This window comes from Artemia sp. Qi Xiang Cuo, chromosome 14 (genome assembly GCF_049724085.1).
Source record: "Artemia sp. Qi Xiang Cuo chromosome 14, ASM4972408v1, whole genome shotgun sequence".
Classification (NCBI taxonomy): domain Eukaryota; kingdom Metazoa; phylum Arthropoda; class Branchiopoda; order Anostraca; family Artemiidae; genus Artemia; species Artemia sp. Qi Xiang Cuo.
The window spans coordinates 20,714,003-21,290,718 of NC_142807.1; the positions used below are offsets into that span (position 1 = coordinate 20,714,003).

General features: G+C 35.1%; 4 protein-coding genes and 1 long non-coding RNA gene across 9 annotated transcripts; 2 read left to right on the plus strand and 3 right to left on the minus strand.

Annotated features, from left to right (window-relative positions):
* The first annotated feature begins 17,917 nt into the window (after window positions 1-17,917).
* On the plus strand, window positions 17,918-288,138 carry LOC148944248 (uncharacterized). Its single transcript, XM_089100235.1, has 8 exons — window positions 17,918-18,154; window positions 44,951-45,096; window positions 105,722-105,888; window positions 127,386-127,633; window positions 192,337-192,519; window positions 209,408-209,501; window positions 250,365-250,606; window positions 281,924-288,138. Exons 1-8 carry the CDS (start codon window positions 17,918-17,920, stop codon window positions 282,557-282,559), a joined length of 1,953 nt encoding a protein of 650 aa, XP_088956361.1. The 3' UTR covers window positions 282,560-288,138.
* Window positions 241,889-245,018, minus strand: LOC148944249 (uncharacterized). The gene is made up of 3 exons (XM_089100562.1): window positions 244,971-245,018; window positions 243,110-243,430; window positions 241,889-242,098 (listed from the first exon to the last, which is right to left on the minus strand). The coding sequence occupies exons 1-3, from the start codon at window positions 245,016-245,018 to the stop codon at window positions 241,889-241,891; spliced, it is 579 nt and encodes a 192-aa protein (XP_088956688.1).
* Window positions 288,139-288,274: 136 nt separating the features above from the next.
* Window positions 288,275-288,840, minus strand: LOC148944250 (uncharacterized). The gene is made up of 2 exons (XR_016142843.1): window positions 288,378-288,840; window positions 288,275-288,320 (listed from the first exon to the last, which is right to left on the minus strand). It is a non-coding gene; the product is annotated as an uncharacterized LOC148944250 (long non-coding RNA).
* Window positions 288,841-316,558: 27,718 nt separating this feature from the next.
* On the minus strand, window positions 316,559-474,373 carry LOC148944251 (GDP-fucose transporter 1-like). 4 transcript variants are annotated; one of them, XM_089100375.1, is made up of 7 exons: window positions 474,299-474,373; window positions 470,075-470,164; window positions 465,572-465,773; window positions 450,404-450,542; window positions 446,630-446,716; window positions 429,753-430,045; window positions 316,559-319,938 (listed from the first exon to the last, which is right to left on the minus strand). In XM_089100375.1, the coding sequence occupies exons 2-7, from the start codon at window positions 470,155-470,157 to the stop codon at window positions 319,735-319,737; spliced, it is 1,008 nt and encodes a 335-aa protein (XP_088956501.1). In that variant the 5' UTR covers window positions 470,158-470,164; window positions 474,299-474,373; the 3' UTR covers window positions 316,559-319,734. The 4 variants fall into 4 exon arrangements, with proteins under 4 accessions (XP_088956501.1, XP_088956499.1, XP_088956500.1 ...); XM_089100373.1 differs by lacking the exons at window positions 316,559-319,938; window positions 474,299-474,373 and adding exons at window positions 395,460-398,997; window positions 473,752-473,888; XM_089100374.1 differs by lacking the exons at window positions 316,559-319,938; window positions 474,299-474,373 and adding exons at window positions 395,460-398,997; window positions 472,673-472,853.
* A 12,692-nt stretch (window positions 474,374-487,065) lies between these two features.
* On the plus strand, window positions 487,066-554,851 carry LOC148944252 (putative phosphatidate phosphatase). 2 transcript variants are annotated; one of them, XM_089100536.1, is made up of 7 exons: window positions 487,066-487,386; window positions 493,228-493,379; window positions 497,923-498,091; window positions 525,518-525,668; window positions 537,620-537,677; window positions 550,085-550,261; window positions 552,085-554,851. In XM_089100536.1, the coding sequence occupies exons 1-7, from the start codon at window positions 487,335-487,337 to the stop codon at window positions 552,235-552,237; spliced, it is 912 nt and encodes a 303-aa protein (XP_088956662.1). In that variant the 5' UTR covers window positions 487,066-487,334; the 3' UTR covers window positions 552,238-554,851. The 2 variants fall into 2 exon arrangements, with proteins under 2 accessions (XP_088956662.1, XP_088956661.1); XM_089100535.1 differs by lacking the exon at window positions 493,228-493,379 and adding an exon at window positions 495,605-495,756 and having other exon boundaries at window positions 487,069-487,386.
* The last annotated feature ends 21,865 nt before the right edge of the window (window positions 554,852-576,716 follow it).

Genomic DNA, 576,716 nt, shown 5'->3' on the forward strand with positions numbered 1-576,716 from the left:
GATCAATAACAATGTCCCCGTTAGAATTCAATGCGCATGTGAAACCTTCGTCCCGGAGCTATTACACATAGAAACATCAAATAAATCGATCGTGGAAAAAGATTTCATTGAGCGATTACGCAATCTTTCTCACTAGGTACTCTATGACCATATTGTTTCATAATTCCCCACACCCGTGAATAAATTATTCAACCATCGATTATGTAAATCACTCCTCATGCCATTACACGTGGCCAAACAACAACAACAACAGATCGATTGACCTTGACACACCCCAATTAGACTCGATCGATAATCCTTGAATAAATTATGTCCCGTCAGCATTAAACTAAATTGTAGATGGCAGCAGGGGTGAGGGATCGGGGCTTTAGGGTCACCTCTACTACTAATTCATAGCTAGGGCCAGGGGTGAAGCAATAAACTTTTAGTGGGAATAATAATAAGCTGTGAAGAGGACATTTATCTGACAACTAGGGCAGGCGACCCAATACACATTACACTTTAATTCAATTGTCTATAGTATAAACTGAATCGCTGTTATAAATATAAAAAAGTTATCTAAAAAAAATGAAATAAAAGTTATTTTGCAAACAGGTTAAAAAAAACTTGTCTTTCCTTTCACCTAGCTCGGTCCCCTGGTATTAGCTCCTTTACTTAGGCAGCGCTATTGCTCTGCTTCTGACAAAAAAGAAAAACAAACGCACAAATGTAGCACTAAGCTTCCTCAGGTCAAAACAGCAGTACACGCTCCTCCTCCACCCTAATATGTTTAAAGTTTTACTATTTACCCCCCCCCCCCGCTTTCATAAGATCAGACCTAATAACACACTGGTCTGAAGAAAAATGCCCTTTTCTCCTGGAGAAAATTCCCCAATAATGCGCTTGCAGAGCTGCTAATACTAGCAACAAGTTGCAGCACTAAGCTGCCTCAGGCCAGAACAGCAGTGCAAGCTCCATCTCCACTCTACGTTGTTCAAAGCCTTACTCTTTATCAACTCCCATAACATCAGGCCTAATAACAAACTAGTCTAAAGAAAAAAAACCTTTTCTCCTGGGGAAAATCTCCCAATCCTACGTCTGCAGAGCTGCTGCATAAAGAAACCAGGGAATGGAATCCTTGAGGCCGAATTTCACAGGAACTGTTTCTTTACTAATCCAGGAAACCGATTATACGATTTGAATTGTTTATTATCAAACAGTTCGTGGTAACAAACAAGAAGTAGCTTAAGGAGTGACCCGGCTCAATAGTAACCGAAACTCTAAAAACCGGAATTTTGATACCCCTAGATACATCAATAGAATCAAATTTTTATGCTGATTTCAAATATATAAGTTTCATTAAGTTTAGTTTTACCCGTCAAAAATTATGCTGCCTTATTTTCGAAAAAAGGGGGAAACACCCCCAAAAATTCATAGAACTTTAATGAAAATCACACCATTTGTCATGTACTTTTTGTCAGAAGAAAGATCACGGATGCGTGTTTTTTTTTTTTTTTTTTTTTTTTTTTTTTTTCAGGGGTGATCGTATCAAACCATTGATCCTAGAACATCGAGAGGGGACTCATTTGAATGGAAATTAAAAGTTCTAGTGCCCTTTTTAAGTGACCCAAAAAATTGGAGGGCAACTTGGCCCCCTTCCACTCTCATTTTTTTCCCAAAGTCACCCAACTAAAATTTTGAGATAGCCATTTTGTTCAGCATAGTCGCAAATCTGATAAATATGTCTTAGAGGATGACTTAATCCCCCAGAGTTCCCGAGGGAAGGGCTGGAATTTATGAACTTTGTCCATTGTTTTACATATAGTAAGTAGAATGCGCCTTCTGGATTCTATAGAAGCTATAGGAAAACATTTCTATAGAAGCTCTACACCTTTTCAAAAAGAGTGAGTAGCCCAATGCATATAGGTAATACTTCTATAGAAGCTCTACACCTTTTCAAAGAGACTGAGTATCCCCTCACAATGTTGTATGGATTCTATAGAAGCTATAGGAAAACATTTTTATAGAAGCTCTACACCTTTTCAAAGAGAGTGAATAGCCTCTCACAATGTCGTATGGATTCTAAGGGTTTATGTTCCTTCCTATGCTATTCTATAGAAGCTCTACACCTTTTCAAAGAGACTGAGTATCCTCTCACACCTATACTTCCTTCGTACCTTTCCAAGCGAAGTGATAAAAAAAACACGTCTTTAGCAACTTCGTTCATCATGATAGTGCACAAGGTTTCAATTGCACATGGAATTACACAAGAATATACAGTGCAGTTTGACGTGCAAATTGCAAAAAGCGACGAATCCTTTACCTAAATAGTGAGCAAACACGTTTTGAAACTATAGTCGAGATTGTATAACGCAACGAGACTGGTTTTTGAGGCACTTTCATCATAACATTTTTTTTTTACCAGAAACTAGAAATTATCAACCTTTTCAAAGAGAGTGAGTAGAACCTGTCAAAGAGTTTGATAACCTCTAGCTTAAAGGCATCTCATCGAGTTTGATTAAGAATGCAACATGTCTAATACACAAGACACGATATGTTATGTATTATAAACAATTGGCGTTTGAACAGTGTTGTCAGTTTAAAACAGAGTCTGACGTTATAATATACTAAAAATCTGATACTAGGAAAGATGTAGATGGCAAAAAAAGAATTTCAATAATGGATAGCTTTACTTCTTATATGAGTTCTTTATAATACACAAGTGGCGTTTGAACAGTGTTGTCAGTTTGAAGTAGAGTCTAGCGTTCTAGTATACTAAAAAGTTGATACGAAGAGAGATGTAGATGGCAAGAAAAGAATTTTAATAATGGATAGCTTTACTTCTTCGATGTTTTCTTTATAATACACAAGTGGCGTTTGAACAGTGTTGTCAGTTTAAAATAGAGTCTAACGTTATAGTATACTAAAAAGTTGATACTAAGAGTGATGAAGATGGCAAGAAAAGAATTTTAATAATGAAATTCAGAACAAACCTTAGAAATCCTTGCAAATCAAGTAGTAAGGTGTATGTGAGTACGAACCATCAAGAATCATAAGCACCAACGACCCTAACCAGCAGAGACATCGACCCCCCAAAGGTCCCCTATCCCCAAACTTGAAGGGCGCCCCCTCCCCTCCAACTTTTTGGCCCCCTCCCCCCATTTTTTTATTTTTTTTTTTTTTTTTTTAAATTTTTTTATTTTTTTAACATGACATATTTCTTCAACTTTTTTTACATGTCTTCGAATGAGATGAAACATACTTAAAACAAAAAAAAAATCAACATTTAATATTTTCCAAACTCAAAATGAGAATGGTATAGACATGTTAGTCATGACCTTTACTATTAGAAAAATAATGTTTGTAGTAGCACTTTTTTTTATTGGACTAAAATTTTTTCTGGACAACGAAATTATTCAACTTTTTTTACGTATCTTAAAATGACATAAAATATGCTTACAGCTCTAACAATTGTACTCTATACTTGCTCAGAGACATGATGCGGCTTTCCCACTGGTACTTTATGGAGGGTTATCGACAATATCTAGTTTATTGCATGTATTAAATCATTATTTTTCTACGCGATGGAACGGTAAACACATGAGTAAAATCTTTAAAAAAAGGGGAGATGGAGCATTTTAATGAAGTGTGTTCACATGACAATGTTATTTTAGCATTGGATGCCGACAAGGAGAAGTATTTAAACAATGATAAAAGTAAAAATGGTAGCACTATTGGAAATGTATGCATACATTGTCATGACAGTAAGGAACTAAATTTCTTTGGAGTATCGAAAAAATTCAACTCTTATGTTGATGGATATGCAAGATTGAGATCTCCAGAGATGATTGCACTCAAAGAAAATCCCAACATAAAAATAATCGTTGATGATAGATGAAAACTCCTTGCTGCTGTTGCAGGTAACACATTAACTGCTGATACATCATATCGTCAGCTTTCGGATATTAGCATTCAACGGAAGATCAAAAAAGAAAGGCCCGCTCTTCTACTAATATCATAAACCATATCTTGTCTACGTGCCGAAACTGTTACATGTGTAAAAATAATGTGATAATAGACAGTGAAATTGCCAGAAAAATAAAAAGGGCATTGGTAGAAAATATAACTATGGAATATAAAGATGAATCGATGAAAAACGAAGTACCAGCAAACGTTACTGCCATTGATCAAAGAGTCAATGAGCCAAATAATACCAAAGAGGAAAAGTATATTGAGCCTGTCAATGACACACCAGTAAAAATTGTGTATGACTCAAAATGGAATAATGATTATTCTACTGATTACGAACTAAGAAAAGACAATAACTACAATATCAAGAGAGAACATGAATGGATTCAAAATGTGCATCCTTTGTTGGATATGCTGGATAAAATTAACATAATCTAAGTATCAGATTCAATAAATGCCTTATCAACATTATTTGTCGGATATGACGGATAAAATTGACAAAATCTAAGTATCAGAGTGATTAAATGCTTTATCAGCATCCTTTATCGGATATATCGGATAAAATATAAGTTTCAGATTTATTAAATTCTATAGGAACAACCCTTTCTCGAATACATGGGATAAAATTGACAAAACCTAAGTATCGGATTGATTAAATTCTATATCAACCACCCTTTCTCGAATACATGGGATAAAATTCAAAAAATCTAAGTGTCAGAGTGAATAAATTTTTTTATATCAAAATCTGTTGTCAGATACAACGAATATAATTGACAAAATCTAAGTATTAGAGTGAATAACTGCTTTATCAACATCCTTTGTCGAATATATCGGATAAAAGTGACAAAATCTAAGTACCAGAGTGAATAAATGCATTATTAACATCATTTGTCGGATATGTCAGTTAAAATGACATGTCGGATAAAATTGACAAAATCTAATTGTCAGAGTGAATATTTTTTTTTTCTCAACATCTTTGGTCAGATATATCGAATATAATTGACAAAATCTAAGTGTTGGAGTGAATGATTTTTTTATAAACATCCTTTGTCAGATACATCGGATAAAATTGACAAAATCTAAGTATCAGACTGAATAAATGCTTTATCAACATCATTTGTCGTATATGTCGGACAAAAATTTTTTATCAAGGAAATATCTGAATGCGTTTAAGGTATAGTATAAATGGCTTGCAAAAAACACGAAAATAATATTAGAATGAATAAATTCTTTATCATCATCCGTTGTTGGATATGTCATTATGAAAAAATTGTAAGTAAGTAAGTAAGTAAGCAACAAACTTTTTCTTGTATTTACCTTTTTGATACACAATACAAAAACCTTCTTTTGGAAATTATGATAAACAACTTGATAAAACACAGTATTAAAAATCATTATCGACTGATGTTGCTTACTAAACAGACATTACAACAATATACCTAAATATAAGTATAAGAGGGATTAGATTATATATCAACATCCATTTATTGGATACATAGGAAAAAGTTAGCAAAATCTAAGTGTTAGAGTGAATGAATTTTTTTTTTATCAACATCTTTTGTCAGATACATCAGCTAAAATTGACAGAATCTAAGTGTCAGAGTGAATAATTTTTTTTATCAACATCCTTTTTCAGATACATCAAATAAAATTTACAAAATCTAAATTTCAGAATGAATAAATGCTTTAACAACATCCGTTATCGGATATGCCGGATAAAACTGACAAAATCTAAGTATCAGAGTGACTAAATTCTATATCAACATCCTTTTATCGGATACATAGAATAAAATTGACAAATTCTAAGTGTTAGAGTGAATAAATTTTTTTTATCAACATCCTTTGTCAGATACATCAAATAAAATTGACAAAATCTAAATTTCAGAATGAATAAATACTTTAACAATATCCTTTATCGGATATGTCGGATAAAATTGACAAAATCTAAGTATCAGAGTGACTAAATTCTATAACAACATCCTTTTCTCGGATACATAGGATAAAATTGACAAATTCTAAGTTTTAGAGTGAATAAATTTTTTTATCAACATCTATTGGCAGATACATCGGATAAAATTGACAAAATGTAAATTTTAGAATGAATAAATTCATTATCAACATCCTTTGTCGGATATGTCGGATAAAATTAACAAAATCTAAGTATCAGAGCGAGTAATATTTTTATCAACATCCTTTGCCAGTTACATCGGATAAAATTGACAAAATCTAAATGTCAGAGTGAATAAATTCATTATCAACATCCGTTGTCGGATATGTCGGGTAAAATTGATAAAATCTAAGTATCAGAGTGATTAAATTCCATATCAACATCATTTTCTCGGATAGATGGGATAAAATTGGCGAAATATAAATATCAGAGTGAATAAATGCATTATCAACATCCTTTAAATGCATTATTAACATCATTTGTCAGATATATCGTATAAAATTGACAAAATCTAAGTTTCATATTGATTAAATTATACATCAACATCCCTTTCTCGGGTGCATGGGATAAAATTGACAAAATCTAAGAATCAGAGTGAATAATTTATTTTTTATCAACATCTTTTATCAGTTACAACAATTATAATTAACAAAATCTAAATATCAGAGTGAATAATGGCCTTTTCAGCATCCTTTGTCAGATATGTTGAATAAAATTGACAACTTCTAAATATTACAAAGAGTAAATATTTTGTCAACATCCTATGCTAGACATGCCGGATACAATCGACAAAATTTATGCATCAGAATTTTTAAAATTTATGTCAACATCCCTTACTCAGTTACATGCGGTAGACTTTAAACAACCTATTTATCAGAGGAAATATATTCATTATCAACATCCTTTGTCGGATATGTCGGATAAAACTGACATAATCTAAGTATCAGAGTGATTAAATTCCATATCAACATCCCTTTTTCGGATACATGGGATAAAATTGACAAAATCTATGTATCAGAGTGCATAAATACTTTATCAATATGCCTTAAATGCATTACCAGCATCACATGTCAGATACATCGGATAAAGTTGACAAAATCTAAGTACCAGAAAGAATAAATTCGTTTTCAAAGTTTTTATGGGATACATCAGATAACAGTCATAAAATCCAAGTTCTATTCATTTTGACCTCATGCGTCGTTACCTTGAATTTAGGTTAGACCTGCTATAAATGGCAGCACACCCGCTCAGACACACCGTCATAGTGAGAGAGATATTCAAAAAGTTGAGTTAATTTAGGTTCACTTAGAGTGGCCAGACTTGCGTTGGAATAAGCAAACACCCGTCAAGACCCACAGGCAAAAAGAGTGAGAGAGATAAAAACACATACAAAAACGTAGATTTAGACACAAAAAAACGAGAAAGACATGGAGTGTACCCCTCGACGGCGCATACATAGTGAGAGAGACATGCAAAGTCGACATTGCTTTATTTCATTTTTTAAGTTTAATTTACACTAGGTTACGTGCGCGCACGTAACCTAATCTAAATTAACCTTAAAAAATGAAATAAAGCTCGGTTTTTGTGTCTAAATCTACGTATTTTTATGTGTCTTTTTCTCTCTCACTCTTTTTCCCTGTGTGTCAGGGCGGGTGTTTGCTTATTCCAATACATGCCTGGCCACTCCAATTGAACTTAAATTAACTCAACTTTTTGAAAATTTCGCTCACTATGACTCTGTGTCTGAGCAATAGTGTTGACATCTATAACCGGTCTAACCTAAATTCAACTTAACGACGCATGAAGTCAAAATGAATAGAACTTGAATTTTATGACTGTTATCTGATGTATCCGATAAAAACTTTGAAAACGAATTTGTTCTTTTTGGTACTTAGATTTTGTCAAATTTATCCGACGTATCTGACATGTGATGTTGATAATGCATTTAAGGGATATTGATAAAGCATTTATCCACTCTGATTCTTAGATTTTGTCGATTCTATCCCATCTATCTGAGAAAGGGATGTTGATATAGAATTTAATAATTCTGAAACTTAGATTTTGTCAAGTTTATCCGATATATCCGACAAAGGATGTTGATAATGAATTTATTCATTCTGATATTTAGATTTTGTCAATTTTATCCGATGTATCTGGCAAAGGATGTTGATAAAAGAAAATTTATTCACTCTAAGACTTAGAATTTGTCAATTTTATCCTATGTATCCGAGAAAAGGATATTGATATAGAATTTAGTCACTCTGATACTTAGATTTTGTCAATTTTATCCGATATATCCGATAAAGGATGTTGTTAAAGCGTTTATTCATTCTAAAATTTAGATTTTGTAAATTTTATTTGATGTATCTGACAAAGGATGTTGATAAAAAAATTTATTCACTCTGACAATTATATTTTATCAATTTTATTCGATGTATTTGGCAAAGAATGTTGATGAAAAAATTATTCACTCAGATACTTAGATTTTGTCAATTTTATTCTACATAACCGACAAAGGATGTTGGTAATGAATTTGTTCATTCTGAAATTTAGATTTTGTCAATTTTATTTGATGTATCTGACAAAGGATGTTGAAAAAAAACATTTATTCACTCTGACACTTAGATTCTGTAAATTTTATCCTATGAATCCGAGAAAACGATGTTGATATAGAATTTAGTCACTCTGATACTTAGATTTTGTCAATTTGATCCAACATATCCGATAAATGCTGTTGTTAAAGCATTTATTCATTCTGAAATTTAGATTTTGTCAATTTTATTTGATGTATCTGACAAAGGATGTTGATAAAAAAAAATTTATTCACTCTGACACTTATATTTTATCAATTTTATTTGATGTATCTGGCAAAGGATGTTCTTAAAAAAAAATTATTCACTCTGATACTTAAATTTTGTCAATTTTATCCATCATATCCAACAAAGGATGTTGATAATGAATTTATTCACTCTGATACTTAGATTTTGTCAATTTTATCCGATGTATCTGGCAAAGGATGTTGATAAAAAAAATTTATTCACTCTAACACTTAGAATTTGTCAATTTTATCCTATGTATCCGAGAAAAGGATGTTGATATAGAATTTAGTCACTCTGATACTTAGAATTTGTCAGTTTTATCTGACATATCCGATAAAGGATATTGTTAAAGCTTTTATTCATTCCGAAATTTTGATTTTGTCAATTTTATTTTATGTATCTGACAAAGGATGTTGATAAAAACAATTATTCACTCCGATACTTAGATCTTGTCAATTTTATAAGATGTATCTGACAAAATATGTTGATAAAACAAAATTATTCACTCTAACGCTTAGAATTTGTCAATTTTTTCATATTTATCAGAGAAATGGATGTTGATATAGAATTTAGTCACTTTGACACTTAGATTTTGTGAAATTGCTGTATTGTCTGTCTAGGAAGTGACTTCAATCGATAATGAATGTTAATAAAGAATTTGTTCAATTTTGTTTTGATAATTTCCTGAATTAAATTTCTGTATTGTGTATCCAAGAGGTGAATTCAAGAAAGAGTTTTTACTTTCTTACTTACTTACTCTAAATACTGATAGTATTTTCGTATTTTTTACAAGCTATTCGTTCTATACCTTAAACGCATTCAGATATTTCCTTGATAAAAAAATTTTGTCTGACATATCCGACAAATGATGTTGATAAAGCATTTATTCAGTCTGATACTTAGATTTTGTCCATTTTATCCGATATATCTGACAGAGGATATAAAAAAATTATTCACTCTGACACTTATATTTTGTCAATTAAATTCGATGTATCTGACAAAAGATGTTGAGAAAAAAAAATTATTCGCTCTGACACTTATATTTTGTCAATTTTATCCGACATGTCAATTTTAACTGACATATCCGACAAATGATGTTGATAATGCATTTATTCACTCTGGTACTTAGATTTTGTCAGTTTTATCCGATATATTCAATAAAAGATGCTGATAAAGCATTTATTCACTCTGATACTTAGATTTTGTCAATTATATTCGATGTATCTGACAATACATGTTGATATAAAAAAATTTATTCACTCTGACGCTTAGATTTTTTCAATTTTATCCCATGTAGTCGAGAATGGGTTGTTAAAATATAACTTAATCCAACTAATACCTATATTTCTTAAATTTTATCCGATACAATAAACAATTGATGTTAATAATGCATTTAGAGAACGTTGATAAAGCAGTTATTCACTGTAGTGCCTATATTTTGTCAATTTTATCCCCAGTATCTGAGAAAGGGATGCTGATAAAGCATTTAATCACTCTGATACTTAGATTTTGTCAATTTTATCCGTCATATCCGATAAATGATGTTGCTAAGGCATTTATTCAATCTGATACTTAGATTTTGTCAATTTTATCCAGCATTTCCGACAAAGGATGTACATTTTGAATCCGTTCCATAAAATAGTTTACCCAGTTCTCTCTTAATATTTTAGTTATTGTCTTCTCTTAGTTCGTAATCAGTAGAATAATCATTATTCCATTTTGAGTTATACATAATTTTTCCTGGTGTGTCATTGACAGGCTCAATATACTTTTTGTCCTTGGTATTATTTGGTTCATTGACTCTTTGATCAATGACAGTAACGTTTGCTGGTACTTTGTTTTTCATCGATTCATCTTTATATTCCATAGTGATATTTTCTACCAATCCCCTTTTTATTTTTCTGGCAATTTCACTGTCTATTATCACATTATTTTTACACATATAACAGTTTCGGCACGTAGACAAGATATGAATTATGCTATTAGTAGAAGAGTAGGCCTTTATTTTTGGGATCTTCCGTTGAATGCTAATACCCGAAAGCTGACGATAGGATGTATCAGCAGGTAAAGTGTTACCTGCAACAGTAGCAAGGAGTTGTCATCTATCATCAATGATTATTTCTATGTTGGCATTCTCTTTGAGTGCAATCATCTCTGGAGATCTCAATCTTGCATATCCATCAACAATAGAGTTGAATTTTTTCGGTACTCCAAAGAAATTTAATTCCTTACTGTCATGACAATGCATGCATACATTTCCAATAGTGCTACCATTTGTACTTATTTTATAGTCTAAATACTTCTTCTTGTCGGCATTCAATGCTACAATAACACTGTCATGTGAACACACTTTATTAAAATGCTCCACCTTCACTTTTTTTAAAGATATGACTTATGTGTTTATTGTTCCACCGCGTAGAAAAATAATGATTTAATACACGCAATAAAATAGATAGTGTCGATAACCCGCCATAAAGTACCAGTGGGAAAGCCGCATCGTGTCTCTGAGCAAGCATTGAATACAATTGTTAGAGCCGTAAGCATATTTTATGTCATTTTAAGATACGTTAAAAAAAAGTTATATAATTTCGAAGTCCAAAAAATTTTTTTAGTCCAATAAAAAAAAGTGCTACTACAAACATTATTTTTCTAATTGTAAAGGTCATGACTAGCATGTCTATACCATTCTCATTTTGAGTTTGGAAAATATTAAATGTGATTTTTTTTTGTTTTAAGTATGTTTCATCTCATTCGAAGACATGTAAAAAAAGTCGAAAAAAATATATGTTAAAAAAAAATAAAAAAAAAAAAGTTAAAAAAAAATTCCAAAAAAGCTCAAAAAAATATGGGGGTGGGGACCAAAAAGTTGGAGGGGAGGGGGGCACCCTTCAAGTTTGGGGATAGGGGACTTTTGGGGGGTTGATGTCTCTGCTGGTTAGGGTCGTTGGTGCTTATTATCCTTGGTGGTTAGTACACACAAACACCATAAAACTTGATTTGCAAGGATTTCTAATGTTTGTTCTTAATTTCATTATTAAAATTATTTTATTTCCATCTACATCTCTCTTAGTATTAACTTTTAGTATACTTTAACGTTAGATTCTATTTTAAACTGACAACACTGTTCAAACGCCACTTGTGTATTATACAGCACACATCGAAGAAATAAAGCTATCCATTATTAAAATTCTTTTCTTGCCATCTACATCTCTCTTCGTATCAACTTTTAGTATACTATAACGCTAGACTCTATTTTAAACTGACAACACTGTTCAAACGCCACCTGTGTATTATACAGAACACATCGAAGAAGTAAAGCTATCCATTATTAAAATTCTTTTCTTCACATCTACATCTCTCTTAGTATCAAATTTTTAGTATACTATAACGTTAAACTCTATTTTAAACTGACAACACTGTTCAAACGCCACTTGCGTATTATATAGAACACATCGAAGAAGTAAAGCTATCCATTATTAAAGTTCTTTTCTTGCCATATACATCTCTCTTAGTATCACCTTTTTAGTATACTATAACGTTAAACTCTATTTTAAATTGACAACACTGTTCAAACGCCACTTGTGTATTATATAGAACACATAGAAGAAGTAAAGTTAGGTCAAATCATAAGACCATATAATCATCGTTAACCATGTCCATAGATTGATATTGTTCCAAATTTATTATAAATAAGCTATGAGTTAACATGCTCTTCGGGGTTACTTTAACTGCTAATCACTTTAACCCTTTTTCTCCATCTTCATACGATCCAATCACTAATTAGAATCATTCACGCTCTTATTGTTCAAACAATAATTAATATCGTTCATAGAGTCCAATTCGCAAATGCTAAACCCATTTTTTGCAAATGGAGTTATTTTTTTGGTAAAAGATTCAACAGCATATGGCATCAATTCTAGACATGTTGCATTCTTAATTAAACTCTATGAGATGCCTTTAAGCTAGAGGTTATCAAATCTTTGACAGGTTCTACTCACTCTCTTTGAAAAGGTTGACAATTTCTAGTTTCTGGTAAAAAAAAATGTTATGATGAAAGTGCCTCAAAAACCAGTCTGGTTGTGTTATACAATCTCGACTATAGTTTCAAAACGTGTTTGACCACTTTATAGGTAAAGGTTTGATCGCTTTTTGCAATGTGCACGTCAAACTGCACTGTATATTCTTGTGTAATTCCATGTCCAATTGAAACCTTATACACTATCATGATGAACGAAGTTGCTAAAGACGTGTTTTTTTTATCACTTTGCTTGGAAAGGTACCAAGGAAGTATAGGTGTGAGAGGATACTCACTCTCTTTGAAAAGGTGTAGAGCTTCTATAGAATAGCATAGGAAGGAACATAAACCCTTAGAATCCATACGACATTGTGAGAGGCTATTCACTCTCTTTGAAAAGGTGTAGAGCTTCTATAAAAATGTTTTCCTATAGCTTCTATAGAATCCATACGACATTGTGAGGGGATACTCATTCTCTTTGAAAAGGTGTAGAGCTTTTATAGAAGTATTACCTATATGCACGGGGCTACTCACTCTCTTTGAAAAGGTGTAGAGCTTCTATAGAAATGTTTTCCTATAGCTTTTATAGAATCCAGAAGGCGCATTCTACTATAGTATTGGTTAATGGGAAGTATAAAGACGTTTCAGGAGGGACTTTTTTCTGATGGAGGATGTTTCCTTGGGGGAAGGTACATTTCTATGAAGGGGGCGCCGGATTTCCCAGCATTATTTAAAAACGATCAGAAATTAAATAAAAAACTAGTTTTTCAACTGAAAGTAAGGGGCAACATTATAACTTAAAACAAACAGATATTATTACTAATATGAGGGGGTTCGTCCCCTAGTCAATACCTCGCCCTTTTCGCTGAAGTTTTTTTTGTACTTTTAAAAGAGCTATCTATTCTAATTAACCGGCCTTTGTAATTCAGGGGTTTATGATTCAAACAAATTCGAACTTTAGCGTAAAGAGCAAGGTATCGACTGGGGGCAAACTCCCTGATATACGTAATAAAACATACGAATATATAAGTTCGTTACGGAAATTAATTCGTATGTTACATCAGAACAAAATTTCGAGAAAGCCATTTAGCCAAAAAAGTAAAATTAATATGTAAATTGCGTTTTAATTATTCATGTACGATGAGCCAAAATCAAAGCTGCATTAATTCAAAAACGTTCAGAAATTAAATTAAAAAACCAAGTTTTTTTTAACTAAGAGTAAAGAGCAATATTAAAACTTAAAACGAATAGAAATTATTCCGTATATGAAAGGGGTTGTCCCCTCTTCAATACCTCACTCTTTACGCTAAAGTTTGAATCTGTCATACAACTTTATTTTTTTTAAACAATAAAAAACTTTAGCGAAAAGAGCGAGGTATTGAAGAGGGGACAGCCCCTTTCATATACGGAATTTCTGTTCGTTTTATTTTTTAATGTCGCTCCTTACTTTCAGTTAAAAAAACTTTTTTTAATTTAATTGATTTAAAAGTTAAACGACTTTTCTAATTTTCTCACTGAATTGAAAATTAAGAATATTTGGTTTCAAGGTGCCCCGAAAAATATATACTATGTACAACCCAAAAATATAGTGGCAGAAAAAGACCGGAAGAACGTTCGGGGGTAGTTTTCCAATTTTAATACCAAGAACCACTGTTAATAATTGTCATGAATTCGTTTGTACTAGTATCCCATTGCCCCCCCCCCAAAGAAAAAGGAAAGGGCGCTAAGGAATGTGTTTGATTGGCCCTTTTTTGGCTCTAAAACCTCTGCCCCTATATTTTCTCTATTTTAATCTATGGTTATAGATATAATAATTCTACATTTATTTTCTCCGTGATTGCGTTAACTAATAGTTTTTGCAATGATTTTATTCTTGAATTTTAACGTGATTAACAGCCTGATTTGTCACTAGGCAAATTTTATTCCCAGGCATGAATTTCAAGGATGGATTCACAATGGAATAGGAGATTTCTCCCCTAAGCAATATTTCAAGGCCCCTTGAGAGATCGAATAAGATAACTCTTTTTTCCATCTTTGTTAATTTATCAAATTTGCCTCCTTTTTTTAAAAGCCAACGGAATGAAATAGCAAAAAAAAAAATTGATGACTTCTTAACTTACACTACATTTGTTTTCTATCTCTCTTTTCTCCCCTTTTCCACAGAGAATGGTAATCAAGGTGGGTATGTATTCTTTCCTTTAAATGTTTTATCTAATCTTAAAAACATAGGAAAAGATAAATTTCTTATTGTGATGCGGAGAACTACTATTGTTTTTTTTTCTTCGGGATCAGCGGTGATCTGTGGCTCGGCGCTGACAAGAAATCGAAATTTGAAACCATTTTCCCATACTCCCAAACATAAAACAAAAATTCCTCTAAAGTTTGCAATATTTTCAGTAATTTTTCAGAAAATTAAGTACAAACTTTTTGTCTTACCTACTGAATAGTATAAACAAGAAGTGGAGCGAAACTTTTTTGGCTTCGAGATTAAAACTTCTTATGTATTTTGGAATGTTAGACTCACGAAGAAAATTGAATTATCTCTTGGGAACCAGAAATCAAAAATTCTGTATCTTCTCTAAGGTTTCTCGGAAATAAGCCTGGAAAGGTCAATCGGATAACCTTTAATTGCGAATATTTTGTAAACATGAAACATTTGATATCCCTTTCTGACATGTATCAAACTCTTCGTCATAACAAACTGAAAGTAAAGAGGGACCTGTGACAAAAGCATTCGAAAACGAGGAATTGCGTCAATAGCATGTACATCAAAAGAATTTGATTTTTAAGGTAATTTCACATATTTAAAACCAGTATGATTAAATTTACCCGCAATAAGTTGTTATCACAGTACAATTTTCAAAATTGCAGTACGGACGGTTAGAAATAAGGAAAAGGTCAACAGAATTTCCATTTTATTTTAATTTCTAATACAAAAATATATAATAGTTAATGTATAGATAAGCTATTAAGCTATGCATAATGTATACACAGATTTGCATCAATGTAAGAAACAACTGCAACCAAGCCAATTAGGGGGTGATAGCTCCCATCGCTTCTCCAGCAGTGAAGTTGTTAAAAGTAGAATAGCCAAGGCTCAAGGTGTTTTTTTCACAGTCGAAAAAGGTTTGGAAGAATAGGAAGATAAGTCTGCAAAGCAGGATTGGAGGCTACAGTGATTACAGTGGTCAAATACGGTTCTGAAGCAATAGCTCTCTGAAAAGCGGATACAGATTTGCTAGATGTTTTCCACAGAAATTGCCTACGGATTGTTCTGGGTACAGGAGCGTAATTTCCTATGGGGCAGGGGGACCACAGCCCCCCCCAGACTTAAGTTTGACCCCAGACCTCAGTTTTCCCCCAGTTGAAATTTAGTTTCTGCAAAAAATCTTGTCAAAACTAAGATAAGCCTGCATAATTCAAGTATACAGAGAAACAGGTCAGTTTTCTTTAGTATATCTTTGTCTTTCTGGTAATATATGGATGATTTTTTAAATTTTTCACTGTGATTTCACTTGATTTTGAAAAATTGGCTCCAACTTCCTCCCCCCCCCCCCGGGGTTTGTCGAAATAACGCCACTGTCTGGGAAATCGACACTGACTGACCGTATTTCAAACAGTAGGCTGTACGAAAAGTTCGGTTTAATCCCGCTTTCTAGGGCTATAATGAGAGAAAGGTTGAGATGGCTTGGGCACGTTCTGCGAGTGAAGGATGACAGATTGCCGAAGATTGTCCTTTTCAACCAACCGTCAAGGGCTAAACAGAAAGCAGTTCGTTCACGGTTGGAGTGGGAGAGTGATATAAAGACAGATTTAAGAGAACTGGGAACTTCCTTGGAGGATGTAAAGAGGGTGGCTTTGAATAGATTGGGATGGAGGAGGAGCGTGCCTAGCTGCATGGACCTCAGGCGGCTTTGTGTTGCGGTGAGTTGTTAGTAATAATAGTAGTAGCTTCTACAAGAAGGTTTGTACAGTGAGACTAGGTGAAATTAATGTAAAACCGTCCAATCATATCATGTATCTTAGCCTACCGATTTTTCTTACTCTATGCCTATGACCGAGGGAGGTACTCGAATATCCTCCAGGAGGTACTGGAGTTGTTACTATCCGGAGAAACTCAAGCCGTAAGTATTTGGCTCGTCTTCATAATGCAGTTGCTCTGCCTCAAGTATTTTTTTTTTTTTTTTTTTTTTTTTTTTTTTTTTTTTTTGTCTGGTTATGGAAGATTTTGTGTGCCCATAATAAGAAAGATATCAGGGCAGTATTTTTTAAGCATACACTGTATCTGCGACAAGTACCACCTTTTGTTAGAAATCACCACATTTTTGCTAAGTATGGTCTTTTCGAGCCTATTGGTGCAGGTGAAGAGAACAATCTGAGGTCATTTTTTTTTTTTTGTGCTCCGTTTTTTATTGTCGATTGTAAGACGGTTTATTACTAAAAGTCAATTCAATAGGTGATGTAAGTATAAATTGAGCTAAATTGAATTGTACAGAAGCCAAGGCTGGTGGCACCCCCTCCTCTGGGTTTGGCAATGGAAGGAGGAGAGGGAAAACACACCCTAGTAAACTGGGTATACTAAAAAACAAAGCGTAGTGATTTATATATGTAATAGTTTATATTTTTGTTTATTATGTAAATAGAATAAAAAAAAAGGTAAAGTAAAGTAAGAAAGGCATTATACTGAAGGGCGATATTTGGCCATCTGCCATCTTTCATCCCTAGAACCTGTCCTAGCCTTCTCAGCCTTTTTTTTTTATTGCAGCCCTAGAAATCAGGATAGAACCAGATTTTTCGTACAGTTTATTTTTGGAAATTGGGCCAGTAAGGTGGGTATCAAAACAACCCTTAGTCAATTCCTCTGGGAAACATCTAATAAATTGTCCCCCGTCTTTCGGTGCGTCCAGGTTTCAGAACCATACTTGACCGCTGTAGCTTCAAAAGGAACATTCTAAAAATTGGAAATCCTTATTGAACAAAAAATTAGTGAATTACATGAAAATGCTTTTTTTTACCCCTTTATGTCAAGTGACAGATCCTGTCTATTATCGTTTCCAGCGGACCGACGTGCAGCGTTCCAAAGGGAGCGGGAAGTTCCCACGGGCGCATGCCGGCTCTTTAACACTTACTACAAGAAGAGGAGAACCTGTCTCAGAACTCAAATGTCTCGTCAGTAGATCATTGACCATGGCCGCAAGTGCAACAGCAGCTCAAGTATACGGGAATTTGGATGTTGTAGATTATTTAAACGTAAATGCTGATATATCTGTCGGGGCTTGTCCCACGGTAGATCAGTTCTGGGCCTCTTTGGAGTATAAAGAGCAATGTTTGTCAAAAGAGGCCAGAATCCGACACGTGAAAGAAAAATTTCATCAGGGAAGACAAGTTCAGTTGAGACATCTGCCCAGGGATGTTTCAGATGAGGTGAGGTAGTACAGTTTAGCGTTATGAAAATAAATAGTTTCAAAGGAAGTAAATTTTTAGAACTGACTTGATTGTAAATATGTAACCCTTTGATTACTCATATTTGTGCACTTAACAGTAGCATAGCCCTTAAAACGTCCCAGAAATTAAATTAAAGGATTTCCAAAAAGCGTGAAAGACCTATGGACTCTAATAACTGGTGGAGTGATTTTTGCCCCCGAGAGACGACAGGGAAGGGAAAAGGTTGATAATTTAGGCGTGAGACTCCTTTTATGAACTGTGTACTAGGCTGGGCCTATCATAAAAAAATTTACTTTATTATAATCAAAATATTAACATTTATTGGATTTTTAAAGTCGCTTCCCGTGTAACTGCATCCCAACCACCGCCCCCTAAGGCCTAGATATTTATTCATAGACTATTGACAAAAGTTTTCCAAATTTTGGTAAAATTCTACTTTAGTTACTTTTACCTATCTTGGAAAGGGGTGAAGTTAGGAAAATGAAACTTTCAGGGATGGGTCTACAGGCTAAAATATCTCCTGGGAAGGTATTTTGAAGTACTTATCTCCTCTCCTTCTCCCTCTAGAGGATCCTGAAATTTGCCTACATGACTGGTTGAAATTTTGACAAAACAACATTTTACCTTAATTTTCAGCCATAAGATTCTTTTTCTCTGGCTTTAGTTCTGAAAATCCAATTCCTGTTATTTGGGTAGTATTTTAAGCCATATCAATGGGGATTTTCAAAATTTAGGAAATGTATTAGCATATCTGAGAGGCGACACTCCCTACGAATAAAAAAAACTTCTGCTTTTGCATAAACAGCTTGAGGAAAAAGGGGTTTTCAAACGTCTTGTTCCACAGCTTATGGGGTAAGAACGAGAACTCGAATTTAGTGTTAAACCAGTCCTTTTAAGGGCCATAGTGGTATGGGTGCTTCTCAGGCCATTCAGATTATCAAATGAAATAGCCTCTGTTCTTTACTCCCCCCCCCGCCCTGGAAGAAAGCTCTTGCGTGCGTGATGCCATGGCTACTATCCTTTTTCAAATGGAGTTCAAATGGGTTTTCAAATGTTAGTAGAGTAAAAATTCTTTTATTCAAACAACCAGTCCTTGACAAGTTCGAAAGAGCGAACCGTACTTTTCAGCTGTCTTTTATTTCCTTTCTTAGTACCTGTTTTAAGCAACGGTTATTTCCTAAGGGGATTTACCGGTATATCTCTTGTTTGAATTCAAATTCTTGCGGGCTGGGGACCAGGATGAGATTCTAAGGGGACTAAACATGATATTTTGGAATTTATCGTAAGGAGCTTGTTAAATTTCAAGAAACATTTTAAAGCTTTCGATAGAGTTTGAAAAATAACTTTGGAATAAGGGTAATCATTATTTTCCGTAGTTGCAGAGCTTCAGCCCTAGAATCGGTCCATTTCTTTGTTATTTTCAACCTTGATCTTACTAACATTAAATAAAAAAAACAAGTTTTTTAAACTGAAAGTAAGGAGCGACATTAAAACTTAAAACGAACAGAAATTATTCCGTATATGAAAGGGGCTGTCCCCTCCTCAACGCCTCGCTCTTTACGCTAAACTTTTTTATTGTTTTAAAAAATAAAGTTGTGAGACAGAGTCAAACTTGATCGAAAAGAGCGAGTCGTTGACGAGGGGACAGCCCCTTTCATATACGGAATAATTTCTGTTCGTTTTAAGTTTTAATGTCACTCCTTACTTTCAGTTTCAAAAACTTGTTTTTTTTATTTAATTTCTGATCGTTTTTTAGTTAATGGAGCTTTTATTTTGGCTCACCGTCATTGAATAAGTAAACAAAATTTGTATAAAAATTGTACTTTTCTTTTGCTAAATGGATGTCTCTAAATTTGGTTAGGACGTAATTCACAAATTAACTTACGTAACTAACTTCTTTATTCGTAGGCTATATTTTTCTTCTGGCAAAAAATACGAAGTTGCAGATTTTTGCAGATATGAGCTTGAAACCTATGTAATAGGGTTTTCTGATACGCTGAATCTGACGGTGTGATTTTCATTAAAATTCTTTCACTTGTAGGGGATGTTTCCCCCCTCTCTAAAAAATAGATTAAATATTCTCAAACTTGTAGACATTGATGACTAATACTAAACTTAATAAAATTTATATATTTAGAATCAGCATTATAAACCCATTCTTTTGATACATTTATTGACATCAAAATTCCGTCTTTAAAAGTTTCGATTACTATTGAGCCGTAGGCTATCGCTTGTTTTTTTTATTGTTTTTTATATTACGTATATGTTATTACGTATATGAGGGGGTCTCCCCTTAGTCAATACCACGCTCTTTACGTTAAAAGTTAAAAAAAAAAATTAATTCACAAACCCCTGAATCACAAAGGCCGTTTAATTAGAATAGATAGCTCTTTTGAAAGAATTAAAAAAAACTGTAGCGTAAAGAGCGAAGTATTGACTTGGGGGAGAACCCCCTCATATACGTTATAATTTCTGTTCGTTTTAAGTTCTAATGTTGCTTTTTATTTTCAGTTGAAAAGAACTTGTTTTTTTTTAAATTTAATTTCTGATCGTTTGTTAAATAATGTTTGGAAATCCGGCGCCCCCCTCATAGAAATGTCCCTTACCCCAAAGAAACATCCTCTACGGAAAGATTCTCTCGAGTAACCCCCTCCTCCAGCCCCACTCTCCAGAAAAAAATCCTTCCTGAACATGTCTGTATATTTCCCAATAACCAAGAAATAATGCTGGCAAGTCCGGCGCCCCCTTCATGACAATTTCCCTTCCTCCATGAAAACTTCCTTCATGGACAGATCCTCCAACATAACACCCGACCCACCCACCCCCCCCACTACCAGAAAAAAACTCCTGAAAACTTCCGTATACTTCCCAATAACCAATACTATGTGTTAACATTGGGTAAAGTTCATAACTTTTAGCCCTCCCCCCGGGGACTTCGGGGGATTAAGTCATCCTAAAAGACATAGTTATCATATTTTTGACCTTGCTGAACAAAATGGCTATGTCAAAATTTTGATCTGGCGACTTTGGGAAAAAAATGAACATGGGAGGGGGCCTAGTTGCCTTCCAATTTTTTTTTGTCACTCAAAAAGGGCACTAAAACTTTTAATTTCCGTTCCAATAAGCCCTCTAACAATATTTCAGTACTACTGGATTGATACGACCACCCCTGGGAAAAAGAAACAACAAAAAAACTAAAACAAAGAAACAAATAAACACGCATCCGTGATCTTTCTTCTGGCAAAAAATACGAAATTCCACATTTTTGTAGATAGGGAGCTTGAAATCTCTACAATAGGGTCCTATGATATGCTGAATCTAATGGTGATTTTCATTAAGGTTCTATAACTTTTAGGGGGTCTTTCCCCGTTTTTTTGAAAATCAGCCAAATTTTCTCAGGCACGTAACTTTTGATGGGTAGGACTAAACTTGATGAAAGTTATATATTTGAATTCAGCATTGAAATCTGATTCTTTTGATGTATCTATTGGTATCAAAAACCCGTTTTCTAGAGTTTCGGTTACCATTGAGCCGGGTTGCTCCTTACTTACAGTTCGTTACCACGAACTGTATGATAGGCATTTTATACATATAGTCTCATTTTACGTTTTACAGCTTTTTGTATTTTTGGGGCCAAAAATTGAGACTGAATGTTAAGTTTTAAGGCATCACTCGTTCAATCGAATAAAGTCTTTATTTTTTTCAAGAATAACATATTAAAGAATGTCTGGTATTTGCTCGGGTCTGCGAAAATCGTTAGCTGCACTCTAAAGCTTAAAAAATTCCCAACAAGCATCCAAAACAAAAGAATTAGTACTTGTCTATTAAACGGAACGCAATCAATAAGTGAAGTTAGATTAATTCTCATGAAATATACCAAAACATGATGACTATAATATAATACTTCAGAAATTTTTTTTATGGAAACTACGACAAAGAATCGGGGAAAGCAGACCCCTTAGAAGACATTATATCAAATACCTGAACTGACCCCTAACTGACCCCTAACAACCTCTATATATGGAATATTTAATAAATAATATACATACATCGTAGTTTTCTCACTCAAAACAAGCAAATCATAACCGATCCAGGAAGGGAAACCAGTTTTTGACAAAAATTAAACAGCGTAGTTCTTAAGTGCGTTCTTTTTAACAGGCTCTAGGCGTTTACCCCTCCCCCTCCTCCCAGTGATAACCCCCGGAAAATACCCCCTCGGAAAATACCCCCGCGAAAAATACCCTCCCCCGGAAAATACCCCCGTGGAAAATACCCTCCGATAAATACCCTCCCCCCGTGGAAAATAAGGCTTTCCAAATTTGAGAATTTTATTTGAGTTTTTTTTTTTATTTCCGTAAGGGGAAAGAATTTTGGTACTTGTGTATTATGCGCCACTCACTCAAGTTTACGCTTTGTAAAACTCGAAAACAAAACCGGTTTCTTCATTAGTTTTTTTTTCAGCTTAGCGCGAGACAAGACAAAGACAAGTGACAAAATATATGGGAAATATATAATTTGGGCTATTCCAGGGGGTATTCCTGGGGGTTTTCCAGGGGATATTTTCCGGTGGGGAGGGGGTATTTTCTGCGGTGGATATTTTCTGGGAGGTACTCGCTGGGGGAGGGGGGGGGGTAAACGCCGGCCACCTTTTTAACAGACAAGTACAAGAATTTATTGAAAATATAGTTTAATATAAATTTTATTTAAACATTTAAATCCCTCATTAGACCAAAAGACCGACCAGGTCATCGCGTTTTGTAAAACTTGAATATTATTTACTCTTCACTGTGATCGATCATTGAAAACCTTTTATTGACCTCATTCCAGCCAAATCTGGGGGATTTGCCATTTTTCCCAACATCTTTCGGGGCTATCTGGTAGAACTATTCCAATCATATGGTCTTTGCCCATTCAGAGAATATCTCAAAAGTTCTGATTTAAAGCTTGGGAGTTTCTTCTGAGGGGGGGGGCGGGTTGTTTATCTAAAATACTTTAAAGTATATGTTTATAATCAGATTTAAGGAACTCCAATGAAGATTAGTGGGCCACGGGGGTGATCAACGGATACTGCAAGGATCCCCTTCTCCCAATTGGATGTTGTGGTGTGGACGAAGAGGCTCTTGGGTTTTCCATGATATTAACTGTATTTAGATATGCCTGATTGTGTATAATACAACTTGTGAATCCAACAGTATAGGCATGAAAAGAATTCTTTTTCTAGCTTTGCTGAAATTAGGATTCGTGAAACAAAATTTTAACTTCTAATTCAGAAGCTCAGTAGTTTAATTGAAAAAAGAGAATAAAATATCAAGTCGTATAGCGAGAGTATGTGCACACAAATTCTATTTTATAGTTCAGAAAAAACTAAGTCTTTGCTAGACTTGTCACTCCCTATATGCTTAAGTCTCTCTAGGAAAAGATTCTGCTCTCGCTGTCGGCAAATTAATTTCGAAAGCTGACAAACTGGGTGACATTTCCATCCGATGAGCTCAAGCGAAAAAAAAGTATTTTCATCCGTAAATTGTGCTGAAAGGGGGCTCAGTTTTTTATGCTGAAAGGGGTGTGCTGAAAGAAAATTGTGCTGAACGGGGGTGTAAGGGATTCAGTTTTGTTCCTCAACACACTAAAAAATTACTGAAATATATAATTGTTGCATCTTTACGGGTTTTTTTTTATGATTATAAGCAAGGAGCTTTACACATAATCGTAAAGTGCGACCTGAGACCAAAATTGTCGTTCTGTTCGAAAACTGTATCGAAGAACGATGCAGGATCCTGAACGCTACTTTTCGAACGCTCCACAGTCCAGCAAATAAAACGGATTCTGCCGGATTTTGTATCAGTTTTAATATCATTTATGTTTGAAGACAAATGGGTGGTATAGACAGTTTCCCTCTCAAGGAAAGTGTCATCATGTTTATTAGGATAAAACCAAACTTTGCGTTGCTATTCAACAAAGAATAAATTTTTCCCGGAAATCCCCCCCGTGGAAAATTTCACCCTCAGAAAATTCCATCACGGAGATTTTCTCCTGCGACCCCCACCCCCAAACGGAAAACCCCATCAGACAAATCTAACGCCGCTGAAAAATTCCCCCAGACAGTTTCTATGGAACAACTCCACATGTAAATTTGAGTAGCCAAAGAGAAAGTAAGACAAATAAAATAATTTTGTATAGGAATTCTGGCAAATTCCCATCTTTTAAATTTCCCCTGGAGAGCTCACCCCCGGAATCTTCCCTCCCCATAAAAAAGTTCTTCCCGCGGAAAATGCTCCCCCCCCCCGAAATATTTCCGTATACTTCCCAGCAACAAATACTATATGTAAACAATTAGCAAATTTCATAACTTACAGCCATTTACCCGGGGAATGGAAGGGGACACATCACTCTAAAGGCATAGTTACTGGACCTTTCAACTATACTAAACAGGCTATCTCAAAATTTTAATTCGAGGACCTTGGGGGAAAAAGGGGCGCGGGAGGGAGAAGCCGCCCTCTATCTTTTAGTCACTTAAAAAAGGCAATAGAACTTTGAATCTCCGTTCAAATGAGCTTGCTTCCAACCTTTTAGGATCACTGGTTCGATACGATCACCCCTGGAAAAAGAAAGAATAAGCCAAAAATAAATACACATCAGTTATCTTTCTTGTGACGAAAAGAAAAATCCACTTTTTCGCAGATGGGAGCTAGAAACTTCTACAGCAGGTCTGTGATACACTGAATCTGATGGTTCGATTTTCATTAAAATTTAATGGCTTTTCAAGGTTGCCTCCTCCTTTTTCAAAAATCAGGCAAATTTTCTTAGGCTTATAGCTTTTGATGATTAACATTAAATTTAATGAATCTCATATGGTTGGAATCAACATAAAACCCCAATTCTTTTTATGTATTAAATAAAAAAAAACAAGTATTTTCAGGAGCAACATTAAAACTTAAAACAAACAGAAATTATTACGTATATGAGGGCCGCTACTCCTCCACAAAACCTTGCTCTTTACACTTAAGTTTTTCAAACGCGTAAAGAATGAGGTGTTGTAGAGGAGTAACCCTCCTCATTTACTAAATAATATCTGTTCGTTTTAAGTTTTACTGTTGCTCCTTACTTTCAATTGAAAAAACTTATTCTTTTTTAAAGATTGTTTTTTTTAAATAATGCCAGAAAATCTGGCTACTCCTCCTCGGAAAAGCCTCTCCTCCCCACGGATTTATTATTTTAGACAATTTAATCCTGGGGAAAATTTACCCCGGAGAATTACCTTCGACACTTCCACCCATAAAATTGAGTCGGCAATGAGAAAGCAAGACATTAGACAAATTCCCCCAGTGTGAAATTTCCTCTGAAAAATTCACCCTCTGGAAACTTTCTTCCCCATGGAAAATTATCTGCGTAGAAAATCCCTACCAGTGGAAAATTCTTCCCCCCCCCCCCGAATATACTATACGCAAATACTCCCCCCCAAATACTATACGCAAACAATGGGCAAATTTTGTAACTTAGACCTTTCTCAGGGGCTGTGGGCGTCATGATATCTCAAAAGGCATAGTTATTCGGCCTTTCAACTATGCTGAACAAAATGGCTATCTCAAAATTTTTATCTGACGATTTTGAGATAAAAGAGGGCCTGGGAGGGGGCCTAGTTGGCTTCCCACCAATTTTTTTTGGTCTCTTAAAAAAGGCACTAGAACTTTTGATTTTCGTTCGAATGAGCCCCTTTACGATACTGAGTGGATACGATCACCCCTGGGAAAAACAAACAAACAAATAAACATGTATTAGTGATCTTTCATCTGGCAAAAAATAAAAAATTCCACATTTTTTAGATAGGTGCTTGAAACCTCTACAATAGGGTTCTCTCATACGCTGAATCTCATGGTAAGATTTTCTTTAAGATTATGTGACTTTTAGTGGGTGTTTCACCTTTTTTTTTTCAAAAATCAGGCAAATTTTCTCAGGCTCGTAATCTTTGATGGATAACTTAATGGAACTACACTGACACTACACTACAGTGATGACTAAACTTAATGAAACTTACATATTTGAAATCAGCATAAAACTCCTATTCTTTTGATATACCTATTTGTATCAAAATTCCGTATTTTAGAGTTTCGGTTACTATTGAGCGGGGTCACTCCTTACTTACAGTTCGTTACCACTAAATGTTTTATCTATTGTTTCAAATATTCAGTTTTTTTTATAGTTTCGGTTACTATTGGGCCGAACCGCTCCTTACTTAGAGTTCCTTACCACGAACTGCTTGAAAGGAGCGTCTAAATTCGAAGTCGTTGTATTTACGATTGAGGACAAAAGCAATGAGGCTGCATTTGAGGCTTAGGGATTTGAGTTAGAGATTTATGTAGAGTCGTGACTACAGAGTCGCCCACTGTTGCTTAATGGAAATTAAATAAAAAAAAGTTTTTTTTTTTAACTGAAAGTAAGGGGCGACATTAAAACTTAAAACGAACAGAAATTATTCCGTATAAAACAGGCTTTGTTCCCTCCTCAAAGCCTCGCTCTTTACGCTAAATTTTGACTCTTAAAGCAATTTTTATTGCCTTTTAAAACCATAAAAACTTTAGTGTAAGGAGTAAGGCGTTGAGGAGGGGACAGCCTCTTTTATATACGGAATAATTTCAGTTCGTTTTAAGTTTTATTGTCGCTCCTTACTTTCAGTTAAAAAAAAAAAAATTTTAATTTAATTTCTGAACGTTTTTCAACAAATGCAGGTTCGAATTTGGCTCACCATACATGAAAAATTAACACGAAATTTGCGTTTTAATTTTGGCAGATTTATTCCGTATGTGAAGGGTTTCCCCCTCCTCAATACCTTGCTTTTTACTCTTAAGCTATTAGCATTTTTTTTAAAAAAAGCTGTCTATTCTAATAAAACGGCCCCCGTGTTTCAGTTTTAGCAAACAGTCAAACTTTAGCGTAAAGAGTAAGGTATTGCGGAGGGGGCAACCCTTCATAAATGGAATAATTTCTGTTCGTTTTCAATTAATGCCGGTAAATCTGACTCACCCTCCATGAAATATACCGCTCTCCCTCACGGAAAACTCCTCCATGAAAATTTTATCCAAAATAAAGTGCACCCCCCCCCCGACCAGGTTCACCCCAGACAGTTCCATCCTCGCTGAGAATCCCCCTCCCTGTAAAATTACTTGCGGACAATTCAGCCTGAAAAATTCTCCTTAGCATTCTTTCATTTAATAAGACTTTAATATCTAATTAAGGTTTCTCGATCACTCCAGAAATGCCCCGTTCCGTGGAAATTATTTCTCAGAAAACAAAACACGCGGAAAAAGCCCCTGGCTAATTCCTCCAGATTATCTCCTCATGAAAAGTTTGGCAAACAGAATGTAAGACTATTAAAAAGAATTTCGTGTAGTAATTCTGTCAAATCCCCCCAGTGTAACATTTCCCCTGTAATATTCACACACACCCCCCAGAAATGTCCCTCTCCAAGAAAATTCTACCGATAGAAATCCATCCCTTGTCTCCCCCCCCAAAAAAAAATGTCTGCATACTTCCCAGTAACAAATAATATACGTACACAATTGGCAAATTTCATAACTTACAAGCCTCTCCCCACGGACTCTGAGGGTCATTTTACAACTAAAGATACAATTATTTGATTTTTCAACTATACTGAACAAAATGGTCATCTCAAAATTTTGATCACATAACTCTGGGGAAAAATGGGTGTCGGAGGGGGCTCAGTTGCCCTCCAATATTTTTGGTCACTTAAAAAGGGCACTAGAACTTTTAATATCCGTTTGAATGAGCCCCCTTCCGATATTATAGGACCACCGGGTCGATACGATCATCCCTGGGGGAAAACAAACAAACAAATAAACATGCCTCCGTGATCTTTCTTCTGGCAAAAAATACAAAATTACACATTTTTGCAGATATGAGCTTGAAAACTCTATAGTAGGGTTCTCTGATACGCTAAATCTGATGGTGTGATTTTCATTAAGGTTTTATGACATTTAAGGGTCTTTCCTCCTTTTTCAAAAATAAGGCAAATTTTCTCAGACTCGTAACCTTTGGTGGGTAAGACTAAACTTAATGAGACTGATATATTTGAAATTGGCATAAAAATCCAATTCTTTTGACGCATCTGTTGGTATTAAAATTCCGTTTTTTAGATTTTCGGTTACTATTGAGCCGGATCGCTCCTTACTTTAATTCGTTATCACGAACTGTTTGATTAGGAAGTTACTTGAAGCTTAGTTGTTTATATACTATATTGCATAAATAAACAATAAAAACTACAATTAAACAACAAATAAAGATATTAATTTATTTTTTGAGTTAACTTATGAATTAAATGTTTATACACAAAAAATGAAGCTTGGGATTAGAGAAGAATATGCTTTAAGTTGCACCTTAAACGAAAATAGTTAGGCTATAAAGAGCCTCTGGACAATTATTCTTCGGTGAACGGCAATGTTCCAATCCAAAATATTCTTTTTCGCTTGAATGTTATATGGTGTTGTTGATGAAATGCTTTACAGTTGTATTTTGAACATGACCGTTTGAATTTGACTACCGGTCTATAGGGTATAATAGTCAATAGGGAATATGGTCTGTAGGGTAGGCTGTATAATAGTCAAAGAAGCAAATTTGACTTGATAATTTGAATAAGATTTGCCCAGGAATGTTGAATCAGTGTGAATTTCTGATGCACCATGCTTTGGCACCCCCTCCCCCGTGTGTACTTTTTTCTATCCATAAATTGCTTTTAGTAACATTTTCTTCATCTTTTCTTTGAGAAGAAAAACAAGAATGCATGCTGTCAGCCCACTGCTATTGCTACTATTGTTTGTTTTTGAAATACAAAGGCCAAGCAACAAAAAAATCGAGCAAACTGTTCTTTTTCTGTCAACAAAGTTTGTATATTTTGTCTTTTTCAATTCAGTACCTTTTTCGAGTAAAGCATTATCTCAAACCCCTCAAGTATTTCGCACTATCATTTTATACCAATGATGCTTTTACGCAAGTCGTTAATTTGAGAGGCCATTTTTTTTCCATTAATTGTCCTGTAAAATTTTCCTTAATACTGGGTTGGACACTTAAGGGTACTTATTAAGAATCCAGAAAACATGCGAGAAAGACCGCATCGAAATCTCAAAGATGCTTAATGAAAAACAGGTTTCCCCTGCATAGTGAGGTATTGCTCAATCCGTGACAAAGATTTTAACATTCGTTTTTTGGGGTTGAAGGGGCAAACAGGTAACTGGGTTAGGTTAGGTTACGTATTTAGTATATGTTGTTTTACCCCCATCCCCTAATGTGCAAATATATAGCCCAAATTTGTTTCTGAACTATTATATTTCCATCCCATTTTGTATTATTTCATTAGCATTAACGAAACTTCACTTCTCGCGTGTTTTCTGGATTCTTAATAAGTACCCACTTAAGTGTTAAACTCATCAATTTTGCTAGGATTAGGATTATTATAGTACTGTTTTATTGAATTAACATAATACAACTTATACATAGCACCATATTACAAGGCATGCAGAGAGGCATAATTCGATTTTTTCGAATCGATTTTAAGCGAATTCAATCAATTAAATTTTGCAATTTCGGTTTATTTCGCAGTGTTTCAGCTTAGGGACTTGATAGTTTCCAATACTTTCAATCAACAGTTCTGGTCAATTTTAGTCTGTCGGATTCTGTCGAAACGCCCCGTTTAATATTGATTCCAGACGCAGTGGACTGGTACAGTTTCTAATCAAAAAGAAAACCCGACACAGACGCGATAAACACGTGAAAGTGCCGCTGTTCCCATTTCCCCATAATTCTGTTTAGAAGACTGTAAATCTCTAATAGCAGAGATTTGTGATTTTTCTCAAACATCTTTTTCTGGGATTTTGTAGAAAATTATAATTTATATTCTCGTCTTCAACTAATTAATATATATTCTCCATGAACTGTGAAATATTATGCTCTGTGTGTAGATTATATGAAATATAAAAGAGCAAAATCGGATAGGATTCATCATTCAACATTGCATATATGTTTTTTCGTGATGATGCATCGGAATTAATTTGCTATAATTTCTTGGTAAAAGTGTGCTTTAATTCAATTGGTTTTCGCCTATGACTGTTTTTTCCTAAGCCAGTCAAATTCTTCCTTATTTCTAGAGAAAATGATAACTCCGCCTTTTAAAAATTTGATTCGTTTTAAAACCTTCAGAGTGAAATTTTAAGCCAGTAAAAAGAACGAGAAGTTTTTCGAGTCCCCAAGCTTTTACAGATAGTCCCTTTGTTTCTGTTCGGTTAGTATTAAAGGGATCTAAGCCCAAAAAAGGTAACTTTCAAAACATATGAAAGTTTATTTTCGATAAATTTTTAATGTCAGTAAAAAGCTCTTTTAGTACACTAGAGTGCCATGGAAGTTTCTTTTTTTGTGCTCCCACTTGTTTCTTACCAATAATGTCATCTGTCAAATCTTCAATTGGTTCTGTGAGACTGGGACTAGAGTACAGAAAGCTAAAAATTTTACCAGCTCCTTATAGAAACATGTCGCATGAAACATGTCTGCTTTTCAGGAGAAGAAAATTAAAAGTTGTGATAAAAATTTCATCAAAAACGTTAACAATTTTGACTAATTAGTATTATTTTACAACATTAGTAATATTCTGTATGTTCAGGGGGTGGGTAACATTTAGTGAGGGGCACATTAGAAAAGTAAAAACTGGCGAATTATTAATCACAGACTTAGGTCTTCGCACGCCTTGAGGCGCATAAGACAACTACTGTTGACATCCGCGTCTCTCACGTTCCTGGGCGAATCAGCAGAATTCCACCATTGACCTTCTTGTGGATTTAAAGATCCTGATACAGATGGATGATATAATGCATTGGACTTAAACAGAATGCGTTGGTCTTTTATGATTTGGGTCATATATTTGCATATTAAGGGTGGGGGAGGTGCTTACGTTAGGTTACGTTTTGCTGGGGTTAGGTTTCCATAATTTATACTGTTTAATGTCTATACTTGCTATTAGTGGGCGAAATTCAACTAAGCAAAACTAATATTATTCAGCGAAAAAAAAAAATAAGGATTCGAGCAAACCAAGGATCTTTAATCCTTTGAGGGAGATTGTGTATTTTCCTGGATGGTCACTTCAAGTTTTTTTGGAAACGTTGCACGCCCCTATTTACCCCTCATATTGTTATGGGTAGTTTTATGTTCACGCAGACAGAGGAACAATATTCACGAATCATAGCAATTTAGTTGCCGACCTACGGATTTGTCAAGCAATTTGTCGTGATAGAAATAAAACTTTTATTGGCAGTTTTTTCTACATTGCAGCAAAAAACCAGGTAAATTGTTTTCTCCGATTTTTTTCAAGTTGCAGCCATGGAAGCGCAAATCTTGCGTGAAGATAACGGCAATTAAAGCTGCTTATTTATGCAATTCACGATTATTGGCTGTCGCAGGAATATTTTTTTTATAAAATTCGTCTGTATTTTTGTAAGAAACAAGGACAAAAGGAAACACGTGCTGGGTTGAATGAACAGTAATTCAGGAAAATTGATTTATGTCCCAGGCTTCAGAAAAATTTTACATCAGGTTCACATATTTCTCAAAAATTTTCGGTACTTTATAGCAACCCCACTCAAGAATTACCCTGTGCAAAACTCGAGAACCAACATAGAACCGGTTTTTCATCTATCTGTATTAAGAGACAATTAGCATAGGCTCAGTGAAAAACAAGTGGCGGGTAACAGAATACATTATATTTTAGGGGGGGGGGGGTAAAGTATTTGGATAGCATGAAGTTAGAAAACAATTTATAATTCATAATATACAAATAATTGTGGATGACACATTTTGCATGCAGACACGTTATACTTTCCCCCACCCGCCTAATGTGCAAACATATAGCCCAAATTTGTTTCTAAAGTAATGTAATTTCATCATGTTTGCGTATTTCTCATTAGGATTAATCTAGCTTCAATTCTCGAGTGGGGTCGCTATAATAGAAAAGTACCGAATTTTCTTGTAAAAATTTCTTTCCTTCCTCTTTTCTCTAACTCTTTGCTAAGGCAAGATTGAAAGTCTGCAATTCAGTGAATTAATTTTAAGATGGTCCGGCATAGCCTTCTCAAAAAAGTTACAGCCAATATTTACAATTAAAAATATTCCAGTTCACTGCCAACACGTGGATTATTCCATGCTAGTTCCTCCCTTTCCTCACAATCATCACTGGTTACAAAATTTTTATTCAATTTTTGTCACCTAGACACATTTTCTATATAAAATGTTAAAAATCGACTTGTCTTTAAATAATTATGTCATTCAATTCTAAACATATTGTGACAAATTTGGTGATGCAATGGCAATGATGACGAAATCGTGGGCTCATTCAAACTAATCCGCTAGTGACACTGATCTCGCCTACGGTGAATAATCTGTACAAGATAATAAGAAATAAACCTCCTCTTTCTAAAAATAAGCTTGGCTTTTCCCCTTTCTCTTGCGCAAGAATTATTTGGATGAAGCTTAGGGTCTGGTAGAATTATTTTATTGTTTTTATAAGTTTTTGTCTAATCAATTTCTGTAAAGTGTTAATTTTTATTCGAAATATTCTTCAATTGCCGCTGATAATGATAACATTGGAGACTCATCGAAGCTAATCCACCTGAGATGCTAATGAAAAGGCTCATGGTAACAAATATTAAGTGAGCAACGACTCGCAGTAATAATGACATACATTTATAAAAATGATTGTGATAACAATATATTAATCAAAAGAATAGTTTTTATGGTAATCCCAATTAAATAAACAGTTGTTAAGGCTAAAACCCATTAAAAGCTACAAGCCTGAGGATATTTGCTAATTTTAGAAAAAGTGGGGAACACCCCCAAGAAAGGAAGTGATGATGAAAACTCCTCCAGAAATTGCAGCGTATCCCCACAATACAGGTTTTAAGTCCTTATCTACAAAAATGCGAAAATTGATGTTTTTTCTCTTTGTAAATATAAAAGGAAGATGGGGCGGAAAGGGTTATCTACCCCCTAATCTTTATTCAGTCTGATAAATATTTTTTTACTGATGTGAGTCATTTGGGGTAACAACTACTTTCTTATTGTATAGTTTTCTTAACAATAATACACGATTACTATCATTTGCTTACCAGCACAGAAACGAGAAAGGTTAGGGGGAATCCCTAGCAAAACGATATTCATTCAAAGAATTTCCTTCAGAACCATGAAAATGATGACAGTAGAATTCGTTTTTGGTATTTCCACCCCCCCCCCCTCCTGAGAAACATTTGAAGAGGCGTAATTTCTATGAGTTGACTTTCATTCTCGAAGCACTGTTTCAAATACTGAACAGGGTTTTTCGGCATATATTATACAAATTAAACATTTGTCGAATGTTTTATATAAATACTTTTGTAAAATTGTTTTACAGCCCTGTTTTATAAGTCGAAAATTTCGAATATCCCAGGGTTATGTTGAAAAACCAGGGTTAAACGACGGAGTGTAACCATGTAAACATGTAGTGCTGATTACAATAGATGGTAAACAGAGCGTAATATTTATGCCGTTATATTTTTATAATAATAAATAATATTTATGAAATATACCCAAATCATTATTACTAAATTTGCTCATCGGTTCTATCAGCATATGAAACTTTGCAGAATCTTAGAAAAAGTATTCAGAAATTCACAAGAAAGTTTGTAATCAGAACAATAAGAAATTCTGCATGTATGAGAAGCTTATGGCGACTGTCTAGAAAAATGGGAATCTTTTTCCCGTGGGGAAGGTTGTATCGAACCAATAATCGTAGATTACTGAAAGAAGGGTCATCTGAGTAAACATTCAATAATTTATTGCTCTTTTTAAGCAGCACAAGTAATCCTGATGAGACACCAAAGTGCCCATTTCTAGCATTATGTCATGTTAAATACGGTAGTAATTTTGACCAGAAGAACCGGAATGTTATTGAGCCAAAATTTTGAGAACTATTGGAAGCGTCCCTAAATTTACATGCAATCCAGAAAAGGAACCGTTATTATACACTGTTTATCTAATAAAATAAATGGTTATAAAGCATTGCACAGCTTGACACGTGCTATTAGGGTGGATACCAAAATATTCCTTAATAGGAATGGGGGGGGGGACGTAGCCTACCCCAGGAATAAAAAAACTTTTTGGGCTCATATATTCAAATTCTGTATTAGGGTTGCTTACATGAGTTGAATAATATTCAAATGATTAGTGATTTAACCTCTTCCCCCCCCCCCCCCTTCATTACAAAGAATACACATATGAATGAATAAAGTTTGAAGTATGCAGTATAGGTACTGAAGAGGCCTAAAGAAAATCAGGTCGTCCCTGAATGGAGTGTTAGGGGGTCGTAAGGAACGATTTAAGGGAAATTAGAACGTCTTGCAGTGTGTAAAGAAGGAGGCTTTGAATAGATTGGGATGGAATAGTAGCTTGTGTAGCTGTGTTGGCCTGAACCAGCCTGGTGCTGCAGTGAGTTGGTATTAGTAGTAGTAGTAGTGGTGGTAGTACAAATAATATTTTCAATATGTCTATACACATATGTTTGTAAACCAAGCATGGTTTACAAAAATTAAACTTTAATGTTTGAATTGAGTGGATGGTATTCTTCCACATATTAAGAACAACCTTGTGTATAGTATTGAAAGCCAACAGAAACTAAATAGAAATATGAGTTTTATGAAAGGAAAGTAAAGAGCGGCATCAAAGCCTAAAGCAATCAGAAATCATTCTGTACCTGTGTGTTTGTGTGTGCGTGGGGGGGGGGGAATCTCCCTCCTTTCCACACTAAAGTTTGACTTCTCGCAACCAATTTTTTTAAAACGAATGGTCGAAACACACGGTAATTGGGACGTGAAAAAACACTAAAAAAAGTGTTTTCACAGCATCGTAAGAATACAAGGACCTACTGATGCGCAATTCCTTTCAACAATAAAATTGTCCAGTTCAACGCTACCATCAAATGAAAATATTTCAATTAGGTCTACCCATTACATTTTTGGACCGAAAAAATACTGTAAAACACTGATAAAACTTCATCGTAAAGAGATGGAGGGGGCACCACCAACACTCAAAATAATTCATATTTGTTCTAAGTTTTAATTCCACTGTTTACTTTCCTTTTAAAGAAATGATTTTTTTGTATTTAGTCTCATTTAGGGTCAGTAATAATCCGTATAAGATTATTAGAAACAAATTATATTCAAAATAAACAGGCTTTTTAGCTGGATTTTCCAAGCTTGTTGTTTGGATGGAACTTAGGTTGTGGTGGAACTTTGTATATATATATATAAAAAAAAAGCTCGAATTATCAAAATTCCAGGCTGGAGCCACCCAGTTGATTAATGGTAATTAGTTCCCTTTTTCACGTCACCATCACTATTTACAAAACTTTTACATATAATTCAGTTTACTGAAGGCAATTTTTATATGCAGAACATAAAAAATCAATAAGTCTGTAAGGAAAAGCGACTTCCTTCTCATTATTCGCTGCAAGAGTTATATTTTAATCTAAATTGCTTACAATTACTGTTGACAGTGGTAGATTAATTCAGAAATTAATTAATTCATTCATTAATCCGCTTGTGGCAATAATCTCGTCGTGAGCCAATCTCCTATGCAAAATCCTAAAATGTAATCCTTTGATCCCAAAATTAGCTTGTCTTTGCTTTGTAATTTTCCAAAAAAATTGTTTGAATGAAACTTTCAATAAAACAAAAAAAAAGGCGAAAACATAATGCTCCTTCGCCCTTACGGAATGGACTAAATGTTGAATAATATCGATTCAATGTAAATTTTTAAAAGCATCTTTAAAACGAATCATAAATAATTAATTTAATTAATTATTTTTACTGTTTCTGAATCTGAATTGTCCTTGAAAAAAGAATTAATTGCTTTGTAATGAGTCGCGGCTCTTTTTTTATATTTAATATACAGGAAAGCTTACGGAAGATTTACGAATCTTCCGTAATGTCAAGGTGTGTAATTAACTGCCAAGGTGATTCTTTGTTTGGACCGTCTTCTATTTACATTTTTTTTTCTATTCTGAGCAAGGCCGTATCTAGGGAGAGTTAGGGGGTTTGAACCCTCCCCCCGAAATACTTGTCCGACTCGTAAAAACGTAACAAGAATGTATATAAAAAAAATTTTGATACTTTTTTAATTTTTTTCGTACCCCCTCGCCTGACAAAATTCCCCTCCTCCCAGTGAAAAAAAAAATCCTGGATACGGCCCTGATTCTGAGATAATTTCTAGGCAAAAAACTAAAGCATACAAAGGACATTGAAATTCATAAACCAATACTATAAACTTCCATAATCAGGCAATTGAACCAAGACGCGTACAAACATTAGCAGATGAATCCGTTTTTCCTTCATCTTCATCAGCAATTGAGTAAGGCTGATGGATAGAATGACGGGTCAATTCTAGAGCAAATATTAATTTTTTTACTCCACAGAATGGCAGAAGTGCCCTTCATTTTCCCCCCAATCTGTTACATTTTGTTCTAAATAATTTGCAGTTTCTGATAATGGTAACTAAATGGAAGACGAAACCAGAATAGTCGCCCTTTGCCAGTTTTCCGTGCCAAATCAAGAAAAAAAAATCTTTTCTTTCTTAAATAACCTTTGGTTTCTGACTGAGAATTTTGTGAGAAAATTAAGACTTTGTAACGAGCCGACGCTTTTTTTTTATTTTTAGTATACAAATATTTCCAAATCTTCTTTTCGTTTTTATTTCCAAATCTTCTGTAATGTCATGGTGCGGAAATAACTGACAAAATAATTTTTTAAATCGTTTTCCATGTCTGGGCAAAAAATTAAAGGATGTGTTCAGGGTTTGGCAGTTGCTCCTCCCTAGATATTAATTATGTCTCCTCCCCTAAATGTGCTTTATTATCGCCTGCGAGAGGTTTTAGCTGACAAATTCGTATTTCGTTTAAATTTTCCTTCCGAGCAAGTTGCTTAAAAGTTTCGTCGAAAGTCGGCACAGATTTTATTTCGTTAAAATTAATGTTGCTTTACTGAGCCACAACTCTTTTTCTTTTAATTTATGTATAGTTTAATTAAACTATGTTCTTTGTTTAATTAAACTAGTTCATTTAGGTTAAATTTAGGTTCTTTAGTCCGTGGGGAAAGGGCTTGGCTTTGAAAGGAGCATGCCCTTTCATATACAGAATAATTTCTGTTCATTTTAAGTTTTAATGTTGCTCCTTACTTTCGGTTGAAAAAACTTGTTTTTTTAATATTTAACTTATGACTGTTTTTAAATCATGCCTGGAAATCCACTTCCCTCTCCCCCACCCATGTAATATTTCTCCAGGAAACTTTTGCCGGAAACTTTCCTCCCCAATGAATATTCTCCCCGTGAAAAATGCTCCTCCCCCTCTCCCCTGCAGATATGTGAACAATATAGGAAAATTGTTTAACTTACAGCCCTTTCCCAAGGAACCGTGGAGGGTCATGGCATCAACAAAAGTATAGTTATAAGACCTTTCAACTATGCTAAATTAAATGGTCATCTTAAAATTTTGATCGGATGTCTTTGGGTAAGAAATGGGTGTGCCCTCCAATCATTTTGGTCACTTAAAAGGGCACTATAACTTTTGATTTTCGTGCGAATGAGCCCTACCCCGATCTTCTAGGACCATTGGTTTGATACGATCACCCCTGAGAAAAAAAAAAAATCCGTGATCTTTCTTCTGCGAAAAAACACAAAATTCTGAATTTTTGTTGATATGAGTTTGATGGCTCTACTTTAGGGCTCTCTGACATGCTGAATGGTATGATTTTCGTTAAGATAACTTGTCTTTTTAGAGGTATTTCCCCTTTTTTCGAAAATCGGGCAAATTTTTTCACGCTCGTAGCTTTCACATTAAACTTAATGCACTTTATATATTTGGAATAAGCATAAAATTTCAATTCTTTTGGCGTATCTATTATTATCAAATTTTCGTCTTTTAGAGTTTCGGTTACTACTGGGCCGCGTCGCTCCTTACTTACAGTTCGTTACCGCAAATTGTTTGATTTAAATGTAAAAGAACATGTTTTTTTTTTCAAATGAAAGTAAAAAGTGACATTAAAACTGAAAACGAACAGAACTTATCCCTTATATAAGGGGGCTTTTGAACTCCATCTAACCTCTCGCTCTTTACGCTGAATTTTAACTTTTTCTCTCACTACTTCAAGAAAGAACATATTAACAAAAGAGCAGAGCGATAAAACTCCATTATAAAGTAACCGTCATAATTGACCATTTATACAATACTAATTAAAAAAAAAGTTTCAAGCGAAGATAAAGAGTAATATAAAGTTTAAACGATTAGAACTTATCCTCTATATGAGGGAGCTGCCCCCCTTAGCCCCTCGCTCTTTATGCTAGATTGTTATACTGGTTTAGTGGAAGTATTTTCGACGAGTTACTGGCTCTCTAAAACCAACATTTTTCTATGCCACGAAATGGCAGGAAACGCCACTTGATTATGTTTTTTTTTTCGAGTTTGAGTTAACATTAACACAAGTACTTTTTTACTTACAGTTTGTCACAAGTAACTGTTTGACAGCTTCTACAGTGTCAAGATCTGTAATTAACCGTCAAGGTCATTTTTGTGCTTGAACTATTTTCTATCACTATTTTTGGGTAAACATTTTAGAACAAAACATGAAAACGTGTTTAATTATATTTTGTATGAGGTTTTAGCTGAAAACTTTTGTGCGGTACTGGTGCATTAGATGGTCACTTCTAAAAAGTCAAGTTTGGTTAATGCTAATGAAATAAAATAAAATAGGATGAATATATAATGTTTTAGAAATAAATTTGAGCTATATATTGGCACATTAGGGGGAGGAGATAAAGCATCGCATATATTAAATACGTAACCTAACCTAGGTACCTTTTCCCTCCCTAAACCCCCCAAAACAACAGTTTAAATATCGTAAACGCAATGAAAACTACTCTTTGCATTCCGTTTCTGAATAGCGGTCTATTGCAGTTAACCCGTCTGGTGGGTTTTTCGTGACTGGTTTCCTTGAATAGTATATAAAAGTGACCATCTAATGCACCAGTACCCTTTTTTCCTATATAATTCTTTCAGATAAAGTCTCTAAGAAGTTTCGTCGAAAGTTCAAACAAATTTTTATGTCCTTGGAAAAAATTAATTTTGTTTTGCTGAGCCACGATTCTTTGCCTTTTACTGAAAAGCTGGTCCATTGTTTACATATCATATGTAATGTCAAATTGTCTAATTAACAGCCAAGGCAATTTTTCTTACAAGCCGTTTTCCATTCAGGTTTTTTTTTTAGAAATTTAAGAGCGAATACAAAAGAAAAACGTGGTTCAATTCTGTTTATATGATATTGTAGCTTGAGAATTTGTGCTGCGATAGATTTTTCTTAGCGAGTTTCTTAGAAAAATTAATTGTTAGAAAAACACTTGATCTTGAGCTCAAAAAAGATGGTCAAGGGAGCGCCCACTTTCCATCACTAGGTATGCATCTCAGATCGCCACGAGCGTTGCAAAATTTCGCCACGCTTGGCACAGTTTCCTCCACGCTTGGCACACGCCATTTGGTGTACGTGTTTTATTGAAAGTGTGTTTTTGAATTTGGCAAAACTCGACAATTTTCTTATATGATTAGTAAAAAATACTAAATATTATGTCAGTAACTAGTTTTTTGGAGGGTCTTTTTTTAATATTTTGTTTCACATTTGAAAATATTTTCAAAATTTGCATCTTCTGTTTATTCAAATCCTGCTAAGATCGCACAATTTCATCCATTTGGAAAATTTGCGGGAAGTCTGTAAGAAAAATACACAAATGGTAAACGGCTCTGGTAAAATTAAACAATTGCCAGTATTCCAGGTTCCCGTGTCATGAATTATGGTAAATGGTAAGTATCGGTAAATGTCTGGTTATGTATCTGGTGGCTATCAGTTAAATATGGATATAAAGTAGCGCTTGATTTCCGTTTAATGAATCGTGAAAATAAATAAGAAAGAAACAAAAACGTTGCAAATCACTGGAACAATTTGCAGTCTTGTCAACAATTGCAGTCACAGAAGATCCGAACTTTTTAAGTCGGAGTCAGTCCACTCCAGTCTTCCGTGGGTTCAAATTCTCCATGAATGCGATCTTCTCGTCACAGGGCTGCCAACTGTAGCACGAGATTGCTTTTTTAGTAACTATTAGTAATAGTTGACTGTAATAGACTGTATAAAATTGATAAAACTGTAAAAAATAAAATTGACTGTAATAGTCTATTACAGTCAATTTTTTTACTGTAGCACCGGAAATCGCTTTGTAGCGCGCAAATTTTGGGAATTGTAGCACTTTAGGAACTGATCGTGGTAGCAACCCTGTCCGTCACCAAAACTAGCATGCCTGAGGGGAGTTGCACGATCGGTTTTTCTCTCTTAAGGGCTAGGCACACGTAGCTGATTTCGGGAACCGATTTCAGCAAGGGTGTATTCCACGTCGAGTGACTATGATTAATGATGCTGAGGCGGGGCTTAGTGACGTTTTTCGGTGATTAATCATCCTTAAATATAGACAAGGAATGTACTAGGGCTTTAGAGCTTTAGGCATGTATTTAATCGTATTTAATGATTATCGTAAATTAATCGTAATTAATCCATCCCTGGGTCGTATACCGATTATTGCTTAATCTTCTTTTTGAAGATAAGCTTAATTCTTTTGATTTTTGTCCGGACGTTTCATAACCATCTTTTTACTTATTTCCTATTAATTTTGCTTCCCTCCTCTTGTTGTTTCTAAATCGTATAACTAACTACTCCGTCCCCTTACTATGACCCCACCTTCTCTCTTAATGAACTTATTGGGCTAATACTGTTTTTGAGGACAAGTTATAACAACATAACCTAAAAAGTGTTTTAAAGGAACTAGAAATTAGTAATATTTTTGCTAAATGATTTTCAAAACGTATCCACTTGTTAGGAACTTTTTTGTAGTATCACAAGTCAAGTGATGTTAAAAGATCAATAATAACTCATGAGAATGCTGTTTTGGTCTGCCAAAAAACTTTTAAGCAAATAATTTAATCGAAAGCCTAAAAAATAAGATCACCCAGAATCTGATGTCATAATTCTGGCATAGGTTTTGCTTGACGTAGAAAATATAATTTATAAACTGGAAAAAGAAGGAGTCTTTGAGAAACACGATACTCATTTCCATTGGCAACATAAACAGCCGTCATTTTGGAAAGTGGAACTTTTCTCCCCTTTTGTTTATTTTCCGAGTGGGCTGCTTCCGGGAGTGAATGAATAATAAATGGTGAGTTGACACTTGTTAAATAAACAGTTTTGTATTGTAATCCAAAAATATGGTTCTATTTCGGAAAATCTTCAATGTTTGTGGGCTTACATAAAAGACTATTGTATCATGGTTGCAGCTGTAGCTGCAACCTAGTAAAGAGCGAACCACGGTCCATAGTAACCAAAAGTTAAAAAAACCCGTTTAGAAAAAAACTACCCATTGAAAAAAATTGGCATCTGACAGTGATTCAGAAATGGTAACTATTATTTCGGTTTGTCCAAAAATAAATGTTTATTACGAAAAGAATTTTATGGTGATTTTGAAAAAAAAATCTGAAACCCTCAAAAATAGTGTCTGATCAAAATTTAAAGTCTACCATTAGAATCAGCACATTCGAAGACCTATTTATGGGAAATTACAGTCCCCCTCCTTTAATAACAAGGAAAATGACGTTTTTGCATGGGTAGCACTGATATGTCTCCGTTTTATTTTATTTTTTTTCTACCAAGGCTAGGGGTGACCAGCACACCATAAAGAGATGTGTAATAGCTCATTTGAACGGAAATTAAATTTACTAGTGCCCTTTTAAGTGGCCAAAAAGATTGGAGGGCAACTAGCCCCCCTCTCTAAAGGCCTCCTCCCCCCAAAGTCATCCAATCACAGTTTTGATCCGGTATCCGGTAGGCTGTCGCTGAAAGGTTGCCTTGGGAAGTATTGCCAACTGTTTACATTTCTTTTATTATATGTTTATTGTTATATATTCAATCGTTATTGACTCACAAATTTCATAAGTTTGAAATTGTCGCCTGTAATCAACATCCCATAAGGTGAGCTTAGACAACCTTTTTTTATATATGGGGTTTTTGCTCTAGGTGCTTAATTATAGTCCCAACCTGTATTATTATAGCACTAATGGAAGGCTGGCTGAAGTCTAGCTTCGTGTATTAATGCCCTTAAGAATATACTTAACAGTGTTATAACTGGCAATATTATCTTGTCTTCAAGCCAAATATCATTAATAATTACCTCTCAAAGTTTTACAGTTCAATCAGCAAGCAAATATTTTTGCCAAAATTTCTAAGGAAATCTGATTGCCCGTCAAACTCAGTTACTCTGTTTTCTGTCATGATGTATAAAAAACATGATGTTATCAACCAGAAATCCCGAGCTTTTTAAATCTGAAAGAATTGAGATAAGAAAGACTTCAAGAATTTCTCTTCATCTGCATCCTTCTGGAAATTTTAAGAACGATATTTTTGGTCATCGCTACTCTTAAGTGCTTTCTTATGTTTCTATTCCCTTTTTTCGTAATTTCCGATTTTATGATACTGGGGTAAACTTATGTTTTACAATTCGATAAATAGAGCAAGATCGTTTTTTGATACGACATGTTTGTTATGGATTTGAGATTTAAGGCTTAATTAACATTAATAAAAAATAACCCGTAATGCCCTGAAATCAACAAAAGCAGCAATAAAAGCAGATAAGTACGGATAAATATGATTAAGGACTAACGATCAGCTAGATCCTAAGCCGTCCTTGACGTTGACAGCTGCTTCCTAGCGACAGCTTTCCCTGCACAACAAAAATCGGGTAAAACAGTTTTTTTGCATGTCAAAAACCAGTTAAAAAAAATATATATATAAGTAACTAAATACAACTATTAGTAATATTACAATTAATGAGTCCCCCTTGTTGATTATAAAATTGTAAATCTAAGTGTTAGACATAAATCATATTTGGCAAATTATTGGCCCTTGCTGATAGAAATAAAGTCTTTAAAAAAAAATTTCTGCCTCATATTTAGAATTCCTAGTCCCTTTTTGGCTCATTTGTTTAATGTATATTTAAATCAAAATGGTCAAAAATCTTTTCCATGCCATTAATATTTTGTATATTTTGCCACAAGATGGTGATTCTAACGTTACTATGGAAAGTCTTCCAGCGTTTGGCAACCACTCTTTCACTTGGAAGATTTGATTCATATAAACTAGGGATTAAAGTTTTTATTAAGACCTGTATTTTGGCACTGTATCATAGCAATGTTACTCTTTTGAAAAAAGGATAATAATATTTTGCTCAGCTTTTACGTCAAGGGGCCTATGAATCTTTTTGACATCGGCACGTTTGTTGATCGGTTATTGCTCTTGGAGTTCAATCATAAGTGAGACCTCTTTGTCTTAAGGAGGACAGGAAAGGCAATGGAAGAACACGGAATCAAATGGAGAAGAAAAGCTTTCCTGGACTTAGATTATTCTGATGATTTAAGCATCCTAGATGAAAGTGTGAGCAAAATTAATTAACTTTAAAGGTTTCGCGAGTTCAGGGTGCTATAATAGGTTTGAAATTAATGTTGAGAAGACTATCTCAAATTTATGACCTATCTAAATCGTTTTTTTAGGCCAGAATATACCAGGATGCCAATTTTCCCGGGAAAATATGGAGCCATTTTGGAGAAAAAATACATACATACATAAATAAATAAATACACAATTATTGCTCGTTTATAGTATATACACAATACATATATATATATATATATATATATATATATATATATATATATATATATATATATATATATATATATATATATATATATGAGAGAGAGAGAGAGAGAGAGAGAGAAACTTAATATTTTCCTTATCTAGTTTTTTTAGCGCTAAATTTAAATCATTACCTTCATTACTTTTAAACCAGCTATACAACTTACTATTTTCCCTATCTAATAGATAGATAATTTCACGAGTACATCATATTCTTGAAAACCATGTAGGATTATAATCTAAACCCAATTTATAATGTCTATTTGCGCAGTTCTGATGATATTGTCTCAGTTCGGTTCAGTTCTAATATAAATTATAGCTGTTTGCAAAGAAAAAACCCTCTACTCTCTTTTGCTTAGATTAGCCTACTTTGCTTTAAGCCATCTTCTGTTTCTCTTTTCACCCTCTTTTTCCGGTTAAGGGTACTGCTGTATTATCTGTAACACACGCGCGATATTGTACAGCGAACATGCTAGAGAAACTAGTCAAACGGGTTTCTTTCAACGGACAATTCCTATGCTGAGGATTGCAGACAGTGATTTATCACTGCGTTAAACTTTTGTTTTTCGGGGTTTAGGGGCGAAAATGTTAGGTTAGGTTAGGTTACGTATTTAATATATGCTATGATTTACCCCACCCCCCTGATGCGCAAATATATAGCCGAAATTTGTTTCTAAACTATCATGTTTTTATCCTATTTAGTTTTATTTCATTAGTGTTAACCAAACTTCACTTCTCGCGTGTGTTACAGATAATGCAGCAGTACCCGGTTAAGTCTTTTATTATTGTACCTTTTAAAGTTCAAACACCTTTTAAAGTCTGATTTTTTTTATGTAAGAGATTTCAAAAATCCTATTAATTTTAACCTTTGACATGAATGCTCTCATTTAAGCTCGTCTTTTGAATCCTATCTCAATTTTTATAGGAAGTGAGGCAGTTAATGCGGAACAATGGATTCCAGTGTCGGCAAGTTCATATCATTCCTGGATCTGGTATTGCCAGGGTCAGCCTTATTGACCCAGACCCGTCAATATGGGAAATCTGGTCAGAGTTACAGCAACAGTCTACATCGTAAGTAGCTCTCTCATTTTCATCATTTCGGGCTTGTATCAAAACCTGCTTATCAAAACGTAGTATCCCGATTTAAATAGATACTGCTATCGTACCTTGCATTTTCAGCTTGAAATATTTTTTTCTTTTTTTATTTTCATACTAAATTTAGTTTAGCTAAGAGAGGTAAGTTATTTCTCGAAGTTCTTGTGTCCTTTTTAAGGGTTGAAAGCTACTGGAGGGTAACCTTCTCGGATTCTTTTCTGCTATCCGGCCCAACTCTAACCCCTACGATATCTAGTCAAATTTTGTTCAAGAACTTCAAAATTTCTAATAAGTTTGTCTTCGGGGTTGATGTCAACCCCGCAGCCCCAATGTTAGACTTTATCTTACCCTCCTATGGTAACCCAGCCCCCCAGAAACACAAAAAAGAATTAAAATAAAGTAAAATGTAAAAATAAATACTATAAGACATTCTACACCACACATTCTGCCTAGCCTATATTTCGAAATATTGGTAGAATAATCGAAAATTCCTCTTTCTTAATTATTTTTGTTTCTCATACTTTCTTTCGCTGGCCAATTTTGTATGTGGGGTGAATTTCCAGGAGAGGAATAACCTAGCACCAGTCTGTGTGCGTGCATAGATGTAGAGGATTTTGTGTGAATGTGCGAACAAGTATATGTTTATGTGTATGTGCCAATATGCTTATGTATGTGCATAGTTGCGTGTATGTATGTGTATGTATATGTACATGGATGTAAAGTTTTATGAATATGTTTATAATGCAATTTTACTTTAGAGGTGACGCGATGATTTGTTCAATCATCAATCTTAACCGGAATAGCATATAAAGACAAAAAATGAGCTTAAAAAGAAAACTATGTAAAATGGGACTTTCGAAGACAGCTCATTCGTTGACTTGGAAAAACCTATTTGAAAATATTTCTCTGTTTGCCTGTTTGATGGAAAGGCCGTGGATTTTCTCAGGATCCGAGTATATAGGAAGCATCAAAGTTATGGACTTGAAAGGACCGAAAGAACAGACAAAACGGAGGCTTAGAGGCGGAAGAGGCATAAGGTTGCATGTATCTAAAGAATACATTGTGCAACCCCTTGTATGTTAATGCTAATGAACCCAGTGTGAATTATTTACTAATTACCACTATTTAAGTGGAACAAAAAAGTCGCTTAAAATATAGTTTCACACGAAGTTGTTTTCATCTGTGGAAATTTACGCTAAAATTAGCTAGGTATTTTTGGGAATGCAAATGAAGATATGTTTGTCCAATTTTATTCTCACACAAAAAGGGGATTCAGGTGTGAAAAACAAATATTGCCTGACATGGATTACATGTGGGTGCATATCCATTGAAAATACAATTAAATTAAAAAAACATCTTTTTTCATTTAGGCCAAAGCTAATTAAGTATGATCTAGATACGTGCGGATAAAAATATTTGAAATCAGGTTTAGCAAGATAAAAGTGGCCAAAGATGTCTTTGACCTTTACTTTGGCATAGGGAAATAATTCAGAATTTCAAATATGTAATGTGATCCTACTTAAAAAAAAAGATCATTTTAATAGCCGGCTAATGGGAGTATTTCCACACACATTTCAGGCTACTTGATTTATTGTTTGTAATGTTGTCGTTTCCTACGAAAGTCACGGTTCTTTTAGGACCCTATGGTATTTTTTTTTCTCCGAAGGGGCAAATTGAAGACCACTGCGCAAGGTATACTGAAAGTTTTATGACGGAGAGGGCTCAGGGGGTAAGTTTCAGTTGCTCCTAGATATTTTAAGCTCTACATCGGTTGACCTAATTATTGCGTTAGGATGTTTTATAGAAAATGGCGGGGAGGCACGGAAGGCTGTGACTTGAAGTTTGGTAGTAATAGTAACTTCAGGCTCTCTACCCACCTCCTTTCCAATTCCACCCAATAATATTCTCTGAAAAATTCCTTCCAATTAAGGATACCTGAATATTGGTCATTTCCTTCTGCTATATTCTCAGGGAGATTTTTCAGTCACCGAGGTGACTTTCAGTCAGGGGTGACTGAGATTTTTCAGTCACACCTGAAGGTGAGTTCATGCATCTTTTGTAAAGTGCGTTTAATTTCGTAAGGTATTTAAGTACCAAGGACATCAAAATAATACCATGTTTTACCCCTGGACCACTTTAGGCCTATTCCTAAATTAGCCTAATTTTCAGATATTTTCTTTTGTAAGTTCAAAATTATGAAGTTTTTATGGCAGTACCGCATTTTTGTAAGTTTTGCCCATTGCACCGTTTCGTTTTCACTGTCCTTGGTATCCTATGATTTTGATGGAATGATGGTTAAGTGTGGAGCCGTCCCAACCGAGTGGTTAGCGCTACGGATTGAAATCCTGAGGTCAGGGGTTCGAGTTATCCTGGTGTCCCTGGTTAGGCCTATTTTATTTGGAACGGGGGTCCATGGTGCGACTCTGTAAGCTCAGCCAGAGTAAACCCAGCTCTAAGTGGGTACCTGGAGAAATCTGGGGGAAAACACGGGAAGCGTCGGATGATTTTCCCCCAATCACGCACTGCACTCCCGGCCGAAGGCATTGAATGAGGAGATCGGTGCCTGTGCAACACAGACCATTGGTTAGCGTGCGAAAGAGTTTTTTTTTTCAGTTTTTAAGTGGATAGGTTCGATACAGGTTGCTAATCTTATCGCAAATTTATCTCAAGGAATTGAGTTTTCCTTGTTGAGATAAAGTTTATTTTTGAACTACCCAGAAAAAATTGCTATTACACTTAAAAAAATATTAATATTAGGGATGAAAGATTGCCCAAGGCTGTGCTTTTCGGGCAACCGTCTAGGTCTAAACGGAAAGCAGATCGTCCTCAGTTGGGGTGGGAAATGTCGCAAGGAAAGATTTAAAGGAATTAGGAACTTCCTGGGAGGGTGTAAAGAGGGAGGCTTTTAATAGATTGAGAAGGGAATGAGCGTGCTTAGCTGTGTTGGCCTCAGACGGCAAGGTGCTCCAGTAAGTTGTTAGTAGTAGCAGTAATAATATTAACCAGACCAAAATGCAATCTTCGGAAGTTGTCGGTTTTTTAAATAAGTTTTATATGTGTGCTACAGTCTGCTAGTCTTACTGAAAATGTTATTATTCAGGTAACCTTATTCACGTAACATTTCATTTTTGACCGAGCCTTAAAAGTGTACCATCCCTGCAAAAAGGACCATATACTGTACTAAAAAACAGCACCAGAACTATTTTAATGGCTTGTCTCTAAAGACGAAAGCGTGTTAATAGAACAAATTCTGACTTAATAATGTGCAGAAAAATTGTAGTCAACAGATACTCCAAGCGCACCACCACCTTTTCGTACTTTTTCACTCTTTTTTATAAATAAATGAATTTTTACAGTAGGCTGACTTTTTTCTTCGAATTTATTTAACGAAAAACAAGTAGGACAACAGCAACAATCGACGGGAAGAAAAGAGTCAACTTATAGAAAATTTATCGTAGAAATTCATTTATCTATAAACAGAAAAAGGGGGGAAAGGCGGATATTCAGGAAAATCTGTTGACCATAACTTTTCTGCGTAGCCTATACGAAATAAGAACTGCACTGTTACCATTCCTTCTGCAACAATTTTATAAAAAGCACAACTGAATCTAAAAAAGTTTAAGAATTACCATACAACTATCGAAACAACGCAGACACCACAGTAAAAAAAAAGTGAGTCACAGCGAAGGACTGGTTTGGAATATTGAACCAATCTTGATAGAAAGAAGAAGATTTTAGTTTCTGTTTGTCAAACATATGCAATTACAAGGCCAATTGCTAAAAAAACACCCATGAACGTGTAATTGGATAGTTTACATGTGTACACCTGTGAGAAACACAAAGTTTACTCGTGACCAATAGTAACTTCAAAACCGTTTTGGTTTCTCAACTGACTTAAAATTTCTAGCAACAGAAACAATCAGTTTGGGTTGTTCTTATCACCTCAAAATTTGACACAGCAACAACAGATGAATAAGGCGAGGCGATTTGAATTTCGTTTCTGGCAAGCGCTTGAGGAATAATATGATTGGCTTGCGAAAATCCGTCGAAAAAAAACTGCTCTTTCTACTTCATCATTTTTTTAATTTTTTAACACTTTTCATTTTTTTTTTTAGATTTGATAGCAAAACCCATTTTCGTGTCAAAAATACTAGATTTCTTTTAAACTCCGGGATTTAAATATTACATTTCTTCAAGTAAAGTGTTTTTGCTTCATCAATTTTTCTCTTATTTCTTACAATTTTCACTTACTTCTTTTTTTTATTTCGATGGCAAAACTCTTTTTCATGGCAAAAATTCTAGTTTTCGTAAAAATTCCGGGCCTCTCTACTTCATCAAGTTTTTCATCTTTTTAACAATGTTTACTTCTTTTTCGGATTTCAGTAGAAAAAAAAACCGTTTTATGTCAGGAATTCTAGTGAAAATCGCTTGGAGCCTCAGGAGGTTTGTGAAAATACGCCGAGAAAATAAACCAAAGGAACATACAATAGAATTCACACTTTTGAATGCTCTCTTTGAATCCTTCTAAAGGTCAAGTATTTCCGTTTTAATTCCAAGCTGCTTTTCTAGCTGTCCTCTCTAAGACCTTTTCTCCTACTTCGGGGATTATTTTCCTAAATTGTTTCCATCTATCTTCTACACTGTCAAAATTTAAGCTCTTTAGCTCCATATCAGTAGTAATCAATGTTATACTTTGCGTTCTGCCCTAGCAATTTCTATGTTATTTGCGTACTGCCATAGCAATTTCAACATTATTTTATAGAAGCTCTTCACCTTTTCAAAGAGAGTGAGAGCTATGCGTGTCAGAAAACCGGTGCGTCTTGTTTAGCAGCCAATTAGCCTTAGCTAGTTAAAACTGTGCATAAATTCTTGATTTTTTAGTTGTGTTACTTAGGTAATAAAGGAACATTTGGTATTCTTTCCTAATTTTGAGTTTTTTCTTAAGAAAATGCCCCATCTTTAACAAATTTTGCCTTAACTAGTTAAAACTGTGCATAAATTCTTCAATTTTTGTCGTTTTTCTGCTGTAATAAATGAAATTTTGTTTGTCTTTAATTATTTTTAGAATTTTCATCTGATTATGGCCCATATTTAAAAAATTAAGCCTTGGCTATATAAATATGAACAAAAACACTTTATTTTTTGTCGTTTTATTAAGTTCCTAAATGAACATTTTTGTTTATTTCCTCAGATTGAGTTTATTCTTAAGAAAATGGTCCATCGTTAACAAATTTAGCCTTAGCTAGTTAAAACTGTGCATAAATTCTTGATTTTTTGTCGTAATTCAAATGCTTAATACCCCAAGCATATGCGAGTCAAATTTCACTTTAAAGTGCTGGCATATCTGATGAAATAATTTAGGTCGTATGATCAATTTAGTAAGGAAACTCGATATCCTAAAAGTGTCTGATTCAAACTTTTACCTTTGAGAATCAATGTTGTTGTCCAGACAAGTTTCTGGGCCAACCAGACAAGTTTCCGGGCTAATAGCTGTATGGAAATACTGTGGGTACATATGGAATCCGGTTAATAGCCTGTAGCTTAAAGGTATCTGAGATCTCGCCCCAGTATTGCATACACTATTAGAGATATCAAAATGATATCTCATTTGCATTAAGCTAACTCAATTTGCGAAAAGAAAATTCCATTTACACAACTCTGCTCTGATTGAATTGTCGCCAGCAATGGATCGAAAATGACACGTAATCACTGCTAAGCCTTTTGTTATTGCCAGAGGATTACCCAATTCGCTTCTTAGTGTTAACTGACAGAGTTCCAAATACGAACATTTTGAAAAGCAGACAGGTTTTTTTTGTTGTTAAAAAATTGGACACTATAATACCTGAGTATTGGGATTCTCCAGGATTTTTATATTAGTGTTTTAATACTTTTTAAAGTTTTTAGGACAGCATAAATCTATTTTTAGGTTGCCTCATCTAATGATTGACAGACTATCTGTCTGTTGATTTATAAATACAACTACACCTTCAAAGGAAAGCTACACCTTCTTGAGCTATTTAAGGTATTTTTAGCTTCTTTTTTTACTAAATTTCTACCTTTTTTTTCAGCTTTGCACCCACTTTTGCCAAAAATTGTGTAACTGCACATGAAAATCTTTTTCCTTAAAATTTGATTATTAATTTTCCCTATTTGATTCTCAATCTATTTTTAGGCTGCCTCGTCTAATGATTGACAGACTATCTATCCGCTGATTTATAAATACAACTAAACCCTCAAAGGGAAGCTACCCCTTCTTGAGCTATTTGGGGTATTTTTAGCTTTTTTTATACTAAATTTCCCCCTTTTTCAGCTTTGCACCCACTTTTGCCAAAAATTGTCTAACTGCATAGGAAAATCTTTTTCCTTAAAATTGGATTCTCAATTTTCCCTATTTTTCTTAAGATGTATCTAGCTGCGTAAGTTTCTACTTAACCAAATAAAACAACCAGTCTTGACTTTTATTGTCCAAGAAATGGCTGAAAAGTGTTTTGAGGGAGATGGGTTGCATGGAGGGTTGAGTTGCACGAGGGTTCAGTTAAAGGGGGTACAGTTACACGGGGGTTTAGTTAAATTGGGTCGAGCCTGAAATCATGAATTAGAATATTTAATTGGCTGTTTGGGGATTTTCAGACCTAGGTTTTTTAGGTTTCCGTGTGTGTTTGACTCCTGGGATGCGTGTATAGGAATTCCCATGTTATTTGCTTGCATGTATAGGAATTCCCATGTTATTTGCTTGCGTGTATAGGAATTCCCATGTTATTTTCTTGCATGTATAGGAATTCCCATGTTATTTGCTTGCGTGTATAGGAAATCCCATGTTATTTGCTTGCTTGTATAGGAATTCCCATGTTATTTGCTTGCATGTACAGGAATTCCTATCTTATTTGCTTGTGTGTATAGGAATTCCCATGTTATGTGCGTGCTTTCATAGGAATTCCCTTGTTATTTGCTTGCATGTATAGGAATTCCCATGTTATTTGCTTGCTTGTATATGAATTCCGATGTTATTTGCTTGCTTGTATAGGAATTCCCATGTTATTTGCTTGCGTGTATAGGAATTCCCATGTTATTTGCTTGCATGTATAGGAATTCCCACCTTATTTTGCTTACTTGTATAGGAATACCCAGGTTATTTGCTTGCGTGTATAGTAATTCCCTTTTTATTTGATTACGTGTATAGGAATTCTCACGTTAGTTTCTTGCGTGTATAGGACTTCCCAGGTTATTTGCTTGCGTGTCTAGGAGTTCCCATGTTATTTTAAGGGCTTATGTCCCCTCCCATGCTATTTTAAGGGCTTTTGTCCCCTTCCTATGCTTTTCCAGGAGCTTATGTTCCTTCCTATGCTATTATAAGGGCTTTTCCGTGTGGTTTTTCTTTACTTAATTAACTGTTTAAGGGTTTTCAGACCTAGGTTTTTTAGATTTTCGTGGATGTTTGACTCCTGGGCTTTATTATTTGAGAAGTTAACTTTAGTATTTTGTGGTTTTACGTGCCTAAAATCATGAATTAGGATAGTTATTTACATGTTTAGGGTTTTCAAACCTAGGTTTTTTATGTCCCCTTCCTATGCTATTCCAGGAGCTTATGTTCCTTCCTATGCTATTATAAGGGCTTTTTCGTGTGGTTTTTCTTTACTTAATTAAGAAAAACTTAATTTTTCATTAAGCTGTTTAGGGGTTTTCAGACCTAGGTTTTTTAGATTTTCGCGGATGTTTGTTTCCTGAAGTTTATTATTTTAGAAGTTAAATTTAGTATTTCATGGTTTTATGTGCCTGAAATCATAAAATAGAATATTTAATTAGCTGTTTTGGGTTTTCTGACCTAGGTTTTTTAGATTTTCGTGGATGTTTGACTCCTGGGGTTTACTATTTGAGAAATTAACTTTAGTATTTTGTGGTTTTACGTGCCTGAAATCATGAATTAGAATAGTTAATTACCAGTTTAGGGTTTTCAGACCTAGGTTTTTAGATTTTCGTTGGTGTTTGTTTCCTGGAGTTTATTATTTGAGAAGTTAACTTTAGTATTTCATGGTTTGACGTGCCTGAAATCATGAATTAGAATAGTTAATTAGCTGTTTGGGTTTTCAGACCTAGTTTTTTAGATTTTCGTGTGTGTTAGGTTCCTGGGGGTTATTATTTGAGAAGTTAACTTTAGTATTTCGTGATTTGACGTGCCTGAAATCATGAATTAGAATAGTTAATTAGCTGTTTGGGTTTTCAGACATAGTTTTTTAGATTTTCATGGGTGTTAGGTTCCTGGGATTTATTATTTGAAATTCTTATATTTTTCAGTTCAATTATTTTCAGTGTAAGCCAAAATACTTCTAGGGGGAGTAAAAACAGTAGTTATGTATTATCAAGAAAACAGGTGACTTGATATGCTTCATTATAAGGAGGTTATTGCAAATTGTACCTCCTCGAAAGATATTTTCATGGCTCTAACAATTGTACTCTATGCTTGCCCAGAGACACAATGTGGCTTTCCCGTTATTGCTCTATGGCCAGTTATCGACACTTTCTTAGTTTATTGCATGTATTAAATCAGTATTTTTTACACAGTGGAACGATAAACATGTAACTAATATCTCTAAAAAAGTGAAGATGAAGCATTTTAAGAAAGTGTGTTCACATGATAGTGTTATTGTAGCATTGAATGCTAACAAGGAGAAGTATTTAAACTCTGAAACAAGTACAGGTGGTAGCACTATCTGAAACGTATGCGTGCGTTTTCAAGACAATAAGAAATTAAATTTCTTTGTAGAACCAAAAAAATTCAAACTCTTATGATGTTAGATATGCAATATCGAGATCTTCGGAGATGATTGCGCTCCAAGAGAATGCCAACATAAAAATGTCAGATTATAAAGAGGGTTATCTTCTTGCTAGTGCTTGTGGTAACATGTTACCCAGTGTTAAACCATATCGTCAGCTTTCGGGTATTAGCATTCAAATGAAAGCAAATTCAAAAAGAAAGGCCTACTTTTCTACTAATATCATAAGCCATATCAGGTCTACATGCCGAAACTGTTACCTGTGTAAAAATAGTGAGATAATAGACAGTGAAACTGCTAGAAAAATAAAAAGGGCATTGGCCGAAAATATCACTAAGGAAAATAAAGATGAATCGATGAAAAATAAAGTACCAGCAAACGTTACTGCCATTGATAAAACAGTCAATGAATCAAATAATACCAAAGACGAAAAGCATATTGACCCTGTTGATGAAACATCTATAAGAATTGTGTATGAGTCAAAATGGAATAACGATTATTCTACTTATTACGAACTAACAGAAGACAATAGCTATAGTATCAAGAGAGAACATGGTGAACCTTTTTATGGAACAGATTCAAAATGTCCAAAGTTGTTCATTGATATTAATAATATATAATAATATATATTTTTGTATTAATATTCTACATGACATTATTTCATTGAAAATATATTATGCCTTACATTGTTATGTATTCATTATTTTTAGAGTAAGCTACCATATCGAACGTTTAGAATATCTATTGCAACATCGGAGATGTAAGAAAAGGAATTCAAATACATCATATATCGGATAGATAGGTTACCATAGAGAAAATCTAAGTATAAAAATGAATAAATTCTCTATCAGCATCTATTGACAGATACTTGGGATAGAATTGACAAAATCAAAGTATCGTAAGTAGCAAACTCTTTCTTGAAGTCAACTCTTGGGATTTCTCGAATTATATATCAAAACAATAAAGAGTTTATTACTTACTTGCGATTTTATCATGATTTCTCGAATTAAATATCTGTATTGTGTCCAGGAAGCGAATTCAAGAAAACGATTGTTACTTACAATTTCTTCACAATTTAATGAAAAGAATACAACTATTCTAAAGAATAAAGACGGGTTAAGCTTAAAAATATTTATTGCTTAAACTTATCAAAAGATTTTTTTATAGAAAAAAAAACACAACAACAAATGTTTACATAAAAATAATTCTTAGAGTTCACTCTTAAACTTCCACAGAGGATGATCTCACAATATAGAATAGTTTTTACCATGTCTTATGGATTTATAACGATCAGGTATGTTCTTAGGTATCCATTGTGCGAAGAACCTAACCTCGTCTTCAGGATAGTGATAACCCCCTTCAAATTTAGGACACTTAAACTCTTCTAGATTGAAAAGTGGAATCCTAGGATCACACTTTTTAATTCAAACTTTATCGGTAGTTACATTGCCTTTTACGTAGAGTGATTCAATCCCAAAAAAGCTGAAAATTTCACTGACTTCCTCCTGAACATTTCTCAGTTCCTGACCAGCATTATTAAGTGGTGTAATAACTCTATCGTAGAATCCCAGTCTGTTTATATGACGTAATGTAGTACTCCAAAAGCTTTTATCATACTCGAACATGTTACAGTTCACTAGCCGATTACAACAGTCAATTTCTTCGACTTCCATAAACAATAATAAAAATATAGATTCAAATATAACACAACAAATTGATTTTTTCAAATTCATAAATTCCTTGTGACACAATCCTATTATCCTGGAAGATAGTAATGTATCTGTAAAGTAGAAAAATACCTCATCAAACTCTTATGCCTTCGCTCAAGGCTAAATGGAGTCATAGCTAGGGGGATGAGTCCTAAAACCATCTGAATTCATTGTGGGGAGGAGTCATAAAACCCTTGGGAGTAATTGCGGGGAGGAGTCATTGAACTCTTGGTATCTATTGCATGTAAATGAAGTCTGTAAATTTCAATAACAGAACAATTCTTTTTTTTCTCTTTATCACAAACAATTTTCACTTAGCTACACGATGTAGAATTTTAATTCAAGAAATTAGGAAAAAATTCTCAGTAAGCAACAATTTCTTTCTTGAAGTCAACTCTTGGATACACAATACACAAATTTTATTCAAGAAATTATGAAAATATTTGTAAGTAAGTAACAAGCTCTTTATTGATTTCACCTCTTGAATATACAGTACAGATACTTCATTCAAGAAACGTGATTAAACACGTTTTGAAACTACATGCTATTTGCTTGCCTTTCCTTGGCACCCTTCCAAATGAGCGGGGATTCCCCACTGGATCCTACACATTGCAAAAAAGTAAGCAGTACGAAAACTCCACGTTTTCAACCAGACTGGTTTTTTAGACAACACCCATTTTTAGGGACCAATCAGAGACAGCGGAGGTTAATTTAGACGAGGTTACGTGCGCGCACGTAACCTCGTCTAAATTAACCATAAAAAATGAAATAAAGCTATGTCGACTTTGCATGTCTCCCTCACTATGTATGCGCCGTCGCGGTGTGAAACCAATCACCAATCAAGTTATTGTATATTGAGCAACCTCTGCTGTCTCTGATTGGTCCCTAAAAATGGGTGTTGTCTAAAAAAACCAGTCTGGTTGAAAACATGGAGTTTTCGTACTGCTCATTTTTTTGCAATGTATAGGAACCAGTGGGGAATCCCCACTCGTTTGGAAAGGGGCCAAGGAAAGGCAAGCAAATAGCATGTAGTTTCAAAACGTGTTTAATCACATTTCTTAAATGAAGTATCTGTACTGTATATTCAAGAGGTGAAATCAATAAAGAGCTTGTTACTTACTTACAAATATTTTCATAATTTCTTGAATGAAATTTCCGTATGGTGTATCCAAGAGTTGATTTCAAGAAAAAAATTGTTACTTACTGAGGATATTTTCATAGTTTCTCGAATTAAAATTCTACATCGTGTAGCTAAGTGAAAATTGTTTGTGATAAAGAGAAAAAAAAGAATTGTTCTGTTATTGAAATTTCCAGACTTCATTTACATACAATAGATACCGAGAGTTCAATGACTCCTCCCCGCAATGACTCCCAAGGGTTTTATGACTTCTCCCCACAATGAATTCAGATGGTTTTAGGACTCATCCCCCTAGCCATAACTCCACTCAACCTTGAGCGAAGGTATAAAAGTTTGATGAGGTATTTTTCTACTTAACAACTACATTAATAACTTCCAAGATGATAGGATTGTGTGACAAAGAATTTATCAGTTTGAAAAAATCATCTTGTGGTGTTATATTTGAATGTGAATTTTTATTATTGTCTATGGAAGTCGAAGAAATTGACTGTTGTCATTGGATAGTGACCTATAACATTTTTGAGTATGATAAGAGCTTGTGGAGTAATACATTACGTCGCATAAACGGACTGGGATTCTACGATAGAGTGATTACACCACTTAATAATGCTGGTCAGGAACTGAGAAATGTTCAGGAGGAATTCAATGAAATTTGCAGCTTTTTCGGGGTTGAACCACTCTACGTAAAGGGCAATGTATCTACAGATAAAGTTTTAATTCAAAAGTGTGATCCTAGGATTTCACTTTTCAATCTAGAATAGTTTAAGTGTCCTAAATTTGAAGGGGGTTATCACCGTCCTGAAGACGAGGTTATGTTCTTCGGACAGTGGATACCTAAGAACATACCTGATCGTTATAAATTCATAAGACATGGTAAAAACTATTCTATATCATAAGACCATCGTATGTTGATGTTTAAGAGTGAACTCCAAACACTATTTTTATGTAACCATTTGTTGTTGTGTTTTTTTTCTATACAAAAATCTTTTAATAAATTTCAGTAATAGATATCTTTTATTTTAACCTGCGCTTTTTCCTAAGAATTGTTCTATCCTTTTCAATAAATTGTGAAGAAATTGTAAGTAACAATTGATTTCTTGAATTTGCTTACTGGACACAATACAGATATTTAATTCGAGAAATCATGATAAAATCGCAAGTAAGTGATAAACTCTTTATTGTTTTGATATTTAATTCGAGAAATCCCATGAGTTGAATTCAAGAAAGAGTTTGCTACTTACGATACTTTGATTTTGTCAATGTTATCCCAAGTATATGTCAATAGATGTTGATAGAGAATTTATTCATTCTTATACTTAGATTTTCTCTATGTTAACCTATCTATCCGATATATGATGTATGTAAATTCCTTTTCTTACATCTCCGATGTTGTAATAGACATTCTAAACGTTCGATATGCTAGCTTACTCTAAAAATAATGAATACATAACAATTTAAGGCATAATACATTTTTAATGAAATAATGTCATGTAGAATATTAATACAAAAATATATATTATTATACATTATTAATATCAATGAACAACTTTGGACATTTTGAGTCTGTTCCACAAAATGGTTCACCATGTTCTTTCTTGATACTCTAGCTATTGTGTTCTCTTAGTTAGTAATCAGTAGAATAATCATTATTCCATTTTGACTCATACACAATTTTTATAGATGTTTCATCGATAGGGTCAATATGCTTTTTGCCTTTGGTATTATTTGATTCATTGAATGTTTTATCAATGGCAGTAACGTTTGCTGGTACTTTATTTTTCATCGATTCATCTTTATATTCCTTAGTGATATTTTCCGCCAATGCCCTTTTTATTTTTCTAGCAATTTCACTGTCTATTATCACACTATTTTTACACAGGTAACAGTTCCGGCATGTAGACATGATATGGTTTATGATTTTAGTAGAAGAGTAGGCCTTTCTTTTAGTCTTTGCTTTCATTTGAATGCTAATACCCGAAAGCTGACGATATGGTTTAACACTGGGTAACATGTTACCACAAGCACTAGCAAGAAGATACCCCTCTTTATCAACTACTATTTTTATGTTGGCATTCTCTTTGAGCGCAATCATCTCCGGAGATCTCAATCTCGTATATCTATCATCATAAGAGTTGAATTTTTTGGTACTCCTAAGAAATTTAATTACATGCTGTCATGACACTACAGATATACTTTTGTGATTGTAGTGCCATTTTTAATTGTTTAATTGTTCAAATACTCCTCCTTGTTATCATTCCATGCTAAAATAATACTATCACTTAAGAAAAATTCCTTAATATGTTTTATCTTCGCGTTTTTGGAGATATTAGTTACGTGTTTAACGTTCCACTGTGAAAAATACTGATTTAATACATACAATAAACTAAGAAAGTGTCGATAACTGGCCATAGAGCAATAACGAGAAAGCCACATTGTGTCTCTGGGCAAGCATAGAGTACAATTGTTAGAGCCATAAAAATATCTGTCGAGGAGGTATCATTTGCAATAACCTACTTCTAATGAAGCATATCAAGTCACCTGTTTACCGGGTACTAAATAACTACCGTTTTTACTCCCCCTAGCATTATATTGGCTTACACTGAAAATAATTGAACGGAAAAAATATAAGAATCTCAAATAATAAATCCCAGGAACCTAACACCCATGAAAATCTAAAAAACTATGTCTGAAAACCGAAACAGCTAATTAACTATTCTAATTCATGATTTCAGGCACGTCAAATCACGAAATACTAAGGTTAACTTCTCAAATAATAAACCCCAGGAACCTAACACACACGAAAATCTAAAAAACTAGGTCTGAAAACTCAAACAGCTAATTAAATATTCTAATTCATGATTTCAGGCACGTAAAACCATGGAATACTAAATTTAACTTCTCAAATAATAAACTCCAGGAAACAAACATCCACGAAAATCTAAAAAACCTAGGTCTGAAAACCCCTAAACAGCTAAATGAAAAATTAAGTTTTTCTTAATTAAGTAAAGAAAAACCACACGGAAAAGCCCTTATAATAGCATAGTACTAAACATAAGCTCCTGTAATAGCCTTGGAATGGGGACATAAAAAATATATGTCTGAAAACCTGAACCAGGTAATTAACTATCCTAATTCATGATTTTAGGCACGGAAAACCACAAAATACTAAATTTAACTTCTCAAATAATAAACCCCAGGAGTCAAACATCAACGAAAATCTAAAAAACCTAGGTCTGAAAACCCCTAAACAGCTAATTAAGTAAAGAAAACCACCCGGAAAAGCCCTTATAATAGCATAGGAAGGAACATAAGCTCCTGGAATAGCATAGGAAGGGAACAAAAGCCCTTAAAATAGCATGGGAGGGGACATAAGCCCTTAAAATAACATGGGAACTCCTATGCACGCAAGCAAATAACATGGGAATTCCTATACACGCAAGCAAATAACGGGAGAATTCCTATACACGTAATCAAATAACATGGGAATTCCTATACACGCAAGCAAATAACGTGGGTATTCCTATACACGCAAGCAAAATAACGTGGGAATTCCTATACATGCAAGCAAAGAACATGGGATTTCCTATACATGCAAGCAAATAACATGGGGATTCCTATACACGCAAGCAAATAACATGGGAATTCCTATACATGCAAGAAAATAACATGGGAATTCCTATACACGCAAGCAAATAACATGGGAATTCCTATACATGCAAACAAATAACAAGAGAATTCCTATACACGCAAGCAAATAACATGGGAATTCCTATACATGCAAGCAAATAACAAGGAAATTCCTATACACGCAAGCAAATAACATGGGAATTCCTATACATGCAAGCAAATAACATAGGAATTACTATACATGAAAGCAAATAACATGGGAATTCCTATACATGCAAGCAAATAACATGGGAATTCCTATACATGCAAGCAAATAACAAGGGAATTCCTATACATGCAAGCAAATAACATGGGAATTCCTATAAAAGCAAGCAAATAACATGGGAATTCCTATACATGAAAGCAAATAACATGGGAATTCCTATACACGCATCCCAGGAGTCAAACACACACGGAAACCTAAAAAACCTAGGTCTGAAAATCCCCAAACAGCCAGTTAAATATTCTAATTCATGATTTCAGGCTCGACCCAATTTAACTAAACCCCCGTGTAACTGTACCCCCTTTAACTGAACCCTCGTGCAACTCAACCCACCCTGCAACCCATCTCCCTCAAAACACTTTTCAGCCATTTCTTGGACAATGAAAGTCAAGACTGGTTGTTTTATTTGGTTAAGTAGAAACTTACGCAGCTAGATACATCTTAAAAAAAATAGAGAAAATTGAGAATCCAATTTTAAGGAAAAAGATTTTCCTATGCAGTTAGACAATTTTTGGCAAAAGTGGGTGCAAAGCTGAAAAAGGGGAAATTTAGTAAAAAAAAAAAGCTAAAAATACCCCAAATAGCTCAAGAAGGTGTAGCTTCCCTTTGAAGGTGTAGTTGTATTTATAAATCAGCGGATAGATAGTCTGTCAATCATTAGATGAGGCAGCCTAAAAATAGATTGAGAATCAAATAGGGAAAATTGAGAATCCAATTTTAAGGAAAAAGATTTTCCTGTGTAGTTACACAATTTTTGGCAAAAGTGGGTGCAAAGCTGAAAAAAAAGGTAGAAATTTAGTAAAAAAGAAGCTAAAAATACCTTAAATAGCTCAAGAAGGTGTAGCTTTCCTTTGAAGGTAGTTGTATTTATAAATCAACATACAGATAGTCTGTCAATCATTAGATGAGGCAACCTAAAAATAGATTTATGCTGTCCTAAAAACTTTAAAAAGTATTAAAACACTAATATAAAAATCCTGGAGAATCCCAATACTCAGGTATTATAGTGTCCAATTTTTTAATAACAAAAAAAAACCTGTCTGCTTTTCAAAATGTTCGTATTTGGAACTCTATCAGTTAACACTAAGAAGCGAATTGGGTAATCCTCTGGCAATAACAAAAGGCTTAGCAGTGATTACGTGTCATTTTCGATCCATTGCTGGCGACAATTCAATCAGAGCAGAGTTGTGTAAATGGAATTTTCTTTTCGTAAATTGAGTTAGCTTAATGCAAATGAGATATCATTTTGATATCTCTAATAGTGTATGCAATACTGGGGCAAGATCTCAGATACCTTTTAGCTACAGGCTATTAACCGGATTCCATATGTACCCACAGTATTTCCATACACCTATTAGCCCGGAAACTTGTCTGGTTGGCCCAGAAACTTGTCTGGACAACAACATTGATTCTCAAAGGTAAAAGTTTGAATCAGACACTTTTAGGATATTGAGTGTCCTTACTAAATTGATCATACGACCTAAATTATTTCATCAGATATGCCAGCACTTTAAAGTGAAATTTGACTCGCATATGCTTGGGGTATTAAGCATTTGAATTACGACAAAAAATCAAGAATTTATGCACCGTTTCAACTAGCTAAGGCTAAATTTGTTAACGATGGATCATTTTCTTTAGAAAACACACTAAATTAGGAAAGAAAACCAAATTTTCCTTTATTATCTAAGTAACACGACAAAAAATGAAGAGTTTATGTGCAGTTTTAACTAGCTAAGGCTAAATTTGTTAAAGATGGGCCATTTTCTTAAGAAAAAACTCAAAATTAGGAAAGAAAACCAAATTTTCCTTTATTACCTAAGTAACACAACTAAAATTGAAGAATTTATGCACAGTTTTAACTAGTTAAGGCAACATTTTTTAAAGATGGGGCATTTTCTTAAGAAAAAACTCAAAATTAGGAAAGAATACCAAATGTTCCTTTATTACCTAAGTAACACGACAAAAAAATCAAGAATTTATGCACCGTTTTAACTAGATAAGGCTAATTGCCTGCTAAACAAGACGCACCGGTTTTCTGACACGCATAGCTCTCACTCTCTTCGAAAAGGTGAAGAGCTTCTATATAATAATGTTGAAATTGCTATGGCAGTACGCAGATAACATAGAAATTGCTAGGGCAGTACGCAAAGTATAACATTGATTACTACTCATATCCAACTGCTCTTTGACAGCTCATCAAATTCTTATCCTGTAGTCTATCAACATCCTGACTACTTGGAAGATACAGTTATCCTTTCTATCCTGCTTTAAATCAAATCTAGGTATTTCTAGATTGACGACTTATACTTTTACTATCACTATTGGCACTCCTATATAAACTATTATTTCATATCAACACTGTCCGTCTTCGATTTACAATAGCGTAATCCATGAAGTTAGCCTTCGTACCATCGTGTGGGTAGCATATTAACTTTTGGGCTATTTTATGGCCAAGAGAACAACCATACAGTCCAGAGGCGGATTGAGGATTTTTTCAGGGGACGGGCGCAAAATAGGTTGATTCGATAAACTTGCGTTAGGAGCAAGTTTAATTAACGCAATCTTCCGTTAATTAAGTAAATTACACTACGTTAGAAGCCCCCCCCCCCCTAAATCCGCCACTGATACAGTCTTGACTTTGCGCCGAGTGACTCTCATATCACATTTATAAGATTTGAACCATTTGCCCATGATGAAGCAGCTAATATGGGAGATTCTTCAACGCTTTTATCTGCATCTTTTCCTTAACAATGATTTGTTTTTCGTCTTGGAATTTATACAAGTTCTAATATTCCCGCTTTATATATTATTGCCCATGATAAGAATATAAATTGCTGATCTTCATTTCTTTCTTCTCCTCGTAAATGCCGTTTCACATAAGGTCAAAACAAATGAATGGCACTTCTTTAGCCTTATTTAGAATCAAGGCACGGGACTCTACATTCAATTTGTTTCGAAGATTCCTCAATTAAATATTTTGTGGACACCGGAAGTATGGAGGCAGAAGACCGTGAGCTATCTTGGAAATAGAAGACGTAAATTTACTTGTAAAAAGGGCTTAAGAAAAAGATAACAAATTTGAATTTTAACCAGGGTTGCCCTTCCTAGGAATTTTTCCAAGATTTTAGGATGTTAGTCCTAAGCCTGGGATTTTCGGACCGATAATTATGGTAAACTTTACCTTATATATATATATATATATATATATATATATATATATATATATATATATATATATATATATATATATATATATATATATATATATATATATATATATATATATATATATATATATATATATATATATATATATATATATATATATATATATATATATATTTATATATATATATATATATATATATATATATATATATATATATATATATATATATATATATATATATATATGTAAATAATATAGTATATTATATATATACTATATTATATAGTATATATATATATATATATATATATATATATATATATATATATATATATATATATATATATATATATATCCCAGCTTAGGTAAATTTGGTGTGGGAAAAGAAAACAGTAATAGATACAGACTTTTGCAATTTTGTAGGTATAACAATCTAGTTATAACCAATACGGTGTTTGGTCATAAAATGGCTCATAAGCTAACATGGTATTCACGTGATGGTAAGACAGCAAACCTTATTGATTGTGTTATAGTAAATCGAAGACTGGCAGGATCAATACAAGATACTAGGGTATATAGGAGTGCTGTTATTTATGTTAAAAGTAAAGATCACCATCTAGTAGTGTCAAGGGTTAATTTAAAGCTGAAATATCGGAAGGGTAATTACCTCCCGGGAAGTTATGATGTTAGTAGACTCCAGGATGAGAATTTGAGAGAAACTTTCCAGGAACAGTTGAAAACTAAACTTGAGAGTTTAAAATTTGATAATGTGGAAGATGGTTGGAATAATTTTAGAAAAATAATTTGTGAAGTTGCTGAAGGTGTATTAGGGAAGAAAGCGAGAACTGCAGCTAAAAATATTAGTGAAAAAGCTTTAAGTTTAATAGAAAGGAGAAAGAACTTGTACAAGAATTATCTGAGTGATAGATCACATGAAAACAAAAGAAATGTAAAGAAAGTGGAGAAAGCATTGAAATATGAACTAAGAAGGTGTGAAGTGGAGGCCATGGATAAAATTGCCGAGGATTTAGAAGATGCACCTAGACGGCATAATAGTAAAATATTGTACTGGCACGTCAACAAATTGAGAGGTAGTAGTCAATCCGGACTTGTCCCAGTTAAAGATAGGAATGGGGTGGCAATTAGCGATAAGACAAAAGCTAAAGCAAGATGGGCCGAACATTTTGAGAATTTGCTTAACCGAGATAGAGTTGCAGGAAAAAATATAGAGGAAAATGAAAAAGTTTGTGATACCTTGGATGTGAAGGAAGATTTGTTTTGTGAGGAGGAATTAGAAACAGTACTAAAAGGATTAAAGAATAATAAGGCTCCAGGTGCTGATAGGGTAGTAAATGAGTTTCTTAAATATGGTGGCTCTGAGGTTAGAAATAAGTTATTGGAGATTATGAATATGATTTTTGAAAAAGGGGAAGTACCTAATGATTTTAGGAAAACCTTAATTAAGCCACTTTATAAGAAAGGTGATAAAAGTGAGTGTGGTAATTATCGAGGCATTAGTCTGGTCTCTGTAGGTAGCAAATTGCTTAGTAATATGATACTTTTTAGACTAAGAGATGCCGTAGACAAAGTTTCAAGAGAAGAGCAGTGCGGTTTTAGAAAAGGTAGAGGATGTGTTGACCAAATTTTCACTCTTAGATTAATAATTGAGAAGTGCCTAAGTTTTCAAACACCTTTGGTCCTATAGATCATGAGCAAGCGTTCGATTCTGTTGATAGAGGATCTTTAATAAAGGTTTTATCCTTGTATGGTATACCAGACAAATACATTAATGTGATTAGTGCTATTTACAAGAATAACACTGCTGTGATTAAAGTAGGAAATGAGGTTAGTAGCTGGTTTGGTGTTAAATCAAGAGTTGGGCTTGCCTCTGTTCTGTCACTCTTTATATGGATCATTTTGATGGACTTTGTCTTAAGGAGCACAGGAAAGGCAATGGGAGACCACGGAATCAATTGGGGAGGAAAAATTCTCCTGGACTTGGATTATGCTGATGATGTAAGCATCCTAGATGAAAGTGTGAGCAAAATGAATGAAGTCTTAGAGGTTTTGCGAGTTCAAGGTGCTAGTATTGGTTTGAAAATTAATGTTAGGAAGACCAAGTCACTAAGGCTAGGAATGAGTGAAGATGAAAAGGTAACGTTGGGTAATGAAAAGATTGATCAGGTGGGCAGTTTCACTTACCTTGGTAGTATTATTAGTAAAGATTGTGGGAGCAGTGAAGATGTTAAAAATAGAATAGCCACGGCTCAGTGTGTTTTTTCACAGTTAAAAAAAGTCTGGAAGAATAGGAAGATAAGTCTGCAAACCAAGATTAGAATCTTAGAAGCTACAGTGATGACAGTGGTCAAATATGGCTCTGAAGCATGGACGCTCCGAAAAGCGGATGAAGATTTGCTAGATGTTTTCCAGAGAAATTGCTTAAGGATTGTTCTGGGTACCCGGCTGACTGACCGTATTTCAAACAATAGGCTATACGAAAAATGTGGTTCAATACCGCTTTCTAGGTCTATAATGAAAGAAAGGTTGAGGTGGTTAGGGCATGTTGTTCGGATGAAGGATGACAGATTGCCGAAGATTGTTCTTTTCGGCCAACCATCTAGGGCTAAACGGAAAGCAGGTCGTCCCCGTCTGGGTTGGGAGGACGTCATAAAGAAAGATTTAAAGGAAATGGGAACTTCGTGGACGGGTGTAAAAAGGGCGGCTTTGAATAGATTGGGGTGGAGGAGGAGCGTGCGTAGCTGTGTTGGCCTCAGGCGGCTTGGTGCTGCGATGAGTTGTTAGTAGTAGTAGTAGTATATATATATATATATGTAAATAATATAGTATATTATATATATATATATATATATATATATATATATATATGTATATATATATATATATATATATATATATATATATATATATATATATATATATATATATATATATATATATATATATATATATATATATATATATATAGTAAATTATATACCATATATATATATAGTATATATATATACTATTGTATGGATTTATTTACACATCAGTAGAGGAGGGGGTACCAGCGCGACGAGGACAATACCCCTTCGAATCCCGATCCGGACACTTTTTTTTAAAACTCCCACGATCACCACGTGGTTTATGGTTTTTGTCAGTGAGAATTTGAAAAACAGGAATTTTGTCAATTTTATGTATGTTTTCATGGATGGTTATGTGTGTTGGTCGATTTATTTGATGTTTTTCATGGATGTTTAATGGTTTTTGTCAGTGAGAATTTGAAAAACAGGAACTTTGTCACATTTATGGATGTCAACAGCAATTCATGTCTGTTTAATGGTTTTTCTCACTGAGAATGAAAAAACAGGAATTTGCCAAATGTTATGACTTTCCCGGAAACAGTTAGATCACGTGTTTCCTTCTCAGCCAATCAGCGAGTCGGATACATCCCCCTTCTCAGCCAATCAGAGACCTGCTTACATATGATTTTCCCGTTACATAACAATTCACCCTTGAGATTTCATATATAACGGACATGCACTGTGATTAAATTATCAGAAAGTATTTTGACACAGTGTAAACAACAATGGATAATATTGATGAATTAGAAGCCTTGGCAACTACAATTTACCATGTAATTTCCATTTTATTTTAAAAATTATTTTCCTTGGACATCCTTACCTATATATTTCCAGCTAAAACATAAATATATTTCCACCTAAATCCCCCCCCCCCCCAACAAACTATACAACCCCAAATTCTCGCAAAAGAAATAGCATTTCATTAAATTCCTTCCTTCAATATCCCAGGTAAATCCTCCCGCACTCCGCCAATGTATTACAATCCCAAATTATCAAAAAAAGAAATATCATTTAAATACATTCCTTCCTTAAATATCCCAGGTAAATCCCCCCTCCAATGTTTTACGATCCCCAATTCGCGCAAAAAGAAATAGCATTTCATTAAATTCCTTCCTTCAATATCCCAGGTAAATCCCCCCTCCCCCCCACCAATGTTTTACAATCCCAAAGTCGAACAAAAAGAAAAAGAATTTAAAGAAATTACGTCAATAAAACGACACCTTAAAAGCGACCATTGACTTCCGTCAATTTCTAATTAAAATGGTGCTCTGGTTTTGACAATACATTTCCGCACAAGCATATAAATAGTTTGGCACTCTCTTCCGGTTTACAAACGCGGTCAAGTCAAAGGGTTTCTCTGTCAAAATTAAAACACTTTGAGGCAATTGTAGTTTCGTAACCTGTATGGAAGGAGAGAAACAAATTAAGATCTAACAATAGAATATTATGTGAAAGGTGGCAATACATTGCTTCTAACAGCTTCGTTGTAAGTAAATTATGTGAAGGGGGATTCTGTGTGTAGACACATACGCTAATTGACAAGAAAACTATTGTGTAAATTTATAATTTTTTCAAGCTTTCAATAAAGTTTCTTTTATATTCCCAGGAGAGGTGCGTGAAAATTATGCTTTTTAACTTTGATATGCAAGGCTAGAAAGAAAAGTCTGTAGGAGTTGCATAAAGCTTATATTATGCGTAAATTGAATAACATTTTTAACCTATGCTTGCAAAATATAGGCCTACAGGTCGATGGGTTAACGATCTAATTTAAAGCATATAGACTGGAACATTTAAATGGTAAAAATAGAAACAATGATTTCTATCCTATGGATATAGACTACTGATTGTCTAATAAAAACGTTTGATTTCTAAGTCAACTATATTTCTCGCGAAATTTTTACTTTCTTAGCGATAAACTAAACAAAATTGTAGTTAATAACTTTCTTTCTTTAAAAAGGGTGAAATTATTTTGATTTTTCTTCTCTTCTTTAAGGCAAATTATCAGGAATTTGCGGACCCTATGGCTGACGCAAATAGCGAAGAATGCGTGCCCCCTCCATCCAAGAAAGCGAGGGCCAATAATGCGCCCCCTGCCATGCAATATGATCGCTGGCCAAAACCCCCCAGCTCCACACTGCCTGCCCAAGTGCAGCCACCTACGCAAGCCACTCTTAATCGAGCCTCAGTTATACAATATGCTCCTCGGCCGAAGCCCCCCAAACAAGTGTTGCCTGCCCAAGTGCAGCCATCCATGCACGCCCCTGCCCCGGCTATACAAGATATTAACGTCGGCCCCTCCACCCTCCAACAGACGTTACCTGGGCCTTCAACACAAGCCGTAGGCCAAACATTGGCTCCTTCTCACGCAATATCTGAGCTATCAACTCCCCATCAAGCGTCAGTGCACTCTCCGTCAAGTCCTGAGCCTTCCATGCAAGATAGAAGGGTTGGCTCCTTCAAGCAAGTCATAGACCAACCAATGGCTCCCTATCATGTAATGGTCAAGCCTGCAGCTTTCTGTCAAGTGGTTGATCAATTTGAAGACGTGAGTATTTTTTTTTTCAATAAAGTAAGCTATTTTTTAACTGTTAGAGAGCCTTTACTTTTGTCTTTTCACTTTTTTCTATCATTCAGGAACAAGAAATATCTAAACAAACCGATTTTTCATCACTATGTAAAAGTATATCTCTGTGACATATTAACCCCCCGCCCCACCCTTATTTTCTCTGCCCTCCCCTCATAGATATCTAAATATATTTTTTTGCCGAGAAACAACTCTTTTATAATCTTTGCAATCGCATCGATAACTCATAAGCGAATATTTTTAGTTAATTTAAATTAATGCTCACCTTTTGAAACTCAAAATCCATTCACATAGTTTTAAGAAAAGGACCCGAGTGAGAGATTATTCTATTTGTCACATATTGACGTTCTAATTTCCGTAATAGTCTATCATGCCAAAGATTTTAGTGAGGGGAAACCGAGTTAACGGTTCTCGACATTTTGAAGTTCAAACTCGTTCATCTAACCTCCATAATTAAACTCATGTGTTTACTGAACCTGTATGGAATTAGAGAGAAATGACTTATGATCTAACAATATTTTTTTGGGGACATTATGTAATTGGCCGCGGAACCAGTGGGTCCAGGAAGCATCGCGGGAAGTGCCGGGGGAAGTACCACGGGCCAGGGAAGCACCACAGGATGCGCCACGGGCCAGAGAAGCGCCACAGAGAGGCGCCCCGGGCCAGGGAAGAGCCCCAGAGATGCACCCCGGGTCAGGGTCGCGCACCAGAGATGCGCCAGGCTATTCTTTTCAAATCATGTTTTTTTTTCCACAGAGCAGATAAAAAGTATTAATATGAAATTTTATTTGGAGGAATTGTTTTAACAAAATAAAAACCTACTAGGTCATGTTTTTGATTGTAAATATCTTATACTAATATATGATATACCGCGGGTCCGGGGGGGTGCTGTGAGGGGGGGAAGCGTTGCGGGAAGCGCCACGGGTCATGGAAAGCGCCACAGGATGCGCCACGGCTCGAGAAGCATCGCGGGAAGCGATGCGGGCCAGAGAAGTTTCACAGAGATGTGCCACGGGCCAGGGAAAGTGCCACAGAGAAGTGCCACGGGCCAGGAAAGCACCGCAGGAATGCGCCACGGGCCTGGGACATCGCCACAGAGAGGCGCCACGGGCCCCGAGAAGCGCAACGGAAAAAAAAAAAAAAAAAAAAAAAATATTTGAACACTTTGAAAATAAACGATCAAATTGTTATCTTATTTGTCATATCTTAGATTATATTAAGTTGAATTAACCAAATGTTATTAAGCAATAATAATCCAAATTTTAAAAACAGTAGGGGATGATTTGAACACTTTGAAAATAAGCTATTTTTCATTTATAGATTGTACGAGCATTGGTCCCATATTAGCCGTCCAGTGAAGAAGAGGAGGAAGGAGATGCCCACGTGGAGCCCCACAACAATTTAACATGGGACGATTTACATCCAATTCCTTTTAATATTGATGAGTTTTTTGCTGATTTTTTAACTAATTTAGATAGTAGCACAGTTGAGCTGGTAGACTTGAGCCCGAATACTTTACAAATTTTAGATGATTTTACATGGGAACCCTCCAACCGCCGATCCCCTAACGATTCCACTTCGAACAACTGATGTGGAGCATTCGCCAGTTATTGTTGAACAGCTTGGGGGAGGGGGTAATATACAAGAGGGGGAGGAGGGTACAACTCTCCCAGACTTTCAGCTGTCCAACAGAATTTTAAATAATATAGTTGTTTTCACTGCAATGTTTGGTGACCCTTTTAATTCGCTTTTGTGTGGTAATTTTGTTTATGACCCTGTAGAAATTGTGCATGCCTATGTAGAAAAAATTCGTACACTTCTGGAGAATCAAATTCAGTTGTGGGGGGGTAGGGATTCAATTAAGGTCTCCATTGTTCTAAAAGTGTTTTATTTAAATGAGGGAAAAAGTGAGGTTTATTACCATTTTATAAATTCCGAGATGCGTTTGGTTTATTCAAATTTGGAACATTTTGGGGGGGCTTTTTTGGATTGGATGAATCAAATTATAACGCATCTCGAGAACTATAATGAAAATGGAAGTGGCTCAGTAGTTTTATTTATTGAAAATTTAAGCGTTAATATATGTAAAATTAAGAAAGATTTTATTTTAAGAGGGGGTGGGGAAAGGGATATAGTTTTAAATTATAATCCAGATCTAGTAGGTTGTCAAGGTGTCCAGAAGATCCGTTTTGAAACAGATCAAAAGTGTTTCCGATATGCTTTCCTCATATCAGCCTTTCAGCCTCTAGCAGATGAAGCTACCAAGACGAATTTGGACATCTGGGCTATACATGGGAAGGAAGGGTCCGATTTCCCAGTTGTAGATTTTTCGTGTCTAGAGGGGAAATATCCAGTGACGCTAAGATCTATTGATATTTTTGAAAGGGCTAATGCTCATTTAAATATTGGCGTTACTGTGGTACAATACGAAACAGAATTTGAAGATGGGGTTCGTTTTAAAAAGAAGGGGGTGGTCTTCCCTGTAAGGGGCCCCTCAGTTGATTTAGTCACACACTGGGTTTGGTTGTTATACACGCCACCTAGTGAACTGAACACAATCGGACATTTTAACCCAATCATTGACCTCAGTAGAGTTCTGAGGGGTGGTAGGGATCTAGGGGTACGTTTCTACTGTCCAACATGCCTCTCTCAAGTCCGTAGTGATATAAAACTACGGGATCACATGAAGCATTGTAGCCGCCACGGCTATCAGACAGTGGAAACGGTTTCAGGGGATAGGGCCATTCTACGTTTCAAAAATTTTCAAAATACTCTTCTCCAGTGCAACAAAATATCATTGGACTGTGAAGCTAAGCTGGTGGAGGTGAATGACCCCCAATATCCAAACCGAGTCAAAGAACACCAGGCTATTGCAGTGTCCTATGCCCACGCACAAAGAGACAATTCTAACACCATGCGGTTGTTAGAAATAGTTGAAACATTGGATGAGCAGGAGTGCATGGACAAGGCGCTGACAAAACTGAGTGGCACAGCTAATGGTGCTATTTCTCGTTTGATACATATGATTTATCACAGGGTGTTTTATGCTGAGGATCTTCCCTCTATAAACAAAAAACCAAGAGGGGGGTGTTCCAAGGGTGAGTGGGCATAGGTGTGGAATCCCGGGACCCGGGGGGCGCGGTGTACAGGTAGAGCTCCTGCCAAGGGGGGGCAGGACCTAGCATCGTGGGGGCGTCCGGTGCGAGGAGGTGCGCATCTATCGAGTAATTTACCTGTTAGCCCGCAGTTTTTTATCCCTGTTTTTATTCATAATTCCAATTATGATTTAAAATTTATTTTACCGGCATTGGCACGTATGCACAGGGAGGGAGGGGGAGTAGATTGTCCATGGGTAAATAGTTCATTTACCTACAACATAATTCCCAAATCAGCTGAGAAGTTGCTGCTTCTCGAGCTGAAATGGCAGGCAGTGGATTATGGGCATATGTGCTGGAATAAAATCATGTTTTTAGATTCCTATAGTATTTTTCCCCAGGCATTGAGTCAATTGGTTCAACTGCAAAAAAGCGACAATTCTGATAGCTTTCCCTTGCTTAAACAGCACTTTCCAGAGGGTTAAATGTATGATCTGTTGACCTGCAAAGGTATATATGCATACGACTATTACTGCTCTGGCTCTCACTTAAGTGAGGAGAAACTACCGCCACTTGAAGCCTTTTACAATTCACTGACCAACAGTGAATGCACAGTCGAGGAGTATGAGTTTGCCAAGAAGGTGTGGTCCAAGGGGGATTGTAAAAATGGGTGGGATTATTGTAGACTGTACTTGGCCAGTGACGTTCTAACTTTGTTGGATATAGTCTGTAAGAACACAGACCAGATCTATTCAGAGTTCGGACTAGATATAGGTTACTATTTTTCAACACCTCATTTAGTAATGGATTTAATTTTAAAAATTAGCAGGGAGGAAATAGGCCTAATCACGGATGTAGATCAACACCTTTTTGTAGAGCGTTCAATGAGGGGAGGGTATGTTTTTCATGTGGATCGCGTCTTGTCAACCGATCCGAGTGGACCAAACAGCACCGGTGCAAAGTCAAATGCAGTGTTCTTGGACATGAACTCATTGTACCCCTCGGCAATGTCAAACTACGCTTGGCCGTGTGGGAACTATCAATGGCTTGAGAATCCATGTGAGGTCCCCGACATTAACACAGTCGATGGCAATGGGCCACATGGATGGTTCTTTGAAGTAGATGGTCACAGTCCGCTGGCGCTTCACGACTCAGTCAAAGATTTTGTTTTTCCCTGTCTCCCTCGGCTGGTGAGCAGGGGCTCTTTGAGCCCCTACAATCGGTCATTGGTTGAGAATATGGGGCTGCGTTGGGCTCCCTCTAAACAGAAACTGATCGCTGATTTGGACCCTAAGGAGAATATCTTTGTTCACCATGTGCTTTTGCACTGGATGGTGAGAAACGGCTTCAATATCAATAAAATACACAGGGTCCTGCAGTTCAATCAGCGACCCTACTTGAAAACGTTTATCGACACCTTTGTCGATAAACGCTCTAAGGCAAATTCAAAGGTGGAGACGGAACTGTATAAGCTCATTCTAACTTCAGCGTGTGGAAAACTGTGTGAGAGCGTCCGTAATAGATCTCGCTGTGATGTCGTGACTGACCCTCTAGAGTGTGCACGAATTATTCCCGACTCCACTTTTACGTCGTTCACGAACATAGAGACTGGCATGGTTCTTCTACATAAGCGAAAGCGAAATGTGGTACTGAACAAGAATATCGCAGGCGGTAGTTCAGTACTCGAAATTTCAAAAAAGCTCATGTTGTCGTTCTTTTACAATGTGTGCAAGGTGCAATGGCCACGGGAGGGGAGGTTCAAGTTTACTATGGTGATACAGATTCTCTGCTGTTAAAGGTAAATGGGACTGAAGATTTGGATTTATTGGGTGATTTGCAAAAGGGGGAATACATCAGCTCGCGGATGGATTTCACCAACTGGAATCCATCACTCTACCCCGAGCTGGTGAAACGTCAAGCCCCCAACCAACTATTAATGTTAAAATCAGAGACGGGGAGTGATTTGATATCCAGGGGGGTGTTCCCGGGACCCAAAGTGTATTGCGTTGAAACTCATAGTGGGGAAGAAAAGAAGGCGTGTAAAAGGGTGCCTACACACTTTTTACAGAGTAATTTTAACATGAGTGTGTACGGAGACCGTGTAGAATGTAGCATAGTGCCAAGAACACAAGTGCTTGCAATTCGCTCTCTACAATCTAGAAATTATACTGTAAGAGTGGAGAAAAATGCAATGTCATGTATATCCGACAAAGTCTATGTGCTCGAGAATGGTGTGACTGTCCTACCCCACGGCCACTACCGTATTTCAGATCGAGTTGAATGCATTGACTTTCGCAATCAACTTGGTCTGGATAAATTAACCTAACCTGACAATCTAACCTTTCACTACCTTAACTCAACCTGTTCATCTAACCCAAGCACTAACCCAACCAACCTAACCTACCCCATAGCAGTGACGACAACTATTCTTTTGCACCCCGAGGCCCCCGGGGGGAGGGGGGGGGCCCGTCCCGTGGCCGCCCAGGGGGGGGGGGTCCCGCCCGCTGCCGGCCGGCCTTCGGCCCCGCGGTTCTGGGGGGGGGGATCCCACACACCTTTAAATTCACCGTAATCAAGTTCAACTGTGCTGCTGCTACTAGTTCCCTGCAAGTGTATGTATTTTCTGTTGTACAAAAAAGTGTTATTGTATAGAAAAGTGTTTAAGTTGACAATAAGTGTTGTACAGAAAAGTGTTGTTGATGATGGACAAAAAGTGTTGTTGTTGTACAGAAAAGTGTTTTTAAAGACAATAAGTGCTTATTTATAAAGTGTTATATTATAAAGTGTTATCATTGTTCATGTTGACTGCAAATAGAGTTTTCATGTTGACCGGAGAAATTTTGTTCTTGTGTTATTATTTTTATTGTTGTGCATGTTGACTGAACAAATATTTTCATGCAGTGCCGAAATAAATGCTGCCATGAAATATTGTTTTTTTGTTGTTCTTGAATAGACGGGAAAACTACTACTTAGTCATTGTTTAAAAACGATTTAGAGTTAGTTGCAGTCAGACTGTTGTCCCCAACAGCAGCATGTATCAATTTAAAACACCCTACAGATCGTTTCTGTGTGGACCTTCAATGTTGGGGAAAACAACGCGGGTAGCTGGAATAATTCAAAATTGCGATAAAATGTTTTTGGAAAAGCCGAAAAAAATCTACTATTGCTATAGTATTTGGCAGGAGTCCTATGATAAAATAAAAGCTATTGCCACAGCCGTACCAATACAATTCATACGAGGACTTGATGTTTTCAATAGTATTGAACCGAACTCGTGGCTAATCATTGATGATTTGGCTGAAACCATTGAACAGTTCTCACAGGAAATGATACAATTGTTCACCGTTCGCTCCCATCATGACCACATTTCCGTTACCCTAGTTCTACACAATCTGTTTCATCAGAGCAAATGTATGCGAACCCTTGCTTTGAATTGCACTGTCTATATTATCTATCGAGTCGTTCGTGTTTCGAGCTAGCTCATAAAACTCAAAAATCAGATATACCCCCGCGCCCCTAAATGTATGTTGTCAGCGTACACTCAGGCGACTAGCAAGCCCTACGGTTACATTTTGTTGGATCTTAATCAGAGCACGCCAGAGGATCTACGTGTAGTCACTGACATTTTCAACAATGAAATTACAGTATATCTTCCGGTGAACAGTAGAAAAGACTATCAGTCGCCATTATGACACTGAAGAAACTACACGAACAACGGCATCTGTTTTCCGTTTTAAGCACTTCAAAACCCTTGCTTAGGAAGGCTATACTCAAACATGGAGTTGACAATAATTTCATTAATCTAATATCTGAACTTTTTTTAAATTTAAGTGAGGGAATTGTTCAACTGCCATATGGTTTTATAAAAAAGACAAAGCAACATCTTTCCAGTTTACGCGCGTTGGATTTTAAAAACAAGGTAAAAAAATTTAAAAGAAAACGGCTCCTTCAGGCAGGCGGTAGCTTTTTCACACTTTTACTACCAATAATTGCAGGACTTGTAAACAGTTTTCTCTAGAGAATGGCAAAACCATATAAATTGACTCCATTTGAACTTGTCCTCTCGCCCATCGAACAGTTTGAAGACAATCTAAGCAAATTCATTAACGATGAGAATATTGCCGATGACAAAAAACTGATTTTAATTCAAGATGCATTGCGACGTGTGGACAAACATACACCTTCTCGTGAGAGGCCCGCCGTCGATCCCCCTACCCAGGAATCATCTCCTCAAGATTCTGCAGCACTGCACCGATGGGGATTTACTTGAATTCGTTTTTATTGATAATTTGAAACCTTTTTCCATTCTCCTATCGAGAACAGAGTCAAAGATTTTTATATGATATATTTTTGGAATCTGACGATGAAATTAAAGTCGAGAGCACAGTGACACGAATTATAATACAGGGATAAAGTTATAATCTAGTTGATTTAATTTGTGATATGGTGACGAATCGTAAAGGACTCTTATCCTTTGACAATAATCTATACACCTTTCTGTGTGCAATAAACTTCCCCCATAGTATTATTGTCAATAAGCAAATTCTAAAGAAACTAAATGAACATACAACAACACCATTTAAAAAAGAAGAAGAAGATACTCGCAGCAGCAGCAATGATTTTACAACACCTGTGGCTGCTATTCAAAAGCGAAGACGAATTGATTTACCCACCAGTGTGCAAAAGGGGAGTGGACATTACACTACGTGTTTACGCTCGAAATGGATGAAGTTTTGAATGGTGTCTATGAAAATATTGGCGAGGCGGGAAGTTTAAGTTCTCCCAAAACGCTTTCCAAAGCTGTGTCCGGCACCACATTGAAAAAAGCAACAGAGTCTCTAGAAAATGAGGCGAGGGACACACTGTATAGTACTCAAAGGCTTCGCAGCAAGCAATCTCGACAAACTACAGCCTTTTTCCCTCTGAAGATAATGCAAACGGATCTTTTAACTTTAGACGCAGTTCAACGGCGTCACAATGCCCCCTACAAATATATTCTAGTGGCAATCAGTATCTTTAGTCGCTATGCATATGCCATTCCACTGCGGTCAAAGAGAGGTGTTGAAGTTGCTCGGGCCATTGAAAGTATTCTCGAACAGGATTCGTATAGAAAAATTCAATCGGATCGTGGCAGTGAATTTGCTAATCCCCATGTGCAAAAGGTTCTTTTGAAATATAATACAGCACTTTATCATAGTCACAGCCCGATAAAGGCTGCATTATCTGAAAGATTAATACGAACGATTTGTCTATTAATTTCAAGATATTGCACTTTGAAAAATACATCGGCTTTTATTCATGATTTAGATAAAATCATGTTGATTTATAATCAACGACCTCATCGATCTCTTTCCAACTCTACACCAACGGATGTTCACTACAATTAAAATACATTTGATACTTTTCTAAAGCAATACTCCAAGGGTGAAAAAGAGAAGAAAAAGAAGAAATTCAATGTTGGTGATACTGTTCGAATTAATAGAACCACCAATATTTTTGAAAAGGGAAATTATTTATGGAGCCCTGAACTTTTTAAAGTGTCCAAAATCCTAGACACCATACCCATAACTTATCGACTGTGAGACACCAAAGATGACGAGATTCTCGGTGGTTTTTATTAATATTAACTGCAAAAAGTTAGAAATACTAGTGAAATGTATCAAATTGAAAAGATATTAAAGAGACGTACTCGAAGGGGTAAGAAACAGTTACTTGTTCGCTGGCTAGGATACAACTCGGATTTTGATTCTTGGGTCAGTGCTGAAGATATTGACAATGCCCAGTGATTTCTATGTGACTTTCATGTCCAATGTTTCTGATCCACTCTACAATGATCTGAATAGAACAAGTGATTTTTGGACGAAACACTCCCCCACCATCAAATTCGACGATGGAAAGTATGAAGTGGCTCTTGTCGACTGTATTCTCAAAAATACCTATGACATCCTGAGAAAGGATAATAAATATGAAATAAAAATTAGACCCTATGATTGTCCGCCACCACCAGGTGATCAAGAACAAATTCAAAAAATCAATTGGTTGGATTATCCATATATTGAATTACCATACGAGGAACTCACCTGTATGAATGATTTATGTCGTACTATCAATAAAAGAATTTCCGCTCGTAAAAAGGGTGCTTTTCATTTCAACTATTCAAAGCGGGAGGGCAAGATCTACATTAGTTCACCTATTGCCAGTGAAAAGGTTATTCTCAATGATAATCTAAAGGATGTTCTTGGCTTTAAGCTCAATATAATCAATGGTAAAAGTGCCGGAAACACTAATTTCATTTTTGCTGACTACCCGCCTGCCTTCACCAAAGACACTTGTATATTTCTCTACGCTTCATTTGTGGAAACATCTCGGGTTGGTAATTCAAAGGTTCCCCTCCTACGAGTTCTTGAACGAAAAACCAATCAAGAACATATTCATCACTACAATATAAAGCATCTTCAGTATATTCCCGTAAACACTTCCTATTTGGAACTCTGTCATTTAACACTAAGAACCAAATTGGTAAATCCCAGATCAATTTCAAAGGGTTTCGCTGTGATTACACGCCATTTTTGACCCATCGTTCAAAAGCAAGATGTCTCATAGAAAAGTGGTATTCACTTGTCCCGATATTGATTACTATGTCAACACTCTTGGCCCGAGACAACAGGGAAAAGGAATGGAATACTACAAGGGTCGCTCGTCAGTGTCTGGTTCTGGTCTTGGCAGCTGGTTTGCTAAGCTGTTTTGCCCTTCACTTCCATTGGCCAGAATACATCTTTGAGCGGCTGCGACAGATTTTCTATTCTTGACTCTCTACGGTTGGGTTTCTGGCAAGAATTTTAAAAAAAGTGCTTCGGAAAATCTTAGGTCCAGTTCGCGAACCCTTGGCGAGAGATTAAAACAGAATGGTAAAGGTTTAAAAAGGTCACGAAACAACACATCCCTCATCAGTCTCCGCTCAGGTCGGAAACGAAAGACATCATCCCCCTTGTCAAAGAAAAGAAGGAAAAAGCCGACACGTAGTGTAACCAGAAGTCCTAGGAAGAATAGAATTGTTAGATCAAAACATGATTTCTTCACCTAAGATGTCCTATCTGCCATATAATGAATCTCAACCTTCAATCACCGCCTCATTGAATCTATTCAATGCCGAAAATGTCGACGTGAGTGTCAAGCATGGATAATATGAACAATTCTATGCACTACAACCCCTCTCCGATAATATCCACTTTCAAATTTATTCCAATGAAGACTACTTTATGGACATGTCTTCAACATTTATAGATTTGCAAATGAAAGTTCGGAAATCTGATAATACAATGCCGATTCGGGCCGATGGAATATCATATGAAAACTGTATATTACATAATTTATTTCGTCAAATTAGTGTCTACATCAATGGCACGCTGGTGAGCACAAGCACCAATCACTCAAACTATACCAGATATATGCAATTAATGATGATGATACCCAATTCATACAAGGAATTGATAGGCGCCTCCAATGGATATGAATACATTTCTAATACTGATGGTACAGATGCACTTGCAAATGCTACAACTAGTGAATTACATTTAGTTGGAAAAATATATCATGAAATATTTAATATACACCAATGGCTGCCGCCCAATGTTAAAGTGGATATAAAATTGACGTTTGCACCCTCCAATTTCATATTTAGAAAAGAACTTGCTGGCAATCCCGATGTAAGTCTCTCCCTCACCTCGGCAATACTACATGTACGCAAACAACAGGTCATGAGTTCTGTTGCTTTGGCCGTGGAAAAACTGAGAACCAATGGCAACAATATTAAACTACTTGTTCCTCATACAATCACCAATCAGCGTCATATTGCCGTGGGGTAACGCACCTTCACCGATTCATCCTTTATCAATGGCGAAATTCCGTCGAAATTGGCGTTGGCATTTGTAAAAAGCGCCAGTGCAATTGGATCATGGACAGAATGTCCACATAAATTCGAGATGTTTGGACTTTCATCTCTTGTGGGCAAAGTAAACGTCATCCCACTCTACAATCTATCATTTGATAAATCCTATAGAACATTGTATGAGTTGACCATGCAAACCCTAGATCACGATTCTCAACTATTTGAAAATGGTATAACCGAAGATATGTTTGCTAAAACACATGGTATCATTGTATTGGATTTTTCTGGCACACAGGATATGAGTCTAGTACGTACGGGGAGTGTGCGTTTAGAGTGTACATTTGCCAACCCCTTATCTGAGAGTATTGCACTAATCTCACTAAATCAATATGAAACCTCTTGGTAAATCACTCCCAAAGGTAGTGTTCTACTAGACTTGGCACCATTAACACCAGTCAAATAATCAATGTATTTAATTTGGATCCCTACATGTCCCAGTACAAATCCTATTGTCTACCCTCAGACTATCTTGGAAAAATTCAAAGCGCGAACAAGACCTTGATTATTGTTAATAGCAGTCCGTCGACTGTGCTGACGGGTCATTGGCTGTGCATCTATCAAACAAAGAAGAATATCGAATTTTTTGATCCTCTTGGTCTACCCTATACATTCTACACACCTCACATCAGCAACTATATTGAGAGCAGTGGGAAAACTATTATTCAAAATCGATAGAGGGTGCAGGATCTAACGACTAAAAGCTGCGGCTTCCATGCACTACTATATTTTGTGTTCCGATGTCGTGGCTATACTTACAAGCAGTTTCTCCACATTTATGTTGACAATCCACGTCTGAACGACTTTCTAGTGGAAAATATCCTCTCAGACCTATATAGTATTGATTTCAGTGCCCTAAGAGTAAAGTGCTTAGGAAATGTTTGTGAATTTGTTTATTAATAAAATGTATAATATACAACAATGTCTTTAAATCTTCACTTTTAGATTTCTTCATCTTCAATGTATAGGCAAGTATCGTGAACCACTAATGCCGATAAATCATTTGGATTCACTGTATATTGATCTTGATTGACTGCAAAGTCAGGGTCACATTTTCTACAGTACAATGTAACTTCACTCTTGTCATATCTCTTTGTATAGTCAATGATACTATTTACATTCATATTATGAAATTCACGAGTTTCAATCTGCCTATTTGAAGCAATATCACATACAGTGTTTTCAAATGGTGAATCACATTCGGTAACTGCCAAATAAAAATCACTTGGTTTATAGTCATAGTAGGTGGTGTCATCACAGCGATGACGTAGAAACCAGATTGTCTTGTTATTCCAACAGTTGAATCGTAGACCAGATTCCTCTTCCCATAATAATTTAAATCCACGACGATACCAATCTCGTAGAAATAAACTAAAATCACGTTTAGGATTCTTTCCTATCATAGCGGGGTAAGTATTCTCCCACTGATCACATTTATCATTGTGACAATTGGAGCACAGGTGCCCTATAGGGTGAGAATCACACACCTCCTCAAGACATGAATTACATCCTTTAATTTGTACTGCATAGCCTCTATGTAATTTACAAGGATTACATAATTTACACTTTTCACTATAGCCATCTATAATTGTACAATTCTCACATTGATTCAAACTGCCAAGAGTGTACATGCACAATGGACATATATAGAACATTTTTCGGTTTCCGATGTCAACTCACTCACCGCTAAAACGAAACTGATCCTCTTCGTTCGATAAATTCAATGTGAGGGAAATGGTGGGAGAGAGGAGTAGCTCTGTGACGTTACCTCTTTCGAAAGATGGGGGAGCCATCTACATTGAATCCATTGGCGATGTTTTCAAAAGTATATCCACAATATGATTCTGCTTTGTTCCAATTAATATATCAATAAATTGACTATAATCATTTGAATCGCATTTTAAAAGTTTCATACACTAGTCCAATGGGGGGGAATCAGTCCTCATTATATTGTCAAGTGTTCCCTGACAAGAGAATATCCTGCGTTTAAGAGATAACTCGAGAAAATCATCATCCAAAATCAAATGTTTTTCCATAAACACTACATGATTCTCTCTTTCTCAAATTTATTCATTTTTCAATCCTTTCACTCCAACTGCTGACTCTAGACTGATCCTGATTCGTTAGCTCTAACCACTTTCCCCTCGATTACGCAATCAAGTTCTCGGAAATTCACGTTCCCTCGATTACGCAATCAAGTTCTCGGAAATTCACTTCCCCTTCGATTACGCAATCAATTTCTCGGAAATTCACTTCCCCTTCGAGTCCTAGATCAATAACATTGTTCCCGTTAGAATTCACTGCGCATGTGCAACCTTCATCCCGGAGCTATTACACATAGAAACATCACATAACTCGACCTTGGAAAAGGAGGTCATTGACCGATTACGTAATCAATTTCTCAAAAATCCATCTCCCCTCGGGACTCTATGCCCAGATTAGGACCATAAACCACGTGGTGATCGTGGGAGTTTTAAAAAAAAGTGTCCGGATCGGGATTCGAAGGGGTATTGTCCTCGTCGCGCTGGTACCCCCTCTTCTACTCACATCCTGTTTAATTGCTGTTTTTTGCAATTGAGTCTTATGATATCTTAAAATCCTTAATGGCAGACATTGATTTTTCTTGTTAATTTTGGTCAATTTTTATTACGGCAGCAAAACGCGTTTAAGCCTCTTTCACAATTTACTTTATTTAATTACACTTTATTTAATAAATTTATTTTACTAATGATGAGATTTAGCTAGTGTTAATTTGAGCCTATGGGCTTTTCGATAGAACTTTCCTATTGGCGGAAAATTCTATGGAAAATTCTGATTGGCTCAAAATAACACTATCTAATCTCCGTATTATTGAAATCTCATTGAGAACCGGCCTTTATTGCAGTATGAAGAAGCCACCAGTAGTTAATATGAAAAGTAGAAACCTTATTTCAAAGCTTATTGCATCTTCCGGTGGGGTATATTTTAGTTTTAATCAACGGCTGCTTAAGAATCTGCCCGTGTATCCCTTCTTTTTATGTAGATTATTTGAAAAAAACTACGTTTTCTAAAGAGTTAAAGAGGCTGAGTTACAAGGTCGAACCTTAAAACGTACAGGGATTAGGAGGCACAGTTGGGGGCTACCACCCCCAAACCCCCGCTTTCGCAGCCTTTAAATATAAAAAAAATTTCTTTAAACTGAAAGTAAGGAGCGACATTAAAACTTAAAACGAACAGAAATTATTCCGTATATGAAAGAGGCTGTGCCCTCCTCAACGCCTCGCTCTTTACGCTAAAGTTTGACTTTCTCACAACTCTTTTTTTAAACAATAAAAACTTTAGCGTAAAGAGCGAGGCGTTGAGGAGGGCACAGCCTCTTTCATATGCGGAATAATTTCTGTTCGTTTTAAGTTTTAATGTCGCTCCTTACTTTCAGTTTAAAGAAATTTTTTTTTTATATTTAAAGGCTGTGAAAGCGGGGGGTTTGGGGGTGGTAGCCCCCCAACTGTGCCTCCTAATCCCTGTACGTTTTAAGGTTCGACCTTGTAACTCAGCCTCTTTAACTCTTTAGAAAACGTAGTTTTTTTCAAATAATTTCTGCACGTTTTTGTACAGTTTATTACTTATTATTGCTTGACTAACTGTTAGCTGATCGTGTCAGGAGTTAAAGTTGGGGGCTGCCGCCCCCAAACCCCCCGCTCTTGAACATTCTTGTGTTAAGGCTTTTAATTCCTGAATACTCAAATCACGTCGTACAGGGTGCCTCCTAATCCCTGTACGTTTTAAGGTTCGAACTTGTGACTCAGCCTCTTTAACAGCCCCCCAACTGTGCCTCCTAATCCCTGTACGTTTTAAGGGTCGACCTTGTAACTCAGCCTCTTTAACTCTTTAGAAAACGTAATTTTTTTCAAATAATTTAAAAAAGAAACTGAGTTTCTTTTCAAAGTATATAAAAAAGTGGCTCTGATGGTGAATCGAACCCGGGTTTTCCGCCTGAAAGTCTGGGGTATCAGCCGCTGGACTATACAAACACAATAGTACTTGTTGTTTAGCAATTGGAAGCTATTTTCGACGCAAGCAAATTCCCAAAAATCTTGATATGTGGTTTTTGGAAAACAGGGAAGGAGTGATCAGATTGAGCTGAAATTTCGAGGATAAGCTCCCAGGCCCCAGAAAAGCTTATCCTCTAAATTTCAGCCCGATCAGACAACGTTAAAGTGGGGTTATGGTGGGAAAAATTAGCATGGGCTAATATAGGAAAACAAGGTTTTTTATAAATGTAAATTCGGGGGATAATTTTGTCGGTCTGAAAATATCAAAAAACCCTGACAGGTCGAATTCTGCTTCGAATGAGTCCTCATTCACCCGGATCCGTTGCCAACTGTGGCCTGTAGGCGTGGCTAAGAAAAAAAAAAGAAATGAATTTTAAGTGGCTATATTTGGTTTTTTGAAAACAGAAGGAGTGATCGGATTGAGCTGAAATTTCGAGGATAAGCTCCCGGGCCCGAGGAAAGCTTAACTTCTAAATTTCAGCCCTATCGGACAACGTTAAAGGGGGGCTGTGGTGGGAGGGTCCAAACTTCCGGCCCAGTTTACCCCATGAAGAGAAAGTCGGAGGAGGATGAAATTTTGCAAGTTTCCTAGTTTGAGCTTGGGCTACAAAATGCGATTGCCGCCGTCTCTCTGCGACCTCTAGGACCTGAAATCGCTTAACATTGTGGTGGGTCGCCTCTTTATAGAGGCACAAGTGTGCCTCCTTGATTTAACAGCATTGTGCTTTCAAATGTTATCTTGACTTAACAGACCTCCTCCACATACCCCAATGTTTTGAGGCCCTGAATTCTTCTTCATCCGTCATTTAAATAACATTTTGTCATTCGGGGATATGCAAATCATTTTTTTCCTTCGGTTTTTCTTTTTCTGCTTTATACTTTGCTTTTCCCCCTTTTTTCCCTCTATTTTCCGTTTTTTCCTTTTCCATTTTTTGTCAATTCTTAGAAACTATGTTTGCTCATATAGGTTTAAAACTGCTCAATTATATAGTTAAATCATATAAATTTATATACAGTGTTTTAAGTTATGTAAGTAAGTAGTTTTTACACGATAACCCTGCATATACAACAGTTAATGGATACGAACTGTAAGTAAGGAGTGACTTGGCTCAATATTGACCAAAACTCTAAAAAACGGAATTTTGGTACCGACAGATATATCAAAAGAATCGGCTTGTAATGCTGATTCCAAATATATAAGTTTCATTCCTATTTGGAATTTGGAATAAGAGCATTCCAATTTGCATAATATGTTGAAACATTCACTTGTGATGTCAGCCGATACAAGTTAAAACCCTGACCGTTTATCATCTGAAGACCTGTATTTATGCCCGCCTATTGAAACTGAATATGCAGCATTTCAGGAGTTTCTAATATAAAACTGATGGTAACAATTTTAGTAGAAACAAATTTACTGATGAAAATGTCTTTTTTGAATCATTGGGAAAAAAAACTTAAAAGTCAAATTCTTCCTTTCAAAATCCTCTAGAAGTCCGTGTTAAAATTATTAAACTTGTATGTACTGTTTTGTTAGACAAGTTGAAACGGAATTTGCACGAAAAAGCCTAATTTAGAAAGCCCAGTAAAAAAAAAAAGAAAAAAAAAGAAGCAAACTCAGATTATGCTGCTAGATCAAGGGAATAGGTAGAAACCAAAATCGATGACCTTATAAGTCTGTTGTCGCCAGACAAGCTAAACATATTTAATATGGAAGAGATATCCGGGAATTTTTCTATACCGTTCCCCTTTAAGTTTAGTCTTACCCATCAAAGGTTATGAGTCTCAAAGTATGTGGATGATTTTCAAAAAAGGAGGGACATACCCCCTTAAAGTCAAAGAATCTTAATGAAAGGCACACTTTTAGATCGAGCGTATCAGAGAACCCCACTGTAGAGGTTTCAAAGTTCTACCTCCTCAACACCTCGCTCTTTACGCTAAAGTTTGAATTTTCTCCCAATCCTTTAAGAGGGACTCCTCAAACCCAAGGGTCATTTAATGTAAACGAAAAGGAACTTTTTTAAAAGTACTAAAATACTTTAGTGTGAAGAGTGAGGTCTTAAGGAGGGGGGAACACCCCTCATATACATAATAATTTCTGTTCGTTTTAAGTTTTAATGTTGTTCCTTACTTTCAGTTGAGAGGTTTTTTTTATTTAATCTACATAAAGTGGCATGGAGAACAATCCCATGTGCCAAATATGTCTTACAAATGCATTTTTTTTTCGGATTTTTAACCCTACCGCCTCCCGTTCAAGACAAGTCCCTTGATCCCACCACATGAACGTATCAACGTTTTGCAGCAAGGGGTTAAGATCTTTTGATATATCTTATATTATTGACAGAATGCAAAGAGAAAACGAGAAAAAATGTGCGAAGTGAGTAGGAAGCTATCAGAAGGCACAGGGCGAACACATGTGCTGCCATCTACAATAGAGTCTAACGCTGACGGGACATAATTTATTCAAGGGTTATTGATCCACGAAGGGGGACAGATTTCTGAGAAATTGATTACATAATCGAGGGGAAGTAGATTTCGGAGAAATTGATTTACATAATCGGTGGGGAATGTATTAATCGAGGCTAACGGAATTAGAAATGACATCACTTGTTTCCTAGGAATTATGCGGGACTCTAAAGAGATATAAATTCCATTTTTAAATATGGCTTCTTTGGTCTTTAGTAACAGAGATAAATTAATATTCTATTTTTAAATATGGCTTCTCCGATCTTTAGGTCAGAGTGATAAATTGATATTCTATCGAAACCATAATAGTGTAGCTAGGAACATCTTACAGATGAAGAGATTAACGCAGGAATTTTTTCCTGGGAATTTCAACTGTGACAGTGCAGGGATGCCAAAACAAAAGGAAAACGCCGAAATTACTTTTAGGGGATTATTTGGGCGAAACAGTTTGAGACATTTTAGAATAAGATTTAGGCAAAAGAGTTTGAGACATTTTAGAAGATGATTTAGGTTGAAACTCTGTGGTTGTTATAATACACAAGTTCCATTTGAACAGTGTTGTAAGGTCCCCTACCCCAAACCCAAAGGCCCCCCGGGCCCCCAAAGAGCCCCCCGCCCCCCCCCTCCAACCCATTTTTTAATATTTTTTTTGCGCACTTGAGACACAGAAGGGCCCCCACATTTCAAAAGGCTTTATTATATCTTCTCAGAACAAGTCATTTTCTTAATGTCCCTCTTAAATCCCATTTACAAGTTGAAGTACCCATCCTTTTCACCCACAACTTTACTTTACAGCTTTTTGAATGGCCCAACACCAAGCAATACTTTTCAAAAGGCATTTCAGAGCAACTTCTTTTCTTAATGTCCCTCCTAAACCCATTTTACAAGTTGAAGCATCCATCCTTTTCACCCACAACTTTACTTTACAGCTTTTTGAATGCTCCAACACCAAGCAATACTTTTCAAAAGGCATTTCAGAACAAGTTCTTTTCTTAATGTCCCTCCTAAACCCATTTCACAAGTTGAAGTACCCATCCTTTTCACCACAACTTTACATTACAGCTTTTTGAATGCCCCAACACCAAGCAATACTTTTCAAAGGCATTTCAGAACAAGTTCTTTTTTTAATGTCCCTCTTAAATCCCATTTTACAAGTTGAATTATCCCATCCTTTTCACCCACAACTTTACTTTACAGCTTTTTGAATTCTCCAACTCCAAGCAATACTTTCCAAAAGGCATTTCAGAACAAGTTCTTTTCTTAATGTCCCTCTTAAAACCCATTTTACAAGTTGAAGTACCCATCGTTTTCACCCAAAACTTTACTTTACAGCTTTTTGAATGCTCCAACACCAAGCAATACTATTCAAAAGGCATTTCAGAATTAGTTATTTTCCTAATGTACCTCCTAAACCCATTTTACAAGTTGAAGTACCCATCCTTTTCACCCAAAACTTTACTATACAGCTTTTTTGAATGCCCAACACCAAGCAATACTTTTCAAAAGGCATTTTAAAACAAGTTTTTTTCTTAATGTCCCTCCTAAACCCATTTTAGAAGTTGAAGTACCCATCCTTTTCACCCACAATTTTACTTTACAGCTTTTTGAATGCCCCAACACCAAGCAATACTTTTCAAAAGGCATTTCAGAACAATTTCTTTTCTTAATGCCCCTGCTAAACCCATTTTACAAGTTGAAGTACCCATCCTTTTCACCCACAACTTTACTTTACAGCTTTTTTGAATGCCCCAACACCAAGCAATACTTTTCAAAAGGTATTTCAGAACAAGTTCTTTTCTTAATGTCCCTGCTAAACCCATTTTACAAGTTGAAGTAACCCATCCTTTTCACCCACAACTTTACTTTCCAGCTTTTTGAATGCCCCAACACCAAGCAATACTTTTCAAAAGGCATTTCAGAACAAGTTGTTTTCTTAATGTCCCTCCTAAACCCATTTTACAAGTTGAAGTACCCATCCTTTTCACCCACAACTTTACTTTACAGCTTTTTGAATGCTCCAACACCTAGCAATACTTTTCAAAGGTATTTCAGAACAAGTTCTTTTCTTAATGTCCCTCTTAAAACCCATTTTATAAGTTGAAATACCTATCCTTTTCATTACAACTTTACTATACAGCTTTTTGAATGCTCAAACACCAAGCAATAATTTTCAAAAGGCATTTCAGAACAAGTTCTTTTCTTAATATCCCTGCTAAACCTATTTTACAATTTGAAGTACCCATCCTTTTCACCCACGACTTTACTTTACAGCTTTTTGAATGCCCCAACACCCAGTAATACTTTTCAAAAGGTACTTCGGAACAAATTCCTTCCTTAATCTCTCTCCTAAAACCATTTTACAAATTTAACTATCCCATCCTTTTCACCCACAACTTTACTTTACAGCTTTTTGAATGCCCCAACACCAAGCAATACTTTTCAAAAGGCATTTCAGAACAAGTTCTTTTCTTAATGTCCCTCTTAAATTACATTTACAAGTTGAAGTATCCCATCCTTTTCACCCACAACTTTACTTTACAGCTTTTTTGAATGCCCCAACACCAAGCAATACTTTTCAAAAGGCATTTCAGAACAAGTTCTTTTCTTAATGTCTCTGCTAAACCCATTTTACAAGTTGAAGTATCCCATCCTTTTCACCCACAAACATTTTACAGCATTTTGAATGCCCAAAAACAAAGCAATAATTTTCAAAAGGCATGTGATGACAAGGTCCTTCCATAGTGTCCCCGCTCAACCCATGTTAAGGGTGGATGTGCTTATCCGTTACACAGATACCCTTACTTTACAGCTTTTTGAATGCTCCCAACATCAAGTAATACTTTTCGACGAGCATTTCAGAACAAGTTCTTTTCTTAATATCCCTCTTAAAACCCATTTTACAAGTTGAAGTACCCATCCTTTTCACCCGTAACTTTACTATACAGCTTTTTGAATGCCCCAACACCAAGCAATACTTTTCAAAAGGCATTTCAGAACAAGTTCTTTTCTTAATTTCCCTGCTAAACCCATTTTACAAGTTGAAGTACCCATCCTTTTCACCCACAACTTTACTTTACAACTTTTTGAATGCCCCAACACCAAGCAATACTTTTCAAAAGGCATTTCAGAACAAGTTCCTTTCTTAATGTCCCTCCTAAACCCATTTTACAAGTTGAAGTACCCATCCTTGTCACCTGCAACTTTACTTTACAGCTTTTTGAATGCCCCAACACCAAGCAATACTTTTCAAAAGGCATTTCAGAGCAAGTCCTTTTCTTAATGTACCTCCTAAATCTATTTTACAAGTTGAAGTACACATCCTTTTCACCCACGACTTTACTTTACAGCTTTTTGAATGCCCCAACACCAAGCAATACTTTTCAAAAGGCATTTCAGAACAAGTTCTTTTCTTAATGTCCCTCCTAAACCCATTTTACAAATTTAAGTATCCCATCCTTTTCACCCACAACTTTACTTTACAGCTTTTTAAATGCCCCCAACACCAAGCAATACTTTTCAAAAGGCATTTCAGAACAAGTTCTTTTCTTAATTTCCCTGCTAAAACCATTTTACAAGTTGAAGTACCCATCCTTTTCACCCACAACTTTACTTTACGACTTTTTGAATGCCCCAACACCAAGCAATACTTTTCAAAAGGCATTTCATAACAAGTTCTCTTCTTAATGTCCCTCCTAAACCCATTTTACAAGTTGAAGTATACCATCCTTTTCACCCACAACTTTACTTTACAGCTTTTTGAATGCCCCAACACCAAGCAATACTTTTCAAAAGGCATTTCAGAACAACTTCTTTTCTTAATGTCCCTCTTAAATTACATTTAAAAGTTGAAGTACCCCATCCTTTTCACCCACAACTTTACTTTACATCTTTTTGAATGCCCCAACATCAAGCAATACTTTTCAAAAGGCATTTCAGAACAATTTCTTTTCTTAATGTTCCTCCTAAACCCATTTTACAAGTTGAAGTACCCATCCTTTTCACCCACAAATATACTTTATACCTTTTTAAATGCTCCAACTCCAAGCAATACTTTTCAAAAGGCATTTCATAACAAGTTCTTTTCTTAATATCCCTCTTAAATCACATTTACAAGTTGAAGTATCCCATCCTTTTCACCCACAACTTTACTTTACACCTTTTTGAATGCCCCAACACCAAGCAATACATTTCAAAAGGCATTTCAGAACAAGTTCTTTTCTTAATGTCCCTCTTAAATTACATTTACAAGTTGAAGTATCCCATCCTTTTCACCCACAACTTTACTTTACAGCTTTTTTGAATGCCCCAACACCAAGCAATACTTTTCAAAAGGCATTTCAGAACAAGTTCTTTTCTTAATGTCCCTCTTAAATCACATTTACAAGTTGAAGTATCCCATCATTTTCACCCACAACTTTACTATACAGCTTTTTGAATACCTCAACACCAAGCAATACTTTTCAAAGGCATTTCAGAACAAGTTCTTTTCTTAATGTCGCTGCTAAACTCATTTTACAAGTTGAAGTACCCATCCTTTTCACCCACAACTTTACTTTAAAGCTTTTTGAATGCTCCAACACCAAGCAATATTTTTCAAAAGGCATTTCAGAACAAGTTATTTGCTTAATGTCCATCATAAACCAATTATACAAGTTGAAGTACCCATCCTTTTCACCACAACTTTACTTTACAGCTTTTTGAATGCCCCAACACCAAGCATTACTTTTCAAAAGGCATTTCAGAACAAGTTCTTTTCTTAATGTCCCTCTTAAACCCATTTTACAAGTTGAAGTACCCATCCTTTTCACCACAACTTTACTTTACAACTTTTTTGCACACCACATCATCAAGCAAGGTTCCACTTCAGTTCAGATTTTTCTCAAAGAGATAAAAAAGTTTAAAATACTGTTCTAAATTTTCCTTAGAAGATAGAAAAAGCTATGTCTTAGTTGTGAATATTTTCCCGGCAGATAAAAAGTTCTACTTCAATTTTAAATTTTCTCAATGAAGTGAAGAAAAGTTCAAGTTCTAGTCTGAATTTTCTCAATGAAAAAAGAAATTAGTTATTGATCAATTCTATTTTTCCAAATAATATAAAAAGGTTCCACTTCAGTTCAGATTTTTCTGAAAGAGATGACAAAATTTAAAATAATGTTCCAAATTTTTTATAGAAGATAGAAAAGTTCAAGTTCTCTTCTGAATTTTACCAAAGAACACACTTCAATTCTAATTTCTCCAGAGAAAATAAAAATCTTCCACTTCAGTTCTTTATTTCACAAGGACACAAATAAATTTAAAGTTCTATTCTAAATTTTTCCATAGAAGATAGAAAAAGATATACCATAATTGTGAATATTTTCCCGGAAGATAAAAAGTTCTACTTCAATTTTAAATTTTCTCAAGGAAGTGAAGAAAAGTTCAACTTCTTCTGAATTTTCTCAATGAAAAAAGAAATTAGTTATTGATCAATTCCATTTTGCCAAATAATATGAAAAGGTTCCACTTCAGTTCAGATTTTTCCCCAACGATATAAATTTAAAGTTCTCCTCCAAATTTTTTGTAGAAGATAGAAAAAGTTACACATTGATAGTGAATATTTCACTATGAAGATAAGGAGCTCCACTTTGATTCTGAGATTTTTACCAGACATAAAAAAAAATTTAAGTAATGTTCTAAAATTTAGCGTTGAAGATAGGAAAAGTTATACTATGATTGTGAATATTTTCCAGGAAGATAAAAAGCTTCATTTTATTTCTAATTTTCTCATTGATGCGAAGAAAAGTTCAAGTTCTTTTCCTAATTATCCCTATGAAAATAAATAAGTTACAGATCAATTCTATTTTTTCAAGAAAAAAAAATTTTCCGCTTCAGTTCAGATTTTTCTCAAAGAGATGAAAAAATTTAAATTACTGTTCCAAATTTTTCATAGAAGATAGAAAAAGTTATACTTTAATTATGAAAAGTTCACTCAATTCTGAATTGTATTAAAGAACTTACAGTTCAATTCTAATTTCTCCAGAGAAAATAAAAATCTTCCACTTCAGTTCTTAATCTCACAAAGACACAAAGAAATTTAGAGTTCTATTCTAAATTTTTCCATAGAGGATAGGAAAAGCTATACTATGATTGTGTTTATTTTCCAATGAAGATAAAAGTTTCACTTTAATTCTAAATTTTCTTAAATTCAGTTCCGATTTTTCTCAAAGAGATGAAAAATTCAAAGTTCTCTTCAGAATGTTTTCCCTGAGAAGAGAAAAGCTTCACATTAATTCTGAGTTTCCACAGCGAAGTGAAGAAATGTTCAATTTCTCTTCTGAATTTTCTCAATGAAAAAGAAATTAGTTACAGATCAATTCTAATTTTTTCCATGAAAATATAAAAGGTTACACTTCAGTTCTGATTTTTCTCAAAGAGATGAAAGAATTTAAAGATCTGTTTTAAATTTTTAAATAGAAGATAGAAAAAGTTATACCTTAGTTGTGAATATTTTCAATGAAGATAAAAAGCACCACTTTAATTCAAAATTTTCACAATGAAGTGAAGAAAATGTTCAAGTTCTCTTCCGAATTTTCTTAAAGAAGAGAAAGATTTAGCTCAATTCTGAAATTTACCAATGAAAATGAAAAAAGCTTCCACTACAGTTCTTAATTTCTCAAAGACATAGAAAATTTAAAGTTCAGTTCTAAATTTTTCCGTAGGAGATAGGAAAAGTTATACTATGATTGCGATTATTTTCCATGAAGATAAAAAGTTTCACTTTAATTCTAAATTTTCTTAAATTAAGTTCCGATTTTTCTCAAAGAGATGAAAAATTTAAAGTTCCATTCCAAATTTTTCGTAGAAGATAGTAAAAATTTATACATTGATCGTGAATATTCACCATGACGATAAAAAATTCCACTTTAATTCTAAATTTTCTCAATGAAGCGCAAAATGTTCAAGTTCGCTCCTAATTTTTCCAAGAAAATGAAAAGGTTCCACTTCAGTTCTGGTTTTTCTCAAAGAGATGAAAAATTTATCATGCAAAAGGCTATGTTAATTTTTTTTACTAAAGCAAGTGCTACCATCCATTTCAATTAAGTTAGGTTAGGTTAAGTTAGGTTAGGTTAACCTACGTACGAGTGCGTACGTAGGCTAACCTAACCCAACCTAACTTAACCTAACCTAACTTAATTGAAATGGATGGTAGCACTTGCTTTAGTAAAAAAAAATTAACCTAGCTTTTTGCATGATCAATTTTTCATCTCTTTGAGAAAAACCATTTATTTTTTTTCATAGGGATAATTAGGAAAAAAACTTGAAAGTTGTAAAGTAAAGTTGTGGTGAAAAGGATGGGTACTTCAACTTGTAAAATGGGTTTAGGAGGGACATTAAGAAAAGAGCTTGTTCTGAAATGCCTTTTGAAAAGTATTACTTGGTGTTGGGGCATACAAAAACCTGTAAAGTAAAGTTGTGGGTGAAAAGGATGGGTACTTCAACTTGTAAAATGGGTTTAGGATGGACATTAAGAAAATAACTTGTTCTGAAATGCCTTTTGAAAAGTATTGCTTGGTGTTGGAGCATTCAAAAAGCTGTAAAGTAAAGTTGTGTGTGAAAAGGATGGGATACTTCAACTTGTAAATGTGATTTAAGAGGGACATTTAGAAAAGAAATTGTTCTGAAATGCCTTTTGAAAAGTATTGCGTGGTGTTGGAGCATTCAAAAAGGTGTAAAGTAAAGTTGTGGGTGAAAAGGATGGGATACTTCAACTTGTAAATGTGATTTAAGAGGGATATTTAGAAAAGAACTTGTTCTGAAATGCCTTTTGAAAAGTATTGCTTGGTGTTGGGGCATTCAAAAAGCTGTAAAGTAAAGTTGTGGGTGAAAAGGATGGGATACTTCAGCTCGTAAATGTGATTTAAGAGGGACATTTAGAAAAGAACTTGTTCTGAAATGCCTTTTGAAAAGTATTGCTTGGTGTTGGGGCATTCAAAAAGCTGTAAAGTAAAGTTGTGGGTGATAAGGATGGGATACTTCAATTTGTAAAATGGGTTTAGGAGGGACATTAAGAAAAGAACTTGTTTTGTAATGCCTTTTGAAAAGTATTGCTTGGTGTTGGGAGCATTTAAAAAGCTGTAAAGTAAAGTTGTTGGTGAAAAGGATGGGTACTTCAACTTGTAAAATGGATTTAGGAGGGACATTAAGAAAAGAAATTGTTCTGAAATGCCTTTTGAAAATTATTGCTTGGTGTTGGGGCATTCAAAAAGCTGTAAAGTAAAGTTATGGGTGAAAAGGATGGGTACTTCAACTTGTAAAATGGGTTTAGGAGGGACGTTCAGAAAAGAACTTGTTCTGAAATGCCTTTTGAAAAGTATTGCTTGGTGTTGGAGCATTCAAAAAGCTGTAAAGTAAAGTTGTGGGGGAAAAGGATGGGTATTTCAACTAGTAAAATGGGTTTAGGAGGGACATTACGAAAAGAACTTGTTCTGAAATGCCTTTTGAAAAGTATTGCTTGGTGTTGGGGTATTCAAAAAGCTGTAATGTAAAGTTGTGGGTGAAAAGGATGGGTACTTAAACTTGTAAAATGGGTTTAGCAGGGACATTAAGAAAAGAACTTGATCTGAAATGCCTTTTGAAAAGTATTACTTGGTGCTGGGGCATATAAAAATCTATATAGTAAAGTTATGGGTGAAAAGGATAGGTACTTCAACTTGTAAAATGGGTTTGAAGAGGGACATTAAGAAAAGAACTTGTTCTGAAATGCCTTTGAAAAGTATTGCTTGGTGTTGGAGCATTCAAAAAGCTGTAAAGTAAAGTTGTGTGTAAAAGGGATGGGTACTTCAACTTGTAAAATGGGTTTAAGAGGGACATTAAGAAAAGAACTTGTTCTGAAATGCCTTTTGAAAAGTATTGCTTGGTGCTGGGGCATTCAAAAAGCTGTAAAGTAAAGTTGTGGGTGAAAAGGATGGGATACTTCAACTTGTAAAATGGGTTTAGCACGGACATTAAGAAAAGAACTTGTTCTGAAATGCCTTTTGAAAAGCATTGCTTGGTGTTGGGGCATTCAAACAGCTGTAAAGTAAAGTTGTGGGTGAAAAGGATGGGTACTTCAACTTGTAAAGTGGGTTTAGCAGGGAGATTAAGAAAAGAACTTGTTCTGAAATGCCTTTTTAAAAGTATTTTTTGGTGTTGGGGCATTCAAAAAGCTGTAAAGTAAAGTTGCGGGTTAAAAGGATGGGTACTCCAACTTGTAAAATGGGTTTTAAGAGGGACATTAAGAAAAGAACTTTTTCTGAAATGCCTTTTGAAAAGTATTGCTTGGTGTTGGGACATTCAAAAAGCTGTAAAGTAAAGTTTTGGGTGAAAAGGATGGGTACTTCAACTTGTAAAATGGGATTTAAGAGGGACATTAAGAAAAGAACTTGTTCTGAAATGCCTTTGAAAAGTATTGTTTGGTGTTGGAGCATTCAAAAAGCTTTAATGTAAAGTTGTGGTGAAAAGGATGGGTACTTCAACTTGTAAAATGGGTTTAGGAGGGACATTAAGAAAAGAACTTGTTCTGAAATGCCTTTTGAAATGTATTGCTAGGTGTTGGGGCATTGAAAAAGCTGTAAAGTAAAGTTGTGGGTGAAAAGGATGGGTACTTCAACTTGTAAAATGGGTTTAGGAGAGACATTAAGAACAGAAGTTGTTCTGAAATGCCTTTTGAAAAGTATTGCTTGGTGTTGGAGCATTCAAAAAGCTGTAAAGTAAAGTTGTGGGTGAAAAGGATGGATACTTCAACTTGTAAAATGGGTTTAGGAGGGACATTAAGAAAAGAACTTGTTCTGAAATGCCTTTTGAAAAGTATTGCTTGGTGCTGGGGCATTCAAAAAGCTATAAGTAAAGTTCTGGGTGAAAAGGATGGGTACTTCAACTTGTAAAATGGGTTTAGGTGGGACATTAAGAAAAGAACTTGTTCTGAAATGCCTTTTGAAAAGTATTTTTTGGTGTTGGGGCATTCAAAAAGCTGTAAAGTAAAGTTGCGGGTGAAAAGGATGGGTACTTCAACTTGCAAAATGGGATTTAAGAGGGACATTAAGAAAATAACTTGTTCTGAAAAGATACAATAAAGCCTTTTGAAATGTGGGGGCCCTTCTTTGTCTCAAGTGCGCAAAAAAATTATTTAAAAAATGGTTGGGGGGGTCTTTGGGGGCCCGGGGGGCCTTTGGGGTTGGGGTAGGAGACCTTACAACACTGTTCAAATGGAACTTGTGTATTATAACGACCACAGAGTTTCACCCCAAATCATCTTCTAAAATGTCTCAAACTGTTTTGCCTAAATCATCTTCTAAACTGTCTCAAACGGTTTCGCCCAAACAATCCCCTAAAAGTAATTTCTGCGTGTTCCTTTGTTTCGGCATCCCTGCGTTGTCACATTTGAAATTCTCCGAAAAAAATTCCCGCGTTAATCTCTTCATCTCTAAGATGTTCCTACCTACACTATTATGGTTTCGATAGAATATCAATTTATCGCTCTGACCTAAAGATCAGAGAAGCCATATTTAAAAATTGAATTTCTATCTCTTTAGAGTCCCGCATAATTCCTAGGAAACAAGTGATGTCATTTCTAATTCCGTTAGACTCGATCAATACATTCCCCACCGATTATGTAAATCAATTTCTCAGAAATCTACTTCCCCTAGACTATGTAATCAATTTCTCAGAAATCTGTCCCCCTTCTTGGATCAATAGTCCTTGAATAAATTATGTCCCATCAGCGTTAGACTCAATTGTAGGTGGCAGCACATATGTTCGCCCTGTGCCTTCTGTTAGCTTCCTACTGAAGTGTATATTACGAACTCCATGGCCTATAAAAGGGAAAGGAGGGGGTTGGCGCTTGATAAAGAGTAGAATGCTAATATTGAATTCTACGACCGCCATAGGAATTCCCATGTTATTCTACGACCGCCATAGGACCATGCTATTCTACGACCGCTCTAGGAATTCCCATGTTATTCTACGCACGTTAATGTCATTACACTTACACGTGAACATTCTAATACAGTTTGACATAGACAAGCAAGAGTGACAATTTCCAGACAACATTGGCATGCGTCTTAACGGGATTAAGAAAACAATGGATGAAAATGTGTGATTAAATACACCTTGACAAAAGAATTTTTTTGGCAATTGGTATTTTTTTTTCTGATAAAAAAAGGGGTTAGTAATTATGAATACGTCGATATGTACTGTATAATACACAAGTGATGTTTGGAAAGTGTTGTCAATTTAAAATAGTTTAACGTTAAACTATACGAAGAAGTAAAACGAATTTTTTTGTTAAATAATTAGTTCTTATATCTTTTAAAAGAGCTTTACGGGGTTTGAGAGACTCGGTTGCCTGATTCCGTGTGGTTTTTCTTTACTTGGTGCCCATTAAAAACGAAATTTTTGTGTTAAATAAGTAGTTCTTGTATCTTTTAAAAGAGCTTTACGGGGTTTGAGAGACTCGGTTGCCTGATCCCTTTTGGTTTTTCTTTACTTGGTGCCCATTAAAAACGAAATTTTGTGTTAAATAAGTAGTTCTTTTATCTTTTAAAGGAGCTTTACGGGGTTTGAGAGACTCGGTTGCCTGATTCCGTGTGGTTTTTATTTACTTGGTGCCCATTAAAAACGAATTTTTTGTGTTAAATAAGTAGTTCTTGAATCTTTTAAAAATGCTTTACGGGGTTTGAGAGACTCTGTTGCCTGATTCCGTGTGGTTTTTCTTTACTTGGTGCCCATTAAAAACGAAATTTTTGGTGTTAAATAAGTAGTTCTTTTATCTTTTAAAAGAGCTTTACGGGGTTTGAGAGACTCTGTTGCTAATTCCTTGTGGTTTTTCTTTTCTTGGTGCCCATTAAAAACGAAATTTTTGTGTTAAATAAGTAGTTTTTGTATCTTTTAAAAGAGCTTTAAGGGGTTTGAGAGACTCTGTTGCCTGATTCCGTGTGGTTTTTTTTTAATTAGTGCACAATAAAACATAAATTTTTGTGTTGAATAAGTAGTTTTTGTATCTTTTAAAAGAGCTTTACGGGGTTTGAGAGACTCGGTTGCCTGATTCCGTGTGGTTTTTCTTTACTTGGTACCCATTTAAAAAGAAATATTTTTGTTAAATAAGTAGTTCTTGTATCTTAAAAGAGCTTTACAGGGTTTGAGAGACTCGGTTGCCTGATTCCTTGTGGTTTTTCTTTACTTGGTGCCCATTAAAAACGAAATTTTTGTGTTAAATAATTAGTTTTTGTATCTTTTAAAAGAGCTTTAAGGGGTTTGAGAGACTCTGTTGCCTGATTCAGTGTGGTTTTTTTTTTTTTTTACTTGGTGCCCATTAAAAACGAAATTTTTGTGTTAAATAAGTAGTTCTTGTATCTTTTAAAAGCTCATTAGTTTATAAGAAGGATCGTGAAAATCCCAAGGTTTTGTGTACCAAGAATGGACCGGAAACAACTTCAACCGTGCCCAGCCCCCCGCGATCAGATATTAAATTATAAAAAAGTTTCTTCAACTGAAAGTAAGGAGCAACATCAAAACTTAAACGGGCAGAAATAGAGGCTGTTTCCAAAGATTTAGGAATCATTAACTTTACTGTTGTCAGTCAAGAGCTATGATACTGAGAAAATTGCCTGATTATCGAAAAACAGTGAAATACCATCCAAAATTCAACAAGAAAGGGATTGTCTTAAGGGGGGACTATTCCATGGGAGAGGGGGAGGGTATTTTCACGTGAAAACAATATCAACCGTGCCCAGCTCCCCGTGATCAGATATTAAATTATAAAAAAGTTTCTTCATTTGAAAGTAAGGAGCAACATCAAAACTTAAACGGGCAGAAATAGAGACTGTTTCAAAAGATTTAGGATTCATTAACTTTAGTGTTGCCAGTCAAAAGATATGAGTTTGAGAAAATTGTCTGATTATCGAAAAATGAAGAAACACCCTCCAAAAGTCGACAGGACTGGGATTGTCTTGAGGAGGGATTTTTCCATGGAAGAGGTGGAGGGTATTTTTACGTGAAAACAACTTCAACCGTGCCCAGCCCCCCGCAATCAGAAATTAAATTATAAAAAAGTTTTTTCAACTGAAAGTAAGGAGCAACATCAAAACTTAAACGAGCAGAAATAGAGGCTGTTTCCAAAGATTTAGAATTCATTAACTTTTGTGTTGCCAGTCAAAAGCTATGAGTTTGAGAAAATTGCCTGATTATCGAAAAATGAAGAAACACCCTCCAAAAGTCGACAGGAATGGGATTGTCTTGAGGGGGGAATTTTCCATGGAAGAGGCGGAGGGTATTTTTACGTGAAAACAACTTCAACCGTGCCCAGCCCCCCGCATTTTTAACATGAAATGGCTGAAAAGTGTTTTTGGGGGGAGATGGGTATTAGTCTATCATAGGTGTGTGTTGTCTGAAACCTATAAAAATAAACTATTTCCGTAAAATCTGAGCTAATAAGGGTTTTGACCGTAAACTCTAGTTTTTTTGGTAAGAAAAGTATGGAAAATACAATTCTCTGGTACAGGTGTGAAACTTAAGTCTATTTTTGTATTTAAAAATAAAACTATATCCGTAAAATCTGAACTAATAATTCAATTTTTTTTTTCATAAAAACAAAATTTTTTTTAAACTTCGAAATTTTTCAACTTTATTTATTTTTTTCTTTTTGTACATATCTTAAAATTTCAAAATATGCTTACAGTTCTAACAATTGTGCTTTATGATTGGTCAGATACATGATGTGGCTTTCCCACTGGTATTCTATGACCGGTTATCGACACTACCTGGTCTATTGCATGTATTAAATCAGTATTTTTTACGCAGTGGAACGATAAACACATAAGTCATATCTTTAAAAAAAAACTGAACATAGAACATTTTAATAGAATATGTTCACATAACAAGGTTATTGTAGCATTGAATGCCGACAAGGAGAAGTATTTAAACTATGAAACAAGTACAAGTGGTAGCACTATCGGAAACGTAAGCGTGCGTTGTCATGACAGTGAGAGTTTAGATTTCTTTGGAGCATCCAAGAATTTCTAGTATACAAATGCTGGATATGCGAAATTATCATTTCCAGAGATTATTACACTGAAAGAGAATGCTAACATAAAAATAATTGTTGATGATAGAGGACAACTCCTTGCTACTGCTGCAGGTAACACATTACCTACGGATACATCCAATCATCAGCTTTCGAGTATTAGCATTCAGCGGAAGGCTAATAAAAGAAAGGCATACTCTGCTACTAATATCGTAAACCATATCTTGTTTACGTGCCGAAACTGTTACCTGTGTAAAAATAATGTGTTAATAGACAGTGAAATTGTCAGAAAAATAAAAATGGCATTGTCAGAAAATATCACTACGGAATATAAAGATGAAACGATGAAAAACAAAGCACCAGCAAACGTTACTGGCATTGATCAAACAGTCAATGAATCAAATAATACCAAAGACGAAAAACATATTGAGCCTGTCGATGACACACCAGTAAAAATTGTGTATGATTCAAAATGGAATAATGATTATTCTACTGATTACGAACTAAGAGAAGACGATAGATATAGTATCAAGAGAGAACATGGTGAACCATTTTATGAAATATATTCAAAATCTCCAAAGTTGTTCATTGATATTAATAATGTATAATAATATATATTTTTTGTATTAATATTCTACATGACATTATTTCATTAAAAATATATTATGCATTACATTGTTATGTGTTCATTATTTTAGAGTAAGCTAGCATATCGAACGTTCGTTTTTCAAGCAGACTGTTTTTCGAGCCAAAAATAGACTAAAGTTTCAGATTTGAACCAGAGAATCAGGCAACAGAGTCTCTCAAACCCCTTAAAGCTCTTTTAAAAGATACAAAAACTACTTATTTAACACAAAAATTTATTTTTTAATGGACACCAAGTAAAGAAAAACCACACGGAATCAGGCAACACAGTCTCTCAAACCCCTTAAAGCTCTTTTAAAAGATACAAAAACTACTTATTTAACACAAAAATTTCGTTTTTAATGGGTACCACGTAAAAAAAAAACACACGGAATCAGGCAACAGAGTCTCTCAAACCCCGTGAAGCTATTTTAAAAGATACAATAAATGCTAATTTAACACAAAATTTTAGATTTAAATTGGCACCAAGTAAAGAAAAACCACACGGAATCAGGCAACCGAGTCTCTCAAACCCCGTAAAGCTCCTTTAAAAGATACAAGAAATACTTATTTAACACAAAAATTTCGTTTTTAATGGGCACCAAGTAAAGAAAAACCACACGGAATCAGCCAACCGAGTCTCTCAAACCCCTTAAAGCTCTTTTAAAAGATACAAAAACTACTTATTTAACACAAAAATTTCGTTTTTAATGGGCACCAAGTAAAGAAAAACCACACGGAATCAGGCAACAGAGTCTCTCAAACCCCGTAAAGCTCTTTTAAAAGATACAAGAACTACTTATTTTACACAAAAATTTCATTTTTAATGGGCACCAAGTAAAGAAAAACCACACGGAATCAGGCAACCGAGTCTTTCAAACCCCGTAAAGTTCTTTAAAAAGATACCAAAACTACTTATTTAACACAAAAGTTTAGTTTTTAAATGGCACCAAGTAAAGAAAAACCACAAGGAATCAGGCAACAGAGTCTCTCAACCCCCGTAAAGCTGTTGTAAAATATACAATAACTAATTATTTAACAAAAAAATTTAGTTTTTATTGGGCACAAATTAAATAAAAACCACTCGGAATTAGGCAACAGAGTCTCTCAATCCCCGTAAAGCTCTTTTAAAAGATACAAAAACTACTTATTTAACCCAAAAATTTCGTTTTTAATGGGCACGAAGTAAAGAAAAACCACACGGAATCAGGCAACCGAGTCTCTCAAACCCCGTAAAGCTCTTTTAAAAGATACAAGAACAATTTATTTAACACAAAATTTCGTTTTTAATGGGCCCCAAGTAAAGAAAAACCACACGGAATCAGGCAACTGAGTCTCTCAAACCCCGTAAAGCTCTTTTAAAAGATATAAGAACTACTTATTTAACAAAAAAAATTCGTTTTACTTCTTCGTATAGTATAACGTTAAACTATTTTAAATTGACAACACTGTCCAAACATCACTTGTGTATTATACAGTACATATCGACGTATTCACAAATGGTAATCCCTTTTTTTTATCAGAAAAAAAATGCCCATTGCCAAAAACAATTCTTTTGTCAAGGTGTTTTAAATCACACATTTGCATCCATTGTTTTCTAAATCCCGATAAGACGCATGCCAATGTTGTCTGGAAATTGTCACTCTTGCTTGTCTATGTCAAACTGTTTTAGAATGTTCACGTTTAAGTGTAATGACATACACGTGCGTAGAATAACATGGGAATTCCTAGAGCGGTCGTAGAATAGCATGGTCCTATGGCGGTCGTAGAATAACATGGGAATTCCTATGGCGGTCGTAGAATTCAATATTAGCATTCTACTATCAAGTACTAATTCGAATAGTCATAAGCAAGCAAAAATGAAGAATGGCGTCAGTGGCGGATCCAGGGGGAGGGGGTGCGCGCCCCCTAACAAGTCTAAAGTAGTGTAATTTACTCAATTAACGCAAGTTTGCGTTGATTAAACTTGCTCCTAACGCAATTTTATTGGATCAACCTATCCCCCCCCAAAAAAAAAATCATTGATACGCCCCTGAATGGTGGTCATTTTAAACCCTTCCCATTCTCTTTCAAATCTTGGAGAAAAGAAATTTTCAAAACCAAAGCCACGAAAATATACCCAAAACTTATAGGCTAATGCCCGAGCCAAACTGTATTAGTGATTAAGACAGAATTGTCAATAAAGACAGAATTAAATTAACAGCCTTAATAATGTGACCCACGTATTATTTAATTTTATAATCTTGTGATTGGGAAATGGGGCGAAATATTTTTTTTCTTATCCTTATAAAAGAGTATACGATACGGTTTTTCTCTCTTGTGCCTATCGTCCGATAGGCTGTTTATCTAGTTCTTGTATAAATCTGGGGAAAAAACTGTTTTTTAGTACTTGTGTCTTATAGCCACCACACTCAAGTTCTGTCGAGAAGTGAAGTTTGGTTAATGCTAATGAAATAAAACAAAATATTATGAAAAATATAAGGCTTTGTCATGAAAATTATGAAAGCTACAACAAAGAATTATGGAAGGGGGGCCGCCCAGACCGCATAATATTAAATACGTAACCTAAAATAACCTAACCAAAATACCGATTAAATATTTAATGAAATATAGCTACAGTGTAGTTTCCCACCGAGCCGAAGCTAACATTGTCTAGTATAAAGACTTTGAAAACCGGTTATTGTCTCATGTTTGCGAAACTAGACCTTGAGTGTGGTGGCTATAAGTCAAAAGTACCGTTTTTTTTTTTTTTGAAAACATGAAAACAGAACTTTTAACAGGATTGAAAACAAAAAATTTTCCTTTCAGTTTTGAAACGACAATATTGATTTGCAATTGTTTACAAGAGCCAACTATTTTAAAAGACATTATGCTGCTCCCCATATTAACAGTATTGGATTTAAACAAAAATCAATTTTGCCAAGAAACAACATTGTATAACAGTTAGCTTTGGGACTCAGAATATACTTTGACTTATTCCTAGAAGGCATAATTGCTTCGTTATCTGGAATTCACATCAGTGACAATAATTCTCGAACTATGTAAGTGATTTATGATCACAAATTGTTTAAAATGAATATACAAATTGCCCTGCAAACTGTATGTTTAGGCTTTTATGGTAATTTGAAGCAAAATGACTATCCTCGATGTCTCACTTACGCCAATAATGTTTCAATGTCATGGTTTTTGCTTGTATTTTGGTGAGTTAGCTTTGAACTCTAAGCAACATTGTTGTACTATGCTGAACGTGTCCAGGATTTTGTTCTAGGGGAGAGGGTGCTCCTCCAGAGAAATAACTATTGTCGGATGTTTTTGCGATTCTATAGCCATAAAGTATGTTTTATGTAGTAGGATATTAATATTTTGGGAGGAGGGACAAGTACAAACAAAGGAAGAACCTCCAGGAACATGTCTTAATTCCTATTATTTTAATTCCTGAACTATTATTTTCTATATAATTCTCAAAATTTTCGGTTGTTTGAAGATGTCGTTCTCCATCCCGTGGGGTTCTCTAAAGCAAAACCATACATACCTGGACCGAAGAAGGGGGAGGGAGCTCACATCCAACCTTGCTGAAATTCGATGTTAGCAGCTTTCGCTGTTTCTTTTATTTTGCTGTGATTAAATAATCTCATCACTTGAGTTATATTTTGTTTTCGTGCATTTTTCTTTTTATTAATTTTATTTTTATACTTAATTTTTTTTAGTGATTCCAACCATTCATGAAGATTGAATCAATTGACAAGAACAAAATTTTCGATAAACTAAAACTAGAACAGATATCCGAGTTAGAAAGGAGCAAGAAAAATTAAAATGTACCTTCAAATTTGTGTTGTACCAAGAAGTTCTCAGATGTACCACAATGTACCAGGACCTCTAAATTGTACCCAAAACGGTACAATTGTACCGCGTTGTCAACGTTGGTTACAAGCCAATTTACTTTAGTAAAACGAGCTTTTGAAAAAGGTGCATCAAAAACCTTGCAAGTCATTGGCCGTAAAACTGAGCCTGAATGCATTAAGCTGTCTGAAAAATTGTTTTGTTTATTTAGGCTTGTTTAGTAACATTTGAGCCTACAATTTAGTCCTTGAGAATTTGTGAGAGGTACCAAACATTTTAGAAATTAGATGTTATTAAAAAATGAACAAGGACAGTCAAAACTTGAGCCAATTTGACTTCTAAAAAAGCAAATAATTCTTCAAAATCAATGTTTTTTCAAATTTATAAAGTTCATATTTATTGAATTATTTTAATTAAATATTCATTAATATTATTTTTTAGATCATGGGTTGTTCGGAATCATCGTGTCTCTGCTCTTCCAACCCACTCTCAAGACCTACTTTGCATTGCTAGGCTCCCCCTCGAACTATCAGATCAAGAATTCGAGGCTCTTGTCTCCACATATGGACAAACAAGAAGAACCTTCATTATGTACAGTGAAAGAACAGGTATGCTATTATTCATTGACTGTCCGATATTGTCTGTCTAGATGGTTTGTCTAGATGGTTGTCTGTCTAGATGGTAGTCTAGATGGTTGGTCTGAAAGATGGTTTCCTCTAAACGATAGTAATACTGAGTGGTAAAAAAAAAACTTTCTTGTGTTTGTACACCATTATCCCAAAAAAAGCGAGCTCAACTGATTCCTCTTTAAAGTTTCTTTTTTTCTTTGTTTGCTTCTTGTCTATATTAATTTAAAAAAAACTTTTTCACAAAATAAGTTTTTCAAAGAAAAGTAAAGAACTCCATTAAACCAAAAATGAGCAAAAATAAAATAAAATAATCTACCAAGTTTGAAACCCCCACAAATCAGCATCGATGAATAAATGAAACCCAAAACGAACAGAAATTACAATAAATAACCGAGTCAAACTCAAAACGAGCAGAAATTAACATAAGTTGGGCTCAAAACCCCTATGCCTTCCCAAGACCAAAACGTAATTTGCACTACTGAAAAAATATAAAAGTTTTTACTTTTATAACTTTAATACATCAAATAATATTAACATTTTGATTACTAAATATCAGTATATGTATCTTAAACTGACAATGCACACTACGCTGAACAAAATGGCTATCTCAAAATTATGATTGGATGTGTTTGGGGGAATGATGGGTGTGGGGGGGGGTGATAGTTGCCCTTCAATCACTTTCGACTATTAAAAAAGGCACTAGCCACTCCAATTTCCAATCGAATGAGCCCTTTTCGAAGTTTCTACGACAACTCCTTCGATACGAAGTGCCTTGGTCCAAGACCACTAAATAAACAATACATTGTGCCCACATCGTTCTTTACTTAGGCAGTGCTATTGCGCCGCCGATGATTGCTTGGTTTACATTAATTTTGTTTTGCATGTACTTACCTTTCCATCTCTTTTACTCTCTTTGTATCCTTCCCTCCTTCTCTTCCCTTATCATTTATGAAACAGTTCGTGGTAACGAACAGTAAGTAAGGAGCGATCCGGCTCCATAGTAACCGAAAGGAAAAAAAAACAACAACGGAATTTTGATGCCAATGGGTATATCAAAAGAATCGGATTATGCTTTACCCCGCCCCCCCCCTAATGTGAAAATATATAGCCCAAATTTCTTTCTGAGCTATGATATTTTTATCCTATTTTGTTTTATATAATTAGCATTAACGAAACTTCACTTCTCGCGTGACTACCGGATTTACGCTGATTTCAAATCGAATTTTTTATGCTGGTTTCATTAAGTTTAGTCTTACCTATCAAAGGTTACGAGCCTGACAAAATGTGCCTTATTTTCGATAAAAGGGGAAAACGCACCTTAGAATTCATAAAAATATTAAAGAACGCCTCGGTCTTTACGCTATTAAATAAAAAAACAAGTTTTTTTACTGAAAGTAAGGAGCGACATTAAAACTTAAAACGAACAGAAATTATTCTGTATATGAAAGGGGCTGTCCCCTCCTCAATACCTCGCTCTTTACGCTAAAGTTTTTTATTGTTTTAAAACATAAAGTTGTGTGACAGATTCAAACTTTAGCGTAAAGAGCAATGTATTGAGGAGGGGACAGCCCCTTTGATATACGGAACAATTTTGTTCGTTTTAAGTTTTAATGTCGCTCCTTACTTTCAGTTAAAAACAAACTTGTTTTTTTTATTTGATTTCTGAACGTTTTTGAATTAATGCAGCTTTGATTTTGGCTCACCGTACATGAATAATTCAAACGAAATTTGCATTTTAATTTTACTTTTTTGGCTGAATGGCTTTCTGGAAATTTTGTTCTGACGTAACTTACGAATTAACTTACGTAACGAACTTCTATATTCGTATGTTTTATTACGTATATTAGGGAGTTTGCCCCCTAGTCGATACCTTGCTCTTTACGCTAAAGTTCGAATTTTGTTCGAATCACAAACCTCTGAATCACAAAGGCCGGTTAATTAGAATAGATAGCTCTTTTGAAACTACTAAAAACAACTTTAGCGAAAAGGGTGAGGTATTGACTAGGAGGCGAACCCTCTCATGTACGTAATAATTTCTGTTTGTTTTAAGTTTTAATGTTGCTCCTTACTTTCAGTTGAAAAAACTAGTTTTTTTTTGTTTAATTTTTGATCGTTTTCTTAAATAATGCTAGGAAATCCGGCGCCACCTTCATAGAAATATCCCTTTCTCCAAGGAAACATCCTCCATGGAAGGATGCTCCCACGTAACCCCCTCCTCCTACACCTCCCCCCAACATCAGAAAAAAATTCCTCCTGAAACGTCTTTATACTTAAACCAATACTAGCCTATATGTAAACAATGGATAAAGTTAATGGCTTCCAGCAATTCCCCGGGGAAGTTTGAGGGATTGAGTAAACGTCAAATACATATTTATTAGATTTTCGAGAATGGTGAACAAAATCGCTACCTAAGAATTTTGGTTGGGTAACTTTGGGGAAAAATGAGCGTTTGAGGGGGACTAGCTGCCCACCAATTTTTTGGTCACTTAAAAATGGTACTAGAATTATTAATTTCCGTTCGAATGAACCCTCTTACGATGTTCTAGGACTACTGAATCGATACGATCACCCCTGGGGAACTAAAAAAACAAAAGAAACAAAAAAAAAACAAATAAACAAGCATCCGTGATGTTTCTTCTGACAAAAAATACAAAATTCCACATTTTTGCAGATAGAAGCTTGAACAGTAGGATTCTGTGATAGGTTGAATCCGACGGTGTGATTTTCATTAAAGTTTTATGATTTTTGGGGGGTGTTTCCCTTCTTGTCAAATATGAGGTAAATTTTCTCCGATGAGTAACTTTTGACGGGTGTGACTAACTTTAATAAAATTCACGTAGTTAAAATAAGGATTAAACCCTGATTCAATCTATGCGTATATGGATTTCAAAATTCCGGTTTTTAGAGTTTCGGTTACTATTGAGCCGAGTCGCTCCTTACTTACAGTTCGTTACCACGAACTGTTTGAAAGTTTGACTCTTTCTCACAAACTCTATTTTTTAAAACAATAAAAAAAAAACTTTAGCGTAAAGAGCGAGGCGTTGAGGAGGGGACATTCTCTTTTATATACGGAATAATTTCTGTTCGTTTTAAGTTTTAATGTTGGTCCCTGCTCTCAGTTAAAAAAAACTTGTTTTTTTTATATTTAATTTTCTAAATAAAAGCTAGGACACTGTTGATGCAAACATATTTTAGAATACGCCACCCCAGGGCAAAAGGACGAACGACTAGAAAATGAAATTAGCCCCGATATATTCTCTGAGATTACTTCTGATACAGAACTGAATATAGGAAGCTAATTTCTAAGTTTTGAATGTAAGAAAACAAATTTTGTGGGTTGTAGATTCACATTGATTCAAGACTAAACCACAATTTCGTCTGCATACAAACTATATCACGTCTGGCCAAGGAAAAAAAAATACTATAAAGGAATACCAAATTATAAAACATGCGGCGACAAAAGTTTCAAAGGGAATAAATTTAGCTGAGTAGAACTCACTCAAATTGAATTCCATCACAGAAACATCTGTCTCTATAAAATTAAGTTTCTAGCTTCAAACTTAAGAAACCTAACCTTGTACAATCCTAGATTTCAAATTGGATAATATAAAGCCAACATCAAAATTTTGTCGGCACGTCGAAGTCGAAGGAATATCGCAACACGATCAACGTGTAAAGGCGCTTGGATTGTTTAGAGGCAAGAAACCCCTGTGTAGAGTAGAGGGGAGTTCAGACTATGAGCCTGAACTCCCTCAAGAGCCTTAAGAATTCTACAATACCTCCTGTAATTTCATGTAGCTTGTTTGTTTTCTGTGTTTTTTCTAGTTTTGGATCCTTTCCCTAATTGTTTAGTAGCTACGGGACCCCCCCTTAACCACCAGAATGTCAAAAATAGCTATGATTACGGGATGGAAGGAACGAAAAACACCAATGGGGGAGCCAAATTTTAATCGGCCCCCTTCCAGACATTAATCCTGTATCCACCCCAGCATGTGACAACCTCAACATAGCTCAAATTCAACATAGAATTTCTTCCTGTTCCAAGTTAATTTCGTACAACACTTATTAACCGATATAATACAAAATTATAACCTTGACTTTCATCATCTTCCGCTACTGAAAAGTTCTTTAAACCAGATTTGTCCGTCTGTTCACCTTTACAAAGATCAGTAATTATGATCATCAGCCATCTAGAGTCAATCAAACGAAAACTCAATGTAAATTTTGCGCAGCAACACGTGGGAGTTGACGAGGAAGGGGTGCAAGCATATTTTTGATCAGAAGGAATTTACTAAAATGTTCTGGTCAATCCGGTGCCCCTATCACAGCTTCGTGATTATTTTGATAATCTTTGTTGATTGTGTGTAAATAAATCATTGCTATTATGAAAATCACGGGCCTAATCGTATAGGCCTATATATTCCAGTTTAATAAAAAATAAAGGTACTTTCCCATTATATGGGCACCTACAAGGAAACCAGTCACGAAAAACCCGTTATTGACGGGTTAATTCAATAGACGGCTTCAGAGTACTGCAATCCATAACGGGGTTTTCATTGCGTATACGATATTTAAACTGTTGTTTTTTTTTTTGGGGGGGGGGAAGGTACCTAGGTTAGGTTAGGTTACGTGTTTAATATATGCAATGCTTTACCCCCCCCCCCTAATGTGCAAATATATAGCCCAAATTTGTTTATAAACTATTATATATACGTCCTATTTTATTTTATTTCATTAGCATTAACCAAACTTGACTTTTTAGAAGTGTCCATATAATAGCAAAGTACCAAAATAAACACCAACTAATAAAATACTAAGGATTAGAAATACCAACGCTAATTCTTGCAAAAAAGGCTGATAATTTGATGGATGCACCCTAGTCTAAGTGGAGCATCCTCTACAAGCTTGGTACACAGCCTGTCCAAAACAGACGTAATATCGGCAGATAAATAATATTGTATATTATTTATTATGTATATTATAAATAGTTTTGTATTCCGGTACGAACGAAACAAATACAGAAGAAAACGGGTAGACGCTCAAGCGAACACGCTCAAGAAGTAAAGTTTGGTTAATCATAATGAAATATACCAATTATGATGAAAATATAATAGTTTAGTAACAAAATCATGGAAACTACAATAGAGAATTACGGAAAGCAGGCCACCCACAGCACATTATATTAGATACCTAACCTAACCACCTCTTTATACAAAATATTTAATTAAAATATACCTGCATAGTCTAAGCTTAGACTAAGCTGGTTATCTCCGAGTGGACAAAGACAACCGGTTTCATCAAACAGTTCGTGGTAACGAACTGTAAGTAAGGAGCGACCCGGCTCAATGGTAACCGAAACTCTAGAAAACGGTATTTTGATACAAATAGATACATAAAAAAATCAGATTTTAATGCTGATTTCAAATATATAATTTTCATAAAATTTAATCCTACTCATCAAAAGTTAGGCGCCTGAGAAAATTTGGCTGATTTTCGAAAAAAGGGGGAAAGACCCCCTAAAAGTTATAGAACCTTAATGAAAACCACACCATCATATTCCGCGTATCAGAGAACCCTACTGTAGAGGTTTCAAGCTCCCATCTACAAAAATGTGGAATTCTGCATTTTTTGCCAGAAGAAAGATCACGGGTAGGCTACGTGTTTATTTGTTTGTTTGTTTGTTTTTTCCCCCAGGGGTGATCGTATCGACCCAGTTGTCCTAGAATATCGTTCGAGGGCTCATTGGAATGGAAATTGAAAGTTCTAGTGCCCTTTTTAAGTGACAAAAAAATGGAGGGCAACTAGGCCCCCTCCCACGCTCATTTTTTTCCCAAAGTCAGCTGATCAAAATTTTGAGATAGCCATTTTGTTCAGCATTTTCGAAAATATTATAAGTATGTCTTTTAGGATGACTTAATCCCCCGAAGTTCCAGGGGGGAGGGCTGAAAGTTATGAACTTTACCCAATGTTAACATATAGTATTGGTTATTTGGAAGTATACAGACGTTTTCAGGGGAGATTTTTCCTGGTAGTTGGAGGGGGGGGTGGGTCGGGGGTTATGTGGGAGGATCTTTCCATGAAGGAAGTTTTCATGGGGGAAGGGACATTGCTATGAAGGGGACGCTGGACTTCCCTGCATTATTTAAAAAAAGATCAGAAATTTAATATAAAAAAACAAGTATTTCAACTGCAACAGCAGCAACATCGAAACTTTAAACGAACAGAAAATATTACATATATAATTTGGTTCACCCCGTAGTCAATGCCTCGCTCTTTAGGCTAAGCCAAAGATTTTTTAGTATTTTCATAAGAGCTATTTATTCTAATTAACGGCCTTTGTGATTAAGCGGTCATTTTTAAAGAATTGGAACAAAATTCGAACTTTCGCTTAAAGAGCAAGGTATTGACTAGGGAGCGAACTCCCTAATATACGTATTAAAAATATGAATGTAGAAGTTCGTTACGTAAGTTAATTCGTAAGTTAGGTATATTTATTACTAATAAAAACGTTCGTAAATAAAATTAAACAAGTTTCGAGAAAGCCATTTAACTAAATAAATGTAAATTAATATGAAAATTTTGTTTTAATTATTCATGTACGGTGAGCCAAGATCAAAACCTGAATTTATTCAAAAACGTTCAAAAATTAAATAAAAAAACCAGTTTTTTAAACTGAAAGTAAGGACCGACATTAAAACTTAACACGAAAAAAAATTATTCCGTATATGAAAGGGACTGTCCCCTCCTCAACGCCTCGCTCTTTACGCTAAAGTTTGACTCTGTCTTACAACTTTATTTTTTAAAACAATAAAAAACTTTAGCGTAAAGAGCGAGGCGTTGAGGAGGGGACAGTCCCTTTCATATATGGAATAATTTATGTTTGTTTTAAGTTTTAATGTCGCTCCTTGCTTTCAGTTTAAAAAACTTGTTTTTTTTTATTTAATTACAAATCAAGAACAATGTGTGGTCGCTATAACACGCAAGGACCGAAAAATTTAACACCTGAATTAATTTATTCGTTTCAAATTCCCAGACTTTAGAAGAGGGTGAAAACCTGAGCAAAACAAAATAGAATGATCACAAAACTTAGAGTACAGACGAGTCAGCGCTAGTCTTCTGTAATGTCTTCGATTTGCTACAATTGTGCCATAACAAAGATTTACCTTGTTAGAAATAGCACGAGAATGGGTAATACCCATGGTGTCGCAAACAATTACCCGAAGCCAAAGAAAATATTTAACCCTAGGAATCCGAGAAGCACTGTACTGAGACGATTATGAAATGCTATAGCCATTAAAAGTGAGAAACTCACAAATGTGATGTTAAATAGCATCTTACTCATAAAAGACCTAAATGGCTTCAGTGACCCTATAAGTAAAATGATCACCAGATATCTAGTTTCTCCATTGCCTGCTTTTCATCTATTCTTAGTCTTTTATTCAAATTCCTTTATTTTGTCCTATTGTACGCGAACAGAAAGCGCCCGACTTTTTTTTAGTAATTTCCTTCTTAGTTTGAGATTTCACGGTTCTATGGGGTTTTTGTTTTCAAGAGCTTCAAATCGATACATGGGAGTTATTGACATCCTGAAATGTACAAAAAAAAATGAAAAAGATGTATATTGAAAAGGAACAGGCACTTGAATTGTAAATCTATCAATTTGATATGGTTTCCGTGTAAAATTTCCAGTTAGAGAATCATCATTTTTAAACAAGCTATAGAGAAAGTAGTTTGAACATGGCAAAAAATTAATAGCATTCCAATTGCAAAGGGACTAATTTTTTTTTTGTTGTTGTTTTTTTTTGGGGGGGGGGGAGGGAAGGGATCTTCCCTACCAAATAGAAAGAAAAAGAGACATATATCTCATTTTTTTTTCACAACTGGTGGTTTTGTGTTGTACTATTTCTTTTAGAAGGTAATAAGCATCTGTAAACATACAGATGCTGCAGTTCCGCACTTTTCATAGGCAGCACAATAGTGCTGCCTAAGTAAAGAACGATGTTGACACAATATATTATTTTTTTTTCATACCCGGGCACTTCGTATCGAAGGAGTTGTCGTAGAAACTTCGAAAAGGACTCAGTCGATTGGAAATTGAAAGGGCTAGTACCCATATTAACAGCTGAAAGTGTTTGGAGGGAAACTAGCCCCCCCAAGCCCCTCATTCCCCCAAACACATCTAATCAAAATTTTGAGCTAGCCATTTTGTTCAGCGTAGTTGATTTCCAGATAGAAAATATGTTTTTTAGGAGGATACTTACCCACAACCCTCGGGGGAAGGGTTTTAAGTTATTCCCTGAGGGTATATAAGAACGATGTTTGCACAATATATCATTTATTGTTTTTTTCCTTTAGAGCAGGGCACTTCGTATTGAAGAAGTTGTCGTAGAAACTTGGAAAAGGGCTAATTCAAGTGGAAATTGGAGTGGATTGTGCCCTTTTTAATAGTCGAATAGTGATTGGAAGGCAACTAACACCCCTTCCACGCCCAACATTTCCCGAAACACATCCAATCAAAATTTGGAGATAGCTATTTTGTTCAGCGTAGTCGATTTCCAGATAGAAATAATGTTTTTGAGGAGGACACTCCCCCACAGCCTTCAGGGCAAGGGTTGTGAGTTATGCCCTGGGGGCATATAAGGTTTTTATAGAAGGCGTTGTCGTAGAAACTTCAAAAAAGGCTCAATCGGTTGGAAATTCAAAGGGCTAGTGCCCTTTTTAATAGTCAAAAGGGATTAGAGGGCAACTAACCCCCCTCTCACGCCCACATTTTCCCCAAACCCATCCAATCAAAATTTTGAGATAGCCATTTTATTCAACGTAGTTTTAACTTCTGTAAATTAGGTTTTTAGGATGGCAACCCCCTCACAGCCCTCAGGGCAAGGGTTGTAAGTTACGCCCTGGGGGTATAATGGTTTTTTATAGAACGCGTTGTCGTAGAAACTTCAAAAAGGGCTCATTCGATTAGAAATTGAAATGACTAGTGCCCTTTTTAATAGTCAAAAGTAATTGGAAGGCAACTAGCACCCCTTCCACGCCCATCACTTCCCCAAACACATCCAATCAAAATTTTGAGACAGCTGTTTTGTTCCACGCAGTTTAAAGTTCAGAACTTCTATTTTTCGACTGAAAATAGAGGGCTGACGCCCTTTTTAATATTCGAAAGTGATTGGAGGGCAACGACTCCCCCCCCCCCTATTTGCCCATTATGTTTAAAAATTAAATGTTGCCTTAAGGTTAAATCAAATGCACTGTGTTAATGCTAATTCCCAATAAGAAATCTCAGCAGTATCCCAAGAACGACTGAGAGTATTATGTTCAGACTTTCGGGGCTGCTTCTGCTCTTAAAATTTAACCAAATCAAAATAGTGCAAGTGTATTCAAGCTATCAAAGAAAGTAAACAGATTTTTTGCGAATGGTATCAAGTTATTCATTTCAGGTCAACTAGAGGAGGTATGAAACTAAATGAAACACAACTATTTGTGTCCGGATTTTTAAAAGGGTGTATGCTATTAAAAATTGCTGAAAATTTTTCTCCATCATACAAATAGCAGGCCAAACTGTAAAATCTTAAAAAAAAGTAAAGATTTAAAGCATTTTTTTCTTTTTCCCTGAACATACTATGTCAATACAAAACGAACAGAAATTATTAAAAAAAAAAATTCCACAAAATAAGTTTTTCAAAGAAATGTAAAGAACTCCATCAAACCAAAAATGAGCAAAAATAAAATCAATTAATCTACCTTGCTTGAAACTACCACAAATCAGCATCAATAAACATGAAACCCAAAACGAACAGAAATTACAATAAATAACCGAGTCAAAATCAAAACGAGCAGAAATTAACATAAGTTGGGCTCAAAACCCCTATGCCTTCCCAAGGCCAGAACAAAATTTGCACTTGACTGAAAAAAAAAGAAATGATGGTGCATTGTCAGTTTAATATACATATACTGGTATCTAGTAATCAAAATGTGAATATTATTTGATTTATTAAAGTTATAAAAGTAAAAACATTTATATTTTTTCAGTTAAGTGCAAATTATGTTCTGGCCTTGAGAAGGCATAGGGGTTTGTGCCCAACTTATGTTAATTTCTGCTCGTTTTGAGTTACTATATTTTTATATGTAGTAAGTGAGTAAAATATTGAGTCCTGCCACAAACAAATCTGTATAGATTTTCACGTGGTAGGTCTGTTTGATATGATTTTTTTGTGAATATTGGTCTTTGTTATGCCCCCTGAAAACTAAGTAACAGAGACTAATAAAAACTGCGACAATGATCAAAGCCTTAGAGCCTGGAACACCCCAAAACAGTTCTTGATGTACAGAATAGTTTTAATTTATGTTGAAATCTAATCTCAAATCAAGCCTTAATAAAATACATAAAAACTGGAATGATGAAATTCCTGCTCATGTCTGCAACCGTGTACAAATATCAGTGTCTAATTATTTTTATAATTTTTTTTTTTATCAAAAGTAACCTGGAATAAGCTTAGTTAGTTTCAATTAATTCTGTTCTGAAAAAAAAAAAAAAAAACTGAGTCAGAGAACCGCTTGATTTAGCTTCACTTTACGGAAGAGAGGTTAATCCCTGAGAACTCCCAAGATGTTTACATTCGCTCGGCCAGCAAATGTCGTGACACATTCAGTCAAACAATTCCAATTAAATCATAATTATCCAGATATATCTGTACCCTACTAAAATAATTTTCAGGCACAGAACGCAAAAGATTCTGTTCATGCATGTTTTGTACCAACTGTGAGGGGGAGGCGGCTTGATTATCGTGTAAAGGGTGTGATACGTCGAACAACCAGTTTTGCGGGATTGGGATTTGGGAAGGAATTTTCTCTGTCCCAGTATGTAAGTAAGACTACAAAAACTATTCACTTATTGAACATCCCTCACTCACATAGCATGATAAGACAGAGTAAAAGTAAGAAGATAATAATGAAAATAACACATAAATGGGAAACGAATTTAAATTAGCTATCTCAGTGACGAATTTAGGAAATTGTGGGTTTAAGCATTATGAGGTTTTGTAAATTTTTCGTAATTTTTACGGTTTTGTAATTCTTTTGTAAATGGTTTTTAAAACCGTTGTAGGTTTTAGCATAATTTTTTCCAAGGGAGGCAAGCCTAAAAAAAAAATAATCCAAAAATGTGTGCAAAGGCTTATTTTTTTGGGACGGGCAGAAAATAAATATGTTTCTTCGCATGTAACACAATTCTAGTTTGTTTTGTATATGTTTGGTCCTCCGAACAGGAGGGAAAAGTTCTGGTCTAACCCTCCCCCGCGCTTCTCTAATGGGTACATAAAAAGGCATTTCAATTCCGTTAAAAAAAAGTGTTTAAAAAGTCTTGACAAGAATCGACCAGCCCTACCGTTGCTATTCTAAAGGTTGATTAGATCATTATATAAATTCAAAGGGGTGCAGGCTAATAAATTACAGGGATCCATGCTTTTGAGGCTGAAATCGAAATGCATAAAAACAAGAAATTTGGAGTTTTTTTAGAGCACACCAAACATAAATTCAAAGGGGTGCAGGCCAAGAAATTACAGGAATCCATGCTTTTGAGGCTGAAATTGAAATGCATAAAAAAAACAGAAATTTGAAGTTTTTTTTTTAGAACATACCAAATATAAATTCAATGGGGTGGAGGCCAAGAAATTACAGGGATCCATGCTTTTGAGGCTGAAATTGAAATGCATAAAAAAAGAGAAATTTGAAGTTTTTTTTTAGAACATACCAAATATAAATTCAATGGGGTGCAGGCCAAGAAATTACAGGGATCCATGCTTTTGAGGCTGAAATCGAAATGCATAAAAACAAGAAATTTGGAGTTTTTTTAGAGCACACCAAACATAAATTCAAAGGGGTGCAGGCCAAGAAATTACAGGAATCCATGCTTTTGAGGCTGAAATTGAAATGCATAAAAAAAGAGAAATTTGAAGTTTTTTTAGAACATACCAAATATAAATTCAATGGGGTGCAGGCCAAGAAATTACAGGGATCCATGCTTTTGAAGCTGAAATCGAAATGCATAAAATACAAGAAATTTGGAGTTTTTTTAGAGCACACCAAACATACCAAATATAAATTCAATGGGGTGCAGGCCAAGAAATTACAGGAATCCATGCTTTTGAGGCTGAAATCGAAATGCATAAAAAAACAGAAATTTGAAGTTTTTTTTTAGAACATACCAAATATAAATTCAATGGGGTGGAGGCCAAGAAATTACAGGGATCCATGCCTTTGAGGCTGAAATTGAAATGCATAAAAAAAGAGAAATTTGAAGTTTTTTTTAGAACATACCAAATATAAATTCAAAGGGGTGCAGGCCAAGAAATTACAGGAATCTATGCTTTTGAGGCTGAAATTGAAATGCATAAAAAAAAACAGAAATTTGAAGTTTTTTTAGAACATACCAAATATAAATTCAATGGGGTGCAGGCCAAGAAATTACAGGAATCAATGCTTTTGAGGCTGAAATCGAAATGCATAAAAAAACAGAAATTTGAAGTTTTTTTTTAGAACATACCAAATATAATTTCAGTGGGGTGCAGGCCAAGAAATTACAGGAATACATGCTTTTGAGGCTGAAATTGAAATGCATAAAAAAAGAGAAATTTTGAGCTTTTTTTATAACATACTAAATATGGTAACACTAATTTTTTTGGATTAACTTCAGCATTGAAATATCTTCCGTTGTACCAGATTTTTATTAATCCTTGTATTTTTAGTCGATAGAGAGAATAAATCCATCAACAAATCGATTATAGTATTTAAAATTTTTCGACAGGAACTGTTTTCCCAGCAATAGTTTTATGCTGATTTGATCGCGCGTTTCATTCTAATCTGGTATATAAATTGTTCAGATGTCCATCAGCCGTTTCTGACCGAATATTTTTTACTTGTGGAGGGAGATTACCTTTGCTTTTTATCCAGGTTTCATCTGTGAGAAAAAAATTAGGGATTTTTTTTTTACATTTAAGTTTTCATTGGAAATAGTAAGTCTTGGGAAACCGAGATAACCCAGCTACGTCACTAAGGGCTCAGTTTACTTCAGTAGCCAATTTTTTCTTCGTTTAAGTATACCCTTTTTTCTCCCTATTTTTTCCCCTCTTTCAGCACTGTGGACGGCTGAACGGAAGTCTTTGACAACATATTTGTTTTGTCTTATTTTTTTATTTTTTTTCACTGGCTAAAAACCGCCCTCGTTTGGTCTCTATTTTTTTCTTAGTTTTTTTTTTCGAGCGTTATGTATGGCAAATGTGGTCTTAGAACATATTTAAATCTATCTTAAATATACATAGAACATTTGTATAATGCTTTTGTGGATATTTATCTATAAAAGAATACCGGTAACTATTTTTCACCAGTGCAAAAACGGGAAGTTTAAATTTAATTCGTTCTTAATTTCCCAGGTGGGAGAGGCGAATTTTTCAATCCAGATTCGAAATACAAGCTATCCAAATATTTTTCCACCTTTGAATACCACCAGACTCCGTTGAATACTTTTCTAAAAAAGAAAACCAATAGCACATCTATACCAGTGCATAAGCGAAAAGCATAGATTTATCTAAAAAAAAAAAAGCTCTTCCGGCTGGAGAGACAACTTTTCCAGCTCAAGTCGGAAGCAAAGGTCAACCCGAATAATTCTCCGCTGAGTATAGACTCATTTGAGTATCCATTTTGGAAAGGAATCACCTATGCCTTATATATAACACTGCGCTATAGATTGTACAAGGAAATGCAAATGGAAACCCGTGAAACGGGTATTTGCAAGAGATAATGGATTGCAAAGCGTAATTTCCCATCGCGTTTACAATATTTAAACTATTGTTTTGGGGTTTAGGGGGTGAGGTACCTAGGTTAGGTTAGGTTACGTATTTAATATTTTCTTTGGTTTCCCCCCCCCCCCCCACTCTCCCTAATGTGCAAATATATAGCCCAAATTTTTTCTAAACTATTAGATTTTCATCCTATTTTATTTTATTCTGTTAGCATTAACCAAACTTGACTTCTTTCGTGTGTTATATATAAAGCATAAGTACCGAAAAACCTTTGCATAACTAAAAATAACAAGAAGGGCTTTATCATGGGACTGGAAATATATCAGTCAGTATGCCTTCCTGATGCGTTTTTGTTTCTATTTTCTTTGTCATCCTGTTAAAAAAGTGTTAAAAATTTGTTTGTAAACTAGATAAAGAACTCCTTAAGTCTACAAATACGATGTTCCCTTCGATTCGTACGTGCTTCCTATTTACAATAGGACCAATTGTACTTAGGGCGATTTAGAGTTCATACCAGTCAGGTGCAATAAATTTGTGTCTTGCAACTGTCCCTCTAAGCAAAAATACATGTTGCCGGTGGAGAGGGAAAACTTCCTACGTGTAATTTTGCTTCAAATTATTCAAGATAGCCGAAGAACTACAGAAATCGAAGCGAGTTCAAGAGAAAAGGTTTTCAGGGGCCGGTAACATTCTGTCTGGACATGAATAAATCCATAGGTAAACGCGTGTTTCTCATAAGCGGCAATGCAATATGCATGAGTTTGCCGACAGTAACAATATTCGGGGATAAAAAAAACAAGATACAACAAAAATTTCAACTTGCAAAAAAAACTCCAGAAATCCTAATCGTCAATCACGTATTCAGGGGCAGAGATGGCGGCTTATTACTTCTGCTCGGTGTGCGTGTAACTGAACCACCGTATAACTGAACCACAAGCAACTGAACCTCTGTAACTGGATCACCGTATAACCGAACCACTCTGTAACTGAACCCCCGTATAACCGAACCACTGTGTAACTGAAACCCATTTAACTAAACCCTTGTGTAACTGAACCACCCGGCAACTGAACCCCATGTAACTGAACCCCCATGTAACTGAAACCCCATGTAATTGAACCATTTTGTACCTGAACCACCACACAACTGGACTGCTGCGCTATTAAACCAACGTGCAATTAAACCACCGTGCAGCTGAACCACCGTGTAACTGAACCACCGTGCAACTGAACCCCCGTGCACCTCAACCACCGTACAACTGAACCCTCGGGTAACTGAACCACTGCACCGAAGCAGATAATTAACCTTTTTCAAACCAAACAATAAACAACTACGAGTGCAGAGAATACCACAAAATGAAAACAACAAAATAAGCAAAGTGGCAAAAAAAAATTATAGTATGTAGACGGTGAGAGCCGCCGTTTACCCCTCCCCCGCAAAAACATCCCTTAGGGAAAATACCCCGCAGAAAATAGCACCTCACGGAAAATACCCCCCTCACGGAAAATACCTACCCGTGGAAAATCTCCCTCCCCCCCCCCCCCCAAAAAAAAAAAACCTGTTACGATTGTGTAGTCTCCAAGCACTCTCGGCTTATAAAAAAAGACAGAAATCCCTGGGGATTATCAAGCAATTTCTACCTCCATCCTCGTGTCGTCTCCCCTTTAAAGCTAGTTCTGTATTTATTTGAAGGCGCAATGAGAGCTGAGATAATTTGGCATCAAAATGCACCCTTCGAGGTATCTCCCTCCCTTCCAAGCTACAAAACAGTCAGATAACCCCATTGCAGAAGTTTCAGTTCCTTTTTAAGTTTTTTTTTATTTGTCTAATGCTTACAGATAATATTTGTCATTGGGAAACATGCGGACATTTTTGTGTGGGGGTTTTCTGGAGGATCTTTCATTAGAAGAAAGTAGTTGCATGGAGGAAGGGGCAATATTTACACATAAATTCCTCTTTTCCACTTCCCTTAGAACTTCTCAATTAAACTAAAAAATAACACGACCCAAAGAAGATTTTTGAATTTTGAAAACCATAATTTTCGCGATGGGGTGTTTTCCTGGTGATGGGGTTTCCGTGGTTGGAGGAGGGGAAATTTTCCACGGGGGAGGGGGGTAAACGCTTAGATTCGTAGAAATTGACTTGGTGACGGAAACCCCGATTAACAGACATAAAAAAGAGAAATAAATCTGGATTTAAGAGTTTATGACGTCCGATGTTATTTGTTTTTGTGACAAGAAAACAGAGCATTTTTATAAATCATCTTGACAGTAATTTATATAAAGACTTCAAAAAGCAAACAATTCCAACAAGGTTGAACATGTAAAGATTCTAACTTCTGTTTTACCCTATGTAAGTATGGTGGCTGAGTTGCATGAGGGTTCAGTTACACAAGGGTTCAGTTTCAAGCTAGTTCAGTTGCACGGTGGTTCAGTTGCACGGTGGTTCACTTGCACGGGGGTTCAGTTACATGGTGGTTCAGTTACACGGGAGTTTGGGTCAATGGGGTTTAGTTGCACTGGGGTTCAGTTGCTAGAGGGTTCAGTTAAAAAGGGCTTAGATCCATGAGGGTTCAGTTGCACGGGGGTTCAGTTGCACGGTGGTTCAATTGCACGGTGGTTCAGTTGCATGAGGGTTCAGTAGCACGAGGGTTCAGTTGCACGGGGGTTCAGTTGCTTGGGGTTCAGCTACACGGTGGTTCAGTTACAATGGAACCCTTCTGCTCCCATAACTGCAAGATTTATCGCATACAAATTTTCACACGATATGTCTTCTATTTTTTCGAAATTGCCGCCCGCAAAGAAAAATCGTGCGTTTGCACTTCCTAAGCCTACCATCTGTATCTCAACAGTCTTGTTTTCTTCTGTTGTAAAAATGAATAAATACCTTCTTAAAACCAGAAGTCTCATCTTGCGATAAACTCTTGACTACTGACTATTTTGCTATTGGCCTACTTTACCACTCCTATCAACGACAATAGTCGAAAATATTGACTAGTCAGGTCAATAGTTTAAAAAAATCATGGACACTTATCATCAGGAGACCTAACCTGTTTGTTCTCGATGCTTAATAGTTTTAGAATTTTGAATAATTGCATGTTGTATTCTGGGTGTTATTCATTTCATAGTCTTCTTATTAATCGCATACTTGAAAACTGCACTAAAATTCATCAATTAATGTATGCACTTTTTTTGTGGGAAGCAAATTTCATCATTATAAAAACACTTGAGACCTTTTCTTCCTTACTTTTTGTGTATGGAAATTTCTTTCGTTTCTAGCTAGGCCTAATGTTGAGCACTGGTAGTAAAAACTGAAATGCGTAAAGTGTAGTTAAAACAAAAAGTTTACGTCATACCTTAGAGAAAAATATATGTTTCCAAATAAATTCGGAAATTGCCAGTCAAATACTCGTAAGGTACCAAGTACACTAAAATAAAAATAATTTCCTCCCTGACACATCTTGGGTCTATTCATACCTAAAAACCGTGATTTTATAAGACTTTTATTTTAGTTATTTCAAAATTATATGGGTTTTTGGTCAGTATCATATTTTTGATCAGATAAAAAAAACGTTTTTTTTAATTGAAACTAAGGAGTGACATTAAAACTTAAAACGAACAGAAATTATTCCGTATATGAAAGGGGATGTCCCCTCCTCAACGTGTCGCTCTTTACGCTAAAGTTTGACTCTTAGTCACAACTGTACTTTTTAAAACAACAAAAAAAATTTTATTAAATTTCTCAACGTTTTTCAACTAATGGAGGTTCGAATTTGGATCACCGTACATAAAGATTTAAACCAAAACTTGCATATTAATTTTGGCAGATTTATCCAGTATATAAAAGGTTGCCTCCTCCTCAATACCTCGCTCTTTACGCTAAAACTTTTGGTACTTTTAAAAAAGCTTCCTATTCTAATTAAACGAACGCCGTGTTTCAATAGACGGTCTTAAAAAATTGGGACAAACAGTCAAACTTGAGCGTCAAGAGCAAGGTTTTGAAGTGGGGGCAACCCTTCATATACGAAATAATTTCTGTTCGATTTTCAAATAATGCCAGTAAATCTGGCTCAACATTTATGAAATATACCCCTCCCCTTCACCAAAAACTCCTCCCTGGAAATTTCAACCAACGTAAAGTGCGCCCCCCCGCTCCGTCAAATTCCCTCCAAACAGTTCCATCCTCGCTGAGAATCCCCCTCCCTGTAAAATTGCTTGCGGATGATTCAACCTAAAAATTCTCCTTGGCATTCATTCATTTGAATAAGACTTTAACCTCTAATCGGTTTCTCAATCATTCTCGATCATCCCCCTTTCCATGGATATTATTTCCCGGAAATAAAAACACGCGGAAAAAAGCCCCTGGATAATTCCCCCGGAACATCTTCACATGAAAAATTTGGCAAAGAGAATGTAAGACAATTGAAAAGAATTTTAATTCTGTCAAATCCCCCCAGTGTAACATTTCCCCTGGAATATTTACCCCCCTCAGGAAGGAAGATTCTCCCTATAGAACGAATTTAATAACTTTTGACTTTTTTCCCTAATTGTTTAAGAACGATTCCTGGAACACAATGGTCGTTTAATTAGAATTTTAAGCTTTGTTTTAAAATTCTAAAAGAAACCTTTGCCCAAAGAACGAGGTCTTGAGAAGGAGGTAACCCCTTTCATTTACGTAATAATTTCTGTTCGTTTTAAGTTTTGACGGTGCTCCTTGCTTTCAGTTGAAAATTCTTGTTTTTTTTTAAATTATATTTCTGATCGTTTTTAAATAATGCCGGGAAATCCGTCTCTCTGTCCATGAAAAATTCTGGTACTTGTGTATTATACGCCACTCGCTCAAGTTTACGATTTGTAAACTCGAGAAAAAACCGGTTTCTTCGTTAGGTTCTTCTTTACTTTAGAAACAAATTAGGGCTATAAAATTTGTACATTAGGGGGGGGGGGCAGAGTATAGCGGGTATGCATGCAAAATGTGTTAGGTGCAATTATTCTGCATATTATGAACTAAAAATTGGTTTTCCGACTTCAAACTGTCTAAATAATTTACCCCTCCCCCCCTTATGTGCAAATATATAGCCCAAATTATATATTTCCCATCTATTCTGTCACTTGTCTTTGTCTTGTCCCACGCTAAACTGAAAGAAACTAACGAAAAAAACGGGTTTTTTCTTGAGTTTTACGCAGCGTAAACTTTAGTGAGTGGCGTATAAGACACAATTACCAAAATTCCCTCCCCCTACGGAAAAAAAACAAAGCTCAAATAATATTCTCAAATTCGGAAAGCCTTATTTTCCACGGGGTGGTATTTCCCGGGGTTATTTTCCTTGGGGGGTAATTTCCGGGGTACTTTCCGTAGGGGGGGGGTCCGCGGTGGGGTACTTTCCGGGGGAGAGTAAACACCTAGAACCGTTACAAACCATGCTTGGGAAAATCGTTTCTGAGTATGCTGACTAAACTTGGAACTTTAAAATATCTATGCTTTTCATTTCCATCTTTTTATTCCGTGATATACTTAATCTTGCAGAAGTCAATGACTTGCGAAAAATCAATGCTGTAAAATGATCTCCAATCTCCATCTAACTATTTTCACGGCAATAATGTTGCTGGGGTTTCCGTTTCCTTTGCCCAGGGCTGCTGCAAGAACTGTCATCTTCTTCTAATTAAATCAGAAAGGGCTAGATTTTCAACCATGTAGGAAATCCCCCCATGTAGCTAGTAAATTAATTTGACTGAAAGAATCGGTAATATAAAGAATTGTTCTTCAATGAAAATCTGTATCTTGAAGATTGTTCTACAGTCAGGATGTGGGGACCTAAGAATGACAGATTTAGCTTTAATTTGAAATTACATAAAAATCTTGTTGGGTGTGACCGCCTCTCTTTTTCTTTCTCCTGCTCTCTTTTTCTCTTTCTCTTTTTCTCTTTTTCTTTGTTTGTTGTTTGATCTTTCCTGTTTTCATCTTGAGATATTTGTGTTACTGAACCTTCCTTTTCATTTGTTGTGAACGCAAAGCATGATTGTTAGATGTCAATATTCTGCAATAGACTATCCCCTTGGCTCTTCCCTTCTTAATGTCGGTAATGGTGTTGTTTCATGCTTCAGTTTTGGTCATTTACCTTTGTATTCAGTATTCCTCCACTAAAAAGTGTTAACTCAATTTTTAATCAGTCATTTAGAAGCTAAGATCCGAAAAACTTTTGGTTCCCTCATTAATCTGCGTGGCCCAATGAGAAAATATATTAAATAGATTTTATCATTTGATGGTTCTCTTTGGTTAGATTCCTGGTAGCAAGGGCGGATCTGGCCTCTTTTGCACCCGGGCTAAATCTTGATTACCCCCCCCCCCCTGTCTCTCACGAATTTTATGTCCAAATCTTAACAAAATTTTCATTGGCTATCAAATTTTCCTTTATTACCAAAATTTTCCATTTACTTAAATCTGACTTTTCTTACTTTATATGGGAAAAGTGTAAATTTCGCATTCGATTTGCTTATATACCAACAGCGCTTTCTTCTTTATTTTAGTAGAAATAAAATTTTGAAAATTACAAAATGATTACAAATGTTATATTATTTATTTGAGATTCTGCCCCCCTAAAATTTCTGCCCCTGGTGCAAGTGCCCGCTCTGCCTCCTCCCCCTAAAAAAATTAAAGACCCGCTTGAGGTGGCAAAGAATACCTCTTTTTGCTTAAATATTGTTTTATGATTTTATGGCATTTGTCTTTTGAGGTTTTATTATATGCTGATATTATTGGCAATTTTTTTTGTATGTAATTTTTTCTGTATATTTTTTTTTCTGGTAATTTTTTTTTATTTTGATGTCCTTGGCGCTTCAATTTATTTTGATACCGTAAATGGAATTTGCCATGTTTTCTTTTAATTAAATTTTTCTATCACCTTAAGTTTCCAAATTTGTAGAGAACTCTATAATTTGAACTTACCTCTTCAGTTTCGGATTTTTTTGGAGGGAGCACCACAAAATTTTGTCTAGGGGGGGATTAGGATTTTTTAAGAGAAATTCACAAGTCAAAAAATATTTTTTTTTTGGGGGGGGGGTTGAGTTTCCCAAAATTGTTAAAATTTGAATTTATATTTTGTATCTATAAGGGAAGTTAAAAGTATAACTATTAAGCTGACATGTCTCTGCTCTCTGTCAGCTATGGCTGTAATTTTGACGTACTCTTCTAATGGCGGGCGCCAAATTTACAGAAAAGAAACACAGGGGAAAAATCAACAAAAAATAGGGTAAAACACTTGAAGGTCTAGTTATCATTGAGAATCAAAAGATTGTTAATGTTTGAATTGTCAAACTTTGTATTGAATTGCTTGAATTGTCAAAGTTTGAATTGTGAAACTTTGTCAAATTTAACTAATTAGTTTGGCTTATTTATTTTCGTGATTTAACGAGGCAACACTGACGAATTTGTGGTATTGCCATAAAAACTTCATAATTAAGATAAAAAATTAGGCAACTGCAGCTTCAGGTATGAAAAGACTGATGGGTCCAGGGGATTTCTTATGTCCTTGGCACAAGTAAAAAAAAGGGGGGGGGGGGAATAACAGAATCTGAAAGACAGGAATTGAAAGTGAATTGGGAACAGGAATTATTGCTTGAAATTCTAAAAAAGACTATGATACATTTGTTTCCAACATTGTAGTTTGGTTATTTTTGCAGGTGAAAGTATGGGCTATGGTTTTGTTGAGTATGCTCATAAGGAGTCTGCATTACACGCCAAGTCCTCGTTGGATGGTATGCAGTTTATGGAGGCAACGCTTGTCTGTGATTGGCTAGATCCTTCTATTATCACCTTAGATGGACTGCATTCCAAACTTCTTTATGTGGACAAACTACCCAAGGATTACCGTGATATGGCAGAATTTAGAAAACACTTTTCTCAATTAGCCAACCCTCCATACTGTCAGGTATGTTTTATTTATCTATTTTTGCATATTCTTTTTATTTGAATTTTTTATTTTATTGTCTTATACAGCCCTAAATTACCTATACCCAACATCCAGCGATCAAGGTGAACTTCAGACAGATTCAAATGATTCATTTGACTCTCGAATTTACCATCTAGATTTACCAAGGGCTAATATATTATTAAATAGCATAAAGTTTATATATAAAATATATAAAATAAATAATAAATAAATAAATAAATAATATATATATATATATATATATATATATATATATATATATATATATATATAAATAAATAATATATATATATACATAAATAAATAAATAATTATATAAATAAATAAATACACAATAAATAAATAAATAATAATATATAAAATAAATAATAAAGTTTATGTAGCTTCTCTAGCAATCTCTTCCCGTTAATAAAATCAAAACATCCTCACATGAGGGTATGTGAAGGGGGTGGGAACCAATAAGGCTGAGCTCCCTTCTTCGAAACAGTTATGTGTCATAGTATATTGTCTTGATATTAGAAAAACATTTGCTGTTTCAAAAACTTGATGAGGTTTTGACATTAAATAACGCCCGTAAATTCTAAGTATTTGCCATTCAGGACAGCGGATTCTGTTGTCCTCAGCAAAGGCGTCATTCGGTGATGCCGTCCTTCTACCATGGGTTCGGGTAATCAGAGGCAACGCTGTAGCGTTGCCTATAGTAAAGGCCATACGGCTCCAATGTTTTATTATTTATTTTTTTTTTTTCCTGAGGCACTTCATATGGGAGGGGTCGTCATAGAAGCTTCAAAGGGCTTCTACGACGGCTTCTGCCCCCCCCCCCCCACGCCCATCATTCCCCCAAACACATCCAATAAAAATTTTGAGATAGCTATTTTGTTCAGCGTAGTTGATTTCCAGATAGAAAATATATTTTTGAGGAGGACACTCCCCCACAACCCTCAGGGCATGGGTTTTAAGTTATGCCCTGGGGGCATTTGAGGTTTTTATATAAGGTGTTGTCGTAGAAACTTCAAAACAGGCTCAATCGATTGGAAATTAAAGAGCTAGTGCCCTTTTTAATAGTCGAAAGTGATTGGAGTGTAAATAGCCCCCCCCCCCACGTCCATCCTTTCCCCAAACACATCCAATCAACATTTTCAGATAGCCATTTTGTTCAGAGTAGTTGATTTCCAGATAGAAGATATATTTTGATGAGGACACTTCTCCACAACCCTCAGGGCAAGGGTTTTAAGTTATGCCCTGGGGACATATAAGGTTTTTATAGAAGGCGTTGTCGTAGAAACTTCAAAATAGGCTCATTCGATTGGAAAATAAAGGGCTAGTGCCCTTTTTAATAGTCTAAAATGATTGGAGGGCAACTTGCCCCCCCCCCTCCCATGCCTATCATTCCCCCAAACACATCCACTCATAAGTTTGAGATAGCCATTTTGTTCAGCATAGTTGATTTCCAGATAGAAATTATATTTTTGAGGAGGACACTCCCCTACAACCCTCAGGGCAAGGGTTTTAAGTTATGCCCTGGGGGCATATAAGGCTTGTATAGAAGGCGTTGTCGTAGAAACTTCAAAAAAGGCTCATTCGAGTGTAAATTCAAAGAGCTCGTTCCCTTTTTACTAGTCAAAAGTGATTAGAGTGCAACTAGCCCCCCCCCCCACGCCCATCATTTACCCAAACACATCATATCACATTTTTGAGATAGCCATTTTGTTCAGCGTAGTTGATTTCCGGATAGAAAATATATTTTTGAGGAGGACAATCCCCCACAACCTTCAGGGCGAGGGTTTTAAGATATGCCCTGGGGGAATATCAGGTTTATACAGGAAGCGTTGTCGTATAAACTTCAAAAACGGTTCATTCGAATGGAAATTCAAACCGACAGTGCCCTTTTTAATAGTCGAAAGTGATTGGAGGACAACTAGCCCCCCTTCTCTGCCCGTCCGGATCCAAAACACATAACATAAAAATTTTGAGATAGCTATTTTTTTCAGCGTAGTTGATTTTCAAATAGAAAATATTTTTTTAAGAAGGAAACTCCCCCACAACCCTAAGGGCAAGGGTTTTAAGTGTTACCCAGGGGGCATTTAAGGCTTTTATAGAAGGTGTTGTTATATACATCTCAAAAAGGCTCGTTCGAATGGGCATTCAATGGGATAGTGCCATTTTGAATAGTTGAAAGTGATTGGGGGGTACCTAGCCCCCCCCCCTACGCCCATCATTCCCCCAAACACATCCAATCAAAATTTTGAGATAGCAATTTTTGTTCAGCGTAGTTGATTTACAGATAGAAAATATATTTTTGAGGAGTACAATCCCCCCCAATCCCACGTGCCTGGTTTTTTAGGTTTGATAGAGGGGCTTTTAAGGTTTTTTAAAGAAGTTGGTGATTTATAAACTTCAAACAGTAAAATTCGTTTGGAAATTCAAAGTGATATTGACATTTTCATTCGTAGTTAGTTAGTGGGGGACCACTAGCCCCCCCCCACGCCTATCATTCCCCCAACCCCCTCCACTCAAAATTTCGAGAGAGCCATTTTGTTCAGTGTAGTTTATTTCCAGAGAGAAATTATGTTTTTGAGGCGGACACTCCCCCACAACCCTCAGGGTAAGAGTTTTAAGTTATGCCCTGGGGGCATATAAGGTTTTTATAGATGGAGTTGTCGTATAAAATTCAAAACAGGCTAATTCAATTGGAAATTCAAAGGGCTAGTGACCTTTTTAATTTTGGAATGTGATTGGAGGGAAACTAGCCCCCCCCCCCCCCCCATATCATTCAGTTCCTCACAAACAGAATATCAAACTGTACTGCTTGCTTGTTTGATTAACGCTGCTAATGCCCAAATAATCATGATGTTCTTATGTAAGACACTGCGTTACACCCTCTTGGCAAGGCTGGTCTTTTATACCCTGACGGTAGCTGAGGTTTTAGAGAATTCGTTGATGTAGAAACTCCAAAAAAGGCACAATAGATTTAAAATTAACACGGATAGTGCCATTTTTAATATCCGAAAGGGATTGGAGGGGAACTAGCCCCCCCCTCCCACACCCTTCATTCCCCCAAATACATTAAATCAAAATTTTTAGATAGTTATTTTGTTCAGCGTAGTTGATTTCCTGATATAAAATATGTTTTTGAGGATGACACACCCCCACAACCCTCAAGACAAGGGTTTGAAGTTATGCCCTGGGGGCTTATAAGGTTTTTATAGAAGGCGTTGTCGTAGAAACTTCAAAAAAGGCTCATTCGATTGGAAATTCAAAGGACTAGTGCCCTTTTTAATAGTCAAAAGTGATTGGAGGGCAACTAGCCCCCCCCCCTACGCCATCATTCCCCCAAACACATCCAATCAAAATTTTGAGATAGCCATTTTTGTTCAGCGTAATTGATTTCCAGATTGAAAATATAGTTTTAAAAATGACAATCCCTAAGCATACTCATGGTCAGGTTTTTAAGATGTTGACTGGGGGGAGCTAATATTTTCATACTAGATACTGCCATCTAAAATTTAACACAGGCTATTTACATTGGAAATTAAAGAGCTCATTCCCCTTGTCCCCGTTGAAAGGGGTTTGAGGGCAACAAGCCCCCCCATGCCCATCATTTCCCCAAACACATCCAATCACAATATTTAAATAGCCGTGTTTTTATATATAGTTGCTTTCCTGAGAGAAAATATGTTTTTGAAAAGAAACATCCGCTAACAACCTCAGGGCAAAAGTGCCATGGAGTGCTCTGGAGACATATAAGGTTTTTATAGAAGACAGCGTCGTAGAGATTGCGAAAAAGACTAATTCAACAGGACATTCAAAGGGATCGGGGACTTTTCATTATTCGACACTTATTGGAGGGCACCTAGCACCCCCCCCCACGCCCATAATTTCCCCCAGCACATCAAATCAAATTTCTGAGATAGCCATTTTGTTCAGTGTAGCTCATTTCCAAATAGAAAATATGTTTTTGAGGAGGACACTCCCCAAGAACCTTCAGGGCAAGGGTTGTAAGATATGCCCTGGGGGCATATAAGGTTTTTATAGAAGGCGTTGTCGTAGAAACTTCAAAAAAGTCTCATTAGATTGGAAATTCACAGGGACAGTGCCATTTTTAATAGCCGAAAGTGATTGGAGGGCAACTCGCCCCCCCCCCCTCCCACGCCCATCATTCCCCCAAACACATCCAATCAAAATTTTGAGATAGCCATTTTGTTCAGTGTAGTTGATTTTCAGATAGAAAACATGTTTTTGAGGAGGACAATCCCCCACAACCCTCAAGACAAGGGTTTTAAGTTATGCCCTGGGGGCATATAAGGTTTTTATAGAAGGTGTTGTCATAGAAACTTCAAAAAAAGGCTAATTCAATAGGAAATTCAAAGGGATAGTGCCCTTTTTAATAGTCAAAAGTGATTGGAGGGCAACTAGCCCCCCCCCCTCTACGCCATCATTCCCCCAAACACATCCAATCAAAATTTTGAGATAGCAATTTTTGTTCAGCGTAGTTGATTTCCAGATAGAAAATATGTTTTTGAAGAGAACACTCCCCCACAACCCTCAGGGCAAGGGTTTTAAGTTATGCCCTGGGGGCACATAAGGCTTTTATAGAAGGTGTGGCCGTATAAACTTCAAAACAGGTTCATTCGATTGGAAATTAAAGGGCTAGTGCCCTTTTTAATAGTCGAAAGTGATTGGAGGGCAACAAGCCCCCCCCCCCCCACGCCTATCATTTCCCCCAAAACATCCAATCAAACTTTTGAGATAGCCATTTTGTTCAGTGTAGTTGATTTCCAGATAGAAAATATGTTTTTGAGGAGGACACTCCCCCACAACCCTCAGGGCAAGAGTTTTACGTTATGCCTTGGGGGTATATAAGGTTTATATAGAAGGCGTTGTCGTAGAAACTTCAAGACAGGCAGATTGAATAAGAAATTCAAAGGGCTAGCGCCCTTTTGAATAGTCGAAAGTGATTCGAGGTGAATTAGCCCCCCCCCACGCCTATCATTCCACCAAACACATCCAATCAAAATTTTGAGATAGCCATTTTGTTCAGCGTAGTTTATTTCCAGATAGAATATATGTTTTTGATGAGGAAACTCCCCCACAACCCTCAGCGCAAGGGTTTTAAGTTATGCCCTGGGGGTATATAAGGTTTTTATAGAAGGTGGTGACCTAGAAACTTCAAAAAAGGCTCATTTGATTGGAAATTCCAAGGGCTAGTGCCCTTTGTAATAGTCGAAAGTGATTTGAGGGCAACTAACCCCCCTCTCACGCCCACCTTTTCCCCAAACACATCCAATCAAAATTTTAAGACAGCCATTTTATTTAACCTAGTTTTAAGTTCTAGAAATTAGGTCTTTGAGGATTACAACTCCCCCAAAGCCCTCAGGGCAAGGGTTGTAATTTAAGGATTCTCCGAATCCTTCATATTATTTTTTATGGAAGGGATGCTCGTATAAACTTTAGAGAGGGCTCATTTGATTGAAAATTGAAAGTTCTTGTTCACTTTTTAAGAGTCAAAAGAGGTTGAAGGGCAACTAGCCCCTATTCCTCCTCCACGCCCTAAATGCATCAGATAAAAATTTTGAGATAGAAATTTTGTTAAAATAGTTCAAAGTTCTGATAACAAAAAACTCCGGTGTCGACACAGCCCACCAGGGCCCAGAGGTAGGCGTTTTAAGTTATGCCCTGGGACATAACTGATTAAGGGAGGCTTATAACTTATGGGAAGGGGTTTTGTATGGGAAGAATACATAGGAAATCTATTATAATTATCCAATTATAAGGTTAAAATACATACTATGTGATAGATGCAAAATTGCTTTGGCACACAAATTCCTATTAAGGTCAATTCCAAACAGTCGTGATCCCTTTGTGTCAGCAAGTGAAATGGTCTAAACCCCCTTATTGGAGCTATTTTTTCAATCAATTTATTGTTGTCAATCGCTGTCCACAAGTTATGCAAGCTTTCTATTGTTAATTTATTTTTTTTTTGAAAAAGTTGTTACATTTATTACTTTTATAAAAGCCTATGTCAATATCATCTTTATTTTCTTTATGCGGTTTTAATGTAAATATTTATGAGGAATTAAGCACCCCCCCCCCCCCATTCCCTAAAAAATTTAAGATTTTTTCGATCAAAAACGAAAAAAAATTAATTAAAAAAACTTTCCGAAAAATAAGTTTTTCAAAGAAAAGTAAAGGCCATTTTAAACTTAAGCTCAGGAGATACAAATACCTGTTAAAATTCAAACTCAAAACTACCAGAAATTACTACTAAAGAATAATTAAAACCCAAAACGAACAGAAACTAAATAAACAATCATAGCAAAAACATACAACAGGTAATAATATAAATGAATAAACAGATCTTAAAGCGAGTAATGCTTGGATCGAATATGAAAATCAAGCTTAAAACGAAAACAAATATTTTGCTATTGAAGTAAAAATGAAACTTAAAACGAATAGAAATTAAATAAACAATCAATGCAAACAAACATACAATATATATTAATGTAAATGAATAAATCTTAAAACAAGTGAAACTTAAATTGAATATGCAAATCAAGTTTGAATCGAATGAAAATAACTACAAACAAGAGTTTGGGTATCGTCTCACTGCAGAAGCCTAAAACCTACTGCGTCATTGGCGCTTTACTGAAAACGAATTATATTACGAATTTTATCTTTTGTGCTTAATATTGAAAATAAATATTAAAATTACAGTAAAATTTTGAACTGATGAGCTTTTAGCAATCAATATCATTATGCATCAAATAATAAGTTTAATTTTTTAGTTCTTTTCAAGATTGGTCAAGGCAAATATAGTTTCACTACAACAAAATTTGGATACTGCCCCCTTCTTTAACTGTAAAAACTTAAAGTCTTCTGCGTCATTGGTGCTTCACTGAAAACGAATTACTCATATATTACAAATTTATTATTTTCCAGTTCTTACAGCATTGAAAATGAAAATAAAAATACAGTGAAAAAAAATCTTGAACTGATGGATCTTTCAACAATTAATATCATTATATATCTAATATTCAATTTGATTTTGTTTATACTTTCCAAGACTGTTCAAGACTCATATAGTTTTGCCATTTTTTTTTTAACTCTGCCATTTTTTCTAACTAATCGTGTTGGTTTGTTATGAAAGCATTTCATGGTTTCTAGGCATTTCTATTTGAGCGGAAAACTGCACCTCACACCTTTTGGAAACTGTATTTTCTTACAAAAAACTCCGACACATAATCACATGTCGAGTTTTGGCGGATCCCGCCAATCTCAAGCATCTACCTCTATAATCTTTTAATTCGCCAAGTCAATCTAGAGGGTGGAGGGTCGGTTAATTCTCTTAGCATCCCCGTTCCGTTGTGGTATGGCTCACATTTTCAACACCTGGCGTCCGGACTATCATATAATCTACCAAGCATACAACTACCCCAAATCAGTAAATGAAACCCAAAACTAACAAAAATTAAAATAAATATTAGAGTCAAACTCAAAACGAGCGTAAATTAATGTGAGTAGGGTTCAAAACCCCTATGCTTTCTAAAAGCCAGAATATAATTTGTACTTTACTGAAAAAAATTCAAATGAATTTACTAAAAAAAAAATATGCATTGTCAGTTTAATATAAATATGCTGATATTTATTCCCTAAAATCTTAATTAATTTTTGATTTGTTAAAGTTACAAAAGTGAAAATATTTCAAAGAATTGTTTTCGGTAAAGCGCCAATGACGCAGTAGGTTTTAGGCTTCTGCAGTGAGAAGATACCCAAACTCTTGTTTGTAGTTATTTTTATTCGATTCAAACTTGATTTGCATATTCAATCTAAGTTCCACTCGTTTTAAGATTTATTTATTCATTTACATTAATATATATTGTATGTTTGTTTGCATTGATTGTTTATTTAATTTCTGTTAGTTTTAAGTTTCATTTATACTTCAATAGCAAAATATTTTTTTTTGTTTTAAGCTTGATTTTCATATCCAATCTAAGCATTAATCGCTTTAATATCTATTTATTCATTTATATTATTATTTATTGTATGTTTTCTGCTATGATTTTTTATTTAATTTCTGGTCGTTTTGGGTTTCAATTTTAACAGTTATTTGTATCTCCTAAGATTAAGTTTAAAATGGCCTTTACTTTTCTTTGAGAAACTTATTTTGCGGAAAGTTTTTTTTAATTAATTCCCAACAAGGGTGTCATTCGGTGATGCCATCCTTCTACCATGGGCTCGGGAAATCCCCAACAAGGGCGTCATTTGGTGATGCCATCCTTCTACCATGGGCTCGGGTAATCCCCAACAAGGGTGTCATTCGGTGATTCCATCCTTCTACCATGGGCTCAGGTAAACTCAATAAGGGCGTCATTCGGTGATGCCATCCTTCTACCATGGGCTCGGATAATCCCCAACAAGGGCGTCATTCGGTGATGCCATCCTTCTACCATGGGCTCGGGTAATCCCCAACAAGGGTGTCATTCGGTGATTCCATCCTTCTACCATGGGCTCAGGTAAACTCAATAAGGGCGTCATTCGGTGATGCCATCCTTCTACCATAGGCTCGGGTAAACCCAAAATATGTGGTAAAAGAGGGAAAATTTATCGAAATAATATAAAAATAATAAATATCCTTAGTTTTGGCCCTATAACAATTCTTAGGTTACCAATGACGGTTCTTGCCTCTCTTTCGCCTGGAGCAAAATTTAGATTAGCCCCTGTCCCTGTCTTCCAGTATTTTCAGGCCAAATTTTAGCAAGATTTTCATTTATTGACAAAATTTGAATACAAAATAGCACACAAAATATTAAAATTAAATTCGGTCTACTTACTTTTATCTTCAAGGAATGGTGATGAAGATGTGGAAAAAATCAAAATTTCGGATTTAGTTTGCTTATATTCTCTGCTAACGGCGTTCTCTACTTCATTTAAGTAAAAAAAATTCAAATATTACAAAATGATTATAAACGTTAGATTATTTATTTGAAATTTTGCACCCCTAAATTTTTTACGCCCGGGGCAAGTAACCCCCCCCCCTCCCCTTTCAACCGCCTCTAGAGGTTTTGGGCCCGGGCCCACTGAAATCTTCTGCTTTTTACGATTTGTTTATGGTTTACTGTTTTTTTATGTTTATCTGCTATTTGTTGGTTTTTGATGCATTTTGACCCCTCCTTGAAATAAGTGCCTGTAAACTGTCCTATCCCCCTCCTTCAGAAATTATCTCTTTTGTTTCCATTCATTGTTACTTTTAGTCTGTAATATGGAATGGTTGTTATCACGTGGTCATTGACTTTAGTCTCTTCTTATTGACTACATTTTTGGCTTTGTTCATAATAAAGTCAGATTATAAATTCAAAGAAGATGATGATTCAAAAATTCCATATGTGATACTGTGCTCTCCAGATTGTTGGAAGACACAAATTTTTTATGTTGATTCATAATAAAGATTGCAACTTTGCTTCCTCCTCTTTCTAAAAATAGAGAAAGTTTTTCTAAAGCTAACCTCTTTAATTATTTCTAGCTGTCTTTCCGCTGATATCCGCTGGGAGATTCCTTGTACAGTAGGCCAATTTGCTGAAACTTGTTCCGAACTTATTGCCCTCATTTGTTAGTTTAGAAAGGGTTTTCAAACTTTTCTGACTCGAAGCCTTACAAATATCGGACAGATCAAAACCAGAGCAGGGTTGTATGTAGATTTTTTATCACCCGGTTACAAATTCAGTTCCCCCCCCCTCTTAACAACGAAAGTATTCATGGAAACGTGTTCAACAAAATCTTTCATGGAATACTTAGATAGATCGATATTTATTTCGAGAAATTACTATCACAAGCCCTGAAGAGCTGAATTCGAATTTCGAAGTCCATAAAAAAACAAATAAACAAGAAAATCATAACAAAAGCACCACAACTAAAAAATTTGTCAAATAATACAAAAAAATAAATAAATAATTAAATATTAGAATACTATATTATTCCTCTGTCAATTATATAAAAAACAGCAAAATGGTAACTATTTAAAAAGATAAAACTTATAAAACTGAAAAAATTAAAAATATACACATTAACAAATGTTTAAAAAAAACAACATAAAAAGGGGATAGGGAACAAAAAAAAGAGTAAAAGGAAAAACGAGCTGTTTCTTTTATTATATAAGAGAAAAGACAAAATTTATGTACAAATTAACAACTATTTATTATATCAGTAAAAAAAAAGGGATAAAAGATTCCTTATACCGCGAGGTAGCACAGAGAATGGGAGATAAGGTGGGAAGAGGCTGTGACACAGTACGCGGAGGACAACTTCTATCAGGTACATGGTATTCAGGGAAAGGGTTCGCATTATAGGGGTTCAAAAGTGCCAAGTTACCAAAACGGAGGCACAAATTATTTCTTCGTCTCTCGAGGGTTCTAGGTTTGAAATATTTAACAAATGCAAATATGGTATCTTGCCCTCTTTAAAAATAATTCTTTTTTCTTAAAAAAAAAAATACTTATTATATATGTTATTTAAATGGCACTCTAGCAGGGCTGCCCATGGGAATAAGTTTCTCCCCCTTTCCCCCTTCTAGCTACGCTGCATCTACGTGACTATTACGTTAAAAATATTACGACAATAATTAATACATTTATACAACAACACTACGTTGTAGGTACTTGGGTGTTATCCCGACCACACTCAAGAAGTTTGATCTGTTTGATCTGTTTAAACAGGTTTTCTGTGTGCATTCTCAAATAATCAGCTTAGCCTGAGTGAGATAAACTACTATGCAGGTATATTTTAATTAAATATTATATATATAGAGTAGGTTAAGTTAAGTGTTTAATATGATGCGTTCTGGGCGGCCTGCTTTCCGTAATTCTCTGTTGCAGTTTCCATACTTTTGTTATTAAGGTATTATATTTTCATCATATTTAGGTATATTTCATTATGATTAAACTAACTTCACTTCCTGAGTGTGGTCGGGATAACACGTAAGTACCACACTGTATTTTAGCTAAATAAATAAATAGGACACATTTTAGCTAATTAAATAGACGAAGAGTTAACAAAAATACATAAAAATAAAGAAAGAAGAAAAAAACAGTCTGACACTCAAGTCAGGCTAGTCTATAATAAAAATTAGAGTGATAGCTTACACCCATGCTTTTAGCAATACCCCTAATCTTTATATACAGGGAAGGAACTTTTTAGCTCGTCATTGTTTTGCCCAGTAAAAGCCAAAAATATCTGAAGGTTCTTGTATACCTAACATAATTGAACTGAGCATTGACGCTTGATAGGGCACGGGAGTCTTTTGTTTATTTATACCTATAGCTTAAAGTAAATTGTTTGTCTCAATCAATCAATCAATCAATTTATTCAATCAATAAACTTAACAAAATACACTTCAATATAAACTCCCCCGTAAGGCTCTATGGCCAGGAAAAAAAAAACAGGGGAGAAACAAAATGAAGCAAATACATAAAAAACAAAAACATTTTCAGCATCATACATTCACACCTTTAAGAGACTCAACACAACAAAAAAAAATAAACAAAAAAAAATAAACAAGAAAAAAAAAATCATAAAATACAAAGATCCACATAAAAAAAGAAGAGAGAGAAAAAAAAAATCAAAAACTAAACAGGGGACTACCAAGCAAACAATTTATTCCGTGAAGACTACCCTATGATCAATCAATCAATCAATTTATTCAACCAATAAATTTGACAAACGAAACTCAGAGAGGAGAGAAAGTAACAAAATGAAAAATAAAATCAAAAAAGGGTGAAAAAACGAGGATTTTGTGAGCCAGCGAACCATGAAGATGACAAAATATAAGCAAATATTTCGACAAGGACCCCCGCCGAGTCGTCCTCAGTGCTAAACAAAAAAAAAAAAAAAAAAAAAACCCAAAATCTAACCTTTGTACAGTAAACTTCGAAAGGTTAGATTTTCGTTTTTTTTTTTTTTTTCTTTTTTTGTTTAGCACTGAGGACGACTTGGCGGAGGTCCTTGTCGAAATATTTTCTTATATTTTTTAATCTTCATGGTTCGCTGGCTGACAAAATCCTTGTTTTTTCACCCTTTTTTGATTTTATTTTTCATTTTGTTACTTTCTCTCCTCTCTGAGTTTCGTTTGTCATGTTATAGCCAGTGTGGTCTAAGAATGTATTTGCACCAATAAATTTACGACAATAACACTTCAATATAGAACCCCCCCGTAAGGTTCTATGGCCAGGAAAAAAAAACAGGGGAAAAACAGAAATAGCATAAATACTAAAAAAAAAAAAAAAAAAAAAAAAAAAAAAAAAATGTAGGACAATCCTATAAATTAAACAAAATTCCAAAAATATAATTGAAACCAAGCCACAAAAAATAATAGACAAACTCATTACCCCTCACAACAAACATTTCCAACCCAGGCTAATCACCCCTCCCCCCCCCAAAAAAAAATAATAATAATAAAATTAAAAAAATAATGATAAATTTAAACATGAAAAATCAAAATATTAAAAAAAAAAATTAAATTCTTTTGAAACTACCAAACGAGGGACATTCTTGAGCTGACTCAGGTAGGCTATTCCAAATGATATGACAAGCAGTTAATGGATTAGAGCTTTGAAACTTATAAGATAATAAGTACAGATTTGTTTTTGAAAAATGTATCTCAAGCTCAGATGACAAGCCTGATTAGGCTTATGAAAAACACCAAGAATCTATAGGCGGTCCCAATATAAGGGGAAGCAGGGTTGCCACCGTCAGTAGGATTTTACTAGATCTAGTAAAATGAAAAAAAATCTAGTAAATTTAGAGGATCTAGTAAATTTTCCAAAATCTAGTAAAAAGTCATGATTTGTAGTAAACAAAACTTTGGTTATTTTCCATGAATTCAGGGGGAAAAATTAGGGTACATTCATTACAAAATCTGACTTCGATTATGTTAGATATTATGGCTACTAGTAGAAAGGGGGGTGTTACTCCCACGATCACCATGTGGTTTATGGTTTTCTCACTGAGAATGAAAAAACAGGATTTTTCTCACATGAAAAAACATGAATTTTCTCACATTTATGGTTGTTTTCATGGATGGTTATGTGTGTTGTTCAATTTATTTGATGTTTTTCATGGATGGTTATGGATGATTTATGGTTTTTGTCAGTGAGAATTTGAAAAACAGGAATTTTGTCACATTTTTGTATGTTTTTATGGACTTTGTCAGTGAGAATTTGAAAAAACAGGAACTTTGTCACATTTCTGTCTGTTTTCATGGATGGTTATGTGTGTTGGTCAATTTATTTGATGGTTTTATGGTCTTTGTCAGTGAGAATGGAAAAACAGGAAGTTTGTCACTCCCTTCTTGTTGTTGTTCGAGCCAAATGATATGAGTTTCCGGGGAACACCTGTGCTGTCAGTCATTAATCAAATTGTGTCCAGGGAATGTCTGACAGATGACGTCAAGTTAATTAATGTATTTGGTGCATTCCCAAAGAGAATTGTCTCCGGGACAAAGTGAAAGCACAGGGATGCCAAACAAAAGGAACACGCTGAAATTACGTTTAGGGATTATTTGGGCGAAACCGTTTTAGTCATTTTATGGAATTATTTCGGCGAAACAGTTAGAGACATTTTAAAATATGATTTTTGAAGAGATTTTAGGAGAGAATTTGAGGGTAAAACTTTGCGGTCGTTATAATACACAAGTTCGATTTTAACAGTGTTGTGAGGTCCTCTACCCCAACCCCAAAGGGTTCCAATCCCTCTACCCCAACCCCGAAGGAAGCCACCGGTCCTCAAAGGTCCACTGGGCTCCCAAAAGGGCCCCCGGCCCTCAAGGTTCCCCCAGACCCCCCCCGGGGCCCAAAGGGCCCCTCCCCCTTTGGCCCCCCAAAGGGGCCCCTCTCCCTCCATCTCCTCCCTCCTCCTCCCCTTCCCCTCCCCTCATCCCCTCATCCCCTTCCCCTCCCCTCCTCCCCCTCCCCTCCCCTCCTCCCCCTCCCCCTCCCCTCCTCCTCCCCCTTCCTCCTCCTCCCTCCTCCTCCTCCCCCTCCTCCCCTCCCCTTCCCTCCCCCATTTTTATACTTTTTTTTGTGCATTGAGACACAGAACGACCCCCTCCCCCCGGCCCCTCCCCCTCCAAAGGTCTGATTTTTCAAAGTTCATTTTGAATTTCCTTCGTTGAAATGCAAGAGTTGGAATGTTTCAGTAGTGTTTGGTTGTGGTTTACCTTGTCACAGTTACATTTTCTTGATTTTTCAAAGTTCATTTTGAATTTCTTTCGTTGAAATGCAAGAGTTGGAATATTTCAGTAGTGTTTGGTTGTGGTTTACCTTGTCACAGTTACATTTTCTTGATTTTTCAAAGTTCATTTTAATTTATTTCGTTGAAAATCAAGAGTTGGAATATTTAAGTAGTGTTTGGTTGTGGTTTACCTTGACACACTTACATTTTCTTGATTTTTCAAAGTTCATTTCGATTTTCTTTCGTTGAAATGCAAGAGTTGTAATATTTTAGTAGTGTTTTGTTGTGGTTTACCTTGTCACAGTTACATTTTCTTGATTTTTCAATGTTCATTTTGAATTTATTTCTTTGAAAAGAAAGAGTTGGAATATTTCACTAGTGTTTTGTAGTGGTTTACCGTGTCACAGTTACATTTTCTTGATTTTTCAAAGTTCATTTTGAATTTATTTCGTTGAAATACAAGAGTTGGAATATTTCAGTAGTGTTTGGTTGTGGTTTACCTTGTCAGAGTTACATTTCTTGATTTTTTAAAGTTCATTTTGAATTTCTTTCGTTGAAATGCAAGAGTTGGAATATTTCAGTAGTGTTTGGTTGTGGTTTATCTTGTCACAGTTACATTTTCTTGATTTTTCAAAGTTCATTTTGAATTTCTTTCGCTGAAATGCACGAGTTGGAATATTTCAGTAGTGTTTGGTTGTGGTTTACCTTGTCACTTTTACATTTTCTTGATTTTTCAAAGTTCATTTTGAATTTCTTTCGTTGAAATGCAAGAATTGGAATATTTCAGTAGTGTTTGGTTGTGGTTTACCTTGTCACAGTTACATTTTCTTGATTTTTCAAAGCTCATTTCGAATTTCCTTCGTTGAAATGCAAGAGTTGGAATATTTCAGTAGTGTTTGGTTGTGGTTTACCTTGTCACAGTTACATTTTTCTGATTTTTCAAAGTTCATATTGAATTTCTTACATTGAAATGCAAGAGTTGGAATATTTCAGTAGTGTTTGGTTGTGGTTTACCTTGTCAAAGTTACATTTTCTTGATTTTTCAAAGTTTATTTTGAATTTCTTACATTGAAATGCATGAGTTGTAATATTTCAGTAGTGTTTGGTTGTGGTTTACCTTGTCACAGTTACATTTTCTTGATTTTTCAAAGTTCATTTTGAATTTCTTTCGTTGAAGTGCAAGAGTTGGAATATTTCAGTAGTGTGTTGTTGTTGTTTACCCTGTCACAGTTACATTCCCTTAATTTTTCAAAGTTCATTTTGAATTTCTTTCGTTGAAATGCAAGAGTTGGAATATTTCAGTAGTGTTTGGTTGTGGTTTACCTTGTCATAGTCATATTCCCTTAATTTTTCAAAGTTCATTTTGAATTTCTTTCGTTGAAATGCAATAGTTGGAATATTTCAGTAGTGTTTGGCTGTGGTTTACCTTGTCACAGTTACATTTTCTTGATTTTTCAAAGTTCATTTCGGATTTCTTTCATTGAAATGCAAGAGTTGGAATATTTCAGAAGTGTATGGTTGTGGTTTACCTTATCACAGTTACATTCTCTTGATTTTTCCAAGTTCATTTTGAATTTCTTTCGTTGAAATGCAAGAGATGGAATATTTCAGTTGTGTTTCGTTGTGGTTTACCTTGTCACAGTTACATTGTCTTGATTTTTCAAAGTTCATTTTGAATTTCTTTCGTTGAAATGCAAGAGTTGAAATATTTTAGTAGTGTTTGGTTGTGGTTTACCTTGTCAGAGTTACATTTTCTTGATTTTTCAAAGTTTATTTTGCATTTCTTTCGTTGAAATGCAAGAGTTGGAATATTTCAGTAGTGTTTGGTTGTGGTTCACCTTGTCACAGTTACATTTTCTTGATTTTTCAAAGTTCATTTTGATGTTCTTTCGTTGAAATGAAAGAGTTGGAATATTACAGTCGTGTGTGGTTGTGGTTTACCTTGTCACGGTTACATTTTCTTGATTTTTCAATGTTCATTTTGAATTTCTCTCGTTGAAATGCAAGAGTTGGAATATTTCAGTTGTTTTTCGTTGTGGTTTACCGTGTCACAGTTACATTTTCTTGATTTTTCAAAGTTCATTTTGAATTTCTTTCGTTGAAATGCAAGAGTTGGAATATTTCAGTAGTGTATGGTAGTGGTTTGCATTGTCAAAGTTACATTTTGTTGATTTTTCAATGTTCATTTTGATTTTTTTCGTTGAAATGCAAGAGTTGGAATATTTCAGTAGTGTTTGGTTGTGGTTTACCTTGTCACAGTTACATTTTCTTGATTTTTCAAAGTTCATTTGAATTTCTTTCTTTGAAAAGCAAGAGTTGGAATATTTCAGTAGTGTTTTGTTGTGGTTTACCGTGTCAGAGTTACATTTTCTCGATTTTTCAAAGTTTATGTAGAATTTCTTTCGTTGAAATGCAAGAGTTGGAATATTTCACTAGTATTTGGTTGTGGTTTACCTTGTCACAGTTACATTTTATTGATTTTTCAAAGTTCATTTTGAATTTCTTTCATTGAAATGCAAGAGTTGGAATATTTCAATAGTGTTTGGTTGTGGTTTACCTTGTCACAGTTACATTTTCTTGATTTTTCAAAGTTCATTTTGAATTTCTTTCTTTGAAATGCAAGAGATGGAATATTTCAGTAGTGTGTTATTGTAGTTTACCTTTTCACAGTTACATTCCATTAATTTTCCAAAGTTCATTTTGAATTTCTTTCGTTGAAATGAAAGAGTTGGAATATTTCACCTTGTCACCTTGTCACAGTTACATTTGTCAAAGTTACATTTTCATAATTTTTCAAAGTTCATTTTGAATTTCTTTCGTTGAAATGCAAGAGTTGGAATATTTCAGTAGTGTTTCGTTGTGGTTTACCTTGTCACAGTTACATTTTCTTGATTTTTCTATGTTCATTTTGAATTTCTTTCATTGAAATGCAAGAGTTGGAATATTTCAGTAGTGTTTTGTTGTGGTTTACCATGTCACACTTAAATTCTCTTGATTTTTCAAAGTTCATTTTGAATTTCTTTCATTGAAATGCAAGAGTTGGAATATTTAAGTAGTGTTTGGCTGTGGTTGACCTTGTAACAATTACATTTTCTTGATTTTTCAAAGATCATTTTGAATTTCTCTCGTTGAAATGCAAGAGTTGGATTATTTAAGTAGTGTTTGGTTGTGGTGGACCTTATCACAGTTACTTTTGCTTGATTTTTCAAAGTTTATTTTGAATTTCTTTCGTTGAAATGCAAGAGTTGGAATATTTCAGTAGTGTTTGGTTCTGGTTTAGCTTGTCACAGTTACTTTTTCTTGATTTTTCAAAGTTCATTTTGAATTTCTTTCGTTGAAATGCAAGAGTTGGACTATTTCAGTAGTGTTTCGTTGTGGTTTACCTTGTCACAGTTACATTTTCTTGATTTTTCAAAGCTCATTTTGAATTTCTTTCTTTGAAATGCAAGAGTTGGAATATTTCAGTAGTGTTTGGTTGTGGTTTACCTTGTCACAGTTACATTTTCTTGATTTTTCAAAGTTCATTTTGAATTTCTTTCGTTGAAAAGCAAGAGTTGGAATATTTCACTAGTGTTTGGTTGTGGTTTACCTTGTCACAGTTACACTTTCTTGATTTTTCAAAGTTCATTTTGAATTTCTTTTGTTGAAATGCAAGAGTTGGAATATTTCAGTAGTGTTTAGCTGTGGTTTACCTTGTCACAGTTACATTTTCTTGATTTTTCAAAGATCATTTTGAATTTGTTTCGTTGAAATGCAAGAGTTGGAATATTTCAGTAGGGTTTCGTTGTTGTTTACTTTGTCAGAGTTACATTCTCTTTATTTTTCAAAGTTCATTATGGATTTCTTTAGTTGAAATATGTTTTGTCGTGCTTTACCTTGACACAGTTAAATTTCCTGATTTTTGTTAGGTTAGGTTAGGCTACATCAAGTTAGATTAAGGTTAAGTTAGGTTAGGTTAGGTTAGCCTACGTGCGCGCGCGTACGTAGGCTAACCTAACCTAACTTAACCTTAATCTAACTTGATCTAGCCTAACCTAACCTAACAAAAATCAGGAAATTTAACTGTGTCAAGGTAAAGCACGACAAAACATATTTCAACTAAAGAAATCCATAATGAACTTTGAAAAATCAAGAGAATGTAACTCTGACAAAGTAACTACAAAGTAACTCTGACAAAGTAACAAACACTACTGAAATATTCCAACTCTTACATTTCAAGGAAAAAAATTCAAAGTGAACTTTGAAAAATCAAGAAAATGTAACTGTGACAAGGTAAACCACAACCAAACACTACTTAAAGATTCCATCTTTTTCACTACAAGGAAAGAAATTCAAAATGAACTTTGAAAAATCAAGAAAATGTAACTGTGACAATGTAAAACACAACGAAACACTACTGAAATATTCCAACTCATGAATTTCAACGAAAGAAATTCAAAATGAACTTGGAAAAATCAAGAAAATGTAACTGTGACAAGGTAAACCACAACCAAACACTACTGCAATATTCCAACTCTTGCATTTCAACGAAAGAAATTCAAAATGATCTTTGAAAAATCAAGAAAATGTAACTGTGAGAAGGTAAACCACAACCAAACACTTCTGAAATATTCCAACTCTTGCATTTCAATGAAAGAAATTCAAAATGAGCTTTGAAAAATCAAGAAAATGTAAATGTGACAAGGTAAACCCCAACCAAACACAACTGAAATATTCCAACTCATGCATTTCAACGAAAGAAATTCAAAATGAACTTTGAAAAATCAAGAAAAAGTAAGTGTGACAAGGTAAACCACAACCAAACACTACTGAAATATTCCAAATCTTGCATTTCAAAGAAAGAAATTCAAAATGAACTTTGAAAAATCAAGAAAATGTAACTGTGACAAGGTAAACCACAACCAAACACTACTGAAATATTCCAACTCTTGCATTTCAACGAGAGAAATTCAAAATGATCTTTGAAAAATCAAGAATATGTAAGTGTTAAAAGGTAAACAACAACCAAACACTTCTGAAATATTCCAACTCTTGCATTTAAACGAAAGAAATTCAAAATTAACTTTGAAAAATCAAGATAATGTATCTGTGACAAGGTTAACCTCAACCAAACACTACTGAAATATTCCAACTCTTGCATTTCAATGAAAGAAATTCAAAATGAAATTTGAAAAATCAAGAAAATGTAACTGTGACAAGGTAAACCACAACGAAACACTACTGAAATATTCCAACTATTGCATTTCAACGAAAGAAATTCAAAATGAACTTTGAAAAATTATGAAAATGTAACTGTGACAAATGTAACTGTGACAAGGTAACAAGGTGAAATATTCCAACTCTTGCATTTCAACGAAAGAAATTCATAATGAACTTTGAAAAATTAAGGGAATGTAACTGTGACAAGGTAAACTACAATAACACACTACTGAAATATTCCAACTCTTGCTTTTCAAAGAAAGAAATTCAAAATGAACTTTGAAAAATTAAGAAAATGTAACTTTGACAAGGTAAACCACAACCACACACTACTGAAATATTCCAACTCTTGCATTTCAATGAAAAAAATTCAAAATGAACTTTGAAAAATCAAGAAAATGTAACTGTGACAAGGTAAACCACAACCAAACACTACTGAAATATTCCAACTCTTGCATTTCAATGTAAGAAATTCAAAATAAACTTTGAAAAATCAAGAAAATGTAACTGTGACAAGGTAAACCACAACCAAATACTAGTGAAATATTCCAACTCTTGCATTTCAACGAAAGAAATTCGAAATGAACTTTGAAAAATCAAGAAAATGTAACCGTGACACGGTAAACCGCAACAAAACACTACTTAAATATTCTAAATCTTGCATTTCAACGAAAGAAATTCAAGATGAACTTTTAAAAATCAAGAAAATCTAACTGTGACAAGGTAAAACAACAACACAAAACTACTGAAATATTCCAACTCTTGCATTTCAACGAAAGAAATTCAAGATGAACTTTGAAAAATCAAGAAAATGTAACTGTGACAAGGTAAACCACTACCAAACACTACTGAAATATTACAACTCTTGCATTTCAACGAAAGAAATTCAAAATGAACTTTGAATAATCAAGAAAATTTAACTGTGACAAGGTAAACCACAACGAAACACAACTTAAATATTACAACTCTTTCATATCAACGAGAGAAATTCAAAATTATATTTGAAAAATCAAGAAAATGTAACTGAGACACGGTAAACCACAACCAAACACTACTGAAATATTCCAGCTCTTGAATTTAAAAGAAAAAAATTAAATATGAATATTGAAAAATCAAGAAAATGTTACTGTGACAAGGTTAACCACAACCAAACACTACTGAAATATTCCAACTCTTGCATTTCAACGAAAGAAATTCAAAATGAACTTTGAAAAATAAAGAAAATGTAACTGTGACAAGGTAAACCACACCCAAACACTACTGAAATATTCCAACTCTTGCATTTCAATGAAAGAAATTCAAAATAAACTTTGAAAAATCAGGAAAATGTAACTGTGACAAGGTAAACCACATCGAAACACAACTGAAATATTCCAACTCTTGCATTTTAATGAAAGAAATTCAAAATGAACTTTGAAAAATCAAGAAAATGTAACTGTGACAAGGTAAACCAAAACCAAACACTACTGAAATATTCCAATTCTTGCATTTCAACGAAATAAATTCGAAATGAACTTTGAAAAATCCAGGAAATGTAAATGTGACAGGTTAAATCAAAACCAAACCAACCTTAAATATTCCATCTCTTGTTTTTGGAAAAAGTAAATTCAAAATGAACTTTGAAAAAATCAGGAAAGTGTAACTGTGACAGGGTAAACCACAACCGAACACAACTGATATATTCCAACTCTTGCATTTCAACGAAAGAAAATCGAAATGAACTTTGAAAAATCAAGAAACTGTAACCGTGACAAGGTAAACCACAACCAACCACAACTGAAATATTCCAACTCTTGCATTTCAACGAAAGAAATTCAAAATGAACTTTGAAAAATCAAGAGAATGTAACTCTGACAGGGTAAACCACAACCAAACACTACTGAAATATTCCAACTCTTGCATTTCAACGAAAGAAATTCAAAATGAACTTTGAAAAATCAAGAAAATGTAACTGTGACAAGGTAAACCACTACCAAACACTACTGAAATATTCCAACTCTTGCATTTCAACGAAAGAAATTCAAAACGAACTTTGAAAAATCAAGAAAATGTAACTTTGACAAGTTAAACCACAACGAAACACTACTGAAATATTCCAACTCTTGAATATCAACGATATAAATTAAATATTAACATTTAAAACTCAAGATACTGTAACTGTGACAATGTAAACCACAACCAACCACTCCTGAAATTTTCCAGCTCTTAAATTTAAAAGAAAAAAGTTCAATATGAATTTTGAAAAATCAAGAAAATGTAACTGTGACACGTTGAACCACAACCAAACACTACTGAAATATTCCAATTCTTGCATTTCAACGAAAGAAATTCGAAATGAACTTTGAAAAATCAAGAAAATGTAACTGTGACACGGTAAACCACAACCAAACACTACTGAAATATTCCAACTCTTGCATTTAAACGAAAGAAATTCAAAATTAACTTTGAAAAATCAGGAAAATGTAACCGTGACAGGGTAAACCACAACCAAACACAACTGAAATATTCCAACTCTTGCTTTTCAACGAAAGAAATTCTAAATGAACTTTGAAAAATCAAGAAAATGTAACTGTGACACGGTAAACCACAACCAAACACAACTGAAATATTCCAACTCTTGCATTTCAACGAAAGAAATTCAAAATGAACTTTTAAAAATCAAGAGAATGTTACTCTGACAAGGTAAACCACAACCAAACACTACTGAAATATTCCAACTCTAGCATTTCAACGAAAGAAATTAAAAATTAACATTTAAAAATCAATAAAATGAAAATGTGAAAATGTAAACCACGACGAAACAAAACTGAAATATTCCAACTCTTGCATTTCAACGAAAAAAAATTCAAAATGAAATTTGAAAAATTAAGAAAATGTAACTGTGACAAGGTAAACCACAACCAAACACTACTGAAATATTCAAACTATTGCATTTCAACGAAAAAAATTCGAAATGAACTTTGAAAAATCAAGAAAATGTAACTGTGACAAGGTAAACCACAACCAAACACTACTGAAATATTCCAACTATTGCATTTCAACGAAATAAATTCAAAATGAACATTGAAAAATCAAGAAAATGTAACAGTCACAAGGTAAACCACAACCAAACACTACTGAAATATTCCAACTCTTGCATTTCAACGAAAAAAATTCAAAATGAACTTTGAAAAATCAAGAAAATGTAACTGTGACAAGGTAAACCACAACGAAACACAACTGAAATATTCCAACTCCTGCATTTCAACGAAAGAAAATACAAAATGAACTTTGAAAAATCAAGAAAATGTAACTGTGACAAGGTAAACCACAACGAAACATAACTGAAATATTCCAACTCTTGCATTTCAACGAAAGAAGTTCAAAATGAACTTTGAAAAATCAAGAAAATGTAACTGTGACAAGGTGAACCACAACCAAACACTACTGAAATAATCCAACTCTTGCATTTCAATGAAAGAAATTCAAAATTAACTTTGAAAAATCAAGAAAATGTATCTGTGACAAGGTAAACCACAACAAAACACTACTGAAATATTCCAACTCTTGCATTTCAACGACAGAAATTCAAAATGAACTTTGAAAAATCAAGAGAATGTAACTCTGACAAGGTAAACCACAACCAAACACTACTGAAATATTCCAACTCTTGCATTTCAATGAAAGAAATTCAAAATGAACTTTGAAAAATCACGAAAATTTAACTGTGACAAGGTAAACCACAAACAAACACTACTGAAATAGTCCAACTCTTGCATTTCAACGAAAGAAATTCAAAATGAACTTTGAAAAATCAAGATAATGTAACTGTGACACGGTAAACCACAACAAAACGCTACTGAGATCTTCCAGCTCTTGCATTTCAACGAAAGAAATTCGAAATGAACTTTGAAAAATCCAGAGATTGTAACTGTGACAAGGTCAACAACAACACAACACTACTGAAATATATCAACTCTTGCATTTAAACGAAAGAAATTCAAAATGAACTTTGAAAAATCAAGAAAATGTAACTGTGACAAGGTAAACCACAACAAAACACAACTGAAATATTCCATCTCTTGCATTTCAACGAAAGAAATTCAAAATGAACTTGGAAAAATCAAGAGAATATAACTGTGATAAGGTAAACCACAACCAAACACTACTGAAATATTCCAACTCTTGCATTTCAATGAACGAAATTCGAAATGAACTTTGAAAAATAAAGAAAATGTAACTGTGACAAGGTAAACCACAACCAAACACTACTGAAATATTCCAAATCTTGAATTTCAACGAAAGAAATTCAAAATGAACTTTGAAAAATTAAGAGAATGTAACTATTACAAGGTAAACCACAACCAAACACTAGTGAAATATTCCAAGTCTTGCATTTCAACGAAAGAAATTCAAAATAAACTTTGAAAAATGAAGAGAATGTAACTGTGACACGGTAAACTACAACAGAACACTACTGAAATAGTCCAACTCTTGCATTTCAAAGAAAGAAATTCAAAATGAACTTTGAAAAATCAAGAAAATGTAACTGTGACAAGGTAAACCACAACCAAACACTACTGAAATATTCCAACTCATGCATTTCAATGTAAGAAATTCAAAATAAACTTTGAAAAATCAAGAAGATGTAACTGTGACAAGGTAAACCACAACCAAACACTACTGAAATATTCCAACTCTTGCATTTCAAAGAAAGAAATTCAAAATGAACTTTGAAAAATCATGACAATGTAACTGTGACAAGGTAAACCACAACCACACACTACTGAAATATTCAAACTCTTGCATTTCAACGAAAAAAATTCGAAATGAACTTTGAAAAATCAAGAAAATGTAACTGTGACAAGGTAAACCACAACCAAACACTAGTGAAATATTCAAACTCATGCATTTCAACGAAAGAAATTTGAAATGAACTTTGAAAAATCAAGAAAATGTAACTGTGACAAGGTATACCATAACCAAACACTACTGAAATATTCAAGCTCGTGCATTTCAACGAATTAAATTCAATATGAACTTTGAATAATCAAGAAAATGTAACTGTGACAAGGTAAACCACACCCACACACTACATAAATATTCCAAATCTTGCATTTCAATGAAAGAAATTCAAAAAGAACTTTTAAAAATAAATAAAATGTAACTGACAAGGTAAACACCAACCAAACACTACTGAAATATTCCAACTCTTGCATTTCAACGAAAGAAATTCAAAATGAACTTTGAAAAATCAAGGAAATGTAACTGTGACAAGGTAAACCACAACCAAACACTAGTGAAATATTCCAACTCTTGCATTACAACGAAATAAATTCAAAATGAACAATGAAAAATATATAAAATGTAACTGTGACAAGGTAAACCACAACCAAACACTACTCAAATATTCCAACTCTTGCATTTCAACGAAAGAAATTCGAAATGAAATTTGAAAAATCAAGAACATGTAAGTGTGTCAAGGTAAACCACAACCAGACACTACTGAAATATTCCAACTCTTGCGTTTCAACGAAAGAAATTCAAATGAACTTTGAAAAATCAAGAAAATGTAACTTTGACAAGGTAAACCACAACCAAACACTACTAAAATATTCCAACTCTTGCATTTCAACGAAAGAAATTCAAAATGATCTTTGAAAAATCAAGAAAATGTAACTGTGACAAGGTAAACCACAACCAAACACTACTGAAACATTCCAACTCTTGCATTTCAACGAAGGAAATTCAAAATGAACTTTGAAAAATCAGACCTTTGGAGGGGGAGGGGCCGGGGGGAGGTGGTCGTTCTGTGTCTCAATGCACAAAAAAAAGTATAAAAATGGGGGAGGGAAGGGGAGGAGGGGAGGGGGAGGAGGGAGGAGGAGGAGGGAGGAGGAGGGGAGGGGGAGGAGGAGAAGGGGAGGAGGAGGGAGGAGATGGAGGGAGAGGGGCCCCTTTGGGGGGCCAAAGGGGGAGGGGCCCTTTGGGCCCCGGGGGGGGGGGTCTGGGGGAACCTTGAGGGCCGGGGGCCCTTTTGGGAGCCCAGTGGACCTTTGAGGACCGGTGGCTTCCTTCGGGGTTGGGGTAGAGGGATTGGAACCCTTTGGGGTTGGGGTAGAGGACCTCACAACACTGTTAAAATCGAACTTGTGTATTATAACGACCACAAAGTTTTACCCTCAAATTCTCTCCTAAAATCTCTTCAAAAATCATATTTTAAAATGTCTCTAACTGTTTCGCCGAAATAATTCCATAAAATGACTAAAACGGTTTCGCCCAAATAATCCCTAAACGTAATTTCAGTGAGTTCCTTTTGTTTGGCATCCCTGTGCTTTCACTTTGTCCCGGAGACAATTCTCTTTGGGAATGCACCAAATACATTAATTAACTTGACGTCATCTGTCAGACATTCCCTAGAAACAATTTGATTAATGACTGACAGCACAGGTGTTCCCCGGAAACTCATATCATTTGGCTTTAACATCAACAAGAAGGGAGTGATAAAGTTCCTGTTTTTCCATTCTCACTGACAAAGACCATAAAACCATCAAATAAATTGACCAACACACATAACCATCAATGAAAACAGACATAAATGTGACAAAGTTCCTGTTTTTTCATTCTCACTGACAAAGTCCATAAAACCATACATAAATGTGACAAAATTCCTGTTTTTCAAATTCTCACTGACAAAAACCATAAATCATCCATAACCATCCATGAAAAACATCAAATAAATCGAACAACACACATAACCGTCCATGAAAACAACCATAAATGTGAGAAAATTCCTGGTTTTTCATGTGAGAAAATTCCTGTTTTTTCATTCTCACTGAGAAAACCATAAACCACGTGGTGATCGTGGGAGTAACACCCCCCTTTTTACTGCTACTATTGTTCTCATTTTTGCGATTTCGCGTCAAACCTATCCAGGGGCATAAATTGCTATGGGGCGGGGGGGGGGCAGTTGCCCTCCCAGACCTTGTTTTGCCCCCCAGACCTGATTTTGCCCCCCCCAGATTTTTTTTAGGTTATACCCTTATTTATCCTTCATCCGAATAAAAAATACAAATTTTATCGAATACAAAATCTTATACGAAATGACGCATAACCCAGAGCCTCGTGTTTTCTCTAGCATTAGGCCTGTTTTTTCACTCATCAATGTGCTAAGATCTTACATCTTTTGTCAGAAAATGCATAAAAGTGAAATCTTTGAACGAAGATCCTACATCCGTGGCCGTTTTGTGCAAACGTCTTTCATCATTCTGCTCTGATCAGCGGTCTGAGAACAATGATGAGTAGATCATCAAAGTTCTCTCATCATTGTTCTATATGGCAAAACAGTGGCGGTCTTCACACTTTTTGCTAACATCAGTGAGCTGTAAGATCTTAGAAGAAAGATGAGTTAAAAAACGATAATCTTTGCAGAAAGATGTAAGATCTTAGATGTAAGATCTTAGTGCTAAAAAACGGGCGTATTGTCAAAAGCATTGCATTGTGGCATTGTGAATTCATTTGTTGAATAAGAGTCTGCGATGAGTCAGAGAAAAATAATCGATATTTTTAAACCTAGTCAACCGGCTAAAAAAGCTAAGTTGGTGGATAGTGTAGCAGCAACAGAAGCTGGCCCAAGTGAGGTGTGTAATTTTGCCATTTATGGTTTGACTAATATAAACATATAGCCTTTGCTTCATGCAATAAATTCCATGCGAACTAAAGTTTAGCCTACAGAAGTAAGATCTTAATATCGCGCTACAACTTTGGATTAATGTATAAATTGCAAATTTTGTGGGGAAAATCATATAACCGACCATATAACAAACAATTATAGATATATAGGTGGCATTCCAGGAGGGGGGGCAGGCTAGGAAGTCAGAGATGACTACCGGGACTACAGCCTGATTTATCAGACATAATTTATGGCAAAGAGTTTTGGAAGAGCTTAAGAGAATGACAGAGCAGTATATGCTTTCCTAAGGCCCAGCCATTTTTGATAGGCGGCCGATCACCATTATTTATACCTCTTGTTATATTCTCACACTAGAAACTGGGTATGGTGCAAAAAGGGAATGAAAAAGAGCTAAAATAGATTTGAATTGACAGCTTTAGTATAAATAAAAATTGCTGCTTCGTGACAAAATTCTACTTTTTAAAGTTAAATCGGCTGTTATTGAGAGGCATTCGCTTCACGTCAGCGTGCTTCATCTAAAACAAAATTTACGACTTGCCCTCCTAGATTTTGCTGATAAGCTAGGTAAGTACGAGAATTTTGTTGTATTGAGTTGCCAAGTTTCTTTTTCGGATTATGTTATCATTTAATTTACGAAATTCTACTCGTAGTTAAACTGACAAAAAGCGATATATATGTTTTAACCCTTTTAAATTTCAGTTGACTAGCTTATACTATTTTACCGAATTCTAAAATCTGAGAATTTGAGCATTTGGAGGCGCTTAAACATGCAGAAGATGCTAGAGCGTATTGAATGATCAATCGAAAGATTTTTGTATAGTATCGTCAATTTTGGTGGAAATAAAGCTATTATTATAAATGAGAGAAAAAGCACCCTATTTAATAGACCACCCCGTTATTAATCATGAAATAACAAAAACGAAAACTATTAAGGGCAAAATTCCAATACGTAACACTAAACGCTAGCAGAAAAGCTAATTAGCAGCTAGGAGCAGGGGCGTCACTACCACTTTTTTTAGGGGGGGGGCGAGCACGACAAAAGTTTTCCAACAAAACCAAAACTGTACCTACGGAAAAAAGGTTTAGAGTGGCGAAAGTTTCTGTATAAATGGAAGCAAATGGCTTGAAAACAGTATTTTTTGCTGCGGAGCGTTGGAAATTCTAGAAATATTTACTATGAAAGTCTATTAGTCCTTATGTCTCCTAGACACCTATTTAAGCGAACAACTCTTTCAGAGCTATCGGCCTCTGAATAAAGTTAAAACGTTTAAAAGCGAAAGCACTGGATTTTTTTCTAGGGTGGAAGTGTAGCCGATGCATCGGACACGATATTGAGAGGCAATCTTGACATCTCCCACCATAAAAGGGAGGCGCCCAACCAGCCAAAGCTAGCCGAATACTCCAAAACAAACGGTCTCTGTTTTTCTGCTAAAGCCTATGAGAAAAAAACATGGGTAGAATACTCTATTAAAGAAGACGCCATTTACTACTTTTGCTCTCGGCACTTTTCCTTAACAAGAAATCATGGAAATACTCCTGATAACGTAGTGTTTGTCGACAGAGGAATGAATAACGGGAAAAAGCTATTCGAAAGGATTGAAAAACACGAGGCTTCAGAAGCTCATAACGAAGCAAATCGCAGCTGGACCAAATATACAGCAATTGAGTGTGGCACATCTGAGTCAATAGCTACAACTCTCTATTCAAATCGGAAGGAAGCCATAGCGGAAAATCGCCTGCATATAGTCACACTTGCGAAAGTGGCATGTGCCCTAGCACGCCAAGGGCTCCCATTTCGAGGTCAAGATTAACACGACAACTCACACAATCGAGGTAAATTTATATAAATACTAGAAATGATGACAGAGGGAAACCCGGATCTTCAGCAAAAACTAAAACGTTGGTATGAAGCTATATGAGTCCCAACTACCAAAATAGTCTTATAAGCGCATACTGGCTGACCTCTTGCGAGAACAATAAAGTTGCTCTATTAAGAAATGTTGAGCAATCTGTGCAGATGAAACGAAAGATCTGTCGAAAAAAGAGAAGCTCGGTTTAACTATTCGGTTTATTGATAGTAATTCTATCATCCGCGAGGAGACATTCGGAAGTACACATTCTGAACAATTAGATGCTGCATCCGTTGCTAATGCAATCAAGGATCTTGTTGAAAAGCACGAACTGGATTGGAGTACCTGTGTGGCTCAATGCTATGATGGTGTGAGTGTCATGAGCGGCGCATGTAATGGTGTTCAGGCTATTCTTAAAGGATTTGCAGCACAAGCTAGGTATATTCATTGTCACGCCCATCGCCTAAATCTTGTGCTTGTGCAGTCAATAGCTTCTTGTCCAGAGGTTAGAAACTTATTTTCTTGCATTCAGGCATTATATGTCTTTCTCAGCCGAAGTACGCCACGTCACGAACTTTTCCTTTGAACCCAACAAGAACGCGGAGTAAAGAAGATTGAGCTCGAGCGGCTAGCCGACACTCGATGGTGCTATTGGTTTTCCTCAATTCAGAAGATCCGGACACGTTTAGGTGCTATTCTCGAAACATTAAGGGTTATTTCGGATGAAGCCAATTCAACAGAGGACCGTTCTGAAGCTTCTGGGTTGCTGGCAACAATTGATGCCAAATTCTTGCTCATTCTTGAAATAATGAGCAGTATCCTCGGTTCGGTAGATATTGCATCCAGAAAACTCCAGTCCAAGAGCCTCGTTCTTTCAGGCGTAAATTCTCTGCTTCAAGCAGTTCAACAACAGGTTCTAGAGCTCCGATCTGAAGAGCGTTGGTTTAAGATGGTCGAAGCAACGAAAAGCTTATGCAAGCAGCACTCAATCCAAATAGGGAAGCCTAGACGCTCGGTTGCTATAAGCAGACGCCTTCTCGATTTTTACGTCGAAACCACTGTCGGTGCCAGAGCAAGAAATCGAACAGAAGAGGATCGTGACATTTTTCAAACTTATAGGTCGGACATTTTTTACTTCATAGTCGACCGGGTAACTTCGGAGCTGAGACAAAGGTTTGGTGAAAACTCCTAAGTAATCCAAGGCTTAGAAGCGTTTGAGCAAAGTTCACCGAAGTTCCTGGATGCACGTCTAATACAAGACTTTGTACGTGACTTTCCTACATTATTAGTAAATGAGTTGAAGTTTGGGTCAGAGATAGCCTTGGCAAAATCTTATTTACAAAGGATGAAACCAGAATACCCATCAAAAGCTCTTGCCTACCTCTACATGAACAAAGACGCCTTTGCTGTCATCTCGGAAGCTTTCGAAATTCCTTTGACGCTCCCCGTTTCAACTGCCTCTAACGAGAGATTTTTTTTCAACGCTTAAGAGGGTTAAGACATATCTCAGAACAACCATGACTGATGAGCGACTTAGCGATTTGTTAGTTATAGCAACCCAGCCGGAAAAAGCGAAAAAGATAGATTATAACATTGCCGTCGACAAGTTTGCTTCCCTAAAGCAACGACGTTTCCCATTAGAATAGTGGCTCTCTCTGGATCCTTCAGTCGTGATGCAAACAAATTTATGATTTATTTGCTTAATTGTGTTTATGTACTTGAATTTTTGTATATCTAATTGTGTTCTAAACTTTATCCAAAGAATTTTAAGTTGGCTACCGCTTAATTTGGCTCGATTTTCCCCTTCCTTGGATTTTTGCTAATTCAACCCACTTGAGGCTGCCTATTGAGACATGGAATTTGCCCCTTCCTAGGCTTTCTTTTAATTTCCGCCAGTGCGCTTCGCGCCAAAAAACCCTGATCTAGGCCTTCACTCAATCCAATTCTTAACAAAACAAAATGACATTTCCTAATTATAATTTTCTTTTTTGGCTTAGATCCTTCACAGCACAATATATGTTTTTAAGTAATTTGTTTCCCTAAAAAGGAGTCTAAGAGGTCGAATATAAGGGATAATACAGTTTTTAATAATATTTCAAAAATATCCGCTACTTCGCGGCAGGAAATGCTCTTTCCAAGCCATCCACTCGCTCTGAATTAGAAACTTTCACCAATTCAAACTTTTTTTCTTTTTTTTTTAACAGAATATAATCAGCATAGTTTTGTACTTTCCTCACAAAGTAAAAGTGAAAATTTGCAAATTTTCTTCCGTGAGGTGGCAAAATCTTGCCCCCCCCCCCCAGAATTTTTCTGAATTTACGCCACTGAACCTAGCGCTTAAAAATCTCTACTTGTCTCTAGGCTTTTTCTTGCTACTCGTTTTGAAAGGCAAACTATTTAAAATCAGGACTGGTATGCCGGCTTAATTTGTTTTCAGAAAATTTTTTCAGACTCTCGTAACAGCTGCTACGTTTGTTAGTTAGCTGCGTCCCTTTTTAAAGACGCTGCTGGAAACGAACTTTTTCCATACTTGGCCAAGTTTTTTCTGACTCTATGCAGATTGCCCCATTCAAGTGCTGGAGCAGAGACAGTTCTCGATTTTGTCGGTCATAAAAACTAAATACCGGAATAGGCTAAATGTCTCGAGTGTTTCGTCCCTGATGAAAACGAAACAACTTGTTCTCAGGTCGTCAAGTGGAGTACATGACTTGGTGATCCCCAGCGATTTGACTCGGGCTACTAAGAAATGGAAACAAGTAGATCCCATCCGTCGGAATCCGACACTGCTGGATACTTTCAATTTGGATGAGACTGAGGACGATTAAAGCCTTTTAAGTGCGACTTTTTTTAATTGTGACTACATATTTTTCTTCTTACTTTTCAATTTGTATGATTTGCCTGACATGAAAACTATTGACACAATGGTATCTTTTTAAAACTAATTAGTGTATGTTATATAAGTTTTCTTTTTCTTGGCAGCCCTAGTCCAATTTGAGGTGCACTTTTTTATTTACATAATTTTACGACTAAACCGATAGCCGATTACGTTATTTCCGTTTTGAAGTGACATATATCGTATTGGTTTTTGATTCCCTTGAATACGACCGAGAGAGAATCCAGAAAAAATCAGTTAAAAAACATCCCAAATTAATTGCTTTAAAATTTGCCAGAATTCTTTGTAAGCAGCTTATCCCTTATTTAAAGACCAGCCCAATTAGTGTTTTAAAAGTGGCAAATTTCCTCTTAAAAATGCGAAATTGAAGGGTTTAGATTTCAAATCTTAAAACAGAAATTGGGGGACAAATTTCAAAAGCCGTTACTTTCAAACACACCTCAGATTCTAAGCACTCCATCGCCTGAATTGCTTCATGAATATGAGCTGTAGCTGTTTTTCTTCGTTGGTTGTTTTTTAATTTTTCAATATATCTGAATTTTATGACCTGCAGATCCTTGATAAATTTAAAGCCGGGCTTCAACAGCAGGATTTCCAGAATCCAAAATTCCAGACTATTGTTTGACGTCTTGGATACACCGCACCTGGAATATGACGCCTATCCAGTTGTACCTCCAAATAATTAAAAAAAAGAAGGATTTTTGAACTTATAGGTTTCCGGAATTTTTAATCATACTATGAAAACGAAAGAAAAAAAGAAACGCGCAAAAAATTTTTTTGAGCATTTTAGTAAAAAGAGATGCGATTTGGTAAATTTTTCCTCTCAGGTTTAGTAAATTCTTCCAGGGCAGGGTGGCGACCCTGAGGAGGAGTAATCATTATTAGTGGCATGTATTCAACAAGAGCTATTCAAGCCGCCCTATCTAACGGATTTATGTGATTCGGACCTTCATGTTGACTCTTCAAATATGTTATCTCCAGAAGTGTTTAGCCAGATTTTAGAGTATTTCTGTAGTTTCTTTGTTACTCCGTGCTTCATTTAAATGTGGTATATATCTTTTTTCTGTCAGGCTGAAAATCTAAAGAACTTGGAGCATTTTTTGTTGTTTGTCATTCTTAATTATATGCAAAAATATCTAAAAGGAGAAAAAAATTAAACAATTAATCTTTATCAAATTGTAAAAAATGTGGCACTAGGTGACATTCAACGTAACAACACAGGAAATTTACATCTTTGTTTTTCGTTTATTAGAAAGATAAATTTGAAAGTCTCAAAGAAAAGAACGCTTTTAATGCAGTTTCCTTTCGACGTACAAAAAATTGATCTACTTTTTGTGTTCTACTTAGCAACACAAGGGAGGATTAATGGTTTAAAGGTCATAAAATGTCATATTTATTGCATATTCAAATTTTCTGGGACCTTTGCGCTCTTGATTCAAAATTGGTGAAATAAATTAGAATACAATGCTGTAATCCCTGGTATATGTATGATATTGTTCAGTGTGTAAACCCACGCGAGTATTTCACTATCTAATCTACAAAATAGAGCACAAAATATCAGAAGTTGAAGAAAATACTAAATAACACAAATGAAAAAATAAAAAAAATGAATAGGCAGAATTTAATAATAGGAAGTAAATCAGGGAGAAAAAAAAGAAATCTAAAATTTGCACAGTTACGACAGTGATTGATGAATGTTTCTGTGGGGATGCTTGGTCAGTCCTTAAGAAGCCATACCTGCGACATTGGAGTGGTTCAAAAGGGACTTTTTTACTACCGTCAGAATCTCTCGTTTTTTTTTTATTTTTAAGTAACAGTTTTTATTGAATTAAATTGTTGTTGCTAACCATAGTCTTTTACAACCGTTTTGCAAAAATTTGGATGAAAAACCTGGGTTAAGATAGAAGAAAATCGTTAACTTGGCAAAGTCGACCAATTGATCAAAAGCTATATTCAGTTTCTAGCGAAAAGACGGCACATTTTATAAGGGACACGAACATACGACGTCACTATACGAATTCCATCTGGTAGGTGTGATTTTAAGCAAAAATCCTATTATTGATTTTTACCACAATTTTGCCGTCTGGGGTCGAATCAACCCAAATCCAATGTTCTACCGATACGAAACAGAAGCGAACCGAACATAGTCCCACATTAGGACAATTTTTCGGCTGGTGACGTGAAATCCGGCCATAGAAGGAAATTTGAATCCTGTCGAAATCCAGCTTAAGATACATTTTGTGTTCATACGTTTAAAAAAAAAAAGAAAAAACGAATACTAGGATACTGGCCCATATTTTTTCTGTAAGTCGTATCATAGACTCAAAAACCAGTTATAGCAGACACTTTTTTTGCAGTTGCGTCATGGATGCAACGCTTTTGGCTGTTGTTTAGTTATTTAGCCTCTTTCCGGGTTTTTCTTCTCTGTTGCACGCTACCCGAAAAAGGGTCAACGACACAAGGTCTTCTTTATAAGTCCAAAGGACCGCTACGGTTGTTTTTTTTTTTCTTTTTTTTATTAATCATCAATCACTGTTGCAATATGTGACATGCAGCATGGTATGTCAGTCAGCAGTGGCTGTGACCATATGGGACGCAATATTTACCACAGGATTCTGAAATTATAGAACGTAATATTTGCAAAAGGTGATCAAGAATCTTAATTATTTTTCATCGTAAGGAGTTGCGTGAACGAAGAACTACTCTCTTAATGGAAGTAATAATGTAACTGATATTTGCGGGTAATTGGTATTGGTAATCAGTTAAATGCGTCTTTGGGAATCCAGAGATTGTCAATGTTTAAATTTTGCCGATGGAAAAGTTGTTAAATTTAACTAACTAGATTTGATTACTTATTTTCACGGTTCAAAGTGGCAGCACTGACGAAAATGTGATAATGCCGCACAAACTTCATAATTTTGAAACAACCGAAACAAAGATCCTAGAAAATCACGGTTTTTAGGTGTGAATGGACCTAATACAGCCCAGAAATACATTGTAGCTATATTATAATTAAATTTTAGTTGGTATTTAGATAGGTTAGATTAGGTATTTAATATAATGCGTTTTGTGTGGCCTTCCTACCATAATTCTTTGTTGTAGATTTCATAATTTTATTACTAAAGTATTGTATTTTCATCATATTCTGTTTTATTTCATTAGCATTCACCAAGCTATACATCTTGAATGTGTACCATATAATACGGACGTACAGAGAGTTTAATTACATCAGGCACGTTCGCATCTTTTTAGATAATTTCAAACTAAATCAAGTAGCATGGGCACTCTCAGGAAATGGGGCTTACTCCCCTGAGGAAGAGTAAAACTCTGACATTCACAAAACTGTCGGTAAAAAAAGCACAACACTCCTGACAACAAAATTTTTTCTCAAAGCGTTGTCATTCTGGGAAATTGTTTTGTTTGAGTCACTTGATGAGACATCTTATTGACAACCATTATGCACATAGTGCCTTTTGATCTAGTTTTAAAGTAATATAAGCTTTCCCTGAAAGTTTCTGCTTTATACCCTCTCCCAGTCCTAAGATATACCCCTAGATATCTTGACGACCTGGTCTGTTTTGAGAACTTGGGTGCAAACTTAATACCCTTAGTATTTGCAATAGTAGGATTTATGGCAGCAGATGTAATAGTAGGATCATTGATAAGATAAGATTTATTCTTCATTAGATACACATACAATACTACATGTTATTATTCCCCCAAAGGCTCATTGGCCTGTAAAGAAGAGGCAAGACAAATGAGTTGCTTACTCAGAGATGAAAAGCAAAAGACAATTTAAAATGATCACTTACTCAAATACGAAGGAGAAGAAAAGAAAATATAGATAAAATGAAAGCTGTTGAAAAAATATAACATAATAAACTAAACTAATTAATTATATTAAATAGACTAAAAAAAGAAATAAAAATAAAAATAAAAACATAAATAAAAATAACTTCTACGAAGCCAAACAATTTTTAACAATTCTTTTAAACGAACGGAATGAGTGCCACCCTCGAGCTGATTCAGGTAACTTATTCCAAACAATATGAGACGTCAATAGAGGATTAAAATCTGACCTTATGCAAGGAGTAAATGGAACTTGAACATGATTTGTCATATTGCGAAGATTATAATTATTTTGATCAGAGGTGAAAGATAGCGGAACACTTAGGGGGCCAGGTCACCATGAAGCTTGATGTTTTTTTTATGCTTGATTGGTGTTTCTTTTCTTGTTGTATTATTTGTTTCTTCGTTTTGATTTGTCTATTTCTGTTTGACATATGAAGCGAATTCGGCTCTATTAGAGCTTGTGATAGCCTTTGGAAAATAAATATTATCTTATTTTATGAAGCTGAGAAAAAGTAAAACATGCACATGAAAGAATGTATAGTTACTCAAGATCAAGTAATGGTATAACTAATGAACGATTAGTTTCCTGAATGAGGTGTCTAGCTTCATTGTAAACCTTAGAAAGTGGTTTTAACAGTGAAGGATAGGTTGACATCCACACTATTGGACAATAAGAAATGTAAGATTGGATCAAGCAGTGAAAAAGGATTTTCAAAATTGATCCAGGAAAAGTATTTCAAGTTTCCTTAAAATACCGAGACTCCTGCGTATCTTCATTTTAATAAAATCAATCTGACTTTTGAAAGATACGGTAGGTTTTCATCATCAAGAATGCCCAAAAAACGAACATATCGGTCTTTAAATCTATGAATTATTCCATTTGGCTGGTGAATTTCTGATAACTGGGGATATACTTGAGAAACACGCGAAAAAATAAAAAAAACTGGACTTAGAAAACTTTAGGGTAAGATAATTAGTATCAAGCCACAAAATCACCTTCTCAAACAAATTTTCCAAATTTAATTGAAGCTCGGATTCGCAGTTTCACAAAGTGCCAAGTGTGCTGTCATCAGTAAAACAAACAAGGACATCAGAAGAGGGTGAACTATAGTTGCCACTATGGGCAAAGGAAGGCTTAGGATGACAAAGTCTACAGCAATTAATAAGTTTCTGCTTTTTTACAACATAATAAAGATCATTTATATAAAGCCCTAAAACTGTTCCCTGGGGGACACCAAAAGTCACTTGCAAGGGTGACCAGAAAAGTTGATCAACATAAATTAAAATATCCTTCAAATAAGACTGAAACCAACAAAAATACATTTCCACTTGTGCCAAAATGAGATATCTTCGATAGAAGAATATCATGGGTTAACGAATCGAAAGCCTTACGAATATCCAGGAATACAGCAGCCGGAATCAATCCCGAATCTAACGCAGAATGAATAAAATTCAAAGGGTCCTACAGGCATGTTCAATGGTGCTTCCTTCGGAAACAAGATTGAAAATTACGAAGAAAATTTTTAGATTTTCCTAAAATATGGAGACAAGCAATCATAGACCTTTCCAATATATTACTGTGTATCCACAAAATAGAAATAAGTAAACAATTTTCCAGGTCATCTATTGGTCCACCTTTGCACAAAACAAAAATCCGAGCACGCTTGAGAACCTCTGGAAAAACACCACATTCAAATGAAAGATTAACAATTTTTGTGAGAGGCAATATTATTGAAGGATGAATAGACTTAACTACCTTAGTCGGGATAGAATCTGGCCCAGATGAGGACGAGTTTTTCAAGCTATTAACAATTTTAGTAATTCCACTTACTGTTACTGGCTCTAGAAACATAGACTTAACACAAGACGGCCCGAGGTAAGATCTAAAGTCCGGCTTAGGCCGAGAAAAAGTAACTGTAGAAGTAACATTCTTACCAATATTAGCCAAGAAATCAAGTGAATGCCTCTTGGGCATTAAGCTCACCCTCCACAGCTCCATCACCAATGACCAGACTCATAGGTAAAGAGCTAGATGGAGAACCGGGCTTAAGTACAGAATTTATTACCTTCCAAGTTTTACGAATATCATTGCCACAAGAAGCAAAGTTATTTGGATAATACAGAGACTTGGCTATCCTACACAAGGAATTATATATATTCCGGTAGATCTTGAATTGACAAAGACGAGTAACACCTGCTGAAAGTGTAGTGCATTTATAAGCTCTCCAGAGATTATTCTTCCTTACCCAGCTTTTGTGAAGTCCGGATGTCATCCATGGGTTTAGAGGAACAATTGTTTCAGACCTATGATTGGAAGGTGATACTTTACAAATGCTAAGAATAGCCTGTTTTATGGTTCCATAAAAGGACTCAAATAAACAAGAAAAATCCCTATCATTATCAAACAAGCTCCACAAATTTTCCGCTAATTTGGACGCAAGGAGAGAGTACTCTTTCTCGCAAAACCTAACAGTATAGGAATCAAATACTAGAGTCTGGTTACTCTTCCCCTGTTTAAAGCTGAACCGAGATTATATTGGAAAATGATCGGAGATATTACCAACTAAAATTGAGTTTTCCTTCAAACTAAGCGTAGAGAAGATATTGTCAATCAAAGAAGCTGTAACATTAGTTATTCGTATGGGGATGAATGTAGATGGTAGAGCTCCTGCGGCAAGCATGGATGAAAGAAAATCAATTGAAGCCGAAGAGTTTGAATCCATCAAATTTATATTAAAGTCACCCATTATGATTAACTGACACGGACGTTTCAGTATTATGTCAAGTATTTCCTCAATAATCCGAAGAAACAACGGAACAGCACCACTAGAAGAGCGATAAATATTGCCTATGATTAGATCAATACCATTAGATCTAATTTCAATTAACTGGGACTCGAAAATATCTTCAAAATTCCTTGATAAGTCATCACGCAAGCAATAATGCAAATTGCAAGATATATACATGGCAAGACCTCCTTTAGCCATCTTCCAGCGGTTTATACGTTTCATTTTATAGCCATGGATATCCAATAGTATTTCATTGCCAGAATCTAAAAACGTCTCACAAAAACCCACAACATCAGGCTGCCCATCCGAAACAATTTGTCTCAAATTATCTATTGACGAGGAGAGACCCTGAATGTTAAGCTGAAGTGCTGTCAGAGAATAATTTCCTTTATTGGGAGTATTATTAGTGATATCAGTATTAGTATTAGTCGCAGTGGCAGTAATAGTATTCACATGGTGCCTTTTTGGTCCTGAGATATCCCCCATAACAAGCCTTGTGACTTCCAATTTCATACTCCAAGCCATTCTTAAGATATTGTTGATACGCTCTTTTGGCAACCTACATGCACATAATATGTTTGAATTTAGTTCAACTTCATTTTTAATATTCCCTGAAATTTCCACCTTCTTACCCTTAGCCTTGGTGGTAGTCGTAAGAGTATTAGTGGTAGTAGTGATAGTAGTAATAGTAGTAGTATTGGCAGTAGTGGCAGTAGCACCAGAAGCAGTAGCACCAGAAGCAGTAGCCATATGCAAATATTGCCTTTGGTCAGTTGAACCATGCCCTGGATTTTCAACTTAATGCTCTAAGCCGTTCTTAAGGTATTGCTGTTACGTCTTTTTGACAACGAGTATGCACGGAGTGCGTTTTAATTTAGTTCAACTTCCTCCTTAACCAGGGGCGTAGCTACAGTATTTTTATGGGGGGGGGGCAAGAAGGAGTGCTATTGAAGTAGGTGCTATTCAGTCAGTAGTGAAGAAAAGTAACTATTTAATAAACATGCTACTTGGTGAATTTAAAAACATTACGCAATACATTATAAACAATAAACACACATTAAACAATCTGAAATATAATTGCTGTTGCTTGGCTTTTACTAAAATTGTCAGCAATGAGCTGTTGCAGACGACAGTTGTATAGCATAAACAAGCTTTCAGGTGGGCAAAGGTAAATTTTGTATATACTGGGCTTTTTTTCAGCCAGATTTACCACTAATGCTGCAGTACATATCCCCCTTAACTTCCCCCAACTCCCACGCCTAGCACAGGATACTTAATCTCATAATTGAACCAAGCTCTATTCTAATAGCCCTGGGTATTGCGCTGTTCATTTGCTCATAATTTTGAATGGATTATGATTCTGTAAGATTTAATTTGTTGTACCAAAGTTTTAATATATGTGATTTATTGAAATATTATTAATGATATTTTTATTAAATTGACTTGTTTTTACGTTTGCCGATTTATATTTATAAATAACATTTGTATCAGCGGGTCACATAAAGCCGAAACAAAAATTCATAGGTAGGACACAAGCGCTTTCTTAGTAAAGATAAAGGATAAATCAAAGTGTTGCCACAGATTGTGTAACATTATATTGTGACATATTCTCAATATTTAAATTGCGACTGTATTTCAAATTTGAAAATATTCGAAAAATAATGTTAGAATTATTAACGTATCCGTTGGGCATTGTTTGACAAAGAATATCTAGAGAATATGAACATATCTTGGCATCATTGCGGCAGAAACCTTAAATTAATTAAACATTGCCAGGGATGCCAATTGGAAGGGAAAACTGACTCCTAGAGTTTGAAAATTACCTTCCCCTTTGTATCTTTGTTTAAAAAAAACAAACCAATTCTATAAAAGTTACACAAAGTTTTTCTTGTGTAAATCAGGGTATGGGGTATAAATGTCTGGAGGGGGTGACACTGAATATTGTTTTATGTCTATAATACCCATCATAAGCAAAGCTTGTTACAGCTTATAGGTAAGGGTTGGTACCGCTTATATGTGTACATAAAATTTCTAAATTGTGAGAACAATATACATATTTTTTTTTAAATTCACTGTATTCTATTCTCAGCAGACATTTCGTACAGCATGCTGATGCAGAGATAAATGTCTCACAAGTAGTACTGGCGTTGTGTGAAATGTGACTAATTTCAGTCATGATTCTTAGTACATTTATGTCAATTCTTTTTTTTGGAGCTGGCTAAAAGAAATATTCAGCAAAGCGAAAATAGCAACAAGTCAGTATGGTATTATGCATAAAGGCAATTCTACATTTATAGATTAGTATGTAGATCCGAAACGTAAGGAATTGGATGTTCTCATCGCTTGTTAGGCGTTTGAATTACAAATAACAGAATTTGGAGCTTACATAATTATAATTTGGAGCTTATATTAGCAATTATTATCAGCGCTTTTTAGGCAATTCAATGACAAATAAGAGAATTGGAGTTTCAATTAAATACTGAAAATCAAAAATTAAAATAATTAAAAGATTCCTGGAGCGGACCCCCATCTACCGAATTCCATGACCAAATTACAACTGATTCGACCTATCTAGATATAGTATGAATATAATTATAAAGATTTAGAGGGTGTATTCATTTTCACTTCTGAAAGTTTTAAAAGATGAGAATCTAATCTTGAACTGATAGATTTTAGGAAGAAAAAGCACCTTAAATATCAGGGAAAAACTGACCTTAGGAAATGCGGCGAAACAGGAAGCATAGAAAATTTTTTAATTTTACCAGTAACTAGGTTCACATTTTTACTTGACGATAAGGTTTCAAAGGCAGTGTATTTGAAAAAATATTAATGTCGAAAATAATATGAAGTTTAATGGACCCCTATTTTTCTCGTTTTCCGCATGTTAAAAAGGAGATTGGATTAATTAAAGAAAAGTATCTGCTCAAAGTAAAAAACAAATTTGACACTTAAAACAAGCAACAGTTTTAAAGCTACTTCAAATTATAGTTTTTTTCCGAATTATTGAGGGGGGGGGGGTGTACAAATACCCTACTTGCCCCCCCCCCCTCCCTCAACGACCCCACTGTCCTCAATATTTCTTGACATTTTCACCTTAATACCTTTAGCCTGGGTAATAGTCACAATAGAAGTATTAGTTGCAGCAGCAGTAGTTCTAGTGATAGTAGTATTAGGAGTAGCAGCGGTAGTAGTTGTATTTGTTGTTGTTTTTATTGTAGTAGCGTGCACATATTGCCTTTTGGTTAACTGATCACCCCCCTCATCATTCCCTGAAACTTCTATCTTATTTTATACTCTTAAGTTGTTCCTGAGATACGCTTTTTAGACAACTCGCATGCACATGGTGTGTTTTGATTTAGTTCAACCCCCCCTCAACATTCCCTGAAAGCTTAACCTGAATGCCCTTGACCTATTTGGACACAAAAGGTAAAACATTCCCTCCTTTCCCAATGACAAATACTATGTGTCAACAGGGAGCGAAATGCATGACTTACAGCCTTTTCCCTAAGGACTGTGGGGAAGGGGTGTCTTCCCCAGAGGCTAGCAGCTGTATTTGGAGGAACAGGTGCTCGGGAGGGGGGCTGATTGCCCTCCAATCACTTTTGATTCTTGAAAAAGGCACTAGGACTTTCTTTTCAATTGAATGAGCCCTTTCTGAAGTTTCTTTATTTTTAAAATAAAAATGAAGGAAAAAAGAAATTTTACATTGTGCCCACTTGGCTTTTTACTTAGGCGGCGCTATTCCGCTGCCTTTGATTAACTCAGGGCAGATAAAAAAATATTATCTTTTTTGCAATAAATATTATATCAAATAGCCTGTTTGACAACAACTTGGGCTATCTACACATTTACGTATTTTGAAATATTCCAGACTAAATTACTTTAGATTTTTCTGATAAGATATATAAAGGGCATCATAAAGCGTTATTATATTTGAAAGGTTATTTATTGTTAAAATTTATTGGTTTGATTGTTCACGGTATATCACGCACAATTATTTTACTCATTTATTTTATTCTTGCATTTTCAATTCCCCTTGAAATCAACTAGAAAGAATAAAAAAAATATTTAGCATAAATTTGGAAACAAACTATACAATCTACATATTTTGTACTAATTTCTTTTGAAATATTCTAGACTGCATTTTCTTTAGTTTTTATAACATTCTTTCAGATACAAAAATTTAAAGTATTTATAATCCATGAAATATCTTAATGCTTGTTAATAGATTTTGTTAATTTGAATGTTCAATATGTATATCACATTTACTTATCCTCAGTATTTCTTCTATTAAATTCTTATAATTATTCTTTAAATCAATTTTAGACAAATTAAAAAACATATAGCCTATATTAGGAAAAAAAAATCTGCGGCATTCATAGACTTTGTCTTCGTATCAGGAAATATTCAGACTAACTAATTTCTTAGTTTTTACAAACTTCCTTTCAGATATCAAAATTTGAAATATCTAAAAATATCTTAGAAATATTTAAAAATATAATTCCGTGAAGTTCGGATATCCTAGTTGAATAAACAGACGAAGTTGCCGTTAAGTATTAAGTTGCTGCGCGTCAGTACAAAAAACTTGTCACTAGGCTATACATCTCCATCAGTTCTTAGGCAATTAGTTCCAGAAAATAGTTTACTAATTTTCTGTAATAGCTCTTAAAAGTCAATAACATCCTTCGAGTTAATTCTTCAGTCAGTTGAAAATCATTTTCACAATCCCATTTATCATTCTAATGAAAACTCATTTTGGAAAGATAGAAAAGCAAAGCTCTTTCACTGAGAAAAGGTTTCCGAACAAGTTCCGAGTTATTTTTTTTTACCAAACTTCAACACCAATACTGGCGGAAAAGTATGGAATCATCATGAATGATATAATTTATTGAAGTAGAGGGTGCTGACATCTTTAATCAAGACTAGAGAAATAAAAAACGTGCCTTTTTATTGTCTCATCATTAGAAAAAAAACTGTTCATAGTTATACCCTACAACACCCTCCCAAAAAAGAAGAAATATAAGCTTGCAACCCCTGCCGAAATTGCATCTTGGCTGCTATTTCATTGGGCCCGCCATGCTTCCTTTTTGCTTGAGCCCAAAAAATAGTTGCGAAAACGGAAAAAAAAAAATACTTGAAGTAGCAGTATATATGCTTGCACACACGTATTTTATTTATCATATTTTTATATGTATATAAATTAATTTGTCGGGGTATGCAAAGGGAATAGAACCTTGCACGTACGCAGGGGGGGGGGGGCTCCAGACCCAAGCCCCCCCCCCCCAAATCTCATGTTTTTTTTATTGTCCCGAAATTTGCTTACACTTCTCACAGAATAAGGGATTTGAAGGATTTGCCCCCCACCCGAAACGGATTCTTGTGTACGGGCCTAACTAGAACCCATCCCAGGGTGCTTTTGTCTGGCTAAGTTGGTCATTTTTAGCGTTTTTGACCACGGAAAATACATTAAAACAATAAAAATGCTGAATCGTTTAGCATTCATAGTGATGATGAAGATGAAGACTGTTGCCAGTTTATTAAAAATGGCATCATTACCGATAAGAATGTTCATCTTAATCTTACAATATGCGACTAAGAATAAAATATATATGATATATGATATATATATTACGTCTGCGATATATGATATCGCAGATGTAAGTCATTCAAATTAAAACACACTTTTAACGATGGAACTTCAGGAAAGCACCATCTCTTTTTTGCGTTGCTTATAGCCTTTTGAATTGGTTAGACCTTTTATGTGCTCTGCTTAAAAATCGTTGAATATTGCACTCGATTTTTCTTGCGAGAACTGTATAGATATCTTACCTGTGTAATTTGCTGTTTACCTTCATTTCCAAATCAATCATCCCGATTTCTTTGCTAAAACATAGAAAGCCTGAATAATTGTCGCACATTTGTATTACAGAAGCCGAAAATTTAAATCGCAATAAATGTGTTAGCAAAGTATTGACGCTAATTGGCGTCCTACTACTGTATTTTATTAAAGCAAAGGAATAGACCCTGTCACGTAGGAAAATAGTTGCCCTGAGCAACAGTTTTGATGGGAAGGGTCAGCTCTAATATGACACTTTCCTTGTAGAAGTGACCTTTTGAAAACTTTGTCCCCATGGGTACTAGTGGACGAGGCAATATTGGGCAATGTTATTGCTAGAATTCATTGCCCCATCTGGTAAAATCCACGACAGTGAGGGCTATGTTAAGTGCTGACGAAAGATAGTAAATTTATAAACAGGGTAAACGCATATCCAATCATCAGGGGTGTCTTTGTGGGGGGCCAAGGGGAGGGGGAAGTTGCCCCCTAAATAATTTGTAGGAAAAAATTATTATATAGCCCATGCCCCTTGACCATCCGGATATATACCCCTCGTCGCCCCCCCCTATAAAAATGTTGATGCTTCGCCCCTGCCAATCATCCCTTATGTCTCAGAACTATAAATTGGAAGAAATTTTGGTACTGTTGTACTAAAGGGACTTATTTTATATCTCAAACTCGAGATGCGTTGAAAAACCCCGTTTTTCCGGGATGATACAAGACACCGCTGTAGAGAAATACAATGTATAGCGTGGTTTTAATTGCGTAAAGGATATTTAAAGTGTTTTTTTTGGGGGGGGGAGGTACCTAGGTTAGGTTACGTATTTAATATATGCTATGCTTTGCCCCCCCCCCCCCTAATGTGCAAATATATAGCCCAAATTTGTTTCTAAACTATTATATTTTATTTCATTAGCATTAACCAAACTAGCACTATATAAAAGAGTCCGTTTAGTACAACAGTACCGAACTTTTTTAAAAAGACTATTATTTACTGTCCTCATTAAGAGACAAGAAAAACAGTAGTGTCATGTTGAGCCTTTTCTCCCCGCTGAAGACAAATGAGCTTGGATTGCGCCAACGGTGCGCTTTCTAATTCCGTAGTTTGGTGGGCGGAACTTCAAAAACTTTCCTGTGGAATGAAAATATAGCATATTCAACTAGTGGTCAGGCGAATCAATTAAAAAGATAAATAGTTTTTGTGTTCATTCATTTGGACAAATTTTTAATCAGATTTGTTTTTATGTTGAAGCATAAAGGTAAAGGGCTGTAATGGGTTAGCTCGAATTTATTCAACGGGAGAATGGATGTGAAAGATTTCTATAGTGATCGAACGTGTGTGACTTTCTTGTATTTGGTTTATTGATAAATCTATGAAAACTTCACTAGGCCATATACAAAATAGATCATGCGTGTCAAAATTTTACCACACATATAAATATTGACTGCAGTGAATTATATAAGCTACAAAATACGGCGGTCATTAAAGAATCACATGAAAATCCTAGTCACAGACAATAAAAAAATGATATAATCAGCTGCTGTATCAATAAAAAGGATGCACTAAAACATTAAATGAAGACTATCGGCTGGGCATGATTAAAAAAAAAAAAAAAAAAAAAAAAAAAAAAAAAATTGTACAACTTTTTTAGTTTCGAAATGCAGGGTGGTTAAGACCGCATGTTAAGTCATGCAAACAAGTCCTCAGTTTGAATTAGATGGTGCTAAGTTTCAGTTAGTGCATCAGTCTTATGGGTTTGATGCACAACGATGGTGCTTTGTCAGTTGATGGTGCATACCATCAAAAAATTTCCCCTTTTATTTTTTTAGATTCAAAATGCAGCTATTCTGCTACCCAATCGGTTGATTGTAAGTTTTCCAAAAGTAACCAAGTAAAGAGCAATTTCTCTATTGTATGAATCCCACCGCTCACCCACTTTTTTATGGAGGTGCATAAAATTTTCTTAAAACTGTCCGTAATGAAACATTGTGACAAATATTGAAATGAAAACAACTATTCTTAACTAAAATATTGTGAAAAGTGACTATTCAATGAATTAGGGATTTTGTGCACTGTCATGCCTGTAAAAGGATCAGCTTTTGGCAGAAAAATAACTTTGTGCCAAAAAATCTCTCTGCCACTGTACATTTTTGGATAAGATTTGTAAACCAGAAAAGGTGAATGGATGTATTTTTTTCAATTCATAGATTTGTCTAACGGTACAATTAGCTGGGCGAATGTACAATACGTATGTGAAAGTTTAAAATATTATGAGTGCCGTAGACATTGAGGTTTTGTTTTTCTTTGGTAGCTGAGGTTCATCATTGTGAGCTGTAACAGGAACTGATATCATTGTATTAGACCTTAGTTTCAATAGACTAGCCATTAACATAGCACAATGTGACGATTAGACCTCTCAAAACGACTGGAGCCACAACTGTGGGGGGACGAGATCCTAGTAAATTAGAACTGCGCAAGTCTGGAATTCTGCGTAACACTTGGTTATCTTTTGAGCTGAGGTGCATCCTTGATTTTGGGAGGATGTTTCACTAGAATTTTGATCATTTTTTGTCTCGAAGCATTCATAAACTAAAACTACCGTTTTAGTCCTTTCCGTTTATGCTTGACAGATTCACAGGCAATAATTTTGAGGAATTTTTCTCAATATACTTAGAAATGTAAAAAAACTGCAAAACATCCAAGCCACCTATACAAGCCCCCTCAAAGTTAAGTCAAGTCGTTTGAACTCGGGAACTGCCACTGCGTTTGAGCGAGCGGGCCTCATTAAATTTTATAACGTTCATAGGGTGATTTTACTCATGGTCATGGGTTCCCGATTCTGGAAGCTGACGGAAACAATCCAGGAGTTAGTTGGCTATGTGAATTATATTCTGAGTATAATATCTGCTTTTTATTCCCTAAGCTTGTAATTTTTTTCGATACACTCATTATTTTAATTGGAAATTAGTAAAAAATGGACGTATTGAAATCGTTTCTTCGAAGGGTCGAAGAACAGGTCGTATTGATTCTTGGCTTTAGTAGGTGGAGGTAGTCAAAGAGAGTCACTTGACAGTTTTCGAATACTACTGACGACGATTTTTCGACTATTGACGAAATTACTAAAAAGTCCTGGCCCAATGGAACTAAAACTGCTACCAACCAAAGATAAAATTGGCATCATCTAGTGATGGTATACCATAGATACTGCATAATTGGTCAGAACTGCTTAAAGCCTACGAAAAAATGCTAGAGAAATTTTCCAAAATCTACTTCCTGTCCAGAATTTACTTACTCCTCCCCTGTGTTACAGCCCATGGAGGCTAACGTGGGAGACTATGTTGGAGCTATTTTTATTGTTTTTAATTTATTGTTAAATAAAATAATTCAGAACTACTAGACTATTAAAATTAAGTGCTAACGTTGGTACATTGCATTTATGGCTTCATTTGGCCTTTAACGTGACAGATATCAAACTAAATTTCAGCTTTTCCAAGGTTTCGCAATGAAACATTTTAATTTTCCTTTAGAATGATTTCTAATGGGATGTTCTCAAGTCTTGAACGTTCAAAAAAAAAAAAAAAATCTAACAAAAGCTTAACTATGCGGAAAAATTGCAAATATCGTTAAAAATCATTATACGTAACAAAACATGGACAAATAATTAATTCATAACTCGCTAGAAGTGGTAACCGTGGATGTAATCCGACATGAAGCACGATGTTGCGAGCCCGAGTCACAGTGTAGTAACATCTGCTGAAATAAGCCAAGATCTTTGAAGAATCTGCGTTCTTCGTCAATTTTACGTCATGATTGTACTGCAGAAGTGGAAAATCAAAATGACCAAAAAATCGGTTTAAAAAGCCTGTGTCATCACTATATCGTTCCTAAGTATTCTCTACTAATACTGGTTCTTGTAGGCTGTCTTTTTCCAGATTCCTTCCGCACATAGGAAACTGTTTTTCTAAGCTTCCATCTTTTTTCTTAGCCTTAAATCTTAACTCTGATTGGTCAATCATTACCAAGTCATTAATTTAGGCTCTGGAAAATTTACTGGTGTCGCGCGTAATTTTCTGTCTATCCACAACCCTGAATTTAATATGGCTACAGGATAGGCTTGTCTTTTAGAAAAATGACATTTCCTGCCATCTAATATCAAACTTGCGATGGATATTTCGCCATCTAGTATCTTAATATAATCTACGCATAAACGTCTTAGGTATGAATTACCTATCCAGAAGCAAAATTGAAAAATTCGGATGTTTATATTTAAAAACCAAAGCTCTTTATTGGCTTCCAACTATTTATGTTTATAAGGAAATCCTATAAAAGGATTGAGGTTAGTTTTCTATGTGAAATACGTAATTTTTTGACAAGCCTACAACTATAACTTGCAACAGAAGAACAAAACAAGATACTTATATGATCGGATTCATTACTTTCAGAACTGTCCATCACCGAATCAGAATTATGATATAACTTTAAGTGCTGCTTAGAGAATGTTTTAAAATTCATTAAAAATGAGAAAATTTTCCTTTTTTGGAAGAGTTTCGTCCATTTTCCACGTATATTTCGATCTAAAAAAAATGTTAAGCGAATTCAAAAGGTTATTCGGTAGATAAGTATAACTGTATCTCATCTTTCGAATGACAGTGAAACTGCCACCTTTTGATGAAACATTATAACAGTAGCGCTACTGAAACATAACGATGAGCAAAATTTGTGCAGTGAACACAAAGTTTAGCACCCTAAATTCACTCGACACATTTTATTTTCGATTCCAAAGATTTATTTAAGGCGACATGACTTATTTCGTACCAGGTACAGGCGCAAGAGAGCGGAGGGTTGAGTAGGACTTGAGCCTCCAAAATATCAACTTTTGCAATTTTTCTTTTTTTACATTATATCTCACAGATCTTTATAATTTCTTTTTGTTTACTCAATCGCCCATTTTTTGCATTTTTTTTCAAGTTTTCCCTATACTTTTCCAGTTTTTTCTATTGTTTCTTATAGAGTTAATTTATTCGGCATCTGCATAACTCAAATATTGAACATCCCATGCTAATATTATCTACTTTCATATTCAACTATCTGTATATTGCATATTCTGCATGCTGTCAATTCTCAGATAAAAATGTCTTGACCTTGGAAACAATTTATGAATCTTTTCACGTAAGATCTATGCCACTTAGATGACAGACTTCACATTATTTGCTTTCCTTTTTTGGTCCCCTTGAAAGCCTTTCTGTCAGAAACTAAACGAACTTCGGTAAGTTAAAAGGGGAAAAACGTTATTTTATTTCAAAGTATAAAGAGCATAGTTGAAAATGAAACCGAAAGAAATTGCCTAGTGATAAAACGAGAGTGCTGTTCCAAAAATAACGCCTCATTGTAGGACTGTTCTATAAGTTATTATTTTATTTTACTGGCAATAGTTATATACTATAAAAAAATTTACTAAATTAATATATGAATCAAGTAATTCATGTTTGTTCGAACAACTGCTATTGCTAACAGCTCATTCAACACGAAGCCGCCTGAGGCCGAAACAGTAGAGCGAACCCGTCCCTTATTGGCTAAATTAACATCATGGCAAGCCGAATTCCTTACGACAAAGTCCATCAAAACGATCCATATTACAGCGGTCAAGTATGGTTCTGAAGCATGGCCGTGTCGAAAGGCCGACATTTCTAGAGGAAGTGTCTAAGGAGGTGTCTAAGGATAGAAGTGTCTAAGGATAGTCTTACGTGCTTTTTTGACTGGACACATATCAAACAATAAGCTGCACGAAATGTGTGGCTTGATCCCAATTTCTAGATATGTAATGAAAAAAAGGTTCAGATTGCTCGGCCACATTTTAGGGACGAAGGATACCAAATTACTAAAGATTATGCCTTTTGGTTTTATTTGGGACCAAACGGACAGTAGGTAGTCCTCAAATGGGGTGGGAACAGGTCATAAATAAGGACTTAAAGGGAATTAGAACTTCATAGGAATGGGTGATGAGTGAAACTTTGAGGAGGAGGAGTGCGCGCAGCTGTTTCTGCCTCAGGCGGTTTTGTGCTGCTTTGAGTTGCTAGTAGTACTATTAATAATATTCTTCGAGGGAAAGGTCTTGCGACAGGCAAGTTTTGTCACAATGTTGGAAGACCATGACAACAAATAATTCCACAAGTTCTTCAAGAGCTCCGAAAAACCGTTTCATGATATAATGAAAAAGAAAGGCTTAAATGAAAAAATACATGGCATAACAAAAATCGTGATTGGAAGAAACAGCAAAATCAAAGGTATATAGAAGATAGTTTCTTGTTCAGCCCTGGAGTTAAAAATTAGAATATGGAAATAACTGAACTTTGCAGTTCACGCATAAACTTTTACTCGTATTTGAAATAAAAAATTATTTTCTAATTAGTGCAGTCAATATAATTCGAATTCCAAGTTTCTTGTCCGAAATTCCAGAGAAAAAGTTGAAAGGGTCAAATGCAGGTATTATTGAGCTGAAAATATTAATTGTATTGTCCAATCAGAAGAAATAATATCTTATTTTTGGGAACGGTAAGGACTAAAGCCAGAAATATACTCAGGCGGGGGTAAAACTAAAATAAATGATAGGTCACCCAAGTTTGAAAAACCTGTTCAATATTTGAAAATGGATATTATACATTTAGGGGAAGGGAGGCACTTTCCCAATCTACGTTTCTGTTTGTCAATGCAGTGTTAGAGGTAGCATTTCAATGTCAAGTAATTTTCTTTATTGTTTTAAAGCTAAACCTGGAAGCTAAATCAGGAAGGGAGGGGGGGGGGTGAAATTTTGCTCATTTCAAAAATGATCTTCATGCTAATATATAAGTAGCTCAGAGAAAGAAAAAAACGAAGAAAAACTGTCAAGCCGAAATACCCTTATCATTTACAAAGACATTGTACTATACTTACCCTCTTTTGTCTCATATTCCATTGTCAATATGTCGTATTTTCTTCCGCTGTGAGTCGTAATGCGAAAGCTTCTTAATCTTGCGAAAGATATCAAATCCAATCCCATGGCTTTCTGTAGGACCCTGATGACTTTTTTGACAGGTATTTTTCCCCTATATTTTTCCTGGAGCTTATCACGTGTTTTTTCAGGCAGGATAAAGGCGTTTACTGTTATCCTTTATTTATTCATTCCTGATGAAAGTTCTTACTGATTCAGTTTGAATTGGGTGAGTGACTGTTTATTTGATAAAACTTACTGGCGAACTCCCGATTCCTATAGTAGTTTGTATTTTATGCTGCCAAAGAATTTACTTTTCCCCCTTGTTTCTGGGGGCTTTTCCCCTTAAAAAATCCTATGATAAGTCTTGACCCCTATTGATGGGATTTGTGTATTAAAAGGTATACCAAAATTTATTTTGAATAGTTATCAGAGTAATCAAAATATAATTGTTGTTTACATTCTTTTGATTTTCTTACATCACTTCCATCAAGTCTCCATTTCACAATTTCGCATGAAAAGCACGATTTTATCGTGTATTTTTATCAACACCATCTACTTTTATATTTTTTTCTAAATCTTCTGCCCGAATCTTTAAAAACGAGTCCCTTTAAAAAATCCTGCACATAATTATGCAATGTTATACACAATACTTTGGTTTCTCGTATGGACTGCAGTAAGGAGGTACTACTTTTTTTTTTAGTTACTCCAAATAAACTCTGATAGATTATTTAGTATGGGCCCATTCTCACGAAGATGCAAGCTGGATGGAAGTCATCCTGCGTTGTCACGCTGGACTTGCTTCAACAAAAGTATCTTTTTGCTTCCATCTCCCTCCCATTCATCTCTTGCTGAACTTGATGAGGAGGTCGAGTTCAACTCCCCCTTGAGACGAGAGTAGAACTGAGTGGAGAAATCCACCTTTTTATTAAAGAGGATAATAGAGAAACATGAGTCGTGAAACTCCAATCCCCGTGAAAAATTTCACAGCAACAACAGCAACTACGTGAGCTGTTGAGAACCCAGTATGATTAAGTGCATAAAACCAACAGTTGATAAAAATCCAAAAAGGAATATTTCTCTTGCTGGTCCTAGATCTGACGTACAGATCGTCTGGTGTATTTATTTTTGGATATTCTTCGATTATACGAAATATTGTCGGCTTATTTTAAAGGAGACTCTAGACGGTCAATCACTTTGATCAAAAGCTTACGTCAGTCGATTGACTCAAGCACGATTGGCCGTCTAGGAGATTGTTTGACGCTTGAGTCAAGCGTTGACGGTGATTGATAGAAACTGTGAATGACTCAATCATTTTGATCAAAAGGTGTGTGTTAGATTAGCTTCGGTCGAGATTGAAGGGCTGATTGAAGGGTCGATTTAAGATTAATTGAATCACACGTAAATAGATTGACAGAAACTTTTGATCAAAATGATTGACCGTCTAGGGACTTCTTTAGAATAGACGGTCATATTAGCTTAAAAGAAAAGGATGTGATAAGATAACAGTGCTTTGTAGTTCTTTGTTATCAATCTTTGTTTTTAAAAAACCCTTTTTGACTTGGAACCGAAATAATTTCACTTAAGTTAATTTGAGTAAAGCTGAGTAAAATTGATAGTGAATCATGTGGTTTAACCCATAAGTTTCTAGAAACTAAAGCAAATGGACTTTGCTGCTTTAAAACTTCAGCTTTATAAACAGGTATTAAACAACCTCTCACCAATATTGGGTTTTCTTGGACCTGGAATGATACATGGGGGCTTAAAGAAAGTCGATGAACGTTCTTCGTTTTTTGGCTTTTTTTCTTTTAAGGAGGGTGCAAGACACAAAAACCAAATTTGGAGGGTTAGCACTAGTGATTCACCAGTATTAAATTGGAATAAACAAGTAAAAATAATTTCTGCTTCTGTCACTTCAGGGTAATTACCCGCTGAAGGCACCAGGTTCTAACCCATTATAGGTATCATGTTTTAAAAGAAGGGGGAAGAGGGATAAACTATTATTAACTATTAAATTCTTCAATATAACTAATCCTAACCTTTTTTTATGTAACTATTTTGCTTTTGAACTAAGAGAACGTCTTAAGACTGGCAGGAGCGAATCTCCAGCATTTTTATTGGGGGGGGGGGCCTTGTCACCCCCAAACGACGCCCCTGAAGACTGGTGTACTCTCTTATGTCCTCATCGCCGTTTTGCGTTTAGATTCTTATAAATCAGGTTTTTCATAATAAGTATTCGTTATTTATATCTTTGTGTATGGCCATGCAGGCTTCGATAAAAAATCTATGCATTAACATCACTAATCTAAGAGTAGATGTGCTATAAGATAGACATATAGGTACCCCATTATACATACACACATACTAGTGTAAGAGTAGCTGAGCCATAAGATGAGCGTAACTAAGGTGACAATTTGTCACTAAATTACTCTTAATGTCATGCTCATGCTTACCTATAGATTAAATAAAAAAAACAAGTTTTTATAACTGAAAGTAAGGAGCGACATTAAAACTTAAAACGAACAGAAATTATTTCGTATACGAAAGGGGCTGTCCCCTCCTCAACGCCTCGCTCTTTACGCTAATGTTTTTTTTATTGTTTTAAAAAATAGAGTTGTGAGAAAGTCAAACTTTAGCGTAAAGAGCAAGGCGTTGAGGAGGGGACAGCCCCTTTCATATACGGAATAATTTCTGTTCGTTTTAAGTTTTAATGTCGCTCCTTACTTTCAGTTGTAAAAACTTTTTTTTTTTATTTAATTTTTGAACGTTTTTGAATAAATGCAGGTTTTGATCTTGGCTCACAGTACATGAATAATTAAAACAAAATTTTCATATTAATTTACTTTTATTTGGTTAAATGGCTTTCTCGAAATTTGTTTCATTTTATTTGCGAACGTTTTTATTAGTAAGAAATATGCGTAACTTACGAATTAACTTACGTAACGAACTTCTATATTCATATATTTTTAATACATATATTAGGGGGTTCGCCCTCTAGTCAATACCTTACTCTTTAAGCGAAAGTTAAAATTTTGTTCCAATTCTTTAAAAATGACCGCTTAATCACAAAGGCCGTTAATTAGAATAAATAGCTCTTATGAAAGTACTAAAAAATCTCTGGCTTAAAGAGTGAGGTATTGACTAGGGGTGAACCCAATCATATATGTAATATTTTCTGTTCGTTTAAAGTTTTGATGTTGCTGCTGCTGCAGTTGAAAAACTTGTTTTCTTATATTTAATTTCCGATCTTTTTTTAAGAAATGCTGGGAAGTCCGGCGTCCCCTTCATAGCAATGTCCCTTCCCCCATGAAAACTCCTTCATGGAGAGATCCTCCTACATAACCCCCGACCCCAGGCACGTACGCAGGAATTTGTTTCGGGGGGCCCAATTTGTTTCGGGGGGGGGGGGGCCAAAACCTTAAAAACCATTATTCTGTGAGAAAAATAAGAAAAATATGGGAAAATGGAAAAAAATCGTGAGATTTGGGGGGGGGGGCGGAGGCACCCCCTGCGTACGTCCCTGCCCGACCCCCCCCCCCTCACACTACCAGGAAAAGTCTCCCCTGAAAACGTCTGTAGGCTACTGTATACTTCCTAATAACCAATACTATGTTAACATTGGGCAAAGTTCACAAATTTCAGCCCTCCTCCCGGGAGCTTCGGGGGATTAAGTAATCCTAAAAGACTTACTTATAATATTTTCGAACATGCTGAACAAAATGGCCATCTCAAAATTTTGATCAGGTGACTTTGGGAAAAAATGAGCGTGGGAGGGGGCCTAGTTGCCCTCCGTTTTTTGGGTCACTTAAAAAGGGCACTAGAACTTTTAATTTCCATTCCAATGAGCCCTCCCACGATATTCTAGGACCACTGGGTCGATACGATCACCCCTGGGAAAAAAAAAAATAAATAAACACGCACCCGTGATCTTTCTTCTGGCAAAAAATGCAAAATTCCACATTTTTGTAGATAGGAGCTTGAAACCTCTACAGTAGGGTTCTCTGAGACGCGGACTATGATGGTGTGATTTTCATTAAGGTTCTATAACTGTGGGGAGGTCTTTCACCCTTTTTTCGGAAATCAGTAAATTATTTTCAGGCGTAACTTTTGACGGGAAGAATTAAACTTGGTTTAACTTGAATGTTTGAAATCAGCATTAAAATCTAATTCTTTATATCCATCTGTTTTTACATAAATTACGTTCTCTAGAGTTTCCGTTACCACTGAGTATGGTCCCAATAACCAATACTATATGTTAACATTGGGTAAAGTTCATAAATTTAAGCCCTCCTCCTGGGGGCTTCGAGGGATTAAGTCATCCCAAAAGACATAATTATAATATTTTCGACCATGCTGAACAAAATGGCTATCTCAAAATTTTGATCGAATGACTTTGGGAAAAAAAATGAGCGTGGGAGGGGGCCTAGTTGCCCTCCATTTTTTTGGTCACTTAAAAAGGGCACTAGAACTTTTAAATTCCGTTCCTATGAGCCTCCCACGATATTCTAGGACCAATGGGTCGATACGATCACCCCTGGGAAAAAAAAAAACAAAAAAAAAAAAATAAACAGGCATCCATCCGTCATCTTTCTTCTGGCAAAAAATGGAAAATTCCACATTTTTGTAGATAGGAGCTTGAAACCTCTACAGTAGGGTTCTCTTATACGCTGAATATGATGGTGTGATTTTCATTAAGGTTCTATAATTTTCAGGGGGTCTTTCCCCCTTTTTTCGAAAATCAGCCAAATTTTCTCAGGCGCTTAACTTTTGATAGGTAAGATTAAACTTGATGAAACTGATATATTTGAAAACAGAATTAAACTCTGATTCTTTTGATGTATCTATTGGTATCAAAATTCCGTTTTTTAGAGTTTCGGTTACCATTGGGCCGGGTCGCTCCTTACTTACAGTTCGTTACCACGAACTGTTTGAATAGAAAATTTCAAAGGTGACTTTGAATGTGAGGAAAACACATCGTTGGAAATACGCTTAACTCGCTTTAGGACGACAAATATCAGTAGACATAGTAGACTGGCCTGAGGTCTTTAATAAAGAAAAAAGAAAAAACCATCGAATAAAAACAGCCCCTTTCTGGATCATTCAGTCAGGAAAAGTCAAAGCTGAGGGTACATTCTAGGAATACTGTAAAATTTTCCTGACCAGAATTCCCCCATAGCCTGATCTGGAAAAGGAAGAGAAATTTCCCTGTTTTTGTTTCTAGGTACGGTCCGTATTCCCGTCATTTGACAGAATAATTATATGAATTGCCCAATTAACCTTTGGGCATTACCTTTGCTAATAGACATATTAGACAAGAAACCTAAAGGGACCATAATTATGGCCCTGTCTTGTTTAGTTTCCAAGGTAAAATGTGAATTCAAGGAATCCCCTTGTTAAATAATTGGTCTCTTAATTGATGTATTAGACTCTTTACTGTACAATTAAAGTGGCTAAGCGTGTTTAGTATATAGGCTCAGGCTTAAACGAAAAAATTAAATAAAACGGGATATGATTGAAGGTTTTCCGTAATATATTTAGAATATTTGAGAAGAATTTGTGTATGGAAAACAATTACAAAATTAATTTAGGCATCTTGCCAAATTGTTTAGTCTGAGCCACTACAATTAGGCCGTCTTGGCTAAGTGGACGTGCACTGGGTTGAGAATTCTTTGTCCAAGGGGCACGGGTTCGATCCCTGGCATGGCCAGTTATTTGGGTTTTGGACGCAGGTCAGTGGCGTGTCTTCGTAAGCTCAGCTAGAGTCCACCCTGCTCTATATGGGTACCTGGAGAAATCTGAGGAAGGTAAGCAGGAAGGGTGTGTGAAAGCACAGGATGGCTAGCCCCCAGCCCCCATTGTACTTCCTTGCTGAAGGGCCACGAAACGGAGATCAGCACCTTCGGTTTGGACCTTAAGGGTCTAGTGCAGTCATACTTACTTTACTTACTTACTGCTACAATTAGGGTCCTATTTTGGAGGTTATCTGTCAGTGTTTAGATTTTGAAAGCGGCCCAAGGTGTATACTTACATTTGAATTAACCCCAATAAAAACTAGTATTTTTCCTCGCCTTTAGAAAAACTCTTTATCAAAGATTTCTCTATTGTTTCTTTAAAGTTACAAAAAGGAACTTTTCAAATTTTCTCGCATGTTGAAATACGTAATTTTCAAGAACAGATCGTACTAAGCTTTATTTTTCATGTTGAACCTTACAAAAACACTTGTTATCACACCATTATTTTCAGAGCCCAAAATTGGTGATTGTTTGGGAGTAAAAAAAGAAAGTATAAGTCTCCCCCCCCCCCAACAAAAAAATTTCTTGATAGTTTCAATTCGATTCCTCGTCGCCACCTTCTAATGAAACCTACTTGGACTATATGCAATTCATGTAATAAAGAATACTTGCTGGACTTCAGGTACCTGTTGTACAGAGTCACATGATTGTTTTCAGAGCTAAATATCAGTGATTGATTTGAAATTATGGACACTTCCCATTTATATAGGTAGAGACGTGTGTAGACGCGTAGATTTGTAGCTATGGCGGTTGAAGTTTCTTTAATTTAATGTCTGCTAATTTGAGTAACAAAGGGTCTGTTCTGCTTATTTGATGAGTAGAGGAATATGTTTTCACATCGAAGGCAACATCATTACTGCAAAGGAACCTGTACTTTTTTTTTTTTTTAAGAATTATTTTACATGTAACAAACCGAAATGAAAGATGTAGAAATACTGACTTGCAATGATGTGGCATATGCCATTTTTAGAAAGGAAGTGGCTTCGACCGAAAGTCAGGGACGTAGCTTACTTTAATTAGGAGTCTGAGTCCGGAGAAATAGACCTACTCTGGCAAATGAAATATCCCACCATAGGTAAATATCTAAAGAACAACAAATCAATATGAAAAAGCTAATTAGCTTCTATTTCCGGAATATCTTGTTTGTCTAGTAGAAGATTTGGCATCCCTATATAAAAAGAGCCCGGGGCACGCTAGACCCCCTTGTCTTTGCCAGCAATAAAAGCACCAAGTTCCTGACGTAATTTTATTATATCAGGGAAGTTTTCTCTCTTGACAGTATATGCAGGGATCTCAATTCAGAATATTTTAGCTTCAGAGAAAAAAAAAAATTAAAAGCAGAACAACAATGGTCTGTAGGGCCGTATCTAGGATTGTTTTATGGGGGGGGGGGGGGTAAACAAACAAAAACCTCAAAAAGCGCAAAAAATGTTTACATCCATTCTTGTTACGTTTTTAAGTCAGACAAACATTTAGGGGGGGGGGTTAACCCCCCCCCTCCTGGATACGGCCTTGATGTGTTGTCTGGAATTACCAGTGATATATTTGTGGTATTGTTAGTCTGGCAACAAAGGCAATTGTGCTTCTAAGGGAAAAAACAGTCATAATTTCCTCCGTCAAGAATCAAAATATATTCCACAAAAAGCTCTCAAAATAGAAATTATTTATTCAGTTCGTTCTTCTAGCTTATTTATATGATTTAAAAATGTATTTTTTCCCTTCTTTTTATTTATAACAAAAGAATTTTTCTTGACTAAACTTCATCATCTGAACAGTGGCGGATCTAGCGGGATGGGGGGAGCGCGCCCCCCAAGATTTTTCTGGCACCCAAATTTATTGCATTTCTCTCTTTTACCTTTTTTTAAAATAAACTTGCCATTTGGTCAATTATTGGCACCCTTGTCTCATTACCCCCCCCCCCCCAAGATCTTGTTCTAAATCTGCCTTTGCAGATTTAATTCTGCCTATGCAAAGGCAGATCTAAATCTGCCTTCGCATATGAATAACAAATTTCCTAAACACAAAGTTGAACTAGTAAAGTTTCAACTCACGACAAATTTGCGGTCGGTTTCACCGCGCTTTTTTTTTTGGGGGGGGGGGGGTATTTGTCAACTGTCCAATATTAGGAGTAATATTGAAAATCTGGGATATCATGGGGTATATAAGGAGAATTGGAGGCAAAGAGCAGATATAGCCACCTCCCAAAAAGAATTCCTTTTAAAAATATATGTCTGTTAATAAGCTATTGATGATAACCTTGGCCTGAAATCTTCGTCGAACTGAGATCTTGTGGTCGCAATAAGTAAAGGAAATGTATATCAGAGTGTATTTTTATAAGTCAACTTAGCATTCAGTGTCTATAATAAGCAAACAATTTTTAACATTAGCAGTTGACTGACCTAGTCGCTTTCTAGATTTAGTTCCACCTGCTTGTTTTAATGTTTAGAAACCCATTTTCTATCGAATTTTTCTCTATGACACATAAGGCCGTATCCAGGGGGTTTTAGGGGTTTGGACCCCCCCCCCCCCGGAAAAAAAAATTGTCCGACTCCTAAAAATGTAAAAAAAACTCATTTAAAAAAATTGATGCGTTTTTTAAAGTTTTTTTTTGTAAAATCCCTCCCTGAACCCCCCCCCCCTCCCCCTGAGCCAAAATCCTGGGTAAGGCTTAGATGACACAGGAATTTTATTTAGGTTATTCCATCTTCATAAAGGATTTTCTGAACCAAGCTTAAAAACATGTGGCCCATTAATGTCTCCATGTATGCCATTGTAACGTACTAAGTGTGCCACGGCAAAATTTAAACTTAAATTTTATCCAGGATAGGCATGCAGCCTAAGCCTTTTTAAAACTGTGAGATGCTGGTGAGGAGTGGGCCAGCCGCCATCCTTTTGGGCATATACCCGATTCAGGAAAATTCGACACATTTCCGGCAGTACACTACCTGTAAAGATTGAAAAAGCAGATGCCGTTGAATTCTTTGTGTTTTATCTACGAATTGATTTATTCTTTATATAGAAGAAGTATTTTCAATTAACCGTCGCTATGGATGCGACAATTTGCGACTTGAACTTCACTTAAGGGATTTTTCAGATCTAAACGCTCCCATCTAGACTTTCTCGAGGGAAAATTAATGTCAATTGACTTCGACCCTCTTCTTAGTTTGAATTTTCCATGACAGGGGCAAGAGCCACATTGATGCACAGGTACGTCTAAATCAGTCCCTAATCACTAAATTATTGAAAAAAAATCACAAAATCCACCAAATAATCACTAAAATCTAGTGATTTATTTTCTCGTCGGTTAGCAGCCTTGGGCACATGCACAGGAATCTATTTTAAGGGGCAATATCCTAGGAGGAGGGACAAATTCAATAAAAACAAAAAAATAGTGAACTAGATGGAAAATGTAAGAAACTATAAGAAAAATCGCAAAAAATTTTGAGATTTCAGAGGGACATGGACCTAATGGGCAAAGGTCTAAATTTGGGGAGGAGTCTAAAAGGGTCTAAATTTGGGAGGCCCAATTACATTGTTAGGGGGGGGGGGGGGGTAAAAATCGATATTACCTCCAGGCGAAGAATAATCTGCCTGCACTTCTGTTGAGAAAACTTTCTGCTCGTAACTAACAAACAATAGTTTTTCATTCATTTATCACTGAGCTATTTCCAATTCTATTTATCGATTTTCTCATTTACCATAAAACTTTTTTTAATTTCGGTTGAAGCTCCGGTAAATAGCACTAATGATGATATATTTTTACAAAATCTCTCTGCTCATAGAAAACATCCAATCGTAGTCATCGTGGACTCCATATAATGCTAAAGCTTTTTCTGAATTTTGTTAGAAACCTCCTGTAAATAGCATTAATGATGATAGATTGTTCAAAAAACTTTCTACAGTCTACAGGTAATGAAGCTCATCTCAGTATTCTATTATGTTATCCTATGTAAGGTAATTTAGTTGCCATCTCCTTGTTTTTTTTTTCTCAAATTCACAAAATTCTGAAACAAAAGGTTACCAAAAAAAGTGAAAAATACTGATCTCTTACGATGCTTTTTTATTTAAAAAAAATTAATTACTCTGTGGTGGGGACCCAGCTGGACCGAGGCTGAGGCTTCAAAGGACCATTGCCTCCATATCCCAGGCAACTGAGAATGCAGAGTCACATCACTGACCCCCACCCCAAGACAGGACTTGGTATTTTTAAGCAACACCAGGATTTGAACCCGCATCCCGAAGGACATAGAATTATAAGTACAGTGTGTCATCTACTGGGCTTGATGCCTCTAAAAAAAGATTATTTTTCAACAAGATTCTTATCGCCAGCAATAACGGTGATAGGCTGCCATCTCTGGTGATTACCTTTTTACAGTGCGAAATGGTTGGGCCTCCTTTTAAAGCAGCTTATAGATGGCTGCCACTTATTTATATGTGACTATAAGAGTTAGTATCTCCTCAAGCTAGCTCAAAATCACATAAACTTATAGTAATAGGGTTTGACCAGGCTGAAACTCAAGAGAGGCATAATCTATGATTAAAAGAATTAATACTAGAGCCCTTCACAGTGGGAATTGAACCCGTGAACCCCTTGGTAATAATCTACATAAATTTTTCTCACTATTCAATTTTCTATAAATTTTGATTCCTTTAAAATGCAGTTCAAACACATTTATTCTGAATGGCAGATCTATGCAGAACGATAAAAAAATCGAGCCCAAAAATTTCCTAGTGATAGCAATCAATTCGAGTGAGGTTAGGACAAGTCACTGCAGTCACTTCTAATCTCACAGGAACCATGCTTTTTAAACGGCCTCAGAAGGAAGATATCGCAAAAACTTGTAGAATATAGACGTGACTGCCACATCGAAACCTTTTGAAATAACTAATATCTTATCTTGTATAATAACCTCACTTTGTCCCCCTTACAGTCTAATTTTTCAAAGTTCAGTTGAAACTGTGAATCCTATCTATAAGAGGCCTCACAGTGAGATGATGCCTCGGCATAAGAAACAAGCCCAAGCCAGCACCTGAACTACCCCAAGAGCTACTTTGAACTATCCTGAACAGAACACTACCCCAACTACCATTTGAGGAAAAGCTGTTCATCATAGATTATAGTATACAGATATGCATATGCCTAGCTTGAACCAACAGAGAAAACACTAATAAAATTCAACGAAAGGAATATCTTGCGTGTTGGTGAATCAGTGTATTGGTTGAGGATCTTTGGGACAGCCAAAGCATAGAATACCGGTTCCGCCAAAAACCTGAGCCAATAAATGTTCAGCCAAAAACTTGAACCAAAAAACTTTATTAGCCGAAAATTTGTTAATGAAAACTACAGAGAGTACCAATGGTATTATAAATTTTACTAGGCTACTGTGTTTAATTTTAGTGATATGCTTTATCTAAGACCTAGTCATAAGGATTGTTCTCCAAAGTCATACTTCCTAGATCAGGAGTTTTTAAACTTTTAGCCCCATTAGTTTAATAAATCATAAAATAAACAAAATCGATCCTCAAGATATAAGTAAATCATAAGAAATTTATATGATTTTTTTTTACAGCAAATAATAGAAATTGTAAATAATGTCTGTCTTTGACTTACGTATATCTTTAATAGTCATTTTATTGTTTCATGCTGTGGGATGGAATAAAAACATGTTTGAAAATGTTGCCCTAGACAGTGATATCGATGGGGAGAGGGGTCATGGCCATCAATTTTATTTCAAGTTCTTGAAACCAGGGTTACCACTGAAAATTGAATTATATCCTAAGATTCATTTGAAAAAAAGTTCCAGGTTTTGAAAGAATTTCTCAATATACTAAGTAGTAATGATAACATATATGTAATTATCATACTTTTTTAAGGCATGGTTTAACACTTATACTTTTCCAATTATTTCAAGCTCTTGGCCAAGATCTTGGGGAGAACCACAAGGAGTGACAGCCATACTTGCAACGTTTGACCGGCCAATTTCTTTCTTCCCTTCTCAAAATTTCATTCAATTTTCATGTGCAATCCAAATATTTTAGAGGGGGTTTCTATGAGAATCTTCTGAGCCATTACAGAGCTCACATGAAGGGAGCATTAAGGCTCCTTTTTAGCCTTAAGACTCTTTTTATGTTTTTAATTGTCCTGAAATGTCAAGGGGTGACGTAAGGAACTCGGCTACCCGGACAAGGCTTCCTCGAAAGCACGGAGGTATAAACATAAGCAGTAAGGGACCAACGATTCAAATGATGATTCAAATATATTTTATTTAATAATTTTGAAAAATTGTTTTAGAAGTACAACATCAATTAAAAAAAAGGACCTAAAAAAATTCTACAAAAGAAAAAAATCAAAAGAGGGGACATACTTTATCCTCAACAACTTTGAGTGTCAATCAATTCAAATAGGTAATTTTTTGGATTTTGATAAAGGCTAAATCACAATGTGATTATACTAATATCGAGATTTAGCTAGTGCTAATTTGAGCCAATGAGAATTTTTCATATAATTTTTCAGTCTATCATTTAAAGAAAAAATCAGTTTGGCTCCAGTTAGCGCTTGCTAAATCTCTATATTGGTAAAATATCATTGTGAGTAGGCTCTAAGTGGAAATGCTTTTTATTGTACTATATATTATTATAAACCTTTCATGCAAGTCAAGGCCATATCCAGGGGGTCGGTACCGGTTTTTAAGCCCCCCCCCCTCCCCGAAGTAAAAAAATAGCAAAAATGCATATAAATACATTTTTGGTGCGTTTTGTAATGATTTTTCTGTCGCCCCCCCCCCAAAAAAAAAAAAACTCCGAAAAAATTCTGGATACGCCCTTGCTTGGAGTCGATCTTTTTGTAGAAATCTATGTAAGACACGAGTTCTATTTTCTATAACACCAAATTTCCTTTTAGAGCTGGCCATTAAAAGCCCTATGAAGGACGCTTTGGGAACCAAATCCAATTTTCCCTGTTTGGAAAGATATATACAGCTATTTTCTTAAGGCTAGTGAGAAATAACGAAGCAAACTTGAGACTGAAAATAATGGCTTTTGTTGAGCTGACTCTCTCTTTTCAAGAGCATAAGGGTGATAGAAAACGTTTACCGGATTATGCTTAGGAAATAAGCCTATAAATTTTTAGTGAGGGGAAGCAAAAAAAGTAAATCCTACAATGATTTAATTGTGATAAAAACCATTATTAGGATTTACAGATGGTGAGTGAGGGCTCATTCAGCCTAGCATCATAATATTCTTTTATTAATAGGGAAGGGGTAGAAACGCAACTTTTGACCCTTGGCCATATGCCCCAAAGACTTTTCATTAGGAATGTGCTGATCTTTCCTTTACCACTAAAATAAAATGTATCACTAATAATAAAATATTGATTTCAGATTTTATGCACTTCGTAGTGGAGCACCTCACAACTTTATATATTTTATTGGAAAGTGAGGAAGGAAGGTGGGTGAAAACTACACCCTGGGCCATTGAGTGGGAGGGGATATATGTAAACCATACCCCAGGTCGTTGGCTAAACGTCCTATGCATTTTTTGCTTGGGATATATTTCTCATTTCTTTGTCTCTAAAAGATTATATTAGTAGTAATCACGATTTATTTATTGCAGATTGCACTTCGTGGTGGAGCACCTCAGGACTGGGGATTAGTTGAATTTTCAAATCATACACAGGCTGAAAGTACTATGAGGCAGATGAAGAATGCCATTTTACATGGAGCGAAAATCAGGGTATCCTTTTATATCCCTGGAGTTCGAGCAATTAATATTTACATGAGACTCCTGAACGAAACAGTAAGTCAAGAACCTAACAAATTGCCATTTTTAAGAAATAAAATTTGCAAATAGGTTCATAAGTTAATTTATTAAAATTAGATGTCTTGAGGCTAAGCCATATGTATATATATTTTTTTGACTTCTTCATTTGTAAGTCTCAGCTATTAGTCTACGAGTGACCCGTGCAAAAATATCTTTTAAAAACTGAGGGAAATTAAATCAAACCGCTGAACGAGAGCCTAATAAGAAGTTAGGAGTCAAATACCTTAGCCATATTATAGAGCTAATGCCTTAGCCACACAATAGGAGCTAGTAGCCTAATAAGGAGTTAAGAGCCTAATACCTTAGCCACAATGTATGATTTTTGAGCCTAATAAGGAGTTATGAGTATATTGTCTTAGCCATGCTGTAGGAGTTGTGAACTTAATATGGAGTTGAGAGCCTAATACCTGAGCCAGAAAAAGGAGTTAGGAGCCTAATAAGGAGGTAGGATCCTAATGCCTTAGCCATGTTGCAGGACCTAGGAAACTAATAAGGAATTCAGAGCCTAATGCCTGAGCCACACTAAAGGAGTTATGGAACTAATCAGGAGTTAGGAACCAATACCTTAACCACACTGTAGGAGCTAGGAGCCTAATAAGGAATTAATAGCCTAATGTCTTAGCCACATCATAGGAGTTAGGAGCCTAATGAAGAGTTAGGAGCCTAATGCCTTAGCCATATTGTAGGACCTAGGAACCTAATAAGGACTTCAGAGCCTAATGCCTGAGCTAAACTTCAGGAGTTATGAGCCTAATAAGGAGTTAGGAACCTAATGGCTTAGCCATATTGTAGGGCCTTGGAACCTAATAAGGACTTCAGATCCTAATGCCTGAGCCACACTACAGGAGCTATAAGCCTAATAAGGAGTTAGGAGCCTAATGCCTTATCCATATTTTAGGACCTAGGAACCTAATAAGGACTTCAGAGCCTTATGCCTGAGCCACACTACAGGAGTTATGAGACTAATAAGGAGTTAGGAACCTAATACCTTAACCACACTGTAGGAGCTAGGAGCCTAATAAAGAGTTAATAACCTAACGTCTTAGCCACATCATAGGAGTTAGGAGCCTAATGAGGAGTTAGGAGCTAATAAGGGGTCAGGAGCCCGATAAGGAGTTAGGAGCCTAATACCTTAGCCATATTGTAGGACCTAGGAACCTAATAAGGACTTCAGAGCCTAATGCCTGAGCCACACTACAGGAGTTATGAGCCTAATAAGGAGTTAGGAACCTAATGCCTTAACCACACTGTAGGAGCTAGGAGCCTAATAAGGAGTTAATAGCCTAATACCTTAGCCACACTATGGGGGTTGGGAGCCTATATAGAAGTCAGGCTGAATTAAGAGCCTAATGCATTAGCCAAACTGTAGTCACACACAAGGCTGTAACCAGAATTTTTTTTTATAGGGGGTTTTACTCAAAGATTATTTTTCGGGGGGGGGGGTACACAAAAAAAACTAAAAAAACGAATAAAAAATTTGTTTGTATCCATTTTTGTTATATTTTTACGAGTCCAAAAAATATTTCGGGGGGGGAGTCAAACCCCCCTGTACCCCGCCTCCCTCTTCTGGGTACGGCCTTGGTCACACATATTGATAAAAAAAAATCAAGAGTTATGAATGGCATGTATTTTGCCTTGCTTTCAACGTCACGTTTGTACTACAGAAGCGGAAAATTGAAATAGCTAGAAACTGGTTTTAAAAGCCAATATCAACTCTGATTTGTTCCCAAGCATTGTCTACTTCTTCCCTTCTAAGTGCTACTCTATATCTGTAGCCACGTTCATGATATAGATCGAACAACCACTGTTCCATGTTTCTATCCGTTCTAAGTTGAAAAAATATATGTCTAAAATCTTATTGTGATTGGTCAACCATAAAATTTAGGCTGCAGATTTGAATATTACCCAACGCAGCAAATAACGTGGCCCTGGCATGACCTGCTACTAGAACCAAAGAAAAAAAAAAACAAATGGGTGCACATGTTTATGCGTATACCAACAAATTTAGTAAGCCAGGTACGATTTATCTTAGAGGGTCAAGAAATTCAGTATTGGCAAGGGCTGGTTTTAAATTCTGCTACATTGAATCATTATAATCAGGTTAAACCTAGTTTTGGAGATGAAATTTATTTTAAATTTAATTTACCGGCTATGATTTTATGTCGATGGATTCAGCTTAGGGCGAATCGCCTTCCAATCCAGAGTAGACAAATGGTGTTCGACAAAGGGATAGTACATCCTGATGGTCGGTATGTGTGTCCTCTTTGTAGGGATGAGAACGAAGATTTGGACCATTTTCTCCGAAAGTGCCCGGTGCTCTCTGATTTAAGGGAAAATTACTTACATGGGATTGTTTTGCTGCTTCCAAATATCTTACAAAGTAGTAATCCAACCACAATATTTCGTATTGGTGCGTCCATAGAGAAGGGATTAAAGAGAAGGAAATGTTTTTACAATTAATTATTATTAAGTATATGCAATTAAAGTTATTTTTTTTTGGTATTTTACCAGAAGGTATTTTTCGCTATGTATTCATGTTAATGTGTGTTTGTAATTTGCTCTGTTGTAATTTTTCTATTTTCATATTTTTTTTGTGTATATGGCTCTTGGGCTTTTTGAAATACACGATCTATCTATCTTTCTATCTATTCGGAGGCTAGGTTAATAGCAGATAATTTCTTCACTTGGTCATTTGTGCGTCTCAGCTCTTTGTATTGTGCGAGTGACAAGGTCATACCCAGAATTTTTTAGGGAAGGGGGGGGGGGTTACTCAAAGATTTGTTTGAGTTAGGAGCCTAATGAGGAGTCAGGAGCTAATAAGGGGTCAGGAGCCCGATAAGGAGTTAGGAGCCTAATACCTTAGCCATACTGTAGGACCTAGGAACCTAATAAGGACTTCAGAGCCTAATGCCTGAGCCACACTACAGGAGTTATGAGCCTAATAAGGAGTTAGGAACCTAATGCCTTAACCACACTGTAGGAGCTAGGAGCCTTATAAGGAATTAATAGCCTAATGCCTTAGCCACACTATGGGGGTTGGGAGCCTATATAGAAGTCAGGTTCAATTAATAGCCTAATGCATTAGCCAAACTGTAGTCACACACAAGGCCGTAACCAGGATTTTTTTTTCTAGGGGGTTTTACTCAAAGATTATTTTTCGGGGGGGGGGGGGTACACAGAAAAAACAGAAAAAACGTATAAAATATTTGTTTGTATCCATTTTTGTTATATTTTTACGAGTCAAAAAAACATTTAGGGAGGGGTTTAAACCCCCTTAACCCCCCGTCGGGTACGCCGTGGCGATTGACACCAGCAAAGCATGACACTAGCTGGTGTGTCATGCGTGCGACACCAGCTAATTATAGACCAGGCACGTACGCAGGAATTTGTTTCGGGGGGGCCCAATTTGTTTCGGGGGGGGGCCCAAATCCTTCAAACCCATTATTCTGTGAGAAAAATCAGAAAATTATGGGAAAAGGAAAAAAATCGTGAGATTTCGGGGGGGGGGGGGAGGGGCCCGGAGGCCCCCCCTGCTTACGTCCCTGCCTTAATAAGTAAATGATAGCTATGATTTCGATAAAGTAAACTAGGTAAACGCACTAATAGCAAAATTAGGGAAGTAATTAAAATTCTGAGCTAAACTCTGCGGAGTCTAAAATTCCGAGTTTTGATTACATAAAGAGGAAAAGCTGTCATAAATGATAATAATATATAATCTAGCGTAATTAGAATGTGCCTAATAAGCCACGTTGTATCTATAAAATTACACAAAATTTAGTCCTAATACAATAATGCTAATATTAGTAAAGGTTAAGGAAAGATTACCCAAAACGTTCTGACAATACAAATTCTAGAGATTAAATATAACGACCTGGACGTCTTTTTTCCTTTTTATCGCGATCACTTCAGGACCATCTCAACAAATGACATATAATCCTATTCATTTTAGCTATTCCGTCAGGAAACCTTATATCTGCTCTTAAAAAAATTGGCTGAGAATTTTTCTAGAAACTCATCAGAGGAAAGACAATTACACGTGGTGACGGATCTTTGGATAAGGCTTTTTAAGGAATTTTGGCCAACTTCTGTGTTGGAAAGGGAATCCTAATGATAGTTGCTATGACACGTAACTCTCGGTGGTTTATTTCTTGGAGGAATCCTTTGTAGTTAGAATATTGAAGCAAGACGTTGCTGCCAAATCAGCCTGTCCCTGGAGCAATGGCCTTAGCTTGCAAATTGTAGTTAGAATATTGAAGCAGGACGTTGCTGCCAAATCAGCCTGTCCCTGGAGCAATGGCCTTAGCTTGCAAATTGTAGTTAGAATATTGAAGCAGGACGTTGCTGCCAAATCAGCCTGTCCCTGGAGCAATGGCCTTAGCTTGCAAATTGAAGTTAGAATATTGAAGCAGGACGTTGCTGCCAAATCAGCCTGTCCCTGGAGCAATGGCCTTAGCTTGCAAATTGCAATGAGTGACCATCCTTACAACCGAGTGGTTGCTTATAATTTTCATTTCTAATATTGATTAAATCAAGAGATATTGTTGTTTTCGTGCTTATTGTTGGCTCAGATATCAATATCGCAAAATAAGAAAGTAAGATTGACTATTACGGAAATTATAAAAAAACAGCCGAAACTTCCGTTTCAAAAGCGTTGGCAGTTTCTTTGATTTGTTCTTTGGTTTACAAGAAAGGTCGTCGTGTTTCAGCTGAACTAAGTAAGAAGTAACAGTTATGTCCTAGTTGTGTCCTTTCAGACTCCATATTTAATAAGACTTCTCTGTTGGAGGAGAAGGGGTGGCACAAGTTGTTTTCATAAGCATAAAAACGACAAGAAGCCATCAGAGTCACACATAATGTTGTTGTGTAGCTAAAGTTAGGCTAATAGTTGTGCCTTTGTATGGTGTACACCTAGTCCGGTCATCGCGGGAGGAGGTTGTTTGTGTATAGAAATCTGTTTACATAAGCCTAATTGCTAGAGAAGCTTGTGGAATAAAGTCAATGAAATCTGTCAGCAGCTATAGTTAGGGTCTAGGGGCTTCCCTGCTTCACCCGACGTCTGTAGGGAGAGAGCTACACTCTTATCCTCTACTTTCATGAGAATAGTCTATCGAACCTCAATTGAATTTGCTAGCGATTAGCAGCTAGGACGTTTGTTTTGCTCTTAGAGGGTTGGAGTCCAACCTGATACAATATTTTGCTTTTGTTACGGGAACACTTACTCTAGTAGTTGCTGTAAGACTTCAAGGGCCTTGGAACTGTTAGTCTGGTTACTTTATTGCAGTATTCAATAAAAAAATAAGGTTTTTTAACTGAAAGTAAGGAGCGACATTAAAACTTAAAACGAACAGAAATTATTCCGTATATGAAAGGGGCTGTCCCCTCCCCAACGCCTTGCTCTTTACGCTAAAGTCTACTCTGTGTCACAACTTTATTTAAAAAAAAAAAAAAATAGCGTAAAGAGCGAGGCTTTGAGGAGGGGACAGCCCCTTTCCTATACGGAATAACTTTTGTTCGTTTTAAGTTTTAATGTCGCTCCTTACTTTCAGTTAAAAAAACGTATTATTTAATTTCTGAACGTTTTTGAATTAATGCAGCTTTGATTTTGGCTCACCGTTCATGAATAATTAAAACAAAATTTGTATATTTTTTTTTTTTTTGGCTAAATAGCTTTCTCAAAATTTTTTTCTGACGTAACTTTCGTAACGAACTTCTATATTCGTATATTTTTATTATGAATATTAGGGAGTTCGCCCCTAGTCAATACCTCGCACTTTACACTAAAATTCAAATTTTGTTCCAATTCTTTAAGAATGACCCCTTAATCACAAAGCCCGTTAATTCGAATAAATAGCTCTGCTGGAAGTACAAAAAAATTTTAGCGTAAAGAGGGAGGTAATGACTATGGGTCGAACCCAATCATAATAATTTCTGTTCGTTTTAAGTTTTGATGTTGCTCCTTACTTTCAGTTGAAAAAAATTGTTTTTTTTATTCAATTTCTGACCTTTTTTTAAATAATGTTGGGAAATCCGGCACCCCCTTCATAGCAATGTCCCTTCCCCCATGAAAACTTCCTCCATGGAAAGATTATATAACCCCCGGCCCGCCCACACCCCCACTACCAGAAAAATTCCCCCCTGAAAACGTCTGTATACTTCCCAATAACAAATACTATATGTTAACATTGGGTAAAGTTAATAAATTTCAGCCCTCCCCCCGGGGACTTGGGGGGGATTAAGTCATCCTAAAAGACATAGTTATCATATTTTAGACCATGCTGAACAAAATGGCTGTCTCAAAATTTTGATCGGGTGACTTTGGGAAAAAATGAGCGTGGGAGGGGGCCTAGTTGCCCTCCATTTTTTTGTTCAATTAAAAAGGGCGCTAGAACTTTTAATTTCCGTTCCAATGAGCCCTCCCACGATATTTTAGGACCACTGGGTCGATACGATCACCCCTGGGGAAAAAAAACAACGAATAAACACGCATCCGGAATCTTTCTTTTGGCAAAAAAATGCAAAATTCCAAAGGAGCTTGAAACCTCTACAGCAGGGTTCTCAGATACGCTGAACTTGATTGTGTGATTTTCATTAAGGCTCTATAACTTTTAGGGGGTATTTCCCCCTTTTTCGTAAATCAGCCAAATTTTCTCAGGCACGTAACTTTTGATGGGTAGGACTAAACTTGATGAAACTTATATATTTAAAATGAGCATTAAAATATGATTCTTTTGGTGTATCTATTGGTGTCAAAATCCCGTTTTCTAGAGTTTCGATTACCATTGAGCCGGGTCGCTCCTTACTTACAGTTCGTTAGCACGAACTGTTTGATGATAACCATTGACACCATCAAGCCCATGTTTGATCACAATGAATGATCAAGAATGATCACAAAAACAAGAACACGAGGAAATCCCATAAAACTGCGTCAAAAATTTAGCAGAAAGTGCGAGAAGTACAACTTCTTCACCAATTAAGTTGTTCCACTTAGAATTCACTTAGCGAATTTACCGTGTCGGCCAGATCAGTTGATAGCTTCAAGGTTGTTGTTGACCGTGATTGGAGCGGCAAGTCATTGAAGACGCAGTAGGACGAACCAGCATCAAGGAGTAGGATCTATTAGATGCCACTCGCCCCCTTTAAACCCCCAAGTATGCCCAGCCGCTGATACAAATAGTAAGCCTAACAACAAAACCAAACTGTCTTGTAAATATGAAAATTGTTTTAATTGTCCTTTTCTTATGAACTGTTGTCCTGTATATATGTAAATAGTGATAATGCAACTGTGACATGAAGATTATGAAGTCAACATTACCTGACGACATCTACAGGTTCTTCAACCTTAGTCGCTAGAAGATGCGATTTAAGGTATATATATATATATATATATATATATATATATATATATATATATATATATATATATATATATATATATATATATATATATATATATATAGGGGCGTTGTTTAGGGGTGGCAAGAGGGGCAGTTGCCCCCCCAATAATGGGAAGATAAAAATTATTATACACCCATGCCCCTTGTCTATCAGGATATGGACCCCTCTTGTCCCCCCCCCCCCCCCAATAAAAATGCTGGTGATTCGCCCCTGTATATATATATATATATATATATATATATATATATATATATATATATATATATATATATATATATATATATATATATATATATATATGTATATATATGTATATATATGTATATATGTATATATATATATATATATATATATATATATATATCTATATATACATATATATATATATATATATATATATGTATATATGTATATATACATATATATCTATATATATATATATATATATATATATATATATATATATATATATATATATATATATATATATATATATATATATATATATATATATATATGATGTATGATGTAACATGTATTTATATAAATATAGTGTGTACTGGAAAAGAAATAACATTGATGAAATACGTTTTAAAAATTCCATTATCGACAGCATATACGCTAGCAAATGCAGAACTTGTTCTATTATGAAGTCAATTAATTGGAATTATTTTATATTTTATAAAATTGTCATATTAATGCTGGTTTTTATATTAATAATTGTGTGTCGTGTCTCTCGTATTTTTTCCCCGTGTTCATAAGGGGAGACTACAAATGAACTGAATTAGTAAAACATTTATATACTGGAAAAGAAGTAAGATCTCAAAGAAATGTTAAAAAAAACGCCATCATTGAGAAAAATATACTAGCAAATGCAGAACTAGTTCTATTATGATCTCAATTAATTGGAACTATTTTATATTTTATAAAATTGGCATATTAATGCTGGTTTTTATATTAACAATTGTATGTTGTGTCCCTCGTATTTTTTTCCGTGTTCATTAGGGGAGACTACAAATGAACTGAATTAGAATAACATATATATACTGGAAAAGAAATAAGATCTCAAAGATATGTTGAAAAACGCCATGATTGAGAAAAATACACTAGCAAATACAGAACTTGTTTTATTTTGAACTCAATTAATTGGAACCATGCCGTATGAAACTTTTTTTGATAAAGCTTTTCTTATTAATAGTGTTTTTTTTTCGTTTTTTTTTTTATCTTGAACTGAATGGTGTGTCCCTCGTAAAAACTTTTCTGATTAGTCAGTGGCTCCTTGAGCAAGCGTCAACTTGTTCGAGGAGCCCAACAAGCCCAACAAGCGTGTGCTTGTTCGGCGTATAACATGTTGTACTTGTATTGTTTTCCATTCTTGGGAAACTAAAACCAGAAGGCATGTAAACAAAGAGATGTCATCAATTGGTCAAGCGTGAAAATCGCATCCCCGAAATGGTAATCAACCTTTTTTTCTCACGTCTTCTTAATTTATGGATATTCTATGATGTTGAATATCTTATTGAAAGCCTCCAGTGTAGCCTACATATGACGTTAATAATTGAGTCACAAGATTTGTGACCGCTCAATGAGAATCTGAGCTTATTGGCTGCACTGCAATTTCCTGGAGTAAACAGTTGGAAATTCTCGAGTCCGCAGTGCGTTTAAATCAGGAAAATAATTTTGTAAAGGCATTTTACCTTATTGCATTCTGTAGATTCCGTTTTATTCTTAATTAAAGAAATAAAAAGCAAGTTTGTAGCTTCAAGAATCCATATAATTTATGTCTTAAAATATTTTAGGTAGGCTCTGATAGGAGTCGAATTTCATTTCGCATGAGCGAATAATTTTTTGGCTTTTGTTTTAGAACAGAATTAAAAGTTAATTTTCAGGGCTAAATATCTTTTGTTTAAAATTCCTAAATCCTTATGTTTTTGTAAAATATATTTTTTCAATTTTAAAAGTATATTTACTTTTTAGATATTTTAACATTTTTTTATATTTTTACAGATATATTTTATACTTTTATATAGGCTATTTATATTTTATATTCTAGATATATTTTATATTTTTACAAGGTTAAATATACTTTTTCAATTTTTTCCAACATATTATACAACTATGCTCTGAGGGGTGTGAAATTCCGTTCCGGCATTGGAATCTCGCGTCGCTTTATAAAAAATGCCTTTGTATAAAAATGTCATCTTATTGTGTATGAAATAGAAAAGCATCCATGTAGAAAAGGTCAGTCACTCTCAGAATTATCTCTAGTTATGGGAATTGCTTTCATCTCTACCTCTATCGCGCCCTTTTCTATCATTTATATTTCTTATCTGCTCCTCTACTCAATCAAATCCATCAGAATCTAGCTATAAACGTCTCTCATTTAATACCATTTTTGTATCTAACCTTAAAAGGATGGCACGTTGTACTCCCTCAATCGTGTTCCGTATAATTCAATTCCCTAAACGACTCCATTATCTGGGTTTTCTTGCTAGAAATGTCGTTAGGTAAGTCTCATCCCTTAGAAATAAACGGGAAAAGTTATCAGGCTAGTTTAAGATGTTTGAGGAATGAAGTTTGGAAATATTTTAGTAAAAGCAAATATGTTTGATTGATATAAATTGAAATAAAGACGAAATAATACTTATAGAACAAGTTTTGCTTTCAGTATACTTTCAGACGGACAAAAAAAACGCCTTTTTTCGCAATGGCGTTAATATTCAACTCAGCAAACGGAGGTCAAACCGCATTTTCTGAAACAAAGCAATCAAGATTTCTGCTAAAATCACCATCTTTAGTTAGGCTTTTCATCCTAGAGTATTAACCGAAAAATATTGGTAACCATCTATAGTTAGGCTTTTCATCCTAGAGTATTAACCGAAATCCATTCGTAACCATATCTAATTAGGCTTTTCATCCTAGAGTATTAACCGAAAAATATTGATAACCATCTCTAGTTAGGCTTTTCATCCTAGAGTATTAACCGAAAAACATTGGTAACTTATAAAGTAGAAACTAACGCTAGTGTCGAAAATACCACCAATGTCATCTAGCGTTTGACGTTTCTGGAATTTTCTTTTTTAAATTTGGCAATTGTTTTTTCTTCAAAAATGAAATCAGACACTTATAGTTACAGTACTTTTGCTAATTACAATAGCTGCACTAATTTTGTCACATTATTACGCTTAAAATAGCCAAACAGTAGAAAACGCTTGGGATTCTTTTCAAAACTAGCGCTAGTTCCCAATCTTAAAAGTTACTCGCACTGGTACTGGTACGCTATACGGTCACTTTTATATATTGTACAAGGAAACCAGTCACAAAAAACCGCCAGACGGGTTAATTGCAAGACCGCTATAGAGAAATGCAATGCAAAGCGTTGTTTTCATTGCGTTTACGATATTTAAACTGTTTTTTTTTTTGGAGCTTAGGGGGTGGGGAAGTACCTAGGTTAGGCTACGTATTTAATATATGCTATGTTTTACAGCCCCCCCCCCACGCCTAATGTGCAAATATATAGCCCAAATTTGTTTATAAAATATTATATATCCAACCTATTTTATTTTATTAGCATTAACGAAACTTGAATTTTTCGAATTGCCCATATAATGCACCAGTACCCTCGCATTCTTTCATATCAACTGTTAAAATAGGCAGTCACTAGCCAACTCCGATTCGGTTTTTGCTTGAAACGCCGCACTTGCCACCATTTGTCGTTCCTAAGTACAGACTGCCAGTGTTAAAATTTGTTGATTGTAGAAAAAGCTGGCTATGATCGTTAAACTATGTTTAATTAATTTCAGCTAAATATACTATATTATGAAAGAAAACAAGGGACTCAGAATAATTTTCTTGATGTTTTGATAAAGATAATTAATTTCATTTATACCAAGAATTATTGGGATACAAAGCAATCAAACATTGTAAATAAAAAATTCATCAACATTTTTCTTTTTTTATAAAAATTTACGGTATTAACTTATATATTGATATGAAACAATTATGGATAATCTTATTTAAGATACACTGCCTCTAAGGACTTTTTACTTCTTTTTTTATTTTTGAAGGAGAGAAAAAATTGCTTACTACAAAAGTAATTTGTTGTGGTATATATATTTGGTCGCAAAATCGGTTACGTTTCAAGATCTTTAAAGTCTTAAGCATCGTACATAAACTACGAAAAAGAAAATACGGGAAGTAAATGCTGGAATTTATACATTTTTCGGCACTAATCTAAAAAATTACCATCATGTTCCTTTTCTATCACGTTAAGCTTTTTTGAAAATTAAATTTCACCTGGATTTTCGTTAACATTTGGCATTATTTTGATTTTCATCCCTCCCCTGAAACCCCAAATTTTATTGAAATCCTGGACGCTTTTCGCTTAAACTATCAAATAAAGCTTTATTTATTATTAAGAAGTTATTTTACATGAAGTTAAACCCCATAATTCAGTAACGAACTGTAACGTGAAAGCGTTTATTTTTATTTTGATTCTCAAGTCTATTAAATCGATTGTTGTTAAAGAATCTTCGCGTCTTGTGAACTATCAATGAACCTAGTTTCACTACAAGACACCGATGAAGATATATAAGACAGTTGTAGAAAAATCCAATTCCTTACCTCCCTTCAAGTAGTTTTTATCACCCCAAAAAGATGTCAGTTTAAAATTAAGACTGTTTTTCTATAATTCGTGCATAAAAGCAGCTGGAAATATTCAAATGGACCTTTGATCGCTAACAAGTTTTCCATTGTTAGCTAAATGTTTTGATTGCTTCTAAATTCACATCCAATTGACCAATTTCTCTCACCTTTCCTTGAGAACCTACTTGGCACAGATTACTTGAATGTGGAGAAATATTTCGAAATTAGTGGCCTTATTTTGGAACCTTTTGTCCCTTGAAATAATTACTGCAATACCGATTTGAGCTCGGCAGTGCTTGACTCTACTCACTTTGTTTGAATATAGTTCAGCAGAAATCAAATGGCAAAGTTTGAACTAAAAAAAAAAAAAAATCCTGGAGATACTATCCATGCTATGCCGAAAGGTCTAAACTTTACTTTTTTATTATTTCCTAAAAAAGAACAAAAAAAGTTGACCTTTTTTGTTTTTGAAAATCAAAATTTTAATGGCGATCTCAATTACTGCGTGATTCTTTTTATGTAAATGAATTATGCTTACTGGGCATATAAAACTTGGGTGCCGGCAACAATATTCCTTTCTTAAGAATTATCCTCTCTTCTAAACATTCCCTCTTTGAGCCATCCTTGTACTTTCTATTTGATTGATAGCCAATTATGTTCCAATTCGGGGTAATCGAATTTGGAAATACCCTCCTAAGACTAATCAAAGCTGACTAGTTTTGGTCATTACACAAACATAAGGTAGGTGTATCCTATTGCTTACAAACATAAGGCAATTATTTATATACGAATGATATATTCCAGATATCGCTTAGTAGGGAGAGGGATTGGGGAATAACAAATGTATCCTGTTTATATCCATTAGAAACAATGCAAGCCTTTGACTGTTTGTCTCAGTTTCCTGAAAAGAGAATGTTTTTGCCTCAAATCAACATAGCGTAATAAAATATGCATTTATTTTGGAATGAGAGTCTGACTCGGATTTGGAAAATGTTTATTACAAAAGAAAGGAAGAATAACAAACAACAAGGAAAGGACAGATTTTGACCGAAGTGAAAATAAAAACAGAGAAAATAGGTATTTTTGTAATCTAATAATTTGTTTTCGATCTGCCGTCTAGAATGCACAAACTATTCATTCTGGAGAATAAATCCAAACCCCAATTTAACAATAATCTTTAATTCCCGATACAATTCTAATATTTGGAGCTATGATAAAGCTTAATCATGATAATTGTATGGAACGATCGACCAAGATGAATATAAAGACTGGAGAATATCAGTTTTTGCCATCTAGAAAATTTACCTTGCGAATATTGTCATTATATGAGAAATTTTCTAGGTCACTTAATTTCATGGAACATTTGATCAAGATGCAGGGGGGCCAGTTTACAAGAATCTGGGGGAATTCCCCCCTGGATGTTTGCCAAGATACAAAAAAGCATAGAATGCAGAGGAGGGGGAGAAATTCTTTTCGATTTAAAAAATAAAATTACGGAAAAGACAATCTTAAAATCTCGGAGACCCTGTGACCCTGTCAAGATTAAAAAGGTTATATAATATAAGTTTTATCATCTAGATGAGTTTGACTGTATTTACCTTCTAACTATGCCTTTATTTGCGTTGCGAAAATTAAATGGTCATTTTGTGTAATTTTCCAAATCACGGGGTCGATTTTAAGTCACTAAAGTTCAGAGGTTTGCTGCTGGAGATGTTAAAATTTTTACGATCTTGTCTATATTTCCCTCTATTTTTTCACAAATTTGCCCAACCCTCAGAAATAGTTTCAACATAACTTTTTTGTTGTTTGACTTATGAAAGTGGACATTTTCTTAGAGAATGAGCTTTCAGTTTAATACATTAAAGAACGTCAGAATAAATTAATAAAGGAAATATTTATATTTTAAGTATTTTTGTTAACGAGAAGAGAAAACAAAAATGTTCTGAAAATTAAATATCTTGAGGTAAATCTCAGACCTTTATAATGATGAATATAATGTCTTTTAGTCGGAAAATATCCTAAATCGGTAAAATAAAATTCGACGGTAAGATCTAGGTTGTTTTAGTCGGTTCTTGGTTTCAATCCCATGGTTTGCACAAATGAGCTTACTTACAAAATAGAGCTTACCTTGAGGAGATATTGTTGTAGTTACCTGTATTTTACCAAACGTATACATTTTTCGAACGAATTTTATGTTGTTTTTCTTAATAAAGCGACTCGTCGTGGTTCTTGCTGTCGCTTGTCTTCTATGACCCTGGGCACTTCAACCTTTTAGTGTTTTCGCAAACTACCTGTTTTGAGGTCAAATATCATGATAGCCAATTCGCTAAAGTGGTAAAATTTTGGCTTAAAATTATTCAAAATGATGGGTCTATGTTTGTTTGGTTTAATAAAGTATATTCATAATTTAATCTAGCTTTTCAATATTGTACTGATGTCAATGTGGTTTAGTTCTTAAAAGTTAATGACTGATATTATTTATAATATTTGTTCTATGTTAGTATTTTTTTTTTACAAAATCTTAAAGTTCAGTTATTCCCCTTGTTCCATTGGTAGAGGCATATCTAGTTAATATTGGGGACACAATTTTCAATTCATCAACCTAGAAGATAAAATGAGACCACGCTACCTCCCATCATTTACATGATAAATAAATCTTCAAAAAAAAATTTGCTCACCTAAATTTCACTCTGTTTTGTACTACAAAATTCGAAATAGACACTGAATATTGAGCGGTAACAGATCTTATTATGTTTTGTGGAACGGTAGCTTAGCAATGGAACGGTAACGGTAACTTGCGGAGCAAAACGGATTCTTTGGTGGCAAATAAGTGTCTGAACTAGCTACGAACACTTTTTAAGAATATTGATATATTAGAAGTGACGATTTTAATTCTTTGTTCCATGACTCTAAATGTAATGTGACTATTTTTTTATAAAGAAATATCTCTCCTGCTAACTATTTTTCTTATTTAAAAAAAAAATATTGTTTTAAGAATTTTCGAACTGTTTCAAGAATATTAATATTTTAGATGTAAAGTTTATGGTGGCTGTAGTCATACATTTTAATGCTTTGCTCCATAACTCAAAATGTGATGTGATTTTTTTATTATATAGATATATATCACCTACTAACTATCAGAATTTATTACGTTATCAAAACTTTTCAAAATTAAGCCAAGTCTGACTAAGCCTTTTTATAATTCGATAAATACATTGTAACTTAGATGAGTTTTTTAATTGTTTGCATATAAGATTCAAAGAGATATCGGACTTTAATGTCAGGCCAGGCACGTAAGCAGGAATTTGTTTCGGGGGGGGAAATTTGTTTCGGTGGGGGGGGGGGGTAAATCCTTCAAACCCATTATTCTGTGAGAAAAATCAGAAAATTACGGGAAAATGAAAAAATCGTGAGATTTTGGGGGGGGGGCCGGAGGCCCCCCCCCTGAGTACGTTCCTGTGTCCGGCTTAGGTAACCAAAATTAACGTAAACTACACTTTTTATAATCTCATCTCATGAAATTTGAATTCTCTGGTTATGCAAGTAAACTAGGGGAACGGGTAACAAAAAAAAAAAGCCGAAAACAGGCGGATGTTAGAAAGTTAGAAAGTGTTAGAAATGTTAGAAAGTATAGGGGAATATTAAGAGCATAGACTATATGGGGAGTTGGACAAAATCGGAAATATGGATGAATATTACAGATATTGAATTCTTATGGGGGGCAGGGTTTTGAATTCCAGAATTCCAAATAACAAATATATCCAAAGATATAAGGGCAACCCCCTAAAAACCGTCAGATATCTTTTCGGTAATGTGTTTGGTTTCTAGGGGAGTTTTTGTTTTTTCGGTAGAACCCCCAAAACATGCCTGCAAAGAATTTTACAGACGTAAATAATCCCATTAGAAACCTCGCAAGAATTTCTGTTATTTCAGCTACTTTATTTTGGAAATTTCATTTCCTAGTTTTATAGAACACTGAAAGAATCCAAAATTATCCAAAATTAGAAAAACTTGCTGTTAGTTAAAAAAAATCCTTTGTTCTTTATTCTTATGACTGTTTGCTACTCAGAGGCATGAGGACAATAAATGGGAGATTTTGCATGAACTTCATAAATATTGAATGTATAAATGCGAAAGCTTATTCTAGTTGCGGCCGTATTCTGAATACGGCCTTCTTTTTATGGTTATGGTTCAACTTTTCAAATTTCCATGTCAAACTTTTATATAATTTTTTATACCAGCTCCGTTTTTAAAATCAAAACAGGATATTTGCCTTTTTTGTTAGAGTTATTGAATCAGAATTCACAACTGGTGAATTTCAAGTATGTCTGGAAATTTTTCCAAGGGGGGAGGGGGATAAGGATTAAAATAAAAGTTTTTTTGATGGGAAACTCATGCATTCTAAAACGTCACAAATTTTGGACCTATTATTTCCGTGGTATTCAAGGGGGACTCTGAAGTCCCCTCTCGGACCTCTGGCCTTCCTTGGTAAATTCTTAGGACCCCTTAGACATGCATTTCAAGGTTTTTTTTACTCATTTCTTAACGTCTATCCTTTGTCTTCTATGTAAATTTGCTACTTCATGATGTAATTGCTCGAAGACTTTTATTTGCTATCGATTTTTTTTTATTATTTAGTTATTTAACAAAATTTGGCACCGAAATCCTGGGCAATAATGGGGAATCTTTGTTTGACTCAGAGAGACATTGGATATGTAAACGGGGAAGCTCTATCTAATTGCTGTCATGGTCTCATGATTTACGGTTATAATTTGCTAAGGTTTTATTATGGAATGGCATTACTTAGTTTATTTTTCTTTTTCAGTCTCAAAACAAAGGAAAAGACGCCCTCTTGCCAGAACCTCCAGCGAATACAATATCACAACAGCTAATGAACTTGTCTAAACATAATCCTGCCTGTAAGTCTTTTTTTTAAATAACTTGTTAGTAGGGTATGTTTAAATTTCCCAAAATAGTTTCCCTACTCTTTAGCTGATAGGTTTTTCTTTTTAGGGGCAGTTTTATATATATAAAAAAAAAAAATTGTTGTAAAAATAAAGAGTTAAATTGCTTTCAATATCACTTTTATAGCTGTTGATCTAACTTGAATTGCTCTTCTTGCTTTAATATTTTTTGCGTTAACTCTTCTTGATCACATTTAACTTCTTCTCTCTACTTTCTCTAACTTTTTCTCACTTCTATTCCATACTTCGTGATTACTTATTACGTCCTCTCACAAATTCATAGCTTCAAAATTCATGATAACTTTTTCTAACTGCTTCATCTCTCTTATTTTTGCTTCTTAATTACTTGTTATTTTTTCTTACCCATAGATTGGTACTGACTTGTGGGCTACTTTTAGTTTATGTTCACTACTTGATATCGCTTTTTCTTCACTGGCGAGTGATATCATTCATTTATTGATCGCTACTCACTTTTTGCTCACTTTCAAATTCTGCTCATTACTTGATCTCGTTTCTTGATAACTTCTCAATTTCAACCAGTTCATACTTCTTCTCACTTATTTATAACTTTCCATTTCTTCTCCCTTCTTCTTTTCACGGCTTAATCACTTACCATTCCCTCTCATTCATTCATCACTTCTAATTTCTTCTCCTTGTTGAATTCACTTCTTGGTTACTTTTTAACTTTTTAATCACTTATTAATTCTTCTCACTTATCAATCACTTCTCACTTCTGGTTTTCGCTTCTTGATCACATCCTTCTTTCTCACCTCTTGATCGCTTCAAGCTTCTTCTAACTGCTTGTATCGTCTCCCACCTTTTGTCAGTTGCTTACACTTCTTGAGCTCTTCTCACTTATCGATCTCGGTAAAAAATAATTTCACTACAGCAATGTTCTTGCACTTTAAAATCACTTATATCGTTACACCTGATAGCCTAAAAGAAGAAAAAAGGCTGCAAGAAGTCAGTTCGAATTTTTGGCAAATTTTTAACTTCTATTCATTGCTTGATCTCACTTCTTCACTTGTGAATGATCTCATCCACTTATTGATCGCTACTCATTTCTTGCTCACTTTCAACTTGAATGCTCGCATCTCAACCACTTGTTACTTCTTCTCACTTAATGCTCCCTCTCCACTTGTCCCTTCTTGTTTTCACTTCTTAATCACTTACTCGTTGGTTTCACTTTTACTCGTTGTTGATCGCTTCTAAATTCTCACTTCAAACTTCTTCTCGTCGCTTAATCTCACTTTTTGATTACCTTTCACTTCTTAGTTGTTTATTACTTCTCCTCCCTCATTGATCTGTTCTCGTTTTTAATCATATCCTTTTTTCTCACCTCTTAATTCGAAATTCTTCTCCCAACTTGTGTAGCCTTCCACTTCTCATCGGTTGCTTAGACTTCTTGCGTTTTCTTTCTTCTCCCAATCTCAATTAAATAATTTCTGCTACACCAATCTTCTCACTCATTAAAGTCACTTCCACCTCTGCGCCAGAGAGTCTTAAGGTAAAAGTAAAGGCTGTAAAAACTCAACGGTTCGTTTTTTCTAAACGGCTAGGGGTAACTTTTTTGAAAACAGTCTGTGAAAAAAAAAGTTACGGCTAAATCTTAGCCAAAGGGAGGTATAGAATAAGTATTTACTGCTACAGGACAAGAGCAGCAGCAGCTGTATACCTGGAAAAACTGGAGCCCCATCACGAGGTAATGAAGTAGGAAGCACCGAAAATTTCGATGCTTCCTAGATAAAATTCCGGTTACCAAATGAAAAAACAGTCAGTAACTAAACGTAAACGACTTCTCCAAGTCTGGAGATCTTTTTAAGCTACAAGCACATTTTATAATATGTATTTTTCTCCACTTATAAAATGGGGTGCTTAACACCTCATAAGAGACATGGCAGAGGAGGTAAAATGGATGGGAAAAATTGTTGCAAATAGCTTTCTGACCATGTGACTACTAAAGAGATTAAATTTGCTTGCAAAAATTAATTTAAGTGGGTAGTTGTAAGTTTTCAGTAGCTGGGCTGGGGTGCGTTCCTCAAGTACTTTATCACAAAGTATAAATAATAAAGCTAGTTAATCAATTAAAATAATTATCTTTAATCATTTATTATTACTTTCAGTCTAGAACAGTGAACAACAGCAAGCTCAGCCCCATAAGTAAAATGGGCGAACATTTTAGCATATTTTACATTTATAATTGTTAAAATGGATGAATGTTTTTGTTATCCTTTGCCTTGGAAGGAAAATAATCACAAATAAACTAATATCGTTAATATTAATAGGTGTCTGAAAAACACCCTTGAAATTCAGTCACCAGTCCATCATTCAGACGTTACTATGTAATACCTGGCTGCAAGGGCGGATCCAGGATTTTTTTTCGGGGGGGGGGGGTTACTAATTTTTGACTTTTTCGGGGGAGGGTTACTAATTTTGACTCAGTTTTGGACTAATTTTACTGATTTTTACCTAGGTTTTACTAATTTTCGACTTATTTTCGACTCGGTCAAAAATTTCGGGGGGGGGGGGGTTCAAACCGGGTAACTCCCCCCCCTGGATACGGCCTTGCCTGGCTGGTATTTTTGATCAAAAGCAAAAAATATCAAGTCACCCTAGAAAATTTATTGTGAAGGAAACTTCGTTGGAACAAAGATTTAAAACAGAATGTCATCGGTACATTCTTACAAGTGCCGGAAGCCGGAACATAGCCGTACATACGTACATAGCCGGAAGCTTTAGTTTGTCTTATCCGCAAAATTTACGGCCGAAGAAGTGAATTTTTAGATTTGATCCAAAACAGAAGCAAGCCGCATCCAAACAGCGTCCACAAGAACGCTTTTTTTTATCGGGCAACGTCAAATCTGGCTGCATAAGTGAAATTTGAGTCCCGTTAGAGCCTAGCTTTAATATCCCCTGCTTCAATATCTCTATCCTCAAATCGTTCCTCATATACTTCCAACTAAGAAAACATGTGACCAAATTTTTTATTCGTCATATAAATCGTATTCCATGAAGGTACTAGCCTTTAAAAATATTTGATATTCATTGCAAAAAACAGCATTAACACTTTTGTGTGTTGAGGAAGCCTCGAACGCAAAGTAAAGCAAGTACTACATGAAATAATAAGGAATCCTTAAAGGAGAGCGACAGAGAACCACACGAGTAAAATAGGTAAATCATAGCGCAAAAGGCTAGGTACAAAGGTACTCACTATCAAGGGCTCAAAGGTGACATTACAAAACACTTCACTTAAGATAAGCAGTATATAATTGTGCCGCGTATCTAACTGTGCCGCGTATCTAACTAATTGTGCCGCGTATCTAACTCAATAAGTTTTTTTTTACAATTTGAAAGCGTGTCAAGATAGGCAAGAAAAGACATCATGAAACTCGCATTAAATTCTAGGCAGGAAAGGAAGAAAACCTGACAAGGCCGTATCCAGGCGGGGAGGGGGGGTTACCCGGTTTGAACCCCCCCCCCCCCGAAATTTTTGACCGAGTCTAAAATAAGTCGAAAATTAGTAAAACCTAGTTAAAAATCAGTAAAATTAGTCGAAAACTGAGTAAAAAATTAGTAACCCCCCCCCCCCCCCGAAAAAAAAATCCTGGATCTGCCCTTGAAACCTGACAACTACGAAGGAAGAAAATTGTTGAGGGAAATATAATATAGATTATAATATAATATAAATTATAATATAATACTAATAATAGTTCAAGAGAGAGATCTATTCTAAACAAACAAACAATTTAACATAAGTTTAGCGCCCACCCCAAGAAGTAAAAATTTGTCCAAGGGGGTGGCAAAAATACACTAATACAACAAAACAATAAAAAAAAAACAAAAAAAATAATAACCTATCTATATTACAGTCCCCAAACAGCACCACAAACCTTAAACCTTAACATTTTCATTAAATTTGCTATCATATTAACAATCATCACCCCCAGGAGCCAAAAAAATTTACCAAAATCATTATTAAAAAAAAAAAAAAACTAAAATTCATACGTACTAAAAAGCATCCCTTTAATTACAATCTTAAACGAAGAAATATCACCTATAATTTTTATATTTTGATCAAGATGGTTCCAACTTCTGATCCCCCTGTGAAGCAAAGAAAACATCGATCGGGCCGAAACTACCAGTGGAATATTAATCTCTGCAGATGACCTAGTATCATAATCATGGACAGAAGATCTCAGGTTAGCCAAGCTATCAAAACACGGGGGGTTTATACCCCTCTGAATCCTAAAAATGAACAGAAGTGTATACAACTCCCGTAAACCGGAAGCTGGCAGTATCTTTACACGCTCATATACGTTTCGTACCGAATCCCGGGGTTGTAGGCCATCTAACAGCCGAACAGCGTTGTTTTGTAGAACTCGCATTGGCCGAGCAATAGAAGGAAATGTTCCAAGCCAAACGCTACTACAATACAATATATATGGATGGATAAGGGAATAATAAAGAAGGCACATAACAAAAGGAGGAAAAAAATGCTTAAGTTTTCTCATTATACCCTGGTTACGAGACACAGTTTTACAAACATAATTTACATGGTGCTTGAATGATAAAACATCATCAATATAAACCCCCAGGTACTTATAAGAACACAACCGCTTTAAAGCTCCATACTGTGTTGCAATATCTTGAAACCATGGATAAAAATCTGGTGAACGGGAAAAAATAACAAAATTAGTCTTACCCAGATTAATCTTTAATCTATTTACCCTCAACCAGGAATATAAACTTTCAATAGCATCTTTCATCGATGTCTGAAGTAATTCTTCTGCCTTCGCGGTACTAACAACAACTGTGTCATCAGAAAATAATGATACCATCTCATTCCTGGGATTTTTGGCCCTATCACTAACATTAAAAAAACAACATGGGATACAATTAGGCGTATCATTAATATACTGTAAAAAAAGAAGTGGGACAAGAACTGAACCCTTCGGGACACCACTAGCCACTGGGCAGGGGCCTGAATGTATACAAGTCATCTCTACAAACTGGTAGCGGTTACTAAGGAAACTCCGTATAAAGTCAAGAGCTTTACCTCGGATCCCATAGACCTCGCATTTTTCCAGGAGTAGGCCATGGTCAACTGTATCAAAAGCCTTCTGTAGGTCTAGAAACACTGCACCAACCTTAAATCCTTCATCTAAAGCTATGTTAATTATACTAGTCAAAAATATCAATGCATCCTCTGTCTTCCTATCTTTTCTGAAACCGAACTGATTATTATTCAACAATTTAAACTTCTCTAAACAATAGGTCAACCGATTACTAAAACATTTTTCAATAAGACGAGAAATAACTGGCAAGACTGATATTGGGCGATAATTACCCAAATCATTTCTATCACCACCTTTATAAACCGGTGTCACTCTTCCATTTTTTAAACAATCTGGAAACCTTCCTTGACGGAAGCAATCATTAATCAGTGATGTCAAAACACCAGATATACAAAAGAAAATACATTTTAGAATTTTTAGGCCCACTAGGTCACTACCGGACGAACTATTTTTCATACTATAGATAATATCCCTTAACTCATCTAATGTAATCATCTTTAGATGTAGTGATATGCTGTAATGAGGTACTTATTGGCAGTCCCAGATATACTATTTTATCAACTGGTTTTACTGAGCAATTAGCTATTGATAAATTAGCTATTGATGACACTTTGCTTGGTCAAAAAAAAATCAACTATCGGGCTGTTTCGCATTTTTTGAAAGTCATTGGAACTTCATAAAAGTCAAAATGTGCTTGAAAATAGAAAGCAAGAGTTGAAAGGATTACTGGAATCTTAGCTCTTTAAATAAAAAAAGGGAGGGAAGATGACTAGCCCCAACAAAACAAAGAAGTGCCTTAATTAAATACTACTACTGCCATATCCAAGTTAACTGCTACTGCCACCTTCAATTCTTTGCAGGATTTCTAACCTGCACAAGTTTTTCACACTGGTTATCACTCCTCCTCCAGTGGTGTAAGTTCGTCAAAATCTGGGGAGGGGGGTAAATTTGTTGCCAATTTTCTCAGATCAAGTGAAACTGACAGCGAAAACTGAAAAATGGTCATATAGTAGCCTACCATTAAGGATAAGATATACCAAAGAAAACTTAGTTTTCTTAGTTCAGGCTTATTAGTTTTGATAGTTTTGAAAGATTTTTGAAGAAACTAAATTTAAGCTGGGGGCAAAACTGGGATATGGGAGGACAGAGGTCAGGGAGGTGCAGTTTCCCCCCTGCCCCATAGCAAACTACGCCCCTGTTCTCCTCCATCCCACTCAGCCTAGAATTTCCACTTTGACCACTTCTGATGATATGCCTTTGAACTATTTGTTTTGTAAATTCCCCCCTAATATGGTGAGTTGTGTTTCACTCCACCCCACCCCCTCCTCATCAGGCCGTCTAATAAAATTATTCTTAAGGTTCAATCTTTGTGCGTTTTGGGAACATGTCCACTTACAGCAGTTTCAGCTGATCTTCAACACTCTCGTTTGCGAAATGCTAATGAAGCTACAAGCTACATACTTTTCAAGAATCTGGCTGGCTGAAAGTCCATTTCATACTTATACTATTTTTGCCCTTCTCATTTTTCAAAGACAAACTATAATTTTGATTTGCCTGATTGAGGGAGAATATCGCAATATGACATCAACTACCATCAGTGGTGCAATTTAGTTAAAATATTTGAGGGGGGGGGAGGGGCAAAGATATACTAAAGAAGACTGACTTGTTTATCTGGTTGCTTGAATTATGCAGGCTTATCTTAGTTTATACAAGAGTTTTGCAGAAGCTAAATTTCAGCTCAGGGTGCAAACTAGGGTCTGGAGGGGCAGTTTCCCCCCTGCCCCATATCATACCTATGCTATTTTTGCCCTTCTCATTTTAAAAGAGAAACTATAATTTCGATTTGCCTGATTGAGGGAGAATATTGTAATATGACATCAACTACCATCAGTGGTGCAATTTAGTTAAAATATTTGAGGGGGGGGGGTGCAAAGATATACTAAAGAAGACTGACATGTTTATCTGGTTGCTTGAATTATGCAGGCTTATCTTAGTTTTGACAAGAGTTTTGCAGAAGCTAAATTTCAGCTGAGGGTGCAAACTAGGGTCTGGAGGGGCAGTTTCCCCCTGCCCCATAGCAAATTACGCCCTTAACTACCATGTCTAAGCTGCCCCTGCTCAATTTAATCTTAAAATACTTAGTTCGTGGTTATTTGGCTCCCTCGTCAATAAACCCTCTAGAATTATGTTCGAATAATTGGTACATAAATCATTTATAAATCAGGCTTGTAATTTATAATTGTAATAGTTGACCCTTAATATGCTTGGGGTGAGTTCCAGGACATGATTATCGTTAATGGTAATTAATCATTTATCATCACATGGCTTCTAAAATACCAGATATTAGAAGATTTTTTGTATTTTAAGTACAGAAAAAACTAAAAAATTGACTTAAATGCTTATTATGAGCATATAAGGTGAAGAATTTGAAGAAATGAATCATTTTAGGATAAAGGTAATGCCAAATTGCTAACTATAATTAACAATAATTGTCATTAATTATATTTGGCTATTGTTTTCTAGAACGCACTGTTTGTGTCACAATTTATTAAAGAATCTAATATAATTTGATTTCTCCAATTTCCACATTATTATATATTCGGAAAGCCAAAAGGGAACTAGCAGGTGGTAAAAGCAAAATTGGTACACTCTAAGAGCTAGCTTTCTGCTAAGAAAACACTGCTGAGTATTTACCAATGGGACTAAATACTATGAAACTACTCAAGCTTTGAAGGCCCAACTACATTTAAAAGAGGTGTCTTGTATATCAAATGACGTAGATATCGACGCCTCTGTTTAAAATTTTTGTTTTTAGTTTAGCAATCAAATACGAGGTTTTTGTTGTTATGGGAGAATTTGAACTTATTTAGAGAGTTTGAAATATTAGTTACATATGTCTAAAAATGACAGTCGTACGATGGAGGGAGGGGGTATTCAGAATAGCTATTATTCGCAATACCCCGTTGACATCTGGCAATTCGACGGCAACTTAAGGTGTTATACAAACATGCTTTTCTTGGGATGTTCTCATTGGTGTTCTATTTAAAATGTTATGGTATGTATAGGAAAAATTATTTTATTCTCTAATAAAATAAATAATTAAAATAATTATTATATTTTATATAAACAAATAAAAATATAAATAAATAAAATAAAAATATTTTATACTGGTTTCGCACATCTGCATTATTTTTGTCCTGGCACAAAACAGTTTATCAATAATATGTTCAGGAATAACAAAAATTTTTATGTCAAATCAGTCGTTTTTGTTCGTTAAAGCGCAGATGATAGAATAACAGCATGATGGTTTGACTATAAGGTAAAAAAAAAATAAAAAAATACCTAAAACATTTTATCAGTAATCGTAATTAACAATCCAATGTCATTTTATTCCAAAATTTTGGGTAGCAAAATTTATATATATATATATATATATATATATATATATATATATATATATAATGCATTATTCTTAAGTCTCGATCCCTTAGCGTATGGAACGGACGATGATCGCAGAAGGTTGTTTGAAGGCTCAAAACTTAACGAATAAAATCAGGTTGTTAAAGAAAAAAATTAAACGAACGTAAATTATTATCAATACATAAATAAAACGCAAAACAAACACAAATTAAAATTAATAATAAAATCAAACTCAAGGAGCAGAAATTGCCATGAATAATTGTTATTTTACTGCCCCCTCAAATTTCTCAAAAGCCAGGGCCAAATTTACACCTTACACGGAGAAAATTATATTTTGACTTTTTATATATTTGAATATATTGGATTTTTATGATAATATGAAAAAATTAACAAAATCAATATACGCTTTTATTTATTTCAATTTTCAAAGCACTTTTAGTAGTCTAATATACAACGGATTCCCTTTGAGGTGAATAGCAGCATCTTAAAATTGCGGGCACTTTCTTTCGTTTTAAGTTTGATTTGTTATTCTGCATAGTGTGTTTTCTTTTTTTTTGTTTAGGCTCGATTTCTGTATTCAAATCTCTACTCCTTTTAAGCCCTTAATTTGCTCTTTACTTTTTGAAGAAAAACTTCTTTTTAAGATTTAATTATTGTACAGAGGGGATTACAATATTACCTTTTTTTTGTTATTATGAGTATGTACAGGAGCGGAGTTTGGTTCATCTATCATTTTAAAATAAATATAATGTAGTAGAACTTAGGATCAATTAATTAAGGTAATTAAGAGTAATTGAATTAAGGTAATTGGTGTCTGGAACACACCCAAATCAAAATGAATGCGTAGATTAGTATTCACTGAACGAAACATGATAGGAATGATATTTTATATTAAATATTGTATTTTTCTCTTTTATTTGAAACTAGAATAATCAATACTTATATATAGTAAGACAAAATTGGGAGGGGGGCTGTCTTAAAGTTCTCGCTAAACACTTCTTATTAAAATTCAACGGCTCTTGTGTTTGAACAGTCTTTCTTAAAGAATTATGACAAAAAGTCCAATTTTAGCGTAAAAAGAGAGGGCCGACGAAGGGGCAGCACCTATCTCCCACATATATGGATTAATGTCTGTTACTTTTAAGTTTTATTGCTGTTCCTTGCTTTCAGTAAAAAAAAAAACTTGTTTTAAGTGTATGTTTCATTTAAGTGTTTGTTGATGATGGCTGATGCAAGTTCATTATATTTGTGCTTTTTATGATGATCTCCGATGTAAGTTTATTATATTTGTGCTCTTTTTGTGTTCATGGTAATTTTTTTGGCTTTAATACACTTATCTATCTATCTATAAGAGAGGCCTGGCATTATTTTTGGTAATAACTTGCTGATTGCATATGGAGAGTTGAGAAGCAATATATGCCTGCATTTGACATTCTTTTTGTGTCTCAAAAATGAGTGTTGGGTGATGAACTGCAAAATTTTTTCTGAAATACATTCAGAAGGTATTTCACCATTCCAATTTTTGCTCTTTTTATGGGAACTAAGGTTGATTCTAACTTGGGTACTTGTATGATATAGCCCCGAACTAATTTTCTCCATTTAAGTATAACCTGTTTCTCTGACGCTCAATCCTAATGAAATATACCTAAGTATGATAAAAATATAATGCTTTAGAAACAAATTTGGGCTATATATTTGAACATTAGGGGTGGGGGTAAAGTATAGCGGGCCTTTAAACCTAACGTGCTAGGTACAATTATTCTGCATACTATGAAGTATGAATTGTTTTCTAACATCACACTGTACAAGTACTTTACCCCCCGCCCTAATGAGCAAATATATAGCCCAAATTATATATTTCCCATCTATTCCGTCGCTTCTCTTTGTCTTGTCTTACGCTAAGCTGAAAGAAGCTAACGAAACAACCGGCTCTACAATGCGTCAATCGATGAACAACTTGAGTGGTCGGGGCTATATCATACAATTACCCTAGTTTGCACTAGCTGATAGTGCTGACAATAGCAGGAAGAAAACCTGATGTCTACTTAGATACCCAAAGTAATGGGGTCACCTCAGGGTTAAATCTATGGCAGCGGTCACAAAATCTATTATTTCCACTAGACTAATTCTAAGGGAAGTCAAAATCAACCCTAATTCAAGTGTGCAATAAAAAAACATATGGATTTGGGGCTGGCAGTCTAGAATTGACTTTCTTTTTTTGGTCGACAGATTAATAGGCAAGAATTTTTTTTTTTTTATTTAAAAAAGAAATAATTTTAGCAGTCCGGAAAGATCCTGAACATAACACATAATCACATCATTTTGCATGAAGTCCTGTCTATGCGAATCTTTACTTGCTCATGCTCTGCAGACTAGTCTAGCCATAGCTATTTTATGATCCAGAAAAAGTTTAAAAACAAAATAATCTACTTGCTTTTTGATATTTCAGGTTTGATCCACAAAATAAAAAAAAAATCAAATTCGAATAAATTCAGATTACACAAAAATCAAATAAATTAAAATAAAGCTTGTTAATCTTCTCTGGCGAAACTTGATAATCCTGCTCTAAGGATTAGTACTAAAAGTTTTCAATTTGTGATTTAAGGGTTAAGGATTTAGTTTATTACGCTAATGCTGAAATGAATTAAATCGCAATCTCATAACCTATTTTTTTTATTTTTAGAATTTTTTATTTTTAACTTTCTGAAGGGCTAAATAGCGGTCCCTTCTCAGTCCCTGCTCTTTAAGCTGAGGTTTTAATTCTCGCCCCTCATGCTATAAGAATAAATGCTTAAACACAAGCACAATTTGAATGGGATGAAATTTTTTTTTTTTTTTTTTTTTTTTTTTTTTTTTTTTTTTTTTTGCACTACCTCAAGAATGGAAGATCTTTTGTTGCACATTTACTGTAGATATTGAAATTTTCGATCCATTATATTTTAAAAAGGTAAATAAAATACTTTGGTAAATAATTGCCCATTCAGTACATTTTTGCATTAATGAATGCTTTTAGTAAAGCACTGTCAAACTAACGTAAAGAATTAGGGACTGAGGAGGGGGCATCCCTCTCATATATATAATGATTTCTGTTCGTTTTAAGTTTTTATTTCGTTCTTTACTTTCATGTGAAGAAAACTTGTTGTCCTATATTAGACAGCGTAACGTTTCTTTATCATATAGTTGCTTGATTTATACTCTACTCTAAATTTGATACTATCTGACCTTTTCTATTGTCTGCTCCAAGTTTTGCATGTGCAATTATTAATAAGCATTTCCAATATTGATCTTAGCTTAGAAATGGTTAGCCAAACTAGTTTCTAAGAGAACTTGTGGTTACTTTTCGACTTAAAATAAGTATCAAGTGTTAGCAATGTCTTTGTTTGTTCTTTAGTTTAGTTCTTTTCTTTTCTTTAGTTTGTTTGTTCTTTTGTTTGTTACATTGTTTTTAAAAGAAAAATTCGACTGAACGATTAAATAGCCCTACTTCAAAATACAATAATATAAATGACGTCAATTAATGTCAACAAAATAAGTTATAATCAAACACTTTGTGGTACGAACTGTAAGTAAGGAGCGGCCCGGCTCAATAGTAACCGAAACTCTAAAAAAACGGAATTTTGATGTCAATAGAAAGATACATCAGAAGAGTCATAAAAATGACTATATCAAAGACTCTTTGAAAATGACTCTTTTCAAAGTTCTTACGACAACTCCTTCGATACGAAGTGCCCTGGTCTAAACAAAAAAGAAATAATAATACATTGTATTCAGATCGATCTTTACTATAAATTAAATAAAAAAAATAAGTTTTTAAACTGAAAGTAAGGAGAACATTAAAACTTAAAACGAACAGAAATTATTCCGTATTTGAAAGGGGCTGTCCCCTCCTCAACGCCTCGCTCTTTATGCTAAAGTTTTTTTATTGTTTTAAAAAATAAAGTTGTGAGACAGAGTCAAACTTTAGCGTAAAGAGCCAGGCGTTGAGGAGGGGATATCCCCTTACATATTCGGAATAATTTCTGTTCGTTTTAAGTTTTAATATCACTCCTTACTTTCAGTTAAAAAAACTTGTTTTTTTATTTAATTTCTGAACGTTTGTTAGTTAATGCAGCTTTTATTTTGGCTCACCGACATTGAATAAGTAAACAAAATTTGCATAAAAATTTTACATTTCTTTTGCTAAATGGCTGTCTCTAAATTTGGTTCTGACGTAATTTACAAATTAACTTACGTAACGAACTTCTATATTCGTATATTTTTCTTCTGGCAAAAAATACAAAGTTGCAGATATTTGCAGATATGAGCTTGAAACCTATGTAATAGGGTTTTCTGATACGCTGAATCTGACAATGTGATTTTCATTAAAATTCTTTCACTTGTAGGGGATGTTTCCTCCCTCTTTAAAAAATCAGGTAAATTTTCTCAGGCTCGTAGCCTTTGATGAGTAATACTGCACTTAATAAAATTTATATATTTAGAATCAGCATTATAAGCCCATTCTATTGATACATTTATTGACATCAAAATTCCGTTTTTAAAAGTTTCGATTGCTATTGAGCCGTATCGCTTGTTTTTTCTTTATTGTTTTTTTATTCCGTATATATTATTACGTATATGAGGGGGGTTCTCCCCTTAGTATATACGTCTCCCCTAAAAAAACTGTAGCGCAAAGAGCGAGGTATTGACTTGGGGGAGAACCCCCTCAAATACGTAATAATTTCTGTTCGTTTTAAGTTCTAATGTTGCTTCTTACTTTCAGTTGAAAGAACTTGTTTTTTTTTAAATTTAATTTCTGATCGTTTTTTCAATAATGCTTGGAAATCCGGCGCCCCTTTCATAGAAATGTCCCTTGCCCCAAAGACACATCCTCCACGGAGATTCTCCCGCGTAACCCCCTCCTCCAGCCCCCCCCCCACCAGAAAAATCCTTCCTGAAAATGTCTGTATTCTTCCCAATAACCAATACAATACTGGGAAATACGGAAATCCAATATAATGCTGGGAAGTCCGGCGCCTCCTTCATAGCAATTTCCCTTCTCCCGTGAAAACTTCCTTCATGGTAAGATCCTCTCACATAACCCCCGACCCCCTCCCCCCCCCCCTACCAGAAAAATTCCCCGCTGAAAAAGTCGGTATACATCCCAAAACCCAAAACAATATGTTAGCAATGGGTAAAGTTCATCACTTTAAGCCCTACCCCCGGGGACTTTGGGGGATTAAGTCATCATAAAAGACACAGTTATCATATTTTCGACCATGCTGAACAAAATGGCTATCTAAAAATTTTGATCGGGTGACTTTGGGAAAAAATGAGCATGGGAGGGGGCCTAGTTGCCCTCCTTTTTTTTGGTCACTTAAAAAGGGCACTAGAACTTTTGATTTCCGTTCCGATGAGCCCTCCCACGATATTCTAGGACCACTTGGTCGATACGATCGCCCCTGGGGGGAAAAAACAAACAAACAATTAAACACGTATCCGCGATCTTTCTTCTGGCAAAAAATGAAACATTCCACATTTTTGTATATAGGAGGTTGCATCCACTGCAATAGGGTTCTCTGATACGCTGAATACGATAGTGTGATTTTCATTAGGGTTCTATAACTTTTATAGGGTCTTTTCCCCTTTTTTCGAAAATCAGCCAAATTTTCTCAGGTGCGTAACTTTTGATATGTAGGACTAAACTTGATGAAACTTATATATTTGAAATCAGCATTAAAATCTGATTCTTTTGATGTATCTATTGGTATCACAATTCCGTTTTCTACAGTTTCGGTTAACATTGAGCCGGGTCGCTCCTTACTTACAGTTCGTTACCACGAACTGTTTGAAAATGGCAAGCCTTCCAATCACTTTCGACAATTAAAAAGGGCACTATATCTTCCAATTTCACAGCGATAGAACCCTTTTTGAGTTTCTACGATAACGTTTTTTATAAACACTTTTTGTGCCCCCAGGGCAACACTTACAACCCTTGCCCTGAGGGCTGTGAGTGGCTTGTCATCCTCAAAGACCTAATTTCAAGAACTTTCAACTACGTTAAACAAAACGGCTATCTCAAAATTTTGATTGGCTGTGTTTGGGGAAATGGTGGGTTCGAGAGGGGGGTTAGTTGCTTTTCAATCACTTTCGACTATTAAAAAGGGCACTAGCCCTTTCAATTTCCAATCAAATGAGCCCTTTTGAAGTTTCTACGACAAAACTTTCTATAAAACCCTTATATACCCCCGGGGCATAGCTTACAATATTTGCCCTGAGCATTGTGGGGGGGGGGGTTGTCATCCTCAAAGACCTAATTTCCAGAACTTTCAACTGCGTTGAACAAAATGAATATCTCAAAATTTGGATTGGATGTGCTTGCGAAAATGGTGCGTGAGAGGGGAGTTAGTTGCTCTTCAATCATTTTCGACTATTAAAAAGGGCTTTACCCGTTTCTTTTTCAAGTTGAATGAGCCGTTTTTGAAGTTTCTACGACAACTCTATCTATTAAAAACCTCATTAGCCCCCAGGGCATAACTTACAACCCTTGCCATGAGGGCTCTGGGGGGGGGGGGGTTGTCACTCACAAAGACATAATGTCCAAAACTTTCAACTACGTAGAAAAAAGTGCCTATCTCAAAATTTTGATTGTATGTCTTTGGGGGAATGGTGGTCGCGAGAGGGGGATTAGTTGCTCTCTAATTACGTTCGACTATTAAGAAGGGCACTAGCCATTTCAATTTCCAATCGGATGAGCGCTTTTTGAACTTTCTACGACAACGCTTTCTATGAAAACCTTATGTGCCCCCAGGGCATAACTTACAACCCGTGCCCTGAGGGTTCTGGGGGGGGGGGTTATCCTTAAAGACCTAATTTTCAAAACTTTCAACTACGTTGAACAAAATGGCTATCTAAAATTTTTGATTGGATATGTTTGGGGAAAAGGTGCACGTGAGAGGGGTGCTAGTTGTCCTCCAATCACTTTTGACTATTAAAAAAGGCACTAGCCCTTTGAATTTCCAATCGAATCCACCCTTTGTCAAGTTTCTACGACAAAGCTTTCAATAAAAATCTTATATGCCCCCAGTGCATAATTTGCCCTGAGGCCTCTGAGGGGGAGGGGCTGTCATCCTCAAAGACCTAATTTCCAGAACTTACAACTACGTTGAAAAAATGGCTACCTCAAAAATTTTGATTGGATGAGTTTGGATAAATGGTGGGCGTGAGAGGGGGATTAGTTGCCCTCCAATCACTTTCGACTATTAAAAATGGCACTATCCCTTCGAAAATCCAATCGAATGAGCCCTTTTTCAAGTTTATACGACCAGGCTTTCAATGAAAACCTTATATGTCCCCAGGGCATTACTTATAACCCTTGCCCTCAAGACTATGGGGGGAATATCCTGCTCAAAGGTATAATTTACAGAACTTTCAAATACGTTGAACAAAATGGCTGTCTCAAAATTTTGATTGGATGTGTTTGGGGAAATGGTGGGCGTGGTAAGTGTGTTACTTGCCTTCCAGTCTCTTTTGATAATTAAAAAGGGCACTAGCCATTCCAATTTCCAATCGAATGAGCCCTTTTCCAAGTTTCTAAAACAACTTTTTTATTACGAAGTGCCCTGGTATGAAAATAAAATAATACATTGTGCCAACATCGTTCTTTACTTAGGCAGCGGGATTGCGCTGCCTATGATCGAAATTTCATGAAATTAATCCCAATGGTTCTTATTGACTTATCTTCCGACTGGGTAACAAGGCAACCCAATTATTTTCCAGCTAGGATCAACCATCCTGTTCACCAGGGTAAACTAAAGACCTAGACAGGATTAGGGGTAGTAGTTTCTGTTGACACCCTATAAAACATAAAGCTACAGAAAACACATCTACCTACAGCCATTTTCACTTGTTCTTTTGGCTCTGTTTAGGATTGTTCCCCTATTCATTGCAACAAATATATTGCAAGTAAAAGTCATAAGAAGCTTCCTAACAAAGTGAAAGTTATCAGATGATATTTTATGATGCGTTGACACCTGCATTGCTCAGCGATGCGCGTCTTGGGTAAAGTGTGAGACGAGTAGGTTTTTCTCCTCTTGCATGCAATTTTTGCTCTAATGCAGTTGGAAGTTTCATTCTAGTGACATGGTAACCCTGGACTAAGTTTGACTTTCAACACTGTATCAGACTCAGAAAATTTAAATGAAGTTTTTAAGCAAAAAACATAATTTTAAGTGGCTTGTTCATGAAATTAGGTTTTTTGGCTTTTAAAATTCTCAATTCTGCTAATTTTAAATTTTATTTATTTTTCATTTTTGTTGGTTCTCTGTGTTATTGGGCTTAAGGTATTTTCTTTTCTTCTACCAATTTTATTTCATTTATTTATTTGTTGGCTTTCTGCGTTGTTTGTTCTTATCAGTTTGTTTTTCATACGGGTTGTTTCGTTCACATCTTCATTCAGAAAATGTGAACCAGTTCCTCCAGTATTTTCGGCCTTGAAAAACCCCATTCTAGATCTTCATTTCTTCAGTAAAGATTCTGATATTTACCTGACAAGTTTCTGGAACTTATGATAAATTCTGGCAAAATTCGGTCATTTTGTATCCTCGAGAAATCTGATTCGAAATCCAAGCTCAGACAACAAGAAAAACAACCCTACAGCTATTGTTCTGTTTTTCCTCTCAGTTTTTCCATCAGCTCTTCCACAATTTATGTCATGTAACACAAAGTGCTTTTATTTCATTGGCTTAATTAAAATAGCACAACCGTTACATAACTTATATACTACTTAGTATTTTTTCATGTAATTTTTCAATCTTTATGTTTTTCCAAGCCCTAAGAAGTGATTCATTGTACCCGTCCCAACAAAATTCGTGTATTATATTTTATTTGCAGAAATGAAATGTTTTCTTATCTTTTCATGACCCATTAAATATTGTCTGCAAAATGAAAAAGACCTCAACAAGATGGAAAACAATTTTGCTGCTGTCGTGAAGAAGTAAATTTAATTTACGTATCAAAACAAACATTATTCTGAACTCCAATTTGACAGTGCTATATTTACATTAGAAACAAAAGAATTGGGAATATAAACAAAAATGAAGAGAAGTGAAATGCGACTGCAAGGATGTAGGATATTCTTTTTAGTTCTCCATTTTTAAATTTTTTAAAAAAATCTCCATTTTTAAAAAATCTCTTCTTTTTATCAATTTTTCTCTTTAATTTTTTATTTTTCACTATCCTGAATTAATGGACGTATCTGATATTTGCATTTATATAAAGCAAAAAATGGCTTGTGGAATTTTGAAATTGTACATGGAAATAATTTTGCCCAGGATCTAAATAAAAGAAAAAAACTACCTAAGACCACTGTGTACTGTGAATTTATCGGGCTTCATTTTGGTATTAATTAAAGAAAAACTTTTCCACTAAAGAAAATTTTCAAAGAAATGTAAAGAGCTACATTGAACAAAAAAAATGAGCATGATGCTGTATAAGCGCATAATATAGTTGCAAGTAATCTTTCGGCTAAAAATGAAGATAATGGATGAAGCTCTAGCAGAGGGCTATTACAGTACGAAGGACATCAAAATACCAATATTTTTGGCCCTCTGGATCCATCTTAAGTCAAATCATACTTGAAACCCACGATTGTTTAAGACTTTTCTTTTGGTTATTTAAAAAATTATGAAGTTTTTAGGACAATTTCACATTTTCGTCAGTGTTGCCATATTAAGCAGGAAAGATAAATAAGAAAAAATAATTGTTTAAAGTTGACAGCGCTTTTCTTCAATAAAAATTCAAACAGTAACACTCTGTTTATTCCCAAAGACAGCTGCACCTTCAAAAGGAAGCTACAACTTCTTAAGCTGCTTGGTGCCATTTTGTTTTAAATTACTTTTTGCTAGTTTTTCACTTGCTTTTCTTTTTTTTCGTTTTTTTTTAATTTGGTGCACGCTAGTAGCAAAGAATACATAGCACCGTATGGAGATGTTTTTCATTGAAAATTAAATTTCCGATTTTCCTAATTTTGTAAGACGGGCATGGTTTTGTAAGGTTCCATTACATCAATTTTAACTATCAGGTTTCTTTCTCTTCTGGGTACTTTGAGAATGCATCCATATCGCCAATCCATTTCGCCGTATCGCCATGTTCCCATATCACCAATTTAAACAATCAGAATTTGTTTTCACTGTTCTGGATACTTAAGATCACATCAATATCACCAATCCATATCTCCATGTTTCCATATCACCAATTTAAACAATCAGAATCCGTTTTTGATGTCCTGGGTATATTAAGAGCGCTTTCATATCACCATATTCATCGTATTTCCATATCACCAATTTAAACAATCAGAATCCGTTTTTAATGTCCTGGGTATATTAAGAGCGCATTCATATCACCATATTCACCATATTTCCCTATCACCAATTTAAACAATCAGAATCCGTTTTTGATGTCCTGGGTATATTAAGAGGGCATTCATATCACCATATTAACCATATTTCCATATCACCAATTTAAACAATCAGAATCCGTTTTTGATGTCCTGGGTATATTAAGAGCGCATTCATATCACCATATTCACCGTATTTCCATATCACCAATTTAAACAATCAGAATCCGTTTTTGATGTCCTGGGTATATTAAGAGCGCATTCATATCACCATATTCACAGTATTTCCATATCACCAATTTAAACAATCAGAATCCGTTTTTGATGTCCTGGGTATATTAAGAGCTCATTCATATCACCAATACATATCACCATATTTCCATATCACCGATTTAAACAATCAGAATTCGTTTTCACTGTTCTAGGAACTTTAAGAGCACAGTGGCTTATCAGAAAAACTACCGTATACGTAGTTTAAACTATGTATCGTAGTTTAAATAAAATCCTAGACATGGTAAAAGTATATTTAATTGAATAAGATATTAATGCCAAGGGCCAGTGATATGAAATCAGCTAGTGTCATTGAGCTAAAAACAAATTTCTGCTTTGCAGTGGGTAAATGGGTAAAATATATAAACATTTCTCGCTTTAGCCTACTACTACTACTAACAGCTCACTGCAACACCAAGCTACCTGAGGCCAACACAGCCACGCACGCTCCCCCTCCATCCCGATCTATTCAAAGCCTCCCTCTTTATACCCTTCCCAAGAAGTTCTTGTGTCCATTAAGTCTTTCCTTACAACATCCCCAGTAGAGAGGGGTCTTATACTCCCACGAGTCCCACGTGGTTTATGGTTTTCTCAGTGAGAATGAAAAAACAGTTGAAATTCTCACTTGAAAAACCAGGAATTTTGATGCATTTATGGTTGTTTTCATGGATGGATATGTGTGTTGTTCAATTTATTTGATGTTTTTCTCGGATGTCAACATCAAATTATGGATGTTTGATGGTTTTTGTCAGTGAGAATTTGAAAACCATGAATTTTCTCAAATTTATGTCTGTTTTCATGGATGTTTAATGGTTTTTGTCAGTGAGAATTTGAAAAACATGGACTTTGTCACAGTTATGTATGTCAACAGCAATTCATGTCTGTTTAATGGTTTTTCTCACTGAGAATGGAAAAACAGGAATTTTCCAAATGTTATGACTGTCCCGGAAACAGTTAGATCACGTGTGTCCTTCTCAGCCACTCAACGAGTCGGATACATCCTCCTTCTCAGCCAATAAGAGACGTGCTTACATATTCGCGGTGGGGTGACTCTAAGGACCGGGTTTTTTGATAGCGTTTTATTAGTCTGTGAATAGAATTCAAAGGAGTGAGAAGAAGAAGAAGAGCAGTTTTGACTTTACTCATTTTGGATATATATTTGTGTGTGTGTTGACGATGGCGATGAGTGGAATGTTTACCCTATTAGAATTTGATAGTGGAGCTGATGATAATAGTACAAGAGCACCAAACATTGCGGTGGAAATCACGAAAGGATCGTGGCTGTGTCTGGAATGGGATGCAGTATATGCAAGATATGTGATATCCTTGAGCAAATTTAAAATGGAGGATCAATTATGTTTCACCGCTAAAGTTGATATAGCACACGTGAATAGACTTCAATGTGCTTTAAGTGCAGTGGTGAAACATATTGAGGACAATAAACAGTATCGCTGATTGTACATGCTCTGTATTATTGATGTTATTGTTGTAATTATTCAATAAAATTGTTTCGAAATCGAAAATGTTCTCTTTCTTTTCTGGTCAGGTTAGGGCTAACGAATCAGGATCAGTCTAGAGTCAGCAGTTGGAGTGAAAGGACTGAAAAATGAATAACTTTGAAAAAGATAGAATTAGATCAAATCTAGTGTTTATGGAAAAACATTTGATTTTGTATGATGATTTTCTAGAGTTATCTCTTAAACGCAGAATAGTCCCTTGTCGGGGAACACTTGACAATATAATGAGGAGTGATTCTCCCCCATTGGACTATTGTATGAAACTTTTAAAATGTGATTCAAATGCTTATAGTCAATTTATTGATATATTAATTGGAACAAAGCAGAATCACATTGTGGATATACTTTTGAAAACATTGCCAGTGGATTCAATGTAGATTGTTCCCCCATCATTCGAAAGATGTAACGTCATAGAGCTACTCCGCTCTCCCACAAGGTCCTACCACCGCGAATTTATCGAGCGAAGAGAATCAGTTTCGGTTTAGCTTTGAGTGAGTTTACATAGGAAACCGAAAAAATTGTCGCTATATGTCCATTATGTATGTACACTCGGGGCAGGTGGACTCAATGTGAGAATTGTACAATTATTGATGACTATAGTGAAAAGTGTAAATTATGTAATCCTTGTAAATTACATAGAGGCTATGCAGTACAAATTAAAGGATGTAATTCATGTCTTGAGGAGGTGTGTAACTCTCATCCCAGAGGACACCTGTGCTCCAATTGTCACAATGATAAATGTGATCAGTGGGAGAATACTTACCCCGCTATGATTGGAAAGAATCCCAAACGTGATTTTAGTTTATTTCTACGAGATTGGTATCGTCGTGGATTTAAATTATTCTGGGAAGAGGAATCTGGTCTACGATTCAACTGTTGGAATAACTAGACAATCTGGTTTCTACGTCATCGATGTGACGACACCACCTACTATGACTATAAACCAAGTGATTTTTATTTGGCAGTTACCGAATGTGATTCACCACTTGAAAACACTGTTTGTGATATTGCTTCAAATAGACAGATTGAAACTCGTGAATTTCATAATATGAATGTGAATAGTATCATTGACTATACAAAGAGATATGACAAGAGTGAAGTTACATTGTACTGTAGAAAATGTGACCCTGACTTGGCAGTCAATCAAGATCAATATACAGTGAATCCAAATGATTTACCAGCATTAGTGGTTCACGACAGTTGCCTATACCTCGAAGATGAAGAAATCTAAAAGTGAAGATTTAAAGACATTGTTGTATATATATGCATTTTATTAATAAACAAATTCACAAACATTTTTTAAACACTTTACTCTTAGGGCACTGAAATCAATACTATATAGGTCTGAGAGGATATTTTCCACTAGAAAGTCGTTCAGACGGGGATTGTCACTATAAATGTGGAGAAACTGCTTGTAAGTATAGCCACGACATCGGAACACAAAATATAGTAGTGCATGGAAGCCGCAGCTTTTTGTCGTTAGATCCTGAACCCTCTTTCGATTTTGAATAATAGTTTTCCCACTTCTCACAATATAGTTGCTGATGTGGGGTGTGTAGAATGTAGAGTGTAGACCAGGAGGGTCAAACAATTCAATTGTCGTCATTGTTTAATATATTCACAAACAAGGGCCTTTTATCACCGTCTATGAACTTCGATTAACAAAAAACATGAGAGGGTTAACACTTTGAACTTTTCCTATATAGTCCGAGTTTAGACCCTAGGATTTTCACTGAGACCTGTAGGGATCCATATTAACTACACTGATTATTTTACTGGTGTTCATGGCACCAAGTCTAGTAGAACACTGCCTTCGGGAGTGATTTCCCAATAGGTTTCATATTGATTTAGTGAGATTAGTGCAAGACTCTCAGCCAAAAGATTTGCAACGGCACAATCTAACAGCAAACTCCCTGTGCATACTAGGGTAAGATTTTGCAAGAAAGACATATCCCAATAAATGAGACCTTTTATTATATCAGGCATTTCTTCGGTTCTATCATTTCAGAGTCGTTGAGTTGGGGTATCGTATCAGCGTTTTAAAATCATGAAATGTTTTCAATTACTTATCTAAGGATAGATTGTAGAGTGGGATACCGTTTACTTTACAAACAAGAGATGAAAGTCCAAACATATCGAATTTATGTGGACATTCTGTCCATGATCCTATTGCACTGGCGCTTTTTACAAATGCCAAAGCCCATTTTGACGGGATTTCACCATTGATAAAGGATGAGTCGGTGAAGGTGCGTGACCCCACGGCAATATGACGTTGATTGGTGATTGTATGAGGAACAAGTAGTTTAATATTGTTGCCATTGGCTCTCAGTTTTTCCACGGCCAAAGCAACAGAACTCATAACCTGCTGTTTGCGTATATGAAGTATTGCTGAGGTGAGGGAGAGACTTACATCGGGGTTGCCAGCAAGTTCCTTTCTCAATATGAAATTGGAGGGTGCGAGCGTCAATTTTATATCCACTTTAACATTGGGCGGTAGCCAGTGGGGTATATTAAATATTTCATGATATATTTTTCAAACTAGATGTAATTCACTAGTTGTAGCATTTTTAAGTGCATCTGTACTATCAGTATTAGTAATATATTCATATCAATTGGAGGCGCCTCTCAATTCCTTGTATGACTTGGGCGTCATCAGCATGAATTGCATATAGCTTGTATAGTTGGAGAGATTGGTGCTTGTGCTCACCAGCGTGCCATTGATGTAGACACTAATTTGACGAAATAAATTATGTAGAATACAGTTTTCATAGGAGATTCCATCGGCCCGAATTGGCATTGTATTATCGAATTTCCGGACTTTCATTTGTAAATCTATAAATGTTGAAGACATGTCCATAAGGTAGTCTTCATTGTAATAAATTTGAAAGTGGATATTGTCGGAGAGGGTTTGTTGTGGATAAAATTCTTCATATTATCCGTGCTTGACACTCACATCGACATTTTCGGCATTGAATAGATTCAATGAGGCGGTGATTGAAGGTTGGGATTCCCTATGTGGTAGGTAGGACATTTTAGGAGAAGAACTCTTGTTTCGATCTGACAATTTTCTTCCTGGGACTTCTGGTTACACTACGTGTCAGCTTTTTCCTTCTTTTCTTTGACAAGAGGGGTGTCTTTCGTTTCCGACCTGAGCGGAGACTGATGAGGGATGCGTTGTTTCTTGACCTTTTTAAGCCTTTACCATTCTGTTTTAATCTCTCGCCAAGGGTTCGCGCACTGGACCTAAGATTTTCCGAAGCATTTTTTTAAAATCCTTGCCAGAGCCCCAATCGTATAGTTTAGAGGATGCAAAATCTGCCGCAGCCGGTACAAGATATTTTCTAGCCAGTGGTAGTGAAGAGCGAAACAGCTTAGAAAACCAGCTGCCAAGACCGTAGCCAGATATTGACCAGCGACCCTTGTAATAGTCCATTCCAGTGCCCTGTTGTCTGGGGCCAAGAGTATTAACATAGCAGTCAATATCAGGACAATTGAATACCACTTTTCTATTAGACATCTTGCATTTGAAAGATGTGTCGAAAATGACATGTAATCACAGCCAACCCTTTTGAAATTGCTATTGGATCACTCAATTTAGTTCTTAGTGTTAACTGACAGAGTTTTAAATAGGAAGTGTTTACGGGAATATACTGAAGATACTTTATATTGTAGTGATGAATATGTTCTTGATTGGTTTTTCGTTCAAGAACTCGTAGGAGGGGAACCTTTGAATTACCAACCCGAGATGTTTCCACAAATGAAGCGTAGAGAAATATACAAGTGTCTTTGGAGAAGGCAGGCGGGTAGTCAGCGAAAATGAAATTAGTGTTTCCGGCACTTTTACCATTGATTATATTGAGCTTAAAGCCAAGAACATCCTTTAGATTATCATTGAGAATAACCTTTTCACTGGCAATGGGTGAACTAATGTAGATCTTACCCTCCTCCTTCGAATAGTTGAAATGAAAAGCCCCCTTTTTTCGACCGGAAATTCTTTTATTGATAGTACGACATAAATCATTCATACAGGTGAGTTCCTCGTAGGGTAATTCAATATATGGATAATCCAACCAATTGATTTTTTGAATTTGTTCTTGATCACCTGGTGGTGGTGACCAATCATACGGTCTGATTTTTATTTCATATTTACGATCTTTTCTCAGGATGTCATAGGTATTTTTGAGAATACAGTCGACAAGAGCCACTTCATACTTTCAATCATCGAATTTGATGTTGGGGGAGAGTTTTGTCCAAAAATCACTTGTTCTATTCAGGTCATTGTAGAGAGGATCAGAAACATTGGACATAAAAGTCACATAGAAATCATTGGGCATTGTCAATGTCTTCAGCACTGACCCAAGAATCAAAATCCGAGTTGTATCCTAGCCAGCGAACAAGCAACTGTTTCTTGCCATGGCGTGTACGACTCTTTAATATCTTTTCAATTTGATAAATTTCACTAGTGTTTCTAACTTTTTGCAGTTCATATTCATAAAAACCGCCGAGAATCTCATCATCTTTTGTGTCTCGCAATCGATATGTTGTGGGCTCGGTGTCCATGATTTTAGACACTTTAAAAAGTTCGGTGCTCCATAAATAAGCCCCCTTTTCAAAAATATTGGTGGTTCTATTAATTCGAACAGTATCACCAACATTGAATTTCTTCTTCGTTTTTTTCTCTTGGTCACCCTTTGAGTATTTCCTTAGAAAAGCATCAATTGTCTTTTAATTGTATTGAACAACCGTTGGTGTAGAGTTGGACAGAGATATATGGGGTCGTTGATTATAAATCTAGATTAGTTTATCAAGATTATTAATGAAATCCGACGTATTTTTCAGAGTGCGATATCGTGAAATTAATTTATGAATAGTTATTATTAATAGTTCGGCCAATACAGCCTTTTGCGGGCCGTGACTATGATAAAGTATTCTATTATACTTCAATAGAACCCTTTGCACATGGGGATTAACAAATTCACTGCCACGATCCGATTGAATTTTTCTATATGAATCCTGTTCGAGAATACTTTCAATGGCCCGAGCAACTTCAACACCTCTCTTTGACCGTAGTGGAATGGCATAGGCATAGCGACTAAAGATACTGATTGCCACTAGAATATATTTGTAGGGTGCATTGTGACACCGTTGAACTGCGTCTAAAGTTAAAAGATCCATTTGCATTATATGCAGAGTGAAAAAGGCTTTAGTTTGTCGATATTGTTTACTGTGAAGTCTGTGATTACGATTTAGTGTGTAACTCGGTTCATTTTCTAGATACTCTTTTGCATTTTTCAATGTGGTGCCGGACACAGCTTTGGAAAGAGTTTTGGGGGAACTTAAACTTCCCACTTCACCAATATTTTCATAAATACCTTTCAAAACTTCATCCATTTCGAGCGTAGACACGTAGTGTAATTTCCACCCCCTTTTTGCACACTGGCGGGCGAATCAATTCGTCTTCACATTTGACTAGCAGTCATAGGTTTTGTAAAAGCAGTGCTGCTGCTACTGATAGTATCTTCAAATATTGAATCTTCTTCTTTTTTAAATGATGTTGTTGGAGGAGGACTATATTCTCTTAGTTTCTTTAGAATTTGCTTATTGCCAATAAGACTTTTGGGAAAGTTTATTGCACACAGAAAGGTGTATAGATTATTGTCAAAGGATAAGAGTCCTTTACGATTCGTCACCATATCACAAATTAAATCAACTAGATTATAACTTTTCCCCTGAATTATAATTTGTTTCCCTGTGCTCTCGACTTGAACTTGATGCTCATCAGTTTCCAACATGAGATAAGATAATACTCTTTTATTCTGTTCTCGATAGGAGAATGGCAATAGTTTTCCAATTTTCAATACGCTCGAAATAAAGTCCTTCTCCTTTGAATGCAGTGTTGTAGAATCTTGCGGAGATGTTTCCGGTTTAGAGGGATCAATGGCATGTCTCTCACGAGATGGTTTATGTTTGTCCACACGTCGCAATGCATCTTTAAGTAAAAGCAGTTTTTGTCATCGGCAATATTCTCATCATTAATGAATTTGCTTAGATTGTCTTCAAAATGTTCGATGGGCGAGAGGACAAGTTCAAATGGTGTCAATTTATATGGTTGTTCCATTTAGAGAAAACTGTTTTCAATTCCTGCAATTATCGGTAGTAAAAGTGTGAAAAAGCTACCGCCTGCCTGAAGGAGTCGTGTTCTTTTAAATTTTTTTCCCTTTTTCTTTAAAGCCCAGTCGCGGACAGTTGAACGAGGTTGCTTTTTATGTTGTCTAACAACGTCTGGCAGTTGAACATTGCCTTCAGTTAAATTTAAACATAGTTCGGATATTAGATTAATGAAATCATTGTCAACCCCATGTTTGAGTATAGCCTTCCTAAGCAATGGTTTTGAAGTGCTTAAAACGGAGAACAGATGCCGTTGTTCGTGTAGTTTCTTCAGTGTCATAATGGCGACTAATAGTCTTTTCTACTGTTCACCGGAAGATATACTGTAATTTCATTGTTGAAAATGTCGGTGACTACACGTAGATCCTCGGGCGTGCTCTGATTAAGATCCAACAAAATGTACCCGTAGGGCTGGATAGACGCGTGAGTTTCCGCCTAAAACCTACTTTTAGGGGCACGGGGTTTTATCGGATTTATTATTTTTTGGCGGTAGATAGAAAACCGCACAACTCGATAGATAATATAAACGTTGCAATTCACTGCAAGGGTTCGCATACATTTGCTCTGATGAAACAGATTGTGGAGAACTAGGGTAATGGAAATGTGCTCATGATGGGAGCGAACGGTGAACAATTGTAGCATTTCCGGTGAGAACTGTTCAATGGATTCAGCCAAATCATCAATGATTAGACACGAGTTCGGTTCAATACTATTGAAAACATCAAATCCTCGTATGAATTGTATTGGTATGGTTGTGTCAATAGCTTTTATTTTATCATAGGACTCCTGCTAAATACTATAGCAATAGTAGATTTTTTTTGGTTTTTCCAAAAACATTTTATCGCAATTTTGAATTATTCTAGCTAAAAGTGTTGTTTTCCCCGACATAGAGGGACCACACAGACACGATCTGAAGGGTGTTTTAAATTAAAACCTGCTGCTGCTGACAACAGTCGGACTACAACTATCTCTAAATCATTTCTTCAGAATGAATAAGTAGTAGCAATACTTTTCCCCGTCTATTCAAGAACAACAAAAAAACAATATTACATGGAAGCATTTATTTTGACAATGCGTGAACACACAGATTTGTGCAGTCCACATGCTCAGCAATAAAAATAATAACACTTATTCAACGTGACAAAATTTCATGGTGGTCAAAATGAAAACTCTATTTGCAGTCAACATGAACTGCAATGATAACACTTTATAAATAAAACACTAATTGTCTTTAAAAACACTTTTCTTTACAACACTTTATGTACAATAAAAAAAAAACACTTTTCTGTACATCACTTTTTGTACAACACTTTTCTATACAATAACACTTTTTTGCACAACAGAAAATACACACACACACTTTGAACAATATCACATTTTAACTTGATTACAGTGAATTTAAAGGTGTGGGATCCCCCCCCCCAGGGCCACGGGGCCGAAGGCCGGCCGGCCGCGGGCGGGACCCCCCCCCCTGGGCGGCCGCGGGAAGGGACCCCCCCTTCCCCCGGGGGGCGGCGGGGTGAAAAACAATAGTTGTCATCACTGCTACTGCTACAGGTTAGGTTGGGTGGTTGAGTGCTTGGGTTAGATGAACAGGTTGAGTTAAGGTAGTGAAAGGTTAGTTGGTTAGGTTAATTTATCCAGACCAAGTTGATTGCGATAGTCAATGCATTCAACTCGGTCTGAAATACGGTAGTGGCCGTGGGGTAGGACACTCACACCATTCTCGAGCACATAGACCTTGTCAGATATACACGACATTGCATTCTTTTCCACTCTCACAGTATAATTTCTAGACTGTAGAGAGCGAATTGCATGCACTTGTGCTCTCGGCACTAGGCTTCTTTCTACACACTCTCTGTACACGCTCATGTTGAAATTGCTCTTTACAAAGTGTGTAGGCACCCCTTTACACGCCTTCTTTTCGTCGCCACGATGAGTTTTCACGCAATAAACTTTGGGCCCCGGGAACACCCCCCGGGATATCAAATCACTCCCCGTCTCTGATTTTAACATTAATAGTTGGTTGGGGGCTTGACGTTTCACCAGCTCGGGGTAGAGTGATGGATTCCAGTTGGTGAAATCCATCCGCGAGCTGATGTATTCCCCCTTTTGCAAATCACCCAATAAATCCAAATCTTCAGTCATATTTACCTTTCACAGCAGAGAATCTGTATCACCATAGTAAACTTGGACATCCCCCGCCCGGGGTCAGTGAAACTTGCACACAGTGTAAAAGAACGACACCATGAGCTGTTTTGAAATTTAGAGTACTGACCGACAGCCTGCGATATTCTTGTTCAGTACTACATTTCGCTTTCATCTTGGTAGAATAACCAAGTCGGCCTCTATGCTCGTGAACGATGTAAAATTGGAGTCGGCAATAATTCGTGCACACTCTAGAGGGTCAGTCACGACGTCACAGCGAGATCTATTACGTACGCTCTCACACATTTTGCCAAACGCTGAATTTAGGATGAGCTTATACATTTCCTTCTCCACCTTGGAATTTGCCTTAGAGCGTTTATCGACAAAAGTGTCGATAAACGTTTTCAAGTAGGGTCGCTGATTGAACTGCAGGACCCTGTGTATTTTAGTGATCTTGAAGCCGTTGCTCACCATCCAGTGCAAAAGCACATGGTGAACAACGATATTCTCTTTAGGGTCCAAATCAGCAATCAGTTTCTGTTTGGAGGGGGCCCAATGCATCGCCATCTTCTCACCCAATGAACGATTGTAGGGGCTCCGCGAGTCCCTGCTCCCTAGTCGCGGGAGCCCGGTAAAGACAACCTCATGGAGTGAGTCGTGAAGCACCAGTGGACTATGACCGTCAATGTCAAATAACCATCCGGGGGGCCCGTTGTCCTCGACGGTTGTCAGGTCAGAGACCTCACACTGATTCTCAAGCCATTGATAGTTCCCCCACGTCAAAGAGTAGTTGGACCTTGCCGAGGGGTACACTGAGTTCATGTCCAAGAACACTGCCTTTGACTTTGCACCGGTGCTGCTGTGTCCGCTCGGATCGGTTGATAAGACGCGGTCCCCATGAAAAACATACCCTCCCCTCATTGAACGCTCTACAAACAGGTGTTGATCTACATCAGTGATTAGGCCTATTTTCTCCCTGCTAATTTTTAAAATTAAATCCAGCACTTACTGAGGTGTTGAAAAATAGTAGCCTATATATAGTCAAAACTCTGAATATATCTGGTCTGTGTTCTTACAGACTATATCCAACAAAGTTAGAACGTCACTGGCCAAGTACAGTCTACAATAATCCCACCCATTTTTACAACCCCCCTTGGACCACACCTTCTTGGCAAACTCATAATCCTTGACTGTGCATTCACTGTTGGTCAGTGAATTGTGAAAAGCTTCAATTGGAGATAGTTTCTCCTCACTTAAGCGAGCGCCAGAGCAGTAATAATCGTATGCATATATACCTTTGCTGGTCAACAGGTCATACATTTCACTGTCTGGAAAGTGCTGTTTAAGCAAGGGAAAGCTATCAAAATTGTCGCTTTTTTGCACTTGAATCAATTGACTCAGTGCCTTGGGGAAAAAACTAAAGGAATCTAAAAACCTGATTTTATTCCAACACGTATGCCCATTATCCACTGCCTGCCATTTCAGCTCGAGAAGCAGCAACTTCTCAGCTGATTTGGGAATTATCTTGTAGGTAAATGAACTATTTACCCATGGACAATCTACTCCCCCTCCCTCCCTATGCATACGTGCCAGTGCCGGTAAAATAAATTTTAAATCATAATTGGAATTATGAATAAAAACAGGGACAAAAAACCGTTGGCTAACGTTTAAATTACCCAATTGCTGCGCGCCCCCTCGCAAAGTACGCCACCCCGCGGATAGGTGCTGCCCTAAAGGGTCCTGATCTTTACCTGTCGCCCGCCCCCCCCGGGGCCCTTGATCCCCCACCTCTTCAAACTCCCCCTTGCCACCCCCACCTAGGTTTTTATTTTTAATCGCTTGACGATCCACTGCAGAAAGCAACATTGGAAAATGGGTATTTATAAAGCGTGAAATAGAACCATTAGAAGTGCCACTCAGTTTTGTCAGCGCCTTGTCCATGCACTCCCCCTCATCCACTGTTTCAACTATTTCTAACAACTGCATGGTGTTAGAATTGTCTCTTTGCGCGTGGGCGTAGGACACTGCAATAGCCAGATGTTCTTTGACTCGGTTTGGATATTGGGGGTCATTCACTTCCACCAGCTTAGCTTCACAATCCAAAGATATTTTGTTGCACTGGAGAAGAGTATTTTGAAAATTTTTGAATCGTAGAATGGACCTATCCCTTGAAACCGTTTCCACTGTCTGATAGCCGTGGTGGCTACAATGCCTCATGTGGTTTTGTAACTTTAGTTCAGTACAAAATCTAGAGAGGCATGTTGGACAGTAGAAACATTCCCCCCTCTGCTTCCCACCCCCCCGACCTCTACGAATGTCAGTGATCGGATGAAAATGCCCGATTGTATTCGGTGGACTAGGTGGCGTGTAAAGCAACCACACCCAGTGTTTAACCAAACCAACTGACGGGCTCCTTACGGGGAAGACCACCCCCTTCTTTTTAGAATGAACCCCATCTTCAAATTCAGTTTCGTATTGTACCACAGTAACACCGATATTTAAGTGGGCATTAGCCCTTTCAAAAATATCAATGGATCGAAGCGTTACTGTGTATTTCCCCTCTAAACAAGAAAAATCTACAACTGGGAAAACGGACCCATCCTTCCCATGTACAGCCCAATTGTCTAAATTCGTCTTGCTAGCGTCATCTGCTAGAGGCTGAAAGGCTGAGATGATGAAAGCATACTTGAAACACTTTTGATCTGTTTCAAAACAGATCTTCTGGACACCACGACAACCTACTAGATCAGGATTATATTTTAATTCTACTGCCCTTGGCCCCCTCCCCCCTCTTAAAATAAACTCTTTCTTTAATTTATAAATATTTTATCTTAAATTTTCAACAAAGAAAAATACTGAGCCAATACCAATTTAGTTAAATTTATCGAGAGGCGATATACTTTGATCCACCCACTCTGAAAAAACTCTCACAAAATTTTCCAAATTTGAATAAACCAAACGCATCTCGGAATGTACAAAATGATAATAAACCTCGCTTTTTCCCTCATTCAAATAAAAAACCTTTAGAACAATGGAAACCTTAATTGAATCCCTACCTCCCCCCAACTTAATTTGATTCTCCAGAAGTGCACGAATTTTATCTACATAGTTGTGTACAATTTCTACAGGATCAAAAACAAAATTACCACACAAAAGCAAATTAAAAGGGTCACCAAAAGTCGCAGTGTAAACAACTATATGATTTAAAATTCTGTTGGACAGCTGAAAGTCTGGGAGAGTTGTACCCTCCTCCCCCGCGGGGAGAGTTACCCCGCCCCCCCGCTGGTCCAACCAAAATGGCGACTGCTCCACTTCAGGGGTTCGAAGTGGAGTCGATATTGGATTGGTGGTTTGAGGGTTACCAGTAAAAAACTATAAAATTTTCAATTTATTAGGACTCAAGTCGACCAGCTCACCTGTGCCACTATCTAAATTAGTTAAAAAATCATCAAAAAACTCATCAATATTAAAAGGCATTGGATGTAGATCGTCCCATATTAAATTGTTGGAGGACTTCACGTGTGCCTCCTCTTCTTCCCCTTCTTCACTGGACGGCGAATATGGGACCAATGCTCGTCCAATCTATAAATGAAAAATAGCTTATTTTCAAAGTGTTCAAATCATCCCCTACTGCTTTTAAAATTTGGATTATTATTGCTTAATAACATTTGGTTAATTCAACTGAATATAATATAATATATGAAAGAGCAGGCAAAAATTTGATAGCTTATTTTAAAAGTGTTAAAAATTTTTTTTTTTTTTTCCCGGTGCAGTTCTCGGGGGCCCGGTGGCACTATATTGTGCGCTTTAAATGTCCCGGTGTCATGTACTCCAGGGCCTCCCTGGCCCCGGGCACATCCTGTGGAACTTTCCTGGCCCGTGGCGCATCTCTGTGGTGTTTCCCTGGCCCGTGGCGCTTTCCTGTGACGCTTTCCATGGCCCGTGGCGCTTCCCGCAACGCTTCCCCGCCCCACAGCACCCCCCCCCCCCCGAACCCACTGGCTCCGCAGTCCATTACATAATGCCCCAAAAAAATATTGTTAGATCATAAGTCATTTCTCTCTAATTACATACAGGTTCAGTAAACACATGAGTTTAATTATTGTAAGCCGCCGCGCGAATGTTCCAGGATTGAACCGTTAACTTGGTTTCCCCTCACTAAAATCTTTGGCACGATTGAAATATTCAGTGTAAATTATAACGTCAATATGTGACAAATAGAATAATGACTCTCTTAAAACTCAGTGAGAAAAATAGTGTATTTTGATTTTCAAAAGGTGAGCATTAATTTAAATTACCCATGAAAAATATTTGCTTATGAGTTATCAATGCGATAGCACAGAGAAGAAAAGAGTGGTTTCTCTGCAAAAAAAATATATTTAGATATCTCTGAGGGGAGGGCAGAGAAAACATTGGTTGGGTGGGGGGTTAATATCTCACAGATATATAATTTTACACAGTGATGAAATATCGGTTTTGTTTAGATATTTCTTTGTCCTGAATGATAGAAAAAAGTGAAAAGACAAAGGTAGAGAGTGAAAGGCTCTCTAACAGCTAAAAAATAGATTACTTGATTGAAAAAAAAATACACACGTCTTCAAATTGATCAATCACTTGACAGAAAGCTGGAGGCTTGACCATTACATGATAGGGGGCCAGGCCTACGGATTGTCTTGAAGGCCCAGGTAACGTCTGTTGGAGGGTGGAGGGGCCGACGTTAATTTCTTGTGCAGGAGCTGTGACTTGCGTAGCCGGGACAGGGGCTTGCATGGATGGTTGCACTTGGGCAGGCAGTGTGGAGCTGGGGGGCTTCGGCCATCGACCATATTGGACAACTGTCGCCTTTGCAGGGGGTGCATTATTGGCCCTCGCTTTCTTGGCGGGTGGAGGCGATGGACATTCTTCACAATTTGCCTTAAAAAGAAGAGAAAAAATTAGTATCTAAATAATTTGCCCCCTTTTTTACAGAAAGAAAGTTAGCATCATCATACATATAATTTTGTTTTCACTGAACCGTTAAAAAGCCTTCATATTTTATATTTTTATAAAACCCCCCAGGAAAAAAAACAGTAACCTTACAATAACCCCCACGTACAAAAAAACGTCGACCAAAGACATGGGAAAATCACCCCTCCCCCACCATAGAAAGATATGGTAAAAATGCTATTAAATTTACACAAACAATTTAAAAAAATTTATTTAAATATAAAAAGATCATCCTTTTTGAATATGTTAAATAATAATTTCATAAATCAGCACATTTCAAAGGCCGGAAGATTTTATATAAGTATAGAACCCCCCAGGCCAAAATACGCACCCTTAAAATAACCCCCCCTGACACTCTCAATGAGAAAAAAAGACATGGGACAATATAACCTCCAACCCCACCGAAATATATTTTCAAATTGATTTTAAATTTAAAAAAAAACTTTAAAAAATTTAGAGAAATATAATAATTGCATCCTTTTTTAATCTGTGAAATAATATTTACAGCTCACTGAACCGTTAACAGGCCGGAATTTTTTATTTATTGAACACCCCCCCCAGAAAAAAACAAGCCACGGGAAATTAACCCCACGGAAAATATCACTGATAAAAATTACATGGGCAAATATCCCCTCCCCACACCCTCCACATTAATGGTAAAAATTCGAGTCAATATTAAACAAAACGTTAAAAAATTTAGTGAAATATAAAAATTGCAAACTTTTTGAATCTGATACAGAATACTAACTGAACCTTGCAATGGCCGGCATAGTGTATATCGTGATCACACCCCCCAGGACATATTCAGTCCCCTGCCAATAACCCCCACTGACAATCCCAATGAGAAAAAGACCTGGACTAATACCCCCTCACCCCCCACCGACCGATCTGGTCAAAATGCTATTCAATGTATGCATAATAGATCACTATATCTGTTTCTTAAACACAATCCCCATTGCTTTTCACATGAAGAAAAAGTTTGTTTTCACCTTGCAATGGATGGTGTTAGAATTGACATTCTCTTTTCACGCGAAACTGCTTTTAATTTAACTGGAAAAAGTATCATTTTTTTCAGCGGAAGCTTTTGCTATCCAAATTCATAAGGATTTATCAAAGCCGGATGTACTTTAAAAGGGGTGTCAGTAATTATCAGTAGATAAGTAAATCGTTGCAAGAAATCTGTAAGTCAAAGCCATAGCGGACTGTATATTAAGTGATTGACAGAAAGTTGAAATTTTATTTTATATAATATACGGAATTTATCAAAAACAGAATTATGGTCTTAAACAGAGGGGGAAGGAAGGATGGGGTTTACGTAACGAAAAAAGAGCGTATTTTACACTTTTTATCGAGTATGAACATCATATAGGGGCGTTTGTATAGGGGGGGGGGGGTTAACCCCATATAGTATAGGGTAAACACGGAAAAAAAATTTATTTTGAAAATAAAAAATGAAAACAGAACTTACATTGCTAATTGTGGCTGCCAAGACTTCAACTTCATCAAATTTATCCATTGTTGTTTACACAGCGTCAAAATACTTTCTGATAATTGAATCACGTTGCATGCCCGTTATATACGAAATCTCATAGGTGACTTGTTATGTAATGGGGACATCATATGTAAGCACGTCTCTGATTGGCTGAGAAGGAGGATGTATCCGACTCGTTGATTGGCTGAGAAGGAAACACGTGATCTAACTGTTTCCTGTTCCAGGACACCTTGACATTCACCCCTTGCATTCACTTGTCCATAACAACAATAATAAATAAATCCCATCAGACCTAAGATTAAAGAAACCTTAATGTTTCGTAATTCCCCCACTCGTGAATCAATACGTCCCCCTGGCGATTATGTAAATCAAGTTCTCAGGTTAAGCTAGCCAAACAACACTGAAGCCTTGTTTGTTTCCTAATTCCCCACTTCGTGGATCAATAATTTTTCCTAGCGATTATGTAAATCAATTTCTCAGTCCAGGCTAGCCAAACAACAATGAAGCCATGTTTGCTTCTTAAGGTCCCCTTCTTGGATCAATAATTTCCCCTAGCGATTATGTAAATCCAAGTGAGAAAGTTCCTGTTTTTCCATTCTCAGTGAGAAAAACCATTAAACAGACATGAATTGCTGTTGACATACATAAATGTGACAAAGTCCATGTTTTTCAAATTCTCACTGACAAAAACCATTAAACATCCATGAAAACATACATAAATGTGAGAAAATTCATGTTTTTCAAATTCTCACTGACAAAAACCATTAAACATCCATAATTTGATGTTGACATCCGAGAAAAACATCAAATAAATCGAACAACACACATATCCATCCATGAAAACAACCATAAATGCGTCAAAATTCCTGGTTTTTCAAGTGAGAATTTCAACTGTTTTTTCATTCTCACTGAGAAAACCATAAACCACGTGGTACTCGTGGGAGTATAAGACCCCTCTCTACTATCCCCCCACCCCATTCGGGGACAACCTGCTTTCTCTTTATCCCTAGACGGTTGGATCACAAGGATAATCTATGGCAATATGTTATCCTTCATCCGCAGAACTTGTCCTAACCATCTCAACCTTTCATTCATAATAGCCCCAGAAAGCGGGATTGAACCACATGTTTCGTACAGCTTTCTGTTTAAAATATAGTCGGTCACTCGGCTACTATTTTCTAACTATTTCTAACTATTTTTCGCTTTAGAAATATTTAGAAATTCCAAAGTTGGTATAAGAATTGAGTTAACCGTATCTTTGATGCAAAAAAAATTCTTTCCAGAAACAGTTACGTGCAAATAGCAGTCGAAGCCCAAAAAGCAAATTTTAGTGTGTTCGCACTCGTGCAAAACTATGTGGACTTAAACAATTGGTTCTATTGAAAAAACTCGTTAAGATGAAAAACATTTCTTTTGCACAATTTATCGGCATAAGTAATTGGTGTCAAAATGAAAAATGCTTGTGTAGATGGTAGATTTTGCAGAGGGTTTGTCTTGAGGTTTTTATCTTTTATATTTTTTTGTTTCTTTTTATTAAAGAGAGAAAAAAAAGAGTCGCGCCATTAGATTTTCCGGTAGAAGTAGTCGATGTTAAAACGTAAAATAATTTTGTGGATGCTAGATTTAGCAGACGATTTGTCAGAGCTTTGACAGTAGGCAGGAAAAAAGTGTAAAATAAATCTGGAAATGTCTCGGCTTTTCCCCGCCAGGTTTTTCTTTTTTCTATTTGTTCATAAACAAATCCTTTCCTGTCTCAAATTTATTATCGTTTTGTCTTTATTTTTTACAGATATTTGGCTATTTTCCAAATAAATTACAGTTTCCTTGCGACAGGATTTTCAAGAAGATTCGCTTTTATATTTTAGTCGTTTTAAGCCAGAAAAATGCATACATAGTAAGTTTCCAACTAAACTGGAAGCAATTAATGGCACAAGAAAACGTTTAAAAGTTAGGTTTAAACAAAAACGAACTTTACATCAGCTTTTGCATAAAACGAACTCCGCACCTACCAGACAGTCATTTTATTCCCCCCCACCCTAAATTACGTCAAGTGTGTTCTATTTGCCGATTTGTTTTCCAATTTAATAATTTTTTATGTTTTGTTCCTAAGTATTAGCAATCCCTTTCCATTGTCTACTTGTTTCTTAGTTTCCTCTTTTCTTAGTGTTCTTAGTTTCCTCTTTTCTTAGTGAAATTTGAGCACCATATGGATTTATGGAACTAATTAATAACCAAGGGAAATTATAAATAATTGGTACCCGCAATGCTGACAATCTGGTCACTGAATATAGAAATGGAACTAGAACAGGTTTTTCTGTCAGATATATAGGTCCTAAGGTTTTAAATTTTCTTTGGGGTCTTGGTTCATAGATGTTTTTTTTTCTTTTTTTTCTTTTTTTATAATTAGAGATTGGTCATAATTTGGTTGTTAATTTATTATTATTCATTTCCACTTTATTTCGTTTGTTAAGAGTTTTGTTTGTTAAGTGTTTTTTATATGTGGTCACCCAGTATAAAGTGCTTTTATGTCTTTCTTTGGGCAGCCACTTGGATTAATATTATGTGTTATATCATTTTGTAATAAACAGATTTGAATTGAAAAAAAATTAAATATAAAATTAAAGAAAAAACTTCATATGCCAGAAAACTTCTAAATTTCTTTTCCAACTTAACATCACTCGACCCTCAATACCCTCTAGCCTATTTCACTTTTACAAGACCCTGAACTAATTTGTATTATTTATTATTTTGTTTTTAAATATAGATATAACCCTTTAATCTTAAATATAGTCCTTGTGATAATAGCATTTCCACGGGTATCTAATTTTTTCGTGGGTTTCTTTACCTGAGGAAAATGGGGCATTGTAGGTTTTCAACTGAGAGGGAAATATTTCGGAGTAAAGGAAAACTATAAAAAAAACGGAATAAAAAATACAGAATTTTATATTTGATCATATTTGTAGCTTCATGCCCCATCCTGCGTCCTCTTCCCTAGCGTGCCCCGTCCTACAAAATTCCTTAGTGCTTCTTATTATTTTGTACATAATTAAAAATCCGTTTCAAAACGTATTGAAGTCTTCCAGCCCTTATGACTGTATTAAATAAAAAAACGAGTTTTTTTTAAACTGAAAGTAAGGAGCGACATTAAAACTTAAAACGAACAGAAATTATTCCGCATCTGAAAGGGGCTTTCCCTCCTCAATGCCTCGCTCTTTACGCTAAAGTTTTCTATTGTTTTAAAAAACAGAGTTGTGAGAAAGAGTCAAACTTTAGCGTAAAGAGCGACGCGTTGAGGAGGGGACAGCCCCTTCCATATACGAAATAATTTCTTTTCGTTTTAAGTTTTAATGTCGCTTCTTACTTTCAGTTAAAAAAAAACTTGTTTTTTATTTAATTTCTGAGCGTCGTTTTATTAATGCAGGTTTTGATTTTGGCTCACCGTACATGAATAATTAAAACTAAAATTGCATATTAATTTTACATTTTCTTGGCTAAAGACTTTCGAAATTTTGATCGGACGATTTTGAGAAAAGGGGGTGGAGGAGGGGGCCTAGTTGCCCTTCAATTTTTTTAATTACTTAAAAAGGGCACTAGAACTTTTAAATTTATTTACGAACGTTTTTATTAGTAACAAATATACGTATCTTACGTATTAACTTGCGTAACGAACTTAAGTATTCGTATATTTTTATTACGTATATTAGGGGGTCCGCCCCCTAGTCAATACCTCGCTCTTTACGCTACAGTTCGAAATTTGTTCCAATTCTCTAAGAATGGCCCCTTAATCCCAAAGACCGTTTAATTAGAATAAATATCTCTTATGAAAATACCAAAAAAACTTTAGTGTAAAGGGCGATGCATTGACTAGGAGGCGAACCCCCTCATTTACGTAATAACTTCTGTTCGCTTTAAGTTTTGATGTTGCTCTTTACTTTCAGCTGAAAAAACTTGTTTTTTTTTTTATTTAATTTCTAATCGTTTTTTAAGAATGCTAGGAAATCCGGCACTTCCTTCATAGCAATGTCCCTTCTCCCATGGAAACTTCCTCCATGGAAAGATCCTTCAACGTGAACCCCAACCCCCCCCCCCCACTACCAGAAAAATACCCCTGAAAACGTCTGTATACTTCCCAATAACCAATACTATATGTAAACATTGGGCAGTTCATAACTCACAGCCCTTCCCCCAGGGACTGCGGGGGATTAAGTCATCCTCAAAGACATAGTTATTATATTTTTCGACCGTGCTGAACAAAATGACTATCTCAGACTTTTGATCGGGTGACTTCGGGGAAAAAAAGGGTGGGGGAGGGGGACAGGTTGCCCTCCAAACTTTTTGGTCACTTAAAAAGGGCACAAAATTTTATAATTTCGATTCAAATGAGCCTTCAAACGATATTCTAGGACTACTGGATCAATACGATCACCCCTGGGAAAAAAACAAACAAACAAATAAACACGCATCCGTGATCTTTCTTCTGGCAAAAAATACAAAATTCCACATTTTTGCAGATAGGAGCTTGAAACCTGTACAGTAGGGTTCTCTGATACGCTGAATATGATGGCGTGATTTCATTAAGATTCTATGGCATTTAAGGGTTTTTTCCTCCTTTTTTCGAAAATAAGGCAAATTTTCTCAGGGACGTAACTTTTGATGAGTAAGACTAAACTTAATGAAACTTATATATTTAAGATCAGCATAAAAATCCAATTCTTTTGATGTATCTATTGGTATAAAAATTTCGTCTTTTAGAGTTTCGGTTACTATTGAGCCGGGTCGCTCCTTACTTACAGTTCGTTATCACCACTGTACAAAGATCTATTATTTATATACTGTGGTTACCACGAACTGTTTGATTAAAAGTGTTTCTAACAGCGTTGTCTTCTTCTTTTTCTCTTAATTTAAACGCTAGAAAAATGCATATATGACATGATTTTAGCTGAAATTGAAACAGTTAATTGCGAGGACAGACTATAAATGAATGCATGAAACACAAAATAACTTTTCCTCTTTTCATAAAAAAAAAATTATAAGCCAATAAAGGCACATAAATAAGTTCAAAAGAATTTGTTTCGTGTGTAGAGAACAACATCGAAAAAATGTACAAAATACACCAAATTATTATGAAAACACAAAGCCATTTTGGAAAATTCCTAGAAATGAAAATAATTTGCAGGAGAGCCTGGGATTTAAGCCCCCCCCCCTGTCCCATGCTTACGCGTGTATATGAGCAATTTGATTATTCAGAACTTACTTTATTATCCATATTTGAGTTTTTTACAATAAACCATGTCATAGATTGCAGTTCAAAATTTTTGGCTTTATTTTATATTTTTCGAGGAAATTTGAAGTTTGTTTTTATTTTTATAGTTGTTCAAAGCCTGCAAAATATCATCGCTTCGCAGATTCAGAATCTCCAGCAAAAAGAAGCAGCAAAACATTCACTTCAAAGCTCGCAGTCAACAGTGAACACTAATCCTGTTACAACAGCAGGAACAGGTTACAGCGTAGTTCGTCCAACGATTGCAGATCCAGCCACCAAAGCTGCCACATCAATAGCCACTTCAGCAACCACTGTTGCCGATATACAGCAAAGTACACGAATGCTAAATGTAAGTAGATATCAATCTAATAATGCTTCATCAACTTCAATAGCTACTTTGGTAACTAATACCCGGAATAGCATACGAATACTAAACGCTAGTAAATGTTATGCTCCAGCAACTTCAACTGCTACTTCAGCAACCATTGTTGTCGAAATTCAACAAAGTACATGAATATCAGATATAAGTAAATACAGCTTGAACTGAGCTCTTAATGAAACTTTTTCTTCAAATCTAAAAGCTCTTGAACCAGGTGAAGCCTTAAGCTAACGGTAATCCCATAAATGATTCTTTTTAACCTGAATCGGCCTAATTACATATCTTTTTATTTTATATACATATCTTTTTATTTTATTTACATATCATATTCTTTTTATTTTTTTTTTTAAATACTCTCAGTTCCAAAAAGTACAATCTTAGCAACATATTATAGGGGTTTCTATGGTTACTCGTTTAAATAGAAAGGTATAATGACATTTTTTCCTTAGAGCGAAATGTTTCTATTATCTCACTTCTAAGGGAACAATTTCCCCAGAAGGAGGAAAACGGTCTCAAATCACTTTGAATAGAAAATGTGAGGCCAAGAGTAAGAACGGCAGAATGAGTTTTGTAAAGTTGGGTAATTACTTGAAAACGAAATTAGCCTCTTCTACATAACCTTTCGTTTTCCTATAACTTTTTCTAGGAATATAACTTTCATTGCTATTTTTTTTTTTCGTTATTATTATTATTCCTGCTAAAATTCAAGATAACTAGGAATTGAATACCCAAGTGGAATAACTATTTTCGGATTTTTTTTTTTCGAAAGACAAACAGTATAAATAACGATATAAAGTATATTGAAACCGCTCAGAGGCCAATGTGACCAGTCAATGAAGAAAAAAACAGACTAGGAAAAAAACAAAATCAAATTTGGGCTTTATTTGAATGAGAAAATCATCTGACGAATAAAATGCCCAGGAGCTGTTGTCCTTGAAGATAAAGTCTTGAAGATATCGTTGTCTTGAAGATTGATGTTGTCTTGAAGATAAAGCTTGAAGATAAAGTCTTCTTCATTGGATTTTAGAATCGATTTTGTCAAATTGGCTTCTATAAACTATTTATTGTTCGATTATCAAAATGATTTTGGTAATAGTTTTGTCGATGGTGCCTGCTCAAACTTAAACGACTTTTTTTTTATATTGGGAACTTAATTCTTTGTAATTCATGTTATTTCTTATTGTGTTATTAAATTAACCCAAATTTAATATACTAACTTAATTAAATAATAATTAAACAATTAAACAAATTAAATCAAACTAATTTTATTAGATTAATTAAATGCCAATTAAACAATGAAATAACAATTTAATTTATTAAATTCTTATTTAATAATCTTAATAATATTATTAGATATCAAATATCAGCAGGCTCTCATTTTCCTAGCCATAATCTTATTGCCGTCATACCTACAAATGGTTAGCTAAGCACCCCCCCCCCCTACCAAGGTAAACGCATTAGCTTTTAAAACGCGTTCTGCTCTTTTTTGGTATTTTCATGGCCTCTTTTAATTGAATTAGAGCTCTGGTTTCATTGACAAACTTTATAATTTTTAAAAAAATACTTATGATAGCCAATAACAGAATTGTAATTGCTTAAAAATAGATAAGTTCACTAACGAACTAAACGATTCAAGCAAGCTTCAATTGTGCATTCCTCCTTGTTAGAAAATAGTTGATTAATGTTTTTTTTAAATTGATTAGAAAATATAAATTTTGAATAGGCAAAAAAGCTTATTATTGTTTTTATGAGGATGGTATAATAAAAATTACGTTATCAAATATTGAAAGGAATTTCAATATTGCAGGAAACCATCGCCCTTAACAAGATAAACATCCCAGAGCTTTTCGAGTCTTCTGTTTTTGTATTTTTTTTTTCTTAATGTGAATTTTAAAACAAATGATGCTGTTTTTGATTGTTCTGCCTTTTTTAGTTGAAATGTAATATACTGGAAATAATGTTAATTGACTCGTAATTGCTTGAACATAATTACATTGAATTTATGATAGCTTAAAATGGATAAGTTTAATCATAAAATCGAGGAAACTTCCATTATGTGTTCCTGCTAAAGAAGAAATGATTTATGAAACTTTTTGCAAATCAAACAGTTCTTGGTAATGAACTGTAAGTAAGGAGTGCCGTGACTCAACTGTAACCGAAACTCTAAAAAACGGAATTTTGATATCAATAGGTATATCAAAAGAATCGGTTTGTTATGCTGATTCCAAATATACAAGGTTCATTAAGTTTAGTCATCAAAGGCTACGAGCCAATGAAAATTTGCCTGATTTTCGAAAAAGGGGGAAACATCCCCTAAAAGTCAAAGAATCCTAATGAAAATCACACTATCAAATTCAGCATATCAGAGAACTCTACTATAGAGGCTCCTATTTGCAAAAATTTGGAATTTTGTATTTTTTGCCAGAAGAAATATCAGGCATGCTTGTTGATTTGTTTTTTTTTTTCCAGAGGCGATCGTATATAACCAATGGTCCTAGAATATCGGGAGAGGGCTCCTTTAAACGGAAATTATAAGTTCTAGTGCCCTTTACAAGTGACCAAAAAAATTGAAGGGCAACTAGCCCCCCTCCCATGCCTCTTTTTCCTCAAAATCGTTTGATCAATATTTTGAGATAGCTATTTTGTTCAGCATTGTTGAAAGCTTCAATAACTTTGGAGATAGCATTACCCTCCATAGCCCTTGGAAAATGTCTTTAAGTTAAAAAAATTTGTCCACGTAAAAATTTGTTTACGTATAGTATTTGTTATTGGGAAGTATACATATCTTTTTCGGACAGGGGGGGGGGGGAGTTTTCTGATGGGAGATTTTCCACGGAAAATTTTCCATGGGGAGGGAAGTTTCCAGAGGAAATGTTCCATTCGGGGAATTTGCCAGGATTCCCATACGAAATCCTTTTTATTTGTTTTACTTTCTCTTTGCTGACCCAATTTTATGAGTGAAGATGTTAAGGGTAATTGTCTGGTTCAAAATTTCACGTGGATTGAATTGTCCAGAGGACCTTTCCGTGGGGGGGGGGGATTTCCGTGGAGGTGGAGCCAGATTTCCAATATTTATTTAAAAAAAATGATCAGAAATTTAAAAAAGAAGTTTTTTCAACTGAAAGTAATGAGCAACATTAAAACTTAAAATGAACAGAAATTATTACGTATATGAGGAAGGTTTCTTCCTCTTCAATAGCTCGCTCTTTACGCTAAAGTTGAATTTTGTCCCAATTCTTTAAGAACGACTCCTGAAACAAAAGGGTCGCTTGATTAGAACACTAAGAAGTTTTTTAAAAGTACTAAAAAACTTCAGGGTGAAGAGCGAAGTATCGAGGAAGCGGAAACCCCCTTGTTTACGTAGTAATTTCTGTTCGTTGTAAGTTTTAATGTTGCTCCTTACTTTCAGCTGAAACTTTTTTTTTCTAATTGAAAAAGAAACACAGGTAAGTATGCAATTGTTCTTAAGAAAAAGACTTAATAAGTTTGATATTACGTCATTCACAAACGCTCCCCGTCCCAGAAAAAGTTCTCGTGCTCTTTTCAAAGTTTCTATGGGAGTCGCACGATGTCATTTGTCCTCTCTTGGTGGATTGCTCCATTCTATTGTTTTCTTCAAAAGGATTTCCTCCGGGTCAAGAATACAACTATTTTCAAGAGAGAAGACAAAGGGAATAGGGACAAAATGATTTCTAAAGAGTTTGGAAATTAAATTAAATTCTTCTGTAGAAATTTCATTTTCGAAATGCTGTCTCTGAGTCCGTTCTTTCCTTGAGTGCTTTCAGGGGACAGTTAATTCTCGGATAAATAAACATTTCCAAAATACGTAAAAACAGGAGGCTTTCCTCGAGAATTTGGTTAAAAAGAAGTAGCCTCACGCCTCCCAACAAATCATAGCTGTGTCTAGACTTCGTTTTAAAGTGTAAAACTGCTTGAATTAAAAAGTACCAGTAGTCACCCCATGCGAAGGATCTTTAGAGGTCATGTTTTATGTTCTAATTTTATTGTATTCTTTGTTAATATTAGACTTAGATTTAAATTAATTAACGTTAAAATTAAGTGGGATGTATGTCCCGCATGTCCAATGAAAAATTCATTTTGTTAAAAGTAGAGGAAACTAAACTGATAAATAAAACAAAAATAAACAAAACCGTAAACATTATGAAATTTCGGGGGGAAACTTGCCCCCCTGAAATGTGCATGTGCTGATCAGAAATTCATGACACGAATTTGTTTTTGGCGTCATCTGTCTATTATGTGTTTCAAATTTACTTCCTCTAAAAAAAATTAGGGATGCGTTTTTTTAGTCAGTTTTGTGATGATGAAAAAATGAAAATTACAAAACTTAAAAAGATCCCTGGTTTCTATTATGTGTTTAAAATTTACTTCCTCTAAAAAAAATTAGGGATGTGTTTTTTTAGTCAATTTTGTGATGATGAAAAAATGAAAAATTACAAAACTGAAAAATATCCCTGGTTTCTATTATGTGTTTCAAATTTAATTCCTCTAAAAAAAAATTAGGGATGCGTATTTTTAGTCAGTTTTGTGATGATGAAAAAATGAAAATTACAAAACTAAAAAAGATCCCTGGTTTCTATTATGTGTTTCAAATTTACTTCCTCTAAAAAAAATTAGGGATGCGTTTTTTTATTCAGTTTTGTGACGATGAAAAAATGAAAATTACAAAACTGAAAAAGATCCCTGGTTTCTATTATGTGTTTCAAATTTACTTCCTCTAAAAGAATTAGGGATGCGTTTTTTTAGTCAGTTTTGTGATGATGAAAAAATGAAAATTACAAAACTCAAAAAGATCCCTGGTTTCTATTATGTGTTTCAAATTTACTTCCTCTAAAAAAAATTAGGGATGCGTTTTTTTAGTCAATTTTGTGATGATGAAAAAATTAAAAATTACAAAACTTAAAAATATCCCTGGTTTCTATTATGTGTTTCAAATTTACTTCCTCTAAAAAAAATTAGGGATGCGTTTTTTTAGTCAGTTTTGTGATGATGAAAAAATGAAAATTACAAAACTAAAAAAGATCCCTGGTTTCTATTATGTGTTTCAAATTTACTTCCTCTAAAAAAAATTAGGGATGTGTTTTTTTAGTCAATTTTGTGATGATGAAAAAATGAAAATTACAAAACTGAAAAAGATCCCTGGTTTCTATTATGTGTTTCAAATTTACTTCCTCTAAAAAAAAATTAGGGATGCGTATTTTTAGTCAGTTTTGTGATGATGAAAAAATGAAAATTACAAAACTAAAAAAGATCCCTGGTTTCTATTATGTGTTTCAAATTTACTTCCTCTAAAAAAAATTAGGGATGCGTTTTTTTAGTCAGTTTTGTGATGATTAAAAAATGAAAATTACAAAACTAAAAAAGATCACTGGTTTCTATTATGTGTTTCAAATTTACTTCCTCTAAAAAAAATTAGGGATGCGTTTTTTTAGTCAGTTTTGTGACGATGAAAAAATGAAAATTACAAAACTGAAAAAGATCCCTGGTTTCTATTATGTGTTTCAAATTTACTTCCTCTAAAAAAAATTAGGGATGCGTTTTTTTAGTCAGTTTTGTGACGATGAAAAAATGAAAATTACAAAACTGAAAAAGATCCCTGGTTTCTATTATGTGTTTCAAATTTAATTCCTCTAAAAAAATTAGGGATGTGTTTTTTTAGTCAATTTTGTGATGATGAAAAAATGAAAAATTACAAAACTGAAAAAGATCCCTGGTTTCTATTATGTGTTTCAAATTTACTTCCTCTAAAAAAAAATTAGGGATGCGTATTTTTAGTCAGTTTTGTGATGATGAAAAAATGAAAATTACAAAACTAAAAAAGATCCCTGGTTTCTATTATGTGTTTCAAATTTACTTCCTCTAAAAAAAATTAGGGATGCGTTTTTTTAGTCAGTTTTGTGATGATGAAAAAATGAAAATTACAAAACTAAAAAAGATCCCTGGTTTCTATTATGTGTTTCAAATTTACTTCCTCTAAAAAAAATTAGGGATGCGTTTTTTTAGTCAGTTTTGTGACGATGAAAAAATGAAAATTACAAAACTGAAAAAGATCCCTGGTTTCTATTATGTGTTTCAAATTTACTTCCTCTAAAAAAATTAGGGATGCGTTTTTTTAGTCAGTTTTGTGATGATGAAAAAATGAAAATTACAAAACTAAAAAAGATCCCTGGTTTCTATTATGTGTTTCAAATTTACTTCCTCTAAAAAAAATTAGGGATGTGTTTTTTTAGTCAATTTTGTGATGATGAAAAAATGAAAAATTACAAAACTGAAAAAGATCCCTGGTTTCTATGATGTGTTTCAAATTTACTTCCTCTAAAAACAATTAGGGATGCGTTTTTTTAGTCAGTTTTGTGATGATGAAAAAATGAAAATTACAAAACTAAAAAAGATCCCTGGTTTCTATTATGTGTTTCAAATTTACTTCCTCTAAAAAAAATTAGGGATGTGTTTTTTTAGTCAATTTTGTGATGATGTAAAAATGAAAAATTACAAAACTGAAAAAGATCCCTGGTTTCTATTATGTGTTTCAAATTTACTTCCTCTAAAAAAAAATTAGGGATGCGTATTTTTAGTCAGTTTTGTGATGATGAAAAAATGAAAATTACAAAACTAAAAAAGATCCCTGGTTTCTATTATGTGTTTCAAATTTACTTCCTCTAAAAAAATTAGGGATGCGTTTTTTTAGTCAGTTTTGTGATGATGAAAAAATGAAAATTACAAAACTAAAAAAGATCCCTGGTTTCTATTATGTGTTTCAAATTTACTTCCTCTAAAAAAAATTAGGGATGCGTTTTTTTAGTCAGTTTTGTGACGATGAAAAAATGAAAATTACAAAACTGAAAAAGATCCCTGGTTTCTATTATGTGTTTCAAATTTACTTCCTCTAAAAAAATTAGGGATGCGTTTTTTTAGTCAGTTTTGTGACGATGAAAAAATGAAAATTACAAAACTGAAAAAGATCCCTGGTTTCTATTATGTGTTTCAAATTTACTTCCTCTAAAAAAAATTAGGGATGCGTTTTTTTAGTCAGTTTTGTGACGATGAAAAAATGAAAATTCCAAACTGAAAAAGATGCCTGGTTTCTATTATGTGTTTCAAATTTACTTCCTCTAAAAAAAATTAGGGATGCGTATTTTTAGTCAGTTTTGTGATGATGAAAAAATGAAAATTACAAAACTGAAAAAGATCCCTGGTTTCTATTATGTGTTTCAAATTTACTTCCTCTAAAAAAATTAGGGATGCGTTTTTTTAGTCAGTTTTGTGACGATGAAAAAATGAAAATTACAAAACTGAAAAAGATCCCTGGTTTCTATTATGTGTTTCAAATTTACTTCCTCTAAAAAAAATTAGGGATGTGTTTTTTTAGTCAGTTTTGTGATGATGAAAAAATGAAAAATTACAAAACTGAAAAAGATCCCTGGTTTCCCTGTATTTCCAATTAAGAACTATATTGCATGTTATTGCCTCTTTCCACTATCACAAGTATATTGTGAGAGTGGAGAGTCATACAAAAGCGATGGAATATTTATATTTCGTGACTGTTGTACAAAACATATTTATTACATATACTTCCAAAATGGGTGTATCGCTTTCTGGAGAGTCCTTACGCCCTCAACAGGAGGAACTAGGATCTTTGTTAGGAAGTAGTTGATTGAAAATAAAAAAAAATGTATAAATATATTATTTTAATTGCTTTTCTTGTATTTGTGCTACTGGGGAAGAAAGGGCACTGAGGTAAAGAATCTGGGGACGAGGAAATTCACAGAAATATATTTTTATAAAGGTTCTATGGCTGCTCTTTTACGCAAAGTGACAGGGTATCCATTTTCCCTTTATTCCTCTAATCAAAATGGTCTCATTCCCTCGTCCTATTGAAAGAATTTCCTCAGCGTGGAAAGCACAAATAGCTTACGTATTATTTTCGAGAGAAGAGACAAAATAATGAAAAGGAAGCATGAAATGGGCCCAATTAACCTTGACAATTACCAGGAAGTAAAACATATTCTTTTCCAGAAATTTCTAGTTTATTTTGGTTTCTGTAGCAAATTTTAATTCCATAGAATTAAAATGTAGATGAGGGTGAAGGAGAACTTTGAGGGTGAAGGAGGACTAAATACATTTCTTTGAAATGTATTTATTAAAATAAAGGGTTTCAGAGTAGATAGGGTGGGTAAAACACGTATCCATCGTTGAAAATTTTCTTATGTACATACTATATACTTCATTTCAATTTTAGTAAAATGGCAACTTTAATTTTCAAATTGATCTCTGCAAAATCGGTGTATTTATTTTTTTGGTTATGATATTCAGCCTTTGAAATACATCAGTTGATTCAAAAAAATCAGTGCTAAATATTCTTTTAAGAATCTTATTATTTAAAGCAGTTTCTATTATTACTCCCTCAACAAAATAGTAACAGTACACGAAAACAGAACTAATATAAATACTAAATTTATAAAAATAAAACTAAGCAAAAAAGAAACAAACAAAGTACACTGAAAAAGATGAAGAAGAAAAAAGACAGACCTCGATGGCTATATTTTAAGAACAAAGTAAAAATAAAACATCGATTATTGAAATAAGCAAAGAACTGAAAAAAAAGAATTGAAAAATCTTTCGTGGAACTTTTTCAGATTTGAAACTTATTTCAATTAAGAATTTTTAAGAATTTAAACTAATGAAGAATTTCACTGATAGTAGAATTTCAGATATAATGGGGCGGGGAGAACACATGTCTATTGTGGAACATTTTCTTATGTATATCATGTATAATTTATTTCAATTTTGTGTTAAAGTAGAAACTTTAGCTCTCAAATAAAACTAATGCTAAATATTCCTTTAATAAACCTATTATTTAAAGTATTTTTTTATTGTGACATCCTTGATAAAAATAGCAACAATACAAAACAAAAACAAATAACTAATCCAAATATCAAATTAATACAAATAAAACTAGGTAAACAAAAATCACAGAAAACTGATAAGGAAGAAGATGAAAAAAGACAGACCTTGATGGCCCGCTTTCAAGAACAAAGTAAAAAGAAAATTGAGGCTTGAAATAAGCAAAGATTTGAAAAAGAAGAAAAATAAAAAGAATGTAGAATTTTTCTTCCTGCCTGAATGCTCGCATTCCCTTACTTCTATGCTATAGAAAAGATATGTTCTCAAGTGAGGAAGATGAGTAGGGATAGGGATATTATTTAGTGAAAAAAACAAAGAAATAGAAAATATCATAGGCAGAACGATGTTGGCACAATGTGTTATTCTTCTTTTTTTTTCCATACCCGGGCACTTCGTATCGAAGGGGTTGTCATAGAAACTTCGAAAAGGGATCATTCGATTGGAAATTGGAGTGGCTAGTGCCCTTTTTAATAGTCGAAAGTTATTGGAGGACAACTATGCCCCCCCCTGACGCCCATCATTCCCCCAAACACATCCACTCAAAATTTTGAGATAGCCATTTTGTTCAGCGTAGTTGATTTCCAGACAGAAAATATGGTTTTGAGGAGGACACTCCCCACAAACCTCGAGGCAAGGGTTTTAAGTTATGCCGTGAGGGCATATAAGAACGATTTTGGCACAATGTATTATTTATTATTTTTTTCGTTTAGACCAGGGCACTTTGTATCGAAAAAATTGTCGTAGAAACTTTGAAAAGGGCTCATTCAATTGGAAATTGGAGTGGCTTGTGCCCTTTTTAATAGTCGAAAGTGATTGGAAGGCAACTAACACCCCTTCCACGCCCACCATTTCCCGAAACACATCCAATCAAAATTTTCAGGTAGCCATTTTGTTTAGCGTAGTTGATTTCCATAGAGAAATTATGCTTTTGAGGAAGGCACTCCCCCACAGCCTTCAGGGCAAGGGTTGTAAGTTATGCCCTGGGGGCATATAAGGTTTTTATATAAGGTGTTGTCGTAGAAACTTCAAAAAAGCTCATTTGATTGGAAATTCAAAGAACTACTGCGCGTTTAACAATCAGAAAGCGAATGGATGGCAATAACTTGCTTTCCTGTGTCAGTCATTCCCCCAAACATATTTACTAAAACCTTTGAGATGGTCATTTGATTCAAAATAGTTTCAAGTTCTGGAAGTTAGGTAGTTAAGGATGACAAACCTCTAACAGCTCTCAGGGCAAGGGGTCAAAGTTATGCCCTGGGGGGCATATAAGGTTTTTATAGAACGCGTTGTCGTAGAAACTTCAAAAAGGGCTCATTCGATTAGAAATTTAATTGGCTAGTGCGCTTTTTAATAGTCGAAAGTAATTGGAAGGCAACGGACACCCCTTCCACGCCCATCCCTTCTCGAAACACATCTAATCAAAATTTTGAGATAGCCATTTTGTTCAGCGTAGTTGATCTCCAGATAGAAATTATGTTTTCTAGGAGGACACTCCCCCACATCCCTCAGGGCAAGGGTTGTAAGTTATGCCCTGGGGGCATATAAGTTTTTTTTATAGAAAGCGTTGTCGTAGAAATTTCAAAAAAGGCTGATTCGATTGGAAATTGAAAGGGCTAGTGCCCTTTTTAATAGTCGAAAGTAAATGGAGAGCAACTAACCTCCCTCTCACGCCCACCATTTCCCCAAACATTTACAATCAAAACTTTGAGATAGCCATTTTTTTCAACGTAGTTGAAAGTTCTGGAAATTAGGTCTTTTAGGATGACAATCCCCCCCAGCCCTCAGGGCAAGGGTTGTAAGTTATGTCCTGGGGGCATATAAGGTTTTTATAGAACTTGTTGTTGTAGAAACTTAAAAAAAGGCTCATTCGATTAGAAAATGAAATGGCTAGTACCCTTTTAATAGTCGAAAGTGATTTGGAAGGCAGCTAACGCCCCTTCCACGCCCACCATTTCCCCAAACTCATCCAATCAAAATTTTGAGATAGTTTTTTTGTTCCGCGCAGTTTAAAGTTCAGAAAATTATACATTTGAGCAGGGCACTCCCCCCCCCCCCCAGTCCTCAGGGCAAGAGTTATAATCTATGCACTGGGGGCATATACATTTTTATTGAAATCTTTATCTTAGAAACTTCAAAAAGGGCTCATTCGATTGGAAATTAAAAGGGCTAATGCCCGATTTAATAATCGAGAGTGATTGAAGGGTAACAAGCACCCTTCTCACGGCCACCTTTCTATCCGATACAACAAATCATAATTTTTAGAAGCCAATTTTGTTCAACTTAGTTGATTTTCGGAGAGAAATTATGTTTATGATGAAGACACTCCCCCACAACCCTTAGGGCACGGATTTTAAGTTATGCCCTGGGGGTATATAAGGTTTTTATAGAAGGCGTTGTTGTAGAAACTTCAAAAAGGCTCATTTGATTAGAAATTCAAAGGGCTAGAGCCCTTTTTAATAGTCAAAAGTGATTTGAGGGTTACCAACCCCCCTCTCACGCCCACCTTTTCCCCAAAGACATTCAATCAAAATTTTAAGATAGCCATTTTGTTCAACGTATTTGCAAGTTCTGGAAACTAGGTCTTTGAGGTTGACAACCCCCCCCCCCCCACAGCCCTCAGGGCAAGGGTTGTAAGTTATGCCCTTGGGGCATATAAGGTTTTTATAGAATGAGTTGTCATTGAAACTTCAAAAAGGGCTCATTCGGTTGGAAATTGAAATGACCAGTGGCCTTTTGAACAGTCAAAAGTAATTGGAGGCCAACTAACACCCCATCCACGCCCATCATTTCACCAAACATATTCAATCAAAATTTTGAGACACCATTTTGTTCCACGCAGTTTAAAGTTCAGGAAATTATACCTTTGATACATCTATTATCAATGCATCCTCTGAAAATGAAGGCTACTTGGTTCGAGCCGGAAGCTATTGTTAGAATATTTTGATATATCCATGAATTTATCTTAATGAAAAGGGGGTATTTCCTTAAAAGATCTTAATATGTCTTAAATTTGCATCTAATATCACTCCCCTCCTTCTCGCCCTCCCGGGTTTCAAGCTAGAAGTCTCGGTTTTCTATAATAGACGGTTCTTTTTTGCGTATATTATTATCCCCTCCCTTATATTTTTGCTGAAAAATTTTGCCCTGGGGGTGTGTCGGGCTGGGACAGACCACTCGGGGGGGTTGGATACTTCCTCGAAGGCGAGCAGCGAGCACTAGATAGAGGCTGGATAACATTAAATGTACGCTTGAATCACCCCCCCCCCCCAGAGATGGTTCCCCCTCCCCTGGAGTCCTCTTCCTTCGTCTTTCCTTAAATTTGGCATGTTATTCTTTATCATTTTAGAGCCACAATAACACCTAAAAACTACATCTATTATCAATGCATCCTCTGAAAATGAAGGCTACTTGGTGCGACCCGGAAGCTATTGATAGGATATTGTGAAAAATCCATAAACTTATCTTAGTGAAAAAGGGGTATCTCCTTAAAAGCTCTTACTATGTCTTAGATTGCATCTAATATCACTCCCCTCTCCCCTACCCCCCCCCCTTCCTCCCCTCCCCCGGAGTTTCAGGCTAGAAGCCCGGGTTTTCTATAATAGATGGTTCTTTTTTGCGTATATGATAATAAAACATTTTCATCTTTTATTTTTGTCTTGTTTTTTTTTCATGTTTTATTTCTCGTCAATTTGTTTTCATTTACAGTATCTGTGTGTTTAAGATGTTAGTCTCTAGCACGAGTAAGACACGTATTTCCCTTTGATTAATATCTTGAAAGCAAATACCCCCGGAGTATATCAAATTTGGCAGTAAACACGCATTTCCCTTTATTAATATCTTGAAAGCAAATACCCCCCGGAGTGTAATAAATTTTGGCTGTAAACACGCTGTTCTAGTGTTTGCCAGAAATGGGGAACCTCAGGTGTCGTGCAGTAGTTTGTTTTTAAATATGGTTCAAGATACAAAATATTGACAATGTCTTCTTAGTTATGTAGGTTAGAGTGTGTTCCATTGGAAGTGAATGACCTTTCGAGTCCTGGCGAGGTCAAGAACTATAGAAAAAAGATGAATATGTAGAAAAAAATGAAACGCCGAAAAAGAAAGGCTTTTTGGCAAAAAAATCTCAAAATGGCATTATCTGGCAATGATGGATGCGCAATCATTACGTGGAGTGTGTACCGAAATTAAGCTAATGAAAAAAATGCCTTGTGGGGTTCGGGTGTTCTTACGTTACCAGCGGGGATTCCTCCATCGGCTTCTGTGGTAGGGTTACGCAAAATTGCGTCAAGCATGTTAGACCTGTCCGTTTGAAACGGGGTAAGTCGTATGGCGTCATTAGAGTCCAGAGGGGTGTGTCATGGAGTTTTGCCATATGTGTTCTCTTTAATAGAACAGGTGACTGCACTGTGCAGGTGTGAGGGGCTGGTAGCTCCACTTATCTGACCCTTTAAAGGCGAGGGTGTGGCACGTGGTGTAACATGCGCTTGAAACGGGGGTTTGTCACATGACGTCAGAGGGCTGCCGTAGAAATTCACCTGACCATTGAACTCTTGCCAAGGATTGAACTCTTGTAAAAAATGGGAATCATTCCAGCTAGAAACAGGTGCAAGGGTGTGACGTCAGAGGGCTGTCACAGAAACAAGTGAGGGTGTGTCGTGACGTCAGAGGGCATGCGATAGAAACAGGGGCGAGGGGCTCTCCATATCCTTAAAACTTGTGTATTATACAGACCACATTCCAAGTAATCATGCCTGGAAACTTGCCAGGGGTGGTAATTTCGCCTATAATTATGACACCTGATCGTGCCAAATCTTGCCTGGACGGTAATCTCGCCTAAAATTGCAACACCTGGTCGCCTAAAGAGGAAATCGCCGTTAAACATTCTTCTTGAACCTATAGAAGAAAGGAGTAGTCCCTGTGGGTGTCGTAGAATCAATGGAGGGGGTACTACTAGCATTCATTATGGATATTATTGTTATTATTATTACTGTTACTATAATTATTTTTAACATTATTATTATTACAGTTGTGCTCATAGATTATATATTGTTTCAAGTTTTGCGAAGATGTCGAGAAACGTGCAATTTTGTACCCCAAAAATGATGTATTATTTTTTAACTAGCCAAAGAGACTGTCAGACGACAGACATAAAAAAAAGAAAAAATGCGCAATGCACACTATTTTGGTAAAACGCTTAATTCTAAATTCCCTTTAACCCTCGCCCTGTCTCTAAAATAAAAATTCTAGGAGTTTCCAGCCGTGAGACAAAACAGTATATATTACCAAATTATTAGGCTTTAGGAACATATGCTAAAAGTTATTATCAGAAAAATACTGTCTCTGATTGTAAAAGCATTCTGAGGAAACCAATACCCGTTGTATAGAATAACGTGATCATTTTCAGATTAGTGATTGGCTGTATGTAACGGACGCTTACTAATTATATAAACTAAAATAGTGAGATGGGTACTTCTCATTTAATATGAATGAAAAGATTGTAAAGAAAACAAAAATTGAAATTGCACTGAATTTTCATTGTTCTTCTTAAATAATGGGTTTCCCAAGTAAAAACATTCTTTCTTTAAGTACAGTTTCTATAAGAAAGAAAAAATCTCAGATCGTTTTTGTAAGTTTCTATGACTGCTTTATTACATAAAACGGTTCGGCGTTATTCTCCGTTTTTCTTCTCTTATTAGGATGCTCCTACTCTTCCGCTTTAATAAAATAAAGGAATTTTCTAGAAATCAGGGGCACACTAATGTGTTTTTTCCAAAAGAAAATATGAAGCGAAGAGAAAGCTAAGAGAAGCTAAGAAAGGCAAAGTTATTGCTACAGAGCCAAGCGATTATTTATAAAAAGGAGACTTGCCTCTTTTTCTGAAAAGTTTAGGTTTCACATATTTTCGATGGGAATTTTAATTCCTTGGGTATAGCTAAGAAGTGCAAGGGAATATGTAAAGTTATGTGCTAGATCTGCCCTCTTGAGCTCAACGTTTAATTTTTTCTGGAAATTTTATTCTTGGATGACCTCTCTTTGGATTTTTTTTTCCGTGGAGGTGCCTGAGAGGTCGGAAGAGAATCTATGAATATTTAAAAATACATTTAATGAACTGAAGAATTCTAGGAAGAATTGGATGAAATGTACATTTGTTACAGTTCCCCTATGAAAAATACGGGTTATTTGCCCCCTGCTCTCTCCCTCAATTAGATCTTCAGTAGAATGCGTCTTCTGGATTTGCCAAGGCCCCCGTACCAAACAGGTTTCTCTGGTAGGTAAACATTTCTACAGGGCATTACACCTTTGCCAAGAGATTTACGCAATTTAAGGACAAGTTTTTCTGAAATAGATGTCTAGTTCATGATATATACAAGTTTTTTTTTTTAGGTTAAATCCGTGATCATTTATCTGTAAGTTGTTTAGTAGGTTTTTTTTTTTTTAATTTGGCTAATAGGTTTTTAAACCTATTAATACGAACGCTACATGCATTCTAATTTTGCAACTAGGAGCGAGATTGTGTGATGCTATAAGACTGGTTTCGTTTCATGGGTTCATTAATAGAAGGACTAATGTTTTTGAAAAGGGTAATTACTTCTTTAGTTTACGAGATTTGCGAATTTTTTGCGAAAAGGTATTTGCGTAAAGGTATTGCGATGGTTAAGAATACCTCACGGGTAATTAAAGAATGGGATGCTTGCATCAACAATACAAAGAATATGCTCAGATACTTAATAGATTTGACGCTTACAAGACATATTGGTAGAAGGTATTCAATAGCTTAATTGAAAAGTAACGATAGAATGACATTGTGACTTGACCTAGCTTTACCTCGCTGATGTGGTCTGTATAATACATAAGTAACGTTTGAAAAGTATTGTCAATTTAAAAAGAAATGGCTGAAAAGTGTTTTGAGGGGGATAGGTTGCATGGAGGGTTGAGTTGCACGAGGGTTCAGTTAAGGGGGATACAGTTGCACGGGGGTTTCGGTTATACAGGGGTTCAGTTACAAGGGGGATACAGTTGCACGGGGGTTGAGTTAAATGGGAATTGAGTTCGACGAGAGTAGTGCTTTGTCGTGGTTTAGCTTGTCACAGTTACATTCTCTTGATCTTTCAAAGTTCACTTTGATTTTAGTTACATGGGGGGCTCAGTTACACAGGGGTTGAGTTAAATGAGGTCGAGTTGCATGAGGGTTCAGTAGCACGAGGGTTCAGTTGCATGGGGGTTGGGCAGCTAGCTTCATATACGGGATAATTTGCATTCATCTTAGTTTTTAATGATGTTCCTTTTTGTTATTGCGAAAGGGCTACCAAATTGGTGATTAAGACGGGCTTTGTCTAATTCTAGCCGGAAACTCAGAATTGATAGGAGGCAAGATAAAAAAAGGGGGTAATTAGTGATTAGATAACTTTTTAACGTGAAATCTCTGAATAAAATATTTTTGGAGAAATTATTTAAAAGGTATAGTTTATTTTTTTAATGTATTTTATAGCTATTAGCAAAACGTCTAGCATAAAGAGCAAGGTATTTCGGAGAGGGCAGCTCACTTCATATACGGGGTAATTTGCGTTCATCTTAGTTTTTAATGATGTTCCTTTTTTTTATTGAGAAAGGGTTACCAAATTGGTGATTAAGACGGGCTTTGTCTAATTCTAGTCGGAAACTCAGAATTGATAGGAGGCAAGATCAAAAAAGGGGTAATTAGTGATTAGATAACTTTTTTAACGTGAAATCTCTGAATAAAATATTTTTGGAGAAATTATTTAAAAGGTATAGTTTATTTTTTTTTAATGTATTTTATAGCTATTAGCAAAACGTCTAGCATAAAGAGCAAGGTATTTTGGGGAGGGCAGCTCGCTTCATATACGGGATAATTTGCATTCATCTTAGTTTTTAATGATGTTCCTTTTTTTTGTTATTGTGAAAGGGTTACCAAATTGGTGATTAAGACGGGTTTTGTCTAATTCTAGCCGGAAACTCAGAATTGATAGGAGGCAAGATCAAAAAAAGGGGTAATTAGTGATTAGATAACTTTTTTAACGTGAAATCTCTGAATAAAATATTTTTGGAGAAATTATTTAAAAGGTATTGTTTATTTTTTTTTAATGTATTTTATAGCTATTAGCAAAACGTCTAGCATAAAGAGCAAGGTAATTCGGGGAGGGCAGCTCGCTTCATATACGGGGTAATTTGCATTCATCTTAGTTTTTAATGATGTTCCTTTTTTGTTATTGTTAAAGGGTTACCAAATTGGTGATTAAGACGGGTTTTGTCTAATTCTAGCCGGAAACGCAGAATTGATAGGAGGCAAGATCAAAAAAAGGGGTAATTAGTGATTAGATAACTTTTTAACGTGAAATCTCTGAATAAAATATTTTTGGAGAAATTATTTAAAAGGTATTGTTTATTTTTTTTAATGTATTTTATAGTTATTAGCAAAAACGTCTAGCATAAAGAGCAAGGTATTTCGGAGAGGGCAGCTCACTTCATATACGGGGTAATTTGCATTCATCTTAGTTTTTAATGATGTTCCTTTTTTTTGTTATTGCGAAAGGGTTACCAAATTGGTGATTAAGACGGGCTTTGTCTAATTCTAGCCGGAAACTCAGAATTGATAGGAGGCAAGATCAAAAAAAGGGGTAATTAGTGATTAGATAACTTTTAACGTGAAATCTCTGAATAAAATATTTTTGGAGAAATTATTTAAAAGGTATAGTTTTTTTTTAATGTATTTTATAGCTATTATCAAAACATCTAGCATAAAGAGCAAGGTATTTCGGAGAGGGCAGCTCGCGTCATATACGGGATAATTTGCTTTCATCTTAGTTTTTAATGATGTTCGTTTTTTGTTATTGCGAAAGGGTTACCAAATTAGTGATTAAGATGGGCTTTGTCTAATTCTAGCCGGAAACTCAGAATTGATAGGAGGCAAGATAAAAAAAGGGGTAATTAGTGATTGGATAATTTTTTAACGTGAAATCTCTGAATAAAATATTTTTTGAGAAATTATTTAAAAGGTATAATTTATTTATTCTAAAGATAATGACGTATACCTTTCCAGAGCATGTACTAGACGATGGAGAAATAGGGTTAAAGTGATTAGCAGTTACGAGCGAGGATTCCCCTCTGGTCACTGAATTGCCTTATGTTCCTAGGTACCTTTCCAGAGCATGTACTTGACGATAGAGAAAAAGACAAGAAAAGAATTTTAATAATGGATAGCTCTACCTCTCCGACGTGTTCTGTATAAAACGCAAGTGGTGCTTGAACAGTGTTGTCAATTTAAGGCTGTTTGTGTTTCTTTGGGCTGTGTGTGTCTCTTTTCGTTGTGTGTCTCTTTGGCGTGTTTTAGTCTTTTTGATCTGTTTATGTTTCTTTGGGCTGTTTGAGTCTTTTTGGTCTGTGTTTGTCTCTTTGGGCAGTTTGAATATTTATGGTCTGGGTGTAGGTCTCTTTTTGCTGTTTGTGTCGTTTTGGGCTTTTGTGTATCTGTTGGATGTGTGCGTCTCTTTGAGTTGTGTTTCTCTTTGGGCTGTTTGTGTCTCTTTGAGCTGTTTGTGTCTCTTGAGGCTGTGTGTGTCTCTTAGGGCTGTGTGTCTCTCTTTGGGCTGTTTGAGTCTTTTTGGTCTGTTTGTGTGTCTCTTTGGGCTGTTTGAGTCTTTTTGAGTTGTGTTTGTCTCTTTGGGTTGTTTGTGTTTCTTTGGGCTATGTGTGTCTCTTTGGGCTGTTTGAGTCATTTTGGTCTGTGTGTCTTTCTTTTGGCTGTCTGTGTCTCTTAGGGGTCGTGTGTGTCTCTTTGGGCTATGTGTGTCTCTTTGGGGCATTTGAATCTTTTGGTATGTATGTGTGTTTATGGAAGTTTTTTTTTTTCTATTTGGGCTGTGTGGTATGTGTGTGCCTCTTTTGGATGTTTTTGTCGTTTTTTGATTTGTGTCTCTCTGTTGGATGTGTGCGTCTCTTATCTCTTTGGGCTGTGTGTCTCTTTGAGCTGTTTGAGTCTTTTTTGGTCTGTTTGTGTGTCTCTTTGAGCTGTTTGAGTCTTTTTGATCTGTGTTTGTCTCTTTGGGCTGTTTGTGTTTCTTTGGGCTGTGTGTGTGTCTTTGGGCTGTGTGCGTCTCTTTGGGGTGTGTGTCTCGTTGGACTGTTTGAGTCTGTTTGATCTGTTTGTGTCTCTTTGGGCTGTTTGAGTCTTTTTTGGGCTATGTTTGTCTCTGGGCTTCTGTCTCTTTGGGCTGTTTGTGTTTCTTTGGGCTATGTGTGTCTCTTTGGGCTGTTTGAGTCATTTTGGTATATGTGTCTTTCTTTTTGGTGTTTGTGTGTCTTTGTGATAGTTTGTGCCTCTTTTGGCTATGTGTTTCTCTTTGTGGCGTTTGATTCTTTTTGTCTGTCTGTGTCTGTCTGGGGTTTTTTTGTTTGTCTCTTTTGGCTGTTTGTGTCTCTTTGGGCTGTGTATGTTTCTTTGGGCTTTGTGTGTGTCTCTTTGGGCTATGTGTCAATACGTTTAAGCAATAAATATCTTTAAGCTTAACCCGTCTTTATTCTTTAGAATAGTTCTATTGTAAGCAAGTAACAAACTCTTTCCTGAAGTCACCTCTTGGATACACAATGGAGAAACTTCCTTTAAGAAACTATGAAAAAATTGTAGGTAAGTAACAAATTCTTTCTTGAAGTCACCTCTTGGATACACAATAAAGAAATTTCATTAAAGAAATTATGAAAAAATTGTAAGTAAGTAGCAAATTCTTTTTTTGAATTCACCAGCTGGATAAACAAAAAGACATTTCGTTCAAGAAATTATGACAAAATTCTAAGTAAGTAACAAACTCTTTCTTGAAGTTACCTCATGGATACACAATGCAAAAATTTCATTTAAGAAATTATGAAAAAATTGTAAGCAAGTAAAAAACTCTTTCATGAAGTCACCTCGTGGATATGAAAAAATTGTAAGTAAGTTGCAAATTATTTCTTGAATCCACCTGCTGGATAAAAAAAAAAGATATTTCGTTCAAGAAACTATAACAAAATTCCAAGTAAGTAACAAACTCTTTATTGTTTTCATGACTTAGATACACGATGTAGAAATTTAATTCAAGAAATTATGAAAAAAATCTCAGCAAGTAACAATTTCTTTCTTGAAGTCAACTCTTGTGTAGAAATTTAATTCAAAAAATTCTGAAAAAAATTCTCAGTAAGTAACAATTTCTTTCTTGAAGTCAACTCTTGGATACACAATACGGAAATTTCATTGTAACCAAGTGGCAAACTCTTTCTTGAATTCACCTGCTGGATAAACAAAAAGACATTTCATTCAAGAAATTATGACAAAATTCTAAGTAAGTAACAAACTCTTTTTTGTTTTCACGAGTTAGATATGTGATGTAGAAATTAAATTCAAGAAATTATGAAAAAATTCTCAGTAAGTAACAATTTCTTTCTTGAAGTCAACTCTTGGATACACAATATGGAAATTTCATTCAAGAAATGATGAAAATATTTGTAAGTAAGTAACAAACTCTTTATTGATTTCACCTCTTGGATATACAGTACAGATATTTCATTCAAGAAATTATGAAAAAATCGCAAGTAAGTAACTTTTTTTCTCTTTATCACAAACAATTTCACTTAGCTACACGATTTAGAAATTTAATTCAAGAAATTATGAAAAAATTCTCAGTAAGTAACAATTTCTTTATTTTCACTTAGCTGCACGCTGTAGAAATTTAATTCAAGAAATTATGAAAAAATTCTCAGTAAGTAACAATTTCTTTATTGAAGTCAACTCTTGGATACACAATACGGGAATTTCATTCAAGAAATTATGAAAAAATTGTGACTAAGTAGCAAATTTTTTCTTGAATTCACTTTTTGAATAAACAAAAAGACATTTCATTCAAGAAATTATGACAAAATTCTAAGTAAGTAACAAACTCTTTATTGATTTCACGAGTTAGATATAAGATGTAGAAATTAAATTCAAGAAATTATGAAAAAATTCTCAGTCTAAGTAGCAAATTCTTTCTTGAATTCACCTGTTGTATAAATAAAAAGACATTTCGTTCAATAAATTATGACAAAATTCTAAGTAAGTAACAAACTCTTTATTGTTTTAACGAGTTAGATATAAGATGTAGAAATTAATTTCAAGAAATTATGAAAAAATTCTCAGCAAGTAACCATTTCTTTCTTGAAGTCAACTCTTGGATACACAGTACGGAAATTTCATTCAAGAAATTATGAAAATATTTGTAAGTAAGTAACAAACTCTTTATTGATTCCACCTCTTGGATATACGGTACAGATACTTCATTCAAGAAATTATGAAAAAAATCGCAAGTAAGTAACTTTTTTTTTCTCTTTATCACAAACAATTTTCACTTAGCTACACGATGTAGAACTTTAATTCAAGAAATTATGAAAAAATTCTAAGTAAGTAACAATTTCTTTCTTGAAGTCAACTCTTAGATACACAATACGGAAATTTCATTCAAGAAATTATGAAAGTATTTGTAAGTAAGTAAAAAGCTCTTTAGTGATTTCACCTCTTGAATATACAGTACAGATACTTCATTCAAGAAACGTGATTAAACACGTTTTGAAACTACATGCTATTTGCATGCCTTTCCTTGGCACCTTTCCAAATGAGTGGGGGTTCCCCACTGCTTCCTACACATTGCAAAAAAGTGAGCAGTACGAAAACTCCAAGTTTTCAACCAGACTGGTTTTTTTTTTAGACAACACGAGAGACAAGCAAAGTCGACATAGCTTTATTTCATTTTTAAGGTTAATTTAGACGAGGTTACGTGCGCGCACGTAACCTCGTCTAAATTAACCTTAAAAATGGTTTTTTTAGACAACACGAGAGACATGCAAAGTCGACATAGCTTTATTTTATTTTTAAGGTTAATTTAGACGAGGTTACGTGCGCGCACGTAACCTCGTCTAAATTAACCTTAAAAATGAAATAAAGCTATGTCGACTTTGCATGTCTCTCGTGTTGTCTAAAAAAAACAGTCTGGTTGAAAACGTGGAGTTTTCGTATTGCTCACTTTTTTGCAATGTGTAGGAAGTAGTGGGGAATCCCCACTTATTTGGAAAGGTGCCAAGGAAAGGCATGCAAATAGCATGTAGTTTCAAAACGTGTTTAATCACGTTTAAGAAATTGTTACTTACTGAGAATTTTTTCATAATTTCTTGAATTAAATTTCTACATTGTGTAGCTAAGTGAAAATTGTTTGTGATAAAGAGAAAAAAAAGTTACTTACTTGCGATTTTTTTCATAATTTCTTGAATGAAGTATCTGTACTGTATATATGCAAGAGGTGGAATCAATAAAGAGTTTGTTACTTACTTACAAATATTTTCATAATTTCTTGAATGAAATTTCAGTACTGTGTATCCAAGAGTTGACTTCAAGAAAGAAATGGTTACTTACTGGGAATTTTTTCATAATTTCTTGAAATTAATTTCTACATCGTATATCTAACTCGTTAAAACAATAAAGAGTTTGTTACTTACTTAGAATTTTGTCATAATTTCTTGAACGAAATGTCTTTTTATTTATCCAACAGGTGAATTCAAAAGTTGACTTCAAGAAAGAAATTGTTACTTAGACTGAGAAATTTTTAATAATTTCTTGAATTTAATTTCTACATCGTATATCTAACTCGTGAAAACAATAAAGAGTTTGTTACTTACTTATAATTCTGTCATAATTTCTTGAATGAAATGTCTTTTTGTTTATTCAACAAGTGAATTCAAGAAAAAATTTGCTACTTAGTTACAATTTTTTCATAATTTCTTGAATGAAATTCCCGTATTGTGTATCCAAGAGTTGACTTCAAGAAAGAAATTGTTACTTACTGAGAATTTTTTCATAATTTCTTGAATTAAATTTCTACAGTGTGCAGCTAAGTGAAAATAAAGAAATTGTTACTTACAGAGAATTTTTTCATAATTTCTTGAATTAAATTTCTACATCGTGTAGCTAAGTGAAAATTGTTTGTGATAAAGAGAAAAAAGTTACTTACTTGCGATTTTTTCATAATTTCTTGAATGAAATATCTGTACTGTATATCCAAGAGGTGAAATCAATAAAGAGTTTCCTACATACTTATAAATATTTTCATCATTTCTTGAAAGAAATTTCCATATTGTGTATACAAGAGTTGACTCCAAGAAGAAAGAAATTGTTACTTACTGAGAATTTTTTCATAATTTCTTGAATTTAATTTCCACATCACATATCTAACTCGTGAAAACATAAAAGAGTTTGTTACTTACTTAGAATTTTGTCATAATTTCTTGAATGAAATGTATTTTTGTTTATGAAGCAGGTGAATTCAAGAAAGACTTTGCTACTTGGTTACAATGAAATTTCCGTATTGTGTATCCAAGAGTTGACTTCAAGAAAGAAATTGTTACTTACTGAGAATTTTTTCAGAATTTCTTGAATTAAATTTCTACACAAGAGTTGACTTCAAGAAAGAAATTGTTACTTGCTGAGAATTTTTTCATAATTTCTTGAATTAAATTTCTACATCGTGTATCTAAGTCATGAAAACAATAAAGAGGTTGTTACTTACTTGGAATTTTGTTACAGTTTCTTGAACGAAATATCTTTTTTGTTTATCCAGCAGGTGGATTCAAGAAAGAATTTGCAACTTAATTACAATTTTTTCATATCCACGAGGTGACTTCATGAAAGAGTTTGTTACTTGCTTACAATTTTTTCATAATTTCTTAAATGAAATTTTTGCATTTTGTATCCATGAGGTAACTTCAAGAAAGATTTTGTTAATTACTTAGAATTTTGTCATAATTTCTTGAACGAAATGTCATTCAGTTTATCCAGAAGGTTAATTCAGGAAAGAATTTGCTACTTACTAACAATTTTTTCATAATTTCTTGGCTGAAATTTCTGTATTGTGTATCCAACAGGTGACTTCAAGAAATAATTTGTTACTTACTTACAATTTTTTCATAGTTTCTTAAATGAAGTTTCTGTATTGTGTATCCAAGAGGTGACTTCAGGAAAGAGTTTTTTGCTTGCTTACAATAGAAATATTCTAAAGAATAAAGACGGGTTAAGCTTAAAGATATTTATTGCTTAAACGTATTGACACACAGCCCAAAGAGACACACACAAGGCCCAAAGAAACATACACAGCCAAAAGAGACACAAGCAGCCCACAGAGACAAACAAAAAAACCCCATACAGACACATACAGACCAAAAGATTCAAACGCCTCAAAGAGACACACATAGCCCAAAGAGACACACACGATCCCTAAGAGACACAAACAGCCAAAAGAAAGACACATAGACCAAAATGACTCAAACAGCCCAAAGAGACATACATAGCCCACATAAACACAAACAGCCCAAGGTGACAGAAGCCCAAAGAGACAAACATAGCCCAAAAAAGAATCAAACACCCCAAAGAAACACAAACAGATCAAAAAGACTCAAACAGTCCAACGAGACACACAGCCCAAAGAGACGCACAAAGCCCAAAGAAACACACACAGCCCAAAGAGACACAAACAGCCCAAAAAGAAAAACACAGATTAAAAAGACTCAAACAGCTCAAAGAGACACACAAACAGACCAAAAAAGACTCAAACACCTCAAAGGGACACACAGCCCAAAGATATAAGAGACAAACAAATCAAACTTATACAAGAACACCCAAAAACTACACAAACAGCAAAAAGAGGCACAAAAAGACAAGACACCCCAAATAGACAAAAAAAACTCCCCTACAGACACATACAGACCAAAATATTCAAATGCCCCAAAGAGACGCCCATAGCCCAAATAGACACACACGGCCCCTAAGAGACAAAGACAGCCAAAAGAAAGACACACAGACCAAAATGACTCAAACAGCCCAAAGATACATACAAAGCCCAAAGAAACACAAACAACCCAAAGAGACAAACACAACTCAAAAAGACTCAAACAGCCCAAAGAGACACACAAACAGACCAAAAAGACTCAAACAGCCCAAATAGAGACACACAGCCCAAAGAGACACACACAGCCACAAGATACACAAACAGCTCAAAGAGACACAAACAGCCCAAAGAGAAACACAACTCAAAGAGACGCACACAACCAACAGAGAGACAAAAGCCCAAAACGACACAAACAGCCAAAAGAGACCTACACACAGACCATAAAGATTCAAACTGCCCAAAGAGACAAACACAGACAAAAAAGACTCGAACAGGCCAAAGAAACATAAACAGATCAAAACGACTCAAACACCCCAAAGAGACACACAGCCCAAAGAGACACACACATCCCAAAGAAACACAAACAGCCTTAAATTGACAACACTGTTCAAGCACCACTTGCGTTTTATACAGAACACGTCGGAGAGGTAGAGCTATCCATTATTAAAATTCTTTTCTTGCCTTTTTCTCTATCGTCAAGTATATGCTCTGGAAAGGTACCTAGGAACATAAGGCAATTCAGTGACCAGAGGGAAATCCTCGCTCGTAACTGTTAATCACTTTAACCCTATTTCTCCATCGTCAAGTACATGCTCTGGAAAGGTATACGTCATTACCTTTAGAATAAATAAACTATACCTTTTAAATAATTTCTCCAAAAATATTTTATTCAGAGATTTCACGTTAAAAAGTTATCCAATCACTAATTACACCTTTTTTTTTATCTTGCCTCCTATCAATTCTGAGTTTCCGGCTAGAATTAGACAAAGCCCGTCTTAATCACAAATTTGGTAACCCTTTCGCAATAACAAAAAAAGGAACATCATTAAAAACTAAAATGAATGCAAATTACCCCGTATATGAAGTGATCTGCCCTCCCCGAAATACCTTGCTCTTTATGCTAGACGTTTTGCTAATAACTATAAAATACATTAAAAAAAAATAAACAATACCTTTTAAATAATTTCTCCAAAAATATTTTATTCAGAGATTTCACGTTAAAAAGTTATCTAATCACTAATTACCCCTTTTTTTTGATCTTGCCTCCTATCAATTCTGAGTTTCCGGCTAGAATTAGACAAAGCCCGTCTTAATGACCAATTTGGTAACCCTTTCGCAATAACAAAAAAGGAACATCATTAAAAACTAAGATGAATGCAAATTATCCCGTATATGAAGCGAGCTGCCCTCCCCGAAATACCTTGCTCTTTATGCTAGACGTTTTGCTAATAGCTATAAAATACATTAAAAAAAAATAAACAATACCTTTTAAATAATTTCTCCAAAAATATTTTATTCAGAGATTTCACGTTAAAAAAGTTATCTAATCACTAATTACCCCTTTTTTTGATCTTGCCTCCTATCAATTCTGAGTTTCCGACTAGAATTAGACAAAGCCCGTCTTAATCACCAATTTGGTAACCCTTTCGCAATAACAAAAAAAAGGAACATCATTAAAAACTAAGATGAATGCAAATTATCCCGTATATGAAGCGAGCTGCCCTCCCCAAAATACCTTGCTCTTTATGCTAGACGTTTTGCTAATAGCTATAAAATACATTAAAAAAAATAAACAGTACCTTTTAAATAATTTCTCCAAAAATATTTTATTCAGAGATTTCACGTTAAAAAAGTTATCTAATCACTAATTACCCCTTTTTTGATCTTGCCTCCTATCAATTCTGAGTTTCCGACTAGAATTAGACAAAGCCCGTCTTAATCACCAATTTGGTAACCCTTTCGCAATAGAAAAAAAGGAACATCATTAAAAACTAAGATGAACGCAAATTAACCCGTATATGAAGTGAGCTGCCCTCTCCGAAATACCTTGCTCTTTATGCTAGACGTTTTGCTAATAGCTATAAAATACATTAAAAAAAATAAATTATACCTTTTAAATAATTTCTCCAAAACTATTTTATTCAGAGATTTCACGTTAAAAAGTTATCTAATAACTAATTACCCCCTTTTTTTGATCTTGCCTCCTATCCATTCTGAGTTTCCGGCTAGAATTAGGCAAAGCCCGTCTTAATCACCAATTTGGTAGCCCTTTCGCAATAACAAAAAAGGAACATCATTAAAAACTAAGATGAATACAAATTATCCCGTATATGAAGCTAGCTGCCCAACCCCCATGCAACTGAACCCTCGTGCTACGGAACCCTCATGCAACTCGACCTCATTTAACTCAACCCCCGTGTAACTGAACCCCCATGTAACTAAAATCAAAGTGAACTTTGAAAGATCAAGAGAATGTAATTTGACAAGCTAAACCACGACAAAGCACTACTCTCGTGGAACTCAATTCCCATTTAACTCAACCCCCGTGCAACTGAATCCCCCTTGTAACTGAACCCCTGTATAACCGAAACCCCCGTGCAGCTGTATCCCCTTTAACTGAACCCTAGTGCAACTCAACCCTCCATGCAACCCATCCCCCTCAAAACACTTTTCAGCCCTTTCTTTTTAAAGTGACAATACATTTCAAACGTTACTTATGTATTATACAGATAACATCAGCGAGGTAAAGTTAGGTCAGGTCACAATGTCATTCTATCGTTAGTTTTCAATTAAGCTATTGAATACCTTCTACCAATGTGTCTTGTAAGCGTCAAATCTATTAAGTATCTGAGCATATTCTTTGTATTTTTGATGTAAGCATCCCATTCTTTAATTACCCGTGAGGCATTCTTAACCATCGCAATACCTTTACGCAAATATCTTTTCGCAAAAAATTCGCTAATCTCGTAAACTAAAGAAGTAATTATCCTTTTCAAAAACATTAGTCCTTCTATTAATGAACCCATGAAACGAAACCAGTCTTATAGCATCACACAATCTCACTCCTAGTTCCAAAAATAGAATGCATGTAGCGTTCGTAGTACTAGGTTTAAAAACCTATTAGCCAAGTTTTAAAAAAAAACCTACATATAAATTTACAGATGAATGATCATGGATTTAACCTAAAAAAAACTTGTAGATCATGAACTAGAAATCTACGTCAGAAAAACTTGTCCTTAAATTGCGTAAATCTCTTGGCAAAGGTGTAATGCCCCTGTAGAAATGTTTACCTACCAGAAAAACCTGTTTGGTACGGGGGCCTTGGCAAATCCAGACGAGCATCTCTACTATCTTCATTACGCCTATGCTAAATTCTGTGTCAATTTTATCGTTGCGAAAGTTAAAAAGATTCGAAGATTGTGACAAATAAGAAATACGCATGGCATGGATTTTTTTGGACTTTTTTTTGTATTCATTATAATTTGCTTTAAATTTTACAAGGATGCACAGCAACTTATAAGCGAGTCAATAAAAAAAAATAAAAATAAAGGTATAATAGGCAAAACAGTTCCCATTAAATTGATGATTAATGGGAAGTGAAATTAGTCTCTTTTTAAAACATTTTGATTTTCAGATAACGTTCTAAACTAAAGAGAACTAAAGAGAACCAGGGATTAAAACATGGCCCCTGTGTATCGAACCGTGCTTTTACTTGTCGGAGGATTATGTCATCATGCAGGGGCATTGCTTTGTTCAGGAGTATATTTACTTTACAGCTGTTATTATCCTATATTCTCACAATATGCTTCTTATATTGTGACTAAAGCTAAAGAGAACCAGGGATTGAGACATGACCCCTTTGTATGGAACCGTACTTTTAGTTGTCTGAAGATTCTAAAGATTATGCATGGGCAAAGCTTTTTTCAGGGGTATAGTTACTTTACACCTGGAAAAGGAGATTGATCGCGATTGCCGAAAAAAAATTAAATACCTCTTCCTCAAAGATACTCGATGTAATTGTCGAGTAATTGTAAGGGAACCGCATTGCTCGAAGACAGAAGTTTTTGTTTATTTTTATTTTAAACGTTGCTAAAATGTTTAGTAATTCAAGTACAAAATCTTGGTTTCAATCATTTTTGTTAAAAACCTTTGCTGATCCTACCCATTCTTTCGGTTATAAGGTATTCTAAAACATATTAAATTTCTTCTGTTCGTTCCGTAAGGCCTCGGCTTTCAATTAGATACCAAGTACCGTTAATTTAAAACAAATTGTAGTTGAAAGATATAATTCCAATCATGGGCGCCCATATGGGGGGGCAAGGGGGCTCTTGCCCCCCCCCCTGGATGAATGATGCTGCCTTATTTTTATATTTTTGTTCCGAGATTTCTATTATATAGCATTAAAAGTAGCAATTAGACGAAGTTTGCCCCCCCCCCTGGAATTCAGCTTATGGGCGCCCATGATTCTAATTGAGTCGTTTTGGCAGTCTCAGCGGAAGTTAACGATAGGAATATCGAATATTGTTTTTTGATTTGTAATAATAGAACATGAAACTTGATATTTTTTTTCGGTTTGCCTATGGTGAGATGGCCTCCAATGTCCCAATTGTCCAGCAGTTTTGTTTGTTTTTTTTATGTTTTATGTAAATAGGTTTTTGTTATTGTAATCATTATTACGACGAGATTAATATGTGTTTTGTCAATATACTCAACTTCACGAGCTCTGTTCTCCACTGGAGGTTAATGTTTCTTATTTCATTAACTTGTCGAAGTAGAATAGTTGAAGCAGTTGTAAAAAGACTACCCGACAGTTTAATGGTACAGTCTCGGTAAACAAATAATGGTGATGGTAATGGTCCTAATTAATGAAGACAAAGATGTTTCAATCTAGCCAACGTAGTTGTCAGGTAATGGTAACATTTTAGTGCTGGTAAACGGGTAAGGCTAAGGGTATAATCGGGTAGCGGTCATGATTTATGAAAGAAAGATATTTCAATTCTTCCACCTCAAAGGCTACTCGGTATAATTATATTTCTTACAACAGAAATGATGCCTCATTATTCAGGTTGTGATAATTCCAAATATTTATGCTATAGTTACAGATTCCAAATATTTATGCTATAGATAGATTTGATGTTAGGATTATAGATTTGATGTTTAATTCAACTAAACATTTGTACAATATGTTAAACTTGAGCTGTTTTTAGACAAATATTTGAAATCCAATTGGTGAGGGGAATCCCCTTAGTTTTAGAAAAGCACCTTTTTCCATCTTGATCAGAAAAACTGATGTCTGGGGAGAGACAAACCGAGGTCTGGGATTGGCAGTTGCCTCTCTGTCCTATAGCAAATTACGCCCCTGCAGGAGGAGGGGGGATTCAAGTCGATAAAACAAAACCTGTACTCATGGACAAGGATTTTCAAGTCTAGCATGCTAGCCACTTGGCTAGGATGGAAAATGATAAAAGATATGCAAAAAATATCTGCACACATACGCTAAAGAGGCAGAACTATTCCTGAAGCCACTTAGACAATAACTTTAAGAACTAAAACATACTTTTGGACATATCAGACTTTTGGAGCAAGTGTCAAACGGTGAATGGAAATTTCCACCAAAAATAGTGTTGGAATTTCACAAAACCTTGCCATTTGTTTTGTCTCTATGGACGTGCGCTGTTAATTAACAGCCAGCAGGGGAACCAATTGGTGAGGGGAATCCCCTTAGGTTTAGAAAAGTACCTTTTTCCATCTTGATCAGAAAAATTGAAAAAGTCCGTGCCCCTACTCTTCCCCATGTTTTCTTGAACTTTATAATAGTCCAAATAGTTATGTTATAGAATTAAATGTTATTGTAGAAGAAAAAAAATGAAGGTGCACTTTGGGCATTTCGATTAACGTTAACAAACAGTTTGTACAAAGAAGGTTTTTTAGACATCAAATTCACAGCAAAAAAAAACGATATTAAAAGCTCTATTTTCTAACTTTCTCTTTTTTGTATTCAAAGTCGGATGATACTTCAAACACAGAAAAAGGAAAAGTGATATCAATCATCTCAGAAATCTATCCTCATCTGATACAAATGAAGCACTAAAACAAGCTTTAAACCTAACCAAACTTACAATAAAAAAACTTACTGTAAAGTTTAAAAATAAATAATACAAATTTGACAACACGAAAAGTTGTAATAAGCTAAGAAAGTGTAATAAAAAGTGAAAATGTAAGAAAGTGTCAAATATAATTAAAGAAGAAATTATAATAAGCTAAGAAAGATAAAAAAAACATCGAAATTTCAAACACAAAAGGAAAGTAAAATCAGAAAACTTGAAAGTAGCAAAATTTAATTAAAAAGTAATCTATGGCTAGTTTTTAAGTTTGAAACAAACTACATAGATTTTCACTTTCTTGAATAACCAAAAGTATCTAAAAGTAACTAAAGTAACTAAACAGTAATAAAAGTAACTAAAGGTGTGTCATATTTTTATGAAGTTGCGTTTTCTACTCTTCTTTTCTAACTCTTTAGATAATACCAAAATGCTTGTAATTAAACTAAAAATCTCCTGAATTTTTTGCTATGCTGTTTTGATCTACTAGTGTTTATATTTGCAAGAAACTCATTTAATATTATTTTCAGACCATGGCTCCTCCACCACCCAAAGATCCACAAATATCTACATTGCCAAGTGCTGTATCTCCACCATCTTCTGTCGTAACCAAACCCATTTTGCCAGCAGGTATAAACACAGTCACCACTGCATCAAATGGCTTAACAAGTACCATAAATGGTTTCAGATCTGCACCAATTATTCACCCTTCAACGACCCAAATGACAAATTTATTAAGCTCACTTAATCAGGGGCAAAGTATAGACCCAGGAATAATTTCCCTGCTTGCTGGGGTAGCGGTTCAACCTCAAGAAACTCAGACCAATACCCTCATTTCGTTACTGATACATGCTTTGCAGTCAACACTAGATAAGAAAAATGTGCAGCCAGTTATGCAACCTAACCCCTTGGCTGCACTAACAGGACTGCAAAATGAAGTGCACCAGGCTCAGTTGCAACAGCATATGATAAATTTATGGAGTATGCAAGCGTTCCAACCTCCTGCTCCAGCGGTAGTACATACTCCAACGGGTAGTAAGCGAAAATATAGTCATATTTTACCTTCTCCGGAAACAAGCCCGGAAAATGGTTATATTGGCCAACATTCACAAGGGATTGGTGGACATTATGCCGACTCTTATTTAAAAAGGCTAAGGAAAAACTAGAGAAATCTACAGCTGTATTAATTTCGTGACGTTACACCTGAATTTTTCAGAGGCTAAATCATTTAATTCAATATTTTAATATTTATCATCAAAACACCTGACCGACCATTATTTTTAATTAAGGGTATTCCCAAAAAATGAAAATATTGGCTGTGAATACTCAACACTTATGTATATTTCTTTTGTTCAAAAACAAGAGTGATCACCCAAAAATCCTAGAAAAAACTTTTCCGTCGGATGCCCCCTGCAAAAATCTAAGCAAATATCATATCCCCTTTTAATTTGTACCATTTTTGCGTTTTTGTTTTAGCCTAATTGATTTAGCCTCTGGACGCTTCAACTAATGAGCCAAGTTACAAATTGAAAATGAACTTGATGGTTGCAAGTGAAATTGCGGTAAGCCTTATTGCGCTCATGTGCTAATATGGTGAACTAATAAATCAATTTGAGAATCATAGGAGCTTTTAAAAATGATAATTCTTGTGATTTACGTGATGTTACAATTTTGACACTAAAGTTAAATTCTGACGGAAGACGGTGCTTTTTGTTTCGAGCGAAAACGATCTTGCGAAGTCACTTTGTTAATTCTTATTCTGAAAAGAATAAGAATAATTCTTTATTTATTTTATTTATTTATATCAAAAATTTTACTTTATTTTATCATAGTTTTTCCGGCAAAAAAAGATTTTTCATCCCTTATTCGGAACAGAAACGAACCAAGCATTTCGCTCATAATATTCGCTTACAGCGGGTAGCCTGAAATCAGGTAGCGGGTAGCGAATGCCGTACTAATATTTGGCTCTTGTCAGAATGTAGCTTAAGCTGTCGATTAACTAGAAGTATGTAGATTTTATGCGTGATTCTACGAAATTTTAATGCTTGTGACCCAATTTTGTATACCATAATTGTTTTAAGTTCATCTTCCTTTACTATTTATGTTTCTTTATGTTGATTTATTTGATCGCCTGAGGATCCTCCGTGAATGTCGTTGTCCAGTTTTTTTTTTAATTCTATGCAGTAAATTTATCTTAGACAAATGTAAAAGATGGTAAATTATCCTTGCTCTTAAACTTCTTCATTATCTAGTGTAATTTAGTATTTGTTTATGCAATGGTATGAATCTCCTCCGTGGGTGCTGTGATGTTTTTTTTTGTTTTTATTCCGTGCGAGGAATCGATCATGTAATGGGAACATAAATGCAAGATAAGGTAATATATTTAAAGTTCTCCTTATAATAATTGTGCAACACACTATCACTACCAAGAAATCCTCGCAACCCCAGAAGCTGCGCAACCTCGCAGCCACTAAAAGGTAACACAATGGTGCATGCTTCTCCTGTGCCCCATTTCATATCGAAGTACACTGTACATCTCTTGAGATTTTTCGTTCCTCTTTTAACGTTTTCCTGTTACCTCTCTTCATCCCCTTTGAGAACGTCCTTCTTTTTGTTTCATCCCACCTCTATTGCCAAAAAACCTCAATTTTTACCTCATTTATCCATCTATCATCTCTTCTCCATAATGCTTAACATAGCCCTTCTAGTCCCTTTAATCATAGCCTTAAATAGTGGGACCGAGCCCAATGTTGATGTTTAATGAATTTATTCACTGTTGAATTGAATTTATCAAGTATTTTGGGCAATCGGTTGCATCAAGACTGGGCTGGGTAATTGTAGACAGAGTGGGACTGTACATCTCTTGAGATTTTTCGTTCCTCTTTTAACGTTTTCCTGTTACCTCTCTTCATCCCCTTTGAGAACGTCCTTCTTTTTGTTTCATCCCACCTCTATTGCCAAAAAACCTCAATTTTTACCTCATTTATCCATCTATCATCTCTTCTCCATAATGCTTAACATAGCCCTTCTAGTCCCTTTAATCATAGCCTTAAATAGTGGGACCGAGCCCATGTTTTTGCAGCTTATTTTTTTAATATTAAGTTGATCAAATGATTGCTTAACTTTCACATTTTTAGGCCTCTGGAAGTAGGATGTGCTAATATGAAAGGGATTGAAATTAATTAGTATTTCAGAGAAGTGCCTATAGTTTTTCTTTACGTCTAGTGTTGCTGCACAAGATCATCTTTGGATATATTTTATCGAAAGTAAGATAATCATTATTAGGAAAAGGACTTACTGCACGCAAGCGCCACACCCAATAACGTCAATTGGTTGGGGGTGGGGCATTCATACCTACCCCTCGAAGACCTTTGCCACCCCAGATTTTGAAAATTCGTTTTTTGGGGTGATTGCATTGAAAAAAAGTAAAAATTGCCCCCCCCCCCTCCCGTAGATTTTGAAACATCAATTTTTGCACACACACACACACCTCCCCTAATTTCTGTAAATTGAAGCCACTGTCTATACGTGTAGTTTAGGGAAACAAACTAACCACAACTTTGAAATTGATTGCTATTGTGACTCTAATAGCATATTAACAACTCAACTAAGCATAAATATTAGATTAAGTTATTTTTACAGATTTTATTAAAGGATTTTTTTTTATCATTTTTAACCCTACAATCGATTTAAAAATGGGGACTTTTACTGAGGACTTTTATAGTGATAAGCAAACCAAGATATATGTATATTAGAGCTGTATAACTAAAGTCTTTCCTGAGCAAAGAATAATAAAAAATAAATAAAAAAAATAACATCACATTTGAAACCCTGCGATACAAAATAAAAAGCAAATTTTTTCGCTTATTTTAATTTTTTGTGGATTTTTCAACTGTGAGCTATCAAAGAAAATAGGAAGAGCCATAATTTTAGGAGCAGCACAGAGATTCCAAAATTTTTGCCAAAAAGACTCAAATATTATTAGAATATCAGCATGAAGTTAATGGAGTATAGCCATCCTAAATTTCATTACCTAATAGAAATTCGAATTCGAATTTTTCGAATTTTATTAATTTTTGAAAATTCGAAAAAAATTCGAATTTTATTAAAGTCTCAGTACAGAAATTCCAAAAGTAGCAGAGAGATTCTAAATTCTATATCCGAGCAACAAATTGGATATCATAATATTTATTTAGAATTTTGGCATGGGAATTCTGTTATGTATCTCCAAACAGCAGCTAAAGATTCTAATTTTATTAGATTGTCAGTGTAGAGACCTTAAAAGCACCATACAGACGCATTGTTCTGATTGTCGCGTGGCGATTTAAATACTGAAAGGCGACAGATGTCTACTTCCTTGATGATCGCTGTTAACAGTAACTGTTCAAAGGGTAGGGGATAATCGGGGCAAGTTTTCGCGAGTGCTGTGGCTGGAGTGGCACTACGGTCAAAGTTTTGTTTGAAGGCGATTGCTTAGGCCATCCGCTAGTACACATAAAGTTTGTCCAGGAGAGGTAATTTTCGCTTGGGTTTAACCTTAGGAACAGCCATGGCTATAACGTCTACGGTTGAAGATAGTTATTGAAAAATCCAGTGCAAATATTTTTTTCAGGATAGAAAAAAGTGGGTAGGCCAATTCACTCTCATGCCTCTTGGTTTTAAGGGATAACAGATTCCTTCAACCAAACAAATACCTTTTTCTCGAAGGTTGAACAAATGAAAGAATAGTTTTTATTTGGCTTAGATCCCAAACTAAGGTTTTTCAAAGGACCCTCCCGCCTTAAAAGTATTACCTAAATATTGGCGTGACTTCAGAGATTACTTTAGAAGTGCACCTTTTTTTTTTTTTTTTTTAGAATAGGTGACAATCCAAATTGACAAATTTAACCAAATTACTATGGCATAGAGCAGGGAGCGATGGCTATAGAATATCAATTCTGAAATCTATCGCAAATACCAACCATCACATTTTTAATTTCCATGATGAAAACTTCTTATCCGATTATATTAATTCTAAAAATGATGTTTCGGATCGAAGTAGTACAAAATAATAACTGTCTCTATATTTATATTGTTTTGGAAATGGCATTTGATTTAGTTCTCTCGATACTCCCTAGGGTTATAATTTGCAGTTAAAAGGACGGAAACAAGAAGAAAATTACCTATTCCTTGATGTTTTTTTTCTGCATTGGTGCATTCTAAGACAAACGTAACAGACTAAAGAATACGGAAACTGATAAGGTCAGTTTCAATTCTATGAGGAAAAAAAACAGCCACTGTCGCCTAACATTATCCAGCAAACTTTAAAGTTAATTGTAAAAATCAATCGGAATATTCTTTATTTTTTATCTCTTTTTATATTTCTTTTCATTAGGCGAATGATAATGGAACCATTTATTCCAAGATTTTAGTTTCTATGATGCAGGCAAAATTGCACATGAAACATATATACATTAAAAGTGATTAAAAAAATTGTAGAAGAAATTAGAAATATTTTTATTCCCTTGCGGCGTGCGGGATTGAACCTGAAACAAACCGATTGGTAAGAACGGTTACTTCCAATACACTACCACAAGGGTAGATGTTAGTAATATTTTAAAAGTTTATGTGAATTGGGAGAATCATAAGTTTCTATAATAAGCATATTTGTGCACATTTTTTCTAACCAACTATTATTCTCTATACTAACTTATTCGTAAGTGTTTTATAGTTAAGAGGAATACATTGACAACACAAGACTCTGCCTATTATGAGAAAATCTCAGACTGGTTCCAAATATACCTTAACCTTTAACTGAGACCTAGATATAAATAGATTACAATTAAGCTAATTATGAATTTTTATAGCTATGATTGCTAGCACGGCAGTGTCAAAGGGGTAAGTGGCTTTACAGTCATATTGAATCGGCGTTACAGCTCCCAAGTTTTCTCAATTTTTTCCTTCCCGTAAGATTTATTTTCTTGATCCTGGAATCAGACCAAAAATTTACAGACCCTCAGATTAACTTATAACCAGATTTGTGAATTAATAACTAGGTTCCTTATTTTACTGCCTGAAGGGTTCCTTGGGGTGATTATCCTTTGAAGGATAATTCTTTTTCTATCTAACTAGTGCTGTATATGCGGCAAGACTGTAGAATAAAAGTAAATACATGTGTTGACCAAATCCCTTTAAGGAAATCCCTAGTTTATGCTACGCTATTTTTAACATAACTGCCTTAAAACTCTCTTGAAGTTTCCAGATATATTAGCGGTAATTGTCTTCTAATTATACAGTTATAGCTTTTCTCATTTTATTAGTTTAATATGGATTTATATTTATAAAACAAGTAGTGTTGAAAGTATAATTTTGATTAAAATTATAATATAACCAAAACTAATGTAAATAGAGAAGTAATAAATGCTTATTATTCCCTTCCTCTTGTTCATAATTTGTCAAAGTTCAAGCATATAAAATTCTATCAGACCTGTAAGTTGTTAATTTATTGTAGTTTTTTCAATTTTTTTTTCTTTTGTTTGTTTTTTTCTGATTTTATAAGCATTTGGCTTAAAAATTTCCAGTTAAGTTTTACGTTCCCGGCACAATTTTGTTACCTGTACAATTTGTTCCCAGCACAATTTTTAGTGTTTTGCTTTTCTGCTTTCCTACGGCTTTTAAATTTCAACGAAAGGCGATATAATTGATATAATTCCCTAGCTGAGATTTAACTCTACCCATCTAACAAATTATATTTTTGAACTTTGGTATATATGGTTTTTAGATTGAAACACGTTGAAAACGGCTGAAAATTGATGAAAAAACGACATTGTCCCTATTTTTAAGGAAGGTTGGATCCTTCTCTAAGGAAAAGTCTGAGTACTATCATAATTCTGGGTTGGTGAAGGGGTAGATCTGAGAGCAGCGAATTCAATAATATAAAATCAGACCCTTCTCGTACAAGTTAAAGCTGCAAGCTTTTCGAAAAATCACCTTTTCGGGAGGAACGTACACTTTATAAAACGATTTTATTTTTTTATTTTAGTAGAATCCATCAGATCCTGATACAATACCAGACAAGCGTCGATGGCAAAAATAAAACTAGGGCTAAGTCATTGTTATTTCTCGTTATAGGAAGCTTATTTTCAGATTATAATTCAGTTTAATTATTTAATAATAAAAAATTGTTGAATTAAATGTTTTAATTTAATTAATTATTTCATTTTGAATTGGGACGTCTCTTCAACTTCAAAACAAATTGGAAATATACCTCAAGAGTCATTGTACGTAATTCTAGTTGATAAACATATACTGTAGGATTGCTTAACATAGGCCTATCTATGAACATAATGAATCTTCACGGTTTGCTCTAATTACAGTATTGCTTTCCTTTCAAAAATTATCTTAGAAAATTGTGTGTGAAATTTTAATTTTAGTTCACGTTGAAAAATATTGTTTCAACTATACTCGAGGTCAGTGGCATTGATTTTTTTTTTTTTTTTTTTTTTTTTTTTTTTTTTTTTTTTTTTTTTTTTTTAACACAGAAAAGGGATGGGATTAAGCAACATAAGAGAAAATGCAAGTCAAGCGAATGGCCATGTTTGAAAATACCATCCATTATCAGCTTGAAAGAAAGCAAGAAATAACAAGTTATATATAACATATGGACAATTGTAGAAAACTCATAATGACGTAGATTCTGGTGGAAGCAGGGACAAAATCCCACCTCCCTATGTCCATGACTATTTTCCTCTCTGATGAATATTCCCGGTGCTCACTTCCCTCCCCCTAAAAAAAATATATAATAATATATATAAAATTATACATAAAATTTTATATATAATTTATATAATATCTACCACAGAAGACACCTGAACTAAAAAGTACGAATAAAACGGAACTGCATCTACGCCATAGGACTACTAGGACATTGCCTGCGTTAATAATAAAAGTCATTTTCAAGTAGAACATCCTTCTTTTTATCATGAAGCTGTTTTAGCGACAAATAATTAGTTTTAGTGACATTTTTTAATTACTAGAGTTTTTTTTTTTTACTTTTGCATAGGACTTGAACCATGAGGTTAATTTTTAAATTCGAGGGCCTTTTCAACTTCAAAGCAAATTAGAGCAGGCTCAAATAATGACTCAAATAATGAGTCATTCAACGGAACTCGAGAGTTTTTTTTTACAGTGGTACAAAATGAAAGATAAAGCTATTTATTTTCGATATTTGAAAATTACATGTATTAAGTAGATAAAAACATTGAAAGTATTGACAAGTGTCAAGAAGAATGAAACGCACACCAATGATATTATAAATGGTTCAAAGTGACAATATTTTGCGTTGATGTTGATTTTTACCAGGGAGGGTTTAAATCACAAAATGTCCTCCTTATTTAAGCCCATTTCCTATACAATGAGCCTCATTTTATGTGTAAATGTAATTACAGGATAACAGCGTCAGCCAGTGGATAATAAATAGATTCCTAACATTATTCCAAGTTTGTACGATTTGAATCTTTTATTACCTCCCCCCCCCCCCCGAATGAGCTGATTATTCTATTGTCAACCCTAGACATCATTTCTCATGCCTCCCGGGCACGTTTGCAACTAAATTTTCTAAAGTGTGTTTGTACCAGTTCATTTGCAAGAATTCATTTAGAACATTTTTTACATATCTGTATATAGAAGATATTGGTTGTATTCCCCCAAAATTAGCTTTAACGAATCTAGATGAAATTTAAAAGTATGTTCATAAGCCATCCCCTCCCCCCAGTGTAAATCATATAATCGTAATGTATGTATGCTAACATTTGTTACTGATTTTCCATCAGTTTTGAATAGATGCATCATTTTGTATTTATTTATTAAGTTTTCTCAGTATATTTTCTTGCTTTTTCTGTCTCTTTCTCCTGGGTCGGATTGGAGAACGTACACAAGGGTGGTTTTGGCTATTATTTTCTTGTGCTGAATATTGTATGTGAATTTCAATCGTGAATAAAGTACAAAATTCATGGTATTTGTTGGTTTTCTTTAAGCTATTCTAGAGCTCCAATTTCAGCTGTATGTTTATTTAGATTTTTTTCTTATTCTTTACTTACAGTTTACTGAAAACTTACTAGAATACAACAAATATCAGTCACTTGTAAGTATTTGGTCTACCTATTGGCTTTTAACACGCTGGAATAAAAAGTAAAGTGCTAAAAATGCGGGTCGCTTAAAACACGATATGTCACTCCAAATACGGTAATTCAGCCCATTCATTCTTTGTGCATTCGTGTAAAAAAGAAAATCCGTTTGAAAATGTTCATCGATTAGAGTAAAGTGCAAGTTAAGTTTGAATTTTAAAAAGTTGAGATTTGATTAGGGGTGGGAATCCTCATATTGACATCAATTTATGTTCGTTTTTTAATTCTTAACGTAGCTCCTTGCTTTTTTTGAAAGGAAATTTTTAGCTCAATTTCAGCCCTATTTTAATTTCCTCGGATACAGAATCTTTTCCAATTAATTGAGACAGGCTTCGAACCCCCCACCCCTTAAACTACATCTTTGAAAATGAAATTGTATTTCACCACAACATAAATGAGAATTATTTTCATAAGTTTTTTTTTCATTTTGAAGATATTGATAAAAAAAATAATTTGTTAATTATTTAATTTTTGTAGATTTCCCTAGTTGAATCTTCAACATAAACTTGATCGCTCACCTCAATTGAAGGTGATTACGCTCTCTCGACTGACCAATTTCAATGCTGTATTGCAATGTCACATGAATTATGACAAAATATTTTAAATGGTTCATATTTTGTATGTGTTGAGCAATTTTTCTTGAATTGTATGTAACTTCTGTTGCAACTAAAATATTGTCATTTATTAATTCCTTTTTCTTATAATGACTAATTGTAATTTTTTTTATGTTAGGTTCAGGTCAGGTCAGGTTTATATGCAATATAGATTTGAGAAAGAAATACGCCTCCAACGGCACTGAAAGGGGAGGGGGCTGGACATGTGTGACTTTGAAGGAGACTGAACAAAAATCTACAAAAGCCTAAGGAACTATCTTCTCAGAGGTTCTAGACTGGTTTCTGTTATCTGGTAAACGCTAAGAGACATTATAAACTTGCTATAATATATTTCATCTATACCACCTAGTAGCCTTAATAGCACAGTACTAACCTTTGGTAGTTAACTGTGAACTGAAAAGATTAGGTAAACATCTAGAAAAACCATATATATTAGATTTTTTTAAAGTATAGACCAATATAACTTATTATGACCTTTATTTAAGGGTTTTGCTTCATTTCAAAGTTAATTTAAGAGTTTATTATTTTATTTCCCCTAAAACTCTAATTTATACTCCACCCCTCCCCAACAAACTCAAAAATCAAGAACCATTGATTGACAGGTGGACTTTGTTTTCCGACATCTCATTACATTTTTAAAAGCATAAGATGTTTTCGAATTTCTAGATTCGCTCTTTTTCCTTCTTGTTTTCCAACACTTGGAAAACGAAGCAATGCCAAAGTGCTTGTTCTTGTGGTGTGCTAATGACAAAAACATTTTTTGTACTTATAGCAAAAGAAAAAAAAAACAGATGGCCATTGTTAACAGGTAAAGGCTAGTTGTGTTTTTTCTCTCTTAAAATCTAAAGAGTGGAAAAAAACACGAGATTTGAACCTACTATAAACTGAATTTATGACTATAAACCACAAACATTAAAGTGGAAAACTAAAACACAGTATCAAAAAATAATCTCAACGCTCAGTGATAACAAAACATGCAAAACAGTGTTGCTAACAACAAACCAAGTGAAAATGATGGGCCGGATTTTCAAATCCGGCGTTCTTTTTTACACACCCTCTATTAATAATGTGGTTTCTAACTAAGTATCTTTAGAAATACCGCCGCCGATTACTGTCATAGGCAAGATAGATATTTCTTATTTTTCTGTTAATTTGATTGAACCGTTTTTCTTTCTAATCCACTTCTGTTTAACCGTTTTTTTATTCATTGTTAATCCAGCAGTATATTTTTTATTTATTTATGAGATTTTATATTTAGAATTTATAAGACCATTTTAATAGGCTAGATTCAAGGTTTTAACCTTTTTCACCTAAAAAAAAACCATACAGACTTAAAAAATAAACCTTTACTCAAAAATTAGCCAAAACAAAAATGTATTTCATTCCCATATAAAGAACAAAACAAACAAAAATTAATGTCAACGGAGTTTAAAACTGATTAAGAAAAATCTTGCTACACAATGCAACCTCCGTTGATGCTCTAGATACAGCGGAGTCATTATTATGGTTACATCTTTATCAACTCACTATGCGTGTGACTGAGCTAGTCGTAAGGTCATGTTGTTCTCTGTTTATCCGCACTAGGCTTCTAGTTCCCCTACATGATTCTGCCATATATCGAGAGTGCTGCTCTATGATTTCTATAGAGAAAAAAAAATTTGCAAGAAAAAACATTCATCTTCAAAACTTGTGCTATTTGTGACCAGATTCTTGTTACAGTCAGTTACAAGGAAAGAACCATATGTTTCAGTGGCATAAATCGCTTAAAGAGAGTCGATCGACCGACTATCAACATGAAAGAAGCGATGAACCATGGTGACCTCAATAACTGCTGAACAAGGTCGTAAAATCCTTACTCACAATACCAGAATTATTGAAAACTTCAAGAAATTCCTCAGATAGAACGTCCAAGAAGCAGCTTTCTGAAGCTTTGAAACGATGCTTTGACCTGTATCTTTGCATATTTGAGCACAAGTGCAGTTATTCACACATGTATGGTTGCCCTGGACAATCAGTTCGCATGCCTTCCTATCAGTCATCAATTCGAAAGCCCCTTTGCAGGATCAACTAGATGATCCAGAAACTTGATGAAACTTATATATTTGAAATCAGCATTAAAATATAAGTCTTTTTAAGTATCTATTTGTATCAAATTAGTTTGCTAGAGTTTCGGTTACCATTGAGCCCGGTCGCTCCTTACTTACACTTTGATCCTTTGACTTACTTGATAAACTTTGATCCAGAAGATGGCAAACAAGCATGAGCACAAAAACATGACGAAAAAACAGAGTGACAATATACTGGCGATTCCTTGATAATTTTTAACTTTACTAAAGCTTCGTTTCAAAACCCGTGGAACAATAATGTTTCAATTAATGATCAATTAAGATTTAATTTAAGATTTCGAAAACGAAAACAAGAAGAAAAATGAACGAGAAGAAAAAAATGAAAACAAGAAAACAAGAAGAAAATAGTCATATGGAGATGTGTCAATACGTGGTACTATGTCCTCACAAATATAGATATTTTGTGCAGAGCTAGTTGGTTGTTGCAACCAATTGATTATCTACGAATTTGTGCTCAGTTATTATTTTAGCCCTATTCAAGCCAAAATTGTTTTACAGAATTAATGAAAAAAAATTTTCAGAAAAATTAGTTTTTCAAAGAAAAGTAAAGGCCATTTTAAACCTAAGCTCAGCAGATACAAATACCTTTTAAAATTCAAACTCAAAACGATCAGAAATTACTATTAAATAATAAATGAAACCCAAAACGAACAGAAATTAAATAAACAATCATAGAAAAAACATACAACAAGTAATAATATAAATGAATAAACAGAACTTAAAGCGAGTAATGGTTAGATTGAATATGAATATCAAGCTTAAAACGAAAAAAAATATTTTCCTATTGAAGTATAAATGAAACTTAAAACGAACAGAAATCAAATAAACAATCAATGCAAACAAACAAACAATAGATATTAATTTAATTTACTAAAATCATCTTTAAACGAGAGAACCTTAAACTGAATGGGTAAATCAAGCTTGAAACGAACAAAAATTGTCGCAGACAAGAGTTCGGGTATCACCTCCTTCTCTCACTGTAAAAGACAAAAGCCTACTACGTCATTGGAACTTTATTGAAAACCAATTTTATGAAAAACAGTTTTTTTTGAACTTAATATTGAAAATAAACATTAAAATTATAGTAACATTTGAAACTGATGAGCTTTCAGCAATTAATATCATTATACATCAAATATTCAGTTTAATTTATTAGCTCTTTTTAAAGTTATTAAAGACGATTATAGTTTCTTTACAGAAAAGTGTTTGGATACTGCCTCCTTTCCTAACTGTAAATAAAAACCAAAAGCCAACTGCGTCATTGGCGCTTAACTAAAAACGGATTATATTACAAATATTTTCTTTTCCAGTTCTTACATTATTGAAAATAAAAATACAATTACAGCGAAATAAATTCTTGAACTGATGGATCTTTCAAAAATTAATATCATTATACATCAGATATTCAATTTGATGTTGTTTATACTTTACAAGACTGTTGAAGACGCATATAGTTATCTGATGTTTGAACTATTTTTATAAAAATTGCTATCTCAAAATTTTTATCGGATGGGTTTGGGGAAAAAGGGCGTGGGGGGACTAGATTTAGCTTCGGTCTCTTTTGATTCTTTAAAATTAAGCTAAAACTTTCTATTTTCAATCAAATGACCCGTCTCTGAAGTTTATACGAGTATCACTTCTATAAGAACCATATATATCCCCAGAGTATAACTTACAACACCTATCCCTGGGGAGTTTTAATATCTAATGGTTGAACTATATTTAACAAGATTTTGGTCACCTGAAATTTTTATCGGATGGGTTTATCCATCCGATACACCCACAGGCGTGGAGGGCGGGAGGGGCTAGTTGCCCTCTGATCTTTTTCACTCTGAGAAAATGAACTACACCTTTTAATTTCCATTCAAATGAACCCTCTCTGAAGTTTATACGAGCAAAATTTCCATAAGAACCATATATGCCCTCAGAGCAATACTTACAACGCCTGCCCCGGCCCTGGGGGGGGGGGTGTCGACACAGGAGTTTCTCTCATCTGACCTTTTAACTAATTTTAGCGCAATGGCAATACATAAAGGAGTTTTTGTTATACGATCTTTGAACTATTTTTAACAAAGTGGCTACCTCAAATTATTTATCAGATATATATTTGGGGGAAAAGGGCTTGGGGGGGGCGGTTGCCCTCTGATCACTTTTGGCTCTTAAAAAGGGCACTAGAACTCTCGATTTCCAATCGAACGAGCCCCTTTTGAAGTTTCTATAAGGACCCCTTCTATATGAAGTGCCTCTAGGAAAGAAAATGGAATATGGGAGGAGACTAGTTGCCTTTCAATTCCTTTTGGCTCTTCAAAAGAGAACTACGACTTTCAGTTTCAAATTAGATTAGCGCTCTAGGAATCTTATACGATTATTCCTTTGATGCAACCGACATATACCCAAAGGGCATAATTTAAAACATCTACCCCCAGGCCCTAGGGGGCCGTTTCGACACCGGAGTTTTTCGTTATCAGAACTCAGAACTATTTTTAACAAAATGTCTATCTCAAGATTTTTATCTGATGCATTGACGGCGTGGAAGAGGGGGGAGGGGCTAGTTGCCCTCCAATCTCTGTTGACTCTTAAAAAGTGAACAAGAACTTTCAATTTCCATTCAAATGAGCCCTCTCCGAAGTTTATATGAGCATCCCTTTCATAAAAACCATATATGCCCCTAGAGCATTACTCATAACGCCTGCCCCCGGGCCCTGGCGGGTTTTCGTCGACACAAGAATTTTTCTTATCTGATCTTTAAACTATTTTTAATGAAATGGCTATTATAAAAATTTTATCAGATAGGCTCGGAGAAAAAAGGGTATGTGGGGGGGGCTAGTCTCCCTCTGATATCTTTTGACTCTTGAAAAGCGAACTAGAACTTTAAATTTCCAATCAAATGAGCCCGCTCCGAAGTTAATACGATCATCCCTTTCATAAGAATCATACATACCCTTAGGGCACAACTTAGATCGCCATCCCCTGTGCCCTGGGGGTTGTATTGACAATGGAGTTTCTCTTATCCGACCTTTGAACTATTTTTTTTTTTAACAAGATGTGTATCTCAAAATTTTCACCAGATGTGTTGAAAAAGTAGGCGTGGGGGGGGGGGGCCTAGCTTCCCTCGGATCTCTTTTGACTATTAAAAGGTTAGGTCGAACTTTCAATATCCAATCAAATGAGCCCTCTCTGAAGTTTATACGAGAATCCCTTTTATACGAACAATATATGCCCCAAGGTATAACTCAAAACGCCTGCCCCCTGATCCTGGGTGGTTTCGACGAAACCAGAGTTGGTATTATTTAATTTCTGAACAACTGTCCAACTAATGATAATCTAAAAAATTGTGTGGGATGTGTTTGGAGAAAAAAGGGCGTGGGGGGGGCTGTCTAACCTTCAATCTGTTTTGACTCTCAAAAACTTAACTAGAACTTTCAATTCCCAGTCAAATGAGCCATCCCTGAATTTTTTAGGAGCATCCCTTCAATAAGAACCATATATTCCCCCAGGGCGTACACCCGCCCTCGGGCCCTGTGGGGCTGAGTTGACCCCTGAGTTTTCGTTATATGGTCTTTGAACTATTTTAAAAAAAAGCTATCTCAAAGTTCTTATCGGTTAGGCTTGCGGAAAAAAGGGCGTGGAGGGGGGGGCTAGGTGCCCTCCAATCTCTTTTGACTCTTAAAAAGTGAACTAGAACTTTCAATTTCCAATAAAACGATCCCTCTCTGAAGTTAGTACGAGCATCCCTTCCACAAGATCCATAACGGCCCCCAGGGCATAACTTACAACACCTGCCCCCGGGCCCAGGTGGTCTGTGTTGACACCAGAATTTTTTTTATAAGATCTTTGAAGTATTTTTAACAAATAGCTCTCTTAAAATTTATATTGGATACATTTGGGGGAGCGGGAGTTGGTTTGATTTCCAATCAAATGAGCCCTCTCTGTAGTTTATACGAGCATTCCTTCCATAAGAACCATATATACCCCAGGGCATAACTTATAACCCTTGCCCCTGAAGACTGTGGGGGGAATATCCTGCTCAAACATATAATTTCCAGAAATTTCAACTACGTTGAACAAAATGGCTACATCAAAATTTTGATTGGATGTGTTTGGGGAAATGGTGGGAGTGGAAAGGGTGCCAGTTGTCTTAGAATCACTTTTGACTATTAAAAGGGAACTAGCCATTTAAATTTCCAATCGAATGAGCCCTTTCTGAAGTTTCTACGACAACGTTGTCTTTACAAAACCTTATATGCCCCCAGGGCATAACTTATAAACTTTGCCCTGAGGGCTGTAAGGAAATTGTCATCCTCAAAGACCTAATTTCCAGAACTTAAAACTACGTTTAATAGACTGGCTGTCTCAAAATTTTGATTGGATGTGTTTGGGGAACAGGTGGGCGTGAGAAGGGGGCTATTTGCCCTCAAATCACTTTCGACTATTAAAAAGGGCACAAGCCCTTTGAATTTCCAATCGAATGAGTCTTTTTTGAAGTTTCTACGACAACGCCAGTAGAAAGGCCTTATTGACTCCGACGAGAACCACGTGGTTTATGGTTTTTCTCAGTGAGAATGAAAAAACAGAATTTTTCTCACTTGAAAAAACAGGAATTTTCTCACTTTTATGGATGTTTCTTGGACGGTTATGTGTGTTGGTCAATTTATTTGATGTTTTTCATGGATGTCAACATCAATTTATGTCTGTTTTATGGTTTTTGTCAGTGAGAATGAAAAAACAGGAATTTTCTCACTTTGATGGATGTTTTCTGGATTATTGAGTCTAACGGGGACAGAGTCAATGACCTACATTTCCAAAGGTCGATTTATTGATGTTGTTGTTTTGGCTAAGTGCATGCTCGGGGCGAATGTTAAGATTCAATGACCTCAATTCCTCTTTCTTGAATCAATAATTCCCTTAGAAACAATAAATTAATTCCCCTTTTTTGACAAATCAATCACTCATGACATTATATGTCAGACATTAAAAACTTTGCCCTGAAACAATTCTCCAGGAATAGACCCAAAACATTAATGAACTTTGCTCCGGAAACAATTCTACTGGTCGAACTCCAAAGATATTAATAAACTTCGCCATGGAAACAATTCTCCAAGAAACATCTTAGCGATGAAGAGATTAACGCGTGAAAGGGTTTCCCAGTAATTTCAAATGTGACAGTGCAAGGATGCCAAAAACAAAAGGAACATGCATATATTACGTTTAGGGGTTATTTGGGCGAAAGGTTTTTAGACATTTAAGGGAATTATTTCGGCGAAACAGTTAGAGACATTTTAAAAGATGATTTTAGAAGATGTTTTAGAAGAGGATTTGAGGGTGAAACTCTGTGGTCGTTATAATACACAAGTTCCATTTGAACAGTGTCGTGAGGTCCCTACCCCAACCCCAAATGGCTCCGAACCCCCTACCCCAACCCCAAAGGAAGCCCCGGGCTCCCAAACGACCACCCGGCCCTCAAGGGCCCCCAGACCCCCAAAGGCCCTCCCCGGGCCCCCACAGAGTCCCCTCCCTATTTTGTTAATACTTTTTAAGGCTTTATTATATCTTCTCAGAACAAGTTATTTTCTTAATGTCCATCCTAAACCCATTTTACAAGTTGAAGTTCCCATCCTTTTCACCCACAACTTTACTTTACAGGTTTTTGAATGCCCCAACACCAGGCAATTCTTTTCAAAAGGCATTTCAGAACAAGTTCTTTTCATAATGTCCATCCTAAACCCATTTTACAAATTGAAGTACCCATCCTTTTCACACACAACTTTATTTTACAGCTTTTTGAATGCGCCAACACCAAGCAATACTTTTCAAGAGCATTTCAGAACAAGTTCTTTTCTTAATGTCCGTCCTAAACCCATTTTACAAATTGAAGTACCCATCCTTTACACCCACAACTTTATTATACTGCTTTTTTGAATGCTCTAACACCAAGAAATACTTTTCAAAGGGCATTTCAGATCAAGTTCATTTCTTAATGACCCTCCTAAACCCATTTTACAAGTTGAAGTACCCATCCTTTACACCCACAACTTTACTTTACAGCTTTTTGAATGCTCCAACATTAATCAATACTTTTCAAAAGGCATTTCACAACAAGTTCTTTTCATAATGTCCATCCTAAACCCATTTTACAATTTGAAGTTCCCATCCTTTTCACCCACAACTTTACTTTACAGCTTTTTGAATGCCCAAAACCAAGCAATACTTTTCAAAAGGCATTTCAGAACAAGTTCTTTTCATAATGTCCATCCTAAACCCCTTTTACAAGTTGAAGTTCCCATCCTTTTCACCCACAACTTTACTTTACAGCTTTTTGAATGCCCAAAACCAAGCAATACTTTTCAAAAGGCATTTCAGAACAAGTTCTTTTCATAATGTCCATCCTAAACCCATTTTACAAGTTGAAGTTCCCATCCTTTTCACCCACAACTTTACTTTACAGCTTTTTGAATGCCCCAACATCTGGCAATACTTTTCAAATGCATTTCAGAACAAGTTCCTTTCTTAGTGACCGTCCAAAACCCATTTTACAAATGGAAGTACCCATCCTTTTAGCTTAGAGTTTTAGTTTGGTTTAGTTTTAGTTAAAAGTTTAGAGTTTTTAGCTTAGAGTCTTAGCTTAGTGTTTTTGTTAGAGTTCTGGTTTAGTTTAGTTTTAGTTAAGAGTTTAGAGTTTTAGCTTATAGTCTTAGCTTAGAGTTTTATTCAGAGCTCTAGTTTATTTTAGTTTTAGTTACAGTTCATAATTTAGAGTGTTAGCTTAGAGTTATACCTTAGAGTCTTACTTAGAGTTGTAGTATGGCTTGGTTTTAGTTAAGAGTTTAGAGTTTTAGCTTAGGGTCTTAACTTAGAGTTTTTGTTAGAGTTCTAGTTTAATTTATTTTTAGTTAAGAGTTTAGAGTTTTAAATTTGAGTCTTATCTTAGAGTTTTAGGTAGAGTTGAAGTTTAGTTTAGTTACAGTTAAGAATTTAGAGTTTTAGCTTAGAGTCATACATTAGAGTTGTACCTTAAGTTTTAGTTTGGCTAAGTTTTAGTTAAGAGTTTAGAGTTTTAGCTTAGAGTTTTAACTTAGACTTTTTTTTGGTAGAGTTCTAGTTTAGTTAAATTTTATTTAAGTGTTTAATGTTTTACCTTTGAGTTTCAGTTAGAGTTCTAGTTTAGTTTAGTTGTAATTAAGAGTTTGATGTTTTACCTTAGAGTCCTAGCTTAGTGCTTTTGTTAGAGTTTTAGTTTAGTCTATTTATAGTTAAGATATTAGAATTATACCCTAGAGTCAAAGCTTAGAGTTTTTGATAGATTTCTGGAGTGTTTTATATATCTCTGTTAGTATATATTTTTTATCTTATAGTCTTTGATAATTTGGTACTTATTTTCTCAATTTTTTTTTCTTTTTATTTAAGATTTTAGAGTTTTATCTTAGAGACTTATCTTAGAGTTATAGTTTAGTTTAGTTTTAGTTAAGAGTTTAGAGTTTTTTAGCTTAGAGTCTTAGCTTAGAGTTTTTGTTATAGTTCTAGTTTAGTTTTGTTTTAGTTAAGAGTTTGGTGTTTTACTTTAGAGTCATATATTAGACTTTTAGTTAGAGTTCTAGTTTGGTTTAGTTGTAGTTAAGATTTTAGAATTTTATCTTAGAGTCATATATTAGAGTTATAGTTAGAGTTCTAGTATAATTTAGTTTTAGTTAAGAGTTTAGAGTTTTTAGCTTAGAGTCTTAGCTTAGAGTTTTTGTTGAAGTTCTAGTTTCGTTTAGTTTTAGTTAAAAGTTTAGAGTTTTTACCTTAGAGTCTTAGCTTATAGTTTTTGTTGGAGTTATAGTTTAGTTTAGTGTTATCTTAGAGTTTTTTTGATAGAGTTCTAGTTTAGTTTAATTTTAGTTAATAGTTTGATGTTTTACATCTGATTTTAAGTTAGAGTAATATTTTATTTTAGTTTTATTTAATATTTTTTTTTTTTACCTTATAGTATTATATTATATTTTTTGTTAGATTTATATTTTATTTTATTTTTATTTAATATTTCAGAATTTTATATTATAGTATTATCTTAGAGTTTTTTTTAGAGTTATAGTTTACTTTATTTTTAGTTAAGAGTTTAGACTTTTTAGCTTAGAGTCTTATCTTAGAGTTTTTGTTTAAGTTCTAGTTTAGTTTATTTTTAGTTAAGAGTTTAGAGTTTTAGCTTAGAGTCTTAGCTTAGAGTTTTTGTTAGAGTTGAAGTTTAGTTTAATAATATTTAAGAGTTTAGAGTTTTAGCTTAGAGTCTTAGCTTAGAGTTTTAATTAAAGTTTTAGTTTAGTTAAGTTTTAGTTAAGAGTTTCGAGTTTTAGCTTAGAGACTTAGCTTAGAGTTATAGTTTAGTTTAGTTTTAGTTAAGAGTTTAGAGTTCTTTAGCTTAGAATCTTAGCTTAGAGTTTTTGTTAGAGTTCTAGTTTAGTTTATTTATAGTTAAGAATTTAGAGTTTTATCTTAGAGTCATAGCTTAGAGTTTTTGTTAAAGTTATAGTTTATTAAAGTTATAGTTAAGAGTTTAGAGTTTTAGCTTAGAGTCATAGCTTAGAGTTTTTGTTAGAGTTCTAGTTTAGTTTAGTTTTAGTTAAGAGTTTAGAGTTTTACCATAGACTCTTAGCTTAGAGTTCTAGTTAGAGTTTTAGTTTAGTTTATTTTTAGTTAATAGTTTAGAGTTTTAGCTTAGAGTCTTAGCTTAGAGTTTTTATTAGAGTTGAAGTTTAGTTTAGTAATAGTTAAGAGTTTAGAGTTTTAGCTTAGAGTCTTAGCTTAGAGTTTTTGTTAGAGTTTTAGTTTAGTTTAGTTTTAGTTAAGAGTTTAGAGTTTTTAGCTTAGAGTCTTAGCTTAGAGTTTTTGTTGAAGTTCTAGTTTAGTTTAGTAATAATTAATAGTTTAGAGTTATAGCTTAGAGTCTTAGCTTAGATTTCTTGGTATATTTTAAGTTTAGTTTATTAAAATTTAATAGTTTATAGTTTTAGATTATAGCATTATATTATAGTTTTATTTTATTTTAGTTTTATTTAATAGTTTAGAGTTTTTTAGCTTAGAGTCTTAGCTTAGAGTTTTTGTTAGAGTTCTAGTTTAGTTTAGTTTTAGTTAAGAGTTTAGAGTTTTTTAGCTTAGAGTCTTAGCTTAGAGTTTTTGTTAGAGTTCTAGTTTAGTTTAGTTTTAGTTAAGAGTTTAGAGTTTTACCATAGAGTCTTAGCTTAGAGTTCTAGTTAGAGTTGAAGTTTAGTTTAGTTACAGTTAAGAATTTAGAGTTTTAGCTTAGAGTCATAGCTTAGAGTTTTACTTAAAGTTGTAGTTTAGTTAAGTTTTAGTTAAAAGTTTAGAGTTTTAGCTTAGAGTCTTACCTTAGAGTTTTTGTTAGAGTTCTAGTTTAGTTTAGTTTTAGTTAAGAATTTAGAGTTTTACCTTTTAGAGTCTTAGCTTAGAGTTTTTGTTAGAATTCTAGTTTAGTTTAGTTATTGTTGAGAATTTAGAGTTTTAGCTTAGAGTTAAAGCTTTGAGTTTTAGTTAAATTTATAGTTTCTTAATTTTATAGTTAAGAATTTAGAGTTTTACCTTAGAGTCATAGCTTAGAGTTTTAGTTAGAGTTCTAGTTCAGTTTAGTTTTAGTTAAGAGTTTAGAGTTTTACCTTAGAGTCTTAGCTTATAGTTTGTGTTAGAGTTCTAGTTTAGTTTAGTTATAGATAAGAGTATAGAGTTTTTAGCTTAGAGTCTTAGCTTAGAGATTCTGTTAGATATCTAGTTTAGTTTACTTCTAGTTAAGAGTTTCGAGTCTTAGCTTAGAGTCTTAGCTTATAGTTTGTGTTAGAGTTCTAGTTTAGTTTAGTAATAGTTAAGAGTTTAGAGTTTTAGCTTAGAGTCTTAACTTAGAGTTTTTGTTAGAGTTATAGTTTAGTTTAGTTATAGTTAAGAGTTTTGTGTTTTACCTTAGAGACTTAGCTTAGAGTTTTAGTATAGTTTAGTTTTAGTTAAGAGTTTAGAGTTTTAGGTTAGAGTCTTATCTTAGAGTTTTTGTTAGAGTTCTAGTTTAGTTTAGTTTAGTTACAGTTAAGAATTTAGAGTTTTAGCTTAGAGTCATAGCTTAGAATTCTAGAATTCTAGGTTAGGTTAAGTTAGGTTAGGTTAGCCTACGTACGCGCGCGTACGTAGCCTTACCTAACCTAACCTAACCTAACATAACTTAATCTAGCCTAACCTAACCTAACCTAACTCAAACATGGAGAGATGTTTACTAGCTAACCTAACCTAACTTAGCTAACCTAACCTAACTTACCTAACCTGACTTAACCTAACCTAATCTAACCTAACTTAATCTAGTCTAACCTAACCTAACCATACTCGCCGGAAAACCCCCCCAAGCCTAACCTAACCTAACCATACTCGCCAGAAAATCCCCCCATGTCGACTTTGTACCAGTTAGATTAGGTTAGCTTATCATGAGTGCTCATGATAGGCTAACCTAATCTAACCTAACTTAAACTTGGAGAAACCTAACCTCTAACCTAACCTAATCTAACCTATGGTTTTGGTATTTCTATGCAATATTGTGTAATTTTGTGGTTATGCTAGTTTATACTAAACTTCAACTCTAACTAAATCTCTAAGCTAAGGTTCTAGGCTAAACCTCTAAGCTATAACTCTTAACTAAAACTAAACTAAACAATAACTCTAACTAAAACTCTAAGCTAAGACTCTAAGCTAAAACTATAAACTCTTAACTATAACTAAACTAAACGAAACTTCAACCCTAACTAAAACTCTAATCTAAGACTTTAAGGTAAAACTCAAAACTCTTAACTAAAACTAAACTAAACTAGAACTCTAAATAAAACTTTAAGCTAAGACTTTAAGGTAAAACTATAAACTATTAACTAAAAAAAAAATAAGTTAGAACTCTAACAAAAACTCTAAGCTAAGACTCTAAGCTAAGACTCTAAACTCTTAAGTATTAATAAATTCAAATTCAACTTTAACAAAAACTCGAAGCTAAGACTCCATGGTAAAACACTAAACTATTAACTAAAAGTAAACTAAACTAGAACTATAATTGAAACTAAAAGGTAAAACATTAAACTCTAAACAAAAACTAAACTTAACTAGAATTCTAACAAAAACTCTATAATATGACTCTAAGCTATATCTCTAAACTCTTAAGTAAAACAAAACTAAACAAGAACTATAACAAAAACTCTAAGCCAAGACTCAGCTAAAACTCGAAACTCTTAACTAAAACTTAACCCAACTATTACTTTAAGTAAGACTCTAAGCTATGACTCAAAGCTAAAACTATAAATTCTTAACTCTAACTAAACTAAACTTTAACTCTAACTAAAACTCTAAGCTAAGACTCTGTGGTAAAAGTCTAAACTCTTAACTAAGACTAAATTAAACTAGAACTCTAAAAAACACTAAGCAAAGACTCTAATCTAAAAACTCTAAACTCTTAACTAAAACTAAACTATAACTATAATTAAAAATCAAATTCTAAGCTAAAACTCTAAAATAAAACTAAACTAAACTAGAAATTCAACAAAAACTCTAAACTAAGACTCTAAGCTAAAAACACTAAACTCTTAACTAAAACTGAACTAAACTAAAATTCTAAGCTAAGACTCTATTCTAAAACTCTAAACTCTTAAGTAAAACTAAACTTTAACAAAAACTCTAAGCTAAGAGTCTAAGCTAAAACTCTAAACTCTTAACTATAGCTAAACTAAACTTCAACTCTAACAAAAACTCTAAGCTATGACTCTAAGCTAAAACTCTAAACTAAAACTAAACTAAACTAGAACTCTAACAAAAACTATAAGCTAAGACTCTAAGCTAAAACTCTAAAAGCTGAAACTAAACTAAACTAGAATTCTAAAAGTATAAGATAAAACTCTAAACTAAACTAGAACTTAAACAAAAAACTCTAAACTAAGACACTAATCTAAAAACTATAAACTCTTAACTAAAACTAAACTAAACTAGAACTCTAACAAAAGCTCTAAGATAAGACTCTAAGCTAAATCTCAAAGCTCTTAACTAAAACTAAACTAAACTAAAACTCTAAGCTAAGTCTCTAAGGTAAAACACCAAACTCTTAACTATAACTAAACAAAACTAAAACTCTAACAAAAATTCTAAGTTAAGACTCTAAGCTAAAACTCTAACCTCTTAACTATTACTAAACTAAACTAGAACTCTAACACAAACTATAAGCTAAGACTCTAAGCTAAAACTCTAAACTCTTAACTAGAACTAAACTAAACTAGAACTCTAACAGAAACTCTAAGCTAAGACTCTAAGCTAAAAAATCGAGACTCTTAACTATAACTAAACTAAACTAGAACTCTAAAACAAAATATAAGATAAGACTCTTAGATAAATCTCAAAACTACTAATTAAAAATAAACTGAACTAGAACTATAACTAAAACTCTAAGCTATGACTCTAAGGTAAAACTCTAAACTCTTAACTATAAATTTGCTAAACTATAACTTTAACTAAAACTCTAAGCTATGACTCTAAGCTAAAACTCTAAATTCTTAACTACAATTAAAATAAACTAGAACTCTAACTAAAACTCTAAGCTAAGACTCTAAGGTAAAACTCTAAACTCTAAACTAAAACTAAACTAAACTAGAACTCTAACAAAAACTCTAAGGTAAGACTCTAATCTTAAAATCGAAACTATTAACTTAAACTTAACTAATATAAAAATTTAAGTAAAACTATAATCTATGACTCTAAGCTAAAACTCTAAATTATTAACTGTAACTAAAATAAACTTCAACTCTAAATAGAAATCTAACCTAAGACTATATGGTAAAACTATAAACTATTAAATAAAACTAAATTAAACTAGATCTCTAACATAAACTCTAAGCTAAGACTCTAATGTAAAAACTCTAAACTATTAATTGAAACTAAACTAAAACTCTAACAAAAACTATAAGCTAAGAATCTAAGCTAAAAAACTCTAAACTCTTAACTAAAAGCAAACTAAACTAAAACTCTAAGCTAATACTCTAAGCTAATACTATAAACTCTTAACTATTACTAAACTAAACTTCAACTTTAACAAAAACTCTAATCTAAGACTCTAAGCTAAAACTATAAACTATTAACTATTACTAAACTAAACTTCAACTTTAACAAAAATTCTAAGCTAATACTCTAAGCTAAAACTCTTAACTATTACTAAACTAAACTAGAAATTCGACAAAAACTCTATGCTAAGACTCTAAGCTAAAAACTCTAAACTCTTAACTAAAACTAAACTAAACTAGAACTCTAACAAAAACTATAAGCTAGGACTCTAGGCTAAAACTCTAAACTCTTAACTATTACTAAACTAAACTTCAACTTTAACAAAAACTCTAAGCTAAGACTCTAAGCTAAAACTCTAAACTATTAACTAAAACTAAACTGAACTAGAACTCTGACACAAACTATAAGCTAAGACTCTAAGCTAAAACTCTAAACTCTTAACTAAAACTAAACTGAACTAGAACTCTAACAAAAACTCTAAGCTATGACTCTAAGGTAAAACTCTAAACTCTCAACTATAACTTTACTAAACTATAACTTTAACTAAAACTCTAAGCTATGACTTTAAGCTAAAACTCTAAGCTAAATTCTTAACTATAACTAAACTAGAACTCTAACAAAAACTCTAAGCTAAGACTCTAAGCTAAAAAACTCTAAACTCTTAACTAAAACTAAACTAAACTATAACTCTAAGCTAAGTCTCTAAGCTAAAACTCGAAACTCTTAACTAAAACTTAACTAAAACTACAAGTTTAACTAAAACTATAAGTTATGACTCTAATCTAAAACTCTGAATTCTTAACAATTACTAAATTAAACTTCAACTCTAACTAAAACTCTAAGCTAAGACTCTAAGCTAAAACTCTACACTAAAAACTAAAACTAAACAAGAACATAAACAAAAACTCTAAGCTAAGACTCTAAGCTAAAATTCTAAACTCTTAACTAAAACTAAACTAAACTAGACCTCTAACTAAAACTCTAAGGCAAGACTCTAAACTAAAACTCTTAACCAAAAATAAACTAAACTAGAACTATAACTAAAACTCTAAGCTCAAACTCTAAGGTAAAACACCAAACTATTAACTAAAACTAAATTAACTAGAACTCTAACTGAAACTCAAAGGTAAAACATCAAACTATGAACTAAAATTAAACTAAACTATAGCTCTAGAAAAAAAATTCTAAGTTAAGACTAAGGTAAACTAGAACTCTAACAAAAACTCCAAGCTAAGGCTCTAAGCTAAAAACTCTAAGCATTTAACTAAAACTAAACTAAACTAGAACTTCAAAAAAAACTCTAAGCTAAGACTCTAAGCTAAAAAACTCTAAACTCTTAAATAAAACTAAAATAAACTAGAACTCAAACAAAAACTCTAAGATAAGACTCTAAGATAAAATTCTAAACTCTTAACTAAAACTAAACTAAAATAGAACTCTAACTAAAACTATAAGCTAAGACTATAAGGTAAAACACCAAACTCTTAACTAAAACTAAACTAAACTAGAACTCTAACAAAAACTCTAAGCTAAGACTCTAAGCTAAAAAACTCTAAACTATTAACTAAAACTAAACTAAACTAAAACTCTAAGCTAAGTCTCTAACATAAAACTCTAGACTATTAACTAAAACTAAAATAAACTAGAACTTCAACGAAAACTCTAAGCTAAGACTATAAGCTAATAACTCCAAACTCTTAACTAAAACTAAAATAAACTAGAACTCTAACAAAATCTCTAAGTCAAGACTCTCAGATAAATTTCTAAATTCTTGACTAAAAATAGACTAAACTATAACTCTAACTAAAACTCGAAGCTACGACTCTAAGGTAAAACTCTAAACTATTAACTAAAGGTAAACTGAACTAGAACTCTCACTGAAACTCAAAGGTAAAACATCAAATTCTTAACAAAAAGTTAAATAAGCGATAACTATATAAGAAAAACAATGTCAAGACTCTAATACTAAACTCGGAAATCTAGAATAAAACTTATAAAAACTAAAACTTTAAGTAAAACTTTAAGGTATGAACTTAAGCTAAATAAAGAAACCATCAACTTTAACTAAAATAGAAAACAACTCTAACTAAATCTCTAAGCTAAGAATCTAAGTTAAAACTCTAAACTATTAACTGAAAATAAACTAAACTATAACTTTAACAAAAATTCTAAGCTAAAACTCTAAACTCTTAACTAAAACTTAACCAAACTATAACTTTAAATAAAACTCTAAGCTGTGACTCTAAGCCAAAACTCTAAATTGTGAACTCTAACTAAACTAAACTAGAACTCTAAATAGAACTCTAAGCTAAGACTCTAAGCTAAAAACTCTAAACTCTTAACTAAAACTAAACTAAACTAGAACTCTAACAAAAACTCTAAGCAAAGACTCTAAGCTAAAAACTCTAAACTTTTAACTAAAACTAAACCAAACTAAAACTCTAAGCTAAAAGGATGGGTACTTCAATTTGTAAAATGGGTTTAGGACGGTCACTAAAAAAGGAACTTGTTCTGAAATGCATTTGAAAAGTATTGCCAGATGTTGGAGCATTCAAAAAGCTGTAAAGTAAAGTTGTGGGTGAAAAGGATGGGAACTTCAACTTGTAAAATGGGTTTAGGATGGACAATATGAAAAGAACTTGTTCTGAAATGCCTTTTGAAAAGTATTGCTTGGTGTTGGGCATTCAAAAAGCTGTAAAGTAAAGTTGCGGGTGAAAAGGATGGGAACTTCAACTTGTAAAATGGGTTTAGGATGGACATTATGAAAAGAACTTGTTCTGAAATGCCTTTTGAAAAGTATTGCTTGGTTTTGGGCATTCAAAAAGCTGTAAAGTAAAGTTTTGGGTGAAAAGGATGGGAACTTTAAATGGTAAAATGGGTTTATGAGGGTCATTAAGAAAATAACTTGTTGTGAAATGCCCTTTGAAAAGTATTGCGTGTTGTTTGAGAATTCAAAAAGCTGTAAAGTAAAGTTTTGGGTGTAAAGGATGGGTACTTTAACTTGTAAAATGGGTTTAGGATTGATATTATGAAAAGAACTTGTTGTGAAATGCCATTTTAAAAGTATTGCTTGATGTTAGAGCATTCAAAAAGCTGTGCAGTTAAGTTGTGGGTGAGAAGGATAGGGTACTTCAACTCGTAAAATGGGTTTAGGAGAGACATTAAGAAAAGAACTTGTTGTGAAATGCCTTTGAAAAGTATTGCTTGGTGTTGGGGCATTCAAAAAAGCAGTATAGTAAAGTTGTGGGTGAAAAGGATGGGTACTTCAATTTGTAAAATGGGTTTAGGACGGTCACTAAGAAAAGAACTTGTTCTGAAATGCCTTTGAAAAGTATTGCTTGGTGTTGGAACATTCAAAAAGCTGTAAAGTAAAGTTGTGGGTGTAAAGGATGGGTACTTCAACTTGTAAAATGGGTTTAGGAGGGACATTAAGAAAAGAACTTGTTCTGAAATGCATTTGAAAAGTATTGCTTGGTGTTGGCGCATTCAAAAAGCTGTAAAGTAAAGCTCTGTATGAAAAGGATGGGTACTTCAATTTGTAAAATGGGCTAAGGATGGATGTTAAGAAAAGAACTTGTTCTTAAATGCCTTTTGAAAAGTATTGCCTGGTGTTGGGGCACTCAAAAAGCTGTAAAGTAAAGTTGTGGGTGAAAAGGATGGGAACTTCAACTTGTAAAATGGGTTTAGGATGGACATTAAGAAAATAACTTGTTCTGAAAAGACATAATAAAGCCTTAAAAATGTATTAACAAATGGGGAGGGGACGGTTGGGAGGCCGGGAGAGGGCGTGGGAGGGGCTGGAGGGCTTTAGGGGGCCTGGTGGTCTTTTGGGAGCCCGGTGGACTTTTGAGGCCGAGTGGCTTTCTTCAGGTGTGGGGTAGGAGGATCGGAACCTTTTGGGATTGGGGTAGGGGACCTCACGACACTGTTCAAATGGAAATTGTGTATTATAACGACCACAGAGTTTCACCCTCAAATCCTCTTCTAAAACATCTTCCAAAATCATCTTTTAAAATGTCTCTAACTGTTTCGCCGAAATAATTACCTAAAATGTCTAAAACGCTTTCGCCCAAATAACCCCTAAACGTAATTTATGCGTGTTCCTTTTGTTTTTGTCATCCCTGCGCTGTCACATTTCAAATTACTGGGAAACCCTTTCAAGCGTTAATCTCTTCATCGCTAAGTTGTTTCTTGGAGAATTGTTTCCATGGCGAAGTTTATTAATATCTTTGGAGTTCGACCAGTAGAATTGTTTCCGGGGCGAAGTTCATTAATGATTTGGGTCTATTCCTGGAGAATTGTTCCTGGGCGAAGTTTTTAATGTCTGACATATAATTTCATGATTGATTGATTTGTCAAGAAAGGTGAATTAATTTGTTGTTACTAAGGGGAATTATTGATTCACGAAAGGGGAATTGAGGTCATTGAATCTTGACATTCGCCGCGAGCGTGCACTTGGCCAAAACAACAACATCAGCAAATAAATCGATCTTTGGAAATTTAGGTCATTGACTCTGTCCCCGTTAGACTCAATAATCCAGAAAACATCCATCAAAGTGAGAAAATTCCTGTTTTTTCATTCTCACTGACAAAAACCATAAACCAGACATAAATTGATGTTGACATCCATTAAAAACATCAAATAAATTGACCAACACACATAGCCGTCCAAGAAACATCCATAAAAGTGAGAAAATTCCTGTTTTTTCAAGTGAGAAAAATTCTGTTTTTTCATTCTCAGTGAGAAAAACCATAAACAACGTGGTTCTCGTCGGAGTCAATAAGGCCTTTCTACTAACGCCTTCTATAAAAACCTTATATTCCCCCCGGGCATAGCTTACAACCCTTGCCTTGAGGGTTGTGCGGGAGTGTCCTCCTCAAAAACATATTTTCTATCTGGAAATCAACTACGCTGAACAAAATGGCTATCTTAAAATTTTGATTGGATGTGTTTGGAGGAATGATGGGCATGGGGGGCTAGTTGCCCTCCAATCGCTTTCGACTATTAAAAAGGGCACTAGAACTTTTGATTTCCAATTGAATGAGCCCCCTTTTAAATTTCTACGACGACCCCTTCCATATGAAGTGCCTCTGGAAAAAAAATAATAATAATAAAACATTGGAGCCGTATGGCCTTTACTATAGGCAACGCTATAGCGTTGCCTCTGAAAAACAGCACAAACAGGAATATCCTTGGCGTGATAAATGATATAAGAACATTAAATCTCTGTTCCAGAGAACCCTCTTCGAATATCATACTAGTACCGGTTCAAAACGATAACCCGTTAAAAAAGATAGTTAAAACGATCAGCAATCCTTCTCGGATATGAAAAAACTAAGTTTCACAATTTGTAAATAGGGAATATACCATCCTAGTATTCTCATACATGGTGAATTTGATGGCCCATTTCTCATTAAGATTACCCGCCTTTTAAGTTTTTTTTTCCCCGTTTTCAAGGATTCGGGAAAATATATTGGGGTATGTAGAATCAGTTAAAAATCAGATTCTTTTTATGTATATTTTGTCTTCAAACCAGGATTTACAATTTCAATAAGTATTCGAAAAGGATCGCTCTTTACTTAAAGTTCATTATCATGCACAAACACACACTCAAGAAAAGCCAAGACTAGTTAGGCCTGCGTAGGCTACTATTAAACTAATACAAATATAAAATTTTATTATTAACAATTTTACTGTGTTTGATAATAATCCTAATCCTAAAAGACATAAATATTTTTCTTTCCTTAAGATTTCCCCCTACCCCTAAATATAATGCGTTTAAAACAAATTATTTTTAATTATATTTTATTATTAATGCAAAGTTAAAATGGACAATTACAAATCGAATTAGGTTACCAGTAACGGACAGATTAGTAAAAATACACATTATCAATACACAAAAATATACAATACACCTCTCAAATTCGAACCGGTCCCCAGGTCGAAATGGCTCGATTTTGTGTCCGAATTCAAGTCTTAGTTTTTTACTCGGGACCACAAATGGAAACACGCCTAAAGTCCTATCTTCTCAGAGGTTCTAGACTGGTTTCTGTTATCTGGTAAACGCTAAGAGACATCATAAACTTGCTATATCTTTCATCTATACCACCTAGCAGCCTTAATAGCACAGTACTAACCTTTTGTAGTTAACTGTGAACTGAAAAGATTATAAACATCTAGAAAAACCATATATATTAGATTTTTTTTAAGTATAGACCAATATAACTTATTATGACCTTTATTTAAGAGTTTTGCTTCATTTCAAAGTTAATTTTAGAGTTTATTATTTTATTTCCCCTAAAACTCTAATTTATACTCCACCCCTCCCCAACAAACTCAAAAATCAAGAACCATTGATTGACAGGTGGACTTTGTTTTCCGACATCTCATTACATTTTTAAAAGCATAAGATGTTTTTGAATTTCTAGATTTGCTCTTTTTCCTTCTTGTTTTCCAACACTTAGAAAACGAAGCAATGCCAAAGTGCTTGTTCTTGTGGTGTGCTAATGACAAAAACATTTTTTGTACTTATAGCAAGAGAAAAAAAAACAGATGGCCATTGTTAACAGGTAAAGGCTAGTTGTGTTTTTTCTCTCTTAAAATCCAAAAAGTGGAAAAAAACACGAGATTTGAACCTACTATAAACCGAATTTATGACTATAAACCACAAACATTAAAGTGGAAAACTAAAACACACTATCAAAAAATAATCTCAACGCTCAGTGATAACAAAACATCCAAAACAGTGTTGCTAACAACAAACCAAGTGAAAATGATGGGCCGGATTTTCAAATCCGGCGTTCTTTTTTAGACACCCTCTATTAATAATGTGGTTTCTAACTAAGTATCTTTAGAAATACCGCCGCCGATTACTGTCATAGGCAAGATAGATATTTCTTATTTTTCTGTTAATTTGATTGAACCGTTTTTCTTTCTAATCCACTTCTGTTTAACCGTTTTTTTATTCATTGTTAATCCAGCAGTATATTTTTTATTTATTTATGAGATTTTATATTTAGAATTTAAAAAACCATTTTAATAGGCTAGATTCAAGGTTTTAACCTTTTTCACCTAAAAAAAACCATACAGACTTAAAAAATAAACCTTTACTCAAAAATTAGCCAAAACAAAATGTATTTCATTCCCATATAAAGAACAAAACAAACAAAAATTAATGTCAACGGAGTTTAAAACTGATTAAGAAAAATCTTGCTACACAATGCAACCTCCGTTGATGCTCTAGATACAGCGGAGTTATTATTATGGTTACATCTTCGTCAACTCACTATGCGTGTGACTGAGCTAGTCGTAAGGTCATGTTGTTCTCTGTTTATCCGCACTAGGCTTCTAGTTCCCCTACATGATTCTGCCATATATCGAGAGTGCTGCTCTAAGATTTCTACAGAAAAAAAAATTTTGCAAGAAAAAACGTTCATCTTCAAAACTTGTGCTATTTGTGACCAGATTCTTGTTACAATCAGTTACAAGGAAAGAACCATATGTTTCAGTGGCATAAATCGCTTAAAGAGAGTCGATCGACCGACTATCAACATGAAAGAAGCGATGAACCATGGTGACCTCAATAACCGGTGAACAAGGTCGTAAAATCCTTACTCACAATACCAGAATTATTGAAAACTTCAAGAAATTCCTCAGATAGAACATCCAAGAAGCAGCTTTCTGAAGCTTTGAAACGATGCTCAGACCTGTATCTTTGCATATTTGACCACAAGTGCAGTCATTCACACATGTGTCGTTGCCCTGGCCAATCAGTTCGCATGACTTCCTATCAGTCATCAATTCGAAAGCCCCTTTGCAGGATCAACTAGATGATCCAGAAGATGGCAAACAAGCATGAGCACAAAAACATGACGAAAAAACAGAGTGACAATATACTGGCGATTCCTTGATAATTTTTAACTTTACTAAAGCTTCGTTTCAAAACCCGTGGAACAATAATGTTTCAATTAATGATCAATTAAGATTTAATTTAAGATTTCGAAAACGAAAACAAGAAGAAAAATGAACGACTCTCAATTTTCTATAAATAGTCATATGGAGATGTGTCAATACGTGGTACTATGTCCTCACAAATATAGATATTTTGTGCAGAGCTATTTGGTTGTTGCAACCAATTGATTATCTACGAATTTTTGCTCAGTTATTATTTTAGCCCTATTCAAGCCAAAATTGTTGTTTTACAGCATTAATGAAAAAAAATTTCAGAAAAATAAGTTTTTCAAAGAAAAGTAAAGGTCATTTTAAACCTAAGCTCAGCAGATACAAATACCTTTTAAAATTCAAACTCAAAACTATTAAAGAATAAATGAAACCCAAAACGAACAGAAATTAAATAAATGGCCTTTACTTTTCTTTGAAAAACTTATTTTTCGGAAAGTTTTTTTTTTAATTAATTTTTGTTCGTTTTTGATTGCAAAAAATTTCAAGTTTTTAAAAATTCCTTATTTCAAAATCAAACTTTTGATTTTACTCAAGTCCAGAATCGCAAAGCTCTTATCAAAAAGAAAATATCTGGCTGACACTCTTGATCTTGTATTTATTTAAAAAAAAAAAAAAAAAAATTTCTTACGGATGTAAAGAGTGACGTTAAAATTAAAAACGAACAAAGATTACTGCTTCTCAGATTACGCAAGATGCATCTGCAAAACTAGCTGAAATAAACTGACTCGTCGAATTTTCAAATGTCCTTAGAATTCTAAAAACTAGCGCTTTAATAAAAACTGAGCTTGCTTGAGTTTCGGAGAATTAAAACTGTATGCCAAAGTCGATCCATATTATGGTCAGTGAAATAGTATTAAATACTACTAAATTAGTCTTTTATTTTGCAACTCTTAACTCATGGAATTTATTTCTCCAAAGAGAACATCCTGTTTTTGGGTTCGGTTTTGTGTTTCGAGTTTGTGCTTTTCCTGTGTCTGCTTTTCACTAGGTTGCACCTGCTGCAACCATCTGAGTGAGCTTGCTGTTTGTTTACGTTTTTTCTTATTAAATTTTGCATTCGGCTATGTTTCGAACTTTTCTCTACCTTTCATATTTTATAGATGATATTTTTTATTTTTGTAGCTACGTAGATTCAGCTAATATTGCTGGTTTTACAATTTTGGTAATTATCCCCATAGAATACTAGAAAGTTAACTTGTGAAAGCTTAGTTTTACTTTTATACCACTTAAATCATAAAAAGCAAAGTGGTTATTCATACAAATTTTTAATACTCTATTGCTATTGCTTTCCTCATCACCAATACAAGAAATAACTTTTCATTACGGGCTTCTGTCGGGAACAAAAGTCTGAAGAAAAGGAAATGTGAAGACGTCGTTTAGTTTCATTGCATTAGGAAAGGTTATTAAATTTTCTCTGGCGTCTCACGATTTGACGATACTGGATTCGAGGTAACCTTAGCTTATAAATTCTTCCCCTGACTAAAAATTGTACTTCACTTCCCTTAATTTTAGAAATATCAATACTTTCCAAGAACGTATCCCGAAATGCATCAGGAGAGGGGGTCTAAGACCCCAAATTTGGTTCTTGGTGGGAGGGGACATGAACTTCTCTCCAAAATTTAGCATAACAGCTAGACCCCGGCGCTGCATCGATGAGGGAAGACCGGTGGCCAAAAACAGCAGCGGCGGCGCGCCGCTAGTAAGATGTCGGCGGCGCGCCACCGACGCGATCAATGTTGACGGCAAACATTAATGTTTTCATCGGTCTTTCTCAAATCACAGCTTAAACTTACAAATTTACTTTCTCTACTCATTGACAGTACACTTTCATAGGATACTACACCTAGTACCGACTGGTAGCAACCAAAGTGTCAAATTCTTGTAAAAGTCTCTCACCTCCCTTCGCACTCCCTTTTGTATTATTTTTTTTTACAGCAGCCATATAATGTTCTACAAGATCCGTCTCTGCTTTAAAAAAATAATTAACTTTTTGGCATCCCTGCTTTCAATAAAAAAATTCAAGATATTATCATTTAAATATAATACTTCCCTAATCCCCCCCCCCTCTGGATACCACCTTGATAGGATACCGTCTCTGCTTTAAATTAAAAAAATAATTAAATTTTGGCATTCCTGCTTTAAAAAATTAAACCAGACGATAGGACTTGCTCACTTTAAGTGAGGTGCTGAAAATTTGGAATTATCAAAGAATTTCACATAACACCTTTTGAACAACCAGAGCCGAAGTGATGAAATGACTAGTGAGATATGGAGTAGTTAGCCTAATATCTCTGGCTCTGAGAAGCATCTAATAATAAAAGCAAGTTAACAACACCTAAATGACAGTCCCCCAGTCTTGATGCCTTTCATATCTTAATCTTGTACCCCCAATGTAGATGTTTTTTAGGCATTCAAGATGCAGCAAACGGTTTTCAAATTAAAAACTCCTTTCCTCACCTATTTCTGTTAGTGATGAAAGTTGGAAAAAGTGCTTTAGAAAAATAGAAAAAAACTTCTGAGCATTCTGAGAACTAAATAAGATAGGATAGAACAGATTGAATCAATCGGTAGAACTTTCTCACTTTAAGAGGGTGGGCTGTAAACGTCATAGTATTCCAGAAAATCTCACACAACGCCTATTGAATTACCGCAACTGACTGAGTAAATTACTAGTGGGATATCTGGTACTTAGATCAGGGTTGCCAGCTAGCCCTCTTTTCGTATGAAATACACTCTTTTTTACTTGAGAGGAGATACAGAAGAGTGAAAATCAGTATTTTTCACTTTTCGTGTGAAGTGCACTCTTTTTTTTACCTCAGAGGGGATGCGCAAATTTTTTGACTTGCTTTGAGCAAAAATCACTCTTTTGGCCTTGATTTGCATTCTGTTTAGACATCGGCAGTTGGCAACCCTGAGTTAGATTGCCTATACCACAGGCGATGTAAACAGAAAGCAAGCTAAAAACGCCAAAACGATTGACCTTCTATCCTGGAAACCTGGTCCTACTGCTACTCCTTAACATTGAAACCGCTAAGTCTCAAGCACTTTTGGGGCTTCTTGATCAAATTTGAGACATATGTCTTAACTTCAGCTGGCCTAAAGTAGTTTATGGACACAATCAAGATTACAAAGTGCAAACGTTTATTTTTACTAAATCTTGGATCAACATGAGACGACCATATAAACGTAACAAATACATCTGAAATCCGCGGATTTACCAGCAAGTAAGAGTGAAGTAGTGAAAGGACTTATCTACGTTGAAGTAGTATTTACCAGAAAACACCAGAATAATTACCAGAATATTATTACCAGAATAATTTAGAGGCAAGAGAATTTTGCAAAAGAAAAACAGCAAAAATTTAACACTGTATTATTACCCTGTTTTCAATGAAGAAATAGTTATAGGATAGGCATTAGTTGATGTTCCTGGGGTGAATATAGTAATTTTCAAGGCCAGTGTGAAACATGAGTCTTTAAAAATTAATTTACCAAGTCCACTTCTTTACATTTTTTTTAAGCTTAACATCAGTGTTGTCTAACTCAAAGTCTCTAACTCAGTGTTGAGTTTGCACAATCATAAGATTATTGCCGAAATTAAAGAACTTTAGATTCGGCAATAAAAATTTAAAATCTAAAACAAAGTTTAGCACTAAAGATTTAGCAATTAAAAGCAATGTGAATGAAATAATCAAATAAGAATTAATAACTAAATTGAAAGATTAAACAAATGAAAAATAAAGATTCAAAGACCAAAAATAGAAAAAAATCTCTTTCCCATCAAGCAATGAGGAATATTTGGAGCCTGTTTAATCAAGTTCATTCTAAAATGCCCTTGAAACCATTTTCTAGTCCCTAAAATGAAGCACGTAAGCAAACGCCCAAAAATTCTATACATTTTTTTTCCAGCACATGATTGATTCATTAAGTCATTAAATAGTAAAAAAAAAAATTTTCAACCAAACCTAAGGAGGAACATTAAAACTTAAAACGAACAGAAATTTCACGTGTATGAGGAGGCAACCCCCTCCTCAATCCTCGCTCTTTACGCTAAAGTTTGATTTTTTTGTCAATATTATTTATGAAAGACAGCTAAAACGTAAATTTGAATTTGAATAAGAAGTATTAAGCTTCAAGACTTTGGCGTAAAGAGCGAAGTATGACGAAGGGACACCCTCCTCACATAAGGAATGATTTCTGTCCGTTTTATAAGTTTTTATGTTGCTCCTTACTTTCAGTGGAAAAAACTAATTTATTTTATTTAATTTTTGACCGTTTTTCAAATCCTGCCAAGATATCCCTCAGTCCCATATAAAATTTCCCATGAAAAATTTCACCCCGAAACTTTACTCAGCATGGGAACTCTTCCCATAGAAAATCCCCCCCCCCCTTAAAAAGATTCCGTATATTTCCCAATAACAATTAATATTTGTAAGCAATGGGCGAATTGCACAACTTAGTCTTCACCATAAAAGCACTGGTGGGTCATGTCATCCCCAAACGAAATAGTTATTGGACCTTTAAACTATACTGAACAAACTGGCTAGCTCAAAATTATGATCGGATGTCTTTGGGGAAAAAGGGGCGCGGGATGGGGCTATTTACCCTCCAACTTTTTCGGTCACTTAAAAAGATATTTTAATTTCCGCTCAAATGAGCCTTCTCTCGATTTTCTAGGACCATTGACTCGATACAATCACCCCTGTGGAAAATAGACAAAAATTAATGTGCATCTATGATGTTTCTTCTGGCACAAAATACAAAATTCCATATTATTTAGATAGAAATTTGAAACCCCTTCACTAGGATTCTCTGATATGTTGAATCTGATGGCGTAATTTTTGTCAAAATCGCTTACATTTTTTCGGGCTGTTTCCCCTTTTTTCAAACATCGGGCACATTTTCTAATGTTCGTAGCTTTTGATGGATAACACTGATTTAATGAATTTTGTATATTTGAAATCAGCACAAAAAGCCAATTTGATATATTAATTGTTACCAAAATTTCTTTTTTTAGAGTTTCGGTTACTATTGAGCTGGGTTGCTCCTTACTTGCAGTTCGTCACCACGAACGGTTTAAAACCCATTAATGGCCAAGTAATCTTGACTTGGCTCTACAGTTTATATTACGGAACTGATCAAACTAGCATCTTAGCAGTTCATGTTATACAAAAAATATTTACAGACATTCTAAAACCAGAGACAAATTTTTCTCGTCTGACACAAAAAAACTCTTTGCAATTGTATTTTCTCCTGAACTAGCCTTTGAATAGTTTATGCAAAAAACTAAAAACTTATTTAGCCACTAGCGAGTTTTTCTTGTGCTCTATTTGATTCCTCGTTTGCGACGTATTAAACGCTTGGATCCCCATGTCCATGACGACAACAAACCCAAAAGGTGCAAAATTTAACGTGTATCATTCTCTACGCCTTCACGTCCTGATGTGTATTCACTTTCTTCATTTCAATTTGTCGGACACGTGTGTATGCTGCACTTCCTCCGAGGACAATAAAATTTGAGAGCCACCACAATCCGGATTTAACTTCTGAATACCAATAGGTGGCTATCACGGTTTGTGCGCATGCTTTAGCTGTGCCTGATATGTTATGTGTAAGGGGCGACGTAACCTAAAAGGAAGAAAATTCAATAATGAGCAGAGAAGAGGGAATGAGGGGGGGGGGGATAATGACATCTCACATGATATTTCCAATCCCAGCTGACAGCTATTGATACTATTGGTTCTATTGAATAAGAGGAAGGCGTGTACTCCTGATATCACCAACCGCTTTCCTACTTGACAAGAAGTAATAAAAACATAATAAATGTAATTAAACGTAATAAACGTATAACGTAATTAGTAACAAAACGTATAAAATGCATGAACGCTCGATGCTTCAAAAAGATTAAATGACGCATATAAGTATTTTGCCATCATTTCCTTCGTGTTTCAAATGCTCGAAATCCCTCAACAAAATTTTTTCCTTTGCATTTTTTGTTCTTTTCTTTTTTTTCAATTTATATGTAGTGAGTGAGTAAAATATTGAGTCCTGCCACAAACAAATCTGTACAGATTTTCACGTGGTAGGTCTGTTTGAAAAAACAGACCTACCGTGGTAGGTCTGGGCAAATTTGGACATGGAAAAATGAACAGAAGAGGAGAACGCCTTATCGAATTCTGCAGAGACAGCGATTTAGTCATTACAAACACACTGTTCAAGTACAGACCTCGCCGTAAGACATCCTGGACCTCACCGGATGGAAAAACTAAAAACTTAATAGACTACATCCTCGTGTCTAGACGTTGGAAAACGTCCGTCCTAAACACAGTCACACTAGCTGTTGGCGACTTTGACAGCGACCACTCGCTTGTCATGTCTAGGTTCAAAACAAGACTTAAAACAGCATCAAAGTTATCTCAGAAAACCCCCAAGTTTCGAGTAGATCTGAAAGACGAAAACACACGTATGACCAATATCACCATTCTATCCGAAAATATTTCGGAGCTCACGTCGAGATCTCCCCATATCCTGTCTAAGGAAGATATTGACAACTTGGAGACTAGCAGCACCAATATCATAATTGATGTCGCTCATTCCACACTGGGTACCCAAAAAAACATTCAGAAACCTTGGATAACAGACGAGATCATCTCACTCTGCGACGAAAAGCGCCAACTCACGAACAAGCAAGATAAAGAAAGTAGGGACCGATACAAGTAACTCAAACGAGCTGTTGAGAAATCCACCAGACGTGCTCGTCGTGCTTTTATTAAAGAAACGTGTGATCAATGTGAATCCGCCTTCAAGAAAGGAGACTCCCACTACATGTATAGAATAGTGCGGGAATTGGCCGAAAAGAAGGACATCAAAGCGTTCTCCCTTCTCGACGAACATGGAAACCAAATACAATCCACAGACGGAATCCGCTCTCGATGGAAAAACCATTTTAAAAGTAAACTGAATCTGGACATCCACCCAGACTCAACAATTCTCGACACTTTCCCTATAACCTCTACAGATCCAAGTCCTCCCCCTTTTCACTCTGAAATAGAAGCAGCTATCAGAGACTTGAGAACAAACAAAGCTGCCGGCCCCGATGGAATCCAGCCCGAACTGCTGAAAGTAAACTGCAAACCACTCCTTGACCTTTACCACAAAATTGCCACAGCTGCTTGGAAAAAATGTCACTTCCCCTCAACCTGGTGCGAAGCCACGATAATCCCCCTGCATAAGAAAGGCTCTAAAGCTGTCTGCGACAACTACCGCCCAATAAGTCTTACCAGCCACGCAGCAAAAATCCTCACAAGAGTCATGCTCGGGCGTATACGAGCCATTTCTTCAATGGTCATTCCGGAATACCAGGCCGGCTTCCAACCAAATAGATCAACAAAAGATCAGATATTCACTGTTCGGCAGATCATGGAAAAGTATAGCGACCTTGGCCGCAGCATCTACCACCTTTTCATAGACTTTAAACAAGCTTTTGATCGGATATGGAGAGAAGGTCTATGGCACATCCTTCTTCACTTTGGCATCCCATCCAACCTGATCTCGCTGATCAAAGACATGTATAAGAAGTTCAGTAGCCGCGTCATCACTAGAGAAGGACTTACCAAGAGCTTCAAAACCTCTACCGGAGTACTTCAAGGCTGCCTAAATCACCGGAGCTGTTCAATCTCTTCCTAACTGCAGCCCTTTCACTCACAGATAACCCGCCCGGCACCTTTGTCGGAGGAGTGGTGACAGACAAACTGGCATATGTTGATGACATAGTCCTAATAGCCGAGTCCCTTCAAGATCTACAATCTCAGGCTAACAGCGTTCACTCGTCCACCAACCTCTTCGGGATGGCAATCAACACCTCAAAAACGAAAGCCATGCGCTGTTCACGCAAGTTCGATTCACAGGTAAATCTCAGCCTTCAGCTTGGTGAAGGTATCATTGAATGGGTGGAAGGCTTCGCCTACCATGAGAGCTTACTTACTTATGATAACAACCAACTGAAAGACATCAAGAGACGCCTGACACTTGCGAACTCCAGTTTTAAAGCTCCGATGCCCATCTGGAGGAATAAGAGCCTAACAACGACTCTTAAAACGAGTCTTTTCTACTCCCTCATTAGTCCGATCGCCATCTATACCTATGAATCCTGAACGCTTAAAACAGACGATCAACGCCGCCTAGCTGCCTTTGAAACCAAATCCCTACGACACATCGCTGGTATCACCTTCCACGACAGAATATCCAACTCCAAGCTTCTCCATAATCTGAAGGTCAAATTTACAATACTGGACAAAATAAAACTACAGCAACTCAAATGGCTTGGACATACCCAACGCATGGCTAGCCCTCGTCTCCCGAAGATAACCTTCGATGGACGAGTACACGGTTCTCGACCCTGAGGTCGCCCTCCGAAGAGATGGAAGGGAAACTTTTCACCTTGCAACCTGCCACAACTCTGCCGCCTGGCCGACAACAGAAGCACCTACAGGAGGCACATCAATGAACTGGTTAAAGAAGAGGCCCCAAAACGACCTTCAAGGACGGATGGGACATAAGTCAAGTAAGTCAAGGTCTGTTTGATATGATTTTTTTTGTGAATATTGGTTTTTAGTAAATGAATTTCTCTTTTACAAAAAGTTAAGCTCCAATAGATACGTCTATCTTCCTGCAATGATTGTATACAACTTAACGAAAAAACAAAATAATTTTTAAAAACATGATCTTGCTTCACCTTCATTGCATACACAATTTTTAAACAATGATAATAGGATAATAATGCTTTTTTGCACTTTACTGAAAACAAATACATTTTAAATATTTTCTCGTTTTTTTTAACTCTATTAAATCAAAACTATCAAGACATTCAGGTATGAATATCAGTAATTTTGGTTATGACTGATTGTTTTTCATGATATGAGAAAAAAACGGATAGTTCCAGATAAGGATTGTTTTCAGTAAAGTACAAATAATGTCCTTGTCCTTGAAAGGCACTAGGAGCATCTGCCCTACTCCTCTTAGTTTCTGCTCTTTTTGATTATGCCTTGGTCATTTATTGTTATTTCTATTCGTTTTGGGTTTCATTCACTTGTACATTGTGGTTTATGGTAGTTTTACACTTGAGATTTTTTTTGACTTAATTAATACTCATCTTCACATCAGCACTTTACTTTTCTTTGGAAAACTTATTTTGTGGAAACTGTTTTTTCGAACTAATTCTAAATAATGGCGAACATTGATTATACGATTTACCAGACACTAAAAACAGTAAAATACGGAAGAAAAAACTTTTCAAGACTACACATCGCCTGCAATCGCATTGACCTCCAAATACGCTAAAAACTAAAAATTGTATTTTTTTTTCTGCTATCCCAAACAATTAGAAATTTTCAGGACCTAAACTGAAAGTGCGAGGCGATCAAAGGCATCAATATATATATAATTATTAAAATTAATATTACTAATAATCCCTAAATATTACTAGTAATTATTCAGAGGCATCAACGACAGCGTATTCGTTAATGACAACATGAAGATCAGTTACCATGATCATTCAGAAATGCGAGCAGGTTTTTATGTTGCGAGCGCCACATGCTTTCATCTTTAGTCTTAAAAACGTTCAATTTTCCAGAAAGCAGAATATTTTTTTTGTCTGAGCTCTCTTACTATGAGTTTCCGCTAAACCAGAGAACTAAGACAGGAAGAACAGAAAATGGATTGCTCAAAAAGAAACCGGACTGTTCTCAGTTTCCTGGTTAAAGATGTCTTAAAAGAAAACAGAGGTATGAATTTAGTTTGGTTTTAAGTTCAAGCAGATAAACTTGAGCTAAAATACTGTAGCGTACAATAAGAAAATGTTCATCTTGATACTTAAAGTACACAGGACAGTGAAAACCAAACCTGACTGTTTGAATTGGTTAAGTGTAAACTTAAACAACCATAGGTATCTTAAGAAAATTGGAAAAATCGGGAATTCAATTTTTAATGAAAATGATCTCCATATGCAGTTCCATAATTTTTTGTAGTTGTGGGTGCCAATAATAATAACAATAATAAAAAAAGGGGTGATAACTCAGCAATAAAAGCTAAAAATAAATGACACTAAACTGCTGAAAAATGCGCAGTTGCCATTTCAAGGTGTATTTACTTATCGGAAATCGACAGATTATTAGTTTTCGAATTTTACGGACGAAAAGCGTATTCAAATTCAGCTAAGTAGTTTTGCTAATTTATGTTCATGGTTCAACGCGGCAACACTGACGAAAATGTAGAACTACCCTAAAAACTTCGAAATTTAGAAAAAAAAACAGAAGAAAATCGTAGAAAATCACAGCCCTCAGGCATGAGTAAACCTAAGATGGATTTATGGGCATTTTTTTTTATTTAGATGTCCTTGCCACTTAAAAAAAATATATATTTACAAAGAAAGACAATAGTAGGAATGACCCTATTGATATGAAACGAACACCGTGCTGCCATCTACAATTTGGTCTAACGCTGACAGTACATAATTTATGCATGTTTTTATGGTTTTTGTCACTGAGAATGAAAAAAACAGGATTTTTCTCACTTTGATGTATTTTCATGGTTTCGTTCTGTTTGATGGTTAAGATACAGAGGGGAATGCATATGGCTTCACTTAGTGGACGAGATGTATTGGTCAAGGACTCGAGGGGGAACTAAATTTCCGAGAAATTGATTCGCATAATCGAGAGGAATTATTGATTCACAAAAGGTGAATTAATTTGTTGTTTCTAAGGGGAATTATTGATTTACGAAAGGGGAATTAAGAAACAAATATGGCTTCTTTGATCTTAGGTCTGAGGGATAAACGGTCTTTAGGTCAGAGAGAAAAATTAATATTCTATTTTCAAATATGGCTTCATTGATCCTTAGTGTCAGGAATTAGAAATGACATGACCCCACACCATATATGGGCATAGAATCCCCAGGGAGAACACAGGTGCTGCCATCTACAATTTAGTTTAACACTGACGGGACAAAATTTATTCAAGGATTATCGATCCACGAAGGGGAGAGAATTTCTGAGAATTTGATTTACATAATCGAGGGGAATGTATTGATCGACTCGAGAGGAATTAATTTGTTGTTTCAAAGGAAATTATTGATTCACGAAAGGAGAATTAGAAATGACATCACTTGTTATCTTGGAATTATGCGGGAGTCAAAAGAGATAGAAATTATATTTTTAAATACGGCTTCTTCGATCTTTAAGTCACAGAGATAAATTAATATTCTATCTAAACCATAATAGTGTAGCTAGGAGCATCTATGAGATGAAGAGATTAACGCGGTTAATGGTTTCCTAGGAATTTCAAATGTGACAGCACAGGGATGCCGAAACAAAAGGAACACGCAGAAATTACGTTTAGGGATTATTTGGGCGAAACCGTTTTGAGACATTTTAGAAGATGATTTGCGCGAAACAGATTGAGGCATTTTAGACGATGATTTTAGAAGAGGATTTAAGGGTGAAACTCTGCGGTCGTTACAATACGCAAGTTCTATTTCAGCAGTGTTGTGAGGTCCTCTACACCAACCCCAAAGGGCCCCCCCAACCCCAATGGCCCTCCGAGCCCCCAAAGGGCCCCCAAATGGCCCCCGGCCCCCCAAGTGCCCCGGGCCCCCACATTTTTCTAAATACTTTTGAATCAATTTGTTTGCATGTCGGGGTTGATGTTTCAAAGTCCAAGAATTTGTCTTTGTTGGTTTGTATATCTAAAGTGCCTGTCTTTCTCTGTTTGCATGTCTGATTCCATCTGTTTGCATGTCTGGGTTGGTGTTTGCAAGTCCAAGTATTTGTCTTTGTTGGTTTGTATATTTAAATTGGCTTTTTTTTTCTGTTTATATGTGTGATTCTATTTTTGTGACTCTCTGGTGTGTTATTTTCAAGTCTTATTATATGTCTTTGTTGGTTCGTATATATAAAATGCCTGTCTTTCTCTGTTTGCATGTCTGGGTAGGTATTTGAAATACCAAGTAGATGTCTTTGTTGGTTTGTATATCTAAAGTGTCTGTCTTTTCCTGTTTGCATTTCTGATTCTATTTGTTTACATGTCTGGGTTGGTGTTTACAAGTCCAAGTATTTGTCTTTGTTACTTTGTATATCTAAAGTGCCTATCTTTCTCTGTTTGCATGTATGATTCTATTTGTTTGCATGTGTGGGGTGGTGTTTGCAAGTCCAAGTATTTGTCTTTGTTGGTTTGAATATCTAAATTGACTGTCGTTATCTGTTTGCATCACTGATTCTATTAGTTTGCATGTCTGGGTTGGTGTTTGCAAGTCCAAGTATTTGTCTTTGTTGCTTTGTATATCTAAAGTGCCTGTCTTTCTCTGTTTGCGTGTCTGATTCTATTTGTTTTCATTTCTGGGTTGGTTTTTGCAAGTCCAAGTATTTGTCTTTGTTGCTTTGTATATCTAAAGTGTCTGTCTTTCTCTGTTTGCATGTCTGATTCTATTTGTTTACATGTCTGGGTTGGTGTTTACAAGTCCAAGTATTTGTCTTTGTTGCTTTGTATATCTAAAGTGCCTATCTTTATCTGTTTGCATGTCTAATTCTATTTGTTTGCATGTCTGGGTTGGTGTTTGCAAGTCCAAGTATTTGACTTTGGTTCTTTGTATATCTAAAGTGCCTTTCTTTATCTGTTTGCATGTCTGATTCTATTTTTTTACATGTCTGGGTTGTTTTTTTAAAGTCTAAGAATTTGTCTTTGTTGCTGTATATATCAAAAGTTCCTTTCATTCTCTGTTTTAATGTCCGATTTTATTTGTTTTCATGTCTGGGTTGGTGTTTGCAAGTCCAAGTATTTGTCTTTGTATATCTAAAGTGCATGTCTTTCTCTGTTTGCATGTCTGATTCTATTTGTTTGCATGTCTGAGTTGGTGTTTGCAAGTCCAAGTATTTGTCTTTGTTGGTTTGTATATCTAAAGTGCCTGTCTTTCTCTGTTTGCATATCTGATTCGATTTGTTTGCATGTTGCATGTCTTTCTCTGTTTGCATGTCTGATTCTATTTGTTTGCATGTATGTGTTTGTGTTTGCAAGTCCAAGTATTTGTCTTTGTTCGTTTGTATGTCTAAAGTGCCTGTCTTTCTCTGTTTGCATGTCTGATTCTATTTGTTTGCATGTCTGGGTTGGTGTTTGCAAGTCCAAGTATTTGTCTTTGTTGGTATGCATATCTAAAGTGCCTCTGTTTCTCTATTTACATGTAAGATTCTATTCGTTTGAAAGTCTGGATTGGTTTGTGCAATTCCAAGTTTTTGTTTTTGTTGGTATGTATATGTAAAGTGTCTGTATTTTTCTACTTGAATGTCCGATTCTATTTGTTTTCATGTCCGGGTTTGTTTTTTCAAGTACAAGTATTTGTCTTTGTTGGTTTGTATATCTAAAGTGCCTGTCTTTCTCTGCTTGCATGTCTGATTCTATTTGTTTGGATGTCTGGGTTGGTGTTTTGCGAGTCCAAGTATTTGTCTTTGTTGGTTTGTATATCTAAAGTGCCTGTCTTTCTCTGTTTGCATGTCTGATTCCATCTGTTTGCATGTCTGGGTTGGTGTTTGCAAGTCCAAGTATTTGTAGTTGTTCGTTTGTATATTTAAAGTTCCTGTCTTTCTCTCTTTGCATGTCTGATTATATTTGTTTGCGGGTCTGGGTTTGTGTTTTAAAGTACTAATATTTGTATTTTTTGGTTCGTATATCTAAAGTGCCTGTCTTTCTCTGTTTGCATGTCTGGGTTGGTGTTTGCAAGTCCAAGTATTTGTCTTTGTTGCTTTGTATATCTAAAGTGTCTGTCTTTTCCTGTTTGCATTTCTGATTCTATTTGTTTACATGTCTGGGTTGGTGTTTACAAGTCCAAGTATTTGTCTTTGTTGCTTTGTATATCTAAAGTGCCTATCTTTCTCTGTTTGCATGTCTGATTCTATTTGTTTGCATGTCTGGGTTGGTGTTTGCAATTCCAAGTATTTGTCTTTGTTGGTTTGTATATCTAAAGTGACTGTCTTTTTCTGTATTCATGTATGATTCTATTTGTTTTCATGTCTGGGTTGGTGTTTGCAATTCCAAGTATTTGTCTTTGTTGGTTTGTATATATACAGGGCCTGTCTTTCTCTGTTTGCATGTCTGATTCTATTTGTTTTTATGTCCGGGTTGGTGTTTGCAAGTCCAAGTATTTGTCTTTGTTGCTTTGTGTATCTAAAGTGTTTATCTTTCTCTGTTTGCATGTCTGATTCTATTTTTTTGCATGTCTGGGTTGGTGTTTGCAAGTCAAAGTATCTGTCTTTGTTGCTTTGTATATCTAAAGTACCTATACTTCTCTGTTTGCAAGTCTGATTCTATTTGTTTTCATTTCTGTGTTGGTGTTAGCAAGTCCAAGTATTTGTCTTTGTTGGTTTGTTTATCTAAAGTGCCTATTTTTCTCTGTTTGTATGTCTGATTCTATTTGTTTACATGTCTGGGTTGGTGTTTACAAGTCCAAGTATTTGTCTTTGTTGCTTTGTATATCTAAAGTACATGTCTTTCTCTGTTTGCATGTCTGATTCTATTTGTTTGCATGTCTGGGTTGGTGTTTGCAAGTCCAAGTATTTGTCTTTGTATATCTAAAGTACATGTCTTTCTCTGTTTGAATGTCTAATTCTATTTGTTTGCATGTTTGAGTTGGTATTTTGAAGTCCAAATAGTTGTCTTTGTTGGTTTGTATATCTAAAGTGCATGTTTTTCTCTGTTTGCATGTCTGATTCGATTTGTTTGCCTGTTGCATGTCTTTCTCTGTTTGCATGTCTGATTCTATTTGTTTGCTTGTCAGGGATTGGTGTTTGTAAGTCCAAGTATTTGTCTCTATTGGTTTGTATATCTAAAGTGCCTGTCTTTCTCTGTTTGAATGTCTGATTCTGTTTGTTTACATGTCTGGGTTGGTGTTTGCAAGTCCAAGGATTTGTCTTTGTTGGTTTCCATATTTAAAGTGCCTCTGTTTCTCTGTTTACATGTCAGATTCTATCCGTGTTCATATCTAGATTGGTGTTTGAAATTCCAAGTTTATGTTTTTGTTGCTATGTATATGTAAAGTGCCTGTATTTTTCAATTTGCATGTCCGCTTCTATTTGTTTGTATGTCCGGGTTTGAGTTTGCAAGTCCAAGTATTTGTCTTTGTTGGTTTGTATATCTAAAGTGCCTGTCTTTCTCTGTTTGCATGTCTGATTCCATTTGTTTGGATGTCTGGGTTGGTGTTTTGCGAGTCCAAGTATTTGTCTTTGTTGGTTTGTATATCTAAAGTGCATGACTTTCTCTGTTTGCATGTCTGATTCTATTTGTTTGCATGTCTGGGTTGATGTTTGCAAGTCCAAGTATTTGTCTTTGTTGGTTTGTATATCTAAAGTGCCTGTCTTTCTCTCTTTGCCTGTGTGATTCTATTTTATTTCATGTCTAGGTTGATTTTTGCAAGTCCGAGTATTTCTCTTTGTTGCTTCGCATACCAAAAGTGCCTGTCTTTCTTTGTTTACATGTCTGATTCTATTTGTTTATACGTCTGAGTTGGTGTTTACAAGTCCAAGTATTTGTCTTTGTTGGTTTGTATATCTAACGTACCTGTCTTTTTCTGTTTGCATGTCTGATTCTATTTGTTTGCATGTCTGAGTTGGTGTTTGCAGGTTCAAGTATTTGTCTTTGTTGGTTTGTATATCTAAAGTGCCTGTCTTTCTCTGTTTGCATGTCTAATTCTATGTGTTTGCATGTCTGGGTTGGTGTTTACAAGTCCAAGTATTTGTCATTGTTGGAGTGTATATCTAAAGTGCCTGTCTTTCTCTGTTTGAATGTCTAATTCTATTTGTTTTCATGTCTGGGTTGGTGTTTGCAAGTCCAAGAATTTGTATTTGTTGCTTTGTATATCTAAAGTGCCTGTCTTTCTCTGTTTGCATGTCTGATTCTATTTGTTTGCATGTCTGGGTTGGTGTTTACAAGTACATTTGTTTGTCTTTGTTGGTTTGTATATCTGAAGTGCCTTTCTTTCTCTGTTTGCATGTCTGATTTTATTTCTTTTCAGGTCTGGGTTGGTGTTTGCAATTCAAAGTATTTTTCTTTGTATATCTAAAGTGCATGTCTTTCTCTGTTTGCGTGTCTGATTCTATTTGTTTGCATGTCTGAGTTGATATTTTGAAGTCAAAGTAGTTGTCATTTTTGGTTTGTATATCTAAAGTACATGTCTTTCGCTGTTTGCATTTCTGATTCTACTTTTTTTCATGTTGCATGTCTTTCTCTGTTTGCATGTCTGATTCTATTTGTTTGCATATCAGGGTTGGTGTTTGCAAGTCAAAGTATTTGTTTCTGTTGGTTTGTATAACTAAAGTGCCTGTCTTTATCTGTTTGCATGTCTGATTCTGTTTGTTTACATGTCTGGGGTGGTGTTTACAAGTCCAAGGATTTGTCATTGTTGGTATCCATGTTTAAAGTGCCTGTCTTTCTCTATTTACATGTAAGATTCTATTCGTTTGCATATCAAGAACGGTGTTCGCAATTTCAACTTTTTATTTTTGTTGGTATGTATATGTAAAGTGTCTGTATTTCTCTATTTGCATGTCCGATTCTATTTGTTTGCATGTCCGGGTTTGAGTTTGCAAGTCCAAGTATTTGTCTTTGTTGGTTTGTATATCTAAAGTGCCTGTCTTTCTCTGTTTGCATGTCTGATTCCATTTGTTTGGATGTCTGGGTTGGTGTTTTGCGAGTCCAAGTATTTGTCTTTGTTGGTTTGTATATCTAAAGTGCCTGACTTTGTCTGTTTGCATCTCTGATTCTATTTGTTTGCATGTCTGGGTTGGTGTTTGAAAGTCCAAGTATTTGTCTTTGTTGGTTTGTATATCTAAAGTTCCTATCTTTCTCTGTTTGCCTGTCTGATTCTATTTTTGTACATGTCTAGGTTGGTTTTTGCAAGTCCGAGTATGTGTCTTTGTTGGTTCGCATACCAAAAGTGCCTGTGTTTCTTTGTTTTAATGTCTGATTCTATTTGTTTACACGTCTGAGTTTGTGTTTACAAATACAAGTATTTGTCTTTGTTGGTTTGTATATCTAACGTACCTGTCTTTTTCTGTTTGCATGTCTGATTCTATTTGTTTGCATGTCTGAGTTGGTGTTTGCAGGTTCAAGTATTTGTCTTTGTTGGTTTGTATATCTAAAGTGCCTGTCTTTCTCTGTTTGCATGTCTAATTCTATTTGTTTGCATGTCTGGGTTGGTGTTTGCAAGTCCAAGTATTTGTCTTTGCTAGTTTGTATGTCTAAAGTGCCTGTCTTTCTCTGTTTGCATGTCTGATTCTATGTGTTTGAATGTCTGGGTTGGTTTTTGCAATTCAAAGTATTTGTCTTTGTTGGTTTGTATATCTACAGTGCCTGTCTTTCTCTGTTTGTATGTCTGATTCTATTTGTTTTCAAGTCTTGGTTGGTGTCTGAAAGTCCAAGTATCTGTCGTTGTTGGTTTGCATATCTAAACTGGCTGTTTTTCTCTGTTTGAATTTGTGATTTTCTTTGTTTTCATGTCTGGGTTGTTGATTGCAACTCCAAGTATTTGTCTTTGTCGGTTTTTATATCTAAAGTACCTGTCTTTCTCTGTTTGCATGTTTGATTCTTTTTGTTTGCATGTCTGGGTTGGTGTTTGCAAGTCCAAGTATCTGTCTCTGATGGTTTGTATATCTAAAGTGCCTGTCTTTCTCTGTTTGAATGTCTGATTCTATTTGTTTAAATGTATGGGGTGGTGTTTGCAAGTCCAAGTATTTTTGTTTGTTGGTTTGTATATCTAAAGTGCATGTTTTTCTCTGTTTGCATGTCTGATTCTATTTGTTTGCATGTCTGGGTTGGTGTTTGCAAGTCCAAGTATTTTTCTTTGTTGGTTTGTATATCTAAAGTACCTGCCTTTCTCTGTTTGCATGTCTGATTCTATTTGTTTGCATGTCTGGATTCTTGTTTGCAAGTCCAAGTATCTGTCTTTGTTGGTTTGTATATCTAAAGTGCCTATCTTTCTCTGCTTGCATGTCTGATTCTATTTGTTTGCATGTCCAGGTTGGTTTTTGCAAGTCCAAGTATTTGTCGTTGTTGGTTCGTATGTCTAAAGTGCCTGTCTTTCTCTGTTTGCATGTCTGATTCTATTTGTTTGCATGTCTGGGTTGGTGTTTGAAAGTCCAAGTATCTGTCTTTGTTGGTTTGTATACCTAAAGTGACTGTCTTTCTCTGTTTGCATGCCTGATTCTATTTGTTTGCATGTCTGGGTTGTAGTTTGCAAGTCCAAGTATTTGTCTTTGTTGGTTTGTATATCTAAAGTGCCTGTCTTTCTCTGTTTGCATGTCTGAGTCTATTTGTTTGCATGTCTGGGTTGGTGTTTGCAAGTCCAAGTATTTGTCATTGTTGGTTTGCATATCTAAAGTGCCTGTCTTTCTCTGTTTGCATGTCTGATTCTATTTGTTTGCATGTCTGGGTTGGTGTTTGCAAGTCCAAGTATTTGTCTTTGTTGGTTTGTATATCTAAAGTGCCTCTCTTTCTCTGTTTGCATGTCTGATTCTACTTGTTTGCATGTCTGGGTTGGTGTTTGCAAGTCCAAATATTTGTCTTTGCTGGTTTGTATATCTAAAGTGCCTGTCTTTCTCTGTTTGCATGTCTGAGTCTATTTGTTTACATGTCTGGGTTGGTGTTTACAAGTCAAAGTACTTGTCTTTGTTGGTTTGTATATCTAAAGTGCCTGTCTTTCTCTGTTTACATGTCTGATTCTATTTGTTTGCATGTCTGGGTTGGTGTTTGCAAGTCAAAGTATTTGTCTTTATTGGTTTGTATATCTAAACTGCCTGTCTTTCTCTGTTTGAATGTCTGATTCTATTTGTTAGCAAGTCATGGTTGGTGTCTGTAAGTGCAAGTATTTGTCTTTGTTGGTTTGCATATCTAAAGTGGCTGTCTCTCTCTGTTTGCATGTCTGATTTTATTTTTTTGCATGACTGGGTTGTTGTTTAAAAGTCAAATATTTTTTTTTTGTAGGTTTGTATATCTAAAGTGACTGTCTTTCTCTGTTTGCATGTCTGACTCTTTTTGTTAGCATGTTTGGGTTGGTGTTTACAAGTCCAAGTATTTGTCTTTGTTGGTTTGTATATCTAAAGTGCATGTTTTTCTCTGTTTGCATCTCTGATTCTATTTGTTTGCAAGTCCAAGTATTTTTCTTTGTTGGTTTGTATATCTAAAGTGCCTGGCTTTCTCTGTTTGCATGTCTGATTCTATTTGTTTGAATGTCTGGGTTGGTGTTTGCAAGTCCCTGTCTTTGTTGGTTTGTATATCTAAAGTGCCTATCTTTATCTGTTTGCATGTCTGATTCTATTTGTTTGCATGTCCGGGTTGGTTTTTGCAAGTCCAAGTATTCGTCGTTGTTGGTTTGTATATCTAAAGTGCCTGTCTTTCTCTGTTTGCATGTCCGATTCTATTTGTTGGCATGTCTGGGTTGGTGTTTGCAAGTCCAAGTATTTGTCTTTGTTGGTTTTTATATCTAAAGTGCCTGTGTTTCTATGTTTTCATGTCTGATTATATCTGTTTGCATTTCTGGGCTGGTGCCTAAAAGTCAAAGTATCTGTAGTTGTTTGATTGTATATCTAAAGTGCCTATCTTTCTCTGTTTTCATGTCTGATTCTTTTTGTTTGCATGTCTTGGCTCGTGTTTGCAAGTCCAAGTATTTGTCTTTGTTGGTTTGTATATCTAAAGTGCCTGTCTTTCTCGGTTTGCATGTCTGATTCTACTTGTTTGCATGTCTGGGTTGGTGTTTGCAAGGCCAAGTATTTGTCTTTGTTGGTTTCTATATCTAAAGTGCCTGTCTTTCTCTGTTTGCATGTCTGAGTCTATTTGTTTTAATGTTTGGGTTGGTGTTTACAAATCCAAGTATTTGGTCTATGTTGGTTTGTATATCTAAAGTACCTGTCTTTCTCTGTTTCCTTTTACGATTCTAATTTTATGAATGTCTGGGTTGGTGTTTGCGAGTCCAAGTATTTGTCTTTGTTGGTTTGTATGTCTACAGTGCCTGTCTTTTTCTGTTTACATGTCTGATTCTATGTGATTGAAGTTCTTTGTTGGTGTTTGCAAGTCCAAGTATTTGTCTTTGTTGGTTTGTATATCTAAAGTGCATGTCTTTCTCTGTTTGCATGTCTGATTCTATTTGTTTGCATGTCTGGGTTGGTGTTTGCAAGTCTAAGGCTAGATTAAGATAGGTTAGATTAGGTTAGGTTAGACTACAAACGCACGCGTACGTTTTGCTACAGCCGCAAGCATGCATAGTGAGAGAGAAATACAAAATAGACCTGCGGGGATTTTCCGGCGAGTATAGTTAGGTTAGGCTAGATTAAGTTAGGTTAGGTTAGGCTAGATTAAGTTAGGTTAGATTAGGTTAGGTTAGCCTACGTACGCGCGCGTACGTAGGCTAACCTAGCCTAACCTAACTTAACCTAACCTAAACTTACCTAACTTAATCTAGCCTAACCTAACCTAACTTAATCTAGCCTAACCTAACCATACTCGCCGGAAAATTCCCGCAGGTCGACTTTGTATTTCTCTCTCACTATGCATGCTGGCGGCTGTAGCAAAACGTACGCGCGCGTATGTAGGCTAACCTAACTTAACCTAACCTAATCTAACCTAACTTAATCTAGCCTTGGACTTGCAAACACCAACCCAGACATGCAAACAAATAGAATCAGACATGCAAACAGAGAAAGACATGCACTTTAGATATTAAAACCATCAAATACAAATACTTGGACTTGCAAATACCTACCCACACATGCAAAAAAATAGAATAAGACATGAGAACAGAGAAAGAAATTCACTTTTGAGATACAAACCAACATATACATATACTTTGACTTGCAAACACCAACCCAGACATGCAAACAAATAGAATCAGACATGTAAACAGAGAAAGACAGGCACTTTAGATATACAAACCAACAAAGACAAATACTTGGACTTGTAAACACCGACCCAGACATGTAAACAAATAGACTCACACATGCAAACAGAGAAAGACTGGCACTTGAGATATACAAACCAACAAAGACAAATACTTGGACTTGCAAACAGCAACCCAGAAATGCAAACAAGTAGAATCAGACATGCAAACAGAGAAAGACAGGCACTTTATATATAAAAACCAACAACGACAAATACTTGGACTTGCAAACACCAACCTAGACATGCAAAAAAATAGAATCAGACATGTAAAAAGAGACAGATAGACACTACAAATATACAAACAAACAAAGACAAATACTTGGACTTGCAAACACCAACCCATACGTGCAAAACGAATAGAATCAGACAGTCAACCATAGAAAGATAGCTACTTTAAATATATAAACCAACAAAGACAGATACTGGGACTGGCAAACACAAGCCCAGACATGCAAAAAATAGAATCAGACATGAAAACAGAGAAAGACAGGCACTTTAGATATACAAACCAACAAAGACAAATACTTGGACTTGCAAACACCAACCCAGACATGCAAACAAATAGAATCTGACATGCAAACAGAGAAATACATGCACTTTAGATATACAAACCAACAAAGACAAATACTTGGACTTGAAAACACCACCCCAGAAATGTAAACAAATAGAATCAGACATGCAAACACAGAAAGACAGGCACTTTAGATATACCAACCATCATAGACAAATACTTGGACTTGCAAACACCAACCCAGACATGTAAACAAATAAAATCAGCATGCAAACAGAGAAAGACAGGCACTTTAGATATACAAACCAACCCAGACATATTCTTGGACTTGCAAACACCAACCCAGACATGCAAAAAATAGAATCAGACATACAAACAGAGAAAGACAGCCACTTTAGATATACAAATCAACAAAAACAAATACTTGGACTTGCAAACACCAACCCTGACATGTAAACAAATAGAATCAGACATGCAAATAGAGAAAGACAGGCACTTTAGATATACAAACCAACTCAGACAAATACTTTTACTTGTAAACACCAACCCAGACATGCAAACAAAAAGAATCAGACATGCAAACAGAGAAAGACAGGCACTTTAGATATACAAACCATCAGAGACAAATACTTGGACTTGTAAACACCAACCCAGACATTTAAACAAATAGAATCAGACATGCAAACAGAGAAAGACAGGCACTTTTGATATACAAACCGACAAAGACAAATTCTTGGACTTGCAAACATCAACCCAGACATGCAAACAAATAGAATCAGACACGCAAACAGAGAAAGTCAGCCACTTTAGATATACAAACCAACAAAGACAAATACTTGGACTTTCAGACACCAACCATGACTTGCAAACAAATAGAATCATACATGCAAACAGAGAAAGACAGGCACTTTAGATATACAAAACAACAAAGACAAATACTTTGAATTACAAACACCAACCCAGACATGCAAACAAATAGAATAAGACATGCGAACAGAGAAAGACAGGCACTTTAGATATACAAACAAACAAAGACAAATACTTGGACTTGCAAAAACTAACCCAGACATGCAAACAAATAGAATCAGACATGCAAACAGAGAAAGACAGGTACTTTAGATATACAAACCAACAAATACAAATACTTGGACTTGGAAACACAAACCCAGACATGCAAATAAAAAGAATCAGACATGCAAACAGAGAAAGACAGGCACTTTAGATATACAAACAAACAAAGACAAATACGTGGACTTGCAAACATCAACCCAGACATGCAAACAAATAGAATCAGACACACAAACAGAAAAAGACAGGCACTTTAGATATACAAAGCAACAAATAGAATCAGACATGCAAACAGAGAAAGATATGCACTTTAGATATACAAAGCAACAAAGACAGATACTTGGACTTGCAAACACCAACCCTGACATGCAAACAAATAGAATGAGACATGCAAATAGAGAAAGATATGCATTTTAGATATACAAACCAACAAAGACAAATACTTAAACTTGCAAACACCAACCCAGACATGCAAACAAATAGAATCAGACATGCGAACAGAGAAAGACAGGTACTTTAGATATACAAACCAACAAAGACAAATACTTGGACTTGTAAACACCAACCCAGACATGTAAACAAATAGAATCAGACATGTAAACAGAGAAAGGCAGGCACTTTAGATATACAAACCAACAAAGACAAAGACTTGGACTTGCAAACACCAATCCAGACATGCAAAAAAATAGAATCAGACACACAAACAGAGAAAGACAGGCATTTTAGATATACAAACCAACAAAGACAAATACTTGGACTTGCAAACACCAACCCAGACATGCAAACAAATAGAATCAGACATGCAAACAGAGAAAGATAGGAACTTTAGATATACAAAGCAACAAAGACAAATACTTGGACTTGCAAACACCAACGCAGACATGCAAACAAATAGAATCAGACATACAAACAGAAAAAGACAGGTACTTTAGATATACAAACCAACAAAGACAAATACTTGGACTTGCAAACACCAACCCAGACATGCAAACAAATAGAATCAGACATGCAAACATAGAAAGAAAGGCACTTTAGATATAAAAACCAACAAAGACAAATACTTGGACTTGCAAACACCACCCTAGACATGCAAACAAATAGAATCAGACAATCAAACACAAATAGATAGTCAATTTAGATATACAAAGTAACAAATACAAATACTTGGAATTGTAAACACCAACCTGTAAATGTGAGAAAATAAAGTCATACATTCAAACAGACACAGAAATGCACTTTAGATATACAAAGCAACAAAGACAGATACTTTGACTTGCAAACACCAGCCCAGACAAGCAATCAAATAGAATCAGACAAGCAAACAGAGAAAGACAGGCACTATTGATATACAAACCAACAAAGACAAATACTTGGACTTGCAAACCCAAATCCAGACATGCAAACAAATAGAATCAGACATGCAAACAGACAAAGACAGGCACTTTAGATATACAAACAAACAAAGACAAATACATGTACTTGCAAACACCAACCGAGACATGTAAACAAATAGAATCAGACACACAAACAGAAAAAGACAGGCACTTTAGATATACAAAGCAACAAATAGAATCAGACATGCAAACAGAGAAAGATATGCACTTTAGAAATACAAAGCAACAAAGATATATACTTTGACTTGCAAACACCAGCCCAGACATGCAAACAAATAGAATCAGACATGCAAATAGAGACAGACATGCACTTTAGATATACAAACCAACAAAGACAAATACTTGAACTTGCAAACACCAACCCAGACATGCAAACAAATAGAATCAGACATGCGAACAGAGAAAGACAGGTACTTTAGATATACAAACCAACAAAGACAAATACTTGGACTCGAAAACACCAACCCAGACATGTAAACAAATAGAATCAGACATGCAAACAGAGAAAGGCAGGCACTTTAGATATACAAACCAACGAAGACAAATACTTGGACTTGCAAACACCATCCCAGACATGCAAAAAAATAGAATCAGACACACAAACAGAGAAAGACAGTCACTTTAGATATAAAAAGCAACAAAGACAAATACTTGGACTTGCCAACACCAACCCAGACATGCAAACAAATAGAATCAGACATGTAAACAGAGAAAGATAGGCACTTTAGATATACAAACCAACAAAGACAAATAGTTGGACTTGCAAACACCACCACAGACATGTAAACAAATAGAATCAGATATGCAAACAGAGAAAGACAGGTACTCTAGATATACAAACCAACAAAGACAAATACTTGGACTTGCAAACACCAACCCAGACATGCAAACAAATAGAATCAGACATGCAAACAGAGAAAGAAAGGCACTTTAGATATACAAACCAACAAAGACAAATACTTGTACTAGCAAACACCTACCCAGACATGAAAAAAAATAGAATCAGACAAAAAAACACAGAAAGAGAAGCACTTTAGATATACAAACTAACAAATAAACATACTTGGACTTGCAAACACCAACCTGTATAAGTAAAAAAATAAAGTCAGACAGGCAAACAGAGAAAGAGATGCACTATAGATATACAAAGGAGCAAAGACAGATACTTTGACTTGCAAAAACCAGCCCAGACAAGCAAACAAATAGAATCAGTCATGCAAACAGAGAAAGACAGGCACTTTAGATATAGAAACCAACAAAGACAAATACTTGGACTTGCAAACACCATCCTATACATGCAAACAAATAGAATCATACATGAAAACAGAGAAAGACAGGTACTTTATATTTACAACCAAACAACTTCAAATAATTGGACTCTCAAACACCAACCAAGACATGCAAACAAATAGAATCAGACATGCAAACAGAGAAAGACAGGCACTTTAGATATACAAACCAACAAAGACAGATACTTTGACTTGCAAAACACCAACCCAGACATGCAAACAGAAGAAGACAGGCACTTTTGATATACAAACCAAGAAAGACAAATACTTGTACATTCAAACTCCAACCCAGAAATGAAAACAAATAGAATCGGACAAGCAAATAGACACAGAAAGGCACTTTTGATATACATAGCAACAAAGACAAATACTTGAAATTGCAAACACCAACCCTGACATGCAAAAAAATAGAATCAGACATGCAAAGAGAGAAAGACAGTTACTTTATATATTCAAAGAATCAAAGACAAATACTTGTAATTGATAACACCAATCCCAGAAATGTAAACAAATAGAATCAGACATGCAAACAGATAAAGATATTCAATTTAGATATACAAAGCAACAAAGACAAATACTTGGACTTGCAAACACCAATCCCAGACAAGCAAACAAATGGAATCAGACATTCAAACAGAGAAAGACATGCAACAGGCAAACAAATCGAATCAGACATGCAAACAGAGAAAAACAGGTAATTTAGATATACAAACCAACAAAGACAAATACTTGGACTTGCAAACACCAACTCAGACATGCAAACAAATAGAATCAGACATGCAAACAGAGAAAGACATGCACTTTAGATATACAAAGACAAATACTAGGACTTGCAAACACCAACCCAGACATGAAAACAAATAGAATCAGACATGCAAACAGAGAAAGACAGGCACTTTAGATATATAAAGCAACAAAGACAAATACTTGGACTTGCAAACACCGACCCAGACATGAAAACAAATAGAATCAGACATACAAACAGAGAAAAATATCCACTTTAGATAAACAAACCAACAAAGTCCAATGCTTGGACTTGTAAACACCAGCCCAGACATACAAACAAATAGAATCAGACATACAAACAGATAAAGATAGGCACTTTAGATATACAAAGCAACAAAGACAAATACTTGGACTTGCAAACACCAACCCAGACATGCAAACAAATAGAATCAGACATGCAAACAGAGAAAGACAGACACTTTAGATATACAAAGCAACAAAGACAAATACTTGGACTTGCAAACACCAACCAAGACAAGCAAACAAATAGAATCAGAAATACAAACATAGAAAGATAGGCATTGTAGATAAATTAAGCAACAAAGAAAAATGCTGGGAAATTCCCACACATGCACTTACATGCTAAAAAAGAGAATCTGTAATTACAACAAACATAGACCAGCCATTTAGAACTTCACAGCACCCCAGGATAATACTTTTCCTTGCAAAAACCAATTAAAAACTCCCAACACAGAGAATCTGACACGCAAACATACACAGATTTGTCCTCTAAATATATAAAGCAACAAAGACAGATACTTGGACTTGTAAACACCAACCAAGAGATGCAAACAAATAGAATCAGACATGCAAACAGAGAAAGACAGGCACTTTAGATATACAAACCAACAAAGACAAATACTTGGACTTGCAAACACCAACCCAGACATACAAACAAATAGAATCAGACATGCAAACAGAGAAAGATAGGCACTTTAGATATACAAAGCAACAAAGAAAAATACTTGGACTTGCAAACACCAACCCAGACATGTAAACAAATAGAATCAGATATGCAAACAGAGAAAGACAGACACTTTAGATATACAAAGCAACAAAGACAAATACTTGGACTTGCAAACACCAACCAAGACATGCAAACAAATAGAATCAGACATGCAAACAGAGAAAGACAGGCACTTTAGATACACAAAGCAACAAAGACAAATACTTGGACTTGCAAACACCAACCCAGACATGAAAACAAACAGAATCAGACATGCAAACACAGAAAGACAGGCACTTTAGATATACAAACCAACAAAGACAAATACTTGTACTTGCAAACACCAACCCAGACATGCAAACAAATAGAATCAGAAATGCAAACAGAGAAAGAGAGGCACTTTAGATATACAAAGTAACAAAGACAAATACTTGGACTTGTAAACACCAACCAAGAGATGTAAACAAATAGAATCAGAAATGCAAACAGAGAAAGACAGTCACTTTAGATATACAAAATAACAAAGACAAATACTTGGAATTGCAAACACCAACCCAGACATGCAAACAAATAGAATCGGACATGCAAACAGAGAAAGACAGGCACTTTAGATATACATAGCAACAAAAACAAACTCTTGGACTTGCAAACACCAACCCAGACATGCAAAAAAATAGAATCAAACATTCAAACAGAGAACGACGGGCACTTTAGATATACAAACCAACAAAAGACAAATACTTGGACTTGCAAACACCAACCCAGACATTCCAACAAGTAGAATCAGACACGCAGACAGAGAAAGACAGCCTCTTTAAATATACAAACCAACAAAGACAAATACTTGGACTTGTAAACACCAACCCAGACATGCAAACAGATAGAATCAGACATGCAGACAGAGAAAGACAGGCACTTTAGATATACAAACCAACAAAGACAAATTCTTGGACTTTGAAACATCAACCCAGACATGCAAACAAATTGATTCAAAAGTATTTAAAAAAATGTGGGGGCCCGGGGCACTTGGGGGGGCCGTGGGCATTTGGGGGCTCGGACGGCCATTGGGGTTGGGGGGGCCCTTTGGGGTTGGGGTAGAGGACCTCACAACACTGTTCAAATAGATCTTGTGTATTATTACGACCACAGAGTTTTACCCTCAAATCATAGATTTGAAATCATAGAAACGGTTTCGCTTAAATCATCTTCTAAAATGTCTCAAAACGGTTTCGCCCAAATAATCCCTAAACGTAATTTCTGCGTGTTCCTTTCGTTTGGGCATCCCTGCGCTGTCACATTTGAAATTCCTAGGAAACCATTTCCCGCGTTAATCTCTACATCTCATAGATGTTCCTAGCTACACTATTATGGTTTCGATAGAATATTAATTTATCTCTGTGACCTAAAGATCGAAGAAGCCGTATTTAAAAATAGAATTTCTATCTCTTTAGACTCCCGCATATTTGTTTTTTATCTAGCGTGAGTAGCTTCCCTTTTCTAACGCAAGTTTTATTTTTATTTTTGCATCTCTGTATTTTTAGTACTCACTTTTCATGCATCAAAAATAAACTTGTTCTTATGAAATATAAACTCGTAATAAAAATAGTATATTTCTCTTTTTTGTTTTCTCATTTTCATATTTTTTCTATTACTTTCTTCTCGTCCATAAAGAAGATCATTTTTTTTCTTTATTTTAAAACATAGCCGTCAAATATAATATCTTCTTCACTCAGTCGATAACTCCTAGTCTCTTTGTGCTAAGATAGCTTCTGAAGTACTTTGTTCGATTCCTGCATATACAACAAGGTCGAGAATCGAGGAAGAATCTCCTGCTATCGTGGTGAGTTTATCCTCGCTGTGGGTTTTGTGTTCAAATTTGAAGTTTATTAAAAGTTCTATATAGTGACTCGTATATGGCCATATGGACCAATTGTAATCTGCAATACCAAACAGGGAAACTATACTGGTGAAAAAAAAATCGTATGAAAGTTATACGGGCATCACAAGACACATAATCTGTTATCACTGTTGATGTTGAATTGAAGTTAGTAGCCTCCCTCCCCTGTTAAAATGTATAACTTCTATACTGTAACTCGGGATATGTGAACTTCTTTTCCTGATTTTCCCCCAGTAATTATATTTGCCTTAATTATGTTGTTACATAATTCAGTAACAATAAGGCGGGTCCCATTACACATCCCTTCTGAAATATCTAAGTTACAAAAAAGCATAACTATCGTTTTTTTAAGTCATGCGGTGGTAAATCTGCAATTGAATTGAGGAATTCTGGAGTAAATTCAATTCGTGCTTTGTCTTTATCATTTACAGAATCGTAACTCTTATACGATTTGTATTTTCCTGGGAGGCGATCGACAATTTTCGCATTTATTTTACTAACTTCTTTGTTAATTGAAGCTAAATAACCCGATCCTTCATTAAATAGAAACTTAAATGGAAATTATGTCTTCCGGTAATTCAATTTCATTAAGTTCATTTTTAGGAAGATTCCATTTCCCAGTTCGAGGATGTATTTTGCAAATGCTTCCTGTTCAGGATCGACCCGTATATTTTTCTCAAAGGAAATATATTTGAGATTCTTCCAAAGATGACTTTTTTTTATTGATAAATCGATTGTTTCACTGCGGTTGCTTCGGGGCTGAACTGATAAAAACTGTCGGAAATCACCTCCAGCAACTAAAATTTTCCCACCAAATGGCAAGTTTGGATTTGCACTGGACCGCAACAACTAATCCATATTTTGTAAGCCATACTTGGGAAGCATGGGTGCTTCGTCAAGTAGGAAAACTTCTACTTGAGCTAATTCTAAATCTCTGCTTGAACTAGATCTTATACGGGAAGCAGATCTGAGGAAAGTCTGCTGCTATTCCTGTATAAGCCATACATTGTACTTTGTAATTTTTCCCACACAGAATATGACACACAAGGTCTTATAAAGAATTGTTTAACCGGTAACGCCTGGTCCATGTATAGAAATAAAAAATTCCCAACATAATTAGGATCGTTGACAGCATGTAAAATATTGTCAACAATTTCAAGCTGTTTTCCTTGCAGAAGCCGATACATACTATCTCCAGTAACAGCTGACTCACTAGAATTTAGAAATTCCAAGTTTTGGCCATTTTCGTTGGTCTCAATGTTGTCCATGCCATATCGTTCCACCCAAAAACTAAAATTTCGATCTTCTATTGCCATCGTATTTAACTTGGATGCAATAATGCGATATGCACGCTTTACTGTAAGATCTTCAGATAAATTACTTCGTCTTGTATGCCGGATCTGCCAACGGATTTTTGAATCTTTCCCAAAGAGCTTTTGGATCTGCAGGATTACCAAAAACAAGAATCTGTGTGAAAGGCATTCCCATTACAGAAGGCATTCTTCTAGGCTAGGAGTTATCGACTGAGTGAAGAAGATATTATATTTGACGGCTTTGTTTTAAAATAAAGAAAAAAAAATGATCTTCTTTATGGACGAGAAGAAAGTAAGAGAAAAAATATGAAAATGAGAAAACAAAAAGAGAAATATACTATTTTTATTACGAGTTTATATTTCATAAGAACAAGTTTATTTTTAATACATGAAAAGTGAGTACTAAAAATACAGAGATGCAAAAATAAAAATAAAACTTGCGTTAGAAAGGGAAGCTACTCACGCTAGATAAAAAACAAATATAAAAATGAATACCAGACTATTTGAAAGAAAGTCTTTTCGTCAATTATTTTTCATATTCCTAAATTAACTTTCAACGTCTTTCAAGCGTCTCTATTATGTTCTGTAATATGTAAAAGCATTTCAGAAGCCTATTCTAGCACAAAATAAGTAAGAGGACAAGGCGGGGAATGACAGATGAGATTAAAAGTAATACAACCAGAAGATGAAATCGGAAACTCTAGATTAATTTGTCATCGGGGGAGGAGTATCTCATGCTCAAATACTTCCTTTATCTACACTTGTGTGTCATAGAGTACTCCCAGAGTTTGAGAGTTGTAAGGAATTTTAGATTACTTCTAGTGTTTCTAGAGATACAAAAAATGTTTTCTAAGAGTTACTCCTGCTACACTTTTACTCCTCAAACAAAAACCATAAGATCAAAGAGAGCTTGTTGGTATTGCTCCTCTATATATATCCATGAAGGTAAAATGTCTGAAAAATTAGGTTCCACGCTAAAAAGATATTAAGTCATTTCGATAGGAAACAGGTAACCAATCGATTTTATTGCTGCTTATTCCTTTTCATCTTATTCCTTATTTCCCAATCCCAGGTGATCAAATAGTTCGTGGTAACGAACTGTAAGTAAGGAGCGACCCGGCTCAATAGTAACCGAAACTCTAAAAACGGAATCTGGATACCAAAAGATAAATCAAAAGAATCGGATTTTTATGCTGATTTTAAATATATAAGTTTCATCAAGTATCGTCTTACCCATCAAAAGTTACAATCCTGAGAAAATTTGCCTTTTTCGAAAACGAAAAAAAAACCCCCTTAAAAGTCATAGAATCTTAATGGAAATCACACCATCAGATTAAGCGTATTAGATAATCCAACTGTAGAGGTTTCAAGCTCCTATATGCAAAAATGTGAAATTTTGTATTTTTTACCAGAAGAAAATCAAGGATGCGTGTTTAGGCTATTTATTATTTTTTTTTTCAGGGGTGATCGTATCGACCCAGTGGTCGTAGAATATTGCGAAGGGGAATCATTCGAACGGAAATTAAAACTTCTAGTGCCATTTTTAAGTGACCAAAAAATTGGAGTACAACTAGGCCCCCTCCCACGCTCATTTTTTCCCAAAGTCACCGGGTCAAAATTTTGAGATAGCCATTTTGTTCAGCATAGTCGAAAAATCTAATAACTAAATCTTTGAGGACGACTTTATTCCCCACAGTCTCCGGGAAAAGGGCTGCAAGTTATGAACTTTGCCCATTGTTTACATACAGTATTGGGAAGAATAAAGACGTTTTCAGAGGGATTTTTCTGGTGGGGGGGGGTTGGGGAGGGGTTATGTGGGAGGATCTTTCCATGGAGAAATTTTTCATGGGGGAAGTGTATTTCCATGAAGGGGGCGCTGAATTTCCCAACATTATTTAAAAAACAATCAGAAATTAAATTTAAAAAAAAAACGAGTTTTTTCAACTGAAAGTAAGGAGCAGCATTAAAACTTAAAACTAACAAAAAATATCACGTATGTAAGGGGGGCTGCCTATCCTCAATAGCTCGATCTTACGCTAAAGTTTTTTTTTAACTTTTAAAAGAGGTTGTCATTCTAATTAAACAGCCTTTGTGATTCAGGAGTTCTTGTCAGAAAAAAATTTTGTTGTCCAAAAAAAGTAAAATTAATATGCAAATTTCGTTTTAATTATTCATGTATGGTGAGCCAAAGTCAAAACCTGTATTAATTCAAAAATGTTCAGAAATTAAATAAAAAAAAACAAGTTTTTTAACTGAAAGTAAGGAGCGACATTAAAACTTAACGAACAGAAATAATTCCGTATACGAAAGGGGATGTCCCCTATTCAAAGCCTCACTCTTTAAGCTAAAGTTTGACTCTTCCTCACAACTCTACTTTTTAAAACAGTAAAAAACTTAAAGCGTAAAGAACGAGGCGTTGAGTTGGGGACAGCCCCTCTAGTGCACAAGTTCCACATAAAGAATTCATTAAATATTTTCGGGGGGGACGGAGAGGGGTAGGATATTATTGGTCATATGGATCACAATTCTGAACTACTTTGTCTGAATCGTGTCTGCTACGTGTGATCTCCTACGTGTCTGAAGCCCTCATAACATCTACAATAGGGTTTTCTGATGTTTAAATACATTATATAAATATGTTTAAACATATTGAAACATTGTATAAAAATAGAAAAAGCGTAATATTACCATTAAAAATCGATGAAAAAAAAGTTTCTGTTAGCACTTGCCAACCCCCCTCCCGCCTCGCCTTATTCGCCTCTGTATCGGCAAGCATGTAAATGTAATATTTTTATTTTTTACTCTATAGAAAAATTGCAATAGGAGGAGCACAATTACGCCCCCCCCCAAAAAAAAAAACTAACAATAAAGGCGTAGTCCAAAAATATTCCCAGGAATCAAGAAGGATTAGAAATCAATTTCTACTTTTGCTACCTTCCTCAAAACTTATTCTATATTTATCTGAAAGCTTAATGACAGTTAGGATGTATAGGCATTAATATGCACTTTTTGAGGCATCTGACCCCAACCTTCACCTACAAAATAACAGACAGCCCCTTCTTCACAATAGCTATGCAGGCTTACACATCAATGCATACAAGTTTTATGAAATCTAAACCAAATCAGTTTAGTTAAATGAAGCTTTACAATAAATGTCAGGTTTATTCCTCTGCAACCGGGAAGGTCAATACATAGTTTTCGATACTTTTAAGTCAATTGGCTATCTCAGATAGCAACGGGGTCCTCTTCAGAGCAAAATCGTAGTTTGATGCCATAAAATGGCAGAAAACGCCAGTTTCCCATGGCACCAATCTTTTTTGGTCACTTAAACAGGGCACAAAAACTTTAATTTTCGATCGAAAAGACCCTTTCCCAATCTTCTAGGACCACCAGTGGTCCTAGGACACAATCATCCCAGGGAGAAAAACAAAAATAATCAAAGAAACATCACCTGTGATCTATCTTCTGAAAAAAAAAATGCAAAATTCCACATTTTAGTAGATAGGATCTTGAAACCTCTACAGCGGGGTTCTCTGATATGCTGAATCTAATGATGTTTATTTATTAGGATCGCTTGCCTTTTATAGAGATGTTTAACTCCTATTTTGAAAATCAGGCAAAATTTATCCGACTCGTAGCTTTGATAAGTAATATTAAATATTTAAAACTTTTGATAAGCAATATTAATGAAATTTATATATTTGGTATCAGCATAAAAAGCCAATTCCGTTGATTATTAATTGCTATCAACATTCCTTTTTTTAGAGTTTCGACTACTATTGGCCCGAGTCGTTCCTTACAATTCGTTAACACGAACTGTTTGATTGATCCAGTGTAAGAGAAGATAATACTGCAAATTCATCAATGAAAGAAAAAAATGGACGGGAATTTGCTTGTACCATATTAACAAAAATAGTGGCCACTCACTTTCCATTCTTTGCCATGTACATTTTTATCCCCGGGGTTTTATTCCTCCCACAATTAAGTTATTTCGAACATATCTTTTCTTGCGTTTTCTAATCAAGGGAAGTTGTTCATAAGCTTATTCTAGTATAAAACAAGTAAGAGCGTTAGACTGAGAAAAGGAGACGTGCTTTTATAGGCTAATTAATTTCAAATTTACATGAAACTGAAAAGGAGGATATCTATAGAAAATATTTTGACGAAGACAGGCTTTCTCCACCAGAAAACTAAGCATAAGGGAATCTATATTTTCCAATTGGTGACATCAGAAATTTACTATTTTCTATGAGGTTACGGCCATACAATATTTTTCAGAAGAAATGCCAGAAAGAAACAGTTTTGTTTCTGGAGAACAATGTTTTGGGAACTCAAGACGTTGAAGATCAATTCTAAAAAAAATGCAAGGATAAAACCGACTATTTCTACTATTTACCCATAACCCTTATGCTGGGAAAAAATTGCTTTTTTATTCTTAATAATTAATTAAATAAAAAAAGTTTTATTCAACTGAAAGCAAAAAAACAACATTAAAACTTAAGACGAACATAAATTATTTCGTATACGAGGGGGGTTGCTCCCTCCTCAATTGTCTGATCGTTAAGCAAAAGTTTGTAAGCGCTTTAAAAAAACTTCTTATTCCAATTTAACGGCCCTTGTCCGTAAAGGATTGTTTTCAACGGTCAGCTGCCGTTATTAAAGGATTGGGACAAAAGATTTTTTTTTTTTTTTGGTTTGATGGATTCATGACGGGAGCCAAGATGGTACCAAATAAGTTTTTTATTTGATTTTTTTTTTGTCGTTTCTTGTTTTGTTTTTGGTGTTTAATTGTCGTCACCTTTCATAAGTTAATTTATATTTAGACCAAGTGGGGTGATTATTTACCTAAAAAAGCTTTGTTTCAGGTTTTGTTATGTTTATTGTTGATGAATAAACCATTTCTTTCGTAAGAAAAAAAAAAAAGAAAAAAAAAAAAAAAAAAAAAAAAAAAGTCAAACTTTAGCGAAAAGAGCGAGGGACTAACGAGGAGGCAACCCCCTTTATATACTAAATCATTTCTATTCGTTTTAAGTTTCAACGTTGTTCATTACTTTCAGTTGAAAAAAACTTTTTAGTCTTGAAGCTAATCCACACTTAATATGGAGGTACTAAACTAGAGCTAAAGTGGAGCTGGTCACTTGGAGCTAAGATACACTTTAATCTCAACAAGAAAAAAACGATAAAAAACTTGGTTGATATCACATGAAAAAAAGGCATTATTTAAAATCAATTAAGCATCAAAATAAAGCTATAAAAACAGGCTGAAAATGAGAATAATTCTGATATGCAAAAATAATTGATAGCAATGATAAAAATGAAAAACGTAGGCCGCAAACAACCTTTAGTAATAGTTATTCATCATTTAAATGCGACAATAGTAAACATGTCTATTCAATAAGAATACAAGAGCAGAGTAGTCAGACTATTTTTTTTTTAAATAAAGAAATCACAAACTTAAATAATGCTAAAAATAAACGTTAAGATTAATAGGATTTATATGATTGTCAAAAAATGGGCTATTTTTTTTTTTCCTTTTTTTCCTTTGTTCACATGGTGACGACTTTGACGCTAAGTGCCGCCAATCTTAATTGTTTTCATGACCCGTCCCTGACTCCAGAAACCCGTTCTATCCCTATGACTAAACATAACTTTTGTATAGATAGATAGATAGATTTATTTGCACGAAAGCCCAATTGGGCCATGGTGACATACACAAAACAAGGGAAAAAATACAGTAACAAAACATATAGTGAAAAGACACTAACACCGATTATTTCAGAAAATCATCACGGTATCTAATACCTCCAGGATAAGAATTTGAGAGAAACTTTCCAGGAACAGTTGAATACTAAACTTAAGAGTTTAAAATTTGATAATGTGGAAGATGGTTGGAATAATTTTAGAAAAAATGATTTGTGAAGTTGCTGAAGGTGTCTTAGGGAAGAAAGCTAGAACTGCAGCTAAGGATATTAGTGAAAAAGCTTTATGTTTGATAGAAAGGAGAAAGGACTTGTACAAGAATTACCTTAGTGATAGATCATATTAAAACAAAATGAATGTAAAGAAAGTAAATGAAGCATTAAAATATGAACTAAGGAGGTGTGAAATAGAGGCCATGGATAAAATTGCCCATGATCTGGAAGATGCAGCTAGACATGTTAACAAATTGAGAGTGAGTTAAACTAAGGCCCAGTTAAAGATAGGAATGGGGCCACAATTAGCGATAATGAAAAAACTAAAAAGAGATGGGCCGAACATTTTAATAATTTTCTTAACCAATATAGAGTTGAAGGAAGATATATAGAGGACAGTTAAAATATTTGTGATACATTGTATGTGAAGGAAAATTAGTATTGTGAGGAAGAATTAGCGACAGTACAAAAAAGATAAAAAAATGATAAGGCTCAAGGTGCTTATAGTGTGGTAAATCAGTTTCTTAAATATGGTGGCTCTGAGATTAGAAATAAGTTACTGAAGATTATGAATATGATTTTTGGAAAAGGGGAAGTACCTAACGATTTTAGGAAAATTTTAATTAAGCCACTTTACAAGAAAGGTGATAAAAGTGGGTGTGGTAATTATCGAGGGATTAGTTTGGTCTCTGTAGGTAGTAAATTACTAAGTAATATGATACTTTTTAGACTGAGAGATGCCGTAGACAAAGTTTTAAGCAAAGATCAGTGCTGATTTAGAAAAGGTAGAGGATGTGTCGACCAGATTTTCACTCTTAGGTTAATAACTGAGAAATGCCTGAGTTTTCAAACACCTCTGGTCCTCAGTTTTATAGATTATGAGCAAGCGTTCGATTCTGTCGATAGAAGAGCTTTAGTAAAGGTTTTATCCTTGTATGGTATACCAGACAAATACATTAAAGTGATTAGTGTTATGTACGAGAATGAGGTAAGCAGCTGGTTTTGTATTGAATCAGGAGTTAAGCAGGGTTGTGTTCTATCCCCCTTTATATGGATTATTTTTATGGACTTTGTCTTAAGGAGCATTAGAAAGGCAATCGGAGAGCGCGCAATCACATGGAGAGGGAAAGATTTTCTGGGCATTGATTATGCTGATGATTTAAGCATCCTAGAGGAAATTGTTAGCAAACTAAATGAACCTATAGAGGTTCGGCGAGTACAGGGTGCTAGAATAGGTTTGAAAATTATTGCTAAAAAGACTAAGTAACTAAGGCTAGGAATAAGTGAAGATGAAAAGGTGAAGTTGGGTAATGAAAAGATTGATCAGGTGGACAGCTTTACTTACCTTGGTAGTATTATTAGTAAAGATGGTAGGAGCAGTGAATATATCAAAAGTAGGATAGCCAAGGATCAGGGCGTTTTTTTCTCAGTTAAAAAAAAGTTTGGAAGAATGGGTAAATCAGTCTAAAATCCAAGATTATAACATTAGAAGGTACATTGATGACAGTGATCAAATGTGGCTTTGAATCATGGCCGCTCCGAAAAGCGGATGAAGATTTGCTAGATGTTTTCCAGAAAAATTACTTAAGGATTGTTCTGGGTACACGGCTGACTGACCGTATTTCAAACAATAGGCTATGCGAAAAATGTGGTTCAATACCGCTCTTTATGGCTATAATGAAAGAAAGGTTGAGGTGGCTAGGGCACGTTGTGCGGATGAAGGATGACAGATTGCCGAAGATTGTTCTTTTCGGCCAACCGTCTAGGGCTAAACGGAAGGAAAGCAGGTCGTCCTCGTCTGGGGTGGGAGGACGTCATAAAGAAAGATTTAAAGGAAATGGGAACTTCATGGGCGGGCGTAAAAAGGAAGGCTTTGAATAGATTGGGATTGAGGAGGAGCGTGCGTAGCTGTGTTGGCCTCAGGCGGCTTGGTGCTGCGGTGAGTTGTTAGTAGTAGTAGTATATAACACCCGGACGAACTTTCCGATATTATATATATTTGAGCATATCAAAATTTCCAAAATCCAATCTCTTCCCCTAACCGCTCTACCAAATATTTCTAAGCGCAACTCCATCAACTCCCTACATTCCCCTAAAAAGGGATGCAAAGACTCATCCCTATCTCAACACATAGGGCAACTGTAAGGACCATCCCTCAATTTACCTCCCCCCCCTAAATATTTCCTACGTTCTCCAAGAGGCATAAAAACGATTCGTCTCTCTCTGGTAGCATTGATCATAGTTTAAATCTACATTTTAAATTATAGACATTAAAAGTACTGTACAAACGCAGTTTAAGGTTTATGTTCTGTTCAAGTCTTTGGCATGTTATTTTAATGCAGTACTATGGTTTTAATGTTTTAACGCAAGACGGCGATTTTGGCTACAGCATTCAATCAGGTCGTGAATATCTCTACTGATTTAAAGAACGTCCTTGTCTTATTAGCAGAAAATGTCTTTAAAAGCTAGGTTTCTACCCTCTAATTGTTTATTTCTTTTCCCTTTTCATTTTACTTGGTTTCTATATTCGCGATCAGATTTTTGTTGTAAGTTTGAGTAATCCGTTCGTCCAAAAAAGCCAAAGCCAGTTCTACAATTTCTTTTCTGACAGATACCAAAGATGTCACTTGGTCACTCTGTGAGAGTACCTTTGTCTCCGTTGGCATCTGTGTAAGTACTCAGTATCCAAACCATTCCTAGGACCCCATCGACTTATAATTCAATCGTGGCAAAAGCAACGAATATGAGACTAAGTAAATATTCAACCTGCTTTGTTTCTTTCAAACCCTGTTGACGTATTGCAAATGTTAAGCAAAAGGGGCCATTTTGAGCAACATACATCACATTTGCCATCCACTTTACGTGACGGAAAAAATCCTGGATTCTGAAACTGCATTCGATTTGAAAGTAGCCTCCTAGACACGGGAGTGAAAGTTGTAACGGTTCTTTGTGTCCATCCTTGCTCTTCTAGAAAGCCTTGAAGAAGACTTTCTCAATTCAGCATTGCTCTCCCTGAAATATAAACCTGCTGTGTTTTGATTTTGGACGTCCAAATTTTAGACTCAGATATCACTTTTCGCTATTATTAACAAGTAGTTTTTTTGCAAAAAAAATTCAGTAAATACATTTTTCTACCAGTATTTCAATTTTCTAACTTTTAGATGTGAAAGAGGGGTATTTAACGTATTTTGAAAAAAAAAGGAAACTTGTAGTTTTTTGAGGCCAATAATATGGGTTTTGGAACACTATTTGACTGAGAATGTTACATAACACCTTTTTATTCAGGAGTGATACTGGAATGAGAGTTGTAACAGTTCTTTTTAGTCTCCTCTTACATGACTTGTGGCTTTCAAAACATTATGAGCGTGGGTATCCATTTTCCCTCAATGGTTTTCTAGAAAATCTTGAGTAAGGCTTTATTGATCCAGCAGTGTCGTATATGACTTCTTATCAAGTGAAACCCCCGATATTTTCAAACTTCTGATTAGTCTAGATGTCAGGGCCATTTCCTGGTATCTTGCAACACTCTTTTCAATATTAGCTCAGGAGTATGAGAACAGCAAGCGAAAGACATCAATGTGTTTCCAAATTCCTTTTCAATTCTGAGGTATTTCGTTTATAAAAGTCCTATATTAGCCTAAAACAAAAAAAAACACCTTTTTTTCAAATGAAAGCAAAGAGCGACATCAAAACTAAAAACAAAAGCAGAAATTACCCTTTATATAAGGTTAATATAGGGGCGTGCCTATAATAACATGGGATTAATAAGGGGCGTGCCTGCTGGGCACGCCCCTGCCATGCCCGGCAGGGGCGTGTGGCAATAAAAATACTGCGCCTACGCCCCTTTCCACATGCCCGGTGGAAAGACACACATTTTTTATCAACTATGTCAGTAAGTAGCATCTATTTTCTGAAATAAACTGCAAAAGCAATCCCCGCAAATTTTACAAATCAAACAGTTCGTGGTAACGAACTGTAAGTAAGGAGATAAGCGACTCAATAGTAATCGAAACTCTAAGAAACATAATCTTGATAACAATAGATACATCAAAAGAATCAAATTGTGGTACGTGTTCAAAACCTGTAATATTCATGAAATTTAGTGTCACCAATCAAAAGTTACGAGTCTATGAAAAGTTGCCCAATTTTTGAAAAAGGGGGGAAAACCCTAAACATCAATTGATCTTAATGAAAATCACTCCATCAGATTCAGCATACCAGAGAACCCTACTGTAAAGGTGTCAAGCTCCTATGCATAAAAATGTAGAATTTTGCATTTTTTGCCAGAAAAAAGATCACGGATGCGTGTTTATTTGTTTTTTTTCAGGGATGATCATACCGAACCAGTGATAGCAGAAGATCGGGACAGGGCTCAATTGATCGGAAATTAAAAGTTCTAGCGCCCTTTTTAAGTGACCAAAAATATTGGTGGGCAGCTAGCCGCCATCCCACGCTCATTTGTGGTTACGTGGGGAGGATATTTCCATGGATGAAGCGAATTTTGCATGGAGTTGACGCCAGATTTCCCAGTACTATTTAAAAATGACCAGAAATTAAATAAAAAAAACAAGTTTTTTTCAACTGAAAGCAAGGAGCCACGTTAAAACTTAAAACGAACAGAAATTACTACGTATATGAGGGGGTCACCCCTTCGTCAATACCTCGCTCATTACATAGGTTTTTTTTTCAGTATATTAAAAGAGCTATTTATTCTAAATAAACGACCTTTGTGATTCAGGAGTCATTCTTAAAGAATTGGGGCAAAATTAGAACTTTAGCGTAAAGAACGAGGTATTGACGAGGAGGCCACCCCCTTCATATACGTAACAATTCCTGTTTGTTTTAAGTTTTAATGTTAATCTTTACATTCAAGTGAAAAAACTTGTTTTTTCCAATTAATCTTTAATAAGCGTTATTTTACTTATTGTTTTCCCTTTTTTCCTTGTTTCTTTGTGGTGTTTAGTATTTTGCTTGTGATTTTTAGTTTTTGATATTTTATGCTGTATTTTGCAGACTAGATAGTGAAATACTCTGTACGGGTTAATCACTGAACAAAATCATTCATTCAAGCGTTATTGTACACTTCGTGATAGAATTAAATACATTTAATAATAAAATAATACATACACATTACACAAAAATATTTCAACTGAAATTCTATTAAATATTGCTAAGTTATCTAAACATATACTTGAATTCAAGATTTAATAGGCTATATGAAAAGCTAGACTTATTTGAAAAAAGCTAAAACTCATATTTTCCCTTAAAGCACACAGGACATCAAATAAAAAAGAATTGCCCACTAGACCAATCTGAGGTCTCTCCATACCTGAAAACTGCCATTTCCTATAATTCTTTTTATATTTGTTTCGAAATTATTAAGATTTTTCGAGCAGTACCTCACTTTCTTGAGTGCTGCATGTTGAACTGAGAAAATAAATAAACAAATTAAATCATTAAGATTAAATCATTTATAATTAAAAAATTAAACAATTAAGTTCAACAACACTTTTCATCCTTAAAAACAGAGCAATAGCAAACTGTTGACTCCCAAAGACAAATAAACTTTCGAAGGAAACCTAGACCTTCTTAAGCTGCTCGGTGCCATCTTTTTTTTTGACATATTTTTTGCTGATTCTTCCCCCACGTTTTCTTTTTTTTTAATTTTGGATCAGCTATTGCAAAAAACTGTGCAACTGGATATGGAGGCCTCTTTCATTAAAAATTAAATCTCCAATTTTGCAGGATTATGGTTGTGTTAGCTTCACTTAACCAATTCATACAGTCAGATTTTCTTTGTACTTTAACTCACAATTGGCATAAAGAAGAAATCTATCCAAAGAGGTCAGGATGGATGCAAGACACAGTTGTTATTGATGCCTTTTGGTATTAAACAACGAAAAAGTTACCATGGAAGCAGATGAAATTCCCACCACAGCTGATAAAGACATTACATAGCTTAGCTATATCAAGGTTTAATTAGAATCACCATTGATCAAGAGCTTATTTTAAAGGAGGGGAAAATAAACTCATTCAGGAAAACATTCGATGGATTAGCAGAAAAAGAAACACAATTCCCTTGCCAAAGAGAAACTAAAAGACAATCAATGAAAAAGGGAGTCCAACAAGTTTTTTTCCCAATTTATACATAAGAAGTATAAGAGCCGTGGTATACGAACAGACAAATTACACATAATTTTAATGCCCTAGAAATACACCGACAACGTTAACCATGCCATATGAGGATCTCTTCGAGTCTCTTCAGCATGTTTCATAGTTTTTTCCCCCTAATTTAGCTAGTAAAAATCTCAAAAATGATGTCTGATTTCCATCAAAAATAGAACTTAAGGGTTTTCAAGGTTATTAACGTTGTCTATACAGTGTCTTGGTATGTCTTACCGCTTTGTCATATAGAACAAGGCTCATTTAATGGCTAATTTCAAGATCTTGAGCCGTTCATTAGTGACAAAATGGGTCGTAAGGTATATCACGGCCCTTTTTGCATCCTTAGTTTCCCAGATACCCTCGTGAATCCGCGTGGAATCAGTTTCAAGTTTCCATTTCAATTGAAATGGTTGGAGAACAGAAAAATATGCGTCTAAGGATGACAAGATGCGCGCAGCCTTAAAAAATATAAAGGTGTTAAGTGAACAAAGGCATCACAAATACTTTTTAGTATCTGGGAGCGTCCTGGTCTTTAACAAGCGTACTGCCTAAAAATATAAAACTTTGGCCTTGCAGAAAGTAGTCAACTCTACTGCTAAAACGGCTCATACCACAACTACAACTGTGACAATTTCCACAACAAGGCTTTTTAGCGCAACAACCCTAAAACCGACTATCAATCAATCAATTTATTCAAAAGAAATGCAGAAAAAATTACAGAACTTTAGACCCACATAAAGGCTCTTTAGCCTGTGAGACTGGGAGACTAAACATAACATTAATTGATATACTTAAATCTTATTGAAGTATATAAAATATGCAACAAATACTACGACAGCATCCCTCCAGAATAGATAATAACATTCAAGAATAATAACCTGAGAGGTCACGAGGTTAAGCTAACCGAAGAATGTTTCAGAAGAGATGTTGGCAGATGGGCATTCAGCAACCGTATTGTCTCCGAGTGGAACGCTTTAGTATTATCGTTATTAAATAATAACACTAAAATAAAATAGGACAATAAAAAAAAATAAAAAAAAAACAAAAGAAAAAAAACATACCAATCAAAATAAATGAATTAAACATATTGAAAACGAAAGAGAGAGAGGGAAAAGAAGGGAGGAAAGAACTAACTGTCTAGGCATAAGAAATGGTTGGTTAGCTCCGTTTTAAATTGTCCATAAGGATGACATAGCCGAATTTTAACTGGTAGGGTTTTAACTGCCGAATTTTAACTCCAATTCCATATGGAGGCACAAAATAAAACTGAATTAAAATCTAATCTAATGGTTTTAGTTTTATGAATGAAAATATCCATGTCATTTCTGAGAGACAAAGAAACACAAGATTCATTACATAATTCAGAATTTAAAAGATATAATTATTTGAAGAAGTTAAGGAGGAGTCCATGAAGATCCTTAAAAATGAAACAAGAGGAAAGAAAGATGTGTGTGGATTGACCATCCAATAAATTTTTGCTGAGCTGGTCTGTCACCTCAGATACTAATTTAATTGCTCTGTTACATATTTTGAAAACAGGAAAGGTAAAGGAAGAGAATGTTGATAGCCATACTATTGAACAAAAGTACATATAAGGTTGAATGAGAGAGTGAAAGAGGATCTTTATTATTGAAGCAGGGAAGCAATGACGAAGCTTCCGAAGAACTCCTAGGAGTCTGGAGAGATTAAGTTTCACGAGAGCACAATGATGTTTGAAAGAAAGATTTTCGTCTAATAATATAACCAGGAATCGAACATGTCTATCAGGTGGACGATTTATACCACCACCAGAGGTAGAAATAGTTTGAACCAAAGGACAAGAAGTACCTGATCTGGAAAAACATAAGTAGACTAGATTTAGCTAGATTTAGGGCAAGGTGATTTGCATCGAACCAAGCAAAGGTTCTTTCTAGAACAGAGCAACTTTCTTGATAAGGGAAGAATCTTTAATTTCTGAACATCCAAAAGTACTATCACCTGCAAATGCAAATAGCACTGGATCTTCAGCTGCGTCACTAGATGGAACAAAATTGCGATCACAAATACTGCAGCAACTTCGTTTTGTTTGTTCAGGCACAATAATAAAAAGATCATTGATGAATATAATGAATAAAACAGGTCACAGGATAGACCCTTGAGGGACACCAAAATCAACACGGAATTTATCTTGAAGCTTAGGGTCAATACTGGTAGACCTTTCAAATAAATAAGTTTCAAACCAATGATAAATGTTTCCCCGTATCCCTATGTCTCCATTTTGGAGAGTAGAATAGTATGTGATATGCTGTCAAACACTTCTCTGACATCAAGGAAAATTACAGTTCGAAATCTACCCTCATCGAGTGTGAATAAACTTCAGCAAGGCCATGCAAGCATGTTCCGTTGAGTGTTTAAAGCGAAAACCAAACTGATTATAATGGAAAAATTGTTGTTTTTTTTTTATCAAGAAACGACAAAAGTCTAGAGTACACACAGTTTCCAAAAATTTTACTAAAGGTTGATAAAAGAAAAATAGGTCAAAAATTAGAAGGATCATCTCTAGAACCACCCCAATGAAGAACAACCAATCTGGCAGATTTTAGGGCACTAGGAAAAGTTCCATTCAAAAAATGATAAGTTAATAACAACGGTGATAGGAGATAGAATAGAGGGTAATATAAACTTAAAAGCCTTGGCAGGAATTTGGTCAGGTCCACAAGAGGAAGATCCTTTTAGCTCAGAGACAATTCTCTGGACTTAAAATTCGGAAACCGGATCCAAAGCCATCGATTTTTGACAAGAAGGACAGAGGTACTTTTTAAAGTCACTGGTGGAAGAAGCACTAACCAAAACATCTTCAGAAATTGAGTTCCCTATAGATGCAAAGGAAGAGTAAAATTCATCCATTATGACCTTACTATTAGTTATTACTACCCCCTTAGAAATTAATTTATTTGGCTAGTTATTTCTTTTGAAATTGGGATCAGGAACTGTGTTTATACATTGCCAGGTTTTTATCGTGTTCTTGCCAAAGTGAGATAATATCTGGGAGTGATAGATATACTTGGCTTTACGAATTAAGGAATTTAGTAAATTTCTATATTTTTTATGCCTTTCAAGATGATGATGAGAGTTAGAGGATCTGAATGCCTTCCACAAGTAAGTCTTTCTTTTTATACTCTTAAGAAGAGCTGAAGTCATCCAAGGGGCAGAATGAACTGAAAGCTTGGAGCTTTTGGCAGTTGAGGTTACACAGTAATTATAAACAAAGCCCTCTTTGACCTGGTTTTGGAATTGGTTGAAAAGACAACCAACAGACGGACTTGAATCGGTGAGAAATTCCCAGGAGGTATAAGAAAATCGAAATTTAAACTGTTCAAGTTGATGTTGTTGGTAACGGACTGGACTAGTAAATTAAAAGGAGTGGAAGGAACTGAAGGTAGACCAGATATTGAATAATTTGTAATACATGGAAAGTGGTCAGAGATGTCAGACATGACATCTCTGTAGATAAGTAGATAAAATATTGTCGATTAATGTGGCAGATGTGTTAGTAACTCTAGTGGGAATAGTGATGCAAGGAAACATATTAAAGGATAAAGCAGACGATAAAAAATCATAAGAAGTTGTAAATGAAGTTTTTAACAGGTCAATATTGAAGTCTCCTAATAAGATAATTTCATAATTACTTCTGCATATTTCAAACATAACCTTGTCAAAAATTCCTAGGAAAGAAGGTATCGACCCACTTGGTGGGCGGTATATTTCTCCAATGATAGTTTTCTTGTTGTCAATCAAAATTTCAATCAGAACAGACTCAAAAACTCCATCCAAATCCTTACACAGATCACTACGCAAAGTATGATCCAGATAATCAGCAATATAAAATGCTAAGCCACCTTGTTTTCTCTCCAGTCTATTTACAAACTCCAAGTTATATCCGGAAATATCTATCGGAAGCATATCATTGCCCTTGTGTAAAAATGTTTCACAGAGTCCAATAATCTGAGGAGAAGAATTAGCTATAAGAGACTTCAAATTATTTAGAGAAGAACAGAGTCCTTGAATGTTTAGATTAAGAACTGAGAAATTAATACCAGGATTTACATTTTTGGTCATGTCATACCTACAGACACAATTTGCAGTAGAATTACTAGTCAAAGAAGAGATATTGGGTAGGGTCCCATTAGAGTCATTAATTAAATTTAAAACACTTAGAAGAGTCTTCTAAAGCAAATTAGATTGAATAGGAATAAAGTTATCATAAATAGAGTGATCATCATCAACAGCTGTCATTTATATGAAATGGGTGTAATAAAAATATGGATATAATTAAAGAGGAATGTGCAGAAAAAGGAAGAATGCACAGGTAATGGATAGAAAAATTACTCGTGCAATGATCAACGAGTAGAATCATGGTATGAAAGAAAAACAAAAAATCATTAAAAATATAAGAAACAGTGAGGTAGCACATTGCTATCAAGCTAAGATGTTTGGAAGAAAAACATAGAAATTGAAAAGATAAAAAGAAAGAGAGAGAATTTAGTAGCCTATAGTTGATCCATCGTATACAGAAAAAAAAATTCAAACAGAAGATACAAAAAGAAAACTGGTTGGGAGGCAGGTAGAAGGGAAAATAGTGAAATTTTGGGTAAAACACTGAAAAGAAAGAGAAAATGATGTAAAAGCAAGATTAAACATATAAGGAATATGGAAAATATGGACAGAGCATGCACAGAACACACAGAAAGCATTCAAAAGATGGGGCCAAAACTGACCGATTAAAGTAATATACCAGAAATAAAGTAATATACCAGAAAATAACCAGAAATATACTAATAATACAACGTAGCTGAGTAAACAAAATAACATAAAATACGGACAGACAAATAGCAAGCAAACATCAAGAAGAAAGAAAACTAAAGCACTGAGAACTACACTAAGCATAATTAGGGTTGAGACTGGCAGGAATAGATGCTCCAGCACGATCAATATCACCCTTAGTCCCTATCTTAGGGGGACTGGTATGATCAGTTTAAATAAATATGTTGCCATCTACTGTCCAAGCCTTACTGTCTAAGCTTAGTCTTAGCATAGGAAAGAAGATTGAGTCTATTCTTAGTCAGAGATTCATTCACTGAAATTCATATACTCTTTAAGTTCTTTCTGTCAGAGGCAACGCTATAGCCTTGCCTATAGTAAAGGCCATACGGCTCCAATGTTTTATTATGATTTATTATTTGTTTCCAAGAGGCACTTCATATGGAAGGGATCGTCACAGAAACTTCAAAGGGGGCTCATTCGATTGGATATCCAGAGTTCTAGTGCCCTTTTTAAGGGTCAAAAGTGATTGGAAGGCAACTAACACCCCTTCCACGCCCACCAGTTGCCCAAACACATCCAATCAAAATTTTGGGATAGATATTTTGTTCAGCGTAGTTGATTTCCAGATAAAAATTATGTTTTTAAGGAGGATACTCCCCCACAGTCCTCAGGGCAAGGGTTGTAAATTATGCTCTGGGGACATATAAGGTTTTTATCGAAAGCTTTGTCGTAGAAACTTCAGAAATGGCTCATTCGATTGGAAATTCAAAGGGCTAGTCCACTTTTTAATAGTCGAAAGTGATTGGAAGGCATCAAACACCCCTTCCACTCCCACCATTTCCCCAAACACATCCAATCAAAATTTTGATATAGCCATTTTGTTCAACATAGTTGAAAATTTCTGGAAATTACATGTTTGAGCAGGACACTCCCCCCACAGTCTTCAGGGCAAGCGTTATAAATTATGCCCTGGGGCCATATATAATTCTTATGGAAGGAATGCTCGTATAAACTTCAGAGTGCTCATTTGATTGGAAATTGAAAGTTCTAGTTTACTTTTTAAGCGTCAAAAGATATTGGAGGGTAACCAGATCCCCCCCCCAACCCCTTTTTTATCATATCCATCTCTTAAAAAGTTTGAGACATCCTTTTTGTTAATAAGCTCAAAATTCTGGGAAAACAAATTTCGATTTAGACAAAACCCCCCAGGGCTTGAGAGAAGACGTCGTAAGCTTTACTCAGTGGGAATAGATGGTCCTCATGGAAGGGATGCTCCTATTAACTTCAAAGAGGACTCATTTGAATGGAAATTGAAAGTTCCAAGGAGACTGTAGGGAACTTTTTTTCCAAATGCTTCCAATAAAAATTTTGAGATATCCATTAAGTTAATACTGCTCAAAAGTCAGATAACAAAAACTAAGGTGTCGTCAAAACCCCCCAGGGCCCGGGGGCAGGCGTTGTAAGTTATGCCCTAGGGCATTTATGGTTCTTATACAAAGGATGCTCGTAAAAACTTCAGAGAGGGCTCATTTGAATGGAAATTGAAGGCTTGAGCTCACTTTTTAATAGTCAAAAGAGACGTGAGGGCAGCTAGCCCCCCCACGCCTTCTTTTTCCAAACCCATCTGATAAAAATTTTGAGATAGACATTTTGTTAAAAATAGTTCAAGGGGTTGGATAAGACGGACTGCAGTGTCGATACGCCTCCCCTAGGCCCGGGGGAAGACGATCTAAGTTGTTCCCTGAAGGTATGTTCGGTTCTAATAAAGGGGATGCTCATATAAACTTCACAGAGGGTTCACTTGATTGGAAATTGGAAGTTCTGTTCACTTTTTAAGAGTCAAGAGAGTTAAGGGCTACTAGCCCCCACACGCCCTTTTTTCCTCGAACCCATCCGCTACAAATTTTGAGATAGCCAGTTTTTTGGAAATTGTTCAAAAATTAGATAGCAAAAACTCCCCCCAGGGCCCGGGGGATAGGCGTTGTAAGTGTTGTCCTGGGGGCTTATATGGTTCTTATGAAAGGGATGCTCGTATAAACTTCAGAGAGGGCTCATTTGATTGGAAATTGAAAGTTCTAGTTCATTTTTTAAGAGTCAAAAGATATCTGAAGGCAACTAGCCCCATCCCCACAAACCTTTCTTTGCCCAAGCCCATCCGACACAATTTTTAAGATGTCCATTTCATCAAAAATAGTTCAAAGTCCAGACAAGAAAAAATCCTGTGTCGAAGCAGCCCCTCAGGGCCCAGAGGCAGGCGTTATGAGTAATGCTCTAGGGGCATATATAATTCTTATGGAAGGGATGTTCGTATAAACTTCGGAGAGGGCTCATTTGATTGGAAATGGAAAGTTGTTCACTTTTTAAGAGTCAAAAGAGATCGGAGGGCAACTCGCCCCCCCCCTCTTCAGGCCCTAAATGCATCAGATAAAAATTTTGAGATAGACATTTTGTTAAAAATAGTTCAATGTTAATAGAAAAAAAATCCAGTGTCGAGACAGCCCCCCCCGGGCGTAGGTGTTGTAACTGATGTCCTGGGGGCATATATAGTTGTTATGGAAGAAATGCTCGTATAGACTTCACAAAGGGTACATTTGGTTGAAAATTAAAACTTGTAATTTAATTTTTATAAGTAAAAAATGATTGGAGGGCAATCGGCTAGCCTCCCCCCACACTCCCTTTATTTTATTCCCAGAGGCACTTCGTATAGAAGTGGCCATCGTATAACCTTCAAAGGGGGCTCATTCGATTGGAAATCGATAGTTCCGGAGCCCTTTTTAAGAGTCAAAAGTGATCGGAGAGCAACTAGCCCCCCCCCCAAGCCCTCCCCAAATACATCTGATAAAAAATTTGAGGTAGCCATTTTGTTAAAAATAGTTCAAAGGTCAGACAAGAAAAGCTCCTGTGTCGATACAACTCCCCATGGCCCGGGACAGGCGTTGTAAGTATTGCTCTGGGGGCATATATGGTTCTTATGGAAGGTATGCTCGTATAAACTTCGGACAGGGCTCATATGATTGGAACTTGAAAGTTCTCGTTCACTTTTTAAGAGTCAAAAGAGATCGGAGGGCAACTAGCCCCCCTCTCCCCGCCCTATTTTCCTCAAACCCATCCTATAAGAACTTTTGGAGAGCCATTTTTTCAAAATAGTTCAAAGGTCAGATAACAAAAACTCCGGTGTCAACACATCCCCCCAGGGTCCGGGGGAAGGCATTGTAAGCTATGTCCTGGGGCCGTATATGGTTCTTATGAAAGGGATGCTCGTATAAACTTCATAGAGGGCTCATTTGATTGGAAATTGAAAGTTGTAATTCACTTTTTAAGAGTCAAAAATGATTGGAGGGCAGCTAGTCTCCCCCACACTCCATTTATTTTTTTCCCAGAGGCACTTCATACAGAAGGGATCTTCGTATAAACTTCGAAGGGGCCTCCTTCGATTGGAAATCCAGAGTTCTAGTGCCCTTTTTAAGAGTCAAAAGTGATCGGAGAGCAACTGGCACCCCTCCCCCCCAGCCCTTTTCCCCCAAAAACATCTGATAAAAAATTTAAGGTAGCCATTTTGTTAAAAATAGTTCAAAGGTCAGACGAGAAAAGCTCCTGTGTCGATACAACCCCCCAGGGCCCAAGGCAGGCGTTGTAAGTATTGCTCTGGGGGCATATATGGTTCTTATGGAAGGTATGCTCGTATAAACTTCGGACAGGCTGTTATAGATACCATTCTTAATAATCTTAATGCCTTCAATGACTACGTCACTGAGACTGCAAAGAGATAGCTTTCGAAACTTGGTCACTAATTCTCAGTTCTATGTCTTTTTCAATTCGTGCCAACCAAAAATCAGACTTTCCTTTTAATGCATTCAGGTGGTTTGTGATTACAATAATTTGCTCTTCTATGTTCTTTTCAGAGAACTTAATTTCGCTGTCTGAGCGTGTTTTGCGAGGAGGCGCTAGTCCTCTTTTCTCTCTACTAGTTATCTGGGGCAATAATCACTATACTGTGGTTAGTCACTTACAGGGTAGGCGCGACACGAGGATTATCAATTCTTTCAGCAAATAATTCACAAACTTTCAATACATTCAAACGACTATTTTTTTTATCTTTTCATATTTACAAGTTTAACTGATGATGCTGTATTTTCTTACTGTCCACTTCATTCACTAGATAATTTTGAATAGATCATCATTTAGTAATGCTTTATACAAATAGTAACTCCAGTTTATTAACTTTTTCAAACAAACAACAGCTCTTTGTGTAGGAAGAGACGAAACAGAGAAGAACTTAAAACCAGTAATATTCAACACTTCTGACAACTTGTGAAACATTAAATGTTCTGCAGTACAATTTATCTGACAGGAATTGTAATAACTGTATTTGCTTACTGTTCCTAGGATCACAGTGTCCAGATTGATCATAAGCTTGGTCATAGAATTAAACTGTTTCCAAATAAATTTGACTTATATCCACCTTAGTAATTTATTAGCTTCCACAAATTTTCTGACCTGGGCTGCTCCTAAAAAACTCTTCCTGCCATAGATACCCCTACATTGATTACCCTGGACTAACTCAAGCCAGAATACCTACAGTAACCCCGACGAACCCCAAGCCAGAACACCGCTACTCTATTCCCGGCTTGCAAAAAGACTGTTTTTATCACGAGTACTCTTACGACGGTTTCTCCTACTACCTCTACTCCTAAACAACTGCACCTGTTACAACCGCTTTTACCAAACCTACTCTAATCATGACGCATAATAATCAAAATTAACTGCAATTGTTAATAAAACTTATTAGCGAAGATTACTATTATCAAAATATACCAATACTATTTCAGTTAAAACCTAACAAATGTTAGGTTTAAAAGAAGACAGTCTTTCAACGAAAAGTGAAGATACATTTTTTTCGATTAGTGGTTAAAGGGACTGTAAGATTTATAGGCATCCATACTTAGAATGTGTCATATCATCACATAATAATCAATAGAATATTAGTCTATCAGTGTACATCATTATTAAAAGATCAGTCTATTTCTTATTGAAACAACATTATACCGTACAAGGGTATTCTTTTCGTTGTTTTTTTTTAATGGAGAGGACAATACCCCTTGTCTTCCCTAGATAGCGTCCCTAATTATAAAAAAAAATAAATCATTTACTCTTTTGAACACACCCACAATTCAAGATGTCACTAGGGCTCCATAGATCAAACTGACTTCTAAGGGAAAAAAAGAAACTCATTCAAGAAAACATTTTGTATATTAAAGGAAAAAGTAAATAGAATTCCCAAGCCGACCAGAAACAAAAGACAATCAACGGAAAACGGAATTCAATAAATCTTTTTCAAGAAACAGTTTTATATTTTTTTAGACAAGGGAAAATACAAAGTTCAAAGGAGGAAAAGTATAACAGAGAATTTTCAGCAATAAGACATTGAACAAACAGAAAGTTATTTTCAATTTCAGTCCCCTAATGATGGTCAATTTTTCTTGAATCTTCTATGGAAATAGACAATGGAAAATAACAGTGCAAACTATATTTTATAACCAAATTTACGTATAAGCGAAGATATCGAAAGAGAGAAACAAGAAGTAAACTATTCTTAGCTTTAGTTAACATAAAAGTGGGCTTCTGCACTTACCCCCCCCCCCCCCCAAGAAAAAAATAGCCATGTTTCCTGAATTTCATTACACTTTTTTATGTTTTTACGTAAAATCCATCAGTTGTCGGAGGATTTTGACGAATATCTCAATATTTTAGAGCTGTCATTACCCAACTGGATATATATTTTGGAAAAAAATATCAATTTTCACCAAAGTAGTAGTTTTTCTCGTTTTTTTTAGCATCCAGTATCGCCAGAGATGTCGTAAGTAAGGGAGTTTCTCCAAAGTGAGGGATTTACATATTTCAATGAGTTTCGTGCTTTCACCCGTAGTCATTTTGTGTGAATATTTTATATAGAGTTTTTTTTTTCGTTTTAATTATTTTTGTTAATAACCGGCCGCTTTGAAAGAGTCTTCTTTTTACAAAGCGTCTTCTGATCAATAAAAATAATCGTTAGTTTTGAGATTTTAAGATGAACAAATTTTAGCTAAAAAAAATCACATTGTTGGATGCTCCGGGGATTGCCACAAAGTTGACAACCCTGGATATTGATGGAGAGGTTATAGTTAATCTAAATTTAAAAATTTACATTAATATTAAGCATCAAATCTAAAAAAAAATCTTAACTCTAGAACATATCTGTTGTTAATAGTGAGCAAACCCACAGCCTCCTCACTAAGTATTTTTAGGTATATCAATATTGATCTGCACCATTGAAGAGTGCAATGGGGAGGTCTTCTACAAATAAAACGGTGCAAGCCAACACCGTACTTTTCCTGAAAGAGCGATTTTGGCGGCTTGAACATGTCCCCATAATGCAAAACCCCGTTACTCTACACATACCTGCATTCAGGATGGAAAGGGGTTGGAAATAAATGCTTGAAAATGCATAGGTTATGTCTAACCTTTACATTTTGCGGAATGCAGCAGCATTTCATTCCTCGTTGAATGAACATCTCAGCTGTGCACTGTTTGTTAGCTAGCTGCTGACGTCATAACAGTAACTGTGATTTTTGAATACGGATAGATTTAATTTGGATAATTTGAATAGCAGCAGTTTGGGATATCGGAATACGGTGGGAAAAATTAACAGGCTCCCACTTTCCACTGGGCCTCCGCCCATAAGGGTATCTGCCTCCGCATAGCGTGGTCCTGTCCACTAAAGATAAGTAAACTTTCGTTTTATTTTATTTCGTCTATGCCGAAATTCACTGTATTTTGCTATGGATCCCCTGACTTTCAAAATGTGTTAAAAGTGAATCTTCTTTCGTATAATGACAATTATTCCGAAGCTTCGAAAAAGGAAAACAGCTAATGGCGTTAATCATGCTTTCCGCCAGCGTGAATCTTCTCCTGATATTTACCGTCAGCTTTTGAAAAAGAAATATGCACAAGGCCTTGGCGCTGATCCAACGGTTATAGCTTCAACAGAAACGTCTTCAATTCGAAATCAGCTTATTTTAGCACAAGATGAAGTATCAAAACTTAAAGCTGGCCTAGTTAACGACATAGAGAAAAAAGTTCAAGAAAAAGCGTATACCGTCGGAAGCGCAGGAGGTTCAGTGCAACTAGCCGCTACGAACTTGGAGTTAATTGTTTCGGAAATATATGATCAGAGTTGCCAACTTTCTTGTCCGTGAATATGTCCCCTGAACATCTAAAAATATGTCATTTTCAACCAAATTATGTCCATATTTTGTCTATAGTATGCCCAAAATATGTCCATCTTGAAATCTCAAAAACTTCTTATTTTTTAAGACTTGTGTTATTGACCAAAAGACGCTTTGTAAACCTCTTTCGAAACGGCCTGTTATCATTAAATATAATGCAAAAAATAAAATTTATTTAATTTATTCATAGAGAATGGATTGGTATGAAAGCACTAAATTCATAAAAAACATATAAACAGTAAAAAAATTACATGTTGGAGCTTAAGCCTCATCTTCAAACAAGAATTCTTTCTTGACAGATATGGTCATAATGAGGGTTAGCATTTTCACTTACTTTGGTAGCTTTTTGCTAATCAGAGTATTTGTTACGTATGTCACAAGGTACAATCCAGAAGTCAAGTGACGTTCCAGAACGCCATATATTAATTATTTTTTACTCTTAAAAAAAGCACTAGACTTTTCAATTTACAATCGCTTGAGCTCATTTCGAAGTTTCTACGACAAATCTTTTCTATACGAAGTGCTTTGGTCTAATAATTACTACATTGTGCCCACATCGCTCTTCAACTCAGCCATACTATTGCGCATATAGGATTTCTGCTCGTTTTGAGTTTTACATGTTCTTTAGACTATTTTAAACACAGTGCTATCTCACAACTTCTATGAAATGCGTTTGAAAAAAAGAGGGCTTCGGGAGGGGGGGGGCTAGTAGTCCTCCTATCACTTTTGATTTTTAAGTGATACTAGAACTTTCAGCTTCAAATTGAAAGAGCTTTTCTAAATTTTGCATGACCACCCCTTCCATAAAAACCTTGTATGCTCCCGGGGCATAATTTACAGCCCCTATCCCCAGAATCTGGGGGGTTGTGTCAACCCTAAAGGCCTTGTTATATGGTCTTTGGAGTTTTTTTTTTAATAAAATGGCTATCTCAAAATTTCTACCTGTTACATTTGGGGAAAAGCGGATAAGAGGGGATGGCTAGTTGCCCTCAGACCACTTATGACTTTTAAAAGGGCACTACAACTTCTGATTTCCAATCCAAGGAGCCCCCTCTGAAGTTTTTACGACCACCCCTTTCATCAAAACCTTATATGTAAACAATGGGCACCTAAGGCAACTCATATGCCTTTCCCGGAGGACTTTGGGGGTGTCACCCTCAAAAACATAATTACAGAACCTTCCAACTGAATTGAACAAAATGGCAATATCAAATTTTTTTTTGGATAGGTTTTAGAGGAAATGCCTGAGGGGGTCTGGCTGCCCTCCAATCAATCTTGATTCTTCAAATGGGCATTAGAACTTTCATTTTCCAATTAAATGAGCTCCTTTTGATGTTTCTATGGCAACTCCTTCTATGCGAAGTGCCGTCGTCAGAAAAAGAAATAAATAAAAAATAATACATTGTGGCCATATCGCTCTTTCCTTAAGAATTTTCAAACTGACGGAATTCATCCTAGGTAATTTGCTTTTTTTTATTCCAGAACATCAAGAATCCAAATTTTCTAGTTTTTTAACTTCTTCGTTTTAGTTGATTATGCTTGATAAATAGATCGATGTTTTTGCCTGACTATCGGGAGCCGGAAGCGAGTCTTAACGAAAAAAAGTGCCATATATATATATATATATATATATATATATATATATATATATATATATATATATATATATATATATATATATATATATATATATATATATATATATATATATATATATATATATATATATATATATATATATATATATATATATATATATATATATATATATATATATATATATATATATATATATATATATATATATATATATATATATATATATATATATATATATATATATATATATATATATATATATATATATATATATATATATATATATATATATATATATATATATATATATATATATATATATATATATATATATATATATATATATATATATATTAAAATATATATATATATATATATATATATATATATATATATATATATATATATATATATATATATATATATATATATATATATATATATATATATATATATATATATATATATATATATATATATATATATATATATATATATATATATATATATATATATATATATATATATATATATATATATATATATATATATATATATATATATATATATATATATATATATATATATATATATATATATATATATATATATATATATATATATATATATATATATATATATATATATATATATATATATATATATATATATATATATATATATATATATATATATATATATATATATATATATATATATATATATATATATATATATATATATATATATATATATATATATTATATATATATATATATATATATATATATATATATATATATATATATATATATATATATATATATATATATATATATATATATATATATATATATATATATATATATATATATATATATATATATATATATATATTAAATATATATATATATATATATATTTAAATATATATATATATATATATATATATATATATATATATATATATATATATATATATATATATATTATATAGGAAAATATTTTTGTATATATTTAGGAAATATCCTAAATATATATCTTATCATAAATCTATCAAACTTATATCATAAGTTTGCAAAATGTGTCCCTTTTATGTCCCAAATTTCTAAAATATGTCCCTTATTTGCCCCATTATGTCATTGTGTCCCGAAACATAGGAGTATGTCCTTTTGACATAAAATATGTCCAGTTGGCAACCCTGTATATGATTCGATCACACTGGAATACAGCGGAAAATTTGAGAGAATTAAAAAATTGTTTTCCACTCTGAGAAACCCGATTGAGACATTAGAGCTTCGGGTAGCTACTATGGAGGAAAAGCTTTTTTTTTTTTTTAGTGAAACAGGCCCCCGGAACTGACCATGGGCACTGCCGTGCTGGATGTAACAAAGACAATGGGTGTTAATGTTCGTAGAGAACAGATGTTGTCCGTGAACCGTTTCAGACTACCAAACGCAACGTCAAATAACCAGACACCGTCGCCCGTTACGCCAGTTCTCGTTAAATTTGCGACTAAAGATATGGCGCATAATGTTTTCAAAGCAAAATCAAAGCTCGCTAATTCAGGTATATTCATTACTGAATATCTTATGAAAGCAAAAAAATCAATTCTATAAGATGGAGTATTTGAACAGTGGTAGGATGGCTAAAGGTGGCCTTGCTGTGTATGTTTCGGAATATCTTCAGTACTCGGTAAGACATGACCTATCAATAAATGAAGAAGGGATTTTCGAATCCACTTTTATTGAAATGAAAACCCAAACTAAACCCCTGATTGTTGGTAATATATACCGGTCTCCTAATGGGTCTGTTCCCTCTTTCCTTCAGATTCTTGATGAGGTTTTGGAAGCAATTCAACAACATTCATGTGAACTTGTCATTATGGGTGACTTCAATATTAATTTGTGCGACCGGAGGTCATCTTCTTCCTTGGATTTTCTCTCAGCTATGCTTGCTTATGGCACATTACATTCAGCATGTATTACCTTCAGCATGTAACTGATACTACAGCTTCTTTGCTTGATAATATTTTTTCATCATTGACTCTGGTGCAAAATTCTGTATCGATGAGTGATATCTCACGCCATTTACCTGTTTTTTCCGTGTATGATTTTTCTGACTCCCTACCTAGGAAGCTCCAGGGAGCTGGTTTTTTGTCTTTAAAATTTAATGATCAGGAGTTGACTCTTCTTAGGTCGCGGTTGGCAGATCATTCGTGGGGTATTTTTTGAAAATGAATCTATTGTAGATTCACTTTTTAATTCTTTTACGACTCTTTGAAAGAAATTGTATTGGATACAATTAATGCATCCCAGTTTAATCCGGGATCGAAGAGAACAACCCCTTTGAATCCTTAGATGACTCCTGGACACTCTTAGGAGCTGGAAAAAAAAAAACTTTGGAAGGCTTACAGGTCCTCTAAGCCATCTTCGCGCGATTATCGAACAGTAATTTTTCAAAGCTTATAGAAGAGTTTACAACTCGCTTTGCCGGAGGGCCAAATCGTTATTTTACATATAGTAAATTCTCTGATGCAAGGAAATGCCATTAAGAAAGTAATCAATTCCATTATCGGGCCATCTTTTCGCTCCCCTTCTGTCCCTCCAAGTGTTTTGATGGATGGTAAAATCGCAGATAGCGAGCTGAAAGTGCAAGACGCACTTACTTCTTACTTTGCTAATATCGGAAAAACTACAGCCTCTTCTGTAAGTCCTTCTTCTTCTCTAAATGATTTTAGGTCTTATCTTGAACCTCCTTGTCTTAAATCAACGGCTTTGGAGCATATCTATGAAGCTAAAATAGCCAGAATTGTTAATCATTTAAAGGGTTCTTCATCTTCTGGTCCAGACCGTACTTCTGCTAAGGTTTTCAAGTTCATTCTTCCTGTCATCGTTTCTGCTCTTACGAGACTTATCAATATGTCTTTTGAAAAGGGTGTCTTCCCAAGTGCTTTAAAGCGTGCTTGTGCTATTATACTTCTTAAAGGTGGATCACGGAATGACCCTGCTAGTTATCGTCCTATATCTCTCTTATCAGTGTTTAGTAAAATTTTTGAAAAAGCTATTATTATCATTATTATTCATTGAAAACCTGTCTTATTACAAAAAAGAAATGACAGAGCACTATAAAAAAAAAGAAAAAAAGAAAAGCAAAATATCACTATGCAACTATTCCAATGTAACTAGTGTAGAAGGAGTTGGTTCCAATCATGTTTTAACAACAAAAATGACGGAGCATAACAGAAGAGCACTATACTTTCTAGGACAAAAGACAATTAGAAAACACAGAACAAATAATGAAGAGAACAGGCACTTGTAACAAAAATGAAGACGAGGAGCTATGACAGTGTATATAGATATGGCTAGTGTAAAAGGAGTTGTTTCCAAGCGTAGTTTGAAATCTTTTGGTTGTGTTTTTCTATGAGCTTAACAGTAGCTATAGCAGGATCTCCTATGTGAAGTCTATTGATAAGCTTTGAATTGCGTGTCCAAATTGGATATCTTAGTAAATATTTTGCGAAACGGAAGAATGTTGAACGGATTTTCAATTTATCAACGTGTTTAAGAACATTACAGAAGGGTGCAATATAGAGGATGTGGGGGATAGCAACAGTGTTGTATAGGGTTAACAGATAACGGCGATTAAAACGAAGCTTAGCAGACACTATGGAAGCGTATGAAGCTGATATGCGGCGATGTGATAGCTTGATGTGTTCTGTTAAAAGATGACAAGTATGAGAAATTGTATATCCATTGGGGATACACAATAAACGGTTGAGTCGGACAGGTGTATCTTTCATTTTCCAAGTACAATTCCATCTGGAAGTGTGAATTTCCAGTTACAAAGCACTACTTCAGTTTTTTTAGCGTTGAACTCAAGACCAGATTTTAAATACTTGGTTTGCAGTTTTTGAAATGTTTCAGGAATTTTGTCTAGAGTTGGGCTAAGGTTAAAAATGTCATCAGCATAAGTGACTAAGGAGAAAGAAAGCAGAACATCTGACACTGATCCTGAGCCTCGAGGACGTAGTTATTGAAATAACAAGGTGAGACAATGGCACATTGTCTTGCTCCTTTCTTAACTGGCACAGTTCTATCCTCTGGCTTTGCCATTTCATCTTTCTCAAGGGCGATTTTAAGTCGGACTCGTAGCTTGGTATACATATCCCTTTGAGATCTGATGATAGCCGGACTTACTCCTCTTTTAGCAGCCCTTAAGAGCATAAGAGGGTGGATCAGGGAGTCCAAGGCGCGGCGAACATCGTGACTAGCCAAGGCGAGTGAACTACATGAGAGAGAAGCATCAAGCAGTGAATTAGCAACAACCGCAAGGGCGTCCGCACAACCAATACCATGTGGAAGGCCAAATTGATGGGGAGGCGTGTAACATTTTTCTTTTAGCTCTTTTATGAACAGTAGCTCATAAAGCTTGCATAGGGTGTTGATACAGTTATGGGTCTGAAAGATTTGCACTGACTGGAGGTTTTTCCTTTTCTCGGAATAAGAGAAAGATCTCCCACACAGAATGTTGACGGAACCAAACCTTGAGTAAAAATCATTTGCAGTAATAAAGTGAGATGTTCTAAAAGCGCAGGACCATCACATTTGATATGTAGAGCGTGAATTCCATCTATGCCTCGTGACTGCTTTGGTTTAAGGCAAATAATAGCAACAGCAACAGACATTACAGATGTTTTTATGTAATCAGAATCAGGGAAAGTATGCAAAAATTTGTCTAGCTCTTAAACATATCTGTGTTCAAGTTGGGGGTTTGTGTGGAGAAAATTCAGCCTCGTAAAAAGAATACCAATCAGATAAAGGAATATCGGCAGCAGAAAGGGAAATTTTGGGGGTCCTGGGACAGATAGATTACCAAAGGAAATGAGGATTATCTTTGATTTCTTGTGCTGTCTGTTCTGTGATTTACTTACGGTGATTCTGAAGCTCCTTAGCAAATTTCTTCTTTGTTACAATGCGGATGGAATTAACAAGATCGGACCATGGTCGGTTGCATTCAATCCATAAATGTAGCCAAAACTATGCTGAATCAAGTGATTGAGAGATACTTTGATTTTCCCACCACTTGGGAACAGTTCCTCGATGCCGACGCTTCAATAGATTAGCACGAGATTCTGCATATTGTAAAGCGTGGCATATCACTGCACAATAAATATCAAGGAGGATACGTTTTTCCTAAGCGGGCAACAGTGAGTGCTTGATCAGCAGAACAAAGGGTACCTTAACCTTGGAAAGGATTATAGAAACACTATCCCAATACAATTCAGTGTTGATTGACGCCCAATTCCGTACATACGACGGACTTGGTGTTTTCAGGTATATGAGAAGTTTTATTTGGTGAAAAAGAAAACGATACGGGCAAGCGATCAGATATAAAATAATCACAAAAAACCTTCAATTGTGAGATATCTAAAAATGGAGAAGCGACAGCAAGGTCTATGTTGGATGTCGACGAGGAATTGTGAATGTATGTGAAATTTTTATCTTTGTCAACAACATTCAACTGATTATCAAATATTTCACCAACCAGAGAACAACAGGCAGATGGAGCAGTTAGGTTACAGTCAAAATACATGACTGTGTATTGACATGAAGAATTACTATAAATAATACTCGAAAAACTTCTACATAGCTTTTCAGAGGCAAGAGCAAAAAGGCGCTCGGACGTATCATTATGGTAGTCAGTGGGCAAATAAATATTATAGATAAACACATTATCAACTTTAACAGCAAGAAAGTAATCACTGATTTCTACAAGCACTGAACGTAGAGTGGAATTCACGTAAGTCACGAGAAATTCCGATAGTCTACCGCCGGCACTATTTTGCTTAGCTGGAGTTACATAGCAGGTGAACCCTTCTTTAGTATCCAAAAGACTAATGCTTAACTCACTTAAAAGATACTCTTGTAGGCAAATCACGCCATGTTTTGACACGAGCTCATCAAGAACTAAAGACTCTTAAACGAACCCACCGTTAATGTTTAGAGTTAAGCACCTCATACTGACATTATGGTCGACCATGAGCACTTTGACCACGAGGGTTAGGCTGAATCTTGTCTGGACAATTATTTGGGTATTTCACACTGTAACAGGTATGGCCAGCGGTCTTCCATGACACACAGAATACACTAGCGTTAGAACGGGCGGATATGTGGCTGGCAGAACCACATCTACCACAGAGAGCACTTGATTGGCAATTCACTGCTAGGTGCCCTACCTCGGGACACTTAAAGCATCGACGGGGAAGGAAGATAAATTCCTGGACAGGCAGACGTTCATAACCAATGCGCACCGATTCTTTTAGGAAGAAGTCAGGGTCGCTAAGAGTCTCGAATTGCATTTTAAAGGTGTGGATGGCACTACGCTGGTTTATCTTCGTGATTTTGGAGATTATTTTCCGAAGTCCAGGATATTCTCAGCAATGGGGCACTTGTTTAACAGCGGCTGTAAAGGCTGGTTCTCGTATAAAAGCATTCATAGAAGGCTGAGAGGCTTTCATACTCTCAACTGTTTTACTAGCTGCTGATTTGGAGCGCACAACAATTTTCCAGTCGTTTTTCGATCGCTTCAGTCCCGTAATATCATTTGAAGCTTCTTTGCATATATTGTCAATAAACTGCTTTCGGTCATGAGGATCCCTGGTAAATTGTGGACAGTTTTAGGACAGTTTTTAAGCACTACAGCATACGATCGCTTTACGCTTTGCGAATTACAAGCAGCAGTGGTTGACGCATTGTTAACTTTTTCTGCATTCGAAGAGTTCACACTTGACAGTATGTGGGTTTTGACGCCGATAGATACATCCAGATTACATTACATCTCGTTTACTTCTGTAACCGCTGGATCAGAAACAGCACTACCAACAACTGCAATTTCACAGAGATTAAAAACAACAAAAACAGGGTATACTTTACTTCTCTTCGGCGGCTGAGATGAAAAGCTTATACATGTCAATAATGTTTTCATCGTCTTTGACATGACTGATGACTCGGCCTTGCGCATTTATTTCAGAATAAAGAAGTCTCTTTGCTGATAAAATCGCATCATGCGTGAAGAATTTCACAGCCGAGCTTACAATGCAATATATTTTCACACACTCAGACAGTGATCGCGCAAGAAAATTCAACACATCATTCTAAACGAGTTTTTCGCTCATGCTTGCTGTTCAGTAATCAAGGGTAATCCAAGAATAACATTCCAGGGGCGGTCCAAGAATGTACGTCGCAAAACAGCTGGAGAGTTGCAATCGGAAGGTAATACGTGTGCACTGAATGAATGCTGATACCGGTTTAACCCCCAATAAACAAGGGAAGTGTCAGCCCCCGTTCAACTTTATCCCCGCAGTTTAAGGCAGACTCTCCCGGCAGGTACAACGGAACTTGCCAAGGGTTTACTGCCCCTCTTCTACTTGTCAATTAGGGTTACATAAAAAAAGGCCTGGCACACTATATATATATATAAATGCTCAGAAATTAGGTCAGTAGAAATATGTCAGGATAATACGTCACTAATCCCTATTGCAAAAATTTTATTTTCTTCCCTACAACTTACTGAATTATAATGTCCATATAATATCCAATTTTGATGTTGACACTTTGAACTCACGAGAGATACTGATTCTAAACATATTTTTTTTCATGATTCCCAGTTTGGTTTTAGGGCAAAGCACTCAACTGAGCATGCATGTGTGAATCTTCTGAATTATATAAATACATCTCTTGATCAGATACCTGCTGCTCTTTTTCTCGATGTATGAAAAGCATTTAATTCAATAACACACAAATTTCTTCTTTGGAAACTATCCCATATTGGAATACGAGGGAGTACTTATTCTTGGTTTCTATCATATATATCTGGTCGAATTATCTCGGTTGATCCTCTCTTTTCCAACCCGTCTGAGATAGAGTTTGGTGTTCCGCAAGGATCTGTGATAAGCCCGATACTCATTTTAATTTATGTTAATGACCTTATAAATGCGGTTAAAGATCTAAAACCCACCACTTGCTGTCGTGTTTGTAAACCTGCAACTGTCACTATTTGTGACAAGAGTTCGTCCTTCTCTGATACATTTATAGCTTGTGCGGATGACAGTACTCTTGGCACAGCTAGTATAACTGAGTCTGATCTGAGTTCAAACATGATTTCCCTTTTTGAAAGTTACTCAGTAGTTTGATGTTAATTATCTTGCCTTAAATGTTGGAAAGTCATGTTTTTTTTTATTTTCTTAAGAGTTTCAAGGGCTTGTTCTGGTTTAAATGAAATGCATGTATCGAGGGGTACCCTTAACAGGTCTAAGGACCGTTGCGTTCGATTCCTAGGCATCTTGCTTGATGAAATTCTCTCCTTCAAGCCTCATATAGACTTCATTTAATGAAAGTCTGCAGAAGCTTTGGGGTTCTTAAAAAATTGTTCCAGGGTGAATTCTTAGATTCCTATTCTACAGCCTAGTTCAGCCTTATGTTTCATACTGTTCTATTACTTGGATGCCAACTTTTCCCTCGAAACTGAAACCCTCTTTCAAAACTATATGATAAAACAAGGACTCTTGAACAGGATACTAATTGTTCCCTACTTAAACCCTTGCTTGACTTGAGATCTCTCTGTTTTCTGTCTTGTGCTTCTTTTATTTTTTTTTACGCTACATGGCCAGCTTCCTGCTGCCCTATTTAATAATATATTTTTTATTTCCGAGCAATTGACTCATTTTTTCCGCACTTCCAATAATTTATATATACCTTATACTCCGTCAATAGGGTCTGACTTTAACCCTTTGACATCTTGTAATATGATTTGGAGCACTCTCCCAGAGTCTGTGCGGAGCTGCCACTCGTTTTGTATCTTCAAGAGGTGTTTTAAAGATTTTCTTGCAAATAATTAATTTTTTCCCCGGTTCTCCGATGAGTTGATGTCTCCGGATCGGTTCTGTACTTTATTTGTGTGGGTGGATTCATGTATTACTCCCTTGCCTAGCTTGTTTTATTATTATTATTTTTTTTTGGGGGGGGGGGGGTATTGTTTGGTTTGGCGATGTTTAAAAAATGTTTGATGAATGTATTTGTTTAATTTTTTTTTGTTTTTGTTTCTCCCCTGTTTTCTTCCTGGCCATTGAGCCTTACGGGGGAGAATACGTTGAAGTATTTGTTATGAGTAATTTACCGTTGACTTTGGTATTCAGTAATATATTTCTTGATGTGTCTTTTTTCAATAAATACAAAAAATTCAAATTATTGTATGTGCTTTTCATTATGAATAATTCTTATAAATGATTCTTCAATATTTAAAGGCCAAGTTTAATTCAATGTTTGATGTGTCTTTAAAGGCTACGGGGCCTTTAGAAGTGTATTGTATTTTATGTGTATTTCACTATGAATAAATTTTATTTTATAACAATTGACTTCATCCGAAAACATGTCACAGGCCGGAAATCAGGAGAATAGTGGGCTCAAAGGCCTTTGCCCAGGCTCCAGGAAAATCCTCTGATATCACTTCCTAACAGGAGAACGACCTCACAGGTTGGAACTGTCTGCCATGGTTCCTAGAACAGTTTTAATTAATATGCTTCAAGGGAGTAAGAAAAAGCCGAGAACCATAGGTCACACTAGGATCAATATAACAAAGAATCCTCTGAAATTTTAGTAGAGTTTTAGAAGGAAGCCAAAACAAAAGCCTTCATGGGGTGTCACGGGGTATCTTCATAATTCAAAATTACTCCCTATAAAATATTACATGTGTAGAGCCTTCGGGAAAAAAGAAGAGTTTTTTCATAGGCAGCGCGCTAGCGCTGGCTAAGTAAAGAACGATGTGGGCACAATGTGTTGATTTTATTTGGTTCTCCACACCCGGGCACTTCGTATCGAAGGATTCGTCGTAGAAACTTCGAAAAGGGCTCATTCAATTGGAAATTGGAGTGGCTAGTGCCGTTTTTAATAGTCGAAAGTAATTGGAGGGCAACTAGCCCCCCCCGACGCCCATCATTCCCCAAAACACATCCAATCAAAATTTTGAGATAGTCATTTTGTTCAGCGTAGTTGATTCCAAGATAGAAAATATGTTTTTGAGGAGGACAATCCCCCCACAACCCTCAGGGCAAGGGTTTTAAGTTATGCTCTGGGGGCATATAAGGTTTTTATAGAAGGTGTTGTCATAGAAACTTCAAACCTGGCTCATTAGATTTGAAATTTAATGGGCTAGTACCCTTTTTAATAGTCGAAAGTGATTGGAGGGCAATTAGCCCCCCCCCCGACCATCATTCCTCCAAATACATCCAATCAAAATTTTGGGATAGCCATTTTGTTCAGCGTAGTTGATTTCCAGATAGAAAATATGTTTTTGAGGAGGACACTCCCCCACAACCCTCAGGGCAAGGGTTTTAAGTTATGTCCTGGGGGCATGTGAGGTTTTCATAGAAAGCGTTGTCGTAGAAACTTCAAAACAGGCTCATTCGATTGGAAATTCAAAGGGCTAGTGCCCTTTTTAATAGTGGAAAGTGATTTCAGGGCAACTAGCCCCCCCCCCCCCCCATCATTCCCCACAGCACATCCAATCAAAATTTTGAGATAGCCATTTTGTTCAGCGTAGTTGATTTCCACATAGAAAATATGTTTTTGAGGTGAACACTCCACCACAACCATCAGGGCAAGGGTTTTAAGTTATGCCCTGGGGGGCATATAAGGTTTTTATAGAAGGCGTTGTCGTAGAAACTTCAAAAAATGCTCATTCGATTGGAAATTCAAAGGGCTAGTGCCCTTTTCAAAAGTCAAAAGTGATTGGAGGGCAACTAGCCCCCCCCCCTCCCTACGCCCATCATTTATCCAAACACATGCAATCAAAATTTTGAGATAGCCATTTTGTGGAGCGTAGTTGATTTCCAGATAGAAAATATGTTTTTGAGGATGACACCCCCCCAGAGCCCTCAGGGCAAGGGTTTTAAGTTAAGCCCTGGGGGCATATAAGGTTTTTATAGAAGGCGTTGTCGTAGAAACTTCAAAACAGGCTCATTCGATTGGAAATTCAAGGGGGTAGTGCCCTTTTTAATAGTCGAAAGTGATTGGGTGACAACTAACCCCCCCCCCCCCCACGCCCATCATTCCCCCTAACCTATCCAATAAAAATTTTGAGATAGCCATTTTGTTCAGCGTAGTTGAAAGTTTTGGAAATTAGGTCTTTAAGGATGAAAACCCCTCCCCCCAGAGCACTCAGGGCAAGGGTTGTAAGTTATGCCCTGGGGGCATATTAAGTTTTAATTGAAATTCTTGTTATAGTTGATTAAACTTGTAATAAACTTGTATACTTGTAATAGTTGAAAGTGATTGGATAGCGACTAACGCCCCTCTCATGCCCACCATTTTCCCAAACACATCGAATTAAAGTTTTGAGATATCTATTTTGTTCAACGTAGTTGAAAGTTTTGGAAATTAGGTCTTTTAGGATAATAACCCCCTCAGACCCCTCAGTGCAAGGATTGTGCCCTGGGGGCATTAAAGTTTATATCAAAAGTTGTTATAGAAATTTCAAAAGGGCTCATTGATTGGAAATTGAAATTGCCCTTTTTAAAAGTCGAAAGTGAGTGGAGAGTAATTAAACCCACTCTTACGTCCACCATTTCCCCAAAATCACTTAATCAAAGTTTAGAGATAGCCACTGTGTTCAACATAGTTGAAAGTTCTGGAAATTATGTAGTGATTGGAAATAGTCGAAAGTGATTAGAGCGTAACTAACCTCCCTCTCACGCCCACCATTCCTCCAAACACATCCAATCAAAATTTTCCGATAGTCATTTTGTTCAACGTAGTAGAAAGTTCTGGAAATTAGGTCTTTGAGAATAACCTTAGGGTAAGGGTTGTAATTTATGCCCTGGGGGCATTTAAGGTGTTAATAGACAGTGTTGTCGTTTCCAAAAGTGCCCATTCGATTGGAAATCGAAAGGCCTAGTGCCCTTTTTAATAGTTGAAAGTGATTGGAAGGCTTGACATTTTTATAGTAAAGATCGATGTGGGTATAATGTATTATTTTTTGTTGTTGTTGTTGTTTAGACCAGGGCACTTCGTATCGAAGGAGCTGTCGTGGGAACTGCGAAAAGAGCTCATTCGATTCAAAATAGAAAGGGCTGATGCCCTTTTTAATAGTCGAAAGTGATTGGATGCCCAATAAGGCATCCCAGCAGTATCCCAAGAACGAATGAGGCTATTATGTTCAAACTTTCGGGGCTACTTCTAATCTTAAAATTTAACCAAATCGAAATAGCGTAAGTGTATCCAAGCTATCAAAGAAAGTAAACAGATTTTTTTGCGAATGGTATCAAGTTTTCCATTTCAGGACAACTAGAGGAGGTAAGAAACTAAATTAAACAGTACTATTTGTGTCCAGATTTCTAAAAGTGTGTATCTTGTTAAAAATTGCTGAAAATTTTTCTCTAGCATACAAATAGCAGGCCAAACTATAAAGTCTTACAAAACGAAAAGATTTAAAGTATTATTTTGCTTTTCCCTGAAAAGACTATGTCAATATAAAACGAACAGAAATTAATTAAAAAAACTTTTTCCACAAAATAAGTTTTTCAAAGAAAAGTTAAGAACCATTAAACAAAAAAAGAGCAAAATTAAAATCAAATAATCTACCAAGCGTGAAAATACCATAAATCAGCATCGATATATAAATAAAACCCAAAACGAACAGAAATTACAATAAATAACCGAGTCAAACTCAAAACGAGCAGAAATTAACATAAGTTGGGTGCAAAACCCCTATACCTTCTCAAGGCCAGAACAAAATTTACACTTTACTGAAAAAATACAAATGAAGGTGGATTGTCAGTTTAATATACATATAGCCTACTGATATTTAGTAATCAAAACGTTAATATTATTTGATTTATTAAAGTTATAAAAGTAAAAACACTTATATTTTTCCCTTGCCGGAGACTCTGGGCGACTTGCCGGAGACTCTGGGCGAGTGAGCGCCCCCAAATATTGTCCCAAATTCCTCTTTCAATTTAGCACTTGTTCACGGATGCCAACCGTCTCCAATCACTTTTCAAATAGTATCTATTCATTGCCTCAGCTCAGTCCAGCAGTCTGAGAAAAATTTCAACTTTTTCAAGTTTTGGATCACTTGCTTGAGACTCTGGGCAGGTGGGAGCCTCCAAAAACTGTCTTAAATTCCTCTCTCGCCTTAGAACTTATTCACGGATGCCTAAAGCCGTGAACGGTTAGCCTGTTTCACTAGCGGTAACCATGCGCTACACACATACCAACAATATTTTTTTCATTTTCACATGGGGTCCCAATCTAGCCCACATTTGCCGGTTCCATCATAAAGGCACACCTGCCTAGAGTGTCAGGCATGTTAATCAAGAATCTAAAAGTGCCCCCGAAAGAGTTTTGAATAAGCAAAGCTTCCTCGCAAAAAATTTTGAAGTTTGATGAGAGATTAACCCGTTTTATTGCTTCTGGTGTTTGTCTTGTTGAGCTAGGATTCTAATCGGTTCCATTGTAACTGAACCCCCGTGTAACTGAACCCCCATGTAACTGAATCCCCGTGCAAATGAACCCCCCGTGCAACTGAACCCTCGAGCTACTGAACCCTCATGCAACTGAACCCCCTTTAACTGAACCCTCGTGCACCTCAACCCCATTTAACTAAACCCCCGTGTAACTGAACCCCCATGTAACTGTAACTGTGTGTAACCATGTAACCATGTTACTGTGTGTTAAACAGAATACAACTGATGAGCGAAAAGTGATGAAAGAGAGGGATAATACCGAACTCTCAGCTACCATTCTTGGGAGACATCTGACAGTAGTAGTAGTAGCAGTATTAATAGCAGTAGTAGTAGTTAGATGCCCCAGAAGTTTCATCTTGATACACCAAGCTGTTCCAAAAAAATTGCTGATACACCTGTATCAGCAATCTGTATGTTATTGGTAAAAACTTTGAAAAAGGCTCATTCGATTGGAAATTGAAAGTTCAAGTTCAATTTTGAAGAATCAAAGGTAATCACAGGACAATCATCCTTTCCCTCTTAACCGACACCCCCCCCCCAAATACATCCGATCAAAACAAAAATAAACATTTTGTTCAAAATAATCTGAAGATCAAATAACCATGCCTTTGGAGTTAACGACCCCACCAGCAGCATCTGGGGCAAGGGCTGTAAGTTAAGCTAGTTGCTCATTGCTAACACATAAGGTTTTTATAGAAAAAAATTTGTATGAACTTTGGGGGGGGGGGGGGCTCATTCGCTTGAAAATCAAAATTTCCAGTGCCCTTTTTCAGAGTTAAAAATGATCAGAGGGCTTCCACCCCACCCATTTTTCCCCCAAATACATCCGATATAAATTTTGGGATGGCTATTTTATTTAAAACAGTTTAAAGGTTAAATAACTATACCATAGTTAAATAACTATGGTTCACAGCCCTATTGTGTTTTACCCAGTGTAAGAACGGTGGTTGAGTTGCACGAGGGTTCAGTTGCACGGGGGTTCGATTATATGGGGGTTCAGTTGCACGGGGTTCAGTAACATGGGGGTTTAGTCAAATGGGGTTGAGTTGCACGAGGGTTCAGTTGCATGAGGGTTCAGTAGCATGAGGGTTCAGTTGCACGGAGGTTCAGTTGCACGGGGGTTTGGTTATACGGGGGGTTCACTTGCATGGGGGTTCAGTTATACGGTGGTTCATGTATACGGTGGTTCAGTTAAACCGTGGTTCAGTTACACGGGGGTTCAGTTACAGGGGTTCAGTTATACGGGGGTTCAGTTACACGCACACCATTCTAATCTATTCAAAGATTAGAATGCTTAATTTTGTTTAAAACAAATGCTTAAGCCAATTTGTTTTGCTGCGAATTTTCGAAATATATAAAACATATAGGGCCTACAGTTATATGTTTCAAATTTGTCCCCCTGTCATACATTGACTTGTAATGCTGGCTGGGCAGCCCTGTGTAGCTCATACACAAGAGCTCAAAATATTTAGTATCTCATCATTTAGAATGAGATTCCTTTCTTGCACGACATTTTTCTGTTATTGTCTTCTGAGAATTCTCATAAGTACTAAAATGTTTCTTTCATTTGTCTTCTTTGTGATAACATTCTCGATATTGCAAGGGAAAGACTGAACGAAGAGCCATAAATTTTATCGAAAATTTTCCATCGCTGATAAGCGACAAGAGGGGACATTTTCTTATTTCAATTTAGGTGATTTACATTGGGACTATGAAGAAGTAAGCGCTACCAAATGCGACCTCTAAGGTCCATTGACAGTGATAATCTGTAAACGCCGTGACTGAGCTGACATTAATTTTTGGAATAGACTCCAAATCCGTTCACAAGTAATTTTTAGCTTGCATGCAAAATTGGATTCAGCTAAAAACCGAAGTTTTCCTGATTTGAACTTAGCCAAGACCACAGTTTATAGAATTAGCAGTATGATCATTCCCTATCTCACCCATTATAAAAACCCGGACCGAGGTGCGAGTGCTCCAGAGAACGTTTTTGCAGATATAAACATAAGCGGCATCAGATCTTTTCACGAGTAGACAAGTCAGATTTCTCTTGGACGCGAAACTTGGCTTCAACGTTGGAACACTAATTTTGAAGAAACTAATTTTAAATTAATTTATTCCAATACATACATGAAAATCGGTAGTTAGTAGTGTAATGTTATTATTAGATGTTTTTAGGAATTAAAAATAGGTTTCGAAGTCTCAAGTTGGTTTCAAAGGCATTTTGAGAAAGTTTCTGCCAAAATACGTGTTCCAGGGTAATTGGACCGCTGATGGCAGATCAAATGAGAGGAGCTGTTTGTACGCGCCGATATAAATATATATATATATATATATATATATATATATATATATATATATATATATATATATATATATATATATATATATATATATATATATATATATATATATATATATATATATATATATATATATATATATATATATATCATATATATATTTATATATATATATATATATATATATATATATGATATATATATATATATATATATATATATATAGTATGTATATATGTATATATATATGTATATATATATATATATATATATATATATATATATATATATATATATATATATATATATATATATATATATATATATATATATATATATATATATATATATATATATATATATATATATATATATATATATATATATTCTACGAAAACTTTACGAAAAAGAAAGTTTTTTTTAAAGAAAAGTAAAGGCCATATTAAACTTAAGATCAGTAGAAATAAAATTTTCTGAAAGTTCCCTAAGAATTTTACGAAAAACACTTCTTAACAGACGTTTGTATTTTATTGAATAGGGCTATTGTGGCAACTTTTACCACAGCAACCAATAATTAGAATCCAAGTCCTAAAATTGGTCTCAATCAGGAACCCTTATCGCTATCTAAATTCACAAAGTGCAGAGATTTTCAAACAGAGGTGTTTATTGTTTAAAGTTCAGGAAAGGTCTGCCCATTCCATACGAAAATATTGATTGAAATCGAAACTAGTCTTATCTAGAAAATAAATAACGTAGAAAATAAACATCATGACGTGAAAAAAAATGATAAACCATCCAGTGGCGGATCCAGAGGGGGGAGGGGCGCGAGGGGTGCCCCCCCTATAGTAGTCTAGAGTAGCGTAATGTACCTAATTGACGCAAGTTAGCATTAATTGAACTTGCTCCTAACGTAAGTTTGTCGGATCAACCTATCTTGCGCCCCCCTAAGAAAATCCTGGATCTACCCCTGAAACCATCACACCCATTCCACCAGTTATTAGAAGAAGAAAAAAATCCTTATTTTCACAAATTTCATCAACCCCCCACCCCTTTTTTATAAAATACTAAATAGTCCAATCAGATGAATCCACTGTATGTAAATAATAGATTAAGTCATAATTCGTATATAGATTAAGTCATACATGTGAGATGGGACACTTGCAAACCACTTGGCTTGCTCACCAATTTTTTTTCTGCTTTCGCAATTGCGAACAATGCACTTCGTAACCATTTCTCATTGATTGACGAAAACCCACTAACCCGCTAATGCAGAAATAAGTGGGGGGAGCTTTTTGTTCGCACCGAGAATAAAGACCAGAAATGATCCGCGATAAACTTACTGGATAATTCTATAAACTGTGGCCAAGGCTAACTATACTACTACTACTACTAACCGCTCACCGCAGTACCAAGCCGCCTGAGACCAACACAGCTACGCAAACTCATCCTCAATCTCAATCTATTCACAGCTTCCCTCTTTACACCCTCCCAGGAAGTTCCCAATTCCCTTAAATATTTCTTTATGACATCCTCCCACCCCAACGGCTGACGAATTGCTTTCCGTTTAGCCCTTGACGGTTGGCAAAAAAGGACAATCTTCGGCCATCTGTCATCATTCATTCGCAGAACTTGCCCAAGCCATCTCAACCTTTCTATCATTATAGCCCTAGAAAGCGGGATAGAACAACATTCTTCGTACAGCCTTCTGTTTGAAATGCGGTCAGTCAGCCGGGAACCCAGAACAATCCGTAGGCAAATTCTCTGGAAAACATCTAGCAAATCTGCATCTGCTGTTCGGAGCGCCCATTCTCCAGAACCATATTTGACCACTGTCATCACTGTAGCTTCCAATATTCTAATCTCGGTTTGCAAACTTATCTTCCTATTCTTCAAAATTTTTCAACTGTGAAAAAAAAAGAACAAAAAAAAAAACACCCTGAGCCTTGGCTATTCTACTTTTAACATCTTCACCACTCCCACCGTCTTTACTAATAATACTAACAAGGTAAGTTAAGCTGTCCACATGACCAATCTTTTCGTTACCCAACGTAACCTTTTCATTTTAATTTATTCCTGTCTTTAACGCCCTATGCGTCTTAACACTACTTATCATGCAAATTTTTGTACCACGAGCTTATTAAACATCTGAGAGCCTATTTACTTTAAACGCATGTTCATCGAAAATATACTGATTACCTGTATAATTAAAATCCAGAAAAGTTTTTCTTCCCCAATTGATTCCAAGGTCTCTGGATACACTTTCTGTATTTCATAATACAAAGTTCACCAAGAGAGTTTATGCGCAGAAGGATAAAGCAAAACCCTCACCAAATCTTGATTTAATACAAAACAATCTACAAACCACATTTCCTACCTTAATCCCAGCAGTGTTGTTCTCGTACATAGCCCTTATCACTTTAATGTATTTATCTGGCATACCATACAAGGACAATACCGTCGCAAAAGCTTTTCTATCAATGAGCTTCTGATTCTTCTAATAGGTCCGATTCGAATCGTCTGAATTCGGCAGTCAAAATGTCGATACGATAGTTGTTTTTTACCGTTGTAACATTCTAAGTTCCAATTTTCATATTTTTTAAATCATTGAAATTTTTTGGCCTCGGAAAAAGCGATGGTCCCGGATACCAGTGCAGGACTGGGACCAAAATATCTCCTCAAGTCTACACCGAAACGCTTACGCTGGCTTAGAACCGGAAAGCAAGAAGTCCCCGAGACCTACAGATGACCACAGACTTTGTGCAATCATGGGCCCATCTTGGTCACAACGTGGTTTTCAGTACTTGGCGATGTTCTTCTATCAACAAGAGTCGAAATCCTGCACAGAAAATCTCAAGCCTATAGCCTCCGACTCATTATATATTCATGCCTACAAATATTACGCTACTACTAGTGTTGCCACTCTGGCAAAGAATCGTGCCCTTCGGACAAAAAGCACCAAAATTGGCGGAAATATAGATTAAAACGCGGGGAATCTAATGGTGACGGGAAGCACGTCGAACGGGTGCTCTAAAGAACTTTTACGAGCGCCCGAAGCACTAAAAAATGCGCAAATTTACCGGCATCTCTACAGAAACATCAAAACCTCTGAATATACATTTTAAGATATGGCGATTCAAATGGTAGCTATATAAAAAAAAAAATAAAGGATCGTTCTGAAGCACGCAATAGAGCGTTAAAAAAGCACGTAAAGCGTAAAATAGGAGCGTCTATCCCATTTAATACCAAAACAGGCAAAAACATAGTTTAGAGTACTATAAATCCGAAGATTACAAGCAGCAGCTCGTCTATGCGCAAATTTGCGCTTAAAAGCGCGCAAAACTGATGGAAAGTTTGAAGAAACCCCGGAAAAGGTGGTAATGTAGTACAAAGTATGGGGAGCCCAATAATAACAGGTAGAAAGTCGAGCGATCGCTTTATAGCATCTTTGCAATCACTGAAAAGTGCGTTAAAAGCGCAAAACTCATCTGCTTGTTACAAGAAAGTTCTAATTTGGTAGAAACACGGTTTGAAATATCGAGAGTCAAGTGGCGTTGAAAAAAATTTAATCTGTAAGCCAGAATTCGGTCCTGGCATGTCTTAATGCTTCAAGCGCAAAAACAGAAAAATTTACAAAACATTAGTTTCTTAAAATACGTCAAATGGAATTGGCGTTCTTTCTTTAACCTTTGTCCGATACATGGCCTTGCCGGGCTTTTATCGTATAGAAATTTTCAAGCTGTCAGACTTATAAACGTCAAAAGCGACGTCAATTCGCTGTGTTTCACTTGTGAACTGGTTACGAAGGTATTGGTAGATTTCTTCGGTAACAAACGTCTTGCTTTTTGGCTTTACAAGGTGTACTAGGAAAGCACCATTAAAAACCTTCGAATCGGCGTGAGGTTTCTCGGTCACAACTTCAGAAGAATAAATTATGAGCAGAGTTACAATATCAGACCTCGTGCTGGATTTCAGACTACCCTAATCAGAGATTCAAGGAGGGAAATGCTGGTTTTCGTGTTTGAAAAACTCTTCCAAGTCAGCGCCGCTGGTGTTGCAGCCAATATGGAGTCTGGCAAATATGGCCGAATCTGACTTGGCCATCTGAAGGATCGATTTCGACTTTGGTATCGATGATGGAATGGGAATTGAAAATAATGGCATCTTGTTTTGGCGTATCGGTGAATGAATAGGCTTTGTACGCTTTACAAAACGCTCTTCCACAAAAGTATTATACTGGGATTTGCCAACAATTTCCAGGCTGTGGTAACTACTGATGGCAAGACAATGGGGTACTCTTCCGGAATCGATGGAAAGGAGACTGTCATACATACTTTCGAAAGGATTACTCCATTCTATTAGTGTATTCACCAAGTTTTTGGAATAGGCGCTTCCATTTTGCGATTTGCGCGCTTTTTTAGCACTGTATTGCGCACTTCAGAGCAATCTTTTGCTTTTTATTTACCCAACATTGGAATCTCCATATTTTAAAACGTATTGTCAGAAGTTTTGATGCGTCTGTTGAGAGATAGGTAAACTTGCGCTTTTTATAGCGCTTCGGGTGCTCCTATAGGTGCTTTAGAGCGTCTGTTCGACATGCTTCCCACCACCATTGGATTCTCCGTGCTTTAATCTATATCTCTACAAATTTTGGTGCTTTTTGCCAGAAGTGCACGATTCTCGTTATATTTTCCCTTTAACTATACGGAGAATAGTATTTAATAGACCTAAGGATAATTATAATACTCAAAATTTACCATCATTTTATAAGTGACAGGAGAAGCCACTTCGTTATTTCAATTCAGGTAACTTACATTTGGCAAATAAAGAAATTTGCGAGATACTCATATATTTGCTACCGGAAGGACCTTAACTGTCCAATAACTGTACTTAACTGTCCCTCGTTCGACTCGACCCCCCTTTAACTAAAGCCACACGTAATTCAACCCCATTCAACTCAATCCCCACCGAACTCTTCTACCCCCATGCAACTCAACCCTCATTGTACTCAACCCCAACGTAACTCAACCCCATTTAACTCAACGGCCATGCAACTCAATCCTCATTTAACTAAACATGTATTCTATTCAACTCCTGTTTGACTCAACACTCAATTGGCCTATGAAAGTTTGAGCTAGCGCTGACAAGAAGCTCAAAATTTGTTTCTCGTTTCGCTCACAGTTTCTAAATTACATTGAAATATCCTAAACTTAAGGTAAGATCTGATGAGTTAAGAATTTTACAGGGTTTAAGATTTAACTGTAATCGAGGTTTTTAAGGTTGTGGCGGTAAATTTGTCGAAATTTCAATTGTTCACTAGCTGAAACATAAACATATCATTCGGTTTACCATCCAACGCTCTTTCCAAATATTAAATTATAAAGAATAGGTTTTCTTCAACTAAAAGTAAGGAGTAAAATTAAAACTTAAAACGTACAGAAACTATTCTGTCTATTAGGGGGGTTGTCCTCTCCTAGATCCCTCGATCTTCACACGAAATTTTCTTTTTATCACTTCTAAAAAAAGCTTCTAATTCGAAGTAAGAGGCCCTTGTGTTTCACGAGTCGTTCTTAAAACAATCATAACAAAAAGTTAAACTTTAGCGTAAAGAACTGGGCATTGAGGAGATGGCAGCCCCTCACGTATACGGAATAATTTCTGTTCGTTTTAACTTATAATGTTGCTCCTTACGTTCAGTTGGAAAACTAGTTTTTTTTTACTGTAATTTCTGATAGTTTTTCAAATAATGCTTTGAAATACACCTCCCCTTCCACGGAAAAACCCCCACGGAAAATTCCTCCGTAGAAAGTTTCCCCGTGTAAAATACTCCTGTCCAGGAAATCCCCCCCGCACACACACACATGCTCGTTGAAAATTCCCCCCAAAACTTTCTTGTGGACGATTACGCTTCAAAAATTATACTTAGCGTAGTTTCATTTGAAAAAAATACTTTTTTTCAATTTAATTTCTGTTCATTTTTCAGATCAAGCTGGAATACCTTTCCCTCTGTGGAAAATTCGTGGAAATGTCTTCCTCAAAGACATAGTTTTTGAACATTTGAACATTCCTACTATGCTGAACAAAATTGCTATCTCAAAAAATTTTGATAGGAGACCTTGGGAGAAAAGGCACATGGGAGAGGGGCTAGTTGCCCTCCAATTTTTTTGGTAACTTAGCAAAAACAAATTAACACGCATCCGTGATCTTTCTCCTGGCAAAAAATACAAAATTCCACATTTCTGCAGACGGGAGCATGAAAGCCCTACAGTAGGGTTTTCTGATACACTGAATCTTACGGTACGATTTTTATTAAGATTCCTTGACTTTTTGAGGGTGTTTCCCACATTTTCCGAAAGTCAAGTAAATTTTCTCAGGCTCCTCACTTTTGATAGGTATCATTAAACTTAATGAATCTAATATAATTAGAATAATAAAAAGCCAATTTTTTCGATTTATCTATTGTTATCAAAATTCCGATTTTTAGAACTTCGGTTACTATTGGGCCGAGTTGTTCCTTACGTACAGTTCGTTACCACAAACCGTTTGATAGTAATCGCTACTGCGTAATTGCGTCCCAGCTCCCCGTAATGACGCCCTAAGCTACATACAAAACGCTGCTGAATTATTTTTATTTTTTATTATCGGTATTATTTGGCATTGTGAATGAGGTGTTGGTGAGAAATAAACAAAAAACAAAATAAACACAAATTTGGTGAGAAATAAATACAAAAAAGCAACACAAACCAACAAAAATCATCAAAGCACCAGGGAGAGGGTTGTAAATTATGCGATGTGCCCATTGTTTACATAAAGGATTTACCATTGGGAAAGGGGGGGGGATGTTTGATCATGGGTTTGTCAGAAAATGCTGGGGTTATTAAGGTATAAAATCAGGCAATGTTCAGGGGGATGTGAAACTAAATCAAAAGACGCAATGTGCATACAGGTTATCAAAAGTTTATTTGTTTATTTGTAAACAAATTGTTGCGACTACTTGTGACCGTGACTACTTAAGACTGCGAATACGAATGCAACTCGACTGCTACTACAGCTACTTGCGACTGTAACTACTTGTCACTGCGACTACTTTAGGCTTCGAGTGCGACAACTTGTAACTACAAATGCGACAACTTATGACTGCCACTGCTACTACCTGCGACTTTGGCTACTACTATTAGTATCGCTACAACTACTGCGATATTAACTGTGACTGCAAACGATAAGCAACTTCTGCTATTAAAACTAGAACTATTGAAATTAATAAAAAACAGTTTAACTGCATCCTGCTTGTCAATATCGTGCATCCAGGTTGTCAAAAGGGCTTTTCAGCAACATTTCACGAATGGCTAAGGTTACTAAGCTGAAACTTTCAGGGAATGTTGAGAGGGATATTGAAATAAACCCAAGACACTAATTTGAGCTAATAAATTATAATCGGATATTTTAATTCTTAAGCCAAAGACGAGAAAAACTGCAGAAATATTCATTATATTAACCAGTTACAAAACTTCGGCAATAAAAAAACAAACAGAGATTTTTTTTTTTTTTAATTCTGAATAAAAAGGTTTTCAAAAAAAGTACGCAAGACGCATATTAAACTTAAGACCAGCATATATAAAGCCCTATAACAAATCTAACTCAAAACGACCAGAAATTGCAATTAAAATAAATGAAACGCAAAACGAAGAGAAATTAAAGTAAAGGACTATCAAAATTACTATCAAAGAATAAATGAAACCAAAAACAAACATAAACTAAAATAAATCATCATATCAAACATAAAGATCATGGATACTGATATAAATGAGTAAATTTTTCTTTAAACGAGTGAAAATTAAACTGAATGTTCAAGTCAAGCTTAAAACGAACAGAAATTTGCCACCAACAGGAGTTTGGCTACTATTCCCTAATAGTCCTAATTCTACAAATTTCATTCCCCCAAATTTTATTTCTTCAAATTTTATTTCCTGTGCTTAATTCATGACTCAAGGTATCCACACCCCCCCCCCCCCCGAGCACCAAAATAAAAAATCTTCATAATTCGGTATTTAATTGTACAACAAAGTCCATGGAGGCGGTCTTGTCTAGGGACGAAGTTTTTTTTTTTTTTTAATATCTTCTCCTTCCCCCTCCCCTAAGTGTAAAAGTTCTAAAGCCTATTGCCAAATGTGAATATTTGTCGTTTAATGATATATTTGGTACGGGTGATTTAAACTGCTGTCTTTTGTTATTCCCCGCGTTTCTAGTCTCAGGTGGCTTGGGATTTCGGTATGTAATTCAGTTTCAGCTCTGCGGCGAAAAACTGTATCTGATATTAAAGATAAATTAAAAATGGGTTATGCTAAGATAGTTGCAAATCGTGGTCGTTATAATAGGCACGGTCTCACGAAATTTTACTCGACTTTTGTGATCATGCTACACTTTTTGTGTCTGGACTTTACCCTCTGTTTCGAGAAAGCGATCTGAATCTAATCCGCATTTATTATTTCCGGTACTGCAAGTTTCTTCTGTATTTGCGATCGATTATTTGAAAAATAATCGATCGTTTTGGTGCTACTGATATTATGCGTGCTCTGCACCATCATCAACACGTAATTAGTTCTGTGCGTGCTTAAGGCTGGGCCCTCATCATCGCCTAATTCCGTTGCTTAGTGCTGTTTGATATTTTTATTTATTTGTCATTTTTGTTTATTTGTTATTTATTTGTCATTTTTGTAGTGAATTTTTGTTTCTTTCTTTTCTTCACTACTCCACTATTTTTCCATTGTAATCGGGTTATAAATGAATCATCATCATCATCATCATATTAAATATTTATGTATATATATATATATATATATATATATATATATATATATATATATATATATATATATATATATATATATGATAGCCCTCTAATTAAGCAGAAATAATTTAATATGAAATAAAACATTTGTAACGCAAAAAATTACAAGATGCAAAGTTTGGAAATAAAACTTGTGATTAATATAAAAGTACACTTACCGGGGTGTGTGGGCTTGAAAGGAAATTGCTCAATAACCACTTTCCTGGATAAGTACGTAAATTGGCCGGATTAATTCGGTTGAAACTTGATATATAAAATGAGATTTTGGGGAACGAGGGACACTAAACTATTTTCCGGGGTAACCTCTGTCCGTTTGATTTTTAGAAATACCTTGAAATACTGTTGGAATATTGCAAGTGTTCAAGTATTTTATTGTATAGTACTTTATCGTAGACTGCTTATAATTGTTGATTACCTAGGACCAGGACTCCTCATGGCATGCATATATATATATATATATATATATATATATATATATATATATATATATATATATATATATAATTTTATGGCCTAAATAAAAGTATTATATTATAACCAACCTCTCTACAACCTTATATAAGCTTCTCGAGTAATGCCCAGTCGGTACGCTCAAGGTAATTAGTAGGACCAAATTCTAGGGACACGCTACCAAGATTTAATCACCTTAGGACCGTAATTACACCCCCTACAAGGGGTGTAATAACGTACCAACCAAAACCTACGTTATACCAGCTGGTAATAGCTGGGTGGTAACTATAAACTTACTTTACAACAACTTAAATTTACTTTACTACAGCTTTAATTCTGAATATACTAAAATACTGGTGATAAAATCATTACAACCTAATATTTTTGTTTTAAATATAGATGTATTAGCAAAACACAGTAAAACACTTTAATCTTACAAGTAACTAAAATCTTATTTTATAGATATATTTTGTTGAACATACTGAATGGATATGACTTAGTCAGCTCCATGTTAATAAACTAGACAAAAGTAGATAATAAGAGAAGATAGAAAATATAGAGGTTGATTTACATGAACTCGACTATAGTCAAAAGAGAAACAGCATGTAAAATAGAACATTTCCAAAGGTTTGGAATTCAGAAGTCTCCTTCAAGAGCCAATCCAGACACATCCTTGTGTCCAGACTAAAAGGCTTATCTCATATGTTCATAATTTCACAATATCGCAAAAACAAAGTACCAAATCTTTTACAAAACCATTCCTTTCCAGGTAATTTCAAAAATAGAAAGATAAAATAGCTCTATTTTTTATTTAGTTTGTTAAATTGTGTCACAAAACCTCTAACCTGTAGCAAATATTTTTGCTTCTAACCATAGCCACCTCTATATTTAAGGACTTGAATACACCTCTGGAGGTTTACGGACACAGACGTACTAGAACTCACAGAAGCACAATAGTGCATCGTTTTCGATAAATAGTCAGAAATACACTTTAATTTTGGTTCTGATAATTGCTCGGCCATTGTAACAGTAAGCAACATTCTGAAATAAACCGAAACAATTTTTTGACTATATTTCGCTTTTATGACATGCTTGATAAAGTTTACCGTATTTCGGTATTAATAAATAGATAAAAATGACATAGTTTTTTCTCATCAATTTTATTCCTGTTTTCGTCAAGATTTGGAGAAATACATTGTAAAATTAATCTTATATTTATAATCCAATAATTCATGTCCTAACAAGGGTTTGGAAAAGCGGGATAAAACAGTTTGAATATGCTAGGATAATTTAACTTTTTTTTAGATATACTTGTAGCTCCAATGCTAGAGCAAATGAGAGCGGTCATGTGAGAGCAAATGAGAGCGGAGGCAACAATCCTTGCCTCCCCTCTTGCTCTAAGACCGTAATATTAAGCATGAAAATACGTGCCTCAATAAGACCATTTTTGGGGGGTGATCGGGGCTTTAACAAAGCCGTGATCATATAAACCCAGGATGTATTTTGCTTATACATTACATATTTTACCGGGTTGGTTTCCTACTAAAAGATAAGATCAATTGGATTCACAAGTGCCACCTTAAGCTTAAAAAGATCAAGTCGAGAAAACAAGACCTTTCCGCCGATCATTCTATCAAGTGGCCACTAGACCTACTTAACAAGAGCTTTTTCATTTTGTTCGTAATTTGGATTTTTCTTGGACTCCTAAAAACTAATAACAATTTTAAAATACGTAAGACAAATATCACAGCAATATTCTTTTTATACCCTGGGTTGGGTCCAGATCTTGAAAATATGTTCGGTTTATCTCCCCTTGTATGCGACCTTGCATAGGACTGCCGATTCTCATTGACTATAGTTAAGAAATCAGGTTGCTTAAATAAAATCAATAATTAAGAACTGAAACAAAAAATTACTTCATTAAAAAACTATATACATAACTAAATCTAAATACAGGTAATCAAAAATACCTTCCTCTGAAAACATCTAAAGGTACACAAAAACAATGAAAAAAGGCGAAAATATAGTTTCATCTCAGACGAAATGGAGTTCAAGAGACGCACTGATTCAAATTTCATTATTTTTTCTGCCAAATATTTTCACCACTTTGTTTGACTCTTTCATTGTTCCTTTTTTTTATCGTCACCAAACGCGACAACTACACAAAATTTGTTTCAGGAGTAGAATTAAATCGTTGATTTAGAAAAGGAAACACGAAGATGACTGGCATCACTCAACTGGAAATTGTGCATTTTAATCAAGGCTACGATCGCCTCATCAACTGAGTCTAACTGAATGAGAGCCATCTTATGATCTTTCGGAAAGAATTTGAAGGCTTGTACGGCGAAACTCGCTTCAGCAAATGCTGCTTTAATTTCTTCTTCGCCGACTGTCAGTGGAATATTTGAGAGGTGAAGTGTTGCCGATGGGGCATAAATATTCTGATAGTTTTTACTGCCTGGTTTCTTAAAACGATGAAGAGGAGAGGGAGAATAATCTTTGGTCAATCCAGCATCAGGTTGTCCCTTTTTGGGCATTCGAACTCCTTGATGCTTAGACGGCATCACCCGTATTTGTTTTCCAAATAGTTTAACTTTGTCCAAATAAGTTTGAGCTAGGTAAGCTTGCTGAGGTTCACTCATTTGAATAAGTGCAGTATCCTTCTTGTTAAACAATATCTTCACACGTTGTACGTCACCATAAACCCCGAAAAGTGTAAAGATGGCATATGGAGTAACTGTCTCCTCACTGAGATTGGAAACAAGTAGAACGCAGCCAGCACCAGTTTGTCCCGGCAGACGAAGGGCTGCAGTGTTCAAAGCAGCAGCACCAGGAAGTTGGAGTCCCCAAGAGAAAGATACATCTAAACCAGGTTTACCAGATGGTTTAGAGGGGTTAGTATAATCACGAGATTTATCGTTGTTAAATTTGACGTTAAGAGTACCCCGTTTTGAATATTCTATCCGCAGTGTACAACAGCCATTGTAGATATTCTGTCCATCCAGATTCATTTTAGCTGCTTGTGCCATTACTACATCTGGATATTGAATAAGCGCTTGAAATATATTATTCTTGGTAAATATTACAATCTTCAGTACTTGTCCAACTCGTGAAAAGATCTGATAGAGAACACCCAAGGTCACCAGGTAAACCTTGTTCTCGACGATGACACGAAGGACAGTATTAGGGCCACCTTGAGTATCAACAGTCTGACCATTAAGACCTAGTGCTGCTTGGATTGCTGCTTGTGCAGAAGCATTCGAGTTTGAGTGAGTTTGGTCCGTTTTCAACTCCCTGTGATTGGAGAACTGGACATATACGGTTCTACGTCGTAATTGTGCAGAACAAGTTGTAAAATAACTAACCATAGCAACAGCAGCGGACTCTTCAGCCATTTCCAAGAAAGCCTGGTTCTTTCCTTTGAGAACAAGTGCATTTGTGACTTTGCCAAAAGGCATTCCGAGGTGAATAATTTCAGCTTCACTGGCTTCGGTTGGTATATTCCTCAGGTGCAGAACACGGGATGGTGTTACATTATTTTGACCTTTGTCAGCTTTGGCCTTCTTGGCATCGTTGTTATTATCAACTGAAGTTCCAGAAGGTACCAACCCATTTGAAAGAGCACTATCCTCTGAGCCACGCATATTTTGTTCCTTTAAATAGAATTAAATCACAAAAAGGAATAAAACACACGTTCAGGTACAGTCAAACAAAATAGTGCTGCAAGAAAATATATCACTGGATTGTATTTGGTATGTAGCTTTATCACACACTGAGTTTTACTAAAAAATTTCAGTACCAAGAAAAGGAATTGATAAAAAGATTCAAAACTAGTAACCGAAAGAAATCGAAAGAAACTAGTATCTTTTCGTTTAGAAAACGATAAAACTTGAATCCTGGAATTAACTGTTAAACCTCATATTATGGAAAAAAAAACTTTTCTCCGATTTTTGACGACCCCTGAGCACACGTATATATATATTTTATATATATATTTTTCTGCGCGCGCGCGCGCGCGCGCGCGCGCGCGCGCGCGCGCGCGCGCGCGCGCGCGCGCGTTTTTTTTTTTTTTTTTTTTTTTTTTTTTTTTTTTTTTCGCGCGCGCGCGCGCGCGCGCGCGCGCGCGCGCGCGCGCGCGCGCGCGCGCGCGCGCGCGCGCGCGCGCGCGCGCGCGCGCGCGCGCGCGCGCGCGCGCGCGCGCGCGCGCGCGCGCGCGCGCGCGCGCGCGCGCGCGCGCGCGCGCGCGCGCGCGCGCGCGCGCGCGCGCGCGCGCGCGCGCGCGCGCGCGCGCGCGCGCGCGCGCGCGCGCGCGCGCGCGCGCGCGCGCGCGCGCGCGCGCGCGCGTCATATATATATATATATATATATATATATATATATATATATATATATATATATATATATATATATATATATATATATATATATATATATATATATATATATATATATATATATATATATATATATATATATATATATATATATATATATACATTTAGTACTGGGAGCCCGGCGGCTTTGTCGCCGGGTCCCGGCACAAGGTAGGCTTCTATATATAGATTCTTACTGTCACTTGTCTTCTAAACGCAAGACAATTTGAGCCTTTTCTTGACGACATGACGCCGAAATGGACTTTAAATTAGAAGTGGTGCCTTTGTAAAATTACATTTTTTATTGGACCTTTAACTTTTGCCTCGGCTTGTCTTTTGTCATTATGAAAGACATATCGCCAAACCTTTGTTTCTTTTAATTATTCAGGTGGTAGAACAAAAACTTCTTTTTCTTCCAGCGGTTTATCTAGTCCAGGTTTTTTATTTTAAAAGGTATGAAAGGCATTGACGACCACCTTGGTTTCTTTTAATTATTCAGGTGGTGGGACAAAAACTCGTTCTTTTGCCATGGCTTATCTTTTGTCATTTTGAAAGAGGAATCGCCGAAGCGTTTGTTTCTTTTGATTGTTCAGGTGGTGGTACAAAACTTATTTTTTTCCAACGATTTATCCAGTCCAAATTTTTTATTTTCAAAAGTAAGGTAGGTATTGATGACCTTATCCATGTCAAAATCCAAAACTCAATCATCATCCCTATCATTTTATATCTTTCGTCATTATGAAATACGTATCGCAGTCGTCGCTCACTGTCGCTTCTCTTATAAACGCAGACAATTTGAGCCTTTTCTTGATGTCATGACGTCCAAATGGAACTTAAATTAGAAGTAGTGCCTTTGTAAAATTCCTTTTTCTTATTGGACCTTTAAAACTTTGTTTTCTTCCAACGATTTATCCAGTCCATATTTTTGATTTTCAAAGGTATGGTAGGTATTAATGACCTTATCTATGTCAAAATCAAAAACCCAATCATCATCGCTATCATTTTCAATTTGATTTCTTCGTTACACCTCGGCTTATGTTTCGCCATTAAGAAATACATATTGCCAAACCTATGTTTTTTAACAAAGGTATGGTAGGCATTGGTGACCTTATCCATGTCCAAATACTAAACCCAATCATCCTCGCTATCATTTTCAATCTTGAAACGTTTTAATTCTCGCTCTCCAGGTGGATTTCCACTGACTTGCTGCGCTTCATTTTCATTTTTGACCCCCTGACTTATTTGATGTCGTATATTTTCTAACCGCATGTGTCTTTGCTCTCTATTTTCATTTTTAACACGCTTTAATTGTCGTTTTCGCATATTTTCTAACCGCCCGTGTCTTTGCTCTTCATTTTCATTTTTGACACGTTTTTGGATTTTGATTACTTCAGAGAATTTAACAATGGCCTTTGCTATAGCTGTCCGTATTGGTGTTGTCACAATTGATGGTCCAGGTTGTCGAATTTCACATCTTATCACGTTTGATAGTTCAGGCGTTGGTTCCAAACAATCATCAATTATAGTAACTGTAACTGCATATTTTCGTTTTTTGGGCCTTTAAACAGACAATATATTATATAAATAACTGTTGCGTTACCTTAATTCACACTTCGGAGCGAAATAAGGTCTATGCTGGATCTGAGTAGGAAGCTATCTTATACTCCGGGACGTACCACGTGGTTTATGGTTTCCTCACTGAGAATGAAAAAACAGATTTTTCTCACTTGAAAAAACATGAATTTTCTCACATTTATGGTTGTTTTTTGGACGGTTATGAGTGTTGGTCAATTTATTTGATGTTTTTCATGGATGTCAACAGCAATTCATGTCTGTTTTATGGTTTTTGTCAGTGAGAATGGAAAAACAGTATTTTTCTCACTTTGATGGAGAATGATTGCATAATCATTCAATCTTGACATCACCTGTCAGAATTGTTTCCGGGATGTTTATTAATGTCTGACAGATGAGGTCAAGTTAATTAATATCTATGGAGTTCGACCAGTAGAATTGTTTCCGGGGCAAAGTTTAGATCACACGTGACAGATGATGTCATGGTTGATTGATTTGACACGAAATGGGAATTAATTTGTTGTTTCTAAGGGGAATTATTGATTTGACACGAAAGGGGAATTAATTTGTTGTTTCCAAAGAGAATTATTGATTCACGAAAGGGGAATTAATTAGTTGTTACCAAAGAGAATTGTTTCCAAGCGAATGTCTATTAACGTCTTTGGAGTTCTAACAAGAAAATTGTGTACGGGCGAATGTTTTTATGTTAGCGATGAAGTGATTTACGCGGGAAAGGGATTCTTAGTAATTTCAATTATGACAGCTCAGGGATGCCAAAAACAAAAGGAACTCGCTGAAATTACGTTTAGGGATTATTTGGGTGAAACCGTTTTAGACATTTTAGGGAATTATTTCGGCGAGAACAGTTAGAGACATTTTAAAAGATGATTTTAGAAAAGGTTTTAGAAGTGGATTTGAGGGTGAAACTCTGTGGTCGTTATAGTAAACAAGTTGTATTTGAACAGTGTCGTGAGGTCCTCTACCCCGACCCACAGGGCACCGATCCCCATGCCCCAACCCCGAAGGAAGACCCCCGGCCCCCAAAGGGTCCCCTGAGCTACCAGTTTTTAATACTTTCTTAGGCTTTATTATATCTTTTCAGAACAAGTTATTTTCTTAATGTCCATCCTAAATCCCATTTTACAAGTTGAAGTACCCATCCTTTTCACCCACAACTTTACTTCACAGCCTTTTGAATGCTCCAACACCAAGCAATACTTTTAAGAAGACATTTCAGAGAAACTTCTTTTCTTGATGTCCTTCCTAAACCCATTTTACAAGTTGAAGCATTCATCCATTTCACCCACAACTACTTTACAGGTTTTTGAATGCCCCAACACCAAGCAATACTTTTCAAAGGGCATTTCTGAACAATTTATTTTCTTAATGTCCTTCCTAAACCCATTTTACAAGTTGAAGTTCCCATCCTTTTCACCCACAACTTTACTTTACAGCTTTTTGAATGACCCAACACCAAGCAATACTTTTAAAAGGCATTTCAGAACAAGTTCTTTTTTTAATGTCAACCCTAAACCCATTTTCCAAGTTGAAGTACCCATCCTTTTCACATACAACTTTACTTTACAGCTTTTTGAATGCGCCAACACCAAGCAATACTTTTCAAGAGCATTTCAGAGCATGTTCCTTTCTTAATGTACCTTCTAAAACCATTTTACAAGTTGAAGTACCCATCCTTTTCACCCACAACTTTACTTTACAGCTTTTTGGATACCTCAACACCAAGCAATACTTTTCAAGAGCATTTCAGAGCAAGTTCCTTTCTTAATGTCCCTTCTAAACCCATTTTACAAGTTGAAGCATTCATCCTTTTCACCCACAACTTTACTTTACAGCTTTTTGGATACCTCAACACCAAGAAATACTTTTCAAAAGGAATTTAAGATCAAGTTCTTTTCTGAAAGTTACTATTAAATCATTTTTACAACTTGTAGCACACTCCTGTGTCACCAGCTTATAGACTTTAAAGAGTTGTTTAGCTCTAAGAACAAAGAATTACTTGCGATAGTCATGTCAGATCCCTATAAAGGCTCATAATCTCGGTTAAACTAATTTCCCAGCTAGATGTCAACATACTTCTCATCCATCAATATACTTTGAAGCTGTTTAGATATCTCAACACCAAGAAATACCTTTCAAAGACATTTCAGAGCAAGTTCCTTTCTTAAAATCCATTCTAAACCCATTTTCCAACTTGAAGTACCCATTCTTTTCACCACAACTTTACATTACAGCTTTTTGGATAGCTCAACACCAAGAAATATCTTTCAAAAGGCATTTCAGAGCAAGTTCCTTGCTTAATGTCCCTTCTAAACCCATTTTCCAACTTAAAGTACCCATCCTTCTCATCCACAACTTTACTTTACAGCTTTTTGGATACCTCAACACCAAGAAATACCTTTTAAAGACATTTCAGAGCAAGTTCCTTTCTTAAAATCCATTCTAAACCCATTTTCCAACTTGAAGTACCCATTCTTTTCACCACAACTTTACATTACAGCTTTTTGGATAGCTCAACACCAAGAAATACTTTTCAAAAAGGCATTTCAGAGCAAGTTCCTTTCTCAATGTCCCTTCTAAACCCATTTTACAAGTTGAAGCATCAATACTTTTCACCCCCCCCAACTTTACTGTACAGCTTTTTGGATACCTCAACACCAAGAAATACCTTTTAAAAAGACATTTCAGAGCAAGTTCCTTTCTTAATGTCCCTTCTAAACCCATTTTCTAACTTGAAGTACCCATTCTTTTCACCACCACTTTACATTACAGCTTTTTTGGATACCTCAACACCAAGAAATACTTTTCAAAAGACATTTCAGAGCAAGTTCCTTTCTTAATGTCCCTTCTAAACCCATTTTCCAAGTTGAAGCATCCATCCTTTTCACCCACAACTTTACATTACAGCTTTTTTGGATACATCAACACCAAGAAATACTTTTCAAAGGGCATTTCAGAGCAAGTTCCTTTCTTAATGTCTCTTCTAAACCCATTTTACAAGTTGAAGAATGCATCCTTTTCATCCCCCAACTTTACATTACAGCTGTTTGGATGCCTCAACACCATGAAATACCTTTCAAAAGCCATTTCAGAGCAATTTTTTTCTTAATGTCCCACCTAAACTCATTTTACAAGTTGAAGCATCCATTCTTTTCACCCACAACTTTACATTACAGCTTTTTGGATACCTCAACACCAAGAAATACTTTTCAAAAGACATTTCAGAGCAAGTTCCTTTCTTAATGTCCCTTCTAAACTCATTTTACAAGTTGAAGCATCAATCCTTTTCACCCACAACTTTACATTACAGCTTTTTGGATACCTCAACACCATGAAATACTTTTCAAAGGGCATTTCAGAGCAAGTTCCTTTCTTAATGTCTCTTCTAAACCCATTTTACAAGTTGAAGCATTCATCCTTTTCACCCCCCAACTTTACATTACAGCTTTTTGGATGCCTCAACACAATGAAATACCTTTCAAAAGGCATTTCAGAGCAATTTTTTTCTTAATGTCCCTCATAAACTCATTTTACAAGTTGAAGCATCCATTCTTTTCACCCACAACTTTACATTACAGCTTTTTGGATACCTCAACACCAAGAAATACTTTTAAAAAGACATTTCAGAGCAAGTTCCTTTCTTAATGTCCCTTCTAAACTCATTTTCCAAGTTGAAGCATCCATCCTTTTCACCCACAACTTTACATTACAGCTTTTTGGATACCTCAACACCAAGCAATACTTTTCAAAGGGCATTTCAGAGCCAGTTCCTTTCTTAATGTCTCTTCTAAACCCATTCTACAAGTTAGAGCATTCATCCCTTTCACCCCCCAACTTTACATTACAGCTTTTTGGATACCTCAACACCAAGAAATACTTTTCAAAAGGCATTTCAGAGCAAGTTCCGTTCTTAATGTCCCTTATAAACCGATTTTCCAACTTGAAGTACCCATCCTTTTCACCCACAACTTTACATTACAGCTTTTGGATACCTCAACACCAAGAAATACTTTACAAAAGGCATTTCAGAGCAAGTTCCTTTCTTAATGTCCCTTCTAAACCCATTTTCCAAGTTGATGCATCAATCCTTTTCACCCATAACTTTACATAAAAGATTTTTGGATACCTCACTACCATAAAATACTTTTCAAAAGACGTTTCATAGCAAGTTCCTCTCTTAATGTCTCTTCTAAACCCATTTTACAAGTTGAAATAGTTATCCTTTTCACCACAACTTTACATTACAGCTTTTTGGATACCTCAACACCAAGAAATACTTTTCAAAGACATTTCAGAGCAACTTTTTTTCTTAATGTCCTTCCTGAACCAATTTTGCAAGTTGAAGTACTTATCCTTCTCAACACAACTATACTTTACAGCTTTTTGGATACCTCAACACCAAGATATTCTTTTCAAAAGGCATTTCAGAGCAAGTTCCTTTCTTAATATCCCTTCAAAACCCATTTTTCAAATTGGAAGTATTCGTCCTTTTCACCCACAACTTTACTTTACAGATTTTTGGATACCTCAACACCAAGAAATACTTTTCAAAAAGCATTTCAGAGCAAGTTTCTTTCTTATTATCCCTTCTAAACCCATTTTACAACTTGAAGTACCTATCCTTTTCACCCACAACTTTACTTTACAGCTTTTTGGATACCTCAACACAAAGAAATACCTTTCAAACACCATATCAGAGCAATTTCATTTCTTAATGTCCCTTCTAAACTCATTTTACAACTTGAAGTACCCATATTTTTCAAGCACAACTTTACTTTACAGCTTTTTGGATACCTCAACACCAAGAAATACTTTTCAAAAGGCATTTCAGAGCAAGTTCTTTTCTTAATGTCCCTTCTAAACCCATATTCCAACTTGAAGTACCCATCCATTTCACCCACAACTTTACTTTACAGCTTTTTGGATACCTCATCACTAAGCAATACTTTTCAAAAGACATTTCAGAACAAGTCACTTTCTTAATGACCATCCTAAACCAATTTTACAAGTTAAAGCACTTATCTTTTTCACCACAACTTTACTTTACAGCTTTTTTGGTACCTCAAAACCAAAAAATACCTTTCAAAAGACATTTCAGAGCAATTTCTTTTTCTAATGTCCCTCATAAACCCATTTTCCAACTTGAAGTACCCATCCATTCCACCCACAACTTTCCTTTACAGCTTTTTTGGATACCTCAACTCCAAGCAATACTTTTCAAAGGCATTTCAGAACAAGTTACTTTCTTAATGTCCTTCCTAAACCAATTTTACAAGTTATCTTTTCATCAATTTTTACAAGTACTTATCTTTTTCATCACAACTTTACTTTACGACTTTTTGCATACCCCAACATCAAGCAATACTTTTCAAAAGCCTTTATTATGCCCTTTCAGAACAAGTTCTTTACGTAATGTCCTTCCTAAACCAATTTTAAAAGTTGAATTACTCATCTTTTTCACCCAAAACTTTACTATAAGGCTTTTCGAATAACCCAACATCAGGTAATACTTTTCAAAAGGCTTTATTATATCTTTTCAGAACAAGTTCTTCACGTAATTTTCTTCCTAAACCCATTTACAAGTTGAATTACTTATCTTTTTCCCCACAACTGTACTTTACGACTTTTTTGAACACCCAAACATCAAGAAATATTTTCCAAAAGGCTTTATTATATCTTTTCAGAACAATTTTTTTTCTTAATGTCCTTCTTAAACCATTTTTACAAGTTGAAGTAGTTATCTTCTTCACCACAACTTTACTTTACGACTTTTTGCACACCCCAAGATCAAGCAATACTTTTCAAAAGGCTTTATTATATCTTTTCAGAACAAGTTTATTCCTTAATATTCTTCTTAAGCCAATTTTACAAATTTTATATTTTTTCTTAGTAGATAGAAAAAGCTATAGCATACTTGTGAATATTTTCCCGGAGGATAAAAAGTTCTAGTTCAATGTTTAATTTTCTCAACAAAGTGAAGAAAAGTTCAAGTTCTATTCTGAATTTTCACAATGAAAAAGAAATTATTTATTGATCATTTCTATTTTTCCAAATAATATAAATATTTTCCAACTTCAAAATGGACACACACAATAACTTACACACACAAAAAAACTGACACACTCACACAAAAACTTACACACATACAAAAACCTACTCACACACACAAAAACTTACAAACACACAAAAACCTAATCACACACACAAAAACTTTATTTCAGAGCAAGTTCCTTTCTTAATGTCTCTTCTAAACCACTTTACAACTTGAAGTACCCATCCGTTTCACCCACAACTTTACTTTACAGCTTTTTGGATACCTCATCACCAAGCAATACTTTTCAAAAGACATTTCAGAGCAAGTTACTTTCTTAATGTCCTTCCTAAACCAATTTTACAAGTTGAAGTACTTATCTTTTTTCACCACAAATTTACTTTACAGCTTTTTGGATACCTCAACACCAAGGAATACCTTTCAAAAGGCATTTCAGAGCAAGTTCTTTTTCTAATGTCCCTCCTAAACTCATTTTCCAACTTGAAGTACCCATCCGTTTCACCCACAACTTTCCTTTACAGCTTTTTTGGATACCTCAACTCCAAGCAAAACTGTTCAAAGGCATTTCAGAACAAGTTCTTTTCTTAATGTACTTCCTAAACCAATTATACAAGTTGAAGTACTTATCTTTTTCATCACAACTTTACTTTACGACTTTTTGCATACCCCAACATCAAGCAATATTTTTCAAAAGCCTTTATTATGCACTTTCAGAACAATTTCTTTACGTAATGTCCTTCCTAAACCAATTTTACAAGTTGAAGTACTCATCTTTTTCCCCACAACTTTACTATAAGGCTTTTCGAATAACCCAACATCAAGCAATACTTTTCAAAAGGCTTTATTATATCTTTTCAGAACAAGTTTTTCACGTAAGTTTCTTCCTAAACCCATTTACAAGTTGAAGTACTTATCTTTTTCCCCATAACTGTACTTTACGACTTTTTTGCACACCCAAACATCAAGCAATACTTTCCAAAAGGCTTTATTATATCTTTTCAGAACAAGTTTTTTTCTTAATGTCCTTCTTAAACCATTTTTACAAGTTGAAGTAGTTATCTTCTTCACCATAACTTTACTTTACGACTTTTTGCACACCCCAAGATCAAGCAATACTTTTCATAAGGCTTTATTATATCTTTTCAGAACAAGTTCCTTTCTTAATATCCTTCTTAAACCAATTTTATAATTTCTAAATTTTTTCTTAGTAGATAAAAAAAGCTATAGCATACTTGTGAATATTTTCCCGGACGATAAAAAGTTCTAGTTCAATGTTTAATTTTCTCAACGAAGTGAAGAAAAGTTCAAGTTCTATTCTGAATTTTCTCAATGAAAAAGAAATTAGTTATTGGTCATTTTTATTTTTCAAAATAATATAAATATTTTCCAACTTCAAAATGCGCAAACACAAAAACTTAGACACACATAAAAAGTTAAACACTCACATAAAAACTTACACACACACAAAAACCTACTCACACACACAAAAACTTACACACACACAAAAACCTACTCACACACACAAAAACTTACACACACACACAAAAACCTACTCACACACACAAAAACTTACACACACACACAAAAACTTACACACACACTTACTCAATGAAGCACAAAATGTTCAAGTTCCATTATAATTTTTTAAGGAAAATAAAAAAGGTTCCACTTCAGTTCTGTTTTTTTTTTCTCAAAGAAAAGAAAAATGTTAAGTTCTGTTCTATTTTTAAATTTTACCTCCTTTGTTTTATGGATTTACCATTAAAATTTTTAAATTAAAAAATGAGTGACTAGTTCTACTATTAAAGAAAATCATTCAAACTCGATCATCTAACCACCAAAACAATAGGTTAGGTATAAATAAATATTAATAAATAGAAACATTTCTCCTTGTTTAAGTTAGGTTAGGTTAACTTATCATGAGCGCTCATGATAAGTTAAGCTAGCCTTTTCCGTCGAGTATGACTAGGTTAGGTTAGGCTAGATTAAATTAGTTTAGATTAGGTTAAGTTAGGTTAGGTTATCATACGTACGCTTCACTTAGGTTAGGTTAGGTGAGAGACTGGCAAAAAGTTAGGTGAATGGTTAGGTTAGGTTAGACTAGATTAAGTTAGGTTAGGTTAAGTTAGGTTAGGCTAGGTTAGCCTATGTACGCGCGCGTACAAATATCTTTTTGAGGAGGACACTCCCCCACAACCCTCGGAACAAGGGTTATAACTTATGCCCTGGGGGCATATAACGTTTTTATAGAAGGCGTTGTCGTGGAAACTTCAAAACAGGCTCATTCATTTGGAAATTCAAAGGGCGTTTGCCCTTTTTAATAGTCGGAAGTGATTGGAGGGCATCTAGCCCGCCCCCTCCCTCCCCACGCCCATCATTCCCCCAAACACATCCTATCAAAATTGTGAGATAGCCATTTTGTTCAGCGTAGTTGATTTCCAGATAGAAAATATGTTTTTGAGGAGGACACTTCCCCGCAATCCTCACGGCAATGGTTTTAAATTGCGCCCTGGGGGCATATAAGGTTTCTTATAGAAGGCGTTGTCGTAGAAACTTCAAAAAGGGCTCATTCGATTAGAAATTTAAAGGGCTAGTGCCCTTTTTAAAAGTCGAAAGTGATTGGAGGGCAACTAGCCCCCCACGCCCATCAGTCCCCCATCACATCCAATCAAAATTTTGAAATATCCATTTTGTTCAGCGTAGTTTATTTCGACATAGAAAATATGTTTTTCAGGAGGACAATCCCTCGCAACTCTCGGGGAAAAGGTTTTAAGTTATGCCCTGGGGGAATATAAGGTTTTTATAGAAGGTGTTGATGTAGAAACTTAAAAACAGGCTCATTCGATTGGAAATTCAAAGGGCTAGTGCCTTTTATAAGAGTTGAAAGTGATTGGAGGGCAACTAGCCCTACACACCCATCATTCCCCCAAACACATCCAATCAGAATTTTGAGATAGCCATTTTGTTCAGCATAGGCTAGTAGATTTCCAGATAGAAAATATGTTTTTTAGGAGGACACTCCCCCAGAGGACACTACCTGGCTAAAATAACCACTTAATAACCTCTTTCCTGGCTAAATTCGTAAATTGGCCGGATTAATCAGGTTGAGATCTGATATATAAACTGAGATTTTTGGGACCGAGGGACACTAAACTATTTGCCGGGGTAACCGAGGTGTAGCCGAGGGGTAACATCGGCTACGGTAACCTCGGATATATATATATATATATATATATATATATATATATATATATATATATATATATATATATATATATATATATATATATATATATATATTATATATATATATATATATATATATATATATATATATATATATATATATATATATATATATATATATATATATATATATATATATATATATATATATATATATATATATATATATATATATATATATATATATATATATATATATATAGACTGCGTAATTTGATGTAAAATTACGCAGAGTAACCCATCTCTCTAAAACCTTATTTAAGCTTCTCGAGTAATTCCCAGTCGGTACACTCAAAGTAATTAGTAGGACCAAATTCTAGGGACACGCTACCAAGATTTACTCACGTTAGGATCGTAATTATACCCCCTACAAGGGACGTAATAACGTACCAACCAAAACCTACGTTATACCAGGTGGTGACAGCTGGGTGGCAACTATAACCTTACTTTACAACAGCTTAAACTTACTTTACCACATAATATATATATATATATATATATATATATATATATATATATATATATATATATATATATATATATATATATATATATATATATATATATATATATATATATATATATATATATATATATATATATATATATATATATATATATATATATATATATATATATATATATATATATATATATATATATATATATATATATAGACTGTGTAATTTGATGGCATAAATAAAAGTATTATATTATAACCAACCTCTCTAAAACCTTATTTAAGCTTCTCGAGTAATTCCCAGTCGGTACACTAGAAGTAATTAGTAGGACCAAATTCTAAGGACACGCTACCAAGATTTACTCACCTTAGGATCGTAATTATACCCCCTACAAGGGACGCAATAACGTACCAACCAAAACCTACGTTATATCAGCTGGTGACAGCTGGGTGGCAACTATAACCTTACTTTACAACAACTTACTTACTTTACTACACACACATATATATATATATATATATATATATATATATATATATATATATATATATATATATATATATATATATATATATATATATATATATATATATATATATATATATATATATATATATATATATATATATATATATATATATATATATATATATATATATACATTTAGTACTGGGAGCCCGGCGGCTTTGTCGCCGGGTCCCGGCACAAGGTAGGCTTCTATATATAGATTCTTACTGTCACTTGTCTTCTAAACGCAAACAACTTGGGCCTTTTCTTGATGTCATGACGCCCAAATGGACTTTAAATTAGAAGTGGTGCCTTTGTAAAATTAGATTTTTTTTATTGGATCTTTAACTTTTGCCTCGGCTTGACTTTTGTCATTATGAAAGACATATCGCCGAACCTTTGTTTCTTTCAATTGTTCAGGTGGGAGGACAAAAATTTCTTTTTCTTCCAACGACTTATCTAGTCCAGGTTTTTGATTTACAAAGGTATGGAAGGCATTGACGACCACCTTTGTTTCTTTTAATTGTTCAGGTGGTGGGACAAAAACTCTTTTGCCTTGGCTTGTCTTTTGTCATTATGAAAGAGGAATCGCCGAAGCGTTTGTTTCTTTTGATTGTTCAGGTGGTGGTACAAAACTTATTTTTTTCCAACGATTTATCCAGTCCAAATTTTTTATTTTCAAAAGTAAGGTAGGTATTGATGACCTTATCCATGTCAAAATCCAAAACTCAATCATCATCCCTATCATTTTCAATCTTTCGTCATTATGAAATACGTATCGCAGAACCTTCCTTTTTTTACCAAAGGTATGGAGCACGCGGCAGACTTCTAAATATAGATTCTCACTGTCGCTTCTCTTCTAAACGCAGACAATTTGAGCCTTTTCTTGATGTCATGACGTCCAAATGGACCTTAAATTAGAAGTAGTGCCTTTGTAAAATTCCTTTTTCTTATTGGACCTTTAAAACTTTGTTTTCTTCCAACGATTTATCCAGTCCATATTTTTGATTTTCAAAGGTATGGTAGGTATTAATGACCTTATCTATGCCAAAATCAAAAACCCAATCATCATCGCTATCATTTTCAATTTGATTTCTTCGTTACACCTCGGCTTATGTTTCGCCATTAAGAAATACATATTGCCAAACTTTTGTTTTTTAACATAGGTATGGTAGGCATTGATGACGTTATCCATGTCAAAATCCCAAACCCAATCATAATAACTATCATTTTCAATTTTGACACGTTTAGATTCTCGCTGTCCAGGTTGATTTTCATTGACTCGCTGCTCTTCTTTTTCATTTTTGACTCCCTCACTTGTTCGGTGTTGTATGTCTTCTAACGTGTCTTTGCCCTTCACTTTCAGTTTTAACACGCTCTAATTGTCGTTTTCGCGTATCTTCTAACCGCCCGTGTCTTTGCTCTTCATTTTCATTTTCGATACGTGTTTGGATTTTGATTGTTTAAGAAAATTTAGCAATGGCGTTTGCTTCAGCTGTTCGTATTGGTGATGTCACAATTTATGGTCAAGGCTGTAAAATTTCACATCTTACCACGTTTGATAGTTCAGGTGTTGGTTCCAAACAATCATCATTTATAGTAACTGTAACTGCATATTTTCGTTTTTTGGGCCTTTAAACAGACAATATATTATATAAATAACTGTTGCGTTACCTTAATTCACACTTCGGAGTGAAATAAGGTCTATGCTGGATCTGAGTAGGAAGCTATCTTATACTCCGGAACGTACCACGTGGTTTATGGTTTTCTCAGTGAGAATGAAAAGAGAGAATTTTTCTCGCTTGAAAAACAGAAATTTTCTCACATTTATGGATGTTTCTTGGACGGTTGTGTGTGTTGGTCAATTTATTTGATTTTTTTCATGTATGTCAACAGCAATTCATGTCTGTTTTATGGTTTTTGTCAGTGAGAATGGAAAAACAGTATTTATCTCACTTTGATGGAGAATGATTGCATAATCAATCAATCTTGACATCACCTGTCAGAATTGTTTCCAGGGAAGTTAATTAATGTCTGACAGATGAGGTCAAGTTAATTAATGTCTATGGAGTTCGACCAGTAGAATTGTTTCCGGGGCAAGGTTTAGATCACACGTGACAGATGATGTCATGGTTGATTGATTTGACACGAAAGGGGAATTAATTTGTTGTTTCTAAGGGGAATTATTGATTTGACACGAAAGGGGAATTAATTTGTTGTTTCCAAAGAGAATTATTGATTCACGAAAGGGGAATTAATTTGTTGTTTCCAAAGAGAATTGTTTCCGAGCGAATGTCTATTAATGTCTTTGGAGTTCTACCAAGAGAATTGTTACCGGGTGAATGTTTTGATCTTATCGATGAAGTGATTAGCGCGCGAAAGGGTTTCTTAGTAATTTCAAATGTGAAAGCACACGGGATGCCAAAAACAAAAGGAACTCGCTGAAATTACGTTTAGGGATTATTTGGGTGAAACCGTTTTAGACATTTTAGGGAATTATTTCGGCGAGAACAGTTAGAGAAATTTTAAAAGATGATTTTAGAAAAGGTTTTTGAAGAGGATTTGAGGGTGAAACTCTGTGGTCGTTATAGTAAACAAGTTGTATTTGAACAGTGTCGTGAGGTCCTCTACCCCGACCCAAAGGGCACCGATTCCCATACCCCAACCCCGAAGGAAGACCCCAGGCCCCCAAAGGGTCCCCTGAGCTACCATTTTTTAATACTTTCTTAGGCTTTATAATATCTTTTCAGAACAAGTTATTTTCTTAATGTCCATCCTAAACCCATTTTACAAGTTGAAGTACCCATCCTTTTCACCCACAACTTTACTTTACAGCATTTTGAATGCTCCAACACCAAGCAATACTTTTCAAAAGACATTTCAGAGCAACTTCTTTTCTTAATGTCCTTCCTAAACCCATTTTACAGGTTGAAGCATTCATCCTTTTCACCCACAACTTTACTTTACAGCTTTTTGGATGCCTCAACACCAAGAAATACTTTTCAAAAGGCATTTCAGAGCAAGTTCCTTTCTTAAAGTCCCTTCTAAACCCATTTTCCAACTTGAAGTACCCATCCGTTTCACCCACAACTTTACTTTACAGCTTTTTGGACACCTCAACACCAAGAAATACCTTTCAAAAGGCATTTCAGAGCAAGTTCCTTTCTTAATATCCCTTCTAAACCCATTTTCCAACTTGAAGTACCAATCTTTTTCATTCACAACTTTACTTTACAGCTTTTTGGATACCTCAACACCAAGAAATACCTTTTAAAAAGACATTTCAGAGCAAGTTCCTTTCTTAAAGTCCATTCTAAACCCATTTTCCAACTTGAAGTACCCATTCTTTTCACCACAACTTTACATTTCAGCTTTTTGGATACCTCAACACCAAGAAATACCTTTCAAAAGGCATTTCAGAGCAAGTTCCTTTCTTAATGTCCCTTCTAAACCCATTTTCCAACTTGAAGTACCCATCCTTCTCATCCACAACTTTACTTTACAGCTTTTTGGATACCTCAACACCAAGAAATACTTTTCAAAGCCATTTCAGAGCAAGTTCCTTTCTTAATGTCCCTTCTAAACCCATTTTACAAGTTGAAGCATCAATCCTTTTCACCCCCCCCAACTTTACTTTACAGCTTTTTGGATACCTCAACACCAAGAAATACCTTTTAAAAAGACATTTCAGAGCAAGTTCCTTTCTTAATGTCCCTTCTAAACCCATTTTCTAACTTGAAGTACCCATTCTTTTCACCACAACTTTACATTACAGCTTTTTTGGATACCTCAACACCAAGAAATACTTTTCAAAAGACATTTCAGAGCAAGTTCCTTTCTTAATGTCCCTTCTAAACCCATTTTCCAAGTTGAAGCATCCATCCTTTTCACCCACAACTTTACATTACAGCTTTTTTGGATACCTCAACACCAAGCAATACTTTTCAAAGGGCATTTCAGAGCAAGTTCCTTTCTTAATGTCTCTTCTAAACCCATTTTACAAGTTGAAGCATTCATCGTATTCACCCCCCAACTTCACATTACAGCTTTTTGGATGCCTCAACACCATGAAATACCTTTCAAAAGGCATTTCAGAGCAATTTTTTTTCTTAATGTCCCTCCTAAACTCATTTTACAAGTTGAAGCCTCCATTCTTTTCACCCACAACTTTACATTACAGCTTTTTGGATACTTCAACACCAATTAATACTTTTCAAAGGGCATTTCAGAGCAAGTTCCTTTCTTAATGTCTCTTCTAAACCCATTTTACAAGTTGAAGCATTCATCCTTTTCACCCCCCAACTTTACATTACAGCTTTTTGGATACTTCCACACCAAAAAATACTTTTCAAAAGGCATTTCAGAGCAAGTTCCGTTCTTAATTTCCCTTATAAACCGATTTTCCAACTTGAAGTACACATCATTTTCACCCACAACTTTACATTACAGCTTTTTGGATACCTCAACACCAAGAAATGCTTTTCAAAAGGCATTTCAGAGCAACTTCCTTTCTTAATGTCCCTTCTAACCACATTTTACAAGTTGAAGCATCCATCCTTTTCACCCAAAACTTTACATTACAGATTTTTGGATACATCAACACCATGAAATATTTTTCAAGAGGCATTTCAGAGAAAGTTCCTTTCTTAATGTCTCTTCTAAACACATTTTAAAATTTGAAATACTTATCTTTTTCACCACAACTTTACATTACAGCTTTTTTGGATACCTCAACACCAAGAAATACTTTTCAAAGTCATTTCAGAGCAACTTTTTTTCTTAATGTCCTTCCTAAACCAATTTTGCAAGTTGAAGTAATTATCTTTTTCAACACAACTTTACATTACAGCTTTTTGGATACGTCAACACCAAGAAATACATTTCAAAAGGCATTTCAGAGCAAGTTTCTTTCTTAATGTCCCTTCAAAACCCATTTTACAAATTGAAGCATTCATCCTTTTCACCCACAACTTTACTTTACAGCTTTTTGGATACCTCAACACCAAGAAATACTTTTCAAAAAGCATTTCAGAGCAAGTTTCTTTCTTATTATCCCTTCTAAACCCATTTTACAACTTGAAGTACCTATCCTTTTCACCCACAACTTTACTTTACAGCTTTTTGGATACCTCAACACCAAGAAATACCTTTCAAAAAGCATTTCAGAGCAACTTCATTTCTTAATGTCCCTTCTAAACTCATTTTGCAAGTTGAAGCATCCATTCTTTTCACCCGCAACTTTACTTTACAGCTTTTTGGATACCTCAACACCAAGCAATACTTTTCAAAAGGCATTTCAGAGCAAATTCTTTTCTTAATGTCCCTTCTAAACCCATTTTCCAACTTGAAGTACCCATCCATTTCACCCACAACTTTACTTTACAGCTTTTTGGATACCTCATCACTAAGCAATACTTTTCAAAAGACATTTCAGGTCAAGTTACTTTCTTAATGTCCTTCCTAAACCAATTTTACAAGTTGAAGCACTTATCTTTTTCACCACAACTTTACTTTACAGCTTTTTGGATACCTCAACACCATAAAATACCTTTCAAAAGGCATTTCAGAGCAAGTTTTTTCCTAATGTCCCTCATAAACCCATTTTCCAACTTGAAGTACCCATCCGTTTCACCCACAACTTTCCTTTACAGCTTTTTTGGATACCTCAACTCCAAGCAATACTGTTCAAAGTCATTTCCGAACAAGTTATTTTCTTAATGTACTTCCTAAACCAATTATACAAGTTGAAGTACTTATCTTTTTCATCACAACTTTACTTTACGACTTTTTGCATACCCCAACACCAAGAAATACCTTTCAAAAGGTTTTATTATTCACCTAACTTTTTGCCAGTCTATCACCTACCCTAACCTAAGTGAAGCGTACGTAGGATAACTTAACCTAATCTAACCTAATTTAATCTAGCCTAACCTAACCTAACCATACTCGCCGGAAAAGGCTAGGTTAACTTATCATGAGCGCTCATGATAAGTTAACCTAACCTAACTTAAACAAGGAGAAATGTTTCTATTTATTAATATTTATTTATACCTAACCTATTGTTTTGGAGGTTAAATGAACGAGTTTGAATGATTTTCTTTAATAGTAGAACGAGTCACTCATTTTCTAATTTAAAAATTTTAATGTTAAATCCATAAAACAAAGGAGGTAAAATTTAAAATTAGAACAGAACTTTAAATTTTTCATCTCTTTGAGAAAAAAAAACAGAACTGAAGTGGAACCTTTTTATTTTCCTTGAAAAATTAGAATGGAACTTGAACATTTTGTGCTTCATTGAGTAAATGTGTGTGTAAGTTTTTGTGTGTGTGAGTAGGTTTTTGTGTGTGAGAGTAGGTTTTTTTGTGTGTGTGTAAGTTTTTGTATGTGTGAGTAGGTTTTTGTGTGTGTGAGTAGGTTTTTGTGTGTGTATAAGTTTTTATGTGAGTGTGTAAGTTTTTGTGTGTGCCCATTTTGAAGTTGGAAAATATTTATATTATTTGGAAAAATAGAAATGATCAATAACTAATTTCTTTTTCATTGAGAAAATTCAGAATAGAACTTTAACTTTTCTTCACTTCGTTGAGAAAATTAAACATTGAACTAGAACTTTTTATCTTCCGGGAAAATATTCACAAGTATGCTATAGCTTTTTCTATCTACTAAGAAAAAATTTAGAAATTGTAAAATTGGTTTAAAAAGGATATTAAGAAAGGAACTTGTTCTGAAAAGATATAATAAAGCCTTTTGAAAAGTATTGCTTGATCTTGGGGTGTGCAAAAAGTCGTAAAGTAAAGTCTCTCACCTAACCTAACCTAAGTGAAGCGTACGTAGGATAACCTAACCTAACTTAACCTAATCTAACCTAATTTAATCTAGCCTAACCTAACCTAACCATACTCACCGTAAACGGATGGGTTAAATTATAATGAGAGCTCTTGATAAGTTAACCTAACCTAACTTAAACAAGGAGAAATGTTTCTATTTATTAATATTCATTTATACCTAACCTATTGTTTTGGAGGTTAGATGAACGAGTTTGAATGATTTTCTTTAATAGTAGAACGAGTCACTCATTTTCTAATTTAAAAATTTGAATGGTAAATCCATAAGACAAAGGAGGTAAAATTTAAAATTAGAACATAACTATAGATTTTTCATCTCTTTGAGAAAAAAAAACAGAACTGAAGTGGAACCTTTTTATTTTCCTTGAAAAATTAGAATGGAACTTGAACATTTTGTGCTTCATTGAGTAAATGTGTGTGTAAGTTTTTGTGTGTGTGTAAGTTTTTGTGTGTGTGTGTAAGTTTTTGTGTGTGTGTGTAAGTTTTTGTGTGTGAGAGTAGGTTTTTGTGTGTGTGTGTGTAAGTTTTTGTGTGTGTGAGTAGGTTTTTGTGTGTGTGAGTAGGTTTTTGTGTGTGTGTAAGTTTTTATGTGAGTGTGTAAGTTTTTGTGTGTGTGTAAGTTTTTGTGTGTGCCCATTTTGAAGTTGGAAAATATTTATATTATTTGGAAAAATAGAAATGATCAATAACTAATTTTCTTTTTCATTGAGAAAATTCAGAATAGAACTTTAACTTTTCTTCCCTTCGTTGAGAAAATTAAACATTGAACTAGAGCTTTTTATCTTCCGGGGAAATATTCACAAGTATGCTATAGCTTTTTCTATCTACTAAGAAAAAATTTAGAAATTGTAAAATTGGTTTAAAAAGGATATTAAGAAAGGAACTTGTTCTGAAAAGATATAGTAATGCCTTTTGAAAAGTATTGCTTGATCTTGGGGTGTGCAAAAAGTCGTAAAGTAAAGTTATGGTGAAGAAGATAACTACTTCAACTTGTAAATACGGTTTAAGAAGGACATTAAGAAAAAAACTTGTTATGAAAAGATATAGTAAAGCCTTTTGGAAAGTATTGCTTGATGTTTGGGTGTGCAAAAAAGTCGTAAAGTACAGTTGTGGGGAAAAAGATAAGTACTTCAACTTGTAAATGGGTTTAGGAAGAAAATTACGTGAAGAACTTGTTCTGAAAAGATATAATAAAGCCTTTTGAAAAGTATTGCTTGATGTTGGGTTATTCGAAAAGCCTTATAGTAAAGTTTTGGGGAAAAAGATGAGTAATTCAACTTGTAAAATTGGTTTAGGAAGGACATTACGTAAAGAAATTGTTCTGAAAGTGTATAATAAAACCTTTTGAAAAGTATTGCTTGATGTTGTGGTTTGCAAAAAGTCGTAAAGTAAAGTTGTGATGAAAAAGATAAGTACTTCAACTTGTAAAATTGGTTTAGGAAGTACATTAAGAAAATAGCTTGTTCTGAATTACCTTTGAACAGTTTTGCTTGGAGTTGAGGTATCCAAAAAAGCTGTAAAGGAAAGTTGTGGATGGAATGGATGGGTACTTCAAGTTGGAAAATGAGTTTAGGAGGGACATTAGGAAAAAAATTGCTCTGAAATGCCTTTTGAATGGTATTTTATTGTGTTGAGGTACCCAAAAAGCTGTAAAGTAAAGTTGTGGTGAAAAAAGATAAGTGCTTTAACTTGTAAAATTGGTTTAGGAAGGACATTAAGAAAGTAACTTGCTCTGAAATGTCTTTTGAAAAGTATTGCTTCGTGAATAGGTATCCAAAAAGCTGTAAAGTAAAGTTGTGGGTGAAACGGATGGGTACTTCAAGTTGGTAAGTGGTTTAGAAGGGACATTAAGAAAGGAACTTGCTCTGAAATAAAGTTTTTGTGTGTGTGAGTAGGTTTTTGTGTGTGTGTAATTTTTTGTGTGTGTGAGTAGGTTTTTGTATGTGTGTAAGTTTTTGTGTGTGTGTGTCAGTTTTTGTGTGTGTGTAAGTTATTGTGTGTGTCCATTTTGAAGTTGGAAAATATTTATGTTATTCGGAAAAATAGAAATTATCAATAAATAATTTCATTTTCATTGTAAAAATTCAGAATAGAATTTGAACTTTTCTTCACTTTGTTGAGAAAATTAAACATTGAACTAGAACTTTTTATCTTCCGGGAAAATATTCACAAGTATGCTATAGACTTTTCTATCTACTAAGAAAAAATTTAGAATTTGTAAAATTGGCTTAAGAAGAATATTCAGGAATAAACTTGTTCTGAAAAGATATAATACAGCCTTTTGAAAAGTATTGCTTGATCTTGGGGTCTGCAAAAAGTCGTAAAGTAAAGTTGTGGTGAAGAAGATAACTACTTCAACTTGTAAAAATGGCTTAAGAAGGACATTAAGAAAAAACTTGTTCTGAAAAGATATAATAAAGCCTTTTGGAAAGTATTGCTTGATGTTTGGGTGGGCAAAAAAGTCGTAAAGTACAGTTGTGGGGAAAAAGATAAGTACTTCAACTTGTAAATGGGTTTAGGAAGAAAATTACGTGAAGAACTTGTTCTGAAAAGATATAATAAAGCCTTTTGAAAAGTATTGCTTGATGTTGGGTTATTCGAAAAGCCTTATAGTAAAGTTGTGGGGAAAAAGATGAGTACTTCAACTTGTAAAATTGGTTTAGGAAGGACATTACGTAAAGAACTTGTTCTGAAAGGGCATAATAAAGCCTTTTGAAAAGTATTGCTTGATGTTGGGGTATGCAAAAAGTCGTAAAGTACAGTTGTGATGAAAAAGATAAGTACTTCAACTTGTAAAATTGGTTTAGGAAGGACATTAAGAAAAGAACTTGTTCTGAAATGCCTTTAAAAAGTATTGCTTAGTGATGAGGTATCCAAAAAGCTGTAAAGTAAAGTTGTGGGTGAAATGGATGGGTACTTGAAGTTGTAAAATGGGTTTAGAAGGGACATAAAGAAAGGAAGTTGCTCTGAAATGCCCTTTGAAAAGTATTTCTTGGTGTTGAGGTATCCAAAAAGCTGTAAAGTAAAGTTGTGGGTGAAAAGAATGGATGCTTTAACTTGTAAAATGAGTTTAGAAGGGACATTAAGAAATGAACTTGCTCTGAAATGTCCTTTTTAAAGGTATTTCTTTGTGTTGAGGTATCCAAAAAGCTGTAAAGTAAAGTTGTGGGTGAAAAGGATAGGTACTTCAAGTTGTAAAATGGGTTTAGAAGGGACAATAAGAAAGAAACTTGCTCTGAAATGCCTTTTGAAAAGTATTTCTTGGTGTTGAGGTATCCAAAAAGCTGTAAAGTAAAGTTGTGGGTGAAAAGGATGAATGCTTCAATTTGTAAAATGGGTTTTGAAGGGACATTAAGAAAGGAACTTGCTCTGAAATGCCTTTTGAAAAGTATTTCTTGATGTTGAGGTATCCAAAAAGCTGTAATGTAAAGTTGTGTTGAAAAAGAAAAGTACTTCAACTTGTAAAATTGGTTCAGGAAGGACATTAAGAAAGAAAGTTGCTCTGAAATGCCTTTTGAAAAGTATTTCTTGGTGTTGAGGTATCCAAAAAGCTGTAATGTAAAGTTGGATGATGAAAAAGATAATTATTTCAACTTGTAAAATGGGTTTAGAAGGGACATTAAGAAAGGAACTTGCTCTAAAATGCCTTTTGAAAAGTATTTCTTGGTGTTGAGGTATCCAAAAAGCTTTAATGTAAAGTTATGGGTGAAAAGGATGGGTACTTCAAGTTGGAAAATCGGTTTATAAGGGAAATTAAGAACGGAACTTGCTCTGAAATGCCTTTTGAAAAGTATTTCTTGGTGTTGAGGTATCCAAAAAGCTGTAATGTAAAGTTGTGGGTGAAAAGGATGGATGCTTCAACTTGTAAAATGGGTTTAGAAGAGACATTAAGAAAGGAACTTGCTCTGAAATGCCCTTTGAAAAGTATTTCATGGTGTTGAGGTATCCAAAAAGCTGTAATGCAAAGTTGTGGGTGAAAAGGATTGATTCTTCAACTTGTAAAATGAATTTAGAAGGGACATTAAGAAAGGAACTTGCTCTGAAATGTCTTTTAAAAAGTATTTCTTGGTGTTGAGGTATCCAAAAAGCTGTAATGTAAAGTTGTGGGTGAAAAGAATGGATGCTTCAACTTGTAAAATGAGTTTAGGAGGGACATTAAGAAAAAAATTGCTCTGAAATGCCTTTTGAAAGGTATTTCATGGTGTTGAGGCATCCAAAAAGCTGTAATGTAAAGTTGGGGGTGAAAAGGATGAATGCTTCAACTTGTAAAATGGGTTTAGAAGAGACATTAAGAAAGGAACTTGCTCTGAAATGCCCTTTGAAAAGTATTGCTTGGTGTTGATGTATCCAAAAAAGCTGTAATGTAAAGTTGTGGGTGAAAAGGATGGATACTTCAAATTGGAAAATGGGTTTAGAAGGGACATTAAGAAAGGAACTTGCTCTGAAATGTCTTTTGAAAAGTATTTCTTGGTGTTGAGGTATCCAAAAAAGCTGTAATGTAAAGTTGTGGTGAAAAGAATGGGTACTTCAAGTTAGAAAATGGGTTTAGGAGGGACATTAAGAAAGGAACTTGCTCTGAAATGTCTTTTTAAAAGGTATTTCATGGTGTTGAGGTATCCAAAAAGCTGTAAAGTAAAGTTGGGGGTGAAACGGACTGATGCTCCAACTTGTAAAATGGGTTTAGAAGGGATATTAAGAAAGGAACTTGCTCTGAAATGTCTTTTGAAAAGTATTTCTTGGTGTTGAGGTATACAAAAAGCTGTAAAGTAAAGTTGTGGATGAGAAGGATGGGTACTTCAAGTTGGAAAATGGGTTTAGAAGGGACATTAAGAAAGGAAATTGCTCTGAAATGCCTTTTGAAAGGTATTTCTTGGTGTTGAGGTATCCAAAAAGCTGTAATGTAAAGTTGTGGTGAAAAGAATGGGTACTTCAAGTTGGAAAATGGGTTTAGAATGGACTTTAAGAAAGGAACTTGCTCTGAAATGTCTTTTTAAAAGGTATGTCTTGGTGTTGTGATATACAAAAATCTTCACAGGATATTAAGTGATGAGAAGACTATTTTCATCAATTCGTGGAGTTTTAGTAGAAGAAATTGTGGGCAATGAAATTTATCTGACAAAACTTTTGAAAGGTAATTCTTGTTTTTGCGGAATGCTAAAATCTGTATTGTATAGTGTTGGTTGAAATGGGAGGGTGCATCAAGTTGGAAAAAGGGTTTAGAAGGGACTTTAAGAAAGTAACTTGCTCTGAAATACCTTTTGAAAAGTATTTCTTGGTGTTGAGGTATCCAAAAAGCTGTAAAGTAAAGTTGTGGGTGAAAAGGATGAATGCTTCAACTTGTAAAATGGGTTTAGAAGGGACATTAAGAAAGGAACTTGCTCTGAAATGCTCTTGAAAAGTATTGCTTGGTGTTGAGGTATCCAAAAAGCTGTAAAGTAAAGTTGTGGGTGAAAAGGATGGGTACTTCAACTTGGAAAATGGTTTTAGAAGGGACATTAAGAAAGGAACTTGTTCTGAAATGCTCTTGAAAAGTATTGCTTGGTGTTGGCGCATTCAAAAAGCTGTAAAGTAAAGTTGTGTGTGAAAAGGATGGGTACTTCAATTTGTAAAATGGGTTTAGGATTGTCATTATGAAAAGAACTTGTTCTGAAATGCCTTTTGAAAAGTATTGCCTGGTGTTGGGGCATTCAAAAAGCTGTAAAGTAAAGTTGTGGGTGAAAAGGACGGGAACTTCAACTTGTAAAATGGGTTTAAGAAGGACACTAAGAAAATAACTTGTTCGGAAATGCCCTTTGAAAAGTATTGCTTGGTGTTGGGGCATTTAAAAAGCTGTAATGTAAAGTTGTGGGTGAAAAGGATGGGAACTTCAACTTGTAAAATGGGTTTAGGAAGGACAATAAGAAAAGAAGTTGCTCTGAAATGTCTTTTGAAAAGTATTGCTTGGTGTTGGAGCATTCAAAAGGCTGTAAAGTAAAGTTGTGGGTGAAAAGGATGGGTACTTCAACTTGTAAAATGGGATTTAGGATGGACATTAAGAAAATAACTTGTTCTGAAAAGATATAATAAAGCCTAAGAAAGTATTAAAAACTGGTAGCTCAGGGGACCCTTTGGGGGCCTGGGGTCTTCCTTCGGGGTTGGGGCATGGGGATTGGTGCCTTGTGGGTCGGGGTAGAGGACCTCACGACACTGTTCAAATACAACTTGTTTACTATAACGACCACAGAGTTTCACCCTCAAATCCACTTCTAAAACCTTTTCTAAAATCATCTTTTAAAATGTCTCTAACTGTTCTCGCCGAAATAATTCCCTAAAATGTCTAAAACGGTTTCACCCAAATAATCCCTAAACGTAATTTCAGCGAGTTCCTTTTGTTTTTGGCATCCCATGTGCTTTCACATTTGAAATTACTAAGAAACCCTTTCGCGCGCTATTCACTTCATCGCTAAGATCAAAACATTCACCCGGAAACAATTCTCTTGGTAGAACTCCAAAGACATTAATAGACATTCGCTCGGAAACAATTCTCTTTGGAAACAACAAATTAATTCCCCTTTCGTGAATCAATAATTCTCTTTGGAAACAACAAATTAATTCCCCTTTCGTGTCAAATCAATCATTCCCCTTAGAAACAACAAATTAAATCCCCTTTCGTGTCAAATCAATCAACCATGACATCATCTGTCACGTGTGATCTAAACTTTGCCCCGGAAACAATTCTACTGGTCGAACTCCAAAGATATTAATTAACTTGACGTCATCTGTCAGACATTAATTAACTTCCCCGGAAACAATTCTGACAGGTGATGTCAAGATTGATTGATTATGCAATCATTCTCCATCAAAGTGAGAAAAATACTGTTTTTCCATTCTCACTGACAAAATCCATAACACATACATAAATTTCTGTTGACATCCATGAAAAACATCAAATAAATTGACCAACACATATAACCATCCAATAAATATCCATAAATGTGAGAAAATTCCTGTTTTTTCAAGTGAGAAAAATTATGTTTTTTCATTCTCAGTGAGAAAACCATAAACCACGTGGTTCGTACGGGAGTATAAGATAGCTTTCTACTGATCTGTTCTACTCCGCGTCAATGATGGTAATTTAAAACGTCACTGTCCCATTTATATTTCCATGGCTTGTTGTTCCGTTCTTTGTCAAGTCTTGACTTGAAGGAGGCACTAGTGGGTGCAGTCACGGTTTTGTCTTGAAGGATGTTTCAGTTGTTGGAAATACGCTCGGTAAAAGAGCTTTGGCGTATTCTGGTCTTCACTCTTTGCTTTGCTAGCTTCTGCGAGTGTCCTCTAGTGTTGTGTTGACCTCTATGTTTTGTGAGGAGGGTGTTGTTTGGTTGACTATTATATTTGTAGGTCAGCATCATATCACATCTGCAACATCTGAAGACCAGCATTGGTAGACTTAGGTGCTTCAGTCTCTTATCATGCTGCATATTTTGCAGACCCGTGATGCAGTTAGTGGCACGTCTTTGAACTCCTTCAGTTATTGTGGTGTCATATTTATAGGAGGGGGAGGTCAGACATGTTCCAAAGTCCAAGAATGGCATAAAAATAGCCTTGTAAAGTCTCAGGAATATAGTACAGGAGTGGCTGGTGATAGTTTATTTCAGAAGGCCTAGACTTGAATTAGCTTTCGACACCGCTTCTTGCCAATGCCAATGAAACTTCAGTTGCTCATCAACAAGTACTCCCAATTTTCGTTCTTCACGACTGGTTTGTAGCTGAATATCGGACTGCAACATCTGGTCATAAATGGTATACTGGTGGGGAGGATTCTTATTGTCAAAAGGAGGACAATGCATTTATTAAATGTTAACCTCAAGCAGCCATTCACTGGTCCACTTCTGGATTTTCTGGAGGCCTGATTGCGGGCTCTGTTGAACAGCTGGTCCAAAAAGCTAAGAGCCATTAGCGTAAAGCGTGATATTATTTGTGGCTTCCTTTGTCATATCATTTATGTAAATAAGGAAGAGGGTGGGGCCTAGGACGGCACCCTGAGGAACTCCACTGACAACGTCACTTGGTTCGGAAAATATTTTATCGCCATTATTGGTGAAAAGTCGGACCTGCTGCTCTCGGTCTGTCAGGAAATTCATCACCCATTCAACTACATCAGTGTGGATGCCAACTGCCAATAATTTAGCCCTAAGGCATCTGTGGGGCACCTTGTCGAACGCTTTGGCGAAGTCAAACACAATAAGGTCAACAGGTAATCCCCTCTCCAGAAGGCCAGTGATGATATTGTAGGTTTCAAGCAAGTTGGTCCCAACTGACTTTCCCGGAAGGAAGCCGTGCTGGTACGGTGACAGTATACTGTTGGACAAAAGATGTGTTAGAATTTTGGCGTTCACAATGCGTTCCAGGGTTTTTGCTACAGCTGAGGTTAAGCTGATTGGCCGATAATTCTCTGCATTTGTCTTGTCACCTTTCTTGAATATTTGTGTAATATAAGAGCTTTTCCAATCCTAAGGCACAGTCTTTGAGTCGAGGGACTTCTGAAGTATTTGACATAATGGAGTTGATATCTAATTAGCCAGTTCTTTTAGGAGCCTTGGGTGAATGTTATCCAACCCTGCTGACTTAATAACATCTAGCACTTCAAGTCGCTTTGTGACAGACCCCAGAGTAATCATGATAGGTGGCATAAGGTTCGGTACAGCGTACGCTGGACTGTTGGGGAGAGGACCGTAAGGTTCATTGCTAAACACTGATGCAAATTGCTTATTGAGTAATTCAGCAATTTCTCGCAGGTCAGAAATTTCCCCACCATCAGATTTCTTCAGTTTCTTTATTGAACGTCAACAATGATCTTTGCTGGATACATAGTTCCAGAACTTTTTGGGCTTTCTCTGGCTATCATCCGCAAGTTTGGACTCGAAGTTTGAATACAGTTGTTTAGTGAGATTTCGTAGTTTATTTCGAGCCTTTGCAAACTTTTCATAGTGATAATTTTTCCCCATTTTATGGTACTTGTTCCAGTATTGGCTTTTTCAGTTTCATTCTCTATGTATCTGAGGGGTCATGTGTGGGAGTGTCTTGGGCTTTGACATAAGTTTGGTAGATGTGTGATTTTTCTGGAGCATTGTAAGCTCTTCTCGGAATCTGATCTACTGTTGATCTACCTCCCCTTGATGCAAAGAACCCCAGTCCACGCCACTCAACTCTCCATTGATTGCTGCGTTGGAAACTCAACAATCTTATTTATGCTATGCATGACATCATATAAGAAAATATTTATATGATACCATATACGATGTCATGAGAAATAATTACATGATGTAATAACATAGTATATGACATCATTTGCAAAAACAAAAATTAAGGCTCTTAATAATTTTTCTCAGACTTATGACCTATCTAGATCGCTTTTTTATGCGAGAATATATATATATATATATATATATATATATATATATATATATATATATATATATATATATATATATATATATATATATATATATATATATATATATATATATATATATATATATATATATATATATATATATATATATATATATATATATAATATATATATATATATATATATATATATATATATATATATATATATATATATATATATATATATATATATATATATATATATATATATATATATATATATATACATTGGTTTTTAGTTTTATCTTGTTTTTTTTACCCTGTTCTTTTTGCTTTTCTTTCGTGCTGAAGACACCTTGTTTGTATACAAGCGAGATGTTCACGTCGTTTTTCATTTGTGTTTTCTTTCCGCTCCCTTGGCTGAAGTCTCGTTTGTTTTTTTGTTTTTTTAGATTTTTCTCTTTTTTGGTTTTCAAAGAGAAAAATGTATATATACATATGTATATATATATATATATATATATATATATATATATATATATATATATATATATATATATATATATATATATATATATATATATATATATATATATATATATATATATATATATATATATATATATATATATATATATATATACATATATATATATTTATACAAAGATATTATACATATATATCTATATATATAAAATTTATATATACGTTATATATATATATATATATTATATATATATATATAAACTGTATGTATAATATAATATAAGATGCCAGAGACTACTTGAGAAAAAGTGTTGACACTTTCAAATCGCAAGAAACCACAAGAGATAGAACGTGCTCAATCACAATAGCTGAACGTTACCATTCGAAGCTAATCAAGAAACACTACAAAAACAAAAGCTATCTGGGAATAAAATGAAATCTTTTGATCTTATGCCAAAATTAAACACTACTAGAGTCGGCACAAATGCTATCATAAATAGAAGGCTAGTAGATGCATTAGTTACGCTCGGTAATGGGTAGGTACGGTAATTAGGGAATCTAAGATAAGCAATTTGGAGTACAAACTGTCCCAGGATATTTAAGCAAGAAATCTATTTTCATTTTATTCCGGATTAAATCAGAAAAAAAAATCTGGATTGCTAAAATCATTTAAAAAAAGATTGATTAGTTGTAGAGTAGCTATTGTTCCGATTGGAGGGCATAAGAACATCAAAAGTTACTAAATAGCACAAGACGTACGTCAAATTATACAAAATAAATACAATAGCTTTTTTTAGAACATAAAAGAAGAAAAAAGGTGTTCTAAATGCCCCTTTGTTTGTGAGCATTTGGTTCTGAAAAAAAAAGATTTTAAAAAACCTTTGTACGAGACATGGATACGAGACATTGTACGTATGTACCATTGTATAGACAGGGATATGTTAACTTACTCGTTTTTAGATACAAGGTCTATGAATTTAGATCACCTAAAACCTCACTAAAGACTATAAAAATAAAAACAAAAAAACAACATTTTACTTACCATACCTCATCTTAACGCTAGACACGTTTACAGAGTAGAGAAGGCGGCTTTTGACCCAGCTCTTCTTCAAAATCTCAATATTTTATTATTTATCTAAAAATCCGCTACAATTCACGTAATTTAAGTTTTTTTCTTTTTTCAATTTCCCCCCCCCCCCCACACCTACACCAAAAAAACTCCCGCGTACGTAATTGTTTCTATGTAGCAAGAATACGATGGAAGGTGTCATGTGCTAAGTTGTAGATTCCCCAACTATAAGCTTTTTATTGTTCCAATGTACTGGCGCTAGTCTAGAGGTACTCTGTTAATCTACATATTATCATTTTCCTTAGTTCATATCACCTTAATGACTGGAATTTCTATTTTTTCTAATTTATACCTTGCTCTTAAAGTTCGATACAAGAACTTCTCTTTTTAAAGAAGAAAAAGCATACCTTGATCTGCAAACCAGTCACGTATCCAATCGCAAAGCCAAAGACACCTCCTAAAGTCATTTTTGTCCAATAAACACCATCAGAAAACCCATCAAAATCTCTAATAGTTCCAATTTCACCAGCAATGGCCATTAGAGGAAGAAATAACAGGGAAGCGTTAACATTATTGTAAAATGTTAAAAGCCATATGTTATCATTTACATGTGGCATAACCTTTTTAGTATAGATGGCATTGAGGGATACAAAAAGAGATGCCATCACTCCAAAAAATGTGCCAAACACCGAAAGGGAGCCTGAAAGAAAATCAATATAAAAACCTCTAAAATCCAGAACACAAGGTGCTTATAAAAACAAGCGGTTCAGTGCAATTAACATCTTCGCCTTCGTTATTGCTACAACTACTAACAACTCTTCGCAGCAGCAAGCACCCTCAGGGCAAACACAACTGCCCAAGCTCCCCCTACACCCAGATATGTTCAGAGCTACACTATTTAGGTAATTTCAAAGACCAGACTGTCTTGCCATGACGATAAATAACAGTTCGAAAAGGGATAAATCCTTTTATTAGACAGTGAAAATAAAATCAAACAATCACTGAAAAAACATTTCTGCTGATGACGATCACTGTATATGCAATCGAAATATCCAGTATATATTCTGATTGTTTTTTTTTTCCTGTCTAATAAAAGGATTTATCCCAATTCGAACTGTTATTTATCGTTATACTATTCCATCCCTCCCAAAATGTTCCTACTTTCTTTAAATCTCTTCCTTTAATCACTTCTCATCCTGTTCGAGGATTTTTTTTTTTTCTCTTTTTTGGCCCATCTAGATCCCCAGTAACAAAATTTCTTCCATATTTTACAAGTAAAATGCAACTTAACCAATATAAATTTCCTTTCATTATAACCTTAGAATGTGGTGTTGGACAAGAATTTTCTAAATCTTCTTGTCTCACATACAATCGTTCGAATCAGTGCCTAAACTTTTGGCCAAACAACTCTTCTTGAATATATCTAGCATGTTTTTATTAAAACATGTCATTGCTGTGGCTTTCTTTACCACAGGGAATGTTTCAACAACATACCATCACAATTGCCCAAATGGCCCAAATGACCGGAAAGCTTTCATAGATAGTTTCTGTGAAAATGCAAATGACATTAGCGAACTTTGCAAAGCTGCAAACGATTGGAAATTTGTGGTCAGGTCGAAAGCTGCAGCAATGAAAATCGTTGATAAAGCGGAATCTTCCAAGCCCGATCTCAAAATTGCTGTTCAAGAACCCCTGCACATAGCTGTGCTTCGAAATATCCCTGAGGATATAAACTGTGCAGGACTAAAAAATCTAATCCCGAATAGTACAAAGACTGAACAATGCGGAAAATCCAGTTCTTTCAAAGTGTATTTTGACACTATCAGTAAGCTCCAACAATTTCTGAGTGTTTCGGTGATTATCGGCTACAAGCGTTTACCTACTGATCCGTTTAAGTTCTGGCCAAGACGATGATATAACTGTCACAAAATCGGTCACCTCGCTTCCCTGTGTACGGCTGAACCTTTATGCTCTAGATGTGCCTCAAATGAACATCGTTCTACGCGAGATGAACCATGCAGACAGCCGACATTCTGCGTTGAATGTAAAATCGGCAGTCACACGTGTTACAGTGTAAAATGTCCCTCAAACAGTAATCCACAAAAGAAATGACATCTGAAGCTTCTGCAGTTAACTGTTTATCGTGGAACACTAATGGCTCGTTCGCGAATAAAATTTCGATCTTAGATGTTGTATTTGAGCAAAATGAAGTTGTCTTTTTACATGAACATTGTGTCACAAGCCGCAGTAAAAGTATTCTTAGATTTAATAGTTCAATATCGGTTTATTCAATTTCAGCGAAGCAGCTAAGTGGAAAAGGGCGACCCTCCGGTGGCATCGCCACATTCGTTCGTTCGAGTCTAAGAACTAGTGCATTTGAAGTCAATGATCATTTTCTAACGATTAGTGTTGAGGGCTGGGTTTTTATTAATGTATATTTACATACACATTACCAGGATGACCATTCGGAGCGTGCTTTTACTTATTCTAGTGATAAACTCGGCCAGTGTATTAACCGTATTAGATCCTTAAGCCTTCAATGCATATTAGTTGGTGACTTCAATTGCGATTTGAATGAACCGCTTTTATCTAGGTCTTCACGTTCTACGTTATTGAACGTAGACCGCTTTTATCTAGGTCTTCACGTTCTACGTTATTGCTTTGTATTTTTGGAGACCAGTTTGATCTCAAGTGTAAAGATTTAAATTTTACACACGTACACACCTCAATGTCTACATCAGATCTCGATCACGTCGTTGCGTCTGCAAATCTCAGGAATTCGCCTGTCAAGGTTGTGCTTGATTTTCGCTCTCTGATAACTTACCAATACAGCTCTCAGCCAAGATTCCTTGCCACAGCTCAGATAAACAAACGCAAACAACTTCGAAAACACCTCCTAGGTCTCGCCGTGATTGGCGTAAAATTAACCCTGTTTTATTTCAAGAAGAAGCCGCCAGAGTCCTTAGTAAGATCCTTGTCCCTTTCCATCTTCTCTCTAGATTAATTGCTCTTTCAAAGGAGGAAACACAACTATCAGTCGATATTTATTGCGCAGAAATTGGCCATGCCCTTCGCTATGCTGAAAAAGCTGCCGTCCCTCTAAGTAGACCCCGTCATCCTACCCTTCCTTGCTTGTGTGAAAATCCAGATTTAGTAGATACCCATTCTAAGTCTAAATTTTGGCTTCAACTTTGGATTTCTTGTGGACGACCCCGTTCGGGGGTAGTCAATTCAATCCGCCTGCTCACAAAAAGGAAATTCGCGAAGGAGCTAAAACCTCACAGAAAAAAAGATGATTGATATTGAATCTGCGAGGGCCAAAATTAATCCTTCTCTCCTTCGGCGTTTTCTGTCTTCTAAAAGCGATGAGTCTTTGTCCGCATCTGCTATCCCTGATTCTGAATGGTACGGGTACTATGGGTCAGAATTTTTCCCTCCTGACCCAGCCCTCAACGAAAGATATAAAGCTGAGTTGGACGACTGCTTGGATAGTTGTCCTCAGGGTGATTGTATTGTAACAAAGGGAGCTGTATGCAAGGCCATCTCTCGCCTAAAACCTAAACAATCTTTCGTGATTGATGAGATCAGCGCACTCCATCTAAAAAGTTGTTGTCCCGCTCTCGTTAGTCGAGGAACTTTCCTGATACAGATTATCCTCATTCAGGGTATTGCCCCAACCACTTTCTAATTTGGAGATCTTATGCCAGTTCCTAGCAAATAAAAAACTGTCATGCAATGCTCCTCTTTCCGTCCAATTACGATTGCTACTACCTTTTGCAAGTTATTTGAACTTTTATTCGTAGATGAGTTTGAAAAACTGTGTTGCAGTCCAGCAAGACAATTCTGTTTCCAAAGCGGTATTGGTTGTGCTGAAGCTCTTCATGTCGTTGCATATGCACTCCTGGATGCACACAAATCAGGAGAAGGCCTAGCAATCGGTGGCTTAGACCTACATAGAGCGTTTGATTCATTGATTCATGCGCTTATGTTGCTAAACTCAGCTAAAAGAGAAGTGAACTCAAATATCATTCGGGCTTTCCGTGATCTTTACTCTCGCCTTCACGTGCGACTCAAGCTCCCTCCCGATAAAGGCCTTCCACCAGCCCCATGGTCAGCTTTGATACCAGTCCATGAAGGGGTCTGCCACGGGGCAATTTTATCCACAATTTCTTCAACAATTACATTGTTGAGCTTCAAGACATCTATCCTTTATCATGCAGTCCCAGGTCCATTGGCATCTCCCTAATATGCTTTACTGATGACGAGCTGACCTTCAGCCGGACGCTTAACCACCTTTTAGAAATATTCTCATGTCTGCAGTCCAATTACGAGAAAATCAGTCTGAGATTTAACTCCCAAAAGTCGGAAGTCCTGCTTTACAATTCGAAGAATGACCCTCCTACTAATATCACACTAGGTGATTGCTCAGTAAAACCAGTTGATAAAATAGTATATCTGGGGCTGCCAATAGGTACCTCATTACAGCATACCCGCTCCCTCCTGATCTCACATTTTGAACGGCGAATTTCTAGCTCCTATGCTTTGATCGTTGAATCCACTCTGAGATTTAACCGTTCACTACTGGCAAGTATTTACAACGATAACGCTCTGCCACATATATTATATGTGACCCCTTTCTGGAAACTCTTGGCAAACCGTGAAAAGTCTAAAATCTGCTCTTTATTTTTCCGTTTTGCCAAGTACCTACTAAAATTGCCATAATGGACAAAAAATAGTTTTCTGATTCCGCGCCATAACCTAGCGGACCCAAATCTAGCTGTTGAGACACTTATTAGCCAGAAAAAAATAAAACCAGCAATTCTAAAGCACGAGTGGGCAAGTTTGCTTGTTTAATTTTCCCTCTTGTTTCCCTTTTTTTTATTTTATTTTTCTGTCTCCTTTCAGAGGTTGTTGTCCTTGTTGCTATTTTCGAAGAAGTTGTTGTTTCTGTTGTAATTTTAGAGTATGTTATCTTTCTGTTTCCTCTTTTCGTACTACTTTGTATACTATTTAAGAAGTTGTTACTTTTGTTGTTATTTTTTAGTATCTTTTCTTTTTTTCCTCTTTTCGCACTATTTTGTATACTCTGTCATTGTACATTTACTATATACGACAGGTTTTCAATATATTATTATTATTATTATTAATTCCTCGTGTTTCCTGGTTAACTATGTCTGTCTTCACTGAGAAAACCAACAAAAGAGAAGCTAGCTTCAGTAGAAAGTTCTGAAGTTATGAAAGCGAGGTTAAATGGACAAGGATCCTTCAGAACCATTGATGGGGCATAGAACGTCAAATCAACGTGTCAGAAGTTTCAGTCGACATATCACCGGGTCTTTTAGCAAGTCTGTCGACCAAACCTTGTGGCAGCTGGAATCCAATTTTGAGTCCTGTGTTGCCAAGCAGACCATCAATCCACTACGCTACCTCACGGTTAAAGGACAAAAGTATTAAATAAAACAAACAACACGAGAACTAGACTAAATCATATTGGAATGATCCATTAAGAATGATCCATTATGGTCAAATATGGCTCTGAAGCATGGACGCTCCGAAAAGCGGATGAAGATTTGCTAGATGTTTTCCAGAGAAATTGCTTAAGGATTGTTCTGGGTACCCGGCTGACTGACCGTATTTCAAACAATAGGCTATACGAAAAATGTGGTTCAATACCGCTTTCTAGGTCTATAATGAAAGAAAGGTTGAGGTGGTTAGGGCATGTTGTGCGGATGAAGGATGACAGATTGCCGAAGATTGTTCTTTTCGGCCAACCATCTAGGGCTAAACGGAAAGCAGGTCGTCCTCGTCTGGGGTGGGAGGACGTCATAAAGAAAGATTTACAGGAAATGGGAACTTCGTGGGCGGGTGTAAAAAGGGAGGCTTTGAATAGATTGGGGTGGAGGAGGAGCGTGCGTAGCTGTGTTGGCCTCAGGCGGCTTGGTGCTGCGATGAGTTGTTAGTAGTAGTATAAAGAAATACGGCTTCGTATCTCACGGTATAACAATAAAAGGCTTATCTATTCTTCGAAAAAAATTTTCAACATTAAAAACTCCTCACATATTGGTTGTTCTACTTTTTACATCTTCACCAAACGTCACTTCTTCATCCTCATTTACTGCAACAATAGTCTGAACCCTCAAAACTTCCAACAAACAGTAGCCTAACCTTGGATACTCGCATCATCCCAATCAGCTAGGTTTAGAACAGTTTTACTTTCGTATTTAATTTCACAGTCTTCCAAAAACTCTGTTGCCCTCATCAGAACTAAATCCATAACAAAATCCACACAAATAGGGGGGGGGGGGTAAAACCTGTTTAACTCCTGATTTCACACTAAACAAGCAGCTAAAACCCAATTCAGACCTTAACCAAAAAATAGCATTCTCGCACATATCGTAACTCACTTTAACGTTATTAATTGCCATAAATACAAAGACTAAAAGCTTTCCTCTCAGCCGTTCATATTCGATATAATCAGGAGTAAAAGGGGTTTGAACAATCAGTGTGGAACTTGGGTCGATGCATCCTCTCCCTTTGCTAAGACCACAACTCTTGTTAAAACCTTCCCTACTGTGTCTCTTACTTACATAAACATCCTCATACTATGCAATCTACCTCCTACCGAAATCAAACCAATGCCTCTATGATTACTACATTCAGTCTTTTCACTAGTCTTATAAAGAGGCTAAATCTAAGTTTGGCTTAAAGTTACTAGGTATACGGTAATTCTATTAAACATCATATTTATTGTTTCCAGTAACTCAGTTCTAACTTCGTAACTGCCACATTTCAAAAACTCATTTACAATACAGCCAGTGCCTGCTTTCTTATTTTTTTATTCCTGTAACACAAGTACCCGTGCAACTCAACCCGTTCAAATGAGCCACGTGCAACTCAACCCGTTCAACTGAGCCACGTGCAACTCAACCCGTTCAACTGAGCCCTCATGCTAGTCAACAACCGTTTAACAGAACTTCTGCTTAATTCAAAACCCATGCATTTCAAGCCCTGATTAACTCAACCTTCGGTTAACACAAATTCCATTTAACTCAACACCCCTGCAACTCAAACCTCATTCAGCTCAACCCCGTGTAATTCCACGCTCATTCAGCTCAAATCCAATTTAATTAAACCCTTATTTAACTCAATACTAATTAACTCAACTCTCATGTAGATAAACCCCCTTTTAGCGACACCCTCATTTAACTCAAACTCCATTCAACTCAACCCCCGTGCAATTCGTCCCTTAAGTTAGGTAGAGTTGCCTAAATGGGGGTTGAGTTAAATTGGATTGAGTTAAATGGGTATTGAGTTGCATGGGGGTCGAGTTGAATGAGAGTTAAATTGCATGGAGTTGAGTTCAATGAGGGTTTAATTGCATGGGGGTTGAGTTTCACGGGTTTGAGTTGAATGGGGACTGAGTTAAACGAGGGTTGAGCTGCAGGGGGTTTGAGTTGTACAAAAGTTCAGTTACACACACGCCTTTAATACCTTCTTGAACTCCTTCTTACTAAATAATGCTCTTTTCACTTGTTATGAGAAATTTTCACACTATTTCACACTAGTTCAAACCCCCCTCCTTAGAATTTGAAAGACACCTTTTTGGGAAGTATTTTTTTTATTAAAAATGAACTTTTTGGCGTTTTCATTGAAAAAAACAATAAAAGAGAAATTTAAACCCCACCCCCTAGATTTTCCAAAATAAATACTGAGCCCTTTAAATTTTCGTGAATTAGTCGATCTGGAACAAGAAGTTTCCAATTGAATGATCCATCTGGTGTTGGAAGTTTTTATTGTTTTAAAAATAGAGTGGTGAGAAAGAGTCAAACTTTAGCGTAAAGAGCGAGGCATTGAGTAGGGGACAGCCCCTTTCATATACGGAATAATTTCTGTTCGTTTTCAGTTTTAATGTCGCTCCTTACTTTCAGTTAAAATAAAACATGTTTTTTATTTAATTTCTGAACATTTTTAAATTAATGCAGGTTTCGATTCTGGCTCACCATACATGAATAATTACAACGAAATTTGCACATTAATTTAAGTTTTTTTGGTTAAATGGCTTTCTCCAAAGTTGTTTAATTTTATTTACAAACGTTTTTATTAGTAATAAATATACGTAATTTATGAATTAACTTACGTAACGAACTTTATATTCGTATATTTTTATTACGTATATTAGGGAGTTCGCCCCCTATTCAATACCTCGCTCTTTACGCTAAAGTTCAAATTTTGTTCAAATTCTTTAAGAATGAACCCTTAATCACAACGCCCGTTAATTAGAATAAATAGCTATTATGAAAGCACTAAAAAAAAAAATTTAGCGTAAAGAGCGAGGACTAGGGGGGTGAACCCAATCACATACGTAGTAATTTCTGTTCGTTTTAAGTTTTGATGTTATTCGTTACTTTCAGTTGAAAAACTTGTTTTTTTTAAATTTAATTTCTGATTGTTTTTTTTTTAAATAATGCTGGGAAATCCAGTACCCCTTCATAGCAATGGCCCATGAAAACTTCCTCCATGGAAAGATCCTCCCACGCAACCTCCGACCCACCCTCCCCCCCACTACCAGAAAAAATCCCCCCTGAAAACGTCTGTATACAAGACAATAAGCAATACTATATGTAAACAATGGGCAAAGTTCATGGCTTGCAGCCCTTCCCCTGTCGACTATGCAGGATTAATCATCCTCAAAGACATAGTTATTATATTTTTCGACGATGCTGAACAAAATGGATATCTCAAAATTCTGATCGGGTAACTTTGGAAAAAAATGAGCGCGGGAGGGGGCCTAGTTGTCTTCATTTTCGGTCACTTAAAAATGGCACTAGAACTTTTAATTTCCATTTGAATGATCCCTCCCGCGATATTCTAGCACCACTGGGTCAATACAATCACCCCTGGAAAAAACAAACAAACAAATAAACATGCATCTGTGATCTTTCTTCTGGCAAAAAATACAAAATTCCACATTTTTGCAGATAGGAGCTTGAAACCTCTACTTAACTGTAACTAACTGTAACCTATAACCTCTAAACTAACCTCTAACTGTAAGGTTCTCTGAGATACTGAATCTAATGGTGTGATTTTCATTAAGGTTCTATGACTTTTAGGGGGTCTTTCCCCCTTTTTTGGAAAATAAGGCAAATTTTTTCAGCCGCGTAACTTATGATGGGTAAGACTAAACTTGACGAAACTTATATATTTGAAATCAGCATACAAATCTGATTCTTTTGATGCATCTATTGGTATCAAAATTCCGACTTTTAGAGTTTCGGAACTATTCAGCCGGGTCGCTCCTTAATTACAGTTCGTTACGACGAACTGTTTGATTTATTGTGCTTTTATAGCACGAAGTACAGTTAGAGCTTAACGTATACAATTTAAGTACTTCAGCACAATTTAATGTTCAATTAAGTAAAATGGAAGTATTATTTTTATACAATTAAGCAGTAAATTTTCTTTACGATTTATTGTGCTTTTGTAATCCATTGTGAATGACAAATAAATAATATATAGTTATATATTACCACTAATTTATGTTTTGTTGAAGTTGAATTAAAATATATGTAGTATATTCAGCCCCAATTAATAAATGAGTTGACGAAGTGGATGTTTGGCAACCCATGTCCCAGACCAGGGGTGGCCAACCCGCGGCCCGCCGTAAACATTTTTGCGGCCCGCTAGATTCATCCCACTTTTATATTCTGCGCCCTCATGACGCGCGCACATCTTGGAACATCACGGATTCGATGTTTCACTCTAAACAATGTTGTTTATCGATGTATATAGCCCAAGTATTACATCATTATGATGTATAGCCCAAGTATTATCATTGTATCATGTTACGCAAGTAGTTATAAAAACAGTGGATTATATTCGATCACATGCCCATGCGCATCAACAATTTAAGGATTTTCTGAAAGAGTTAGATTCTGAATATGGTGACGTTGTGTACTTCAGTCGAGTCAGATAGTTAAGTCGTGGATGTTTCAAGATGTTTAAGATTTTTCCAGCGATTTTATCAGTTAAGAGAAGAAATTGATTTGCTTATGAATCACAAACCACAAAAAAAGGTCTGTGCCTGAATTAAGAAATGATGAGTGGTTATCGGATTTATGCTTTTTAGTGGATATTGTCAACAAACTCAATGAATTAAATATATCCTCGCAAGCAAAAGATAACCTCACAGTCGACACATTTCATCACATCAGAGCATTTCAAAAGAAATTGTTGTTATTTGAAACACTATGGAAAATCAATAATGCTCACCACTTTCCATTGTTGAAAGAATTTAAGAAATCAAAATGTAACAATTATATCAAATATGCGAAAGAAATAAGAAAACTTACAGATGTTTCTGAAAGCTTATTCAATAATTTAGAGTTGGAATACACAAATTTCTTTTTTAAATATATTCATCTCCTTTTCAGGTTGAAATTGAGTCTGTCCCAGAATATCTCCAAATGGATCTGATTGACATACAGTGCAATAATGAATTAAAACGCATGTTTGAAAATTCAAAATTAAAAATATATACATTTTTTAACATTTACGTCACAAAGAAAAATTATCCAATTTAAGAAATTTGGCACAAAAAGTTGATAGTGCTTTTGGTTCAACTTACACATGCGAATCGTTTTTTTTTTTCGAAAATGATATTGACCAAACACTAAACACGCTCAAACATAACGGACGCAACCTGCAACATTAATTACGATGTGCAAATACCCAAATTGAGATCAATCTATAATAGGTCTAAATCTATTATGGATATTTATAATTTTATATGCAGCCCGGGGAGTTATGATGCATTTCCAAAGTGGCCCGCAAGATATACATTTTATTTTTATAATATAGTGGGAATGAAAAATAAATAATACATGGTTATGTCATGTATTATTTTTTTTCCATTCATTTTTTGTTATATTTAATTAAAAAAAAACTTTTTCCGCAAAATAAGTTTTTAAAAGAAAAAGTAAAGAACTCCATTAAACAAAAAATGAGCAAAAATAAAATCAAATAATCTACCAAGCGTGAAACTACCACAAATCAGAATTGATAAATAAATGAAACCCAAAACGAACAGAAATTACAATAAATAACCGAGTCATACTCAAAACGAGCAGAAATTAACATGAGTAGGGCTCAAAACTCCCTATGCCCTCCCAAGGCCAGAACATAATTTGCACTTTACTGAAAAAACATAATGTTCTTACTTTATAACTTTAATAAATCAAATAATATTAACATTTTGATTACTAAATATCGGTATATGTATATTAAACTGACAATACAATCATTTGTATTTTTTTCACTACGTTAAAGAACGTGGATATCTCAAAATTTGGTTTGAAAGTATTTGAGGAGATGGCGGGCGTAATAGCGGGGTTAGTTGCCCTTCAATCCCTCTCAACAATTAAAAGAAGCACTAGCCCTTTCAATTTCCAACCAAGTGAGCCCTTTTCGAAGTTTCTACGACAACGGTTTCAATAAAAACCTTATATGCCCCCCAGGGCATAACTTACAACCCTTGCCCTGAGGGCTGGGGGGGGGGGGGCTGTCATCCTCAAAGACCTAATTTCCATAACTTCCAACTACGTTGAAGAAAATCGCTTTCTCAAAATTTTGATTGGATGTGTTTGGGGAAATGGTGGGCGTGAGAGGGGGTTAGTTGCCCTCCAATCACTTTCGACTATTAAAAAGGGCACTAGCCGTTTCAATTTCCAATCGAATGAGCCCTTTTTGAAGTTTCTAGGACAACGCTTTCTATAAAAAAAACTTATATGCCCAAAGGGCACAACTTACAACCCTTGCCCTAAGGGCTGGGGGGGGGGGATGGTCATCCTCAAAAAAAAATTTCCTGACTTTTTAACTACGTCGAACAAAATGGATATCTCAAAAATTTCATTGGATGTGTTTGGGGAAATGATGTGTGTGAGAGGGGTGTTAGTTATCCTCCAATCACTTTCGAATATTTAAAAGAGCACAAGCCCTTCTAATTTCCAATTGAATGAGCCCTTTTTGAAGTTTCTACAACATCACTATCTATAAAAACCTTATATGCCCCCAGGGCATAACTTGCAATCCTTGCCCCGAGAGGTCTGAGGGGGTTATCATCCTCAAAGACCTAATTTCTAAGACTTTTAACTACGTTGAACAAAACAGCTATCTAATAATTTTATCGGATGTGTTTGGGGAAAACGTGTGCGTGAGAGGGGGGTTAGTTGCCCTCAAATCACTTTCGACTATTAAAAAGGGCACTAGCTCTTTCAATTTCCAATCAAATGAGCCCTTTTTGAAGTTTCTAAGACAAAGCTTTCAATAAAAACCTTGTATGCCCCCAAGGCATAATTTACAACCCTCACCCTGAGGACTGTGGGGGGAGTGTCATCCTCAAAGACCTAATTTCCGGACCTGTTAATTACTTTTAACGAAATGGCTATCTCAAAATTTTAATTTGATAAATGATAGACGTACAAGGGGGGCTATGTACCTGACGAACGCTTTCTACTATTACATAGAGTACTAGCTGTTTCGATATCAAAAAAATTGAGCCCCTTTTGAAGCCTCTACGACAACACTTTCTATAAAAACCTTATTTGCCCCCAGGCCATAACTTACAACCCTTGCCCTGAGGGCTGTTGGGGGTGCGCGGGCATGGTTGTCATCCTCAAAGACCTAATTTCCAGAACTTTCAACAACGTTGAACAAAATGACTATCTCAAAATTTTGATTGGATGTATTTGGGGAAACGGTGGGCGTGACAGGTTACTTGCCCTCCAATCACTTTCGACTATTAAAAAGGGCACTAGCCCTTTGAATTTCCAATCGAGTGAGCCTTTTTTGAAGTTTCTACGACAACACCTTCTATAATAACCTTGTATGTCCCCTGGGCATAACTTACAACCCTTGCCCTGAGGGCAGTGGGGAAGTGTCCTCCTCAAAAACATAATTTCTATATAGAAATCAACTACGCTGAACAAAATGGCTATCTCAAAATTTTGATTGGATGTGTTTGGGGAAATGGTGGGCATGGAAGGGGTGTTAGTTGCCTTCCAATCACTTTCTACTATTAAAAAGGGCACTAGCAAGTGCAATTTCCAATCGAATGAGCCCTTTTCGAAGTTTCTACGACAAATCCGTCGATATGAAGTGCCCTGGTCTAAAAAAAAAATAATAATAATAATACAGTATGCCAACATCGTTCTTTACTTAGGCAGCGCGATTGCGCTGCCTATGATTGCAAGTAAAGTACATGCAATTCTACCCAAAATTAACAAATTAGTTTACAATGTGGCAATCCAAAGTGAATGTTTGCCCACCCTTGTCATAAACCATATCATGGGTAGCGCAATAGCGTTCCCTAAGTAAAGAGCATTATAATCAACAGAAATTAACAGAGATTAATATGAGTAGGATTGACAACCCCCATCCCTTTTCAAGACCTGAACACAATTAGCACTTTACTGAAAAAAAACGAAAGAAAAAAAAATGAAAGTGGATTATCAATTTAATATTCATATACTGATATTTATTCTTTAAAGCCATAATAATTTTTTATTTATTAAAGTAAACAAACTGAACAAATATAAAATGTATTTTGTTTTCAGTAAAGTACAAATTATGTTCTAGTCTTGAGAAGGCATGGGGGTTGTCAGCCCTACTCATGTTAAATTTTGCTCGTTTTTTAGTTTGACTGGGTTGCTTATTGTAATTCCTGTTGGTTTTGTGTTTCATTTATTTATTGACGGTGATTTGTGGTAGTTTTACGCTTAGAGAATTATTTGACTTTGTTTCTGCTCATTTTCGGTTTAATAGAAAACTTTAATTTTCTTTGAAAAACTTGTTTTGTGGAAAAAGTTTTTTATTGATTATTGTTATAAGGTGATGTACTTCTGAACATTATGAAGTGAAATTATAAGGTGATGCACCGGCCGGATACTGTTCCATTGGTACTATCATATTGGCATTTTAAATCACTTATAATGTCAGTTTTTGGCTGTTTTTTGGGCGCACAGTTGCCCGTAGGTAGTTCACTGAGAACATCAATGTTGGCAACATCGCTTATATAGAAATTGTGAATTCAAATTTTGTAATATATTTGGCAATGCACCGTTATCGGTTTCCATAAACATTGTTTTGACATTAAATAAAGACAGTTTGATTTATAATAAATTGAAATCCCAGAAAGGCTATAATCGTAGACTACTTACATTTAACATTTTCGAAAATTTGTAATATTTCTATAAACATTATTGCTATCCAATTTTTAGTTACTCAAATTTAGATGTCTTCATTGAACATCATACAGGCCATAAACAACGCCAATAAAGTATTGCCGGTGAAATGGTAGTTGGCCTATAACACGTACATTACATTATATGCTGATATATCGTAGCTCACATGATAGCTCCTCACCCGGACTCACTTATCGCCATGCTCCCTATTACCAAAATAACAAGCTTTTCTCAGTATATTTTACGAAAACCTAGGTTTTCAGTAATTTTTATAATGCCAGTAGGTGAACTCACTGAAGACATCTACTTTGAAGCAAAATTAGATGGCAATATCATTCGCACACGCAGTTTAGACTGGTATATTTTCTTAAATTTAGTTTACTACAAGTTAAACTATCTTTTTTCAAAATCAAAACCAAGTTTAAAGGTGATGGTAACTCGCATATTATCTTACCTAAGCCTTAGTTTTCAACTTGTCATCAGCAAATTTATTAGTCTACCTGCAAAGCTGTAAAACTGTAGTCTAGGGGGAGGGGAGGCAAATATGTTGTTTTTTTTTAATTTTTTTTTTATCAAACAAAGGCCTTTTTCAATGAAAACATCCTCAAAAGGATATTTTTCAAAATCTGGGGGGGGGGAGTGCCTGGATCAGGTAACTTATTTCAGATAAAAAAAACATGAATGAATTTTGGGTCACTGAGCAACAAATTCACAGGGGAGTCACTCCTATATGCTGAGTGAGTACATTAAGCAGGGTCAGGAGGACTTGCCGGCCAAACCCCAGTTTGCTCCCCCAGCTGAAATTTACAGTTTTCAAAAATCTTGTTGAAATTAAGACAGGCTTACATAACTCAAGCATTCACAGAAACAGATCAGTTTTTTTAGTGTACCTTTGCCTTTACAGTACTTTGTGGCTCATTCTCCATTTTCACTGTCATTTTCACTTGATTCGGGAAAAGCGGCCCCAACTTACCCCCCCCCACCCCGGGGATTGAGGTGAAATTACGACACGGAAAGTAAGGTAAACCAACATGTATAAAGGAACTTAGGCAATGAGGATAGAGAAGAGGAAATCATCAAAACAGCGAAAGATACGTGATTGTGGTGAAAACTGTACAATATAAAGAGCAAAATTCCCAACAATTCAAGGAGTGGAAGTGAGGGGATACGGCTTAGATCACACATTTGTGGATCAGTTAAGCTCAATAATGGGTAACTTAATAAAAGTAAATCAAAAGAATTGGCACAATTAACATAAGAGATGAATTTAGGAGATCATCAGACGCGACGTAACATGTATCGAACTGGTTTTAGCTTACTCGGCATTCCCCTTTTTCGTTTTTTCCGTTTTTTTTTTTGCTTTTTTCCGTTTTTCCCTTTTTTCCAGTTTTTCCTTTTTCTTTTTTTCCGTAAAAACTGACATTACCATACCATTTAGCGGGATGAAACAATTCAACAACTCATTAATTCAAATTACTTTTTATTAATGGAACAACAACTTTAGGACTGTAAACCTACACCCAAAAGATGGTGGAAAGATCGTGACATTCCAGCAATGGTAGCAAAATCGTGGTGAGGTTTATTCTATCAATGAATTCAAAAATTTCCCAAAAGCAGTAGAAATAGCTGATACCAAATGGATTTACTTAAATTTGAACGAAACTGTAATTTTTTTTTTTTTTACAAATAGCAGTTCAAATAGGGATAAATCCTTTTATTAGACAGTGAAAAACGATGATAAAAATTCTGGATATTTCCATCACATACACAGCGACCGTCATCAGGAGATATTTATCTGTTGATGACGGTCGCTGATCAAAATATCCAGAATTTTTATCATCGTTTTTCACTGTCTAATAAAGTATTTATCTCTATATGGAATGTTATTTGTACGTCACGGAAAGGCAGTGTGGTCTCCAAAAATATCTATGTCAATTTTTTTAATCACGCTTCCCCCAATATGCACTTTTAGATTTGTACTCACAGTTTTTCAACGACATTCTTTAGTCAAAATCAAAATAAGACTAACTGCACTAGGCCCTAAGGACGAGGGTAGAATTTAACACTTAAATTATTGTCTACTAATTAAGCAAACACTTTAGAGATACAAAACTACAGTTAAATATGATAAAAAGGTTCAGATCAAAGCTTTCATGCAAGGATGACCGTTAAATTGCTGAAACTAATACTATTTAAAAATACAAAAAATTGACAGAGGTAGTCGAAACAGCCGAAAACCAATTTCATGCTAACAAAATTATGAATTCAGTTTTAAAGTTTCTGTAAAATTAAATTAAATTCAGTTTTAAATTAAATTTCTGCAAGTAAAATTAAACACTTTAGAGATAAACACTTTATCTCTAAAATAGTAAAAGCAAACACTTTAGAGATACAGAACTACAATTAAATATGGTAAAAAGGTTCAGATCAAAGCTTTCATGCAAGGATGACCATTAAACTGCTGAAACTAATACTATTTAAAAATACAAAAAATTGACAGAGGTAGTCAAAACAGCCAAAAACCAATTTCATGCTAACAAAATTATGAATTCAGTTTTAAAGTTTCTTTAAAATTAAATTAAATTCAGTTTTAAATTAAATTAAATTTCTGTAAGTAAAATTAAATTCAGTTTTAAAGTTTCTGATTTGCCTAGCAATGAGCTATGCAAATAAAATGAGAATTTAAACAAGTTAAACTTTAATTAAAGCAGTGAATGACATAAACTATTAAAGCCCAAATATTTTTGCTTCACATTCAAAAACTCTTATAAACAGAAGAAAAAGTAAAACTACATTGGACCATAAGTATGTAAATGAAAATAATATAAAAAAATAAAAGTTCCTTACATATATAGAAAGAGACAGTTGTATTAACCTAGGTTATGCATAAGACTATCAACAAAATGTTATTCCCGTTTCTTAGAATCTCACATCAGATCAGTCCTACTATGTGCATATATCTTCCGGTCATAGAGAACTACCAGTGCAGCCTTATTATTTTATATATACATTTTTTATTTTATTTTTTACAAGGTGAAATGACTAACCAGTTGATCCTTCCTGGTCGACTCCTAGCCAAAATCCGGAGACTATGACAGCACAACATATAAAGGCTCCAGTAGATGTCTTAGTTTCTGGAAAATGAAAATATAACAAAATAAGTTACAGATGCATTGCTCCTAAATAAACGGTACGTATTATAATATAAAACAATTAAAATATGCCAAAATTTTGAATAAACAATTTCGTGTAATAAACATAACAATCAATATAGTAAACAACAAATAAAACGCATGGTAGCTTGGTTTAGTTACTTTTTATTTTCTCTCATCTTTTTTATGGCATTTATTTCTTCTCTCTCCTTTTCTTGTGCTCTGGCTTCTTTCATCCAGTTTCTAGTAATGTCTCCTTTTTCTCTCTTTTGACTTCATACTCTAACATAGTTGACGTTAAATTTTGAATGATTTTTCTTAATCAGCAAAAGCTTATTTTTTTGGAAACTTTCTTTATTCAAGGAACCTAATTAAATATGCACTCTTTATAGGTTACTAGATGCAATTGTATGCTCCCCTTAACACATTCTGACTAATTCCATTTTTCTTTCAAGTCATTTTTTTTACAAAATCTAAACCCTGTTATGATTTTCGAACAACAAAAGCACGATGAACAATAGGGAAATCTTTTTGCAAGACAGTGAAGATAATTTGAATGAATATTTCGGCCCTATGTCCAAGGGCCGTCCTCAGCAAGACAAAAATATATAAAAGAAAAAAAAATTACAACAACATGCGACCAATAAACCAAAAATTAAATTTTTTTCAAAGCAGTCCCAGTATCCTTACTTCAGCGAAGTTCAACCAGGACTGATAAAAAGTGAGGTAAAACAAGGCGATTCAATGAGATGAAAGAAAAATAATTAAAAACACGTTCTTATTGCTAGTCCAGCCTTTTTGGCAGCTAACCTCAAGGGTCTTTTTGTGACCGGTTCTGTGTTAATGTCTATTGTTTTTTTTTTAATATTTTATAAGATCATTTTTAATTAGTAGTAAATTTGTGCATAGAGCATTTAGTGTATATTCCCGCAAGTCCAATTTAAGGAAATACTTTTATTAATCTTAAGTCTGATTTCAATTGATTCTCGGACTACCTGTTTTATGCCTAGGTCATTGCTAATAAGGGCGGATTCATCAAAAAGTATATTGTGGCTATGATTTCCAAGTACATGGCTGCCTAAAGCAGAATCAAATGAAACAGTAGCAATATTAGAATTCAGAGCTTTTACAATATCATCTTTATGCTGTTGTATGCGTTTCTTTAAATTCTAGTGTGTTCTATCTACATAGTATTTGCCACAATCTCATTGTTTTTGATAGACCCCTCTTTAGCGAGTAACTAGGGATTTATATTTACCAGAATTTAGAAAATTTATGATTTTGAAATTATTTGTGAATAATACATACAGATTATTTTGTGTGCAAACTTTTTTAAGGTTTGTAGTGGTTTTTAGGATAAACGAAAGATAAACAATGTCTGTAGAATGGTCGAAAATATAAAACGGTAAATTGTAATTTAGTTTACTGGGTTGCCTTTTCGGTCTTCCGTATATGATACTATTAATAAATAAAATATTAAACTCATTTCCAAAAAGGTTGCCCTTGATAAAGTTTTTTTCTGTTGTTACGTAGAAACCAAAGCGAATGTTTAAGATCAGATTAGGAAGGGATATTACGACAGCTCTTAATTTTAACTCGTGGGGAGTAATTTGATTTAAAATGCAAATATCTATTATTTTGTGCTGGTTTTCTATAAATAGTAAAATTGAGTATATCGAAGCTACAAATAATTAACACATCTAGGAATCGGATTTTATTTGCGATTTCGATTTCTAAAGTAAACTCTAAATTTCTATCGTATGTATTAAGGTGATCTAAAAAGCCCTTAAGTTCTTTTTTCCCACAGGTCCAGAGTGAAATTACGTCATCCATGTAACGTCCCCAAAAGATATGTTTCAAGAAATACGAATCTAATGCCCAATTTTCAATATGTTCCACATAAATATTCGCTAGTGACCCGGAGAGGGGCGCGCCCATCCCTAAACCGTTAATTTGCTGATAAAGAATTACGGAATTGGAAATACATTGAGTACTTGTTACAGAGTTTAACCAGGGTTATTAAGACTTCGCCATCTATTCCTGCTGCTGAAGCTTCTATTAAATGATGAGTTTCTTTTATTTTATTTTCTAATAGTTGTTCAGATACTGCTACATAAATATTTGTACACATTGAAACAATGTCAAAGCTACTTATAATTGTATTTTCTGACAGTCCTTGGAAATAGGGTCGAAATATTCATTTAAATTATTCTTCACTGTCTTGCAAAAAGATTTCCCTATTGTTCTTCGTGCTTTTGTTGTTCGTTATGGAAAGGCAATGTGGTCTTCTTCGCTATTTTCGTTATGATTTTCCATGATTTTTTAGTCCTACACAAAGCAGTTTTTTTTAACGGGCGTCCACATTTGGTGCTTTCTGTAAAACTTGACTAAAAATTGTGAAATTTAACCAAATCATGGTGTACCAAAAAAGGGTAGTTTATGCCTCACCATGCCAAGGCGTGTATTGATTGGTTGAGATTTCCAGCCCAGATTTTCAGAAAAAGGTCAAATGTAGACGCCCTCTTACATATTTCAGTCCTTTAGTGCCATCTTTTTGCCGTCTTAGTACCATCTATTTTTGGAGTTAGCAGTCTTTATATTTCAGTTTTCGGCTAAAAGCAATTTAAATCTATCCAAAAAAATCAATACATAAATACAAATTTCCTAACTTCCTTATGTGAACTTTTATATATTTCATTCATATACATGGGCTATAATTCTAAAATACTATGTGCAATTTACGCAAATTTTTGAATTTACTGGAAAGAGAAAACATTGCACTTTTCCCATACTTAGGGTAGGATAAGACGCATAGGTTAACAATGAAACAATTAAACTTAAAGGATTCTTATAAGGTTTTTTAAAGAGTGAGTTCATTTTCGAGTTTTTTTTTTTTTTTTTTTTTTTTTTTTTTTTTTTTTTTTTTTTTTAAAGCTCAACCCTATAAAGTTTTTAGGATCTTTCATTATTGCGAAAGGATGAAAAAAATCAATAAGAATAGAATGACAAATAGTTCATGAGAAAAATTCTGGATCAGGCTATCATTAATGACAGAGTCAAACCAGCCAACTAGAACAGACCTAAATATTGCAACATACATATATATTGACGTCCAAATCGTAAAAAATTAAAACTTGATTAAACTATTTTTTTTTAATTGTTTTAGTTCAGTTGGGTAACACTCCACTGTCCGTTGCGCTAATAGATTTAAACTCCAAATGCTGACGTATCAATGATTTCCTTATATCCAGTCTCCTACTTGCTTTTGTTTTCGGTGTATCCAAGATCAGACTATTTGACAATTTACAATGATTTTTGATGCCTTTTAATTAAAAAATTTTTCATTAGGAATAAATTGAGATCAAATGAGCCATTCATGAGCTTTTATATTCAAAACTCCCATAAATTTGCTTCGAAATACCATTTTACAATTAAGATTAATCGAGATAATAGCTATCATTCCTGCATCAGCTGCAAATCCCAATTTTTTTTCACTAGCCAGTTTTTATTAAAATACATTTTCTAATTTTGGTTACTATGGGTCGTGGTTCGTTTTTAACCATGGTAATCATTCGTTATGTAAGATAAGGCTAGAGAAAAGAAAAACAAATTGCACGGGAGACACATCCCTGTTTGCTAAGCCTTATCACGTTGACGATAATAACTTACTAAGAATAATATATGTCATTAGGACGTTAAAGACGGTTGTTAATGATCTTCCAACATAATAAAACGACACCCCAACATACTTCAGACATAAGTTATTGAATGTTATCATAGATATGAAGACCAAAGACAGAGGTAGTACCTGAAAAAAAGAAGAAATGAGAAAAAGAAGAAAAAAGAAGAAAAAAGAAAAAAGAAGAAATGAGAACAGATGTGTAAAAGTAGAAATGGTCAAATTTGAAATGGAACGACAAGAGTTGGACAATTAATTTAGTAACTAAAAAAACTCACATCAATTCTAAGAAAAAGAGAAGAAAATGGGATTGCAGTACAAAATTTCTATAAATTTTATTTTTTTATCAAAATTATTAACCTATAAAAATATCATTGCAGTACCATATAGCAGTAGAAACTTTTATTGCAAATTTCTGTGCAGTTTTAGTCATTTAAGGGCAGGGGGGCTAGTACAATTCTTATTTTTTGTTTCTTTAGCACAGTTATCGGCGTTAAAATTAAGTTATAATGGCTTTACTGAGGACATCAAATTTTTTGGTTTCCATTTAGAGGTTCCCAACATGGTTTAAACAAATACTGAAGGTCTTTCTCGTACTACAGGTAGTTTTATAAATGTTCTGATATATCAAGCCATTTAATATTACCATATATTTCAGCAGCAAATCTATGTTCTCTAATCACACCTCGGAATACTGATTTCAGTGTGTTAGACTCTTTGAAAGCAAGGTTGCATAGTCTAGAATGCAACATCATGGTTTCAGCCACTTTTAAGAACTTAAAACTACGTTTAATAAAATGGCTGTCTCAAAATTTTGATTGGATATGTTTGGGGAAAAGATGGCGTGAGATGGGGCTTAGTTGCCCTCAAATCACTTTTGACTATTAAAAAGGGCACTAGCCCTTTGAATTTCCAATCGAATGAGCCTTTTTTGAAGTTTCTACAACATCGCCTTCTATAAAAACTTTATATCCCCCCAAGGTATAACTTAAAACCCTTGCCTTGAGGGTTGAGGGGGAGTGTCCTTCTCAAATACATATTTTCAATCTGAAAATCAACTACGCGGAACAAAATGGCTATCTCAAAATTTTGATTGGATGTGTTTGGGGGAATGATGGGCGTGAGAGGGGGGGGGGGGCTAGTTGCCCTCCAATCACTTTTGACTGTTAAAAAGGGCACTATCCCTTTGAATTTCCAATCGAATGAGTCTTTTTTGAAGTTTCTACGACAACGCCTTCTATAAAAACCTTATATGCCCCAGGGCATAACTTAAAACCTTTGTCCTGAGGGCTTTGGGGGAGTTTCCTCTACAAAAAAATATGTTCTATCTGGAAATCAACTACGCTGAACAAAAGGGACATCTTCAAATTTCGATGGTCGGTATTTGGAGAAATTATGGGCGTGGGGGGGGGGCTTGTTGCCCTCCAATCACTTTTGACTATTCAAAAGGGTACTATCCCTTTGAATTTCTAACCTTTTTGAAGTTTCTACGACAACACATTCTATAAAAACAATATATGCCCCCAGGGCATAACTTAAAACCCTTGCCCTGAGGGTTGTGGGGGACTGTCCTCCTCAAAAACACATTTTCTATCGGGAAATCAACTACGCCGAACAAAATGGCTATCTCAAAATTTTGATTGGATGTATTTGGGGGAATGACGGGGGGTAGGGGGGGGGGCTAGTTGCCCTCCAATCACTTTCGACTATTAAAAATGGCACTATCCCTTTGAATTTTCAACGAATGAACCTTTTTTGAAGTTTCTACGACAACGCCTTCTAAAAAAACCTTATATACCCCCAGGGCATAACTTAAAACCCTTGCGCTGAGGGTTTGGGAGAGTGTCCTGCTCAAAAACATATTTTGTATCTGCAAATCAACTACACTGAACAAAATGGCTATCTCAAAAGTTTGATTGGTTGTGTGTGGGGAAATGATGGGCGTAGGGGGGGGGGGGGGGTTCTAGTTGCCCTCCAATCACTTTCGACTATCAAAAAGGACGCTACAACTCTCGATTTCCAATCGAATGAGCCCCCTTTAAAGTTTATACGACGACCACTTCCATATGAAGTGCCTCTGGGAAAGAAAATAATAATAAATAAATAAATAATAAAACATTAGAGCCGTGTGGCCTTTACTATAGGCAACGCTACAGCGTTGCCTCTGACAGAGAATTAAACCCAGAAAGATAAAGCACAGAATTATCACAATGAGATGAAAATAATTTACATAGGGTCTTAGGATTATATTTACTCCTGTTGGCAACGATTCTTTAATAATCAACCTCAGTTTTCATCCTGTAGTCGGATATCAGTCGATAACGGAAATATCGTAAAATATTGATGCTATAAATATTTATTTATGCTATAAATAATTATGCCCTCGGGGCATATAAGGATTTTCTAGAAAGTGTTTTCGTAGAATCTTCAAAAAGGGCTTGTTCGATTGGAAATTGAAAGGGCTAGTGCCCTTTTTAATAGTCAAAAGTGATCGGAGGGCGGATAACCCCCTCCTAAACCTCGTATTTTACCGAAAAGCATCTGATAGAAATTTTGATAGGACCATTTGTTGTCGTAGAAACTTCAAAAATAGCTCATTCAATTGGAAATTGAAAGGGCCTTTTTAATAGTCAAAAGTGATTGGAGAATAACAAGCCTCCCCCCTCACAACCATCAATTTCCAAAACATATTTAATCAAAATTTTGAGATAACCATTTGTTCAGCGTAGTTGGAAGGTCAGGAAATTATGTATTTGAGGATGACACCCCTCCCCAGAGCCCTCAGCGCAAGGGTTATAAGTTTTTCCCCAAGGGAATATAAGGATTTTATGGAAAGGGGTGGTCGTATAAACTCCGGAGGGGGCTCATTTGGAGTCAGATGTTCTGGTTCCCTTTTTAAGAGTCAAAGTGATTTGGGGCAGCTGCTCCCCCCCCCCCCTACGTTTTATTTTTCACAAATACATCCAATCAAAATTTTGAGAAAGCCATTTATTCAAAATGGTCCAAAGATCATATAATAAGGGCTTTGCAGTTGAAAGAATCTCCTACAGTCTGGAGGTAAGGGTTGTAAGTTATGCCCCAAGGGCATATAAGGTTTTTATGGAAGGGGTGGTCGTGTGAACTTTAGAAGAGTCTCATTTGATTTGAAATGTATAGTTTAGTTCCCTTTTAAAATTCAAACATGATGGAGAGCAACTAGTCCCCCTCCCCGACATCCTCGTTTCCCAAAACACATTTAATTGAAATTGTGAGATACCGTTTTGTTACAAATTGTCTAAAAATCATATAACAATGTCTTTAGAGTGAACACAATCCCCCAGACAAACCCATCGGCAAGGGTTGTAAGTTATGCCCAGGGCATATAAGTTTTTATGGAACGGGTAGTTGCATAAATTATGAATCGGATGGAGCTCCTTTGATTGGCAGTTGAAAGTTTTAGTGTGAGACTCAGGTGAGACTTTCAGAGAATGTTGAGGGGATTGTCAAAAGGGCACAGCACAGGAATAACTGAGTATATTAATTCGGAAAATTCAGGAAATGATAAAACAGATGATCAAAAAGGCAACATTTGCATGCTACCAATGCTACTACAACTACCACAAGTACTACTACCACACTTGTCCATTTACAGTATTAAGGGAAAATTTGAACTAAATCAAAAGACGCTATGTGCCTGCACATTGTCAAAATAGCGCATCTCAAGAATTGATTTGGGTAAAGTTGAAACTTTCAAAGAACTTAAAGAGGAAGATCACTATAGGCAGCGCAATAGCACTGCCTAAGTAAAGAGCGATGTGGACACAATGTTATTTCTATAACCCAGTTGGTCCCTAAATAGAGAAAGCTGATAACTTACAAGGGTTTAATATTCATTATTCAGATTTCAGAGCATTGTTACAACTTTGACAACAAAAAGATAAATATAACTTTATTGTCAATTCTGCAATTCCAAAATACAAAACAAACAATAAGTAATTGTCATTTCTGCACGATCAATAGAAAGCGTTGAAAAGCACGGTCAAACTAAAAAGTAAACATAACTTTATTGTTATTTCTGCAATTCCAAACTACAAAACAAGATAAATAAATAAACCGCATCCTTAAATAGTGAAAACGCGAATTTTGAAAATGATTAATTAGCTTATACACACACGGTCAATAGAAAGCATTGAAAACCGAAGTCAAGTGAACGCAAAACACAAAACGCAAAGCAAATATTTTTGTTAAAAAAAAAACAAAAATGGCGATATTTTTGTTTTTTATATCGCCAGTTGCTTCTACTTTTTAATTTAGTCAAAAATTACTTCTAAATAGACATAATAGACAAAATGTAAAGGGCAATATTAGGGATAAAGGACAAAAATACGATCGATATGAACAAATTGACGGCAGTAAAACAAGCGGAGAGAAACACGGGCTTTCGAGTCTTCATCATAGTGAAAAAGTACACAAGACAAGATAAGTTTGTTTTCAAATAATATTAATAAAAATAGCAAATTTTATTTATGAGAAAAAGACAAAAATAAGCAATAAAAATAGAAATTGTTAAGAGCAGTTTCAACGGAACATAAATACACAGCAATAATATGAGACTGCGAAACCGTAGATGGCAGATAATTATGAAAAAAAAACTGAATAAAATAAGAGTGAACAGAGTAATTTACTTTTGAAAAAAAAAATAAAATAGACGAATAATATTCTGCCCAAGGTTGTGCAAAAATTGGAGAATTCGCAATTTTCTCAACTTTCTCCGGGATCCTAACCTTTGTCCGCTCTTTATGTAAACTCGGAGAAATAAAACCGAAAAAAAAACGCATGTTTTAGGCCCACCACCACAAACACAAATCTGACGACAAAACGTAGCTTTATTTTTAATGACTTTTAGTTCAGAATCCAAACCCTAAATGGGGTTTCCCAGTTATAACTCTCACTCTAGTTTTAGACTAGAAAACAGTCAGATTATAACAAGTATTGATATATATTGATTTTATATTGATTATATATTGATTATATATTGATTATATATTGATATATATTAACTTTACCAACAATTAAAATATTAAAATCACTGTCTATTTCTAACATAAAAAGAACACTGAAAAAGGTGATAAGGATAGCGGATCATTGCTAGTAGGCTACTCAAAGTGAGCATATAAATGTAAGTGGCCAAGGCTACTCAAAAGGGTCATATCTACCTTCTTCCAATCATTAACAGTAAACCATTTATTTATACTAGAATTGTACAAGTAGCTTGCTAAAATTCCAAATATATTTTCAACGAGAGTGGTAAATGGTCTAAATCCTGATGATCAATTAGCAACTTAATGAGAGGCGGTTGGAGCCCGCTTCAATGAATAACGTGATCCAAATCCGACACCATGGTTGCCACCCCTAGTGATTTAGCACTATTTCTAGTAATTTTTTATAGTGCCTAAACAATAAATCACTAAATCAGCACATAGATTACTAGATTATTGAAGAAAATCACTAAATCAACCAAAATATCCCTAAAATCTAGTGATTTTCTTTCTCATCGGGTGGCTACCTGCCCGACACACTACCGGAATTGTAGAAATATGAATAATTCTGTGATTTCTTTGCAATAACGTGATGGGGTACTACTACTACTAACAACTCACCGCAGCACCAAGCCGCCTGAGGCCAACACAGCTACGCAAGCTCTCCTCCACCCCAATCTATTCAAAGCCTCCCTTTTTACACCCGCCCACGAAGTTCCCATTTCCTTTAAATCTTTCTTTATGACGTCCTCCCACCCCAGACGGGGACGACCTGCTTTCCGTTTTGCCCTAGATGGTTGGCCGAAAAGAACAATCTTCGGTAATCTGTCATCCTTTATCCACACACCGTGCCTTAGCCACCTCGGCCTTTCTTTTATTATAGCCCTAGACAGCATTATTGTACCACCTTTTTTGTATAGCCTATTGTTTGAAATACGGTCTGTCAACCGGGTATCCAGAACAATCCTTAAGCAATTTATCCGGAAAACATCTAGCAACTCTTTATCTACTTTTCGGAGCGCCCATGCTTCGGAGCCATATTTGACCACTGTCATTACGGTAGCTTCTAATATTCTAATCTTGGTTTACAGACTTATCTTCCTGTTCTTCCAAACTTTTTTTAAACGTGAAAAAACACCCTGAGCCTTGGCTATTCTACTTTTAAAATCTTCACTGCTTCCGCTATATTTACTAATAATACTACCAAGGTATGTGAAGCTGCCCACCTGATCAATCGTTTCATTACCCAACGTCACCATTTCATCTTCACTTATTCCTAGCCTTAGTGACATAGTCTTCCTAACATTAATTTTCAAACCAATTCTAGCACCCTGAACTCCCAAAACCCCTAAAGTTTCATTCATTTTGCTCACACTTTCACCTCGGGTGCTTAAATCATCAGCATAACCCAAGTTCCGGAGATATATTCCTCCTCATTTGATTCAGTGGTCTCCCATTGCCTTTCCTGTGCTCCTTAAGACGAAGTCCATCAAAATCATCCTTATAAATGGGTATAGACACAACCCTGCTTAACTCCTAATTTAATACGAAACCAGCAGCTAACCTCATTTCTTACCTTAATTCCAGCAGTGTTATTCTCGTACATAGCACTATTCACTTTAATGTATTTGCCTGATATACCATACAAGGATAAAACCTTTACTAAAGCTCTTCTATCAACAGAATCGAACGCTTGCTCTTGATGGGGTAGAGTACTAAATAACGTACCAGAACGGGGTGAATAGTACTTTAAGTCCCCACTAAAATTGTCCATGATCAAGAATTCAAATGCAGTAGCAGTAGCATCATTTAAAAGAATTTCGAGCTCAGCGCAAGACTTTACAAAGGAGTTCATAAAAGTTAATGTTTGATAATCACAAGGTAAATAGACATTTATCAGAACTATCGAGCCAAATTTAACTGCCAAGCTACTCACATCCGAATAAAAAATAATCGGGGATTTATAATAATCCAGGATTTCCAGGATTTATAATAATCCAGGATTTATTAGAAGCTTTACAGAGACATTGTCTTTTGATTGTTTAGGGTATTTGTCTGATCATATTCCTAACACTTAGCTGTAGAAAAAAATATGATTTAATCTTGCTTTCTATGGCTGTAACGTAAGAAAGGTTGAGATAGTTAGGACACGTCCAGCAGATGAAGAAGGACCAATTATCAAAGATTATCCTTGTCAAGGAATCATCTAGTTCCAATAAAAAACAGGCTTTCCTCAAATAGGGTGGGAAGAGGTCGTAAATAAAGATTTAAGGAGAAATTGAACATGTTGGGAGGGTGTAAGAGACAAGCTTTTAATAGATTGGGATGGAGAGGAGAATGCAAAGCTGTGCTGGTCTCAGGCAACTTGGTGCTGTTTTTTCCAGTACCGTTAAATTCCTTGAATTATTCATTGTTTGAACCGCCCATACTTTTTCTCCACATTTTCGTCAGTGTTGCCATGTTGAGCTGTGAAAACAACTAAGCAAAAATTGTCCGTTAAATTTGACAACACTTTTTATCGTAAAAAACTCAAAGATTAAAAATCTATTGGTTGCAAAAGACAACAGCTTCAAATGAAAGCTAAACCTTCTTAAGCACTTTGATTCCATGTGTTTTCAACTTAATTTGGCTGATGGTTTCATCAGCCAAATTTGACTGATGTCTCAGCCTTAATTTGGCAGATGCTTTCAGATATAGCCCAAGGAAATATAAAAAAAAAACTAAAAGGAAACTCTTAAATAGTGAAAATTTTACTTTATAATATGCAGTATATTTGTATCATTTAATATGATAGTGAATGTTTCAAACAATCCTTGACAAAACTAGAGGTCTTTTTTGGGAGCTGGAAAGCAAAGCCAGCTTAACTTTCCATAATTAGTTTTCAGTATTTGCAAATAGTAGAAGTCTCACAAAGCATTATTTTCAAAAAGACAAGAGTTGGCTATATTTGGGACGCTAATTCAAAATTACGAGCAGATAAAAGTTCAAACAGTGATAAGTCATTAGTACTTTTATGATATAGCCCCTACCTAATATTAATTAAAAAAAAACTTTTTCCAGAAAATGAATTTTTCAAAGAAAAGAAAAGAACTCCATTAAACCAAAAATGAGCAAAATTAAAATCAAATAATCTACCAAACATCAAACTACCACAAATCAGCATCGATAAATAAAAGAAACCTAAAACGAACAGACATTACAATAAATAACCGAGTCAAACTTAAAACGAGAAAAATTAACATGAGTAGGACTCAAAAGCCCTATGCCTTCCCAAGGCCAGAAAATAATTTGCACTTTACTGAAAAAATATAAATGTTTTTACTTTTATAGCTTTAATAAATCAAACAATATTAACATTTTGATTACTAAATATCAGTATAAGTATATTAAACTGACAATGCACATTCATTTAAAAAAGGGCATTAGCCCTTTGAATTTCAAATCGAACGAGCCCTTTTTGAAGTTTCTACGACAAAGCTTTCAATAAAAACCCTTATATACCCCAGGGCATAACTTAATCCCTTACACTGAGAGCTCTTGGGGGAGTGACATCCTCAAAGAAATAATTTCCGGATCTTTCAACTACTTTAAACAAAATGGTTATCTCAAAATTTTGATTGGATGTGTTTGGATAAATGGTGGGCGTGGAAGGGGTGTTAGTTGCCTCTCAATCACTTTCGACTATTAAAAAGGGCACTAGCCATTTCAATTTCCCTTCAAATGAGCCCCTTTTGAAGTTTCTACAAAAACGATTTCTATAAAAACCTTATATGCCCCGAGGGCATAACATACAACGCTTGCCCTCAGGACTGTGGGGGGGGAGTGTCATCCTCAAACACCTAAGTTCCAGAACTTTCAACTATGTTGAAAAAAATGGTCATTTCAAAATTTTTATTGGATGTGTTTGGGGAAAAGGTGGGCGTAAAAGGCGGGTTAGTTGCCCTCCAATCACTTTCAACTATTAAAAAGGGCACTAGCCCTTTGAATTTCCAATCGAATGAGCCCTTTTCGAAGTTCCTACGACAACTCCTTCGACATAAAGTACCCTGGTCTAAACAATAAAAAAAATAATACATTGTACCCGCATCGATCTTTACTATAATTAATTAAAAAAAAATTTCCCACAAAATAAGATTTTCCAAGAAGAGTAAAGAACTCCATTAAACAAAAATGAGCAAAAATAAAATCAAATAATCTACCAAGCGTGAAAGTACCACAAATCAGCATAATAAATAAAAGAAACTCAAAACGAACAGAAATTACAATAAATAACTGATTCGAACTCGAAACAAACAAAAATTTACACAGGTTGGGCGTAGAGGCCTTCTGCCTTCAAAGATTTAGGACTATATTTCTAATGTTTTAAAACAAAATTTTACTGAAAAAATGCAGATGTTTTTACTTCTATATCTTTAATAAATCAAAGAATACTATTATTTCGAGTACTAAGTATAAGTATATGTATATTAAACTGACAATGCACATTCATTTGTATTTTTTCAGTAGATTATTTGATTATTTTGTAGATTATTTGATTTTATTTTTGCTCATTTTTTGTTTAATGGAGTTCTTTACTTTTCTTTGAAAAACTTATTTTGTGGAAAAACTTTTTTAAATTAATTTCTGTTCGTTTTATATCGACAGTCTTTTCCGAGAAAAAGAAAATAATATTTCAAATCTTTTCGTTTTTTAGGAATTTATAGTTTGGCCTGCTATTTGTAAGCTGGAGAAAAATTTTCAGCAATTCTTAACAACATACACCCTTTTAAAAATCTGGACACAAATAGTACTGTTTAATTTAGTTTCATACCTCCTCTTGTTGACCTGAAATGGAAAACTTGATACCATTCGCAAAAAAATCTGTTTACTTTCTTTGATAGCTTGGATACACTTACGCTATTTTGGTTTGGTTAAATATTAAGAGCAGAAATGGGAGGGTTGGCGTGGGAGCATGGGCGTGGGAGGGGGGTAGTAGAAGGGGGATTCGTTGCCCTCAAATCACTTTCGACTATTAAAAAGGGCATCAGCCCTTTCTGTTTTCAATCGAATGAGCCCTTTTCGAAGTTCCCACGGCAACTCCTTCGATACGAAGTGCCCTGGTCTAAACAACAACAACAACAAAAAATAATACATTATACCCGCTTCGATCTTTACTATCAAAATGTCAAGCCTTCCAATCACTTTCGACTATTAAAAAGGGCCTTTCGATATCTTTTAAAAAGGGCCTTTCGATTTCCAATCGCATGAGCCCTTTTGGAAACGACAACGCTTTCTATAAATACCTTATATGCCCCCCGGGCATAAATTACAACCCTTACCCTAAGGTCTGTTAGGGTGGTTGTCATCCTCTAAGACCGAACTTTCAACTACGTTAAACAACATGGCTATCCCAAAATTTTGATTGGATGTGTTTGGGGAAATGGTGGCTGTGAGAGGGGTGTTAGTCGCCTTCCAATCACTTTCGACTATTAAATAGGGCACAAGCCACTCCCATTTCCAATTGAGCGCTTTTCGAAGTTTCTACGACAACTTCTTCGATACGAAGTGCCCGGCTCTAAAGGAAAAAATTAATAAATAATATACTGTGCCAACATCGTTCCTATGTGCCCCAGGGGCATAACTTAAAATCCTTGCCCTGAAGGTTGTGGGGCAGTGTCCTCCTCTTTACTTAGTCCCGTTTCTTGTCTCGTTCTCGAATGTCCCCGTTCTTTACTTAGGCAGCGCGATCTTGCTGCCAACGATTTATACAACAACTTTCTATGTAAACCTTATATGCCCCCAGGGCATAACTTACAACCCTGGCACTGAGGGCTCTGAGGGGGTTATCATCCTAAAAGACCTAATTTCCAGAACGTTCAACTACGTTGAACAAAATGGATATCTCAAAAGTTGGATTGGATGTGTTTTGGAAAATGGTGGGCATGAGAGGTTAGTCGCTATCCAATCACTTTCAACTATTTAAAAAGAAAGTATCCCTTTCAATTTCCAATTGAATGAGCCCTTTTGAAGTTTCTACGACAACACTTTCAATAAAAACTTTATATGCCCCAGGGTATAACTTGCAACCCCTGCCCTGAGGGCAGTGGGGGGAGCAGTTGTCATCCTTAAATACCTAATTTCCAAAACTTTTAACTACGTTGAATTAAATGGCTATCTAAATATTTAGAATGGATGTGTTTGGGGAAAAGGTGAGCGTGAGAGGGGGGTTAGTTGCCCTCCATTCATTTTCGACTATTAAAAAGGGCAATATCCCTTTGAATTTCAAATCGAATGAGCCCTTTTTCAAGTTTCTACGACAAAAATTTCAATTAAAACCTTATATGCTCCCAGGGCATAACTTATAATCCTTACCCTGAGGGTTGGGGGGGGGGGAGTATCCTCCTCAGAAATATATTTTCTCTCTGGAAATTAACTACGCTAAACAAAATGGCTATCTCAAAATTTTTATTGGATGTGTTTGGGGGAAAGATAGGCGTGAGAGGGGGGCTAGTTACCCTCCAATCACTTTCAACGATTAAAAAGGGCACTAGCCCTTTGAATTTTCAATCGAATGAGCCTTTTTTGAAGTTTCTACGACAACGCCTTCTATAAAAACCATATATGCCCCCAGGGCATAACTTAAAACCCTTGCCCCAAGGGTTGTGGGGGAATTTCCAATCAAATGAGCCCCTTTTGAAGTTTCTACGACGACCCCTTCCATATGAAGTGCACAGCTCTAAAGGAAAAAGTAATAAATAGTAAGCGTGCCAACATCGTTCTTATATGCACTAAGGGCATAACTTAAAGCCCTTGCCCCGAGGGTTGTGGGGGAGTGTCCTCCTCAGAAATATATTTTCTATCTGGAAATCAACTACGCTGAGCAAAATGGCTATCTCAAAATTTTGATTGGATGTGTTTGGGGGCATGATGGGCGTGGGGGGGGGGGCTAGTTGCCCTCCAATCCCTTTTGGCTATTGAAAAGGACAATAGCCTTTTGAATTTACAATCTAATGAGCCTTTTTTTGAATTTTCTACGACAACAACTTCTATAAAAACCTTACATGCCCCCAGGGCATAAATTAAAACCCTTGCCCTGAGGGTTGTGGGGGAGTGTCCTCCTCAAAAACAAGTTTTCTATCTGGAAATCAACTACGCTGAACAAAACGGCTATCTCAAAATTTTTATTGGACGTGTTTGGGGGAATAATGATCGTGGGGGGGGGGCTAGATGCCCTCCAGTTACTTTCGACTATTAAATAGGGTACTAGCCCTTTGAATTTCCAATCAAATGAGCCTGTTTTGAAGTTTCCACAACAACGCATTCTATAAAAACATTATATGATCCCAGGGCATAACTGAAAACCCTTGCCCTGAGTTGGTTGTGGGGGATTGTCCTCCTCAAAAACATATTTTCTATCTGGAAATCAAATACGCTGAACAAAATGGCTATCTCAAAATTTTCATTGGATGTGTCTGGGGGAATGATGGGCGTGGGGGAGGACTAGTTGCCTTCCAATCACTTTCGACCAAAATATTTCTGATGATTCAAACGTTCACACGGTTCTTATCATTTAAACTTCCTTCGAAATATTGTGCGTAGCATCTTTTTTTTTATTGCCCACTGTCTTAGCGAAATCCAAAGCTTGGATAGCGCCGTTCTTTGTCTGAGGCTAACTGCAATTTATCTCTTTGCTGATTAAGGACTTTTCTTTCTTTTTTTGACACTAGATTTAGACTTAATTAGAGGAAGTCGGAATTATCTTTAGAAAGAAGGAACTTTATTTTGGTATTTTAAATATATCGCATTTTACTCACGGTACAGACGCAAGAATAGCCTTAAGATTTGCCGAGGCTTTCATATACGCGTTTAAAGTGGAAATAGTTTTTTTTTGGTACACGGGAGATACACATTTATCACCACAGTATTACCAAAATGAACCGCAAGGATAGACTTATCACTATGAAAACACACTGGAGAGAAGAAACTCCAGTTATTCTTAAAAATGCACGCGAGGCCTACAAAAGTGACAGAAGCATTAGTTATAAAAACGGAATCAGTTTTACTACTGATGTCGGTAACTGTATATGTGACCGAAATATCTGGTATTTTTTGTGAAATTTATTACACACTGTCTGTTAAAAAGGATTTTATTCCTATTTTGAACTTTTATTTTATCGGAATGATTACAACTTCTTTTGAACACGTTAATACTTGTAGAAGTCAGGAGGTGTTCTTGAAGGCATACTACATCAAACCGGTCACACAGTTCATCAATCACATACTCCTTTAAACGAGTACCATTTATATTAAACAAAACAATCGAAACAGGCACAATCATTTCTTCGTGGCAATGATATCTCTCAGCACTTTGCATCTAAGATTAAAGGAGGCATGATTTTCACCACAATTGGCACATTTTGCATCATGCTGGCAATGACATTCCTTGGTGAAAATATGAGGGCCCGCGCAGCGTGCACACTTCGCAACCAAACTTGTACAATCAGCAACTCTATGGTCTAGCGAACGGCATTTGAGACAGCACCGATGTGCCGAAAGATATTCTTTCAAAGATAAGTATTCATACCCACGTTTAACATTATCTTGCATGGCCTTGGCTTTTGACATAGAGTCACAAAACTCAAGCTTAACCGCACCAGTGTTACCGAGACGCATAGCTTCCACCACACCTGGATATCTTTGACAGAAAGAGAGGTCTAAGTCCTTCGATACTCCTCTGACTATCCTGAAAAGCCACTTAGTGATCACCCTGGATGAAAATTATGCTAAAATCACTGAAATTGAGTCTTTGAATTCTTCAGCAGCAGATTTTTCAACACTAATCAGCTATTATTCAACTCGCGAACTCAGCTTGGTAACTGCATCATGACGGCTTACTTTCTCGAGCACTTCTTTACGTTTTATCGGATCATTTAGTGTTTGCGGCACTTTAGAGACAACAACAGGGGCGTAAGAGTCAGTTGGCGGCGTCGCATGGACAGGCAATGGTGGAAAGTGATTATCATACGAATCGAACTTACTAGAAACAGTCTTTAGGAAGTGGTCCATTCTATTCAACTTTGCGTTCAAACTCGAGTAAACAAAAGCAAGGATGACAGGTACGTCATTTAGAGAACAAATTACAAACGTCCGTAGTTTTATGTCTTCATCGTCACATTTCACGAATATACTTAACATATCCTTCAGATGGCTTTCCAAAGCCTTCGGCCCCTGTCTTCTCGGAAGCTCAGTCGCAGGTACGACCGCCTCAGAGAGGAGTTTTATTTATCTTCGATTATACTCGGCAAGTTCAGAAAAATCTCCTTTCCAAACCTCAGTATGTCGTTTTCATTCACTCCATTAGTACGGTTAAATTGCAAAAAATTTAAAACCGGCGAAAATACAAGTCCATTATTCATTATTCACTGTACAGCGCGCGGATACGCAGACCATATGAACCAGATAGCAATAAGAACCAGATACCGATAAGCGAAGGAAGCGTAGTTTCTTGCTACCTACTCCCCGCAAATTAAAGGAGTCACACTCCCGGCAGGTACAACGGCCCTTGCGACAAGAAACTCCCCTCTTCTGCTCGCTTATAAGTAAAATTAAATTATATTCAGATTATTAAATCAAGTTAATAAGATATTACGATAATACAGCACCTTATATAAGTGAGTAAATATATCCAATGGCAAAATAGTTCGTAAATACCAATTTATTATTTCACTTATTGCGAAACTGACGGTCACTGCAATCCACTGTAATTAATTCCAAATTTGATCTGGCATAAAAATCACATAGATGTTCATAGGTCAAATGCCAAATGATAACTGCCAAATGACACTTATGGCACTATATGGCTCATTTTCCCGTTTTTGCTGTAATTTTCGTTTGATTTTAGAAAATTGGCTTCAACTTTGCCCCCCCCCCCCTCCCCAGGATTTTGAAGAAATTACGTCACTGCTTATCACAGAAGGTTATCTTTGAATAGGTTTCCTTTATGCTCCTTTAAGATACGTTTTAACCATTTTATAGGAAGCATTCAACCATTTTATAGGAAGCATTCAACTATTTTTAACCATTTTATAAGAAGGAGAATTATTAAGACTAGTAGTATTCTATAACCACCACTGCAAATAATACCATATAAAAATAACTTACCTTTTTCAAAGTCTCTGTATTCAAGCTCAACTCTGGAAAGGAGATTGCTTTTGGAAAAAGTTTTGCTAAAATTGACAAAAGATAGCAAACTAATACTGTAACTAAACACTGAAACCACGTTACAAACAATGGTGCATCTAAGGTAGACTTGTCTGTTGGTAATAAACTTTTGTTCACGAATACCAATGTTATTGAAATAAACCTAAAAAAATAATAATACAAATAATACAAATCAATAATGCAGCATGAACAAATGTACATCAAAACACACAAAATCCTGAAACACACTAAAAACACATAAATACTGTCAAAACAGACTTTTCGGAAAAAAATCGTGCTGTTATTACCAATAGCAAGTTTCGAAAGAAGAAGAAGCAATGAGCCAAAATCACAAGTTGCTTTTCTGGAAAAAATTGACCAAAATCTTGAAAAAAGATGATGAAAACTCATATTGTGGCCATCTGGGGAATGAAAATTTTAAAGATTAATTCAAAGACGTCTCTCCTAAAAATGAATATGGCAATCTTAGAAGTAGGATACATTCCAGAAAGCAATTATCATTAGTTTTAATTAATTATTCATTTTTATTTGTATCCCAGAACACTAGCTATTAAAACATTTGGTCAATTCTTTGCATTATAAGTGTAGAAACCAGTAAAAAGCCAAACAGCTTTTGCTTATTACAAGCATATATGGAAAAGAACGGGAATCTTTTAGGGATTGAATGTGTAGTTATGAGCCATTTTATGATTAAGATAATAGCAAATACCTAAGAATAATTTTATATATCACTTCTGGAGCGCACTTATAGTAATTAAAACCTTTATTGGTAAGAGTCTCACAAAATAAGGGTATCTTTAAATAAGGTCACCTTCAAACTCCTTTCAAATGAGTTTCAAGCACTAAATATTGGAAAACGGATTTGTCGAGCTGTGCCTATGCGCAGGTATGCTATGACAAAGAAACTTATAAGTAGGATAAATGTCAAAAAGCTTAACTAGCCAGTGTGTGCAATAATCTTGCTACAGAAGGTTATCTTTCAATAGGGTCTCCTTGATACTCCTTTAAATTGAGATTAAAGTATTTAATATGCTAAAAAGGAGGATTATTAAGAATATTATTATTATTTTTATTATTATTGTTATTATTATTAAGACAGTATATATTACCAGCACTATAATATTAGTGTATTACCAGTATAGCAAATAATACCATATAATAAAATGGAATTTTCTAATAAATACATAAGAATTTCAATACTGACACAAACAAAAAAAAGCAAATACTTTTATACTTCCTACAGACACATTAACTTCATACATTCATGTATTCTCACTAGCAGGTGTAAAAACTTGATTTCATCTTTTCATGCACTAGAAGTGATAAAATGAATTTCTGCAAGCTTTGTAAAAATAATTCAAGTTTAAGCGAATTTTTGCATACTTTTTGTATTGTTTACAGATACTACTTTTAACTCAAAAGAGACATGGAGAAAAAGACTTTGGTCAAAATATTAAAAAGAATCAATTTTAGGCAGACTGTTTTAAGTCTGGAAAATTTTTAATCCTGTTCATACCTAGTCCATGGTTATCTGTGACTATAAGTAACTAATTTCTTTCCTGAAATGCATATTGCATAAATGGGAGATATTTTACTCAAAATCTTGCCAACCATGGAAGTAAATAGCTGTGAGATGAATAATATCAATAACTAAATAAATTACTAACATCAAAAAGTGCTGCCAAAAGGTCAAAGTCAAAACTACAAAACTCATTGCCACAGTGGGGGAAACCATTAAAAAACATTTCTCTGACCACCCCTCCTCCAAGGGTCAGAGGTGTGTGCACATATAGTCATAGTGGTTGTTAAATGTTCCTCAGCCTAACTCGATAACCCAAAAACTGACAATTACTCCTCATTGGGTGTAGTATTTATTACCCATACCCATTTGAGTGTCAGATAGATGCCCTTCCCCTTTTTATATAAAATAGCTTTCTCCCTTTTCTGTTGTTCTTTATAATACCTTCATTTTAAATTCTTTATCCTTTCAACTTTAAGAAGTAATTTTTAACTAGATAGCTAGTTGAGAATTCAGTCTCTTTGTATGACTCATTTTAATTCCTAGGTGTATTCATTATCTTGTGGAATATAGTTTTATTAAAGTTGTTTTTCATTGGTTGCATTTTCTCATGGGCGAGAGACAGGGCGAGATTTCTTTGTTTGGTTTTATGTGTTTTGAATTATTTGTATACCTCCAGTTGGCTTGATGATGATAGATATTTCTTTTTTCAGATATTAGGAGGGTTATTTTTCCTTAACCTGGAGTAGGGTATGGAATTTTTCAGGGTTGATTAGTTTGTTTTGGGAGTGTGAAGTCACCAGCTTGGTAGCAGTGTTCCCAGTGAGAGTGAATATCATGACAATTGAGTTCTTACACCTGATTAAATAAAAAAAAAACAATTTTTTTTTAACTGAAAGTAAGGAGCGCCATTAAAACTTAAAACAAACAGAAATTATTCCATATACGAAAGGGGCTATCCCCTCCTCGACGTCTCGCTCTTTACGCTAATGTTAGACTGTTTCTCACAACTTTTTTTCAAAACAATAAAGAACTTTAGCGTAAAGAGCGAGGCGTTGAGAAGGTGACAGCCCCTTTCGTATACGGAATAATTTCTGTTCGTTTTAAGTTTTAATGTCGGTCCTTACTTTCAGTTAAAAAAAGAACTTCTTTTTTTTTATTTAATTTTTGAACGTTTTTGAATTAATGCAGGTTTTTATTTCACCATACAGGAATAATTAAAAACAAAATTTGCATATTAATTTTACTTTAATTTGGTTAAATGGCTTTCTCAAAATTTGTTTAATTTTATTTAAGAACGTTTTTATTAGTAATTAATGCAAGTAAATTACGAATTAACTTACGTAACGAACTTCTATATTCATGTATTTGTAATACGTATATTAGGGGGTTCACCCCCTAGTCAAAACCTTGCTCTTTACGCTAAAGTTCGAATTTTGTTCCAATTCTTTAAAAACGACCCCTTAATCACAAAGGCTGTTAATTAGAATAAATAGCTCTTATGAAAGTACTAAAAAATCCTTGGCTTAAAGAGTGAGGTATTGACTAGGGGGCAGACCCAATAATAATTTCTGTTCATTTTAATTTTTAATGTTGCTCCTTACTTTCAGTTGAAAAACTTTTTTTTTTAATTTCATTTTTGATTTTTTTTTTAAATAATGCTGGGAAATCTGACTCCCCATTCATAGCAATGTCCCTTCCCCCATAGAAAGATCCTCCCACATAAGCCCCAACCCAACCACCCCCCAAAACCAAAAAAACTCCCCCCTGAAACCATCTGTCTACTTCCCAATAACCAATACTATATGTAAACATTGGGTAAAGTTCATAACTTTCAGCCCTTCCCCTGGGGACTTTGGGGGATTACGTCATCCTAATAGTTATTATATTTTCCACCATGCTGAACAAAATGGTTATCTCAAAATTTTGATCAGGTGACTTTGGGAAAAAATGAGCTTGGGAAGGAGTCTCATTGCCTTTCATTTTTTTGGTCACTTAAAAAGGGCTCTAGAACCTATAATTTTCGTTCGAATGAGCCATCCCACGATATTTTAGGACCACTGGGTTGATACGATCACCCCCGGCAAAAAAAAATTAATAAAAATAAAAAATGAACCATGATCTTTCTTTTGGCAAAAAATACAAAATTCCACATTTTTGCAGAAAAAAGCATAAAACCTCTAGATTTAGGTTATCTGATACGCTGAATCAGATGGTGTGGTTTTCATTCAGGCACCATAACTTTTAGGCGGTGTTTCTCCCTTTTTTTAAAAATCAGGCAAATTTTCCCAGGCGCATAACTTTTGATGGGTAGGACTAAACTTGATGAAACTTATATATTTGCAATCAGCATTAAAATTTGATTCTTTTTATTTATCTATTGGTATAAAAATTCCGTTTTTTAGAATTTTGGCTGCTATTGAGCTGGGTTGCTCCTTATTTACAGTTTTTTACCACAAACTGTTTGATATATGGCCAGATAGTTATAGGTTAAAGGCACAAGTCTATAATAGTAGAGTGTAGACAATTTCTCTTGGTTATCACATTAAGTGTGGGCCACCATCACTGGTACCCTAACACTTCATACAATAACACTAATCATTCCATGATAGGCTTATTCTTAAAGCAAGGCATTCTGATTTGACTTTTATAGAACTTTCATTGAATCATTTTTTTCAGTATATTTTCTATTTCTAACATTAATTTACAAAATATTTTCCATCAAAACTGTTCAAGCCTTTCCTCATATCACCTAGAATTAATACTTTCTTGTCACAGATGAGATTTATTTGTCAAGTTTTACTCTGAACAATTTTTGTATAAAAAATATTTTTCCTTTAGCCTATCTTTCTGATATTTTTGATGTTTATTTTTACTCTAAGCACAACAAAAAGGAGAGAGGATAAAGAGGATGACAAATTTACCAGTAGGCAGAGACTACCAAGAATATTCTCACATATTGCTTCATCAAAGAATCATTAGTTCCATCTTGATACAGTGACTTCATTCTCTTCCTAAAATAAATAAAACATAAATTTTAACTAATTTTCTTAAACATTACATGCAAACATTAAGAAAAATAAAGCAAAACAAAAATATGAGATTCATAAGATCTGCTGATGATGAATAAACAGTAAAAAAGGTGGGTTCAAGCAGGTGTTCACAGTACCTAGCAAAGAAGATCACAATGCACAATATAAGTTCTACCAAATTTTGGTTTTATATTTCAGTTGGTAAAAGAATGAATGAAGCCATATTAATGGGAATGATGCACAAGAGGCAAAAACTCAAAGCTTACCTTTGGAAGACATGGCCTCTTTTAATAGATTTTTCAGCAAATTCTAAATCTGGTTATCATTTGCCAGAATAATCATGAATCAGAGTGAAATCAAGCTTGGAAATAGGTCTAGCCTTAATTTCCCACAAAGGAAACTGAATTTTGCAGACAACATTAGAAGTTTTATGGATTGCATGCAATGTTTTCTGCCTTTATGAACAAAAATACAAATCTGCATGCAGCAAACTTTCCCAACGCATGCAAGAACCCAAGATTAGGCATTGCATTAATAGTTAACATGCAGTGAACTTTTTCAATCACATTAAGTTTAACTGTTCAAAATAGAATACATTGCCAAATTGATCATTCCTTTAGGCCTATGTTTAATTACCCCAAAAATCCATATTTCATGGGACTTGTGGATCAAGCTTGAAACTAATTGTTGAATTTCTGAAACTAGAAAAACTAGAGATAACAAGCCACAAATGCTAACTGTGTGTTGATTATTTCTTTAGGTCTTTATCTATTCCCCCCCCCCTCCACCAACAAAATCAAAATTCCATGAGACTTGGGGATTGAATTTGAGACTGGCAGTCCAGTTTCTGAATATATAAATAGAAACCAGACTGCAAGTATCAAATCTGAAGAATTACTCTGCTGGACTTTTGATTTTTTTTTTTTTGGGGGGGGGGGGGTAAATAAACCTATATTTAGTTTTTGTTACTTTTCTTAGCCATTTCTTTATATTTTTGTGATATGATTGTTCTATAGGCTAGCCTAGACAGAAGTTAGGGAGCCACACTTGACTGAAGATTATCTTCTGCAATATAAGGTTAGGGTAGGCCCAGCCTAGATACAATTTCTTTTCACATTGCACCTGTGATTTTCAAAGAATGCACTCTATTTTTTTCAAAATTAAATGTATAGGCTATGTTATTAAAATCACAGTTTCCTGTAAATCACACCATGCAGAACCTTTTGAATAGGCTGGTATAGAAAACCCTAGCTGCTCCCCCCCCCCACTCCCCTGATGGTCGCATATATAACCTTAATAATATATTTCTTTATTGTTTAAGATGGATCATATAAAAGGTAACTAGTCTTTATATGATGTTTTGTAGCAGACTACATGGATGAGTTTTGTCAGCAAAAAAAACATCTGATCCATATTATTAACACCACAAAATCTAGAAAAAAGAGGAATCCAGGGAATTAAAAATATCTAGGATACAAATTAACTGAATAGTATTTTAGATACTTATTTAGTAGTTACTCTTTCCAGAAAGAAATATTGTAAAATTCTGAAAACAATGCTAAAACATCCTAAAATACTTACTTATGTAGTTCCTAAAAGCACTTAACTTTACTTTACCCCTACTCACCCCCTTAAGCAACACAAACATAGCCCAAATTAGACATGCTTAATTGATTTTCCATAGGCTGGCTCTTTTTTTCATATTGCTTGTTGTCATTAACATTACTTGTTTCCTGTTAAATTAATACAGAGAAAAGAGTAAGTCTTGGCAATAAGTTACTTTTTAGGGATCCTTTTAGGGCTCTAAATGTGATTTCCCCTAGAAGCATAATTGCTTCAATTTTTCAAATTGAATTTGGAAAGAACATTATGTAGGCATCAAGTGATGTATTCACTTTCATCCTAGCTGAATCAAGTGAAGATATAATTATTTAGCCCACTAAATAAGTAGCCTATCATGTTTAATTTTTGAACATGATGACTATATAATTAGACAGCTCAGGATTAACATCTGAAAATATCTCAAAAGAGCACATCTGTTTAAAGAAAGGAGGGACATTTGACTTTTTGTGGTATCTTTAACATGTCAATTTTAAACTAACAAAGTGTAGCTGGTGTTAATTTAAAATATCTTAAACAAAAGAAGATATCTAAATGCCTTGACAGCTAGGCTACTAACTTATGATATTAAAATGAAATTCCCAGCCAGTGCTTTAAAGTGAATATAAACCATGTTTGACAATGTCATTTAACTTTGCAGAAATTTCAGCAGATATAAACTTGACAAAAGAATCATTGGTAAAAGTTTATAATAGCAGCTCTTCAGAAAGTGATAGAACAAAAAGAGAAACATTTTTAAATTGCTAATTTTATGTTTATTTTTTTGTTTTGTTTGCATTTTTGATAATTCATTTCTAGTCCCCCTCAAATGGTCTTGCATACCCTTAGACTACATTAGAAAAATAACCAAAAAAATGATGGAATTCTTACTTTATAATATGCAGCAAGTATCAATGGATCATATTTCCTTTTTTTTCCATTTTTATTTGCTTTAGAATTGATCAATTCTTTTTCTTCTTAAACCTCAAGGTTACTGGAGTAACCTTCTGCAATATAAGGTTAGGGTAGGCCCAGCCTAGATACAATTTCTTTTCACATTGCACCTGTGATTTTCAAAATCTAGGCACATCTCAAAACACATCTCTGGCACATTCTCTGGGACATTTCATCAGTTTAAAAGTTCATATTATACAATTTTTGAATTCTTCCCTTTAATGGCATTTTCAGCAGAGCAGGTCCCAACCCTGTTCTTTGGTGGTAGAACCCACATTCTAAAACACTTGTTGCACTACATGTATCCAACCTGTGTTGAGACCCATGGTGTCTGAAAATGCAGCTCTAGACATCTTACTTAAAAGTGGGTAAATTTGCAGTGGGCCTTGTAATTTAGTTAAGATGAAAACAGTGGCAGATCCAGGGAGGTGCACACACCCCCTAACATAGTCTAAAGTAGTGTAATTTACTTAATAAACAAAAGTTTGCATTAATTAAACTTGCTTCTAATAGAAGTTTATCAGATCAACCTATTTATCCCCCCCCCCTAAAAAAATCCTGGATCTGCCCCTGGATGAAAGTAAAAACATCATTTGATGCCTTTTTTATGCTCTTCTATAATTTATTAATTGCTTCTGGGGCTAATTGCATCTTGATCCCTTAAAGGGCCCTGAAGGTATTTTATGTGAATAATAAAAGATCATAAGAAAAGTATCAAATATTGTTTGTTCTTTCATCCTAGCTAAATTATATGGCCTACTGCAAATCTACCATGAAATTTATGTATCCTATCCCCCTAAAGAGCAAATATATCCCCTGAATTTTTGGTTAAGTTTTACCTAAAAGTGCACATTTTTAGGCCTAGGCTATTACCTAGGATATTAGACTAGGGTATTTAGTGTTATGTTGGGGAATCATGGTTGTGTAGGTATGTTGTAATGGTTAGATGTGAAAATGAGGACAAATCAGAATTTTTTATAAAGGAGGGAAAACTGAAGTCAAAATGAACAACAAACCCTTGAAAAGGGGGATGTCTGTTAACCCAGAGAGTGCTAGCCTAGCTAGAAACCAGGGGTCCTAGCTGTAGCATTGGCAATTTGGTCAATATCTACGAAATCATATTATTGAGTTAGGCTAGGACTAAAGTGAATACACCATTTGATGGCTTTTTTTATGCTGATTACGAATATAATAAGCATTTCTATCGGAAATGAATTTCAGTCCCCCCCCCCTATATATGCAAATTCAGTGTATATATTTCTACATTAGGGGGGGGGTGGGGGTAAATTTTGTTTCTGATATAAATGGGAGGTAAGTTTAAACTTTACCCCCACCCCACCCCCTAATGAAGAAATATATACCTTGAATTGGCATATATAGGGGGGGCTGAAATTCATTTCCGATAGAAATGCTTATTGTAGGTTATTCGTAATCAGCATAAAAAAAGGCATCGAATGGTGTATTCACTTTATTCCTAACTCAATAATATGATTTCGTAGATATTGACAGGCAATTTTGAGATCTTTATCAAAGATTTTTAACAAAATATTCGCGAATTCTTACAAGAATTAGAATAATATTTTGACCCCAGTGTTAAAATCAAATATTCAGAATGGTTAGTATGTCACAGAACAAAATTTTAAAGTTTCTGCTAGTTATAATCAAAGCCATCTATAAATCGTTGCTTGTAACATTGCGGATCAATTTGGCATTGTCATTGTCAAGATTGACATTATCATACTTATTGGTAAAATTAAGGGAAAATTTCAAAGCAGGATATCATGCGGAATTTTTTTTTTGTTCTTACAGATTTGAAGAAAAGAATCGGTTTCTTTGTCAGAAAAGGCTGTTCGATGTATAATTAGCTTGATCTCCTGTTTAAAGTAAGACAGGAAAAGACACTATTTATTATTTTCTATCTCTTTCCCCTCCAAAGGGCTTTGGATAAATTTTATTGCATAAAACTTGAACTTTTAGGATTTGACAAAAAAAACAGTGAAAATTACCAGAGTAAACAAGAATCTAATAGAAAAAAGTAAAATAATTTCCAATTTACTATCAAAACATTGTGATTTTTCCAACAATAGTAAAAATTTGTGATCTCGCAGAGAGTAGCCTACTGTTGACCCACAATTATTGATAAAACAAATCCATTCTTATTATTGTTTATCAGTATTGTAATCATTATTATAGGGCTTTTAACGACCAAATCTTTTATCCGGGTTGAAACTGTAGCTAGCAACTTAGCAAGAGACAATCACGTCCCATAGTAAGAAACAAAATAGCCCATAACTCCTAAAGATAGAGTCAGATCAAAAATGAAGCACACTTTTAGAACCGCCTTGTCCAATACCCCTATATCTTACCGTCCTTTGACTTGAAACAACAAGGAAAATCAATTGGCTTGAAAAACAAGAAAAGTGGCTGCAACCACGATATTCTGCATCAAAGCCATTTTTTTCTCTGTAGCTAGCGGGGCACTGGAAAATCTTAGAGAGTTGTTTAATGGCTCATTTTAAAGGAAGTTGATGTATTTAAAAACCTTTTGTAATTAACAAAAATAATTTTTAAGATAGAATCGATTTTGTACGAAAAACTGCATTTTTGTATAGCACTGAAGAAGCAAATGTTATTAACATCATCTTGCATAAGAAGATCAAAATAATATTTTTAACATTATAAAAAGCATGAAGATGTAGTTGTATAAAATGCAGTAATTAACCGTTTAAGAACAAAATAGATTGTTTGGGTAGATTTACAAGTTTGGTAGATTTAAGGCACAAGAGCGTAGATTCCTTCTACCTCTCCATTTTCCTATTCAGACTATGGCCCGAGAGGGTGCCAAGAAACGGGCCGGCATGCCAGGAAAATGGTAGTGAAGACGGGTTATTCCAATTCGGGGGGTTCTATCAAGTAATAAATTTGAAAGGTAAGACATGGGGTCTACAAAAAAAAACAATGAGCTTTACGAAAAACTCTTAGAAATAGTCAATTTGAAAGATTTTCTCACTACTTGAATTTTGAAAAGACCAATCCAATGTTCCTAAAAGCGAATCCCAGGGCGATTAAACTAAGACTGTTTTATTTGGGGGACTACCGTAATAAAATAGGATCCAAGAAAAACTTATACAAGAAGAAAATTCGAAATATTACTTATCAGGAGTTTTATTGGGAAATCAAAAGCATTTGGACGAGTTTCCCAGAGTCTTAATCTAAAGGCAAAGCCATCATAAGCATGTTACTCGGCTGCGGTTTGGTCTTTTATTTGTTTACAATTTAGCTAGTGTAAATTGCTACTTGCCCTCCGCCAAGTTTTTGTCAAAGTTTTCAAAGGGAGCGCAATAGCACTGCCTAAGTAAAGAGCGATGTGGGCACAATTTATTATTTATTATTTTATTTTATTTTATTTTTTTTTGGGGGGGGGGGGGTGGTTTTAAACCAGGGCACTTCGTATAGAAAGAGTTGTCGTAGAAACTTCGAAATATGCTCACTCGATTGTAAATTGAATAGGGGTAGTACCCTTTTGAATAGTCGAAAGTGAATGGAGGGCAACCAGCTCCCCCTCCACGCCCACCATTTCCCAAATACACCGACCCAAAATTTTGAGATAGCTATTTTGTTCAGTGTAGCTGAAAGGTCCGGATATTTTGTCTTTAAGGATGGCATACCCCCTCCACAGCCCACAGGGAAAGGGTTGTAAGTTATGCCCTGGGGGCATATGAGATTTTTATAGAAAGGTAGGTTGTATAAGCTTCGGAGGGGGATCATTGGACAGGTAATCAAAAGTTCTAGGACCTTTTTCAAGATTCAGAGTGATCGGAGGGCAGCTATCTTTCCCCCTTTTTTGGTTTTAGACCAGGTCACTTTGTGTAGAAGAACTTGTCGTGGGAATTTCGAAAGGGGCCCGTTCAATTTGAAATTGTAACATATAGTGCCTTCTTTAACAAGCGAAAGTGATTGGAAGGTGATCCCGTCATTTCCCCAAATACATCCAATCAAAATTTTGAGATAACCATTTTGTTTAGCGTAGTTGAAAGGTAACTATTTTTTTGAAGATGAAAACCCCCCTCCACAGCCCTCAGGGCAAGATATGCCCCGGGGGCATATAACATTTGTTTGCAAAGGGTGATCGTGTAAACTTTAGAGGGATTCAATGGATTGGAAAGCAGAAGTTCTAGTGTACTTTTTAAGAGTCGAAGTGTCGGAGGGCAACTAGCCCTTATGGTCCATTCTCCCCAAATACATCCAATAAAAATTTTGAGATAACCATTTGTTCAAAAACAGTCCAAAGGTGACATAACAAGGCCTTTGGGGTTAACACAACCCCTAGAGTCTGAGGGCAAGGATTGTAAGTTGTCCCTCGGGGGCTTATAAACTTTTAATGGAAGGGGTGGCAGTGCGAACTTCAAAGGAGGCTTATTTGATTGGAATTTTAAAGTTTTAGTTTTCTTTTAAGAGTCAAAAGTGATGGAGGGCACCTAGCTTCCCCCGCCCTCCCTGACGTCCCCTTCTATCGGACTCTATGCAATCAAAGATATGGAATAACAGTACCGTTCACATTAGTCCATGGAATATTTAGAAGTATCTTTAGGGTGGGCAAAACCCCCCAGCACTCAGGTGCAAGGGTCGTAAGTTATTCCAAGGGTATATAAGGTTTTTATGGAACGGATGGTCACATAAATTATGAATCGGATGGGCTCATTTGACTAGAAGTCGGAAGGTCTAGTGCCCTTTTTATGACTCAAAAGTGAATGGAGGGCAATCAGCCCCAACCTACAAGCCTATCATTCCTCAAAACAGATCCTTTCAAAGTTTTAAGAGAACTGTTTTGTTCAGCAGTGTTGAAAGGTCCATTAGTTATGTCGTTGGGAATGTTAACCTCCCCACAGTCCTCAGGTTAAGGGTTTTAAGTTTGGCAATTCGTTCATTGATTATAAATAGTACAGTATATGTTACTGAAAAAGATATGCATGTTTGAACTTTATTTTCCAAAAAGACGAAGGGAATTCATGCAAACCTTCCAGAGAATGTTCAGGGGACTGTTCAACTAAATCAAAACACGTTATGTGTTTACGGATTGTCAAAAGAGGGACTCATGAATGACTGGGTATATCAATTTTGAACTTCTAGGAAATGATAAAGGAGGTGGTCAAAAAGTGAATATTTGCACGCTACCACTACTACTACAATTACCACTACTACTGCTACCACTACTACTACCAGACTACTCCATTTACAACATTAAGGAAAAATTTGAAATAAACCAAAATATGCTATGTGTATACATATTGTCAAAAGAGCGTATCTCAAGAAGTGATTGGGTTATTAAGTTGGAACTTTCAGAGAATGCTAAATGGGGAAAACCATGGGACCAAAAGGCAATATGTGCACGCTACTACTAACATTTCTATCATTGCTACATTTACTACTACTACTACTACTACTACTACTGCTTCAGCTACTATTTTTTTATTGCAACTACTTGTAAAGACAATACGTTACTACTGCTGCTGCTACTATTACTACCGTTATTACTAGTAATACTACTACTAGTAATACAAAGACCTCTACTATGACTACTATTACAACTATGCCTATGGGTATGAAGGTGAAATTTTCAAGGAATTTTTAGGGGGGTGAACTTAATCACGACACACCGTCTTTATGCAGGTTACCAAAAGGGCGTAACTTTAATATCATAGGAACAGTTTGGTGTGTGAAGTTGAAACTAGCATAACTTGTTGTGGAGGATGTTGAACTAACCAAAAGAAAATATTTGCATCTTATTGTGTCTGCCTCTACTCATACTACTACTACTGCTACTATTATTACTACATCTACTACTACTACTGCTGTTACTAAAACTAAGGGTATTAAGGCGAAGAATTTGGAAACAATTGAAACTGTGTGGAATCAGATAGAAATACTCTACGCCAACACAAGTTGTTAAGAGAACGTATCAGAAATACTTCAGGAACAGTTCATTTTATTAAGGTTAAACTTTCAGCGTGTGTTGAAGGGGATCTTGAAGAAACCAACGGTGCTATGCGCATACTGCTACTTAGGCTACTAGAACTGTTGCTACTATGCAAGCTAAGAGTATTAAAGTGAAGCTTTCAAGGAAAATTTAGGCGGATGTTGAGCTAAGCCAAAAAGTTTCTAGCGCCATCTTTAACCCCCACAATTAGGTAATCGGCCCATTGTGCTTTAAAACTTAATGTTGCTTTAAAACTAAATCAAAAGACACTGTGTACATGGTTGTCAATAAGGCACCTCAGAAACATATCGAGAACGACTGGGAGCATTAAGTTGAAACTTTGTGGACTACTACAATTACTACTTCTGCTCTTACAATTTCAATAAATCAAAAGAGCGTAAATGTATCCAAATTGACAAAGAGCATAGAAAGAATTTTTGGGGAATGATATTATGTTCTATTTTTCAGGTTAACCTGAGGTGATACAAAACTAAATTAAGCAATACTATTTGTGTCAGGATTAAACATTGGTAAAAAGGTTTCTTCAACATACAAATAGCAAGCCACACTATGGATTCCTGTAGAAAAAACCGTACAGATAAAGAAAAAAATTTTCACGAAAAAGAAAATGTCAATAAAAAACGAACAGAAATTAGTACAAAAAACTTTTTCCACGAAACAAGTTCTTCAAAGAAAAGTAAAGAACTCCATTCAACCAAAGATGAGCAGAAATAAAGTCAAATAATATTCGAAGCGTAAAACTACCACAAATCACCATCAATAAATACATGGAACCCAAAACGAACAGAAATTACAGTAAATAACCGAGTCAAACTCAAAACGAGCAAAAATTAACACGATCAGTGCTGACAATCCCCATGCCTTCTCAAGACCAGAACATAATTTGCACTTTACTGGGAAAAAACAAATGACCGTCGATTGTCAGCTTAATAAAAATATACTGATGTTTATTCCTTAAAGCTTCATGAATTTTTTATTTATTGAAGCCAAAAATGGAAAATATTTAAATTGTATTTTGTTTCAGTAAAGTGCAAATTATTTTCTGGTCTTAAAAAGGCAAGGGGGTTGTCAGCACTTCTAGAGTTGTGTCATTCATTATGACTGTGACTATGGCTAATTGCGACTGTGAATACTTGCGACTGCAACTACTTGCGACTTTAACAACTTGCGACTTTGACTACTTGCGACTGCGACCACATGTGACCGCAACTGCTTGCGACAGTGCTTGCAACTACTTGCGGTTGTGACAGTGACAACCTGAGATTGAGACTGCTTGTGACTGCAACTACTACTACTCTGATTGTGGATGTTAATATTTACTGCTATTGTCACTACTATCAAACTAAACCACAAGAGTCTAGGGCATCGAGATTGTCAAAAGGGCTTATATGCAAAATAACAGGAACTGCTAAATACATTAGATTGAAACCTTAGAATGTAGAGGAGGATAGAAAACTAAATCAAAAGGCACCATATGTATCCAGGTTGTCAAAATTGCATAACTGTAATATCTCAGAGACATCTAAGTACAATGAGTTGAGACTTTCATTGAATATTAAGGTGGATGTTAACCATAATCAAAAGATGCTGTGCGCATCCTGGTTGTCAAAAGGGCGTATCTACAATATCTAAGGAATATTTCTTAAATCTTTCAGAATTATTGGGGAAAATATTGAACTAAATCACGACACTATGTGCATCCTGGTTTCTTAAATGGCATGTTTGAAATAGCTCATGCCCGGCTATAGTGTTAAGCTTGAACTTTCAGGGAATGTTGAGAGGTATTTGAATTCAATCAAAAGGTATGTGCCTTTAGGCTGTCAGAATAACACCTTTCCCAAGCCACATCAAGAAAACACTTACGTCAAAGAAATTAATATAAACGAGTTTAAACAGTCAGTTATATAGAGAGTTGAGTATTCCCTCTACTATATATTTATTATCTTATTCCATTCTTAGTTAGATTTAACCTTTAGCGTTCTCCCAGGAAATTTCCCTCTGGTATATTATCTAAAATTAGCTGTCAAGTCACGATCTCAGTTTGAGGAGATTCATAAACCATTATTTCAAGTTTAACGGAATATATGCAGTAATTCTATCTAATAAAATTAAAGACAGCGCTCAAATCCATATGTGCAACTTTAGAACTTAAATTAGAATCCGATATTTAAATCTTTGATCTGAAAGCCCAAAAAACTGGAGAAATATTCATAATGATTAGAATTAGTAAAACTTTGGCAATAAAAAACGAAAAAGAAAATGAATTTAATAAAGACTTTCCGAAATAGAAGTTCTTCAAAGAAAAGTAAACAGCCAAATTATAACTTAAGATGAGTAGAAATGAAGTTCTATAGTAATTCAAACTTAAAACAACTAGAAATTACTATCAAAGAGTTTTGAAACCCAAAACGAACAGAAATTCTAGTGAATAATCACATCAAACATAGAAATAACAGATAGTGATATAACTGAATAAATTAATCCTAAACCACGTAGAAATAAAAATGAGTACTCAAGTCAAACTCAAAACTAACAGATATTACTACAAACAGAACTTTGACTGCTGCCCTCTTCCCATAACGGTAAAGCTTCTAAGGTCTATTTTGTAATTTGCATTTTACTGAAAACTCCATATGTTTCGAACAAATTGCTTTAATTGTACAAAACATCGACGAAAAAAAAGAAGTAAAATCGCTATAATAATGAAAATAACTCGGAAGGACTTTTGCAAATAGACCAAATGTTTACTATACAATGATACTAACTTCTGGAAATATTAGCAATGCAAGACTTTATTTAACGGCATTTTTTCGGTTTTATAACTATAAAAAAAATGTTTAAGCATAGTTGTGATTTATTAAAGCATAAATGATGCTATAGGCTTTAAAAAGTTTACTTTAACGGGGAAGGAGCCAATAGCGAAAGCCTTAATTTAGTAATTTCTGCTTATTTGAAGTTAAAGCTCAACGTGCATCTTAAATTCTACGCGTTTTAGGTTTCATTTATTCATCCATATCAGCGAACTTCAGCTTGGTTATTGTCATTATCTGTCGAAATTGTTTTTCCCATAATTTTCACTGAGACCCACAGTGAAAGCAGTTATTTGTTGTAATGTGGATGTTTACCGTTTTTGTCATATTTTGGTACTTAGGCTGGTTCAATCGCAAAGTTTGATTATAAAGCAGTTTTTAAGATAGTACAAAGAAATCGACTCCAATAGTTTTTCTCATTTTTGAGAATAAACAAATAAGATCATTCCAGTTGACACACTGATTGCAATACGTCGAAACTATCAATTTTTTTTTTTTTACAGATGTTTCAGCCTGTAAGGGACTAGTGTGTCACTGTGCATAGTCATTTCTATTTACTTTATGCTTGATATTTTAATTCATAATAATTTCTGACCGATTTAGCGCAAAAGTGTTAAATATAACTGTCTTAAATGGTTTTTGATTTATGTTGTTTTTCTTTACTATAATCAAAATGTGATGTTGAAATACTCTGAAACGATTCTTCTCTGGATTTGTTATCATTTTAAATGAAACTCAGAGAGGAAAGAAAATAACAAAATGAAGAATAAAATCAAAAAAGGTGGAAAAACGAGGATTTTGTCAGTCAGTGGCGAAACATGAAGAAGAAGAAATAAGCAAATATTTCGACAAGCACCTCCGCCGAGTCTTCCTCAGTGCTAAACAAAAAAGAAAGAAAACAAAAAGAAACCAACGAAAATCGAACCTTTCGAAGTTTACTTAACAACGACAGAACAGAAACTAAATAAGAACCAGGTTGGAATCAATGAAAAAGAAAACTACCAAGATGATTGAGCAACAATCCTTTGTTTTGCTATAGCCTTAGATGGTCTAAAAATTCGTTCATCATTGGATGTGCAAATAGGTTCTCTCAAGTTATACCGGGCAAAAATATTGATTGAGTCCTTCAAAATTAAACTGTCATAAATTGGACTTATTGAAATGTCTCCAGTATCTCTATATATTGCTAAATTTTGGCTTATGTATTTTTTTGTATCTCAATTACCTCTTTGAAAGTTTGTGGTAGGCCATTTACAGTAGATATTAAGGTTGCCTCGTCAAAAAGAACCAGATGGGTCGGATTTTCGAAAATATGCAGGGCCAATGCCGAATCAAAGTTATCATTGTTATTTTTCAATCTTAGGGACTTACCTATTGAAATTTTGTGTTCATGCAAACGTTCACCAAGTTGTTGATGGGTTCTATCAATGTAAAATTTCCCACATGAACACGGGATTCTGTAGACACCACTACCCAGTACAGGGTCGGGTTTTTCTTTTCCTGAGTTGAAAAAATGTTCAACTTTTTGTTCAGTTTTGAAGGAAACAGAGAGATCATGTTTTTTTTAAACTTTTTCAAGTTTATCGCCAAATTTCGGGATGTATGATAAAGTGAGGAAATTTTTTTCTCAATTGCTGGGGTAACTGAATCGAGGGGGACGGGTTCCCTATTTTCTTGTTTTACTTTTTTTAATCGTCTATCTATGATATTTTCAATAAGTTTTATTGGGTAACCATTGTAGAGTAGAATATCCTTGACATAGTTTAATTTAGAATTTATATGATTACGAAAACAGATTTTTAAGACTGTGTCGACTAAAGAGATTATTACCCCTCTTTTCACAGAAGGGGGGTGATGTGAAGAGAAATGTAGATATCGATCATTATGGGTCGGCTTTCTTTATATAAAAAATTCAAGACTAGGAGCAGTTTTTATAATCAAAACATCCAAGAAAGGCAGCTTACCTGAATCTTTGAGTTCAATTGTGAACTGAAGATTCGAATCAGAAGAGTTCAAATGGGCCAAAAAATCTCTTAGAGAGTCTTGTCCATGCTCCCAAACAGAAAGGATACCATCAGCGAAACGAAACCATATATAGCGTTTTAAGTGGAAACTATTCAAAGCAGACTGTTCTATGAAATCCATGTAAAAATTTGCCAAATAAGGAGACAAGACAGTGCCCATGGATAGGCCCATGATTTGAAGGAAATTTTCTTTTCGGAATTTAAAATACGAGTAGAACTTGTTGCAAAGACGAACAAGGGTCATTATTGTATCAATTTCCAAACTTTTGTAATCCAACCAAGCTGAATTTTCCTCTAATTTTCTTTGTAAGGCCTGCTAACATTTATGGACATTGCATGAAGTGTACATAGAAACTGTATCAAAAATAAATAAGATAATTTTCTGTTGTACTTTAAAAGAATTTTTTAAATTCTCAACAAGATCTATGGAATTTTTTATATAGGATTTCTGTGTGCTTGAAAAGTTTTAAAAATGGTGACTAAGATACTTCCTATACCCGTAGCTGGAGAACTATAACATGCTACAATAGGACCTAACGGAATATCTTTCTTATGGATTTTAGGCAGACCATAAAACTTTGGGGCTGAATAAGCTTTGTGGTAAAATTTTCTGTACATTTGAGGGGTAATTAGTCTACTCTCTTTTAAAATTCCTCGGTCTTTTCTCAACTGCTGTGTGTATTTGTCCGTGGGATTAATTTTATTTATTTGTAAGTATTTTTATCAATTAAAAGGGTGTTAACTTTTATTTCATAATCTGCAGAATTCATAATTACAAATGTGTTTAACTTGTCCGCTATCTTAATCACTGTTTTTTTTTCTTTTTTCAAGCTTTGGAGGATTTTAATTTCTTCCTTTGATTGATTTGAAAGCGACAAAGATGGCGTATAATTAAGAATACTCTTTACAATTTCACCTCTGAGTAGGTCTGGATTTTCGACTTCACCATGAGGGCTAAAATAGCAGACTCCATGCCCGTAATAATTTCTGATGTATTTACGTGTGTTGCAGCCATTGCAAATTTTGGTCCTTTTGAAAGAATACTTAGCTCCTTGGGTGTAAAAACCTTAGAGGATAGATTTTCCGAAGGAGGGCCAGGACAAAATCTAGGAAGGAAAATCTGTGTTTGTCGAAACTGTTGAAATTCAAATTTTGAGAATTTTTCCGATAAACGAGTTTTTGCTAAATGGAATACGTGTCGGAAAGACCTATGTGAAATTTGTAAAATTTGGTGAAAATCTTGAGGGGACAAAATCTGATATAATAAAGATTTGAAATTTAATATTTTATTACTAAGGACGTATCTTTTGGATCTATGGTATTTTAAGATATGTATTAAAGTTTTGAAATCCATTCTGTGAATAAACAGGCCTTCAGATTGTGTGCCTAAATGTCGGTTGAAACGTAAAGAAGCTGGAAGAATTCAATGTCTTTTGCAAATTTCTAAGAAATTGAACTGACAAATAAGAATTGCATGTTTTTTAACACAATTTAAAAAATATAAAACAATATTGGTCGAATGCTCCCCACAAGCTTGACGTAAATACATTCTATGACCACACAGGCTATACATGACAAATGAAACTCAGAGAGGAAAGAAAATAACAAAATGAAAAATAAAATAAAAGAAGGTGAAAAAACGAGGATTTTGCCAGCCAGTGGTGAACCATGAAGAAGAAAAAATAAGGAAATATTTCGACAAGGACCTCCACCGAGTCGTTATCAGTGCTAAACAAAAAAGAAAGAAAAGAAAAAGAAACCAACGAAAATCGAACCTTTCGAAGTTTACTTAACAACGACAGAACAAAAACTAAATAAGGACCAGGTTGGAATCAATGAAAAAGAAATCTACCGAGATGATTGAGCAATAGTCCTTTGTTTTGCTTTAGCCTTAGCTGGTCTACAAATTTGTTCATCATTTTATGTGCAAAAAGATTTTCTCAAGCTATGACGGGTTAAAATATTCATTGAGTCCTTCAAAATTAAACTGTCATAAGTTGGGCCTAGTGAAATGTCTCCAGTATCTCTATTTATTGTTAAATTTCGGTTTATGTATTTTTTTTTTATCTCAATTACCTTTTTAAAAGTTTGTGGTAGGCCATTATCTGTAGATATTAAGGTTGCCTCGTCAAAAAGAAGCAGATTGGTCGGATTTTCGAAAATATGCAGGGCCAATGCCGAATCAAAGTTGTAATTGTTATTTTTCAATCTCATGGACTTATCTATTGAAATTGTGTGTTCATGCAAACGTTTACCTAGTTGTTGATGGGTCCTAAAATGTAAAATTTCCCACATGAACACGGGATTCTGTAGACACCACTATCCAGTACAGGGTCAGTTTTATCCTTTCCTGAGTTGAAAAAATTTTCAAATTTTTTTTCAGTTTGGAAAGAAACAGAGAGATTTTTTTTTTGTTTTCCAAGTTTATCGCCAAGTTTCGGGATGTATGGTAAAGTGATGAAAGTTTTTTTCTCAATTGCCGGGGTAACTGAATCGAGGGGGACGGACTCCCTATCTTCTTGTTTTATCTTTTTTAATCATCTATTGTCTATCTATCATTTTATTTTAAATAACTCCTAAATTGCTTATTAAAGTCAAGCCTCATTCTAAAAGATCGACGATCACTGTAATTTAAGTTATTTAGTGATATTTTGGATACTTTCCAAATATTCAGTTGCAGTGAAAACATAACCATTCTTCTTATAAAATGTTTTTGTACTTCCAAAACACCAATGACATTGTGACTTAAAAAAATTGGAATTTTATAGTTAACCCGTCTTTAGAACTTTATTCATATCCTATGCCTCTTCACTGTGGTTGTAAGTACTAGTCAATTCTACAACCAGTAAACGGCATATTTCCGAAAACAGCATTTGGTTTTTAATCTTTTTAGAACGGCAAATATACCACAGTTTATATTATTGACTTACGAATAAAGTAAACATGCCACTCGATGCCTTTTTTACGATTTTTCCAAATATAGTAATCACTTTTGTCACAAATGAATTTTACCCCCACCCTTATATACACCAATTCAGGGTATATATTTGAAAATTAGGGGATTGGGGGTAAAGTTTATTTCTGATGAAAATGAGAAGTAAGTTTAGACTTTACCCCAACCCTCCCTAATGTACAAATATGTACCCTGAATTGATATATAGGGGTTGGGGTAAAATTCCTTTGCCACAAAAATGATTATTATAATCGCAAAGAGCATAAAAAAGGCATCCAATGGTATGTAAGTCAATGATATGAGATACGAAATATTTACCTTTAGAACAATAAAGTATGCAAGCAAATGGAAATAAGTTTTCAAGAATTTTTTTTCAATCATTACAGCTTGTCGCTAGCGTTACAAATTTTCCGTCAAAAGAACGCTGGTTTCTACGACAAGTAGCCGAATGAGTAGAGATTGAAGCGGCCAAAATATGGAAACTGACATTATGAATAACGTCTTACTTTTTATATCGTGGCAACGCTACATTTATGAAAAATATAAATTAAAGAAGCAGATAAAAAATTGCTGTGTTATCAGACAGTTATGAGTCGAGACGATTGAATTTACTCACTCAAGTTTAGTTGTTGAAGTTAATGACTTACTTATAGTTTTGAGACTTTTTACAGTTTGACCTGGATTAAACTAGGATAACCCCAACTTTTAGCCTCTAGGCTATTTGGCTAGCATATTGTTTCTCTCAAAGAACCTTAAAGCAGATTGGTCCACTTCTTGGTATATTCCAGCACCAAAGCTGCTTTTTACTTTTGACATGGCCTCTACAATAATACAGTTTATCTTGGATTTTGTTGCACTTGTCATTGGTAAGTTTTAAGCCTATTGTAGGCAGGGGCAAATCTCCAGCATTTTTATTGTATGGCAAGAAGGGTCCATATCTGGATAGTTAAGGGGCATGGGCTATATAATGACTTTCTCCAAATTATTAGAGGGTGCAACTGTCCCCCTGCAGATGATGCTCCTTAGCCTATTATAGGCATTAAAGGCAACACTTTTATTGCTCAAAACAAACTTTTCAAGGGTAGACCTAGCATTACCCCTTAACTGGCAGGGTGAAGAAAAGTTACACTAACTGCAGGGTGGGGTCTGCTGGACCCCAGTTTTTAAAAATTCAAAAAAAAATACTGTTTTAAATGTATTGTAATTTTGCTTAGCCTACTACACACTCAGATATATCAGTGAGAAACACTAAAATACAAAAATCATCCCACTAGTTGCATTTGAGGTATAGGAACTTGGCATGTTCTATACACCCCCTTTTTTTATATGCACTGCACATATACTTTTTCTATTCTTTCTTTCTGTTTGATTTTCTGTTCTTTCTTCAGGGGCACATTAGGCAAACAACCTTTACAGTTGTTAGAACCTGAAGAAGACACCCGGGGGACATTCTCACCTGAAAATCTTGTAGGCCTAATGTTGTTGATAAAAAAATGCAGTTCTTTTGGGATAGTTGGAAGGGTTTCTCTGCCCCTAAGTTGTGGGTCAATGAGGCATTGTTCTAGCTCTACCAGTAAATATATACCAAATCATATTATTGAGTTAGGAATAAAGTGAATACACCATTTGATGCCTTTTTTTATGCTGATTACAAATATAATTGTCATTTCTATTGGAAATGAATTTTAGTCCCCCCCCCCCCCTATATATGCCAATTCAGGGTATATATTTCTATATTAGGGGGGGTGGGGGTAAAGTTTAAACTGACCTCCCATTTACATCACAAACAAAATTTGCCCCCCCCTAAGGTAGAAATATATACCCTGAATTGGCATATATAGGGGGGGCTGAAATTCATTTCTGATAAAAATGATTATTATATTTGTAATCAGCATAAAAAAGGCATCAAATGGTGTATTCACTTTATTCCTAACTCAATAATATGATTTGGTATATATTTACTGCTCTACCAGCATGTTTCTTCAGGTCAAGTCATATTCTTGGGGTCTGAGGTAGCTCAGAATGACATTGACTCCAGCTATGTTCATGATCACATGCCACACCGCCATGGGCCATCTTCTTGTGCAGCAGCTGGTTGTGTAATTAGTTATAGTTTACTATTCTTGTGATCAATATCTGATGAAAAGTCCATTGATGAAGCAAAAATTACTGCTTTGTTTTTCTTTGGAACAAACGAAAATAGTGTCAAGTGGTCTCTAAGCCTGAAGATGAACGAGTTGGGTTCCTTGTATGACTAACGAGAAAATAGGTGGTATTTATCTTTTGTTCTGTTTCCTCTGCCTGCATAGTTAACTCCAAAGGGTCTGAGCATTTCTGCAAGCCCAATAAACAACAACCAGGTGTCTACTGTAATGTTGCATTTTTGAACCCTTCAATTGATCAACACGTGTCATTACAGTTCATGTTGGAACTTAAGCATTCTGGATTTCATCCATAGCGGTTTCTTTTTCATCATAGACAAAGGCAATAGACAGAAAGAATGTCTTCAAGACTACCAGGCATTGATTTTTCATTCCATACTTTGTTTGGTTTTGAGGGAATGTACATCTTAAATTTGCACTGTCCTCTAATTGCAAATAGTATTTCATCAATCGTCAAGTACTTGTCCAGTGAGTAATTTGCTTTCCAGTTAGTGACAAAGGGGTCAAAAACCTCTTTGGTGGGAGCTAGAGGTCCACTTCTTTTGTGGCATGTGTGCCTATTATTGAACTGAAGACAGCTTTCAAAATCCTTGAATTGCTTCAGGTTTGTTGTAGTGTGGAAAATGCCCTGCACAGTTCCATCAGCTGCAAAGATACTTTTGCAATCCTCACTGCCTGACTTGAATACTTCAAAGAGATATAGAAGGCCTAAAAAGGTTTGCATTTCTTTGACATCAACTGGGTATAAATATTTACATCTCTGATGCATTATGACTCCCAAAGTATTAGGAAGAGATGTTTTTGTATATTACCAAGACCAATTATATTATTTTAAGATAAGCACAATTCGGGTAAAATTTTACAGGGGAATTTATTGTAATTTAGGTCATTTTTTTCTTTTTGCTTTTATTTTCCTTTCGGTTATAATACTGTGTTCCAGCCTTAGAAATAGATTAATTTTATTTCCATCATTTTTACTTTTTATCTTTTATCCATCAAACTGTCATCATTTCTTTCTTATTTTACTATAAAACCCTCTTGGTTTCTCAATTCTGCTCAAATTGTGAAATTACAGAATTTTTGCACAAAACCAGTGAAAAAGATGTTAAGGTGAAATTAAAATAGTTACACATATCAAGAAAGGACAGTGCATGAGCTAAAGTCAAACCCAGTTTAGGTCATAAGGAAAAAACGAAAGTTTACTGTCCAGTACTTACCTATTCAAAAGTATGCTTTAATTCTGTTGCTTTTCAATAGTCAACTACAATATTCTTCATTTCTAAAAGAAAAACAACCTGGTCTTATACATTAAATTCCTAAAGGGTCTAGCCTGGAATAGCCTGAAAGTAATTGTTCTCTGAAAAGTTTATTGAAATTAAACTTAGTTCATCTGCTAAGCCACTAAAATGTTGCACAAACTGCAGGGTGGGGTCTGTCAGACCCCAGAGCCCTGTATATACGCAACTGTAAGTGATGTCAAGACGTACTTTCACCTTGGTTTAGCGCTCAACTGGTTCAAAGAATAAACATGATATCAGCCTCCTAGCTATACCTGGTGGTAAAAGATTGACAAAACACTGTGAGCTGGGGTCTATTAGACCCCACCCTGCCAGTTAAGGGTTAATTATATTTTGGTATTTTAGTATGATATTAGCTTACAATTAGGGCTATTGAGAAGGACACATGTTAAGAAAACAATTCTTACTACAGAATAGGCCTATACAGAAAAATAGGAGCCTAGTTAACAAATTTTGAAGGTGCTTCCACTTTACCCCCCCCCCCTAATTTGCAAATGTGTATCCCAAATTATGTATTTCCTATGTAGTTTTCTGTTTCTAGATTTAGTCATGATTAGGCCTAATTGAATTTGCAGGATGAAACATAAGTGTCAAGCCAAAATTTCAACAGCCCCAACTAACTTTGATACCATTTGTTCTTTTTTGCATTACTTAGGTAAGATTAAACTGAACACATCAGTTGGTGCCTTTTTAATGTTCTTTCCAAGTATAATAATTGCTTCAGGGGAAATTCTATTTTAAGCCCTTAACATTAGCCTAACATATATCAAACAGTTCGTTGTAACGAACTGTAAGTAAGGAGCGACCCAGCTCAATGGTAACCAAAAGTCTAAAAAACGGAATTTTGATACCAATAGATACATAAAAAGAATCAGATTTTAATTCTGACTTTAAATATTTAAGTTTCATCAAGTTTAATCTTACCCATCAAAAGTTACGTGCCTGAGAAAATTTTGGCTGATTTTCAAAAAAAGGGAGAAAGACCCCCTAAAAGCTATAGAACTTTGATGAAAATAACACTATTATATTCAGCGTATCATAGAACCCTACTGTAGAGGTTTCAAGTTCCTATCTACAAAAATGTGGAATTTTCCATTTTTTGCCAGAAGAAAAGATCACGGATGCGTGTTTTTTTTTCCAGGGGTGATTGTATCGACCCAGTGGTCCTAGAATATTGTAGGAGGGCTCATTGGAACGGAAATTAAAAGTTCTAGTGCCCTTTTTAAGTGACCCAAAAAAATGGAGGGCAACTAGGCCGCCTCCCATGCTCATTTTTTCCCAAAGTCACCCAATCAAAATTTTGAGATAGTCACTTTGTTCAGCATGGTCGAAAATATTATAAATATGTCCTTTAGGATGACTTAATCCCTCGAAGCCCCCAGGGGGAGGGCTGAAAGCTATGAACTTTACCCAATGTTAACATATAGTATTGGTTATTGGGACGTATACAGACGTTTTCAGGGGGAATTTTTTCGGGTAGTGGGGGGTGGGAGTGGGTTATATGGAAGGATCTTTTCATGAAGGAAATTTTCATGGGAGAAGGGACATTGCTAAGAAGGGGGCGCCGGATTTCCCATCATTATTTTTTAAAAAAATCAGAAATTAAATTAAAAAAACAAGTTTTTCAACTGAAAGTAAGGAGCAACATCAAATCTTAAGACGAAAAAAAAAAATATTAGCTATATGATTGGGTTCACCTTCTAGTCAATGCCTCGCTCTTTAAGCCAAAGATTTTTTTGTACTTTCATAAGAACTATTTATTCTAATTAACGGCCTTTGTGATTAAGCGGTCATTTTTAAAGAATTGGAACAAAATTTTGTTTACTTATTCAATGACGGTGAACCAAAATAAAAGCTGCATTAACTAAAAAACGATCAGAAATTAAATAAAAAAACAAGTTTTTTAAACTGAAAGTAAGGAGCGACATTAAAACTTAAAACGAACAGAAATTATTCCGTATATGAAAGGGGCTGTCCCCTCCTCAATGCCTTGCTCTTTACGCTAAAGTTTGACTCTGTCTCACAACTTTATTTTTTAAAACAATAAAAAACTTTAGCGTAAAGAGCAAGGAGTTGAGGAGGGGACAGCCCCTTTCATATACGGAATAATTTCTGTTCGTTTTAAGTTTTAATGTCGCTCCTTACTTTCAGTTTAAAAAACTTGTTTTTTTTATTTAATTTGTCAAAAAAGTGACCACCACTAGAAGTAGGTTTAAAAACCATTTATTGTTAATTAAGCAGAATAGAAAAAATTACTTTGTTTTTTAGTGGGTACACTTTAGTTATAATTCAGCTGAAATATAGTTCATCCCACTGCCCATAAGGTGGTTTTGGCTTCCCTGAAGAATAGATGCATCTTCATAATTTCTTAGGCAGGACAATTTATTAAAGGAAGTTCTTCATTAAAGTAAATTTGAACCCGGTAAATAAACTAGAAACATTCTCATTCAGGCAGAATGGAGGAGGCTCTTGTATTATTTTATTGGGTGAAAAATGAATTAAAGAAAGTAGCCTCACTTAATTTTTAAGAGAACAAAAGCTGCATCTCCTAAAATTTTTCTTAGAATTTTTGGACCAAATATACAAAAAAAATAAATTTTCTATGATCATTTAAACTATGCAAAAATTACTTATCCTGTATGTTGGTTAAGTTTACTGAACAAAATATTACATGTTTTTCTTGTTTTCACTAGTTATAATTCAACTCCTATTAGACAATATAATCTGTCTTAGATAGCTGTATTTAAGAACATAATGTTCAGTGGCGGATCCAGGGAGGGGGAGGGGGGGCGCGCCCCCCCCTAGCGTAGTCTAAAGTAGTGTAATTTACTTAATTAACCCAAGTTTGCATTAATTAAACTTGCTCCTAATGCAAGTTTATCGGATCAACCTATTTTGCGACCCCTTTAAAAAAAAAAAAGATCGGATCAACCCCTTTAAAAAAAATCCTGGATCCGCCCCTGATAGTGTTAATTAAGTAGAAACTTTGATTTTTAATGTTTTTTTATTTTTCTCAGTGCATTTTTGCCCTAGAGCCTTATTGTGGGAATCTGATGAAATATTTGCCTTTTATTGTTTAAATGTATTGTTAAATAATTTATCTAAGCTTCTAATATACACTTTTTCTTCTCTAACATAGTCGATGTTATCCACTTCCAGGAGTCTCCTAGAGAATCAACTCTACTTTATTTGTTTAATGTCTGACATTCCACCAATATGATTTTATGTTTTTTTATTATCTTGTTAGTTGGCATAATCGTCTTGATTGTTCCCAAACTGTCAAATCCCCCTAAAGTTGGCTTCCATTGCGGCGATCTCTCTCTCCACTATCCTTATAAAGACAGTACCATACCTACACTTGTTATTGGTGGCATTTGTTTACTATCACCAATTTTTGTGGTAAGTTATTTGATGTTTGCATGAAGCTGTTTTAACTGGGAAAAGTTTGAGTTTTGCTACTTACCAATGCTAGATACAACAATGCCATATAATCAAAACTTATGGGTCAATAAAGTGTATGCTTTGGCCTGAAATCATCCCAATTATTGTTTAAACATGAATGCTCAGTAACTCAAAAAAGATAAAATGTGCGCAAAGTAAAAATAAAAAGAAAGAAAGAACCACAATAGAAACTTTCACGCCTTTTCCCTCCATGTATGACATTTGAGCCAGAAATTGAGACACCTGATATAAATTTTGGGGTGCCACTTGTTCCACCTAATGGGCACATTTATGCCATGCCATGCCTCTTTGAACCATGTGTGCCACATCTGTCACTCGTTCTGGTATTTTGAAAATTGATTCTATGGTGCTCACAATCTTTAAAGTGAGCACCTCCTTAGAGAAAATGCTAATTAATTAGTTAAAGTAATCTCTTTGTGGTTCAAAAAATAATCTTGTGTATGTGTGTCCTGTTAAATAAGTAATTTTGATAAAACCCAATAGAATAAAAAAAGAAAATTTCTAGTGTTCCAAAATTTCTTCCAAATTAGCAGCTGATACAACAGGGATTATAACAATAACCTGATATCTGTATCTATGTCTACCTTAAAAATAAAAAAAAAACATGTTGAGTTTAGATTTTGGACAACCTACTTACTTTTGTTGGAACTTCCTTGTCTTGGAATTATTTGACTGAGGTAATTAATGAATGAAATTTTATTGATTTTTTGGTTATAATTGGTAAACTAAATCATCTAAACTGTATTTTATGCCTAGAAAGGTAATGAAACTTACAGCAGTTTTTTAGAAAAAAATTTTTTAACCAAAGAAAAAAGCTTTCTTTGAAGGCAGCTCTGGAATAGTTTTGCATCAACGCTTTTGGAAGTAAACTTGTGTCAACAGCTCTTAAAAAAAAAAAAAAAAACAGACGTTCACACATTTCCATTCTTACTGTGTACAAAAATAAAAAAAACAGCTTTCTGGGAAAAGGCAGTACTTCAGTATTACCATGGGCGCCCATAAGGGGGGGGCAGGGGGCACCCGCCCCCTGGCTGAAAGATGCTGCCTTATTTTTATATTTTTGTTCTGAGATTTCTATTATATAGCATTAAAAGTGCCAATTAGACGAGGTATCCCCCCCCCCTGGAATTCCGCTTATGGGCGCCTATGAGTTAAGGTAAGGTAAACAAGGTAAACAAATGAGAAAAGGTAAACAAATTGCTACAAAACCAAGATGCTTTAAAGAAGAAAGTGATTTAATCCAAAAGATTTGGTTTTTGTAAAAGCTGCAAGTGCCACAAATTTTCATTCAATAAAAGTAGCAGCTACTAGAAGTGCACAAAATCACGCCTATACACTGTGGGATTGGCCTAGCCTATTAAAAGAATATGCAATATAAGTATGAAAAATACAGATATCAGCCTTCAAAGGATTTTCTTTTACTTCCCCCCCCCCTCCTATAAATATAATCAATTTCGTTTCAACATTATGTTTGTGGCAAATTAGACTTTCAGACACAAAAATTTGAGTTTCAATTTTAAACTACTTTTTATATAAATAGCCCCTTTTCTGAAACAACTTCTGAGGGTGTAATTTGTGCTTCCCCCTTTTTTCCACAATTATTTCCTGAAATCCCTCAAGCCAGGTCATAATTGTGTACACATATGTTGGCAAATGATCCCCTTTTGTAGTATTGACATCAATGTATAGACAGAATGGGTATAACAAGAATATACATCTGTAAAATGCTTAAAAGATTTCAGCAAAAAAAAAAAACTGCTCTGCAAGCTTCATAGCTATTTGTCTATTGAAACACTGTTGGTGTTCATGGAAATGTTTTGTTTTAACATATTTCCCAAGTCACACCACAGACACACTTGTTGATAAAAACAAAGTCACCCATGACTGATGTGCTAATAAATCTATTCTCTGCATAATTTAGTTGGTCAGGTTATGTTCAATAACTAGAAAATATTGACGCCTGGAACAGTAGTTTTTGTTTCTGTATGACAAATCTAGCAAAAGATATTAAGACTTGGTAATGTGCACAAAACTTTGGAACAAATAATGTTGATGCATGTCTTGGGTAATTTTTGTCAACAGATGTGAGTATTGTGTGGCTCAGACATAACTCATGTGTTACTTTGCTTTTTGCTTTTTAATAACAAGCATGTTTTTGGCAGTGTGGCTTCCGGTTCTTCTTTTCTTCCTAATCGGAGATCCATACAAGCGCGGTTTCTACTGCTTTGATGAAAGTCTCAATTATCCATTCAAAGACTCAACGATATCCAGTCTTGTCCTATTTTTTGTTGGCGTCTTCCTGCCTGTTTTGACGGTGAGTTTATTCATAAATGTTTTGCTTGTTATATTTTAGTGTTTCGTAATCTTACGAAATGCAAGGTAAACCAACTTCGCTAAGGATTTCAAAACTTTCAAAGCTTGTTCATTGTGAAAAAAAGTTTTTAGTCAGAACAATGTTTGGATACCACATGAAAATGTTGGATTTGTGAATGAAAGCACCTTTGGTAGAGCAAATCCTGCCAAGGCAGGTGTTAATTAGTCTAATGTATTGATCTGCTCCAAAAATATTAAGATGTTCAGCACACTTGCGAAAATCTAGTGATACACCACCTGCTCCATGTCAAAAATGAATGTGTTCCAGGAATTCCCTCTTTTAGTGAACTGTTTTAATTGGCTACCCTGAATTTAGTAAAGATTTTGCATCTAGAATCAACAGAAATATTTAACCGTTTTTCATTAGTTAAATTCTAAAAATTGTAAGAGAATCATTTTTTTTTTACAAAAATATAGAATTTCAAAGTCCAAGAAACTTATCTACATAAAAAAACTTTTCGAGATACTGGTACTTAAACTTGATGCATAGCGTGCTCCATGCATAAAGTACTCATTTTCAATACTATTACTATTATTAATATTTTGATGTTTATTAGAACTTTTTAGACATGTGAACTCAGTGTATCTGGTCGTGGATGTACCAGGCAACTTTTAATAAGCATTAGGTTTTATGAAGAATTATCTGAAATATCCATAGCCAGTTGAGCTAAAATACCATTGATAATGTGTTAACTTTAGTAATAATCGTCTGGAATATAGGCTTATCCATTTACCGTTTTCCACACGACGTGGATCATCCAGATCAAACCTTCCTCGTTTAGGCTACCTCCAGAAAAGGCCTTTCAATCAAGGGAATTCTGAGGCCAGGCACGGACATGGAGTGGGGTAGGAGGCTTCGTGCCCCTGTCCACCTGATATTGTTACCTTTTGTCATATTTCCTGTTGTCTTTTAAATCCCCATATAATTTGTCTTATTTTTATTATTTTTCGTGGTTATATACCCCCCCCCCCCCTTAAATGAATTACTGTGTATATTCCTGCTCAAACTATACCCCCTACATTCGTTATTTATGCCATTTAGTTCATATAGATACAACACAGGACCATGAACATATGCCATTTAGTTGATTTAGATACAACACAGGACCGTGAACATAGAGTTAGATTTCCAAGTAGGCTCATAATTGTATAGAGATGCATATAAAGTCAGGTATCTAATAGTTAAAAATGGGACTGTTTTTCCTACTTTTCAATTTCGGAACGTGTTCAACATGCTCAATTAATAAGAATGATCCAAGCGATAGAACAATGAACAATTATATATATATATATATATATATATATATATATATATATATATATATATATATATATATATATATATATATTAAAAAAAGGCCCTAGTGGAGGTAAGGGGATTGATCTCAAGGTCGAAGAGGCTGGAACCGAAGGCGTTAGGGCACTTTTGGGAACTATTATGTTAGGACCATTTTTATAAGACAATTCATGACTGTTGAATTCAGTTAAAGCTGTGTCCAGCTTCCGGTCTGCTGAGACTCCCGTGCTTAAACATTAATGTTTAGTTTGGTTTGGAGGTTGAACTAAATGTGGAGGTGATAGATCCTTTTTATCACAGACCATAACGATGGTAACAAAAGACACCTCTTGATTGCCAGAATCCATCATTCTGGGCCATATTACTAAATGCCTGTATGCAATTTGTTCGCGTAAAGTTCTAAGTCTTACTTGTGAATGGGAGATACATGAGCGCAGATTACTGGTCAGTTTACGTGCATAGACATGAACGTCTTGCTAGACAGACATGAACATAGCACAAATCTTGGGAACCATAATGACGAGCTTGTCTAATATTCATTGTCTAAATTGGGGGAATCTTTCATGTCTCCTCTGTTTAGGTATGCATATTTAACTTAAAATGATGGGTAGGAATGGTAAAATGGCTTCGGCGTATCTTGAACAATGACAGCGTTAATTACTGTATTCAGTAGCTTGAGTTTAAGCTATTGAACGTTGAAACATATTTGTAGATAAAGTCTTAAAATAAGAAATGCGTATTTGGCTGTCGAATCATAGAAATTTACCAGGCACTAACTACCATCAATTGATCTTTACCATTTCTGTTTAGATGATTACTGTTGAATGGATCAAATATTCACAAGGTAGAAGAGGCCGGTATCTACCTCAAAAGTTGAAAATTGGTAAATTTACGATACATCCACTTGTGATTGAGCTTGGACACCTCATAGGAGCTTTTCTTTTTGGCGCTGGCTGTAGTCAGTTGGCCACGGACGTTGGTAAGTCCATCATTTCAATTGAAGTAATTTAGACTCCAAACCTCTTCATTGTTATATTTGGGCTATGTAATATTTGTGCTATGCATAATATTTGTGCTTCGATATTTGTGGTTTGTAAATTTTACGATGTGTTGGTGTTTCCAGCGCACATAAAATGTGCGCAAAGTAAAAATAAAAAGAAAGAAAGAACCACAATAGAAACTTTCACGCCTTTTCCCTCCATGTATGACATTTGAGCCAGAAATTGAGACACCTGATATAAATTTTGGGGTGCCACTTGTTCCACCTAATGGGCACATTTATGCCATGCCATGCCTCTTTGAACCATGTGTGCCACATCTGTCACTCGTTCTGGTATCCCTCCCCCCTAATGTGCAAATATATGGCCCAAATTTTTTTATAAACTATTATACATTCATCCTATATTATTTTATTTCATTAGCATTAACCAAACTGGACTTTTTAGAGAGGCCCGCATAATGGGATAGTACCAACATTTTTTATGTTTAATATTTCGTCTGTGATGGATTAGCGTGTTTTTCTAATAAAGCTATATAACCAAGAAGTTTTTCATTTGAGTACCAAATTAAAATTTGATGGCTTAACCAACATCTTAGAATACAGCAAATAAATCCAACGATTGATAACTAAACAAAACTCGAAAAAAAAAGAGTTTCGATTTTATTGTGGTGATTCAATTGCCAATGTTTGCATCAAGTGCTCCAGCGCTTATTTGTTGACTTTCTGCAAAGAGCAGATTGGTTCTATTCAACGCCGGCTCTAATTTTGTGCAGGGGGGCAGGGAGGGAGTGGGCAATCCCTGATTTGGGCAGGAAATCCAATGCAATGAATATCTCTAGTACCAGGGAATTAGTCACCAAGCGTAATTTAGTCGGGATTTCCCTTGCCAGTACTCTCAGAAGTGTACTAAAATTAATGGTAAGAATATTGGTGTTGCTGTTTTTATTTTACTTCGGACATAATAGATGAGATACGAATCAGATAAGACATGTCCTTTTTTGTTTAATCGGTTGCCATTTATGTGCGTGCGTTAATTGAAATGCCAAGCATGTGTGTTCTTTGGAACGTAAATCCTTGTTTGGTTATTCTTAGCCGGAAATCATGTTTCGGTAATATTTGAATCGTTTTGAAACTAATTGTTCTATTAGATAAACTTGAATACAGTAATTTGTCTCTAAGCTAGGCCGTATTTACGTTTTTAGTCTGTGCATTTGAAATCAGCATGAAAATTAGATTGTTTATTTTATTTATTAAATAAAAAGAACAAAAAAAAGTTTTTTAACTGAAAGTAAGGAGTGACATTAAAACTTAAAACGAACAGAAAATATTCCGTATATGAAAGGGACTGTCCCCTCCTCAACGCCTCGCTCTTTACGCTAAAGGTTTTTATTAATGAAAGATCTTAAGCCGAACTGGCCAGCCATGACAAAAACCAACAAAGAGAATAATCTAAAAAAAACAAACAAACGGGACTGTGGCCAGTAGAGAGAAAAGAAAAGACAAATGCAAAACGACGCGGATATTTCGCCTGTATCCAAACAAGGCGTCTTCAGCACGAAATAAACAAGAACAACAGGATAAAAAAAAAACCAAGATAAAACAAAAAACCAATAAAACCACCACCAAAAAAAAAAATAAAAAAATGTACAAATGGCGCAAACTAATCAACGTAGGGGAAAATTGCTATTATAGAGTTAATTAAGTGAGGACACCAGATTAACTAAATGTTACTCTGGTGTCCTCACTGAAGTAACTCTATAATAGCATCTTTTCCCTACGTGGATCAGTTTGCGCCAATTGTACATTTTTTTTGTGGTGGTTTTATTGGTTTTTAGTTTTATCTTGTTTTTTTTTTTTTTTTATCGTGTTGTTTTTGTGTTTCTTTCGTGCTGAAGACGCCTTGTTTGGATACAGACGAAGTATCCGCGTTGTTTTGCATTTGTCTTTTCTTTTCTCTCTACTGGCCACAGTCTCGTTTGTTTTTGTTTTTTTTTTAGATTTTTCTCTTTGTTGGTTTAAGGTTTTAATTGTTTTAAAAAATAAAGTTTTGAGAGGGAGTCATTAGCGTAAAGAGCGAGGCGTTGAGGAGGGGACAGTCCCTTTCATATACGGAATATTTTCTGTTCGTTTTAAGTTTTAATGTCGCTCCTTACTTTCAGTTAAAAAAACTTTTTTTTTATTTAGTTTTTGAATGTTTCTGAATTAATGCAGCTCTGATTCTGGCTCACCGTACATGAATAATTAAAACGAAGTTGGCATATTAATTTTACTTTTTTTTGGCCAAATGGCTTTCTCAAAATTTTGTTCTAACGTAACTTACGAATTAACTTACGTAACAAACTTCTATATTCGTATATTTTTATTACATATATGAGGGCTTTCTCCCCTAGTCAATACCTCGCTCTTCACGCTAACGCTCGAATTTTGTTCCTATTCTTTAAGAATGGCCCTTGAATCACAAAGGCCGTTTAATTAGAATGGATAGATCTTTTGAAAGTACTAAAAAAAAGCTTAGCGTCAAGAGTGAGGTATTGGCAAGGGAGCAAACCCCCTCATATACGTAATAATTTCTGTTCGTTTTACGCTTTAATATTGCTCCTTACTTTCAGTTTAAAAAACTTGTTTTTTTTAATTTTATTTCTGATCGTTTTTTAAATAATGCTTGGAAACCTGGCGCCCCTATCATAGAAATGTCCCTTCTCCCATGAAAACATCCTCCATGGAAAGATCCTTCCACGTAATCATCTCCCCCTGACCCCCCCACTAGAAAAAATCCCTCCTGAAATCGTCTGTATACTTCCCAATACAATATGCAAAATAACTTGCAGCCCTTCCCCTGAGGGCATTGAGGGATTAAGTCATCTTCAAAGACATAGTTATTAGATTTTTGACTATGCTGAACAAACTGGCAATTAGATTTTCGACTATGCTGAACAAAATGGCAATCTCAAAATTTTGATGGGGTGACTTTGAGAAAAAAATGAGCGTGGGAGGGCACCTAATTGCCCTCCATTTTTTTGGTCACTTAAAAGGGCACTAGAACTTTTAATTTTCGTTCGAATGAGCCCTCTTGTGATATTCTAGGATCACTGGATCGATACGATCACCCTTAGAATAAAGCACAACAAACAAACACGCATCCCGTGATCTTTCTTCTGGCGAAAAATACAAAATTCTACATTTTTGTAGATAGAATTTGAAACCTCTGCAGTAGGATTTTCTGATACGCTGAATCTGATGGTGTAATTTTCATTAAGATTCTATCACTTTTCCCCTTTTTTCGAAAATAAGGCAAATTTTTTCAGGCTCGTAACTTTTGATGGGTAATACTAAACTTGATGAAACTTATATATTTGAAATCGGCATAAAAATCCGATTCGTTTGATGTATCTACTGATATCAAAATTCCGTTTTTTAGAGTTTCGGTTACTATTGAGCCGGGTCGCTCCTTACTCACAGTTCGTTACCACGAACTGTTTGATACCCTAATTTTCAAACTTCAAATCTCTATAGTTTTTTTTTTACTGTTGACGAGGTGTGCTGTAGTTTGACTTTAAGCAAGGCCGTACTTACGGGGCTATTACCGGGTTTGACCCCCCCCCCCGAAATTTTGTTCAATTCATAAAAAAAACAAAAATGCTTATAAAAGTTTTATTGATGCGTTTTGTAGTTTTTTTTAACCCTCCCCCGAAACCCCCTTCCCTCGTAGAAAATCCTATTGAGAAAAAATAAAACAAATTTATCTAGTAGAATAAATGAAAATGTTAAAAATTAATACGTCAATAGCTACGTAAAATACTGCCATACGGTAAACTCGTCAGTCTAATATTCGAGTAATACAATTTAACTTTAAAAATTTATTGCCTGTAACGCAAAAGGGAACTAAGCAAAAAAAAGAAAAGAAAAAGAGAGACAAAAGGTCATCCCCCACTGCATCATCTCAAGAATGCATATTGCAACTTCTTTAAAGATGCTCCAGGGAGCAGGGGGTTTCGTATTATTTCCTCTGAGGAATTTCGTCTATGTTTACAAAAAATGCAAGCTCTTCTAAACATGCTCCAGGAAGTAGGAGATTCTGCTCCGAGGATTTTGCACTGTGTTCACTACTGTAAATGAGTCTTAAAAGCGTGAGATTTTGAATAAAATTGGACGTTTTTTTCTTTGTTATGTCGCAAACTAAGTTTTAGCTTTTTTTTTTCTCCCGAGTGGCGGGAGAAAAAAAAAACATTTTTTTTCTGTGTTGGTTCTTATAGCTTTTTTCTGCTGTTTTAATGGGAGCTTCTGTTTCTGAACTTAACTCGAAAAAAAAATGGTAGATAAACATGCAGAATTAGCGTTAAATTTACGAAATTCTGTATTTTTGGAGGTTTTGAATTTTGGAGGTTTTGGAGGTGGGTTTTTCCCCTTTTCTTAACTTCTGCAAAATTACGTATAATGATAACTTCAAGGGCCCCCTCAAATATTAATAAATTTAAACATTGGGAATCATCATAAAATGACGATACTTGTGTATATATTATTTAGAAACTTCCATTTTTATAGAATTTCGGTTACTATTGGCACGGGTTGCTCTCTATTTACAGTTTGCTCCTCAAACTGTTTGGTGAACCCACACTGCTTCGCTGTTTATAGTTTTTTCATTTAAATTTTTGAGAAAATCCTTCCCACGAAAAGTTTAAATACTTATTTTTGCTCGTCTTTGTAATTCTGATAATGTTATATTCGCCCTTTTTGTTTTCGTCAGGATGATATGGTAAAATAATTTGGGGTAGTTGGTGTCAGTAGGTTTGGGGTAGACTTCAATTGAATTGTAGGGGGTGGGATGTATTTTTTTTGGGGGGGGGGGGGTGGGTAAATTTGTTATTTTTAATGAAATTCCATCCCTACCCAACTCAAATAAAAGGGTATTTTTAAAATCTAGGGGGAAATGCCCCCTCCCTCTCAAATGACGACACTAATTTGCGTGGCAGGTAGATGCTTCTTTGCTCTCCTTAAGTATTTTACAACTCTGTTCCAAACATTTGAAGCGTCAGACGATGCCTTAAACCCCCGCATTGTTGTTTAAAGTTTATTTTTCTAACACCTACCCGCCGTTATCAAACATTCCGAGGGGACCATGGCGTCATGGGCATCCCTCAAATGGTGTTCCTGATATTAAGGGTTGTGTAAGGCGGAGGAGGAAGAAGGCCCCTCAAATGTACACTCCAAAGGGCCCACTGGTTTGTCCACAAGTCCCATGAGTTACAAACTTTCCCTCGGTAATGGGTTAAATTGCATGGTGATGCAGAACAACATCGCGGGAGGATCCTCTATAGGAGGACAACTGCGGCAGAGCGTAAGATCCAGATCTATGGACAACGGCCTCTGCAAAGGGCTGCCTCGACCCTTTCGGGGTACCTGCAAGACTGGGGACCTTGCGGTCAACTCTATTTCCACTTGAGGAGTGGCGCCCCTCGAGGAAATTATAGCCTAGTAAACAAAGATGTGGTTCAATACCGCTTTCTAGGGCTATAATGAAAGAAAGGTTGAGGTGGCTTGGCCACGTTGTGCGAATGAAGAATGACAGATTGCCAAAGATTGTTCTTTTCGGCCAACCGTCTAGGGCTAAACGAAAAGCAGATCGTCCTCGTCTGGGGTGGGAGGACGTCATAACGAAAGATTTAAAGGAAATGGGAACTTCGTGGGTGGGTGTAAAAAGGGAGGCTTTGAATTGATTGAGGTGGAGGAGGAGCGTGCGTAGCTGTGTTGGCCTCAGGCGGCTTGGTGCTGCGGTAAGTTGTTAGTAGCAGTAGTAGTAGTAAGAAAATTAAGGCTTTTGTTCATCCGCCCTATAAACGTCAATATTTTATAATTTCTTCCTGAGTCTAAAAAATTTCTCCTTCTTCTCGAAATCTCAAGATATTTACCACATTCCTGTAGTGTCATACAATTTACGTGACCAATTTTTGGGTTGTTAATTTAAAAAAAACTTTTTCCACAAAAAAAGTTTTTCAAAGAAAAGTAAAGAGCGTCAATAAGCCAAAAATAAGCAGAAATAAAGTCAAATAATCCTCCAAGCATAAAACTACCACAAATTATTATCAATAAATAAATGAGACTCCAAACGAACAGAATTTACAATAAATAGCCGAGTCAAACTCAAAACGAACAAAAATGAACACGCTAAATGTTTTCACTTTTTTCACTTTCATAGATAAAGAATCGTCAAGACTTTAAGGAATAAATATCAGTATATGTCAAATAAACTGACAATACACGGGCATTTGTTTTTTTTTGTTTTTTTCAGTAAAGCGCAAAGTGTGTTGTGGTCTTGAGAAGGGATGGGAGTTATCGGCCCTACGCATGTTAATATTTGCTTGTTTTGAGCTTGACTAAATAAAACATCAATTTTATCGCTGCCTATGATGTTTCGAAGATATCATAGGATTCTTCTAAATCTCCAGTATTTACGGGTATTATTTCTACCAAGTATAATAATTTTTGAAGCTAAACCTTGACTATTCTTGAAAACTTACTGCTTCCACTGTCTGATTTTGAAAACTCTTGGATGTTTTTCATCTCCAAGATCTTGCCCCTTTTTAGACGAGTTTCCCACCTTTTTCTAAAGTAATATTAAAGTTTATGGTAATAAGTTTTTATAAATAATCTTTCTAAACTTGAAAGTTTACGCATTTGAGAAGAGCATGAACATTATATTGTTTTAATTTATGTATATCCTAGTTTTCAAACTTCAAATCTCCAGAGTTTCTTTAACTGTTGACGAGGTGTGCCCTTTACTCATATGGTGTAAATGACCAACACGTCTGTCTTGGGCTGGTACATGTGCTGAAACTTTTTGGCGCCAATTCTGCTTGATTTTCCCCTGCTAATTTTTAATTATTAAATCTTTTGTATTTACTACTGATGTTTCACTCAGTGGCGCCAATTGGGGGTGAGGTGTTTATTCTCCTAGATCCTCTCCCCTAGTCCTCTGAATTTTAAAAAACACCTTTTTTCTGTTTTTTCGCTGAAAATGACCCTTTTTTGGGAATTTCATTGAAAAAAAACGTAAAAAAACAACAAAATCCCCCCCTTCCCTCCTAGATTATGGAAAATATATCTTGTCCCCTCCTACTATTTTAGCGAATCGGCGCCAATGATTTCACTACTTATAGCCTACTATTTTTCCTACTATTGTTTTCTTTTTAATGTACTGCTGTACTGCTGTAATTTCTGTATGAATTTCAATCGAAAAAATGGTTAATGATCTTCTTTCGTCCGGGCTGTAATGACGATGGAATGGGTTCTTGTTTGGTGGCCTTAGTCGAATTCCTTTACCAAAAAGAGTTTAAATGCTACGCATAATTGTAAGTTTAGAATTGATTTTGGACAATTAAGGATTGAGAACGATTTGTGTTCCTTATATCGTTAAATATACATTCTTCAGAAAAGATGTATATAAAGACATGTTCTTTGAGAAAACATTTCGAAGTTAAACCATGAATATTAATGCCAAGTGGGCGCTGTTTTTGGTATTCTTTGATACTTGGTTGTTTGATATGGAACGCACTAAGCATCATCCACTCTTGCTATATCCCTCCTTCCGTGCATCAGGTTGGGTTTTATTTAACACCAGATCAAACATGCCCATGACCTCATCGGCTTTTGTGAAAAGAAAATCGGCCTTTGATAGTCAGTCACTCTCAATTTTCAAACCTTAAACACAGTTTCTTCCATAATTTTCTTCACAGGACAGAAAGTCTTGTCAGAAGGTCCAGAACAGAAAGTCTTAAAAGCTTGTTTTTGCTCGTCATATAGTTTATTTTGCGTGTCCTGAAGTGTACGCTCAGTACTTTTACCTAAATTGAATTGACTTGCGAGATCTCAAAGATGCATTCCTTGAGGGACTGGGGGGTCACGGACCTTTTAATTTTAGGCGACAATTTCTAATGTTAGCACTTGAATTTTTACTATATGTACAGTTTGCATGGTTCTGAAGATTGGGCACTTCGAAAGACGGAGGAGGATGCTTTCAAGAGAAATTGCCAACGGATTGTCTTAGGTACCGATTGACTCTCCGTATCTGAAACAGTAAGCTGTATGAAAAATCTGGTTCTATCTCGCTTTCTAGGGCTATAATGAAAGAAAGGTTGAGATGGTTAGGATACGTTCTGCGGATGAAAGATGACAGACTGCCAGAGATCGACCTTTGCGGCCAACCATCTAGTGTCAAACGAAAATCTAGTCGTTTGGGAGAATGTCGCAAGGAAGGATTTAAGGGAAATGAAAAATTCTTGGGGGGTGTAAAGAGGGAGGCTTTGAATAGACTGGAATTGAGGAGGAGCGTACGTAGCTGTTGACCTCAGGTGGCTTGGTTCTTTAGTGGGTTGTTGTTAGTAGTAGTACAGTTTTTATGAAACCTCAGCACAAATATCCCTACAAGAAGAATTAATTTTCTCATTTTTAGAATATCTTCAAGTCAGATTTGTTTGAATATTACTAGTAAGATTTGTTAGTATAAAGTAGAAATTGTTTGACAGAAGTATGAAAAGATATACATTTTTGTCCTAAAATGTTTGCCAAAGACTATAAAGGGTAAAATAAAAATATCAGAAAAACACTTATAAAAACGATATCACCGAATTTACTAAAAAGTTCCTACTGTCGAAAAAAGAAGAATCTTTTGAGACTAAAAAAGAATGTTTAGGGCCAAGGCCCTATCCAGAATTTTCGAGGAGGGGGGGATTACAAAAAACACTTTACAAAACGCATCAAAAATTTGTTTGTATGTATTTTTGTTACGTTTTTACGAGTCGGACAAAAATTTTGGAGGGGGGAGTTCTAAGAAGGTAATTAGTTTGAAGACTAATTACTTTTAGTTTGAAGACTTATTTATTCATTTATATCAGTATTTGTCATCATTATGTTTGATATGATCATTTATTTTAATTTCTGTTATGTTTGATATGATCATTTATTTTAATTTCTGTTTGTTTTGGGTCTCATTTATTCTTTGATAGTAGTTTCTGGTCCTTTTGAGTTTGAATATGGGACTTCATTTTTGCTGGTATTAATACTTTTCTTTGAAAAAATATTTTTCAGAGATTGTCTCATTTTTATCCAGATTGTAAGTTTTTCAGCCTTAGTCCGGCTGGGGTAGTTCAATAGGGGTTTTCTGACATTTTTTGTGTGGGGGGAGGGGTGCTATCCTAAGTTTGTCAATATCTGGATACGGCTGTGATTAGGGCATTCACAACTTTCATTTGTCAGCTATGTCCTTTCCATGTCTTTTATCATTTAATTTTTTCTCTGCAACTTTGTATGTAAGGGAGGGTTGCAGAACATAGGAGGAGGCTAGTTTGATTTGAAATTGAAAGTTGTAATCTTTTAAGGGTGAAAAGCTATTGGAAAACAGGCAGTCCCCTCTCGCGTGCCACTCTTTGCTACCCGCCCCTATTAAGCCCCTAAGACATCAAATCAAAAATTTGAGATAGTCATTTTGTTCAGAATAGTCGAATGCTCCAAAAAACATACCTCTGAAAATTAAATAATCCCAAAGCCCCCTGGGCTATTATTCTAAATTTCTGCATGAGGAGGGGAGACGTATTGGGCCGAAAAAAGTTCATTACATATACATTTTTTTAATTATTAGATGTGAAGGATAAAGCTTCACTGAAGATCAAGGCTGTATCCAGGATTTTTTTTTGGAGGTTGGGGTTTAAAAAAATAAAAAAAAAACGCATCAAAAATTTGTTTATATCCATCTTTGTTACGTTTTTACGAGTCAGACTAACATTTGGGGGAGGAGGGGAGGGTCAAACCCCCTAATCCCCCTGGATACGGCCTTGCTGATGACTGAAAGCATTTCTTTAAGAACATTTTTTTTGCTTCAGTAAAAGGTTATAACATGTTGGAAGTTTGAAATCAATTTTGTCTTTGAAACCCAAGAAGGGCAGTTTATAATCCATATTTCCCTCTGAGACGAGACTTGTCGTCAACTTAATTGTGGTTCATGTCAAACTCCCCTAAAATTGTTTATCCAGGCAAAGAAAAAACCTTGCACACATTTGCGGCTCAAATAACAGACCATTCATAAAATCATAAGGAATTTGTTAACTAATTAGAACATATTGAATGTGAGGAAGATCACAATTTTGTCTTCTCTTTATTTGAGGATATTTGAATTTTGTTTGGGATATAAACAGAGCCGTTCCTTGGGTTGGTGGCACCGAGGAAAAATTAATTATAGTACCCCCCCCCCCCCTGACTCAAATATAAGCAAAGAAGCCGAATCCAAGTAAAACATCTGATCAAAATAGGCAATCCTCCAGCCACGGTGCCCCCCCCCCCCCCCAGCTGCGGTGCCTAGGGGAGCTGACCCGGCTGCCCCCCTCCCATCTTAACAGCTCTGGATATAAATATGTTAAGTTGAAAGGATCTTTTGAATTTCCTCTACAAGGTGACCAAAGAAAAGGGTCTTGTGTACAGTTTTTATGATGTATCCCAGAGAATATCGGTAACTTATAAGAGTGGAAACTGGCGCTTGTGTTGGAACTTCAGCGCCATCTAGCGTTTGACGATATTTGACATTTTTTCAAGCTTGGTAATCGTTTTCTGTCAGGAACTGAGATCAGTCTTATTACTACATTTATATTACCTACTATACAAATTAAATTAATCAATATCCAAAATAAATAAGCCTAAATTAATACATGGAGCTAAATTGAGATCATCTCGAACGTCTGCTTGATTGACCGTTGCAGAAAGATGGAATTAACGTTGCAGCTGAAAGTTGAAAACCCTTGATATCCGGGAAAGTTAAACAATCGAGCTACGATAATTCTCCTTAAATATGCCTTAGTCAGAGTAAGTGGCTTATCCACATAAAATATTCCAAACAACCCCATTTGAGGATAGTGAAAAGAACAGGACACTGGAAAAAAAAACACTCTTAATGCTTATAAGAAAGTTGGATATACAAATAGTTCCTATATTGCATTTGTTTAGGCGTGGATGATTTATTTATGTATTTCTAATTGGCGGAGAAGGAGCGTTCAAAGCTCTGCTGGTCTCAAACGGCTTGTTGGGGGGATACATTGTTGGTAGTAATAATCTTGCCTTTGTTGTTTTTTTTTCTTTGTTTTCAGCACTGCAATTTGTTCGTCGCCAAGGCCAATTTGAAGCTACTATTCTCATGAGCGTTGTATAGTTGCTCGGGAGTAGTTGAGATTTAATTCACCAAGGCTGTATACGGATATTCCTCCTGCTTAAGGAGGAGTTCCTCCTTAAGTTGTTGGAGGAATTCCTTCTATTTATTATTCCTCCTATTTACGATGTTTTCGTTGTCTGGTGTTTTCGACTCCTCCCTTTTTGAGAGATCTTACTTCCTTTCCTCCTCCTAAGGCTTGGGTTTTGTGTGCCTATGTTTAAAAATACCATCTGTATATGTTACCACGAATGTCCAAAATTCCTGAATATCGACATTCACCGGTGAATGTCTGAAATACCTTTTTTTCTCCTTGGATTCAGTCAACTTTTCCAGTTTAATGCAAGGTTTAATGATGACAGGTCAGGTTGGGTTAGGTTTTTAACGCATTTATTCTATTTATAACCAAATTTAACCTAATCTAACATAACCTAACTTAAACTTATACCATCATAGCTTGCATAAGACTGAAAAGCTGACTCGCAAAGCTAATTGAATCCAAGCAAAGAAAAAGGAATTTCGGACATTCACCGGTTAATTTTTACATTAACCAGATTTCGGACATTCACGGTAACATATACCACGGTAACCGATGTGTGGGGAAGACGATGAGGATATTTTTCATTTTTTGGGAATTGTAAGGAATTGGTGGATCTGAGAAATGAGTGTTTTTCGTTAGTGTTGGCAGATAGAAGGCTAAGTATGTTGATGAGGGGCTGATACATCGTGAAAGATGGATCCCTTTATAAATATTTTCGTGAAGATTCATATATAAGTACGTTTTTTCTTGTTAATTTATTTGTGTATTTTTTAAATTTATTTGTGTTGTTTTGTTGGTTTTGTTATATTTATGTTCTGTTTTTTCCTATGGCCCGATGGCTTTTTTTGGAAATACATACATAGATACATACATATATATTTGGATACAATAAGGAGTGTCTGAGTTATATCCTTCTTCCCGTCCCCAAAGAACTATCCAAGGGTCTTCCCACCCCACTGCCAGGTTAAAAAAAAATGTGTTGGGAAGTATGGATATTTTGGCCGAAAAATGTTCTTATTTTCATTTATCAAGTCTCTCCCCCCCCCCTCCCCTTCCCACAGAAAAGTTTTGTGCTCTGTTCTATAAAGTCCCTTACTATGCCTTTGAGTGTAGGCTTAATTGAAACGTTAGATGTGTTTGAGCTGTGAATTTTTCAGATAATTATTTACACAAGTTGAACTGGGTACCACTGGAGTTTATTACACAGACGGAAAGAATCTGTCAAATTTCTAGTTTCAATTTAGGGTGATAAGTGATGAGAGTGAGCGCCGAAGATGCATTTGCAATCCAATTAGTCTGCGAGACAGAGTCAAATAAATCAAACATTCAAACCCTAAAAACCTCTCTTGAAAGATTGCTCTCTCGAGTGTTTTCTCAAGGTTTTTCGGTTTTGAACAGGCAGCAACCATATCAGATTTCAAATTACGATCTCGTTTTTCTGATTCAAACTGTCAGACCGTGATGCGAACATGTATTAGCTTTTTAATTTAATGCGCATCTTGACTAAAAGTCTTTCGAAGAGATCACTTGAAACATGTTCTGAATTTATTAAATGAAACCACAACACTGGAAATTGAAAAACATCATTGACTTTTTAGCATCATTTTTAAATTTGAATTTTGAGCCAATGTTTTATAAATTGTTTTCTTCGTATTTATATATGGCTTCTATCCTTTCTGCAATTCACTCTTGGTTGTTGTTGTCAGCAGTCAGCAAATGAAAATTCTAATTGAAATGCCGGTGGTCCTATACCTAAAGCCTTCAAGTCAAAAAGAATTATTTTATGAACAATTTTAAGTTTTACTTATTCAAGGGTTAACATTAAGGTTTATAAAGCCCATTGTTGATCTTTCTCAAAGGATTTTTAATATTTTTGAACAGTATATTGGCTATTTTTCTTGTTTTTATTTAGCGTTAAAAAGGTTGAAAGGCAAATTTGGAGACGATTCTATTACTTACGCAGGGACGATGTGGGCATGCTATTTACAGAGGTAGTTTTTTTGGGTGGGGGAGACAGAGGGGGCACTTTCCCCGGGTGCAGACATTTTAGGGGCGAAAAATTTCAAATGAATAATCTAACGGTTATAATCACTTCGTATTTTTTTTATTTATTTAAATGAAATAGTGGACGTGGTTGGCAAAATTTTGTTAATAATTAAAAATTTTGTTTAATATTTGACCTGGATATCTGGCGGGGGAGGGGGCTAGTCAAGATTTTGTCCCGGGCGTAAGAATGGCCAGAACTGCCACTGACTACTTAATGCCTTTTTTGTGTTATATCCAAATATAAATCGGTTCACTGACAAATCCGATTTATAGCCCTTAGGTGGACCCTAATATGACGCCTAATTCCATTGAAATCACTTGGGCATTGTGGTTTTCACTAGTCAAGAATTCGGCAAGTCCATTTTAACAAAGAATGCATGACGCACCACGAGATGAGAAACAACAAAGAAATATATTATTTAGAACTATCTTTGGTACCATCAGGGAGGGGGGTGCATTGTCGGGGTAGCGCCTATTGTATTGGAAATGAGTATAAAATAAGGAATTTAATGATACTTTATTGTCACTACTTTGGTCAAGTAGTGGCAGGATTTAGCTGTCAACCTAGGGTCCATTTAAGGGATATAAGTTGTCCTTGTGAGTGAAAGGATTATCATATTTAGAAAGAAACTAAAAGAAAGCATAGAATAGAGTGTTCACCTTGTATGCAAGTAATGGAATCTTCTATGCAAGTAATGGAATATTCTCCAAATTTACCGATTAAAAAAATAAACACAATGCTTCTTAAATGTCAAAAAAAAGAAGAGAAATAAATCGAAACCAGTGAATTGGTCACAATCAGCTCAGATTTACTGGTTCTCAAGTTCAACTGCTTTTCCTTCGTCTTCTGTCTGTTAAATCCATCCCTTTCAAATGTATAGAAAATCAAATGGCTTCAATCAAATGGGGTCATTCATTTAACCTAATTTTGGTATTTTCAGGTTTTCATCATTCTTTTGACGTATTATATAAGCAATTTACTGCTCGTTTTAAGTTTTAGATTTACACTTTACTTTCTTGGAAAACCATTTTTTTCAGGCAATTAAAAGAACAGGCAAATAAAATTTAAAAAAAATGGATAGAATGGCATACAAAAATAGGAGAGAAGCGTAGAAAATAAGACTCAACAAGGTGAATCAGTCAAGTACTTAAGAACGTCTTTTATTTTAAATAAAAAAGCCAAAAGCCTAAAATACAATTTAAAGTTGAACAAAATATTAATATAGTTAAGATAATGTATAGCAGGACGATAAAAGGGGATGAAATAAAGCGTAATATGGAGGAGGAAAATGGTACTATGGAATTTAGGGAAGCGACTTGACTCAGGTATTAGTTAACAGGGCGTTAACCGAAGGAACCCAGATCTCTGAAAAATGGAAGCTTGAAAACAATATATGCGTACAAATAGAACCTACTTTTTATCTTGATTATGAATATCACAACTTTTTAAATTTAAAGCTACTTATCACATGCTAATAATCTACGAAAATTTGTTTAATCAAGAATAATTCACAATTTTGTAAATTAATTAGAAAATAGTCACGATTGTGTGCGTGTTTTTTTTTTTCGTATGGATTATCGTCGTATCTAGCCAGTGGTCATGGAATATTGGGAGAAGACTCAATAGAATTTAAATTTGAAGTTCTAGTACCTTTATTGAATAAAAACAGATAGCGCGCCACAGCAAAGGGGTGTTTTTGACCCTTCTGTGTCGCAAAACAATATTTTACCCCGAATATGCCAAAATTCTGCCGAGCGACAATTCTAAGCTAGTCTTTAGATTTGAAATTCTCTAAAAAAACTTTGTATAAAACCTGTAGAGTTTGAGGATACAATTTCATGTAATGGATCTTTCGTCCTTAAACAAAACCAACTGTTGCACTCCGTAAAATTAAACTGTTATTATAGAAAATCGTTCATTATTTTTGTTTTTCCTCGGTTTTAACGACACATTAACGACACTTATCCCATCATTTGCGACTAGCAGAAAGCTTGTAGACCGTTGCTCGCGAAAAGACAAGAATTGGCTAGACTTAGAAAGCAAATCTAGCTCGCTTCTGGAAGGAGTTTTTGGCGTTAAATTCAAATTAGAATGCTCATGCCTTTAATAAAAATATCAATTTTGACTTGTTTTCTTGTTATCAATTACTTCAGGAAATGAATAGCATTTTTGAAAATCTTCCAAGATACTGACTGAGACCAATTTTTAACCCTGGCTTATTCATAAAAATTGATTATGATAATGGAAGTGTGGTCAATTTTTAAATAACTTGCTTTTTCTCTCGTTATTCGTGGCTAGCAGGTGCAAGCTTTACTAGCCTGTCATATAAGCCGGCCTCGATTTCTATTGGTTTTTCGCGCTGAGCACTTCTGCTCATCTTGCTGATAGGAAAACTTCTTTTCCAGGCGTTCCTCTTTTCTAATTTGTAAAAGTTGTGCCTTTGTTCAATGTTAAAACTTGAATATTGTTCAACTCAACAAATTTCGAACGGGAAACATAGAAGTGGTGGAATAGTCGTGCGTTTGGTTATTGAATATTTTAGCACACTTATCCACAAACGTGACTATAAAATGGCACGGCCTTTAAGATGCCAGGATACAAGTTCTTATTCGATAACGAGAGGTTTTGGAGAAAAGAATTAGTCTTTTTTTTTAAAAACGAGTATAAAGTTAGGGGGAGCTAGGATTAAATTGAAAATGCCCTTAGATAGAATGGTAAGAATCATTAAGAAATGTTGAAGCTTAAAAATGAGTCGAGACAGATTAAATTCCCTATCAATGATTTCGATTGAAAGTACAAATATAATTTTCAATAATCTGAATGCAAAAGGTTTACGATTGGAAATTGTTATATTAAAGGCTAGAAAGGCATCATTTTCGAAATAAATATTCAGTAGGGTCTACAAATAACACTGGGGATTTCACATGATTGCCAACTTGATTTTTGTATTACGTAAGCGCAAGCTGCTGCGAAATTGGAAACTGCTCTGAACTATTAATTAAATACATTTTAAAATTTTGGACACTCTCCGAAGTAAATTCCCGCTTTTGTATCTGGATCCTTTTATCCAATAATTAGCTAAGGAAATAATTGCCTTTTGTGGATTTGAAAAATTCTGGCTAGTTAGTTAAATTGATCAATTATCGGACAATTACAGTCGTTTCAATTATGCCGCAACTGAACTTTCTTAAGTAGTACTAACTAAAACAAATGGACAAATAACTGGTATTTTCAAGCACTAGCAATCATTTTCTTATTATTAAAGTGATTGGTCAGTCCGGGGGGAGTTCAAGTACTAGCTTTATTTGATTCAAAAAATCGTTAGGAGAACCGGAAGATCTACTTGTTTCCGATTTTAACCCTTTAAAAACCGCGATTCTTCTAATTCTGATTCCAGATTCACCGTCCCATTCTTAGAAAATAAATTATCTAAATAAACATTTCAATCTATGATTTGTATTCCGCTGTTAATTGCAACCTTTTTTGTGGAGGGGGAGGGGCTAAGTATGTGGCAACACCATACTTCTTTGTTGCATAAATTTTTAGACCAACAGCATTTGTGGTATTTAATTTACCTTAGCTCTCGCAAAAAGACGGTTATTTTCGTCTCTGTTGTTTTACTTTTAAACCGATTTCTTTAAAGCAATCTGTATAGTTTTCGGTTCAGCGCAAATGCAACTCTAGCTTTTTTGAGGCCTTTAGCTCAAAGATGAAAAGTTGTGATTAGGCAAAGATTAGCTGGCCTGGAAAAGTGAATCCATAGTGGAAAGCATGCTTAAAGTCTATTCACAATGCTATTTTACTAATGCCAAGATTTAGCCAATGCTAATTTGAGCCAATCAGGCTTTTCGTTGAATCTGCGAAAAATTCTGGTTGGCTCAAATTAATGCTAGTTTAATATCAACATTATTAAAAACTCGTTGTGAATGGGCCTTTAGCTCTTCCCTTTTTTAGAATCAATTAAACTATAAATTTCGTTGTTATAAAGCTGTCAGCAACTCTACTCGGTAACATTTAATAATTAAGTTGGAGGCTGTCCGATGTAAAATATTCAATAAAACAAATAGCAGCCAAATAAAAGCTTGAGCTAGCTTCTAGTTTGTAATCTTTATACTGTATTAACATTCTTAATTTATTTATGCATTATGCATTTCTTAAGGCCTATGATTCAATTGATAAGGTAAATAATAATGCGGTTTAAGCCTGTACTTTTAAGAAAAGAAACATTTCTTATCTCTCCTGCTGAAAGATCGGCGGAAGTGCCAAAATTTCAAATGAGTCATTTTATTAAGAACAGAGACGAAAAGTTGTTCACCTTTGATATTTTTTTATGCTGCCCCCTCTGGTTGCTAATAGTATACTCCTGTTTACAATTATAGCCTTAGTAGACACTATTAAACAACAGTAACATTATTTCCAACGTTTATTTAAACACTTCAATAGCATAATTCATACTCTATTGAATTCAGAAGATTTCAATTTTTGGACCTTCAGACTCGCTCTCAGTTGAACTGCACCCCCCCCCTGCCTGGATTTTATGTTATTTGTTTTAAAAATTGGCATTATGAATCAACAGTAGGTTAAAAATAAGTATAAAAAAGAATGCAAACTAACAAAATCAACGGACTTTTGGATATAGCCTCAGGTTATATCCAGCTATTAGGGGGGGGGGGGGTGGTGCTAGGATTCAATTAAGTGGAAGCTTCTCTGAATTTCCAATAAATAGGAATTTTCCGAATGTATTCAACTAAAATGTAATAAGAATTCTATTATTATAAAATAAGATCAACATTAAACCGCTTCATTAAGCAGCATTTAACCGCTGAAAATAAAAAGCAATATTAAAACTCAAAACAAACAGAAATTATTCCTTATATGAAGGGGTTGCCACCCTCTTCAATACCTTGCTCTTGACGCTAAAGTTGTTAGAACTTTTAAAAAAGCTTCCTATTTAATTTAACGACCCTTGTGTTTCAGAAGTTGTTCTTAAAAAATTGGGACAAACAGTCAAACTTTAGTTTAAAGAGCAAGGTATTGAGGAAATTGGCAATTCCCCTAGTGTAAAATTTCTCCTCGAAAGCTCACCCCCGGAAGTTCCCCTCCACACGGAAAATTATAACCATGGAAACCCACCCTAAACACAACCCCTTCCCCCCTCGAGAAATGTCTGTATACTTCCCAATAAGAAATACTATACGTAAACAATGGAAACATTTTAAAACTTAGACATGTCCCCAAGGGACGGGGAGTGGGTGGGTGTTGTCATGTTTTGTTATCAAAAGGCATAGTTTCGGAAACTGACTTTTCAAATGACTATCTCAAAATTTTGATCAGACGATTTGGGGAAAAAGAGGCGTGGGGGACTAGTTTCCCCCCAATTTTATTGATCACTTACAGAGGGCAGTAAAACGTTTAATGTCCGTTCAAATGAGCGCTCTCCCGATATTCTAGGACCATTTGTTCGATGCGATCACCCCTGGGAAAAAACAAAACAAACAAACATGCATCTGTGATCTTTCTTAGGATAAAAAATAAAAAATATTCTTTGACTATTAGGGGGTGTTTCCCCCCTTTTTCGAACATCAGGCAAATTTTCTCAGAGTCTTAGCCTTTTATGGGTAACACTAAGCTTAATGAATCTTAAATATTTGGAATCAGCCTAATAAGCCGAATCTTTTTTTAATATATTTATTGATATCAAAATTCCGTTTTTTAGAGATCCGGTTGCTATTGAGCCGTGTCTGTCCATGCTTACAGTTCGTTACCACGAACTGTTTGACATAAACTAAAGTGATGCATAAACAACTTAAATATTCAAGCAGAGGCGGTTTTAGGAAGGGGGCAGAAGGGGCATTTGCCCCTGGTGCCTAAATTTTAAGGGCGCAAAATTTCAAACAAATAATCTGACGGTTTTGTAATTTTTGAAGTTTTGTTTGTATTAAAATAAAGTAGAGGGCATTGTTAATAAATGAAAATAATTAATAAATTATTAATGTATCAATGAAATAAAAATAAGTTTAAAAACAAATAATTAAATTAAATTGATCGATAGTAATTGAATAATTCATATAATAAATTAGGAAATAATTAAAAATACATTATTAATTCCTTAATAAAATGAAATAAAGTCTGTTAATAGATGAAAATTTTGTTAAAATTTGGCCTGAAAATTTTTGGAAGATAGGGGATGGGCGGTAATTTTTCTCCGGGTGCAAGAGAGACCAAAACCGGCACTGTATTCAAGCTAGAAATGTTTTTTTCTGCTTATTTTAGTCCATTTTGCCAGTTTTAAAGTTTACATTTACTCTCTACTTTTCCTGGACTTTTTTTTTAATTCATGGTTTTGGAGCTTAATTCAAATCTTTTGATTAGTTTAAGAATTAATTCAGTCTCATTTATGGTCAGTGTTGCATAATCTTCTTCAGATTTGCTAAATATCTTTTACATTTGCCCCCTTGGACAAGAAACCGTAAAATTATTCATTTGTATAAGCTAGCTGATCCTAGCATTAGAATTAATAAATATCTCCCGTTTTCAAAGTAAGTTTCATCATCCATTGTCGACAATTTGTTCACAATAGTTTGTTTATATTAATGTAATGTATGTAATGATTTTTTTTTGGTGATATATTTGAATTTTCGATATGTGTTTGTGGTTTTTTTTTCTCTATCTTTTTGTTACTTTAGTGATTATTCCGCTTATGTACCTTCTTTTTGACGGGATATAAATGAATAATAATAATAATAATAATTGCACAAAAACGTTTACGATGGGCGAGGGATAGTAACACCATTTGTAAAATATTTATTTCGTTTTTTTTTTTTTTCATTTAGACTGGTTACTCAGCAATTTCGATAATTAACATCTAATCATCTAGGACCATATCCTAAACAATTCTTGAATGACCGTGTGTCAAACGGGATACGGTATGATTGTATAAGTGTAGGTGAGGTTGGAGTGAGTATTGGAGAGACACGAGGCAAAAAGCAGCACTTTGAACTCTAATTAGAAAAATTGAAATTATTTGTTTGGCTCTTGTTTTGAGCTAAGTAGAATATTTCCTACCACTTATAACATATTTACTCAATTTGTTTCGACTTTTAACATTTGTATTGCAGTGTTAACCTCGGATTTATAATCTGCTAACTTAAAAATCATTAAACATTTTTGAAAAGCGTGTTATATTTATTGGAATAGTTAAAAACATTTGAACAGTTTTATCTAGTTGTGGCCATTTGTGCAGCTTGGTTTTTGAGCTGGGGGGGGGGGGGGGTATGAAGAATATGCCAACAAAATGTAATTGCCAATGGCTATTGTAGAGCAATATAAATATTGCTCTACAGTTGCCAATGGCTTTGTACCATCCATTCTTTCGTTTCAAAGGTTTTGTCACGTTACTACCGCCCTACAGGGTAACATTTAAAATTAATTTTACAATAAAATTTAGGGTCCCCGTGGACCCAAGTTTTTTGTAACTTCACGAAGTACATTTAACCTTCCTACCATCTTAATAACAGAATACCATAAATTTGTTAAATATACAAACCTGATTTGCAAGTTTATAACTTTTCTTTGTAATATTAAAGTTGACCTAGAAAACTCTTAAATAATTTTTTTTATTAGAAAATTTTAAATTAATTTATAGTAAAAATTGGGATTCCCGTGGACCCGAATTTTTTGTAACTTCACAAAGTACATATAATCTTCCTACAAATCTTAATAACATATCATAAATTTGTTAAATATACAAACCTGATTTGCAAGTTTATAAGTTTTTCTTTGTAATATTTAAGTTGATCTAGGAAACTTATTTAGTTATTACTTTAATTGTCGATCGAATTATCAAATTAATCTAGTGAAATATGCCGAGGTTGGTAAATCGACGACAAATTATTGTATAAACTTAATACAATTTGCTAAATATAAATCTACAAACAAACTATGTTGTAAATGTAGTGCAAGTTCTAACCTGAATTAGGATTTCAGTTTTATTTAGATATAACTGTTTAAAATATTAGTCAACCCTCAGGCAGGATACGTTAATCATATAGTGATTCGAATTCTTTTGATTTTTCTCTTAACATTGTACGCAAGGCCGTATCCAGAGGGGGAAATCCAGTGTTTGAACCCCCTCCTCGAAATCTTTGCCTGACTCGTGACAACGTAACAAAAATGCATATAAACAAATGTGTGGTGCATTTTTAAAATTTTATTGTACCCTCCCCCCCCTAAGACAAAAATTTTGAATACATCCTTAATTTTACGTGTCATTTTGTTTCTACTCGACACGTTGCACTCGTAATTTAAACAATTTTTTGCGCTTGATCTCTAAATATCAGCGAGAATAGGACACTGACAAAAGAAGAAACATTTGCACTTCCATTGTCTATAAGTTTATTAGGAATTATAATATACTAGCATTTCTGACAGCGCAGGGCTACTCAGCAGAACCTGTTTAAAAGAACCTTAATTTTAGTTGGTTATCTTTGGATTTTGAATAAAGCTCTAAGCTTATGGGGATCCACTTTTGGTTTCATCTATTTTGTATTGATTTTAAAATAGCTTGGGTCTATGTATGTATGTATGTATGTATTTCCAAAAAAAAGCCATCGGGCCATAGGAAACAAAAAACAAAAACAGAACATAAATATAGAAAAAAAACCAAAAAACAACAAATAAAAAAAACACAAATAAATTAAAAAGAAAAAACGTACTTATATATTAATCTTCACGAACATATTTATAAAGAGATACATATTTCACGATGTATCAGCCTTTCATCAACATACTTAGCCAAATTCCTTAATGTCATTTTAACTAGTGATCCTACAATCCCCTCCACCCACGTTCTATTTACCAATACTAACGAAAAACACTAATTTCTCATATCCGCCAATTCCTTACAATTCCCCCAAAAATGAAAAATATCCTCATCATTTTCCACACACATCGGAAAAGGGACTGGGTTAACACTATGACTCCTAAATTTGCTCTGCCTTTCCCCAATATCACTTGACCCTCCCCTTAATTTAATAATCTTTTTTATTTCTTCCCCTTTCAAATCTAGCTTAAGATGAACCTTTTCCCCCCACGCGTTTTTTACCGTGCCAAAGAGAGTCAAAGCCCCTAGAGCCTTTTTCCGAATTTGCCACTGTTGTATTCCCTACTCGTTTAACCTTTCTTTCATCTTATCAACCATTGTATCCAAAGTCGATCCTTGACCTTCATTTCGAAAATACGAATACCTTACTTCATCTGAAATTTTCTTTATTTCTTGTGGCCACCCTACCTCTATCTTATCCTCCATAAAACTAAAATACGCTTCCTTCGCTAGCCTATTTTTACTTCTTAAATATTTTATCCAAAACTTCACCATTCTTATTAACCTGTCTTTTCTTAACCTACCTAGTCCTAAATCCCTCTCCAGTAAAACACTGGGAGTGGATTTATGGGTCCTAAAAACTCGCTTAAAATCATTTCTTTGCATTCTCTCCAACTCCTGACTTTCTCTAAACCCACAGCTCACACCCGTAATGCATAACCGAGAGGAGTTTAGTCCTAAATAAATATTTATGCATTGCTTGTCCCTAATCTTTCCAACCTCTTTTTTTAAAATTAAATTCATACATATATTTCCCTTTTGTACTCTATGCTTAACCTCCTGTGCATACTTACCATTCCAAAAAAACTTAATTCCTAAGTAGACGAATTTTTTTAATCTCTATAAAATCACCTTTAAATCTAAATTCATCGTCTTTCCTTAATTTTCCACCTTTCCTAAAAACTACAATTACCCTTTTCTTCTTATTTAATTCTAATCCTTTCATGTCCAAATATTCCTTCTTTATGTTTAATAATGTTTGCATTTCTTTTGCCGATTGTGCTATGAGAGCAATATCATCAGCAAACAAAAGCATGCAAATTTTCGAAACACTTATCAGTACCTCCGGAGCACTTTTCTCCTTGAAGAAATCATCTATATCATTAATATACACGATGAACGAAGTCGGTGACAGTGGGCAACCCTGTTTTAAACCTATTCGCTTCAAAATTCTCCTGGATACCTTACCTAGTATTCTAACTACTAGGCCTACTGAACTATATATTCCTACAATTAATCTAGCAAAATTTACAGGCAATCTGATCTCCTAAAGTCGCTTAACTAGCATAGCTCTGATCACATTATCAAAGGCGCCTCTTGCGTCCAGGAACGCTACGTAAATCAAACCCCCTCTTTTCATGATTTCTTTTGTAACTATACTATGCAAAATAAAAACCTGCTCTATTTTACCCCCTTCTTTCCTAAACCCGCCCTGTTCCTCTATGAATTTCCCTAATTCTTCTAGCCATTTTCTTAGTCGACTATCTACTATCTTGAAAAAAATATTGGTAACTATGGGGGACATCTGGATCATTGGGTAATTTCAGAACTTTTTGCAGGTTCCTCTTTTGTCTAGTGGTACAGCTTTACATATTGTCCATTCTATTGACCAGCCCCACAACAGAACTGTAGGGCTGAAAACGACAGTTAAAACGGGTATGCGTACCTCTTTTGCCTTTTTCCATACTCGTAGTAGAATTCCGTCTCTACCTGTAGCTTTTCTTTTTCTGATTTCATAGCCTCCCATATCTCCTGTTCCGAAACTGTTGCTATCAATTTCATGTCTCCTTCTGTCATGGGTCCAAAAGGTATAATTTCTGGTAAAATGTTTTGGAGATCTTCTTTCTTTCGGTTTCCGTTTACCGATTGTGTCCTGAGGTGCTGTTCCCACTCTTCAGGTTCCAAAGAACATGTCTCGTGTGCCTCTCCCTTCAGCGACCTATGTACAGCTTTCCAGAATTTATGTGTATCTTTTTCCCTGAATTGTTTAATAAGTTCTTTTTCTTTCTTCGCTGCTTCGCATTGTTTTTTCTCTTCTATCATCTTCTTATACCGCTTTCTATTCTCTCTGTAATTTTTTAAATTATTCTCTATTCCTTGCGTTTGGGATGACTGTACTTTCCTCACGCTCTCTTGTACAATGAGTCGAAGACTCACACTCGTAATCAAAAAATGTTTTTGTCGATTACTCCTCTTTCAGTTGTTTGCATATCTGCCTCAGCGATTCTTCTAAATTACATACTGCTTCACTTACTTCGCCTACTTCAACTAGATCAATACTCTTCTCCATCTCTTTCTCTACATTTTCGTTTCCTAGGTTAGCCCTAAGTGAATCTTCATCATAAATATCTATTACTTTCTCTTTATTACATTTTTTCTTAAATCTAGTACACTATTGTCCAAAACATTTTCTGTAACCTTATTTTTCCGTCGACGATCTTCTACTCTGATCTCTAATAGCAGTTGCAAATGGTCGGAGCCAACTATTTCCAGAACCTCAAAATCCGCACAGCACGACAAAAGACCATCAACTAAAATATAATCAATTAAACTTGGGTTCTTACCCGAAAAACATGTAAACTCTCCTATCCTCTTATCCTTTCCAACCCTCCCATTAACCATAATCGAACCATACTCCCCCACAAAAATGTAAAAGCTTACTTCCCCTAGTGTTCTTTCTCCTTCCCTTGTTCTTTGTATGCCTTCTCATTAAATTCTCCAAATTTTCTTCTTCTTGAATTGAAGGATCTGCAAAATTAAATTAAAACCATCACAAGTTTCACGTTGTTCTAAAAAAATTGGTCGTGTACGCGCTATAATCCCCCATCAATATAAATCCCATGCGCGGGTACTCCAGACGTAGTGTAGCCATTTGCTCAGGCAGAAATTTCCAAGTATCTTCGACGGAATATGAGCTAGATTGATGCAGTTAATATATGGAGCCTAACATAATATTCAGTACTGAGCACTTTAAACGAAGCATAATCCACACAAAATTCTCAGATTCACTAGGTAGCTTTTTAACTGATGCAAACATTCTTTCTTTCAAAATCGCAGGTAAGCCCCTGTATGTTCTACAATTACTACTCTTTTTCCTTCATGCTCTAAACTGTTCATATCCCTCAATATTCACACTTTCCTCTACATGTTTCCGCGTCTCTACAATACCCAACGCGTCAAAATTGTTCGTTTGTTTCATCCCAACTTTTCACTTCTGAGACCTTGAATATTCCAGTGAACAAACAAAAACGTTTAAATTGTTTCCCATGGCCCGCGAGTTCCTATTTTTCACTGTTTTTTCTATCATTCTCAATTCTTGTTGCTTTACTTGGCTCTTGTTCTACACTACTATTGAGGCTTAGATCTCATTTATTCTAGTTCTGATAGTTGTTATCTTCACCCTCGCTCCCAAAATCTGATTGAGACTCTGACAAAACAGCCTCTATTGATAAAGATCTTGTTTTTGCATCTCCTGATTGAGACCCGAAACTGCGTTTTCTTTCTTTGCAAATTTGAGAGCTTGTTCCCTCCGCAGGATTGTTCGCGGCTTGAACTTGGGTATGTTGGTTATATGATCACTCAGTGCTAGTTTTTCTATTATGCTCGTAAGTGTTTTCATTAACTTTCAACTTTATTCTCTTCTACTTAGGTTTCAGGCTCTTGATGCGACCCGCTTGATACTTTAGTTTTATTTTGTTTTTACTCGCTCGTTCTTCGGGTGAATAATTCTGTGTCACATACACCCGTTCCTGTCAAACACCTCTACCATTTTGCAAAATAATATCTCTTTGAAACACGCTTAAAAACTGAATAAATATAGGACATGTTCTCGATTTTGATGGCAGTCTGAAAACATCCTGTAAATCGGATATTACTTTGGGGAACCCTTCTTGCAAGATAATGCGCTAACTCTTCTTTAAAAGAAATATCGGCTTTGCTTTCCTGCAACCCATAAATTACTAAGTTCTTCCTTCGAGCTTCCTTCTCGAGAATTCGTATACGGGAGTCCTGGAGTTTACTTAGTTTCTCTGTGTTTTGGACAGATATTTCCGATTTTATTACCGTCATTCCAACTCTTAATTCATTTGACAAATGTTGTGTTGCCCCGCTTGCTGAGTTCTGAGCCTCTTGCAGGCTATTTAGCTTTGAATCCATCGCTGGTAACTTTTCGAATAATGCCTGAATCGATGCTAAAATAGCTTCCGTCATCTCGTAGCCTAATGAATAAGCAAAAAACAGAAACTTACTCGCATGGGCGGTATATTTATGAACCACGTTTGCACGTTTACTGTTTCTCAGGTGGGCTTTATGTCCAAATGTCCATAAATCACACTTTTTTGCGCACTTATTTCGACAGAAAATAATCAAGTTTTAATCACCCACAGCGAGCTTATCACTTCCACTAATCTGTTGAAGTTTACTATTTCACTTATTGTAAAACTTCTATAATTCCTGAATTAATTAAAGTTCATGGCAGTAATATAATGAAATTCCGAAGTTTTTTGAAGTGTCCAAAAACAAGTGTTTTTGATTCGAAGACTGAATGAAGACTATGTTAGGGTGTCGACTAAAAGTTTTTCTTTTAAAGGTAATAGTTTAATATTTGTAGTGTGCCCTTTTGGCAAAGGGGAGTCTTTTTATCTCCGGTTATGCGTAAAGCAGAAGTAAAAAAAAGACGAAAAAAAATAACTTACACTTTTGTCTAGGAATTTATTCTCAATTTTATAATTTTATTGGGTAACGGTAGATGGCACGTTTTTTTTTTTTTTAAGACTAACTGTAGCACCCTTTCTTATCATTTTACCATACCTTTTTATTTATACTGTTGTTTATTGTTGCTCATTGCTTTCAGTTGAAAAAACTTATTAAACAGTAAAATTATAACCAGTAAAAAACTAAACGGCATTGTTTTTTAAGATGTTCTTGACTTTCTTTTCTTATCAGTTTACCATGCCATTTGAATACATTAAATTCAAATAGAAATCTTTTGGATTTGACTCAAAATTTATAGGGGATGTTTGCACTTCTGAAGTACTTTTCTAGGTGAAGTGAGCGGAGTAAAACCAGGCGAATTGCAATGGCGAGTAAACTTCCTTGGCATATAAATTCTAAGCATAAGAATTTAGTAGTGGTCTTAATATAACAGTCGGTTTAAGGGGCAGAATATTCAATGGGAAACATACAAGCCATCGTATCTTTCTTTGATTTGTCAACTCTCTTTGCCTATATACTATAAATAAATGTCTTTACAGGGAAGTATTCAATAGGTCGTCTCAGGCCGCATTTTATGGATGTTTGTAAACCTGACCTGACATCGCTGTGTCCTCCCGGTGTTTCCCCAACGAAATATATTGAAGATTTCACATGTGTCGAGGGAGACGCATACCTTCTGAAAAACGCAAGGTAAATTTCGTTTTTTGACTCATCTACTTATATGTGTCGTTAATTAAAAAAAAGTTTTATATCCATTTTAGCTTATCGGCCGGCTTTTCCTGTTTTTGTTCCTCTCTCCCCTTCCTCGGTCATTTTTTTTTTGTTCAAAACGTGTTTTAAAATTTTTGGCTACTATGTGCTAGGGTTCGTTCTTTACTAGGTTGCCCCTAAGGAAGCAACCATGATATTACATTTTAAAAGAAAATCATTTATATGTCCACATTTTTGTGGACAAAATAGGAAAAGAGAAGTAAAGAAGGATAGACCTTAGACCTTAAAGCAAGGGTTAGGCCTTAAAAGTTTTCCAACTCTTTTGACCATATTTCTTATGAAAAAAAAACAATTATTTACAAAGCAGTTTTTATTTTCAATTGAAATCCTGTTATTTGTTTGCTTTTTTCACACACCACAAATTCTGGAGTATTTATACAAGAAGAATATAATTAACTAAAAAATGAACAATTGGATTCACTTAAAACTTTAGTAAATGAAGTAAACTTTGTTTCCACATATTGTATCAAAGGATGGTGCTGTTTGTCAACGCATAATATTTTCACATTAGGAGGTAATGATATTCATTTTCTTCATAAATTAGACTGGACATCCATAGTGCGTTCGAGCATTCTAACGATTACTTATCCTTAATGTTTCACGAGACGTAAATGACGTCAGGGCTTAGTAGGGTTACTACTTGAGATGGTCGAGGTTAGTTGTCGGACAAGTTACACCAGCTAACCCTGGTAGATGCAGGATTGCTGAGCATAAGTGGCGCCATAGATAAACAAAACATTCAATCTTTTCAAAAATGGAAAAAAAAAAACATGTGAAACTACATGCAAAGAACAAAAAGAGACAGTTATTGTGAATTGTGACACACCTTCAGGGATCTATAAGTAAGCTATATTTACAATGCAATACACGTGACTAATGTTGTTATTCTCCTAGTAGCTTCTCCTACTAAAGCGTTTCAATTGACAAGTTGGTGGATAAGTATTTGTTGTTATCTTTTATGGATTACGCCCAGGGAACTTAATGTTAAATGTGTACTTGTCCATAATTCAGAACACACCCAGGAATTTTAATCTGCAAGATCTGACAAAAACCGGTTTAGGTTTCTGTTTTCGGAGACGATTAGCTTAGGCTAAGTGGAAAAACTACGTTTTAGGTATATTTTAATTAAATATTTAATATATAGAGTTGGTATTTTGCTTAGGTTATGATAGGTTAGGATACATTTTGCATACAGCCCCGCTATACTTAACCACCAACCCCTCCTAATATGCAAATATATAGCCCAAATAATATATATCCTATCTATCTCCCATTGCGTCTCAGTTCTTTCAACCCGTGTACCTGTAAGTTGAATCAGTTCCTGGGTGTGTTCTGAATAATGGACAAGTACCATTAAATGGATAAGTCGGATAAGGGATGCTTGAACGCACTACGAATCTTTTTCGATCCTAATTTCTTAAGTAAATGCGAGAATGCAGCTTCATATGTATAAGCAGTGACGTATACATTAAAGTCATATGACTTTTTCGCTTACGCTTGAGTAATCCTTTTGAAAGCGCAGTCAAAAGTTAATTGCGGACAATTCCAAGTGCCTTTTTCAAAATTGGTGTAGCATTAAATTTTACTGTCTTAGACATTTAAATTTAAATTTCTTCCTTTTGAACTTCGGCAAAAAAGAATCTAATCTACATTGAAAAAGATATCCTCCTTCTGAAGAAATTATTCTGAAGAAATATTCTGAAAAACGCCTTTAAAACTATTTCACAGTTCAGAAAGACGTACTGTAATTAAAATTGTATCACAGTTTGCACTGGTTATAATAAGTTTATATAATGTTTTAAAAGATTTAAAACTTTCCCTCTGATATTCGTAATTTCGACAGTGCAATTCTTTTAATCATCGCTGCCATTTTTCCCAATATTTTGAAAATATTTAAACCTAAGCTTCGTAAATTTAAATTCAGTTTATTGATTATGGCAAATATGCTGCAGAAATAAGCTATTTTAATCAACCCCTCGAATTGGAATAAATGGAAAATAGCATCTTTGTAGACGATAGGAGTCCATTCAGAAATAACGAGGCTTTTAACGAAATAGCGCATTTTATCTCACAACGACTTCTATAACGTCGCCTTTTGGAAGCCATCGCGTACTACAAACAAAAGCTGGGATGCATGATCACTCCTCATTTCCTTGCGTAGTTCGGTAAAAAAAACCTGCTATTTGATTATTATTATTATTATTATTAGGAGGGGTGGACCACTATCAGCGGGTCGAGGCTCAGGCCTTATAGGCCTAATGCCCCTACACCCCAAAAACTTAAAACAACAAAATACAAGTTGAGCAATAGGAAAATATTGTAGTTGTTGTTAAAAACAACTTTTTAACGAGCTTTTTTTTCATTTGTTTTTCTGAGGACGGCCCTTGAAGATAGGGTCGAAATATTCATTTAAAGTTCGCTTCCCACTGTCTTACCTTAGACCTTAGATACTCCTGTGCCTCTCGTTGCGCTTAGGGTATCCCAGAAGACTCGCCAGTCATCTCTCATGGCTGCGGCCGCCCAGAAATCTTCCCATTCAGGTTGGATTGAGGCATTGAGGTTTGCGAGGTCAGCCCGGTAGCTGCGTCGTAGGGTGTTTTTGGGGCGTTCTTTTCTTCTGGTACCACGTGGCTGCCACTGAAGGACGACATTCGGTAATCGAGTTTCGGGCATGCGGATCACATGATCGAGGTACCTCTACTTCCTATATTTGATCACACTGGTTACCAGTGGCTGATATGTTTTTTGTCTTATAGTAGCGTTTGTTACTTTTTGGGACCAGTGGATATTTAGAATGGACCTTAAACACATGTTTTCGAACGCAAAGAGTTCGTTTTCAAGTATTTGATCTATGTGCCAAGTTTCAGAACCCTAGCAAAGCTTTGAGAGGACTTTGCTGTTGAGCAGCCTGAGCTTGAGTCAGAGAGAGTACTTCTGGCTGCGCCAAATTTGAGACAGTTTCCTAACAGATGCATTAGTCTGGCCGATTCTTAGCTTGACTTCTCGCTGACACGATCCTGAATTTTGGATTGTACTTCCTAAGTACTTGAACTCTACGGCTTGCTCTATCGTCTGGTTATTGCATCATAGGTCGAGTGGAAATCCAGTGTTTGCCATACTTTTTGTCTTGTTGGAATTTATCTTAAGGCCAAAAGGTTCGGCAGCGTCCCTTACTTAGTCAAGGTAATGCTGGAGCTTTTGTTTGCAGGACTCGAGGAGGCTGATATCGTCAGCGAAATCAACATCTCCGAGTCCTTATTATACAACTGGATCCCATGTCCGTTGCAGGTCCGGAGAATATAATCAATGAAAAGAATAATTAATTAAAAAAACTTTCCGAAAAATAAGTTTTTCAAAGAAAAGTAAAGGCCATTTTAAACTTAAGCTCAGCAGATACAAATACGTTTTAAAATTCAAACTCAAAACCACCAGAAATTACTACCCGTGCCCCAGCCATTTAAACATTTGCCTCTCAATTACTTGGACTATCTGTCGTGGCTTTTCTCTGTCTACAATTAGCCATGTCTTGATGCAACCTACTGCAAAATACTTGATAACTTCAATTCAAAATCAACGGACAATAAATGAATCCAAAAACAAACAGAAATTAAATAAATAATCATAGAGAAAACATACAACAACTAATGATATAAATGATTAAATAGATCTTAAAGCGAGTAATGCTTGGATTGAATATGAAAATCAAGCTTAAGCCGAAAAAAATATTTTCCTATTGACGTACAAATGAAACTTAAAACGAGCAGAAATCAAATAAACAATCATTGCATACAAACATACAATAGATATTAATGTAAAATGATAAATAAATCTTAAAACGAGTGAAACTTAAATTGAATATGAAAATCAAGCTTCAAACGAACAAAAATCATCACAAACAAGAGTTTAGGTATGACCTCCTTCTCTCACTGTAAAAGTCTAAAACTTACTGCGTCATTGCCGCTTTACTGAAAACCAATTTTATGACAAATATTTTTTTTGTACTTAATATTGAAAATAAACATTAAAATTATAGTAACATTTTGAACTGGTGAGCTTTCAGCAATTAATATCATTATGCATCAAATATTCAGTTTAATTTATTAGCTCTTTTTAAAGTTGTCAAAGACGAATATAGTTTCACAACAAACAAATGTTTGGATACTACCTCCTTTCTTAACTGTAAATAAAAACCAACGCCTACTGCGTCATTGGCGCTTAACTGAAAACGGATTATACTACAAATGTTTTCTTTTCCAGTTCTTACAGCATTGAAAATAAAAATACAATTACAGTGAAATAAATTGTTTAACTGATGGATCTTTGAACAATTAATATCATTATACATCAAATATTCAATTGTCTTAAGCTTGATTTTCATATTCAATCTAAGCATTACTCGCTTTAAGATCTATTTATTCATTTATATTATTACTTGTTGAATGTGTTTGCTATGATTGTTTATTTAATTTCTGTTTGCTTCGGATTTCATTTATTCTTTAATAGTAATTTCTGGTCGTTTTGAGTTTGAATTTTAAAAGGTATTTTTATCTGCTGATCTTAAGTTTAAAATGGCCTTTTCTTTTTTTTTAAAAACTTGTTTTTCGGAAATTTTTTTTTTTAATTAATTTATGTTCGTTTTTTATTGCAAAAATTTTAAAGTTTTTAAAAATTCCTTATTTCAAAATCAAACTTAAAAAAAAAAAAATCAAATATTCACCAAAGTATCAAAACTGATATCAAAGTAACAATATCAAAATGAAAAAATGGGTTTGTATCAACCTCAAAGTTTTTATTGTCTGATGTTTGAACTATTTTTTAACAAAATTGCTATCTCAAAATTTTTATCGGATGGGATTGGGGAAAAAGGGTGTGGGGGGACTAGATTAAGCTTCGATCTCTTTTGACTCTTTAAAATTGAACTAGAACTTTCTATTTTCAATCAAATGAGCCCTCTCTGAAGTTTATACGAGTATCCCTTCTATAAGAACCATTTATATATATCCCCAGAGTATAACTTACAACGTCTTTCCCTGGGCCCTTGGGGGTTGTGTCGACCCTGGAGTTTTAATATCTGATGGTTGAACTATTTTTAACAAAACGGTCACCTGATATTTTCGAGTTAGTCCATCCGATACACCCAAAGGCGTGGAGGGTGAGAGGAGCTAGTTGCCCTCCGATCTTTTTTCACTCTGAGAAAATGAAGTACAACTTTTAATTTCCATTCAAATGAACCCTCTCTGAAGTTTATACGAGCGTACCTTCCATAAGAACCATATATGCCCCCAGAGCAATGTTATAACGCCTGCTCTGGCCCTGGGGGGGGGGGTGTCGACCCAGGAGTTTTTCTTATCTGACCTTTGAACTATTTTTAACGAAATGACCATACGCAAAGGAGTTTTAGTTATATGATATTTGAACTATTTTTAACAAACTGGATACCTCAAATTTCTTATCGGATGTATTTTGGGAAAAAGGGGTGGGGGGAGGCGCAGTCGCCCTATGATCACTTTTGACTCTTCCACAGGGCTCTAGTACCCTCGTGGTCCAATCAAATGAGCCCCTACAAAAGTCAAGTAACGACCCCTTGTACCTAAAGCGACTCCTGGAAAAAATTAATGGAGTGTGGGGGGAGACTAGCTGCCCTCCAGTCACTGCTGAACATTAAAAAGTGAATTGCAACTTTCAATTTCCAATCAAATCAACCCTCTAGGAAGTTTATACGATCATCCCTTCCACAACAACCATATATGCCCCCAGGGCATAACTTACAACGCCTACCTCCGGGCCCTGGGGGGCTGTGTCGACACCGGAGTTTTTTTTTATTTGAACTTTGAACTATTTTTAAAAAAATGTCTATCTCAAAATTTTCATCAGATGAGTTTGGAAAAAGAAGGCGTGGGGAGGGGGGCTAGCTGCCCTCGGATCTCTTTTGACTATTAAAAAGTGAGCTCGAACTTTCGATTTCCAATCAAATGAGCCATCTCTGATACGAGCATCCCTTCAATAAGAACCATATATTCCCCCAGGGCATAACTTACCACATCTGCCCTCAAGCTCTGGAGGGCTGTATTGACCCCTGAGTTTTCGTTATATGGTCTTTGAACTATTTGAAAAAGAAAGCTATCTCAAAGTTCTTATCGGACGGGTTTAAGGAAAAAAGGCGTGGAGGGGGGGGGGCTATGTGCCCTCCAATCTCTTTTGACTCTTAAAAAGTGAACTAGAACTTTCAATTTCCGATCAAATGAGCCCTCTTTGAAGTTAATACGAGCATCCCTTCCATAAGACCCATATATGCCCCCAGGGCATAACTTACAATGCCTGCCCCCGGGCCCTGGGGGGTTGTGTCGACAGCGGAATTTTTCTATATGATTTTTGAACTAATTTTAACAAAATACCTATCTTAAAATTTTTATTGGATGCATTTGAGAAAAAGGGTTGGGGGGAGCTGGTTACCCTCCAATATCTTTTTACGCTTAAACAGTGAACTAGAACTTTCAATTTCCAATCAAATGAGCCCTCTGAAGTTTATACGAGCATTCCATAAGAACCATATATGCCCCCAGGGTGTGACTTATAACCCTTGCTCCTGAAGACTGTAGGGGGAGTGTCCTGCTCAGACATATAATTTTCAGAACTTTCAACTACGTTGAACAAAATGGCTATATCAAAATTTTGATTGGATGTGTTTGGGGAAATGGTGGGCGTGGAAGGGGCGTCAGTTGCCTTAGAATCAATTTCGACTATTAAAAAGGGAACTAGCCATTTAAATTTCCTATTGAATGAGCGCTTTCTGAAGTTTCTACGACAACGCCTTTTATAAAAACTTTATATGCCCCCAGGGCATAACTTAAAATCCTTGCCCTGAGGGTTGTGGGGGAGTGTCCTCCTCAAAAATGTATTTTCTATCTGGAAATTAACTACGCTGAACAAAATGGCTATCTTAAAATAGTGATTTGATGTGTTTGGGGGAATTATGGGTGTGGGGGGAGGCTAGTTGCCCTCCAATCACTTTCGCCTATTAAAAGGAGTACTATCCCCTTGAATTCCCAATCGAAAGAGCTTTTTTTTAAGTTTTACGACAACGCCTTCTATAAAAAGCCTTATATGCCCCCACGGCATAGCTTAAAACCCTTTCCCTGAGGGTTGTGGGGAGTGTCCTCCTCAAAAACATATTTTCCTATGCGGAGGGGGGACTTGCCCTCCAATCACTTTGGACTATTAAAAAGGGCACTAGCCCTTTGAATTTCCAATCGAATGATACTTTTTTGAAGTTTCTAAGACAACGCCTTCTATAAAAAAATTATATGCCCCCAGTGCATAACTTAAAACCCTTGCCGTGAGGTTTTTGGGGGATTGTCCTCCTCAAAAACATATTTTCTATCTGAAAATCAACTACGCAGAACAAAAAGGCTATCTCAAAATTTCGATTGGATGTGTTTGGGGGAATGATGGGGGTGGGAGGGGGGTTGGCTAGTTGCCCCCCAATCACTTTCGATTATTAAAAAGGGCACTAGAACTCTCCATTTACAATCGAATGAGCCCCCTTTGAAGTTTTTATGACGACCCCTTCCATATGAAGTGCCTCTGGGAAAAGAAAAATAAATAATAATAAATTAATAATAAAACATTGGAGCCGTATGGTCTTTACTATAGGCAACGCTATAGCGTTGCCTCCGATTAGCAGTGTGATAGCACACAGCCTAGTTTCACCCCTGCCATGATACGAAAGTAACGGGTACTCCTGTCAGTTGTCTTCACGCAGCATTCTGTGTCTCTGTAGAAGGCTTTAATGATTCAAATGAGCTCATCAGGAATATCGTAGTATTCGAGAAGATTCCAAAGCGTTTGGCGATCTACCGAGTCGAAAGCTTTCTCGAAGTCTATAAAGACCAAATAAACTTATTGTGCCTTTCATTCGCTTCTTCTAGCAGCATTCTAAGAGTAAAATAAAAGATCAACACAAGACTGGTTTGGCTAAAATCCATGCAGCGTAACCTGAAGACGTTGGTTCGGCCCTTGTTTGATTCTTTTACGCAGTGTAGTCGTAAATAATTTGCTAGGTATTGATACAAGGCTGATACCTTTCCAGTTTTTGAACTTTGTAGCGTCGCCTTTTTTGAATATTCTGACGAGAGTACTTTTTGTCCAATCCTTAGGAATTTCTTCTGTTCTCCAAATTATAGAGAAAAAAGTGGTCCTTACAGTTATGCATGTAGTTACTGAGCATTTAATCATTTCAGCCGCAATTCGGTCTTTCCCAGTGGACTTTCCAGACTTCAGCTTATTAGCCGCCTTTAGTATCTCCCCACTATAGAGTATTTTAATATCGACGGCTAGATATAGAAATGGCGGGTCTGGTCTATCTGAAGGATCAGCAGATGGTGGTCTATTTAACAACTTTTCGAAATGCGTCGCCCAGGCTTCGCTCACTTTATCAGGGTCAGTCATAAATCGTCCAAACTCATCTTTGACGGGTCCATCTGTCTCTGGACGTTTTCCTACGTTCTCATTGGTGATGCGGTACACTGACCGAGAGTCTCTCCCTCTAGCAGCTTCTTCAGCCTTCTGAGCTTTCTGTTCAAGGCTACGGCGTTTATTATTGTGGACGCTCTTCTTTATATCATTATCAAGCATAGCATACTCTAGTTCAAGAGGGTGTCTCGCATCAAGGGAAAGAGGGTTTAGAAGAAATTTCTTCTTGTCAGCCCTCTTCTCGATCAGATCCTACAATTCGACAAGTATCTTTTCATCCTTTGGTGGCTTTCTTATACCAATCGTTTCATAGGCAATATCATTGTATGTTTTTCTGATAGCAGTCCAAGCTGTCTCTGGACTTTCATCTCGCTGTCTTATAGAAACAAAAATCCTTATTGTTCTACTTGTATTTCGTTGTTTATGATGGAAAGGCAGTGTGGTCTTTCTCGCTATTTACCCCAAAAACTATACTCCATTTATGGTTGGGGAGGACCAATGATGGATTCGGCCTTCCCACCCTTACAATATATCTTGCCAGCTGTCGGACTTTTCCTTCCCTTACTATGTTCTCCAGCTAAACACTAACAATTTTCTTTTCGATAGACGAGATTTTCTCTTACAATTCATTTTCACCACTCAGCAAAATTTTTCTGCGACCGACAGCCGGGTTGTGACCGATACTTGTGGTAACATTGCCTTCTTAGAACATCGTCTCTCAGGCTTTATTAGCGTCGTGACGCCAACAAAATAAGCTAAAGGGTTTTCTCGTGTTAAAGGAGATAAGTAATTTTTCTATATGTCAGTTAGAAAACTGTGGTAATTGAGTTTCTTAAATATGGTGGCTCTGAGGTTAGAAATAAGTTACGGAAGATTATGAATATGATTTTTGAAAAGGGGAAGTAACTAGCGGTTTTAGGAAAACCCTAAAACTGTGGTAAATGAGTTTCTTAAATATGGTGGCTCTGAGGTTAGAAATAAGTTACGGAAGATTATGAATATGCTTTTTGAAAAAGGGGAAGCACCTAGTGATTTTACGAAAACCCTTATTAAACCACCGTATAAGAAAGGTGATAAAAGTGAGTGTGGTAATTATCGAAGCATTAGCTTGGTCTCTGTAGGTAACAAATTACTTAGTATTATTATACTATTTAGACTGATAGATGCTATAGACGAAGTGATAAGAGAAGAACAGTGTGGTTCTAGAAAGGGTAGAGGATCTGTCAACCAAATTTTCACTCTTAGGTTCATCATTGAGAAGTGCCTGAGTTATCAAACATTTTTGGTCCTCAGTTTTATAGATTATGAGCAAGTTGTTGATGGAAGAGCTTATTCAAAAATAAGACTTTAGCGAAATCTTATTCTTGTATGGTATACCAGACAAATAGATTAAAGTGATTAGTGCTATGTACGAGAATAACACTGCTGTGGTTAAGGTAGGAAAGGAGGTTAGCAGATGGTTTCATATTAAATCAGGAATTAAGCATGGCTGTGTTCTATCCCCCTTTATATGGATCATTTTGATGGACTTTGTCTTAAGGATTACAGGAAAGGCAATGGGAGAACCCGGAATCAAATGGGGAGGAAAACCTATCCTGGACTTAGATTATGCTGATGATTTAAGCATCCTAGATGAAAGCTTGAGCGAAATGATTGAACTTTAAGAGGTTTTGCGAGTTCAGGGTGCTAAAATAGATTTGAAAATTAATGTTAAGAAGACTAAGTCGCTAAAGCTAGGAATAAGAAGGAAGATGGAAAGGTGACATTGGGTTACGAAAAGATTGATAAGGTGGACAGCTTCACTTACCTTGGTCGTATTATTAGTAAAGACGGTGGGAGCAGTGAAGATGTTAAAAGTAGAATAGCCAAGGCTCAGGGCGTTTTTCAACAGTTGAAAAAGGTTTGCAAGAATAGAAAGATAAGTCTGCAAACTAAGATTAGAATATGGTATGGAAAGCTTACAGTGATGATAGTGGTCAAATATGGTTCTGAAGCTTGGGCGCTCTGAAAAGCGGATGAAGATTTACTAGAATTTCAAAATTTAAGGGAAATTTTGAAAAAAAGATTTATTATATTAAAAGATTTAGAAAAGATATTATATTTGCATCATATTTAGGTATATTTCATTATGATTAACTTAACTTCACTTCTTGAGTGTGGTCGCGATAACACGTAAGTACCAAAGGATCAAATAAGACTGACAGGACACATTAATTAAGCATAACAGAAGATTAAAATTAATTATTTTATGTTTTGTGCGTGGAAATCCATTCGTGGTCAAATCCATTTATTTTCGAAATAACATGTTGTTATTAAAAACTAATCGAGAACACGTCTTTTAATTTTCGATTGCTGTGAGCCGTGATTCGTCCCGTGCTAGATTGCAGCTACCGCTGCAACCATGATATTGGCAAATTATGAAGGGCCGCTGATATCTGCTTCTTTGAGTTAAATCAAGCCAAAAGGAAAAAAAAATCCGAATTATTGTAAGAGTGACACTAAAGCTCAAAACGAACAGAAATTACTCTGTATATGAGAGAGGCTGCCGGCCCTCACGCCTTCCCCCATTCTACTTTAAAGTTTAGTGCTTAAAAAATATAACCAGTTGATGATTGCAAGTGTTTTATTTACCAAATAAATAAACTAGTTCACTCTCAAGTTGTTATGAAAAACTGATCGACTTTTTTATCACATTGCCATTACGTTAAAGCATGGATGAAAAAAAGTAAAACTTTTGTCTACAAATAGCTCAGTTTTTAAAGCGCTGGACCAATGCGCTAAACCCGCTGACTTTTGACCCTTTCCTAAATAGAAATTATGTAGAATTTTGTTTATTATATTTCTTTTTCTCAGATTGCTGGACTGAGCTGAGGCAATGAATAGATGCTATTTGGAAAGTGATTGGAGACGGTGGGTATCCGTGAACAAGTGCTAAATTGAGAGAGGAATTTACGACAATATTTGGGCCAGTTGACGATTGCAAGTGTTTTATTTACCAAATAAATATACTATTTCACTCACAAGGTGTTATGAAAAATTGGTGGAATTTTTATCATATTGCCCTTATGTTAAAGCATGGGTGAAAAAAGTAAAACTTTTGCGTACAAATAGCTCACTTTTTAAAGCGTTGGGCCAATGCGCCAATCCCGCTGACTTTTGACCCTTTCCCAAATAGAAGTTATATAGAATTTTGTTTATTATAATTCTTTTATATTGATTGTAAAAAAAAAGAAAAATTCCACCAACTAACACTAATTATCCTGCGGATCAATAGTCATTAAAGAAATATCCACGTCTGTCTTACCAATCAAATTGCTTACCAAATTCCTTACCAATCTGTGAAAATTGATTGGTAAATTTTATTTTGTAGTATTTATGAGGCTTTTTTTCATTACCAGGCTGTCATTTCCATCGGGTCATGCGTCATTTAGTGCCTACACAATGATGTATTTAGCGGTAAGTTTTTTTTCTTTTCTTTTTTTTCCGGCTGTATTTGTAAGGTGTAACGTTTGACGCTTAATATTATCAATATTTGTTTTTCTTATCAAATTATGTCTTCAAGAAAGAGACTAATTTTGCAAATATTCAAAAATAAATAGAAAATGAACTTTATATATTAATCATCAAAAAACTATTTTATACAGGTCTTATTTCCCCAAGTTTTAGTGAAGAACTTTTTTAGTAGGGATGGTTTGGGGATGGTGCATGGTTTTTGTTTTGTAGAAGTGTGGTTTTTGATTTTTTTTTTTTTTTTGAATAAAAAGAAATTCTTGTTAAAATTGTTTCAAAGGAAAGTAAAGAGCGACATTTAAATCTAAAAGGAGTAAAGACGAAGCCATAAAATTAGTCAAACTGAGAATGAAAAAAATTACGATAAAGGAATAAGTTATACATAGAAAAAAATTAAAATGAATAATAAAATAAAATTGAACAGGAATTATCGCACATAAAGATTGGGTGTTTCTATCCCCTAAACCCCTTAACAGTTAGAATTGTATTTAAAATTTACTGAAAACTAGACGGATTGCCTCAACAATTGCCAATTGAAATTTCAAAAGTTTCATTTAGCAATCTCGTTTTCATGCTTCGAATGAAATGTCATTAAAATAATGTATAAATTAAGTATATCTTCAAAACAGTATAACTAAATTAATTTTCACAAATTGTTTTATTCTAATAAAATTAAACAATAAAGTTGTATGTTAAGTATGGCCCTAGAAGAGTTTATTCTTCGAAAGGAAAATGGCGTTCCTTAAACATGGTCTTAAAACGCGTTTCTATTTAAAACCACTTATTCTCAGTTTCATTATGCAATTAGTGTTGTTGCTTTCAAAGTCCACTATATATGCCAGCTATTGCTGTGTTACTGTGCCTCAAAGCATAAAACCAAACCCAACTTGTATTGTTATTTCTAAAAATTCAGAATTTTTGCGGTTATTTTGCCTCAGAACATAACACCTGTTGTTTTTTGCGATATATGTGATGGTGAGAACAACGGAAAAATGTTTTTCAGTAAGCGACTGCCATATAAATCATTTAAAAATCTGTCTTATCAAACGAACAATAATTATATATAGGCCTATACTATCTTTATTTATGAGTAATAACTGTGTATATATGTATGTTCTCGAGAACGGCTCCATATTTTTTCGCGAAAAATTGGTATCTTGAGATATACTCGCATAAAAAACAATCTAGATAGGTCAGAAGTCTGAGAAAATTTGTTAAGAGCCTTAATTTTGGTTTCTGCAAATAACGCCATATACTATGTTAGTACATCATATAAGCATTTTTTATGACATCATTTAAGCATTTTCTTATATGATGCTATGCATAGCGTAAATAAGATTGTTGAGTTTCCAACGCATCAGTTATTTTTACAATATAACGTTTGTTGGAAGGTCGACAAAAAGAAAATTTGCTGTTGCACTTACTATAAATGATGATTCTTTGGAATCAACACCTGAATTATCAAACCTGATAAGACTCGAAATTAGACAAACTGGACCATCAATTGCAACAACACCAGTACGTGCAGCTAAAGCAAAGGCCATTGTTAAATGGTCTGAAGTAATCAAAATCCAAAAACGTGACAAAAATTGAAATGAAGAGCAAAGACATGGGCGGTTAGAAGATATGCGAAGACGACAGTTAGAGCGTGTTAAAAATGAAAATGAAGAGCAATGACACATGCGGTAAGACGAAATGTGACACCGAGCAAGTGAGCGAGTCAAAAATGAAAATGAAGAGCAAAGACAGGCGCAATTAGATGACATGCGACACCGAGCTTGTGAGCTAGTCAAAAATGAAAATAAAGAGCAAAGACACACGCGGTTAGAAGACATTTGACATCGAAGATGTGAGCGAGTCAATGAAAATCAACCTGGACAGTGAGAATCAAAACGTGTCTAAATTGGAAATGATAGCGATGGGATTTTGACATGGATAAGGTCTTCAATGCCTACCATACCTTTGTAAAAAAAAACAACAAAGGTTCCGCGATATGTATTTCTTAATGACGAAATACAAGCCGAGGTAAAACGTACCAAACAAATTGAAAATGATAGTTATGACGATTGGGTCTTGGATCTTGACATGGATAAGGTCATTAATGTCTACCGTACCTTTGAAAATCAAAAACCACAACTAGATAAATCTTTGGAAGACAAAGAAGTTTCTGTCACACCACCTGAACAATTAAAAGAAACAAAGGTTTGGCAATATGTCTTTCATAATATCAAAAGAAAAGCTGAGGCAAAAGAAGAAGTTTTTGTCCCACCACCTGAACAATTAAAAGAAGCAAATTTTTGGCGACATGTCTTTCATAATGACAAAAGACAAGCCGAGGCAAAAGTTAAAGGTCCAATAAACAAAGGTAATTTTACAAAGGCACTACTTCTAATTTAAGGTCCATTTGGACGTCATGACACCAAGAAAAGGTGCAAATTGTCTGCATTTAGAAGACAGTAAGAATCCATAAATTGAAGCATGCCGAGTGCCGGGGCCCATATATATATATATATATATATATATATATATATATATATATATATATATATATATATATATATATATATATATATATATATTTATATGTATGTATGTATAAATTTATTGCCCATCATAAATGTAAAATACAACACTGATGGAGTATAAAGAAAGAAAATAAAAAAAAAATAAATTCTGACAAATACAAACAGAACCAAAACAGAGAAGAACGGACAAGAAAAAAAAATTACAAATAGAGGCAATTATATGTAAGAACAAACCTATTATCAAAGACGGACAATTTCAGAGGTGCTTTCGCCAATAATCTGCCTCCGATATCTCTCATTTCTTTTCTGTACTGCGGACGCTGGACTTTTAACTCCATACCGCAAGGATAGTGAGCTGTTATTAGTCCAGAGAGGCAGCCTTAGCAAATATTTCGCATACTTGTAGAAACACTTCCATATCCCTAATATCTGAAGCAGTAAGAAAAGACCAAAATGGTGCAAGGGCAAGTAGATGCGGAACAGCAAATGTATTATAAACGCTAGCTAAGATACGGCGGTTAAATTTAAACTTTAACGCAACTAGTAAACTACTAGCTTTTCTGGCAAAAAAAATTTTCAAAAGTTGACACGTGGCGCGAAGATTTGACCCAATCGGTACACCAAGATACGTCAGTGTATCTTGTGCTTTAATAACATGTTCACCTAATTGAACATTTGTCGGGCAATCTGAACGGCGATTGAACACCAGGAACTCAGTCTTACTCTCATTAAATCAAAGACCTATACGTTTATACTCCCTATCGAAAATTCCAAAATTTTCCTCAATTCCAAAGGCTATTCTACTAACAACAAGGATGTCATCAGCATAGTTAACTAGCGAAACATTAATACCATAAAATATATATATGGTTAGAACGCTCTGTTGTGACACAATGATATTATCATTAAACAGGGGGGGGGGGGAGAAGTAAACGTGCCCGTTCTAATGCTCTTTTTTACTGGAATTGAAGGAGTGAGTTCCACCGCACTAGGTGAGATGGTAACCTTAACTTTTGCATTTAGCTTTTTATACATATCACGTATCGATTTGATGACAGAAATATTGACTCCATGCTTATAAGCAGTCAAGAAGATATTTGGATGTATACCCGTGTCGAAAGCTCTAGATACGTCTAACCCGGCAATATATACCAGCTCATTATTTTCATGAGCATGTAGAAGTAAATTAGCAATCACATGGTGAGCATGGTCACGGCCTACTTCTTTCTTGAAGCCGAATTGGTTATCCGGTGTATAACACTTATCAGATGTCTCGTCAATAATTAGTAACTCGAAAACTTTGAATAAAACCAGTGACACTGTAATTGGTCTAAAAGAAGAACATTGGTCATTGGGCTTTCCCCTCTTTAATACCGGGGTTATTACACCAGTAATAAGTACATCAGGAACTATACCGCTACAGAATATTATCTGAAAGAGTAAGGTCATACGCTCAAGCAGAAGAGAAGACCCACATCTTAGATGCTGTACACAGAGGCAATCAACATCACAAGAATTTTTATTTTGTAGCTTAAAAATGCACTCTGTAACCGCAGATCGAGTAACAATAAAACTGACCTCAACAATTAATTGACCCAGGCAACCATTAAGTTGTCATTCGTTTCGATATGACATTGATAGGTCAAGCTCAAAAAACTCACTTTTAAAGTAATCAATACCATACTGGTCACTCGTAATTTTGACAGTGTTTTAGGCTTTTGAATTATCTCTTTTAAGCAGTTTTCGTACAAAATTAGGTTCACTTGTGGTTTTACTTGATAGTTCAGCTACTGATTTAGCCTGGTGTTGCCTAAGTACTTTCGTAAAATGTCGCTTTGTTTTCTGACGAATTTCATTTATCAAACCTTGCCGTGGCAAGGTTTGATAACACTCCTTCCAGACATGAAACCAGAATTTTGATTTAGCACAAGAATCAACGAGATCAGGGTTGTCTGACCAACCAAGCTTTTCAGTTCCAAGACGTACTCTTCTTATGGGTAAACTAGCACGCTCGGCAGAGCGTAGAGCTTGAACGATCACTGCACAGTAAATATTCAGCAATATTTGCTTCTCTGCAAAGGTTAATAGTTTTTTTGGGAAAGTAGATGAAACGGCACTGTGATCTTTTTCAAAATAGAATCACTAACAACCCAGAACATAAACATATCTGCACAAGCCCAATCAGTGGTTTCATGCCATTTACTATCATTGTCTGGACTTGGACCGCTCGGTGCAATAAGTTGAACAGGGAATATATTACTGATATGGTCCGAGACTTGGAAATATGGTCAGAGATATATCTATATATATATATATATATATATATATATATATATATATATATATATATATATATATATATATATATATATATATATATATATATATATATATATATATATCTGCGATATTTTTGAAAATTTGCACACTAACATTTTGCGGTGTAAAAATGTAATCTAAATTAGATCGGGACTTTGGGAAAATTAGTTTTCCACTCCCAATTGTCTTAATATTTTTCATAAATGGTCTGCTGACCGAAATTAGAGATCCCTGAAGGATGAAAGCCTTGAACTTAAGTAGGAGAAGTTTCAAAACGTAATTCCTTTATTGACGAATCAGTTGATTTCAAGCTTATAGCGATAAAAATTTTAGACATTTCCGTTTGAATAGCCGTGAAATGAATCTCGGATTCTTCAGTGCTTCGCATTAAATGCTACGCATTGCGGCAGAAAAATTCAGAAATAGTTTGTATAGTAAGGGTTCGCCGATGACAGTTGTTCGTTTAATAAGATAAATGTTTGTTTTCCGGTGTGAAAAAACAATCTAGGTAGTTCACATGAATGACGTCAGAAATACCCAGACGTGACCCTCGTGGTTTTCCTCTCTACAGCTAATAAGATAGAATTAAACTACAGATGTTTTGCAAAAGACGTAGAAAAAAGAAAATTATCTTTTTGTTGCTATTATTTTCCATGACCACACTGCCTTTTCTATGACGAAATCAATAAGAATTCCAAATAGGGATAGGTCCTTTTATTAGACAGTGAAATGAAAATATAAAACAAAGACTCTAAATATTGAAGACTCTAAAGACTAAAAATAACAAAGACTCTAAAGACTCTAAATATTTCGATGACGCAGTCGGTCATCATCATCAGTAGAGTTACTCTACTGATGATGATGACCGACTGTGTCATCGAAATATTTAGAGTCTTTGTTTTATATTTTCATTTCACTGTCTAATAAAAGGACCTATCCCTATTTGGAATTCTTATTGATTTCGTCTTTTTGTTCATCAAGTGAAGCATGGTCCCTTAGTACTAATCATTCAAGTACACCACTATGCCTTGTATTATCATTCATAAATGTCACATAACCACTCATGAACACATATTTTCCTGTCCTAAAATGTATAATGTATTCCCTATCTTGAAATTAATAGGCCTATTTGAACGAGTATGTAACCTTTCGCCCTTAAAAATAAATATGTTTAATTGTACTTTCTTACAAGTCACTCTCCGTAATACAAAGAATTCCTAAAAAAAAATAAGCCTACTGGAGCCTACTTGTGCGTTCGCTGTAAAGGTAAAAGATCTATAATGACTTGATCAAAGTCTCCTTGGCTGCAGATATGTTACCGTGAATGTCTTAAATTTCGTTCATGTCGACATTCACCGGTTAAAGTCCGAAATTCCTTTTTCTCTGCTTAGATTCAGTTAGCTTTGCGAGTCAGCTTTTTCAGTCTTATGCAAGCTACAATGGTAAAAGTTTAATTTAGGTTATGTTAGATTAGTTACGTTAGATAAGCTTAAATTTGGTTATAAATATCAGAAAGGGGTGAAAAACCTAAGCTAACCCAACCTAACTTGTCATCATCAAACCTTGCATTAAATTAAGAAAGTTGACTAGTAACGCTGACAAAATCCAAGGAGAAAAAAAAAGGTATTTCGGACATTCACCGGTGAATATCGACAGTCATGAATTTCAAACATTCACGATAACAGATACATACCTACCAAATTGCAAGCGAATCTGTAATCTCCAGTGGAGAAGGCAGGCTCAGAAGTGGCGACACCTAAGAAAATCTAGTCTCTTTGTCCTTTTGGATTAAGTTTCTTATCCTAAAATTTCAGTCGCTTTGGTGAAAAGAGTATCTCTATTATTATCTAAGCATTTTGGGATGAGGATTCAGTTCAAGGGCCCTTGGGCCTATTTTGCTCCTCCAATCAAACATATTTAAGTTCGCATGAATCCGCTTTAAAAAAGGATCGACATATCTAAATTCCTGCTAAAAGCTCACAGGGAGAGGAGGAGGGTATGGTGCTGAAGGCACAACTGACCAACTATGTGCCTCAAAATATACAGACTGAATTCATTGCAAGTTTTGATCATGGTTGAAAGAACGAGTTTAAAGAAAGTGCAACCTGCCTACGTTCCTTCTAGAAGGTTGATGGAGGAAGGGTCTGTTGGAAGGGCCACTGGCTCACTGGTTTTCCAATCATACATATTGGATATTCTTTGTTTTACTCCTGTTCCAATAAAGTGCAGCCTGACTACTGAAATCTTTCCAAAATATAGTATCTTACTCATCAATCCGTATCTTAATCACCTTCCAAAAAAACTACTGGGGTTAAACCCTTAACATTTTCTGAAAACAAACTGAAATTAGAGGCATAGAAAAAAACAAAACACAACAAGCCAATGTGTTGTTCCCGCCCCTCCAGATCACCTCCCCCGAATATTTACATCTATGATTCGCCCAATTCTTGAATATGCAGCTCGTGTATGGCATTTTGGGCTGACGGCTGAGCAAAGCGCCAGACTCGAAAGAGCTCAGAAAAGAGCTCTAAAGATAGTATCGAAGCAGGCAGAAATACCGTATGAAGAGCTGCTGACAGAGTCTAAAATGCAAACTTTGAAAAAAAGAAGAGAGAAACTCTGCATGGATTTCGGAAGAATATCTCTACACCCAATCCACAAACCCCTCCCCCCCCCCTCAATCCACAACAAAACGACTCTCGTGCAGGGTTGCAGTGCCAGTTGAGAAACTTCAGCCGGTACGCTGTGCCCATCGGCGGTTAGCAAAATATTATATACCTAGTTTTGTAAATATTTATGACGAAATCAGGAGGATTGATTAGTGTTCTTTTTTTTCTTTTTTTTTAATATACGCTTTTTAATGTGACTATACCAAAGAAACTTGGCATTGCCATGAAGATTTTGGCGAAAATAAAAGTTTATATATCTATCTATCTATCTAAAGACAATTAGAATGCATATAGATCGAACAGAAAATACCACTCGTAAAGACTGGGCTGACCCCTTCCCCCCTAAAGGTTAGTATATTATAGCACCTAATTGGAAACTAAACAGATCAGTTCAAAAATTGCCAATTGACCTTGTGAAAAATAGTGTCGTGAATTATCCAAATCTGGGAAAGAAACGGAACTAAAAAGGAATATAAGTGTCATTTTAAAATAGTAGAGCTAGATTAACTGCCATAAATGTTTCTTTCGAAGAAATCGTGAGTTTTTTCCTCGAACCTGAATTTAATCTTTTTCTTGACGTTTTGAAAAAAAACTTCTATAAATATGCTCTGTTTTAACTTATTTGTCCTCAAAGAAGAAAATTGACTTCATTTTGGTTCAGCGCAGCCATGTGGAATTAGTTCTTTTGTCTCCCTTTTCCTCGCAACTTGACATCGTCCGAAGCTGTCTTAACAACTACCTCCCAAGTCCTGTTAATCAAAAGACCTTCTAAACTTCTCAGGACATGACTCGAGTGCTGTCCTCTGTCTTTAATGTCTCATAAGGCTGGGAGGGACCCAGTGCTAAACATCACAAAGGCTGTCAGAATTTTATTCAAAAAAAAATTGTTTTTAATGATATATGTGATGGTAAGAACAACATAAAAATCTCTATCAGTAATCTCTTAACTAGATTTACTAATTTACTAATCTATAGATTTACTAATCTATCTTATCAAACGAGCAATAATTATATGTAGGCTATTGGGGTGGAGGAGGAGCGTGCGTAGCTGTGTTGGCCTCAGGCGGCTTGGTGCTGCGGTGAGTTGTTAGTAGTAGTATTAGTATGTATACATATTATATATATATATATATATATATATATATATATATATATATATATATATATATATATATATATATATATATATATATATATATATATATATATATATATATATATATATATATATATATATATATATATATATATATATATATATATATATATATATATATATATATATATATATATATATATATATATATATATATATATATATATATATATATATATATATATATATATATATATATATATATATATATATATATATATATATATATATATATGTGTTATATATATATATATATGTTATATATATATATATATATGTTTACTAATGGCTGTGAGGAAATGAAAGGAGGGGACTCATCTCGTCTAGAATCAATTGAATGGAAACATCTTGCATTTCTCTAAGCCTTTATGCCCTGTCACATTAGAGTCAAACTTGGGGCTAAAATTAAAGGTACGCGCGACTACAGCGCCAATAGTGCATCTAGTTTGTAATTAGGTGGGTTTAGCAATGTTCAACTTTCAACCTTAAACTTAATGATTTAGTTAAACTTAATTATCAAGTTTAAGAGTGAATATTTACGGCATATTTTCATTAAATTAGAAAGGGTGAAAGCTTGTAACAGAATGTTTTCATATCTATATGATGAATCTGTTGGAAAACGCGAATATGTAGTGTTATTGGACTATAGTTGAATATATATTTGCATCCAAGTATGGTATAATTGGGTTGAAAAAGATGGGTGTAGTTGGCCAATTTTTGCTTCTCTAGTACAAGCTTGAAGTTAAAACCTAGAAAACAACACGTATCATAAATTTTGGCTTTTTTCAACAGGTCTGACTACATTGTACCGGGGACCTTAAAGCCTAAAACGACCAATGGATACTTGAGGGCCGTTAACCATACACTGAGCTTGCTATCCAAAACAGTGAATTCTGTCTATTTTTGGTGGCGTATCCATAGTGTAGGACATAGTTTGATGGCTAATTAAATATAGCGTGTAGGTTGCATTGGCGGTTATTACCGACAGTAAAACAAAAATGTCCTGGACAATTGATTCTGAAAATAATAATCAAAGTTGTTTGTTATAAACTAAATAATTATTTAATATACAAATGGAATTAGCGGCAATTTATTGTAGAAAATTATAAAAACATCAATCCAGTAAAAAGGGGTGAATTGTTTAATAGTAAAACTCAACTAGCCCAGCATTCGGCCAATGCATTTCGATCAAAAAAATTAAGTCAAACAAAACTCAAACCACATCTTTCCACGTTGCAAATTTATTCAAGGAAAATCTAAATCAGGATAAATCTCCCCAAACAAATTTCAAATGACAAGAATAGTTCAGTTCCTCTAAAGTGTGATTCAGCCAAGCTCAACTCTCACGTACTCAAGATAATTTTAATTGAACATAAAGCTAAATTAAGAATAGGCTTATTAATAAGAGTCAATGAACTCAATTCTCAGAAATCTTGTCCGTGCAAAAAACTAAACAGTAATGCAGTTGATTTTTTTTTTTTTTGAAATAGTACAATTTGTGGGTTTTACTGAAGTCTTTTGTCATTATTTCGTGCATTTTGTGTTGGTTAAGTTTCACTTTGGTTGATTGCTGAGGTAGTTTTAGGCTTACTGGTATAACTTTTGCTTGAATCTTGAGCCTTAGTTGTAAAGGGAATGTTTAAACCTGATAAAAGAGGACTCTTCGCAATTCACCGTGGTTTAATGTGATTTCAAAACTGCTAGTACCTCTAAACAGTGAAATATAGGTCATGAGAACTGGAAAACTCAAAAACCGCTTAATTTTGAGCTTTCAAAATATGGATTGTAGTGAAGCTCTATTTTCCTTCAATCGAAAATCTGTTAAAGTGGGAATATTCTTGTGTTTTTAAGATGTTTTTTGTTTATAATAATTTAGTTAGAGCTAGAACGTCGTATGCCGAGAACAGACTATTTAGAAAATGGGACACAAATATACCTTTTGTCAATTTTGGTAAAAGTAAGCTTTTTATCTTCAAATTTTTATCTTCAAATTTAAAAAGTGACTGAAGTTTCCCCTCAATTTACCTTACTTTTTGAGATAGCTAGGTGTATTGGCTGCACAATAACAAAGAAATTGGTTCTTTGTTATTCTTCTTCTCCAGCTTTAACTTATTCAGAGGAAATGCCAACCGTACTGTAAGAAAATGCCAACCTGAAATGGCTCACTAATTTATATCCTATCAAAACAAGAGAAAGTATAGAATTGAGCCAGTTCACTAGTTTTTTGGAAGATATAGCCAAATTGCATGAAATAAAGTAGCGTTGAGTAGAAAGCGATGGTACTTGCAGTGATGAACTCTCTATCCCCTTTAAAGAAAACAACGAACGGAATCTACTTTATTCTGAAAATCATATGCCCTACCCCCACCATCAGGCCCGGATTTACCAATAGGGGGCGAACAATGCTAGAGGGCGCAATAGATTATCACTTAGTTATTTTGTTTTTTGTTAACCAAAGCTTGACTAATGTGATTTATCGTCGAAGTGCCAGATGCACTCCGCCGCCGCCCTGCCTATTCACAGAAAACGATTTTAAAACAATACAGGAATTCAGTGGCCACATTTGAACTAAAGTCAACTTGGTAGACTGTGATGAAAAACTTGAGAGCCATGGCTAATTGGTGTAAAGCCAAGAAACATAGTCTCAGTGAGAGGCAAAGCTGGCATAACCCTTTTTCAGAATTGTATAAAAGTGATGTCTTTTCACTTGTTGATAGATAGTATATAATCCATCCTAGGGAAGAACTAAGGTAGATAGGCATGAAGCAAGGTCAATTCAAATAGTCTATCAGTTCTATGAGCCATTTGAAGGCAATTGGAGATCCCCAAATAAAAGGTTTTCTAAGATTTATGACTGACCTTGTCCACAGGACTTTTAGGACAGGTGCCCACATGATAGATGTCTCCCAAGAATGGGAGCTGAGAGTTCGGTATCTCCTCTCTCATTCATTACTTTTGGCTCATCAGTTGCGTTATGTTCATTGCTTCCACTAGCCCCAAATTTTCGGGGATTTCCTCAAAAATCTCGTAAAAACAGCGGCAAAAACGCTTGGGCCTTGAAGCGACAAATCTTCAAATCCGGTCCTGTCCACCATAGGTACAAGGGTTTATGAAAAAAACCAGGATTTATGAATTATGTGTGTTTTCTTTGATTTTAAATGAACACTTGTACTTCAAAAGAGGAAAACTGCTATGCCATGTAATTGGCGTGGAAAACCTTTATCAGGACTAATTTGTTCCCAAGTCTACTAATATTATGTCTTTGCATGTTTTGCAGAATTTATCGTAAAGATAGGAATATTCATGTTTCAAGCTTTCATATGTTCGAATTTTAAAAAATTACGCCTTGTATCTTTACTCCGATTTGTCAGCCAAGACAATTTACGCTTGAAAGCTGAACTTTTCTCAACCCAACAATTAGGAACGGGATATATAGTGTGACTATAATGTCAATCAGGTATTAAACTGAGCTCTGACAGGAGTTGAAATGGATTTTTGTCGCCAGATTTCACGTCGCCTGCAAAAAAAAGTTTTAGTTTCGGTTCATTTCCTTAAATGTTTCAAAGTATTTTCATTTTTATGAAAGTAATACTTGAAATGCTCAGAAGCACTGCTTCTGAGTCTAAAAAGTTTTCACAACACAAATTTTCATTATTTCTTTTACATTTCTTCTTTCTTTTCCAGATTTATTTGCAAGCTCGAATGACTTGGAAGGGCTCAAAATTTCTGCGACCTGTATTTCAAGCCGTAGCTTTATTTCTATTTTGGTTCACTGCCTTATCCAGAGTGTCAGATTATAAGCACCATTGGAGTGACGTTTTGGCTGGTGCTGCACTTGGAATTACCATTGCCACTTTAACTGTAAGAGATTCTCCAGTTCCATAAGATAGACAACATGAAATTTTACTATCCCATTCACCCTTTACGTATCACTATACCGTCCCTTTTCTCTCTCTCTCTCTCACTCCCCCCCCCCCTCTCTCTCTCTCTCTCTCTCTCTCTCTCTCTCTCTCTCTCTCTCTCTCTCTCTCTCTCTCTCTCTCTCTCTCTCTCTCTCTCTCTCTCTCCCTCTGTAATTTCTTAAACCACATTGGCCTGCCATAATATAAAGAAGAAACGATCAAAAATGAGGTTTTTTTAAAGCCAAACCAAATACTGAAAAAAAAACACACACACACACACACAACACGAGTCTTTCGAGAGGACAACCGCCTCTCTTCTTCAGCATGAACAAAAAAAAAAATATATTTAAGGAAAATGCCAAAAAAGACAAAGAAAAAAACCAATGAAAAAAAATTTAAAAGATGTATAAAATTCCATAAAAGCCAAAATTAGGAAAAATCTTGGCAACAAGCCAAAATTTTGGTTTTATTGAATTTTATACATCTTTTTGGTTTTTTCATTGTTTTTTTTCACTTTGGCTTTCCGCATTTGCTTTTGGTTTTTCCTTTGTCTTTTTTTACATTTTCCTTAAATGTATTTTTGTGTTAGCGCAGAAGAGAGGAGTTTGTCATTTCGAAATATTCGCTTTGTGTGTGTTTTTTTTTCAGTACTTTCCTTTGGCTTTAAAAAAAAACCCACTTTTGATCGTTTCTTCTTTATACTCTCCCTTTTTTTTTCTCTTGTCTCCTAAGGAAGGAAAGAAAGAAATAGACGATTTGAAATATCCCCCTCTCCTTTAGCGCTTATAAATTAATTCGCCCCCACCCTTTAATTTCTCCCTCTCTCTCTCTTTCTGCCCCTTCTTAATCCTCTCATTTATAGGTGAGAGTAATGATTTTATTATCAACGGGGGTTTGCCAGCCCCTTGTTGTATCTCCCTCTTCTTAAGTTAAAATATATTTTGCATAACTTAAAAACAAGAGAAAATGTGCGGGTTTTTATCTATAATATCTAATAGAATGTTCCTTTTTTCGTGCACTAAACATACATCTAAACTATTCAAGGTATAATCGTGAAGTTTTAGCTGAATTATGAACTAAGACAATGGTTATAAACTATAGAATTACCCCCCCCCCCCCAAAAAAAAAGAGAAGACACTGAAAAAATTCAGAATATTATTCAGAACAAATGGTGGGAGTTGCCAGAAAGGGAATTGGTCATTACCTGAATGAGACGAGCAAGGCCGTACCCAGAGGGGGGGGGGGAGGCTAGAGGGGTTTGAACCCCCCACTAAATGTTTGTCTGACTCCTAAACACATAACAAAAATGGATTTAAACAAATTTTGTATGCGTTTTTTGAGGTTTTTTTTTGTGTAAACCCCTCTCCCGAAAATTTTTTGGAGTAAACCCCCCCCCCCCCCGAAAAAAATCCTAGGTACGGCCTTGGAGACTAGTGCATATTTGTTATAGCTGAAGTCCCGATTATTTTACGATGGAAAGGAGGAAACTATGCGAAGGCCAAATGAGCCTGCACTGCCCAAGCAAAGCGAAGGTATGTCGCGTTTTTATGGGAATTTTGTTCTTTATTTTTTCGACTCTTTAATTTTGTTTAATGGTGTACTTAAAACGTATCAGTTAACAACTTTATTTGCATAAAAATTAATTTAATTGCCTGAAAACATAATAAGCGGACAAGTCTAAATACTCCTTGCGTTTAATGTATGTAATTAAGTTAGCAAGTATAATTTTCTCCTGAAGTTTGAGGGAATTGCGTTTTATCCTCTTCTATTTGTCTTTTTCAGGCTTTATATGTATCCCACCTTTTCAAATGTGTGCCTGAAGATAGACTATTAGCTGGTGACACAAAAATGGACCAGCTTAACGGAATGAGGTCAGCGGCCACCAGTTCAGAATTTTCCCCTATGAAATCAGCGATTGTAGACAATATTGCGTGACTTCAGTCCTTCATTGTACGCCAACGTAAACCGGTGAATGACCCAGTTATATTCTGAGGCATAATTATTGTTGTTTATTATATGTATTTTATCGTCTTTACTAGCCCATCCGTGAAGTTAAACAGTGTTTCTATTTAAGTTTTGTTTTGGGAAAGATAAATTGGAAAGTCAACGTATACTGCCGCGTAATGCACTTTTTGAATAGATTCTTACAGAAAGAGAATTGTTTTTATAGGAAATGTAAATAAATGTATATGTTCCCTTTTTTTTTTTTTTTTTTGTCACCAACAGTGGGTAAATAAACGCGCAATTTCTCTTTTCTGGTCAAAAAAGGGAAGTTTCTATCTTATTTAGAATTTTTTTCAATTTTCGTGTAACTACCACATATCAGCTTTCTTTCTAATTTTTTTGAAAAGAAGAAGAAAACGGTTTTTTTATTCCATTTTTCTATCTTTCGTATCTTTTCTAAATTGGAAATGCGTATATTCCCATTGGAGCATAAGTAATAAGATGGTACTTAGAGAAGAAAAATAACATGTCGTGCAATCTGGCGTCGCTCTTCAGAACTAATTGCTATACCGGCAGACAAGGTATATTAGCAGAGACAAATAAAAGAGTTTAAGTGAACATACAAGCATATGATGTTTTGCAATCCTCAAATTCTTATAAATAATTTTTGAAACCGCACTGCCAATGCATGACGCACGAAAAACGAAAAAATAAATTAAAAAAAAAACATAGAGGCTATTTTTTGGTTTTACAGTATGTATATTATATATATCACTTGAGCACTGAAGACGGTTTAGCACTGAAATTCGCCGAAATATATGCTTTGCTTTGTTTATTCATTTTTTTTTACGTTAAATTTTTCAAAAATAATAAGCTTTTTTAATATTTGAAATTATTTTTCTCAATCTAAGTATATGTTTGATGTCACTTTCGTCTTACGTTGCTTCAAACATTTGACGTTAAGCATAGATATACCCAATCACAAATTGAAAAATACTTCAAGAGGAATAAACTCAGTTTTGTCTCCCATTTTGTAATAAAACTGTATCAGTTTTAAAACTTTATATTTATAAGTTTCTCATTCAAACGCCATTTCAAGTACCTAAAGGTTTTTTTGAAAAAAAAAAATGGATAAATTATTTTATAAACAGCAATTAGAGCGTTATTGGTCGTTTTTTTTTATTTTCTTTTACATCAAGATGGGGGGGGGGGTATTGAAAGCATCTTACCATATATAGTGCTTGTTCCTTCCGTCTCAGTTGCTACTTGCCATTTTTACTCAGCGGATGGAAACAAAATTGTTTACTTAACACAAATTTTGTACCAACAATTCGCTGTAATTGGATGTAATTGAGTTAATTCGCAGCAATTAATTGGATGAGAAATTTTTGAAAACGGACCTATAAGTGAAATCACTATTTTAACGAAAAACAAAAACAGATCTCCCATCTAGCGTTACTCTTAAGAACTAGTTGACATAGCAGTAAACTATGTACTTCTTCAATTATCCCCTAATTTTTCAGGTTTCCTCCAAATAACTTGAATTTTCCGAAATTTACCCTAAAATTAATGTTTTTAAGTACATAATGTTAACACAGAATACATATCGTTAATTTTCGGGGGATTTTTGAGAACTATGTTTTCTTTTTGGGGAAATTCATTGAAAACTTGAAAGACTCGGAAATAGGCTAGTGGAAACCACAGATACTATATAGCAGAAATAATGAAAATATTGGTAAATAATATTGTTTTACTAATCGTCATTTTTTATTGAAAACAAGCTTGGTGCAAATATTAGTATTAAAATTTTGAAGTCTAGACAATGTTAGATATCATATTTGTCAGATACTAGCACCGAAAAGTCAGCATCGAGCTTATACGTGGTGGCACAACGAATCTGTTTTCTCTTTTTATCATATTTTTAAGTCGGATTTCTGAAGGGGGCATTTATATATGAGGTTTAAGTACGATTGTCCGATGCGTCACGTATATACTTAGCTTATAGTTAAAATATTTTAGGAATGCACTTTGATTACCTCTGTGCTAAACAGAGCTTATTAGAATTAATTGAAATGACTTACTCAATAAGCATAATTATTGTGCTCTATTGAACATGGTTTGAACATAAAAAAATTTCTTAAAAAAAAAAAAAAAAAAAAAAAAAAAAAAAAAACTCCGAAGAACCTTTGAATCTAAAGGAAAATATTGTAAGCTTATCCTAAAACGCTTTGGAACATGACTCAATAATTTTGATTCATTATTGAGCACCAAAGAAAAAAAATTAATTAATTAGAGTAAGCACAATTTAACGTGGGTTCACGAAACTGTTGTTTTCACGAAGAGAGACTAAACTTGTTAATTAAGAATATACTGTTTTTTCACCAAGATTGATTGAGACTTGCTTTGGTTTATTGTTTAATTTTGGTTAATTTGAATTGGTTAACAAAACCAACTTAGTTTGATTAATTCGAATTGGTTTATGCTACTGTAAGGGAGTGTGTCCACCAATGGATGTTTAAAAAGAAATCAAGAAGGAAGTATTACAGGGCTACAATATAAGTATTTGAATGGCTATGTTTTTGAAAGCAGGCATAGGTCGAAACATCATTTAAGTATGCTGAAAAACGAAACCTAGTGGTGTCTTTGACAGATGTTATGTTTATTTTCATATTTTTATCATACTAACCATGTCTATTTCTGACAGTCAAATCACCCACTTTGCTCTGTTAAAAGATTTTTTATTTTATTGCGTGAAGTATGTAATGTTTTTTATCTTCACCTACCTACAAGGTAAAGGGCAATAAGCTGGGGGAGGGAGGAATTCAGGTCGTCCCTAGCTATCATTCAATCAGATGTTGTTTATGGTTGTTCTTTTAACATTGTCTATATTTAATTTGAATGTTTTTGTTTCTTTTTAAGTTCGCCCTCACCTGTTCGTTTTTAAAAGTGCCTAAAAAGAAAGCTTGTGTTTCTTCTAAAGACAATATTCCGGTCTGAAAATTAAATCTTTCAATTTTGATATAGTAGAGAAGCAAACCGAATAATTGCCCAAAAGGAGACTTTTTCTTAGTTGGTCTAAGAAAAATTCGCTTAACGCAAAAAAATTCGACTTCTGTCAGAATGTAACTTAAGAGCTAAATTCTGTCTCAAATTTGTTGCTCAATTAAAGCTCAAGCGGAAAAAGATAAATTATGTCAAGTAAAAGCCATGTCAAGTTAATCGTCATGTCATGTCATCAAGTCATGTCATCCATGTCATGTCAAGTTATGTCAAGTTAATCGACGTGGTTATTCAAATCCTAGCAGTCATGCTGGATTAAAAGCGGAACTCCTAAGTCTTCCACCATTTTTCGGACAAAACTCATTTGAAGACCTATCTGAAAACAATACTAAAAGTTTATTTTAGCCATTGCGTGAGAAAGAAATTTAAAAATTTTTTAGCAATATTTTACCGTCCGGAGAAGCAAATTTTTCGAATTTTATCCGAAGTTTTTCTTCCGTTTATGTAAAACTCTGCTGCCGAATCCAATCCAAACTCGACTCCTAATCTAATAGCTGGACATCAGAATACATTTTCATGATCTAATTCTCTGCATGAATCGATTCATTCATTAACAATTCCCATTTGTATTTATATTAGTGTAATTTATTTGTTCAGTTGTATATTCTGGAGTTACTTGCGTTATTCTGATTTTCTTTTTTTTATATATAGTATGCTCTAAATGTGCCTTCTTACCTGTTACGCTTTAATACATTGCCGAATTTTGCCATTAGGGGGTCTATATGTATTACTATTTCTTGTGAAATTTATGTAGGATTGTTGGCTTTTACTTTTAGTGGGTTTATGTCAGTGGTGAAACCGAAAAAGCTGTAATGACTAATTGTTAAAAAAGGAACAAAAAAATAAACTGAAAATTTTCTTTTTGAAGCAAAATAGTATTGAAATATGCATCTTAGGTTTTTTTTTTCAAATTAACTTTATGGGAAAGATAGTCATGTATCTGTTTTAGGAAATCAACGAAATTTCATTTCAAAACACAACCTTTCACCAACACTATGATAATTTTCACTTTAATGTGGATGATGTTTTCCCCAGTATGCTCTAAGTTTAAGATCAAGTAGTTTTTGTCAAATACTATTCTAATTCGATTTTAATAGCCGATTCCACCAATCACTATTTGAACCGGTGTTTCAGAAAGGAAGGCAGTGACGTAGCAGTGCAAAATCAAATATCACTAAATGAAACTGAATAAAAAAATTAATGAAACTTAACTGAATGAAACAATAAAAACTGAATGGATTTTTCTTTTATATAACACTACTATCTGTCTTAGAAGTTTTATTAAATATAAGCATTATATGAGCATAGTTTTATATATTCCCATAAATTTCTGAATAATGTAACCGTTTTCCCCTTCTTCTATGATCCTACTGCAAAATACACTTAAAAAATTTTTGGAAATGTTTATTGTACATGGATTAATGGAAAGTATTCTGTAACGTCTTCTTGTACCGTTTTGTAATTTGTTTTAATGCATCAGCATCCTTAGACTAAACAGAAGCCTCTTGGTCCGGTGGCAGATCCGTGACACCTTAAAATTGTATTCAGCCTTCTCCCGAATTAATCCGCTGCTGCACTGGTTAAAAAAAAGTTCTAAGCCATGTAATATTTCTAAGCCAATGTAATTAGAGCGTCGTAAAATTTAACTGAGTGTCATAAATTTTATTCCATAGGAACCTTTTAAAATATTTTTTCAGAACCTTCGAAAATTTTCTTCCTCTCATCCAAGCATTCAAGTGTTTTTGTTTTTTTTATTTGTTTTTATATATATATATATATATATATATATATATATATATATATATATATATATATATATATATATATATATATATATATATATATATATATATATATATATATATATATATATATATATATATATATAAATGAAATTGCATGCTTTTTTTCATTCATAATGTAATCTTAAATCTCTAAAGAAAGTATAACATCAGGAGACGACTACGCACTCTATTACACCATATATGACATGATATATTTTGCTTGTCACCAGCCATGACACCATTGACACCAGCCATGCCCCTGTGCAATAACCCATATAATTTAAAAAGAAATTCTCCTAGAAAAGGGTTGAACAGGGGTCTTGTTCATTCTTGGTTCCTCTAAGAAAGTTCTAGTCTCAATCCCCCCACACTACGTAGAGAAAATTAAAAGTGCGTCTCCATCATCTGATCGTTTATATGGATGTAAATCCGCATAATGGATAAGACTAATACCCCCTCCTCCCTGCATACACGACTAAAGGTAATTAAAATTTTCAGAGGAAATGTTTTCTGGTAAGAAATTCATATTATTAACCTTTAATTCTCCTGAACTTTCAGGCTGGAATCTTTTCCTCTGTAATAACTTCTGTGACTGCGCATGAAATGATTAATAATTTTGCTGTAAATCGGTTCTTAATTTGTCACCAGTAATGACAGTATTGCAGCGTAGAAGACATCCTACGTTCTTTTTAAAAATAGCATATAATCTATGTTTTACTGTTTCTGTTTTAAGGATTAGGCCAAAAAGTGGGTGAGAACTGGTCCCACCACTTTTCGCCACTTGTGCCACTTCCCACCCGGATAAGTTACTTATACAGTTCGGATAAGGATTTAATGGTCTTTGAGTTTACATGTGTTATTTTGATTTGTCACTTTGTTTTATCTTTCATTCCAGTGAGATACTTTAAAATGAATTGTAGTGCAGAGTTCCAAATTTTATTATCCAATCTTTATTAATATATATTTAAAGTATGCCTATTTAGTATTACTTTTAATTAATTCGAAAGTAACATAGTCCCGCGGGTTCTTACTCTGCTTGTAAATATAAGACGTTATCTTGATTGCTTTGATCAAAATAAATAAACGGCAATAATCGTAAGATTTAAAAGACATGTGCTTAAAAAAGCACCTGGTAAAAATATTCACGTTTCATGCATTTTCCTTTTTTAAAGTGAAAAGGAAAAGGGGAGGTGAGAGGAAGTTCTTGTAGATGGAGGAGTGTAGGAGGAACTACAAGAACTGCGGGTTCTTGTAGATGGGATGGAGGAAGAGGGTGGAGCCAAATTTCAGGCAGTTTCTCACGATGGACAAAAAGGGGATCCAGTTTAAATGCTTGTAGATAAAAAGAATAAGGCGACGGGGAACCCCCATAGATGATTTCTAGTTATCACTTCTGAACCCGTTCAGTTTTATCACATTCTTCTTTTCTGTGTGCGAAATACCGAACAAAAAAGCATATTCTAATAGTGGGCAGATGAAAATGCAGAAAATAAATTTTAGTTTTCCTTTGAAAACCGGAATTCTTTTAATTTTAAGCATTTTGAAAACACCGTTTTGTCGTTCTTATCATCAACCTTGTATCTTCATGCCAATTTATATGAGAAGAGATCACTACCCCTACCAGAGTAGAGCTAAAGCTAAGGAGGTTTGGGTCTATAGGTGGTTTGAGTTCAGAAAGACTTTTTGTAAGAAATGAAAATATCACAGCTTAGCATATGGTCTTTTTTAGTTCAGATGCTTCAGAGGTAAATTGCTTTGTGTAATTGAAAGTGTGGCTTTACCTACCTCAGCTAGATAAAGATCATCTAAATACATCCATCGTTCATCTAGCCCGACAGCTATTTCTTTGATCTTTAGGATGAAGCATGAAGGAGCAACCACCGTTCCTTGAGGGACATCGCAACCAAGTTCCTTGAGGGACATCGTAGAAAACCAAAAACATATACCGCAGAATAATTCAATGGCCCGAAATTGAATTCCCATTTCTCCCTTAGGCCACGAAAATAAAGCACTTAAGTTCTTACTAAATATATTGGAATGGACAAGATATGGAGGAAACAGCTATAAATTTTATAACATAATTCATAACAGTTTCAACATAAGGTGTCAAATTTGACACCGTTCGATAGCTGGTACTCAGCTTTATCCATCTACCGACTTGCACTTTAAAAATTTGCTTTGCGATTTTTGCTATCATAAATTTTCAGCACAGAAACATGTGAGTATGGGAATTTTCCTAATTTTTAAGCAATTTTTGATTGTTCCCTAAAAAAACAATTTTAAAAATATCAGGATTATGTGTCAGTGAATAGATAAATCTAAAAGAAGCGTAGTCTACAGCTACAGACTTTTTACAAAATCGCAGGTTTCAAAGGGAAGATAAATCTTATATTTAACTCAGCTTCTTTTAATCAGATTCATAACTCTTTATATTAGCTGATTGTTCTTTATAATCAAAATAAGCTTACTGAAGTCTTAAGCTATATAAAAGGTATGTCAAGTTTAGAGTTTTGACAAAGTTAATTGTCAAAATAATTAACCGTAATTTGATTGAAAAACACGGGCTCGACTCTTGGAGAGTAGCTTAAAATTGCTAAAAAGCGAAACTGTCTTTTTTTTCTTTAAGCTGCTCTCCATGAGTCGAGCCCGTGTTTTTCAATCATTAGTACTGAAATATTCCGATACTTCATCATTTTCGGAAGTTCACTGAACATTTCTGGCCCAGGATTCACCCACAGGTAGATCTTGCGAAGCGTATCAAACTGCCAAACTAAATTTATATTTTATTTTCTTTTATGCAAATTTCATATTAAAACGGGAAAAAGAGGAGAAAAAGAGTAATATTCAAAAATTTTACGGAGAATATAGTTAACTGAAGATTGAAAACCCTTGATTTTTTTATTTAAACTTTACAATTAGAAGAAGCCTTGTCTATTGCAGCGACTTTCTGTGTAAAACATTAACACCATCAGAGGCAACGCTATAGCGTTGCCTATAGTAATGGCCATACATCTACAATGTTTTATTATTTATTATTATCATTATTTTTTCCCAGAGGGACTTCATATGGAAGAGGTCGTCGTAGAAACTTCAAAAAGGGCTCATTCATTTGGAAATCGAGAGGTCTAGTGCCCTTTTTAAGGGTCAAAAGTGATTGGAAGACAACTAACACCCCTTCCACGCCCACCATTTCCCCAAACACATCCAATCAAAATTTTGAGATAGCCATTTTGTTCCACGTAATTGGTTTCCAGATCGAAGGGCTCATTTGATAGGAAATTCCAAGGGCTAGTGTCCTTTTTAAGGGTCAAAAGTGATTGGAAGGCAACTAACCCCCCTCTCACGCCCACCTTTTCCCCAAACACATCCTATCAAAATTTTGAAATAGCCATTTTGTTCAAAGTAGTTGAAAATTCTGGAAATTAGATCTTTGAAGATGACAATCCCTCCCCACAGCCCTCAGGGCTTGGGTTGTATGTTACCCTAGGGGTATATAAGGTTTTTATAGAAAGCGTTGCCGTAGAAACTTCAAAAAGGGCTCATTCGATTGGAAATTCAAATGGCTAGTGGCCTTTTTAATAGTCGAAAGTGATTGGAAGGCAATTAACACCCCTTCCACGCTCACCATTTCCCCAAACACATCTAGTCAAAAATTTAGATAACCATTTTCTTCAACGCAGTGGAAAGTTCGGGAAAATATATCTTTGAGCAGGACACTCCCCCCCACAGTCTTCAGGGTAAGGGTTTTAAGTTATAACCTGGGGGCATATATGGTTCTTATGGAATGAATGCTCGTATAAACTTCAGAGAGGACTAATTTGATTGGAAATTGAAAGTTCTAGTTCACTTTTAAGCGTCAAAACATATCGGAGAATGACCAGCCCCCCCCCCGTCCCATGCCCCTTTTCCCAAATGCATCCGATAAAAATTTTGAGATAGCTATTTTGTTAAAAATAGTTTGAAGATCATATACCAAAAACTCCGGATGCTCATATAAACTTCAGAGAGGGCTCATTTGATTGGAAATTGAAAGTTCGAGCTCACTTTTTAATAGTCAAAAGAGATCTGAGGGCAACTACCCCCCCCCCCCGACGCCTTCTTTTTCCAAACCCATCTGATGAAAATTTTTAGATAGACATTTTGTTAAAAATAGTTCAAAGGTCGGATAAGAAAGACTCCGGTGTCAATACAACCCCCCAGGGCCCGGGGAAAGGCGTTCTAATTTATGTCCTAAAGACATGTATTGTTCTTATGAAAGTGATGCTCGTACAAACTTCATAAACGGCTCATTTGATTGGAAATTGAAAGTTCTAGTTCACTTTTTAAGATTCAAGAGATTTAAGGGCAATTAGCCCCCCCCCCACGCCCATCCGCTACAAATTTTGACATAGCCAGCTTTTTCCCCAATTCCATCCGCTACAAATTTTGAGATAGCCATCTTTTTGAAAATTGTTCAAAAATTGGATAACAAAAACTCCGATATCAACACGACCCCCCAGGGCCCGGGAAGTAGGCCTTGTAATTGTTGTCCTGGGGACCTATATGGTTCTTATGAAAGGGATTCTCGTATAAACTTAAGAGAGGGCTCATTTGATTGGAAATTGAAAGTTCTAGTTCCCTTTTTAAGAATCAAAAGCTATCCGAGGGCAACTAGCCCCCCGCCACACACCCTTTTTTCCCCAAGCCCATCCGGTAAAATTTTAAATTAGGCATTTCATTAAAAATAGTTCAAAGGTAAGATAATAAAAGCTCCTGTGTTGACGCAACCCCCCAGGCCCCCGGAAGCAGGCGTTGTAAGTAATGCTCTTGTGGCATATATAGTTCTTACGGAAGGGATGCTCGTATAAACTTCGGAGAGGGCTCATTTGATTGGAAATTGAAAATTGGCAACTAGCCCTCCCCCTCTACGCCCTAAATGCATCAGATAAAAATTTGAGATAGACATTTTGTTAAAAATAGTTCAAAGTTCAGGTAACAAAAACTCCGGTGTCGACACAGCCCCCCAGGGCCAGGGGGTAGGTGTTGTAAGTTATGCCCAGGGGGCATATATGGTTGTTATGGAGGAGATGCTCGTATAAACTTCATAGGGGACTCATTTGATTGGAAATTAAAAGTTGTAATTTGCGTTTTAAGACCCAAAAGTGATTGGAGGGCAGCTAGCCTCCCCCCACACTCCATTTATTTTTTCCCCAGAGGCACTTCATATCGAAGGGGTCGTCGTATAAACTTCAAGTGGGGCTCATTCGATTGGAAATCGGGGGTTCTAGTGCCCTTTTTAAGAGTCAAAAGTGATCGGAGGGCAACTAGCCCCCCCCCCCCCGAGCCTTTTTCCTCAAACATATCTGATAAAAAAAATTTATATATAGATCTTAAAGCGAGTAATGCTTAGATTGAATATGAAAATCAATCTTAAGACGAAAAAAAATATTTTGCTATTGAAGCGCCAATGACTTAGTAGGTTTTAGAATTTTACAGTGAGAAAAGGAGGTGATACCCAAACTCTTGTTTCTAGTGATTTTTGTTCGTTTCAAACTTGATTTGCATAATCAGTTTAAGTTTCACTCGTTTTAAGATTTATTTATTATAAATCTTATTTTTCTTCGAAAACTTGGAAAACTTGTTTTTCGGAAAGTTTCTTTTAATTAATTACACAAAAAGAAGGCAACAGTAAACCCAGCCTTCTACGGAATTATTGCACGAAATTTACTGCAAATCTGCCCTAATCGGTGACTCACCTATAAAAGGAAAAAACCTCAATCATTTGTTGATAGCAGGCATATAAAGAAAAGGTAAAGAAAAGCTATAAAAATAAATAGCAGCGCAAAAAAAAAATAAAACTGAACACGGACAATTTCATTAGTCTTTCTTATTTAGAATAGAAATTGACTCAAATAAAAGAATTTAGCCATGGAAAAGTGGCGTTTTCTGTCATTTTGTGTAATCAAACTAAGTTTTGATCCAAAGACGACCAAACTAATATTTTGAAAACTAAGAGTAAGTCTGTAAGGTATCTCCTCAACCTTAACAATGACTTACTGTCCCTTCTTCATAATAGGAGATCTGTAATTAGCCATTACAGTTTTCAGTTTAATAGAGCATCGAGTGAAACATCTTAGGTAAACAAAAATTTCGAATAGATGTCCATATCTAAGTTTTTCTCTCATATTGACTAAATAAAGTTTAAGGAACCAATGCGCCATCGTGGTGCTTGACTACTTGACTCTCAAGTCTCCCATAAAGTTAGTCAAAATCACTGAAATTTGAAATGAATAATTTTTATACAATACCTAAAGTTATAGCAGTTTTCCATCAACTTGGTGGAAGACTTGAGTGCCATGCCAAATGACTAAATTTAATAAAATTAGCATTAAAACAACACAGATTTGCCATTTAATTGTTTAGCATGTTTCTCTTTTCCGGGGAGACGTTTTTTTCTAGACTAACATTGGTTAGAGTATTTTTAATTATTCTGTTCCTTTCCTGAATAATTTTAAAGATAGTTTTTGGCCACTCATACACCTATAGTTGTTTGTATTTTCTGTTTATTTTGTTTTGTTTATATACAAATAGAAAGAATGCTGTCCCATAATACAGGAATGTACTTAAACACCGCTACAAACCCTTGGGATTCAAACGACAAAACTCTTTGAAAAGCACTAATTTTGAAGAGGCAATATGAGTGGCTACGCAATCAACAACAATTAGCTCAAAGGCCAGGTAAGAACCTTATCATTTTTATTTTGGGTTCCTTACTCTTTATTATTGTTGGGGCCTTCTAAGGTTGTTATTTTTATTTCCTACCTTTTTTATGCAGTCATTTTTAATGCGTTATGTCCAAAGATATATATATATATATATATATATATATATATTATATATATATATATATATATATATATATATATATATATATATGTGTGTGTCTGTATGTGTGTGTGTGTGTGTGTCCAAAATTAATGAGTATGGAAGTGGGTGACATTTTGGAAAAAAAATTTGTTGCAAAAATAGAATTTTTTAAAAGTGAAGGCAGAACCACGTAATCCGAGTTTAAAAACTTTTTTCTTTTTTTTTGTAAGTGTTCAATGTTTTATTTCACGCTCCAAGTTTATTACTGACGAAGATACACTCATGCTTAGCTCTGCCTTGTCCAGCTTCTGAACTCACACTATGTGTGACGCTAAAGTGTTTTAAGTGAGTATGACTTAGATGAGCGAGCATGTTGCTTTAAGGCAGAAATTCTCAACAGTATGCCTACCCCCCTAGGAGATTCAGAAAGGATTAATCTTACTGTAAGGAATGAATTTAGATGCTTCCTATACAGCTACCCAGTATGGTATAAATGTATATGTAAAGTAGGATTAGAACAGCTTTCAATTTAAAAACAAAATATTATTACATCTAATAATATATATAAAGTTTTTTTATACTTTATAAAGCTTTTTATAAAGTATAAATACGCGCTGAGACAAAATAAACACTTAGCGTCATCTAGTATTTAGCAATATGATATGATATGATAGGATATGATTTATTAACACTAAAAGCTCTATTGAGCCATGGTTAATACGCAATACACTTCAAACATAATAAATGAAAACATCCTTATTATAAACAAAACAAAAATAAAGTAAAAAATAAATCTAAAGAAAATGATCTTTATGCTCCAGGCCCAGTCCAATAAACCTTTATAAATTCTTTATCCCCAAAAAATTCCTGTCTCTTAATATTACCCACCCATTCCTCCCTTTCGAACCACCCCGCAAAAATTTCCTCTCTCAAACCTGTTAACTCCTTACATAAGCATAAAAAATGAATTAAATCTTCATTTTCGTCCCCACACCTCGGACAAAAATAGGGACCAGCCTTCGACCTAGTCTTCCCCAAATATTTTCTCCTGTCTCCAAATGCTACGAAATTTCCTCTTATTGATATTACCCATTTTAATTCCTCCCTACTAAGCCCCACCTTGAAATACACTTCCTCCTCTCATAGGTTCTTAATACTAGCATACAGAGATAGAGAAGGTGACGAGGATATATCACAATGCCATTTCTGGATCTCCGGGCTCTCTGAAATAAACTTAACTTGTTTTGCTACCGCCCCCCTTTCTACCACTAAACCTTTCCCCCCTTCCCACAGCCTAGCTTCTCCACAACTTTCCAGAATATGTTTAACTTGGCTAGCCCAAGAACCTTTCCTCCTATTTACCAAGAACCTTTTCTCAAAGATTCTTGGTAAGTTGCTTTTAGTATCCTTTCCTCTGGGAGGGATACTAATTTTTCCCAATACCTAATCATACTAGCTAGCCTTATAACTCTTTCACTCCTCAACCCCAAATCACCCCTTAAAACTAGCCCATTAAACTTATCACTTAGACATATCAGTCTCTTAAAAAAAACATGAGTGGATCCTGTCTAACTTAGCCCCCTTTTCAAATCCCCAAATTTTACACCCATAACTAAATACTGGTCTTATCTTACTATCAAAAATCCTCTTCATCAATTTAATATCATTTAGGCCTGTCTTTCTTAAACTAATTCTTAACATACTCCACATCGCCCTAAGTCCTCTTCTCTCCATTAAATCAACGTGACTACTCCACCTTCCATTAGATGTAACCTTACACCCTAAAAACACAAACTCCTTTTCAATCTTTAACTCACTACCATTCGCATAAAAAAATTCATTTTGCCCCCCTTTTTCTCCAAATACTATTACCGCTGACTTATCAAAATTTAAAATTAGATTCTTCTCAACTAAATAATCATGGGTCAAATCTAACAATCTTTGCAGCTCTTTTCCACTTTTTGCAACCAACACTATATCATCCGCAAAAAGGAGAGCAAACAAAGATTTACACGATAACTCAATACATGGTGCTGCCCTACTCCTAAAATAATCTTCTATATCATTTACAAATAAAGAAAATAGCCTAGGAAATAAACTACAGCCTTGCTTAACCCCTATAATACTTTTAATTACCCTAGAAAACTGTTTCCTAACTCGAACTACGATCCTAACTACACTATACATAGCTACTAATATCCTAACAAATCTCCAGGGCAATCCTAATTGTAGCACACTCTCGATAAGGTGCTTCCTAACTATTTAATCGAAAGCTCCTGTCAAGTCCAGAAAAGCTGCATATAACCTATTCTCTCTTCCTCTAGCATATTTTCTTATCAACACACTCAAAATAAATGTCTGGTCTATAGCACTATATCCCTTCCTGAAACCTGCCTGTATATCTATCATCTTCTTCTGTGATTCTAATCATTTATCTAACCTTGAACATACCTTACAAAAAGCTTACTAATACTATTCCCCATACTGATACATCTATAATTACTATGGACTAGCCTATCTCCTTTCTTATGCAACGGCACCAGAATAGATGTTGACCATTCCCTAGTCCAACATCCTTTACTCATAAATGCCGAAAACAAAAGGCTTAATTCGAAATAATCCATACTCTACTCCACTTCCACACTTTCAGTGGAATTCCATCTATTTCTGGTGCCGATTCTTCCTTCATTTTCTTCATCCCTTCCCACAATTCCTTATCCTTAACCTCAATAACCAACTTTGAATCATCTTCACTCAACGGTAAATCCATAACCCTATCTAAATCTTTGAACTTCTTATCTAGCAGTTCACCTTCTCCTACTTCCTCAAACTTACCTTCCAAAATTCAGCCCAACTCTCAGCTGGGGGGACTTCACCAACATCACGTCTCCATCCAACAGAAGTCTTCACAAGCTTCCAAAATTCCCTAGAGTCTGCCTTACTAAACGCTTCCTTAATCCTACGAGCTTCATCTAACCTAAACTTATTCTTTTTTCTTTTAACTAGCTTTCTATATTCCTTCCTCTTCTCTCGATAGAATTCTAATCGTTCATACATTGCATGTGGCACACTACCCTTCAAAGTCTTAAAAGCTTCCATCACTCCCCTCCTACAATTCTCACACCCCTCATCAAAAAATTGCCCTTGGGCCTAACTTTACTGCTACTCCCTAACCTTGATTCCTTTCCTATATCATATACTATACCACAAAGTTCTGTGAGAGAAGATTCAAAATCACCCTCTTTTGTCAACTGAGTGCTCTTACTCTAGTCTTTTCTCTGAACTTTCCTCGGGAAAATATAGCCTAAGTATTTCCTTATTATTCTGATCTATTCTAAGGGGCTTATTTACTTTCACTACTTCATTCTCCTTATCTTTTCTTCTACACTGTTTATCCTTGACGATCTAGTGTACCCCTCACATTAAAACAAGCTCTTATAGGCAAATGGTCTGAACCCTGCATCCCCATAACCTCACAATACATACACCGAGTAAAAAGTTCCTTGCTAGCAATCAAACAATCCATCATACTTGGGGACATCCCCAAAAACATGTACACTCCCCCCTTACCATCATTTCCTGCCCTCCCATTCAAAATAACTAAATTCTCGTTACCACAAAACTCCAAAAGCTTACTTTTGCCTTTATTTTTCCGTCGAAGGTGGTCCCTACTCGTCTTCTGCAGGATACTGAAATTCCCAAAAATCCCCAAACCTCCCAGTGGTTCCTCAGTCTCAGGCATGGCATGTAAAGCATCCTCCTGCCGCAAGTATCATAAATTTCTATTTTACGCCATTTTATTTCATGCAATTTAGCTATATTTTCCAAAAACATTGTTGAACTGGACTCAATTCTATACTTTCTCTTGTTTTGATAGGAAGAAAACTGATATGCCATTTGATGTTGGCGTTTCCTTGCAGTACCACTTGCTGATTAAGTTATAATTGATTGGGAATGATGAAATACAACACCTCATCGCAAGTACCGTTAATTTCTATTATACGCTATTTTTCAGGCAATTTAGCTATATTTTCCAAAAAATTAGTGAAGTGGACCCGATTCTATACTTTCTCTTATTTTAATAGGAAGAAAACTTATATGCCATTTCAGGTTGGCGTTTTCTTGCAGTACCACTCTCTGAATAAGTCAAAACTGATTGGGAATGATGAAATACAGTACCTTACCGCAAGTACCGTCAATTTCTATGTTACACTATTTTATTGTATGCAATTTAGTAATGTTTTCCAAAAAAAAATATTGAACTGGACTCGATTCTATACTTTCTCTTATTTTAATAGGAAAAAAACTAATAGGCCATTTCAGGTTGGCGTTTTCTTGCAGTACCACTTTCTGAATAGTTTAAAACTGATTGGGAATGATGAAATACAGTAGCTCACCGCAAGTACCGTCAATTTCTATTTTACGCTATTTTATTTCATGCAATTTAGCTATATTTTCTAAAGAATTATTGAACTGGACTCAATTCTATACTTTCTTTTGTTTTGATAGGAAGGAAACTGATATGCTATTTGATGTTGGTGTTTCCTTGCAGTACCACTTTCTGAATAAGCCATAATTGATTGGGAATGATGAAATACAGCACCTCACCGCAAGTACCGTTAATTTCTGTTTTACGCTATTTTTCAGGCAATTTAGCTATATTTTCCAAAAAATTAGTGAACTGGACTCGAATCTATACTTTCTCTTATTTTAATAGGAAGAAAACTAATGTGCCATTTTAGATTGGCGTTTTCTTGCAGTACCAATTTCCGAATAAGTTAAAACTGATTGGGAATAATGAAATACTGTACCTCACCGCAAGTACCGTCAATTTCCATTTACGCTATTTTATTTCACGTAGTTTAGCTATATTTTCTAAAAAATTATTGAACGCGACTCAATTCTATACTTTCTCTTGTTTTCATAGGAAGAAAACTAATATACCATTTGATGTTGGCGTTTTCTTGAAGTACCACTTTCTGAATAAGTCAAAACTGATTGGGAATGATGAAATACAGTACCTCACCGCAAGTACCGTCAATTTCCATTTTACGCTATTTTATTTCACGCAATTTAGCTATATTTTCTAAAAAATTATTGAACGTGACTCAATTCTATACTTTCTCTTGTTTTCATAGGAAGAAAACTAATATACCATTTGATGTTGGCGTTTTCTTGCAGTACCACTTTCTGAATAAGTCAAAACTGATTGGGAATGATGAAATACATTACCTCACCGTAAGTACCGTCAATTTCCATTTTACGCTATTTTATTTCACGCAATTTAGCTATATTTTCTAAAAAATTATTGAACGAGACTCAATTCTATACTTTCTATTGTTCTCATAGGAAGAAAACTAATATACCATTTGATGTTGGCGTTTTCTTGCAGTACCACTTTCTGAATAAGTCAAAACTGATTGGGAATGATGAAATACAATACCTCACAGCAAGTACCGTCAATTTCTATTTTACACTATTTTTTCATGCAATTAAGTTATATTTTCCAGGAAATTAGTGTCACATAGGAAGAAAAATAATATGCCATCTGATGCTGGCGTTTTCTTGCAGTACCACTTTCTGAATAAGTCAAAACAGATTGGGAATGATGAAATACAGTACCTCACCGCAAGTACCTTCAATTTCCATTTTACGCTATTTTATTTCACGCAATTTAGCTATATTTTCTAGAAAATTATTGAACGCGGCTCAATTCTATACTTTCTCTTCTTTTCATAGGCAGAAAACTAATATACCATTTGATGTTGGCGTTTTCTTGCAGTACCAATTTCTGAATAAGCCATAATTGATTGGGAATGATGAAATACAGCACCTCACCGCAAGTACCGTTAATTTCTATTTTACGCTATTTTTCAGGCAATTTAGCTATATTTTCCAAAAAATTAGTGAACTGGACTCGATTCTATACTTTCTCTTATTTTAATAGGAAGAAAACTAATGTGCCATTTCAGGTTGGCGTTTTCTTGCAGTACCAATTTCTGAATAAGTTAAAACTGATTGAGAATGATGAAATACTGTACCTCACCGCAAGTAACGTCAATTTCCATTTTACGCTATTTTATTTCACATAATTTAGCTATATTTTCTAAAAAATTATTGAACGCGACTCAATTCTATACTTTCTCTTGTTTTCATAGGAAGAAAACTAATATACCATTTGATGTTGGCGTTTTCTTGCAGTACCACTTTCTGAATAAGTCAAAACTGATTGGGAATGATGAAATACAGTACCTCACCGCAAGTACCGTAAATTTCTATTTTACGCTATTTTATTTCACTCAATTTAGCTATATTTTCTAAAAAATTATTGAACGCGGCTCAATTCTATACTTTCTCTTATTTTCATATGAAGAAAACTAATATACCGTTTGATGTTGGCGTTTTCTTGCAGTACCACTTTCTGAATAAGTCAAGACTGATTGGGAATGATGAAATACAGTACCTCACCGCAAGTACCGTCAATTTCTATTTTATGCTATTTTATTTCACGCAATTTAGCTATATTTTCTAAAAAATTATTGAACGCGGCTCAATTCTATACTTTCTCTTATTTCCATATGAAGAAAACTAATATACCGTTTGATGTTGGCGTTTTCTTGCAGTACCACTTTCTGAATAAGTCAAAACTGATTGGGAATGATGAAATACAGTACCTCACCGCAAGTACCGTCAATTTCTATTTTACTCTATTTTATTTCACGCAATTTAGCTATATTTTCTAAAAAATTATTGAACGCGGCTCAATTCTATACTTTCTCTTATTTTCATATGAAGAAAACTAATATACCGTTTGATGTTGGCGTTTTCTTGCAGTACCACTTTCTGAATAAGTCAAAACTGATTAGGAATGATGAAATACAGTACGTCACCGCAAGTACCGTCAATTTCTATTTTACGCTATTTTATTTCACGCAATTTAGCTATATTTTCTAAAAAATTATTGAACGCGGCTCAATTCTATACTTTCTCTTATTTTCATATGAAGAAAACTAATATACCGTTCGATGTTGGCGTTTTCTTGCAGTACCACTTTCTGAATAAGTCAAAACTGATTGGGAATGATGAAATACAGTACCTCACCGCAAGTACCGTCAATTTCTATTTTACGCTATTTTTCAGGCAATTTAGCTATTGTTTCCAAAAAATTAGTGAACTGGACTCGATTCTATACTTTCTCTTATTTTAATAGGAAGAAAACTAATGTGCCATTTCAGGTTGGCGTTTTCTTGCAGTACCAATTTCTGAATAAGTTAAAACTGATTGAGAATGATAAAACACTGTACCTCACCGCAAGTATCGTCAATTTCCATTTTACGCTATTTTATTTCACATAATTTAGCTATATTTTCTAAAAAATTATTGAACGTGACTCAATTCTATACTTTCTCTTGTTTTCATAGGAAGAAAACTAATATACCATTTGATTTTGGCGTTTTCTTGCAGTACCACTTTCTGAATAAGTCAAAACTGATTGGGAATGATGAAATACAGAACCTCACCGCAAGTACCGTCAATTTCTATTTTACGCTATTTTATTTCACGCAATTTAGCTATATTTTCTAAAAAATTATTGAACGCGGCTCAATTCTATACTTTCTCTTATTTTCATATGAAGAAAACTAATATACCGTTTGATGTTGGTGTTTTCTTGCAGTACCACTTTCTGAATAAGTCAAAACTGATTGGGAATGATGAAATACAGTACCTCACCGCAAGTACCGTCAATTTCTATTTTACGCTATTTTATTTCACGCAATTTAGCTATATTTTCTAAAAAATTATTGAACGCGGCTCAATTCTATACTTTCTCTTATTTTCATATGAAGAAAACTAATATACCGTTTGATGTTGGCGTTTTCTTGCAGTACCACTTTCTGAATAAGTCAAAACTGATTGGGAATGATGAAATACAGTACCTCACCGCAAGTACCGTCAATTTCTATTTTACGCTATTTTATTTCACGCAATTTAGCTATATTTTCTAAAAAATTATTGAACGCGGCTCAATTCTATACTTTCTCTTATTTTCATATGAAGAAAACTAATATACCGTTTGATGTTGGCGTTTTCTTTCCCCCCACGTCCCGTTCTACTGTAAAGGAAGTCAACATCGGAAGCAACCGAGTAGATGTGGTTGAAGACTTCACTTACCTGGGATCTATTCTGTCAAATGATGGCTTGATCACAAAAGAGCTTACATCTCGAATTGCCAAGGCTTCAGCACTTGTTGGGAGGCTTAACAGCATCTGGCGAAAGCCAAACATAAGCCGATTTACCAAAATGCGCATCTACAATGCGTCAGTCAGCACCGTCCTGCTGTATGGAGCGGAGACGTGACCAGCTGCCAAATCTATCCTCAGCGCCGTCGATATCACTCAGACGAAACATCTTCGAAGAATCGAAAGACTTCACTGGACTGACTTCGTTAGCAACCATACTCTCCTATCACGTGCGGCTCAAACTCCTTTCTCGACGCAGCTCGCCCAGCGTACTGTTCGGTGGTACGGCCACCTCCTTTGCATGCCACGAGACGCCCTGGCACTGGTCGCATTTTACTTTGACACCACCCTACACGTATAGAAACGACCCAGGGGACGCCCACACACTAGGTGGAAAGACAAAGCCGATGAATTCCTCACCCAAGCCCACATCCCGGTGGAAGAAGCTGCGATCCTGGCAAGCGATAGGTCAACCTGGAGGCGCCTAGTCTCATCGTTCTCTACGCCGAACCCTCGGCAGGAGCCTTAAGTCAAGTAATTCAATTTAGCTATATTTTCTAAAAAATTATTGAACGCGGCTCAATTCTATACTTTCTCTTATTTTCATATGAAGAAAACTAATATACCGTTTGATGTTGGTGTTTTCTTGCAGTACCACTTTCTGAATAAGTCAAAACTGATTGGGAATGATGAAATACAGTACCTCACCGCAAGTACCGTCAATTTCTATTTTACGCTATTTTATTTCACGCAATTTAGCTATATTTTCTAAAAAATTATTGAACGCGGCTCAATTCTATACTTTCTCTTATTTTCATATGAAGAAAACTAATATACCGTTTGATGTTGGCGTTTTCTTGCAGTACCACTTTCTGAATAAGTCAAAACTGATTGGGAATGATGAAATACAGTACTTCACCGCAAGTACCATCAATTTCTATTTTACGCTATTTTATTTCACGCAATTTAGCTATATTTTCTAAAAAATTATTGAACGCGGCTCAATTCTCTACTTTCTCTTATTTTCATATGAAGAAAACTAATATACCGTTTGATGTTGGCGTTTTTTTGCAGTACCACTTTCTGAATAAGTCAAAACTGATTGGGAATGATGAAATACAGTACCTCACCGCAAGTACCGTCAATTTCTATTTTACGCTATTTTATTTCACGCAATTTAGCTATATTTTCTAAGAAATTATTGAACGTGGCTCAATTCTATACTTTCTCTTATTTTCATATGAAGAAAACTAATATACCGTTTGATGTTGGCGTTTTTTTGCAGTAGCACTTTCTGAATAAGTCAAAACTGATTGGGAATGATGAAATACAGAACCTCACCGCAAGTACCGTCAATTTCTATTTTACGCTATTTTATTTCACGCAATTTAGATATATTTTCTAAAAAAATATTGAACGCGGCTCAATTCTATACTTTCTCTTATTTTCATATGAAGAAAACTAATATACCGTTTGATGTTGGCGTTTTCTTGCAGTACCACTTTCTGAATAAGTCAAAACTGATTGTGAATGATGAAATACAGAACCTCACCGCAAGTACCGTCAATTTCTATTTTACGCTATTTTATTTCACGCAATTTAGCTATATTTTCTAAAAAATTATTGAACGCGGCTCAATTCTATACTTTCTCTGATTTTCATATGAAGAAAACTAATATACCGTTTGATGATGGCGTTTTCTTGCAGTACCACTTTCTGAATAAGCCATAATTGATTGGGAATGATGAAATACAGTACCTCACCGCAAGTACCGTCAATTTCTATTTGACGCTATTTTATTTCACGCAATTTAGCTATATTTTCTAAAAAATTATTGAACGCGGCTCAATTCTATACTTTCTCTTATTTTCATATGAAGAAAACTAATATACCGTTTGATGTTGGCGTTTTCTTGCAGTACCACTTTCTGAATAAGACAAAAGTGATTGGGAATGATGAAATACAGAACCTCACCGCAAGTACCGTAAATTTCTATTTTAAGCTATTTTATTTCACGCAATTTAGCTATATTTTCTAAAAAATTATTGAACGCGGCTCAATTCTATACTTTCTCTTATTTTCATATGAAGAAAACTAATATACCGTTTGATGTAGGCGTTTTCTTGCAGTACCACTTTCTGAATAAGACATAATTGATTGGGAATGATGAAATACAGCACCTCACCGCAAGTACCATTAATTTCTATTTTACGCTATTTTATTTCACATAATTTAGATATATTTTCTAAAAAATTATTGAACGCGACTCAATTCTATACTTTCTCTTGTTTTCATAGGAAGAAAACTAATATACCATTTGATGTTGGCGTTTTCTTGCAGTACCACTTTCTGAATAAGTCAAAACTGATTGGGAATGATGAAATACAGAACCTCACTGCAAGTACCGTCAATTTCTATTTTACGCTATTTTATTTCGCGCAATTTAGCTATATTTTCTAAAAAATTATTGAACGCGACTCAATTCTGTACTTTCTCTTGTTTTCATAGGAAGAAAACTAATATACCATTTGATGTTGGGGTTTTCTTGCAGTACCACTTTCTGAATAAGTCAAAACTGATTGGGAATGATGAAATACAGTACCTCACCGCAAGTACCGTCAATTTCTATTTTACGCTATTTTATTTCACGCAATTTAGCTATATTTTCTAAAAAATTATTGAACGCGGCTCAATTCTATACTTTCTCTTATTTTCATATGAAGAAAACTAATATACCGTTTGATGTTGGCGTTTTCTTGCAGTACCACTTTCTGAATAAGTCAAAACTGATTGGGAATGATGAAATACAGAACCTCACCGCAAGTACCGTCAATTTATATTTTACGCTATTTTATTTCACGCAATTTAGCTATATTTTCTAAAAAATTATTGAACGCGGCTCAATTCTATACTTTCTCTTATTTTCATATGAAGAAAACTAATATACCGTTTGATGTTGGCGTTTTCTTGCAGTACCACTTTCTGAATAAGACATAAATGATTGGGAATGATGAAATACAGCACCTCACCGCAAGTACCATAAATTTCTATTTTACGCTATTTTATTTCACATAATTTAGCTATATTTTCTAAAAAATTATTGAACGCGACTCAATTCTATACTTTCTCTTGTTTTCATAGGAAGAAAACTAATATATTATTTGATGTTGGCGTTTTCTTGCAGTACCACTTTCTGAATAAGTCAAAACTGATTGGGAATGATGAAATACAGAACCTCACTGCAAGTACCGTCAATTTCTATTTTACGCAATTTTATTTCACGCAATTTAGCTATATTTTCTAAAAAATTATTGAACGCGACTCAATTCTGTACTTTCTCTTGTTTTCATAGGAAGAAAACTAATATACCATTTGATGTTGGGGTTTTCTTGCAGTACCACTTTCTGAATAAGTCAAAACTGATTGGGAATGATGAAATACAGTACCTCACCGCAAGTACCGTCAATTTCTATTTTACGCTGTTTTATTTCACGCAATTTAGCTATATTTTCTAAAAAATTATTGAACGCGGCTCAATTCTATACTTTCTCTTATTTTCATATGAAGAAAACTAATATACCGTTTGATGTTGGCGTTTTCTTGCAGTACCACTTTCTGAATAAGTCAAAACTGATTGGGAATGATGAAATACAGAACCTCACCGCAAGTACCGTCAATTTCTATTTTACGCTATTTTATTTCATGCAATTTAGCTATATTTTCTAAAAAATAATTTAACGCGGCTCAATTCTATACTTTCTCTTATTTTCATATGAAGAAAACTAATATACCGTTTGATGTTGGCGTTTTCTTGCAGTACCACTTTCTGAATAAGTCAAAACTGATTGGGAATGATGAAATACAGAACCTCACCGCAAGTACCGTCAATTTCTATTTTACGCTATTTTATTTCACGCAATTTAGCTATATTTTCTAAAAAATTATTGAACGCGACTCAATTCTGTACTTTCTCTTGTTTTCATAGGAAGAAAACTAATATACCATTTGATGTTGGGGTTTTCTTGCAGTACCACTTTCTGAATAAGTCAAAACTGATTGGGAATGATGAAATACAGTACCTCACCGCAAGTACCGTCAATTTCTATTTTACGCTATTTTATTTCACGCAATTTAGCTATATTTTCTAAAAAATTATTGAACGCGGCTCAATTATATACTTTCTCTTATTTTCATATGAAGAAAACTAATATACCGTTTGATGTTGGCGTTTTCTTGCAGTACCACTTTCTGAATAAGTCAAAACTGATTGGGAATGATGAAATACAGAACCTCACCGCAAGTACCTTCAATTTCTATTTTACGCTATTTTATTTCACGCAATTTAGCTATATTTTCTAAAAAATTATTGAACGCGGCTCAATTCTATACTTTCTCTTATTTTCATATGAAGAAAACTAATATACCGTTTGATGTTGGCGTTTTCTTGCAGTACCACTTTCTGAATAAGACATAATTGATTGGGAATGATGAAATACAGCACCTCACCGCAAGTACCATTAATTTCTATTTTACGCTATTT

What these genes read in the sequence shown, in the direction of transcription:
- LOC148944249 (XM_089100562.1), bottom strand. Translation starts at nt 245,018, where the DNA reads ATGGATAAATTTGATGAAGTTGAAGTCTTGGCAGCCACAATTAGCAAT. An exon ending in TGGCAGCCACAATTAGCAAT is followed by an intron (nt 243,431 to 244,970) that starts GTAAGTTCTGTT and finishes CTTCTTTTTAAG; the next exon opens with GCAAATTGTGAAGAATGTCC. An exon ending in TGATTGATCAATTTGAAGAC is followed by an intron (nt 242,099 to 243,109) that starts GTGTGTATTTTT and finishes TTTCATTTATAG; the next exon opens with ATTGGACGAGCATTGGTCCC.
- LOC148944251 (XM_089100373.1), bottom strand. Translation starts at nt 470,157, where the DNA reads ATGAAGTCACTGTATCAAGATGGAACTAATGATTCTTTGATGAAGCAA. An exon ending in TTGGTAGTCTCTGCCTACTG is followed by an intron (nt 465,774 to 470,074) that starts GTAAATTTGTCA and finishes TTATTTTTTTAG; the next exon opens with GTTTATTTCAATAACATTGG. An exon ending in AATGACATATATTATTCTTA is followed by an intron (nt 446,717 to 450,403) that starts GTAAGTTATTAT and finishes TTCATTTTCCAG; the next exon opens with AAACTAAGACATCTACTGGA.
- LOC148944252 (XM_089100536.1), top strand. Translation starts at nt 487,335, where the DNA reads ATGGCCTCTACAATAATACAGTTTATCTTGGATTTTGTTGCACTTGTC. An exon ending in TACCTTCTGAAAAACGCAAG is followed by an intron (nt 525,669 to 537,619) that starts GTAAATTTCGTT and finishes TTTCATTACCAG; the next exon opens with GCTGTCATTTCCATCGGGTC. An exon ending in ACACAATGATGTATTTAGCG is followed by an intron (nt 537,678 to 550,084) that starts GTAAGTTTTTTT and finishes TTTCTTTTCCAG; the next exon opens with ATTTATTTGCAAGCTCGAAT.
- LOC148944248 (XM_089100235.1), top strand. Translation starts at nt 17,918, where the DNA reads ATGGCCGCAAGTGCAACAGCAGCTCAAGTATACGGGAATTTGGATGTT. An exon ending in TATGTACAGTGAAAGAACAG is followed by an intron (nt 105,889 to 127,385) that starts GTATGCTATTAT and finishes TTATTTTTGCAG; the next exon opens with GTGAAAGTATGGGCTATGGT. An exon ending in GTCTAAACATAATCCTGCCT is followed by an intron (nt 209,502 to 250,364) that starts GTAAGTCTTTTT and finishes TTATTTTTATAG; the next exon opens with TTGTTCAAAGCCTGCAAAAT.